This window comes from Chlorocebus sabaeus, chromosome 9 (assembly GCF_047675955.1).
Source record: "Chlorocebus sabaeus isolate Y175 chromosome 9, mChlSab1.0.hap1, whole genome shotgun sequence".
Lineage (NCBI taxonomy): Eukaryota > Metazoa > Chordata > Mammalia > Primates > Cercopithecidae > Chlorocebus > Chlorocebus sabaeus.
The window spans coordinates 93863324-94440039 of NC_132912.1; the positions used below are offsets into that span (position 1 = coordinate 93863324).

Sequence of the window (576716 nt, forward strand, 5' to 3'; positions counted from 1 at the left end):
GATTATAAAAAAAAAAAAAAAAGTTAATCACTACATCTTTCCTCGTTTCTCAATCCTGTCGTACCCCTACATTTCACTGGTAACTTTATCTCATAAGACATTGGAAAAGATAGCAAACACTGGGCAGGAACTCTCTGATCTACATATGAGCAGTTCTACCAACCTGCTACATCTGCTCCTAACTGCTGCTTCCTGCCTCCTGGTTCATACGAAAAAATATCCACCCTCTTTCTCCTCCTCATCTTACCCAGGATTTGTCTCTTTCTTTTGTATCATGGTCTCTTCCTCATTAACAGACCATTCTTTGTGGCACAGATGTGTGGTCTACTGTTCCTCTGTACCCTGCTTCCCACCACATAACCATGGGCTAAACCTCCTTTTTTGTTTGTTTTTGTTGTCTTGAGATGGAGTTTTGCCCTTGTTGTCCAAGCTGCAGTGCAATGGCTCGATCTCTGCTCACTGCAACCTCCGCCTCCCGGGTTCAAGCGATTCTCCTGCCTCAGCCTCCCAAGTAGCTGGGATAACAGGCGCACGCAATCATGCCCAGGGAATTTTTTGTATTTTTAGTAAAGACGGGGTTTCACCATAGACAGGGTTTCACCATTTTGGCCAGGCTGGTCTGGAACTCCTGATCTCAGGTGATCTGCCCGCCTTGGCCTCCCAAAGTGCTGGGATTACAGGCCTGAGCCACCACTCCCGGCCAGGATAAATCTCCTTCTAACCGTTGCCATGCAGACCCAATTATGTGGCCAATCTTGCTCCTTGGTTTCCTGTTGAGTGCTAACCCTGTCCTTTAACTACTAGCTATTTTGACTATAGTTCTGAATCTCACCGATATCACGCACATTCTATCTGCAGCCATGGTCTTCTTTCTTGTTCCTGTTAATTATACTAAAATGATCCTATGATATATGCCAAGAAACTAATATCCCCATTTACCAATAAAAAGATTGAGTGAGGTCAGATGATTTACCCAAGGTCACATAGTAAGTGGAAAAGCTTGGGATTTCAGCCCAGGTGTTCTGGCTGTAAATAATTTCATGACACCAAAGCAGCGGAGGTAATGGCGATGACCACACTCATGGGTGAGTTTTAAAACTCTGACTCCTCTTTAGATTGTACTTCTCATGGGAAATTTCTAGGAGGCTGATTCTTTTTCACAATCAGGAGAGTTATCCTGTCCCATCTGCTATTCATCTGTTCCTCCAACTCTTCAGAAGCCCAGAACTTTGGAGAGAAAGAGTCTCTGTTCTGTCTTTGGCCATAATTTATTTTGATTAGGGGTAAGGACATGAGGTAAGAAAATCAATGTAGATCAAGTGTATGCAAAATATCCTAACTACATTAACTCACAGAACCATGATAACATCTTGTGAGTAGGGACTCAGGATACCTTTATGTTTGTATGGGTGTGTGTATGCATGCATGTAAGTATCTATCACTTGAACTAAGATGTAATCCATTAGCTATTTAACAGAAAATAAAAATAATACAGCAAGTTGGAGGACTCACAGTACCAGATATCAAAACTTATTGATAAGTTTAATCAAAACAGTGTGGCATTATTATAAAGACAGACAAACAGAGTAAAGCAAACAGAGTTCACACAGTGTAAGATTTTACTTAAGCTCTAGGATGGAAAAGCATACAGTCATCTTGCCTACCACATATAAAATAGAATGATGGATCTCATTTCAAACATGTCAGTCATAACAACTGTGATATGGTTTGGCTGCATCCCTACCCAAATCTCATATTGAATCGTAGTTCCCATAATCCCCACATGTTGTGGGAGGGACTCAGCAGGAGGTAATTGAATCATAGGGGCAGTTATCCCCATGCTGTTCTCGTGATAGTGAGTGAGTTCTTACAAGATCTGATGCTGGGCCCTTCTGATAAGGGGGTCTTCCATCTTTGCTCCGCACTTCTCCCTGCATCGATGTGAAAAAGGACGTGTTTGCTTCCTCTTCTGCCATAATTGTAAGTTTTCTGAGGCCTCCCCAGCCATGTGGAACTGTGAGTCAAGTAAGCCTCTTTCTTTAGTAAATTACCTACTCTCAGGCAGTTGTGTTTTTTTTTTGTTTTTTGTTTTTTGTTTTTTTAATAGCAGCGTGAGAACAGACTAATATAAACTGGAAATGGGCTAAAATAATCTATTATATCAAATTGGTCCTCAGAGAAAAATTCAACTATACATTGTTTGTAAGAAACATTTTACAGAGGAAACAAAAGAAGACTTGAACAAATGAGCTACATGCCTATTCTTGGATGGGAATCCTCAGGTTATAAAAATGTCGACTCTCCCAAAGTTTAATTTATAATTTTGAAATACTCTTCAATAAAATTACCAATAGGAATCATTTGAAACTAGACAAGCAAATTCTGAAGTTTGCATGGGAAAATAAATCTAAAATAGCCAAAGACATTTAAAAAAAAGAAAATGAATGAGTAGATGTTAATGCATATTATGAAATGACAATAATTTAAGCAGTGTGATGCATGAATTAATAAACAGTGGATTATAATAGGAAGCAAGATATGGATCCAAATAAATTGAGAGATTTAGTAAATTGTTAAAGGACCATTTCAAATTCGTAGAAAAAAACCTATTAGTCAACAAATAATGTTCAGACAAATGGGTGGCTACTTGGAAAAAATAAAGTTGACTCATGGACCTTATACCATACACCAAAATAAATTCCATAGAGCTGAAAGATTTGAAAGAGAAAATGAATGCATAAAAGTACTAGAAAAATACTTTTGTAAGTTTGAGAAGAAACCCAACTATGAACGGTAAGTTCTTAAGTTAACTCTTTAAAAACATGCATGTAAGCACATACATGTATATTTATATATCAAGAGACACTGCCATAAAGAACATATAAATGGCAAAGTTGCAGGAAAAAAGAAAACCATATTTAGACAAAGGCTAATAGTCTTGATTTTATTTTATTTTTTGAGACAGAGTCTCACTCTGTCACACAGGCTGAAGTACAGTGGTGCAGTCTTGGCTCACTGCAACCTCCGCCCCCACCAGGTTCAAGTGATCCTCCTGCCTCAGCCTCCCAAGTAGCTGGGATTACAGGCACGCACCACCATCCCTGGCTAATTTTTGTATTTTTAGTAGAGACGGGATTTTGCCATGTTGGCCGGGCTGGTCTCAAACTCCTGACTTCAAGTGATTCTCCGGTCTTGGCCTCCCAAAGTGCTGGGATTACAGGGATGAGCCACCGCACCCAGCCAACAGTCTTGATTTCATATTAGTAAGTATTAGTTTAAAAAGGGGCCAACAATAGAAAAGTGGATAATGTTTTCTTTTGTAGATGTATATTTTATTTTTTTAAGTTTTTTTTATTTGTACAAATTTATGGAGTATATGTGCAATTTTATCACCTGCATATATTGTGTACATGATCAAGTCAGGGCTTTTATATTACCCATCACCCAAGTAACAAAAATTGTACCAACTATTTTCTCATCCACCTTCCTCGCAATTCCTCACCCTTCCAAGTCTCCATTGTCCATCATTCCACTCTTTAGATCCATGTGTACACATTTTCTTTTTTACCACCCATTTATGAGTGAGAACATGTGATATTTGACTTTCTATGCCTGGCTTGTTTCACTTAAGATAATGGCCTCCAGTTTCATCTATGTTGCTGCAAAAGATGTGGTTTCATTCTTTTTTATAGCTGAATGGTACTTAATTGTGCAGACATACGACATTTATCCAATCTTCCATTGATGGACACTTAGATTGATTCCATATCTTTACTGTTGTAAATAGTGCTGCAATAAACATACTAGTATGGGTATCTTTTTGATGTATTGTTTTCTTTTCCTTTGGGTGGGTACCTGGTCGTGGGATAGCTGGATTGAAACAAATGGTAGTTTAATTTTTAGTCCTTTGAGAAATCTCCACACTGTTTTTCATAGAGGTTGTACTATTTGAAAATAATTTGTATTATTTTTGTCCTTTTAATAATAATCATTCTGATTTAGGCAAGATGATATCCCATTGTGGTTTTGATTTGCATTTCTCTGATGATTACTGATGTTGAGCAATTTTTCTGTTGGTCATTTGTCCTGTATTGAAAAGTGTCTATTAGTGTCCTTTGCTCACTTTTTAATGGTATTCTTTGTTTTTGTTGTTTTTATTAAGTTGCTTGAGTTCCTTGTATATTCTGGATATTAGTCCCCTGTTGTATGAATACTTTGCAAATATTTTCTCCCATTCTATAGGCTATCTGGTCACTCTTCTATTTCTTTTGCGGTGCAGATGCTTTTCAGTTTAAATAAGTACCATTTGTCTATTTTTTGTTTTTTTGCCTGTGCTTTTGAGGTCTTGGTCAGAAATTCTTTGCCTAGACCAATGTCCATAAAAATTTTCCCTAGGTTTTCTTCTAGTATTTCAGTTTTGGTTGTTGTTATTTTCAGTTTGTTTTTGTTTTCATTTAAAGGCAGTGTAGAGTGTAATGGCGGAATCATAGCTTGTTGCAGCCTCAAACTCCAGGGCTCAAGCAGTCCTTCTGCCTCAGCCTTCTGATTAGCCGTGACTACAGGCACACGCCACTATGCCTGGCTAATGTTTTTTAAATTTATTTTTTGTAGAGTCAGGGTCTCATTGTGTAGCCCAGACTGGTCTTGAACTCCTGGTCTCAAGTGATCCTCTTGGTGCAGGCTCCCAAAGTGCTAGGATTGCAGATGTGAGCCACTGTACCATGCCTCTTCTAGTATTTTTATAGTTTCAGGTCTTATATTTAAGTCTTTAATCAATCTTGCATTGATTTTTGTACATAGTCAGTTTCATTTTTCTTCATATGGCAATCTAATTTTTCCAGCACCATTCATTGAAAAAGGTGTTCTTTCCACAGTGTATGTTTTTGTCAGTTTTGTCAAAGATCAGTTGGCTAAAAAAAATATATGGCATTATTTTGAGTTTTCTTTTCTATTTCATTGATCTATGTGTCTATTTTTATACCAGCACTACACTACTGTTTTGGTTCCTGTAGCCTTGTAACATAGTTTGAACTTGTAATGTGGTACTTCTAGCTTTGTTCTTTTTGCTTAGGATTGCTTTGGCTATTCTGGCTCTTTTTTGGATCCATATGAATTTAGGATTTTTTTTTTCTAATTCTGTGGAAAGTGACATTGATATTTTGTTTTATTCTGTTCTGTTTTGTTTTGTTTTAGATGGAGTCTCACACTGCTGCCCAGGCTGAATTGCCAGTGGCACAATCTCAGCTCACAGCAACCTCTGCCTCCCAGGTTCACGTGATTCTCCTGCCTCAGTCTCCCGAGTAGCTGGGATTACAAGCGACCACTGCCACACTTGGGTAATTTTTGTATTTTTAGTAGAGACAGGGTTTCACCACATTGGCCAGGCTGGTCTCAAACTCCTGACCTCAAGTGATCCTCCTGCCTTGGCCTCCCATAGTGCTGGGATTACAGGCATGCACCAGCCCGCCTGGCGACCTTGGTATTTTGATAGATTGCATTGAATCTGTAGGTTGCTTTGAGCAGTATGGTCATTTTAACAACATTAATTTTTCTGATCCATGAGCATGGGATGTTTTTTATCCATGTGTTTGTGTAATTGGTCATTTATTTCATCAGTGTTTTGTTGTTTTTCTTGTAGAGATCTTCCACCTCCTTAAATTTATTTCTAGGTATTTTTCGTAGCTATTGTAAGTGAGCTTGCCTTCTTGATTTCTTTCACAGGTAGGTCATTACTGGTGTACGGAAATACAATTGGTTTTGTATATTGATTTTGTATCTTTCAACTTTACTGAATTCATTTATCAAATCTAAAAGATTTTTTGAGGGTAGTATTTAGGTTTTCTGTATATAAGATTATATCATCAGCAAACAGGGATAATTTGGCTTCCTCTTTTCTGACTTGGATGCCTTTTATTTCCTTCTCTTGCCCGATTGCTCAGGCTAGGAATTCCAGTACTGTGTTGAATAGGAATTGTGAAAATGGATATCCTCATTTTGTTCCAGTTCTTAGAGAAAATGCTTTCAACTTTTCCCTATTTCAGTATGATGTTAGTTGTAGGTTTGCTGTATATAGCCTTTATTATTTTTGAGGTATGTTCCTTCTGTACCAGATGGTTGACAGTTTTTATCATGAAGGGATGCTGAATTTTATCAAATTCTTTTTCTGTGTCTATTGAGATAATGATATAGGTTTTTTCCTTGATTGTTTATGTTTATGTATCATATTTATTGATTTACATATGTTGAATCTTCCTTGCATCCCTGATATAAATCCCACTTGATAATGGTATATTATCTTTTTGTTGTGTTGTTGGATTTTGTTTGCTAGTATTTAGTTGAGGATTTTTGTGTCTATGCTCATCAGGGATATTGGCCTGTAGTTTTCTATTTTTGTTGTGTCATTTTCTTGTTTTGGTATCAGAGAGATACTGGCCTCATAGAATGAGTTACAGTAGAATCCTTTCTCCTCAATTATTTGGAATAGTTTCAGGAGGATTGGTACTAGTTATTCTTTATACATTTGATAGACTTTAACTGTGAATTCAGCTGGCCCTGGGCTTTTCTTTGTTGGGAGGTGTTTTAGGGTTTTTTTGTTTTTGTTTTTGTTTTCTTTTGAATATTGATTCAGTCTTGCTGCTTTTTATTGATCTGTTCAGGTTTTCTATTTCTTCCTGGTTTAATCTTGGGAGGTTGTATGTTTCTAGGAATGTGGCCATTTCCTCTGGTGTTCTGGTTTATAAGTGTATAGTTGTTCATAGTAGTATCTGTTGATTTTTTTCTATTTCTTTAGTATTAGTTTTAATGTCTCCTCTATCATTTCTGATTTTGTTTATTTGGGTCTTCTCCTTTTCTTGGTTAGTCTAGTTAGTGGTTTACAATTTTATCTTTCTGAAGAACCAACTTTTCATTTCATTGATCCTTTGTATTTTTTTAGTCTCTACTTCATTTAGTTCTGCTCTGATCTTTGTTATTTATTTTCTTCTGCTAGTATGAGTTTGATTTGCCCTTAATTCCTTGAGGGACATCATTAGATTGTTAATTTATAATCTTTCCACTTTATTAATGTAGTCATTAGTGTTATAAACTCCCTTCCTAGCACAGTTTCTGCCATATCTTACAGGTTTTGTTATGTTGTACTTCCATTTTCATTTGCTTCAAAATGTTTTCATCTCTGTTTTAATTTATTCATTGACTCAGTGGTCTTTCAATAGCATGTTGTTTAATTTCTATGTATTTATATAGTTTCTGAAGTTTCTCTAACTTTATTCTACTGTGATCTGAGAAGATTCTTGATAAGATTTCAATTTTTAAAAATTTGTTGAGACTTGTTTTGTGGCCTAACATATGTTCTATCTTGGAGAATGTTTCATGTTCTGATTAAAATAATGTATATTCTGCAGCTGTTAGGTAGAATGTTCTGTAAATTGGACTTATATTTTTAAATTCTGTAATGAAAATTTTTTTTTCATTTTCTGGTCTCTTTCTATAACACCTTTAATACAATACTTGTTACACTTTATTGAAAACTTACTTATTCTTTCAAATGCTTTTCCTTCTATATATTCCCTGTTTTTTTCATTTAGCCATCCTCAGACACCAGATACTCAATTTAAATTTCACCATCACTGGCTTCCCTGATAACCCTTTAAAGACAAGTCTAGGCTTGAACAGTAATTTCAGGCCAACTACCTGCTACCCATGGAGACCATGGAGTTGAACTCAAGTCTCTTTAACACCTAAACCTGGGTTCTTCTCATTTCTCTACTCTCTCTTCCAATCAGCAGGTCTGTTGGATGTATCACATATACCTGCCCCACGTCCTAGTATTACTCTTTAGTGGGCATGAATAATTGATTCTATCACCCTTTCATGTTCAGCCTATACATGTGGAGCTGCACTCTTCTTCAAGACAGATTACAGGCACTTCAAAGAGGTGAAGACATTCACAATTCCAGCCAGGGGTGGATCTAGGTCTGCTTACATCTCGAGTGGCATTTACCATGACATTCAAGGCCTTCATTCACCCCTCCCCTGAAGGTTCCAGCTGCACAATGCTGATGTGCTAACTGGTGCCCTTCTAAGTTCATGTCTTCCTGTGTTAATGGAAAATAGTAACATGTTTTTACCTTATGTTTGCTCTACTTCTAACACAGAGAAATCCCTAAGCCCTTCTGTTTATAGGACCCCTTTTAGCTTTCCATATTTGTAGTATTTGTCCAGAACCAAAGTCATCCTGGATTTATATTTGAAATTTCCTTAAATGTAGAGGAGAGGAAGAGGAAGGAAAAGGCTGTTGTTGTGGAATGCCTATGCACTGAGAACAGCAAAAGAACCATTTTTGGTTCTGCCCAAATTAGCATTGCTAGATAAATTGGGAGACTTATATCTTTCCAGTTGCCAGGAGAGCATGCCAGCTAATTTTAGCCCGTTGTGTAAATATAACCAGCACTGGTATGCACTGGCCTTTAACATTCACAAGGGTCAATGATGTCCCGCAACAGCCAGAGAAGTGCCTACACTGGCCCTGTATTGACTGAACTTCCTGGGTCCTTAGTCCCCTGTGTCTCCCAGATATATTAATTTTCCTTGGAAGTGACCTTGGAGATCCCTTGGCCTGACCCCCTGCCCAGGGCATGACCTTTTCCATGTCTTTGGACAGAAAATTGCCACAGCAAAGGCAGCAACATTCTGCAGCCCTTAAGGCAGGTGCAGCCTCAGTCATTTTTTCTCAACAGTGTAACTCTCAGGCAGCAGAGCTAAGAATGAAGTTTTAGAAGGAAATATGTGTATGATCCTATTTTGTCTTCCTAAAAAATGCTTTTTTAAAAAATTCAACTCCTGAAACACCCTGTCCCTCAATGAATATGCTATAGCTAAATGTAATTGTTTTCTAATCTAATTGCCAGGAGAGGTCACAATAGAGCTTATACAACCAACCCCCTGAATCCTATCTGCTCTACAACTGGCAGGGGCAGATGATAGTCTCTGGGAGGTGAATATAACTGAAGCAGAGGAAAATCACAAAGGAGGAAGCTGCTCCAACCCCCACCGACAGATCAGGCTTTAAGCTATACTGTCCCTCAGTATCCTCATCTGCTAAATTGAAGTGTTTATATATAGTTCCTACCTCTCAGAGATTTTATGGAGTTTAAATGAGTTAATGCATGCCAAACTGTTAGAAGAGCTCTTAGAAAATGATAAATGCTTAATAAATGTTGGTATAGTTTGGACGTTTGTCCCCTCCAAATATCATGTTGAAATGTAATCCCAAATGTTGGAGGTGGGGCCTGGTGGGAGGTGCTTGGATCATGGGGGTGGATCCCTCATGAATGGTTGGTTTGTGCCTTCCCCATGGTAATAAGTGACTTCTCGCTCTGTTAGTTCACGTGAGAACTGGTTGTTTAAAGAATCTAGCATCTCCCTCCCCAACCCCCTACCTCCTGGCTCCTGCTCTCACCAGGCGGTGTGCCAGCTGTGTTTCCCCTTTGCTATGATTGTAAACTTCCTGAGGCCATCACCTGAAGCCAAGCAGATGCCGGCACTATGCTTCCTATATAGCCTGCAGAACCATGAGCCAGTTAAACCTCTTTTCTTTGTAAATTACTCAGTCTTGTTATTCCTTTATAATGACACAAAAACAGCCTAATACAAATGTTGGCCATTGTTTTATTATCGTTATACGGATTGAAATCACAGTTCCCATTTACTACTTGGAGGACCTAAGCCTAGATTTCTTCATCTGCAAAATGGGCATAAGTAAAAGTCCTACCTCATAAAGTTGCTGTTAGGATTAAATGAATTGAAAGGTATAAAGCTCCTGGCATTTGCCTGGTCCTTGTGTGTGCCCAGAGTGTGGCAGTTCCTCTTGTTATTTCTTCAGGTGCTTAAGAATCTCTTCACTCAGCAATCATAACTGCTTGCAAACCACTCAGATTGTTCCAAAGACAATTTCAGAGTGGCTAAAGACATTAAGCACGAGATATGTGCTGTTCATTTTCAGTATTTTTTCTTGATGGCAACAGAGAGTAAGGTAATGATAAATACAAAATGGCTACAAAATATGTAAATATATAAAATGTATTAAAATAACCATGAAATAGGGTTCAAGAGAGAAAAGGAACATTTCCTTTATCTTGTTTCTGGGTTTTGCTTTGAGGGTTTCATCTTGCTTGTTTGGGTTTTGTTTGTTTTTATCTCAGAGTTAATCACAAGAGTGAGAGTGTGATAGAGTGATTAGCCAAAGTGGACTAGCTATGCTGCTATTCTAGTCCAAAGACCCTCGGCAGACATACATAATAACAGAGACAAGTAAAAATGGAGTATTATTTCTTTGTAGATGACATGTCCGTAAGAAAGCCCTGCCGGGCTAATATACGCTATGGGATAATCCCCCATGTTCTCATTCAAGTAAGCATGTGTCATGGTATTTCTTTTCAGCAGCCAATTGATCCTGCTCTGTTTTTGCTTGGACTAATATTAAAATTAGTTTGCATTTCCTGAGGTAGCCAAGCAACTGGAGTAAGATAGTGACGTGGAGAGGGAGTTAGCTCAGACTGTTAAAAGTGGCAGCAGAACAGCTAAAAGCAAATAACCTAAAAACAGAAATCAGGAGGAAATTCCTTATTTAAGGTTGAATATTGCTAGATTATTTTCTTTTCATAAAAGAAGCACTTCTTTTAGGTAAACCATTGCTTGTATTAAAAACTCCCAGTTTTGGCCACTGCACTCCAGCCTGGGTGACAGAGCAAGACTCCGTCTCAAAAAACAACAACAACAACAACAACAAAAAAACTCCCAGTTTTTCCTAATTTGTTAATTCTAATGATAGAGTTACAGTGTGTGGTCCTCAGCAAACACTTATCACTATAGATCTTTCCACGCTCCCCATGATTCTCAGGGGAGTTGCAGTCAAGCTATGCTGTTGTATAATAATGGGCTGCGGCAAACAAGTAGGGAGAAATTGCTCCTGTCCAACCTCAAACCTCCATATGAAAAGGTTGCATGTTTATGGAGCTAGTGAAAGGAGCACAGGCCCAGAAATCAGACATACTTTGAGTTTAAAATCCTATTCTTTAAACCACAAATTATTATGACCTAGGATGAATTCCTTAACTCCTCAGAACTTTTTAACAAGAGCTGTGGTCCTATTTTGCATTGCTTGCTTTTAGCTCAGTAAAAGTGCTTTGCATGCATGATTCTTTTTAAGCTTTGTGATACCTCTGTGAGGTGGGCATTATTATTAGTCACGTTTTATAGATGAGAAAACCAAAGCTAGTAAGTGATTCGAAAGTCATGCTTTGCTACTGTAAGCCTTCTATAGTGCTACTAATGAATACTGCACATGGCTTGAATGGCCCTCATGAGAGGATACTGACACGCATGGAGATTTGGTTCACAGATACTTGAAACAGACTGCACCGGTATTTGCCACTAGTGGGAGCAGACAGCAGAAGATGGATTTAGTGCCCCTGCATTTGTACTCCTCCCAGTCCATCTGTCTCTCTCCCTTTTCCCCACTCTATGTTGATAACAATTTTTCTGACCTGCAGGTAATTTAGTTGCCTAGAGTGGCTATTCTTTTTTTTTTTTTTTTAGACGGAGTCTCACTCTGTCACATAGACTAGAGTGCAGTGGCACAATCTTGGCTCACTGCAAGCTTCACCTCCAACTTCAAGCAATTCTCCTGCCTCAGCCTCCTGAGTAGCTGGAATTACAGGCACATGCCACCATACTCAGCTAATTTTTGCATTTTTAGTAGAGATGGGGTTTTGCCATATTGGAATGACTGGTCTCGAACTCCTGATCTCGTGATCCACCCGCCTCGGACTCCCAAAGTGCTGGAATTAAAGTAGTAACATATCCACCTCATTTCTTCTGTTAATAGACCTTCTCCTTCACACCCCACAAAGGCACATATGTACATACACACACATGCATACACACATCCATACACACACAACTTCTTACCATTCATACCCTGTCATGGCCACAGGGGTGGACACATGACTTTTCTTTGCTGTGATACTAAATGTGGCCTGCTGAAAACCCAAAGTCCAACAACCTGAAATAGGCCTGTCTGTAGTAGGAAATTAAAAGATCAACACAAAAAGAAGCAGAGACCAGCAGAAATGAGAGATGCACAGAAGGCAACTCACGTGAGCCAACCAATAGCACCTCCTAAGGAAAAGGCCAACAAGTATCTGTTTCTGATATCTCTGGTGTCTCTGGGCCCAACCTTCCCCTTCCAATATACTGATTGTTCATCTCTTTCTTCAATTCTGTGAGCTTCTCAATATCCTTTCCAGCTACCTGAACCAGTCTGAGAAGGCAAAAGTGAGTTGGGTCTCTGTATGAGTCCATGCTTGCATTGCTATATAAAAACAATCTGAGACTGGGTAATTTATAAAGAAAAGAGGTTTAATAGACTCATAGTTCTGCAGGCTATACAGGATGTGTGGTGGCTTTTGCTTCTGGGGAGGCCTCAGGGAGCTTTTACTCATAGTGGAAGGCAAAGCAGGAGCAGGCATCTTACATGTCTGGAGTAGGAGGAAGAGAGAAGGGGGGATGTGCTATACACTTTTAAACAACTAGATCTCATGAGAACTCTATCATGAGAACAGCACCAAAGGGATGGTGCCAAACCATTCATTCAGGATCCATCCCCATGATCCAACTACTTCCCACAAAGTCCCACCTCCATCACTGGGGATTACAATTCAACATGAGATTTGGGTGGGAACACAGATCCAAACCATATCATTCTGTCCCTGACCCTTCCCAAATCTCATGCTCTCCCATTGCAAAATACAATCATCCCTTCTCAATAGTCTCCAAAGTCTTAACTCATTTCAGCATTAACTCAAAAGTCCAAACTCTCATCTGAGACAATGCAAGTCTCTTCTGCCTATGAGCCTATAAAATCAAAAGCAAGTTAGTTACTTCCAAGATACAATGAGTGTATAGGCATTGGTTAAATACTTGTTCCAAAAGGGAGAAATCAACCGAAAGAAAGGGCTACAGACCCCATGAAAATCTAAAACCCAGTAGGGCAGTTGTTGAATCTGAAAGCTCCAAAGTAATCTCCTTTGTCTCTATGTCCCACATCCAGGGCACAATGATGCAAGAAATGGGTTCCCAAGGCCTTGGGCAGCTCCATACCTGTAGTTTTTGCAGGGTTGGGCTCCCAGGGCTGCTCTCATGGGCTGGCATTGAGTCCTTGTAGTTTTTCCTGGTGCACAGTGCAAACCATCAGTGGCTCTACAATTTCAGAGTCTGGAGGATGGTGGCCCTCTTCTCACAGCTCCACTAGGCAGTGCCTCAGTGGCAGCTCCAATCCTATGTTTTCCCTCTACACTGCCCTAGTAGAGGTTTTCCATGCAGGCTCCACCCCTTCAACAGGCTTCTGCCTGGATGTCCACACTTTTCCATACATCCTCTGAAATCTAGATAGAGGCTACTAAGCCTCAGCTCTTGCATGCTGTGCACTTGCTGGCTTAAGGCCATATGGAAATTGCAAAGGCTTATGCTTGCACCTCTGAAGCAGTGGCCCAAGCTCTACCTGGACCATTTTGAGCCACATCTGGAGTTGGAGCAGCTGGGATGCAGGGAGCAGTGTCCCAAGGCTGCACAGGGTATCAGGCCCCTGGGCCTAGCCCAAGAAACCATTCTTTGCTCCTAGGCCTTCAGGCCTGTGATGGGATGGGAGGGGCTGCCACAAAGGTCTCTAAAATGCCTTTGAGGCCTTTTCCCCATTGTTTTGGCTATCATTATTTGCCTTCCTTTTAGTTATACAGATTTCTGCAGCTGGCTTGAATTGATCCCCTGGAAATGGGCTTTTTTTTTCTATCACATAGCCAGGCTTCAAATTTTCCAAACTTTTATGTTCTGCTTCTTTAAATATAAGCATCAGTTTTATGCCATTTCTTTGCTCATGCATATGAGCATAGGCTGTTAGAAGCAGCCAGGCAACTTCTTGAACACTGCCACTTAGAAATTTCTTCTGCCAGATACCCTAAATCATCACTCTCAAGGACAAAGTTCCATAGATCTCTTGGGCAGGGGCACAATGTTGCCAGGTTCTTTGCTAATGCATAACAAACATGACCTTTGCTCCAGTTCCCAATTAATTCCTCATCTCCATCTGAAACCCTCTCAACCTGGCCTTCATTGTCCATATCACTACCACCATTTTGGTCACAACAATTTAACGAGCCTCTAGGAAGTTCCAAATTTTCCCTCATCTTCCTGTCTTCTGAGCCCTCCACACTCTTCCAACCTCTGCTTGTTACCCAGTTCCAAAGTCACTTCATGTTTTCAGATATGTTTATAGCAATGCCCCATTCCTTGGTACCAATTTTTGGTATTAGTCCATTCTTGCATTGCTATAAAAAATACCTGAGACTGAGTCATTTATAAAGGAAAAGGGTTTAATTCACTCACAGTTCAGCAGGCTGTACAGGAAGCATGGCAGTTTCTGCTTCTGGGGAGGACTCAGGGAGCTTTTACTCATGACAGAAGGCAAAGCAGGAGCAGCCATATTATATGGCCAGAGAAGGAGGAAGAGAGAGGGATAGTTGCCACACAATTTTAAACAACCAGATCTCATAAGAACTTTGTCACAAGAACAGCACCAAAGAGATGGAGCTAAACTGTTCATGAAGGATCCACCCCCATAATCAAATCACTTCCCACCAGGACCCACCTCCACCATTTGGGTGGGATTACAATTCAACGTGAGATTTAAGTGGGGATATAGATTCAAACTGTATCAGTCTCTGATGTTTGCAACCAAAAATGTTCTAATTTGGCATACTTAAGTCTTGCATCAGAAAGTTGAGGAGAATGAGAATCCTAAAGGTATTATATATATACTTTCATTTTCTGAGGATGACCCAACACTCATTCATTCAACACTCTTACTGACTACCTGTTACATGTCAGGCACTGTGCTGAGAGTGTGCAATTCAAGGATGAATAAAATATGGTTCCTGTTCCCAGTCTAGAAGACGAAGATGGACACTGATAAAAATGCAATAAAATGTCACCAGTGTTTTTATAAAAGTCATAGGAAACTGTAGGTACAGGAAGAAATAAATAGTCAATTATTTCTGGAAGGTTCAGGGAAGTCTTCAGAGAGGTGATAATCTTTTGTTGACATTTGAATGGTAAGTGTTATCTAGGCCTTTGCTATTCAAAGTGTGGTCTGTGAACCAGCAGCATCAGCATTACCCGTTAGAAATACAGAATAGGGGTCCCACTCCAGATGTAATGAATCAGCATTTGAATTTTTAAAAATCTTCAGGTGGTTGGTACCACATTAAAGTTTGAGAAGTGCTGATCCAGACAACAAGAAGGATAGAGGAAGAGTAATTTCAGACAGAGGGACTAGTTTGAACAAAGGCTGGCAGACGTGATAGAGCATGATATGTTCATGAGATTGTAAGTCATAGCAGAAGATGTGAGGGAGGATACAGCACAAATTATAGCAAGTCCAGACCACAGAGAGCCTTGTAATCGATGCAGAAAGGACTGGACTTTATCCGACGAGTAATGAGGAACCAGTAAAGTAAAAGTTTGATATAATCAGATTTTATATTTAAAAGTAGAGTAAAAACATTTCTGGCAAGTAGTGTAATAAGATGAAGTTTGGACATGATCCCGGATGAAAGGGAGATTTGAGGGGAAAGAATAACATGATTTGATTGATTTTGATTTGATGCAATTTATCTTAATGTTTCAAAGCTAAATGCCTGACAACAGTGTGGAAGATGGATTGGAGAGAGGGCAATACCAAAGGCAGGGAAACCAACTGGCATAGTCATATACTGGTAAGTAAGAGATGATCAAAACTACAAAAGTGCAGCAGGAGTGGAGAAGAAGACTGGCTATCAGAGAGAAAATGGGACAGAATCTGTAGACCTTACTCAAAAACTGGAAGCTGCATATGGCAGCTAAGTGGGGCAAGGAAATCTGGCATATATGATAGAAGAGACAAAATAGAAGAGTCCATAGTGGAACAAAAGAAAGCAAGTTCTGTTTAGGGTCTGCTGAGTTGAATCCCCTGTGGGATGCATATATGGAGGAAAGCAGACATGAACACATTAGCAACAAATACTAACCTCATATACAAGTCTCTCTTGAAATTCCTCAACTAGAAACTACTTTGTTTTCCTAGAAACCATCTAGCTAATTTTAAAAAGAATTAACTCTGATAAAGAATTCAATGACTGTGAACTCAGACCATACAACCTAGAGCTGATCTTCCACCTGTTACCTGTTGTATTAGTCCATTCTCATACTGCTAATAAAGACATAACCAAGACTGGGTAATTTTTAAAGGAAAGAGGTTTAATTGACTCACAGTTCAGCATAGCTAGGGAGGCCTCAGGAAATTAATAATCATGACAGAAGGAGAAGCAAACAAGTCCTTCTTCACATGGTGGGAGCAAGGAGAAGTTCAGAGTGAAGGCAGGGGAAAGCCCTTATAAAACTATCAGATCTCATGAGAACTCACTCACTATCATGAGAACAGCATGGAGGTAACCACCCCCATGATTAAATTACCACCCACCAGGTCCCTCCATTGACACACAGGGATTATGGGAACTACAATTCAAGATGAGGTTTGGGTGGGGACACAGTCAAACGATATCATTCCACCCCCAGCCCCTCCCAATCGCATGTTCTCACATTTCAAAACATAATCATGCTTTTTTCAACAGTCCCCCAAAGACTTCACTCATTCCAGCATTAACTCAAAAGTTCAAGTCCAGTCTCATCTGAGACAAAGCAAGTCCCTTCTGCCTATAAGCCTGTAAAATCAAAAGCAAGTTAGTTACTTCCTAGATACAATGGGGCTACAGGCATTGGGTAAATACACTTATTTCAAATGGAAGGAACTGGCTGAAACAAAGAGCTACAGGCCCCATGCAAGTCCAGAATCCAACAGGGCAGTAGTTAAATCTTAAAGCTCTGAAATAATCTCCTTTGACTCTATGTCTTATATCCAGGTTATGCCAATGCAAGAGGTAGGCTCCCATGACCTTGGGCAGCTCTGCTTCTGTGGCTTTGCGGGGTGCGGCCCCATCCTGGCTGCTTTCACAGGCTGGAATCAAGTGTCTGCACCTTTTCCAGATGCACAGTGCAAGCTGTCAGTGGATCTACCATTCTGGGGTCTGAAGGACAATAGCCGTCTTCTCACAGCTCCACAAGGCAGTGCCCCAGTGGGGACTCTGTTTGTGGGCTCCAACTCCACATTTCCCCTTCACACTGCCCTAGCAGAGGTTATCCATGAGGGCTCTGCCCCCCTACCACACCTCTACCTGGACATCCAGGCTTTCCCATACATCCTCTGAAATCTAGGCAGAGATTCCTAAACCTCAATTCTGTCTTCTAAGTACCTGCAGGACCAACACCACGTGGAAGCTGCCAAGGCTTGGGGCTTGCACCCTCTGAAGCCATGGCACAGGCTGTATCTTCGCCCCTTTTAGCTACTACTGGAGGCGCTAGAATGCAGGGCACCAAGTCCCAAGGCTGCACACAGCAGGTGGGGGGCCTGCACCCAGCCCCAGAAACCATTTTTTTCCTTCTAGGCCTCTGGGCCTGTGATGGAAAGGACTTTTGTGAAGATTTCTGACACGCCCTGGAGACATTTTCCCCATTGTCTTGACGATTAACATTTGGCTCCTCGTTACTTATACAAATTTCTGCAGTCTGCTTGAATTTCTCTGCAGAAAATGAGTTTTTCTTTTCTACTGCATTGTCAGGCTGCAAATTTTCCAAACTTTTACGCTCTATCACTTCTTGAATGCTTCGCTGCTCAGAAATTTCATCTGCCAGATACCCTAAATCATATCTCTCAAGTTCAAATTTCCACAGATCTCTAGGATAGGGGCAAAATGCCATCAGTCTCTTTGCATAGAAAAAAAGTCCTTTACTCCAGTTCCCAACAAGTTCCTCATCTCCATCTGAGACCATCTCTGCCTGGACTTTATTGTCCATATCACTGTCAGCATTTTGGTCATAGCCATTCGACAAGTCTTTAGGAAGTTCCAAACTTTCCCAAGTCTTCCTGTCTTCTGAGCCCTCCAAGTCTCTAGGAAATTCTAAACTTTCCCACATTTTTCTTTCTTCTTCTGAGCCCTCCAAACTGTTCCAACCTCTGTCTGTTACCCAGTTCCAAAGTCACTTCCACATTTTTGGGTATCTCTACAGCAGCACCCCATTCCTGGTACAAATTTACTATATTAGCCCATTCCCATGCTGCTAATAAAAACATACCTAAGACTAGGCAATTTATAAAGAAAAGAAGTTTAATGGACTTACAGTTCAGCATGACTGGGGAAGCCTCAGGAAACTTACAATCATGGCAGAAGGGAAAACAGACATGTCCTTCTTCACATGGTGGGAGCAGAAAGAAATAGAGTGAAGTTGGGGAAAAGTCCCTTATGAAACCATCAGATCTCATAAGAATTCACTCACTATCACGAGAATGGCATGGAGGTAACCACCGCCATGATTCAATGACCTCCCACCAGGTCCCTCCAACAATGCGTGGGGATTATGGGAACTACAATTCAAGATGAGATTTGGGTGGGGACGCAGCCAAACCATATCATCTGTGTTTATTGTACACTCAGCAGGAAAGGCCATTGAAGAGTCAACAGAACTCAGATTCTGGGGACACAACAAGAGGACTTCTTTCTGTTCTCCCTAAAGGCCCACAGCTCATTGAAGCCTTAATTACAGTTCACTTTAAGAAGTAACAATGGACATCTACCATAAGCCAAGCATTGTTAGGCACTGGGGATATGACAATAAACAAGAAAATTCTCAACCTCATTGGGCTTACATCTAGCAAAGGAGACAACAGTTAAACTGAAAATAAATGTGGCAGATGCAGTTATCCCTTCAAGTAAGTGCTTGCTACCAGCTATCAAGAGTGTGGCTAGCTGACAGCCCCCAGTACTTAGCACTTTTGGGTCTACCCTGGCTTTCGAGCCAAGACCACACTATTCTTACAGTGACTCCTAGACAATGGCTGGGCAAAGCAGTGGTATCTGAGAGCATGTACATCTTGGAGTGACCCCCAGCTAGAGTTGCCAGATTTAGCAAATAAAAACACAGGGCACCCAGTTAAATTTGCACTGCAGATAAACAATGAACTTTTTTTACTATAATTGTGTCCCAAATATGGCATGAGAAAGACATACTTTAAAAAAACTCATTGTTGGCTGGGTGCAGTGGTTCACATCTGTAATCCAAGCACACTAGGAGACTGAGGCAGGCAGATCACTTGAGTCCAGGAGTTCGAGACCAGCCTGGACAACATAGTGAAACCCCATTTCTACAAAAAAAAAAATTAGCTTGGTGTAATGTAGTACTCCTGTAGTCCCAGATACTCGGGAGGCTGAGGCAGGAGGATTACTTGAGCCTGGGGCAGAGGTTGCAGTGAGCTGAGAACTGCACTCCACTCAACTTGCAACAGTTGGTACCAGGAATGGTTTGAGAAAGCATGTGGTAAGATAAAGACTTGGGAACTAGATGACTCACCACTTTGCTGGTTGTAAGGACATAATGCCTGGTGGTAGGTAGTGTACAGACATCCCACTGCATGAGATGGAGGTCCCGTTGTTAACAAGGTTCACCAATGGTAGACTGGGATGGCTGGTAGGAAGAGAGGAATGCATTGTTTCAAGCATTAGAATGTAGGGAAATCTCTATGTACGAAAATAATAAAATTTGCTGATTATTACTAAGTTACATTGATGCCCTACAGGAGGATAATGAAAAGCTGAGAATAGTTAACAAACCACTAAAACTAAGTGTGCAAAGAGTTTCTACAAAGAATCTGTCTTACTGTGAGTGAGCAGAAAAAGCTGAAGATGAAGCACAGGATTTAATACAGCTACTGAATTTCAAAGACATTTGAATGCTCAAAAAAGCAGGGCTGTTAGACCAAAGTCAGGGCCCCAGGTGGCAACACCTGAGAATCTAACACATGGGACTGAAACATTTGGATGGATGTTCCTAGATTCCTCTGAACCTTCTGAGCCTGTAGGGATGGCTCACCCTTCTCAGTTAAGAGCTAGCACATTCCCGTGTAAAAAGATGATACAAGGGGCTTTCCCCTAAAAGGCAATAGGTGGCTCCCTCCTCCACTCCTGGACATCAGCACACATCACAACACATCTGAGCCAGGAATATGCTGGGCCTGATAAGGAGTATAGCACAAATGAGCTGCAAGATGGCATCAGAGTGAGTCATCAGGGATCAGGGTGCTTGATCAAGATGGCTGGAACATAAGTCTGGATAAAGGAGAGTTGCTTTTTGTTTTTGTGTTTTTACTTGGGGTCGCTTTGTTGAGATACAGGATTTAACATCCCAGAAAATGATGCGAACTTGCTTCTGCGAACTTGCTGCTAGGATAGCTCCTAGAAGCCTAGAGAAAGTGATGGCCCCCACCCCACTGAAAGGTTGAAATGCCTGCTTGCCATGGAAGACATAGGGGAAGGGGTTAAAAGGCTCAGGGAAGTAGGATTGCAGGAATGGGTGTATTAGGAGAGGCCAGAAAACCAATCAGAGGACACACCATTTACCAAAGCCATCAGGAATGTGGGCCAGAGTTGACAACAGAAGAGTCTGACACAGAACTTGGCTTGCTGATGACAGTGGAGCTCTTGGGCTCTCCCAAAGCAATTGACACCAGGTGGTGGTACTTAAATACCAGAAGCCAGGAGACTGTAATTATCATAACAACCAAAAAGAACAGAGTGGCATTCAGGAGGGCCTAACCTATAGATCATCACAGAGATAGTGAATAGAACTTAGCACTCTTAAGAACAAACTAGATAGCCAGCAAGTGCTGTCTGTCATATGTTTGACATATGTTACATATATGTTATATGTGTATTCAGAAGAGGGGAAGAATAGGTGAGCATGAGGCTGAGGGCAATTGCCTCAATAAAAAGTCATAATAACTTTGCCAAATATCCAGGCCTGAGCTGATTTTCAGATTCAAAACCTGTTGGCTAGGTCTGCAAGGTGACTAGGTGACTAGGTGACTAGGTCTGCAAGGGGAAGGACCCTACAATACATTGGCAAGTCCACACTGTGATGATTCCCAACGTCCTTCTCCAAAGGAACCTATTGCCATTGACTTGATTGACTTTACACTGAGAAAAGAAAAATAGCCAAACCTTCCAACAGCTATTGGAGGCAGGGTCTGAATCGTCACTGGTACGTAAAGACCTGAAGCATCATCATGGGCTCCTGTTAGAAGTGGAGAACGTGAATGTCAGGCAATAAATAGATTCCTGGCTGAAGTATGGTTTATAGTGAGTCCACTGATCCATAGGCCCACATAGTGGTCATTTTTCCTGTTCAAAAATGTATTATTGGTATTATTATACTTGACAGTTGATGTAACTCCCTCACTAGGTCCTTGGCTTTTAGACAAGAGTTGTCATAATGGAGAAGGCCAAGTGGAGATCTCAGAAATTGCTGGCTATGGTAAGTAAATCAAAAACAGTATTGCATCCTGGGGGACTAGTGGAGATTAAAGAGGCAAGGATGCAGGGATGGTCGTCCGTGTCATATCTCCATTGAATACCCTAGTCTGGTCCCCACAGAAACGGAATGAATCCTAGAAAATGACTGTAGACTACCACAAGTACAACCAAGAAATGACCTTGATCATATCTGCTGTGCCCAACACAGTGCCATTGTGGGAGCAGATAAATATGGCCTTGGGTTTATGGTACCCAACCACCAATTTGGCAAATGCATGCTTTTCAATCCCAAATAGAAAAGGCCATCAGAAACAGTTCACATTCAACTAGAATGGGCAATATGTGTGGAACCCATATTCCTGATGGACCAGGGGATCTGTTAGTACTCCCTCAATCAGTTGTGACTATGAATGGACAAAAGCAGCAACCCTGGTCTAAAACAGGTATAGTTACCAGGGGCTCAGAGTCTGGAGCTCACCATTGGGTAGGCTACCCAGACCAGCAAAGGTAGTAGCTGAGGGCAAAGATAATTTAGAATGGTTGGTGAAAGAGGGGACAGTGAGCATGTTTGTAGCCCCAAGACCAGCTGCAGCAATGGGAGGCTGCAGTTTGTCCCTCCTTCTTCTAGGTTTTCCCTTAGGAAGAAGGGCCCACCAGAGCCCTGGAAAGTTGCCCCTTGCACAGTTTTAAGGGATGGACTGTGGCAGAAATGTGGCAGAGATGTGCTGCTCAGATCCCCCTTCAAAAAAAACAAGCTGGGCTTTAAGGACTGTCATTGACTGGCAGCTCTTAGCTTCTTTAGAGTCGATTCTGTTTTCACGGTCGCCCCTAGCCAAAGACAGAGCAAGGCCTAGCCAATTCCATCCAAAACTCTAGTGTGTAGTCTACTCCAGAGATCCCTGTTGGTCGGCAGGGATCTGCCGCATGGTCTGGCAGCTGTTTCTAGTTGCCTCCCTCCACCGGGTGAACAGGGCCCCCCCCAAAAGATATGTCTGAATCCTAATTTCTGGAATCTGTGAACATTACCTTACTTCAGAAAAGGGTATTCTTTACAGATGTGATTAAGTTGAGGATTTGAGATGAGGAAACCATCCTGGATTACCCAGGTGAGCCCTAAATGTAATCACGTGCATTCTAATAAGATAAACACACAGAGGAAAAAGACAGACACAGAGAAGAGGAAAAAGCCATGCGACCACCGAAGCAGAGACTGGAGCGATGCAGCCACAAGCTAAAGAGTGCCTGGAGCGGCCAGAAGTGAAAGGAAGAGATTCCCCACCCTACCCCCAGCCTTAGGAGGAAATGCAGCCCTGCTGATACCTTGATAATGGACATCTGGCCTCTAAAACTTCAAGATATAACTTTTCTTGTTTTCTGACACCAAGGTGATAGTGATCTGTTGTGGCAGCCCTAGAAAATGAATGCGCTCCCCTTTTCTTTTCAGAGTCTCTCCTCAACCTTTTCTGCTCCTAACTATGACTCTGCATCTGCTTCTTGGGGCAACCTGACTTGTGGCAGTAGGATGTAACACAGTGAGAGGGTATGGTTGAAAGGGCATGGAGGAAGGGCATCTAGCCCCAAGGCAGAGGGTAGAGGGGCAGGGAAGACAATCTAGAGCAAGTGACATCTCAAGTGGCCTGAATGATGGCAGGAGCCAGCTAAATCAAGGGACACTAAAAAGAGAAAGTGTCACACCCTCAAGAAACTAAAAACCACTCAATGTAAGGGAAGATGAGCTGTGTGAGATCGGAGCAGCAAGGCAAGCAACAGAGGCTGGATCCAACTGGCTTTGTGAGTGATCTCCGGTCTTTGTATTTAATGCTAAAAGGCTTTAAACAGAGGGTGCCATGAGCAGCATTTCACTAATAAAGATGAATTTGTTTGGCTTAAAAGAATTGCAAGGATACAACTATTCTTGAGAAAAAGATACCACAATAAAACCTGCTTATTTATTGATGCCTTTGTGGGAACAGCTGTGTCTCTAATCTCACGCTAAGAATGTTTCCACTGGGGAGATAGAGACATTATGAGGGCCTCAGGCACTCAAGCTTTCTCTTCGTAGTGTGATAAGGACAATTTACACCCTTTTCTCAATCAGTATTACAAAGCACTGTGCAAAGGCAGCTTCAAGTTCCACCTTCCATGCAACCAGATTATCAGCCCTAAATCCTTTCTAAATAGAAATTCTGGAGCTGCCTTTGGCCATGAGTACCTTCAGGACAAGAAGGATTTTCAGCCAGGCAGAAGTGGAAGGGATGCCTGAAATGGCAGAACCATCTGCAGCCTTGGACTTCTCCTTAGGGACTGCCCAGGGGACTGTATTGGTTTATTATCTCACAAGAGCAGCTGTGGGGTATGACCAGCCCTGGTGAGGGAGAGGTGTCCGTGCCACCACACTCTAGGATGGCTCAGCCTACACAGGAAATTGTTATCTTACCTCCCTTGGGGAACAAAGGAGAAACTTTGTTTGATGCAGACTTCAAAAAAGAGTGGCCTAAGGGCCACATCTGGTGTATTTTCTTTGGTCTCCAATGCTGTGCTCTTGTTTTTAATTGAACCAACATTCAAATATTAGAAGAGTTCCCATGACAGTCCAGACTGCTAGGTTCCCTCATCAAATCAGGAGCACCGGCTTCAGTTCACCCCCATTCCTTCAGGGATCAGAGCCCAGCAGCAGCCACCCACACTTTGCTGGGGACAAGCCTGCTCCAAGCTACACAGTACCTCCTCACCCTGGGGATTTGGATCCACAGTACGGAAGCCAAGAGTTTTGTTTTCCTAACACGGGCATAGAAATATTTATCTGTACCCATATTCCCACCATAAGTGGGAAAATGCAATGCTACATTGAAAGAGCCAGAATTTCTAAATAAATACGAAAGAGTCTATAGTATTTTCCCTCTGACACCAGCCAGCTTTGTTTATTTAGTTTGCGTGTCTGAGTTTGTGCCCCCTGACTTCAATGTTTTCAGGGTCTCAGCTGCTCTTCCCACTTGGCCCAGTTCATCTGTTCTGCCTGCAGCACCTCGTCATTCTTCCACACTAGGCAGGCAGGCCTTGGTCTACACCTGCAGGTACCACATGGGAGACCATTTCTGGGAAACCGGGGGGCTCCAATTTTCTCCAGAGAAGAAGCCTCAGACAAAATCCTGGGGGAAGTGCAGAGAGAACTTCAGCAGAAAGGCCCTGATCACAAAGGAGATGTTACTCCTTTGCTTCAGGTGCCCCTCTCTCTTCCTCTCCTCTGTTGCCACCCACACACCCAGTCTAGACCACGCCTTACTATTAAAGATACCAAGAATTAGAGTCGGCTTGTGAATTCTTCTTTTTGCTAACATTCCTCCCTGCTAGGGAACTGCTCCACTCCCACACCCCCTCTCAGTCCTACCCCATCCTGTAGAATACTCTGGCCTGAAGAATTAGCAAAGGAAACGGCCACCACCAGATTCTCATCTCTTTCCCAAATGGGCTGCCGCTCCTCTGAGTGGAGACAGGAAACTACACCATCTCCCTCCCTGCACAGGGCCAGCACCATTTGTTTACCTCCCAGTGCTTCTGAATGAGAAGGAAGAAGAATTCACAAGCCGACTCTTTGTTTACCTCCCAGTGCTTCTGAATGAGAAGGAAGAAGAATTCACAAGCCGACTCTAATTCTTGGTATCTTTAATAGTAAGGCGTGGCCTAGACTGGGTGTGTGGATGTCAATAGAGGAGAGGAAGAGAGAGGAGCACCTGAAACAAAAGAGTAACATCTCCTTTGTGATCAGGGCCTTTCTGCTGAAGTTCTCCCTGCACTTCCCCCAGGATTTTGTCTGAGGCTTCTTCTCTGGAGAAATTTGGAGCCCCCGGTTTCCCAGAAATGGTCTCCCATGTGGTACCTGCGAGTCTGGACCAAGGCCTGCCTGCCCAGTGTGGAAGAATAACAGGGTGCTACAGGCAGAACAGATGAACTGGGCCAAGAGGGAAGAGCAACTGAGACCCTGAAAACATTGAAGTCAGGGGGCACCTCTGCAGTGCCGGCCCTGTGTAGTTTCCTGTCTCCACTCAGAGGAGCGGCAGCCCATTTGGGAAAGAGATAAGAATCTGGTGGTGGCCATTTCCTTTGCTAATTCTTTAGGCCAGAGTATTCTATAGGCGGGGGTAGGAGTGGGAGGGGGTGTGGGAGTGGAGCAGCTCCCTAGCAGGGAGGAGTGTTAGCACTGACATTGTTTAGAATTGCTGGCACAATTCAGTATTCAGTGAGTACTGAATTGATTCAGTAGTTGCAACAACACATTTCTCCTCCTCCTCCTCCTCCTCCTACTCCTCCTACTCCTCCTACTACTCCTACTCCTCCTACTCCTCCTCTTCCTTCTCCTTCTCCCCCTCCTCCTCTTCCTCTTCCTTCTTCTTCTTCTTTCCCTTCCCCTTCTCCTTTCTCCCTTCTCCCTCCTCCTTCTTCTTCTTTTTGATTTCCAATTTTTATTTTAAGTTCAGGGGTACATGTGCAGGATGTGCAGGTATGTTACACAGGTAAATGTGTGCCATGGTGGTTTGCTGCACAGACTATCTAGGTATTGCTCTCTCTCCACACCAACCCTTTGACAGGCCCCAGTGTCCAGAGTGTGTTGTTCCTCCCATTTGTCCATGTGTTCTCATTGTTCAGCTCCCATTTATAAGTGAGAACATGCAGTGTTTGGTTTTCTGTTCCTGCACTAGTTTGCTAAGGATAATGGCCTCCAGCTCAAACCATGTCCCTGCAAATGACACTGTCTTGTTCCTTTTTACAGCTGCATAGTATTCCACGGTGTATATGTACCACTTTCTTTATCCAGTCTATTATTGATGGGCATTTGGGTTGATTCCATGTCTTTGCTATTGTGAATAGTGCTACAATGAACATACATGTGCATATGTCTTTATAATGAAATGATTTATATTCTTTTGGGTATATACCCAGTAAAGGTATTGCTGGGTCAAATGATATTTCTTCCTCTAGGTCTTTGAGGAATCGCCACGCTATCTTCCACAATAGTTGAACTAATTTACACTCCCAATTGTGTAAAAGTGTTGCTTTTTCACCACAACCTCACCAGCCATCTGTTGTTTTTTGACTTTTTAATAATAGCCTTTCTGACTGGTGTGAGATGGTATCTCATTGTGGTTTTGATTTGTATTTCTCTAATGAGCAGTGGTATTGAGGTTTTTTTCATATGTTTGTTGGCCGCATGTATGTTTTCTTTTGAGAAGTATCTGTTATGTCCTTTGCCCACTTTTTAATGGTGTTGTTTGAGTTTTTCTCGTAAATTTAAGTTCCTTGTAGATGCTGGATATTAGACCTTCTGTAGGTTGTCTGTTCACTCTGATGATAGTTTCTTTTGGTGTGCAGAAGCTCTTTAGTTTAATTAGATCCCATTTATCAGTTTTTGCTTTTGTTTCAATTGCTTTTGGCTTCTTTGTTATGACTTCTTTGCCTGTGCCTATGTCCTAAATGGTACTGCCTAGATTTTCTTCTAGGATTTTTATAGTTTTGGGTTTTGCATTTAAGTCTTTAATCCATCTTGAGTTATTTTTGTACATGGTTTAAGGAAGGGGTCCAGTTTCAATTTTCTGCATGTGTCTAGCCAGTTCTCCCAGCACCATTTATTAAACAGGGAATCCTTTCTCCATTGCTTGTTTTTGTCAAGTTTGTCAAAGATCAGATGGTTGTAGGTGTGCAACCTTACTTCTGGTTTTCTATTCTGTTCCGTTCATCTATGTGTCTGTCCTTGTACCAGTACCATGCTGTTTGGGTTACTGTAGTTTTGTAGCACAGTTTGAAGTTAGGTAGCATGATGCCTCCAGCTTTGTTCTTTTTGTTTAGGATTACCTTGGCTATTCAGGCTCTCTTTTGGTTTCATATGAATTTTAAAATAGTTTTTTTCTAATTCTGTGAAGAATGTCAATAGTGGTTTAATGGGAATAGCACTGAATGTATAAAATACTTTGGGCATTATGGCCATTTTCACGATATTGATTCCCCCATCCATGAGCATGGAATGTTTTTCCGTTTGTTTTTGTCATCTCTGATTTCTCTGAGCAGTGGTTTGTCATTCTCTTTGAAGAGGTCCTTCACTTCCCTTGTTAGCTGTATTTTTAGGTATTTTATTCTTTTTGTGGCAATTGTGAATGGGAGTTCATTCATGATTTGGCTCTCAGCTTGCCTGTGCAACAACACTTTTTATTTCATTTTATCACTACTTTTAAATTTTCTACATAAAGGGCACCCAGGGTAGCAAAGCTATGGCCCGTCCTCACTTGATGTGCCCTTGGGGTTCCCCACTCTCCATTGCAGTCTCCATTACATTGAAGCTGGATGGTCAGGCTACAGCCACACAGCTGAGCCTGTTATTAAGCCAGGCCAACAGTAACATGCATGTCTGCCCCTGATTGAATCTTCCCAACAACGCTGTAATGTTGTATAATCAAGCTCATTTTTCAGATGAGGAACCAAGGCTTAGGGAGGTGAGGAGACTTTCCCAATATCACACTAGGCAGTGGTGAAGCACAGATAAGTCCAGGTTTGCCTGACTTCAAGCACTTGTCCTTTACTGATCTGCACACCCACTTTGTTTCTTTCTGGTCAGTTTCCCAATTTACTTAGTTTCTGGCCTGGGATCTATAGTTTCTGTTTTGACCTTGGCTCATTCCCTAGGTTGGGGTACTGGGGTATCTCTTCCCTGACTCAGAACTTTGATTTTCTGATCAACCATATTTAGGAATCTCCCTGTTTCCATGCTGCCCTTAGTTTCCCAAGGAAGATCCCCCACCTAATCCAACCTAGCCTGTAGGAGGTCTTTGAATCTTGGAAGATTTGCTCCTTTTCTATGAATGGGATCTGAACAACAGGAACATACAAGTATGTGTTTATATGGACTCACATGTGTGCCTGTGTGTGCATGTATATATTTGCACAAGTGGAGATCTAGTGGTGTGAAATGGCACGAGGTGCATGGGATGGGGCAGTCCTATTGGGACAGAGTAATTAAGAGAGATATGGGAGAAAATCTAGGAGTGACAGATGCTGTCTGGATGCCCTTGTACACTTTATGTTTCTTCCAGATAGATTTCCTGCCTGGAAGACCATTCCCCAGGTTAGCATTTCCTTTTCCTGCCTGATGCTCTTCAGGAACAGTTCCTGTGTTTTGCATCTTGAACATCCAGTAAGTGCTTAATCTAGCAATGCAATTTCCCCCATTTGCAGAATAAAGAGGCACTCCTCATTGGTTCTTCACTAGGTCTTCTCTCCCTTATCTCTCAGACTCTGAACCTTAAGACACAGGCCTCAGCACCTGCTATTCCTGTGCCACTGTGCAAATAGGAAGGCTTCCAGGGCACCGGGCTGCCAATGTCCTGATGCAAAAGATGGAACTGGGATAAAGATATATTTTAAATTAACAATGCCATTTAAGTGCTACAAAATGGTTTTAGAAATGGATTTTTAATTTCATAATTAATGCATATTCATTGAAGAAAATTAGAAAATCCATTTGTGCAAAAAGATGAAATCTTACCAACCATGCAGGGAACCTTTGATAACCTCTTATTGCATCGTCCCAAAGCTTTTTCCATTAATGTGAATGTGTGTGTGTGTGCATGTGTTTTTATAACAAGCACATACAGTTTTATAATCTGCTTTTCTAAGGGATTGATTATTATGGCTTGGTATAGTTCAATAATTTTCCAGAAATGCAAGTTTCTCCATATTATGTTTCCTTAACTTTTTGTATAATAATTTGATGCATCATTTACCAAACAAGTTACTATGGGTGGGTCAGGAGCAAGAAGAATCAATTTTTTTAAATTATGTTTCTGACCAAAGGTCTGCCTATTATGTACTGGCAGCTGTACATGAATCATTTCCTCTAATCCTTACATTAGGTTGATTTTATTACTTTCACCCTATAGATAAGGAAACCAGGCTTAAGAGGTTAATTAACCCACCCAAGGTCACATAGCTGAAAAGCAGCAAATCCATTCAGGTCTCTCTGACATCAAAATCTAGCTCTTTCCAACTTGCCTATCTATCAGTGAAATAGAATTTGATTTGGGGTGAGCAGGAGAAGGGGCTAGCAATACTGATAATGTGATTTTTTACATTTATTTTTATTTTTTATTTTTTGAGACAGAGTCTCCCTCTGTTGTCCAGGCTAGAGTGCAGTGGTGCCAGCTTGGCTCACTGCAACCTCCACCTCCCGGGTTCAAGCAATTCTCCTTCCTCAGCCCCCCAAGTAGCTGGGATTACAGGCACATGCCACCACACCCAGCTAATTTTTGTCATTTTAGTAGAGACCAAGATTCACCATGTTGGCCAGGCTGGTTGTGAACTCCTGACCTCAGGTGATCCACCTGCCTCAGCTTCCCAAAATGTTGGGATTATAGGCGTGAGCCACCGCGCCCAGCCATGATAATGTGATTTAGATAGTTAAAGAACATGTCCACCATTATCATGAGGCCCATCTGCAGCATTTGGTGTGAATGTCTCTGATGAAGGCTCATACAGAAGGTCAATCCTAGGATCTTAGTCTCTACTGATTAGCCTACCTTTTTAAAAAATTCTTCAGCGAAGATAGCAGAAGAGATGGCTTATATAGATGTTATACACAGCCACATCTGAGAGCAGAACTAGTCTAGAATATCACAAGTCCAGACCAACAGGAGCTGTTTTGGTGTGAGCAGAGTGGGTCTCACAGAAGTGGTCTTGGTGATCAGTTGGTGATGGAAGTTCTAGATCCATTGAGAGATAAGTTCCAGACAGTAGCACACAGTCCAACAACTTGTACCAGCGTCCCCAGCCTCTGACATTCCATGTTTCTGCTCCTGTGGCCTCCACAGTGCACATGCTAGCAGTTTACCTGGACCTCTGCCTCATCTTTCTTCTTTTGCGCTTCAATCTGCGTATTCACTTCTTCCTCCACATGGCTCTCATGGAGCAAAGGTGTCTAAAAAGATGGTAATAAGGCTGAGAGCTGAGCCTACTCTTAAACAACCCAACCTGCAATAGTATGCTTGTTGGAGCAAGGAGGAAACTGGGGAAACAGGCAGCCAAGCAGACTCATTAAAAGGCAATACTGTCTTTGCCTTCTTGGTACAGCAGGCAGATATTTTTAACCAGGGCTCTGCTGACTGAAGATGATTGGCAACAATGCCAGCCCTACAGTGGACTTCAGGGAGTGCCAAGCAAATACACTCAGGGTCTATTAAATTTATATTCTTCTTCGCAAAAGGGTCTCTTCTATTTTCTGTAAAAATTCAGGGTAAAACAGGTGAATTTCCCTGTGGTCACTCATGGGCATTGACTGATCACATTCTGAAAGAGCAGTACAAACAATTATTCCATGTTAGGAATTCTTTTTTCTTCTGAGAATGAAACCAGAGAGTGTATGTGCCCACTTGCAGATTTTGGTATTTCTGCTATAAGAGTTGGAGGATTAGCGCTCTATAACTTTACCCTTGCCTTGAAAGAGAGACAGTTATTTGCTAGTACTTCAGTTATTCATTTCCTTCAATGCTATAGTCATAACTCTAAACTAGTTTAATGTCTTTGAAGAAAATTAATTAGCTCTTGTGTTGATACTTCTGAAGTGCTTTAATGCAGGTCTGGTTTGTACTCGGCCTTTAAAAGAATTTCCATGGCAGCCATTTAACAGATAACAGACTTTTCTGGAAATGCCCACTGCTTTGTAGCATTTGAAAAAGAACATGTTTGATGGACATTTGTGCAATTAAAAATATAATTACTCATGATAAAAGTGTACTATTAATTTTAAAAATTCCTTTAAAAATGAAAGGTATGTCTTATAATTCATCAGAAAATAATTCCATGGCCAGTGTGCTTAATTATAAGGAAACTTTAAAGTATATGGCAGTACTCAGTAATCAGTGCTCAGAAAATCACAAAGTATTTAAAATCCCCAGAGTAAAATTAATTTGCTCCTGGTAGTATATCCCTATGTTTGACAGATATTTTTGTTCCAAATGTTCTCCATTCATTCTTAAATCAGATCTATCAAAAGCATTGAGCACCTGCTGTGTGCCAGGTTAATTTGTCCATCATTGTTTTAAATAATCCTCAAACCCAATTCCACATAACAGGCAGTAGTAAAGGAGAAAAACATCCTCATTTTCCAGATGATAAAAATTATACTTTGGGAAAATTAATTTACAAGGCTAAAGTCATTCAGCTAAAAAGGATCAGAACCAGAATTTGAACACAGACCTTCAGCCTGTAGTGTCCAAATATACACCCACTTTGTTAAGGGGCTGCTGCGGAAATGTGACCAGCTGCACAGCCACAAACATGCCCATCCCTTCTTTTTGCCTCATCTCTATGCCAGGGCTTAGGTGAAAGTTCCTAAACCTACTGATTGGAATCCAAGTCCCTTCTGTGCTGCTGTAAGAGAATACCTGAGACAGGGTAATTTATAATGAATAGAAATTTATTTCTCAGAGTTCTGGAGCCTAAAAAGTCCAAGATCAAGACACCAGCATCTGGTGACGGCCTTCTTGCTGTGTGATCCCATGGCAGAAGGTGAGAAAGTGAGAGGGTAAGAGAGAGACAAAAGGAGGCTGAATTTGTCCTTTTATAAGGAATCCACTCCCATGATAATGAACACACTCCTACCATAACAGCATTAATCCATACATGAGGGCCGAATACTCACAGCCTAATCACCTCTTAAAGGTCCTACCTCTTAAGGCTGTACTGTTACAGTGGCAGTTAAATTTCACATGAGTTGGGAGGGGACAACCATTCAAATCATAGCAGAATCCTTGCCTTGTGCCCTGGGCATTTGCATTTTAAAAGCTTTTCAAGTCATTTTCATGTAGAAAGAGTTGAGAACGATGCTTACAAATCTATGAATCCAATTCCTTTGGCCTCTGCTCATAAATCTCATTTTCTGCACACCATCTTCATTTTGCTGTTATTCCCTTTGGGATCCATCCCTCATAATTAATGTGGAGTAGCCCTGTAAGAAACTACCAGCTCCAGGAGACAGAATGATAGAATTGTGACTTGCTTCCTTTCTGTCAAACTTAATATCTTCTCACTTACTCAAATTTAGGTGAAAAAGCCAGTGACATTTTTCCTAAAGCTAAGAAGCAGTAAGTATAACTGTGGAGTCAAAAATATTGGTAATTGGAAGAACATGAAGAAAAGTCCCAAAGACGTTTTTGTTTTTGTTTTTGTTTTGAGACAGAGTCTCACTCTGTTACTCAAGCTAGAGTGCAGTGGCGCAATCTCCACTCACTGCAACCTCCGCCTCCCGGGTTGAAGCAATTCTCCTGCCTCAGCCTTCCAAGTAGCTGCGATTACAGGCGTGTGCCACCATGCCCAGCTAATTTTAGTAGAGACTGGGTTTCACCATGTTGGCCAAACTGGTCTCGAACTCCTGACCTCAGGTGATCTGGCTGCCTTGACACAGACTTTTATTCAAATCCTTGTGACATGATTTTGGTTAAGCCATTTATCTTCTCAAACCTGTAAAATAAGCATAATCATAGAAACCTGTCTGAGCTGTTGGGAGATCATGTATGGGTCTCAGATAAATCTAGGCCACCTTCCTCCCATCCTGTCTAGCCAGGGTGTCACACTCAAAGGAAACAGAAATCAGTTCCAAAATACTTTGAAAAGTAACACATATATACTAAGAAGTGTCTTTAAGGACGGCAAACGGGACTTAGAAGGGGCAACACATGTATGATTAAGCCATGGACTTAAGAGTCAGATTGCCTAAGTTCAAATCCTGCTTTTCCCACTTACTGTTTGTGTTCCGTTGAGCAGGTTACCGAGGTCATCTCTGTGCCTCTATTTCTTCATCCATAAAGTGGAGGTAATGATAGTATTTACTCTGTAGGACTGGAAATGACAAGAGGTGGAATGGCCAAGTTAGGACAAATGTTTCTGAGGCCTGCTGCCTTGTTTCTTGGAGACCTATCTTGATTTTAGGTAGGCTAGAGCTTCAGAATTTAGATGCAAGACCTGTGTCTGTGCCCATTCTTCTTCCTACCACCCTGACAACCACCCTGACTTCTGCCCTAACATTCAGTCCCAATGGTCCTTAAGCTCCGAGAACTCAGCTTCTCTTAAAGCCAAGGCCTAGAGGCTCAAGATTCAATATATTAATAGATATAAAGAACAGTGCTGGGACATAGTACTAAAAGTGTATACTATGAAAATTATTATTGAAGTACCTAATACAGAGCAAAATATCCTTAAAACTCTTGATACGACCAAGTCCCCAAAGTCCCACATTGGGTGGCAGGTGTCCCAACCTCTCATCTCTTTCTCTCCTTAACACTCCTGACTCCTTTGCTGATACTCTCTACCTGCCCTTCAGGTATCTTCTTCACATTTCTCATTCCTGTAAGCTCAGGCTCTTTCATATATAATATAGTTTACCTGGTCTCCACTTTTCTTGTTTCTTTAGTAAGCAACCTTTGCTCCTATCAGCCTAACAGAGGTTATCAAGGGGTTGGGGAGGCAGAAGATTGTGGAATGTTTTTGTCTCAGACACATATATATATACATAATATAATTATGATGCTTTCACCTGGTGGGCACTCTGTAATATGAGTCTGCTTCTCACTTTAATGTCAATTACTGAACAAGGGCAAAGCGACCCATTTCAGATATTTATGGAAAGTCTGATACCACCAATTCCTCCTGATTAACAGTGTATTAATTCGCCTGCCCAATGACTTTGGTCTGAAACCAGGAACGTAAGTGGATCCACGGGGGTGGGGCACATGCCATCTGAGACCTAGAATTGTGCTGTCCAACATGATAGCCACCAGCCACACGAGCCTATTTAAATTTAAATTAATTAAAATCAAATAATATTAAAACTTCATTTTCTTAGCGGCACATGTTAAGTGCTCAGTAGCTGCATGTGACTGGTACACTTCAGTCCATTGTCACTCCATTGGACAGCACAGACATGGAATATTCTCGATACAGCAGGATGTTGTGTTGGGCAGCGCCAGTCTCTAGAGAGATCAACAGAGCTTGACTTGGGTATTCCCAGAACCTCATTTCAGGCCTTCCTAAGCCTCTAGGCCATGCCTACAAAAAAGGCTGAGCCCCCAGAGGTTCAGGATCATTGGAACTGGAAGTTAGGGCGAAGGTGAGGATGGCGGTCAAGATGGTGGGAAGGAGTATGAGGACAAACACAGCCCCTGCATGTACATTCTGCAATATCTGGTCTTCTTAAGATCAAAATGGGTCTCCCAAGAAACAAGGCAAGAAGCCTCAAAAAGATTTATTCTGCCCTCAGCCATTCCACCTCTTGTAACTAAACTGCTTGAGAAAAGAGCTCAGAGGTTATTTATTGCCTTGTAAATTGAAGTGGTAATTGGAAGTAATCATTAGGACATTTCAAAAAGGAAAATGCCTGAAATAAGTGATCAACAAGATTGATGCAAAAGAAAGTTTTCTGCCCTGAATTATCCAGACTGCTGCTTTGATTCCCATGTAGACACAGACTGAGAACTTGTTGCCCACCCTTGCTTGTGATTTCTTCACACTGTGAAGTGAGAACCATAAGCGGTGGGAGTGGCAAAGACAGCAGGGAAGACAGGCTAGCAGACGTGGGCCAGGCAGGTGGCAGAATATGGTTGAAGATCTCAATATCAGTTGGTTCTTGAGAGGTTCCCAAGGCTGCTGAAACACTGACTGTCAAAGGCGTTCTTTCCTCCACAGGGCCTCCTGCCTGGAGGCCTTTCTTTGCCACTGTCCCTCCGAAGTTTCCACACACAGAGCTGATGAGTGGGGACTTCTGTCCTTTTCTTTGTAGGGCATTTTTTAAATTATTATTTAAAAAAAAATTTTTAAATAAAACAAACTGAGGCAGAAGCTTCTGAAATCTCCTGCCTCAGTTTCCCTCCTTTTTGTGCACCCTTTCCTACTGCTCCACAGAACCAAGACAGAGAGAGACAGACCCTGATGCTTATACAATAAAAGCTTTTACTTGGGGAGGATCTGAGCTTATGCTTGCTGGGCATGAGTGGCATCTCAGGGTGCCCACAAGTCAGGACAGCTGCTGTCCAAAGTAGTCATGTGTCTGAGGAAGGACCAGGAGGGTGCATAGGCCCCACAATCTCTGTAGAATATGACTTTCCTCTCCAGAGAAAAACTATGGGATACAAAGCAGGTTGGCAGCTTTAAGGGAACTTGGGCAGCTTAAGGAAGCTCCTGAAGTCTCCTGCCTCAGTTTTCCTCCTTTTCCTGCTCCCTTTCCCACTGCTCCACAGAACCAAAACAGAGGGAGACAGACCCTGATGCTTATACAATGTGTAAGGCCTTCATTAGAAAAAAAGGATTAAAAAATGTGAAAACACATCAGGTACAAAAGTGAATATTTATTTAGGCTTTCAAACTCCTGGAATCTTAGAAATTCAGAACCATTCCTCTGAGAATGGTATTTAGATGGTTTTCCAGAAATGAGTACATAGGAATGTTTCCTGATGGCAATGTAGCATTTCTCTCCACCTAGAACATTCTACAGCTCCTTGCAGCAACTATCATTCACAGGAGCTGTGCAAGTGAGGATTTCTGGAGCTCAAACTTTATTAGCTTCACAGCGAATCCACCTCTGACCACAGATTGTAGACCTGTGGGATGGAGTTGGAGGGTGACCCCAGGTTTTGTAGCCCTCCATTTTTTCTTTTACAAATAAGAAAATGACCCCAGAAAAGTAATTTCTCCACTATCCCACAGTTTTTAACACCGGGAATGAGAACCCAGATCTCCTCTTCCCAGTCTGTGTTCTGTCCTCTGAACCACTGAGTTTGATAGGAGGTAGTATCAGAAAGTGGTCAGAGCTCCAAGCTTAGAGTCAAAAAATTTGAGATAAAAATCCCTAACCTACCTTGTTAGCAGTGAGATCTTGGGCAAGTCCCACAGCTTCTCTGAACCTTAGCTCCTGATTAAAAATAGAGAGAGTATCCTCGACCCCTTGTTGCTGAGTACATTAAGTGAAATAATATATATGAAGATGTATACAATGTAGTAGGTGCTTAATAAATATCAATTGCCTCGTTGTCTCTAATGCCATCGCAAGAAGTATGCCTTTCTACCAGGAGAGTATGTGTTAGGGAAAGAGAATGTGAAATTAAATGATGTAACAAAAATTTCTTAAATTATTTTTTGCAAGTCTAAATGAAAAGGAGCCATGTATCCTTATATCATCTTTGCAATTCAAACAACCTAGGTGTCAGGTCTTCAGAGTAAAAAATCGCTATAAAATTAGCTCTAACCACAAAGAAAATAAAGTGTAAAAATGATTTACAATTGATATTTTCTGTATTCTTCTTATGATATCTTCATGGCTACTTTTACATTTAAAAAATATGAATTTAAACAAATATTTAAAACATAAGGTATTGGTTCTATTTCCTGTTTTCACTCGTGCCAGAACAGATTTCATGCTGTCATATACACATTCAAGCAGAAAGCCATTTCGCTTTTTCCATTTGTTTTCATTACTTTTTTTCTATATTTGTTCTTTGACACTGTTTGTATTGAAGCCAGGGTTTGCCTTCTTTTCACTTTATCTCTCCATGGCAACAGATAGATTGCAACGCCACACACAAAAATGCAGAATTACAACCTCCCTGCCAGATCAGGCAGAAAGAACTGTGTACGGTATAACTAGTGATGGAAATAGGATAGTTAATGAATAAGCCAAATCTTTCCATTTCAGGCAGAATATAAAACATAATTCCTTTTCGCATCTTTTCTTTTCTCCCTAGGAAAGACCCCTAGCAGGCACTCAAGAATTATGTGTAGAATGAAGGACTGATTGGCTATTACCGCTTCCTTTTCTAAGTGCTTGCCAGTCATGTGTTTAATAAGTAATTTGAGAAATTGTAACTGTAATTGTTGCTGTTTATTGAATGCTCTCCATCTACTGTGCACTGTACTAAGTGCTGTATATACATGAGTTCACTGCACCTTCACATCCCTATAAAATTGTCATTTTCATCTGTTTGCAGATGAAGAACCTGAGCCCAGACAGCTAGGAAGTGAAGGACCTGAAATTTGCTCCTTTACAGTGTGTCTGACACCAAGCTTGGGCTCCTAACCTCTCTGTTGGCACACTAGTCCAGAATTTGGCAGGGAGATCAATATCAGTTCCACTGGCCTATTCTTTTCATAAGCTACCACTCCCATCTCTATGTTAAAAGGGGGTACATTTGTTCATCACTGATGTTTTCCCCGTATTTTCAGAGGGTTCTGACAGTGGCTGTCTATTACAGTCCAAATTTCCTTCAGCGTCTAGGACTTGTCTCAATCCAGTGGTCTGAATTCATCTGAAGTAGCTACATGTCCTCTTTCTTTATAATGTCTGCTATAGTCCTTCCAGGATCAAGTCCAACTTCTTTGCTAAAGATTATTTTCTTTGATGATTCATTCTCCTTAGAAGCACTTATAAGGTATTGACATTGTTTGGGTTCATGGTGTTGAACTCTATGTGACATTGATCAGCTTGTTACTGAGCTTCAGTTTTCCTCATCTGTAAAATGAGAATGTGGTCATATGGTATCAAACTTCTGGTAGTCTTCAGTGCTTAAGAAATGTTACTTGCCTCTTTTATTGCTCTTTGGACAGCAAAAAAGAGATTAGGCTTATGCTTTAGATATGTCATCTTAAATATCACCTAAATAGGTTTTATCTGACCACTTGCTCTAAGTAGAAACCCCTTCTTTGTTATTCCCTATCATCCACACACAATTTGTTTCCTCAATAGCAATTATCTGGAATTTGGGTATTTGTGTTGCTTATTGTCTTTCTTTCTTCCTTCCTGGACCAAGCTCCATGAGGATAGTAACAAAATGTTTTATTTCCCCACTGTATATTCACCTCACCATCTAGTAGTGACTGTTGCATAGTATTTGCCCAATAAATACTTGCTGAATGGATTTTAAAAGTGAATGAATCATTCTTCTTACCTCCCCACTCATTCCTTATTAAAGTCAGTATAATGTGCCACCATATCTTCAGTCACCAGGCTCACAACTCAGGCACCATATTTGATTTTTCTTCAGTGCTTACCCCAAAGTCTTGTTGATTATTTTATCTGCAATCTATTTCAGACCAACTCTTTCTTTTCCAGTTGTGTAGCCTCTATTGAGTCCAGACACTTTTATGTGACCCCTAAATTATTGCAAGAGCCTCTTGAATACATTCTCTTTAAGATCTCTATCCCACCCAGTTCTCCTATAAAAGCATTCAGGATTCTTTTGTTTTTGTAATTTACTGCAGCATTATGTTTCTTTAAGGATAGTTTTGAAATCCCTTCATCGTCATTGAAATAGCCCATTTTCTCATTCTTTTCAAAACCAGACCTAAACTAGAAAAATCCACAGGTCTCTGATATAGGGCTTACTAATTTCTTCCCCAAACTTTCTTTTATACTACTCTCCTCCCAACTGAAATCCCTTCTCCAATCCTTTCTGTCAAAACTCTTCCTTTCCCTATAAACCCCTACTTTGAAATTCATTTTTCATGATTTGAGATGTAGCTTTTCTCTCAGCTCTATCATTAGCTAGTTTGGAATCACAGATAAACCCTCAATTTCCATCTGTTTAGGCAAGTTACTGAAAATGCTTACATAGAAATGCTCCCCAAAGATCAAATTTCCTGGGATTCGTGGTGCTATTGTTAATTAAGGCTTCCCTTTTGCTTAGTGCCCAGGGAGCCTCACAACTTGTAATAAGGCACCAAAGTAAGATCTTAGGTGGATGAGGAACATGTCTTTCTTTTGTAAAGTGGGAAAATGACTACTGTGAACAGGAACCACTTCTTAGGCAGACCTAATTTAATAAAACACAAAGTTTAATAATAATAATTATACGGAAGTTCAGGGTCTAGAAATGGATCCTCTTCAAATGTCTGTGCTCAAGTACCCTTTGAAAAATACTTCTACTCCTCTAGAAATACAAATGCTCCAGTTTGAAGATCACTGGACTAGAAGATACTTGAAATTCTTTTCAATATAAAATTCCATGTAATTCACATTTAAGGCACTATCTGGGCACCCTGTGAAGTGCAAGTTCTGGAATGAATCTGCATGCAGATACCAGTGTATTCTACCAATTACTAGTGTGTGATCTTGGGCATGTTACTCATCCATTCCTTGGCTAAGTGGAAATAATAATAGTACCTGTCTTATAAGCATATTGTGAGGAATAAATGAGTTAATGCAGATAAAGCACTTAGAGCAATGTTTGTCACATGTTAAGTATTTAGGAATTATTTGCTGTGATTGCTGCTGCTGCTGCTGCTGCTGCTGCTGCTAATACGACTAACATAACTAGAGAGATGCCCTGGCAAGAGTCTGAGAAGTCAGTCATATCTGTATGGTTGAAAAGCTATCTGCACACAGGTGGTAATGAAACTGTATGTAATGATGCTTCTATGGAAATTCTTTCACTGAACAAATGCCTATGGATCAACCACTGGCTCTGTGCTAGCTGTTGAAGAACAAATAAGTCAAAGCTCTTATACTCTAGGACCTAACACCCTGAAAGGGAAAGTTAAGTCAGCGCATGCTATCATGCAATGAAGGGACAAAATGATTGGTTAGAAAGGAAGTTACAGGAAGTTAGAAAAGGGGAAAGCAGTGAGGACTGAGGCCTAGGAAACTGAGCTATGCTGTAAAGGAAAATTTGATTTGGATAAATGTGGGAGGAGCTAAACACAGGGAAGCTTTCATACTTCACCCACAGCCATAGTATCTGGGGAAGAAGAGCTAGTATAGAAAATTAGGTTGATGAGAGAAACAAAATTAACTCAGTCAGCCAGCATTTAATCTTAGCAAGAAAGGAATAATGGTCCCAAGCCAGCAAGATGACAATTGATAAGGATAAATGCAAAGTCCTGTTCTCATGTCCAAAATGTGAACTGCACAAGTTCAGAACTGGGTAACCCTAACATGATAGTAGTTCATATGAGAAAAATTCAGGAAAGGGTAAATTAGGGATCAATTCATTGCAGGCTCAGTATGAATAAGAATTTTTCAGCCTGGGCTGAAATTACCCACCCAACCTAGGAGGCTGCTGACCTCAGGGAGATCATTGTTCAGTGCGAGGTTTTTCAGTACCCTTGAAGTGACTTTTGAAAAGACTATTCGAGGGATTAAGTTTGGTTTTAAATTTTAATATATGATACTTTAAGATATGTATTTTAAAAATTGATTTCTTAAGCTTTTAAGTTAAGGCGACAAAGCCTATCACTCAATTATAGTAAATTTAAACAATCTTTTTTAACACTTTTATTTTAGGTTCAGGGGTACATGTGCAGGTTTGTTATACAGGTAAGCTCATGTAACAATCTCATATATATATATATATTTTGTATTTTTAGTAGAGATGGGGTTTTACCAGGCTGGCCAGACTAGTCTCGAACTCCTGACCCTGTGATCTGCCTGCCTCGCCCTCCCAAAGTGCTGGGATTACAGGTGTGAGCCGTGCCCAGCCTTAACAATCATTTTTAAAAGGACTTTGAAATAATACTTGGCCCTACCTATGAACTTAAAGACCTTAAAACATTTGAACTGTATTTATAAATTTAACATAGCTGTTATATTTTGGCAAATCTCTTTAACCACTGACTTACAAGACAAAACTTCCCAGGCAATTAATATTAAAATAATATATTTATAAATATAATGTCCCAAATTTTCCTAAATGTTCTAATACTGTATATAAATTTAGTAAGATTTTCAGTTAAAATTGTAAGTCTAAGTCAAGTTCTCAATTACACATTTTAAATTGGGTTAACATGAATGACCCTCAAAAATTTTTCTAATTATTTCAAATACACAAATTGCTAACTATACACCAATTTCATGATATAAAAATATTAATATACTACATTTGATTCTTCTTAAAACATATCTACACAATTCCAAATCTTCCAAGATAGGAAACAGTTTAGCCTTCAAGTTAATTATTTTATTATCCTGTACAAATTTTGGGATTACCCACTCATATAATGTGTATAATGTGGAAAATGACCTTCTCAGAATGAGATTACAAAATGATCAGAGATTTTAGTGGGGAGCCATCTGTATTTTCTTTTTTGGAAAACTCGATGAAATGCTTTGTACCCAATTAGTTTTTATCATAATACTATGTGATGTCAGAATGTTTACGAGATGAGAGAAGAGGGAGAAGGGAGGACAAGAAACCCATTTCCCTGGATCCAAGTTCTATACTATCCCTCGTTTTTATTCTTCGCCTAGATATCTGCAGTTCCTACCCAAACTAATTATTTGACTGGATTTTGCATTTCTTTGGTTCTTAAGATAAATAAGTGCTTTTCCATCTAACTCTAAAAGTCCTTATATTTGGTGGAACATTCTATTTTTTTTTTCATGTACTGGTGATTGCTTTAGGATCACACAACTTTTGCAATTTGTGTTTGCAACTAAATTCTGGGTATCTCTCCAGGTTTTGCCTTGCTTTTCATCCCAATCTGCAAGGTCACACTGCCGATAGTCCAAATCCATGTAATTTGGTGCTGGGCAGACCATGTAAAGTATTTTCTGTCCAGCACTGCTCCAGGTGCTTTAAAAGAGATCACGATAATGAACTGAACTCCTTCCAATGACAGCTATCAGAACTGTCCTGAGGACTGGACACAAATGTCTATGTGGAAGGGCAGAAGGGAGGGTTTAGGAAGACATAGTGACAACCTGCAAATGTATGAATGACTATCCCGTGGAAGAAAGAGTAGGGTTTTTTATTTGACTTCTGAGACCGCTGGTTAGATGTAACAGAGTGGCCAACTCTTAAGGAAGAGCTTTTTCTAATAATTGGCTTTCTCACAAAGGAATAGATTACCTTGGGAGAAAAGTGAGCCCCTAGACACTGGAAGCATCCAAATGAACCTGGATACCCATGGGTCAAGGAGGTGCTAGAAGAATTTTAACAATAGTCATGAGGTTGACTTAAAGAATGTATAAAATCTCTTCCACCTTTGAAAACCTCTGATTTCAGAAAACAGAGTTCACAAAGCTAGATGGCTCATAAAAGGCATCTAAATGTCAAAAACATAATTGCGTTGTTAGATTGCCCCACTTACTGGAGCATCGGCATTGCAAACCTCCTATGCTGAAAGCCTTCTTTTTTCCTGGGACAGAAAGCCCTTTGAGTTCTACAGAGAGATCAGAAATGGAGATGGATTAGGGAAGTGAGGTGGAGGGAGAAGGAAGGGAAAGATTTGTGGCAACAGCTGGAAGACATTAGAGCCACAATAGAAATTAAAAGGAATGGATACGCTGAGCAGAGAAAGAAAACATTACTAAGCTGCACTTTAAGAAGGGGAAATGGTGAACAAAGTTTTATCTCAAGACTGTTGCCTTCGAAGATGTAGGCGTGTGTGTGTGTGTGTGTGTGTGTGTGTGTGTGTGTAGAAAGAGAGAGAGAAACAAACAATGATAATTTGACCTAAGGATATGAAGAACAAAGTAAATTATTTGGACACTTCATTAGTATTAATTATTATATTACATTTTTATAATAGTCTTAGCTAACATCTATTAATCCCTGCTCAGTGACAGGAGCCACATCAGGCATTTTCTGTACTCTATCTTGTTCTATACCAGCTACAGATTCACTACAGTTTAGGAATCTGAGAAGAGACAAAAGCCTAAAGATCACTGTAGAAAGATGTCCATTGACTATTCATCAGATCACGCAATTAAACCTTCAGGTTCTCTGGTCAGAAACCTGGCTTTGAAACTCAGCTTCACCATTTTACCAGGTTTCAAAAACTTAACTTCTTAAACTTTTCATTTTTCAAGATGTAAAAACATCAATAAATTACATACCCACTATTTCATAGGAAAAGTTAGGAAAACTAAATGAGGAAATGCATGTAAAGTGACGACTACAATACCTGGCACATAGTAAGTGCTCAAGGCAGGAGCTACTCTCCTATCACAGGGGTAGACAAACGTTTTCTTCGAGGTGCCAGATAGTAAACATTTGAGGCTTTGTGAGCCATACAGTCTCTGTCACAACTTCTCAACTGCCCAAGTACTTCATTTATAGACAATGAAATATGAATGTAATAAAAGTTTCACATGTCACAAAAGATTCTTTTTTTTAACTATATAAAAATACAAAAAACATTCTTAGCTCACAGTCTGAGAGCCGTAGTTTGCTGACCCCATGCCAGCATTCAAAAAACCTTTGCCTCCACTCCACAATAGCCACAAGGCAGGCTTCTCAGGCCGTAGACCTTGTCCCCAGAAGAATACCCTTTCCTCTCTAATATCTCATTTTCTCTCTTCAGCTACAAAATGAAAAAAAAAAAAAAAAAGTCTTTGCTAAGTGTCCCTACTGTGCTGAATCTTGCAAGGAAAATAGACTACCCCTTTGGCAGTTTCAACCCTGGTAAGAGGCAAGGAGCAAACCGATGGAAAGTTGATGGCCAAAGCCTGCAGAAGCATGCTGTCTCCCACCCTCCACACACATCCATCAGAACCTGGCTGCCTCCTCACTAGGGCATCTGCACACTCCGTTGTTGCCTTCCCAGTGCTGCAAGATTCTCTCCCCAATCTAGATCCCATGGCAACTTTGCTTGAGGCAACTTGCTTTCAAGCAACAGGCTCCATTAAAGTTAGAAAAGTATAAATTAACCAATATAGGGAAACACAGCCTGATAAAGCCCCTTTTGTGAGCTTTTTATTACGGCCTTTTTATCAGAACCGTGTTAATGGATGACTTCTCAAATAAATTAACATTTCTATCCTAATGCAAATTTAAAAAGGGGGTATCAGCAAGGCATTTTATAACACATAAAGATATGCACTCTACATTTTTCCTGGAGAGTTACTTGGCAATATATATCAAGATTTTTAACATCACCATTCTTTTTGACCAGGTAATTAACCTTTCAAGAATGTGCCCTAAGGATATAGTCATACATATAACACAAAAATTTATGGACAAGATGTTCACCACAGCCTGTGTCCCTCAGGCTAAAATCTTGAAATTAACTGGCATAATTGGGCCCGTGTTTTTTCTCCCTTTGGCCTATCTCTGGTCCAAACAGCTAAGACTGAAAGGGTTAAGAGAGGAGCAGGGTCTTGTGGTAATCAGGGTGGTCCCTTTAGGGGATTGTGAATAGAGTGATAACACTTTTCACACAATAATATTTAATGACACAGGAAAACAGTCACAGTATAATGGCAGATGAGAAGAGCAAGCTATACACTGTACATATGATAGATCTTAACTTTGAAAATAGTTATTCATAAAGACATAGATATTTACCAAAATGACTTATTCAGTAACTAAGTTATATGTGAACATGTAATCAAAATCTATTTGTAACAAAACTCTCAGAGTTATTTCTCTCCTCTTACAAATGTTTCATACGTGCCCCTCCTGCCACATGTCAGTCATCAGTTCTGTGGTCTATTCATCCCAGCATATTGCCACCACCAGTGACAGCCAGGATTTGTTCCTTTGTTTCCTTAAGGCTAGGAAGAAAAGGCAGTACAAACATAAGGTTTTTGACATATATCTACAAGTAGAAGTTGTATAGTACAATGAATTTTGTAATGTGTTCAATTATTTTTTAAGTAACCTGAAGATATATAACACAAATGCACATATATACCTTTGCACACACACACATATACATACACACAGACAAAAACACTAGAAGGAAGAACACCAAAATGCAAATGATTATTATCTCTAGGTGCTGAGATTAAAGATTACCATTGTATTTTGTTTCCTTCTTCCGATTTTTCTATATTTTGTTGATTGGTTGCATCTATAAATGAGCATGCATTTTTTATAATAATAAACAGTATTTTTTTAAAAAAGATACAAGTGTTAGTATTTTTTTACAAAAAGCAAGTAATAATCTTGACCATACCAGGCCCCAAGCCACCACCCATCCCCACATCTCCACCCTGCCTTTTCTCTGTTTTTATCTGGGGAAAGTAGAGCCTCATTGGAGGAAGATGCAAAGCCATACTGTCCGGCCCTGCTGTGTACTCTGTGCTGACATCTTCTACTTGATTCCCCAGTTCCACTCTCCCCTTCACTCCACTCTGTGGCCCTGTAGACTGATCTGTAGAGGTCTGCGTTAACCAGGCTCCTCTGCCCTCTGGCATCAGTTGGATTTGGCCAAGCTGTGGTGTGTATCAGCAGGGTCTCTGGAAAGCCATAGCTTCACAGCTCCTGTCAGGCAGCTTTCTCTGTACTTCTCATTCCTTAAGCCCTTGTAATTGGTTTTTCCCCTTTCCCCTTCAGGCTGGTAAAGGCTCCCTATTCTCTCACTGCTCCAGGATTCTGCACCATCCCTTGTCACATTCCGTAAGCCCTGTCCACACCACTGAAATCAACCTTTTATTAAACTCTCTTTAATTGCCCAGCTTGAGTGGGCCATCTGTTTCCTGCTGAGTCGTGGACAGACAGATACTCACGTTGCTGTACACATCTTGGCCCTTAGTACTCACTACCTGTTTACATTAATCCTACTGACTCTCCAGGGCTCTCCCACAATGGTGTCCTTACCACAAGCATAACTGACTCCTGCGATTCTTGAGGCCTCATCAGACTTAATTTCCCTTTAGACATCTATCCTTGGGATCAGAATGAGGGCTCTCACAGGTTCCATATCATCTCTTTCCGAGTGCTGCCCCAATGTGGGCCCACTGCCCAGACTGCAGTGACACCCCAGATATTCCACTGCTGTTCCTTTTCCCTTTCCATCAAATAAGACATTGTTCACTTTTGTTCTTAATCCCCAAATCCAAGCTTTGGCAACAGTCAACTCCTGGATTGAAGAAAATTCCCTCAACCCCAATTAATGTGTCCAGCTCATAAGCAGTTTTGTCTTGTGCTCCTAGTTTCTCCATTTAGTTCAGAGGTTGTGATACCTCTTCTTGTCATCGTCTCTATGAAGGTAATGGCCTAAATCCTAAAGGGGTTGGGATGTGGCAGGAAGTAGGAGAGGAATTAGGGATAATCCCAGCCATGTATGCTGGTATATGACATGTGAATTGTTTATGACACTCACTTAAATAGCACTTTTGCTCACTTTTTCTAAATGAATGAAATATGACTGTAAGTCTACATATCCTGAGGCTAGAGGTGTCTGTTATAAGTGAGTGGTGGTAGCTCCCATTTAGTAGGCTCATATAACAACCCTTAAGCTCATAAAGCACCTGGAAAATGGGGGCAGTACTTGGATCTAATTCCATGTAGTTGCTATAATTATCATTGGTCTTTCTACAGTGTGATGCCTCTGTCCAGTGCTGATTCTCCAATGTCTGTCTGGCACAAGGCACTCCTCTGTGTGGGCTGGCTTCATGTTCTTTTACGGGGAACTTCACCAATCACAGGTTCTACTATGGGGGACTGTATTCATTATCTATTGTTGTTTAATAAACCTCCCCAAAACTTAATAGCTGAAAACCACGGTTTTCTTATATCTCATGATTTTGGAGGTTGGCTAAATTATTCTTCTGCTGGTCTTGCCTGGGCTAATTCATGTGGCTATATTCAGCAGGTGCATTGGCTAGGGGCTGGCTCAGATGAGACAGCTGGGATGACTGGGCCTCTTTTCCCACATGATCTTCCCTCTGGCTGTCTTCAAGGCATGGTGGTCTCAGGATTCCAAGAGGGTGAGAACAGAAGCTGTGTGTTCTTTTAAGGCTTAGCCTCAGAAGTTGCACAATGTTATTTTCACCACATCCTGTTGACAAAATGGAGTCACAGGGTCAACCCAGATTCCAGGGGCAAGAAAATGGACTCCATCTTTTTTTTTTTTTTTTTTTTTTTTTGAGACAGAGTCTCGCTCTGTCGCCCAGGCTGGGGTGCAGTGGTGCAATCTTGGCTCACTGCAACCTCCGCCTCCTGGGTTCATGCCATTCTCCTGCCTCAGCCTCCTGAGTAGCTAGGACTACCGGTGCCTGCCACCACACTCAGCTAATTTTTTGTATTTTTAGAAGAGATGGGGTTTCACCCCATCTCTGGGGTTAGCCAGGATGGTCTCGATCTCCTGACTTTGTAATCTGCCCGCCTTGGCCTCCCAAAGTGCTGGGATTACAGGCATGAACCACTGTGCCTGGCCTAGACTCCACCTTTTGATGGGTGACATGGCAAAGTCATATTGCAAAACGACATGCAAAATAGAAAGCATTGTGCCATGTTTGGAAGCAATCTACCAGAAAGGAGGGGGGATATAAAATATCTCTTAATTTTTCATGATAAACCTCTAGTCAACAAAGAAAGATACTATTAATTTCTTAATCACATTGTTTTTCCATTATAATTTTATCATAAGCTATATTGTGTAAGAGTATACATAATGTATAATTTTAAAATAATAATAATTTAAAAATTAAACCAACCTACCTTAAGAAATATAGCATCCCCAATATCTTGAAAGTCACCTAGATGCTTCACAATCAATGCCCCCTCTCTCCAGTCCTCTCTAGTGGTAACCACGACCCTATATTTCACGCTTGTTATTCCCTTGTGTTCTTGTTTTTGTGACCACAGCTCACTGCTGTGGTCATATAACCTCAGTCTCGTGGCCTCAAGCAATCCTCCCACCTCAGCCTCCCGGGTAGGTGGGACTACAGGTATGTGCCACCACACCTGGATAATTTTTGTATTTTTTGTAGAGACACGGTTTCACCATGTTGCTCAGGCTGCTTCCAAACTCCTGAGCTCAAGGGATTGCCCACCTTGGCCTTCCAAAGTGCTGGGATTACAGGAATGAGCCACTGTGCCTGGCCCTTGTGTTCTCTAGAGTTTTACCACAGGAGTTGGTATGCCTAACTATGTATTACTTAGTTTTGCCTGTTTGTTGAACTTCACATAAAATAAATCATTCAGTAGTTTGATTTCATCACTCAGTATTGCTTTTTACATTCATTCATATTAATGTGTATAGCTGTAGCTTTTTCATTTTCATTTATATAGAATTTTCCATTGTGTGAATATATATTAATTTATTTATACGTTTTACTGCTACTGGACTTTAAGTTTTTCCAATTTATTAGAAAAATATTATGAGCAATGCTGCCATTGACTATTTTTTAACATCTTCTCGGGTACGCATACACGAGAGTTCATCTAGGGTATATTCCTACTCCTTTTAGAAGTAGGAATTCCTGGGTCATGGTGTACACAATGTTCAGCTTTACTAGTCAATACCAAACTATTTTCCAATTTACCCTCTTTCTAGTATTGTATGAAAAGTCTCATTGCTCCATATCTGGGTCAACATGTGACATCATTGAGCTAATTTTTTCCAATTTGCTGATCATTAATTATTATCTCATTATGGCTTTAATGGGCATTTTACTCATTAATGGAGTTGCTAATATTTTCTTAAGCTTATTAATCCTTTCTGTTTATTCTTCTGTGAAATGTCTGTGAATATATTTTAACCAACTCTGCTGAATTTTTATTATTTTTAACAATTCTTTACATAATCAGGACTCTGTCCTTTGTTAGTTATATGTATTGAAAATAACTTCTCTCCCAGTTAATGGCTCATCTTTTTACACTTGCTAAATTCTTTCTCTAAATCACCCTGGTATACCTCTAATTATATTGAGAATGATCCCACTTTTCCAAACCCAATCTCTTGTCTTGGAACCAAGTTTGTACACCTCAACTCCCTTTCTTGGGAAAAATTCATTTCCATCGGGCTAGAGACACTTATTCAAATAGACTCCCAGTAGGTTCACTCATTCTGCAACATGCCCGGAAAGTTATGAATCCTTGTTTCTTGGAAAACGCCCTTAGTTCTCCAAGTTGTGCCACCATGAATGGGCCAAACAAGCCACGAATGGTGTGAGTGAAAGAGAAGGCCTCCCAGTGCCACAACTGGAGTGATGAGGAGACCAACAAACTGCAGAGAGCTGGAAGGATGAAGTATGGGTTTGGTACCTACACTGGAAAACCACCTCTCTCTCCCACTCTTCAGTCTCCATTGTTTTTGTTTCTGTTTTTCTCTGTCTCTTTATTAGGGTAGTCCTGTTTCTTCTTCATGGCAAACCCCCAGCAGCCTGGCATAAGGCATTTTTCCATCACATTGACAAATAACCAAGTGTCCAACCAAAACCTTGGTGGGAACTTTTGAGCAGGTTTTGACATGCCTGCTGTTACACAGCCTGAAGGTCTGCCTTCACTTAGGCCTTTTCAAAGCATTGCTTTTGGGAAAGTACCTGTCTGTAATCTCGTTTTGTTTATTTTCTCCTTCATGTTCAACAGAAGGAAAATTATACTCTATCTCCTTCTGAACCTTCCCAAGCAGACCTTCAGGGTCACCTTGGAGTATTCTTAGGTTTTTCTCCTTTACCTCTAAAAGCTCACCAACTCTCCATGAACCCACAATATTTTTAGAAAGCAATATGGGGAGTGCCATCTAGGTGGGAGAGGCTGTACAGCCACTGCAGAGTATGCAGAGAATTAAAAGAGCTTTCTAGCTTGTCAGTACATAAAGACATCTGGAGTGAGAAAGCTAAATAACCAAGTTTAGAAACAGTTTAAGCAGGTTCTCAGGGCAGCCACTAGACCCTCATCACCAGGGTTCTCTCCACCCAGCACCTGACTCATAGTGGTCGCTCCAGGAATGTTGGTTCAATAACAGACACAAGGCAGCCTCCCTCGGTGCCCCCACAGCCAGCCCCTCTGGGGTCCCACCTCTGCCTGGAGCTCTGCCTCACCAATTAAAGCCCTGTTCCATCTTGAGGAACTGCTTCCTCTCACCTGCTTTGGCTTCATCCTTCCCTATGTACGCCACTTGGCATCATCCTCTCAATTTAAACATTTAGGCTTTCACAAAAGTAAGGAAAAGAGTGTGATTAGAGTTTCCAAATTAGAGTTTTGGAAAACTTGTATTCTTCACTGACAACTGAACTGCTTCTGAATATCTAAAGACTTTCCTAATGAGATCCACGGTAGTAACAAATGCATTCTTTTGATACTGTAGAATGAAACATATTAACATTTGCAACACCTACAGAACTCAGTAATCAATAATTTACAAATGAATAATTCACTATGTTACATAAATTATGTACAAGAAGCTTCTGAGGTGTAGCACTGCACACACACTAGAAGCTGGGACCATCAAGGAAGGCCTAGCAGGAACAAACACATGTTCAGAGCTCCCTAATTACCCTGCCACACTAGTCAGGAGAAAGCTTCTGTCTTGCTAGTCTGAAACCTCACTGGTGGCAGAATTGGGTGGAAGGGAGGTTGAAGGCAAGGGCAGGCTTTTGGCAGTAAGACAGCAGCTCTAGCTTGAGGCTAGGACTGGTGAGATTCACCTGGGACTGCAGAGCTCTGATCGTCTGTACCATTCATTAAGCTTTGAATCACATGTTGGCTTGCGGCAAATTCTGATATTGTTGTCTTATGTCTCTATTTAGTTCTTGGATTCTCATTTCCCTTATTACGGTTATATATCCTGCCTTACCAACTACACTCAAGTTCTCTTATAAGAGCAGGACCCTAGGGATACGCCTCTTTATATAATACATAGAACTCTACAAGTACTTGAAAAATACCAGACAAATTAAATCATGACCTTTTAAACTACAGACAAACCCCCTCTCTTTCTGAAGTAACATTCTAATTATTTTAATCTTTCTTCTCTTATAGGTGGTTCCTCCAACCCTGAATAACTATAGTTACTATTCTCCAAATAATTGTCCTATGTGTAAACACAGATGTGTCAACTACAGAAGAAACATTTTTAGAGGAGCAGATTTTTTTAATGAAATTCCTTGTATTTGGTTTCTAATACTAGTCTGATGAGACTGAACATTTTCTTGTCTATCTTAGAAGAAGCAATGTACACAGGGTTTAAAGTGTGGTACACAACACTTCAGGTCCCTGAGATCCTCTCAGATGATCACTAAAGCACAAAGTATTTTCATAATAATACTAAGAAATCATTTGCATTTGTTGCTGTGCTGGATTAATACAGATGGTGCAAAAGCAATGGTGGATAAAACTGCTGGTGCCTTAGCACTAGTAGTCATTGTATTCACCACCATACACTCATAGTTTTTTCAAAAAAATCTAATTTCATTTAAGATGTCCTTGATTAAGCATAAAAATAATTAATTTTATTAAGTTTTGACCTTGAGAACATGTCTTTTTAATATCCTGGATGACAAAATGAGAACTATTCATAAATCACTTCTGCATCATTAGAAATATGAAGGTTGTCTTGAGAAAATGCACTCGTGCAATTGAATTGTGAGCTACACTGGTTGCTTTTCTTCATGGAACACAAGTTTTACTTGAAAGAAAAACAAAATATGACGATAGGAGCTGGCACACATTTTTTCCAGAATGAAGGAAGTGAGCCTATCACTTCGAAAAAAATAAAACTGAAGGAATTTGTTGGCAATGACAAAATTCTAGTTTTCAAGCAAAAATTAGAGTTTTGGAAAACTTGTATTCTTCACTAACAACTGAACAGCTTCTGAATATCTAAAGACTTTCCTAATGAGATCCACGGTAGTAACAAATGCATTTTTTTGATATTGTAGAATGAAACATATTAACATTTGCAACACCTACAGAACTCAGTAATCAATAATTTCCAAATGAATAATTCACTGTTACATAAATTATGTACACATTTAAATATTTTTTTAAAAATTCAAAATGAAAGATAAACCAATAAATTTTAGTATAACAGAACATGAAAAGTTAATTGATATGATTACAGATTCTACATTGCAACTAAAAAACTACCACTTGTTGAGTTTTGGTGTATATCAAAGAAGAATATCCACAATTATCTCAAAAGCCTATGAAAATAAACTCCTTTTCCAACTACACATTTCTATGAGGCCAGATTTTCTTCATATACTTCATTTAAAACAGCATCGCAACAGCTTGAATGTAGAAGCAAATGTATTCATCCAATTCTTACATACATTAAAGAAATCTACAAAAATACAACTCATGTCATACACTAAAGAGACTTACAAAAATAAACAATACAGGGCCTGGCGCAGTGGCTCATGCCTGTAATCCCAGCACTTTGGGAGGCTGAGGTGGGTGGATTGCTTGAGCTCAGGCATTCAAGACCAGCCTGGGCAACATGGCAAGACTCTGTCTCTACCAAAAATAAAAAATTAGCAGGGCGTGGTGCACTCCTATAGTCCCAGCTACTTGGGAGGCTGAGTTGGGAGGATCTCTTGAACCCAGGAGGTCGAGGCTGCAGTTAGGCAAGATTGTGTCACTAAATTCTAAGCTGGGTGACAGAGTGAAACCCTGTCTCAAAAGATAAAAATAAAAAACAATACCATTCTTCTCACTATTTTTTATTTGAAAAATACAGTTAATTAAAATTGTTTTATTTACATTAACAGGTAATGAGTTTATTGCGATTCTTAAATAAACTAATAAATAGCTATTTGGAGTCCTCAATAAATTTTAATGTTTTGGTTCTGGGACCAAAAAGTTTGAGAACTACTTATCTAGGAGACTTTAATTTGTAGGTCTCCTTTGATCAGACTAACAGGCAGGGAGTAACATATTTAAAGCACAAACCCAACATCCTCAAAGAATAAACCAGATTATTTGGCCCATGTGCATATCTAACCCTTGCTTACCCTGAGGCTCCTGTGGTGTGCTTGCACCAGGTTACAAGGGCTCAACTGAAGAACCTCCTAGGTTTCATTTTCACAGAGTAACTGTTATTTGAAAACTTGGAGGTTTTGACTCTCCAGTTCATTCATAAAGAAATTGAGTAGGATTGCCATCTGTATTTATTACCCCTAAAAGGCATCTATTTATTTAGCTTTATGTGTTTCCTGTCTCAAAGACAACTATCTGCCCTTGACTAAACATTGCCGTCAGTTTCACAAAATCTCAACATGTCTATAGTGTGTGGATCTACACAAAGGCTGATTAATAGACCAAATCTACATCCATAGTTTCCCTTCACTATATGTACATGTAACCCCTTGAGGATTCCTAAGGGATTTTTCAAACATGATTTCTCCTTTCAGAAAAACTTCCCCCAAGTAGTTTATGCTTGATTTAGTAGTCCTTAATCTCACAGCTCAAGTGACTTATTCCGTAGGGTCCTAGTCACTCACAGCTGGTTCATATTAAAAATGGTATTCTTTGTTCTATGTGATTCTTTAATTTCTGCCTAATTGCTAATATGAACTTGATCCGACAGAAGTTATATGCTTTTCTGTTTCTTTCATTTGTGGAATCTTTCCCTTCTCCCATGAAACCCTTTTATTTTACCTCCAGTGATTTCCTTTAGTGAACAAAATGTGATTTTTTTCTCCAACATCTAATTTGTAAAATTGGTGACATTCATTTTTCACAAAAGTATCTGAAAAGTCTTCAGATTCTCTTTGTATTATTTTAAAAATGTAACTACAGGTATTTATTTCAATCTAGCACTTTAGCTTTATTTCCTTTTAAAACTTAAGCATCTTAATGGGATTTTAAAAAAACTCCCCCCCCACCCCCCCCCCAACCCCGCCTGCCAGATTCTGAATTCAATCATGTTGTCATTGTTATGTAACAGTTCACCCACAGCCACTTTCTGTAGCTATTCCTGATCACCACTCAGGATAAAATGCAGTATATTTCTTTCCTTGTGGATTTAAAGGCTAGCTTTTCTAAGAAAGAATTAGTATTATCCCAAACTTTTTATTTCTGTATGTGGTCCTGATTCAAGAAGAATTGTTACAATTTGTTTAAATCCTCCTTTGGGGGTAAGTTCCTGGCTCTTATCACTTGGTCTAATTTTGTAGCTTCCCTCCTTATTATAACATATCAGTGCAGGCTCATTGCTGAATTCAATAAACCTGTGTCAAGCACATACTGGAATAAATGCTGTAGGAAATACAAATATAGAAGACAATATAAAAGACTGAACATGCTTTGGCCTTTAACCTTCAGGGGTTCAGCCTAATAGGAGAAACAGAGGCCGACATGAGCAACTCCAATTGGCACATACCCAGTGCTTTGGGGAGCACAGGGGAGGGTGCAGGAACTCCTGTTACCGTGGCTGCATTATTGAAGGTGAAGGCTTGTCCCTTAAGGTCCTCTATCACTCTCTGTCTAGTCCTTGTTTCCCTGAGCTACACCAGTCTTGGCATCTATGAGGCGTGGGTAAAAAGTGCAAAGACACTTGCATCCATCCATCTCAAAAGGTTATATTTGGTGCCCTGAACTTCCCAGCGTACCCTCTTCTGGTGAGCACTTTGATTGCTTTGTTGTCTGCACTGCCTCTTCTAACCCGTGCGTGGATCCCACTGCACACTCTCACTGTGGCCATGGCCGCCAGAGCCTGTGGTGCTGGGCTCTGCTGCCCTTGCTGCCATCACTGAAGAAGTTCTAGAAGCTGGGACAGTATTTTCATCCAGTCTTTGAGGTCTGAGACAGCTGTTGATTACAGTTATTTTTATGCTCTTAGGATACCCTGCCTCTCTTGCTTAGCCTACTTTGTAGAAGAACTTGAAACGAGCTCTGGAGCGTGGGGATGGAGTGGGAGAGCTGGCTTAAGAGTTGCCAACCACATCCATGTGTTGAGCACTCAGAAATATATTTTTTTTTCTCACGGTAAATTCTCTGCCTTCTTGGAGCCATACTGATCCCTGAGGTTGTGAACCTTTTTATGTCCTCTCAGTGGAGCTGTATGATGCAGGGGTCCCAGGATCTGATCATCAGCTTCAAAGACCTTCACCATGTATCCCAGGTCCCCATGCTAATAGGTGTCTTGAGGGATGCCTGACTATCCCAGCGTTTCTGAGGCAGGCATTCGGATTAGGCCCCCATCCCGTCCTCTCTGTACTTTTCTAGTAAGATTTTTCAATGATCAGGACTTTAGTTAGTAATAATGTGTCAATCCTGGTTCATCAATTGCGGTAAATTTGCCATATGGATGAAAGATGTTAATAGGGAGTACTAGGTATGGGGTGTAGGAGAACTCTGTGTACCAGCTTCTCAATTTTTCTGTAAATCTAAAATAGAGTTTATTTTTAAAGTTACCAAAAAAGTAATATATGTTCTTTTTCAAAATTCAAATTGTACTCAAATTATATATAAAGTAAAAGTGAAAAAAAAGGTCCCATCACATCCTCCCACTAATCTCACTCCTCGGAGTTTTAGAGATAGCTACTATTTCAAATTTGGTGTTTTTTTTTTTGTTTTGTTTTGTTTTCTATTTTCACACACATGCACACACACTCACTACACATACACATGCACATATATATTCACATATTTTTAACAAAATAATATATGCATATTGTTTTAAAACTTTTATTTTTCCAATAATAATATGTTACTCTCTTACCATGTCAATTCATATCATTCTACTTTTTTTTTTTTTTTGAGACAAAGTCTGGCTCTGTCGCCCAGGCTGGAGTGCAGTGGCAGGATCTCGGCTCACTGCTACCTTGCCTGGCTAATTTTTCTATTTTTAATGAAGACAGGGTTTCACCATGTTGGCCAGGCTGGTCTCAAAATCCTGACCTCAGGTGATCCACCCACCTCGGCCTCTCAAAGTGCCAGGATTACAGACATGAGCCACCACACCCACACCCGATTTATGGAATTTTATAATATGGAAGTACCATAACTTATATAATCCTTCCTCCACTCAAATATATTTATATTGTGCCCACTTTTCCAAACAATACTACAATGAATATCTTGTATGACCAATTATGTATATACATATATTTATTTAAAATATCAATTTAAAATAGATAATTCCAAAATCACAAGATTTTAAGATTCTTACCAATCATGCTGCTCCTCACATATGATATATCAACCCCTTCTATATGTCTGCTCCCATCCTTCATCAAGAGTTTTTCATAGCCTGGTAGTTCTCTGTTCCTTTGTTTGCCCAAAATCTGAACTATGCCCAAAATCTGAAGAGAATGGGGGACAGGGAGGGAAGCAGGTACTTCCAGGCAGTCTTTATTTTATTAACTGCTATTTGTATATCTTTAATGTGATTTTTCTACCACTTCGCATGAATGCAGGCTGCTTAAAGAGATCTTATTTGGTCTAGGAGCCAAGCTATGAAGGGATGGAAAGTATTGTAAGAAATTTTTGTCGCTGTCCTTAGAAGGCCTAGAACTATCTCAGGATCAAGGAAGAGTCAAGATGTGGTAAATTATTTGCAAAAAGGACCACCATAATTCCCATTCTTTGTGTTATCTTCTCAGGTGTCTTTGGGCTTGGCCATGTAACTTGCGTTGGCCAATGGGACACTAGCAAATGTGACACAAGCGGAGACTTGAGAAGTTTACATATTTTGGCTTGATTTTTCTAGCCGATCTTGGGAACCCTGGAGTACCATGTGAAAAAGCTAAACTTTGGACTAGCTTATTGGAGGTTTAGAGACCAAATGGAAAAGAGAAGCTTCTCAACAAAGGCCCCCTAAATCAATCATCCAGCCAAGCACCAGACATATTAGTACCATTACCTGAGGTCATATGAACCCCAGTCAAGCTGCCACTTGACTGAGCTCAGACCAGAAAAACCACCCACAGCTGGCAGAGAATTATATGAAATAATATTTGTTTATGTTTCAAGCGACTAAGTTTTGAAGTGTTTTTTATGCAGCAAAAGCTAACTGATACACAAGAATTTTCTGGAAAAAAATGGCATGAGATAGAATAATTTTAGATTAACGTCATATCTGGACAAAAATACAAAAAACATAAACATACATAAACGTTAGCAAACTGAATCCAACAATACACACACGTGCTCACACACACACACGGCATCATGAACAACTTGGGTTATCTTAAAAATACATGATTTGAGACCACCCTGGACAACATGGCTAAACCCCCTCTCTACAAAAAATATATAAATTGGCCAGGTGTGGTGGTGCACGCATATGGTCCCAGCTACTCAGGAGGCTGAGGCAGGTGGAGGAATACAGATTTGTCACATAAATCATTCTATTAACAGCAAGACGGGAGAATGTTTCTAATTCTCTTAATGGATACAGAAAAAACATTCAATGAAATTCAAAAGCAATTTCTAATACAACTTTTAGCAAATAGGAACAGAAGGAAACTTTAATGTTATAATGATTATCTTCCCAAAAACTCACATCAAATATCAGAGTTAATGGTAAAACTCAGAACTTTCCCTTTGAGTAATAAGATTAGGATGTTTGTTATCACTGCTTCTATTCAATAGTATTCTAGAAGTCCTAGTCAGAGCAATAAGACCAAAAGGATATATAAAAAAATTGACAGAAAGAAAACTTGTCATTCACAGACAATATGATTATATAATATAGAAAAATCCAAGAGCATCTAAAATCATTAAAAGTTTAAAAGATGTAAATGTGTTGGCAGGATACAAAACCAGCATATAGAAATCAATGGGACCTTCTTGAATAACAACAGTAACTAATTAGAAAAAAAGGTTTTTTGAATAATAATCATCACAAAGCCCAGTCTACCCCAGTCAACCTTCCCATGTGATCCAGATGGACTAGTTGCATATTTCTAAGTTCTGTGGAGGCAGGAATGGTATCTGTGTTGTTCACCACTGTGAGTCTAATGCCTGGCACATAGAGGATACTCAATACATATTTTTGACCAACAAAGCTGATAGGGTGACCATTGACCTGGATTTCCCTGGACGGAGGGCTTCCCAGGACATGGAAATTTCAGTGCTAAAACCATTGGTCACCCTACCTGTCAATAAAATCCAAATGGAAAAATCTGAGTGTCTATGGTTAAACAAGGAATAAGTTGTTGCTTTCGGGGTTAACAAAGAAAGAAAGTGAATGAATTTTGGGTTAATGGGATATTAACCAAATCAGACTAAAGCGAATGAGTCGGGTACAAAACAGTGCCTCCCTATAATAAAACTTGTATATTGATATTTTGGAATCTATGACACCATTAAAACCACCAAGATCATGTAGAGCTTATAAATATGATTCTTCCTACACCATTCTAACACAATCTAACAGCATTCCAAAGTGAGAAGCCATAAAAGAATTGTCTTCATTAAATTGCAAGTAACTGTAATATCTTTTCTCCCAAAAGAACCTGAAAAAAGGAAAAGGCCCTGCTACTCTGAAAATAATAGTGAAATAATATTTGTCTGATCAAACAACTACTCTGATGAGAAAGATAAGTAATTAATTTCTATTACATTTAATACCTGAAAATTATTTTTTCTAAAACACCTTCAAGAACAGTACAGATTTTCTATTTCATATTACTATTCATTACATTCAAAGTGCAGAGAAGGGAAACAGCGACATAGACTATTCAATAAATAACTAATATTGCTATGGTTTGAATGTATGTGTCCCTCCAAAATTCATATATCGGAACTTAACCACCAAGATGGTGGCACTATGGGGGGTGATTAGGCCATCAGAGACTAATCCCACCCTTATTAATGGGATTAATGCCCTAACAAAAGAGGCTTCAGAGAGCTTCCTGGCCCTTCTGCCTCTTCTGCTATCTGAGGACACAGCAACAAAGCACCATCCTGGAAGCAGAGAATGAGCCTTCACCACCAGTTGAACCTACCAATGCCTTATCTTGGACTTCCCAGCCTCCAGAATTGTGGAAAACAAATATTTTTTTAAGACAGGGTCTCACCATGTTGCCCAGGCTGATCTCAAACTCCTGGGCTCAAGTAATACTCCCACTTTGTCCTCCCAAAGTGCCAGGATTACTAGTGGGTGCCACTGTGCCTAGCCTGCAAAATAAAATTCTGTTGTCTACAAATTACCCAGTCTAAAGTATTTTGTTATAGCATCAGGAACAGACTAAGACAATATCGCTTACCAAAAAATTGTCCTGTCATTTTCCATGACTTACCTAGTCACAAAAAAATACAAATTTCTTCAGCATCTGTGATACTGTGAAACATTTATTTGGTTTTCATCCCTGTTTCCTGATATACAGCTCCTAATAACACTTGACATCTCTGGAGTGTAAGAATGTCTTTCGTATGCTGATGATATGACTGGTGATTGGGGCTCCTAGATAGCTTCAGGATGGAGACCAGTCATTAGAAGATCAAGACAGTATTACAGTGCTGGGACTTTCATCCCTAACCCCAAAATCCAGGGAGAAAAGAGGGGATGAAGGTTAAGTTGATCACCAATGGCCAGTGATTTAATCAACCATGTCTATGTAATAAAGCTTTCATAAAAACCCCAAAAAACAGGCTGAACACATGGAGGTTCCAGAGGGCGGCTCACCACATGGAAGCTCCAAATGCATTCCCATATACTTTGCCCTATGCATCTTTTCCATCTGTCTGTTCACCTATATCCTCTGTAGTATCTTTTATAGTAAATGATAAACGTAACTAAAGTGTTTCCCTGAGTTTTCGTGAGCCACTCTAGCAAATTGAACCCAAGGAGGTGCTCATGGGAACTCCAACTTAGAGAGCTGGTCAGTCAGAAGCATAGACCACAACTATGGCTTGAAATTGGCATATAAAGTGGGGGGCAGTCTTGTGGGACAGAGTCCTCAACTTGTGGGATTTGATGCTATCTCCATGTTGTACATAGTGTCAGAACTGAATCCAATTATAGGACAGCTAGCTGATGTCTGCTGCAGAATTGCTTCGTGTGTAGGGGAAAATCCCCACACATCTGGCCACAGAAGCGTTCTGTCTTGCGTTATTACATATATACCTATGTAACAGAGTAGGAAAAAACAGTTCGGTTTTTCCTGTCACTGATTGCTTTGTGTACAGAGAAACATTCCCAACGCCCATTTTGGTGTCAGAAGTGGTGAGTGGTTTATGAGTAGAAAAAGCACATTAGTTTTTCCTGTATCTTTACAACATCCACATGGGACTTATCAATTCCAGCTGAAATGTTTATTTCATTTGTGGCTTCTGTCTCAAACTTCCTCTATGTTAGACACGTCTTGATGACTCTACCTTTATAATACTTTTCTAATTCTTTTCTTCTGCCTATGTTGATTCCATGTCTGATATGATGGGAATGGAAATAGAAAGCCAATAAATTTAGGATACTTTGGATGGATTAGCCAAGCAGTGATGGAAAAAGAAAAAAAATAACACATAGTAAGTCTCCACAATGTGCTGCTAAATAAGTTGTCTAATTTAATCTTTAAAGTAACTCTGAGAGGTAGGTATTAATGTCTGTGTTTACTTACGAGGAAACTGAGGTGCAATAAGTTTGAACATATTGAGCAAGTTCATTCAGCTACTGAGCTGCAGAGTTCAGATTCAACTTCAGTCTACCTCCAGAGGATGTGCTCTCCTGCTGTATCTCATTCCAGTGAATACTCCAAGATGGTTTGGGTAGACTATGATAAATAAATGATTTGGACCCAGATCATTGAAAAGTGAATATTTCTGGCTTTTAACAAATATGCAGTATAAGAAAATTAACTTGTGTAAATGTGTAATCAATTTTAGATTTTATGTCAGACATGGTTTTTAACTTCAAATTTTTATTAACCTCAGATAATGTCATATACAATATAAACTTTTCCTGTTCCCTTCAAAAGAATAAAACTCATCACTTTGTAGATAAACCTGTTCTCTTACTGTACCTTCAATGCATATTAGTAATTTCAGTTGGGCTTTTATCTTATTTCAAAACTTTATCTGACTTAGGTTATCTCATTTCACATCAAATTGTGTAACACATGATGCAATGCATGAACCACAAAGCCACAACTGCTAAATGTTTCTTACACTAAAAAAAAACACCTTTGCCCAGACATGGTGGCTCATGCCTGTAATCCTAGCACTTTGGGAGGCCAAGGCAGTTGGATCACCTGAGGTCAGGAGTTCGAGACCAGCCTGGCCAACATGGTAAAACCCTGTCTCTACTAAAAATACAAAAATTAGCCAGCCATGGTGGTGTGTGCCTGTAATCCCAGCTACTTGGGAGGCTGAGGCAGGAGAATCCCTTGAACCTGGGAGGTAGAAGTTGCAGTGAACCAAGATCGTACCACTGCACTCCAGCCTGGGCAACAGAGTAAGACTCTGTCTCAAAACAAACAAAACAAAACAAAAAACTTTTAGTTGGGCGCAGTGGCTCACACCTGTAATCTCAGCACTTTGGGATGCTGAAGCGGGTGGATCATCAGAGGTCAGGAGTTCAAGACCAGCCTGGCCAACATGGTAAAACCCTGTCTCTACTAAAAATACAAAAAATTAGCTGGGCATGGTGGTGCATGCCTGTAATCCCAGCTACTTGGGAGGTTGAGGCAGGGGAATTGCTTGAACCCAGGAGGCAGAGTTTGCAATGAGCCAAGATGGCACAACCGCACTCCAGCCTGGGCGACAGAGCGAGACTCCATCTCAAACAACAACAACAACAACTTTGCCTCAAATGCTTGACTTTATTAAAATTTACTTTACCCTGTTCAAGTGATATTGGTAACACCGTATTATTTGCTAGATTACTTAATAATACTAATTTTATTTATTTAAAATTATTTTTAGACTATGAAATAAATTTATGTAATTATAAAAAGTCAAAAAATGTAATTATAAAAAGTCAAAAAATGTAATATAAAGAAAAATTCAATAGAACAGATGAGGTTAGAGAAATAGGCAGGTGTCAGTTTACATGGGGTCCTAAGGTCAGATTTAAAAGCTTGGATTTATATTCAATGGGAAGCCAATGGAAGATTTTAAACAGGAGAATAACATCTTCTGGTTTATGTTTTAAGTAAAGCACCCTGGCTGCTATATGAAGGGTGGGTTATAAAGGAGAGGGCAAGAGTGTCATCCATGAGGCCTGTTGAGAGATGTGGTGGAACAATATCTTGGGGAAAGACAGTGGTGACTGGGAATGGTAAGGAATGGTGAAAATAAAGAGAAGGGTCATTTTTTATATCTTATTGGTGGATTGGATTAGGGGGTTGGCTGGCTAGAGAACAGAGTCAGAGGCATCTCCCGGGTTTGAGGACTGAGCAATGGATGGCAGCATTTCCTGAAATAGAGAATAAGGGAAAAACCAAATGCTCCCCCTGTTGCAAAAGTTTCTCTTTTTCTATCTCTTTCTTTCTCGTTCTTTCTGTGCGTCTGTGTGTATGTGTGTGTGTGTGTGTGTGTGTGTGTGTGTGTGTTTGTTGGAGATGGTGTGCCTTTTAGAATGTTATCCTACTCCACTGCTCTTGTACTTTTTGTAGTTTTTGGATTGCAGTAGACAGATGCTCTGGTGGCCCCCATGATCCTAACTTCCTGGTGCTCATGCCTTGTGAATCCTATCCCTTGAGTAGGGATGGGACCTGTGACTTGTTTCTGACAAATGGAGCAAGCTGCCATGTTGTGAGCTGGCCTACAAAGAGGGCCAAGTGGCAAACAACTGAGGATAGCCTCTGATTAGTGGCCAGCAAGACACCAAGGCCCTTAGTGCAACATCCTGCAAGGAACTAAATGTGGCCAACAACCACATGAACTTGGAAGCAGATCCCTCCCCCGTCAAGCCTCAGGTCAGACAGCAGCCCCAGTCAGCATCTCGACTGCATCCTTTTGCTACCCTGAAGCAGCTAATTTACCCCTGAACTCCTGATCCACAGGAACTGTGAGATAATCAATGTGCGTTGTTTTAAGCCATACACTTTTGATAATAGCGCTAAGCAGCAATAGATAACTAATATACCAATTTTCTTAAAATACTTTCTTAAAAGAAATTATAGTTATAATACGATTCAGGTTTCTCACATATATAAATCCTTATTCCTGTTTTGAAAAGGTTGCTTTTTATAAATGTATAATATTTATAAAAGTGTAAGTCTATATACTCTCTCCAATCATGAATGCATAAAATTGTTGCATATATCTGTCAATGTAACACTTATGGAATTATAAGTTATAAGGAAACTTGGATAGGTGAAGCAGCTTGCTCAAGTTCCTACAGCTAGTGACAAATCCAGGAACAAAACTTACCACACTGAAATGTGGTTTTAGCATTCAAGTGACATATAACCATGGAGAAAGTCTTGACAATCTTCCATTTCTTAAAGTGTATACTATCAAAACCTTTCAAGAACTCCTAAAAGGCAACAATTTTCTCACCTAGAAAGTATACTGCCATATGTAAATGTTAGCATTATAAAACTCATCAGAGCTGAATCAAATGGCTTTTATTTGTATTTGACTCCTTTATTCACTCTAAATTATTTAATGATAAAAGCAAAACGTTTCTTGGCTTTTCTATTTCATTCAGGTTCTTACTACATATACATGCAGCCATAGTAGATGCCAAGAAAGAAGGAAAACAGCTTCTGGACTCACAAAGTCGCTAGTTTGAAGCGGCACACACAGATTTTTCTTTGCTAAACAAAAAGCAGTCTTGAAATGTTTCCTTTGGTCTGGATAAGAAAGCATTCATGATAATGCCTGCATGGTGCCTGGCATGCAGTAAATGTATGTTATTGTTATTATTATGCAGCAATGAAAAGGGAGGTGCACAGGGACAGTGTGTACCAAACTTTAAGCAAGTGATGAAGCAAACCACACCACCCTATTACTTTGTAATTCCCATAATTTTACTTTAATCAGTTTGTCATCCTATTAGATAAAGGCCCTGATAAAAAGAAGAGAACGTTCAGCAGCATGCTGAGAATAACTGGAATGATTCATCAAAGTGAACAATTGCCCAACCATTGCTAGATGAGAAAAGTGGCAGAAAGTTGCACCAATATGAACAAATACTCTCGGACTTATGCTAAAAAACCCCAGAAATGTTAACAGATAAACTGCAGTGTTGAGCAGACAAAACCTCTATCTCTTTTATGCTTTTTGGTAGACATTTATTGAGCACTTACTGTGGATCAGACACTACACTAGACACTGGGAATGTAAAAATGAGTGAGACACAGCCTTTGACTTCAATAAAAATAAATTATAATGGAATTCTATAATAGAGAAATATATGATGACACACAAAGGAATAAAAGATTAACTCTACCAATGGGAGTTAGAGAAAGCTTCTTAGAGAAGGAGATGTCTGGAGTTGAGTTTTACGGGATGAATAGGAAAATTATCAGAAAAAAAATAAAGAACAACCAAGTGCAAAAGCACAACAGATTCTTTCCAATTTCAAAACTTACCACAGTAATTAATACAGTGTGGTATAGGCATAAGGATAAACATAATAGATCAATGGAATCGAATTGAGAGTCCAGAAATAAACCCTCACATTTAGAGAATCGATTTTTGACAAGGATGCCAAGACAATTCAATGGGAGAAAGAACAATCTTTCAGCAAGTGGTTCTGGGACAACCAGATGGCCACATGAAAAAAGAAATTGGACCTCTGCTTGACACCATATACAGAAATCAACTCCAAATGGACCAAAGACCTAAAATGTAAGAGTTAAAACTTTACAACTTTTGGATGAAAATATGGGGGCAAATCTTTGTGATTGTAGATTATGCAACACTTTCTTAGATATGAAACTGAAAGCACAATTGACTAAAAACATTTTTAAAAATTGTATGTCACCAAAATTAAAAACTGTTGTGCTTTCTCAGACACACCATTAGGCAAGTGAAAAGATAGTCTACAGAATGGGAGAAAATATTTGCAAATCATATATTTAATAACAGGCTTGTATCCAGAATATATTAACAAAAACTCTTACAACTCAATAGTTAAAAGATAATTAACAAATTAAATATGGACAAAAAATCAGAATAGACATTTCTCCAAAGAAGATATATAAATGGTCAATAAGCACTTGAAAAGATGCTCAACATCATTAGCCATATGGGAATGTAAAACAAAACCACAATGAGACACCACTTCTTGCCCACTAGCATAACTCTAATAAAAAAGACAGACAATAACAAGTGTTGACAAGAATGTGGAGAAATTAGAACCCTCATACACAACTGTGAAAATGTAAAATGGAGCAATCACTTTGGAATAACAATTTGGCAGTTCCTCAAGGTTAAACATAGAGTTACCATATGACCTAGCAATTCCACTCCTAGGTATAAGTGTATACCCAAAAGAAAAGAAAACATATGTCTAAACAAAAACATGTACGTAAATATTCATAACAGCATTATTAATAATAGCCAAAAGTGGAAACAACCCAAATGTCCACCAATTAATGAATGCATAAATATGTGATATAGTAATATAGATAAATATTATTTAGCAATAAAAAGCAATGAAGTACTGATACATGTGACAACATGGAAAAGCCTTTGAAAACATGCTAAGAAAAAGAAGCCAGTCACAAAAGACCATTTGTTGTATGATTCCATTTATTTTAAATGTACAGAAAAGGCAAATCCATGGAGACAGAAAGTAGATTGGTGATTGCCAAGACTGGAGGGTATGGAGGGAGAAAATGGGGGTGACTAATAATAGGTGTGGGGTTTCTTTCTGGGGTTTGAAAATGTTCTGAAAAAGAGATTGTGGTCTTTGTGGCACAACCTGTGAGTACAGTAAAAACTACTGAACTGAACACTGCATTTAAATTTTTTTTTTTTTTTTTTAGAGACAAGGTCTCACTCTGTCACCCAGGTTGGAGTACAGTAGCATGTCATAGTTCACTGCAGCCTCAAACTCCTGGGCTCAAGTGACCATCCCAACTCAGCCTCCCTAGTAGCTGGACTACAGGTGTGTGCCACCATGCTTGGTTAATGTTTTTGTTGTTGTTGTTGTTGTTTTGTAGAGACAGGATTTTGCTATGTTGCCCAAGCTGGTCTTGAACTCCTCAAGTGATCCTCTCTTCTCAGCCTCCCAAAGTGCTGGGATTTCAGGCATAAGCTACCAGGCCTGGCCTGAACTGAAAAATTTAATTGGGGGAATTGTATAGTTGTGAATTATATCTCAAAGCTGTTAGGAAAAAAAAAAAAAAAAGGCACAATGGATGTGGGGTTATTGGCTGTGCAAATGGCCCCAATTCTTCACTCCCTCTGTATCCACGCCCCTTGCCATGTGACTCTCTACTTTCTCTCTCTAAAGATGTGGGGTGGGTTGGGCTATTCTTGCATTGCATAAACAAATACCTGAGACTGAGTAATTTATAAGAAAAGAGGTTCAATTGGCTCACGGTTCTGCAGGCTGTGCAAGCATGTTGCTGACATTTGCTTGGCTTCCAGGGAGGCCTCAGGGAGATTTTACTCATGGCAGAAGGTGAAGCGGGAGCAGGCATGTCACATGGCCAGAGAGAGAGAGAAAGAGAGAGAGTTGGGGGAGGTGCCACATACTTTTAAACAATCAGATCTCATGAGAACTCACTTATCACCAGGGAGATGGCACTAAGCCATTCATGAGGGATACACCCCCATGATCGGAACACCTCCCCACCTTCATCACTAGGGATTACATTTCAACACGAGATGTGGTGGAGACACAGATATACAAACTATAACATGGAGTCATTTCCCTATTCACTGAATCTAAGTTGATGTTGTCACTTTGTCCAATAGAGTGCAGGGAAATGACTTGATGTCACTTCCAAGCCTGGGACTTAAGAACTCTTGCATGTTTCCATTTGGCCTTTGCTCCTCTGCCATTGCCATGACAATATTCCTGGATTAGTCTGATAGAGAATGAGAGACGTGACACAGAGAAGCTTCTCTTCAATCATCCCATCTAAGGTCATCCTAGATCAGTCAATAGCCACCCAGTTCCCAAGCATGTGAATGAGCCCAGCGGTGACCAGAAAAACCACCCAGTCAAACCCTAATTCTCAAATTTTAAACTTACAGACTAATTACATGTTTGTTGTTTCAAGCCTGTGTGTTTTGGGATTGAAGTATTTGTGTGAAAATAGGTAACTGATACAGCAGGATAACACAGCATTCATTGCCATCTCAGGAACTTGAAGGAAGAGAATAGAGAGGAAAGGTAATGAAATTTAGCACTTCCTAGACCTCAAGTCCCTTACAGAGAAGGAACTTAGAAAGTTAAATATTGTGTGCATGCATAAAAATATAAAAATGTGAGTCAAAAGTAATACAAGGTGATTGGAAATTCCACTGTGACATTTAAAAATATATAGCATATTCTATTTACTGTCTAGTAGTGATTACACTAAAAAAAAAATTCACCTTAATTTTTTTTTTTTTTCAGACAGAGTCTTGCTCTGTCACCAGGCTGGAGTGCAGTGGTGCAATCTAGGCTTACTGCAGTCTCCACCTCCTAGGTTCAAGCTATTCTCCTGCCTCAGCCTCCCGAGTAGCTGGGACTACAAGTGCACACCAGAACACTCAGGTAATTTTTTTTTTTTTTTTTTTGTATTTTTAGTAAAGACAAGGCTTCACCATGTTGGCCAGGATGGTCTCAATCTCCTGACCTTGTGATCCGCCTGCCTCGGCCTCCCAAAGTGCTGGGATTACAGGCATTAGCCACCGCACCTGGCCAATTTTTTAAATATACAACTTTACCCAAGCAAATCACATCTGTGAAAAATATATAACTTTATTTTATTCATGAGAAAATGTCAATAGTGAGACAGTCTGTTAAAAAACTGACCAGTACTCTCAAAACTGTCAAGTTCCTGAAAGACAAAAAAGATTGAGGAACTTTCCAAAATTAGAGAAAATAAAAGAGATACAATTAAATGAAATGTGGAATCATTGGATTTTGGAATAGAAAAGGGACATTAGTGGAATAATTGGAAAATTTTGAATAAGATCTATAGGTTAATTAATAGTAAAAAAGTATTAAATCAGTGTTCATTTTCTGGTTTCAATAACACTACTATGAATAAATAAGTTGTCAACACTTGGGGAAGCTGGGCTCAGGGTTATACAAGAATCATATGCACTGTTCAGCAAAGTTTTTGGAAATCTAAATTTTTTTAAAAGTTGGGCCACATTTATAATTTTTTAGAAAGGGGGAAAGAGTATATAGAAAAATGTTAACAGTAGCTATTTTCCACAAATAATTTGTTGACATGCCAGACATTATTTTGGTACTAGGGCTACAGCAATCAATGAGACAGAAAAATCCCTGCTCTTATGCAAGGTTCTCTTCTTCATAAGGTAAACAGAATATATGCAAGATCATTTGAGCTAGTGTTAAATACTGTGTAGAAAGTAAATCAGGGTAAGGCAGTAGGAACAGACTGTATGGGTCACTAGCTGAAGTGGTCAGGACATCTCTCTTTGAGGGGCTGTTAGTTGAATGAGACCTGAGTGACCTAAGGAACTGACTCTGTATGGAAAGGACATTTTGGGCAGGTTAAAAGCAAAGCAGAGGCCCTGGGGCAGAAGCAAGTATGAAGTGTGTTAAGAAGAGAAAGGCCAGCCTAGTCAAAAGTGGAATGTTACTAGCTTTCCAAGTAAGACTGAAGCAGTATGCATCGTCCAGAACAGGTAGCTAGGGTCAGGAGTTTGCATTTTATGTACAAAAGGAAGTGATCAGGTGGTTTTAAGAGAGTGGGACATGATGTGACTGGGATTTTTTTAAATGTCATTTCATTTTTTGTGGGAAACGACCTGCAAGAGGAGGAGGGCAGCAGAAGTGAGGTCTGTTGGGAGGCCATTGCACAAGTCTAGAGAAGGAGAGTTGGTGGCTTGACTAGGGTGATCAGTGAAGTGTCAGAGTTGCAACTGGCCCTGGATGTATTTTGTTGGAGGTAGAGCTGAATAAATTTTACAGATGGACTGAATGCTCTGGTACAGGGAAAGCAAGGAATCTAGGATAATTCCTTGTTTTCTTGTCCAATTTGGGTGGATTTTGGTGCCACTTACCAGGAAAGAGTGATAGAGGAACAGTTTTCTGGTGGAAAAATCAAGAATTCTGTTCTGGATATATTAAATTTGAGACTTTTTAAAGACCATTATTTAATGTTTTTGCAATGATTAATGAATATATGTAAATGTATTTTTTTAGGAGCTTTCCATTTTGGGAAGAAAATGAAGTAGGGTTTGGGAACATTCAAAAATGTTAGGCAAACTGGGTGCTAAAATTATTTAAATAAAGACAGCGGTATATCTCACCTGGAAAAGTGATTGAGAGGAGACTAACATATAGGACAAAAGGCTCCATCCCAAAAAGTAGCACTTGTAGAATGCACAAGTAAAAGTGATGTATTAAATTTGTTCCTGGGCGTGAACAATGATGAGCATCCATAGGTGAACTTTTTACAACTGTCATCACCCACATAAATACAACATTTGTCAAAAGAAAAATAAAATCATGCAACTATCCTTCAAGTTTAGAAAAGGGAACTCTGCTCAAATGTGCATGTAGAAAGAGATATAATGGTATGACAACTTCTCTTTCTTTTTCTTTAAAGGAACAGTATATACAGGAACAATAGGAGGGTAATTATTGAAAGACTATGGTATTGTGGTCAAGGGTGTGGACTGTGGAGCCCAGTGATCTATGCTCTACTCTTATCTCTACCACTTACTGGTTGTATAACTTTGTTCAAGTTCTCTACCACTTACTGGTTGTATAACTTTGTTCAAGTTCTGTAACCTTTCTATGCCTCAGTTATATCATCCATAAACCGAGATAATAATATGTGGTAGACCCTGCTATACACCCCACACACCCTCCTCCCAGATTCCAGTTCTCAGTGGCTGGGAATATTACCAGAAGATGTCCCTTAGCTGTCAGTCCTTTTTGGGATTGTCTTGGTTGAAGAAATTCTCTCCCTCGAGGTCACGCCTCCTTCCAGGGACAGCCATATCCAGTGACTGATCAATACAGGGTATAAAGGCCTGGCTCCATCACTCCAATTCAGGGAAGCTAGAAGGGCCTTCCCAGCTCCAGAGTTCTAGATGGAGTTGGCTGAGGCTTCCATTGGGCCTGCATTCCAGCTCAGCTGCTCACTTTGCTCAATCCTCCTTTCTTCTCCTTCTTTTCCCAGGTGTTGATCCCAAGACCACTCCCTAGTAAACATCTTGTAATCTAATCTCCCTCTTGGAATCTGCTTCCCAGGGAGTCTGACCTGCAACATAAGAGTACCTTCCTTATAGGGCGATCTTTAGGAATCAATAAGTCACCATACATAAAGCACGTGAAAGGGTGCTTGCACATAGTAAGCGGAATGTGTCAGCTATTATTATTGAAGCAATCCTCTTACGCTGCTATCAACTCCTGCAATTGTCTTCATTTTTCCCTCAGTCATACAAGGCTCGTTATAGTGGTTTGAGTTAATTTTCCGTATGTTGCAAATAAATTTAACTGGCTTGTTTTAGGTGATGAGAAATGAAAGAATAAAACAGGTTTCTGACCTATTTGTTGCTATTGGAATCCCCACATTCTTGTCAGAGAGGCTGTCTCTGTGTTCGCAAGCTGACTATAAGCATCTTCTCTGTTTGCATATTGGGTTTTTATTTTAATTGAGAAAAGGTAGATGTGAATTATTATATTTTCATTAGGCTTGAATTACATACATGTCCCGATAAAGCCATCTGCATGACAAGAATCTGCACTTGTAGGGTCTTCTTCTGAAATGAGAAGAAACCATTATCTTCAGCTTAGTTTATTCTGTTCAGACAGAAAGAGTTCTGATAACCAGAGGGCTGGATCTAAGCTCATTTTGTCACTGCATTTTTTTTTTTTTTTTTTTTTTTTGGTCTGGTTCATAAGCACTTGATCCTTGTGGACCAAAATAGAGATTGAACTTTTCCCATAAAACTGAAGCTCTAAAAAAAAAAAAAAGAAAGCCAGAAAGCTCCCATACTCAAAAGCAAGGAAAACAAGACCACATAATGCTAAATTTCAAAAATAAATGTTAACTCAAAAGTCAGATTATACATTAGATTATGCCACATTAAAACATCAGGAGGAAGAAGAATTGACAAATGCAAACTGGCTGAAAAGTAGAGGCTATGGTTGTTAAGGAAGATGTCATTGTTTTTCTTACAATTCTCCAAAGAGCAGTAGTTGTGTAAGTTAGTTTAAACCATGTATACAATATATACAGCATGTGAGTATATTCTTCTAACAGGAAAGCCAAAACTTCTGTGATCCCATTTCCCCATATTTGTCTAATATTATTCCCTAATACAAAGCCTTCATATAGCACAGTTTTGGAATTAATCACCAAAGAGGTGACCCTCCCTGTCCTATTTAGTGGGAGTTATGTGCTGTTTGCCTCTTACCCACTCTTGATCATCTGAAGGCCTTTGGCTCACACGAGACTCCAAGCCACTATCCCTGGCAATCAAGATACACGTCCTCACTCCAGTGGGCACCTTGTTTCTCAGATACAAGTTGAATAAATTGGGAGTGGCTGGCATAAAGCTCAAATTTATCATTAATATCCACCCATTTCACTTTCTTGGCATCATTGCCAGCTTCCAGAGGAAGATGGTCCATTATTTCACTGGTTTCATCATGGTAGTTTACAGCCTCTGTCTCTATCCAGGAGTTATCTGTGTTCCGAGAATCGTCCACGTAGCCTTTATAGACCACAAAATGTTCCTGGCTGAAGAATTTGTGCAATTGTCTCTCCAACTCCTGCATTTCTTCCCTAGATTTCTATAAAGACTTCCTGGCTTCCTAGCCAAATTCTCTCTCCAATGTAGCACTGATTTTCTCTCCTGGATCCACCACCCACCCTGGGATTGCCTATTCTCCGCAGTCCTTCCTTTTGATGGCTACAAATTGCAGGATATTTTTCCCAGAAATAGGGTGGGTAATTTAGTTTCCCTTGCTATCCCTTTTCCATCTGGTTAAGATGGGATCTGCAGCATGATTGGGGCCTCAACACCCCAAAAGCCCTGGGCCAACCAGTCCTGTCCCACATGCAGGAGTTCTAAGTCTACCTTTCTCAATCTCATACAAGCCATGCTGGCTCCTTCTCTCCACATGCCCATTCTTTTCGTTAAACTTAGGAGAGAAGTTCCTTTCACCTACTTGAGGGTCTGCCCACATGGGCCCGTCCAAGACAGAGCTGGCAGTGTACTCTCGGGGCGTTACTCTCGTCACTCGGCCAGCCAGCTCACTTTCTCATGGGGAACCAGGCTTCGCTCCACCTTGGAGCCAGGGTACTGAGATGTCCGGGCCCTCTCGTGGGGCTTCTCAGCAGTGCGCTTCCAATCTGACATGAAGTTTAGAGAAAACCCATGTCAGGAAAACAGGCTCCAGCTGACCGGGATGTTGGGGCAGCTGCTGGGCCTGCCTGTCACAGAGGCCAAGGTCATGAAGGGAGACACGGTCGCTAAAGCCTTGGACAGGCGGCATCCAGGCATCCAGCCATGCAAGACCCAGCGGCCCAAGGGGATTTCGGTCGCTCTCTGCGGGGGACGAGGTCTCCACCGCAGATCAGCAGCCGCCCGTGGGGAGGTGGCCATGTTTCTCTCTTGAACACCGGTTAATGGCCCGCTTTCCTAAAAGACCGTGTGGTGTCTCCAGTGGCTACAATGGGGCGCGCTGGTGGCTCGGGCGTAGGGGTAACGGTGCCGCAGAGTGGCCAGGGGCGTACCACAACTGGACCGCGCCCTCTCGCTGCCACCCTGGCGTTTTGGTTGTAAATAGAGAGATTCCGGCCTCTGAAAAAGCTCCCAAATGGAAAGTGCTGGGGTTGAGAACAACTTCCTAAGAACGATAAAATTAGCAAAGGACAATCACCAAAGTGCCATTAGCCCACTAGCCATTTACCAGTAAATTTAGTTCACCAGGGTTTAGGATGCTGTCTGTTAGGGAGAGGGCAGACTGAACGTGGGGGTAGGAGTGGACAAAATTCCCTGTTTGGGACGTTCAGAAGCCGAGTGGGGGTGACCTCAAAAAAGAAGGGGGACTCACCTGGTGCACTGAGCGTGGTGCTGATGAGAACTCCATGAGAGGGTGTGATGAGCAGGGTATGTGTTCAAAATGTGAGTCTATCATTTACTACCTGAATGGTTTTGGCAAGTTGCTTAATCTCTCTTTCCAAAGGAGTATTTGCTACAGAATGCCAAGTGCTGTGCCAAGCACAAAAGAGTGAACTGAAGGCTGAACCACGGGCCCTTTGCTTTCAAAAGGATTCTGCTTGGAGAGGCAGCAGATTTTTATTTAATTAAAAAAAAAAAAATAGCTGGGCACGGTGACTCACGCCGGTAATCCCAGCACTTTGGGAGGGCAAGACGGGCAGATCACGAGGTCAGGAGATGGAGACCATCCTGGCTAACACGGTGAAACCCCGTCTTTACTAAAAATACAAAACTAAAATTAGCGGGGCATAGCGGCGGGTGCCTGTAGTCCCAGCTACTCGGGAGGCTGAGGCAGGAGAATGGTGTGAACCCGGGAGGCAGAGCTTGCAGTGAGTTGAGATCACGCCACTGCACCCCAGCCTGGGCAACTGAGCGAGACTCCATCTCAAAAAACATATATATGTATATGGAGAGAGAGAGAGAGAGAGAGACAGAAAGAGAGAGAGAGAACTAGCACCGAAAGGGCAATGCCAGGTATGAGGTAAAAGTTGAACACAGGTTAAAAACCCAGCTCCAATTCCTCCACGTGCCACTTTCTTGGGGGAAGTTACATAAGCTCTCTTCAGGTTCCTCATGTATAAAATGAAAATATTAATAACTGCGTCATAGGGCTGTGGTGACAATTAAGTAGGATGTTATAACATGTGTTAGCTCAATGTCTGGTCCACAGCACAAACTCAATAAATATTAGTTGTCATCACTGTAATTATCATTAACTTTTTTTGATTCTGCAGCTTGAAAACTGTAGATTAGAACAGGACAGCTGAGATGATTATGGGAACTGAGCAGCTCACATATGAGGTCAGAGTTAAACAGCTTATGATTAGAGAAAATCAGGATAAGAAATAACAGAAATTTGGGCTGAGAAATAACAGCATCTGTCCTGAAATGATAAATAATGAGAAGAAGTGCCGTCTTAGTCATTACTCAGAAGGAAACAAGTCCTAGGGAAAGGTATCTGATCATTTGAAACAGTCCCATTAGAAAGATGTTCAATGAGTAAATGATTTTTTGGTCAAATATGTTTGGGGAATTCTACATATTTTATCACCCTGCCCCCTTAGAAATTCAGGATTCACATTAGTGTTCTAAAGATCCTGAAAATTCCTATAAACACAAATCAACATTAAACTATTTAATTTTGTTTCACCCAGTATTTCCATTATCTGGTTAGAAACATTCTAACCAGAGAATGTTTCTTTTTTGCAATAAATGGTAACATATTAGGAACATACTTCCTCAAGTTTAGAAAGTTTTCAAAATGTATATGTCTGATTGAGGGTAGATCTCTAATCATTTGTAGTTATTACCATCATCATAACTATGGAAGGCAGCTACAGAATACATACCCAATGCCCTCATTAAACTCCAAACAAGATGAGGCAGGTTTCTAGAAGGCTTGAAACACAGAAATAGCTGGGGCTATGGAGAACAAAATGGTAGAAAAGGACTGAGAACAGAGAAATATGAGACACAGTCATCCTTAACCATCATTGTCATAAACATTGTTGAGGGTTGGCTATGGGCAAGGCACTCTACAAAGTACCACTGGGAAAGAAAGATGATCCTTAAGGACACAGTCCCAGCTCTATAATTCTTGTCTCTATGCCTCAATTTTTTAAATCATGGAATTCTATTCCTCTAGGTCTCCTGAAAATGTATTAAGAAAACCACTGATACAAAAACTTAAAACATTTGGGGGAAAGACACTTGTGAATTCCTCATTATTTCCAGGTCTCCTACTCCAACTCATAAGAAACAAATGGAGCAGATGTCTTGGGTCTGGTTCTGACTTCCTCCATCATAGGCTTTATAGCTTGCACCTGACCCTTGGCTTCTCTGGGTCTTGGTTCCTCACTAGAAGAGGAATCTGTTGGCCTCGGTTATCTATAAAAGTCCTTCCAGAGTTGGCATTTTATGATTCTAGGATCTATGAAAATTTCATTATTAGAAGGGCAAGGTCAATTGTTCCTATGAATCCAAAAGACTAGATGTTCAAATATAAACAGCTAGATGCTCAGGGAAAAACATACCATTGAGGAGAGGAAAGGAACAGGGAGGGTATGGTGTGCCACATACAAGGCAGAAATATAATAATTCATGGGCACATGGAAAGGAACTTTAAAACCAGTAATAAGGCATTTTATTCTATTTTGAGCATCATCAGCAGGCAGAAGATGGTTAGATAAGACCATTTGATGATTGTGGTGCAAAAGATACCCTAAGGGCAAGAAATAAAATAACTATAGTAGAAACCAAAAGAATTATTTGCTGGGAAGCCACTTGGGAGATTCCCTTTCTTAAATTGTCTTCTGAGGCAGAAATGTCTGAGGTAGAGCAAGCAGAGCAACACACAGAGAATTTTCTGGTTCTATCCACGAGAAAGCCCTAAAGGAACTATAAGGGGCAATCAGAGAATAAATCTTTGGCCTGTCACTATGAACTATGCCTGAGTCAGAGATTGCCTGTGTCATTCCCATTTTATAATATTAAGGATATTATGAAAGGCAAAGTGGAGATGGGGAGGACCAGGATGATTACAAGGTCCAGGCAGTGCAAGAACCCCTAACCATCCTTCCTGCCTTTCTTTGGGAAGCAGAAACAAGTGGTACCCAGCACATTTAATTATCAAGAATTATCCATCTCTTCCAAAAATGATGCTAAGGCTCAACTTCAGATACATATCTTGAAGGAAAGCAGAAAAATGGTTTACTCCTCTCTTTAAAGTGGTAATAATGATAATAAATAACAAATTAACTACTATATACTAAGCTATTTCCACGTCATAGACTGGTGGACAGGTTTGTCCAGGTATGACTGCCCAGTTTTGAATTCTGGTTTAGCCACTTCTTAGCTAGTTGACCTTAAGCAAGTTTTTAAACTTCTCTGGGCCTCAGTTTTCTCATCTAGAAACAATAATGGTATCCATGTTATAGGGTTGATGTGACATAATTCATTTAAACAGCTTAGACTAATGTCTGGTCAATAGTAAGACCTCAACAAATAGTTACTGCAACTGTTACTATTAAGTACTTTACATTTGTTATCCCATTTAATTTTCAAACAACCTTTTGAGTTAGGTACATATACTAACAATATCATCAGTTAACAGACTGAGGACATTGCAGTTCATAGAATTTAAATGTGCCCAAGATCACATAGCTAATTATTACCATATATTTGAGAACCAGAAAGGCTTGATAATATAAACTCATATTTTATTGGTAGTCTGAATGCAAGTTGAATTTGATTTTATACAGCAAAATGGCACCATTTTACTACAACTATAAAATTTTTGACTTAATATTAAGTTGGTTCTTCTGCTAGGTTCACTCTATAAGAGGAAGAATTTGGAGACATTAGCAACCTATTGTAATAACAGTTGTAAAGAGAAAATACCCTGAACCATGGGGCAATTCAGACAAAAAAGACGAGCAAGAGAGACATCCCTAAGTGGAAGTAGAAGCCTAAAGAGGAGAAGTCATCAAAGATCACCCATTTTAATCCTAAAAAGCCCAATGGATGGTGGTGATTGGCATAAACAGGGAAGTCAGGAGGGGAGCTGACAACGGAAAGTTCACTTTTAACTGTGTTTTAAGGACACATGATAAGAGGATAGTGCATGGAAAGAGTGCTGTGGGAACCGGAGATTCTGCCACTAGCATTTCTGTTCCTCAGTTTCCTCTTTCATAAAATGAGAAGTTGATCTAGAATTAATCCTTTGGATTCCTTCCAACTTCCTAGAGGAAGCATCTAAATGAATTAGAGGAAGTAGAAAGTAGATTTCAGGAATTCAAGAGGCAGTGAGTGATCAAGGTATTGGGTCATTAGTCTGCCTTGAAGTAAGAGAGAAGTGGGACAATTACTTACTTTTTAAGATTAAGACAAATGGTGCCTTTTAAGAAATGAGTTAGGCAGGATAATTAATATACCCATATGTAGAATACAGGCTGTCGACAATTAACCTAAGAAATCTAAAGTAAAATGTGTAACAATGAAAGTCAAGTAGCCTTTATTTATAGGAGAGATAAGCTTCAGTTTGTGTGGTGTGATGTGAAGGTGTTGGGAAAGTCCAGCTGCCCCAAAAATGTCTTCCTGATCTTCTTAAAATACTGCCTGGCTTTACACCATTAAAATAAACCTCTTTAAATGTACTTCGTAATATAAAATGCACATTTATTTCACATTCAGCTGTTACCATGCTTTCCGGTGCATTAGGGTAGCAGGATGACAACTAGCTACAGTCAACTGAGGAGACAAAGATTTGAAGGGGGAGGAGGAAGGGATTCCTTTGGTATGTGCAGCATTGCTCAAGTCAGTCAGTTCAACATGTGGCTGCCTATTATACTCCAGATATTGAGCTAGGTTCTAGACATTAAAAGGCAAGTAAGTTGTGCTTCATTGCCTCAAGATGCTTACGGTCCAAAGAGAGTGGACTACATAAAGGTCATGGGGCTGGAGGAGTTTTGAAAAGTGGGACCAGTGACTAAGAAAGAAATGGAGGAGGGACAAAGAAATTTGTTCTCTTCCATCACAACTTTGTTGAAGAATTAGATACCCCAAACAATGCTTTTTCTTGGTCCCAGTGAATCCCCCTAAGGAACTACTAAAATTTAAGCTGATAGAGTTGACACCCTGTAGGCTGAAGAATAACAGATAATTTGAATATCTTTAATTCAATATTTTTTGGCCCTTTGAAATTTAAATTAGTAAAAGTTTACTATATCAGAACTTGTAACCTAAACAGTTGACTATAAAATACAGGTTTACTGATAATTTTTCCTGCTCCCTTCCTCCGCTGGAACTTCACAGTATACGAAGATTGCTGAGGACTGGTGGGGGCAACCAGGGCTGGCAGAAGCAGGAAGCGGGAAATGTAGAGAAACTGGAGCTAGAAAGATAACTGAGCACTTATTTAAACAGCAGACTAGAGGAGCACCATATCTTCACAGATGGTGTTAAACAAGCATCATAAGACATAGCTTCAAATAATGCAGGGAACATACAATTAGGGCCACAAAAACTTGGGGGACCAGTTCTAGTTCTGGTATTTACTAGCTGGATAGCCACAGGAAGTCAATATTTTTTGCCTATATTTAATGAGTACTGTCTATATGCCAGGCACCCTATAACATGTCTATAATTGACTGAATGTTCATGTCTCCCCTCCAATTCATATGGTGAAATCCTACCTCCCAGTGTGATGGTATTGGGAAGTGGAGCCTTTGGGAAGTAATTAAGTCATGAGGGTGGAGTCCTCATTAATGGGATGACTGCCCTCATAAAAGGAACCCCAGAGAGCGCCTAGGCTCAGTGTCTTTTCACTATGTAAGGATACCATGAGAAGTCAGCACTCCAGAGGAGGAAGAATGGCCCTCAGCCAACCCTTGACCATGCTGGCATTCTGATGTCATACTTCCAGCCTCGAGAACCATAAGAAATGAATGTTTGTCAGAAAACCAAACACCGCATGTTCTCACTCATAGGTGGGAACTGAACAATGAGATCACTTGGACTCGGAAAGGGGGACATCACACACTGGGGCCTATCATGGGGAGGGGGGAGGGGGGAGGGATTGCATTGGGAGTTATACCTGATGTAAATGACGAGTTGATGGGTGCTGATGAGTTGATGGGTGCAGCACACCAACATGGCACAAGTATACATATGTAACAAACCTGCACGTTATGCACATGTACCCTAGAACTTAAAGTATAATAATAAAATTAAAAAAATTTTAAAAAAAAATTAAAAAAATAAAAGAAATGAATGTTTGTTGTTTAAGCCACCCAGTTTATGGTAGTTTGTTACGGCAGTCCAAACTGGGCAAGAGTGTTTTACATATGATATTTCATTCTCATGACAACCCACTTAAGTAGATTCTATCGTTTTTCTCTATTTTATAGATGAGGAAACTTAACTACAGATAATTCAAGTTCAGATAAACTAAAATTTGTTAAAGTAGGGATTTGAATACAGATAGTCAAACTCTAATGGCCATGTTTAATCATTATGATATTCCAGGTATTAAGTCTTTTAGCCTTCAGTTCCCTCACTTCAAACTGGACATGTTGCACCAGACAATGTTGAAAATTCTTTCTGGCTTTAAAGACTATGATTCTAATTATATAAACCATATCTATATTTAATATGCTCATGGTTAATCTGTGTTTCTGAACAGTCTCAGAGAACTGAGAGCTGAAGACAAGTTTCTGAAATATGGCTTCATTTCCCAGTTATCCCTTGTTTCAATCAAGGTAAACCATATAATTTACTCTCCACCAAGAATACCCTTCCTCCATTTCCATCTATTGAAAATCTATCCATCCTTCAAGTAACAGCTGAAATGCCACCTCCTATAAATAGCTATTCTCAGTCTTTGGAGATTTAAAGTGGGGATATATTAGACTGTTGGGGGTTGGGATTGGGGTGAAGTATCTGTGCAAATGAAAGGAAAAAATGTAGGATAAGAAGAAGAAAGGGTGCAGGGAACCATGAAAGGTAAGAGAACTGTCAGCAGTGTTGTTGGTGACCAGCACAAAGCCTTCCTTGTGACAGGCAATAGCAAAGCCACTAGATTATATTAAATGTTGCCCAGCTAGTAGGAGATGAAGATTAAATGAGATAACGTGTGTAAAATATCTAGTACACTCTCTGGAAGGGCAGCAACATGATAGTTCCTAATCTCTTCCTTCCATAGGAACCTGGTCACCTCCTTCATGCTGAAGAAAGTTGCCATCCTGCCCAGGGAGGAGTAGGACAAGAAGAGGGGAGAAGAGACTCTGGGGGAAAAAAGAAGTCAGGAGGAGATACATGGGAACACAAAAGAAAAACGAGAGCCAGAGTACACAAGACAAGAGGGAAAAAAGAAATGTAAGGGAGTGACGGCGAAGAAGAGGATAGAAGGGTAATGGAAGCAGAAGGGCAAAGAGGGACAAGTAAGAAGGGGAGAATTCTAGGACTCAGGAAGAGAAAGTTCCACACTGCGGAATGAGGCCTAAAGGAAGAGGTAACCAAGTGCAGCAGCACCCAAGCCTAGGTTCCAGTCATTCGCCGCGGGGCTCTCAGATCCTCCTTTTGCTGCTCTCACGTATTTTATAGGGATTCTGACCCCTGCCCTCTGTCATCTTGTCCACTGGCTTCTCCTGCTTTCCACCACTGGGTGGCCCTGGAGGGTGGGAGGAAGGGAGAAGCCAGGGGGACTCCCATCCCCTACTTTGGAAGATGTCTTCCGCAGTAGTTGCACTTCCTTTGTGGCTCCAACTCCTATTGGACAAGCCCTTCAGGGTTCTGGCTGTCTCCTTCTCTTTGCCCCTTCCTGACGGAAACTTCTCAGGGGAGAAGGCACGTCCAGCAATGGCTACTCTCAGGATTGCCTCACCTTACCCTAGTTGAATTTCCAGTTCTTTCAACACTTGTAACTAATTTGCTGCATTTAATTATTGCTATGGAATCACTTGGGAAAGAAAACTTCACTTTCACTTGGATTCACTTGCAGAGTTCAAAGACACTTTTCCTAATAGGACTGCAAGCAGTGCATCGGAGAAAAAAATCTAGCAGTCCCAGGAGTCAAGAAGGGTCAGGGTCTACTTCAGCGTTTGATCAGACAGTGACAAATCCACACTACCTAACAGGGCTGGAGGGCTTTTAGCCTAGGAATTAGCTGTAAAATGACTGGATTTTTTCATTATTTACTCTATTCTCTTTGATCACCGCCAGCCTTGGCTTAAGGAACATCTCTGTAGAATTCAATTTTATTCCTCAAGGGTTACTTAAGTGCCCATTATGAGTACGGAGGGCACATAGCTAGGTGTGGTGGGGAGGAGATACAGAGACGCAGGAAAAATGGAAGGCATGCTTAGTTTTTGGAAGTGTTTGCTTTTTGCAAGATGAGGTTTGTGGACCTATCAGGAGATCCTCTTGATAAAGACTCCTGAACTTTTCCAATCCCACCAGAGCTACAGACACTCGGAGGCAATACTAGTCTTACAGCTTTCATGTCTCCCATCCCCAGAGCTCTGTTAAAAGCAGACTCCTCTTCAAGGAATCCACAGATCAGAGAGGGTACAGCACAGGCACACAATTGACCCCCAAGTCAGAATGATGCCAGCCACAAGGGGGGATTCTGCCTGGGGGAGCAGGAAGACTGCACAGAGATGGAAGGAGATGGCTACAAGAGCTGTGTCCAAGAAAATTTGACAGGTGGAGGCAGCTAAGGGGTTTTCTGGCAGAGAACAGAGCAGGATCAAAATCAAGTGTCAAAGGGCAGACACATTTCAGGTGTTGTCTGTAAACGGAGGCTTTGGGGTGAGGGTAGCCAAGTGGAGAGGAGACTGAAAAATGGAGGCCCAGCTACTGAGGACTCTGAGAATGAGGCATCAAGGCTTGAGGCCATGGTGAGTCACTGGAGGATCTTCAGCATCAGGGCGGCAAGGTCACTTCTGGTGGGGTGGCAGAGGGGGTGGGGGGACTTTGTGATTAGAAGCAAAGAAGCTGGAGGCAGGAAAAGAAACTGCGAGCTCTGGGGTGGAGGGCAGCTTATACGGGAAGCCTGGACTTGACCATCGCCAGGGAGGCATACTGACGTTCAGCTGCCTTCCATATGTTCAAGGGCACTCTTACTCCGTCTGTGGGGGGAGAAGGTGCCCCCTCAGTGGCTGTACAGTTAGAAGTCTCCAGCCTGAGAAGTTTCGAATTTCTCCTTGCCAAGGTCGGGCCACTACAGGTGGGCGACTGCGAGCCCCGATCGAACGCTTGGCTCCACGCCCGCCCGGGGCAGCCACTGCGGCTCGTCCCCTCCAGGCCTGGGCACTGCCGTGGGCCGTGCCCGGCAGGGCGCTCCGGGAGCTGCGCGGCGGCGGCTCGAGGAGGCCTGGCGGGCGGCTGCGAGAGGCTGTGCCCCAGTTTGTGTCCAATCAGGGAGTGCGGGCTGTGCCCCGAGCCGGGCAGCAATGCGTAAACAAACCCACGGTAACTCCTCCGCCCCCTCGGCGCGCTCGCCCCGCGCCCGCCGCCGCCAGCGCCGCCGCCAGCGCCGCCGCCGCCGCGGGCTCTGCTCTCCTCGCGCCCGCCCGCCGGGCCGGCCCAGCCCCCGCCCCGCGCCGCTCGCACCCTCGCTGCCCCGCCCCGCCCCCGCCGGCGCGGGCTCCCTCACCTACCGCCCCACGCGCGCGCGCTCGCGCACCACGCGCCCCGCGCGGCCCGCCCGGATCGTGGCCTCTCGAGAGCAAGGTAAGGGCGATGCGCGGGGACCCAGGCGACTTCCCCGCCCGACGCGGCCCACGGAAGTTTCTGGCGTGGCTGTTTTCCGCGGGGCCGGGGGGAGGCCCCTGGAACCGGGCGAGCCCGGAGGGCGGGAGGGGGCCGCCTGGCGCCCCGAGGTCACAAGTTGCCTAACCTGACCTCGGTGCGGGCCGGTGGGCGGCGCGGCCGGGCTGGCGGCGCGCGGAGAGGGGCTGGAGGCGCGGCGGGGCCGGGCGCCGGGCGGGCAAGGGGAGGGCCCCGAGGAACTTTCTCTTCCCCAGAGGGGCGCCTTCCAGCCCTGGCCGCGGCCCCGCCGCGGGAGCAGCAGCTCCCTGGCTGGAGGGAGACCATGAAATGTGTTTGAAGAAGCTGACGCAGTTTGTGACGCTCGCGGCTTCCTGACGGGGACCGGTTGCAGCGGCGCCTCCGCCGAGGAGGGACGACCTGAGTCGGCGCTCGGGCCCTTCCCCCGCCGGCAGCCGCGCGCCCGGGCGCCTAGTTTGGGGGCCGCTGGCTCGGGGCGCGAGCATCTGCTCCCGGCTGCGCGCGTCGCTTCCGTTTTGATTAGCTCAGGTTATTATATAAGATGTCACGGAGAGGAAAGGGGCGATCGAGAGGCGCGTTGGGGAGGGCGCGGTGGCCTTCCGCGAGTGGCAGGGAGGGACAGGAGGCAGGACCCGGCGGCACCCACCTGTACGCCCTCCGCGTCCCCTGCGGGCGCTGCCCGCGCGCGTGCCGGGGTGGTGGGGTTGGGGGCACTGACGGTCGTGCCCGGTGCTCCCCTTCCCTCCCCGCCAACACTCGAGCAGCGGCCGAAACGTGCTATTTTTTCGCCGCCACTTCTCCTGGGTCTACACGTTTCTGACTCCAGGCGTTTGTACTTTGAAACATTTGTTTAATATTAAGGAAGCTGCGTGTGCGGCCGTCATAGTACACCCGGAACGTGTGGCCGTGAGCTCCAGGGCGGTGAATGAATCATCGCCCCGCGGACCGGGCCCCGATGATTCATGCGGGGTACACACACGCGCGCGTACTCGCTGTGTGCCTCTGACCCAGGGAGAGCGGCCCCTCTGCAGTGATGACGCCCGGAGGGGTGGGGGAGACTTAGTGCAAAAGGACAGCGGGGTCCCCCCCGTCCACAATAACTTCGGGGGGGGGGGGGTTCAGGGACGCCCGGAGGAGTGGGGGAGACTTAGTGCAAAAGGGTAGCGGGATCCCCCCTTCCACACTAACTTTTGGGGGGTCAGGCTCCGCACAGTCCCCAAGGCTTGTTTCGCGTTCTTGAGTTACAAAATTCCACCTGGCTACATTAATCGGTCGAGGAGCGCTGGTTCGCTGCAGTGCTGGGTCCTGTCTCATTCAGTATTTGGTGTCAAGTGAGGGAGGTATCAGACTCTGAAGGAATCCTCCTAGTAATTGCGTCTACCTAAATAGCTCTGAAGTAATTAGAAAAATTTAAAAAGTGGATCTTAAGAGAAAAATGTGACTCCTTAAGACTAGTTTTTTGAGGGTTTTTAAAAGCCAGATCCTAAAAGGAACCTCGTTTGCCATTCATGGATACAGAATTTTTCCCACTGTGATCACTCTCGAAGATTAACTTGACTCATTCCCACCTCACATTAGTAAGACTGAATAAAGTTTTCTCATCATTTAAGACTCACCTCAAATGGCGTCTAGTCAGCGAGGGCCTCTTGATCGCCTTCATTATCTCCTGTCCCCTCCCCGCAAGGAGCTACCCATAGTACTCTTTTATTTTCTTCACAGCGCTAAATCGCTATCTGATCTTACTTTGTTTAGGAGTTCTTTAAGTCTGATCTCTTCTTATTGGAATGTAAGCTCCACTGCGGCAGGGACTTGGGCTGTTTTGTTCACTGCTAAACCCTAGCACCTAGAACAGTGCCTGGCATACATGAAACACTTAATATCTGTTGACTCGTGGATGAATAAACTCTTTTCCAGGTTTCTTGGTAGGACTGTTTTTGACAGTTGACATTCAGTGCTTTTTTTTTTCCTTTTTTTGGGGGGGTGGGGGGGGGGGAAGTCACCAAATTGGTGCAGTTCTAATTTTCTTCTTTTTTCCTCCTGGTTTTCTTTTGATTGATTTTCTCCTCTGTGATGTTAACCTACAGAGCAAGAAGGGTTTAAGCATCATATCCTAAGACACTTAGTAAGAAGAAAGATAAAGCATGTGGAGCCCTGTCAAGAGAAAGTATGTTACTATGTAACTTCTGGATGATTAAAAATATTGTCTGTGCTACTTGAAGAAAAAGTGCAGGATATTGAAATGGAATCAGCAAAGTCAAATCCCACAGTCCTATGTTTCCACTCATTTGGAATACTAATATTTCCATATCTTCCCTCCCCATTGCCTGGAAAACAGCCTGAAGTTTAGCTGCAGTTTGGGAAGGTTCATAATAGATACCACTTAATATGAAGGTTTTTTGTTTGAGACAGAATCTCACTCTGTTGCCCAAGCTGGAGTGCAGTGGCACAATCATAGCCTCAACCTCCCAGGCTCAAGTGATCCAATATGAAGTATTAATTTAATCAAATGAAAACAGGATTTATGCTGCAGAGGCCTTAACTCTGATTTGTTGTTGTTCTTGTCGGTAATGCCACAGAAGAGTAGATAAAAGGAGTTATTTAAAATTGTATTTTAAACATCTTAAATGGATTCTAAAGAATTACAGCTATAATAAGTCAGTGATATAATGTAAGAAGGATTTGAATGTCATGTTTAATATCCCTTTAGAGGATAAACTTTGATAAAATTTATATTATAAATAAACTTTGGAGGCATGTTAATTAGTCCCAGTCTTGTAGCAATATTTTCAGAACTTGATACTTCTGAAGTTACTGCTGAAGAAGAATGGGCTTCTAGCAGTTCACTTTCCATAATAGTAGCTGGGATCACTTGCAGAAGCATAATCTCAAGAGTAAGCTCAGAGACGATAGAATTTTAAAGCTAAAGGAGACCTTGAAATTACTTGGCGCAGTTCATTCCTTTTTAATCAATCCCTTTACTAAAGAAACTAAGGATGGTGAGATGACTTGCCTAAGGTACAGGGTACCATAAAGAGCTTAAGTGGTTGGAAGTTCCTGAATTAGCCAGAGCTGCTGTAGGTGGAGAAGACTGGTTTATATCGTTAGTTGATTGTCTGCCTTTTGCTTCTGAACTCTCGGGAAAAAATAATGTCTTATTCACCTTTGTATCCTCCCATGTGCTTGGAACATCTAGGGGCTCAACAAATGCTTATTGAAAGCAGTTGGATAAATGGGTTTTAAGTTGAAAATATATTTAGAAAGTGAAAAAGCAGGAAAACATATCTCCTTTCCACATTGAAGAAGTTTTCTGACAAGAGGATTAGATGTTGGCAGTAAATAACCTTAGAATTAACCTTAGAACTTTTACAATAATGAAACTGTTTAATTTTTATGCCTCCAGTTTTTTTTAAAGCTTAAAACTTGTAAGTGTGCATGTTTGCTTACTTGGTATAATTACTGGAGGAACAGTAGGAGACAAGAGTTGGGACATCTGATAGGTCTTGCCTCTGTTGCAGCATTCAATAGAAAAGCCTAGACTTTGCAGCCAGTCAGATTTGGGGCTAAAACACAGCTCTGCCCCTGATAAGCAGAGCTTTCCACAGCAAGTCACTTAACTTTTTGGAGCATTCTGTTGTCTCTAAAGTGGGGATAATGCCATCTACCTTGAAGGATTATGTGAGACTGAGATAATGTATATTTATAATGTGTGTGGTGTATAAAAGGCTCTTGATAAATGGTAACTGCTATAGTTATGACTACAGATTTGTGTGACCAAGGGGGCAGCTTAATCCTTCAGAAGTTTCAGTTTTTTCAATCGGAGAATTGGTGGTCAGGATAGGGGAGGGGAATTACTGATCTCTAAGATCTTGTCCAGCTCTATGGTTTCAGGAACCAATAAAGACATATACAGTTCTGCAATTTTAGTTTAAGGTAATTCATACATCCTTGATCCAACAAGAACTACAAAAAAAATTAGTTTCTAGACCTTCTTAAAAATTTGTCTAAATTAACTTTTATAATAAGTACATTTTCATTATTTTATATGCTATATGATGGATATGAAGTTAATTTGAATATTTCAACCTCTCATCCAGCTTATTTTATATATAAAGCAATATAAGGAGTATACTGGTTAATTAGACATAGATACTCTTTCTTTAAGAGGCTTAAGAGTCATGTAGCACACATAAGACAGACAACTAAAGGCTGTTTTACATGGGAGAACTGTTAGAGAGGCATAAAGAAAATACTTTGTGAATTCAGAGGAGGAAAAGACTTTCTAGCCAGAAAAAAAAAAAAATGGGTAAGACTTAATTAGGGAATTTTGAACAAGGCCTTAAAAAATTGAGATGACTTCAACCGGCAGAGATGTAGAGACCAGTCTGTGCTAAGACTTGAAGGTAAGAATATATGAGCATATCCAGGGTTGGAGAAGAATGTGGTTAAACTGGAGGTTGAGGAGCCTAGAGGCAGTATAATGGGAGAGAATGCTGCTTGGGGAGGGGAAATTAGGACTATATTGTGAAGCATCTTGAATGCCAGGCTAAGGAGACTGTTTAGTAGGCAGTAGATAAGTATCAGAAATATTTTAAATGGGGGAATGATGTGATCAAGACTATGCTTTAAGAGATTAATCTTCATTGCAGGAGCCACAGGTAGTCCATTTAAGTAGCTGTTGAAATATTCTCCAGAAGAGAAGTGATGAGAACCTAAATTAGAACCTAAGTTAGAGGCAGATGAGTTGGGCAAGATACTGTAGAAGTAAATGAAACAGAACTTGTTGGCAATTGGATGTAGGAATTGAGGAAGAAATCAAAGACAGAAGCTGAGTCACTTAAGTTGATGTTGGCAAGGATTGAAATAGGAAGGGACACTAGTTAAGCACCTGCAAGTAGTGTGCAATCAATAAATATTTGTCTAATTAATGGAGGTGATTATTGGTTTGGATTTGGATGTGTTAACTTGTATGTGCCTATGGACCATCCAGATGGATGAGAGCCATTAAAAATAGAGAAAGATTTGGGGCATCCTTATGGAGGGGATGGTGAACCTGTCAAAACAGTTCAGAGTGTGGTGAGCAGAATAGAAGGCTAGGATAGAGCCTTGTAAACGCCAGTATTCATGGGCTTGAGGTAGACAGGAAGAGGTAGACAGGATGCTGAGAAGAAAGAAGCAGGAGGAGGATGAGGACAAGATAGGGCAAAGAAAGATGAGGAAGGAAATTTCAGAGGAGACTGATAGGGTAGAGGATGGGCTGAGTTGAAGACTGGGAAAAGGGCATGAGATTTGTCAGTGAGACCATTGTCAATAGCCTTCAAGGAACAGAATCAGTTGGGCAGTGGTGGTTACTGGGGACAAGTCAGCTAGTTACCTGAAGGATGCTGACTTGGGAAGGAAACGGGGAAAGCAAATGTAAATTGTGACTGGGCTGTGAAAATCAGAGGCTGGGGGTAGGGAGGAGGCAATGACTTGAGGCAAGCAAAGTGTCAATGAAACTTCCTTAATAACCACCGGGCACGGTGGCTCACACCTGTAATCCCAGCACTTTGGGATGCCGAGGCGGGCAGATCATGAGGTCAGGAGTTCCAGACCAGTCTGGCCAACATAGTGAAACCCCGTCTGTACTAAAAATACGAAAACTTAGCCAAATGTGGTGGTGTGCGCTTGTAATCCCAGCTACTAGGGACGCTGAGGCAGGAGAATCACATGAACCCAGGAGGCTGAGGTTGCAGTGAGCCGAGATTGCACCATTGGACTCCAGCCTGGGTGACAGTGAGAGACTCCGTCTCAAAAAACAAAAAACAAACAAACAAACAAAATATCATAAGGAAGGTTTGAGAACATTTGTGCGTTGTGCTAGAGTGGTTGCAGGTGGAGAGGAAAGGAATGCAGATCGGGGGAGGACATAGGAGGGCAATTAATACACTAGGCTCTCCTCAAGTAGGAGAGAGAGGATAGGGTAACCATACATGCAATTGCCCAGGGCAGTGCCAGTTCACACCAGTTTAATTACAGTGTAATATCTGGATACAGGATACAGGATAAAAGTGGATAATAATGCCTACTTTTAATCTTAATAGAGAGCCTATTTTTGAATAATTGAATTGATTACCCTAATCATGATGCACATAAAGAAGTTGCTTGTGGGAAAATATGGCAAAAAATAAAGAAATAAACGATAGGCTGATTGGAAAGGGAGAAATAAACCTTTGTTTGAAGATGACATGATTGTTTATGTAGAAAACTGAAAGACTCAACAACAACAACAAAAAACCTCCTGAAACTAATAAGCAATTACAGCAGTGTTGTAAGAGACAAGGCTTATATATGAAAGTTCATCACTTTTCTATATACCAGGAATTAACAAGTGGAATTTAAAATTAAAAATCCCATTTACCTTAGCACCTCAGACAAAATGGAATACTTAGATATACATCTAAAAATATATGTATAAAATCTATGTGAGGAAAACTATCAAATTTTGGTAAGGAAGAATTAAGTAAATGGAAATATATTCCATGTTCATGGGTAGAAAGACTCAATATTGTCAGGACTTCTCAACTGTATTCATATATTTAATGTAATCTCAATCAAAATCCCAGCAAGTTACTTTGTAGATATTGACAAACTGACTCTAAAGTTTATATGCAGAGGCTAAAGACCTAAAATCGCACAATATTGAAGGAGAAGAATAAAGTTGAAGGACTGACACTACCTAGCTTCAAGGCTTACTATAAACCTATAGTAATCAAGACAGTAGTACTGGCAAAAAATTAAACAAATGGATCATGGAACAGAATAGAGAGCCCATAAATGGACCCAAATAAATACAGTCAAGTGATCTTTGACAAAGGGGCAAAGGTAATACAGTGGAGAAAAGATAGTCTTTTCAGCAAATGGGGCTGAAACAACTGGACATCTATATGCAAAACAAAACAAACCAAAGGTTAATCTAGACACAGACTTCACCCTTGTCACAAAAATTAATTCAAAATGGATCACAGACCTGAATGTAAAACTGTAAATCTCCTAGAAGATAACATGGGAGAAAATCTGGATGACCTTGGGTTTGGTGATGACTTTTTAGGTATGACATCATAGGCACAGCCATGAAAGAATTGATAAGCTGGACTTCCTAAAAATTTAAAAATTTCTGCTCTGCAGAAGACATTATCAAGAAAATAAAAAGATGAGCCACAGACTGGGAGAAAATATTTGCAAAAGACATATCAAATAAAAGTCTGTTATCTAAAATATACAAAGAACTCTTAAAACTGAGCAATATGCAACCCATTTAAAAAATGGGCCAAAGACCTTAACAGACACCTCACCAGAAGATACACAGTTGGCAAATAAGCATATGAAAAGATACTGCACATCATATGTCATCAGGAAAATGCAAATCAAAACAACAATGGTATACCACTGTACACAATTGAAATGGCCAAAATTCAGAACTCTGACAACAGCAAATGCTGACAAGGATGTGGAGCAACAGGAACTCTCATTTATTACTAGTGGGAATGTCAAACAGTACAGCTACTTTGGAAGACAGCTTGGTGGTTTCTTACAAAACAAAACATACTCTTACTGCACAATCCAGCAGTTGTGTTCTTTGGTATTTACCCAAAGGAGTTGAAAACTTGTGGCCACACGAAAACCTGCACACTGATGTTTATAGTAGCTTTCTTCATAATTGCCAAAACTTGGAAGCAACCAAGATGTCATTCAGGATAAACTATGGTACATCCAGGTAATGGAATATTAGTGCTAAAAATAAATAGCTATCAAGCCATGAAAATACATGGAGGAAGCTTAAATGCATATTCCTAAGTCAAAGAAGCCAATCTGAAAAAGCTTCATACTGTATGATTCCAAGTACACAACATTCTGGGCAAGCAAAACCATAGAGACAGTAAAAAGATCAGTGGTTGCCAGGGGTTAGGTTGGAGGAGGGATGAACAGGCAGAGCACAGACAATTTTTAGGGTAGTGAAACTACTCTGTGATACAACGGTGTATACATGGTATTATACATTTGTCCAAATCCGTAGAATATAGAAGAATACAAAATGCAGATGTGGCATGGAGGAAGAAGGAAGTTAGATGAAAGCAAAAGGAAATTTTGAGTTCTGAGGAGGAAAGTTGATGGCTGAGAGGTGGCTGCATTTGAAATGGGTTGATTCTTTTTTACTGATTTGCCAAAAGTAAGTGGGGAGTGAAACGTAAAGTTGAAGTGGAGGAGTTGAAAAGGTTTGGAAAACTTTGGGTCTGCGCAGTGGGGAGCCAAAGGTGATGAGGGCTTGACAAGTTGCTGGAAGGCCTTAGCCTGGTGATAGGATGAATCACTCCTGTATTTCATGACTTTATCCAGCAATGCTCAGAAAATTGGAAGTAGAGATGCTGTGAGTATCACTGAAACTGCCAACTCCATATGGGCCCTTGGTTGAGTAGGAAGACAAGTGACACTAGAGTGTCGATGGGTTGGGAGAATAGCAAGGGATATGAGTGTGTAATGGCTGATTCAGCAACAGTGAAGGAAAGGGAAAAATTGGAATGTGGAGGGAGGATCTGAAGGTAGTGGTGAAGGGCATGAAGAACTTTCAGGGTTATTGTGGAGGGATCAGTTCTAAGTAATGACAAAAATTCAAAGTGTGGCTGAGCTTGAGGATGTTAAGTGACACAGGCCAATGGAGGTAGAAGATCATTGGTCTTCGGAAACTATGAGGCCAAAGTATCAACATGATTTTATATTAGTGTCAGTCTGTCTTTAAAACTATGGAGTATACCTCCTAAAGCCTTTCTGATCATTTAGTCCATAGAGATGGAAAGTACCTTAAAGATAAGGTACTTTCCTTTGTTTTAAAGATAAGGAAGCTTTAAAATTCTTTAAACATTCTTAGATATGTGTGATTTGCTCAGGATTACAGACGTGTGGCAGAGCTAGCTCTCAAAAGAACTGGGATCTCTGAATCTCAGTTAATATTGCCCTATAGGGCCGGGCACGGTGGCTCACGCCTGTAATCCCAGCACCTTGGGAGGTGGAGGTAGGCAGATTACTTGAGGTCAGGAGTTTGAAACCAGCCTGGCAAACATGATGAAACCCTATTAAAAATACAGAAATTAGCTGGGCGTGGTGGCATGTGCCTGTAATCTCAGCTACTCTGGAGGGTGAAGCAGAAGAATCGTTTAAACCTCGGAGGCGGAGATTGTAGTAAACCGGGATTGTGCCACTGCACTCCAGCCTGGGCCACAGAATGAAACTCTACTTCAGAAAGAAAAAAAAAAAAAAAAAAAAAAAAAAAAAACCCTCTAGGACAGAAGAAGTAATTAAAGTATCCACTGAACAAAATCTTAGAACACTTCCTTACCATACTGAGAAGTAGACACATGACTGTCGTACACCAACCAAATAAATTACTCCACGTCTATGGGGAATAGTATGGTTTTGGATGAGAAGCCAGGAATGGATGGGTCATATCTCTCCTTTATACACTTCCTCAATGGCAAAAAAGGTGTTGGTTACCCTTGAACATAGGTTATTGAATACTCATAACTTTTATGTTTGCGCCCAAGTTTAACCTTTGTGGCAGCAGACACATTGTTATGTCAACTAGAAGTGAATTAAATGACTGAAAAAGATTTGCGCATAGGTCCTTAGTTTATTGTTTTCACAGCCATATTTAGTGGATTTCTCTTTCCTCACTGGGAATGTCAGGAAACTCACAAATGCCATGACAGGGACTACCAGCTTTGAGATCCTGTTTTTAAACTCAGAACTTTGAAAAGTAGAAATTTCTTTCTCCTCATAAAATGTTAAAGGAACCCTTCATTAGATGTATGGAAGTTGGAATTAATCCTGATTCTGTCACTATTTGTGATCTTGCTAATCAATAATAAGTGCCTAAGTTTCCTCATCTGTAGTGCAGGAAAAAATTATATCTGGTCTATCTACGAGGTATTCAATGCGAAAACTCTTTGCAAGTAAATAGTGTTATGCAAATGTAAGTTATCACTATTACCATATGGGATGCAACACACACTGTGATGTTTAAGAGCTAAATTATTATTATTATTATTATTTTTGAGATGGAGTCTCACTTTGTCGCCCAGGCTGGAGTGCAGTGGCGCGATCTCCGCTCACTTCAAGCTCCGCCTCCCGGTTCACGCCATTTTCCTGCCTCAGCCTCCGGAGTAGCTGGGACTATGGGCGCCCGCCACCTTGCCCGGTTAGTTTTTTTGTATTTTTTAGTAGAGACAGGGTTTCACCGTGTTAGCCAGGATGGTCTCAATGTCCTGACCTCGTGATTTGCCCGCCTCAGCCTCCCAAAGTACTGATATTACAGGTGTGAGCCACCACGCGCGGCCAAGAACTTAAGTTTTAAAGTGTGTTGAATAAAACAACAAAGATTACTATTGAAATTTGGTGGGGGACTGGTTTAGGCCTTTAAAGTAAATTATGACAACTTTTCTCTTGTTATCCCTGTCATAGTGTATAATAATTCTGGCCAAGTGAGATTAAGGCAGTGTGTTTCATGACAAATGAAATTTCTGCCTTCGTAATTTATTTCCTTTAACCTTAAAAAAAGTTTTTGTATTGTAAAATATAACACATATACAGAAAATTTTTGAAATGTAAATACACAGTTTAATAAATTTTAAAAAGTGAACATCCATGTAACTACCACCCAGCTCAAGAAACAGACCAATTTAATTTGTTTTTCCTCATGGGCATCTTTTATTCTTCTGCTAGATGGTTGGCTTTTTTTTTTTTTCCACGGAAGTCATGAGTCGTAGCAGGAGGCAATTATAAGTTTTGGCAAGTCCAAAATATGCACTTCTTTCAAGTGGAACAAGATCAAAAGTGTAATATTAATGTTTTATTCTGTAGTTAATCTTGTAACTTATTTCTAAAACTGTGAATTTAGTATTTAGGACAAGTGCTAGGTTTTCAGCCTTAAAGATTACATTCTTCAGACTAAGCATCTTCAGATTTGTGTCCTTTGGACGGAAGTAAAAAGAAAAGTGCTTATGCTTGATTATTTGTTAAAAGTTCTGATCTTCCTTCCTTTGCCTGTCTTTAGAAGTAAAACAGATGAGACTCCAGTGTTGATGATGATTTGGGGCAGCAAAGGTCTTGGAAAATACTTGATAGTTATCAAGGTAAATACCTTTCAACTTAGGCCACTGTGGGTTAGATATGAAGTGGCATGAAGGATTCAGTGAAAAACCTTCACTGCATTAAAAAAATCTATATTTTTAGACTGGGCATGGTGGCTCATGCCTGTAATCCCATCACTTTGGGATGCTGAGGTGGATGGATCACTTGAGGCCAGGAGACGGAGACCAGCCTGGCCAACATGTTGAAACCCCATCTTTATTAAAAATAAATAAATTAGACAGGTGTGGTGGTACATGCCTGTATCTCAGCTACTGGGGAGGTTGAGACATGAGAATCACTTGAACCCAGGAGGTAGACATTGTAGTGAGCTGAGATCACACCACTGTACTGCAGCATAGGCAACAGAATGAGACTGTGTCTCAAAAAAAAAAAAGTGTTTTTATTTGTTTGATTATAATCTACTGTAATAAATCCTATCATGCTTAAAGACTAAGTTAATGAATTAATAGATTAAAAATAGATTACAAGTCTTGTGGCATCTAGAAGGATTCTCTTGAATATTTTTAATGATTAAAAAATAAAGAGTAATAAACATTAAAATAATTGGGAAAGTATCTAATCAGGCATGTCTGTAAAATACAGAAAAATTATGGCTGCTAAAAGAAATTGATAAGGATTCATCTTTGGTGACAGTCTCTGTGGTTTTGAGATTTAGTTAATGAGACTTCAGATTAGAACTTGGTAGATGGAACCCATGTGTTTACTGTCAGTCTCTCCTGCAACACGATTACAGTCATGGTAAATATAAGAAGAGGCAACAGTAGAGAAGAGGTATCAGCAAATTTTTGGAAGATTAAAAGCAAATAGACCTGTGGCAACTGCCTTAGTATAACGGAGGAAGTTGATACCTAAGTGCCTTTAACTGAGGTTGAGAGGAGATGCTGGGAAGAAACAGCCACTATATCCCCTATAATTCCAGAAAGTTTCCGGTTCAAGTTTCTGGAATTAGAGGCTTTGGAGTGGGACATAAGCCTGAAAATGAGGGATAGGTGGAAAATCTGTAAGGGAACTAGACCCTCACTTCACTTCTCCTATGTCATACAGCAAGATTAAGTCTTTGACAGAGACGGGGCATGTTTTTTCGGAATAAATTAAAGTAAAATAGAGGTTCTGCATTTAGGATGCCAGACAAAAAAGAGGAGAAAGGTAAAACGACCAACTGAAAAAGGAATTTAATGAAATTCGGCTCACTAAACAGTGAAACTCCATACTCTTCCCCAAGCCCTATCCTAGGATAGGTAATTCAGTCAGGACTGGAGGACTCTTCTCTGGATAAAATAAGCAGCCTTAGAAGGACTTACAGAAACTGACATTTGAGGTCTAACGGTGAAAAAAATGGCTTAACACCCATTCTTTCTACAGTGAGCCCATCATTCAACAACCCTATAACCCTCCTCCCTCTTCCGCCTACCCCTGTGAACATGGAACTTGCAGTCAGTTTTTTGATGCTTTGTTCTTAAATGTAAATGAATATGAGACATTTGAAGAAGGCCTTCAGTAAAAAAGGCAAAACCCAAAACAAATGAACAACAACAAAAAAATCACAGAGAAAGCAGAAATGCAAGGAAAAGGAAATGAAAATATTCAAGGCCGTAACACGTATAATTAATATGTTAAGAGAGAATATATTATTTCTATAAAATAAAAATGGGGACTATGAAAAAGTAATAATCAGAGAATAATGAATCTTAGATTTTAAAAATTAAATGGCAAAAGCTTTCATTGGGTGGACCAGAATATAAAATAGAAATTAAAAGCAAAAAGATGGAAAATAGGAAAGGAAAAATAGAATTAGAGGACTGGTTCAGCAGGTATAATATCATACTAATAAGAGTTCCAGAAAGAGATTACAGGGAAAGGTAAGGGAGAAAAAATTACCAAAAAAGTAATGCAAAAATTTCCCAGAACAGGAAGACATGCATTTGTAGATTAGCCAGTAGAATAAATGAAAAAAAGACCACAAAAGATATGCAGGTTACAAAACAAATCATTGTAAAATTTGAAAATACTAAGGAAAATGAGAATATCTTAAATTACTGAAGACAAACAGGTCATAGCTGGGTGTGGTGGATCATGCCTGTAATCCTGGCACTTTGGAAGGCTGAGGTGAATGGATCTCTTGAGTCTAGGAGTTCAAGACCAGTGTGGACAACATGGCAAAACCCCGTCTCTACAAAAAATACAAAAAAGTTAGCTGGGAATGGTGTGCATGCCTGTAGTCTCAGCTGCTTGGAGCTGAGGTAGAAGGATTGCCTAAGCCCGGGAGGCAAACGTTACAGTGAGCCGAGGTCATACCACACCACTGCACTCCAACCTGGGTGACAGGGGGAGACCATGTCTAAAAAAAAAAAGAAAAGAAAAGAAAAGAAAAAGAAGAGGTCACATGCAAAAAGATTTAGAGGTCAAATGGCACTAGATTTCTTAATGGCAACACTGGAATCTAAGGACTATGAATGATTCCTTCAGAATTCTGAGGGACATGATTTTCAATCTAGAATTTCAAAGACAGACAAGTGGGAGATAGAATAAAGACATGTTGAGGGCATGAAAGATCTCAAAAATTTATTCTCTATGCATCATTTCACAGTAAGCTAATGGATAGTATGTTTTATCAAAATGTGGGTATAAACCAAGAAACAGTAATATATGGAATTCCAGAAACAGGTAGTCAAACACAGGAGAAAAACAAAAGAAAATTCTGGGATGACGGTGAAGAGAAACCTCAGATGATATTAGTGCAGCAGGCCTATTGAGAAGCCAGTCCAGATCAGAATACGAGGAAGGATTACTCAACAAAAACAAATACAAAACTGATAAATGATGTGATACATTTGGCCAAGTGTAAAATATTCTTCAGAAGGGGGTTCTGGTTCCCCAGGAAGTAGCATTTGGGTTGAATTATTGATGTTTAAAAGCTGGTAAATGGAAAGGCTTGGTTGGCAGCTATTTTCCAGCTAGTTTGGAAGTATTTTAATAACAATTGGTGTAGCTGTACCAAAAGACACAGACAAAATGTTGACCCTGGCCACACCTGACTGCAAGGTAGGCTGGGAAAAAACATTGGCATAACTATACAGTGTCATGAGATGGAAAAAAAATAAGTTAGTGTACAATGGGACAGCCATAATTATATCGATAAATGTCTAAAATTAATAAGACAGCAGTTTAAACATTTAGGAATATGCAATTAAATATCAGAAGAAATAGCTAAAATTTTAAGTAGTTTGCCTTTGGGAGTGACTGGAGAGGTGAGGCAGGGTATTGCTGTTTCTCTTTCTTTTTTTTTTTTTTTTTTGAGACAGGGTCTTGCTCTGTTGCCCAGGCTGGAGTGCAGTGATGTGATTACAACTCACAGCAGCCTTGACTTCCCAGGCTCAAGCAATACCCACACCTCAGCCTCCCAAGTAGCTGGAACCACAGATGCAATCCACCACACCCGGCTAGTGTTTTAAATTTTTGTAGAGACAGAGTTTCACCATGTTGTCCAGGCTGGTCTCAAACCTCTGGGCCAGGCAGTCCTCCTACCTCGACCTCCCAAAGTACTGGGATTACAGGTGTGAGCCCCTGTACCTGGTCTGCTGTTTCTCATTTTAAACCTAGTAGTATACTTTGAGTTTAAAAATAATTTTCATGGGTTACTTTGATTAAAAATAGTGAAAAAAAAAAAGGTAATGGTAATAAGTAGTTGGGAAAATGATTTACTTGTGTCCAGAGCCATTCCTTTCAATGACAAAAACTGCAATTACTTTTGCGCCAACTAATACGTGAAGCATTATTATTTGGAAGTTAGATTCATACCCCACAACTGTGATTTCAGCACTCAGTCTGTCTCAGCATCTTTGGGGGGAGCTTTTGGAAAATTCAAATGACTGTCCTATCTCAAGATTCTGACTTACTTGGCTTTGGGTAAGCCCTAGGGAATTAGTAATTTTTAAAAGCTTGCTAGCTGCTTCTGATAAAGAGCTAGGGCTAATTCATCTAGCCCAGGTAGATTAAGCATCTTTGCTTGCTTCCTAAACATCTTTTGTATTCTTCCCATCCTGTCCTCTCTCACTACTTCAGTTTCAAGTCAGGTCCTCTCTGTCCTCAGATCTGAACTAGCATGGTCTCTTTTAAGTCAGAGGAATAGGAGGAAAGCAAGGGAGAGACATGGGAGAGGTGAGATAGATTACCCATGAATAACAAGAGTGGCTGTCAGAGAGCCAATATTTGTTTCTTTTTTTAAAACAAATTTAGTCTTAAAATTTTATTTTAACTTCAGGGGTACAAGTGCAGGTTTGTTGCATCAGGAAGCTTGTGTCATGGGGTTTGTTGTACAGATTATTTCACCATCCAGGAATTAAGCCTAGTACCCATTAGTTATTTTTCTTGATCCTCTCTCCCCTTCTACCCTCCACCCTCCAAAAGGCCCCAGTGTGTGTCGTCTCCCTCGGTGTGTCCATATATTCTCATCGTTTAGCTCCCACTTGTAAGTGACAACATGTGGCATTTGGTATTCTGTTCCCCTGTTAGTTTGCTAAGGATAAGGGCCTCCAGCTCCAACCATGTCCCTGCAAAGGACATGATCTTGTTCTTTTTTATGACTGCATAGTATTCCATGGTGTGTATGTGCCACATTTTGTGTATCCAGTCTATCATTGATGGGCATTTAGTTTGATTGCATGTCTTCGTTATTGTGAATAGTGCTGCGATAACATATGCATGCATGTGTCTTTTTTGTAGAACTATTTATATTCCTTTGGGTATATACCCAGCAATGGGATTGCTGGGTTGAATAGTATTTCTATCTTTAGGTCTTTGAGGAATCGCCACACTGTTTTCCATGGTAGCTGAAATAATTTACACCCCTACCAACACTATATAACGTTTCTTTTTCTCCACAACCTCACCAGCACCTATTATTTTTTTTTTTTTTACTTTTTAATAGCCATTCTGACTGGTGTGAGATGGTATCACATTGTGGTTTTTATTTGCATTTCTCTAATGGTCAGTGATGTTGAGCTTTTTTTCATTACATTATTGGCAGCATGTATGTCTTGTTTTGAAATTTGTTCATGTGCTTTGCCCACTTTTTAATGGAGCGATTTGTTTCTTGTAAATTTGTTTAAGTTCCTTATAGATGCTGGATATTAGACCTTTGTCAGATGCATAGTTTGCAAAATTTTTCTCCCATTCTGTAGGTTGTCTGTTTATTCTGCTGGTAGTTTCTTTTGCTGTACAGATGCTCTTTAATTAGATCCCACTTGTCAACTTTTGCTTTTGTTGCAGTTACTTTTGGTGTCTTCATTATGAAATCTCTGCCCATGTATATGCCCTGAATGATAGGTTGTCTTCCAGGGTTTCTATAGTTTTTTGTTTTACATTTAAGTCTTTAATCCATCTTGAGTTAATTTTTGTATATGGTCTAAGGAAGGGGTCCAGTTTCAATCTTCTGCATATGGTTAGCCAGTTATCACAGCACCATTTATTGAATAGGGAATCCTTTCCCTATTGCTTATTTTTGTCAGGTTTGTCAAAGATTGGATAGTTGTAGGTGTGTGGTCTTATTTCTGTGTTCTCTGTTATGTTCCATTGGTCTATGTGTCTGTTCTTATACCAGTACCATGCTGTTTTGGTTACTATAGCCCTGTAGTATAGTTTGAAGTTGGGTAGCATGATGCCTCCTGCTTTATTCTTTTTGCTTAGGATTGCCTTGGCTATTCAGGCTCTTCTTTGGTTCCATATGAATTTTAAAATAGTTTCTTCTAGTTCTGTGAAGAATGTCAATGGTAGTTTAATGGGAATAGCACTGAATCTATGAATTGCTTTGGGCAGTATGGCCATTTTCACAATATTGATTCTTCCTATCTATGACCATGGAATGTTTTTCAGTTTGTATCATCTCTGATTTTTTTGAGCAGTGGTTTGTAGTTCTCCTTGTAGAGATCTTTTACCTCCCTAGTTAGCTGTATTTTTAGCTATTTTATTATTTTTGGAGCAGTTGTGTATGGGAGTTCATTTGTGATTTGGCTCTTGGCCTGACCTTTGTTGGTATATAGGAATTTGATTTTAGGCTAGTGATTTTTGCATATTGATTTTGTATTCTGAGATTTGCTGAAGTTATTTGTCAGTTTGAGAAGCTTTGGGGCTGAAACAGTGGGGTTTTCTAGATATAGGAGCCTATCATCTAAAAACAAGGATGGTTTTACTTCCTCTTTTCCTGTTTGAAGGCACTTTCTTTCTTTCTCTTGCCTAATTGCCCTGGCCAGATTTTTTATTTTTTTATTTTTTTATTTTTTTATTTTTTATTTTTTTTTGAGACAGTCTTACTCTGTCACCCAGACTGGAGTGCAGTGGCACAATCTTGGCTCACTGCAAGCTCCACCTCCCAGGTTCATGCCATTCTCCTGCCTCAGCCTCCCAAGTAGCTGGGACTACAGGCGCCTGCCACAACGCCTGGCCAGTTTTTTGTATTTTTAGTAGAGATGGGGTTTCTCTGTGTTAGCCAGGATGGTCTTAATCTCCTGACCTCATGATCCGCCCACCTTGGCCTCCCAAAGTGCTGGGATTACAGGCAGGAGCCACCACGCCAGAACTTTGAATACTATGTTGAATAGGAGTAGCAAGATGGCATCCTTGTCTTGTGCTGGTTTTCAAGGGGAATGCTTTCATCTTTTGCTCATTCAGTATGATGTTGGCTGTGGGTTTGTCATATATGGCTTTCATTATTTTGAGGTATGTTCCTTCAATACCTAGTTTATTGAGAGTTTTAAACATGAATGGATGTTGAATTTTATTGAAAGCCTTTTCTGCATCTATTGAGATAATAGTGGTTTTTGTCTTTAGTTTGTGTTTAGTTCTGTTTATGTGATGAATCACACTTATTGATTTGTGTATGTTGAACCAACCTTGCATCCCGGGGATGAAGCCCACTTGATGGTGATAGATAAGCTTTTTGATGTGCTGCTGGATTTGGTTTGCCAATATTTTGTTGAGGATTTTTGTGTCAATGTTCATGAAGGATATTGGCCTGAATTCCTTTTCTGTTGTTTTTCTGCTGGGTTTTGGTAGCAGAATGATGCTGGCCTCATAGAATGAATTAGGGAGAAGTCCTCCTTTTCAGTTTTTTGGAATATTTCCAGTAGGAATGGTAGCGGCTATTCTTTGTACAATTTCAGAACTCATTATTGGTCTGTTCAGGGATTCAGTTTCTTCCTAGTTCAGTCTTTGGAGGGTGTATGTGTCCAGGAATTTATCAGTTTCTTCAAGATTTTCTGGTTTATAATATTCTCTGATGGTTGTTTATATTTCTGTGAGGTCAGTGGTAATGTCCTCCTTATCATTTCTGATTGTGTTTGACCTTTTCAATTTTTTGGAATAGTTCTCGTAGGGATGGTCACAGCTCTTCTTTGTACAATTTCAGAACTTGTTATTGGTTTGCTCAGGGATTCAGTTTCTTCCTAGTTCAGTATTCAGAGTATGTATGTGTCCAGGAATTTGTCCATTTCTCCTAGATTTTCTAGTTTATAAGGTAGATGTGTTTATAATATTCTCTGATGGTTGTTTGTATTTCTGTGAGGTCAGCGGTAATGCTCCCCTTATATCTGATTGTGTTTGTTTGAATCTTCTCTTATTAGTTTAGCTAGTTGTCTATATATTTTATTTTTTTTTCAAAAGCAAGCTCCTGGATTCATTGATCTTTTCAATGGTTTTTCATGTCACAGCCTCCTTCAGTTCAGCTCTGATTTTTGTTATTTCTTGTCTTCTGCTAGCTTTGGGATTTGTTTGCTCTTGGTTCTTCAGTTCTTTTAGTTGTGATGTTAAGTTGTTAACTTGAGATCTTTCTACCTTTTTGATATGGGCATTTAGTGCTATAAATTTCCCTCTTAACACTGCCTTAGCAGTGTCCTGGAGACTCTGTTACATTGTATCTTTGCTTTCATTAGTTTCAAAGAGCTTGATTTCTGCCTTAATTTCATTATTTGAGACTCTGGTACGTTGTATCTTTGCTGTCATTAGTTTCAAATAACTTCTTGATTTCTGCCTTAATTTCATTATTTACTCCAAAGTCATTCAAGAGCAGGTTATTCAATTTCCGTACAATTGTATGGTTTTGAGTGAATTTCTTAGTCTTGAGTTCTAATTTGATTGTGCTGTGTGGTCCAAGAGACTGTTTGTTACTATTTCAGTTCTTTTGCTTTTGCTGAAGAGTGTTTTACTTCCAACTATGTGATCAATTTTAAGAGTACATGCTTTGTGGCAATGAGAGGAATGTATATTCTGTGATCCAGTGTTGCATATATATTTGATCCAGTGCTGAGTTCAGGTCCAGAATATCTTTGTTAATTTTCTGTCTCAATGATCTGTCTAACATTGTCAGTGGGGTGTTAAAATCTCCCACTATTATTGTGTGGGAGTCTTAAGTTTCTTTGAGGGTCTCTAAGAACTTGCTTTATGAATCTGGATGCTCCTGTGTTGGGTACATACATATTTAGGATAGTTAGATCTTGTTGAATCAAACCCTTTACCATTATGTAATACCCTTTGTCTTTTGTAATCTTTGTTGGTTTAAAGTCTGTTTTGGCAGAAACTAGGATTGCAACCTTTCCTTTTTTTTTCTTTTGGTTTTTTCTGCGTTCCACTTCCTTGGTAGATTTTCCTACATCCTTTTATTTTGAGTCTATATGTGTCTTTGTGTGTGAAGTAGGTCTCTTGAATACAGCACATGAATGGATTTTGACTCTTTTTCCAGCTTGCCATTCTGTGTCTTTTAATTGGGTCACTTAGCCCATTTACATTTAAGGTTAGTATTGATATGTGTGGATCTGATCCTGTCATCATGATGTTAGCTGATTATTTTGCAGACATGTTTATGTGGTTGCTTTATTGTGTCACTGGTCTGTGTACTTCAGTGTATTTTTGTAGTGGCTGGTAATAGTCTTTCTTTCCCATATTTAGTGTGTCCATCAGGAGTCTTATAAGGCAGGTCTGGTGGTAGTGAATTCCCTTAGCATTCGCTTGTCTGAAAGAATCTATTTCTCATTTACTTGAAGCTTAGTTTGACTGGATGTGAAATTCTGGGTTGGAATTTCTTTTCTTTAAGAATGTTGAATTTTGGCCCCCAATCTCCTCTGGCTTGTGGGATTCCTGCTGATAGGTCTGTTATTAGTCTGATTGTCTTCCCTTTGAAAGTGACCTGGCCTTTCTTTCTCGCTGCCTTTAACATGTTTTCTTTCATTTTGACCTTGGAGAATCTGATGATTATGTGTCTTGGGGATGTTCTTCTCATGGAGTATCTTACTGGGATTCTCTGCATTTCCTGAATTTGAAGGTTGGCCTGTCTAGCTAGGTTGGGGACATTCTCATGGATGATATCCTAAACTATGTTTTCCAAATTGGTTCCATTCTCCCCATCTCTTTCACGTACACTAGTCAGTGGTAGATTCAGTCTCTTTACATAATTCCATATTTCTTGGAGGTTTTGTTCATTCCTCTTCATTCTTTTTTTCTCTATTCTTCTCCATCTGTCTTATTTCAGAAACACAGTCTTTAAGCTCTGAGATTCCTCTACCTGGTCTATTCTGGTAAATACTTGTGAATCCATTATGAAATTCTTATAGTGTGTTTTTCATCTCTGTCAGGTTGGTTACAGTACTCTCTACTGGCTGTTTTGTCTGTCAGCTTCTGCAATATTTTAGCATGATTTTTAGCTTCTTTGCTTGGGTTTTAATGTACTCCTTTAGCTCAGACAGTTTGCTTTTATCTGTATTCTGAATTCTACTTCTGTCATTTCAGCCATGTTGTCCTCAGCCCAGTTCTGAACCCTTGCTGGAGAGGTGATACAGTCATTTGGAGGAAAGAGGACACTCTGGCTTTTTGAGTTTTCAGTGTTCTTGTGTTGATTCTTTCTCGTATTTGTGGGCTTATCTACCTTCAGTTTTTGAGGTTGCTGACCTTTGTTTTGTTTTGTTTTTTAAATCTGGCTACTTTTCTGTAGTGCTGCTGTGGTTTGCTAGGGGTCTGCTCCAGTCCCTAGTGGCCTTGGACTTTTCAGTATCTGGAGGTATCACCAGTGAAGGCTGCAAAGCAACAAAGATGGCAGTGTACCCCTTCCTGTGGGAGCCCCATCCCAGGGAGGTATGGACCTGTTGCCAGCCTGAATGCAGAGGTAGGAGGTACCTGGAAACCCCAGTTGTGAGGTCTCACCCAGTCAGGAGGAACAAGATCGGGGACCCGCTTACAGAAGCAGTTTGGCCACATTTTTTAGAATGGCTGTACTGTGCTGGGGTACCGCCTCTGCCCCTAGTTGACTTGGGCTCTCCAAGCATGAGGCTGGAACAGCTAAGTCACCCAGACAGCAAAGACGGCGGCCCACCCCTCCTTCTGGGAGCTCTTTCCCGGAGGTTTTCAAATTTCTGTCAGCCAGAAAACATCAGTCAGGGGTGGCTGGAGGCCTGGGTTGGGAGCTCCCACCCAGTGAAGAGGAATAGGTCGGAGATTCGCTTAAAGAAGCAGTCTGGCCATGTTTTGGTAGAGCAGCTGTGCTGCGCTGGGGGATCCCTTGTGCCCCCATGGGTTTGGACTCTCCAAAGCCCGAAGCTGGAACAGCAAAAATGGCAGCCACCCCTTTCCCCAGGAACTGTGTCACAGCTCTATGCAACACTGTTGTCCGTGCCTGGCTGGAATTCCAAGCCAGTGTGTCATCCTGCGAGGTGCTGTGGAAGTGGGGCCCGCTGACTATCACTGCTGAGCACCCTGGATTCAGCCTCTTTCCTAGGGGTAAGTATGGAGGTCTAACCTGCCTCTTTGCCTAAGTTGTAGTTACTTTTGCCAGGAAACCCGGAGCTGGATTATGTAAAGCTGCTGGGTTTCTGTGTGTGCCTGAGTGGCTGCTCTGCCAAGACTCCAGATAGTTCTGGACATACAGGTATTTCTGTGTGTCAGACTGAAGGCCCTAGTGGTGTGGTTTCATGAGGGGTTCTCCTGACCCGAGGGTTGCAAAGATTGGTGGGGCAAGCGTGGTTTCCTTGGGTCACACATTCACTCACTGCTTCCCTGGGCAGGGCAGATTCCCTTGACTCCATGTGGCTCCCAGGTGGGCCATCATTTTGTCTTGCTTTTCTCTGTTGTCTGTGGGTCAGGTTGTTTCCTTGATTAGTCCCAGTGCAGGCACCTGGATGTTTCAGTTGAAGGTGCTGTATTTACTTGACCCTTTCATTCCTGTCTTTGAGAGCCACACACCCTAGCTGCTTCTAGTCAGCCATCTTGGCCACTCCCTGCTTCAATATTTATTTCTTTATGTTTTGCAGACAGTAGTTAAATTGATGACCTTATCTTGAATTTCCTGTGGAGTAATTTTAGAGCTCAAGTTCAAGCAAATTTTAACTTAAAACCATTTTGTTATTTCTTTACTTTTAACGTTACCTCTTGGGCTAAATCAGCTGTACACTCAGGTTGCCCTCAAGTTATTTGATCGCACCTGGATTTTGCTCCGACTCTCACAGCCGTGGTCCACCAGGCATTCATTCACCAGTTAGCAGCATTGCCAGGTTGCAACTGGGATCACCAGCAGTTTTCATAGCTCACTAGTTGTCTATGGCGAGAATTCTTAGAAGGGTGATTAGCAAGCAAGAGATGAAGGAATATAAAAACTGCATGATTTCACAAGGTTAGAAGTCTTGTTGCATTGAACTTTCAATGAAAGAAATTTTGTATATCTAAAAGAAATGTTTATTGTGTAGATGAAATAAATATTTTAGACCTCAGGGAAAAACTTATTTTATATATATATATTTATATGTATAAATATATATATAACAAATTAAAATGTTTAAAATGTCAAGTTACAAAGTTTCTTTTGTACCTTTCACCAGTTCCATTCCCTGCCTCCCTAGATTCAACTAGGGATGTACTAGTAACTGTTTCACATCAAGCCAGTGCCCTGCTCCATATATTGATAGGACTTGCCTCTAACATTCTTTCCATGTATAGGGAGCTGTCCCAGATGGTTTCTGGGGGACTGCTTTACGTTTATATACATTTATACTGCTGGATCAAAGTGTGATCTTCAAGGTGAGGGTTTACTTCATCTAATGAGTATTATTTAGAACTTGCCTGGCCGGGCGCGGTGGCTCACGCCTGTAATCCCAGCACTTTGGGAGGCCGAGGCGGGCGGATCACAAGGTCAGGAGATTGAGACCATGGTGAAACCCCGTCTCTACTAAAAATAGAAAAAATTAGCCGGGCGCAGTGGCGGGCGCCTGTAGTCCCAGCTACTCGGGAGGCTGAGGCAGGAGAACGGCGTGAACCCGGGAGGCGGAGCTTGCAGTGAGCCGAGATTGCGCCACAGCACTCCAGCCTGGGCGACAGAGAGAGACTCCGTCTCAAAAAAAAAAAAAAAAAAAAAAAAAAAAAAAGAACTTGCCCACTCAATACAAGACCAGTGAGAATCGCTAGGCCAGTGATTCTCATACTTGAATGTGCACAGAATTACTGGGAATGGCATTACATTGCAGAATCTGGTTCAGTTAGTCTCAGGTGGGGTCTGAGATGCTGCATTTCTAAGTCTCCCAGGAGATGCAGCTGGTCTGCAGACCACATTAGAGAAGCTTCTGGCTAGTGGTTCTCAACCCTGGTTTCATATTAGAATTATCTGGGGACTTTTAAAAAATACTGGTATCTGGGACCTATCTGTAGTGATTCTGATTTAACTGGTCTAGGATGGGGCCAAGGCATGATATATACATATATAAGATAGATATATAAGATTCGACACTAATGTGCAAATCGGTTTGGTAACCACTGTTACAAGTTCTGCACACTTTTGCTGTGATAAAGATCTTCATGTGCAGATTTTGTAGTGACCTGACAGGCACACAGGCACCTTACTGAGCTTTTATGATGTGAATGCACCTGCTTTGTAGATGCAGTCCATAGAGGAGGGATTCCTCTTCACTACTAGATTCCCAGAGGTGAAGTAGAGGTTGCTATCAGAGAAGCACACCTAAGAAGAAAAAAATCGTCTTTTCGTTAAAAAAACCCCGCAGCTATCACTTGATATAGGAAGGAGATTTGAAGTGATAAATGAATGCAAAGTTGGTATCTCTTGATTCACAGAGTCCTTCTGTTTTCTACATCCTTTCAGTAAGAGATCCTGGGGAAAGTATGTTATATACACAACTTCAATGCTTCATGTTTTCTTCAGAGAAGTCTATATATTTACTTCTTACTATCTGTATGTATATGTTTACCTATAAACATATGTACCTGAAAAAGTTCTGTGTAGCCAGAATTCTAGTATTTATTTTTCCTTTGCTATTATTTAGGAAAAAAATTAGAGTATTTTATATGCAGTTACTTGTCCTAAAAACTGAGTGACTTAACATCTTGATGAAAGAACTGTTGTTATTCCTAAGATCTTTCAATGCTAAGGGCAGATGAATGATTCTATTGGCTATAAATCATAGGCCTTTAGGTCAGTTCAAATGTTAATTGTTTTATTATTATTACAAGAAAGACTCTAGAAGCAGAAAATACAATTTTATTTATATTAAAATTATGCTAATTGCAATTTCTTAGAAACAAACTTTAAAACCAGTGGATTAAAATTAAATATAATTTTCCTGCTAAGAAATTGGAATCTTCTCCCTTATGTACCCACTATTTCATTATAAAGTAGACTTTGATTTTATTTCCTTAACATTATCTTGTCTACTTCATGGCCACTGCCTTCATTTGGATTCTCATTCACGTTCATTTCCTCACTGACCCTCGCTACCTCCCTTCTTGCCCCTTAGGAATCTTCTGCCAGAGTCCTCTCTTGTGGAGGTAGTAGGTCTTTGGCTCCTCCTTGTCTGAGAAAAAAAGTCCAAATCTACAGAGTGTCATTTGGATCCTGCTGACCTACCCAAGCTTTTTTCCACCCGTATCACTTGTCATTTCCCTAGAGAGCAGTTTATTCATTTCTTAGCTGAGATGAAGGATCAGGAAAGAAATATTGGAGGCTTGAAGAGAAAGGTAAAGAGGCATACAGAGTGGTTTGGGAGAAAGGGAGAGTAGATTGCACTAGGGAAATGAAGTTTGATTGCTAGGCAGCATTTAAGGTCTACTGAGATAGGTGATTATGGATTTAAAATGAGGTTAGCTAGCATGTGGCTGCAGGAATACAGGTGTGGAGAAGGTGGAGTCTTGCATTCTGCCAGGGCCTGACTAAGACATTCCACTTCTCATCTCTGCTTCTGCATAATTGCTGTGGCCTCCATCTGAAACACATTCCTTCTCTTCTTTGCCTGGCAAAATCTTCTTTTATGACCCTGATTGATAATTTTCTCCTTTTTCCAGACATCCTCTCTTGACCCTCATGATTCTTGGTCATCTCCCTCCGTTTTATCCCCATTTTTCCATGCCACGAAAGGTATCTGTTCATACCTATCTCTGCTAGACAGTGCACTCAGCGAAGACAGGGAGGTGATGTTTTGAAATCCCAGTTTATAACATGGTGCCTGGCACACAGTAGACACACATCATAATATATGCTAGATAAATGAATATAAGATTTCTCTGTAAAGTATTGAGAATCTACACCTGCTGTTTGAGTTTCAAGATGAATTCTACTTAGTAAAATATGACATAAAAACTGTATTGCTTTAATTTCTATTCTGATATATACTTACCAAATATCCAAGTTAATAAGATCTTTCCATATATACATACATATGTACATGAAAATGGAAGAAAGTTAAAAAGATGAAAGAATATGCATAAATATTAAATATCTAGGATAACACACTTCATAGAGCCCTGCACAGTGCATGGAGTTTATCTGTTCTTTTTCACTTAGGCCTTCTTGCCTAGTAGGAAACAGTTACAATCCTAAGAAGCATCTGAGTCAGCATTGAGCACATTAATATTTTCATATTGAACACATCTGTATTTCAAGTTGCACTGAAGTTATGAGTATAAAAATGTAGCTTTGAAAGGTTTTCCTCAACCATGTGGAAACATATAGAGATTTTAACTGCTGAAACAATTTCAAATAGTTTACAAATCAATAAAAGCCAGACAGAAATTAAAGTGTACCTTTTTTCCTGAGGTTAGTATCTTAGTCTGTTTGTGCTGCTACAACAAAGCACCACAAACTGTGTGGTTTATATACAATAGAAATTTATTTCTCACTGTTTTTAAGGCTGGAAAGCCCAACATCAAGGTATGGGAAGATTGGTCTCTGGTGAGGACCTACTTCCTGGTTTCCAGATGGCACCTGATCCCTATGACCTCACATGGTGGAAGGGAGTCGCAGGCTCTCTGACATCTCTTTTATAAGGGCACTAACCCCAATCATGTTCTCATGATCCAGTCACTTTCCAAAGGTCTGACCTCTTAATTCCATCACCTTGGGAGTTAAGATTTCAACATACAAATTTTAGGGGAATTCAAACATTCAGACTACAGCAGTAAGTGATTTCACAGTTTTCCTTAGGAGTGAGGAGACTTGAGTTCTGGTTGTGATGTGTCACTAAAGGTCTGTGGTGTCAGACAATCTGCCCCACCTCTCTAAGCTTTAGTTTTCCCCATGTATAAAACATGAGATTTGGTCTAAATTATTACCAAGGTCATTTTGAATCATCTGTGATTCTGGAAAGTTATGAAACACAGCCTGTAACCATGGTGAGGAAAGTTGATTGGTGGCTCCAGAAATAGACTTATTTTCTCCTTCTGTGTAACATTGATGCTCTCCCATTGAATCACTCTCTGGATGTTGCCTAAATAAACCAATTTCTTGATTTTTTCCCCTTAATGCTAAGTGCTCAAAAGTGAATGAAATATTGTCTTAAATACCACACAAACGAGCTGTTGCTTTAAATATAGATCTGGATTATTGTGCTGGTTTTCATTCCTGTTGTAGGTATTCAAAAAGCAGAAGGTTGTGATGTGGTAAATTTAGAAACTATTTCACATCAGTTCCTGCTGTCTTTTGTGTTTATGTGAGAACCCTATTCAAAATATATCTTATTTATTCTTCCCTTAAAATATACTTCATTTCATTTTTGCCTTTCTGCTGGCAACAAGTCCAGATCTATAAGTACTTACAGGTTTTGTCAAAATCCTTATGCTGACAGTTACAGTAGTTCTCTCTGATCCACAGGGAACACATTCCAAGGCTCCTACTGGATGCCTGATACCGTGGATAGTACTGAAGCCCATATATGCAGGGAATATTATTCCTGTGTACACATACATATGATAAAGTTTAATTTACAAATTAAGCACAGCAAAAGATTAAGAACAACAACTAATAAAATAGAACAGGTATAACAATATGCCGGCATCACTACTCTTATGCTTTGGGGCCATTAAGTAAAATAAGGGTTAGTTGAACACAAGCACTGTGATGCTGTGACAGTCAATCTGATAACTGAGATGGCTACTAAGTGACTAAGAATGGTGGCACAGACAGCGTTGCTACGCTGGACAAAGGGATGATTCACGACAGAGAGGGACCACATGAGATATCATCACACTACTCAGATGGCACACAATTTAAAACTTGTGAATTGTTTATTTCTGGAACTTTCCATTTAATATTTTTGGACTGAGGTTGACCATGGGTAACTGAGACCACAGAAAGCAAACCCCAGATAAGAAGGGAGTACTGCACTTTTTCCTACTAACATGTAGATGATCTAGTCAGACACCATTGTGTTTTACCCCATAAGCTTTCTGGTGTCTTGGTGTGTGTGATCATAAGCTTGTCCTCAGTACAGTGATGTCCTATGTAGCCCTCTGAGAATCACTCTGATTGCAAGATCTTTGGCCATACCTCTTTGGGATTGTCCTCTGTCCAGAACGCTCCACCCAAAATGAGACATTTTGACCTAGTTGGGACAAGAACAAGGCTGGTAGGCAAAGTCTCACTGTCTGTGAGCATTCATGTTGGGTTCAGCTCTTTGAAGTAGAGAATCAGCTCATTAAGTGAATATTTTAAATGCTTAAAGGAGTAACAGAAGTTTAATTTTCACTCTCTCCTGTAATAATCTTTATCCAAAGTATCACATCACTGGTGAGCTGTGAGATTAGACAAGTTACTTACCTTCTCTGAGCCTCAGGTTCCTCCTGTATAAAGTGTGAATTTTATTTCTAAAGTGCTTTTGGCTCCAAAATTCTTTTTTTTCTTTATAGTTTTGTCATCCTCTTTCCAGCCTTAAACTTGCTGAAGGCAATTAGTAGTCTTAAACTTAAGCAAATCTCACTCATTTCTGATAGTACTTCCTTAAACAAAAATGGTTCAGTTTTCCATCCCAGAGGCATTTGTAGAATTTTTTTTAAAAAGTATTTATGACTATTTTAATTTATTTTTCTATACATTTGAGACAAGATTAACTCAACAACTCAATTTGTTTCACTTGTATACCTGGATAATAGTCTAAAAATTAAGTGTTCTTATTTTCATAAAAACAATAATTAAATACATTGCTGTGAGTCTTCATTAATAAGAACTAAGCTAGTCAGATGCTATTGACCACAGCCATGGGAAAATATTAAGAAAGCAATTTTTTGATATTTATCCATCTTCCTCATCGTCAGTTAAGAATCTTTATTTTAGGCCAGGCGCGGTGGCTCAAGCCTGTAATCCCAGCACTTTGGGAGGCTTAGATGGGCGGATCACGAGGTCAGGAGATCGAGACCATCCTGGCTAACACGGTGAAACCCCGTCTCTACTAAAAAATACAAAAAACTAGCCGGGCGAAGTGGCGGGTGCCTGTAGTCCCAGCTACTCGGGAGGCTGAGGCAGGAGAATGGCGTGAACCCGAGAGGAGGAGCTTGCAGTGAGCTGAGATCTGGCCACTGCACTCCAGCCTGGGTGACAGAGCAAGACTCCGTCTCAAAAAAAAAAAAAAAAAAAAGAATCTTTATTCTAATTAGCATTTTCAAACTGTTGAAAGTAAAAATAACTCTATGGAAGGGTAAGTTCATTTATTTATTCAAGAAATACCTATTGAGTGCCTACCAGATAGTCTTTGGAATATCAATAAACAAAACAATGATTCTTGACCTAATGGAGTCTGTTTTCTATCAGGAGAAGACAGACAATAAAACAGGCATAGTAAATATTTATTATATGGTTTATTATAAAGTGGTAAGAGCAGTGGTGGAAAAACTTAAAAAATAGAGCAGAGAAAGGAGAAATCAAAAGTGGGTAGGAAGTAGGGAGCTGGGTTGTGGTATAAATACCATGGTCAGGAAAGGAGATGTGGTAGACAGAGTGACCCCTAAAAGTCCATACCTTAATCCTTGGGACCTGTAAATATTTAGGTTAAATTACATGGCAAAGGGGACTTTCCAGCTCTAATTATGGTTACAAATATTAAAATATAGAGGTTAACCTGGATTATCTGGGTGGCCCAATCTAATCAATGAGCCCTTGAAAGTCGAGAAATTATACTGGCTAGAGTTGGAGAGATGTGGCAGCAGTTGGAGTGATCCGAAATGTGAGACTCCACCCACCCATGCTGAGGGTGCATGGCAAACGCAAGAAGGAAGGCATGTAGACTTGAAGAGCAAAGAATGGCCTCCAGGGAAATGGGGCATCAGTCCTGCAGCTGCAAGAAACTGAATCCCACCAAAGACCCAAAGGAACTTGGAAGGAGATCCATCGCTAGAGCCTCCAAAAGGAATACATCCCTGCCGGCACTTTGATTCTGGTCTTGTGAGACTAAGCAGAGGACCCAGCTGAGCCAAATTGTACCTAGACTTCTAACCGACACAATTGTGGGATGCTAAGTGGGTATTGTCTTTAAGCTACTTTATTAGTGATAATTTGTCATGGCAGCAATAGAAAACTAAAAGGGATTGGGGGGGGGTGGGACATTAAGCTGATAGTGGAGTAAGAATGTGTTCTAGACAGAGAGAATAGCGAGAGCCAAGTCCTAAGGGGAGGTACACCTGAGTGTTTGAGTGGTGGTGAGGGGTAGCTGGAGGGGAGAGAGCAGGGAGATGAGTAGGAGATAGGGTCAGATAGGCCCTCCACCCTGGGTGGAGGGTGGAGACCATGAAGGGCTTTGGCTTTTGTTCCAAGTGAGCCAGGGAGTCACTGCAGCATTTTGATCAGAGAAGCAATATTATTTGACATAATTTTTAAAAGGATCATGCTTAAACTGGCTGAAGGCTGCTCAGAAAATAGACTCTAGTAGACTGTAAAGAGGAAGGGGAGAAGCAGGGAGACCAGTTAGGAAGTGATAGCAAGAATCCTAATATGTGATGACTCAGACCAGCAGTAGTGGAGATGGTGAGAAGTGATCAGATTCTAGATATGTGTTAAAGACAAAGTCCATTTCTTTGTGACTTAGATTCGGGATGTAAGAGGGAGAGGAGCTAAGGATGATTCCTTGGGTTCAGGCCTGAATAGCTAGAGAAATGGAGTTGTTATCAACCAAGATGCAGAAAACTTTGGGTGGAGAGATCTGTGGTGGAGGGAGAATTGGAGGTCAGCTTGGACATACTGAGTGTGCCATGTCTGTTAAACATCCAGTTGAAGATGCAGAGTGTAGTAGGCAGAATAATGACCCATAAAGATGTTCATAGCCTAATCCCCAGAACCTGTGAATATGTCACTTTTGGTAGCCACAGGGACATTGTGATTGTGATGCTTAAGTTAACAACTTTGAGATGGAGAGATTATCCTGGATTATCTGGTGGGCCCAACCTAGTCACACAAGTCCTTAGAAGTAGAGTCTTTCCCATGGTGGTCAAAGGCCAAGGTGACTATGGGAGAATGGCCAGAGAGATGCAACGTTGCTGGATTTGAAGATGGGGGAAGGGGGCCACTGGCCAAGGAAAGTGGCCAGCTGTTAGAAGGTGGAAATGGCAAGGAAACAAATTCTCCCCTATAACCTCAAGAAGGGAACACAACCCTGCAAACCCCTTGATTTCTACCCAGGGAGACGGATATCTGACCTGCAGAGCAATAAGATAATACATTTGTGTTGTTTTCAGCCATTAAGTCTCTCATAATTTGTTACCACAGCAATATAAAATGAATACACAGAGTAAGCAGTTGGATATGAGACTGGAGGTGAGGAGAAAAAGGTCTCAAATTCAAAAGCATAGAGATGGTCTAAAGCCACAGACTGAATGAGATCACCAAGAGCCTGAGTAGAGATAGAGAAGAGAAGAGGATCAAGGTGAGGGTCAAGAGAACTTGTATTGTCTTCATTTTTAAAAAAGATAGGATATTTTTGCGTGTTAATGAGAGCTGTCCATCAGAGAGCAAAAGTTGATGATATAAGGGAAAGAAAAGAATGTCTGGGGTGTTATCCTCAAGTAGGGCAACGAAGGATGGGATGCAGATCATGTGTGGGGACATCTGTAGTTCACTATGGTACCCACAGAGAAAGCAGAGAGTATAGGGGGAGTAGATATGGTGAGAGTGTGTGTGAGTTCTCTTCTGATGCCTGTTTTCTCAGTGGAATAGGAAGCAGCTGAGAGTGAGGATGGGGAAGGTGGTTTGAGGGTTTAAGAGAGAGAAAAGATGAGAAATAGTCCATCAGGAAATTGGGAGATTAATAGAAGAGGGACACATAGATTGCCTGTAGCATTAAAGGCCCACTTCAAGTTTGTGGTTATGAATTTAAAGGAGTAAATGCCACCATACACCTTTCAGAAAAGTGCCTCTGGACATTAGATATCACCTACTTAAAAAAAAAAAAGTCAAATATTAAAAGAAAATTTAGGGTGGAATTAGACAGGAAAAGCCCAGTATTCTGTTAGCCTTGTCTAGACTCCTAGAAGATCACTTGCTTTAGAGGGTTAATAATATTCTTAAATAATTGAATATCAATTATATGTATATATATGCATATATATGCATGCATATATATATATGTAGAGAGAGAGAGAGAGAGGGGCAGGGTCTCTGTTACTCAGACGGGAGTGCATTGGTGCAGTCACAGCTCACTGCAGCCTTGGCCTCCTGGCCTCAAGCAATCCTCCACCTCGTTTTTTAATTTTTTTGTAGAGATGAGGTTCTCACTATGTTACCCAGGCTAGTCTCGAACTCCTGGGCTCAAGCAGTTCTCCTGCCTTGGCCTCCCCAAGTGCTGAGATTACAGGCATGAGTTACCATGCCCAGCCTAAATCGTATTTTTGTAAATGAAATTTAAATGCTGTCGTAGACTGGTTCTTTAAAGTAGCAGAGCCTAGACAGGGGCTTAGGGGCAATTAGTTTATTTTGAGGAATAATCCCAAAGAACAGCATTTGAGACTGGTAAGAGTTAATAGGGAATGAAGGAAACCCAATCCAAGGTTTGTTCATCAACTTGGTCTCCATTGTGGGCAACTGGGACTTGTTCCCACAGGACACCCTCCAAGAATGTGCCTTAAAATTGGCTACTAGATAAATTGGGGTGGGTGATATTCGTTATTTGTCCACTTTCCCCCATCCCCGACTGGTCAAATGTTGCCCCATGGGGTGTTAAGTCTATCATGGGACTGCACATTTGTCAGAATGGCTCACGGGTTTCCCACAGATATTCCACATGGTGGCAGAGAAGGCCCGGAGTGGAAAGCACATGATGACGGTGCAGTTGAAGTGAGATTCTGTCAGCAAGGGCTGGAATGTCAGTGCCAAGAGGAGTGATGTGGGGCAAAGATGTCCAATGCAGAAATGTACTAATTACAAAAGTATCTGTTAAAATGTTGGCCAATAAACCATAATCAGACCCTAATTTCAGTTTACAAAGTTCAAATGTTTATATATTAGACTTTCTAAGCAAGAAATCTGTGCATGCACAACTGAACCACCCAAGCCCCACAGCCATGGAAGCACAAAGCAGAGTTTTATGTCCCTTCTCACCCTAGGGTTTTTGCACTTGCTAAGCCATTCTTGTTCCTTTATTCTCCCAGATCTTTCCATGGCTTCACAGTCATGCAGGTTTCAGCAGAAATGTTGTATCTTCAGAGAGTTTCCTTACTACCTTAACAAAATATCCCACCCTGTCCCCCACCTCTGACACACACTCACCCAGCTCCTTTCCATTCCACGGATGTGTTTTTTTCAGAATTTCAGAGGGTGACAAATGCTATTTATGTATTTATTGTTGGTTCCCCTCACAGACTCTATGAGGGCAGCTGGACAATAATATCCCCAGCACTGCATGGAAGGAGCCTTGTCTATACTTGTTGAATACCTGGTTTTCATAGTTAATCTTCTTTGTTTGCTCTTTCCCTGTCATCTGGTTTCATCCCAGCCAGTGAAGTCACTTACTAGATAAGGAACTGCTGAGGTACTGGGAATTCACTGGTGGACAAGATATAATCCCTGCCTTGAGTCTCATAGTCTGTCAGGGAGCCTCCAGGTTCTTTTTATCCTGTGCATGATGTGGAACCATTCAAATCTCTTTTTAAACAACAAAAAAATTAACATGATGTGGTTTTTATATTAGATGTGAACAAGCGAGCCAGTTAATGGCATGTCCTGGTTGTCTAAAGCTGAGTGACAAACTATTCCAAAACTTAACGATTTCAAACAACAGTAATCGTTTATCTCTCACAGTTTCTGTGAGTCAGGAATTTGGAATCTGGTCAGCAGCGTAGCCTGTCTCCATTCCATTTGGCATCAGCAGGGGAGGCTGGAAGTCTAGGGGAATCATCTGGAGGCTCGCAAGCTGACTCTCATGTGCTGGGTCTAGTCTGAGACTCCTGGGCTCCTTGGGCACGTCCCTCTCTCTGTGTGACTGCTCCGTGATGTATTATTTTCTGAGGATGACTGCACAGACATATATCTTTGGAAAATAAAATCTCCACGGGCAGTGTTATCACCACTGCTGACGTTTATTGAGGGTGAGGGCTTCCTGTGGTCCAGGCATTGTGCTAAGTGTTCTCCATGTATTATATTATCTAACCCCCGATGAGTGGGATTTGTAAGGTAGCCCTTTTGTACAGTGAAGCAATAGGGACTCACTGAAGTTAAATGACTGTGTGAGCTCACAAAGAACTTTTGAACTTACTGGGGAAAGGGCTAATGGTGGTAGAGAGTGCGTGGGAGCCTTGCTTCCAGAGGGAAAATGGGTTTCTTTACTGACTCCTCTGTCAACAGGTACTGGACATTGTCCTCTCCCACCATATCCCCCTTTTTCCTTCCTATTTTCGATACATTTTCATTTTGTTGTATTAAATTTCAATTATATTTTACCTGCATCCTTTTCCATTGTGAACAGAAATCATTTTTGTCATGTATTGAGTCCAGATTGATCTGGAAACATAAGTATCATGAAAAGATATCTAAACCAGTTACAAAAAACTTTCTGGATCCTAAACTATGGGTATGTTGGAAACTTTTATATGAAAAAAATGACACATTTTCTTTTACCAGTGAATCCCAAACTTTTTGCAGCTGGGGTACTCTGAGAATCACCTGGTTCAGTGGTTTTCAAAGGAGAGTTGTCATCCTGATAGGGAGGGAACAAGTGTACTTAGTAAATGCTCCCCTCCCCACCACCACATCTTTCTTCCTGCCTTGAGAATGACCTGCCTGCCCCACCCAGAAAGGCAGAAGCTCTGGAATCTGGTGCATTTTAAATCTCAGTATTGAGGATCTCTTAGATTCTGTTACTTAATATGTGTTTAATGAATGAATCCCATAAATGTAACATCTCTCAAACTGTTCATGCTTCTGTGGTTTCCCCCTGAACCGTGGCATCCAATTATTAGAAATTAGAAACATATTTAGTTTTAGGGCCCCTCCCAAGTACCTAAAAGAGATAGTAAATATTTTTTGTTTCAGCCTCATAACACTTATTTTAAAACAGACCTGCCGAGGAAATAGAAGCAAGATTTTCTTTGTCTGCATTCATTTTGCCATTTAGTAAAGAGTTCTCCTGGTTCTCAAGATGTTTCATTCATTCAATAAATACTGATTATCTAAGTGCCAGACATTGGGGAAATGAATCTACATCAGTGAACAAAACAGACAAAAAATACCTGCCCTCACAGAGCTTACATTCTAATGGGTAGAGATAAATATATAACATTTTTACTTTTTCAGACAATGAGAAATACTATCAAGAAAAGTAAACCCAGAGAAGGGGAATAGAAGTGTCAGATCATGTCATTTTACATAATTATGTTTCCTTGGATTTCCATTTTCTCTCAATTGAACCCACAGTCCTTACAGTGGCCCAGAAGAACCTGCATGACCCATCCTGTCTCCCTGACCTCAGTCCCATCTGCTCATTCTCAATCACACTGGCCTCCTTGCTGGGGGAACCTTGTACATCGGCATCGTTCCTGCTTAGGACACTTTCTCTCTGTGTAGTCACTCATCCTTTTGATAACTATAAGACCAACTTCCTTACCTGTTTTGTGGTCTTTACCCAGATGCCATCTTCTCAGTAATGCCTTTGCTGACACCTTGTTTTAATTCTCAGTCACCCTCCTTACCTACCCCTAGTACCCCTACTCTCCTGGAGGTCACCCGGAACCACCATTTCAGCATAACCATTGGCAAAGCAGCATCACTGGCTTTCTCTCTAGAAGGCAGATGCAGAGTTCAAGCTTGTCTCTGTCCTCCCATCTTGTTGGGAGTTTTCTGTAAAGGCCCTGATTAGTGGCAGCACCATGGGAATCTCCCTGGCCTCTTCAGTAGCATTGATTCAATCCTGAGTTTAATTAGCGGCAATTCCCAGGATGACATTTTGGTCTTGTCATACCATGGGGCAGTACCTCTTAGGGATTGGATGTAGTTTTGTGCGATAGAGAGCCCGCCTTCAGATGGGTTATTTCTACCCCAGGATCTTTGGTTGCGTGTGTTTGGTATTAGTCTTCTTCCTTTTCTCACCAGGCCATTCTTGTTCTCCTCCTATCTCAGATGTTCCTCTCTTTCATCACCCTCTGTGATTGCCTCATCTGAGTTCTTAGCTTTCAGTTTCACTGGCCATGCTGACCTTTTACGTATTTGTTGTTTTTCTTCAGAAACTGAAACTGCATCACATACATGTTGGTTTCTATCTGCCACTCCCATTTCATTAAAAGCCTAGTTTTTTCTTCTGTGTCTCTACCACTTTCTGGGTCTTACAGCATTCAAAGGATCATTTGTGCTTCCACAAGCAAAGTTCCAGAGTCTGTGAATTTTATGACATAATAAACAAGTTTGAAAATGTACTTGACACAGGTTGGGTTCCCTGGGAAGCTGACTCTCAGGTATAGTTTTGTATCCAGCGTGTTTATTAGGGAATGCTCTTTGAAGGGTGGGAAGGAAGCAAGGGGGGCAGAAGAGGAGTTGAGCTGTAGAGCCAGCATGCCAGGGAGCTCTGGAACTAGAATGACTCCTCAGAGTTGTCTTGACTTGGGCCAAGATGGCCAGGCCTTTATACTCCAGCATCCCTCAGTCCTTGCATCCTTGGGAAAGTGACCTTGGACAAAGAGGATCTTTGCAGCTGAGGCCATCTCTGCAAGAGGCCAACAATATCCCCGTCAAGTGCAGCCCAAAGGCTTCTCTGAAGGGGGATCTGATCTCTGCTTCCCAGCATCTTCCACATTAATGTATGTGAAATTCAGCAACGGCGCCAAAATATGATGCAGTATTTTAGTTAAGAAGTAACCAAGGCCAGTTTTAGTTTAATACTGAAATTTGATTGAGTTCATTGAAATCCTAGGATGTTAGAGTCCAAAGAAGCCATGAAAATCCTTTATGCAACTCTCTTGTTTGACAGATAGGGAAGTGGAATAAATAAGGGAGAATAAATTTTAGTGTAGTTTCCCCAGAAACAGACCTCAAGACAAGAATTTGAGAGTAAGTGGTTTATATGAGAAGTTCTTCCAAGAAATATCAGCAGGGAAGTAGAGAAGTGGGACAGGGTGGAAGAAGAAGGCAATAAAGGGTATAGTTTCAAGAGAATTGCTACTCTGGGCAACTGGAGCTCAATCCCTTTAAGTAACTCTGGGAACTAGTCTACACGCTTCAGGCTATCCTACCCAAAGGACAGAGAAATTTGGTTACTTTCCCATCAACTATCCATCCTCCTTGACTGAGGGCTGTTTCCTGGAGATAGTAAGTTCCCTGCATTTTTGCCTTACCCTGGGAGATGGCCCAACCTGCTCCCAGAGTCAGAATAAAAGTCACAGGTGTTCAAGAATGATGCCTTCAGCATGTAGAGATGAGCGTGGAGGAGATAGGCGGGAGGAGGAGACAGTGACAGTGTCTGCTATAGGGGATTGCCTGAAACTGAACCAGAACTCTGGTATCCTGACTACTGACCAAGGTTCTTTATGCTGATTATTAATGTCTTCCTACTCAGTGCCCAAAATTGTTCAAGTAATCTAGTTAAGAGAGAGTGAGGGTATAGAAAGAACAGGGGATGTAGCCCCTTTCTGGGAAGTGCACATATATGTTTGAAAGAAGAGGAGATTTTGTAAGCATTAATATCAACAGGTATGGATGAGATTGCATTGAAAGCTGTGCTTTGCATTTGTCGTTGTTGAGGTGCTGCCATAAGGGATTGTTCCAGAAGGGAAGGTGCTTTTTGATTTGTTGTTTTGTTTTTAAGCTATTGAGTCTTGAACACAGTCTTAGTGGGAAATTTGAACATAATTGACAGAGACTGAGAGGCAGGATTATGTACTGGTGAAGAGTGGGGGCCTTTCTAGTGGGCCGTCTGGTTTATCCTATATTCATCACCTAGTGGTCATTGGACAGTGGCAAATTAAGCTTTTGTTTCTTCCTGTATACAATGGGTCCAATTATAGAACCCAATTCATAAGGGTGTTGAGAGCATTCAGTGAAGTAATTGATGTAAAAATATTAACCTAGAGCTTGCTGTGTAGGAGGTTGATAACATTAGCTGTGTTCGTGATTATTGTTGACAGAGGGAAGTGGAAAGGGAGGGTCAGGTGGGAGAATGGTCAGAGCTTGGGCAAGCACAAGATTCAAGAAGTAAATGGAAAAATAGTGTGAAGTGGAACTCCTGAGACACCAGGGAGGTGATGGGGAAAGTTTTATAAAAGTGAGAAGAGCCACCCACTTAGACCACATATTCATGGGAGCTGTCTTAGTTTTCTGTTGCTACAGCAGAATACCTGAGACTGGGTAATTTATAAAGGAAAGAAATGTATTGCTTACATATCTGGAGGCTGGGATATCCAAGGTCGAAATATCTGGTGAGGGCCTTCTTGCTGGTGGAGACCCTCTGCAACGTTCTGAGCCGGGCATCTCATGGTGAGGGGCTGAGTGTGTCAGCTCAGGTCTCTCTTTATATAAAGCCACCAGTCCTATCATGGTTCCCCCCAGTGAGATTACTAATCTTAATTACCTCCCAAAGCCCCATCTCTAAATGCCATCAACATATGAATTTGAAGATTAAGTTTTCAGCACATGAAATTTGGGGAACACATTCAAATCATAAACAGGAGCCTAGGTCCCATCAAAGTGAAAGCTTACCGGGAAGCCCAGTATGTAAAAAAAAATACGTCAATAGAGTTATGTGTTTGAAGGTGGAGTGGAGAACTATCTTCTCCCCTCCTCCCTCCACCCACAGCCCCTGAGGGAATTCTGAGAAACCCCAAGGCAGCAAGAACAAAAACAATGTCTGCAGAAGGATTTTTTAACACTACTGTAACACCTCATTTGTTATGTTTTGAGTTCATTTTCCAGAGAACCTTTTTTTGTTGTTGTTGTTGTTTTTTTAAAGAAACCCATCTTGGATGAAATTTTGCTTAAGTGTGTTACTTTTTTGCCTTCTTAACAAGGCTGAATGAAAACCTTTTAATCTGTTCTTGATGATTTTTGATTATAGTAATGAACATTTAGTGAAGGTTCTGTGCTTTAATGTGGTGATTTCCAACCTCAGAGGTTCTGAAGAGTTAGGACTGTTTACTGGTACTGTGCTTTTGAAATTGTTAAAAGAAGCAGGATGGCATCAAAGGAGGGTCCTGGACTTGGGAGCTACACTGTCCAGGATTATATCCAAGCCTTGCATTTTGTTAGCATTGTGACCTGGGGTAACCACTCTTTGCCTCAATTTCTTCTTTCCCAAATTGAGAAGAATAATTGTACTCACCCCGTAGGATTACTGTGAGAAATAAATAAGTTTTTATTATTGCTTAGAACCATGCCTTCATATAAAATAAGCTATATAAGTGCTATGATGATGATGGTCAATGTATCTGTTTTTATAGTTCTTCTGTCTTTTTTGATGTAGTGCGGTGGTTAAGCCTATAGACTCTGAAGCAAAATAACCTGGATTTGAATCTACCACCGTTGTGATCTGATTGTTTTAAGCTGATTCATTTTTGTGAACCTAATGATTTCAGTAAAACTCACCATTGTGACCTTGAGAGAGTTAATTTAATTCCCTGTGATTCAGTTTATTCTTCTGAAAAATGAGGCAAATAATAGAAAGTAGTTAACAGGATTGTTGTGAGGATTTAATAGGATAAATTTGTAAGCTCTTAGCACAGTATTTGGCACATAGTGAGTAGTCATTGCATAGTAATCATTACTGTTAATTATTAAGAGTCTAAATGAGGGATACTATAATATACAGCCAGAAGTTTTTACTATATTTGACTCCTCAGAAGCCTTGAAAACTTCCTTCTTGTACCCAATTGGTTTCAGTAAATAGAGCTTATTAACTAATTATTGATCTTAAATAGTATTTTAAGTTATTTTCAATGTGCTTCTTAACGTTGGGGCAAGGGGTAGTTGGGCGAAGAGATTGGCCATTTATGATGTATAATATAACACTTATTATCACTATGACTCAACTTTTAGATGTATTTATGTTGAAGGAGTTAAATCATTCTTTGCTTAAAAGGTTGACATCATTAATGTTCAGATGAGGGGATATTTTCAAAGGAGGCAAAACAGTAAAGAAATGTGTTGGTGAAAATGACTCAAAACAATAGAGGGTAAGCGGCAAATTTTCTGATGCAGAATATAGGCCAAACATGATTTTAAAAAGCAAGAAAGCAAACAAAAATGGTGATTTTGCAGCCTTGATGGAGGTAGGGGCAGGGGAAGTGTTCAGCCACAATCTACCAGCAAACCCTTTGGTACTAAGGATTTTAAGGGCTAATTTAGGTCTCTAGAGCATGCCACTGTCAAGACTAACACATTCATGAGGGCTTTGTGTAGCCAAGGTTTTGTTGCATATTAAAATACTTAGAAAAATTATCCAACATTTGGGAATAAGGCACAAGGATGATTGCATGTCTTTTTAGTGTTTTCTTGGAGCACTTAAGACACCAGTCAAGGATCACGTAATTCTCTAGGAAAGTGTTCCTTTGTTTAATTTACTTTTTATTAGGATCCAGATTCTATGAAGTTAGATGTTAATTTGTAGATTGATCACCTGCAAATGATTTCTGCTTGATAAAGAAGATAACCCCAAAGGTTTTAGTTTTATTGCCCTATAGGATAGTAACTACTTTTATATCTAAATTAGCAATCTTATTTCAGTATTCTGTATTTCGTTGACTGTATACACTTCAGTCTTTCCTGTGTTACACTGAACCAGATGTACCATCCTGCTGAGTTAAAATAAATTTTTGACATTTGCTTAATATATATTTGTCCAAGAGTCATGTTTTTAATTTCTTGAAAGCTACATCCTGACAAACCAATTACCTATATTCATGGAAATTTTCTTTCCTGTAGTTTTCTCCTTTCTCTAACATTTTTGATTTCCATTGTAATTTTGAAATTGAAATAAATTTTATAGATCTTTTATTCTTTTAATATGGGAAATCTCTCAACAACAAAAACAATTATATATATTTAAAAGTTTTAAACCTGATTGTTTTAGGCTGTTTAATTTTTGCAAACCTAGTGATTTCAGTCAGGCCCACATTTCTGAAATGAGCGTTATGTCAGTGTAAGCTAATTTAACACTTTTATGCAGTTTTCATAAGTGTACAACTATTTGCTGTTTATTGTTTGTGAAGCATGACATCACAAAATCATAAAAATGTTCTAATTCCTGTAACTAGAACTACAGATAAGGTAGTGATAAAATTTAGAGAACATGTTGTTGAATAGTTATTTGCTTTTATAAAGATGAAACTTTTCAAATTATGAATATAATGTTTAATTTGCATAAGTTTATGTCTACTCTTTACTCCTCATAAAATATTCTGACAAGCTTTGCGATAGGGAAGTGGGCTGTTAGGGATGTCTTAGATAGGATTCCAGCATTGGATAATAAATTGAATTTATTGGATTAGGTTTTAATTAAACCTTAATCTGAATTAAGGTTTTCATTTTTAAAAACCTTACATTGGTCTTTCCTCCTTTTGTTAGATGTTTGCCCTCAAGTAACTGTCTTGTATACTTTTAACTAATACTTACTTTGTGGATATTAATTTAATTCTTCTAGAATGCAGACTCTATGATGACCAGACCAGGTCTATTTTATTTACTGTTGTGTTCCAGGCACATTTTTACAAACAACCTGTTTGGGAGTTACTAAAACACAGAATAAGTGGTTATGAAATGGTAGAGCCATTCCTTTCCAGACAAATGTTAGGTTCTCAAGTCTTGGAAGATGATAAACATGAGAACCCAGAAAATGCGAAGAAGGAGAACTCCGAGGATAAAAATAGTTGTACATAGCAAAAGTTCCCCACTGCCAACTCATTATTGCCGTGTCCTGCCCTTTTTTCTCTCTTCAGATTCCTTCCTCCATTCACTGCCTCACTGTCTTTTGTGAAAATGAGTACTTTGGGTATTGTTTTGATTCGTGTAGGTCACCAACATCAAGAAATGTAATAAATGCCTTTATCTGGGCACAATGGTGAAAGATTTCCTTGATGTTCAAGTTTGAACTTCTTTCTCATAAAATACCAGAAATAATGTTTCTTAAAGTTTGGAATACATAGCTATATTTAAATTGAAATATATCGATAAACTATCTAGTAAACGTATAATTTTTATCTACATAAACAATTTTCTAAAATTTTATGAGTAAACTAAGTTATATGTAATATAGTTTAGGATCCTAATTCTTATGGTCCAGTGAGATTAGATATGTAAATACAATTATTTTAAATGCATAAAATATATTTATCTCTCTCACTAGAGTCACTAAGTTGGGCAAAATCTTCATTTCTTTGATTTTTCCCTGTCATCCAACCTTGAGCACAATTGTTCCCAAACATTTTGAAAGGCTACTATGGAGTGATTTTTCTTTTTTCTGGGTTTCTAAATGACTAGACATTTTAAATACACACAGACACACACACACACACACACACACACACACACAGCTCAGCTAACATGGAGCAAATTATCTGCCACCCTTCCCCAAGTCAGACCTGGCACTCTAAATCCTTCACAGATAATCTGTGAATAAAAACACACCGACAGACCTAGATATTAGTATTTTAAGTGACAAAGCTATATTCCAATGTTCATTCATAAACTGTTTGTGCCAAGCTCAAAGTACATTTTTCCTGAAGAAACAATGTTGTGAACATTATAAATGATGAGTTTCTCCAGCCAGCCCACACAAGTCCTATCTAATCTGTGTTTGTCCATCTAACTATTCGTCTATCCATCAAACACCTAGAGAGTTTCTACTTTATGCCAAATTCTTTGCCCTGCACTGGACCACATCAGAATCGTCAACAGTGTATTTACAGTTAATAAAACTGAGGCGGGGCACGGTGGCTCAGCCTGTAATCCCAGCACTTTGGAAGGCTGAGGCAGGTGGATCACTTGCAGTCAGGAGTTCGAGACAAGCCTGGCCAACATGGCAAAACCCCATCTCTACTAAAAATACAAAGATTAGCCAGGTGTGGTGGCAAGCACCTGTAATCCCAGCTACTTGGGAGGCTGAGGTGGGAGAATTGCTTGAACCCGGGAGGCAGAGGTTTCAGTGAGCTGAGATCACACCACTGTACTTCGGCCTGGATGACAGACTGAGACTCTGTCTCAAAAAAAAAAAAAACTAAAAGAGATGGTATACCAACATTTTGGCAAATTTTAGCAACAGCCTAACAAGAAATTGGCTTTTTAATCTTTTATCTATAAAATAGTGCCACAAATATTTATCAGAGAACTACTATGTGCCAAAGTCTGTGCTTGTTATTAGGAATGAAAGAGTAAACAGGGTAGCCCCTGCCGTCAAGGAGCTGAACAGCAGAACTCGGAGAAAAAGCAGGTTTGATTAAAGGAGAATGGAAAGGTAGGTACAAAAGTAACATTTGAAAAGGATGGTGACTTCTGTGAAAACAAGCACTAGGTGTTATAAATAAGACTCTTCAACATGTCAGCAATGATAAACCACTTTTTTTTTAAATCTCTCCAACCAAAGAGACAATTTTTGATGCCTTTGAATGAGAAATAAAAGAGAGTGGGAGGGAGAAAGGAATTAGGCAGAGTATGAGGAAGCTATCACCTAGGGTGGAACTAGCAGACAATGAAAGCCTGCATGAAGCCTCAACGCACTTAGGAGAGTACACTTGGCTGCATTTCCCCACAGTGGTCCCTTCATTATGCAACTGCATCGTTGCCAGTCTGGAACAAGAACACTGGGTAGGTAGAAATGGTAGGAGACAGCAATCAACTTAGAGTAAAGGGTGAAGTCTCAGTAACAGCCTGTGGGGGACTGCATGGTCTCTGACCTCCTTTCGTGTGCTCTCTCCGCTGTGCCTGAGCGTGATCCTCACTGCGCCTGAGCATGATCCTGCCTCCATGCCTTTGCCTTACATTCTGTATTCTCTGCCTGGTGTGCTCTTTCCCCAGTTACCTGCACAGTTTAGTCCCTTACCTCATTCAGGTCTGTGCTAAATGTCACCTAACTAAGTCCTTCTCTCACCTCCCTGTTTTAAATAGCACTGCTCCAGAGTCCCTCTTGGTTTTATTTTCCTTTACAGCACTGATCACTACATGACCTTATTTATTTGTTTATTGCCTATTTCCTTCTACTAGTATGCAGGGTCTGTGAGAGCGGGGGCTTTGTCTGGTTCACTGCTGTATTTCCTGTGCTGAGAACATAGCCTGGCCCACTGTAGAAGGAATTAGGAGGGCGCATTTTCTAAGAAGGAGCTTTTAGCATAGAAAGACCCTTTTCCTAAAAACCTTTTAAAGAGGAATTTTTCAGCCTGTCATTTGCTTGTATTTAAGTTTAAGACCACTTTGGTGAGGGATGTGCAGCTGGTGGTAGTATTCTTCTACTAGAGAGTTGTGAGATGAGCCATTTGTCATTGCATTGCTTTTGATCTTTCACATTTTTTCCTACTTTCAGCTTCTTGAGAAATTCAAAATCTACAGAAAAGTTGCCAAAATATTTCAATGAACATCCATATATCTCTCACTTAGATTCACTGTTTAGCATTTTGCCACATTTGCTTTATCTCTCTATATACATGTTACTACAATTTTCAATGAACCATTTCAGAGTAGTTGCAGATATGACCCTTTACCTCTAAATACTTCAGTTTGTATCACCTAAGAAAGGAGATACAGTTACCATATTCAGGAAATATGATAATAGTATCTAATGTGCAGACCTGTCCCAATGATGTCCTTTATAACCATAACAATAATGAAGTCCCAATTCAGGCAACAGTCTAAAATCACACATTATATTTAGTTATCAAGTTTCTTTAATCTTTCTCAATTTTTCTTTGTCTTTCATGACATTAATATTTTTGAAAAGTGTAGGCCATTTGTTTTGTAAAATGGCCCTCAGTGTGGACTTATTTTATGTTTCTAAATGATTATAGTCAGGATAGACATTTTGGGCAGAAATACGACATAGGTGATAATGTATCCTCCTAAGAGCATCATCTCAGCAGGTATATAATGTCAGATTATCCCGTTATTAGTGCTGTTAAATGCAATCACTGTTTAGGTAGCATCCAATGGATTTCTCCATTGTAAAAGTAACTTTTCCCCTTTGTAATTCATAAATTTATAGTATCAATTTTAATTACATGAAATTAGACTATCTCTATGGAGAGACACTGTACAACTGTGTAAATATCCTGCTCCCCAACACTTTTTTCTTAATAGTTTTAGGATCCCTGGAGATTCTTGCCTGAATCAATTAATAACATGGTTATAAAATAGTGATTTTGTAATTCTTTCATTCCTTACATAAGTTGACATTCTCTTGAAAAGAAGGAGTCTTCTTTTTCTCCCATTTGGTTATTTCCTTGCTTGTTGTAAATATGGACTCATGGATTATTTTCTTTAAATTCAGTGTGTGTGATCCATTCCTCTTGCTCATTTTGATGCTCAGATTGTCCTAGAGTTGGCCTAACTGCACTGATCCTTGGCATCTGGGGACATAAATACCTAATCCTAGGAGTAAGAAACATTTTTAGTCCATTCACAGTGCCGCTTCAATCTTAATTGTGTATGAATCACCTGAGGGCCCAGATTCTGCATTCCTAACAAGCTTCCCGGTGATGCTGATGCTGATCTGTGAACCCTGGCTGAAGTAGCGAAGCTGCAGGCATCTATGGGCTCATCGGGAAGAGCCAAAACACATTGCTCTCCCTGTATTAGTATGAAAAATTCACCTCATTATCATAGAAGAGAATGATCTCTTGGAAAATGTATGAACTCTGGTAGGCATAGGGGAGAGAAGACATGCACCCCAACTGCTTGAGTCCCAGAAATCATGATAATGAGAAATGCTGGCTTCACACTCATGCTTATTTTGCATTTCTCTTGAAATCCTGACCTTTCAGGGAGCTGGCTTCAGTTCCCGGTTTCTGGGACCATGGGAAATAGTGATACCTTCAGTGTTGGATGTGTCTCTACTGGTTTTCTGTTAGTTAAACCAAACTTTATTGGTACCAAGGGAAGTTAGGCAGTTTGAGCTCTCCTAATCAAAAAGTAAATTCTCATTTTTCTTGCTCTACAGGAGTGTGAGCTTTCTGCCATTGGCAGGTTCAGTGGCTTTTAGTCAAATACTTTTTTTCCCCTTTAGAAGTCATTGGCACTCTGGCCATTTGTAGTTTGTTACTGTTACGTTCAATTCATTTATTCAGAATTACCAATATACATAGTATTTTGTGTTTCTTAGTAACTTCGTTTAATCTATTTACATTTTGTCATTAATCGTTTTTTCTGACATAATTTCATTTACTCATCTGTCATCTAACTAATATTTTCCCTTAGTCTGTTAATTATGTTAATTGATGGGATCTTCCTTGTAGAAGAAGAGAACTTTACAAGTGAGGGACTTCCTCTTTAGACATCTGTCAGAAGTCGGAGGATGGGGCTGGGCACAGTGGCACATACCTGTAATCCCAGAACTTTTGGGAGGCTAAGACAGGAGGATCATTTGAGACCAGGAGTTTGAGACCAGCCTGGACAGCATAGTGAGGCTTTGTCTTTACGAAAAATTAGATTAAAGAGAAAAAGGAATTGGAGGATATCTGCTGATAGGAGTAGAGTCTTCTAGTTTAGTAGCTACCAGTGGGCCTTGGGGAATGAATGAATGTGGAACCAATATGCACATGTCAACTCAATGAGATTGACATGTTGGAAATTGAGATTTCCAAATGGGTGGTTTTTTTGTTGTTTATTTCTTCCTTTTAATCTCTACCATTTGTGTCTTTTGCCACTTCTGGCATTTAGATGGATAGCAGATCAGAGCATTAGACATCTGTAAAGCTTGGGCAGTTTCTGACATATAAATGATTTGCAACTTCATATGCCCCACTGCTCTCCCTTAACACTTCCTTCTTCCTAGAGGGCTGGGACCCCACCTGTCTGCTGGGAGACTTGGATGCCCTTCCCCTTATTGCACACAGTCCACCTGCTGCTTGAGATCCTTTTTCTGCCAGAGAGTGCTACAGCTCTTGTGCTTCCTGGTCACAGCACACACTTGTGTTCATTGAACGATGTGGAGTTAGTATGAATTTTATTCTCTGTCTCTCAATTATGTATATGTTACAGAAGATTGTTTAACATAGCCACACTGTGAAAACATTACTTCTAAATGCTAACCTGCAAATCTAGTAAGATAAACAAGTAGGTACCTTTTAAGTCATCTTTGTTAGAGGATGCCACCTGAAGATCTCTAATGTCAAACTGGATAATTGGCTTAGCTTGGTAAGAGATCATTGGCCCACAGAGGTTCAGTGGTTGCTATAGAAGCACAGGGCCAGCAGAACCTGTGGTCTGTGGAGGCCACTAGTACAGTATTCAGGGGCTTTGTCATGGCTGGGTGCCAACACCTGGTGGAAAGCAGAAAGGCTGTTTCAGTGCCTCTAGTGCTAGACACCTGGTGCCAATTAGACCACACCTGCTTTCTGCTGTTTGGTCTCTCCCTTTCTCTCTCCTGTGAACCACATTTAAAAATAATCACTGAAAATCAGAAATGTTTCCAGTTTTAACCCAAAACTCTGTTTGTCATGTCTCAAAAATGTGTATGTATCATGGAGATAGTAAGTAGGAGAGCAAGGTTCACCTATTCTCTCATTTAAATGTAGAAGAATATCTTATGTTTTCTGACACAAAAAAATTCTCAGACAGGTGAACTGCGTCACACAAAAACCCAGAAGGACTGTAGTAGCATCCTTCACAGTGCCTAAAGCAGTGTTTACCATGCATTAGGTACCAGGAGGTATTTGTTAAATAAGTGGTCCAAAGCAAAAAAGAATGGTAATGGAGTGCATTTTATTTTTATTTCCCATCTTACCAGCTTTTTGAAAGCATTATTTTGATTACAGCAAACTTAAATTCCTCATTAGATTTCCAATGCTGTGTTTGAACGTTGCTCAAATGTCAGTCCCTGGCTGTTTATGCACATATGTATAATACTGACTTGGCTCTATCCAGACACAGAAATGCATACTTAGTTGATGTGATTAGCTGGGGGAATTAGTTGTTAAGTTAAAGAATATTCTGGAAAGTTAGGTGGTGCCTTTAATGTCTGAAAGTCTTGAAGTGATTTCTTAGAGTGTTACTCCAAGACAGTGTGCTGTGTTACTCTTACTGTATTGCTATAGAGGTTATTGTAAATTCATCCAGCATTTGTTGAGCTCCTGCCGGGTTCCCAGACCTTTGCAGGGGCCATACTTGTCCCTGCCTTCAGGTCATTTACTATCGGACCTGATCTGCATAAATGCCAAACGTCAGCACTGACACAAAACCAACTTAGGTATCAGGTTCATGGGTCTCTAGCAGTTCTTCTCTCTTCATAGGAAGAGATTCCTATGAGGTAGAAAGGCTGGAAGAATGAACAGTTTAGGAAGATGTAGAATTGCAACTGAATGGTGAAGAAGAGGAAGAGGAGGAGGAGGGAGAGCATTCCAGTTAGTAGGGCTCAGTGTAAGCAGAAGCTAGAGGTTGGCATTCACACAGTGTTCGAGGGATAGTGAGAAGCCTGGTCTAGTTGTTGAAGTAGAGGTTTTATCTTGGAAAGAGTGGAGACAAGGTTATAGAGCTTATCTGGAACCAGGCCCCAGAGGTGTTGCGGTGCTGCAGAGCAAAGTGGTCTGGAAGGTGGTTGAGCAGCACTAGAATGGTTCAGGAGCTGCACCACAAGGTTCCGCTCTTGCCTCCATTGTCAGGAGCAGTGTGATACTGGTTGTTGCACAAACTCTCTGTGCCATGGTTTCCTCATTTATAAGATGAGGACAATGATTTCATTTATCTTACAGGGTTGCCATAAATAATAAATGAAACAATAATGATATAAAATGCTTAGCAGAGTACTGTATACTTGGAAGAGCTCTTTCCATTGTTAGTTATTAGGCAACGGAGAGAAATAAAGCTGATACTCAGAATAGGTTAACTGAAGTTTGAGAAAGCTTTATATAGAGTTGCTTTTTGCCTTCAGGCAGTTAAAAATGGGATATTAGAGGTGTCACCATAATTTCCAGACTCTTCAAGAAGGTGCAGGAAGATACATGAAGTGATGTATTGCATGAGGCCATTGTTTTCACTACATCCCAGTTTCACAGATTTGATGAACATGCGTAAAAGTCATTGAGAAATAATTAGATCAGAGTAATTTGGAGTGTCCCTTAATAGTCACAGATAACTCTTATTCTGGTCAGTTAGAGGAAACAAATTATTTGACCAGAAGTAGCTGGAAGTTTGGTTTGCTTTTTTTTTCCTGATGAATATTTTATATTGTATACTCAGAGGTTACTGTACTGACAGGAATGAGATAGAGAATTGAATCTGAATAAATCAAAGTGGAAAATAACTATGAATATCCCTAGAAGAATTGTAGAACTTAACTTCTATAACGCATGCCTGCTAATTCTGTTTGTTGTGTTCACACTTTGGGTAGGTAAGAAAATGGAAGGCAGCTCTCTATAAAAACAAGAGTTCTGTTTTAATACCCTTCCTTAAAGTTTTTCTTTAATCTTAAGATTTTTTTCTTAGCTGGAAGTAAGTTTAATTCATCTAGTGGGGCGTTTGGATTTTTATTAAGCTTGATGTCTTCTCTCTTTGTAAAGATCTGAATAAGTTGTACTTCAGACTCATCTTCATGGTAGAAACTATGAAAAATTGTACGGCATGTGTGTTATACTATATGAAGAAATAGCATCTTCAAAGGGTAATATTATAAACACTCGTATTTTAATCACCATAAGTTATACTTCCTAAGTGCTGCTCGTCTGTATCTTAATTCTGAATATTATAGATGCTTCCATATCTGGTATAGAGAGTGTTCTTATGTGCAATTTAAGTGTTTTCAAGGGTCAAAGCTTGTAAATGCTAATAGTTTCTTGTGTAGCACTCCAAATATAATGCCATGCATTTACTGGCATGAATAGTTATTAATTAGTATTAATGCTATTTGTGTTTTAGAAAATGTAAGAGAGATGAATCAAAAGTATGACTAATATTTGAAGGAACATGTCTATTTCTTAGTCTGTGCAGTCCTTAAAATATACTCTACATATGTGTGGATATATATGTATGTATTTGTATACACATATACATAAATGTATAAGTAATCTCCATTTGGCTACATGTAGCACAAATTAGTTCTGTGTCAGATATTATAAGTACACTTCTGTACTTTGTTCATTAACTTCATTATTTTATTTTATTTTAAAAAATTCTTTGAGATGAAGTTTTGCTCTTGTTGCCCAGGCTGGAGTGTAATGGCGCGATCTCAGATTGCTGCAACCTCCGCCTCCCAGGTTCAAGCAATTCTCCTGCCTCAGCCTCCCGAGTAGCTGGGATTATAGGCATGCACCACCACACTTGGCTTTTTTTTTTTTTTTTTTTTTGTATTTTTAGTAGAGATGGGATTTCTCCATGTTGGTCAGGCTGGTCTCAAACTCCCGACCTTAGGTGACCCACCCACCTTGGCCTCCCAAAGTGCTGGAATTACAGGTATGAGCCACCATGCCCAGCCACTTCATTATTTTAATGTGCCACATTAAGTGTTATGTACTACATGTTAAACATTAAACAGATTTATTCTAAATGCCTGCTATGGGTTGAATTGAGTCTCTCAGAAAGAACTGGTGAAGTCTTAGCCTCTGCTGCCTGTGAATATGAACTTATTTGGTAAAGTCATATTCTTGGAAGGTATAATCAATTTGGGCTCTTAATTCAATAAGACTCGCGTCCTTATAAGAAGAGGAAAAGGCCAGGCCTGGTGGCTCACGCCTGTAATCCCAGCACTTTGGGAGGCCAAGGTGGGTGGATTGCTTGAGCCCAGAAGTTCGAGACCAGCCTAGGAAACATGGTGAAATCCTGTCACTACAAAAAATACAAAAATTATCTGAGCATGGTGGTTTGTACCTTTGGTCCCAGCTACTCTGGAGGTTGAGGTGGGAGGATCACTTGAGCCTGAGAGGTCGAGGCTGCAATGAGGCGTGATTGTACCACTGCATTCTGGCCTGGGAGACAGAGACTTTGTCTTAAAAAATATATGTTAAAAAAAAAATAAAAAGGAGAGAGAGACAGACAAGGAGAACATCATGTAAAGATAGACGCACAGAGAGAAGACGGCCATGGGACTACTAGAGTAACAGCACAGTTGCATGTTGTAGGGGAGGGGAAATTTCCTCCAGGGAGGTTGCTACCAGAAGAAGGGACTATACTTAGCTATCTCTGGGTTAGGGAATTTAAGGGAACTGATCAAATTCAAAATCATAGCTATGAGAAATAGGAGAGAATTTGTCCAGGCATATACAGGAGTAATTATAAGAACAAAGCAAAACAAAATGCAGCATTAATAACCCAGTTGACTGGGATAGCATATTTTTAGTAGTACTGATTTGCAGACAAGCACACTGATAGAGGAGCAGGACAAACAGATGAACGGCCAAAAGGCTAAAGAACTGCAGATAAAATATAACCAAAACAGGGAGAAAGTTGATGATGATTGCACTGGGTTTGAGGAAAACAAGGAAGGAAATGGATCCAGAGAAAGGTTGATTAAACTAAATTGAAAGGAAGGAGCAGAGAATCCCCAAATGGGGATATAAGCCAGAATATAGTTATTTTAAAATCAATTTATGCTTATAAGTTTAGGCTCTAATTACAGAAAATCTTTCCTTTTCTAGTAGAAATGAGTGTTCTACTTAAAATTTCAGACTTCACTTGTAAAAAGGATTAAATAATCAATAGTTATGGAAATATTGTAAAGGAAATGGTGATCTATGAATTTATAATCATGAAGTTCTAATTAACTTCCTCATCAGTACTTGTAATAAGCATCACCCTCCTAACATTTTTGGGAAGTGAAATATCATTGTAAGTTGTTCAAATCAGGAACAACAGTTCTTGACAGAACTTGCTTTTTAAAAGCATAAATGAATACATGTAATTACTTCTCTTCCTTGGATTTTTCTGCAGTTTTCTTAATTTAATAAATTAAAATGATGATATTGAAATGATCTGGTATCAAAGCCTCCTCTTTTATAATTCAGTAATATAGTTAGTGAACAGACCTCGGCCTTGATGACTTGTGTGAAAAGCACTTTGAAACTCCCTGTTCACAGATTCTTCTTAATATGCATATAATACTCATCCAAAAAGCTAGAAAGGGAGAATACCTGTCAGCAGCTTAAATTCCCTTGTTTAACATCATGGAAATAAAGACATACCTCCTTCTCCTTAGGAGGTTGTCAGGTCTGATCTAGTTTCATAGCTGCACTATTTGTATTTTCAAATGTGCCCTCTTTTGCTGAGTTTGCTGTCTTTGAAAAGAGATGGGATGGGGAAGTCTCACCACCCAACCCTTCAGGGCCTCTTCTCAAACCACAATCCAAGGTGCTGATGCTGGCCATGGTGAGGCTGGAGTTGACAGCTAACACACTTTTTTTCCTGGCCTTATTTACCATCCATATGCCATTACCATTCATTTGTAACTGGCAGAGAAGGCATGTAGGACTAATTTCTTGTCCACCCATAGTGCTGCTGCTTTCAACTGGAGTTTTTGTCACTTGATCATGTTCCATTTAACACTTTATTAATAAATTTTGATATATTGCGCCATAATTGTTTCTTGTGGATAAGTCTCTACTCCCTGGTGTGATTTTAATTAATAACCCAAGAAGGCAGGGATTATGTCTTAACACATTCTTTGTAAAGATCCCTTCAAGAAGAAACCCAAGAAAGAATACATAGGATCAGTTCTTAGAATGTGTGCAATTATTCAGTTTTTCAATAAACATTTATTTGAACACTTGCTTTCTGCCATCCACTCTGCTAGGGATATGCATAGCCAAGCAGTGGATCCACTGGGCTTACACTGTAGTGGGAGATACAGATGAGTAAATCAGATAATCTAAGAGTGTGAAATTTGATTTGAGAGGATAAATGTGAGTTGTTTTGTATGAATATGGTCTGTGTGTATAGAGGAGGCTCTTTGGCAGCTTTGAGGTGCCTGGGAAGGTGACCTTTGAAATCAGCTGATACCTGAAAGGATATATAAGGGTTGGTCAGACTTAGCAGAGGTGGGGAAGGGTGAGGGGATAAAGACAGGGTGTTCATTTGGAAGAAGACCTGTCTAGCTAACTAGAGAGTAAAGGGGTACATTATGGCTGGAGCACAGAGTTCAAGTAGGGGTGGGGACGCTGTAGAAGTGAAAGGGATCTGAAATGGCCTTTTTAAGTGTTTGGGCATTATTCTAGAAATGAGGTTTTTTAAAGCCAGAGAACAGCATGATCAAATTTATATAGTTAGAAAGAGTCTTCTGGCTCTTCTGTGGAAGATGCTTTGGCAGAAAAGAGCTATAGGAAGACTACTTAAGAGTTCATTGAGTGATAAAGAATAGAGATGATAGTGATCTGAACAGGGTGTCTAAATGGAGGGATTTAAGAGACATTTAGCACGGGATGTCCTTGAAAATTATTGGATTGTGGGAGAGGGGTGCAGTAAGAGAAAGACATGGTCAAGGGTAATTGGAAGTTCTCTTCAATTCTCTGTTCCCCCTACCATTCCTCCATCACTGATTTTAGGCAACCATAGATTTACAGTTATAATATTGATGGTCATAAAATAAATATATGTGGGCCTTATGGGACATTTATGTTCAATTATAATATTTTCTCTAATCTCTATAGGAAGACCTTTATATTATGGAGAGTAGTTTACATGTTAAAGGCTCTCTGTGTTAAAATATTAAATAGCATTCTTAGATATATAATTTGTAGTAATGAAAATTTCACCTCACTTTTTTTTTTTTTTTTTTTTTTTTTTTTTTTGAGACAGAATCTCTCGCTCTGTCGCCCAGGCTAGAGTGCAGTGGCGTGATCTTGGCTCACTGCAAGTTCCGCCTCCTGGATTCACGCCATTCTCCTGCCTCAGCCTCCTGAGTAGCTGGGACTATAGGCACCCACCACCACGCCCGGCTAATTTTTTGTAGAGACAGGGTTTCACCATGTTAGCCAGGATGGTCTTGATCTCCTGACCTCGTGATCCACCCGCCTCAGCCTCCCAAAGTGCTGGGATTACAGGCATGAGCCACCGCACCTGACTGAAAAATTTACCTTATTTAATATTTCAGGGAAATGTAAATATATAACCACATTTTTCAACCACATTATGTCACTAAAATTCAGTTAATTAATGATGTATTTATTAGGCAGGAAAGGAATGTGAACTTTTAGTATAGAACTGCCTACCCATCCATTGCCCAGCCATAAATGAAATAAAAATCTAGACATAAAATATAAAGTAATGAAAACATTTGTTAGATATACAGATAGCTCTAAGTAGTTCTAGGAGTTATTAAGAGCCATTTGTGGTTCTCTGGAAGAGTCTGGGCCAATACTCAAATGCAACAGTTACCACTTTGGGATTATGCTTCTTTGATAGGGAATCACCAGTGGCCACTTCACTCCTAAGTGCCATCTAGACAGTTATTTCCCTCCCTCTCCTCATCCATTCTTCTCTTTCTTTCTTCCTTTTTTAACAACAACAAAAAAATTTAATCTGTGTTTTTTTTGTTTTGTTTTTAAATGTATTCTCGCTCTTGTCCCCAAGACTGGAGTGCAATGGCACCATCTCAGCTCACTGCAACCTCCACATCCCGGGTTCTAGCGATTCTCCTGCCTCAGCCTCCCTAGTAGCTGGGATTACAGCCACCTGCCACCAAGCCCGGCTAATTTTGATATTTTTAGTAGAGACAAGGTTTCACCATGTTGGCCAGGCTGGTCTTGAACTCCTGACCTCAGTTGATCTGCCCACCTTGGCCTCCCAAAGTGCTGGTATTACAGGCATGAGCGACCGCGCCCGGCCCTAATCTGTTTCTTTCCAGACCTCCCTTAAGTTCTTGGACTTGAGAAGTACTCTCAAGAGATGTTAAAGAAAACTGAACCTGGCACCTTTGTTTTGGTCTTGGCTCTACCAGGATCAGCTCTGTAATTATGAATTTGCCACGTCTCAGGATGTTAGTTTCTACATCTGTAAAATGAGAAAGCTGGAGTACGTTATTGATAAGGGGACTCCCAGCTATGATTCCTTTATCCTGCCTTTTTTTTCCCCCCCTGGCCCTATATATCCAGTTGCTTCCAGGCCTTTGTTTACTTGAGGGTCCTCCTGGTACTTGAGATTTGTTATCAGAGCTACCCCCTCATGTTATAGCTTCCATCGTTTGTCCTCTGCCCCCACTGGCAGTACCAAGGGACTATACTAGGATAAGTAACTGGTAAGGAGCCCCAGGGGAAAAGGAGAGGCAGCACAGCAGCTGAAAGTCCCATGTTTTAATACTTAAAATCTGCATACACATCACACAGGAAAGTTACCATTTCACAACATTCCCTCTTACCATTACTTTTGTTGTTGTTATTATTATTTTGAGGCGGAGCCTTGTCTGTTGCCCAGGCTGGAGTGCAGTGGTGCTATCTCGGCTCACTGCAACCTCCGCCTCCTAGGTTCAAGCGATTCTCCTGCCTCTGCCTCCCGAGTAGCTGGGACTACAGTCACCTGCCACCATGCCCACCTAATTTTTGTATTTTTAGTAGAGATGGGGTTTCACCATATTGGCCAGTCTGGTCTCAAACTTCTGACCTCATGATCCGCCCACCTCGGCCTCTCAAAGTGCTGGGATTACAGGCATGAGCCACCGTGCCAGGCCTATTATTATTATTATTTTTTAACCAGACAAATGTTTGAGTTTTTAAACTTGTTTTTATTTTGTGTATGTGTGCATTTTTTTAAATTGGGGTGGAAGAGATGGAATGGTTGCTGAAGAGGGCAGAGGCAAAGCCACATAACACTTTACTACAAACTATTGCTGCCTCTCCAGATACAAAGCACAGATTGCCTTACAAAGGTTGTAGTTCTCACTCATCCCAAGTCCATTCTGGCAACCCCACCTCCACATTCATCCTCAGGTACTCCTCTATCACATGTTTGTGACCCCTTCCTTCATTGCTAACATATGTCATCCTAAAACCAGCCTTCAAGCTCGTTTCCTTCAGGAATACTGATTAACTGCACTTGTGATTGGTCATCAATCACATTTAAGCCCCCTGGACTTCATTGTTATTATTTTAAAATATATTTAAAATAGTTTCAGACACAAAATAGGAAAATAACAAGTCATTTTTATATATTGTGGTATATATACAGTAATATCCTCCAATACATATTTTAAACACACTAGAAATGGGGTGATTTTTCACATATTGTTCTATTTAGTCTCTGAAATGAAAGATATGAAGGGTAAAGAGTAATCCTACTGCCATGAAGTTATTTGACCTCGCTTGTTTTCTCTGACTCATTGTGATTGCTGTGACTTATGAAGTTGATCCCAGCTTGGACATTGGCATATACGATTTTGCAAAATGATTCTTTAAAGGGCTATAAGAATGTGGTCATTTAAAGCTGTTTCAGAAAATGTATTGCTCCTACTGTGATATTAGAAATGGCAATTTTTAAACTTATGTCAAAGTTTGATTATAAAATGGATAGTTTCAAAAGCTGCCTTGGTCTACTGCTTGATGCATTTTAAACTTGAAATGGATCTTTGAACACCTGTATGACTGCTGGACTAGCGGTTGTTTGTTGGTTTGCCACTTAGAGTCATCTATCACTATATATAGTAAGAAGCTAACGCCTATCGTTTGGAGAAAAAGCAAATACTTTGCACTGACAATCTCCCCTACCCTCTATTATTGTCATTTTCTTAAGCCATCACTGCTCTGGCTTCTAAAATGCACGTTTTTGAATGAAGGTTTTTGCAGTGAATGGTCTCTTGTAGGTCTCAAAGTCCACTAGAAAGAGTACCGGGCTTTTGTTTGTTTTGAACCTTGCAAACGGTAATGCTTCTTTACCACTCACCCTCCCCCCACCCTTACCCTCTACAACGTTCCCGTTTGCTTATAGTTGTCAACGACCATGATCTCTGGACGCACACTACAGTAACAAGTTTGTTAGTGATTTTCAAATAAGGTGCAAATCAAGGGATGGCTTTGTCCCTACTTCGGCGCAGGTCGTACAGACTTGGGGAAGACGCAGCTCAGGAGACAAATTCTCAGGGTGAGTCAGTCTCATCACTGACCGTTGCTTTTAAACCCTCCAGGAAAAATATGCCAGTCATTGTTATGATGAAAACAACCGAAGGGGTGGATGGTGAGGATAAGAAGAACCGAGATAATACTTGGCCAGAGCTACGTGTAGCGCAGGAGCCAGGGCGGCAGCTGCACCTGCGAGGAGCGCAGGCAGCAGGCGCGGCCTCCGGGCGTGGTGGTGGGCGTGGCCGGGCGGTGGGGGCGTGGCCGGGCGGCGGGGCGGGCGGTGCTGCCGGTTGGAAGTGGGTGGAGTTGCCCTTGGAGGCGGCACCGGACCTGGGCCCCGAGGCCCGCCGCGCCCTATCGGGCCTGAGCCGAGTGGCCCCACAGAGCCGGCGCGCTCCCGCCTGCAGGGGGAGAGCGGACGGGGCGCGGGGACCGGCCAGGCCGCGGCGGGTGCTGTTTCTGTTTCACTTTCCTTCACTCTGAGGCCGGCGCGCTGGCGGGCGAGGAGCGGCGGCGGTGGTGGCCGCTGGGTAGGTACCAGGCGGGCTGAGGAGCGGCAGGGACGCCAGACTCCTCGCCCAAGTTTGCGCCTTAGGCGGGAGCGACACCTCCAGACACCTGCCCTGGCCGGCCCCGCCTGGAGCCGGGAGGGCCCTTCGGGTGCAGGGGGAGACCGGCCGGGGCGGGGGCTTCGGAGCCGTGCCTCGCTTGGCGGAGAGAGCGGCCGGCTGCGGACGCCGGCCCCGGGAAAGGCTGCTCGTTCTCCCCGGCCTGAGCAGCGCGCCTCTGGGGCCTGGGCCCGCGCACCTGCCGGGCGGGCGCGGCGGTTCTGGGACCGCACTGGGCTATGCCGCTGGGTCCTGCTGGAGAACGCGGAAAAGTTCCCCCTCACCCCCGCCCCGTCATTGCAAGTTCTTGCTTCCCTTAACTGTCTTGGTCACAGGGCTCTGTGCCCTAGGATCTTAGCACCAACCCAGGTCGGGACCGTGCATTTCCTCTTCCAAAGGACTCTCTTAGTTTGGAGCTTCATGGCAAACCTGTGGAAAAGGCAAGGCAGTTAATCCCAACTTACAGAGGAGGAAGCTGAGACCCAGGCACAGATATGAAACGCTTTGCTGAAGGTCATACAGAGCTAAGGGCCAGAACCCTGATTCCCTGTCTTTTAATTATGCTTGCTTTCTGTTACACCCACGAATATGATTTCCCAAGAGAATAGGATGATTACACGCATTCCCTGCACATTCGCAGTGGCTATGTGTTGATGGAATGCCTTTTACCTTTCCGGTTGCTTTATACTTACCAATGAGTTAACAGCTAAGATGGGGGAAAGTTCCTGTTTATAGAATGCACTTAGGAAAATCAACACCTTTCATGTTGTGTTTTCTGAGAGGATACATATTTCACAGTTAAAAAAAAAAAAAAAAAAAAAAAAAAAAAACTGAGACAGGAAAGGAACATTACCCAGGTTATGTATCTACTAAATGTGACCAGTTTCTGTTGAAGAGTTTTTGGTCTAATAAAGACTGTAAAGAATGAATGTAACTATAAATCAAAATAAAAGGCAAATGTAACGGGAAAGAAGCATTAAAAACTAGGGAAAGATTGCGCTGAGGATAGCATTGGAGAAGGGCTTGAAGGGTAGGAGGCATGGAGACAGAGGAGAGAAAGGGCATGTTTGTTAGATAGAGTGCGTAGAACCTGCAGAGGAGACGGTGGGAGAGGAGTGATCCCTTCAGGTTGAAGAAAGTTGTTGAAGGGTATATTAAGGTTAACCTGTAGAAGGTCTTATGTGACAGAATGAGAAACGTTTTTCTGTTTGTAAAGAGAAGACGCTGACATTCGTTGATAAGAAGACCCAAGTGTCACAGAATAAAATGTGTCTGGTAACAATATAAGATGGACTGCAGGTGGAGAGGTGATATACAAGCGGAGCAACTTGTATCAACTTGATTTGACTCGTAACTGGATGTAGGGTTCAAAATGGAAGTGGGGACTATTTTGAAAGGGAGGATAATGACTTCACTTTTTAATCTTCTAACTTGTATTGGCAGGGACTCCTAATAGAGCAGTCAAGCAGATAGTTAAAATGCATTAGCGAAGAGGTAAAGATACCAAACTGTAGTTAATAGCTTGGGGTGTCATTAGTATAGAGGTGATAGTTGAGGTTCCAGAACTGGATGAATTTGTCATTATTCTGAATTAAATTATAGCAAATTTGCAAGTTAATGATACAACGAAGGTTATGTTCTATTCACCTATTCACCCAATTGGGAACATGTAACACTTGCTGTTAATAGAATGACATTAATACATTATGAGGAGTTTGACGCCTTTTTCTCTCATCTTTTTGAAATGATTTTGGAAACAGACATGGGAAAGCAGAACCACCAAAAGGAGTGATGATCAACGATCTCCTGATAAATCTGGATGCTAATTCTCATGCCTCAGGACATCCTACTGGGAACCACGTACTAGCTCCTGGGATCAGACCTTCATCTACTTAGGACCCCTCTTTGCCCGAACTCATAAAGCCAGACTTCACTAGCCACGAATGGCTACCCAAAGGAAACACTTGGTGAAAGATTTTAATCCTTACATTACCTGCTATATCTGTAAAGGGTATCTGATCAAGCCAACAACAGTGACGGAATGCCTCCATACATGTAAGTGTTCGTTTAGGTTATTATACGCGTCAAAGTTTATATGTACATTTATTCCTTTAAAATTGCCATGTTTTGTTTTTATCTATGTTGTAACTTTTAAGAAATGAGTATTCTAAGAATTATTTTAACTTTGAATTAATTTTCAGAATAGTTGTCATTGGGATGCCAGTGGCATGAAATTTTGCTTTTGTTATTTGAATCTCAGTGGTTGACTTTTATCACATTGTAAGATATTCTAAAAATCATAAGCATATTATCAGTTATGGTTTTTTTAGGTGAACTATTTCAGGTTTTTTGTTTAAAAAAAATTATACTCAAGGAATTAATCTCAGAGATTCTTTTAGGATATGCAGACTCTAATTCGCTGGTTCTCAAAGTGTGATTCCTAGACTAGCAGCACCAGTGTCATCACAAGTTCTAGGAGCTTGTTAGAAATGCAGATTATCAGGCCCTACCTTAGACTTAATGAACCAGAGACTCTGAGAGTGGGCCTAGTAATCTGTTTTAACAAGCCCTCCAGGTGATTCTGAAGCATGCTTAAGTTTGAGAATCACTGTTCTAGTAGTGTCTTACCTGTGGAGCTCCTAGCAGATTTCATTCTCAATTGTCCCATTGGAAGAGAAAGAGACATTTTTTACTGCCACTTATGCCAAGATTACACATACTCTTTGTGTTTCTGCCAGCATGATTTCATTTTTTATTTCAGTGAAAGTAATTCCTGTAAGTTTTAGTTTAATGCCTAGTATGTGCACCAAAATAGAGATATACTTGATTTCATCTTAGCTTTACAATGACCTGGGAGCAGTTTGGAGTAGATGTAGGGGGAGAGAGAAGGTATAGAGATTATCTTCATTTTATGGATGTGGAAACTAGCAGTTAAGTAACTTGTGTAGCCTCATAGCTAATGAGTGGTGGACTTATAGTCAACTCCAGAACCCATGTTCTTTAATATACCATAGTACTTTTTTTTTTTTTTTTTTGGTAAGCCTTTTTTTTTTTCAGCTATTCTTGCTCTGCTGAACTGACATAATGTTATACCAGTAGTTTTAAATGGATGCTAGATGGAATAATCGGGAAATGGTTGAAATGGCAAATTTTATGTTATATTTATTTTACCACAATAAAAAATAGAATCATCTGGGAAGCTATTTAAGCATACACAAGTGATGCTGATGTATGCTTCTTTGGGGTACTACTGGCACATCTTATTCAATTAGCAGTTAACTATGTACTATCTTGTATTACTAATTTGCTGTTGCCCTGTATTGTTATTTAACTTGAACAGTTAATAATTGACTACCATTGAACAGACATTTATTGAGTACTTTCTGTGTGTCAGGCACTGTGCTGGGGCACAGAGGATACAGAAGGGCACAAGATAGTAAAAAAGTCTCTGCTCAAGAAGTATAATTCTAATAGGAAAACTAATTTTAAAAAATGCCATGTTAGTGATAAGTAGTATGAAAAGGAACAAAGCCCGATTGTAGATAGGAGACATGGAGTTATTTTATAGTGGGTCAGTCTCTTTGATATGATGACATTTGAACAGAAACCTGAAGGGAATGAAGGACTCTGTGGATATATGGGAAGAGCAGTCTGTGTAAAAGGAAAATCAAGTACAGAGGCCTTGAGATGGAAATACACTTGGCCAGGTCAAGGAACAACAAATCAGTTAGAAGCCTATTACTGTAGGAAAGCTAAAAGATGATGGGGCCTTCAACCAAGGCTATAAGATATGAAATGGAGGTGGAGAATGGTGGTTGTATTGTAGACATACTTTGAAAGAAGAAACAATTGGCTACCCTAGAGTGGGGACTTTATCTTCTACTTCCCTGTTTCCCATTGCACCAAGCGTGGAACCTGGAGCCAGTCCACAGAGTGTTTTGTTTTGCTTCTTTGAACATTTGTTCATTGTTTTTAATTTTTGGATTCATCCAACAAAAACTGCCAACTCTGGATGATGAGAAGAAAGCACAAACTCTCCCATTTCTATCTATATACTACAAATTTTATATATGTCCTTTGGAAGAAAATTTTCTTTGGGTCATAGTGAAATCCCAATTTAAGTATAACTTTTTTAAAAAAAGGAAAACAAAAGATTATAGAAGTATAAACAATTAGCTTATAAGCAAAGGGTGTGTGTGTGTATGTGTGTATGTATGTGAATGACAGAGGGTGATATAATAGCAGTTGTGTATCAGGATACTGGAGCAGAATGATATGCAGAAGAAACTCGTGTTTTGTGAAATTCCTAAAGCTACAGATCATATACCATCTCAGACAGATAGTAACCCTTAAGTAGTGGTGCAGAGGACTACATATGGGCCAGAGGCAGGGATTATTAGTAGCTCCCTCTGCTTTGATAGGAGTAAATGAAGTTACTTCAATCTTCTTTCAGATGACTATGCAAGTGAATTTCAACTCTTTTCTCCATCTCAAACCAGATAGGTTGGTGCTTCCCCATTCTCTCAGAGAGAAATTCTGGAGCCAGCACTGCTGGGCTGCCCTGTAGATGTAGGTAGATGTAGAAAGAAGGGCCCGAAAAGTGAGCTCGTCAAAAGGAAATAGGAGGTAGAGATGGTGGGGCAGCCCAGGGTCCTGCCAGGAGATGCAAAAAATCATGTCATCATATCACATGATCACATTTGATCACATGATCAAATCAGCATCATAAAACCACATCTTTAGACTCTTTTCACCTACTAATACTTCTTCCCTTCAGTAGGCCAGGGACATTTGATAAATAGATAAAATTTTTAAATGAGTTAAAATATTCAAACACAAATGAGTTTTAGCTTTAAATGATCACTTAATACTAGATGAACTAAATCCACATTAACCATGGTTTACATGGCTGTGAGATAATTTTAATAGCCTAACAAACCAAAAGAAATAAACACATAATTTTTGCACAAATAATTATTTCATTATTTAAACTAAGTAATTACATATCAGCACTTTGCTAGCCACTGGGGGTACAGTGGTAAATAAATGTGAAATATGTACACTATTGAGCAAACTTATATGCCAAGAAGAAATTTCTAACACATGTATTTAGATGTATTTTTTTTTTTCCCGTGCGAACTCATGTATCCTGAGACTTCAGCTACCTATGCTGAGGCCTCTCAAATCTTTATTTTTGGCTTACACTTTTCTTCTCAGCTGCAGAATCCTACTGGATGTCCACTTGGATGTCCTGAAGCCACCTGAAACTCAGCATATCTACGAATGATCAAATGGGATGCCAGCACTCAGTTATCCAAGCAAGAAATATGCTACGTGCTTGACTCTACCCTCACAAAACTGGGCAAAGTCCTGCTGGTCTCTCTCCTTAATAGTTCTCAAATCTGTCCCTTTAGTTTCATCCCTCTGTTACTGTTCTCATTCAGGTTCTTATTACATCTCACCAAAGCCACTGCAGCACATTCTTAACTGTGTCCAAGTGGTAATAATTAAAAACAGCTTACTGTCTTTATCATTATCACTCTTAACCCACCCTAAAATTTCCTAAAGGTATCCTGTTGACCTCAGGATACATTAAAGCTACTTAGTGGTGACTGGTTTCTGCCTACCACTTCCTCCCCTACCACGTAACACTCACACATACAAATACTTGGTTCAACTGTTTGCTCTCCTTGAAATGAATGCCTCCTCTGTGCCCAGCTAGCAGTTACCCATCCTTTAAAACTCATCCCCTTTAAGACGTGCCCTGCCACGTGTAGATTTGGGTTAAGTGTCTCAATAAAATCTTAAATGAATAAATGCATGGCTAGTAAGTTATTTTATTGTGTATTTTTCCTTTCAAAGATTCAAATGCAGTGATAGGTAACTTGAAACTCCATATAGGCAATGTTGGTTAGGAATTACAAATTTAGAAAAACTGTCTCCTAGTATCTGCGTAGGAATCTTTGGGGTCTTAGGGAGAGGGAGAGACTATGGACTGGGGACTAGAAATTGATGGCCCTAGATTAAGGGATGTTCTCTCTCTTTCACCAGGTGACCCTGGTGAAAAGAGAAACTTTAAAGCTGCTTAGAGTGTATCTGCTGGGTGTGGTATAGGTTGTTGATTTAAAATGAAAGACTTTTTACTTTAAGGACAAAGAAGCTTTGTTCCAGCAGCTCAAATGTGACCAGTACAGTGTATTGGTTCTTAACCCTTTTGTGGTCAGAGGCCCCTCTAAGAATCTAGTGATTCTTTCCTCAGAAAAAAAAAAAAAAAGGATGTTTATAGACAGAATTCTGTGGTACAGAAAAGGAAAGCTTTCTTTCCTCTTTCTGCTCTTCAGAGATATGGCAGTAATCCCTAACCTAAGAATAAATTCTTTGCAAAAACACATTGTTATACTTATTTTTTAACTTCTACAAAGAAGGATTAATTGATAATATAGTTGATGTGATAAGAGACTCAGCAATTTTATGTGGTAATATGTAAGAAGGAATAACTTAACCATAAGATGACAGAATTTAAGTACTACCAACCATTTATTGTTTTTGAACAAATACAAATATATAAGTACTTAAGGTACAGAGAACTCATGATGCTCTGATATTCAATATTTTAAAATCTTGCACTACATACACATGCTACTGAAAGTGAAATCTCTGAATTAGCTGCATCCATCATCAGCGACATCACCTGGGAACTTATTAGATAGAAGCACAAATTTTTGGGCTTCACTGTAGACTTACTGAATCAGAATCTCCGGAGAGAAGGCCAGAAATCTTTAGTAACGAGCCCTGCAGGTGATTCTCTGGTACACTAAAGTTTAAGAAGCACTGCTCTGGACCAGACATTTACAATACTAGCATCCTTTAAAGTAGGCAGTTTGTACTTTTAATCATAGAGTTGTTAAAATAAATGCTAATAAAGGAATGAAATATTAGTTATTGTTTTATTGAATGTTTGTTATATGGAGCATCATGAGCTTTACATTCATTGTTTTATTTTACCCAACCAAGAACCCTTCTAGATAGGTGGTATTATTTAAGCATCAACAAATGTTCATTAACTTTTACATGTGCCAGTCATTATTCTAGCCACTGCAACACAGCAATAAATAGAACAGACATAGTCTGTGCCCTCCCAGAACTTAATGTTCTAATAGGACAGACAGACAATAAGCAAGTAAAGTGGAATTTCAGGTGCTATGCATGAAAAATGCTATGAGTTAAAAACAGAAAGGTCTTTCTTGGGAGTGGCCATCTGAGCAGCAACTAAAATAATAGGATCAATCTATGAAAAGGTTTAAGGGAAGAGTATTTCAGATTCTTATTCTGGAGGTAAGGCTGAGAAAGGTTAAGTAACAGCCAGTAAGTGCTAAAGCTGAGTTCTGAATCCTAGATATGTGACTCAGGTACATCTACATCATATATGTTATGACATTTTCCTAATTTTATTTTTCTTCTTTCTGCTTAGCTTTATTTTCTAAAATTTTTTAAGCAACATGTTAATTTAAAATTCTAGTTAATATTTATAAAATAAACCTCTTCTGTGTTTTCCTGACTATGTAACTGTTATGTACCCAATACCGATCCGCATTTATTATTCTGAATGAATAGCCATTTTAATGAAAAAAAGATATAAATTGAATTTCCAATAATGTATTCTTAATAAGAATAAAAAACATATTTTGGAATAAAAAAGGCCAAAATAGAAATTATATTTATACTCTCAGTAGGTGCAAATATAATGTTTTAAGATATACTAGAAACGATGTCATTGGTATACTGATGTTACATATTTCAAACAGTATTTTGGCAGAAACTAGTCATTCATTCATGAAAGTGATTATAATGTTCATTTTGATGACTTTTTAAAAATAAGAATAATTATAGGTCTTAATCTTGGTGTCATCTATTATTAGTAGTAATGTTGAAGAATTATGTGTATAGTTCTTTTAGCTTTTGAAACTATGAATTAGATAGCAGGGAATGTTTAAATAGTCGAGCAAAGCGTCAATAGTGGACGCTAAAGCACAAAACCAAGGGATAACAGAAGTAAAAAAGTAAAATCTTCTATACTGACTTATGAGAATATATCTTGGTTAAAATCAGTTGGGACTGATATCAGTGTCGGGTTGAGAAAAAAGTATGTAACCTAAAACACAAAAATATTCATGGTTAGAAATCATCAGTATACAGGTATGTTTAAGAGTCTAGCACAAGGGTTCAATATAAGCATTATAGACAATTAGTCTAACTTCATAAAAAAGACAATAGATAATTTTCATTTAGATATTCTGAAGACTTCACAACTACTGATGTTTTATATGTACTGGTTTTTACCAGTATTATATCAAAAATGTTAAAACCAGTGAGCAAAGCTATATTTTCTCAGAATATATATGTATTCATATATACATATATGAATATATAATGTCAGAACCACTGACGTTCAATTAATAGAAAATGATCAATGTTATATTTTAGTTTATATTGAACTAACTTATTTATTTATTTAATTAGAGACAAGGTCTCACTCTGTTGCCCAGGCTGGAGTGCAATGGCAAAATCTCGGCTCACTGTAACCTCTCTACCCCGCTTCCATCCCCCACAGGCTCAAGTGATCTTCCTACCTCAGCTTTCTGAGTAGCTGTGTTACAGGTGTGCACCACCATGCCCAGCTAGTTTTTTTGTATTTTTTTTTGTAGAGACAGGGTTTGTACATGTTGCCCAGGCTGGTCTTGAACTCCTGGGCTCAAGTAATCAATTTGCCTCAACCTCCCAAAGTGCTAGGATTATAGGTGTCAGTCACCGTGCCCAGCCTTTTTTATTTTAGAGACGGGATCTCAGCATGTTGCCCAGGCTGGTCTCGAACTCCTGGACTCAAGCAATCCTCCCACCTCAGCCTCCCATAGTGTTGTAATTACAGGCACGAGCCACCAGTGCCTGGCCTAACTTACTTTAATTGTCAAAAAAATTACTAGTAAACTCAGTCTCCTCCCTTGCTTTAGTTGAAAATGTAAGCTGCTTTCTGACTTGACTGCAATAGTAACATGTGTAGGGTCTACAATTTTGGTTCCCTTTAGTATTCCTAACCATTGTGTTCTCATTTATATTATAAATCACTACAAAGCATTTTGTCTTCCAGACACAATTCTAGGCACTTGAGACTCATCAAGCAACCTTGTAGGCAATAAACAAATCATAGTGTGTATTATATTAGGTGATAAATACTGTAGAAAAGGGGAAAGTCAAGCTGAGTAAAGGAAATTGGCCAGTGAGGTGTTACAATTTCAAGTAAACTTGTGTTCAGGGTAGGCCTCATTAAGAGAGTGACTTTTGAACAAAGACCAGGTAAAGGAGTTAGCCAGATATGTGAGGGGAGAGGTGTTTCTGGTAGAGGGAATAGCAAGATTAAAGACTCTAAAGCAGGAGTGTGACTGACTTGTTGAGAAATGACCTGAGTCCCATATGGCTGGACAGCAGTGAGTGAAGGAGTGTTAGAGGTGATGGGGATGGGCATGGCCACAGGCACATGACACAGTTCTTATAGAGCCATCTTAAGGATTTTGCTTTTACTCTGAGAGAAATGAAGATCCATTTCAGGCAGGATCATATAATAAGAATTATATGATCTGATTTATGTTTAAAAGAATCACTCAGACTACTATGTTGAAAGCAGACCTGTTAGGAGGCCACTGCAGTAATCCAGGCAGGAGATGGTAATGGCTTGCATCAAGGTGGTGGTAAAAAGTGATCAGAATCTTAATAGGTTTTGAAGGTAAATTCATATTTGCTAATGAATTATATGTGGGTCATGAAAAGTAAAAGGAATGTAAGCTATAACATATTAAAATGGACATGTCCATTTGAGAGTTGGACTTATGACTCCTGGAATGAGCAGCATATGGATCATTATTTAAACAATGAAAGTTTGAAGAGAGGACCAAGGACTGAGCCCTGGGGTACCACTGTGTCAACCACTTATCAGGAAGAAAAGGAGAAATGAGTGAGATAGGAGGACAATGGGAAGAGTGGGTCCTGGAAGGCAAAGTAAACACATAGTGTTGAGGAGGTGGGATCAACTGTGTTAAGTGGGTTGAGTAAGATGGGGTTGAGAATAGACCTCTAGATTTAGTAATGCATAGGTCATTGTGGTCTTTTCAAGTGCAGTTTCAATGGAGTGGTAGGAGCAAAAGTGGATAATGTCAGCAGATGGAAAATTTTTTATTTTCTGGTTTTTAATATTATACTATGAATACATAAGTATTTAATCTTAATAAAGTAAAGAAAAAGTGAAAAAAGAATGGGAAGAGATGAATTAAAGAGAATAAGTGCCAGTATCTCAAGGAGTTTTACTGCAAAAGAAAGTAAATAAATAGCTAATAAGGGAAGTAGGGTCAACAGAAGTGGTTTTATAGGGTTCTTTTTGAGCTGGGGAAATATGTTTAAATGTCATTAAGAATCTTCAGTAGATGGCAAAAGATGTAAGTGAAAGGGTACAATTACTGGATCAATGTTCTTAGGTCATGGTGACAGGATCTGGCATATAGGGTGGAGGATGGCTTTAGATAGGTACATGAAGTTCTGGAAACAGGCAAGAACACAAAGTATAGATGCTAGTAGGTGAATAGGTGTGGTGGTAAAAGTTATGTTTATTTCAGTTATTTTATTTCCTCTTGTTTTCAGTAAAGTAGAAAGTGAGGTCCTCAGTGGAGAGTGAGGATGGAGGAGGATATATTGAGGGGTTTGAAGAGAGAGGAGAAGGTATGAAATACTGGCAAGAAGCGTAATGGACTTGGGGCATTGAGTATGACAGCCTGGCAGATGAAGGATTCACTTGAGGTTCATGGTCATGAATGTAAGGTGAGAGACCAGTCAGCATGGTTGCATGCTTTTCTTCCACAAAGTTTCACTGTAGTCTTGTAGAGGCAGACTACATAGAGAGTTAGATAGAGTTAGCCAGGATTAGAGTTTAGTTAAGCAAGTATGACCAAAGAAGAGGGGAAGGGGAGTCGAAGTACAAAAGAGTGATGCTATCAAGGGTATGTGTGAGGAATTGATTATTTTGATTGATCATGAAATTTATATTGGTAAGAAGGGGAATGAGGCCATTGCAGCACTCACTGAACTACCAGCCTCTATGACCTTGGGGGTCCCACTTGACTCTACAAGTCAACCTACAGAAGTAGGGTAACCTTTTCTACCTTCGTAGACCTTTCAGGGTCTCCTGGCTTCCTCAGTCTAAGATCCCCAGACCATGCTTAACCCCCCAGGCTGTTTCCTAACCCTGTTCAGGCAAGGTGTGCTTCACTGCCTGTTGCTTTGTCTTAGCAAAAAAAAGAATAAAGTGTTCTACTCAGTAGAAGATAATGCTGTCCTTAGGGTTCTCTGTGAAATTGCAACTCATGTAGGCCTTTGAAAGAAATGTGCCAATATATGGCACATTATATAATACATATAATACATACACACACATACATAAGAGAAAAAATATATATACATACATACACATACATAAGAGAAAAATTAGTTCATTATATAAATAAAACAAGAAGATGCATAGAAGCAAATTACAGCTATTCTGGATTTTTTTAATTAGTGTTAATTTCACGTGTAAGAATAGGTATCAAAAGCAGGAAACTGATGCCTCTTCTCTTTGAACATGACCACAGTTTACTTATAAACTATTAACAGATAAGAGTTTTCAAGACAAAAATGTATATAAAATGAGCATTATCAAGAAATGTGTATGAAGATTGTGAATTGCTTAAGGAAGAAAAAATATTCTAAGTTGACAGATAATGACACATCCCAAAGATTTTAGCAAAGGAAGTCAGCCTTTGGTCAGTTTTAATAAACAGAGCAATGGTAAAAGGATCAATTCGACAGGAAGAGCTACCTATCCTAAATATATATGCACCCAATACAGGAGCACCCAGATTCATAAAGCAAGTCCTTAGAGACTTACAAAGAGACTTAGACTCCCATACAATAATAATGGGAGACTTCAACACTCCACTGTCAACATTAGACAGATCAACGAGACAGAAAGTTAACAAGGATATCCAGGAATTGAACTCATCTCTGCAGCAAGCAGACCTAATAGACATCTATAGAACTCTCCACCCCAAATCAACAGAATATACATTCTTCTCAGCACCACATCGCACTTACTCCAAAATTCACCACATAATTGGAAGTAAAGCACTCCTCAGCAAATGTACAAGAACAGAAATTGTAACAAACTGTCTCTCAGACCACAGTGCAATCAAACTAGAACCCAGGACTAAGAAACTCAATCAAAACCGCTCAACTACATGGAAACTGTACAACCTGCTCCTGAATGACTACTGGGTACATAACGAAATGAAGGCAGAAATAAAGATGTTCTTTGAAACCAATGAGAACAAAGATACAACATACCAGAATCTCTGGGACACATTTAAAGCAGTGTGTAGAGGGAAATTTATAGCACTAAATGCCCACAAGAGAAAGCAGGAAAGATCTAAAATTGACACTCTAACATCACAATTAAAAGAACTAGAGAAGCAAGAGCAAACACATTCAAAAGCTAGCAGAAGGCAAGAAATAACTAAGATCAGAGCAGAATTGAAGGAGATAGAGACACAAAAAACCCTCCAAAAAATCAATGAATCCAGGAGTTGGTTTTTTGAAAAGATCAACAAAATTGACAGACCGCTAGCAAGACTAATAAAGAAGAAAAGAGAGAAGAATCAAATCGACGCAATAAAAAATGATAAAGGGGATATCACCACCGACCCCACAGAAATACAAACTACCATCAGAGAATATTATAAACACCTCTATGCAAATAAACTAGAAAATCTAGAAGAAATGGATAATTTCCTGGACACTTACACTCTCCCAAGACTAAACCAGGAAGAAGCTGAATCCCTGAATAGACCAATAGCAGGCTCTGAAATTGAGGCAATAATTAATAGCCTACCAACCAAAAAAAGTCCAGGACCAGATGGATTCACAGCTGAATTCTACCAGAGGTACAAGGAGGAGCTGGTACCATTCCTTCTGAAACTATTCCAATCAATAGAAAAAGAGGGAATCCTCCCTAACTCATTTTATGAGGCCAACATCATCCTGATACCAAAGCCTGGCAGAGACACAACAAAAAAAGAGAATTTTAGACCAATATCCCTGATGAACATCGATGCAAAAATCCTCAATAAAATACGGGCAAACCGAATTCAGCAACACATCAAAAAGCTTATCCACCATGATCAAATGGGCTTCATCCCTGGGATGCAAGGCTGGTTCAACATTCGCAAATCAATAAACATAATCCAGCATATAAACAGAACCAAAGACAAGAACCACATGATTATCTCAATAGATGCAGAAAAGGCTTTTGACAAAATTCAACAGCCCTTCATGCAAAAAATGCTCAATAAATTCGGTATTGATGGAATGTATCTCAAAATAATAAGAGCTATTTATGACAAACCCACAGCCAATATCATACTGAATGGGCAAAAACTGGAAAAATTCCCTTTGAAAACTGGCACAAGACAGGGATGCCCTCTCTCACCACTCCTATTCAAAATAGTGTTGGAAGTTCTGGCTAGGGCAATCAGGCAAGAGAAAGAAATCAAGGGGATTCAGTTAGGAAAAGAAGAAGTCAAATTGTCCCTCTTTGCAGATGACATGATTGTATATTTAGAAAACCCCATTGTCTCAGCCCAAAATCTCCTTAAGCTGATAAGCAACTTCAGCAAAGTCTCAGGATACAAAATTAATGTGCAAAAATCACAAGCATTCTTATACACCAGTAACAGACAAACAGAGAGCCAAATCATGAATGAACTTCCATTCACAATTGCTTCAAAGAGAATAAAATACCTAGGAATCCAACTTACAAGGGATGTAAAGGACCTCTTCAAGGAGAACTACAAACCACTGATCAGTGAAATAAAAAAGAGGACACAAACAAATGGAAGAACATACCATGCTCATGGATAGGAAGAATCAATATCGTGAAAATGGTCATACTGCCCAAGGTAATTTATAGATTCAATGCCATCCCCATCAAGCTACCAAGGAGTTTCTTCACAGAATTGGAAAAAACTGCTTTAAAGTTCATATGGAACCAAAAAAGAGCCCGCATCTCCAAGACAATCCTAAGTCAAAAGAACAAAGCTGGAGGCATCACGCTACCTGACTTCAAACTATACTATAAGGCTACAGTAACCAAAACAGCATGGTACTGGTACCAAAACAGAGATATAGACCAATGGAACAGAACAGAGTCCTCAGAAATAATACCACACATCTACAGCCATCTGATCTTTGACAAACCTGAGAGAAACAAGAAATGGGGAAAGGATTCCCTATTTAATAAATGGTGCTGGGAAAATTGGCTAGCCATAAGTAGAAAGCTGAAACTGGATCCTTTCCTTACTCCTTATATGAAAATTAATTCAAGATGGATTAGAGACTTAAATGTTAGACCTAATACCATAAAAACCCTAGAGGAAAACCTAGGTAGTACCATTCAGGACATAGGCATGGGCAAAGACTTCATGTCTAAAACACCAAAAGCAACAGCAGCAAAAGCCAAAATTGACAAATGGGATCTCATTAAACTAAAGAGCTTCTGCACAGCAAAAGAAACTACCATCAGAGTGAACAGGCAACCTACAGAATGGGAGAAAATTTTTGCAATCTACTTATCTGACAAAGGGCTAATATCCAGAACCTACAAAGAACTCAAACAAATTTACAAGAAAAAAACAAACAACCCCATCAAAAAGTGGGCAAAGGATATGAACAGACATTTCTCAAAAGAAGACATTCATACAGCCAACAGACACATGAAAAAATGCTCATCATCACTGGCCATCAGAGAAATGCAAATCAAAACCACAATGAGATACCATCTCACACCAGTTAGAATGGCAATCATTAAAAAGTCAGGAAACAACAGGTGCTGGAGAGGATGTGGAGAAATAGGAACACTTTTACACTGTTGGTGGGATTGTAAACTAGTTCAACCATTATGGAAAACAGTATGGCGATTCCTCAAGGATCTAGAACTAGATGTACCATATGACCCAGCCATCCCATTACTGGGTATATACCCAAAGGATTATAAATCATGCTGCTATAAAGACACATGCACACGTATGTTTATTGTGGCACTATTCACAATAGCAAAGACTTGAAATCAACCCAAATGTCCATCAGTGACAGACTGGATTAAGAAAATGTGGCACATATACACCATGGAATACTATGCAGCCATAAAAAAGGATGAGTTTGTGTCCTTTGTAGGGACATGGATGCAGCTGGAAACCATCATTCTTAGCAAACTATCACAAGAACAGAAAACCAAACACCACATTTTCTCACTCATAGGTGGGAACTGAACAATGAGATCACTTGGACTCGGGAAGGGGAACATCACACACCGGGGCCTATCATGGGGAGGGGGGAGGGGGGAGGGATTGCATTGGGAGTTATACCTGATGTAAATGACGAGTTGATGGGTGCTGACGAGTTGATGGGTGCAGCACACCAACATGGCACAAGTATACATATGTAACAAACCTGCACGTTATGCACATGTACCCTAGAACTTAAAGTATAATAATAGTAATAATAAATAAATAGAGCATTACTAATGAATGAAGACACTTAAATACATGAGAGAAAATATTATTGTTTTATCGCCAGTGATAGCAGAATTAGCACTCAAGAGCAGAAATTTGTATATTTTGACATCAAAGCTGGGAGGCTCACTCTCTGTGATACATAAGAGACCTGGGGGTACCACACATACGTCTAAGATAGCAACAACAAATGACCTTGTACCTTTTGTGTAGACACCCTCAAGAACTTGAAAATAGGAAATAGGATAATTCTATAATAGTTCAACTATGAAATCAACATGTAATAGTGCATCAGAACAGCTATATGCAAAATAATTGGGAAGAGACAAAGCAAGATAGCTTCTAGAGCAGTGGGACTGTACTTGAATTTAAACATATGTTTACTTTTAACATAAACATAAAGCGAAGGAAAGAATGCATAATAGAAAAGCATTGGTCAATCTTGGACACACACCTCACCCTACCCCAGTAAAAGAAGTGTCCTACATACAAAAGATAGGCTCTTCCTATTCAGGTGAAGCAATGTGTCTTAAACTTCAAACTTTAGTTGCAAGACTCTCACTAGGGTAGAAATGGAGGCAGGGAATTAATACCAGTGAATGATAGGCATTTCAAGTTCCATCAGCACGATATCCGTTATTTATGATTAGTGAATCAAACTAATCACAGTCTGGTATTATTCAGTATTCTGATGCTGATTCTCCTTATCATTTTATGCTCATCCAGTGATCTAATTTATGATAGAGCTCACATTTATTGAATACTTAGAAGTTACCAGACACTGTAAACCAGTAAACTTTATATCTATTATCTCCTTTAAGCCTCACAAGAACCCTGTGAGATAGGTACCTTTGTTATCTCCTTTGTACACAGAAACACAAAGTAATTTGCCTAGTGGCAGAACTGGGATTCAGACCTAGGCAGTCTGCCTCAAGATTATCTGGAACAACTATGCTATACTACCTTGGTTTTTCATGTATATCTGCATTATAGGGAGAGAGTACATCGATCACAAATTCTTTAATTATTTTTTGTCCTGTCATAGTGGTTTCTTAATGGTGATAATAAAGTGACCTCTAATGATGGTTTAGCAGAGAGCCAAATTCTGGAATCGGCAGCCTAACAATGGTACTAGTCAGTAAGATTTTTGTGACTACCTCCTCGGCTGCCATGGCCAGTGTTTCCCAGTTATCTTTTGGCTGCATCTGTGAGAGGGTTTTGTAGAGTTATAGTCCTGGTGCTAATCTCCTAGATATTCTGAATTAATTGGTCTGGGATGGAGCCTGTGAGTCAATTCTTTAAAAATTCTAATTAGTGATCATGATGCCCATTTAAATTTTAGAACCACTACTTTAGATAATGCAGTGGCCATTTCTCTATTAATTTGTCCAACAACCTAGTTCAAATCTAAGAAATAGTAAAAGTAGGGAATTCACTTAGTAAACATGAGGTGAAAGTTTAATGATGTCCATGATTAGGTAAATATAAAGGGCCAGGCATGCTGGCTAATCCCAGGACTTTGAGCAACTGAGGCAGGAGGATCCCTTTATTGCGGGAGTTTGAGACCAGCCTGGGCAATGTGGCGAGATCCTGTCTCTACAAAAATTAAAAAAATTAGCCAGGTATGGTGGCCGATATGGTTTGGCTGTGTCCCCACCCAAATCTCAAATTGAAGTGTAACTCCCACAATTTCCATGTGTTGCGGGAGGAACCCAGTAGGAGGTAATTGAATCATGGGGGCAGGTATTTCATGAATAGTGAATAAGTCTCATGAGATCTGGTGGTTTTAAAAAGAGGAGTTCCCTTGCACAAACTCTCTCTTTTTGCCTGCTGCCATCCACATAAGATGTTACTTGCTCCTCCTTGCCTTCTGCCATGATTGTGAGGCCTCCCCAGCCATTTGGAATTGTAAGTCCAATAAACCTGTTTCTTTTGTGAATTGCCCAGTCTCAGGTATGTCTTTATCAACAGTGTGAAAACGGACTAATACAGTGGCCCATGCCTGTAGTCCCAACTACTCAGGAGGCTGAAGCAGGAGGATCACGTGAGCCCAGGAGTTTGAGGCTGCAGTGAACCATGATCATGCCACTGCACTCCAGCCTGGATGACCAGGCTTTCTTTCTGTCTCAAAGAAAGAAAGAAAGAATAATAAATAATAAGTATAGATATTATATGAATTTTTTATTTTGATGCCAGGGACCAAATGTTATTAATTCTAGGATGCATTGCATAGTGGCTTGGATTTTAGGCCTGGAGCTGCGCAGCCCGGGGATGGATACCATCTCTGCTGCACAGCTGTGCAGCTGGGAGCAGCCTACTCAGGCTGTCCAGCACTACATTCCTCATTTGCCAAAGGAGGATAGTAACTGTCCATACTATAATCCATACAAAGTTCTGAGCCCAAACCTGATATTTGGTTAGTGCTCATTAAATGTTAGCTAAGTTGTTGCTTAAGTGTTTTCCCACCTGAGGACATCTTTGGTGAGCCTAACTCCCTTTCTGACCCTGGTGTTTCTTATGGGTATAGAATCTGTGTGGAGTAGCTGTTGAGAATGAAGACTGTACTTGGTCTGCATACAGAGTCTTAACCCTAGACTAGGACCTTTTTAACATCATTCTTGGACCAATTGGGTTAACCACTACAGCGGTTGAGCAGTTAGAGAGTTTGGCGTTAAATCTTTAAGATATTTTTAAAATGTGCTGTACTGCTAGTATGGACTTCAAATTATAAACTAAGAATTAGAGGGGAGTTTTGTAGTAATGAGAAGTTTTTTAAGCATCTAAGGGAAACCAAATCTTCATTTTACTTTTTCCCAGTTTCACCGAACTTCAAGCCTGGATTTCCTCAGGTTCTAATTTACATAAGGTTGTGCTTTATTTGACAGTTCTTAAAAGCCATGTGGGAGATGTATCTTCTAGAGATTTTTTTATTTAAAGGAACAAATAAACTACGAAAAGGGCTATAGACTGTTTAAAAGGAGATCTAATTGTACAACTAGACATGTTTAAGGCTCTTAAAATAAGGGATAAGACATTCTTTTTATATATATTGTAGATCTATGTAAATAAAATGTGAAGAAAATGTATCACACATACTTTGGTTAAGAAAATGGATTCAAATATTGGGTTTAACCACTTACTAGCTTCATAATTTTAGACAACTTGCTTAAATTCTCTACTCAATTTTTTATAAGAGGCCAAATGCTATCTAATTAATAGGAATGTAGTAAGGATTAGATTTTTAAACTGTATTGGATTAAATACATGTTGGTTAGGATATACATGGACATAAAATGTTGAACACATGTGCATATTTAAGATAATGCCTGGTACATAAACCCATTAAGTGTTAACTATGATAATAACAATAATGACAACCACCACCAAACCATCCAAATGAAAAAGAAAGCAAGTCAGAATATTACATTGTTCAGCATCTTAAAGTTGTCTTTTACTAAAACTATCTGAAAAATAAACATTGTCAGGAAAAACAGTTTTTGGTATTAGCCTCTGAAAAAAAAAGTTTTCAAAAATTCACATTAAGACTGGGTGCAGTGGCTCACACCTGTAATTTCAGCACTTTGGGAGGCCAAGATGGGCGGATTACTTGAGGCCAGGAGTTCAAGACCAGCCTGGCCAACATGGCAAAACCCCATCTCTACTAAAAATACAAATAATTAGCCAGGCGTGGTGGTGGGCACCTGTAATCCCAGCTACTAGGGAGGCTGAGGCAGGAGAATCACTTGAACCCGGGAGACAGAGGTTGCAGTGAGCCGAGATCATGCCACTGCACTCTAGCCTAGGCGACAGAGCGAGACTCCATCTAAAAAATAAACAAACAAAAATTCACATTAGAAAACCTGGATTTAGGTCTTTGTGCTGCCATTCACCAGAATAGGCAGGTGACTGGGCCTATTGAAACCTCTTTTCACCAGCAAAAGTGGAATAAGATACCCTATCTCAGTTGTTGGTGTGAAAATAAATTCACCTCTTGATAGGAGGGATTCTGTCTCCATCTAGAATAGCACCCTTCAGTAGAGATAAAATGTGAACCATGTGTATAATTTAAAATTTTCTAGTAGCCACACTAAAAAAGAAACAAGTAAAATTAATTTTAATAATATATTTAACACAATGTCTAAAATATTGTCATTTCAACATGTAATTAATATAAAAATTATTGAGATTACCTTTTCTTGTTATGTCTGAAATCTAGTGTGTATCTTATACTTACATTACATCTGAACTTAAACTAGCCACATTTCAAATGCTTAGTAGCCACATGTGGCTAGTGACTAATGTATTGGGCAGTCCAGATCTAGAATATAGATTAGTATTCCCCATCACTGTTCTTGGGTACTGAGGCTGCTTTGACCTTAAGCAATTAGCATAACTTTACTCTTTAATGGGTGCACCTTTGGGTGCTTGAGCCCTACAACTCTTTCATGAGCAGCCTAGCTTAGTATAGCTTCTGAGAGGATGATAGGGTCCTACCCTTAGCTTTTTGGCTGATCCAGGTGAGGACTTGTTCTGGGCATGTCACATACCTCTCTATTTGGTCAAGCCTGGTAGACAACCAAGGATTGCCAACCCGTTGAGTATGATAAACCTTTTGAACCACAAGGATCAGAGCTCCATGTCAGGATGGAGGCTTTTAAAATCCCTCCACTCTTGTTTCTCTCTCTCTCTCTCTTTCTCGCTCTCTCTTTCTCTCTCTTTCTTTCTCTCTCTCTTTCTTTCTTTCTTTTCCTCTTTCCCTCTTTCCCAAATTTCAGAGACTTATCTAGCATCCCTGGGAAAAGAGCAAATACCAGCAGTCCTCTGAAGGAATTCAGCTTCTCTGTGTTCTACTTCAACATGGCATAATAAGGCAGTCCTCTCTTCCCAAAGATTATTTTGACTTGAGAAGACATTTAGAAACCCTTTTGGGGACAAGAAATTTGGGAAGAAGGCAAAGTATTCAATTGTACATAATAGGTCTAGGCTAAGCTTTTTATATCTAAGCTTTTTATTTTTTTAAGGTTTTTAAGGTTTTATTTTTTAAGGTATTTATTTATTTTGATACTGTCTTTTACCCACATTTTGTGAGAACTATCGTGAAGGCAATGTTATCCTAATAGCTGTGTGTAATGGTGAAAAGAGGTAGAGAGTACGGGATTCAGGTACATTCATCCAACAAAACACTGCTCAAATGTCACCAACTTAGGGGTTACTAAGAGGTCCTATCCTGATCACTTTATTTAAAATAGCTGCCACCTCCCAGCACCCTGTCTCTACCTTCTTTTTTGGAGGCGGAGGGGCAGGCAGGTAAAAATATCACTTATCACTAACTAAAATTATTTGTTTGCCTTCCTAAATGAAGTATAGGCTCCATAAGAATTTGGGCTTTGTTTTGTTGGCCCCTGCATCCCCAACTCCTAATATAATGTCTAGCATTCAGTAAATTCCTATTGAATCAATGAATAAATAAACAAAAGGAAATTCTGCTAATCTCTGTATGTACTAAATGATTTTAAAATTGGATACCTGGTAGAGTTCTTCCATGGCCATTGTTGCTTTGGCCAGTATGTGTGATACGTTTGGATTTTCAAACCTAATCTCACTTGTAAGAATCCTAGTGTTTAGTTTTGACCAATCATTTTGGTAAACTTTTAGATAGTGTCAATCATGAGGAGTGAGAAAGAAGTAGCTTGAAATGCAGCTGTGAATGGGGAGTAGGAGAGCCAACCTATGCCATGTGAAAACTTCAGGTTATACAGGGTAATAGAATGGAGAAGGAGTATTGGGATGAGGAACTGAATTAATATTTTATAGCTCAGGTACTGTAAATTTTGTCTAAAATTTTGGGGCAAAACATTGGCATAATGTGTAGTAGAAGCTTAGTTGAAAGATGAGAGAGATTTATAGCTAGAGAGATTAGTAGTATTTGTAGGAAATGTGGGCTATATAGGCTTGTGGCCCCAAATCCACAAGTCATATTTCCATTGTCTTTGTTTAGAATCTTTATTTGAAATTTTATTTATCCCTGTCAGTTTTTCAGTCATTCTTCCAATGTATGTCATGCCTTTGTCCAAACTTGATACCATTATTCATACTTTGTGCTCCATGGAATTATAGTACCTATGAGCAGAAACTCATTACACTCTGCCAAGGCCAGCAAAGTCCATTGTAACTCCCAGTTTTGTCCCTGGAGCACCCTGCCAATAAAAGTAATGCAAACAGGTTGAAAACTCTCAAGTTGTATTAAGAGTTATTTATGCTGCATTTAAATAAATGTTTAGCAAAGGAAATGAATGCAGACTTAGTTTTTACCTTTTTCTGTCCTTCCTTAAATGCGAAAAACCTATTTTGTGTAAATACACTAGCTTTTTAAGTTTAATATGATGATGAGTAGAGTAGTATTTGGTGTGTGAATGTATTTAAGAAAAAAATAAGCAAAATAGTGTATACTTTTTATTTGTGGCAGTTGACTTTTATTTCAGTTGGGTTTTATTACAGTGTTAACAATTGTTAGGTTTTTGAAGTTTAATTAAATAATGATATTCTACTTGTAGGTAATTAAGGTCTGTTTCTAATTACATTTAGTTTAACATTAAATGAGCGTTCATATGATGCATTTTAACCTAAAGTCTTCTTTCTTCTTAGTCTGTAAGACTTGTATTGTTCAGCACTTTGAAGATAGCAATGATTGCCCAAGGTGTGGCAACCAAGTTCATGAGACAAATCCATTAGAAATGTTGAGGTAAGGATGTTATATTTTATAGTTCATCTAATTTACATAAATTGAATAGGCTCTTAATTTTTATTATATGTCATAATATTTCATGTTGTCTTGACTCAGTTAATATAGGTCTTGTGATTTTTATTTTAAAGCATTTTATTTTAAAGTATTTTATTAAGGAGTATTAAAAATAAGATTTTACATCTTAAATATTTAAGAAATACATTTCCAAACTAAAAGTATAACTTTCTCTGAGGCTGTAAGAGTGACTTTAGGTTACAGGCATTTTTAGTATTTTAATAGTCTACATTATGTTGAGCTACATGGTAGTAGAAAGAGGGAGAACTCATAGAAAGACTAATATTAGGACTATTAATTTTTTAATTTACTGTATATTCAAAAAAGTACACAAACATTTATGTAAAACTTAAAAGATTTTTTTAAAGACTACCATTTACTTATCCCTCAACTTTAGCAGTATAACCATATATATACATATATATATAATATTTATTTATTTATTTTGAGACAGAGTTTTATTCTTGTTGCCCAGGCTGGAGTGCAATGGTGCGATCTCAGCTCACCACAACCTCCGCCTCCCAGGGTCAGGTGATTCTCCTGCCTCAGCCTCCTGAGTAGCTGGGATTACAGGCATGCGCCATCATGCTAATTTTGTATTTTTAGTAAAAACGGGGTTTCTCCATGTTGGTCAGGCTGGTCTCGAACTCCCAACCTCAGGTGATCTGCCTGCCTCAGCCTCCCAAAGTGCTGGGATAAAGGCATGAGCCACCACATCTGGCCTAATCATATATTTTTAAAACTAGAAGTAGTCTATGAGATTCTAATCCAAATCCCTTTTTTCCCAATTAGGAAATTGAAATCTAGAGAAGTGATATGACTTGACTTAAGGTTTCACAGAATACCTGAAATGTCACTTCCCAGCTACAGTCCGTGTGTCCTCACCACTAGACCCATTTTCATTTCATTGTTCCCACCATAGCTCTAAGGTGGATCACCTGTGTATCTTTAAGAAGCTACTCATCTCGAATCCAGTGAAAAGCACAGAAGGGGTCAATTCCAGAGTTAGCTTTTTAGTACTTTTGAACTTAAAAAAAAAAAAAAAAAAAAAAAAAAAAAGCTACTCGTCTAAAGATAGAGCTAGATAGTCTCTGGAACCTTTCATAACTCTCTTATCTGTGTGATATTTGCCATCATTCTATAAATCTGGATTTGCAAATCTTACATTTCAGCCTTTTGATTTTCAATTTTAATGCCTGTTTGGGATAATTTGCCTACAGGTAAATGTCTAGCCCTGTAGTTTTCAAAGTGTGGTCCCCAAACCATTAGTATCATGTTAGAAGTGACAGTTCTCAGACCACACATCAGACGTGCTAACTCAGAAACTTTGGGATTGGAGATCATTTAGTTTAGCAAGCTCTGTAGGTGATGCTAATATATGCTAACATGTGGGAACCACTGGTCAACTCTGGTCTGTAATTCTGAAGCAAAGCTTGTTCTGGTTGGATTTATATCAGTGCCTCTCAGCCAGGGGTGATTTTGCTCCCGGGATACATTTAGCAATATCTGGAGACATTTTTGATTGTCAGATCTGGGTGAGTGCTCCTGGCATCTAGTAGGCAGGGGCCAGGGATGCTACTAAGCATCCTACAATGCACAGGATAGGCCCCACACAGCAAAATTTATCCAGCCTAAAATGTTAGTAGTACTGGAGTAAGGAAACTGAATAAAGTAAACATTTTCTCTCAAAAAATGTTTTTCTTAATTTTAAAATAAAAAACTGCTAATATCCAGTTGTAATGAAAAATTATTACCAACTGTTAATAAAAACTATAATAACTTATTTTTATTAAAATAAAAAAAAGTTAATAAAAACAAACAGTTAATAATTATTACCTTCTCTGTTCTTAAAGGGCCACATCGTAAGGCAGTTTATCTTAATCTTTTGATTCTGACCATTAGATACCTGAAGGAATCCAGTCACTGTTTAATGAAACCTGCTCCCTTGGCTAAAGTATAACATCATACATTTTTAAACTTTTTATTTGGAAATAATTTCAAACTTAGAATCCCCCAAATAAAAGTAGTACAAGAGCCACGTGCATTCTGTTCACCCAGATTAGCCTCTTATTAACATTTTCTCTCGTTTGCTTTATCATGTGCATATGTGCATTGCATGCTTTATTTTTTCTGAACTATTTGAGGGTAAGTTACATGTATCATGGCCCCTTACTCTTAAATGCTTCACTGTATATTTCCTAAGAATAAGGATATTATATTATGTAACCACAGTATGATTGCGTTGGTATAATAGTTTAACCTAACTACCATATTCCAGTTTTCTTAATTTATCTAATGATGTCCTTTATAGAGATCTTTTCTTCCTAAAATCCCACCAAAATTACCACAAAGGAATTTTTTTAAAGACATAAACTCAGAGATAATAAAAACAAGATATCCTATATCTTTGACACCTAGGATAGCTCCGGAAACATGGTAGGTTCTCAATAAACACTTTTTAAAGGATAAGAAGAAATGGTAATAGAAGAGATGTCAGCAGAAACTGAAAGCTAGAAAGCAGACTGGTGGTGGTGATAGTTGAGCAAACCTCAGAGGCCTGAATATACCAGGAGATTAAGGAGGTCGTAGGGAGCAGAAGATCTTTACCAAAGTTTCCTACAGCAGGCTGCTTCTTTTTAGCCAAAACTAGATTACATGACAGTCTCTAGGTAAAGTGATATGGTGGGTTTTGAAATGCTTTAACAAATCATGAATTATCCCTGAAGGTGGCCACATTGCAGCCAGAACATAATTGGATTTTGTTAGCCAGAAATAAGGGGAATTTAGGCTCCTTCATTAGAAGCGTAAATTGCCTGTGACACATGTAGCAAAAAATTTACCTTCTATGTACTTGTTCACAGGAAGTTATTGGGAGATGTGCTGGAGCATAAACCAAGAAAGAATAACTGACTCTAACATAGTAGAGAGGTGAAGGGATATGACAATTGTGCAGCAGACCTGGAGAATAAGCAGTCTGTATTTGTACTGTCCAGTACGGTAGCAATTAGCCACATGTGGCTGTTAAGCACTTTCGATGTTGCTAGTGCAACTGAGGAATGGAATTTCTAATTTAATTTCAATGAAAACCTGAAGCAGTGTAAATATTTTTCCACTAAGTATAACTTTAATGTTCAATAAATAAAAATTACCGAATGTATTATTAAATTTATTTTAATATATAGCAAAACATTAAAGTTAGTTTTACATAAAAAGTATAAAGTACTGGTGTTAATGTGCCTACTAAAAATTTAAAATTACATATTTGACTCACATTATATTTCTATTGGACATCACTGATACAGACAATAGAAGGAAGATGGAGAGCTCCATGAGGGGAATCATTCATCAGCAAATATTTACTGGATGCCTGCTATGTCTGGGCACTATTCTAGGTGCTTGAGGTCCATTCACAGACAAAATAAAGATCTTTGCCCTTGTAGATTTAATAATTTTGTAGTGAGAGACATTCAATAAATCATATAATAAGTAACTTACATGGTATGTTAGAAAGTGAAAATTGCAAAGGCAAGAAAGGGGAAAGTGTTGTGGGGTGAGGAGGTCAAGAGTGTGAAGGGAGGGGCAGATGGCAATTTTAAATAAGATGGTGATGATAGGCTTCTGTGAGAAGGTGAGATTTAAGCAAAGACTTGGAGACTGTGAGAGGTTAACCATGGGTAGGTCTGGGAAAGCATGCCTATTCCAGGTAAAGGAAGCAGCCAGTGCAGAGTGCCTAAGTCAGGAGTGTATCCACGCCTTGTTGGACGACCAGCAAGGAGACCTGGGCAGCTGGGGAACAGTGAGTGAGGGACAGAATACTGGGCAACAAGAGCAGAGAGATCATGAGATTCCAGATTGTGAAGAGCCATCTAGGCCACTGTAAACATTTTATCTTTCACTCCGAATGAAATGAGGAGCCTCTGCAGGATTTTGGTTGCAGGATTGATCTGATATGAACATTTTGATGACTGTATTGAGAACACCCTGCATATAACACGGCAAGGGTAGAAGCAGGGAGAACAGTTAGAAAGTAATTGCAATTACCCTGGTGAGAGGAGGTAGCAGTAGAGGGGACAAGAAGTGCTCGTGTTCTGAATATATTTCGAAAGTAGATCCAGCAAGGTTTGCTGATGGATTGGATATAGGATATGAGATAAAGCAAAGAGTTAAACATGACTTTAAGATTTCTGACCTGAGCAACTGGAAGAATGGAGTTGCCGTTAACTGAGTTGGGAAGATTAATAATAGAGCAAGGAAGGGGTAGATCAGGACTTCGATTGTGGACATGTTGAGTTGTTTCAGAGAAGAGAGAAAGTTGGTAAGCGGATATATGGGTCTGGAACTCAAAGGGAGAGGTCTGGGCTGGAGGAAAACATTTGGTAGTCTTCAACATACAGAAGATCTTTCAAGTTGTGAGGCAGGATGAGATCACTTCAGGGAGTGAGTACAGAGAGATATGAGTCAAGGACCAAGGATTGAGCCCTGGAGAACTCCAGCATTAAGTGTTCAGAGAGAAGAGGAGGAGCCAGCACAAGAAACTGAGAAGGCACAACCAGTGAGGTAGAGGAAAATCCAGGAGTGTGTGGGGCCCTAGAAGTTAAGTGAAGATAGTGTGTATGTCAAAGGAGACAGAGTGATCCACCTGTATCATTTGTTGTTCATGGCTACAAGTAAGGTGAAGACTGAGAATTGATGGTTGGATTTAGCACAATGGAGGTCATCAACCTTGAAAAGAGCACTTTCTTTAGAGCTGTGAGGCCAAAAACCTAACTGGATTGTTTTAAGAGAGGAAAGGAGGGAGAGGAATTAGCAACAGTGAGTATAGTATTGACACCTCTTTCAAGGAGTTTTGCGACAAATGGGAGCAAAGAAATGGGGTGGGGGAGTGGTTGCTGTCAAGTACAGCCAAGAAGGTTCTTTATTTTGTTTTGATATGGGAGAAATATTTGAAAGGAATGATCCAGTAGAAAGCAGAGTTAATCATGTTGGAGAGTAGGAAATGGAATCTCACAGCATAAGAGGAGACACTGGTTTTCAATGGGAGCATTGACAAAAAAATTGTAGCAACAGGCAGGCAGGCAGCGAGTACATGGTGCAGATGCTGTAGGTAGGTATGGTGGCTGGGGCCTGTGGAATTTTGTTTTTCATTGCTTTGACATTTTTCATTGAGAAGAAAATGTTTGTCGGCAAAAATTAAGGATAGAGGAAAGGGATTTGGAGAGTTAGGGAGAGGAAAAAAAGCATATTGTCCAGGGGAGTGAGAGAATCAGTGCACTTGTGAGTGTAGTGTGATTCCTGGCAAACTTAAAGGCATGTTTGGGTTGTAGTTAGGAATTTGAAGGGGTGTGGTTGTGTTTTTATCCAGCCATGGGTGCCAGTGCAGAGTTGATGGAAAGTTGGATTTAACCTGAGTTGTACTAAATAATTTTGAGCAAGTAAGAGAGACAAATCAAGGGTACATGTAAGGAAGTGATTTAATGACTGACCAGAGAACAGATTAGTCCTAAATTGGGCTGGAAGGACAGAAAGGACATCAAAGTAGTAAGTAATGTTTCAGAGGAAACGAAATGAAACTAAGTTGGTTCCTGATCTGTTTGTACGTAGTAAGAAGTGCTATTTTTTATGCACTCCTACCATTAAATAGTCTGGGAAAACTATACGAATGACATTGTCTTGAGAATAAGGTAGCATTTGGTTTGGTTGGAGAGTACAAAGAGTATTTGAGCCAGGATGTAAAACATGAGGGAGAAAAATGAATTGGGAAAGACAAGGAATTCTTGGGATAATTGAATAAGCCAGTTGGCTAGAGAAGAGAGACAGTGAGCAAATAGTACCAGTTATGGTTTGTAGGTTGAACTCAAGTTATATAAACACATGAAGCCAGGTAATAGGGAGAAATTAGGCCTTGAGCAGGGAACTAACACAATCAGATTAGTACTTTAGGAAGATTCATTATGAGCATGTCTCTGCTCTGCTCAAAGTAGAATGGTAATTAATTGAAGGAATGGAAGAATTGATGGGGGAATAGGTGGGACAGGTACTGAGAGGGAGCTCTAAATGTGTAAATGAAGGGAAGGAGAGAAGTTAAGATCATTCTCGTATTTTGAGCTGATTTGGGAGAATTATGGTATCACTTAAAAATTTAATTTAAAAAAGCAAGACAATGACTGGGATACTTAGTATTTTATTGGAGGAGGATAGATGAGACAATCTTGACATAGATTAATAAAAGGAGGTACTTGAAATGTTCAGCATCTGTAGAAATATGGAACTTGAACTCAGCAGAGAGATGTGATATATAGGCAGGCAGGCAGGCAGACAGACAGACAGATAGACAGACAGATAGATAGATAATCTGCCTATATGTTAGTTTTGAAGCCACAAAAGCAGATGAAATCCCTAAGGAAGACAGAACTTAGAAAAGGTCAAAAAGTGCAGAGTACAAAGCAAGGGAGAATATCAGATTTAAAAGTAGCTGGGAAAAAGAAAAATACTCAGTAATAAAGAAAGAACAGACTTAAGTAATAAAGAAAGAACAGACTTGAAAATTTTTAAAAAAAGGAAAATTTCAGGGAGGCAGGCGGTGTTAGACAACACTGTCAAACTGCTGCAAGCAATATAGAAGAAATATAAACTTAAAAAATTTTTAAGTTTAAATTTTAATTCTAAAAAGTTTAAACCTATTCAATATGGAAATTTTGAATGCTTCGGAGAGTTCAATAGAGTAAAAGAAGCAAAACAGAGTATGTGACAGAAATAATGTACGTTTTATTTTCACTTTTTTTTCCAGTTAGAAGAAAAGATTGAGAAACAGAATAATAGTTTGAAAAGAGTTAATGAGTTAAGAAAGGTGTTTTTTGTTTTGTTTTGTTTTGTTTTTTAAGATGTGAGAAACCTCTGTGTGTTTGTAGTCTTGTAGAAGAGTAATGTCGTTGAGCAGGATGAAGGAGATGAGGCGGGAAGCGGGTGTTGTGGGGGCAAGATAATGGGATTGAAGACAAAAAGCCATGAAAAAGATGAGTTATATGGCAGGAAAGAAAATAAGAAAAATGTCAAGGTAAATATTTAAAGTTTTCATTTCAGAAGGTAGAACAATAAAGTGGTCTAAATTTCTCAGAAGAGAGGAATGGAGATTATTTCCTTTAGGGGAAAGAGCCAGAGCTGTGGTAGAGATTTTGAGAATGGACGTATCAGCTGTTGCTGCATAACAGACAACCTCTAAAGTGACACTTGAAAAAGCAAGCATTTATTATTCCTCCTGGTTCCGTGGGTTAGCTGGGTGGTTCTTCTGGTTTTGACTGGGCTCACTCATGCAACTGCAGTTAGCTGCGCATTGGGTAATCTGCTGTGCTGATCTTGGGGGATAGGCTGTCTGTGGACTAGTCTAAAATGGCCTCATCAGGGCAGCTTCACTCTCTTCTACGTGGTCTCTCATCCTCCAGCCTTGTTCTCGAGGCAGCAGGATTCTGTAAGAGAGAGAAGTAGAAACAAAAGCATTTGATGCCTCTTAAGGCTTAGGCTTAGGACCAAGCAGTCACTTGTACCACATTCTGCTGGCCTCAACAAGTTTTAAAGCCAGACCATATTTCCAAGGCAGGGAAATAGACTCCATCCTTAGTCAAGGGAGGAATTTCAAAGTCATGCTCTCAAGAGTGTGGTTATAGACAGAGCTGGGGACTGGGACCATTTTTGTTATCAGTTTACTACTGGGAAGGCTGTAAATAGGTGTGTTCCATGGATGGAAGAGTGTGGTATAGTAGATGTGCTAAAATTGTGTATGTATTTTGTAATATATATATATATATGTAAGATACACATCTCAGACTATTTACATGTCAGATTTTGGTGTCTTCATTGTTAGTATTTTCTTTCTCCCCACTTTTGAAGGTTGGACAATACATTAGAGGAAATTATATTTAAGCTGGTCCCTGGACTACGAGAACGTAAGTGGCTCTTTAGGTTCTTGCAGATGTTTGTGTTTTATGAAGTCAACATTTCTATTAAAGATTTCTTGACTTTTATACTCTTTCTTTTAAATTAGAAGAACTTGAGCGTGAATCTGAATTTTGGAAGAAAAATAAGCCTCAAGAAAATGGACAAGGTGACTTTTTCTTATGTCTGTTTCTGATAGCATCTCTTAAATTGGTCAGCTTTTCATAGTTTAGGTGAACTAATATCTCTCTTCAGGCTCACATTTTTCCTGCACAAAATTCATGCACCCTTTTATTTACATTATGAACCTTTTTCTATATGAGATTTTATATAAATGATTGTAAATCTGAAGTCACTTTAATTGAAGGTAATTGGAAATAGAGGAAATTGAACTTTGGGAAGAGAAAAGGGAGATAAAAGAGAAAATTGACTAGATGTTTATAGTAGTAATTTCTAGGGAGCTAAAGGAAGCTGAAGTAAGAAATAGCCACAGCTTGCAACTAAACAGTGAAGAGTTTTTTGTTCTGTTTATTTTGTATATTTGTCTCTATAGGAGAGGGAGCTGAGATGTGGCTGAGAGCCAGATCAGGAGATTTTACTATGCTCTGATACTCTGGAATGAAGTTTTTATAAGTAGAGCTCAGGTGATACAAACTTATATGTCATGAAAATTTAAAAAGTATTTCTGGGTGTTTATGGGAATTTTCCCCATTACCTATGCTGCATGTCCATATTTCTCCTCTGGGTCCCAAGAGACTCAGCAATCAGTAATTTTTAATAATAATTTTTTTTTTTTTTTTTTTTTTTTTTTTTTTTTGAGACGGAGTCTTGCTCTGTATCCCGGGCTGGACTGCAGTGGCCGGATCTCAGCTCACTGCAAGCTCCGCCTCCCGGGTTTACGCCATTCTCCTGCCTCAGCCTCCTGAGTAGCTGGGACTACAGGCGCCCGCCACCTCGCCCGGCTAGTTTTTTGTATTTTTAGTAGAGACGGGGTTTCACCGTGTTAGCCAGGATGGTCTTGATCTCCTGACCTCGTGATCCGCCCGTCTCGGCCTCCCAAAGTGCTGGGATTACAGGCTTGAGCCACCGCGCCCGGCCAATAATAATTTCAGCAAAGGGGCAAACATTACTGAGCAGATAAAAGGCCTTTAGTGTACATACATACAGATATATATATATATAATCCACACAAAGGGATATCTAAAATTATAAGAAAGTATCATTCCCATTGTTTTTTAAATATGAGATTTAATTTAGGATGTCCTAAATATCATTTAAAGTTATTCAGGAATGTGTGTGGGTTCTTATAGGGTCAATTGTGAGTTCAGCCTCCCAATCTTGGTTTTCCCATGAGATCATAGGACTGTCAATTTTACTTCGTTAAGGTGGATGAGATCTCTCTTTTTTAATCTGTAAAATGGAGATTATCATTTTACTAGTTCAACTTAACTGTGCAAGGCTGTTAGAGCAGGGGAAGTTTGAGAATAGTTTTGATGACTAGAATAAGGTAGCAAGAGACTATTTTTTACCTGTAACAACAAAAAAAAATGGCAAAGAAGCTAAGCCTGACCAAAAAAATGACTTAACTAGGACTTGTTTTACCCACGTGTATACTGCAATTAAACAATAACAACCAATTATAGTCGTGGTATAGTAAAAATATAGATAAAGCTAATTAAATATTCCAGTTTTTGACTACCTGTTCAAGAGGACAGGAGCCTGAGGGATTGTCATCAGAAGTTATGTCGTAGGTTTACTCTATGATTATATGTATCACAGCTTGACTTGTGAAGAGCTGTAGCCTACTTTGTGAATTTTATCTCCCTTTTCCTATTGTTTCTCCCTTTTTAAAGTATTTATGGTATTTGGTCTTTAGCTTGGGTGGAGAATTTGGATTTTTTGTTGGAGCTGGGAGTTTGGTTCATAGAAGGCAAACTCCTATCTATGTACATTCTCTATAAATAGGGAGAAGAAAACATGTAGAAAAAAGAGAACCCACCTCCCCACTCTGTGGTACACCTGTAGTGCTTTTACTACAGTCATCGAAGAGGATCAGGCCTGGCACTTTGCAGGGAGGCTTTTCTACAATGTAATGTTTGGCTAGCTAATTTTTTCAAGTTTTAGCTTAGAGATATCTCATCTGGAAATCGTCCCTGAACCTCTGCTTCACTCCCAAAGTTTGAGTTTATTGTCTCTTTTATATGTGCATGCATAGTCCATTTTACCTCTCCCATCCTATATTCTATATTTGTCTGGTTTTTTTCCTTTTTTTTTTTTTTAACTTGCTTTTATTTCATTCCACACCCTGACCACTGTGAGAGAGAGGATGATAGCTCTAGTTTCAGTATTGTTCCCTCAGGCCTTGTACGATGTGTATCCAACACACAGGTAAAGCTACTCCACAGATGAATGGTAAATATAGCTGCATTATTTATAGGCTACAGGTATGTAATAGGTGAAATACATTTGTATATAATATAAAGTATGCCATTCAGATTTCTTTAATGGAGTTGTAACGTTATATATTAATAGCTATATACATGTTAAAAAGCTAATTCATTATACTCGTTTTCACTGGCTGATTTTATGAATATCTAGTAATTGGAAATTTTGAGAACTTTTAACATTTGAAAAGTATTTGGTTTTAATTTGAATATATACTTATATATAAACTTGAGTATAATTTATATATACACATATAAATAATTTGGAAGTATTTTTATATATCCTGTCCACTTTCTAACATAGTCTAATTACTAATTGTAATCTTTTCTTTTGGCTAAATTCAGCTAGTCCTGAATCTTTCATTTGACTGTCTCAATGAGCCTAGAAATCTTAAGCTATGTTAGTAAGTTTCCAATTGTTTTTTTTTTTTTTACAAAATATTTCCATTGTTGAGTTGGTTGGAACATTTTAAAGATACTAAGTTCTTCAAAAACTGCTAGGAAATTTTTCTAAGTTGATTTTTGTTTCGATGATCAGTGTATGATTGTTTAACTTTAAAATCAACTTTGATTTATAGCTAACTTAGGTTTGTTTAAATTATACAGATGATACTTCAAAAGCTGACAAACCGAAAGTAGATGAAGAAGGTGATGAAAATGAAGATGATAAAGATTATCACAGAAGTGACCCACAAATTGCTATCTGTCTAGATTGTTTACGAAATAATGGGCAATCAGGGGACAATGTAGTAAAGGTGAGTGAACAAGTACTGTGGTATTTTTATGATCAGTTTATAGTAAACCCTTGATAATTTGTTGACAAATTTTCTAACGCTTCAAAATGTTTGTTTTCAAAGTTTTAATTAACATAATTAAATACAATACCATTCTTTGACAATCCTGTGCTTACAAATGGTTACAATTCCCACAACTGAACCGTCCTGGGCCAATGCCACCATCTAGTGGCTAATGCCCAGAATCACACCTCTCTTTCTCCTCCTCCTTTTATACCTTTGTTGGGAATTCATATGCATGGTTTCTGTTTTTTAGAGTAGTGACTAACTTAGAGAATTTCATGTCACTAGTAGTTCTAGCCGTTTTATTCATTCTCTTCTAATTTTATCCTTTATTTCTCTATTTTTATTTGCAACTCAATAAGATTTCCATGTCAGAGCTAACATATTTTGTGAATAATTTAATCAATTAGTTTTGAAGTAAAATTAGATGCTGTAAAATGCCTCTGAACTTTTAAATTCCTTGAAGGCCCTCAGTTATTTCCTGTAGAATCTCCATTTCTGGTACTGTTCTCCTCTGCCTCTGCTAATTGAATCTTTCCTTAGAGGATCTTTATAGAAAGTTTAAAACACTCTACTTTTATTGATTTTCTTTGGTCTTTAAATGGTGTTACTTTAATAATGTTTTCAACCTTTTTATTGCAAGCAGCTTTTATTTTTATTACACATCTTCACTACTTTAGCTGTTAGATTTTTGCCACTTTATCCTAGCAAATGTCAGCCACTGAGAATATTGTTTATCTCTCTGTATTCTGTGTTTTATTCAAATGCCTATATTCATTGTCTCTAATTTTCTTTTACATCTTCTGTGTAAATCTATAAGCTAGTAGGTTGAATTTTTTACTTATATGTTTAATGGCATTTTCCTATTAGGAAGTGAAAAACAATGTTTCACTTCAGATTAAGTTTTCCTAGCATCTTATAGCAACATTAATGAGCATAGTAATTCAATGAACATTTATCCACTATGTGAATAGTAGGCAGTGAAGATGTAAGTAGTAAGAAAAAACATCTTTCACTCAAGGAACTTGGTTAGGTCTTACACATACAAATAGTTAAAATAAGGTAATTTATTTTGTTAAGGGGAATTTATTGGACATGTAATAAAGTGCATCTATATTTACAGAAATGACCACTGTACCTGTTTATCCTTATAATATTTTCAGTTGTTTCTTATGGTCTTTCCAAAAAGTCATCTCCCTTTTTGGGAAGTTCTTTTTCATAGAGTTCATGGTCATCCTTTAGCTCTCTAATACACGAGTTAGCTCATAGTGAAAGTTAAATCAATGGAAAGGCTGAATATCTTCTCATAAGCAAATGTGAAGTCCATTTCTCTGCATCATTTCTCATATGAAAGTACAAAATATTGAACTTTAGAAATTTATTTGAAAAAATTAACCACCCCTGCTTATTGTTCTCCATTTTGACATCTTTGACACTTTGCTGTTCTAGTCGACCTTTTATCCATTCACTCTTTCCTTTATGGACTTTTCTTCATCCTTGTACCTTCATTCTTAGTTTATAAATTACTTTTACTAAGCTACCCTGGTTCTTCCTTTTTTCCTGGGCCATTCCTGCTTTGTCTCCACTGGCTCTACTTCTTGCCTTCTACTTGATATATATGAGTATGTCCTAATACTTTCCCTATATCTATTTTAGAAAGTCTTCTCCATTTTCTATGTGGCTTCAACTACGCAAAGGATTTTTTAACTTTTATTTTAGGTTCAGAGGTACATGTGCAGGTTTCTTACGTAGGTAAATTGCATGTCACAGGTGTGGTATAAGGTTATTTTGTCACCCAGGTAATAAGTATAATACTCAATAGGTAGTTTTTCAATCCTGTCTCTCCCCCTACCATTCCACCTTCAAGTAGAGCCTCGTGTCTGTTGTTCTCTTCTTTATGCAAAGGACTTTTAAGGCCTCATTTCCAACCCTGCTTTTTTTCCCAAGCTCAAATATTATATCTCTATTTTTAAATAGACCAGTTGAGAGTTTCACTAACACCAGAAACTTGACTCGTCTAAGTTGTCTAATTCATTACACTTTCATCTAATTTTGGTCCAGACATGCAGTTTCAGTTATGACTACTGTCTTTCAGCCAATCAAATAAATTCTGAAGCTTGGCGTCATCTTTGACCTGTTACTGTTTTCTTTCAGCCAGTCACCAAGTCCTGCAAAATTCCCCTCAGTTTAGTGCTGCTCACCCTTATATCTACATTTTTTAAAGTAGTTATTAAGTGTTTTCTGTACCCTTAATTTTTCTTTTGTTATCCAGGGCTAGGGCCACTTGCCTGAGTGTGTGTAAGGCCCAGAGTAAGGGCCGTGACCAATCTCAGGGTCAGATGGTAAATATTTTAGACTCTGTAGGCCATATGGTCTCTGTTGCGATTTACTCAACTTATTCATTATAGCACTAAAGCAGCACAGACAATAGTAAATGAATGGGCATGGTTGTGTTTCAAAAAAACATTACTTATAGAAATTGATGGCCAGCCAGATTTGGCCTGAGGACATGGCCACTGTACAGGCCAAAAGTTTGCCACCTTTTGGCCTGTACAGTTAAGTCATAACTTCTTACATTAGCATTCAATGAAGCCCTTCATTAACAAGCACCTCTTTTAATAAGTTTATCTCCCATTAAACCCATTAGTAAATCCTCCTTTCAAAACAAGTGATTATTCCTTTATGTATGTGTTCGTTCTCTGTCTCTCTCTGTCTTCCGCCCCACCTCGTGTGTGTGTGTGTGTGTGTGTGTGTGTGTGTGTTGAAGACCATATATCTGACAAAAGATCTGTATCTAGAATATATACAAGTTTGTGTTATGAATATTTAAGACCTCTAAAACTTTGAATAGCCCTTCCTGTTTGGCGTGTTCTTTCCTTTTCCACCATCCTACACTTCTGTCAAGACCCAGAGATTTTTATTCTTTGTGATGCTTTTCCCAACCTAGTGAATCCCTTTTCTGAAATTCTGTAGTACTTACATTTATCCCTCAATTAGGGATTAGTTTGTTATCTATTAAGGATGTGCCTAAGAGTTCTAGGCACTGATACTATCTTTTTTTATGTGTGTGTTGTCCTTGATACTAGACTGTAAATCCCTTAGTGGCAGAGACACAATGTCTGTATTGCTTTATGGCCTTTTCAGCCATCTCATTCCTCTGCAGCGGGGTATGATTCACAAGTGTGGTGGGGCAGTAGTTGCATGTATCATTTATACAGAATACCTACTGCTTTTGTAATACAGAAGTCAAAGTCAATAGTGGGATGTCAATAAAAAGAGTAGAGTAAGTATCTCTGAAAATTCACTTTTCCATAAAAGTATAAAACTACTGGCAAAAATGTTCAGTATCAGCTTTTTCAGAGATCTGATATTAAACAAAGGCTTATAGATGCCTATAGAGCATTTTATCAAAAAGATGACTAACTCTCAGTATAAAAGGTGAGCTTTGTGGCATTTTAACTTGCTTTAGTTCTAGCCCCTGCTCCAATTCTGCGGTAGCCTTGAAAATAACAGCCTGCTTTCCCATTGCAGTCTCTCAGGGACCAAAGGGAAAGAACAGAGGTAGAGCTCTTTCAAAGCCTCATTGCCAAAGAGTGGTCATTATTTGACCTGTCTGGTTGTTTCCTAGGAGACCCCACTTACAAGATTGTCAGTATTCAACTTGACTTGGAGCTTGCCCCCATGGAAAAAGCCTACTCTGTGGGTGGGGGAAAGGGGCATTTGTCAAAAACAATTACAGACAAATATTTCAACTTTACAGCTGCCTGAGGTATAGATAACATTTGGAGCAAACAAGAGGCTAACCAAATAGCTTAAATGGAAAAGCTGGAGAGCGAGATGTCCCTAGGAGCTTCAAAAAGCTGTGACATATTCCTTGAAATCTAGAGGGCCACGTGCATATGTAGAGTTGTGTGCATGTTCAGGAAAGACCTGAGAAGGCCCTAAGCTCTCACCTCTGCCTTATCTTGAAGTGCTCTGCACGAGTAGGAAGTGAAGACTAAGGCAGAGTTGTCAACACCTTGGTTGAATATTGGTGGTATGCCACCAAACACATACCCAGACCCTTGGCAAAGACTGAGCAACTTAACGGCTCCAGATGTATAAAGAAATCTCTGTTCAATTATTAGCTGACCTCTAAGCAGAAACTTTCATGACTACATATGGTAAAGAATACAGACTTTATGGAATTAGTTTAGGACTGAAGAGCAGGCGGGAATCTGTTTTCCAGTATTGCAACATTATATCATTTAAAATGTCTAGTTTCAACAACAACAACAAAATATGAGAGATACTAACAAATACAATCGTCCCTCAGTATATGTTGGGGATTAATTCCAGGACCCTTCATGGATAACAAAATCTGTAGATCCCATGTCCCTTATATAAAATGGTGTAGTATTTGCACATAACCTGTGCACAGCCTGCTACATACTTTAAGTCATCTCTAGATTACTTTTAATACCTAATATAATGTAAATGCTATGTAAATAGTTGTTAATACTATGTTATTTTTATTTTATTGTTATTTTTATTGTTTTTAAAAATATTTTTGATCTGTGATTGATTGATTCACAAATGCAGGACTGCAGTTACAGAGAGCCGATTGTATGACCCATACACAGGAAAATAAGCAGTCAATAGAAACTGTCCCTGAGGAAGCCTAGACATTGTACTTATTAGGCATAGATTTGAAATTATCTATTTAAATATGTACAAAGAACCAAAACCATGGTCTGAGCACCTATATGAAAATACAAGAATGATCTCACCAAATACAGCATATTAAATGTTTTTAAATATTCTGGAGTTGAAAAGTATAGCAACTGAAATGAAAATTTTACTGGTGAGGCTCAACAGCAGACTTGAGACAAAGGAAAAAAAAAACCTATAAAATTGAAGTTAAATGAATTGAAATTATTCAGTCTGAGAAACAGAAAATAGAATAAAGAAAAATGACCAGGTCCTCAGAGACCTGTAGACATCATCAGGCTTACCAGCATACACATAATGGAAGTTCGAGAAGGAGAGGAAATGGAGAAAAAAGGACAGAAAGTGTATCTGAAGAAATAATGGCCCCAAAAAACCAACTAAATTTGATGAAAATCATTAAGCGTCTGAGAAGCTTACAAACTTCAGGTATGATAAATTCAAAGAAATTCATACCTGGGCACATCATAATCAAACTATTGAAAGACAAAGGGAGAATCTTGAAAGCAAAAATATAAAGGTGACTCATGCACAAGGGACCCCCAGTAGGGTTAGTAGCCGATTTCTCACCGAGAGCTGTGGAGGATAAAAGGCAATAGGATAATATATGCAGAGTGCTCAAAGAAAGAAAACTGTCAACTAGTAAATCTATATTCATCAAAAATCTATAACTTTCCAAAAGGAAGGAGAAATTAAGATATTCCCATGACCTTGGATTTGGCAGTGGATTCTTAGAAAGGACACCAAAAACACAAGCAACAAAAGAAAAGAAATAGATAAACTGGACTTCATTAAAATATAAAACTCTCGTGTATCAAAGGACACTTAAGAAAGTGAAAAAAGTTATAGAATGGGAAAAATATTTACAAATCATATCTGATAAACCTTTAATATACAGGTATATGAAGAATTCTTATAAATCAACAATGAAAAGATGGCCCAATTTGGAAAAAAGTAGGCTAAAGGCTTGAATAGACATTCCTCTAAAGAAGTCATAAAAATGACCAATAAGCACAGGAAAAGTTGCGAAACATCACTAGTCACTGGGGCTCTGCAAATCAAAACCACAACGAGATATCATTTTATACCTACTAGGATGGCCAGAAATTTTTTTTAAGGAAAATAATAAATGTTAGAGAATGCGGACAATTGAAACCTGATACATTGCTAGTGGGAAGGTGAAAGTGCAGCTACTGCAGAAAACAGTTTAGCCATTCCTCAAAGAGTTGACGTGGTAATTCCACTTCTAAGTATGTGATCATATCCAGTAGTCCCCCCTTATGTGTGGAGCATATGTTCCAAGACCCCCAGTGGATGCTGCAACCACAGATAGTACCAAATAATCCTGTATATACTGGTTTTTTTATTTGATAACTGAGATAGCTAAGTCACTAATGGACAGGTAGCCTATACAGCATGAATATGCTGGGCAAAAGGAGGATTCACAACCTAGGCAGGACAGAGTACGATGCTGCAAGATTTTAACATGTTACTCAGAATTGTATGCAGCTTAAAACTTATGAATTGTTTATTTCTAGAATTTTCCATTTTGTATTTTTGGACAGTGATACATTGACTGGGTAACTGAAATCAAGGAAAGTGAAACTGCAGATAAGGAGGGACTGCTGTATAAAAGAATTGAAAACATGTTCACACAAAATCTTGTATATGTATGTTCATGATAGCATTATTCATAATAGCCAGAAAGTGAAAACAACCAAAATGTCTATCAGCTGATGAGTGGAAAAGCAAAATGAAAGAAAATGTGATACTATTCAGTCATAAACTGCAGTGAAGTACTGATACATGCTACAAAATGGATGAACCTTGACAACTTCATGCTAAGTGAAAGAAGCCAGATACACAAGGTCACATATTATGTAATTCCATTTATACGAAATGTCCAGACAAGGATAAAGACAGAAAGTAGATTAGGGTTGTCAGGGACTGGGAAGAGGGAAAGTTGGGGAGTGACTGTGAATAGATTTGGGTTACTTTTAAGGATGATGAAAATGTTTTCGAATTAGATCATAGTAATGGTTGTACAACTTTGTGAATAATATAAAAACTATTATAAATCTCTGAAAGATTATGAGTAGTGATACCAACATCATTTCTGGAGATTCTTCCTGATTTCCTGGCAGATGAAAAATACACAAATTAAGAGTCTTCCAGTACAGGTTGAGTATCCCTTATCCAAAATGATTGGGACCAAAAGTTTTTTGGATTTTGGAATATTTGCATTGTATATACTTACAGCTGAAGCTTCCAAATCTGAAATGAGTTAGTGTCATGTCAGCCCTCAGTTTCAGATTTTGGGACATTTCAGATTTCAGACTGGGATGATCAACCGACACCCCTATATTCTTCTCTGACTTAGGCTTGTAAAACTGTGTTAATGATTCTTTGTAAGCTGTTTGGGGCAAGAAGAAAATTGACAGGAAACCTTGGGATAGTTGAGAAGGTGAACAGATAACAGGGAAGATAGACTTGTACATTTATCGCTTTGTTTTCATGCTGTCTAGAATATCCATCTTCACATTTGAAATGGGTAGAATATGTGTTGATTTAAATGTAACTTTTCTGTTTTCTTTTAATGGATACTTTATCATCTGTATTGTGACCAGGTTATTATTTGTTAATTTATTTCTGTGGGTCTTTGCCAGGGAATATGTTTTGCTAGGAAAACATCTGCTAGGAAATAAACATTGACTGAATAGTTATGACTTAGTGAATTTAAGAACACTGAGATGTTGTTCCAGATGCTGACCTCATTTCCTATACATACAAATAGGAGTAATATCTTTAAAAGATTCTATTGTTTTCTGTGTTTTAGTATTCTGATAACTTTTGAGGTTGTGGAATGTAATTTTGTTTCACATATTGGTTTGTATTTATTACGTCTACAACCTCATTTTGCTTCATTTTCAGCTTGGATGTCCCTTCTGGATTGGTTCTTATATTTTAGTGATATTCAGGCTTTAAGAGTGAATTAGTACTGCTCTGCACATTTTACAAATGAGACACATCAAGGCACACAGAAGCTTGTTCTTCCAGTAAAGTACTGACACAGCCTATCAGACACTGACCAGACGTGATTCTTCCCAACACGAGGTCCACACTATGCAACTTCTAATTTCTGGGGCATCCTGTGGCCTAAGCAGCCTCTCTCTGTTGAACCCTATGGCTCCTCAGAGTACCATTTGAAATCCCTGCTCTTTCTAAAATTATTTAAAAGCTGTGATACCATATTTTAGAAAATATCCCTCATGTTTCAGAAGTTATACTTTATCATAAAATATTTTTATGCTTTTTGTGACCTTTTTTCTTCTTTTTAGTTTAAACTCATGTTTTCTTTACTAAAATGTCTAGAGGTAAGCAGATTGCCTATTTGCCAGGATATTCCTAGTACACATGATAATACATTCTTGAAGAATGTCATGTAAGTATCCAATAATTAGGAATATTTTTGCTTGCAAGTACTAAAAAGCTATAAATTGAAATGTTTTCACAATACATTTTAAAAATACTCAAAATGATAGTGGAAATGGTAGCTCTGATTTCACCAGAAGCAAGATAGAACATTTTAACTGGTAATCTTTATTTCCTTTAGGGTTTAATGAAGAAATTCATTCGATGTTCTACACGTGTAACTGTGGGAACTATTAAAAAATTTCTAAGTTTAAAACTAAAACTTCCAAGTTCTTATGAGGTAAGTTAAATAATATCTAAGCTTGATCATTGTGATAATTCTGATTTGAAGTAAAATTCTAACAAAAGTGAAAACTGAGAATATATTCAAATTAATTTTTGTGGAAACTTTGGTTATTTTCATGTTAAAAATTTAATTTTCAGAATGTATTATTCTACTTAGGTAATATGTATTTTCTAATTGAACATATCCTGAATAAACTATGATACTAATACATTTAGTGTTTTATAATTAGAAGAGATATTTAAAGAACTTAACATTAAGTACTCCCAAAATAAATATACCAGCTAAATGTATTCATGCTTTAGGGTATGTCATTTTTTATGTGAGATCTTTGAGACCCATTATTACCAATTCTTTATAGACTTCTTCAGAATGTAAAACATTGTCTTTTTATCACAAGGAATTTCATAAGTAATCACAGTTCCATGAAATGCAGAAGTGGTTTTGTTTAGCACTAGATAAAACTAACATATTATAGCTGCATAAATGTAGTTTGCCAGTTTATTTACAGAAGAGGTAAACTGCCGTGATATTGATCACAGCATAGCTTGTCATGTGTTCCATGTTTAGAGAATGTTTTTAATCCTAGAGTTATGACTAAAACATAGTGAGGAAATATGGCTATCATTTCTAACCTGCCTAAATGATGATCTTACAACTCATTAATTTCCCCTTCTTCCCTTTCGAGTTCTGATAGTAGCAGCTAGAAAATTCAAGACCCGGCCGGGCATGGTGGCTCATGCCTGTAATCCCAGCACTTGGGGAGGCTGAGGCTGGTGGGTCACATCAGGTCAAGAGTTTGAGACCAACCTGGCCAACGTGGTAAAACTCCGTGTCTACTAAAAATATAAAAATTAGCCAGGTGTGGTGGTGGACGCCTGTAATCTCAGCTACTCAGGAGGACAAGGCAATAATCACTTACTTGAACCTGGGAGGCAGAGGTTGCAGTGACCCGAGATCATGCCACTGCACTTCGACCTGGGCAACAGAGTGAGACTCCATCTCAAAAAGAAAAAAAAGAAAAGAAAATTAAAAACCAGGACTAGTTTCCTGTATAAACAAAGACATCAAAGGAAAGGCAGCATAGTTTTTCTGGCTTATCTGCAGTAATATGAATATCATGAAGAGTCATCAGAGGAGAAATAAAATGTGATAGACATTAACAGGTATTATGTCCATGTTTTGAGGAAGCCTCTGATCCTGAGCTTATTTGAAAATTTCTTTCAGATGACTAGTCTATGGGTTGAAAATTGTTATTATGGCATGGTTCTACAAATATTTTTTAAAATTCTAGAGACATCAACTTTTAGGAAAATATTATGGAAGTTAAGTATCAAAGCCCAATGTACTTGGTAAAAATAAATGATAGTAACAATGTATGGATACAACTACAGTGAAAAATAGACAATAAATTGTTTTTATGATTTGGTTTGCCCTTTATTTTCTTCACGCAAAATACCATGTGTGGTTTTATTTCCTTTTAAGTCTAATTCATTGAGTTAACATTTTCTAATTTTTAGGAAGCTGTTATTACTAAGAGAGCTATTACTCTTACATAGTCTTACGTCTGGCATGTATATATTTCCCTTTAAACAAAGATGGAAGGGGGAGAGATTCAGTACACTGACACCTCCTTATGTATCCCAATTCAAAGGACTTTTCCTATGACTTTTGTGAATCTTTTTCAGTTCCCCACTTAAACTTTGCTGCCTAGCATGCAAGGGGATGGTTTAATGAAATACCTGACAGCTGAAGCTTTTGTAACAGCATTGCTAACTGGGGCAAGATAGTTTCGTTGTTAAATGACACTAACAGATGCAGTATACGTGATTAGCAAAATGCGTCCTAAGTAAGACCCTTTACTTTGCTTATGAATTAATTCACAAAAAAGATTTAAAAAATGAAATTATCTCCTTTATTCTTTCAAAAGTTAATAAAATAATGCCTGAAAAACATTTTGAGGTCCATATAAGTCATAAATCATCAAAAAATCAATAATTTTGCTTTACATGTCTAATACAATTAACTGAAACTATACTCATCTTAAAGTTCAGAACTATAGTCTCTGTCAAGCCAGATGCAGAATTATTTAAAACTCATTCTTCTTCCCCGCCCACACTTCAAATGAAATCTTTCCAGTTTGTTTTTAATAGCTAGAGAACTAAAATATTATTTTATTTATAGGGATCGATGATAAACATTTGCTTAATTATGCTTTCTTGAATTAGTGAATTATAGCCACAGTTCCTGTAGCCTTCCTAAAGATTTAGGGGTTGTTCGGTTCCTGCAACTTGGAGCAAAAGTTAACGCTGATAAGTACGCTTTTTCGAAGCCTTGTGCAAAGTGGGAAGAGGATCCTGTAAGTATTGTGCAAATTACCAGCCAGGCAAACCAGAGAAACCAGACAGCCCTAAGAGACACAGACCTGTGGCATAGTCCTAACCTTTGTATCAAATTAATAACTATTGGTAATTACTGAAAATTCTCATATACCTTTAAGGCCCCATAAATCACTGTATTTACATTCATTCATTTCCCTCTTCAACCCCAAACTAATAAGAAGAAAGTAACCCCTTCAAATCTTGGGAAGGTAAAAGAATTCTGAGAGAGAAATTGAGAAGCCGAAGGAGCTGAGAGGAACTGTGAGGTTTCTGCAGGTTCTTGTTCAGAAAGGGGCAGTCACAGAACTATGCCTTAAACCGCTAAGAGACATGACAGAGATTTGGACTAAGAAAGGTTACATTGCATTTGTAAATTATGTGTATGAACTTGAGATACAGATATATGGCACAAGATAAACAGTATCTTGCATATAGTATACAGCATAGTAACACTATATAAGTAACACATCCAAATTGTTAATGCTTTAGGAGAAGAATAAATGCTTCCTATTGAAAATAATGATAATACTTTTGTTCCAACTATTTGAATATTTTTTGAAATTTCAAAAAATATGCAAAATACTTTTGAATTCAACAGTATGTTAATAGATCTACAATTATTCTTTTTAAAGTTGGATGTGCTGTGCAATGGTGAAATTATGGGGAAGGATCATACTATGGAATTCATCTACATGACAAGATGGCGACTAAGAGGCGAAAACGTAAATTGCTTTTATATTTACCTATGTGTTTATTTAGTTATATACCATTATGCTACTCAAATTTAACAATATTAGAAACTAAAAAAGACAAACTAGCTTGAGAAGGAGAAGAAACTGGTTCTTCTTGCTACTGTTTCTCCTAGCACTCTGAAAATTGGTCCTATGTATAAATCAAGGTCTGTAGTAAATGTGATTGTATTGGATTTAAAGTGAGATGAAAACCCTGTCTAAATATGTTCAGGATTCTACTAACCAAGACAGAGAAGATGACATATTTTTTAAACCCAATAAATTGTTGGAACATTTATGGATATGGAATGGGAGTGGGGAAAACTAAGTTCTCTCCTGACTAATATGATTAATGGTTGCTAAGGGTGTATATTTTTGGTTGTGGTAAAGGGGACAGATAGGGTGGAATCTAAATAAACTTCTTTCAGGTACCTCCTTTTCGTTGAAAATATAAACTCGGACTTAAGGGTAAGTGAGTTTGCAGTGCTTTCTGATGCCAGAATTAGATTATTGTGCCTTAGGCCCTAAGCATATGGGAGAAATGATTCAAAGGAGAAAACCAAAGAAAACCCAAAAAACCCAAAAGGCGAACTTTGTATTTTGAGCTATATCTTTGATTGTGGTTAATTTTGTAGGACTGATATATGAGACTGAGGTATGAGACTAAGGAATACAATAGTAACTTAGGTTCTACTAAGTTCTATAGTGGTAACTATAACTTAGGTTCAAGCATGGGATATTAGGCAAATTTGAGGTACTAGGGATTATAGGACTGATATATGAAACTAAGGAATACAGCAGTAATGCTATCAGAAATTATCTTCATAATCTGAGTGCATAAATAAACATGAATTAAGATTGACTAGAAGCTTGGAGTAGATAACATCTAAGATTATCTTTTGGACATTAAGATTCTGTGGTGTTTATGATATAATATACCATACTCTGTGTAATTTATTCTGTAAACTAGGGTTGTTACATTTTCTCATGAAAATGTAAATTATAAAAAAAACCACAAAATTAAGAAATTTGACCTCACACAGTAATAAGCAATATAGAATCCAGATATAATGAGGGTTGTCATGTTACAGTATTTCCAAAACATATTTATATTAAATGTAAACATTTGTGGAATTATTACAAAACAAGCCTCAAAAACTCATTGCCTATTGCCTTATGGGTAAGATATTTGGCTCTTTTGCAGAAGAAATGTCTTGATATTATATAATAATAAATGAAGTACCTACATTTGTAAATCAGCAGTTTTTTTCCTGCTTGAGATGTAGTAAAAGCCCTGGTTAAAGCCTTCCTTGTGAGACTGAACACTTTTGCTAACAGCAGAAAGCAGGAAGAAAACATTACATTCTAATACTAGCCACCAAATAATGTGTGCCCTTGAAGAACTCATCAAACATCTTTGTGGCTCATATTTTTAAAAATCTAACTACCTTTGTATTTGGTACATTACAACCTGCCTTTCTGTAACATTTTATGTTTTAAATGACTGTACATATATCAGTCACCCTCAGTTAATCCTTACAATCAAAATGTTCCAGGTACCAGGTACAAATTGCACAGGTAGTAAATTCTTTCTTACCCAACACTGTTGAGGAATGGATATTATGATATTACACATCATATTGTATTGAATGTAACTTCAGCTTTCTTTGATAGTTTAGCGGGCACTGCAGTGTGTTTTAGTGATTGAAATCACCATGATGAATAGGCTTGCCTTAAGGTTAAAGAGATGTAAGTGGTCATCCACTGCATGACCTCTACAAGTGGCTCACTTGTTCTTTACAAGATCTCCTCCCAAAGTTGCCCCAACTGCCATTATTTTAATGTCAAAGTATGAAAGAGCTAATTTATAGACATTTTTAGTAAGAGACTATGATTTAAATCAGTCCTTACTGTAATTACATTTCTGATTACATATTTGTGAATAGTTTAAATTTTTTGGTTGTTTAAGGCATACTTTAATAAAAGTTCAAAAAGTGCTTCAGTAGCTATGGTTTATCATTCAGGTGGAAACTAAACCAATAAACAGAAAAATTACTACCTTTTACATTTAGTGCAACAGTAAAATAATATTAGCCCATTTCATTTCTTGGTGTGACAAACCTGTTTTTTAGTTGCTGTCCTTCTCCAAACCTGTTTCACCCTCAGTCATCACAACCTCAGTAGTTCTAAGATTGGTAGCTCCGTTTTTCCAGTTACTCAGACCAAAATGCCTGATGTCAGCACTGATTGCTGCCTTTTTCTTTCATCCATCCTTTCTTAGCAAATTCTGTAATCTTCACCATCAAAATGTACATTCAGAATCCAGCTATGTCTCACTTCATCCACTTCACTACTGGTCCAGCCCACCACCACCATTCTCCTAGCAAGGCTCTGTGCCACCACCCTTGCCCTACCTCCATCTTCGTCTCACACAGCCGCCAGCATGATCCTCTTAAAACAGGTTAGAACATGCCCACTCCATTCTCTGATTCCTCCAATGCTGTTTAATTTACGTAAAATCCAGAATCTTTCTAGAGACCTACATACATGGCCCCCATACAGCCTTCCCCAGATGCTCTCTCTCCTCATTTATTCTGTCTCCCTGGCCCCACAGCACTCCAGCCACACTGGCCTGTTTTCTCAACCACACCCCACTTACCCTCACCTCCCCCAGTATCCAGCTAACTCATTTCCTTTACCCCCTTCACCTAAATAAGTTTGCTTCTATGTCACCTTCTCAATGAGGCCTTTGATCTCCTCTAAAACTACAACCCCCTCTCCCTATGGCATTCTTACTCCCTTTTCATGCCTTATTGTTTTCCACAATATTTCACCTCTGACATATTATACCTCTTATTTATATGTTTATTGTTTGTCCCCAAGTAAAATATAATCTGAGGACAGGGATTTTTGTTTGTTCACTGCTAAATCTCCAGCACCTAGGGCAGTGCCCAGCATATATACGCAATACTTGTTCAAAGAGTAAATTGAATGAAAATGTTATCTTTTATAAGATAATGATTATGTGAAATATATCATAAAGATAATTTTTATTTATCTGAATCTCAGCTTCCTTTTTTTCTGTTAAATTTTCAATTTTTGTTCAGCTTCCAATTACGAATTAATATATTAATAGATGAATTCTGACAGTTGAGTGACATGGACAAATGCAGCCATATCACTAAAACAATCATTTCCTGATTAAGCTCCTGAAGCATATTGTTGTGATCACATCCCTTCTTATTTCATCATCCACTGCCAGCAGGATGCCAGGATGTCTGAAGAGCTCTTATTAGTCTACCTATTGGCTAACTAGCTCTGCCTTGGGCTGGAGTCAGCTGATTTCCTAAACTAATGACCGCTATGTGGTTCTTTTACTTGTTTCTATTGCTTTTTGTATTAAACATTTAAAGCTACCCAAAATTAATTTATTTATACAAAAACACAAGGTTAAGATTCTAATTTATTTCAAATTGTTTTTACATCAGAAATACAGTATATTGAATATTGAATAATCCATATTTAACCTTATTGTTTTGAGATGTCACCATGTCTGTGCATATGTGTGTATATATGTGTGTGCGCATATGTGTGTGTGTGTGTGTGTTGTTCTTGTGAGCAGGTCTTACTGTGTACCAGCATTACACATCATCTACCTTTTATGAAGATCTGATCACATAACACCCCTCTCTGAAACCCTCCAGTTGTCTACTTTCTTTGGGATAAATTTGGATGAAGTTTAAACATGTTTTGTAAGGCAAATAGTTGGGCCTTCTAGGTTGCTTTATGATGTGTATTAGTACCTATTAGGGCAAAATCCCCAATTCTTTTGAAAATTGTGTTGACTAATTTTACCCATTTATTCTTCCAGATAAGCTTTAGAATAGGATTGCGACTGGCACTGGGTTGTATTTCTAGATTGATTTGGCTGGAATTGGCATCTTTGCGGGTTTTTTATTCTATTTGGTACTGTGGGATGTCTCCTCATCTATTCTACACACTGTGAATAGATCTGTCATTATCTTTCCTCCTCATATTGGATACCACTCTCGGACCCCTGGAGTCTTTCATCTCTGACAAGGGTACTCCATATTCAGATTACCCCTCTACCTTGCTCTACTTCTAGCCTCTTAGGAAGAATCTCAGGATAATTGATTTTGCCTCAATTTCTCAAGTATAGTGGGGTGTTTCCCTGCACCACACGGATTCTGTGCCACTGCTCTCCTTATCTTGGGGCAATTCCACTTCAGGCTAAGCCTGTCTTCTACAGTCCCTGCCCTCTCTAGACCCTTGTCTCCATTGTTATGCATTTTTGAAAGATTTTTATCTTTAGGAATCAAAACAAACAGCTCGTCAGACTTAGCTCTTAAAATTTTCTCAGTTCATATCAGTATTGCCATCTTAATATTCTATACTCAAGCTTGGCATTAATCTTTTTCTTATTAGTGGGAGAAAAAAGAAAAAAAACACGCTTCTTGATCTTTAATGCAAATTTAAATCATCTAAGGATCTTGGTAAAATGCAGATTCTGACTCAGTAGGTCTGAGAATGAGACTCAGGTTACTGTATTTCTAGCAAACTCTCAGGAGATACTAATGCATCTGATCTTTGAACCATCCGTTGAGTAATAGTGTTTCAGGAGATGTGATCTGTGACTACTGACTTTCCCTGTAGTTTCCACATCTATAAATTGAGAATGCAGAATTACAGAATCAGATCTCAGTTTGGAAGGGACTTATGTCATCTGATCTGTCATCCATCTAATACTTGGACTTTCTTCACAATATTCATACCCAGAGGTCATCACATTTTTTGAAACATAAGTGGAATCATATGTATTGTTTTACAACTTTTTTAAAATTTGATAATGTCTTGTGCAGAATCAGTAAACTTTGAAACAATTTTTTAGTACATTAATAATATTCCTTTTGTGTGGCTGTAGCATAATTTGATTAACACACTCGTTTGGTGGACATGTAGATTTTTTTCAAATATTTTGACATTACAAGCAAGGTGTTCCAGTACCTACTACACATATGCAAGCATATCCATTGGCTAGATTCTTAGAAGTGGATTTTCAACAGAGTATGCATGTTTTAAATTTTGGTAGATACAAATTGTCCTCTGAAAAGGTTTTAGTGGATATTATTTGAAATTTACAAACATATCAATAATGTATGAGAGCATCCATTTTCTGACATCTTCACCAACATTACATATCATCTATTTTGTATTTCTTCTGTGAACTTACCTATCATATTCATTGCCTTGGTTCTTTTTCATCATGTTTGTCTTTTTCTTATTGACTTCTAGGATCTCTTTATGTGTTCTGAATGTGAATCTTTTGCTGTTATGTGTTACAGCTATCTTCCAATTTTGTCCTGCTTCCTAGTTTTGCCTCAATTTTTTGATTCTTTAAAATTTGGGTAAAACTAAGAATCAATGAAATATTGCATACTAAAGTGTTAGCAGAGTGTCTGACATGATAAATATTATTTTATTAATAGCTTATGCATATTAACCTTTATTATGATTATAATTCCCTCTTCCTTCACCTAGTTTCATCCCTGAGAGTTTATTGTCAATATCTCTATCCAGCCTTAGCTTTCATCATGGACTCACATTCTTCCTGCTCCCCTTTTCTTGGATAGTTCTCAGTACAGCTCCCTTTTCACAGTTCATCCTGATTTAGTTTTATCTCCTCCAGCAATCTCTGCCAGTCCAGCACCTAAAGTTACTACACCATGCTTGTCTTCCTTTGCTTTATTTGCATTAGCAGGCAATTGTAAGAAAAGCAAGTTTATACATCTTGACTGATACCAAAGAGATCAATAGAAAAAAAAAAAAAAAGAATCACTTAGTGAAATTGCCACTTTCCAGCTTACCCTTGTTGAACCCTGTTTAGGATTTTCAATGTTACGCAAAGTCTGATAGACCAGAGCTTGGGGACTCTTGGGAGCAAAAGGAGAAGGTTGCTAAAGGAGAGCTGAGCTGTGCCCGCCTTACAGCATGTTGATGCACACTGTACCCAAAATCAAGGACTGACTGTTAGAGAAAAAAATTTAACTAAAGTATTTTGGGAAAATAGAAAATTCCTTAATTTTTATTTAGAAGCCTAGAAATATATTTGTTTTAATCAATGCTTATTTAAATCTTTTAAAGTATATCTTTTAAAAACCTGCTTTGCTATGTTAGAAATATCCTGGTTAATTTGTACTTTATTTTTTATGTATTTAATTTTTCCATTTTGAAAAGTATGCAATGTTGAATTCATACATGCATAATTTTAAAGTATACATTTTATGTTTTATAGTCCAATTACAATTAAAATTATATTTAATAAGAGTTTAGCATAATATTGAAGAATTAGGATTTGGGAATGAGTTTTTTAATGTGAATAAACTGTTTTAAAGTAGTAGGTTAACAAATGAATCTACAGTAGTTTTAAAGTGTATTCACTCATTGCTTTACTCATAAATCTGATGGCTGATGTATGCCAGTTCTGGGCCTTAGCTATTAAGACCACAAATGTGACTAAAATATAGATTCAAGGAGCTCACAATCTAATGCTAATATAATCAGCAATATAAAGCAATGTAAAGAACCTACTATATAACAGAAAGTAGATGCCTTATAGGTTGAGCGGAGTTCCGTGTCCCTCTCAGAGCTCTGATTTCCTTGAACAGTATTACTTTCAGGGGAACCTGAAGAAGAGATCTGGGAGAGACTGATCAGAGGAAGGGATGGAAGAATGAGGATGTCCCTCATGTATGCAAGAAGTGAGGTTTTCCCAGGAAATAGTATTTGTAAAGGATATAGAAAGGAAAGGCCACCATTTTTGCATTTGCAGAATATTAAAACTCATATCTAGATGCTAAAATTACTTCAAGCTAAATTTTACCAGTTACTAAGTTATTAAAATCTTTTTTCAAAAACAACCACCAGTTTTTTGGAAAGTGTTTATTTACCATTAATCATGTTGACTCTTGTGTTTGACGTTAAACTATTTTAAATAATCAGTTTTAAATATGTGTCCAGTTGTGGATGCCTCTTATCTGATGAGTTCATCTCCTCCGCAGTTTCGGTGTCTGAACTGCTCAGCTTCGCAAGTCTGCTCTCAGGATGGCCCTTTGTATCAGGTAAGAGGCACTCACGACTGTACATATGACCATCATGACACCATGGCGGTGAGCACATTCATCCCAAACTCAATTCCTAAGACATTTAACTTTGTAAAACTAATTGTTACTGGAGCTGCAAAAAGTTATCTTTTCAACTTATAAACCCAAGATTTCCCATTATTTTGGTTCTCCTGAGTTATCTATTTAATTTTACTGAACTAAAAAATTGGAAATGTTAAGGCTATCATTTATGAATCAAGAGTTTTTAATAATTACTACTTTCAGTCCTTGAGAAATCTCTGCTCCATATTAGATTTTGAGATGTTACTTTCTTTGTATGAATGTTATTTTTTAGTGAATCATTCAACCACAAGTGAAATATAAAATGCCAAATTAGGTGAAGCTAAATAACAGCAACAGCTGATTCTAATTATGAGCTTGCTTATTAGCCCTTCCCTAGTACTTTACTTGGGTTACCTCTTTAAAAATGATAGTGAGCTGATTTAATAATGCATTAAGAAAACTTGAACATGTGTCTGAGGAAAGTTTATCTGATAAAGATACATTTTAAAAATTTGGGAAACAGACAAGGGTATAGTAAAGATTATTGTTGGGTACAGACGTGATTGAAGATCAACCTTAATCCTGTGAATTAATCATACCATTTCTTTAAAATATCCGTTGTTGGGCCAGGCATGGTGCCTGTAATCCCAGCACTTTGTGAGGCTGAGGATGTAGGATTGCTTGAGGCCAGGGGTTCGAGAACAGTCTGGGCAATATAGCAAGATTAAAAAAAAATTGTTTTTTAATAAACTTTAGGCCAGACATGATGGCTCACCTCTGTAATCTCAGCACTTTGGGAGGCTGAGACGGGCAGATCTCTTGTGTCCAGGAGTTTGAGACCAGCCTTGACAACATGGTGAAACCCTGTTCCTACAAAAAAAGACAAAAATTAGCTGGGTGTGATGGCACACCCCTGTAGTCCCAGCTACTAAGGAGGTTGAGGCAGGAGAATCACTTGAGCTCAGGAGGTGGAGGTTGCAGTGAACTGAGATTGTGCCACTGCACTCCAGCCTGGGTGACAGAGCAAGACTCTGTCTCAAACAAATAAATAATAAAATAATAAAATCCAACGTTCTTTTATTTCAGTAATTAAAGTAGTCTTCATCTTTATTTCCTTGGAGCCAGGGAGAAGGGATAATTGTAATTATATAACAAACTTAACTGGCATACTTACCTCCAGTGTTACAGTTTTGGAGTTGGGACAAATGAATGTATGTTAAGCATTAAAAGAATCACTTGAAATTGCTAATTGAAAACATTTAATTAGCAGTTATCTAGAATTTTCTTCAGCCTTTTGTCAGTGCTATGACATGGGAATTCTCATGCCTTCATTAAAATGTGTTCTTTTTGATACATACTCTTTTAAGTCCTAGCTTTTCAGCAATGTAGTAAGTAAATTTAACATCTCTGAAGGCCAAGTCATTGAGGGAGAAAGATCATTCTTCTCTTTATGCAGATAAGGGTCTGGGGTACATAGTGTAACTGAGCTGCTGAGATTTGTGTATATCCGAGGTATATAGATGTTTCAGCTGCTTTGGCCTCATGGCTGATTTGGGGATGCTGAAATGTAACGATAACACTGCCTGTAGCTATAACCTGTGCAATGCGTGGCTTTCTGCTTTTACTCTTGGTGTTTATGTCTATCTATTTCCTTAGAAATGAAGATGTCCTTAAACCATGATCCAAAGTATTAGGGAAAAACTGGAGTGAGACCAAATTTCTAAATCCATACAAATTTCCTTTTCTTCCTTCAACACCTCATTAATGGCTTATAGTCCTGTAAGAAAATTGAACTTGTAGCTAATAGGATGTACTCTTAACTTCCTGAAGGGATACCTAAATGGTTTTATGGTCAGAATTCTCTCTAATTTTCAAGGAATAAATCATTCCTATGCTGTATCTATTGTTAATCATTAGAAAAGGTGGAAACCTTCCAATTTGCCATTCTTAATAGCAAAAACTGACAGAGAACCCACAATTAGAAAACGGGTACCAAATCTTATTTTGAATATAAATAAATGATAAATAATACACTAATATAGTAAGATAATAATAAACCAAGGCCTAATATCATTTTTATCAGAAATGAAGGAATGACTTAATATTGGGAGAAGGGGATTAAATATATATATGAAATATACATATATTTTATACATATATACTCTAGGTTAAAAATCATCAGTAGATACTGAAAAGGTGTTTGATAAAATTCAATGTGAAGTCCTGATGTTTTCCTATTGAAAAGTTTCTCAAAACAACAGAAAATTGCAATGATTATACAAAGGAATATTCTTTGCGATTACCTAGATTCATCAGTTAACATTTTGCCACATTTTTTGCCTCCTCTTCCCCTCTCTTTCTCTTCTCATCTCCTTATTAATTAATCAATCTGTGTGTGTGTGTGTGTGTGTGTGTGTGTGTGTGTATACATATAATTTAATCATTTAAAAGTAAATTGCAGGTATCAGGAAAATTGACCACTAAACACTTCAGCATATATTTCTTAAGAACAGAGACCTTCTCATATATATACAGAATTCCATTTTATACCTAAGAAATTTAAATAGTACATTACATTTTATAGAGATGCCAGTTCACCCCTCAATTAAATTATAGAGTTAAATGTAATTCCAAACACACTTTTACCAGATCTTTGTTTAAGATGACAAAGTCAGTCGTTCTAAAGCTCATAAGGAAATATCAACAGGTGCTTCTGATCAGTCATGTTTTTACAAAGAGTAATGAGAGGGAATGTGTACTACCACATACTAAAGCATACTTTAAAGTTGAAGTAATTAGAATAGGGTCTTGCCTTAGATACAGACATATGAATAAAAAGAATAGCTCAGCAACAGACCCTAGTATGTATGAGTCTCTAAAGAGGGTATTTCAAATTAATGCAGTAAAATGATTAACAAATATCTATTGAGTATTATGCATTGGGCACTATTCTAGGCCTTTGAGGGTACAGAAGTAAAAATGAACATGAATCTTTTCTTTCATGGAACTTACACTAATGATGGTAACAGACAAAAAATATAAACAGGTTAAAATTTATAGTGTTAGAAGAAAAAGTAAAATAGATAAATAGAATAGTTTTGATAAGATAGCCAAGAGAAGCCCTCTTTGAGGTGGTGATTGTTGATCAAAAGAAATTGAGAGATGTTGCCATGTGAATATCTGAGGTAGAGCACTGAAGTCTGAGGGAACACACTGCAAAGGCCCTGAGAATTGATTGTATCTGGTTGTTTGAGAATAGCAAGGAGGACAGTGGGGCTGGAACATGACAGTGCATAAGGGGCCGATTGGTAATAGTGCACTCAGGAATGTAATGTAGGGTGCAGATCTAGTAGGATTTATTTTCAATTAATTATACTGAGACTGTGGGTGGGGAATTCAATTCCACCTCACATTTTACATCAGTATAGGTTTATGATGGCTCAAGATGGTAAATATTTTAAATGATACTATAAAAGATCAAGAAGAAAATATAGTTGAAGAACTGATCTCAGAGTGGGGATGGCCTTTCACAGTGTACCTAAAAAAATTGAATTGACCATTAATATTAAAAGCACATGGCAAAAATATCATAAAACATATTTATAATGTATGAGAAAGGTTTAATGTTTTTAATACATAAAGAATTCATACAAATATGTAAGAAAAATCCCAACTTTTCATAAAAATGAGCAAAGGACATGATCAGGCTGGATACATAAGAAGGAAACACAGTGGGCTAATAAACATATAAAAATGAGTAACTTTCTTAGAAGTCAAGAAATGAAAAAAAATACTATTTTATGCTTATAAGATTGCCAAATTAAGAGGTGGGAAAAGATAGTAATCATTATTGATGAGGCTATAGAGGAATGGGCATTCAAATTTCTTTTTAAAATGTAGAAAAATGAAACTACTTTTTTTGGGTTTTTTTTTGTTTTGTTTTGTTTGTTTGTTTTTGAGATGGAGTCTCGCTCTGTTGCCAGGCTGGAATGCAGTGGTGCGATCTCAGCTTACTGCAACCTCCATCTCCCAGGTTCAAGTGATTCTCCTGCCTCAGCCTCCTGAGTAGCTGGGATTACAGGCACGTGCCACCATGCCTGGCTAGGTTTTTTTGTTTTGTTTTGTTTTTATATTTTTAGTAGAGACGGGGTTTCACCATTTTGGCCAGGATGTTCTTGATCTCTTGACTTCATGATCCACCCGCCTCGGTCTCCCAAAGTGCTGGGATTACAGGCATGAGCCACCACGCCCATCCAGAACTACCTTCTTGAAGACCAGTGTAACAGTATTTATCAAAAAGCTCTTTAAAATGTGTATGCTGTTTGAACTAGCAGTTCCACTTTTAGGAATCTATCCTGGGGCAGAAGAAATAGATTGGTGGGTTAAGATTAAGTTACAATAGCAAAGGAGAAAAGGACTAAACTCAAATGTACAGCAAAAGGAGACTTACTGATAACTCACAGTTCATTTCTATAACAGCATAATATACAGCTGTTAAAATTATGTAGGACCATATCAAATGGCATGGAAATAGGTTTGTGGAATTGCTAAATGGATAAAAAATTTAAATGATACTAAACAATCTGTTTAGCGTGATTCCAGTTTTGGAAAAAAAAAAAAAAAAACGAATGTAGATAAAATGAGTAGAGGAATATACACTAAAATTATTATGGTAGTTACCTTTGGATGGTAGGATTTAAATATTTTTCCCTTTTTCTTGATACCATTCTGTATTTTCCAAATCTACAGTAAAAACAAGTTTTGACAAAAATAATTCATTCTTTAAGGAAAAAAGTATATCAAAGACAGTTTTATCATTTTCTAAAATTATTTGAAATGTATTCTCTGAAAGTATCTGTTCTTTATTTTTATTACATAATGAGACTTGAGGACTAGAAACTGAAATGTAGGTCTATTTAGTGCAGTCACTTAACACTAAGAGGTAATTATATGCCACATTTCATTATTGTTAGTGTGGTGCCATTTTATTTCAGAAAACAAACCGAAACACAAATAGAACTTAAAATATACCTTTACAATTTTCAGTGTTTTGACACATTTCAATAAAATTATTAAACTTCGTATGTTCTTATAGAACACACACAAATGGCTACTTGGGGGAGAAAAGAAAATTATTTTCAGCCCGAAACTGAGAAAATCCCAAGGATTACCAATCAAGCCATTTTACTTCCCTCTGTACCTTTATCCCTAGCTGAGAAAATCCCAAGGATTACCAATCAAGCCATTTTACTTCCCTCTGTACCTTTATCCCTAGTAGAATTGATGACGGATACTTCTATATATGATGAATGCATTCTAAAATGAGTGGCTTATGTATTTGCAGAGAGTGTGCAGATTCAATAGAATCAGGAATCAAACGCAAAACTAGAGCAGTTATTATAGTGAAGGGCAAGCTGTGGGTTGGTTGAGGTAGAATGGAAAGGATGTTGGTCATCTCAGAATCTCTCTGGGCTTCAGAAACATCCAGAGTTTAGTAAAATGGAGATATCTGTGTCTTACTCCTTCCCAGGTATTCTGATTCAGGGGGAACTAAATAAAGTTTAAAATAAAAACAAGTAAAACCAAAACAGTTTTAGAAGTTTTAGATCCTGGAAACCCTGAGAGACTGTCTGAGACCTTTACTCCAGCCCTTAGACAGCTGTGGTAGCATCTGCTGTACTTCAGCTGGGAGAGCAAGACCTAGGGCATTTGTATTCCTACCCTCTAGTTCCATCCTGAGCTGAATGGTTACAGATTCCCACATTGAGTCGTCCCAATGTGTAGCATAGCTATAGTAAGCACTGAAATGGTCATTTTTCAGGATTGTTATGTCTCAGTCTAGCCCTTTTATCTATATGAAAGAATACAAAGTTCTCTATACCGTATTTTTGTATTCATGTATACTAAGATGGAGAAACATCAGTCAGTGGCCATCTCAGCCCCTTCTTGATTCCATAAAATTAGCTCCTCAAATTTCATTTTAAGAGGGGGTATCTGCAGATTTAAGGAAAGGAAAAACCACTGATGTTTTGGTTCTATAAGATATGGTACAGGGTAAAAACAAACACAGAGGTAGCGTGGCATATGCCATATGCCTTTATCCCAAAGAAGCTGTTTTCTCTCTAGTTCTGTATGATAGCCAGATGTATGATACCTTTTCTACATAGTGACATGAAGAACAATATGAACCATTCGGTTATTTTACGTTATAGCCAAATCCAAATGTTTATTAGTATCAACTGTTGAAAGGAGGCAGTGACCTAAATGTTTCATGTAACAATTAGCTACTTTTTCAATATTTTTAAAGGATCATTAAAATAAATTTTAAATTAAAAAAAAAATGTGTCAAACTTGTAAGAAATGTGATTTGTGAACACTACTCCAGTTTTACAGGTTCCTAGCAGAGGGGGTCTCTTCGTTGATTTGTGATTTAGTGAGCTCTCACTAGCCTAAGCTGTAGTGGAATCCAGGCTGCTGATTTGTCTTGTTCGCCTCATAGGGTTACTAACTGAATGCCTATAAGCAGGGTATGTAACTTTCAGTCCTCCCCAGGTCTTGCCTCTCCTAAGTGTTGTGCTAGTACTAGTCATAGATACAACCTGCATCATGTCTGTAGACCTTTAAACTTGACCTCTGCTGCATATTATTGAAAACTTGACTGATTACAGAAAAATAATGGCAACCAAAAGAAATAGAGTTTTAATGGTAACTCAAATTTTAACTGTTGTAATCTCTAGTACCAGGAAATATTGTAAATTATAACCCCAAATTCTTAAAATCTTTGTATATAAACTGTATTGTTTTTATCCAAGTACAGTCTTATTCATTATCTGTCTTTATTTTGTAGTCATACCCTATGGTATTGCAGTATCGACCAAGAATTGATTTTGGTTAGATGAAGGGGCCCAGACCTCACTGAGATGAATCCTGCACTATTTGTTTACTCGTCAACAGATTGCACAGTTAACGGTGTGTGGACTAGAGGAACACAACCAGATTTTCAGCATGCAAATAAGGCCATTGTCTATCTCTCAATTGTCAGTTGCATTCATGTTGTTTCTATTAGGAGCAAACCAAGTGCCATTCTGCTACTGAACCATCTGCATAAGGTATTTGTGTTGTCTCAAAGTGTGCAAGTCATGGTTAAAATCAGTTAGGTGTGCCGCCATGATTCAACCTTCTGAATATTTTGCTTGCCTGTTCCAAGATTGTTCTAATGTTTAATTACACTAGTAAAATGGCTCAATTTTTGTGGTGTTGCAGTTTTCACATACTTACTATTTTATTCTTGTTTAAATAGCGTACTGTACAAGAAACTAATAATTATATCTTGAAATTATTTTGTATGGAAATATATTTAGAAAAGTGGTTTTTGAGCCACTGTCTTGTTCTTGGTAAGCTTTTTGTGTGAAAAAGTTCATTCTTGAGTGTGCAAGTCCTTTTGCCAAGAATTCCAGTTATTCTGTAACATTAGAGCACAACATAATTGTAGACATTCTAAGCATCTGTCCGTGTAGTCTACCAATTGCACAAGGAAGGCATGTTAGCCCTCCAGACTGAAAATGTATGTGACCTCTTGAACTGAAGTTAGATTCCCAACCATTCAAAATGTTGGCAGCTGATCACATTTACTTTTGATAAAATTAATGTGTAAGTAAGGTTAATCTTCTTTCATAATGCCTTATGACAAGCAGGTGCTGCTTCATGGAAATGTCATTGTATAGCCCATTTCATGTATCATTACATTGTTGCTGTCATTTAATGAGTGCATTATTTCTCTTTTTAAGTTGGCCTTAGGTATATGTCATTGTGGCATGCAGAGGGTTATGATGATTTTAAATATTAGGATGTTTAGAGCACATAACATTAGCTATTTTATGGATTTCAAAAGTCTCAAAACAGTTGTAGATTAAAACTGTTAGTTACCTTTCACATTTCCAAACTATGTGCATAAAATAGAATAAATGAAGTATAGAACTATGCTAACCAAAATTAATAGGTTAAGGGTATTTTATTTTAAATCCTGTAGTAATTGGGGAAATGAGATTATTATTTTATACATGAGTTCATTAAGATCAGAAATACAAAATGTCTTGTATTTTGCAGTTTTGTTAAGTCTTCCATTCATTTTAGGATTAGTCTGCAAGTCAAAGAAAGTCTTGTTACCTTAAATTATATGAAAACTGTCATTTTAAATCTTTTTTACAGTTTTCAAAAAACTTATTTGGAAATTGCTTTGAAACAAACAAGCTAACCTTTGAAACTTAGGAAAAAATCTTGAAAGTTAGGGAAAATATTTGTTTGAGAAATATGACATGAGCACAACCTGTGTGTTACACACATTTAGGTTTTATACTGCATATGTGGTAAATGTGCCACATTTTCCAGTAAAATGTACCAGAAATCAAGCCTTCTGAATTTCAGAATGATTCTTAGAAATAAGATATTGTACAATTCTAGCAAACATACAAACTACAGCTAAATCTTAATATGTTTCACTATGTAAAAGGCTGAAACTTCATAATTATCTTTTCCTTTTATCTTTTTTTGAGTCAAAAAGTCTATTAAATTTTTCTGTTGTTCTAACTTTGGTGAAAAAGGTTAAGGCAATACTTTCTTAACTTTGTTTTGTTAGATTGTTTTCGTTCTTGCAATGGCTCACAAGCACTTAAAAGAATTTAAAAGGCAGATTTTCATTAACTACAAATGGCTGAAAAAACTGAATTTACTATCTAGCTACAGAAATTATTTTTCTATGCTGTGAAACTCAGTTCCCAGACATCCCTAAGAACTTTTACAAATTATTATAAATTTGTCACACCTAGGTCAGCGATTAAAATAGTGTTTTGCAAATAGAATTTTAATTAACTCAAAATGAATTGAGTGCATTTTTAAAAATCACAAGTGAGACTTTGATGTTTTGGCCCTCCAGCCAAAACTTAATGGCCATAAATGAATTTTATTTACAAAATCTCTTTAAATTTGGCTAGTTGCCTTGTCATATTAATTTCACTATTTTCCAAGGAAATATATAGGAAGCAATTATGAAACAGAATAGTTTTATATAGAATTCTTTTATTTACTGATAATGCATTAACATTTTTATTGAAATGCAATGGAATATGTGCCAAAATATGTGAAAAGCTTACATAAAGAAAGGCATCAATTGTCGTTTGGAGAAAGGTACACATTTTTTTGATACTCCTAAGTTATGTAGTATTACTACTAGAATCACAGATTTCTTCAACTGACTTATTTTGGTATATTCAACTACAGCTTTCTAAGGATAGGACTACTTTCATGTCTAGTAATACACTGTATTCCCCGTTAATTACCCCGTAAGTCAGGTTGTAGAATTTGCAAGAAACTAGGTATAGAAAAAATGTACAGGCAACTTTTGTGGTTAGCTTTATAAATTTAGGGTGCTTATAAAATGAATTCTTTATATAAATAACCTATAGGAATCATCTGAATCTGTAAAATCAGAGACTAAAACTAAAAGTTTTCTTTAATCTGTTGTTTCTTAAGCAATAAACTGAAAGACCTTTACTTCCATAAAAGATTTTGTTATCTCTTTTATCTGCCTTAGAAATTATAAATATAAAAGGGTCAAGGGAACTTAGATATAAAGAATGACTGTGGTTTATAAACATTACTTTAATTGAAGTAATCACATCAGTTAATAGAGAAATCAAAATATGTATGGCCTTTTCTCTAGATTAGCAAAACACCTTTACAAAGTTTGAAAAAATAAACTAAAATGCTCATTGATGAGGTAATACTCAGTCTGGAGTACAGGTAACTTGGGTAATGCCTTTTAACTACTCTTAGAGAAGTATATTATTTATTTATACATTAAACATCTATCCCATACTAATGTGCCACATTTTATAAATGTAATGATTTTGCTCAACTACATTACACACTCAAATGTAATCTAAATTTAAACTGATTCTTTAAGAAAAAAAGTGTGTTATATAATATTGTGAACTGTTTAGCTTTACTGAAATATTTAAGAGAAAGTGCCTCATTGCTAAAGTGCATTTCTGTTTTAAATTTACTGCATAAAGTTTGAGTTATCTGTACCTGTCTCTTATGAATGGTTTCATATCTAAATAGGCTCTTGTAAGTTAATTTTTTGGAAGATTTTCATAAGAATATAGATATCACCAAAGACATTTTACAGTAAATTAATAACCATGTTGGAGAGACGGTTTTAACAGTTTGGAGGTTGGAAATTTTTAGATTGCAATTTCATTTTATATAGTTAGGCAATAACCTTGATTAATTGCTAAAATATCACCAAAGAAAGGCTTTAAACTGAATTTTCTTGGTGAGATCAGTCAAATGCAGGCTTTTCTTGCAATAATCAGGACACACTTCTTTTCAAATATGTTTATTGTTTTTCAGTGTCATCTAACAGATCTTAGGAAATCCTCAAAGGTGAGAAAGAGATAAACACAACAAATAGCCTTCCTCTGCATGAAAAGTGAGAGAAATACATACTTTGAAAAGAAAGTTGAGATTTTTAATTTGAGAGGCTTTTTATTTCATGGAGGCAGTGTAAACTAAAATTAAGCTTAGATTTAGCTCCTGTATTCTTCATAATATGAGAAATTTTATTAAAGGCAGACTTTGGTAGAAGTGCCAACACCCTTACTTATATAGAAAAGAGTTCATTCTGTGGAATTTATATAAGTAAGGGCTTTCTCTGTATTCAAAATATTTCATAAGAGCCTGTGGTTTTTTTCCCCTTAAAAAGCAACTCTAGACCGGGCACAGTGGCTCACGCATGTAATCCCAGCACTTTGGGAGGCCGTGGCAGGTGGATCACTTGAGGTCAGGAGTTCGAGACCAGCCTGGTCAACATGGTGAAACCCCGTCTCTACTAAAAATACAAAAATTAGCCAGGTGTGGTGGCACATGCCTGTAATCCCAGCTACATGGGAGGCTGAGGCAGGAGAATCTCTTGAACCCAGGAGGTGGAGGTTGCAGTAAGCCAAGATTACACCACTGCACTCCAGCCTGGGTGACAGAGTGAGTCTCCATCTCCAAAAAAATGCAACTCTTTGTCTTATTCTTCAGCACTTGGTTTATTATTATTAGAATTTAGCCATACAGCCAACTTTGACAAAATGGGTCACAGAACAAGTATGTACATCAAGAGGAAGTTCCATATCCCCCTCGTACCATTTTCCTTGGGAATTCATGCTATGGGCTACCTTAAAGGTAAAACTTATGAAGTCTTTCTGATAGGTCACTAGGTAAATCTCCTTGGATAGGGTAAAAATGGATGCGCACTCTATTACATATTCTGGTTTATCATAAGGAATTTTCCAGAAAGCTAAGCTTCATACTAGTAAGATATTGGTTGGTAGTAGGAACTTCAAAAATGAATGAGTTTGCCATAACTTTTAATTTTCTGGACTAGAAATATGAAAACTTGAAATGCAATTATCAATATTTTGTAATATATATTCCTACAGTTTGGGTAAAAGTAAGGAACATGTCTGCTAGATCTGGTTTATGAAAAAGTGAAAAATATTAAATACACCAGAGACTCAAACCTTTTCAAGGCACACAATAACTGTTTCTGGATTTACTTGACAAACCTAGTTGAGTAGCATTTTGATGGAAAACATCAGACTGAAAGTTAATTCAGATGTACTTAAATGTACAATACAATTTTCAATAGTTTTTATTGCAGTGCTGTTTTTCCAATAATTTAAGTAATTCTCTTCCTAGTGTAATACAGTTTTCATAAATAATGTTTACTTGCTTTCCTTATATTTTTGAATAGAATTAAAATGCTTGAGCACTTCCTTTCAGAAAGTTATAAAATTAAAAATAATTATTTTAAATGCTCATTCAAATGTGTCTGTATACTCGTTATGCCCCTTTTTCTATAGTTCCAAACTGAGACTGATTTTTCAGAGATTTTTAATTTTGATAATTTTAAATCTAGAATCAAGTGAAACAGATATGTTAAATACTGAGTCTAGTTTTCTTCCATTTATGGAGCTTCATGGAATAAGAAACTAATCTAGTGCAAATGAAGATTAAATATTTCTGGGTGATGGAGAGATAGTCAACAAATTTATTTATCCATCCTCTGCACATCAGTCCACTGGAGCAGGAGTTCTACACATTAAAAATGTAATGGGATCAGCCTAGCATTGTTTGGGGTCGGTTTTCTTTTGTTGTATTTTTTAGAATGGGGGTGGGGGCCTAAGTGTCCTTATGAAGCTGTGGTCCGCGACAGGAGCTTGTTGGGGGAGTACCAGGGTTCTGCTGCTTTCCTGCATCTGAGCAACACAACAGAGATCATCAGTTTTAAATAGAGTAGCCCTCACAATCAAAATATCATAGGATATATTGTAAAGTTATGTTGCTAATTTTCCTTTGAAATATAAAATATTTTAAGCTTTTTGTCAAAAGTGGTAACATCTTAATACAAATAAAAACCTTTTTGTGGTTGTAAGATTTAGCTTATAAATCATTCAAATTGAAGTGAAAGAATTACCAGGTCATTGTTAATGACTTAGTCTATTAAGAATATATGTATTTTTGTAAAGGAAAAGCACTTGTAGATATTTAATCAGTACAAGATATGTCTTTTGCAGAAATAAAATGCTGCTTAGAGATTCTCTTTAAATATTTTTTATTTTTGTGCTCAAATGTATTTTCTGTTGATCTATGGAATGTTCTGTACAAAGCTGTATGATTGTACTGTTGGGCTAGATACTTTTTTTTTTTTTAATCTGGACTTAGCCAAGTATATTTCACCATGTTAAAATATAGTATCTTTGTTATTAAAAATTAAATTGCATAATTTATTGTTGTTTGTCATCTTTAATATTAGTCGCTGTAGCTTGCAGCCTTCATTAAAAATATCTCCTTTAAGTACTAGTCCTGTAGCAAATTTTATTGAAATTTATTGAGTGTTTGAGATCATAAATATTTTCTAAGGATTCTTCAGCTATTTATTTTAAAATGGCACACTGTCCCTCAAATACTGCTTAAGGTGTATACACACACACCCTTGAAGAATTTTTTGTTTTGTTAGATTAACCAAATCCAAAAAAAACCTTTTGAAAGTAATTAGGAATCAAAGGCAGGCCCAAGTGACTTGAAAGAAAGACTCTTTCATTCAGCCAGTTAGATAGCTAAGCGTTGTTTATTAATACTTTCCATGTATACTTGCCTCAGGAATTCATTAGGACAAAGCAAGACATTTATGTCAGGAACACTGCGATGGTTTCTAGCTCTGCCCCATTGTGATTTTTATGCCTGAAGCTTTGTCTTACATTAGTGAAACCATGGAGGTAGCTAGAAACCCCAGTCCTTCAGTGAGACAGGGAAAGCAGCTTTCCTCTGAGCAGAATTTGACTTTCTTCTGTATTTGAGCTCCACTCTCTTCAAGGCTGCTGCAGAATGGGAAAGAATGTGGAGGACTGCACATGGGAAGTGCTGGAACATGTAGCACACATTGCTTTCATCACATATCACTGGCCAGAGCATGGCCTCACCTAACTGCAAGCAAGGCCAGAGGACCTAGTGAATCCACATCCCAAGGAGAAAGAGGAAAATTGTGTGACCTCCTAATGTCTGCCACACCCTACATTTGCAAAAAGAGGTCACAGTTGCCTTAGGTCTTAGAAGGGTGTTGTCCACACAGGCTCAGCACTTATTGTTTCACTAGTTTGGAAAGAGAAAGAGGGGTCTTGCACCCAGGCCAGGCGTGAGAAGCTTGGGAGTCACTCTGCTCTTCATGTGGCTGGGGAACGTGCAGGTAGTATTTTGCTGGAAGCCATGTACCACTCCACTTGGCATTCCAACCCTTGCCGTGGACTTTGCAGTGCCAGGATTTGCCCCTAGCAATCAAATAGACAATAATGCCTGGAGAGGACGAATATGCAGTGATCACTACCAGTAGAAACCAGCAAAGCCCAGCCTTTCTCACACAGCCCTCCTTCTAGGAAGCCCTGCTCCTCCTTACAAAGCCCCACTCATCCCTACAGAGCCTGCTCCCTCTTCAAAGCCCAGCTGCTCAGGAAGCACCTCCACTACAAAAGCCTCTCCTCCCTAAAAAGACCTGTTCCTGCAAAGAACTTTTGGTCCTCATAGGAAGCCCTGCTCCTCCTACAAGCCCTGTTTCTGCATATAGTGCCTTGCTTCTCCTCAAAAGCTCTGCTTATCCTTATCCTGTTCCTCCTACAAACCCTGCTCTTCTTAGGAATCCCAGCTCCTCCAAAGAATCTCTAGTCCTCCCAAGGAAACCTTGGAAGTCTTGCTCCTCCTGCAAAGTGCTCCTCCTCCTTACAGCGCCCTGCTCCTCTCTACAGATCCCACTGCTCCTACAAAGCCCTGCTCCATCTTACAAAACCTTGTTTCTACAGATACCTCTTCTTCCTCACAAAGGCCTCTTTCTCCTTACAGAGGCCTTTTCCTCCTTCACGGCTTTGCTGTCCTACAAAGTCCTGCTCCTTCAGCAAACCCTACTCTTCCTGCGAAGTCCTGCTCCTGCAAAGCCCTGATCTTCCTTAAAAAACTTTGCTTCCCCTACAAAACCCCACTCTACCTACAAAGCTCTGCTTCGCCTGCAAAGCACTGTTCTTCATACAAAGCATTCCTCCTACTACAAATCACTTCTCCTCCGACAGAGCTCTGCTCATCCTTACAAAGTCCTACTTCTTTAACAATCCCAGCTTATCCTTAGGAAGCCCTGCTCCTCCTAACAATGCCCCGTTTCTCCTACAAAGCACTGCTCCTCCTCACAAAGCACCACTCCTACAAATTCCACGTTATCCTTACAAAGCCCCGCTCCTCGTGCAAACCCTGCTCTTACTTACAAAGCCCTCCTTTTTAAAGAGAGCTTCTCCTTTTTCCAATGTCCTGTTGCTCCTAGAAATTCCCGCTTCTTCAAAGTCCAGCTCCTCTTTACAAAGCCCTGCTCTTCCTTCAAAGCCCCAATCCCCCTACAAACCCTGCTCCTTTACAGAGCCCTGCTTCTCCCTATAGAGCCTTGCCCTTCCTACAGATCCCTGCTCCTCCTTACAAAGTCCTGATGCTGTCACAAGCACTGTTTCTCCTTACAAATATGTGCTCCTCTTCACAAAGACCTACTCCTACTTACACAGCCCTGCTCCTCCTACAAAGCCCACTCCTTACAAAGACCTATTCCTTCTAGAAGAGCCCTGCTCCTCCTAAATCCCTGTGCCTCCTATAAAGCCCGCATGCCTCATTACAAAGTACAACTCCTCTTACAAATCTCAGCACCGTAACACCCCTTCTCATTAGAAATCGTGCTCCTCCTACCAAGCCTGCTCCACCGTCCAAAACCTTGTTCTTCCTACCAAGGCCTGTTTCTCTTTACAAAACCCTGTTCATCCTACATAGATCAATTTATAGTCCATCATCTCAAGCTTATCCAGACTTCTTTCCCCTTCTATAACACTTAGCTCTCTTACCACAACCACAGTCATTGATGTTTGTTTGCCCTCCCATTAGAGTGTGAGCTTTGAAAGAATGCTGACTTAGTTACTGTGGTATATCCCCACCCTCACAGACACGCACACTTGCATAGTTACTGGCACCAGTATACAGTGGGGAAAGAAACTGAATTTCAGAAAGACAAGCATTGCTGATATAGATTTCAGCACTTTGCCAGACAGTCTCCTCTCCCCCCACTGGCTCCATCTCTGACTTCAGAACTTTGGCATAGTAAGTATATGAAAGATGGCAAGGTTCCAGGTGGCCATATTTTCACTTTAAAAATAGACACCCTGACCCTCTTGTGTAAGATCCCAGTATTAAGATTTGTTCCTTTGGGTGGACAGCGTCTCCTCTTATAATAAAAGTTTCTAGAGGAAGGCTGTGTGGCATCAGATCACTTGTCCCACCTGCTTTGGTGAGCCTCAAATGAGGTGACAAGCTAAAGTTGGCTTAAGTGATCATTAGTCAGTAGATATACATGAAACCAATGGCCCAAGTGGAACACCTGGGCGAGCAGGAATAGCGCCCTAGAAAGGAAGCCAATTCCGTGAAGCGTTATCTGCCAAGGAAAACAGGATCTCAGCAGTCACCTGTTAGATCATGCGCTTTTAGACATACTGTGCACCTCCTCCCCTTGCAAACATGCTTCCCTCTTCACCACTGGCTTATTAAGTACTAGGAAGGCAGGAACTGTCCTCCTTTTCTCACCATATTCCCAGATTCATATACCAGACAGTGCTGGAATGATGGGTGAAGAAACAAATTCCCATCCATTGGGCTCTGGCATGGAGCTGTGGTTCCCAGGGATCTTGCTCACATCATGGTGTCAACCAGTCCCCAGCCAGCCTCTCTTTTTCCCTGTCTTTTTCTCTCCCTTCCTTTTCCTCTTCTCTGAAATTATCTTACTGAAGTTCTCAGCACGTGGGACCTACTGGGACCAAAGTTGGGCATTCATGCTAGACCACAAAGGCCTGAAGAACAGGGGCCCAGGCAAGGGCTGCTGTCCAGTAGCCTGTGGCTTCCTCCCCTTCCCCAGGTCCAGCTCTGTGTTCTTAACTCCAGGCAACTGGCCCACAACTGCATGGCACTGACTTCAGTGGGAGGAGGGAGAGGCTGAGCAGAGGAGATACAGCAGCGCACGCCAGCCGGCTCTCAGGGAAAGCAGACCCCATTATTTCTGTCTTCTTTTCTCTCCCCTCCTTTCTGCATTTTTTCATCCTCACTATCGTCCCCTACCTCTCTTATTCTGTTTTCCCTCTTCTTCCCTCTCTACCTTGCACTTTTGTTTTACCTGTTTCCCTCCTCTGTTGGTCTGTTCTCCATCCTCAGCCACTTCCAACAATCTCCCTTCCTTTTCCCACGTGTTTCTTCCTTGCCTCTCCCTTCTCCTCGTCTGTTTCCAGTTCCTTTCTGTCATTTTGTGTACTCCTGTTTATAGCTTCATTTCATTCTCTTTATCCTTTTTCTTTCTCTTCGCCCTCTTCTTCCAGATCCAATTCTTCTTTCCTTTTGGTCTTCTGCCCCACTCCAGGAGTCACTCTCCTTTGCAAACCAGATTTCCACTCACTTCACACACACATACAGTGGGAAATGGAAACAGCAGAGAGCATCTTGGAGGAGAACTTGAGCTTGGATCCTTCGGTAGATGCTGCCAACCTCCAGCCAGACCTCTCTAATAAGGCCCAAGGGCCAGCAAGGTAACAGCCTTTCTCAGAAGGTAAGATCAGTTTGTTAGGACTGACATAATAAAATACCACAGGCTAGGTAGCTTAAACAACAGAAAATTATTTTTGTCAGAGTTCTAAAGGCTGGAAGTCCAAAGTCAAGGTGTTGTCAGGTTTGGTTCTTCCTAAGGCCTCTCCCCTGGGCTTGCAGATAGCTGCTTTCTCCCTGTGTCCTCGCATGGCCTTTCCTGTGTTCACAGGCACCCCAGTGTCTCTTCTTCTTTTAAGGCCATAAGTCATATTGCACTGAGGCCCTCCCTTATAACCTCATTCAATCTAAACCACATTTTTAAAGGCCCTATGTCCAAACGTAGTCACATTCTAAGGCTCTGGGGGTTACAGCTTCAACATACAAATTTGGGGAGGACACAAATTCAATCCAAAACAGAGCTATGCAGTGGCCTACAGACCTGGCTCCAAACGCAGGGTCATTTTGTCGTATAACTGGGAAATCTACCTAATCTCACTGAGCTTCAGTTTCCTCATTTATGAAGCAGAAATCATTATAATGTATCCCATAGGTTTGTGGAGGTATGAAATGTGTTACAAAGCAATCAGAGCAATGCCAGAGGACACACTAAAAGACAGCACTGTTGTTTTCAATCTCTATCTGATCATCTGCAGATTGCAACCCTTAGTTATATCAATGTTCTGTATTGATTTGCTTTAAGACCTAAATTCTGCCAAGTAACCAAAATCCTGCTGGCTTAGAGCTTTTCCATTCACATGATGGTTCATAAAAGTCATTCCCACTGAATGTCCTGATACATAAAGGACCTATTTATAGCACAGGGTCTAGTGCATAGTAGGCACTTTCGAAACGTCCTCCCTTTCTCTCACACTCATTTATTCATCAGAACAGACTTATAAGGCAGGCATTATTAACTCAATCTCACTGATGTGAATCTGAATCTAAGTAACTAGCAAGCAATCACCAGGGATGTACTTGTGTCTCCACCATGGGTCTGTCTTCTTCCAAGGGTAGCCCTGTCCCGCCACACTGGCTCTTTGGGTTTGAAAGCTGAGAGATCTAGAGAAGACTGTCCTTAGGCCCTCCTGGCCACTGGAAGAGGAGCAGTGTGGAGGACAGACACTTGGAGGCCAGCGTGTGTCAAAGACAACATGTATGTCATTCATGTGGTCACACTGTCTTGAGCACCCATAACATACCAGGCATTGTGCAAAGCTCTGGGACTTGGTGGTGAGCTGAACAGGTTCCACCTTTACAAGAGCAGAGTTTGTAGTATTGTATGCTAAACACATACAATAAGTACATAATAAAAAGACTGGAGGTGAATGTTCTGAAGAGAATAAGCATGATGAGAAAGAATGAGAGGACTTTTCTAAGAAAATGGCATTGAAGCTGAGACCCAAAAGATAAGCTGGAGCTAGCCAGGTGAAGGGCAGGAGGAAGAGTATTCCTGAGAAAAAGTCATCACTGCAATGACTGCTCAGGCAGCCCAGCGACCTGCAGAAGGCTAGTGTGCAGGAGCGGGAAGCAGGAGGAGGGCTGGGAGAGGACTCTGCAGAAAGAGGCAGGGCCGGGTCGCGGAGACACTTTCAGGCCATATTTAAAAGCTGGTATTTTATTCTGAGCACAGTAAGAGGATTTTTAAACAGGGAACTGACATCATCTTATTTATATTTTTAAATGATCACGCTGGGAGCTTGGTGGAAAATAGACTGTCAGGGGGTAGGGGTAGGATAGAAATGGAAACAGATGAAAAGCCTAGTGCAGTAGTCCAGGTGAAAAGAAAACAACGCAAGGGGCCCAGGGCAATGCCAGTGGTGCTCAAGATGAAAATATATGCTGATGGAGAAAAGTGGGGTTCTCTGCACATCTCACCCCTCAGCCTGGTGTACAGGACCTCAGTTAAATGTAACCTGAGTTTTTAGGTCATGCATGAAGCTCTAGATGAGAGTGGAGGGGAGGAAAGGATCCTGAAAAGCCTTTTCCACTAACCCTATCCAGGGGCTCCCTACAAAACCAGCTGCTCTGCCAAACACCCCAGCTCAGCCCCTCACCCCTCTGGCAAGTCCCAGCCCCAGCACCTGCCCTGCCATGCCTTCCTCAGTGCCACCTACTCTCCACCCTCCCCAGAGGTGGCTCTTGCCTGCTCCCCTCAGAGCCCTTTGCACATCCTGCCCTGTCAAAAGCACTGCAGTGGCACAGCCATGAATTCCAGTTTGGGTTCCACCACTGACTTGCTGCAGGATGGGTAAATCCCATAATCTCTCCCAAGTGGCCAATGTGCCACGAATGTAAATGCAACACCGAACTAATGGAACCCAAAAGACGTAATTCAAACATTTGTTTATCTGTGCCTCTCACAGACCCCCTCCACTGATAAAACTTCAGCAGTCCCTGGACATTTTCTGTTTCCCTCCCTCTCCTCTCCTTCCTAGTTGTGGTACATGGTTGGGGAGGAAAGTGAATGGAAAGCACAGGAGGTTGTAAACCAGCTCCAGGCCATCCGGGCCTGCCTGATACTTAAAGCTCTCAGAAATCTTTCTTGGTTTTTTGGAGGGTCCTCTCCCCAACTCTCAGCTGCGACTCACCTTGCCAGGGGCCATGCCTCCATCTCAGTGGGCAATTTCCCATAACCCTCACCTATTCCAGGGTTACAGCCCACAGCCTCCTTCTACAGGGATGTGCTCTTCCCACAGGCCACCATCTTGGGCAGGATTCTCTTAAGTGGCTCCTGACTGATATTGCTACTGCAAGTTCTCATACCATCCCCAAGAGTCAAGTAACATCGACCCACTCTCAAAGAGGAGTCTGTGTTTATCCGCACAGCAGCCACGCTCTCTCTCCCTTCTTCTGCCCCGTGCCTCCGGCCTAGGGGCACAGCCTGTAGTCTTCAGATCCCTCTGGGTCCGTTGACTCCAGGCAAGGCGTCCCTTAACTGCAGTCACACGTGTCAAGTTTTCCTAAGGTGCTGCTGAAGCCCTACTCCCACTGGTTTGGGAGAAGGGAACAGCACCCTCCACCCCTCTGCCTGGAGGAACAGTGTTCATGGCACAGCTCACACCACAGAAAGCCTCTGCCTAAGTTTTCTCTCCTTAGTTCCTGGACTATGTCTTTGAAAGCTGGAAACACAGTCCCAGCCACACAGGTAACCAGAGCCCCTGGGCACTTTATCGTCACTAGGTCTGAGCAGACTCTCCCTCTTGCATTTCTTCCACCTTCATGGCCAGAGGAACAGAGGTTGTCCAGGCTCCCAGGAAAACATGGCTCTCTCTATGGTTACCTCGTCCAGATGCAAGAGCCCTTCAACCATAATCCAGCTCCTGAGGGCAAAAGCAGATGAAGAGAGAGCCACTCATGCTCTGCTTTGCGGTGTCCAGTCCACGGTCTTTCAGAACAGCCACCCCTGAGAGCTGAAGGCTGGACTGTAGAGAGGGAGAGTGAAGCCCTGTCTGATGCGCCACGGGCCAAACCTGCTGCTCATCTAAATGCAGAGGGCTCTGCCCCTGACCATGGAGTCGGTGCCAGCTGTTCTGGGCTGGTCAGCACTGCCTACCCGCATCAAATGCTCTTCCTTTCTCAAGCCCCCTCATGGGAGCAGTTGGAGAGCACTTGCTGAAGGGGCAGATTGTGTCTGGGGAAGTTTTCCCCTTTGGGCTGACCCAGAAGTGAGATGGAAAGAGCTCAAGGATGATGTCTGTGATTCTTCTAGATGTGCTCACTGAGGGGCGTCTGGGAGCTGCCACTGGGGTTCCCCTCCAAGGCGGCCCCATAGCTCTGGGTTGAACGGTGCAGTGATGGGGAGGTGAGAAAGGATCCAGGAGTCCAACCAAGGTGGGCTTCATTCATAGTTCAGCCGCTCACTAGACTAGCCGTGTGGCCATGGTAGGTCGCTTCCCTTCTTCTTCACCCTGGACCTCCCTTCTCGTGACACTCATCTCAATTGCAACTGCTTGTGTCGAACCTGTCATCCCAGCCACAGTGCAAGCTCCCTGAGCACACAGGCCAGGCCTTGGTGTTCCACCCTATGTCCTGGCCCTAGCACAGGGCCTGGCCCATGGGAGGTCTTCAGAAAAAAGAAACACCTGAGTGAATAATATGAACAGTAACTCTCCTACACTATAAACTAAATGATTCTATTATTAATCCAGAAACAGTTGCAGTATCAATACCACCCCTAGACTGAGGCAAGAGAACATGCCATCCAATTGGGCCTCTCAGGCCACAGGAGGTTGTAGGAAGGGGAAGTGAAGGATTATGGTTTTTGTCCTGGGTTTTTGCCAGGGCCACAATTCACTTCAAGTCACATACCCCAGATCACCCCAAGTGGACATCCAGACAGACAGATCGCTGTGCCTTCTACTTCACCTCTGCTTGGGTGACAGTTTCAGGAAACCCTGGCATCCTGGGCAGCTTGATAAGTCGGTCTCCATCCCAGGTCCAGTGGGTCCACGTGGGTCCAGGTAACCTGGGAGCCTGGGCCACCTTCTGCCCCACCTGCCTTGACAGGGCCATGAAATCACTCAAGTTCACAGGCAGCAGGACAGGCCAGGAAAAGAACACCAGCATCATTCTCTGGGGATCACACTGCAGGGCCCTGAGTAAGAACATGATGGCTGTGGATGTGGCATTATATACAACTTTAAAATATTTAGGCACATGCTATGTGGGCTTCATTTGTACACTTGCTTCAAGCCCTGCAAATTCAGGGGTGTATCTGCATGGTTGCTCGATGCTCAGGCTTAATTAGCCATGAGCTATCATTCCTTTGTGCTTTTAATCAATCTTTTTAAAGTTCCTTCTATGTGCTGGATATTGTGCTAGTGTCAGGTTCTTTAAGGATCTCATTGTCCTCATCAGCTTCTCCAGTGAAGCTGACATTGTTCCACAAAGTCTCATGCTTAGTCATGAACTACAAGTTCCATCCAGACCCACCTGGCTTTCTTTCACCCCATCCTTGCCAATTTTACCCCAGTACTGAGGCTTGGATCAGGTCCCCCCACCTCCCTCTTAATCTACGTAACTAAGTAAATCCAAGCAGCGCTTCCTGTCTTAGCCTACACATCATTACCCAATAAGCAAACCTTTCCCAACTCAACTCAGGAGAACTTTCTTCAGAAAAAACTTTCCTGGCCTTCACAATTGGATTAAGCCTCCGTCAGAGGCTCTTGTAAATATCAGATATCTTCTTAGCATGTCACACTGGCAACTTTATGCTCCGGGATTGGATGAATAACTCTCTCCCACACTAGGCTGTTGAGTTTGATGGGCTCTACCGGATTCACTGTTGAATCTCTAGGGCTCAGCACAGTGTCTGACACAGAGCAGGCACTCCAGGAATATTTACTGATTGAATTAAATAAATACAAGGTAATGTATGGATAAATTCAATACATATTTCATGGCTTGAATTTGACTAACACTTACTGGGTTTTCATAAAACATACTATGAGTTAAGGCAAATAGTACCAAATGAGAACCATTAACATGTATTTTCGTGGAGCGCAAACAAAATAACTTTGTCTAGCTATGGAATGTATGGGGAATTCATGAGAGGCTGAGAAGAGACGGTATAACTACATTCTGTGGTCAGTTCTGCTCCCATCCTGCTCTGCTTGCACTCTTTACTAAGCGCTACTTTTCCTGATATTTTGTTTTTATGAGTCCTCATCTCTTCTTCTCTTTTTTCGTCCTATGTGTTTTTCAAATGCATTCATCATCAGCAAAATTAATCTAATAGGCATGCCCTTTGACCCAGAACTTTCAACTGAAGGATTCCAGCTCCTAGAAATATTACTGGCATTTCAAATGACATAATACAAAGAGTATTCACAGCAGCAGTGTTTGTCATGACAAGGAAATGGAAACAAGATGCCTGCCAATAGAGGAATAGATTCATACATTCACACTATGACCTTGCAAATAATGTGGTAGATCTATGTTCTGATGAGGAAAGCTGCATCTAATATCTGGCCAAGGAGGAAAAAGGCAAGTTGCCATGTAATATATACATTATGATCCCTCCCCCACAATCAACGTATATGTTTGCATACATGTGGTAGAAATTACAAATTAAATTGCAACAATGGTTACCTTTGAGGAAGGACTTGGAAGGAGCTTGGGGAAGTCACTGTTACTTCTTGCTTTATACTCCTCTGTATTATCCAAATTTATGACAAAAGTATGTTAGATTTCCAGCTTAAAAACTCCAGTAATGTAAGCGATTAATTTGCTTGTTTATGATCTGTTTCTCCTCTCTAGGATGTAAATTCCATATAAGCAGAGACTTTGTCCACCTTTTCTCACCGTCATCTCCACTGTGCTTACAACAGTGCCTGGAATACAGGAAGTGCCCAATGCATATTATTTGAGTGACAGATCAATTTTTTAAAAAGAAAATTCCATTTTGACAAAATCTATCTTTCATATCCCCCTCGCCAAACCCTCCATGTTCTTATTGGTGAAGTGACTGGGTGCTGAGGAATCTGAAATTCTCTGCCTCACATGGTGGGCCTTGAATTGAGGTTGCCCTCTTCCCTGAATCATTGGTTCCCATGATAAACGGGTTGAAAACCCATAAGGCCTCCTGCACACAAATGTGAAAAAGACTCAAAGTTCTTAAGCGATAGGGTTTCAAGCAACAAAGAATGGGTTATTTTAAAAAAGAAACCTTGATATTGGTTTAAAGTTAATCCCTTCAAAAAGTAAGAGCTAAAAAAGAACACATTAAGTTAGAAACAAGGAACAAAAGCCTGTGCTGTCTGTTCAATCATTGAAAGGTCACAACTGTTTAACCACCAGATAATTCGACTTTAGAAGAGTCCAACAAAACCATGAAAATATAATACATTATAGCTTAGGAAAAGATCTGCAAAAATATGCACTAAATTGTATTCTGTGGTTACTGCTTCTCTTTAACTTTCCCTTTGCTTTACTGCAGAACCAACATACAGCCGCTCAGGAATGCACACAATCTCAAGGACCCATGGGCTGCCTTGCCTTTTCTTCGCGAGTGGAATTGTAGAGTTTGGGGACCATGATGCAGAGTGAGAAACTGGTCAGGTCCAAAGATGTCAGAACTCAGGGGTTTCATGTTGTGCACAGACAAGGAAGAGAAAAGAGGGAGTATGTCAGTCATATCGCCTGGACCAGATGGTTCTGGGTTTGGGAATCCTCATTTCTTGCATCTTACAGTTACATAAATCTATTACTTCTGTGCTTTTGGTTTTTTTCTTTACTGTATCAACAGACTACTGCAGGGGTCATAGCCTGGACATGGCCAACCAGAAAGATACTCAAGGAATGCTCAATGGAAGAAAGCAGGTACACTTGATCCCTGCATAGAGCCGCAGAAACAAATGTCATTTGTGAATTTAACTGCTAGAGGCTGATGGAAATACGATGCAAACAACCTAAAGAACTTCCAGCTCAATTAATGATTCTTTTTTATCTGTAATCTTTATTTGTAAAAGAGAAACCTATTGTTTTTCCCTTAAGTTGTGATGCCAGCGTAATGTGATCTCATGCAATGTGGGTGAAAGTTAAATGATTTTTTAAAATAAATTTATAAGAGTAAGTTTAATAAGTAGAAAACGTTGAATTTTATCTTCAAGGTAATATTTACAGAACAATAAAATGGAGCATGTGCTTTGAGATGAGGAGAAAGTAACAAGACACTTTCACATTTAGCTTCATTCTGTTCCATATCATCAAATTTGTTCCCTGTATCAGGAAGTAACAAACATAAAGAGATAAAAAGTGATCTAAGAAAGGGGGGCAAAATCTATGGTTTACTCCAAATGCTGTATAAGTCCCTTGGGTTTCTTTTTCAGGAAGTCAATTCCCTGTCCCATGACTGCCAGTTAGGGCTTGTGGCTTCTCACCAATGTTCCCCCATAAAAATCAGCTCAAGGTGTGACTGCAGCTCAAGTCTGATCTCTCCTGGTCAACTGGGAAATTTACAGGGGACGCTCGCACTTTACCAGGGAACAAAATTCTATGCCACAGGAAAGAAACTGGAGGGGGATTATTTGCAGGCTGGAAAGACTATTGGTATGACAGTGGAGGGAGATGCTTATAAAATGTTAAGCAATGTGATATTTTTATAAGGTAAGAGACCATATACAAAATAAATCTAATACGTGTGATTTAGAGCACAGGCTTTGCGGTCAGAGACCTGAAGGCAAATATTTCTCTGCCGTTTACTTTGGGCAAGTCACCTGCCTCTCTAAGGCTCAGTTTCCTCATCCATCAATTGTGTGTAATAAAAAGACAGTGCGGTTCTGAGTAGTCAAGTGCTCAATAAAAAGTAGCCATTCACAGAAAGACAAACTTAGCATGTTCTCACTCATTTGTGGGAATTAAGAATTAAAACAGTTGAATTCATGGAGATAGAGAACAGAATGATGATTACCATGGGCTGGGAGGGGTGGTAGGGAGGTAAGGACATTGGGGATGGTTAGTGGGTACAAAAATATAGTTAGATAGAATAAACAAGATACAATGTTTGATAGCACAATGGGGTGATTACAGTCAACAGTAATTTATTGTGCATTTAAAAATAACTAAAAGAGTATAATTGGAATGTTTGTAACACAAAGAAATGATAAATGTTTGAGGTGCTAGATACTCCATTTACCCTGATGTGATTATAATGCATTGTATGCCTGTATCAAAATATCTCATATACCCCATAAATATATACTCTATGTACCCATAAAAATAAAAAATAAAATTTAAAAGTAGCTATTACTTTTTACCTTTTATGAGATGCATAAGCTTTTTAACTAGAGTAACAAGAAATTACACAAACATGCATAAATGGAAATTATTCATGTTTCTTTGACAAAAATGTGGGATTGCTTTTATTTGAGGGACATTGTTAGTATGAATGCTTCAAAAACAGAGTCAATAATCATCCGACATTAAATCCAAATCAGTGTACTCTGTACACCTGCCTACATGTCTGCATGAGCATGGGTGCTCCCCAAATGCCTGTAATTTGTAAGAGCCATTTAATATTTACTTTCATTTTTCTTTCCCCACTCAGAGTTCTTCCATTTCTCCCGACTGAATCAAGGAGAAATCTCCCAGGAAGGCGAAACCTCTGGACCACCAAGTCCTTGAAGTAGGTTGACCCACTGCCACAGTTTTAATGGGAGTGTCTCAGTTTTAGCACTTAATAATGTCATGCCCCAGAAGCTCCACCAGTCTTCTGCAAACCGGGGTGGTGGTTTCCTCTACCTGGGAGCCTGGCACCCCAGCCAGGACCTACAGGATTACATCTGTTGACTGCACTCAGTTTTACTTCAGTGCAGGTGGTGTTTCTTTCCCTTGGTAGAATTCTTTCACTAACACCCCTGTGAGTCTTGTCAGATGTGATTAAACTACGGGCAACACAAATGGAATGAAAAGAAGGAGGTGGAATTTTTTTTTTTTTTTTAACCTATCTGACAGGTAAGACTTGAGATGAACCGGGGGGTTAAAGAAGGGTATGCGTGCCTCTGGGTGCTTTGCTATCTATGTGCTCACACACAGGAAGGAGTGTGTGTAACGTACTGGGGAAGAGACCGTGGGAAGCCCGAGCTGGGCAGAAGCCCCTGGAAAGTGGGGGAGGGGAAGGCAGCCGTGGCTGCAAAATTGAGGCACACAGTTCCCCATCATGGCCTCCAGAGGGCGCCATCAGCCCGCAGTGATTCTTTGCCTTTTGAGGCGGGCAGAAGGAAGTCGATCCACCTGGAGGGTAAGGAGAGCTGCAACCCACTGCCTTCAGGGCTGGGGCATGCAAGAACGAAGTGGACCACTCGCAGTGCTTGAATGTTCTCCTTGTTAACCCCAGCAGGGATAAGCACCTCCGCCTCATAAGATCAAAGCTCTTTCGTTCCCGCTTTAACGTTGCCAGTCTCCTTTACTTCGGAAAGAATGAGAAACCTCATCCTAGCAATCCCAGGGATCTGTGCCCTCCAGAGGAAGATCTCTGCAAAGCTGTTTACAGCGGGTTGTGTGGAGGCCAGCTTCTCTGGCACGGCGCGGTGTTCCCGTGGAGCGTTTCCAGGGCGCGGAGGCCCAGGGTCACCGGCTCGAATGAATAGGAAGCTGATTGCCGCTCCACACTGATGGATGTATATTTGTTACATCTGAAATGTTCTGAGAAAAGAACTGCTTCTGAAAAGAAGAGCTTTGTGTGAGCACAGTGAACATGAAGGGCGAGATTCCAAAACCTTTAGGGGGGTTTTCTTTCTATGCAAGAATGAGACACAGAAAGCTGTTTCCAGCATCCTCTGGTAATCTAGGAACACCTGTGGAAAAGCGTTCCCCCGTCTCAATCCCAGGGGTGGGAATCAGGAAGTACAGAAGCTGCCATCAGAGCCCAGGTCTGGCTCTGTCACTGCCCCTTGGGTGACCTCGCGGCAAACCACTAGAGAGCCAGGCCTCAGTTTTCTCATCTGTAAAATGAGGAGCCCGACTGGAGGGTACCCAAGTTCCCTCCCAGGTCTGGCACTTCCTGAGGGTCCTATTGTTCACCGAAGAGCTAATAATGCTAGTTCTCAAATTTTTTGCTCTTGGGACCCCTTCACAAATCTTAAAAGTACTGAGCCTCCCCCCACCCCATGGATCTGTGGGGGCTTCTTTGGCTATTTGGCAGGCAGTACTAATCAAACTAACTGACATATAAGAATTTTAGTTTATACTTCAAGTGTCGAAGGCTCTCTCCAAGGGCCTTCTCTCTGCCCTGTGGTGTTTACATTTGTCTCGGTTGATGTAAGGCACTGATTATGGCCTCTGGATGCACACTGGAATCACCTGTAGAGCTGAGATGTAACCTCAGACCAATTCCCAGAGATTCTCATTTAGTTGGTCTCTGCAAGGTAGTGGGGAGGGGGCTACCAGGTGATTTTTAATGTGTAGCCAGGCTTGAGAAGGGCCACTCTGATAGCTCTATGGTTCTCAAAGTGTGGTCCCAAGCCAGCAGCATCTGTATTACCTGGGAACTTGTTAGAAATTCAAATTCTCAGGCGTGCCATGGACCTACTAGGGCGGAGCCCAAGAATCTGTTTTAACAGGTCTTCCAGGTGATTTGAATACATGCTACAGTTTGAGACCCAGTGTTCTCGATTGCCACACCTCCACGGCTTCCACTCCCACCTTCACCATCACCTCCATCAACTAAGTAAGCCCATGAAAATGTTTCAGGTTCCCATCTTCCAAGGTGCAGCTGTCTGTGTTTGCAGTGGTGACAGGGGCTTGGGTGACCGTGGCATCATTTGCATGCGAGGAGCTGCTGGGCTCTTGAGAGAATGGACCAAAGGCCACTAAATGCCACACACACATTCCATTCAGCAAATATTTATTGCATAAATATGTATTGAGGTACCAGGCTATTGCTGAGGGCATCACCTTACAGAATGCTTGCTGCATAGGAGATGCTTCAGAAATGCTGGCTGAGTGGAACCTCAAGGCATTGTTGCAGCCATTCATGCTGCCTAAGAATTATGCATCCTGTTTACTCTGTCCTCACCTTTGACATGTGGAAGCCCTAATCCTTGGGAATCCTGAAAAACAAGGGTCCCTCTGGCATAGCGACCAAAAAGAAAAATCACAACGACACCTAGCCTATGCTAGCCTCGCCAACAATATTGCTTTTTGCAAAGAATGGAAAATATTTGCAAATGGTTGAATGTTGAATCATGGGTTCTATAATATTAGTTAATCTTTATAGAAATTCCATTTTACTATGGAAACAATAGGTTAATTGTTAGAGTGGACGGAGATCTGTAGGACTGTCTCCTCCACACTCACATATTTGTTTTTCTAGAAACTGCCACCTACCCCATCCATATTTCTCATAGGAGCTCTCTCTGTCTCTCTCTCTCTCTCTCTCTCTCTCTCTCTCTCTCTCTCTCTCTCCCCCCCGCCTTTTTCTCTCTCTCTGTGTATAGTACATGACCCAACAACCTAACTGGCACTCAATCCAAGGTGGGCTACTGACTCTTGACTCCTTTGCTTAGAATTTTTTGGACTTGACACTGAGCAATCTCCCTATGGTGACTGAAGCTGGAAGGTTCAATATTAGGGTTCTCCATAGATATGGGACCAATAGGGGGTGTGTGTGTGTGTGTAGAGAAAGAGAGAAGAGAGAAGACAGATAGATAGATAGATAGATAGATAGATAGATAGATAGATAGATAGATAGATGATAGATAGATAGATAGATAGATAGATAGATAGATAGATAGATAGATAAAAAGCATTTATTATGGGAATTGGCTAAGACAGGTTGTCTGCGAGCTGGAAACCCTGGGATGCTGGTAGCATGGCTCAGTCTAAGTTCAAAGGGCTTGGAACTAGGGAAGCAGGTGGTGTAATTCTCAGTCCAAGGCTGAAGTCCTGAGAACTGGGGGTGGGGTGGAGGACTGTGGTAAGTTTTAGAGCCTAAAAGTTGGAGCCTGGAGTTCTGATGTCGAGGGAACAGAAGAAAATATACCCCACATCCAGGATGGAGAGGGAGGAACTCACCTTTTTGTTCTATTTGGGTTTCCAGCTGATTGGATGGTGCCTGCCCACACTGAGAGCAGATTTTCCCCTCTCAGTCCATTGACTCACTTGGCAGTCTCCTCTGGAAATAGCCTCCATGACATACTCAGAAATAATCATGTATTTACCTGTTCTTTAGGTAATCCTTAATCCAGTCAAGTTTACATCTAAAGTGAACCATCACAACAGACAAGGATGAAGTTGATGGATATGTTTCCGCTGACATGGAGTGATCCAGTCTGCAAGGAAGGAGAAGGAAGCTGGCCACACACACACAGCACGGGAGGAATGAGGGGAGGCTCCTCACGCACCTCAGTAACTTGGCTCTAGTTATTCCTGAAGCCCATTTGCATCCCCACTCTTTCCCACACTTGGTTTTTCAACACTTTCTTTTAGATTTTTGTGGCTCAAATCAATTCCCCTTTGAGATGAAGCTAATTGGGATTTGGTTCTGTCACCTGTAACCATAGCCCTAACCAAAAGAGGTGTTTGAACAGCTTTAGGGTGATTAAAATGAGTACAAAGGGGGAAGTCCACCAATAGCTCTGACATTTTGGTTTCTGTCACCTTATGTCTTTCTTAAACACATGAATTTTACCAGATACACTTTAAGGGTCAGTTTTATAGTTTTGTTTGTTTGTTTGTTTTGCAAACTTTTAATTGAATGATAACATACATACTAAAAATACTGCACAATCATAACTTTTCACAAATACACATACCTGTATAACCAACACCCAGATTAAGAATCAGAACAGGCTGGGCATGGTGGCTCACACCTGTAATCACAGCATTTGGGGAGGCCAAGGCGGAAAGATCACTTGAACCCACCCAGGAGTTCAAGATCAGCCTGGACAACATAGCAGGACTTCGTCTCAACTAAAAATAAAAATGAAAAATAGCAGGGCATCGTGGTGCGTGCCAGTAGTCCCAGCTACTCAGGAGGCTTAGGCAGGAGGATTGCTTGAGCCCAGGAGGTTGAGGCTTGGTCATGCCACTCCACTCCAGCCTGGGTAACAGAGCAAGACCCTGTCTCAAAACAAAACAAAGAAACAGTAAAGAATCAGAAGATATCTAGCAACCTCCCAGTCAGCATCCCCTCACCTCAAGGTAGCCATGCTCCTGACTTCTGACATCATGAAACATTTTGCCTGTTTCTGAACTTTAAGGAATCATACAGGATGTTCTCTTTCATGTCTGGCTTCTTTCTTATTGGTAAGAGGCATCCATGTTGTTGCCTGGGGCTGTAGTCTATCCTTATTGCTGAGTAGTATCCCCAGCTTTGTATTTAAATGTTATTTTTCTTAAAGTAGGCTAGAAATCAGTAATAGAAACATAGTAGAAGTAGCTATTTGTTCTCGTGATGATCTATTGATCCTAAAATATCTAAATCAGACAAGCTGCCTGGAACTTTGCAGAAGAGAGAAACTGCTCTTATTAAGTTGGAGGCTTCATTGAGATTCCTCTTAATGCTGCTCAGCTCAAGTGAGGGCATGGGCTGCTTCCTCCTTATGGAGCGGGGAAAACAACAAATGACCCACCTCCTACCCTTGCGCAGAACAGAGCTTCTGAAAGAAAAACATGCTGCAGCTGTCCTTAAAAGTGACCCTTTCAAAAAACCTAATCAGACTGCACATTGTGTGTTTCAGCAAATAGCATTCAATGACTCTAAAGACAAATAATGCCTTACTGCAATTTGTACATAATTTTTGGAAAACAATACTATTCTAATTTTTACCAAGCAAGCAAACAGTAATTTATTCACAGGGCTGTTCTAGTAGACCTTTCTTCACTTGCCTCGAGATACAGATTCTGAATATGAATTTCATCAATGCCTGTAGTTTTGCTTCTTTATCCTCCGTAAGAATTAGAATGCAAATCATGAACCCCAATTCAACTGGCTTAACAAATAAGGAAAATTTATTATTTTTCATCACAAGAAGTATGGGCTAACATTGACAAGAACCTGAGTTCTTTCTTTATCAGACTGACCTAAGGAGAGCCTGGTTGGATCCAATTAGACAGAGGCCATGCCAGGAATCATATCCAGAAATAACAGCTTCCAACAGCAAAATATACTGTCTCTCTCTCTCTCTCTCTCTCTCTCTCTCTCTCTCTCTCTCTCTCTCTCTCTCTCTCTCTCTCCTCTCTCTCTCTGAAGAAACCATCCTTAGAAACCTACCACTTCTTATCAGCCAGAATTACATCCAGGTCCATTGGAAAAATCAGCCACTGGCAAAGGGAATGAGATTACCATACTTGGCACATAACAACAGTGTTTATTCCTAAAATGAGGAATACAGTCCCCTCACCTGAGTGACTTTCAAACAGAACAATGGCTCTCCTGGCAAGGGAGACAGGGAGAAGGATTATTGGACTAACAACTACCCAACCATTATCCTCCACAGTCCACCTCTTTGACTTCCCAGCTTCCATACATTGTTCAAAAAATGCTCATACTTCCACAAAATGCACATAGTCCTTCCAGTGAAAAGAACCTAAAGTCTCATCAAGGAAAAAACAAGATAAATCCAATAAAACCTTTCATTCAGAGAAGTGACTGTCATCACTGATCCATAGCACATGTTATTTCCTGAAGGACATCAATAGCAAATACTAGTTCCATGACCCAGGAATCGACTGAGTTTCTCTGTCAGCCTGGTGGATGTCCCTGGTTCCACTCCACTGGAGCCTCCCTTTCCCATTGTCTTCCATGGCCATTTCTGGGGTAAGGGTTGAAGAAGATACCCTCCTGGATGCTGCTGGATTTAACAGCTCACTTCCAGCAGATACAGATTCTATGGTCTCAGAACAATAGGGCTTGAATGGTTCCAGACTTTTATCAGTTTGAAATTCACTTCTGGTCAGGTCCAGGCACTGATAATGGCCAGTCATCTTGTCTGTATGAGGCCTGTGAGAGACACAATCGCTCCTCCTCCCCACGTGTCTCTATGATCTTCCCGCCATCAAGCACAAAGTTTAATGGCCTCCACCTTGAGCCAACTGGTAACAAAAGCCACATGGTGGAAGAGGGTGTGAAGCAGGGGAGGGGTGATGTCACCTGTGATCCCAGCCATCCTGGGTGCACCTAAGCTAGACGGTGCCTCCTGTCTTACAAAGGATGTGTGGTGAGAGATACTAACGGGAGGCATGGGGAATCAGATTGGCTTTTGTCCCAATTCTACCAGTCATACCTCCTGAGAAATTTCTTTTTTCTCTACCTTTTGGGAGGTAAGTAGGAGAAGGACATCAATTTTGTACAAAATTGGGATTTGCAAGCTTGAAAATCTCCAAATTATGGCTTTTAAATCGATTTAGATTCTAGGTTATGGGCAGGAAGAGTCTGTATTAGCAAAATTTGACTGTCTTCCCTTTCTGCATCTAGACATGTCACTTTTCACCTAAACTTGCCTCTTAGACTATCCCTTTCTCAAAAACTTCAAGGAATAACAAGCATGTGCCGGCCGGGCATGGTGGCTCAAGCCTGTAATCCCAGCACTTTGGGAGGCCGAGGCGGGCGGATCACGAGGTCAGAAGATCGAGACCATCCTGGCTAACACGGTGAAACCCCGTCTCTACTAAAACTACAAAAAAACTAGCCGGGCGAGGTGGCGGGCGCCTGTAGTCCCAGCTACTCAGGAGGCTGAGGCAGGAGAATGGCATGAACCCGGGAGGCGGAGCTTGCAGTGAGCTGAGATCCGGCCACTGCACTCCAGCCTGGGCGACAGAGCGAGACTCCGTCTCAAAAAAAAATAAAATAAAATGAAACAAGCATGTGCCAATATCCCTGATTTTCCTACCAATACCTCTAACCCTACAGTGTCCATAGGCACATGATCAGAGTCCTGAAGTCCAACTTGGGACAAAATGACCAAAACCTACAGACTCAGAAATTTTGAAATATGGCTTTTACTGTTGTAAAATACTTAAGAGCTACATGTAGAAATGAAGGAGTTGACCACCAGCTGAAGTCAGGAACTATCACACCCAGTTTCACATTTTCTCTATCATATACATGTGTAAACTCCAGTTTCCCTCTGCCTACACCACCTTTCCAGAAATTGTTTTAGGATCTACAGGGAAGGGAGACTCTTTTCCTCATAAGTAAACACACTTTAAAAAAGATATTTGAAAACATACTTTGAAAACAAGATGAATCACAGCAAACAATATAAAATATAAATCTGAAAATAGATCAGGATATACTGCTTACACAGGGGGAGGATCATATCATTTTGATAAGAAGAACTAAAGGTAATATAGCATTGAAAATGTGTTTGTCTGGCTGGGCATGGTGGCTCATGCCTGTAATCCTAGCACTTTGGGAGGCCAAGGTGGATCACCTGAGGTCACCTGAGGCCAAGGTGGATCACCTGAGGTCTAGCCAACATGGCAAAACCCTGTCTCTACTAAAAATACAAAAATTAGCCGGGCGTAGTGGCACATGTTTGTAATCCCAGTTAAGAGGCTGAGGCAGGAGAATCACTTGAACCTGGGAGGCAGAAGTTGCAGTAAGCTGAGACCATGCCACTGCACTCCAGCCTGGGTGACAGAGTGAGACTCCATCTCCAAAAAAAAAAAAAAAAGAGAGAGAGAGAGACAGAAAGAGAGAATGTCTTTGTTCATTGAGATTTTTAACTTTTAGAAAAGATAATATGAAGTTCTGTTCATTAGGGACAATGCCAGTTAAAGTTTGGTTGGTTTTAAGGCAGAAGCTCGTCTTCAGTGTTCCATTAATAGCCAATTGATTTTCCTCTATGACACTGGGAGGAAATATGAGGGAGGGTTCACCATTGATCCTTCTGAGCTCTGCACTCTTATTCAGATTCTAATCTGGCAACATGCTGCACAAACACTAGCACTAACACCAGCGTCTGGGGCTTCACTATGTGGTTCTGATGGTATGATTCTCACCATGCGTAGGTTTGATGATATCTAAGCCATATCAACTTCCCTTCCAGAAAGGAGTACTCCCATTTAGTTTTGAGTTGAACGTTAATCAATTCCCTTTACACAAGTTCAGCATAGTTGAACAAAACCATGTTCCAAAACCAAGGTTGATGCAATACATCATGTTCACCAATTTATCCCTATGGTTAGTACATTCCTGACACACGGCCAGTGCTCAATAACTACTTACTGCCTAGATGAATACATAAAAAAGACATAGCCACTGAGCAGCTCGGACAGCCTTGGCTTGGAATATTTTGCTGGTCACATTAAGTTATTTGCAGTTTACTAACAACAAAGGCATGGGGAAGCCAGATTTCTGTAATTTTGAAATAGTTTATAGTTTCATTAGACTTTGAGTCTTGTTTGTCAAATAGCATTTATTAATATCCACTTTCTCCCAGGCAGAGCTCTAGGCACAAGGCAGAAAGTTAAAAATTCCAGAACAAATCTCTTTTTTTTTCTTTTCTTCCTCCACTTTTTCTTCCTCCACTACATTTTTCTTTCTCCACTACAAATACCTGATTCTAAGCCAGGTGTCTTTGAGATCCATCCCCAAAACACTGCAATGATTGACACCGATGAGGCTCCTTAAAAGCTGCCTTTCCTTTCTCCTTCCTCCAATCTCAGAAGTAACCACTGCCTTCCAATTCCTGTAACATTGTTCTTAGCACTCATACAGTCACTATTATTGCAAGTTGCACACACGGACATGGAATTACTAAAAAACACATGGCTCTCTGTCTTGCTGTGCTGCGTCATGACTTTGTTGGAGGCGGACACCCATTTATAAATAACACACATTTGTCAAATCAATGAATAAACAGCAGAGATGCATTTTTTTCTTCTCTGTAACTGAGAATTTAAAGATAAAAAATGAAAACTGGATAAAGCTCCTTTCTTCAGTACTGGACAAAGAAGGGAAAAGACAGGGAAGATCTACTATTTAGCTAGAAAATCAGCAAAGCAGAAAAGTCTTATCTCTGGACTCAGTCATCTGGGAGAATGCACATAGTAAGTGAAATTCTTTGATATGCTTCTCATCGAGATAAGTCAACTATACGTTTTCCCCTCGACTCCTGGCCTATCTTGTGACTCAGTTGTAACCAATAGAATGCAATGGAAGTGATGTGGCATAACTTCTGAGGCTATCAGCAAAGGCCATGCTGCTTTTACCTGATTCTCTTGGGGTACTCATTCTAGGAGAGCCTACCCCTGCCACCATGTAAGAACTTGGACTATCCTGGGACCATGGGATTGCTGTGCTGGATGTGCCATGTGTTTGTGGGCCTCTGGTCAACAGCCCTAGCTGAGCCAGTCAGTAGCCAGTGTCAGGCACAGTGGCTCACGCTGTGGTACCAACACTCTGGGAGGCTGCCATGGTGGTATCGCTTGAGGTCAAGAGTTTAAGACTGACCTGGTCAACACGACAGGACCCTATCTCTACAAAAAATTAAAGTTAAAAAACCAAAAAAAAAAAAAAACCAGCCAGTGTAAACTACCAGCCATGTGCATGAGCCACCTTGAACATCCGGCTCAGTCAAACCTTCAGATGACTGTAGCCCCAGCCAATATCTGACTGCAACCACATGAGAGACAGTGAGAACTGCCAAACTGTTTCTAAACCTGACTCTCAAAATACAATTGTTTTAAGCTGCTAAATGATGGGGAAATTCACTACACATTAATAATAACTGGACCAATTGCCTCTGGGTATTACCACTGTAGAAAAACCCTGAATTTTTCTTCTCTACTCTTGAATGGGGCTGTTGAGCCCTTTGTCAATTTTCAGACTAAGCATATACAAAGACACACAAGCATATGACCATTCATCAGTGAGTATCTTACTCCATAAATGAAAACAGGCTGGGCATGGTGGCTCACACCTGTAATCCCAGCACTTTGGGAGGCCGAGGCGGGTGGATCACCTGAGGTCAGGAGTTCATGACCAGACTGACCAACATGGCAAAACCCTGTCTCTACTAAAAATACAAAATTAGCTGGGCGTAGTGGCACATGCCAGTAATCCCAGCAACTTGGGAGGCTGAAGCAGGAGAATTGCTTGAACCTGGGAGGTGGAGGTTGCAGTGAGCCAAGATCACGCCATTGAACTCCAGCCTGGGCAACAAGAGCAAGACTCCGTCTCAGAAAAAGAAAAAAAACCTTCAGAGCCTGTACAAGTAGAATCCATCAGAATGTAAACTAAAATCATAAAAGGTTTCTGGAATGAAAGCAGTCTCTGCTTAATTAAGGCAAGTAATGTAACACCTGTTAAGATGAGCGTCATAAGGACAATTATTAGAGGCTTCTACAAAATAATGTTTCTTAGTTACTGAACAAAGACTTGGTAACTAGAAAGGCTCAGAAATTATTCTCCTCTGAGAGGAAATGAGGGGAAAAAACATTCACAGAAACATCTTGTGATTGAAGCTAGCTCTGCCCCCATGTAGGGGAGCAAGGCTGACTTCATGTTGTACATCCCCGTGACTAATCTCTGACTATTAGTCTAAACTACAAATATACTCCAGCCAAGGCAACAGTAGGAAACCTTTCCATATGGCCAAATCTTTCCACAGTCAGTAGGGTTTGCAGGATGTGTAAATTAGACCTTTCACTTCCACAAAAGGAAATAATTGTACATGTGACCATTTGTTCTTCCTTGCTTTGTACTCCTTTCCATTGGAAACGTGCCCAATCCACGTGTGCTGTCCTTCAGCATAATGAAGAGCCTTCTAGAGGCTGTCTCCTTCCTTGCAGACCCTGCTCTTTTCTGTTCAGCCCTCAGCACTCCCCACATGTGGAAAGGATTGGCCTGGCCTTGGGCATAGTTCAAAGAGCTGAGCTGCATCATATCTCATCTTTCCTCACAGCCTGGCAGGCCAGGACCAGGGCAGCTCACACAGGCAAGGATCTGGTTATTGGGAGTGCCTTCTTCTCAGTATACTTCTGGCTCTACTTGGGACTGAGAACTGAGAACTGAGAACTCTATGTCAATTCTTGGAAATCCCCTGCTTGAGCGATCTTGTTGCAAAGATCCCTTAGAAATCCAGAAAGGCAGTGGCTTGAAAACTATGCTTGGAAAAGCCATAGGAACACAACTCAGGGTTGCCACAGAGAAGGAAGAGTGGAGTAATGAGATGAGTGGAATTCTGAGACCCACCCACATGACAATCTAAAGCATCTTATCTGTTTCCTGTTTCTCATGTTGGATTTGAAATCTTTTATTTGTAGAAATTATTTGAAAACCGCTGCAAAGTAGACAGAGGATGAATTTTGAAATCAGAAGGCTGTGCACTTAAATCTCAGCTCCACCCCTTATTGACATTCACTGAATGTCCCTGGCCTCAAATCTTCTGCAAAATGGGGATAACAATGTAAAACTCACAGGCATAGTGAAGATTAAATGAGATGATGTGATCAGAGAGCCTGGCACATAGTAGTTGCTCAAAAAATGATAAAGGTTGGGGATTTAAAGGGTCAGTAATATGGCTGTCTTTTTCTCTGCCCAAGTTCAGAATCAGTTAAGAAAGAGACTCAGAAATAACACAGAAAAGCCCTAAAGGAACAATCTGGTTAGAGAATGAGGATTAGCTATATGGCAACAGAGGGCTTTCTAATATTGTACCCCAGAATTAAAATCACCTGCTCAATCACAAGCAGAACTGGAAATCTGTAGGCCTCCAGAAGAGATGGGGGGCTCCCTTGTAAAATTTACAGCATGGAAAATACCCCCACAGAAAGGCAGATCCCAAATAAATAAAGATGAAGAGAATGAGTTACACCTACTCAGTTACTCAAATCCACTAACAGATAAGTCACTCATGCAACTTATGAGCCATCATATACAGTTGCACATGTTCACTGCACAATTACAGATAATGCCATTTATTATGTGCTTTGACTTGCCTTCTAAATAAATCTAGAAGTTTCCACAGGTCACAGCCAGCAACTCCATTGCTTTCTCAAAATTTTATTAACTAGCAAAGGAAAAGCAAAGCATTTATTGGAAAAGGATTCCAGGAGGAAAATTCATCACATTTAGTCTTGGCCACCCCTTTACAAAGAATTTTCAAGAAGATAGATATATGTGAAATGACAAATGGGTTAATGAATCTCATTATACTAAAAGTAGACATAATGGCCCATTGCCTGAGAAACATGAATGTATAAAAGCTACAGGTTCCCATTGGTTTCTTCAACTGGGATAGCTGCCCCAGGGCTTGACAATATGCTGGGTCATGTGACATAAGCCCTGTCACGTATCTGTGTAATCTTTGTGGTAATTTTCCCAGGGTGCTTATTCATTATTGTTAATGATATCAGTTGGTGCATTTAACTTCTGTAGTTATACAAAGACTTTTTCCCAGCCCCTTGACTCAGAGTATTTCTATCCACCCCCAGGGTGTATCTTGCCTGAAATCTATGCAGATAAAAGAGGTATTTGCAATGACTCCACAGCTTCTTTCAACATAAAGGCTATCTTGGGATAGTAACAACAACTCACCCTAATGTCGCAGTGCTATATATATATATATATATATATCTCCTACTGAGATGAAAATGTCAACTCTGTGTGAAGACAGGCATTTACTCATATGTCTGAAAACACTCAGTATAAGTAGTATTAACACTAGCCTCAAGTTGCCAGAAATACTTGGAAAAGGGACAAAGAGTATTTAGTTAATTTTGCTCTGGTTCTCTTTCACCCCTGTTCCTAGCTTTCTCTTGGAGAGGTTTTGCCATATTTGGTTACAACAAATGGAGAAGGGAATGGTATTATTTGTGGGATACCAGTGATAGGAAACAACAGTAAGTTAGCTGGCAAAACATCAAGGCCTTGATAGAAATATGAGTATTTCTGGGGGCAAAGGTTTGAAAGATTTGATGGTGGTTCTCTGTAACTATGGAATTTCTTCGAATTTCTGGCTTTAAAAACTCCATGGATTTGAATAAAAAGCCCAATACAGTGGAAATAACAATAGCTAACATTTGTTGAGCTTTTACTGAGTGGAGTGTGCTAAGCACTGTAATTTTGTTTTCACTTAATCCTTTTTACACCTCTGTGAAATCAGTACTATTATAATCCTCATTTTGTAGAGGAGGAAACAAAAGAGATTAAGCAATTTATCAGAAGGACACACAGCTGGTAAGTACCAGAGATGCGCTTGGATTCAGGAATCTTGACTCCTGAGGTTGTGAGAATATGAAGAAAGTATTGTTGCTCTTGAAAGGATTCAAACAAATACAACTTGTGTTTATATTCTCTATAGAAAAGCCATTCTGGGTTCAACTGGTATTGAGGGGTTTAACCAAAAACAGAACTCTTCAGAAAACCATCTTCTTATTACTATAAGCAAAGGCCTCCCCAATTTATAAAATAAAGCAGATAGAAATGTATATCCCTGGGAAGCTGAGGGACATTCATCACTTGAATCCGGAAGGCAGAAGTTGGAGTCAGCTGAACCGAGATTGCACCACTGCACTCCAGCTTGGGCAACAGAGCGAGACTCAGTCTCAAAAATAAACAAACAAATGAAAAATTGGAAATGTGTATCCAGGTAAGGAGCTCTGTGAAAGAAAATTGCTCCTGCCTAGGGGGCATGTAATACATTATGAACAACAGCAAAAGAGCCTCTGCATTGCTGTAATGAAAATGGCTCATTCCTGGGCATCTTTCACAATTCAAAGTTGGGAAGACATTTTGCACAATCAAGATTGGGGTAAACCCCTGGTCTCCATTAAAAATTAAAATGCCCATGGGTCATGGTGATAATCCAAGTATTAGTCTTCATATTGCTATAAATGAAGAATTTAATGATAAATAAAATAGAGTTTTGAGTAAATTTTTATGAAAAATAAACCAAAAATGAGGAATCCTCTTGAGAAGCTCAAGACAAAAATTTCTTAACACATTTTAATTAGGGCTATTTATCTTCCAAAGAAACTGGGATGCTGTGATGAGAAAGCCTATTGGAATCGTTTTAAATTGCACTGCATTGGTTTTCTGGCTAAGTTTGAAAGGCAATAATACCTTTTTAAAAATCAAACAAGATTTGGAATCATCATTATCCAGAGGTTCAACTGATTGGCAGCTTTTAGTGTCCTGGATACAGGCTTTCTAAATAAGCCTCAAGGGTTTGGAAATTGCCCATTACTTCATCAGAAACAATCTTCCATGTGAGGTTAGGAGATGATGGGAAATTGGCATTGTAAACAATATAGGAAGTATTTTATGGTCAACTCAAACCTATGGTATTGCCTCATGTGCTGGAACAGAATGAAATTCTGTTCATTAAGACAGAAAACAATCCTAGGGCTAAAAGGAACTTAGAAAGAATTCTCTCTTTGACTCAACTAAAATCAAGATTGAACAATCCAAGGGCTACCTCTGGAGCTAATTCTATATATTATGCATCAATGCCAGTCATACCATTATTATTCAAAACTCATTGAACTGTGCAGCACAATGCTAAGGAGTTGGGGTATAAAGAGGAATGTACTTGGTTCCTACATCAAGGAGCTCACAACACAATTGAGGACACAGGGCACATCCATATCAAGATAGATCATTATTCAAACTAGCATTTGACAGCTGATACATAACGGTACACAACAAAATACTTTAGTGCTTTAGATGACAGAAATCCTGGGGCTAGAGAGGCAACTAGGTCTCCACGCGCGTGTAAGGATCCTGGGAAAGAGGAGAGAAAAAAGTCTTTAACAGTCTAGATGCTCCATCTTGAATTTGGTTAAAGCTGCATTCATAATTCAAGATTCATTCATGAGAATTTATTGGGCTTTATACTAATTATTTCTGTATATATGTTATACTTCAATAAAACTTCAATTAAAAAATTTTAAAAAATACATATTTGTAAAATAGTTTAAACAGATAGATACAGATCAAGATAGAGATCATATATATTACACATATGTGTATATAATATATGATATGTGTCTATATTACATAAATGAGATCAAAACTAGTTATTTTGAGTTGACATTATACTTTTCCTAACACTGAATGAATGTGGGGCTTTGGCTGGAGCTCATAACCAACCCACATTCATGGGATCTTCTTCAAAAATACAATATAGAGAGTCCATGTCATATGAGGGAGCTAAAAAACAATTGAAATCGTAGAAGTAGAGAATGGAGTTATGGTCATTTAGAGGCTGGGAAGGGGAGGGGGAGGGAAGGATAGCGGTAAGTTGGTTAAAAAATTACAGCTAGATTGGGAGGCCGTACATGGCGGGTGGGTCACCTGAGGTCAGGAGTTCAAGACCAGTCTGGCCAACATGGTAAAACCCCATCTCTATTAAAAATACAAAAATTAGCCAGGTGTGGTGGCAGGCACCTGTAATCCTAACTACTTAGGAGGCTGACATAGGAGAATCGCTTGAAACCAGGAGGCAGAGGTTGCAGTGAGCCAAGATCAAGCCACTGCATTTTTTGAGACTTCATCTCAAAAAAAAAAAAAAAAAAAAATTACAGCTAGATAGCAGGAATAAATTCTAGTGTTCTACAGCACTGTAGGATGAATATAGTTAACATTAATTTAGTGTATATTTTTATATAGCTTGAAGAGATTTTCAATATTCCCAACACAAAGAAATAATAAATGTTTGAAGGGATAGATATCCTAATTACCCATTTTTGATCATTACACATTATAGATATGTATCAATATATCACTGTACCCCATATATATTTACAATTATGTGCCAATTAAAAATAAAAGTTAAAAAAGGGCAAAAAAAAAATGTAGAATCCGAGGGCAGACCTGAAAACTGCAGAAGTTTGATAAACAAAGGCAAAGAGGAGGGGATCTCTGGAATCTTGGAGAATATCGTTTTCCTAGCAAGGGGCTTTCCCAGGAAAGATGCCGAGGCTGGAGTTCTGTTTGGGGTGTGAATGGATGCTGGGAGCATGAAGGCTGAAGAATCAGAACTTCACAATACAGCTCATTCGCATTGTTCCTTTCCTCCCCCACAGCAGGGAAACTCATCTGCCCTCAGGCCAATGTACAATCAGTAGCTTCTATACCTCTATCATGGCTTCCATTGACAACTGAGAAGTGCTCTGCAAGCCTTCCCAGAGGCCCACACATTGGAGGGGAAGGCCTTCCTGTTTCTTGCAGCGCCAGAACTTGTATTGTTTGTGGGTAGGGTTGCAAGATTTAGCAAAGACAAACAAACAACAACAACAACATAAACCTAGAATGCCCCAATTAATTTGAATTACAGATAAATAACAAATAAAATTTTAGTATAAGCATATTCCATCAAATATTGGGGACATACATATACTAGAATATTATTTGCTTTTATCTGAAATTCCATTTTAATTGGGTATCCTGTATTTTGCCTGAAAATCCTACATGTGGTATACTTGGGTCTACACATACCTCTCCACAGATTAGAGTTTGCTTCCTACCTCCAAGTTATACAGGAAGAGCAATTGTGTTCTCAAAGTTCCAAAACTTAAACAAATTTTGGAACTTGCTTTATGTTTTTTCTCATTTATTTTCTGTATTATTTGTTTTATTTTAAAATCTATACACGATCATGGATTTAAAACAATTAAACACTACAGAGGACACTGTTGGCAGGAATGATGGAGTAAAGACCTCCAAAATTTGCTCCTCTATAAAAGCAACAAGAACACTGGCAAAAGTTGTCAAAATCACTAATTCCAAAACTCTGGAAATTAACCAAATACTGACAGTAATCCAAGAAGTGTTCATTAAAATAAATGGCTGAATCTTAGTAAGAACAGCAAGATTTGTGGTGATTTGATTTGCCCTATTCCCTCCCCTTTCTGCTTAGCACCATAGCAGTCTTAAAAAGGGTCCTCTAAAGTCAGCAAAAACCAGCAGCCTAGCAACCACTGGAGGTGGCAGAATGGGTTTTAAGTTGCCCCAAAACACCGTTCTTAGAGAATTGTCATCATTTGACTCATATGGCAGCTACCTAGAAATGGCAAATTGTGGGGCTTATCTTTATTTGACATGACTCAGAACTCTTTCATTTCAAACAGCCTTTTCCCTGGGAGTATTTGCTGAAAACAATCAGTGGCAATTGCTTAACATCACAGTTGTCTAGGATAGCAAAAACAGTTGTGGCTAATTAGAAACTAATGAAAAACTTAAAAGGAAAACGTAGGGAATGAGATTTCCATGGAGGGGCAGGCAGTGATTAAAAGGCTCTGAGACATTCCTGGGCATTCAGAAAGCTATGTTCATACGTCAAGTTGTACATATGCCCAGTGCTGTGTGTATGCCCAAGAAAGAACTCAAAAGGCCTCACCCTAAGCTCTCACTACTAATTAATCTTGAGGCTCTGCATAAACAGGAAGAACAGGAAGTGAAGGCTAAGACAGAGTTTAAAAACTGCCTGCCTTACTTTTCAACAGTGTTCTCCAAATCACACACAGACCCAGTGAGCAAAGGTTGAGAGACTTACTGGTTCCAGGCATTCAAAATAATTTTTGTTCAATCATTAGCTAACCACTAAGCTAGCCAAGGAAAGATTTTATTAGCCAAAAATTAAAAGAATACAAACTTTACGAAATTAGTTCAAGAAAGTTGCTAAACAAGCATGCAGAAACAAAAACTACAAATCTTAGGGAAGGGACAAATATTATTTCAAATGTTACAGCATTATACTTTTTAAATGTCCGGTTCTTAATAAAAAATCACCAGACATACAAAGAAACAAGTTTGGCTCATACATAGAAGCAAAAAGCATTCAATGTAAACTATTGCTGAACCAGCCCAGATACTGGAATCAGTAAGCGAAGAATATAAATTAGCTATTTAAAATACTTTCAAAGAATGAAAGTATGAGAATGATGTCTCACTAAATAGAGACTATCAATGAAGGGATAGAGACTATTAAAAAGAAATATGTAGAAATTTTTGAGTTTAAAAGTTCAATAATTAAAATGAAAAGGTCAGTAGGGAGGCTTAATTACAGATTTGAGCTTGTAGAAGAATGATCCAGCAAACTTGAAAAGAAGACTATTAAGATGACCCAGTCTGAGGAACAGAAAGAAAAGATGTAAAAAGACAGAGACAGGGAGAAAGACAGCCTCAGAAACCTATGGGACATCATCAACCATATCAACATATGTATAATGAAAGTCTCAGAAGGAGAGGTGAGAAGAAAGGGGCCAAAAAAATATTTGAAGGAAAAATTGCCAAAACCTTCCAAATTTAATTGAAAATATTAACCTATGTATCCAAGAAGCTAAACACAATGAAATTGGATAAAGTCAAAGAGATACAAATACGTGGGTGCATCATAATCAAACTATTAAAAGACAGGGACAGGCCAGGTGCAGTAGCTCACACATGTAATCCCAGCATTTGGGGAGGCCAAGGTGGGTGGATCACTTGAGGTCAGGAGTTCAAGACCAGCGTGGCCAACATGATGAAACCCCATCTCTACTGAAAATACAAAAATTACCTAGGCATATTGGCATGTGCCTGTAGTCCCAACTACTCAGGAGGCTGAGGTGGGAAAATTGCTTGAACCTGGGAGGCAGAGGCTGCAGTGATGCTGGCAAGGCTGTGGGGAAATAGGAATGCTTTTACACCATTGGTGGGAATGTACATTAGTTCAATCATTGTGGAAGACAGTATGGCGATTTCTCAAGGATCCAGAACCAGAAATCCCGTTACTGGGTATATACCCAAAGGAATATAAATCATTCTACTATAAAGACACATGCACACATATGTTTACTGCAGCACTATTTACAATAGCAAAGACTTGGAACCAACCCAAATGCCCATCAATGATAGACTGGATAAAGAAAATGTGGTGCATATACACCATGGAATACTATGCAGCTCACAAAAAGGAATGAGATCATGTTCTTTGCAGGGACATGGATGAAGCAAGAAGCCACCATCCTCAGCAAAACAACACAGGAACAGAAAACCGAACACTGCATATTCTCACTCATAAGTGGAAGTTGAACAATGAGAACACAGGGAGACAGAGAGGATAAAAACATACAAACATACACCACGGCCTGCTGGGTGGGGGGTGGGAGGTGAGAAGACGGGAGGGAACTTAGAGGAACGGTCAATAGGTGCACCAAACCGCCATGGCACATGTATACCTACGTTACAAACTTGCATGTTCTGCACATGTATCCCTTTTATCAGAAGAAAAAATAAATGAAGTAAAAGTTCAACATAGAGTTATTAAATGACCCAGCAATTCCATTTCCGTATATACCCAAGAGAATTAAAAACGCATATCCACACAAAAACTTGTAAATGCATGTTCAGAGCAGCATTTTTATAATAGACAAAGAGTAGAGACAACCTAAATATCCAGCTACTGATAAATGAATAAATAAAATGTGCATACACATACATTGAGTCATAAAGAATAAACTTTTTTTATTTATGTATGTACAATGTATGTGCTATACACATACATTGAGTCGTAAAAAAGTAATAATACTACATGAGTGAATCTTGAAAACATTATACTAAGTGAAGGAAGCCAGATACTATATGATTCAATTTATATTAAATGTCCAGAATAGCAATCTTTAGATATTAAAAAGTAGATCATTGGTTGCCAGGATTGGGGAAATGAAGGAACAGGGAGTGATGGATAATAGGTATGAGGGTTTCTTTTTGATGATGAAAACGTTCTGGAATTAGGGGAGTGATAACAGTTTCTTTTTTTTTTTTTTTTTTGAGATGGAGTCTGGCTCTGTCGCCCAGGCTGGAGTGCAGTGGCTGGATCTCAGCTTACTGCAAGCTCCGCCTCCCGGGTTTACGCCATTCTCCTGCCTCAGCCTCCGGAGTAGCTGGGACTACAGGCGCCCGCCACCTCGCCCGGCTAGTTTTTTGTATTTTTTAGTAGAGACGGCGTTTCACGGTGTTAGCCAGGATGGTCTTGATCTCCTGACCTCGTGATCCGCCTGTCTCGGCCTCCCACAGTGCTGGGATTACAGGCTTGAGCCACTGCGCCCGGCAACAGTTTCACAACCACTCTAAACATGCTAAGACCAACCACATTGTGTACTGTAAGGGCATAAGTTTTATGCTATATTAATTATATCTCAAAAAAAGAAAAAAGAGGGGAAAAACACTAGAGCAATGTTTGAAGTATAGAAACTCAATATGCCCTGATCACTGCTCCTTCAAACACCCAGTGGTAACCATAAGTTTTAAAAAATATTGTTACAGAAATGTTCTAAGTATATATGAATAGATACTTTTGAAATGTGCCCAAACAGGAACACAGTCTACACACTGTCCTGTCACAGGCTTTTTTACACTAAGTATATCTTATTTTGTTCCCATGTGATATGCAGATAATTGGCCTTCATTTTAAAAAAAAAATGCTACAAAGCATTCTACTCTTCATTCATGTCGTAATTTATTTCATGATTCCCTGTTGAAGGAAATTTGGGTTTCTTTGATTTTTTTCCACTAAAAATATGCTATAGCAGATATGTTTCTATGTATATCTTTGTGCACTAATGAGGATAGATGGCTAAATTCCTAGCAGAGGCAGTGCTGGGCTACACACAAACATTTAGAAGTTGACGAGAGGCAAAGTATGGTTGAAAGAGAAGAACTTGGTTGTCAACTTGACCTTGATTCCTGGTTCTGCCACTTGTTAAATGTCTGATCTTGGCCAAATCATTTAACATTTCTGAGTTTCATTTTCATCAGGTGTAAAATTAAACTATGTTGAGGAAAGAGTTCCCCACTTTTGAAGTTTCCTTTCTAGGAGGAGGGGTTCAAATAGGGATGTGCTTATACCCTTTCTCCACCCTATAATTTGTCTATCGCAGGGGAGGTGAAATGACTTATCTGATTAGTGAATTTGGTAAACATAAATGTTCTTGGCTCAGATTACCCACTTGGGAGTGAACTATTTTTCTGTGTTTTCAGTCTTCGCTTGACAGCTCCCACAATGGGAAGTCCACACGGGTACGGCATTCAAGTGACTAGGTAAGTTCAGTGCAGGAGCATTTGTCTCTCGTGCTAATCTAAGTCATCTAACTTAATCTTTTTCAGTAATAAAAGTGATATTTTGCTTCTCTCTTCTCCACTGTCTTATTTCTCAGGTTATTTAGCACTTAGGTAAAGAAACGGGGTGCTATTTATTTGACCCTCTCAAGATCTTAACCAACTATTAATATCTTCCTTGAAATAAAGTTTTGAAGATTGAAAAATGTATGTTTGGGAAGTATTTGGCATATCTAGGTGCCTTAAAAATGATGCCTATTACCATTATTTCAGGAAAAAAACCTCAATAATTTATATTACCCTCTCACTCTACATTATGTGTATCCTGTATCCCCACTAGCCAAAAACTTTTAGCTCTACTTTTTGTGTTTTGCATTATAAATAATGCACATTTATTGAATATATCATTTCAAATTACACAGGCCCATTTTATATACTTGCCAAGACACTTGTTCAACTTCTATATTGGTTATATTCTTTCACATGCAAGGGACAGAAACAGTTCAAGCTATCTTCAGCAAAGAGGAAATCACATAGCCTTACATAACTGTGGAAGGCAGAATGGATGTGTTCTCAGGTGAGACTAGATTTAAGATTCCAGTCAATGTCACCTGGACTTCCTTTTCAATCATCATCAAGTATGCCTCTCTTTCTGCCTATTTGCCACTGTTCCCAACATCTTGACCATTAACTGACACATACTAAGGATGCAATAAAATGTATACACAATGAGATAAGTGAATGTGTAAGTTCTTTCCTAACACCCTCAGGTTTCTTCCACATAGGTACCCGCAGTCAGTATCTTGGGTTTTAAAACCAAGATATTCAACCCAAAGGCAAGAAAAGTCTTCTCTCATTTGTCTTCAGTAAACCTCTAGATCTCTGTATATCTTTATCCATGTCCGGAATCATATTCATATATATGTATATATATTCATATATATATATATACACACACACACACACATATATATATATATATGTCTTCCAGGATGAGGTTTTTTTTTCTTTTTTTAAATTATACTTTATGTTCTAGGGTACATGTGCACAACGTGCAGGTTTGTTACATATGTATACATGTGCCATGTTGGTGTGCTGCACCCATTAACTCGTCATTTACATTAGGTATATCTCCTAATGCTATCCCTCCCCCTCCCCCCCACCCTACAACAGGCCCCAGTGTGTGATGTTCCCCTTCCTGTGTCCAAGTGATCTCATTGTTCAATTCCCACCTATGAGTGAGAACATGTGGTGTTTGGTTTTCCGTTCTTGCAATAGTTTGCTGACGGTTTCCAGCTGCATCCATGTCCCTACAAAAGACATGAACTCATCCTTTTTTGTGACTGCATAATATTCCATGGTGTATATGTGCCACATTTTCTTAATCCATTCTGTCATTGATGGACATTTGGGTTGGTTCCAAGTCTTTGCTATTGTGAATAGTGCTGCAGTAAACATACGAGTGCATGTGTCTTTATAGCAGCATGATTTATAATCCTTTGGTATATACCCAGTAATGGGATGGCTGGGTCAAATGGTGTTTCTAGTTCTAGATCCTTGAGGAATCACCACACTGTCTTCCACAATGGTTGAACTAGTTTACATTCCCACCAACAGTGTAAAAGTATTCTTATTTCTCCACATCCTCTCCAGCACCTGTTGTTTCCTGACTTTTTAATGACTGCCATTCTAACTGGTGTGAGATGGTATCTCACTGTGGTTTTGATTTGCATTTCTCTGATGGCTAGTGATGATGAGCATTTTTTCTTGTGTCTATTGGCTGCATAAATGTCTTCTTTTGAGAAGTGTCTGTTCATATTCTTTGCCCACTTTTTGATGGGGTTGTTTGTTTTTTGCTTGTAAATTTGTTTGAGTTCTTTGTAGGTTCTGGATATTAGTCCTTTGTCAGATGAGTATATTGCAAAAATTTTCTCCCATTCTGTAGGTTGTCTGTTCACTCTGATGGTAGTTTCTTTTGCTGTGCAGAAGCTGTTTAGTTTAATTAGATCCCATTTGTCAATTTTGGCTTTTGTTGCCATTGCTTTTGGTGTTTTAGACATGAAGTCCTTGCCCATGCCTATGTCCTGAATGGTATTGCCTAGGTTTTCTTCTAGAGTTTTTATGGTTTTAGGTTTAATATTTAAGTCTCTGATCCATCTTGAATTAGACAGAGTCTCCCTCTGTTGCCTAGGCTGGAGTGCAGTGGTGCGATCTCAGCTCACTGCAACCTCCGCCTCCTGGGATCAAGTGATTCTCCTGCCTCAGCCTCCCGAGTAGCTAGGATTACAGGTATGCATCACCATGCCCAGCTAATTTTTGTATTTTTAGTAGAGATGGGGTTTTGCCATGTTGGTCAGGCTGGTCTTGAATTCCTAACTTCAAGTGATCCACCCACCTCAGCCTCTCAACAGGAATGGGTTTTCAATGCCTGAGTCTTTTACCAACTCATTGAACCACTAACTATTGAAAGGGGACAGGGCACCATTACCTCTTTTGCTAAGGCAATGTGACTGGCAGTCTAGTCTCTCTGTAATCACACAGATGGGTAACCATAAAGAGAAAGATTCTTGAAAGGAGTAAGGATGCTGTTAACAGAAGAAAGAAAGAAGGAAAGCTGAACAACAAAAACAACAAAAACCAATTGAGATTCACTACATATTCCATTCCAAAGGTCTGTGTCCTACTGAAAATCACTACAGCCTAAATTAAATTCTATAACTGAGACTATAGAGACTCCTTCCACAGGTACCTCTATTCCCTTCTTTACATCCCAATTATTCCCTTTTTTAAATCTATGAAAGTCTAATATTTCTGCAAATACTATGATCTTTTTAACAGGTATAACTGACATACAACAAACCACACATGTTTAAAATGTAAAATTTAGCCAAGAAAAGGTGGCACACATGCCTGTAGTCCCAGCTATTCAGGAGGCTGAGGCAGGAGGACTGCTTGAGCCCAGGAGTTTGAGGCTGTAGTGGGCTGTGATCATGCCAGTGAATAGCCACCATACTCCAGCCTGGACAACATAGCAGGAACCCATCATTTTTCAAAAAATGTAAAATTTTGTAATTTTTAAAATATGTATGTTGTGAAATCATCACTACAGTTAAAAAATATACCCATTATGCCCCAAAATGTTGCCCAACATCAAAGATATTTACTATATGGCCTTTTACAGAAAAAAAGAAAAAAATTCTTGCCCTTGATCTAGATCTCTCTTTTCACAACTTTGCTCTTTAAAGTTGGAGCAGTTCAACAGGGGTGCCCTGTGACTTCCATGGGGAGTAAAGGGAAGGGGCTAGCACCCACCACTACCACAACCCAAACCTCCACTTTCAATACAGCAACTCTCTTCTCATCTATTGGGTTGCCTTTTAAAATTTCTTTGGAAGATAACATCTTAGAACGTTTAAATCTACTATTCTATTTCAACTCTTTTGTTTTCAGATGTGAATATAAAGAATGAGGTGGGAAAGTGAATTACTTGCTCAGGGTTACATAGCTCCTTCTAAACCAAATCTCATGAGTCTCAGGTCTGAGATTTCTTTCCAGCACCCGAAATTAAAACCAATCAGGGGAGTGCTCTCCCAAAGAACTCCCAACCTAAAAAATAAAACAAAAAATTAAAAGCTGACTGAAGAGAGTGCCCAGTACACAGACAGTGGCTAGAGAAAACCTGACTCTGGCTAGAATTCCTAGGGGCACATTATTCACCCCTTGGCAATTCTACCCCCTTGATTTACAGAACTAGTATGAAGTTGTACCACTCAGGAAAAGAGTTAGTTGTTGGTTATTCAGCCACATGTGGAGGGTGACAGAAAGGGGTAATAGGAACCTGAAAGGGCTGAGACCCAGAAACAAATATCAGTGGAGAATAAAAACTAGAAAACTAAATATGGACATGATAAACAGATTATCTGGGAGACACAAGGAAGGGCCTGTCCTGTGCCAGGAGAAATTTACCGTCAAACAGGCCTGGATGCAAACGTGGATTCTCTACCCAGGCTGGGAAAACATGATGCAACTTCAAATTCTACTTTCATTTAGAAGGAAGGCTGACTGAAATATGGGAAAGACCACTAGGGTAGTTCATAGTCTCCCTTAAGCTCTGGTACCAAAGCTGAATATTCTACCCAGCAAACAAGGTATCTGTGAAGGCCTGCCTGCCTTGAAGGGCAGGTTAGTGTGTATTTATTCTTCCTCAAGCAAGAACTCTGGGTTCTAATACTCTTCACTCCAAGTGATATAGCAAAGTATTTCTTTCACCTTCCCTTCATGTTAGTTCATCTTACTTATTAGCACCCAAAACTTCGGTTGAGGAACTAATTTGTTTTTATATCTTATTCACGAACATGGCTTGTTTCTGTGTCCCCACTCAAATCTAATGTCGAATTATAATCCCCAATGTTAGTCACCTGGTGGCAGGTGACTGAATTATGGAGGTGGATCCTTCCTGAATGGTTTAACATCACCCCTTCAGTGCTGTTCTTGTGACAGTGAGTGAGTTATCATGAGATCTAGCTGTTTAAAAATGTGTAGCACCTCGCACTCTCTCTTTTCCTCCTGCTCTGCCGTGTGAGACACGCCTGCTTTCCCTTCACCTTCTGCCATGATTGTAAGTTTCCTGAGGCCTCCCCAGAAGCAGAAGCCTCTATGCTTTCTACATAGCCTGAAGAACCACAAGCGAATTCAACCTCCTTTCTTTATAAATTACCCAGTCTTAGGTCTTTTTTTTTTTTTTTTTGACAGGATCTCACTCTCTCACCCAGACTGGAGTACAGTGGTATAATCTCGGTCCACCGCAACCTCCGCTTCCTGGGCTCAGATGATCCTCCCACTTCAGCCTCCCAAGTAGCTAGGACTACAGGTATGTGCCACCACCATGACAGGTTAATTTTTGTATCTTTTGTAGAGATAGGGTTTCACCATGTTGTCCCTGCTGGTCTCAAATTCCTGAACTCAAGCAATCCACTTGCCTCGACCTCCCAAAATGCTGGAATTACAGGTGTGAGCCACCGCTCCTGGCCAGGTACTTCTTTACGGAAGTGCAAGAAGGGACTAATATAGATGAAATACGTTAACCAATTGTGTTTTCTACTTAAAACTGGCAGTTGGAAAGCTTATAGACAAACTTATGCCCTATCAATAGCAAGTATGTAAAAACTTCTTGGCCGGGCGCAGTGGCTCATGCCTGTAATCGCAGCACTTTGGGAGGCTGAGGCGGGCAGATCACAAGGTCAGGAGATGGAGACCATCCTGGTTAACACGGCGAAACCCCGTCTCTACTAAAAATACAAAAAATTAGCCAGCTTGGCAGTGGCATGTGCCTGTAGTCCCAGCTACTTGGGAGGCTGAGACAGAATGGCGTGAACCCGGGAGGTGGGGCCTGCAGTGAGCTGAGATTGCGACACTGCGCTCCAGTCTGGGTGACAGAGCAAGACTCAGTCTAAAAAACAAAAACAAAAACAAAAACAAAAACAAAAACAAAACAAAAAAAAATTTATTAGTACATTTCCTTATAGTAGCCTCATTTCTAGCTCTATTTCATGTCCCTGACTTCTTTGTTGTTCCCTATTTTAAGTGAAGAAAGTGGATCCACATGGGGCTTACAGGGACACACAGGGAATAATAGCCATACTTTAAGTCAGCATGGTGATAGCAATAGTAACTTGCAAAGGGAAGGAGACTCTCTTGGGACTCTAATTATCAGGTCCCAAATTTCCACCCCATATGGGGGTTCTTCCTTCACTGCCTAGCATTTGAAAATTTGAATTTGACTGCTCTTGCCATTGCTGACTACAACTGAGTCAGCATCTCCCAAAACTCTGTTAATGGAAGAGAGTTTTATCATGGAGATCAATGTTAGGAAGAAAACAGACACTCTATCTGTATGATCCAATTCAATATTATGGTAACAGAAAAGGTGTGGAAATTGTGTAGAGATCCATGGGAGATTATTGTTGAATTAAGACTTACATATCTATAACAGATCAGTTTTGTTTGTTTGTTTTTATTGAGGGATAATTTTAAAAGTCTATGTGTGTAAGCATCTCACATGAAGAGGGAATTGGAACTATGTCTCTGGTAAAAAAAAAAAAAAAAAAAAAAAAAACCTGAGAATTTTGGAAAGCTATCCTATCTGTGAAATTGAGACTAGGAACAATCCCATCCACTAGCCTGGGAAAGTGTCAATAGATCTTGAAGTTAACCAGGAGCCCGGGTGGAAAATATATAACTCATGGGAAATCAAATATAAGGTTATAGAGTCCAAATTTTCAGTACCTTTCTCTTGCAGGAAACCAAAGTGATAAATTAACATTAAAAATTATCTAGGCTTAGCCAGGTATAGTAGTCCATGCCTATAGTCCCAGCTACTAGAGAGGCTAAGGCAGGAGGATCACTTGAGCACAAGAGATCAAGGCTCCAGTGAGCTATGATGGCACCACTGCACTCCAGCCTCAGCAACAGAGAAAGAACCTGTCTCTAAAAAAGAAATTAAGGCATGGCGTGATGGCTTACATCTGTAATCCCAGCATTTTGGGAGGCCAAGTGGGGAGCGGATCACTTAAGGCCAGGAGTTTGAGACCACCTGTGCAACATGGTGAGACCCCATCTTTACTAAAAAAATACAAAAATTAGCTGGGTATGGTGCAGCATGCCTGTAATCCCAGCTACTCAGGAGGCTGAGGCAGGAGAATCACTTGAACTCCAGAGGAGGAGGTTGCAGTGAGCTGAGATTGCGCCTCTGCACTCCAGCCTGGGTGAATAAAGTGAGACTCTTTCTCAAAAAAAAAGTAAATAAAAATAGGCCAGGAGCAGTGGCTCATGCCTGTAATCCCAGCACTCTGGGAGGCCAAGGCAGGTGTATCACTTGAGGCCAGGAGTTCAAGACCGCATGGCCAGTGTGGTGAGACACTGTCTGTAATAAAAATACAAAAATTAGCTGGGCATGGTGGCACATGCCTGTAATCTCAGCTACTCATGAGGCTGACGCACAAGAATCGCTTGAACTCAGGAGTGGGGAGATTGCAGTGAGCCTAGATTGCACCATTGCACTCTAGCCTGGACAACACAGTGAGACCCTGTCTCAAAAATAAATAAATAAATAAAATACAAAATAAACTAAAAAAAAAAAAAAAAAAAATTGGGCCGGGCACGGTAGCTCACGCCTGTAATCTCAGCACTTTGGGAGGCCTAGGCAGATGATCACTTGAGCCCAGGAGTTCAAGACCAGCCTGGGCAAAATGGTGAAACCCTGTCTCTGCAAAAAATAATACAAAAATTTAGGTGTGGTGGTGCACCCCTGTAGTCCCAGCTACTTGGGGGCTGAGGTGGGAAGATCATTTAGACCCAGGAGATGGAGGCTGCAGTGAGCGAGATTGAGCTACTGCACTCCAGCCTAGGTGTCAGAGTGTCTCCAAAAAAAAAAAAAAAAAAAATTGATCTAGGATTTGTGAGACTCTAGGACTGAAGTAGAAGCAAACTCAAAATAGTTTTGCAGTGATACTTTGACAATTCAGAGCACAAAGGAGTCACCACCATCACCTTCCAAAAAAATGAAACACTAAGGTAACTTTACAATAAGAAATTATTAACTACACGAGGAAGCAATCTACCTCGAGGGAGAATTGGCAGATGCAACAAACAGGGAGAAGCAGTATTTTCATGGTCTGAAGAAAATATAGCAATCTGTAAGATTAAAATAGAAGTATGTTTAAAATAATTAAAGATACTGAGACAGCCAGGTGGGAGAGGGTCCCTGGCAAAACTCTAACTGACTGGCACACTGGGGCAGAGCCACAGAAGTTCACCCCATTTTCAGGTGGGAGGAGCCTAGCCCCTCCTCTTCCTGTGTGTGGAACCTGGGATTCAAGCTGTGAGGCGAGAAGCACACCAGAGGAACTCTGGCCTTGTGGAGAGTCCCTGTTTCTCCCTTTATTTCCTTTTCACCCAATAAAACCCTATCTGACCCTTCAAACTATCTGCGAGTCTGAACTGGCCTTGTCCCTGGCCATGGGACAAGGACCCCGTCTTTAGCTGAACTAAGGAAAAATCCACTAATGATATCATCATGAAAGAACAATGGGATGTGAAAAGAATAGGCAGAGAGAGAGAAAGACCAAATATAACTTTTAGAAATGAAAACCTGTTTAAATATCAGATTCAACACTGAATAGAGAATTAGCAAACTGGTGGATAGATTTGAACAAAGTACTCACAATATAACTCAGAGATAAAGAGGTGGAGATTCATCAAGAAATAGAAGCAGAAACAAGGATAAATGGGTGAGAAGGTTAATGTTCTATGTATCTAGCGTGTCTAACATGTCAAAGACAAAGTGCACCAAGAAATTAAGGAGATGATTTTATTCAGTCTATAGCAATAGATGAATGTTCATTAATGAGGAATGTTTCAGTGAAAAGGAAGGGAACCTGGGTTTGCAGAGGCAGGTAAACAAGAGTCGTCGAGAGTCTAACTGAGTCATGAGGAAGGATGGAGATGTGTCTTATATCAGACTATACAAGGGCAGGGTGCCCTTTGAGGTTAGCTGTTTCCAGAATACAAAAACAAGGGTAGATTTCTTAACCATCCCTGCTTTCCAGAAGCACAGATTTCAGATGAAGTTCAACATTACCAAATAGGAGTTCCAGAAAGACAAAGTAGAAAGAATAGAGGGTATCTGAAAAAGATAAAATCAGAAAAATATTTAGAATTAAAGAGAGACATAAGTCCTCAGAATGATGAAGTACATTGGGTCTCAAATAAAGTTAAGCAAAACATGAGTCATACCTAGACGTGATAGAAAAACTACAAATATAAAGAAATATTAAAATGTCATTAATCAAGAATATTTTTCTTGCTCGTTTTAAAAAATCTTGCCACAATTTGATTACTGGTTTTATACAGTTAAGGTTATAATTTTTATTGAAATTAAGAAGTTAAGCAAAATCAAAATCAGTTATTAAAATAAGCCTTGGAACTCACATCGCTAGTAAGTGGTTGAGTTGGGCCTTCAAGCCACATCTTCTGATTCAAAAGACTATTTATACCATTTTATTCTAGTGATACCATGAAGCCTATAGCACCTCCTTCTCAATTTAGTATGTTTCATTTAGCCTAAGGAAAAGATTGAAGGTTGTTGCAACTACATATACTTTATATTTCTTCTTAAGTGTCACAATTGAGTACAATTAGAGTTCAATTTCTCTTTACAATGGATGTTCCCAGAGGGTAAACAGAGAAAGAATGTATGCACTCTTTAAGCAAAGCTTTATTTTTCTCTATATGTCAGCATGCAAAATCCCCTAGCAACATTTGACTTTAATACTTACAGAAATCAGATTGGTCTCCCTTGTTAGAGTGGGCATATTGATGGCCCGTGTTATTTCCTCTATATAGAGTTCCAGCTGTGTTGTCAGTCAGCAGTACCCCTTTCTGAGGGCTGAAGAGCATCTTTTTGAAAGCATTGCCCTAAAGCTGCTGCTGCCACTCCTACCATGCTCCAAATCATCAGCTTTCTAATGTGCCCTGAGAACCCTGGGCAAAGGGACAAAAAAACCATTATTTTAGACTTCAGTTCAGTTGGGGATCAGAAGTTGTATGGAGCCACTGAGTGGAGGCATTTAATGTATTCATACAATAAATGTTTGAACACCTGTTATGCATTCACATTGTGCTAGGCACTAGGGATCTGCTATCAAGAGACAATCCCTATCCTCATGTAGCTCACAGATTAGGCTGGCAAACTGACATTTAAAAAATACTGTAACTACACAAGTAACTCAGCCTCCTTTTCATCTCTTGCTAACCTTGATGCAGGACACAGCATCTCTCTCTTTTCCAGTAAATAAATAGACAACCTGTTCTGCACCAAAAGCATTAATGAACTGCATAGGTGTTGACCAAGATTTTGTGTAGTAAACTCCTACACAAAAAAATCTTACAAAATCTCCTATACAAATCCTATGGGAAACTCCCACACAAAATCTTACAAAATCTCCTATACAAATCCTATGGGAAACTCCTACACAAAATCTTACAAAATCTCCCATACAAATCCTATAGGAAGCTCCTACACAAAATCTCCTATATAAATCCTATAGGAAACTCCTATGCAAAATCTCAGCCTGACATCCCCAATTCTCTTTGGAAGTATCTGGTCTCCAAGCTGGATTCTTCTTTGCCCTGGACCCGTTTCCCAACCTTGTGGTCTTGTGTCTCCCTCTCCTGTTTTTTCCCCCTGGAAATTTTGTTTTCCTGTAGCGCCACCCTGTCCCCTTCCTGGTGAGCAGTTCAGCTGTGCCTGGGAGTTCACCTCCAGCCTTGCATACTGGTAGCACTTTGGGGCCCTCCAGCAGCTGGAACCCACCTCCTCAGAAGATGGTATGTGTGTTTGGGGGTGGGGAGTATAAATAACATGGAAATCAGGTTGTGCTGCACTTACATAGGGAGTAATTATAATTGTGTTTATTTGATAGAGGGAGGCACAGGTGCCAGGAGACTGAGTAAGAAGTGAGTGTGTGAGACAGCTGCTCGCCAGCCACATCAGGCCCTGGCCCCTGAGTCAGCCTGTGTCTAATTAGGAGCAGGCTTCAATCGCCGTCTGAATAATTCTCTGGGATTGAGTTTCTTCCTGAATGACTCGATTCACACTGGATAAGAAACTGTCTCTCTCCACTAGGAAGTGGAATAAAACAACTGACTCACATTTCACGCTTCCGTTTTTGCCAAGTGGAGATGATAATGTCTCAGTTACTCGGATGTGGGCTAGAGCTGAATCTGCTTTTTATAACTGACTGATTTAGCAAGGAAGTGAAAATCTAGGTACTGAGATGGAGCAGGGACCCCTTTTAGGGGTCTGTGGGCTCCCCAAGCATGGAAATAAAGGAATATCTTGAGCTCCTTCAAGGGAAATTTCAGACACCTAGCTAGCCCTGAAAGTGAATCAGCAGCTTGATAAACAAGAAGGTAATGGTAGTCCCAGCTACTCGGGAGGCTGAGGCAGGAGAATGGCCTGAACTCTGGAGGCGGAGCTTGCAGTGAGCCGAGATCGCACCACTGGACTCCAGTCTGGGTGACAGAGCGAGACTGTGTCTCAAAAAAAAAGAAAAAGGTAATGGTAGCCCGAAACGAAGAAGGTAATGGTAGCCTGAAACAATAGCCAAGGAACTGATAGTCCCAAGATGTTTGGTTCCCTATAAAAACTAAAGATAACATCTTAACATATGTCCCTGAGTTATTTTTCATAAACCTGGACCTCCAACAAATGGACACACTGGCACGTAGACCTCAGGTAAGGGAGAACTGAGGACTGAATTCTGACAACCATTCTTTGTTCTAGATTTCTTCCTGAGGGTCCTGGAGGAAGTCACACCCATGAGCCAGAGCTAACATTCTTTCTGCTGACCATAAATTATTAAACAAAGCTTCTCTTCCTTAACCAATTGCACATCAGAAAATCTTTGAACCTGCCTATGACCTGTAAGCTCCTGCTTCAAGATATCCCACCCTTTCAGGCCATAACCCACATGTAGCCTCCATGTATTGATTTATGATTTTGCTTGTAACTTCTGCTTTCCTGAAATTTACCCATTTTTAAAAACCCTTACTTGCAAGTCATTGGGGAAGTCAGGACATAAGCTTTAGCTGCCAATTCTCCTTTCTTGGTGCCCTGCAAATAAATACCTTCCTTTCTTGCCACTTCAAACCTCAGTGTGGATGTCTGGCCTTACTGTGCCAGGCCAGTGGAGACCAGTTTGATTCTATAATAGTACCGTAAAGCCAAGGGAGCCATAATGAGTCAAGTTCTGGGTCCTAGCCTCCACATCAAATCTTAGAGTGGGATTATTCCTCAACCAGGTGGTCTGGTCTCACTCTAGACAAGGCCTATGAGGTCCTGTGGGTTCAGAAGACCCCTCCCACCAAGGCCCACCTTTCCTGGATATCTTCTGGAGGAGGTAAAAATTCTAGGTATCCTTTAAACACCTATGATGTCCTAGACCCAGACACAGAGCATGATGCTTTAGAGACTATTGGTGGATGCCACTTGTAGATACTGGAAAAGAGAGTTTGAGAACATATGGCAAAGACTAAATTCAAAGACTAAGCTGAGAACAAACCTGACCACCATGGCCAAAAGTAGGAACAGTCCCCAGATCTAGAGAACTGGGCACTTCAGGTGCCCAGGACCTGTGGTATTTGTGGAGAGGCGAGGACTTTGACATGAATTTATGTGTGTATTAGTTCATTTTCACATTGCTATAAAGAACTTCCCTGAAACTAGGTAATTTATAAAGGAAAAAGGTTTAATTCACTCACAGTTCCACATGGCTGGGGAGGCCTCAGGAAACTTACAATTATGGCGGATGGGGAAGCAGGCACCTTCTTTCACAGGGTGGCAGCAGGGAGAAGAGTGTGAGCCTGTGAAGGAGGAAATGTCAAACACTTATAAAACCGTCAGATCTTGTGAGAACTCACTCACTATCATGAGAACAGCATAGGGGAAACCGCTTCCATGATCCAATCAACCCCCTCTCTCCACACATGGGGATTACAATTTCAGATGAGATTTGGGTGGGAACACAGAGCCAAACTATTTCAATGTGCCTTTGAATTACCAATAGTGATTGAGAAAGGCAGCCAGTAGGATCCTGCTTTTTATTCTCTTAATATTATTTCATGTATAGTTCCCCATGTCATTTCATATTGGAAACACGGTAGTTCTACCAACTATTACAAAAAAAAAAAAGAAGAAATCCATAATTTATATGCACACAATTGTGCCACAGTATTACTCACTGTGTCCTGGAAATGTGTCCACAAGATATTTAGCATCATGGTAAGTACATTGTACCACACTGAGGTGACAAATTTTCTTCAGCTGCATTATGATCATCAATAGGGAGTTCACACATTCTCCCCACCCACATGGTTGGTTGCAGGACATGATCTTGTTGTTTTAAAGAGCAACCTGCCAATGAAAAAAATGATCACTTTTGACCCTTTCCCTCAAGATTCAACAAAACTAAGAATTGACAAACTGAAGTCTTTATTGGGTAAAATCTGTAAAATTACAGTGAGCTGACATTTGCTGAGCTTGGAATACATACTAAGAAATACAACAACCATGCAATATAAGCACCTTTATTATCCCTATTTTGTAGAGCAGGAAACCAAACCTTAAAAAAGGTTAAGTAACTAGGCTAGAGTCATCCAGTAAACAAATAGTGGTACCAGGACTCAAATCAAATCTTTCTGGGGTCAAGCCCACATGTATAGCCATTCTGCTCTTTCCTGGGAATGCACGTCGGATACCCTTAGGAATCTTTTCTGATGTTTAGGTTCATAGTGTGTTGGTACTGCACCCTGGTTTTCCTCTCTTCCGCAGTGTGCTCTGAGCAAAACAGTTCTTCCCATGATCGAGAGACTCTTTATCAGAATAATTGTATCATGACTACTCTGTTCCCTGGCCCTTCTGTCCTCAATCAAGTCAAGCTAGATAACCATATCAAATAGTGGATTCTGATTTTAAATTCACCACCCCCAGGAAATGGAAAGCCACCAATCTGTTTAGATCAGTGGTCTCCAAACTTTTTGGCACCAGGGATTGGTTTTGTGGAAGAAAATTTTTCCACAGAGGGGTGGGGATGTGGGGATGGTTTTGAGATAAAATCGTTCCACCTCAGATCATCAGGGATTAGTTAGATTCTCATAAGGAGCACACAACCTAGATCTCTCAAACACGCAGTTTACAATAGGGTTCGCGCTCCTATGAGAAACTAATTCTGCTGCTGATCTGATAGGAGGTGGAGCTCAGCCGGTAATGCTCACCTCCCCACCGCCTCTTACCTCCTGCTATACAGCCTGGTTCCTAATAGGCCACAGACCAGTACCTGGGGCCCAGGGGTTGGGAACCCCCGTTTAGATGATCCTATAGAAAAATCAGTTCTGCCCAGGCCTGACCCAGCTTGAAACCTGAAGTGGATGAAAGCACAGGCCTGAGGCAACATACCGTTTAGAGTCACTAAGATGTCATTAGAACCCGTCAGAAGTTTCTCACTGAAGTCAAAAGCATCCTCATGTGGAATAAAAGAAAATGCTTACCATGGAAGGAGCCCTTCTGTGATGTTCATTGGAACTGTAAGGTCCTCTGAGCTGGCCACACATGGTCAAGCCATCGTGACATTTTCCCCGCCCTTGTGATAATGTACTTTGTGATATTCCCCGTCCTTGTGAATGTACTTTGTAACATTCCTCACCACCCTTGTGACAATACATTCTCCATGCCCTTGTGAATGTACTTTGTAACATCCATCCCCTACCCACAAAAAATTGCCCCTGACTCCACCGCCTATCCCAAACCTATAAGAACCAATGATAATCCCACCACCCTTCACTGACTCCTTTCTCGGACTCAGCCCACTTGCACCCAAGTGAATAAACAGTCTTGTTGCTCACACTAAGCCTGCTCAGGTGGTCTCTTATACGGACGTGAGTAACAGGAACTTGAATAACCATAGCTGTGCCACGAACCCTGGGGCCTTCCAGGTAATAATGCCTTAGGTCAGTTGAAATTCTTAAACTAAAGAGTAATTTATTTTATTATCTAAGTTGTAAACTTTTTATATACCTTCCAATAAATTTTCTCTCCCCTCCCCACCCCTAAAAAGTCACAAAGCAAAACTGAAATTAACATTGTAGAAAAGTGAAAAATGTTTTGGCAACATGAAAGTCCCCAAAAGAACCTTTAAAAACAATTTGAACAAGATTTTATAATTAAATACACATACATTTTCTCTATTCATAGGGACTATAAATGACTTATGATACTGAGTGGTAAATAATGGGAAAATAGTGGCATGAAAAATCACTTCAGACAGGTTAAAATATCGTATTAGATAATGGAAGCCATGTGTTCCAATGTCAAAGGGAGTTAACACATAGAAATAGGGAAAGGTGAGAATCAACACTGTGGTTGGTGGAGTTGGAAAGGTAATCTCAAAGTATTCTGCCTACAAATTACTTACTAATTACAAATGGGGGAAATATTGATAGCAACTTTACATCATCAGTAATACATTAACATAATCAATAATGGAACAAGCTGATGCTGTGTGCCTCCTGATATGGTGCACAGACTAGGGTACAATATTATGCCTGTCGTATTTCTGCCAAAAAAGGTATAACCTGAATCTAATTATGCAGAAACTTCAAAGTAAAATTTAAAAATATCTTATAAAATAACTAGCCTTTACTCACAATTTTCAAAAATATGAAAGACAAGGAGAGATAAAGAAGCTGTTACACACCATAAGAGACTAAAGAGACATGACAACTAAATTCACAAGATGCTCCTGGATTGGGTCCTGGGACACGAAAAATAACAACCACAAAAAAACATTACTCGGACAATTAGAGCAATTCAAATCTGAATTTTAGGTTATAGTATTACATCAAAGTTATGGTTTATGATGTTGATCATTGTAGTGTGGTTCCGTAAGAAAAGTCCCTGCTTTTAGGATATACAAACTATAAAGAATTTGTGGCTAGCAGATTATAATATGTGAAAATTACTTTCAAATGGTTTAGGAAAACATAGAGTGAGTGAGAGCAAATGGTAAAGCATATGGAATGAAACATTAACAATTGGTGAATCAGAATAAAGGGAACACAAGTGTTTCTTATATTATTCATGTGACTTTTTTGAAAGTCTGAAATTGTATTAAAATAAAAATGTTTAAATGTCCTGTCTCACAGCATTCAATACATCTCTTTTAAGAACATAAAGAGTGTATACTTTCTTTTTGCTGCTGTCACAAACACATTAGCTTAAAACAACACAAATATATTATCTTACATGCCTTTTTCAGCTTCTAGAGGCTACCTGCACTTCTTGGCTCATGGCTCCTTCCTTACCTCACTCTACCTCTACCTCAACCTCACATCTCCTTCCCTGATCCTGACTCTTGCCTCCTGCTTATGAGGACCTTTGTGAACACTTGTGTATAAGCCACAGAATGGTTGGCTTAAACCAGGGGTCCCCAACTCCTGGGCCACAGACCGGTACAAGTCCATGGCCTGTTAGGAACCAGGCTGAACAGCATGAAGCGAGTGGTGGGCCAGCCAGCATTACCGCCTGAGCTCCACCTCCTGTTAGATCAGCAGTCGCATGATATTCTAATAGGAGAACGAACCCTATTGTGAACTACACATGCAAGGGATCTAGGTTGTGCACTCCTTATGAGAATCTAAGTAATACCTGATGATCTGAGGTAGAAAAGTTTCATCCCGAAACCATCCCTGCCTCCCATCCGTGGAAAAATTGTCTTTCAGGAAACCGATCCCTGGTGCCAAAAAGGTTGAGGACAAATGACTTAAACAACAGAAATTGATTTTCTCACATTTCTGGAGACTGGAACTAATCAAGGGCTGGTTTCCTCTGCGGCCTCTCTGGTTTGCTTTAAATGGTCATCCTTGTGGGCATGCACACAAGGTATCTCGTTTTATGTCCATATTTCCTGTCCTTACAAAGAAAACCAGTCAGGTTGACTTAGAATCCACCTTGATGGTCTCGTTTTAACTTAATCACCTCATTTAAGGCCCTGTTTCCAAATATAGTCACAACCCAAGGTACAGGAAGTTAGGGCTTCAATATATGAATTTTAGGGGAATGCAGTTCATCCCACAACAGTCACATAAATATAAAGACACATGCCTTTCTTATTCTCCCTCCTTCTCACTCCAACCACAGAAGAGGGAGGGCAGGAAAAGTAAAAAGGCGAGTCATGCCCTTCTTTACCTCAAGCCCTTTCCTGAAGCTAACCCTGGCCTGGTGGTTTGAGAAAGAGAATGAACATCATATTGGATGTAAGATTTAGTTTTTAAACTAATCTAGATAGGAAAGCACATTTTAATAATTAAAAGTAACCAGAAAGCTATGAGATCTGCCCAAGATATTCTTAAGGGCAGGAAATGGAGATTTCATGGAATATGGTTGAAAGAAATGATTGGAAAAAAAACTAAAACAGTTCATATTTCTGTTCTGTTGAGTGTAGACTATTGAATAAACTGAGCATAATATATGTTCATAAGTAAAGAAGCCTGTGATATGTAATTTACTGATTAAAACAAATTGAGACTAATGATGCACATCATGATAATACTTGGATAAAAGATTGTGATAGGTGCCTACTGTTATTGGCTGCCAAGCACTCCTTCCCCTACTTTGTCTAGTAACCTTCTCCAGCAGTACATTAGACATGTGACTCCAGCTGAGCTTCTCATAATACCTCACACCCTTGGCTGGAGTGGTTAATCAACAGGCTAAACCAATCAGAAACATTACCTGGGATTTTTCAAGCTGGGAGACCAACACCTCTTTTTACTTCAGTCATAAAGTTGTAAGAGACTCAGAGCCAGGAGGTCCTGGTGGCCACATCCTTGACTCATGGAAAGCCCAATGTGGGAGAATGAAGCCAACACACCTTGAGACATAGAGATGAGAGACAAAGACAGTGATTCCTGGTGATGTTCTAGTCCTGGCTTCATTCATCTCTAATGTAGGTAATTCTACTCATATGCTTCCAGAATTTTGGTTATCCAAGCCAAGAAAATCTTTCTGCTTAAGCCAGTTTGCTTTGGTTTCTATCCCTTGAAACCAAAGAATCTTGAAAAAAAAATATGTATTTATGTGGTGTAATTGTGTTTCATGGAAAATATCTGGAAAGATACATACTAAATTGTTAATAATGGTTAATTCTCATTAACATTCTGCTTCCCCCCACTGTTTCATATTCTTTATATTAATTGTTCGCTACAGTTATAATAAAATATGTTTAGGAAAATGAGAACACAAACTAGTATACCCCTGATGATAGTCAAGAAAAATGTTTTCATATATAGTGAATAAGAGGATAAAATTAATTTAGAATAAGAGACGTTTCGTTTAACATTTTTAAATGGTAAACCACAGCCCTACAAAGATAAAGGGGATGTTTCAATAGTCATATACAGAAAGAGCACTAAATATATACGGGACAACCAAATAATACTGATGCAAGAATGTAAATGTCCTCCCCACCCAATACCATGGAAACCTCAGGATCTGCCTATGGGGTCACCTCTGAGATCTCTTACGTGCATAGACTCATCTGCTTCCCATGCAACACTGATATATTACTTGATCGTTGTTGGTCCTTGTCTTAGCTACCTATGGCTGCATTACAAATGACCCCAAAACTTAGCAGCTTAAAAGAATAGGCGTTTATTATCTCAGAGTTTCTGTGGGTCAGGAATGGGGGTATGGCTTAGCTGAGTGCCTCTGACTCAGGATCTGTCAAAGGCTGTGATCAGTGCGTCATCTAGGGCTGCAGTCATCTCAGGGCTCAACCGAGGAAGGGTCCTTTTCCAAAGTCACTCACTTGGCTGCAGGCAGGCCTCAGGTGCTTGCTGGCTATTTGCTTGGGACATCAGTTACTTGTGATCTGGGCTGTTCATAACATGACAGTTCACTTTCCCAAAACTGAGAGAGAGACAGAGCGAGAGAGAGAGAGACAGAGAGAGAGAGAGAGAGAGAGAGAGAGAGAGAGAGAGAGAGAGAGAGAGAGAGAGAGAAAGGAAAGCAAGATGGAAATCATAGTCAACCAGGCCTGATTTTGCCCTCAGGGGGACCTTTGGCAATATTTAGAGGCATTCTTGGTTGCCACGACTGTGGGAAGGAGAAGGAAGGTACTACTAGTATCCTGTTTGTAGAGATCAGGGATGTTGTTACACGTCCTACAATGCACAAGACAGCTCCCTACAACAAAGAATGACCTGGCCAAAACGTTAAAGTGCAAAGTTGAGAAGCCCTGACCTTGAGTGTTGAATGTTTGCAGAGCACATTATGTACATTCCCCTGATCCTCATACGACTCTATAAGGTAAGAGTTATTATCTCTTCCTTTTATTGCTGGGGAAACTGAGGCTTACAGGAGTCCAGTGATTTGCTCTAAGCAAGCAAGTAGGGAGGCTGGATTTGAACGAAGGTTTGGTCTCATTCCATTGCCAGGCTCTTTCAGTGTGAAGCAGGAACAGAGAGAGGTAAGAAAAGGAACAAGCTCTGGGAGAGGGGAGGGGAGAAATGCCCTCTCTGCCAGGAAATGTTCCAGATGCCATTCTTGTCACCTCATTTGAAACTCGCAATGAGGCAAGAACATAAGCCTGAGCAGACTCTGTTCTCTGGGAGAAGACAGTTTGGCAAGGTCCTGGTTTGCATCATTGTTGAGCTGGAGCTGTGGATTGCTATGGTTCCTGGAAATCCACAGTGTCCACACTACCGCACCCTCTCCCTTTTTGGGGCCCCAGCTGGGTCCGTATGAATCACTTGTGACTGCTCGGAGGAGCCATGCTGAGCTCCCCTCCATTCTGCTTTCAATACGGTAGGCCTGGCCTCCTTGGTGCCCAGGGACACACCACCAATAAGAGCACATTGTGAAGCCATCTGATAAGTACATTTCACATTTCTTGTGATTTCACTCTAATTGTGTTCCCCACCCTACCTTCCCCTTTTAAGACTTTCAGAATTATTTCCTTCTGATCCCCTTGGTCAGAATTTGAACATTTCATTTCCCAAATGTCATTTTGAGATAGATTCTCTATCATAATTATGCCCTCCCACAGTACCTTCTAGATGGGGATTCAGGATTCACCTCTTGATTTAAAGGGTTTGTTGTTTTTGGTTTGGGTTTTGGTTATGAGATGGACTCTTGCTCTGTCACCCAGGCTGGAGTGCAGTGATGCAATCTCGGCTCACTGTAGCCTCCGCCTTCTGGGTTCAAGCAATTCTCCTGCCTCAGCCTCCCGAGTAGCTGGGATTATAGGTGCCCGCCACCATGTCTGGCTAATTTTTGTATTTTTAGTAGAAACGTGGTTTCACCACGTTGGCCAGGCTGGTCTCAAATTCCTGATCTCAAGTGATCCACCCGCCTTAGCCTCCCAAAGTGCTGGGATTACAGGCGTGAGCCACCATGCCCAGCTTTGATTTAAAGGGTTTGGATAGGACTTACTCCTTCTAGAAAGGGAACACGCAAGTCCATTTTGAGGAGGTTCTAAAACAAACAAAGAAGACAAAAAGTAACAAAACAAACAAACAAAAAACAGCAAGAAGCTGTGAGTGACACAAACTTTTATATGATTTGTATTAAAAATTTTCAGGTGTGCAGGCACTATGAAAGCTCTTAGTTCTTATTTAAAGTTTTACATAAAAGAAAAATTTGGCAGGGGGAAATAGTTTTCTCCACCCAGGAGCTGTAAAAATGAATGAACATCTATCTCCTTAGTTGAGAATTTGTAGGTCTATGCCTGCTGGGATTTCAAAGGGCATACATTCTTTGGCCAAATATGACCTTGGCATATAACCAATCTCATAGGAGCATTAGTTGTTGCAGCTTGAGTCTGTGTTTGAGTGACTAATGTCATCTAACCTTGTTCTTACCATGACCTAAACTTTGGAGCAGTTCTTCAGCTGAACTTGCGGTGGATCTTGTACAAAATTATACAAGCTTCCTGAGTCCTTCCACTGTCAGCTGGTGTCCTGCAGGCTGCATCTAGAAACAGACAAAAGCTGGTCTGAAAACGGCAGTTACCAAGTAACAAAAATGAGTGGGGCCTTTTAAATTCAACAGGAAAACATAGTCTGCAAAACCACACGAAAAGAACAAATCAGGTGACATCTAGTAGCCTGCTCCTTCTACCAGGTTATTTACAGTTTCTGACTGGTTGGCATGGATTAGTTCTCTGATTCGGGTAACAAGTTAGTTATTGAATTACCAGGATTTTGTTTTGACAGAAATTTTCCTTCAGAGTTACCTTTTTTGCCCCCTGAATCTTTTTGGTTTCTTGCTATCGTATATAGAAATTCATTACATAAGGATTTTCAAATATTTTTGGAAATGGCCACAGTAAGAAATTGATTTTATACAGTGACAACACATATACACACACACATACACACACACGCACTTGAAAAACTAAGAGAAAAATTCTACAGAAAGTATATTCACTCTTACTATGTATGACTCACTTTAATATTTTCCATTTATTTCCTTCCAGACTAGTCTAGCCTGGTCTGTTAAAAACGTTTTTGGCTGCCTATTAAATTAATTTCACAACCCATGAAAGGAACATGTCCTTCAGTTTGAAAAACATTATATTACTTGAACTGTGGTTTTAAAATGACAATTTATAGCATTCTGATGAAATTCAAAGTATAACTAGAAAGTGAATTTAATCAGTTTCCAGGATCGTTCCTGTGGTATCTGTAATTTTGCTTATCCAACTCCTCAGTGAAATTGTAGTGCACTTATAGTGTCACTCTTTTCTGTTTCAATTCTGATGGTTATACGTGAAAACTTTGCATTTACATCAGTCTCCTTTCTACGTCGTCAAACAGACAGGTTCTTTGGAGCTTCTTCCAGTGTTATACCCAGGAGGTTGGGAACATTGGAGAACATCGTGCCACTTGGCTGTGGTTGGGGTGTATGCAGAGACAAAAGAGTCCATGCTGGAAACAGCATGCCAAGGAAGTGCCAAGGCTTAATCAGAGCCATCAACCTGGAATCAGCACCAGGGAAAGACAGGGTAGCCAGCTGTAAGCCAAGTAAGATGGAGACTGTGAAAGTCATGGCCAGAAGGAAAAGGCAGTGGAGTATAAGGCAGTTCTGAACCAAACAATAAAAAGCTATGAGGGCTCTTTATACTGTTCTATGGCTCTGGTTAGGCGCATGCTTCAGATGCTTGAAGAGGAAACACCAAAGCTGTTTCCCAGAGCATCGCACTAGAATAAACTTTCACACTCACCTATAATAATTAATCCCATGAGCTATTTTCCCTTAAGAATCTGATATCAAGTTAAAGTTGTATAGTTCTTCTCACCCATATTATATAGTGGCAAATGCCAGACATTACATTGTTTCATCTATAAATATGTCAGTATGTACACAAAAATGGTTTTTTAAAAACAAAACCCCAAATCCATTATCACACCTAAACATTTTTAACAATGATTTCTGAATACTATTCAATGTTCACTTAGTAGTATTCATATTTACCTATATATTTTTTGTTTGCTTTTACATTTTTGTTTACTCTAACAAGGTTTTAAATTATGAGGGCCATACATTTTCATTCATTTAATGCATTTTAATACATTTTAATTGGTTGATTTGTCTCATTTGTCTTTTTTCATTTGTAACTTCTTTTTTTTTTTTTTTTTTTTGAGTAGTTAAAAGGTAAAATCCAAAACTTCTTTAAATAATGGGATTTTTTCCAAGGAAATGCAAATTGTTTATTTTGTTTACCAAAATAAACTTGTTTACCGGATGAGAAAAATACCTCCTGGCCTGTGCAAATAGGGAGAAAAGCTTGCTTACGGTGATAGGAGATCCAGGGTGATGAAAACTAGGCCTACCTCACTGGGCTCCACTGTTCCTGAAATCTCCTTCATTGGACTCACTTTTTTATACTTCAGAAGAGCCTCTTTTTAAACACAGCTGCATTAAATTCCCTTGCTGCCCACCTTCTACAAGAGGATATCTGTTAATCTCTGTATGGATCTCCAGTTTTTTGCCAGCACAATGTCTATAAATGATGGCCCAAAGGATGACAAGCGTGGTGAGTCATTCAAGAGCCAGTTCTATTCAGCAGAGTTTTAATGTTGAGTGCATTTAGCTCTCTTCTAATTCACATAAAGTTGATAATGATGGATTTATTGCTTTTTATGTGATGGTACACACCAGGATAGGATGCCAGTTTTTCTATTTCCAGAAGGTGTTTCCCACATTCACTTGAATAAACTAACTTTCTAATATGGTTTGGCTGTGTCCCCACCCAAATCTCATCTTAAATCATTCCCCACTTGTCTTGGGAGGGACCCAGTGGGAGGTAATTGAATAATGGGGGCAGTTACCCTCATGCTGTTCTCATGATAATGAGTGAGTTCTCATGAGATCTGATGATTTTTATAAGGGGCTTCCCCCTTTTGTTCAGCACTTCTCTTTCCTGCTGCCATGTGAAGAAGGACGTGTTTGCCTCCCCTTCTGCCATGACCGTAAGTTTCTTGAGGCCTCCCCAACCATGCTGAACTATGAGTCAGTTAAACCTCTTTCCTTTATGAATTGTCCAGTCTCAAGAATTTCTTCATAGCACCATGAGAGTGAGAATGAATTAATACAATTTTCCATCACCATTCAACAGCCATTTCCTACCCTTCAAAGATTATACAGCATGTCATTAGAGATATATATATATATCCAAGTGTATATATATAAATATATACATATCCAGATATATATATCTAAATAAATATATCCAGATAGATAGATAGATAGATAGATAGATAGATAGATAGATAGATTTTTTTTTCTTTCAGAGTCTCACTCTGTTGCCCATCTAGAGTTCAACAGCACAATCTTGGTTCACTACAACCTCCGTCTCCCAGATTCAAGCAATTTTCTTGCCTCAGCCTCCCGAGTAGCTGGGATTTCAGTCACATGCCACCACACCTGGTTAATTTTTGTATTTTTAGTAGGGACAGGGTTTCACCACGTTAGTCAGACTGGTCTTGAACTTCCGACCTCAACTGATCCGCCCACCTCAGCCTCCCAAAGTGCTAGGATTACAGACGTGAGCCACTGTGCCTGGCCTGTCATTGTATTTCTAAGCTAACAAGTATTTGGAAACTATAAACTGTAGTTCTTGTTTTCTCTTTTTCCTTTGTCATGTTATTATTCCTTTATCTTCGCCTGGATTTCTGGGTGACATGAATATCTAGAACTATGTCCAAAAGTAAAAATGCCATGTGACAGCGACCCACAATGTTGTGACCATGTCAATTTTTAAACCATCTTTATTGAGGTATAATTCACATAATGTAAACTGTGCCCATTTTAAGGGTACAGTTCAATTATTTTTGACAAATGTATAATTTGTGAAACCTCCATCCTAGTAAAGACAAATATAGAACATTTCATCACCCAAAAAGTTCCCTTATGTCTCTTTGCAGGCATCCACCCACGCCTGGCTCCAGGCAACCACTAATCTGTTTTCTATCAATAGAGATTAATTGTGCCTGTTCTGGAGTTTGATATAAATGGAATCATATGGTATACACTCTTTTGTGCCTGGTTTCTTTAGCTCAGCATAAGCCTTTGACATTTATCCATCTTATTGTGTATGTTGATACTTGTTCCTTTTTATTGCTGAAAATCATTCAATAGCTGTACCATAATTTGTTTATTCATTCCCCCTTTTGATGAACATTTGGATTATTTTAGTTTTTGGCTATTTTAAGCAAAACTGCCAAAACAAATGTGTACAAGCCTGTGTGGACATATGCTTTCAGTTCTCTTGGGCAAATACCTAGAAGAGGAATTGATGGTAAGCATATGCATAACTTTGTAAGAAACTACCAAAGTGTTCCCCAAAAAGATTGTATCATTTTACATTAATTCTGGTTGCTCTAGATCCTCACCAACTTTTGCTGTTGTCAGTCTTTTCAACTGTAGTCATTCTAGTGGGTTTGTCAGTGAATGTCCCTCTTGTTTTAAATTGCATTTCCCTAATGATGAAAGATGAGCATGTGGTCATATGCTTATTGGCTTATCTGTATGTCTTCTTCTATAGTGTCCAAATCTGCTCTTTTTATTGGGTTGTTTGACTTCTTACTATTGAGCTATAAGAATTATTTTTATATTCCGGATATAATCATGTGTCAGATGATGTATTATAAATTTTTGTCTCCAGTCTGGAATCAACTTCCAACAGTATAATTCCATTTACCTACCAACCCTTGTTCTTCATGCTATCATTGCCATATCTTTTATTTCCATAAATGTTGTAAAAATCTCATTACAACGTTATTAATTTTGCTTTAGTAGTAGGTTCACTTTTCAGAAAATTATGAGAACAAATAATATTTTCTTGTAAATAAACCCTCTTATTTACCATTTCTGGAGCTTGTCTTTCCTCCCTTAAATATGACTTTCCTTCTGTATCATTTCCTGTTAGCCTAAATAATTTAGCTTGTCTCATGCTGCAGGTCTGTTAGTGATGAATTATTTAAGCTTTTACTTATCTGAAAATGTCTTTATTTTGCCCTAGTTATTGAAATATATTTTCACTGGATATAGAATTGTGGGTTAACAAGGTTTTTCTTTGTTTCTTCTTTGCTTTTGTTCCTCACTTTAAACATGCCATTCTTAAGGCTCTACTTATTTTTATTCAAATTAGTTCATTTCTGTGTTTCACATCAGAGAAGACTTTCAGTTCTAGAGTGAACTGAATGTGGAGTTCAACGTGGAGATTTTCCTAGGCAGAAAGACAACAACGTGAGGTATATCTCATGAGTTTCTCTTAGGGATCATGATTTGTGTTGCCTTTTTCCTGATGTTTGACAATAGCTGCTTCATATATAGACACACACACACATATATATATATATATATATATATATATATATATATATGTATATTTCCATTTATCTGCTGAAATTCCCTATCTACTTACTCACTAAGACCCTAGTTTCATTGATTTCTTTTGTTCTTGACTGTGGATCACATTTTCCTGTTTCTCTACATATCTAGTAATCTTTTATTATATACTGGGTATTGTTCATAATACATGGTAGAAACTCTGCATTCTGTTATCTTCTGAGAAATAATCTTGTTTTTGTTCTCACAGGCAGATCAGTTTCTGACTGACCACCTTGAACTTGTGTAGGTTTGGCTTCATACTTTGTTGGGGTGGATATGTGGAAAGCTCCTCAACTGTGCATCTTGTGAAAGATTGGTATTAGGCTTTTGTAGAGAAGATTGAGAAAGCAGGCTTTACTCTAAGGCATGGGGCATTACTCTTAGGGTGTGGCCCTTGTGGTCTCAAAGCTGGATTCTTGAGGTGGTAACAAGATGTTAATGATGTCCCTCCACTGTAGCTGCGAAGGATTTCCAGCATTCCTTACTTCTTCTCAACCTTTACTTTCTCTGTTCTTATACCCAGTTGTGTAGCAGTTGCTCTCTGGTAAGCCTTGTGCAGTCTTGCCCTGAATACATGATTGTAATCCTCAGCCAAAAAATTAGGGAGAAGTCCCTTCAAGACCTCTCCACTATTCTGTGCTGCTTCTCGACTCTAGTGCCCTACTTTGTAGACTCCAGGCACTTCAGATACCCCAAACTCTGATCTAGGTTTCCTCAACTCAAGAGGACTACTGTACTTTCGTTAAATCACAGCTCCCTGCACCGTGGCTGGGAAAATGTCCCTAGGCAGAAAGCTGCACCAGCGTGGGACTTAAACCTCACGAGTTTCTCTCAGGGATCGTGGTTTGCACCACCTGTTTTCCAATGTTTGACAATAGTTCCTTCATATATTTTGTCCAGTCTTATGATTGCTTACCACAGGAGGAACAATCCAATACCAGTTATTCCATCATAGCCAAAAGCAGAAGTTCACCAGGATTTGAAAGAAAAATAAAACAGGTCAGGCATAGTGGCTCATCCCTGCAATCCCAGCACTTTGGGAGGCCGAGGCAGGCAGATCGCTTGAGGCCAGAAGTTCAAGACCAGCCTGACCAACATGGCGAAACCCCATCTCTACTAAAAAAAAATAAAAATAAAAATAAAAAAAATTAGCTGGGCATAGTGGTGCATGCCTCTAGTCCCAGCTACTCAGGAGGCTGAAGCACAAGAATCGCTTGAACCCAGAAGGCATAGGTTGCAGTGAGCCAAGATCTCAACACTGCATTCCAGCCTGGGTGACAGAGTGAGACTCTATCTCAATAATGATAATAATGACATTTCCTGAATCTCTTCCATATTCTACCTCCAGTTTCCCAACCCTATAAAATTCATATTTATGGACCATAATAGGAATGTAAATGCATTAATTCAGTAAGGAGTTTAACATACTAAACTTTCCAAACTAAGCCAATTAGACCACTTGGCTATTTGCAAACACTCTACTGTTCTGAGATTGGTCATTCAGGCTGAACATTTAGTCAATAAGCCTTTCTCTACTACCCCTGCCCCATACAGTCTATTTGAACTGGGCTGTAGCTTCTTGGACCACTTATTGGGTCTGTTTTCAATTTTGATGAAAGGGGAGTCTAGATAGAAAAAGTGTTTGAATAGCCCACTACTTTTGTAGAGCGGGACAGTTAAAGTTCTATCAAAATGTCACGGAGAATCAGCAAAAGAATGACTCTATCTCATATTTGAATAGTGAATATCTTATTTGGGCCTCTCACTAATCCTCTGAAAAAGGCAATAAGCTGTTATTGCTCCCATTTTGCAAGTGACGAAACTCAGAATCAATTCAGTTAATTGAGTCATCCAACATCACACAGGTAGATGATGTCAGAACTCAGAAAGGCAAAGTCACTGTGAATAAATGTAACAGTTAATTCCCCGTACATGGACACCTCAGGCCAGCTCTGTGAATAGGCAGAATACATGGCCAAGTATGAGGTACAATTTGAGAGATGCCAAATCACTCATTCCCTCACTAATCACAGGCCTAAAATTTCAGCATTACTCATTCATTTTAGCCTGAGCCATCGATGACCTGTTAAAATGGAAATCTAATTACCTTCCACGTGTACAGCAATTCACAATTTTCCAAAAGTGTTCTATGTTTAATAATAATAATACCTAATATTCATGATGGGCACTTTTATGTGGCAGGCACTGTTTTAAGTGTTTTGCATATATTGACTATTTTTATCTACACCATAATTCTATGGGGGGGTACTATAATTATCTGCATTTCACATATGTGGAAACCAAAGCTTATAAAGATTAAATAACTTGCCTAAGGTCACACAATCAGAAAGTGGAGAAGGTAGGATTTGAGTCTGGATTCAGAGTTCTTGCTTTTAACCATTAAATTTTTTGTTTGCTGTGCCATTTGATCCAATTCAAAATCCTACAACATAAGGGCATCGTTAAACCACCCTTTACAGATGAACAAACGAAGACCCAGAAAATTTACATGACTTTCCCAATGTTCCCCCAGCTAATTATTGATTAATCCTGAAAATCATAACTCCTAGTTAACTCTTTCCAATATACTAAACCAAAAGAACTACTAGTTAAGTCATTATCAGCAAAAAGAGAGATTGGAGCAAAGACAGTTTCATTTTGATGAGAGATAATAAGATGTTCTGAGCAGCTAAAAGGCAGCTTGAGAATTTTCCAGCCTTTAGATGGTAATAGGAAATATTAATTTCATTTTACAAATATTTGCTGATTCCCTAACTATATTCCAGGCACCATTCTCAGTGCAGGAACACATCTATGACCAAAGAAACAAAAAATCCCTGCCTTTTTGGAATTTACATTCAAATGGAATGTAAAAAAAATTACTGGTGGTACAGAAGAATTATACTGAAAATAAAGAGGTACAATGTGAAACAGAATTGACAGCAAATCCAGCTGGAAATATTTTTTCAAATCTACTCCTTCAGTAACTCACTTATTTTACACATGCTTCTTCTAGGAAACAACCCACTGATATGTGAAACGTAGGCAATATTTTCAAAATACAATGCCAAATTTGTTGGTGATGATATAAATTTAAAACTCTTAAAGGGAGAGATGAGTTTTCCCAAATAAGATAGGACTAGTTGGAGCTGTAAAGGCACAAACTTTATGACATGTTTGAGTAAATAAGATCTTTGAGAAAGTTGCCCAGCCTGAAACAACAGAGAGTTGCAATGTATCAACAAAATCTTCTAATATTCTTCCCTTTTAAAGTCTACTTTTAGGTTATCAAAGGTTCTCACCACTAAAAAGTAGAAACCTGGCAGGTAGAACAGGTGGGATCATTGATGGGAAAGACGACTAATGAACTATCTTTAGTTCTATGCAAACTACCTTCACCATCATCATTTTAATAGAGGTCTGGCTTCTCCAGCTCTCTACTTGGATTTACTCTAACCAGTTGGTTGCAGTTGACCAGGGACAGATTCTTAGTTCACAACAGAAAAACCTCTGCTTTGATTCTTTAGCCTGAGTTACTAGAGAGCAGCAGTTATCACTCTGAGGGATCCAGCTCTTGCTTTTATCAGGAGTTCTTAATCATGCCTGGCAGGCAAGAACCTCCACAAAAAAAAGATTATTTTTCCCCCTCTCTCTTGCTGGCCCCACCCACACCAATTTTTGTAAGATCTCTCTAGGAACCACACTTAACTTTCCAAGGGATTGATGACTCCCTATACCACTTCGTTCTTAAGATTCAGGAAAGTGTTCCCCTCACCCAAGACAGCCTGAAATTGCAAAGGGTTTCACTCTTTTAGCCTAAGACACTGTTTTAAATTGAAATGCAAATCCAGTCCTGTCATTGACAAGTTTGGGTGAATGAAATTGTCCAATTATTTCCACTGGAAAGGTGTGTGTGGTAGAGGTAGGGAGAGGTGAGAAGAAGTGCACCGGGCAAGGAAGGGAGAAGCAGGAAAAGGAAAAAGTATTGCAAAAGGAGAAAGGAGTCTGGGAAGGGAAGCCAGGACCACTGATGGCAGATCTGTCAGCTCCTTGATTTCCCCAAGGGCTGGTCTTGTACTTGGCAACTAAACCATTGTCTTTCACTAAACACAGCCTTAGTAGTAGCCTCTTGCTGTTCAGCCATGTAAATCAGAAATGGGAACTGGAGGTCAAGAGGGAGGCCAGTATGGGGGTCGGTGGGATATGCTGCCAAGGTCTGTCTTGGAGAACAAAGGGCCAATTACCCCCCAGTTATTGGGACTGCTACTGGCACTCTACCTTCAGCCCTTTGTGGGGATTGCCTCTGCTGAAGGAAATTACCTTGACCAAGATCACACCTAGACCTGCTTCAGTTCTATTGATTTTTCTTGTCATAATGATCATTTATGTTTCCTTTTTTCTAGATACAGATGAATCAGGGTTTTGAAACCAGGCAATATCATATTCTTTTCAGTTTGCTTCCAGATGTCCTCCCAAAGATGATCAGCCAGGCTTTGTGGTAAAGCTATTTACTAGGTCAGGGTGACTTTAGGACTTCTGTGAGCATATCTGATAGTTTAACGTTCATGCTCATAATCAAAATTTGAATCATTGTATTTCTTCACACTCCACTTTATATTCACTCTCACTGACACTCTGTTGCTGATTTTCTTGTGAGCTCTGTGATTATCTTCACTGATTGACTTTTCACTGCCTCAAACAAGTTAATATCTCCTACAAACTTAGAAAGTTGACTGCAGATGTCCTTTGCCAGTGTGTTCCTGATCATAAGGAATAACTAGTTGTGCTCCAATCCCTTGAGATTCCATTATTTCGGACTCCATTACGTGCTCATATTCCTACCTTTTGTTTTTTGTCTTTAATTTATATGATTTTTTTTCCTTTGCAAATTAACCCCACAAGTTCCATGATGATGTGCGTTTGTAACTGATATAATGTGGTAGTAACCATAGGGCTACCCTGAGATATACACTGATTTAGAGATTTTATGGGTGTATAAGCCAGTCACTGTTTGATTAGTTCTTGGCCAATGGAACCTGGGAAGGCATGGGTAACAATATGCCTAAAGCAGAATCCAGGGCCTTTTTAAGTCCAGGCTAAGTTCAATCCAGTCTTTTGTCTCAGTCAGCTCTGCAGTGAGCTCTGAACTCCTTCATTGGCCCTAAACATGTTCCACTTTTTAGTTATGACCTGAACAAGTCCAGTGTCCTGGGTATGGCCTCTTTAGCTTTCCTTAGGTTGAATTAATTCCCTACAGATTCTAAACAGACTCAGAATGAGAACCATCCACAAAGGATCTGGTGAAATTAACACCTTTGGTATATGGACGAGTCATCTTAGGAAAACAAAATCAATAACAGACTTCCAGTGTAGACAGGAACTTCTACATTGTAAGATGTCAATGTGTAAAACATCATTGTTGCATTCAAGATGTGATGAATTTGTAAATCCAGAGTTACTTTATGAATGTATGTTGGACAAAATCTTGAGATTCTGTAACTTACTAGAGACTGTGAAGAATAATGTTGGCATAATTTATAACATCACAAGGGAAAAAAAGCACCTATTTTCTCATATTGATACATGAAGAACTGGAAAAGAAGGTATCTTATAAGGTATGAATTTAAAGTCTCTATTCTTCCTGGCTGTGAATCACATCTCTAAATATAGATTTGCATATGTGTAAATGCACACAATTGTAGCATCTTCCCTGTTGACTCAAAGGATTTTATTTCAAGTTTTTATTTCTAAGAAGTCACTGTTCTTTCCTATTCCTGTATGCCTGAGTCACCCCACCCCCACCCCCTTTGCTCCCTGTAATATCACAGGGACAGATTTACACAATTCAAGTACAGGGTACTTTTAGAAACAAGCTGCTACTGAAATTTAGCTCTCCTAATGAGAATCGAAAAACCATATCATATTTGAAGACAAAGCTCCTCATCTAGTGATTATTGATAAGGCAGCATGCTATTTACACATCATGAATTATGAGTGTTGAAAACTTAAGTGGGATCCAATAGTTTGCTGTTGAAATTTTCTAAACACACTATAAACCTATTCAGGTCATTGGTAACAACAGACTAGATAGACAGATTTAGTTTACATATTTGGATATTTTCTTGGTAATCTAACTATGCTTAAAATAGACTGCATGTTGTGAGCTGAGATCCGGCCACTGCACTCCAGCCTGGGCGACAGAGTGAGACTCCGTCTCAAAAATAAAAATAAAATAAAAATAAAATAAATAAATAAATAAAATAGACTGCATGTCTTCTATTTATATTTATGTGTTAATATCACTCCGTAGGACACCCAGTGCTCCAACACTCAGCCATGTGACTAAGTGTTGAGAAGTTGGCAATCCAACTACTGTACTGGGGACATGGCAAAGTATATGGTAGTATTGTAACAGTAAAGTTAGGCCGGCCAAAGGAAGCATTCAGTGTTGAATTTAAACAAGTCTATAGACAGGAAATTTTCAGAATTGTGAGTACCAAGGACATCCTGCTGGTCTATAAGATTAACTTCACCACTAAGCCTAAGTCATGAATACTCACAAGGACCAGGCATTAACATCTTTTTAGATGTTAGCACTAACATGTCACCACTCTAGGTAAATCCAGCCCCTACCCTACCCCTGTCCTAGGGAAATAATAAAAAATCTGGACTCATAAGTTTATATAGGTTAATGGCAGGATAAAGAGCAGAACTTAGTTCTGGGATTCTTACTTTTGGCTAAAGCACGAGTGTCATGAGGATTTCTTCCTTGTTCCTTCCCAGAAAGTAAAGTTACCAAAAAAAAAAAAAAAAAAGCTAAAGAACTATGAATTAATCTGTGACTGTGCATTATTAATAAAATTACAGTGGGATTTATGATTCACATTTTATTCTACTTCTTGCCATTTAGAAGCTTTCAACGATCATTTCTGGTATTTTCTAGTGTCTTATATGCTAAATGATGATAGTTATTATTTTCTTTCTTTCCTTCCATCCTTCTGTTACTAGTACTTATGTGATTTTTATATGATTTCTAATTACCAATTCTATTTAGGAAAAGATTCCCACAGAAAACTTTGTTCCAATATGAACGTTATTGTTACACTCAGCTGTGTGTTCTTCTGTCATGTTCTGAATATAGCTGAAGAGACTGAGTGTCTATCAGCATCTGGTCTGTGCAGACTGCCAAACTATAGTGTTATTACAAGGGTCTGGAGATCAGAGTAAATGAAAACATTTTCCCTTTCAGTTTCATTTATTACCCAAATTATTCAAAAAGAAGGAAGGAGGTCCACATTCTTCACATTTAAGAGTACAAAATAGATGATTTATAAAATTAACTAGTTCCTTGATATGGTCTTTATCAAAAGTTAATTCTTTTCAGCCTCTAGAGTGTTATGTTACCATCTTTCAAACTAGGAAACATTTGTGTGTTGTGTTTGTTTTAAGTTTACTCATGTCAAAAAAAGAAAGTTCTGTTGAGTCCTGGCAATTGTCCACAAACAGGGAAAGATATAGTTTCTCCTTGTGTCCCTTACCATTCACATAGTTACCATCAAAATTGTCCTCTTTGTTCAGAATCTAGAAGGCTATGTCCTGGATAACTATCTGAATTTTTATGCCTTTTACTTGGTATAAATTTACAGTCCTTGGGAGATGTCTTTTGATCTTTTTGCTTGATTATCTTTCCATGAGAAGTGGAGTATATTCCAGAATTTTTTGAAATCCTCTATATTTCTTTCCCTTCCAGAAACACTTCTTTCAGATTCGGTCCCTTGCAACTATCAACTTCACATGCCAAATATAAGTGCTTCCAGCCATCTCACAGTATCAGAAACTGCAGCTCTATGTGGGGAGAAGGGAGAATGTACATGAGTCTGGTACCCTGAAAGTAGTTCTTGTACAACAGGGGTGATGTCTCCCTCTCTCTCTATCCCCCCAGTCACCCACCCATCCCCACATCCCCATTCCCCCCCAACACTCTTGTCCCAGGGTCAAATGCTCCTGTCTATGAAGTAAGGGGAGTAGCCCCACACTTCTGCCTCTTAGCTTCATTCCAAATAACATTAGTTGACAAACTGATAGTGTTAGTAACTTATAAGAGTCACTTTTTGAATTTTCTTGGTGGTGAATAACCCAGAAATCCCTATTAAGCATTTTCAGCAGGGGACTAACTTGACCAGATTCATATTTTCAAAAGACTACTTAGACAGCAGTGTAGGAAATGAGTTTGAAGTGGATTAAGAATGAAAGCAGGAAGCCAAATTAGGAGGATGTGTACAAATCCAGGAGAGCAATAGTAAGAGTTGGACTGGGAAGCAGCAGTAGAGATGGTGAGGAGGTGACAGATTTATGAGACGTTTGTGAGGTAGAATAGACCTGGAAAACTCTTCCTGTGGTAAGTAGGCCAGTTCAAGGTAAACACCTGTGACTGTGCTAAATGGGGAAATTGGATGATTCTCTGTGACTTCTATGAGTAATATGAATTTTAAACTGTTTAATTTATTGCAAAAAGGATGCCACTGTAGTAGACAAATCAACATTCCTTCCTAAATGTGTTTACAAGTATTTTTTCTGTTTGTTATCAATCCTTGAATATCATGTTTATTTAATTATGTCACAGCCAGGTAAATTTTTAGGCAATTTCTTCATTTTATGCAAACGAAGAGTGAATAGTATTAGCTTGCTTTAAATGGATATTCAAAACTGGAGAAATTACAGGATCTGGTGGTGCTGTCATCTGGATTGCCACCTAGTGACCAATATTTTGCACAGCAGACAAGGTACCCTGAGGATGTCACAATCAAGAGTCATTTTGCTACTAGAAATTCATGTGTGTCAGTGTCTTCACAGACTACTACATAAGCTGAATGCTTGCCAACTGTAATCCAATTCACTTACTCTGTGATTTTAGGCAAGTAACTTCATCTCAGTGGGCCTCAGTTTCCAAATCCATAAAGTGAGCACTAGTTCATTTCTAAGGTGGTTAAAAATCCTCAATAGTTCAAAGGCTTATCTTCATTGCAGACAATCAGAAACAATTATCCAGGATAAGACACATGTCTTTTTGCTTTACTTTGTCACCGAAATCAAATATTGTATAGCCAGCTTAAGCTTCTTGAACGACCTCAGATTTTGAGAGCTCACATTCAGCACAACAGTTTAATCTCATTTCAAGTTCCCCAATATATAGACAATTTGAAGTAATTGTCTATACTGTTAACCTCAGTGATTTTTTTCTAAGAGCCAAATTAAATAATAAAATAATATTACGTCACTATTTAAGATACTCCTATTGTCTTTATAGGCCACAGCAGTCATCTCCAAGACTTAGATTATTTATCTGATTATTTATCCTTGTCAGAAAAAAGATGAACATGCAACTCCTGTGTTTTTTCTGTTGATAAATAACGTGCATGGATAACTAGAATGAAATAGTAATACATAATAAAACATAAAAACAGAAATATTTAAAGAATGAGCTAATCATGAAATAACAGAATGTTATCTTATTAAGTGATTTTGGAAAAAGAAGCATTTGGCTCATAAAATAATATCTTGATCTTTTAAAAGAGATTTTAAAATAAGAAAAAAGTATTTTGAACTTACCCACATAATTACCATGTTAGGTGCTCTTTGTCCTTTGTGTACATCTAGACTTCCATCTGGTTTTATTTTCCCTCAACCTTGAAAGAATTCTTTTAAGATTTCTTATAGCACTAGTCTACTGATGGTAATTTTTTTCAGTTTTTTTTTTTATGCCTGCAAAAAGTCTTTATTTTGCTTTCATTTTAAAAATCTTTTTGCTGAGTATAGAATTCTAAGTTGACAGAGTTTTCTTCTTTTAGTACTTCAAAGATGTTATTCCACTGCCTTTTTTTCACTTGCATTATTTCCAACAAGAAATCTGCTGTCATTCTTGCTTTTGTTCTTCTTTATTTAATGGGTGTTTTTACTCTTGCTCTTTGTTTTAAGACTTTTCTCTTTATCACTTGTTTTAATTGACTGGATTAGAATGTCCTTTGGTGTAGTATTTTTCATCTTTCATTTGCTTATGGTTCATTGAGATTCTTGGATCTCTAGGTATTTAGTTTTCATCAAATTTGGAAAACTTTCAGCCATTATTTCTTCAAAAATGTTTACCCTCAGCCTTTCTTCTTCTTTAAAACTCTAATCATGTATATGGTAAGTCAATTTAAGCTATTCCAAAACTCTCTGATACTCTTTAATGTGTTTGTTTGTTTGTTTGTTTGTTTGAGACAGAGTCTCACTCTGTCACTAGGCTGGAGTGCAGTGGCGTGATCTTGGCTCACTGCAACCTCTGACTCCCTGGTTCAAGCGATTCTTCTGCCTCAGCCTCCCAAGTAGCTGGTATTACAGGCATACGCCACCATGCTCAGCTAATTTTTGTATTTTTAGTAGAGACGAGGTTTCACCATGTTGGCCAGAATGGTCTCGATCTTCTAACCTCGTGATCCACTCACCTTGGCCTCCCAAAGTGCTGGGATTACAGGCACGAGCCACCATGCCCAGCTGATACTCTTTAATGTTTTAATAGTATGGTTTTCATTCTAAAATTTCAAGTTCACTATTTTTTTCTTCTGAAGCATCTAATCTGCTATTAATCCCATCCAGTGTACTTGTCATGTTAGACATTGTATTTTTCATCTTTAGAAGTTCACTGTGCATCATTTTCATATCATCTATGTGTCTCTTAAAACTGCTCATATTACTGTCTGCTTACTTGAACAGATGGAATGTATTAATCATGTATACTTTAACATCCTTCTCTCTTAATCTAATCATATGTGTTACTTCTGAGTCTGTTTCTAATTAATTGATTTTCCTCCTCATTATAGATTGTCTTTTCTGCTTCTTTGCATGTATGGAATTTTTTTTATTGGATGCCAAGTATGGTGAATTTTATATTTTGGCATGCTAGATTGTTTTGTGTTCTTTTCTAAACTTCTTTCTGGGATGCTGTCGAGTTTCTTAGAAACAGTTTAATCCTTTTGTGCCTTGCTTTTAAGCTCTATTAGGTAGAACTAGAGCTTTAGTCTCAGTAATTAATCTCAACCAGAGGCAACATTTTGCAGTGTATGGAGACACTTTCAGTTGTTACAACTGGGAGGTAAGGGGAGTGCTACTGGCATCTAGTGGGTGGAGGTTAAAGATACTGCTACACATCCAATAATGCACAGGACAGCACCCTACAACAAATAATCATTGACCCAAAATGTCAATAGTGCCAAGAATGAGAAACCATGGTCTAGGGCTATTTTGGTTCCACTACTGAGACAATACCCTTCTGAGTGCTCTACCTGATGCTCTGTGTATTCAGAGATTTCTCTATCCCAGTGTGGGGGAAAGAAAACTATTTCAAGCCCCATGGTAGGTTCAAGAATTGTTTTCTCTTCTTTCTGGTGGCCTCTTTCCTCACACACATGTCCTGATCAATCTCAGTCAAAGAATGGAAGGACTCCTGTACAGATTTTCAGAGGTCTGATTCTGTAAAGCTCTTCTTCAGGACTTTGCCCTGTGAACTCTAGCCACACTGGTCTTTCTGGAATCTCAACTATGTCTCCTGAATGCAGGGTGTCTGCAGGCTCTATTTGGGATGTTCTTTCTGTTCAGTGGCCCAAAAACTGTCTCTAAGCAGTAAGTTGGGATATTTATAGGGCTCGCCTTATTTGTTTCTCTTCTTCTAGGAATGACTGTCCTGCACTGCCTGTTGTTCAGTGTTTGAAAGTCACTGATTTATATATTTTGCCTGTTTTTTGGTCATTTCACTCAGGAGAGTAAGTCCAATCCCTGTCCCTCCATCATGGCCAGGGGTAGAAGTGCTTGAATAGTTTTAGAGTTTTAGTTTTTAATATGCTTTTAATCAGTAAGTTGTCATATTATTATTAGCTAATGTCTTAAGACACAATTGCAGGGTTCATCCTTTAAAATATTTCAAATACTCTTGTTAATTTAGATGATTTTCCCTAGCTTTGTGTCACCTCTAATTAGACTATAGTCTCTATCTTGTTAGATGGCTGACAAATAGCTTATATAGGAGCACGTATGTCAGCTCTGTCATTTTCTTGTTCTTGGTATTTGTGTTATTTTACTATCTTCAATCTGTGTTTTGTTTGCAGAAATCTATTTTAATTATAGGAAAATTCACTTGCACACAGAAGTAGAGATCACATAATCAACCTGATGTACCCTTTACTCATTCTCAACAATTATCAGTTCAGTCAGTTTTGTCTTATCTATACTCCCACCCACTTCTCACAGTGCCCTCTCTCACCTTGTTTTATCCTGAAGTGAATCCCAGGTATTATATTATTTCATCTATAATTCTTTCAGCATGTGTATCCATAAAACAAACTACTGCTTCATTATCCCACCCAAAAACATAACAATAACTTCTTAATACCGTGAATATGCGATCAGTCCTCAAACTTTCTTGATTAATTCAAACTTTGCGGTTTTTGTGTTTATTTGAATCATTGATATGGTACCTTTCAAAACTCACGTTAAAATTTAATTGCCACTGTGATAGTGTTAAGAGATGAGACTTTTAAAAGGTAAATTGCCATGAAGGCTCCACTCTCATGGATTAATGAGATTAATGCCTTTACTGCAGAAATGTGCTGCTTATCATGGGAGTGGCTCCTGATAAAAGAATGGAGTTAAGCTCACTTACCATCTCTGTCTTGCATGCTCATTTGCCTTTCCACCTTCGGCCATGAGATGACTGTTGCCAGATGCTAGTGCCATGCTCTTGGACTTCCCAGCCTTCAGAACCATAAGTCAAATAAACTTCTGTTCTTTATAAATTACTCAGTCTGTGATACTCTATTATAGCAGCAGAAAATGGACTAAGACAATCAGCATCCCAAGGCTGGTTCAACATACGCAAATCAGTAAACGTAATCCAGCATATAAACAGAACCAAAGACAAAAACCACAGGATTATCTCAATAGATGCAGAAAGGGCCTTTGACAAAATTCAACAGCCCTTCATGCTAAAAACGCTCAATAAATTCGGTATTGATGGAATGTACCTCAAAATAATAAGAGCTATATATGACAAACCCACAGCCAATATCATACTGAATGGGCAAAAACTGGAAGCATTCCCTTTGAAAACTGGCACAAGACAGGGATGCCCTCTCTCACCACTCCTATTCAACATAGTGTTGGAAGTTCTGGCTAGAGCAATCAGGCAAGAGAAAGAAATAAAGGGTATTCAGTTAGGAAAAGAAGAAGTCAAATTGTCCCTCTTTGCAGATGACATGATTGTATATTTAGAAAACTCCATCATGTCAGCCCAAAATCTCCTTAAGCTGATAAGCAACTTCAGCAAAGTCTCAGGATACAAAATCAATGTGCAAAAATCACAAGCATTCTTATACACCAGTAACAGACAGACAGAGAGCCAAATCATGAATGAACTCCCATTCACAATAGCTTCAAAGAGAATAAAATACCTAGGAATCCAACTTACAAGGGATATAAAGGACCTCTTCAAGGAGAACTACAAACCACTGCGCAGTGAAATAAAGGAGGACACAAACAAATGGAAGAACATACGATGCTCATGGATAGGAAGAATCAATATCGTGAAAATGGCCATACTGCCCAAGGTAATTTATAGATTCAATGCCATCCCCATCAAGCTACCAATGAGTTTCTTCATAGAATTGGAAAAAACTGCTTTAAAGTTCATATGGAACCAAAAAAGACCCCGCATTGCAAAGACAATCCTAAGCCAAAAGAACAAAGCTGGAGGCATCACGCTACCTGACTTCAAACTATACTACAAGGCTACAGTAACCAAAACAGCATGGTACTGGTACTAAAACAGAGATATAGACCAATGGAACAGAACAGAGTCCTCAGAAATAATACCACACATCTACAGCCATCTGATCTTTGACAAACCTGAGAAAAACAAGAAATGGGGAAAGGATTCCCTATTTAATAAATGGTGCTGGGAAAATTGGCTAGCCATAAGTAGAAAGCTGAAACTGGATCCTTTCCTTACTCCTTATACGAAAATTAATTCAGGATGGATTAGAGACTTAAATGTTAGACCTAATACCATAAAAACCTTAGAAGAAAACCTAGGTAATACCATTCAGGACATAGGCATGGGCAAGGACTTCATGTCTAAAACACCAAAAGCAATGGCAACAAAAGCCAAAATTGACAAATGGGATCTAATTAAACTAAACAGCTTTTGCACAGCAAAAGAAACTACTATCATAGTGAACAGGCAACCTACAGAATGGGAGAAAATGTTTGCAATCTACTCATCTGACAAAGGGCTAATATCCAGAACCTATAAAGAACTCAAACAAATTTACAAGAAAAAAACAACCCCATTGAAAAGTGGGCAAAGGATATGAACGGACACTTCTCAAAAGAAGACATTCATACAGCCAACAGACACATGAAAAAATGCTCATCATCACTCGCAATCAGAGAAATGCAAATCATAACCACAATGAGATACCATCTCATACCAGTTAGAATGGCAATGATTAAAAAATCAGGAAACAACAGGTGCTGGAGAGGATGTGGAGAAATAGGAACACTTTTACACTGTTGGTGGGACTGTAAACTAGTTCAACCATTGTGGAAAACAGTGTGGCGATTCCTCAAGAATCTAGAACTAGAAATACCATTTGACCCAGCCATCCCATTACTGGGGATGTACCCAAAGGATTATAAGTCATGCTGCTATAAAGATACATGCACTCGTATGTTTATTGTGGCACTATTCACAAAAGCAAAGATGTGGAACCAACCCAAATGTCCATCAGTGACAGACTGGATTAAGAAAATGTGGCACATATACACCATGGAATACTATGCAGCTATAGAAAGGATGAGTTTGTGTCCTTTGTAGGGACATGGATGCAGCTGGAAACCATCATTCTCAGCAAACTGTCACAAGAACAGAAAACCAAATACCACATGTTCTCAATCATAGGTGGGAATTGAACAATGAGATCACTTGGACACAGGAAGGGGAACATCACACACCAGGTCCTATTGTGGGGAGGGGACGGGGGAGGGACAGCATTAGGAGATATACCTAATATAAATGATGAGTTGATGGGTGCAGCACACCAACATGGCACATGTATACATATGTGACAAATCTGCACGTTGTGCACATGTACCCTAGAACTTAAAGTATAATAATAATAAAAAAAAGACAATCAGCATCCAAATAATGTCCATATATTGTGGTTGGTCATATGTTTCTTAAGTATATTTTAATTTATAGGCTCCTCTAGCTCTCTCTTTCTCTGCAATTTATATGTTAAGGAAACAACTGTTTATCCTATTGAGTTTTTCACCACTTGCATTTTGCTCAGGGATTAGGCGTCATTTAACAGATTCCTCTGTCACCTATATTTCCCATAAATAGGTAATCATATGTAGACATTTGATCAAATTCAAGTTCTTTTTTTTTTTAATCAAACTACTTCATGGGTGGTGTGCAACTCTACCAGGATGCACATTTGGTGATACTGGTACCCTTGGATAATCATTGCATAAATTCAATGATTCATTATGATGTTTAATTCTGTAATTCGTGTTTAATTCTATCATTTTTTCTTCATTTCTTAACTAGAATACATGTAAAAAGACAACCTTCTCTTCATGGTTATATTATAATTCTATCATGCCTTCTTCACTTAGTAGACTAAATATTCTATAAACATACTTCTTAATTGCAAGCATTTTTTCACAATGAATAGGAATTGTATAAGAAAAGGGGGATAACTGCTTATTTTTCCCTTTCATTTACCAGTTTTCAAAATAGTGATTTTCCCCTATCATTCTCCAAATGTAACCAAAGATTTTTTGTATCACTATGAACTCATGGATTTAAACATATTTCATGTATTTCAATCCATTGCACTTACGATTCTTGTTAATGTTTGATTTGTCCCATCTTTGGTCAGTGGAGCTTATTCAAGATGACTCCTCTATCCTTTTGACATGGCCCCAGTAGCCTTTGATAGTTTCCCTTCTATCTGGTTTGACAAAATATCTCAGGTTTATCTGTTTATACTGGATAATATAAAATCCTCCCCATAGAGATGGTACCTTTTTTCATTTCCCCCTGCAATGTATGAGTGCTGGTTTCCCCCACAACCTTACCAACAGAGTACTGAGTCAAACTGCTGAATTTTTGCCAATCTGATAAGTGGGAAGTGGTATCTTTGTGTGGTTTTAATTTGCATTTATTGCCGTGAGCCAGACTGCATATCTTTTCATATGGTTAAAAGCCATTTGCTGTGAGCTATTTGTATCTCAGCCCATTTTGGAAAAAAAAAAAAAAAAAAATTTTAGTAATCTGTAATTTCTTTGCAACATTATATTAAGCCATGTACCCATTTTTTAAAGTTAGTTTAGAAAAATATAATCAGTAAGTCCATTTAACCAGGCAATATAAATTGTAATATGTGCTATATGCTGAAAGCAAACAAAGACCGAAGGAACTAATGAGAGGTTCTCTGGATTACAGAGCTCCAACTCTCACTCTTCACTCATGATACTTCTTGGTCTATATGTGACATATTGGACAGATAGACTAAATGAAAGGGCCATGACCAATCCATACATTTCAGTTTAGGAACATTTCTTTTATTTCTGTTTTTTTAGATGAAACAGATAACACAAGATACCCCAATAAAATTGATTTTGTTCAAATGAATGTAATTGCATTTAGTTTTTCTTTCCACACCCCAGTAGTTCACCTTGCACATCCTCAGTGAGGGCTGGACAGAACCACTTTGGAGACCACCAACCACAGGATGAAACCCAAACTTTCTAGCTTGGGATAACAGAATGTCCATCAGAATGCAAACCCTGTCCACATTTTGACTTGGACTCACACCACTTGTTTCCTGGCTTTTGCTCCATCTAAGTCTTTGCAGTTTCCTAAACATGCCCTTCTATTTCAGACACATTGCATTCTTCTCCCACTGACCAGCGAGTTCCTACAGTGGACTGCCCCATAAGCTGCACAAGCACACTGGGCAGCTCTGCTCCTACTCCATCATGAGCAGCATCTGTGGGGAACAATCCTGACCCTTTCAGGCTGATTTAGGCCCTGTCTTTCTCGAGGCTCACTTTGAATGTTGTGGCAAAACCACTGACAGCTTTTTTGAGAGTCTAGGGAGCAAGTACAAGTCGCCCTCTTCCCTTGACTAAAGAATCATTCTCCAGCTCTCCATCATCGAGAAGGTAGCTTCAGAAGGAGGCCTAAGAAAAGGTGACTGAGAACAGGGTCCAGCCTGTGCCCAGCTCCCCACTGCCCCCCACCCCCGACCCCCCACCAACTATTACTAGTGGTCTATCCTAGAGAAGTGGCTGAAGGGTCAGAGCCTGAGTATACTTCCTTGATGGCAGAAGAGAAACAGAAGTCCTCACTCGAGACAATGGGAGAAACTGAGCCGGAGGAAAGAGCTAAGCCAAAAACTGGGCTGGAGAGGTGAGGTCTTGTATTAGGCTGTTCTTGCATTGCTGAAGAAAAACCTGAGACTGGGCAATTAAAAAACAAAAAGAGGTTTAATTGGCTCACGGTTCTGCAGGCTTTACAGGAAGTATGGTGCTGGCATTTGCTCGACTTCTGGTGAAGCCTCAGAGAGCTTTTTATCATGGCAGAAGGCAAAGCACAAGCAGGAAATTCACATGGTGAAAGCAGGGGCAAGTGAGAGGAGGGGGAGAGGTACCACAACCTTTAAATGACCAGATCCCACGAGAAATCACACACTATCATGAAGACAGCACCAAACCATGAGGGATCCACAACCCGTGATCCAAACATCTCCTACCAGGTCCCACTTTCAGCCCTGGGGATTACAGCTCAACATGAGATTGTGGCAGGGAGAAATATCCAAACTACATAAGGTCTAAAATTAATGGAGAAGTCAAGTAGAATCCAATTTACAGTAGCTCCAGGAAGCAGAATTTCCATGGGATTCCACAGGGGAACTCTGTCAGCACTAGCCCCTCTTGGGGACAGCAAGGAAGGAAGAGGAAGTCACAAGGTCACACCTGTCTACAAGGCAGTGTTTCCACATTCCACCATAGCTTTGGCATTTTATCTCTCACTTCCTCTGGACCTATATGTAGGTAACTGGCCCTATCTCCACTCTGTGTGCAAAAAATTCCTCCTGGCAGGGCCTCCCTACCATTCTCCAGCTTCAGGCCTGCAAAAGCCCCAAGATCTAACTCCTAACAGAGAGCTGAGAGGCCTCAGTCCATTTGTCAATCTAAGCATGACCAGTGACTACTAAATAAAACTGACACTTAGGCTGGGCACAATGACTCACACCTGTAATCCCAGTGCTTTAATAAGGCTCAGGCAGGAGAAGACCCTGAGCCTAGGAGTTCAAGACCAGCCTGGGCAACACAGGAAGACCCCATCTCAACCAAAAAACAAACAAACAACTGACACTTAGATTCTCATTTACGTTTTTGTATTTATCATTTTATGGATTAGAACCAAAGAGAAGAAGGAATGAGCTATTATCTCCCCAGACCTCAGTTTTATTTGGACAAAACTCATGAATCAAATGTACTCCACTTGAAGAAAGACTGAAAAGAAAGTGAATGGTTAACCTAAAACTACAGTTAGCCTTCATAAATTCTGTAGAGTTTATGAAAAATGTAGATTCCAGGGTTCCTCCCTTGAGATTTTGATTCTGAAAAGTTTGGAATGATACCTTGGAATCTGAATATTTACATTCCCCAGTACATTTAGATGCAGGTAGTTTTCAGTGGCCTAGACAATAAAAAGGGAAAATTTAAAGTTGCAAAAGTTGCTGGGGTCACCTAAACACTGTCCAGAAGATAGTTGATCTCTGTGCAGGTTGCATCCCTGCCGTGAAGTATGTAGCTGCTATCCTTGTTCTGGTTCTGGGCTTATCTACAACCTTCTGGCCATAATTTGACATTCCTTGTGGCTTGTCTGCAGGGAGATAATTGACAGATCTGCTGACATGAGCACTCTGCTCTGTTGACAGCTCTTTCTCATTACAAAATCAATACATTGGCATTGCGCTTACATTTTTATTTCTGTGGCTTTGGTTACTACAGGTCTCTCCTGAAAAGCAGTTTCTCATGGTGCAAATGAAAGAGGAGCTGATCAGTCTCACATACAGAAGAATGTTCAGAACAGTAACTTCCTGCTCTGATCCCAACAGCGTCCACCCTCCCTAGAGCTCCACCCCTGCCTGGCCTTTCTCTGTAACTTCCAGGGCCACCCACACCATCTCCCCTCTCCCAGTGCCCTGGGGAGTCGCTCTCATTTATCAAATGCTCCTTGTTCCCTACCACCTCTCAGCCTATTAAACCACTCTGCTCCCAGTCGCTGATCTTATCTCTTCCCCTCCTTGGCTTGCAGTTGTTGTCAATCATGCCACTCCATCTGCTTTTCTTTTCTTCCCCTACCACCCCCCACCAGCCCCCTGTGATAGAGCTACAGAGAGTTTACAGCTCTTTTGGTGGAGGAAGGTCTGGCATGACAAAAGGACCCCTTTCTGTTATCTTCACTTAGTGTATGCCTGACCCCAGAGGGCAGCTGGGTGTGTGCCATGCTCCTGGGAAAGGAAATGAGGGAGAGAGAAAAACTCATCATGCCAACAGGGTTAAAGCCAGACACATTGCTGTGTCCAATTCACCACAAATGAATGTCACTCTGTACTGTGTATTGGCAGCCAGCTGGTTTCTTGGACGAAACCTCTGTGAATTGCCTGAACCACATGCCTCAGCATTCATACTGCATCACATTCAAGTTAAAGAAAAGGCACACTAGATTAGACCCATCTTTCCTCCTAGGCAGACCTAGGCTCTTAACAGCAGTAGTGCCTGTCAGGTTGCCCTTCAAGTTATTCACCTCAATAGATTAGAGAAAGCCCCACACAGCTTCTTTTCTTTTGTAACCTATTATTTAATCCTCTCCTTTATTCCCACTATCAAATTTGTCATCATGTTCTGCCAATTTCTCTTGTCACCGTCATTATTCTAACCCTCTTTATCTCATATCCCAGCTATGGAGAGGCCGTGATTTTTGTGTTGGGTCTCCCCGCTCCCTACTAAAGTGATCTTCATGAAACACTTTCATCATGTCACTGGTTGGCTCCGAGTCCTACTAGGGCAGTCAGATCCAGGCTCCCCTTCCCAGATCTCAATGGATCTCAATAACCAGCTCCACCTGAACTGATCTCATCCCAGACTCTTATCTGCATTCAGGCCCTTCTTGGTACGGTGCGCCAAGACTTCACCCCCACAGCCTCCTGCAGTAGCCTCACCTATGCTCTCTTCTGAATTCTGCCTTGTTTTAAAATGCCAGCTTCAAACCTTGCAATGCTTCAAGTGGGCAGCTGGGATAGAGAGAGCACTGGGCATGGTGTCACAGGCAAAACCAGCTATTGGTTAGAAAAGAAAGGCAGCATACACACAAAATACCAGAAAAACTCAGTCCACACTCTGAGCAGGCCCTACTGTGCCCTACTTGTTCACCAGGTCAAAGCCCTACACCTAACTTCCCTGCCCACTGCACCTCCAAGGCCCCAAACTGCGCAGAGCAGGGCAGCCCCCAATTCTTGACATCCTCCCAGATGGAGACTTGGGAATTCTGGAGATACTTTTGGTTGTCAGAACTGGGGTAGGGTTGTGGGGAGAGGCTGGTATCTAGTGGGCAGAGACCCATGATGCTGCTAAAGCAACCTGCAATCATAGGACACACCTCTCCCAACAACAGATTATCTTGCCCAAAATGTTAATAATGTCATGGTTGAGAACCTTGGCCAAGAAAGAGACAAAGCAGAAAGTTAGCCTAAAACAGACACTCATTCAAACTAGCACAAGGTGAAAATTTGAAGATAATTCAGGGAATTTTCCAGAAGCCAAGTTTGGAGATGCAGTCTCACAGGACCTGGACAGCGCTTTGGAAGCCATTTTCACCATCTCATGCCCTTTTCTGGTCTCTGCTTCCCTGCTTCATCCTCCTTCTACTCTCTGCTTCTCTAGCGTGTGGCCCAGATGGTCAGTCACAACCCTGACTCCACAGCAGTTTTGAGGTCAAGCCTGTAGATAGGAGTTACTTATCATCTTTGAGTTTATTTAATTTTTCAATGGGAGAACTAGATTGTCCAGTCTTGGTCAACAAAATGGTCTGGCTTTGAGTCATATTGTAATCATCTGTGGCTTGAAGGCAAGATCTTGCCCACTGTCCACTTGGCAGGGCTGTGGTAGGCACCACAAGGAGGAGTATTTCTTCTTCAAGGATGAGAAGACGAAGACGAAGACGAAGACGAAGACGAAGACGAAGACGAAGAAGAAGAAGAAGAAGAAGAAGAAGAAGAAGAGGAGGAGGAGGAGGAGGAGGAGGAAGAGGAAGAGGAAGAGGAAGAGGAAGCAGCAGCAGCAGCAGCAGCAGCAGGAGAAGGAGGAGAAGGAGAAGGGGAGGAAGGGAAGAAGAAGAATTGAGACAATGGAAAGAGAAGTCTCAGAAGGTAAAACCATTTGTCCTGAAATCTTGATAAAATAGATGGCCAGGTCACCTACCAAGAGAGGGGCCTTGGAGTAAAGCTTAGGAAACTGCAGACATAGGGAAGGTGGAGAAGAGCAGATCTGAAGAATTTGACATGGGAGAGACTAGGTGGCAAAGGACCAGCAAGTGGCTCTAAGGGTCTCCAGTGTGCCTGGGAAGGTACCTGCTCTAACCCAAAGAGGAAAAGAGTCTTGCCTGGGCTCAGGTTCCTAGGATCCCACAGATCACAAGCATTGGAGAGTCACTTTTTGTTTTCTTTCCATCTTGTGGAAAGCTTTTTGAAAGTTTGGTAAGTGACCGAGCAAATGGGAATTGTGAGAGAGAGATATTCAATACAAATTGGGCTTCTGAGGCTAGATAATGAGGGCCTAAGAGTTCTCAGGGACTCAGAGCCTCTGCCCTGGGAAACCAGAGAAAGGAAGCCTGCTTTTGTGTGAAACTGGCCTTCCTGAAATCATCCAAAGTCAGTATCTGGGCAGGCTTCCTTCCTCCCTTCTGCTTGAGTGGTAGACCAGTTATCAATTTATTGCCCCTCACCTCCAAATGCACTCCTCATTACCTGCTCTGGGATAACACAACTGGACGCTTTAAGCATTTCTCCTTTGCAGCAAACACACTGCTAAGCTTTATCAGTGCAGGTACTGGGGGATGCTGTCAGAGGGGGAGGCTTTTCTTCCTAGTTCCAGTGTACTTCCATTTGCTTCTTTTTGCTCCTGCTTTAAAGCTGTGGGCTATGAAGTGTAGAACACACGGTGGTGCTCCACTCCAGTCAAGTGCCAGAACACACAGTGCTTGGGCAAACTTGCAGCCTTGGCCTGGAGACCACCTCACCATGGCCCTCCCAAGGTCAATGCATGTGATGTGTGCATATGGTAGTCATCTGCATGCTGTGGGAGTGTGGGTCATTTTTATTTTACCATTATTATATGTCAGGAACTGAGGCCAAAGAAAAAAGGTATGAATTCTCAAACTACTTTCTCCTGTCATTTAGAAATGAAATTTCCCCAATTTAAACTGGTATGTGTTAGTAGATTAACTCTCATTATGTAAGTGCATAGAACTATTAAATTGAGATCTTACGTTGTTTTGGACTCTGCAAAATATACCGAAATAGAGCAGTCACTTCAGGTCTACTATTCTACTTGCGACCAAGGACAATGGCAGCCCACCTGGGAAGATATTGTACATAAAAACTACATCTTGTGTTCCTTTCTTAAAACTTGGGAGGTAGGAGGAAAAAATGAAAAGGAGAAGAATGAGGAATGCAAGAAAATATGAGTAATTATTTCTGCAAATTAGATGTGTACTCATTCTTTCGGGGTGTTTCATTTTGCCCTTGCACATGTGTATTCTGCAACCACACAGGATAATTGGTATATACGCTGAATCTCTACCTCACTTGCTCTATTGATATTTTGGTGTTCCATGAGGGAAAGCCCCAGGAAAGAAGGGGGTGGTATATTGGGGAAAGATGTTGCATTTGCAACAGTAATTCTGCTGTAATACTTTGTAAGCCCAAACTCTATGCCTTCTTTTCTGTGGATTAGAACTGTTTGTCTATAATGCCAAAGTAAATTTATTCCTTGGCATTTAAAAGAAACACTCAAGTAACATAATCTCAATGTGCTAAAATTATTTTCAATTTTCTGGGAAGTGAGAGTGCATATATGTGTGTGTGATTGTGTGTGTGTGTACACTTTTTCCAAGCCTCTTGGATCGTACTGACACCATTGTTATTTCCTGAGCATGAATAAACCCTCTTCCTTACTCACCCACTCATATTTTGAAACTTGTCAGGATATGAAATAATTTGGTGCACTTTTCATGCTAAAATTATCCTTGGAGGAAGAGTTCTACACACCAAACATTCACCCAAAAAAAGACTCTAAAAATGTAAATGTTTGGTTGTTCATGCCAGTAATCAAGGCTAGAGAATTCAACCCTTCCCAAGTTAGGGAGAGAGAAAATCTGCTGTGCATCTTGTAGCACAACTGTCACCATCGGGGCTTGGAAGCTTTGTGTTCCTTTATCTCACTACAGTAATCCCACCTTATCCATGGGGCATACGTTCCAAGACCACCAGTGGATGCCTGAAACTGCAGACAGTCCAGAAACTTATGTGTACTATGTTTGTTCCTGTCCATACACATTTGTGATAAAGTTTAGTTTATAACTTAGACACAGTAAGAGATTAACAACAATAGCTAATAATAAAATAGAACAACTCTAACAATATACCATTAAAAAGTTATGTGGATGAGGCCTCTCGCTGTCTTTCAAAATACCTTATTGTACTGTACTCACCTTCTTGTGATGATGTGAGATGATAAAATGTGGTTTGCGTGATGCAATGAGATGAAGTGAGGTAAATGACGTAAGCATTGTGACTTTGCATTAGGCTACTACTGACCTCGAACACAAGCACTGTGATTCAGCAACAATCGAGGTAACTACTAAGTAGCTAACAGGTAGGTAGCATAGACAGGGTGGATATGCTGGACAAAGGGAGGATTCCCATCAGAGCAGGACAGAACAGGATGGCACAAGATTTTATCACGCTACTCAGAATGGCACACAGCTTAAAACTTACAGTTTGGTTATTTCTGAAGTTTTCTATTTAGTATTTTCAGACTGGAGTTGACTTCAGGTCACTGAAACCACATAAAGCAAAACCAAGGATAGAGGGTGGGGGTATTGTACTGGCATTCTGATTTTTGAGAGCTGCCTTTTCAGCTGAGAAAATGGAGAGTAAGTCCAAGACAGTTGCATCTGCTGAAGAGCAGGTTGCATGGATGGAATGGGCAAAGACAGAGTGAATAAGTAAATCATATGGTTAGCTAAGAAACTTTCCCCACTTTTTAAAGGCAGTTTTAACAGTCTGGAACATGTATGGTTTTCTTTAGGAAAAAAAAATCACAGGAATATCTGCAAATATGAAATAATTGTATAGGCACCATAACTCCAAAAACAATTATTGCTTGTCTGATTAGAATTAGAAATGCTGCTGATTTAACTCATGATTTTGATTCAGGTCTTAACTGGAGCATGGCTAGGTTACTTCAGTTAGAAGTAACTTAGTTTTTCTAAGAAGCTCCAGTTACCTGGGCTACAAAGCCCATTCCGTAACACTGTGTCTACCATACACATAAATAAATGACCAAAGTGTGATGACCTAGAGACTCGTTTGATCACAAATATGGACTTTTGTCTTCAGGCCTCAATAAGTTGGGATTTCTCTTCACAGAAAGGTCTACTCCATCCGTCGTCTGTACAGCTCTCTTCCTCACTTGCCCACTTTCATCACCAGCAAAACATGCACCCTTTCCTCTCTTCTCCCACCAGAGAAACTCATACTTATTCTGCCTGATTCTGTTTACCTGCCCACTTTACCTCAAGGGCCAGCTTTAGTTAGTTGTCCTTGCTCCGTGCCCCATTAGTACGTTCTGTTTAGCTGTTCCATGGCATTTATTAAGCTGAATTGTAGCTAGTTTTATCATCCGCCTCTTCCTACCTGACTAGGGGTGGGTGGGGGCATCTGGAGGGCATCTATTGGGTGCTTTAATCCCAGCATTTTATTTGGCACAGAGCAGACTCTCAGTAAGTGTTGGGTGAAAGATGTTAAGATACCCTCCCTCCCATGGTTGTGTGAGGATCCAATGAGTTGAGACATATGAGATCAAGTTTCAGATGGTAAGACCCTTTCGAGATGTTAGGTAGTTTTGGCAAAATGGAACACATGTAACATTTGTTTTATTACAACTATATTTAAGTGGACGTTTGGTATAGCCTAAACTTGTTTCAATGATTAAGGGTAGTTGGGAAGGTAATTAATCTTTACAGAGTACTTTCTCTGTGCCAGGTGCTTTGTATATATTTTTATTAATCCCTCCACCAATCCTGGAGATAGGTACTAGCATCTCCTTTTTACAGATAAGAAAATTGGAATTCAGACAAACCAAAACACTTTCCAATATCACACAGTGAGTGGCAAAGCCAGGATTTGACCTAAGCTTTGTCTGCCTCCAGAATCTATGTTTGCTTCCCTACAGGATGCTGCCTTTGCAGAGGGAAGGATCTTAGGTCACAGACAATTACTCTGCTCACTGTTTCACTCATCCCTATTCCACACACCTGAAAAATATTTATATATCAGAAGAAATTGCCTAAAGTATGCAGCTGAATGGTGGATGAGCCCAGGATAGTCCAAGAGTCTGCACAGGTGTTGACTGGACTCCCAGAAGCCAGAGATAGTCTCAAGCTTCTTCACAGCAAAAAGAAAAGACACTTACCCACAATGTAAGCAAATTCAACAAATCAACTGGATTGTCATAGTTAAATAGGTTGTGTCTCTGTGAGGTTTTGGTATCAGAATGATGCTAGCCTCATAGAATGAGTTAGGAAGGAATCCCTCCTTTTTGATTTTTTTGTAATAGTTTCAGTAGGATTGGTACCAGCTCTTCTTTATACATCTGGTAGAATTTAGCTGTGAATCCATCTGGTCCAGCAGTTTTTCTGTTTGGTGGGTTTTTTTTTTTACTTATTCAATTTCAGAGCTCATTATTGGTCTGTTCAGGGTTTCAGCTTCTTCCTGGTTCTATCTTGGGGCAAGGGTTGGGATTGTATATTTCCAGGAATTTATCCATTTCTTCTAGCTTTTCTAGTTTGTGTGCATAGAGGTGTTCATAATAGTTTCTGAGGACTTTTCAAAAAATTTCTGTGGGGTCAATGGTAATGTCACCTTTGTCATTTCTAATACGTTTATTTGGATCTTCTCTCTTAGATTATGCTAGCCAGTGGTCTATCAATCTTATTTATTCTTTCAAAAACCCAACTTTGGGTTTCACTAATCTTTTTTATGTTTTTTCACATCTGAATTTTGCTTAGTTCAGCTCTAATTTTGTTTTTTTTCTTCTGCTGACTTTGGAGTTAGTTTGCTCTTGCTTTTCTAGTTCCTCTAGTTGTGATATTAGGTTAATTTGAGATATTTCTAAATTTTTGATGTAGGCATTTAGTGATGAAGGCACTGTACTTTCCTCTCAACACAGCTTTAGCTGTGTCCCAGAGATTCTGATATGTTGCATCTCCGTTTTCATTCATTTTAAATAATTTCTTGATTGCTGCCTTAATTTCATTGTTTACCTGAAAGTCATTCAGGAGCAGATTGTTTAATTTCCATGTAATTATGTGGTTTTCAGCAGTCTCTTAATATTGATTTCTATTTTTATTGTGCTGTGGCCTGAGAGTATAGTTGGTATGATTTCAGTTTGTTAGAATTTATTGAGAATTACTTTATGGTCAAGTGTGTGGTCTGTGACATGTGTAGATGAAAACAATGTACGTTCTGTTGTTGTTGGGGGTAGTGTTCTGCAAATGTCTGTGAGGTCCATTTGGTCCAGTGTTGAGTTTGGGTCCCAAATATCTTTTATAGCTTCCTGCCTCAATGATCTGTCTGATGCTGTCAGTGGGGTGTTGAAGTCTCCCACACTTATTGTGTGGTTATCTAAGTCATAGGTACCCAAGAAATTGCTTTTGAATATGGGTGCATATATGGTTAGGATAGTCAAGTCTTGTTTAATTGAACCCTTTGCCATTATGTAATGCCCTTCTTTGTCTTTTTTATCATTGTTGCTTTAAAGTCTGCTTTATCTGAAATAAGAAAGCAACACCTGCTTTCTTTTTTCTTTTCTTTTCTTTGTTTTTCCTGTTTGCTTGATAGATCTTTCTCCATCCCTTTACTTTGAGCCTATGGGTGTCATTGCATGTGAGACGGGTCTGTTGAAGACAGAATACCTGAAACACTCCAATGCACTTTCCAAGGTGCTGCTGAAGTGCAATGTGTTTGAAAAGCCCTTCTGGATGCACTTAGAGAAAATTAATTTTTCCTTCCTCAGAGCACTCATAGACCTTTGTACATACTCCTGCTATAGTTCCTTTTCACACTGTGCTATGCTGCAATGCACCTTCTGCTAGCATGAGAAATCAACAAGAGTAGGAACTGTTTCTTAATTGTCTCAATATCCTCAGAGCCTACCTACACAATAGATATTCAATGTTAACAAGATGACTACTGAAAAGGAAATGCTTCTTGCACATTATACCGTGCTACCACCACTAGGGGGCAATGTAACCAAGATTACTATACACCACAGGTGCAGTTCCAGATGAATAACGAAAGTAACTTTTACAAAAATATCATATTTCTCACATATTCTTTGTATTTTTTCCATGCATTTTAGTCAATTCGGTATTTAAGTTTGAGGAAACATTCAACAAATGTAAAAAGAACACTTGAAACAGAGGCTAAGTGCCAGAGCGCTAAGCAGCGTAAGGATTAATTGCCTGGCCTGGAGAGAAAAAAATTACAAGCTACAAATGGGACTGGAGATGGGATTCCTCTCAGAGAAAGCAGCTATCCTAATAAATTAGTGCTGTATGTTCTCACATTCTCCAAATGCTCCATCCTCCACATTAACCACAAAGTGGAATTAAGCATCATTGTATTTAAGGAAGAAATGAATTACAAGGAAATAAACATGTATGAGTGCTTGTAATTGTAATTCAGTAGAATACAAATCGAGTGTAACTTTCAGTTTAAGAAGTTTCTGTGTATTTATTTCTGGAACATAGCAATTCTACAGCTGGTTTTCCTTCTGTTTAGATTTTAGACCAGTGATGAAAGAAGAATTCAAGGGGTACGTTTCCTACTTTTTTGGTGTTTTTTTTTTTTTTTTTTTTTGAGACTGAATCTCACTCTCAGGGGAAGTGCAGTGGGCAATCTTGGCTCCTTGGCTCTCTGCAAACTGCCTCCCAGGTTCGAGCGATTGTCCTGCCTCAGCCTCCTGAGTAGCTGGGATTACAGGTGCGTGCCACCAAGCCCAGCTAATTTTTGTATTTTTTGGTAGAGACAGGATTTTGCCACGTTATCCAGGCTAGTCTCAAACTCCTGACCTCAAGTGATCCACCCACCTCCGCCTCCCAAAGTGCTGGGATTATAGGTGTGAGCCATCACGCCTGGCCTCAAGGGACAAGTTTCTGATGTGACATTTCTTCTGTACAATGTAAATAAACTTCAGAGGAAACTCCACTCAGTGCCATTGCCAGGGCAACAGATGACACCTCCTCTGTGAAACTTTTCCCCACCTTTCCAGTCACAAAAAAGCCCTCCACCAGTTTTTCTCCCATAGTTCTTTATTTGTACCCCTAACAGTACCCTTCACATTCTACCTTGTATTGCATTTACCTGGGTTCATGCCTTAGCTCCCTTCCTAGACTGGAAATCCTGGAGGATCTGGGCATGTCTGTTCGTCCTCATAACCCAAAGAGTGTCTATTAATATCTCACATCATAGATGTTTGCTAAGTTTTGTTTAATTAAACTAAATGGAATGGAGTTTGTGTTCCAGTAACTGTGGCTCTGAAGACTGCTTTTGTTAGTCTCTTTTCACTTTCTCTTCCCACAGTTGATTTAGCAGCAGCACCCATCAGTTTCCAATGTGGACAGATTAAGTTTGATTAAATGGATTTCCATCACAAACATTTAGAACCAGTACCACAATTTAGCTAACAGATATTTATTACTTAACCTCACTTGGCTTCAGTTTCCTCATCTGGATTTTTAGAAGGGGGAATGGACAAAATGTTTTTAAAAAAACACAAATTGATAACTAATGTCCCTTTTGTTACTTTTTCCTACCCATGAAGCCTATGTTTTGAATGATTTGATCAATCTAACTGCATTTACACAAATTTTATTCTCTTTAATGAATTCAAGCATAAGTAATTGTTAACAGTTGAATAATGTGTTGTTGTAATACTGATGATATAATTTTGTTCCTAATTATGTATTTGTTTATTGAATGCCTACTGGCTATCAAGGTTCTGTTCTTGACATTAAGGATAACGGTGAACAGAAGAGTCAACATCCCTGCCCAAGTGGTGCTTACATTCTAGTGCGGGTAAAAACAAAGAAACTTGATTATCTATCAAGGTTAAGTAGGTCTGTACAGCATTATTTGATTAATAATTGTATGACTTAATTTAGACTTTTTAGAGCTTTGAAACAGCTTGGGTTTCACACTGTCTACTGTGTCTAGGGACCCTCTTTGTCAAGGACATCAGTGGTTAAAAGCTCTCTGAGATCCCTTCTATCATGAATATTTTGGTCATAATTTTCCTGACTATATTAGTTTTCTATTATGGTGTCAAAAATCACAAATTAAGATTTTTTAAAAAAAAAATTCATGATCTCATAGTTCTGTGGGTCAGAAGTAGGCTTGACTGGTTTCTCTACTTAGGGGCTCACAAGGCTGAGGCCCAGGTGTGGGCCACCTGGGCTCTTATCTGGAGGCCCTAGAAAGAATCCACCTATAAGCTCATTCAGGTTGTTGGCAGAATCCAGTTCCTTGCAGTTGTGGGGCTGAGATCCCTGTTTCCTGGCTGGCAGTCAACCAGGGGTCTCTCTTTCAGCTCCTTAGGGCCACTTACATTCCTTCTCAGGTAGCTCCCTCTATCATCAAAGTCAGCAATGGCACAGGGAGCCCTTCTCACACTGAGAATCTCTCTGACTTCTGCTGGCAGCGAGAGAAAGCATTCCTGTTTTCAGGGCCTATCTGATTAGACGAGGCGCACCTGGATATTCTCCCTATCTTAAGGTTAACTATGCCATGTAATATAACACTATCACAGGACTGAATCTCATCACATGCAGAGGGTCTGGGTAGTTGGATATAATATCTTGGGGTATGATTTTAGAGATTCTGCCTACTGTACTGACCAGTGGAATTTTTCCCTCAAGCAGTCATTAAGAGACTCATTGCCAAGCAGGAAGATTTCAGATCCATGCCACAGATAAAGGTTTTAGAATCATGTAACGTTATTTTATTTAATGAAATGAAAGTCTTTTAAAAGTGCAGGCTGGGGCTGTGCGCGGTGGTTCATGCCTGTAATCCCAGCTCTTTGGGAGGCCGAGGCAGGTGGATCACCTGAGATCAGGAGTTTAAGACCAGACTGGCCAACAGCGTGAAACCCCGTCGCTACTAAAAATACAAAAATTAGCCGGGCATGGTGGCAGGTGCCTGTAATTCTAGCTACTCAGGAGGCTGAGGCAGGAGAATTGCTTAAACCTGGCAAGCAGAGGTTGCAGTGAGCCAAGATGACACCACTGTACTTTAGCCTGGACAGATGAGATTCTGTCTCCAAAAAAATTAAAATAAAAAAATGCAGATTGGAATTTTATGAGACTTTTTTTTTTTTTGAGACGGAATCTCCCTCTGTCACCCAGGCTGGAGTGCAATGGCACAATCTCAGCTCACTGCAACCTCTGCCTCCCAGGTTCAAGTGATTCTCCTGCTTCAGCCTCCTTAGTAGCTGAGATTACAGGCACCCACAACCATGCCTAGCTAATTTTTGTATTTTTAGTAGAAACGGGTTTTCACCATGTTGGTCAGGCCAGCCTTGGACTCCTGACCTCAGTTATCCACCTCGGCCTCCCAAAGTGTTGGGATTACAGGCGTGAGTCACTGCGCCTGGCTCTTTACAAGACTATTTTAAGATTATTTTAATCCCTTTCCCTTTATGTCTTTTCCTTATAAAACATCATCTATAGGAAAGTAAAAGGTTAATCACAGATACAATGAGCAGCTTCAAGTAATTGAATATTAATCAATTAGCATTAAGAATATTCATGAATTGTCATTTATAAAATCTTTTTATGCCTAATCCTCTAAGATATAGGTTAATAATATAGCTTGGGGGGTCCATTTTTAACTGGCATTCATTAAATTTTAATATTTAACTATTTCATCAACAGAATATAGATCAATAGAATGAGCTGACATCTGAAAGGGTAAAATAATGATAATTGTACCTATCAATTTTATGCAGCATTTTCACTTGTGTGGCATTGAAGAGTAAAGGAACTTAGTTTTGTTTACATTTTCTAATCTGAGTATTGACAATTTGAGATGACAGTTCAATTTTCACTAAGCAATGATTACTTAAAGCCCATTTTCTCCACTTCAACAGAAAAAAAATATATAATTGGTGTCACTGTGACTGCAATGAAATCATGTCTTATGATAGAAAAACAGAAAATGTAGGATTTTTTCAAAAGCATTTATCTCTCGCAGATGTACTATGGACAAATGACTCAATCCATCAAAATACAATTCATTAAATATAATTTAGTTAAATGTTTTAATTAACCTATGTGTTTTCCTTAAAAGTCTTCAAAACTAAGATTATAAAGTAAACACCACTACTCTCTGAAAATAATTCTGGCCAAATATATTAGACTAGATCTACCACCATCTACTTCAGAATCACCTGGAGTAGAGTATTAAAAATTAGGATTTCTGGGCCCACTCCCACAGTTGCAAGTAACAACAATAATAATAATAATAAAACTCAAACTCTTTTTTAAAAGAAAGAGGACTTAATGAGTCAAAGGGGTTCAGTAGCTCATGAATACCATCAAACATCTGGTTCCTTTTGTTTTTTCCTCTCTGCCCTCCATGGCATCAGCTTCATTCTGAAAAGAACTATCCCCAGTTCCCTGGGAACTTGCTTCCTCCACCACATCTTGGAAGGGAGAAGAGCTTGTTCCTGCAAGTGCTCTATGTAAGGAAGCAGCCTGCCTTAAAAGTTCCAGGAAAAACACTTCATCTCTTGCTAACCTGAATTAGGTCAAGTTCCCATTCTTGAGCGAATCACTCAAGAGACGTGCTTGCACTGATTTACTTTGAGCCATGTGCCCTCTTAAAAGCAGACATAGAGACACTTCTCCTAAAGCACATTGGGTGGGAATGGGGGGATGTATATACACCAAGAGATGGAGAAATTGATGATGGGAAGACATCACAAAGTCCATATTTCTCAGACTCTACATTCACACAAATGGTACATCACATTTCAGGGACCACCCTTCTCATAGAATACAATGTGAAGGCCACCCTCCCCCTTATCCTCCTTCGATAACTTCTCAACTTGACAGCCCTAGTCTCTGGGTGAAGTCTAAAAGTAGAAATTTTAATAAGCTACCCAAGTGAGTCTGCTGCATACAAAAGTTTGAGGACCATTGCACTGCACTGTAATACTTCTTAAGGATAGTTTCATTAATTCTCATATCCCAAGAACCAAGTCAAATATGTGGCCTAATATACGGTAAGTGATCAATAATGTTAGTCAATTAGTGATTGATTTATTGCTTTTGCCAATTAGAAAAAGTTGGTCAGGAAAACCTTGTAAAATTAAAACTTTCAGTGGCACAAAGTCTACAGTGGGAAATAGCAGAGGGCACTGACCTTCAGCCTGGCTTTTCTGGGCTTAAAGACAAATGTCTCATCAGCAGCAATGAACAAAAGAATCTAACAATATAAATTGTTATGGACGTCACCAAGAATTCAGATTTCTCCTTAGAAATGTGCTTCCAAAAAAGGTTTATAATTAGTATAAATTACAAAAGCATGTAAGTTTCAAGATCATCATGCAACTTCTGGACTTTCACTATGAGCTTCTTTACTGATATATTAATACCTCCGTATTGGTAGCAATTTTTTTAAAGGAGTAGATATTTTAGTGCCGTTTAGCATTCTGTGACTAAGAAAATTTCCTTCACAATGAACGGAAGGGTCAAAGATAGGAAACAGCGGTCCATGATCATTAGAATGCATTAGCACAGACCATGAAGCCAGGAACTCCTTGACATCCTGGAAAGTGTCCTCATGTGGGCAGTCCTCATACCACAGGATCATTATATCCTATGGCTGATGACATCACTCAGCATATCAGCCTCCTTTGAAGAAAAATATAATAGAAATGGAGTAGCCCCCAGGAAGGCTTAAAGTACCTCCTTTTATTTGTGGAGATTTACCATGTGAGTGCATCTCATGGATATTGATGCCTTTGCCTAAATAGTGATACTGGAAATCAATCTCATATTTGCCCGCTCTTTAAAAAGTAAACTCCAGAGATGGTGGAATAGGAGCTTCCGTCACTGGTTTCCTCACAGAAACATCAATTTGAACAAACATCCATACATGAGCATACCTTCACAGTAGCTGGGAAATCTAGTTGAGAGATTATGGCACATGGTGGAGCATAGACATATGGAAGGATGCATTGGAGAGAGTAGAAAGGACAGCTTCACATTACCTCTATCACTCCACCCCCAAGTAGTAGTAGCCTGAGTAGTATAGTGTGGATAGAAAGGCCCTCTGTGAGTGGGGAAGGAGAGTGCGGTGAGCATCAAATGTCACTGTAAACCCTAGCACCAGGCCTGCCCCAGTGAACACTAGGGGTACCCTGGCCCCCTGAGACTCTGAGGACCCAGGCTCCAAGCCCACCCCAGCCACAGGCCAGCCTCTACAGACTCAGAATCAAGGCCTGCCCCAGTGCCAGTTCAGCCCCCATTAACACAGGCTTCGGGCCAGCCCCTACAAGCCTAGACTCCAGGCCTGCCCTCCTGGACCCAAGCTCTAGGCCCATCCTCCCAAATCTAGTCACTAGGTTCACTCCAGTAGACTCTAGTACCAGGCCAGCCTCCATGGATTGAGGCACCAGGTCCATCCACCCATGGAAAGCTGTCCGGAGCTGCGCGCCCTGGCCATAGCGAGTAATTATTGACGATTAGACGCCTGAGCTCTATTCATTTCCACCTCTCACCTCCTTCCCAGATTTGTCTTTTCCCTGTATTAAATACCTCGCACAAGATGGCGCTCTTCCTGCTTCTTCTTCACCCATCCTTCCCGCGCCCGCGAAAGTTGTTACTTCCTAGCGCAGGCGCAACATGACGACCGACCGACCGTTGAAACCGAAACCTGCCTGGCCGCCCCTCTGAAATGAGATCATTTCCGCCTTGGCCCAACCCCTTCCTCTCCAAGTGTATATAAGGCACTGCATTACCGCCATTAAACGAGACTTGATCAGAGCACTGTCTTGTCTCCATTTCTCGTGTCTCTTGTTCCCCAAATTCCCACTCCCTCCTCCAGGGCCTGCTTCGAGGATCCCGCGGGCCGGGATAGAAAGCGTCACCAGTTCAGACCACTCGGGGACTCTAGCATGAAGCCCACCAATAGACCCTTTCAGTCAGTCTACCCTGAATCTTCGGATGGGCTGACTGGTGAAGTACTTTCCTTGCTGAAGCCATAAAAACTGAAAGACATACCTACTTCTTCAAATGTCAGACACCAAAGCAAGGCCAAAAAGATCAAGAAAACATACAACACTAAAGGAACAAAATAAAGCATCAGTTACTGATCCTAAACAAAGAGAAATATACAAACTGCCTGACAAATAATTCAAAATAATTTTCTTAAAGAGGTTCAGTGAGCTACAAAAAAATGCAGATAGATAATGAAAGAAAATCAGGAAAACAGTTCATGAACACAATTAGAAGTTCAACAAAGAGATTGAAGCCACACCAACATAAACCCAACAGAAAATCTGGAGCTGAGAAACATTATCCAACTGAAAAATTCTATAGACAGTTTAACAAGCTGAAAAAATCAAGCAAAAGAAAGAATCAGCTCAACAACAGGCTCTTGCAATTATAAAGTCAGAGGAACAACAACAACAAAAGAATGAAAAGAGTCTACAGGACTTACGGGACACCATCAGGCAAACCAATATATGCACTATGAGAGACTCAAATTGAAGCAGAGAAAGAGAAAGAGGGAAGAAAGTTTAAAGAAATAATGACAGAAAACTTCCCAAATATGTAGATGGAATGAACCTCCAGCTTTAGAAAGCCCAAAGAACTTTAAATAGATTAAACATAAAGAGATATTCATTGAGACACCTTATAATCAAATTGTCAAGAATCAAAGAGAAAGAATTTTGAAAGCAGCAAAAGAAAAGCAATTTGTCACATAAAAGGGATTTCAGTGGATCAGGCTAATAGTGGATTTCTCAGCAGAGACCTCACATGCCAGAAGAGAGTGCAATCATATTTCTAAGTACTAAAAGAATAAGATGAGTAAGATTTCCAGCCAGAAATACTACACCTGGCAAAGCTGTCCTTCAGAAATGAAGGAGAGAAAAAGACAAAAGCTGAGGGATTTTCTTCCTACTACACTTGCCTTATAAGAGATGCTAAAGCAAGTTCTTCAAGCAGAAATGAAAGGATATTCATTAGTAACATTAAAATATACAAAAGTTAAAAACTCATTGTAAAGATAATAATATAGTCAAATTCAGAATACTCTAATACTGTAATGGGGTGGTGTGTAAATCACTTTTAACTCTAGTATAAAAGTCAAAAGACAAAAGTATTAAAAATAACTATAGCTACAATAATTTGCTAATAGACATACAATGTAAAAAGATGTAAATTGTGACATTAATAACATAAATCATGAGCAGGGGAGAAAGAAGTTAAAGTGTAGAGTTTTTGTATGCAGTCAAAGTTAAGCTCTTATTGGCTTAAAGTAGACTGTTATGATTTGTGTGAGCTTCATGGTAATCACAAGGAAAAAAACCTGTAATAGCACAAAAGCGAAAGATATTAAAGCATATCTCTATAGAAAACCATCAAATTATAAAAGGAGACAGCAAGAGAAAAGGAAAAAAAAAAAAACAAAGGAACTAAAAAACAGAAAAGAATTCACAAAATGGTAGTATAGGTTGAGTATCCCTTATGTGAAATTCTTGGGACTAGAGGTACTTTAGATTTTTTTTAATTTTGTAATATTTGTATTATACACACCAGCTCAGAATCTTTAATTCAAAAACTCCAAATCCGAAATGCTCCAATGAGCATTTCCTTGGAGCATCATGTCATCCTTCAAAAAGTTTCAAGTTTTGGAATATTCTGTATTTTGAATTTTCAGATTAGGGATACTCAACCTGTAGTAAGTCCTTTTCTATCAATAATTCTTTAATTTTAAATGGATTAAATTCTCTAAGCAAAAGACATAGGTGGCTGAATGAATAATTTTATAAAACAAACACAAGATCCAACTATATGCTGCCCACAATAGACTCATATTAGGCTTATGGACAACACATATACTGAAAGTGAAGACATGGAAAAAGATATACCATGCAAATAGTAACCTAAAGAGAGCCAGGGTAGCTATACTTATGTCTGACAAAATAGACTATAGGTCAAAAACTGTAACAAGAGACAAACAAGGTCTTTATATATATAATGTAAAAGGAGTCAATTCATCAAGAGGATATAACAATTATAAACATATAAGTGCTTAGCATCAGAGCATCTAAATATATAAAGCAAAATATTAATAGACCTGAAGGAAGAAACATATAGCAATTTGATAATAATAGATTATTTCAATACCCCACTTTCAACAACACATAGATCATCTGTACAGAAAATCACTAAGGAAACAGAGGGCTTGAACAACACTACAGACCAAATGGACCTAACAGACATATACAGAATATTCCATCCAACAGCAGTAGAATGCATATTCTTTGCAACTGCATGTTCTGTGAACATTCTCCAAAATAGATAAGTAAGTCTTAATAAATATAAGATTTAAATTATCTTTTGCAACCACAATAGTATAAAATTAAAAATCAATAACAGGAAAACATTGAAAAATTCATAAAGGTGTGGAAATCAACATATTCTGAAACAACCAATGATTCAAAGAAGAAATTTTTTAAAATGTTAGAAGTAAATCTTGAGATGAAAATAGAAACACAATATACCAAAACTTATAGTGAAAGCAGTTCTAAGAGGGAAGTTTGTGGTGCTGACTGCCTATATTAAGAAAAAAAAAAAGATCTCAAATAATTTAACCTTCAACTTCAAGGAACTAACTAGAAAGAACAAACTATACAAAAGTTAAAAGAAGGAAAGAAATAACGAAGATACAAACAGAAATAAATAAAATAGAGACAAGAAACTTTTTTTTGATAATGAAATTAAGAGTTGGCTTTTTGAAAAGATAAAATTGACAAATCTAACAAAAAAGAGACTCAAATAAATAAAATCACAAATGAAAGAGTAAACATTACAACTGATAGTACAGAAATACAAAGGATCGTAAGAGACTAAAATGAACAATTCTATACAACCAAATTGGGTAACCTAGAAGAAATGAATAAATTTCTAGAAACATACAACCTAGTAAGACTGAAGACATGCAGAAGTAGGAAATGCAAACAGACCAATAATAGATGAGGAGATTGAATCAGTAACCAAAAACCTCCCAACAAAAAAAAGCCCCAGAACCTGATGGCTTCATTGGTAAATTCTATCAAACTTTAACAGAATAATTAACATCAATTTTTCTCAAACTTTTCTGAAAAATTGAAGAGGAGGAAACACTTCCAGATTCATTTTATGGTCATCATTACCCTGATGCCAAAGTCAGACAAGGATTCTACAATAAAAATATAGACCAATATCCCTGATGAATATAGATACAAAAATTCCTCAACAAAATACTAGCAAATGAAATTCAACAGCATATTAGTGGTATCATACATCATGATCAAATGGGATTTATCCCTGGGATGCAAGGATCATTCAACATTTGCAAATCAATAAATGTGATTATACCACATTAACAGAATGAAGAATAGAAATCATATGATCATCTCAATAGATGCAGAAAAAGCATTTGATCAAATTCAAATCCTTTTATGATAAAAACTGTCAACAAATTAGGTATAGAAAGAATGTACCTCAACCTAATAAAGGCCATATTACACACCCACAGCTAACATAATACTTAACAGTGAAAAGCTAAAAGCTTTTCCTCTAAGATCAGGAACAAAACAGAGATGCCATTCTATTCAACATAGTACTGGAAGTTCTGATCAGAGCAATTACACAAGATTAAGACACAAAAGTCATCAAATAGAAAAGGAAGGAGTAAAATTTTCTCTGTTTGGAGGTGGCATGATCTTATATACAGATGCTCCTAAACTTATAATGTGGTTACATCCCAATAAACCCATGGTAAGTTGAAAATATTCTAAGTTGGAATGCATCAAGTTATGTACCAATAAATCAATCAAAAGGTTGAAAAATCATAAGGTGAACCATCATAATCCAGATACTCCTCTATTTACAATGGGATTATATCTTAATAAACTCATTGTAAAGTCAAAAATTCATAAGTAATACCATCATAAGGCATGGTGTGCTTAGTAAACTCTAAAGACTCCACAAAAAATGTTAGAACTAATAAATTTAGTAAAGTTGCAGGATACAAAATAAACATAAAAAATTATTTTATCTACAGACTAACAATTAACTATTTAAAAAATAAATTTAGAAAACAATACCGTTTACAACACCATTCAAAAACAATAAAATAGAAAGAAATTTAACCAAGGAGGTGAAATTTTTGTACACTGAAAACTATAAAACACTGATGAAAGAAATTGAAGAAGACACACATAAATGAAAAGATATCTTATATTGATGAATTGGAAGAATTAACATTGTTAAAATGTCCACACTATCCAAGGCAATCTACAGATTCAATATAATTTCTATCAAAATTCCAAAGTCATTTTTTATATAAATAGAAAAAGCAATCCTAAAATTCACATGAAATCACAAAAGACCAAAATAGCCAAAGTGATCTTGATCAAGGAGAGCAAAGCTGGAGGCATCACACTACCTGATTTCAAAACATACTACAAAGCTATAGTAAATAAAAACAGTATGATACTGGCATAAAAACATTCATATACACCAATCAAACAGAATAGACACCTCAGAAATAAATCCACTCATTTAAAGTCAACTGTTCTTTGACAAAGGTGCCAGGGACACACAATGAGGAAAGGTTAATCTACTCAATAAATGGTGCTGAGAAAACTGTATATTCACATGCAGAAGAATAAAATTAGGCCAGGTGCAGTGGCTCACGCCTATAATCCCAACACATTGGGAAGCCGAGGTGGACAGATCACCTAAGGTCAGGAGTTCAAGACCAGCCTGACCAACATGGCGAAACCTCATCTCTACTAAAAATACAAAATTAGCCAGGTGTGGTGGCACATGCCTGTAATCTCAGTTACTTGTGAGGCTGAGGCAGGAGAAACTCTTGAACCCGGGAGGCAGAAGTTGCAATGAGCCAAGGTTGCGCTATTGCACTTCAGCTGGGGAAATGAGCAAAACTCCATCCAAAAAAAAAAAAAAAAAGAATAAAATTAGACCCTAACCTTACACCATCTACAAAAATCAGGCCAGAATGGATTAAAGACTTAAAGGTGAGAGCTGAAATTGTAAAACTACTAGAAGAAAATACAGGGGAAAATCTTCTTGAAATAGGTCTTGGAAAGGAATTTTTTGGATATTACTCCAAAAGTATAAGAAACAAAAGCAAGTATAGATAAATGAGATTGCATCAAACTAAAAAGCTTCTGCATAGCAAAGGAAACAATCAACAGAGTGAAGAGACAACCTATGGAGTAGGAAAAATTATTTACAAACCATACATCTAATAAGGGGTTAATATACAAAATACATAAGGAATTCAAACAACTCAATAGCAAGAAGACAAATAACCTGATTTAAAAATGAGCAAAGGATCTGAAAAGACATTTCTCAAAAGAAGACACACAAATGGCCAACAGTTGTATTAAAAAATGCTCAACATCTCTAATCATCAGAGAAATGCAAATCAAAACCACAATGAGATATCAGCTCACACCTATTAGAACGGCTGTCATCGGCTGGGCGCGGTGCCTCACACCTGTTAATCCCAGCATTTTGGAAGGCTGAGGCAGGCGGATCACGAAGTGAAGAGATCGAGACCATCCTGGCCAATATGGTGAAACCCAGACTCTACTAAAAATACAAAAATTAGCTGGGTGTGGTGATGCACGCTTGTAGTCCCAGCCACTTGGGAGACTGAGGCAGGAGAACTGCTTGAACCCAGGAAGAGGAGGTTGCAGTGAGCCGAGATCGTGCCACTGCACTCCAGCCTGAAGACAGAGTGGGACTCTATCTCAAAAAAAAAAAAAAAAAGAGAATGGCTATTATCAAAAAGACAACAGATAACAAGTGTTGGTGAGGATGTGGAGAAAACCCTTATGCACAGTTGGTGGGAATGGAAATTGGTACAACTATTATGAAAAATAATATAGAAGTTCCTCACTACCATATGATCCAACAATCCCATTTCTATTAATAGATACACATGCAAAGGAAATGAAATCAGTATCTTGAAGAGATATCTGCACTTTCATGTTCATGGCAGCATTATTTACAATAGCCAAGATATGGAATCAACCTATGTGTCCAGGGATGAACGAATGGATAAAGACAAGTGAGCGCGCGCGCGCGCGCGCGCACACACACACACACACACACACACACACACACACACACACACAGAGGAATTTCAGCCATTAAAAAGAAGGAAATCTTGTCAGTTGGGACAACACGGATGAACCTAAAGGATATTATGCTAAGTAAAATAAGCTAAGCACAAAAAGACAAATAGTGTACGATCCTCACTTATATGTGGAATCTAAAAATGTTAAACTCATAGAAGCAGAGAGTAGAAAGGGTGGTTTCCATGGCTTGGAAGGCAGGAAAAATGGGGAGATGTTGGTTAAAAAGTAGAAAGTTTCAGTTATGCAGGACAAATAATGCCTTTGGTTTTGTGTTGTTATCACAGAATACTACAGTGGGTAATTTATAAAGAACAGAAATGTATTGGCTAAAAGTTCTGAGGCCAGCATCTGGTGAGGGTTTTCTTGCTGAGCCACTCCATTACAGAAGACAGAAGGGTGAGAAAGAGTGAGAGAGAGGCAAAAGGAGCCTAAACTGAATCTTCTATAAGGAAACACACTCTCGTGATAACAAACTCACTCCTGCAATAACAAACACACTCTTGCGATAACAGCATCAATCCATACATGAAGACAGAGCCGTCATGGCCTACTCACCTCTTAAAAGTCTCATTGCTACAATGGTGAGTAAGTTTCTAGCACATGAACTCTAAGGAACACATTCGAACCATAGCAGATAGGTTCTGGAGATCTAAGGAACAGCACGGTGACTACAGTTAATAATACTATATTGCATATTTGAAATTTGCTAAGAGAGTAGGTCTTAAATGCTCTCACCACGAACACAAAAAGGTAATTACGTGAGATGATGGAAATAATAGCTTGATTGTGGTAACTATTTCACAAGATATATGTATACCAAAACACTGCATTGTATACCTCAAATCTATACAATTTTTGTCAGTTATACCTCAATAAAGCTAGAAAAACTAAAAAGTAAATAAACTCCAATACCTGATGTGTTTAAAGAATACAAGATTTATTAAAATATTTCCAGAATGCAACCTACTGACCACAGCATGCTTATAATATAACGTTAATAGTTGCAGGGTCCCCAAAAGCAGTATCTGTGAAGCATCTAACATCTACCCATTCAACAATATTTGTTGAGCCTGAGGGCTCAGAAGTGTGCTAAAGACTAGGGATCCTCTGTATATATCCTCAAAACCCTCTATAGGCAAGAGAAGTTATTAGTCAAAGATGCTTAGATTGGATTTTTACCTCAGTAAAAGCTGATTATTTCAGTATCTCTAGTAGAAAATGTTTTGTTAGGATGCTGGACAACAGGGAGGTGCTGAGCAGGCCTCCAATAGCAGTCCTTTATTATGTGGCCAAATCTATGAGTTTATAATATCCTAAATGGTACGTAATTATAGGATAGCAAAATAAATAAAATGAACATTTATTCTTCCCATAAACATTTATCGAACAGCTAGTCTATGCTTTGTGGCAAGTATGGAGATGAATCTGAACAGTTTACTAGATATAATTCCTTAATTTGCCCATCTATGAAATGGGAATGAGTCCCTACTCTACAGTAATACTAAAAGTAGGTTTCCGAGAAGACATGAACAAATCCATGGAAAGTGCTTAGCACAGTCTCTAGTAACCAGCAGTGCTCATTAAGTTGGATTTATTAAAATGTAGCATGGTTCACAAAGCACTTCTGCATGTTTTTTCACTGTTTTCCACAACACTCATGCAACATTAAGCAAATTAATTCAAATACAGTGATTTTGCTAAAGCCACATAATTAGTTAAAAATTGGAAGAGCCAAGACTAAAGGTAATTTTCAGAATTCCTAATTTTACTCTAATACCTTGCGTTGAAGTGTAGAGGCATCTTTTCCAACTTTGAAGAAGAAAATTCATGTTTTTATAAAGGTTATTGTAATTCCTGAACTATTATTAATCATAAATTGAGATAAGAAGATAGCTATTTTACTTGATTAAAGCTGTGCCTGAAACAACAGATTAAACCACTAGAATTTCAACCAACTGACTAGTTTGGGGATGAACTAAGACAAAAACTATGGGTTTGTATGTGTGTGTGTGTGCTCTCACGCGTGTGCACGTATGCGCGTGTATGAAGTGTGACAGGAATTTGTTTAGCTGCAAATGACAGAAGAACTAATATGGATTTAAATAAGACAGGGATTCATCTGTCTCACAAAAAAGAAATCCAGATATAGGCAGTCCAAGCTGGTGTAGCAGTTCTACAATTTCAGGACTGTTCCAGATTCCTTTTCTCTCTCCATCACCCTGTTCTTAGCGTTTTGACATTCATCCTTATGCTTGCAGCCTCCTGTTTGTTGTAGCACCACGTTGACATATCATATCTTCATTTCAGGCAAAATAAAGGTAGCAAATACTTTCCCTAAAATGTCAGCATACACACCTCATTGGCTAGAATAATGTTACATTATTCTACATAGCTGCGAGAAAGTGCAGAAAAGAAATCACTTTTATGTAAGCATATTGTTATGTCAAATCAGGGTGCTCTTAGCAAGACAAAAGGTAAAAATGAATAGCAGTATATGCCATTCTGACTTGTTTTGATGACTTCAGCAGCCTTAGAATACATAAGTTAACTTAGACTCAATAAAAATTTAAATAGGTACATCATGCATAGGATACTTCTGATGTACAATTTAATGTTTTTGTTGTTGTTGTTTTTCTTGGTTTTGTGTGGAAAACAAATGTAAAATTGAGGTTAAGATTTAGAAGAGTTATCAATATATCCAGGTCAGACTATTAGAATTTCACATGTGGCAGTTCTATAGAACTAGTTTATCAAGCACAACTCTTTAATTAGCATTAGAACTAATTAGAACTCTTTAATTAGCATTTCCTTTGAAAATATCTAAACAGGACATCAAAAACCAACTTGAAAACACATACGGCCACCTCAATTTTTACTGTTACTAACAGTTTCTTCTAGTTTAGGTCACTCCTCTATAGGACTTGGTCAAATCAAGATATAGCTAAATGTGGTTTCACCAACATATGCAAACTCCTGTGAATACAATATTTAAAAAGAAACAATAAAAAAGGAAGAAGTTACTTAGGCTTTTAGGCATTTATTAAAGCTCTTTTAAACCTGCCCTCATTACTTTGGTGAACATTTGCTTGCATAAATTCTGAAGAATGAGGTTAAGATACAATGAGGCTCATTAATTAGTGTGCCACTAATTTGGACTTGCTGTTTTACAGCTGAGATGCAGCTCTAAAATGTACTGTCCAATATGGTGGTCACTAGTCACATGTGGCTGCTCAAACACAACTTACATAACATGAACTAAAATTAAAAATTCAATTCCTCTGGCAATAGATACATTTCAAGTGCCCAATAACTACATGACGCCATTGGCTACCACACTGGACAGTGCAGATACAGACCATTTCCCCTAGTATGCGAAGTTCTACTGATAGCACTGCTCTAGAAGATTAAGATTTTAAAGAAGCAATATCAAGACCAAATCATCTGAATGAGTACAGTTCATCACTCAGAGCATTTTTGTAATTTATCTTTGGAAAAGATTTCAGAGCCCCTGTACAAACCACTTTAAGAAAACATCGTTTTGTTTCTTCTGGGTTTGCTAAGTGCCTCCTCAATAGCACACTCCAGGTAGTATGCTACATGTAGGGACTCAAGGACTAATCAGACATAGTCTTTCTCCTCTGTGCCATGACTTATTTGGGGAACAAAAAACTAAGATGTAATGTAATAGGTCTATAAAGGTAAGTATGTACAACATGCTCTGGGAGCAGAAAGAAAGGAATGATTCTATTTAGGACATTAAGAAAAATGCCTTCTTTTGCAAAGAATTCGGCAGAATGCCACACTAGGGGGAAAATTTTCAGCATAAAGGCTTTGAAAGACTACTACGGTATTTTAAAACAAAGGGCTCACTAGAAACTATATATTCTGAAGAGGTCATTCTGGTGGTCATTAGAGCAGGTAAGAAACTGAAGGCAAGACCAGTTGCCAGGCTACAGAAATAATTGGGGTTAGAGATGTTAAGGGCCTTAATTAGGTCAATGGCAATGGGAATCTAGGCAGAGAACAGATTCAAGAGAAGTTTGATTAAAAATACAAAGCTTGATCATCATCTACTTTATTCTTCAGTCTTGGCTCTGTATAGCATTGTGCAATTTAAAAAAAAATCATCCTCTAAAGATTTATCACATCACTGGGGTTATTCTAAAGAATTAGTTGCAAAGACTCCAAACAGTGTTTCAGTATGTTCAACTTTTATAAAAACAAAGGAAGAAACACTGTGGGGTGGGGGGGGGGGGTGTGTGTGTAGACAGATACAAGAGATTTTTTAAAGATACAGAGCAAGGTCTTAGTATCTAAAGTTAGTTTAAATGATTCTGCTAATCTGTATTTTCTGTTTTTCTGTAATGACAAAGCATCTTTTTTTTTTAATAAAGAAAAGTTTTTTTTGTTTTGTTTTGTTTTGAGATGGAGTCTCACTCTGTCACCCAGGCTCAAGTGCAGTGGCGTAATTTTAGCTCACTGCAACCTCCGCCTCCCGAGTTGAAGCGATTCTCCCACCTCAGCCTCCCAAGTAGCTGGGATTACAGGTGTCCACCACCACGCCTGGCTAAATTTTTTTTATATATATATTTTTAGTAGGAACAGGATTTCACCATGTTGGCCAGGCTGGGTTCAAACTCCTGACCTCAAGTGAGCTACCTGCCTTGGTCTCCCAAAGTTTCAGGATTACAGGCATGAGCCACGCACCCAGCCAAATTATTTTTTAAATAGTAATTTTAAAAATCCACAACCATTATACCTAAGAAAGAGTTCTAACAATCTTTTTAACAAGGTCAACATCGCTAAAATAATTTCCCCAAGTTCACTTTAGGACAACACTCAGTTGAAATATTAAAATAAGTTGCACTATTTCATAACTATACCTTCTAAAATTGAGGTATCAGTGGTATAAACCATTCTTAAGTGACCTGTGTACCTATTTTGCTATTGTTCACTACATTAGTATTACCATACATAATTAAAATAGAAGTTGTCTATAATTTCGACCTTCCATTACCTTGTAATTTTGTCTTTCTTTTTCTTCCAGGGAAATAATGAGTTCTCTAACCCTCACTCCCACCCTGCAAAACCCTATTCCCCATAGATATAATTAATGAGCTCAGGTTTTCCATCTGGACCTAGAAACATGAAATGCTGCTTCTGCCTCACTCCTAGTTTTTCCAAAGCAAATGAGTTTATACTTGGATACCCTCACTGTTGCACTTCTGACACCAGGAATAGCTAAAAAGCATCTTCTCCACACCTCTGTACAGAATGGCCAGAGCTCTCTGTATGTCCTGCCTTACCACACTGTCTTCTCCCACCTGGATCTCCAAAAGCACCCTGATGGCAGCTGGGAATGTGTCTCTCAAGCACACCACAAGTTCCCCCAGAGCTATAATTCTACAGCTTTCCAGCAGGCCCCATTCCCACCCTCCAGCCCCCTCCTGGACTATGTATGAGGGAGAGATGAGGTGGTGGATTGAGGACATTTATTTAACAAGAAGTAAAAGGAAATATAAATAAATCATCATTTTTCATATGGAACGCACAAGTGAATTAATCAGAGAATTTGTTAAGAAATGGGTTATTATCTACTCTGGTGCAGTAGCAGAAATTAACATTTCTGACTTGCCTTGTTTCGCCAATATTTAAGCATTTTGTTCTATTGAATGTGACTACATGTACAGACACACTTTTATTTAGTCTCACACATGAAAAAAGAAAGCAGAAGGCCTGTTATCCAAGTGGTTTCTCATCCAAGCATTTTTATAGCAAATTACTAAATCTAGTTGAAAACAATAGGAAAGAAGATACTTTTCCCTCTAGTATTTGTTCTATCAACCTAGACTTAGCAGCACAGAATATCTGGAATTGCAGTTAAAATAGAGGCTTCCTTTTATAAAATAACATTTGAATTGTTGCTGTATCCATGATCAGTATACAGACCTGCTAAAAGCAGAAAATAATGGTATGTTCTTCTCTATGGGATGCGTATTTCAGTAGTTTAAGAAGGAAAGAAAATGCTGAAAAAGAATTTAAGAAAAATATTAATAGAAAGGAGGAGGATGCTTCAAAGTAATGCCTGGATACATCATTCTCCCTGCATTGAAATATTTTTTGCTGACTATACGGCACTTATTCTATACCTTTTGTTAATTAACAAGTAAACAGGTGGCAACAGCAACTATATTAAAGTAGAAAGGCTTGCTATAAATGAAAGTCAGAATTCATAATTTAGAAGGCAACATTGTTTGCTTCAGATCTACTTGTTAAAAATGGTGGGTTTGAAAACATGCAACCTCATCTCATGAAGTACCATAACTAGTATTTAGTTACACTAATAACTCCCAATTATGTAAACAATAGATATCCCCAAATCATATTTGGGTTTGTTTCAGAGATATTTTTGGTTCTTGTATTTGGACCTAGGTACTCTTGATCTAAAAATTCACTCAACCTCGAATAAAATAACGAAGGCACCGGCAAAAAACCTGATAGACCTGAGTATCCAAATCCCTTGCTTTTAATAGGCGATACAGCGCATTCTTACTCTCTCCTTTCTCCTAGATCAGCAGGTGTCTCCACCACTCCAATAGACTGAGGAAAAGGAGGGGGCGACAAGAAAGGAAAGGAAATTGTCTTGGTGTCCTGGTGGTGGAGGTGGGGGGTATAATTAAAAGCTCTCTTCTTCGGCTTTCCAGTTTTTACTCCTATTTTGTAATGATTTGATTGAGGACTGTGCAGCAGAGTTTGGGTATGTACATCTCTAACATAAACGGAAAGGAACAAGGAAGGAATGGATAGGAGACAGCAAAGGGTTGCGGGGAGAGAGCAAAACGTAGGCGCTTGGGGACGGGAAGGGAGAGGCGGATTTGGCAGTCAAAGAGGGACGAGAGGAACAGGAATGGAAAGTGTGGACTGGCCGTCCAATCCTATGGGGGAAGGGGAAAGGGGGGGCCCACCACGTCGCACTCCTCCCCACCTCCAGGCTTTTCCTGTGTAGGTTGAGGCCATCCAGGCGTATACAAAAGGGTCGGTTGCTGAGCCAGAAAAGGCTGTCTCCCGGGCTGCGCGAGCTCGGGGTCGCCTCTCCTGGGCTCAGGAAGGCGGGCAAGTATAAGAAGGCAGAGGCCCAAAGGCGGACAGCTTAGTGGGCGCCTGGAAGAAGAGGCAAAAGGCCACCAGCCCAGACCCCGAGGGCGCTCGCCCGCGGGACTAGGCGCCGCAGGCCAGGGCCGTCCGTGAAGGGTAGTCTGTGCCTACGTCCTGCCCTCCTGGTACCACTCGGACTATCCCCGTCCGCCCCTTTGCAGGGCTCGACTTGTCTCCCCCACTATCCGCCCCTAGTCCAGGTTCTCCTGCGCGGTCCCGGTGCGGGGTCTCCTCCTCGTCATCTCGGGCGACACTCTGCAAACAATATGGCGGCCGGGCGTCGACCGCGGCGCCTTCTCTCCGGGCCCTCGGGGTTGACAAGGGCGGCTACCGCCGGCGCTCCTGACCCGCGACGCGCGAGCCCCGGGCGGGCGGGGGAGGCGGGAGCAAGACACCTGTGGTAGCTGTGGGGAGCCGTGTCCGCGGGCTTGGCGCGCGCGGGGGCGGCCGGCGGGGGTCGCGCGGCCTCGGGCTCGCGCGCAGAGGCGCGGGCGCGGGCGCGGGCGGGGGCGGAGTGGCGGCGGCGGCGGCGGCGGCGGCGGCGGCGGCGGCAGCTAGAAGCTGCAGCCCAGAGCCCTCTCGCGGCCGCGGCGGCAGCAGCAGCGCCAGCCCCAGCAGCACTGAGGCTGCCGCCGCCGCCTGGCGCTCCCGCCGCCCGGCCCGACATGAGTGAGGCGGGTCGGGTACCCTCGCCCGCCACTCCGCTGGTGGTGGCGGCGGCCGCGCCTGAGGAGAGGAAAGGGAAGGAGCCGGAGCGCGAGAAGCTGCCGCCCATCGTATCGGCTGGCGCCGGCGCGACCGCGGTAGGTGGTGGGCCGGGGCCGCCTGGCGCCCCGACGGCGGGAGTCGGGAGGGACGGCGAACGGGCGAGGGCCACCAGGAGGCCCGCGTCTCCCCTGGGCACCCCCTGGCACTCCAGGGAGAGGAACCCAGGCCGCCCTTCCTTGGGCAGAAATGAAAGAGTTGTGCCTCGTGGGCAGCCCAGAACACTTCGCGAGCTACATCTTCCACCCTCGGGAAATGTTGGGGGTGGTCGGTTCCGCTGGATGTTTGCGTTATTTTCTGGGGTTTGGGCCCCCACTTTATCTAAGAGAATTACCTGCATCTTGAGTCGGCATGATCTGTTGGATGAGCATAGGTGTCAGCAGGCGGGAGTGGGTTTTCCACGGAGGTGCCTGCCTGCTTTGGAGGCGCGCAGATTTTTGTCCTTTTCTTCGCGTTTCTTTCCCTTCCCCCTTCAGATTAAACAGGCTGTGCGGCGAGTTTCCACTTAATTGTGACCTTTCCGTTGCTGTCAGGGTAGTGGGAGGTAGATGCATCAGTAATGGTTTTATTTTTCATATGGTACAGACATGTGACTCAGGTGGGGGGAGGCTTTTTGAACCTTGTATTTAAACCCAAGTTATCTAAGCTTAACAGGGATGATTTCCCAGCTGTATCTTCGTAAGGGTTATTTGGAGAGCGCTCTCAGGCTTCAAACTACATATTGCCAGATGATGTCATGGGACAGCCCCCTCCCCCTCTTTCCCTATTTTTACTGGTGGTTGTGACTGGTTAATTCGAAGCACAATTAAAGAAAAAAAAAAAACTCGGCTTTTGCAATTTTTTATTTTGACATAATATTTAAGTACTTTTTGAAAGTTTACTTTGATATATTTAAAGATCATGACTTGTCAAGCAGCTGTGTGTGGAAAAATAGTAAAAGTTTAGTGAACATTATACATTTTATTTTTTCCTACTTGCAATTCATTTCTTAAAACCTCCCTCTTAAATGACTAAGAACTTACTAAAATAGCTCACTCTTCGTTAAGTACTGTATTGGTGTTAGGAATAATTTTTGGATTTGGTAGGTTTTTCAAAAATGTCTGAGGGCCCTGATAACTGGAAATTGTTAAAACAAGCTCTTTAAATCGATGCAGCAAATTGTGAACAGTAATGATACACATTTAAAAGCGTAGTTACAATTGATTGGTAGATTGGAGCTGGGGTTAAGGATTACCCTGGGAAATGCTTTGAAGAAATTTGTCACCCAGCAGCTTGGAGATCTGGTTCCTGCTGCTGGTACCCTATGTTTTCAGATTTTGTATAGGAAGTCTTCAACTCACAGAATTACAGCAGTTCCTTTATATGTTGGTTGTTTAAAACAGTAAATGTATGTACTTATAGAAACAGTTAAATGAGTGGGTTTAGGTCCTCAAGCAAACGCTCTCCCAAAAACCTATTTATCCCAGTGTAACTGAAAAATTGCCGTTTTGGAATAAAAATTTGCAAGTGTCGATACAAGTCTACAGTCTGCTTTGGGATTTCAAGTTTTTCAGATTTTAGAAAGGTAATTAGGTACATATATCATATATTATTTAATACCCACAGTAAGGTCCTAGGCAGTTCTCTCTAATCAAGCATATTAATAACTGCAGTGAAATGTATGTGTTCATGCTAAAGGGAAAAAAGTAGCGTCATGTCAGTTCAGATCAGGTGTATGTTTTTGGCACCAAATGAGTTGCAAAAACATTTCAGTTTCAAGAATTTATAGGACTTTGAAATTGTAAATAGAGGATTATGTACTTGTACTACTAGACAAAGAGAAGACTATATTCAAGAAAAAAAAATCTTGAATTAAACTTTGAAAAGATATAAGTTGGAATAGAAGAGGATAAGGATAAATATGAAAAAACTTGAGGGTTTTTTGTTTTGTTTTGTTTTGTTTTTTTGAGACGGAGTCTTGCTCTGTCGTCAGGCTGGAGTGCAGTGGCGCGATCTCGGCTCAGTGCAATCTCCGCCTCTCATGTTCAAGCCATTCTCCTGCCTCAGCCTTGCTTGTGCCTTATAAAGTCTTTCAGAGTCAGTACCATTGATTTTTTATGACAGGTTTTCTTTTAACAGAATTTATGACAGGATCTGTGGCAGAATGTGTGTGTGTGTGTTTGTCAAAGAGAGACTTCAAAGCTAGAATTCAGAGCTATAGCAGTGAAAAGCTTAAATGTAGAAAATCTATGCTTGGTCCTTAGTCCATCCAAAGGATAAGAAATCCAGGAGAACTGGGGTGGTGATTGACTTTCACAGCAGCTAGGAAGGCCGTGGTATGTGTGGGGAGGGGAAGGAGATCTTGGTGTGTGAGGTAGGTGGGCAGGGAAATACAGCTTATGGCCTCTTGAGTTGTTTTTCAGCCTCCTATAGATTAAACAGAGCTCCTAGAGGTTTGCTTATGAACCTAATTATCATCAATAACTGTTTCTTTGAGACATTCCAGTTATTCTTCCTTTTTGCCCCAGCCTAATGGTTCTGTCTGTCTAGTTTGTGTCTATGACTCAATTTGTGACCCTACAATAGTGGCTTTTTCAGAAAACCATTGTGTCACATTTGTAAATGAATATATATGAATAAAATAATATAAATATTATAAATAGAAGGTCAGTTTACAGTGATCCTAATTAAAGTTGAAGATTTAGGCTATATCGTGTATGTTTACAGACAGGTATGGGGTGGGAGAAAGAATGCTGGAAAGGACAGCCCTAAAGTATTTTATCCTAAGACCATCTAAGCATGAAGGAAGTCCATTCCAGCTAGTGAGGAGGTGCCTAACACAGTGGTTTCAAGCCTGACTGACCGCAGAGTTACCTTGGTAGCATGTTAAAGTCCTCATTCCTACATCTCACCCTAGAGCACCGGTTTTCAACCTTAGATGCACAGTAGAATTAACTGAGGAACTTTTAAAGCCATCATTATCCAGACCCAAATGCAGGCTTGTTAAATCAGAATTTCTGGTGATGTTGCTCAGGCATCTTTTTTTAAATTTAATTCCCCGGGTATACCAAGATTGAAACTTGACACTCTATATACCGAATTAAAAGCTCCATGGGCGAGGTGTAGGAATCTGTATTTTTAAATTACCATCTCCCAAATCTACTTAGTTTGTGGAGCAGCATTTGAAATGAACTTGTGACAGGTATGGATTAAGTGAACGAGAGACAGCAGAAATCAGGCATGGTGGGGAATTGAAAGAAATGGCAGTGAAAGTGGTTCCAGCTGGAGATGCACAAGAGGCTCAAGATAGAGCCCTCAGAGACTTTCAGTGTTTGGGTCTTGGCCTTGCTGCTGTGGAGAGGTGATGCAAGTCCATGGAGTCAAGCAGAATAAAGAATTTGAAGTAGTGTATGAATGTGAAGGGCTGATAATATGAATATTAAATTTACTGAGGTTGATGGATTGGAGTGGAATATTATAAATTAGTTATTGATGTGTTGCAGATGTTTAAAAAAGTGGTGAATGAGAAAGAAGAAAATGCTCAGAGGTGGGGCAGAAATAACGGTGTCAGTGAGGACAAATTTGACTTTTTACTTCTGCACCTAATCAGGTGAACAGAAGAGAGAGGTTCTACATGGGGTAGAACCATCTGGATAGGGTACCGGTACAGTGGGTTCAAGAAAGAGCTAGATTTGACTTAGGTCAGGGTGGTGAAGAGAAATGGGAGGAAATTAGTTGAGAATTTTAAAGGGATGTTAGCCTGTAATAGAAGACAAGAGGAAGAGCTTGAGGGTGAGCATAATGTGTGTGGAGAGGATTTGATGGAGTTTAGTAACAAGAATGAGAAGTTTGCTTATCAGGTGTGTATAAATGGGGTTGATGGAGTCCCTGGGACAAAATGTAACTACAAGTTATTGGACACCTTGTATGTTTAGCTTTATACTAGGTGCTACAAAAAATGCAAAAAGACAAGGTTTTAAAAAGTGGTCTCTGCCCCGGGGTATGCAGGGTTAACACATGAAAAGCAAAGCAATATGTAAAAGCCACAATGAGCCATAGAAACAATTTGTACTATTGGAGATTAGAGAAAGGAGATCACTGTATGCAGAACTATGAAGAAAGGCCTTGAAGTAAAGGTAATTATTTAAGCTGGCTGGCCATTGAAAAATGATAGGATTTGGATAGGCAGAAGAAAGTGGGCAAAGTAATCCAGTGATGAAAACAACATGAGCAAGGCTTAAAAGGAAAAATTAGTGAGTAATAAAGTGAGCCCAGTGGAAGCATGCTGGGAACTTGTGGGAGGTAAGAAAGATTGCATGGGGGCTGGAGCCAGATCACTAGGCAGAGAAGCATAGACAGTTTTTTTTTTTTTTTCCCCCTGTGGTTAGTGGGAAGCTATTGGAATTTCTGAAATAGAGGAACAACATAATGAAATCAGTGGTAGTGTATAGTTAAACTGGAGGAGGAAGAAAGTGAAGAAAAGAACTTTGTAGCTCATGCCTGAAGCAATGAGTGCATCCACTAAGGTGGTGGCCACAGGACAGAGTGTAAGGGATGAGAGCATACACACCATGTGGAACCTAACTAGACAGCAGAAATGAAAGAGAAGAAGCATTAATAAAGGAAAAGGACTCTGAGGTTTCCAGATGAGGTCAATAACATTCCAAATTAGAGAGAGAAAGAGTGTGTGTGTGTGTGTGTGTGTGTGTGTGTGTGTACTTAACAATAATATACCCAGCTAGGTATTTGGAACAATCTTGTATGGAAAATGTTGTGCCCTTTGTTCATTATGCTCTAAACAAGAGGTGAGATGGGAAAGAATGAATGCTATGGTGATGATGTTTTAAGTAATTGAAGAAACTACAGATATTACAAATATACAGAATAAGTGTGTATAACAATAATAGCTACTTATTGAGTGCCTACTCTGTGCGAAGCATTTGCCTTGTATTCTTTTATTTAGTTAAATAATGCAACTGAAAGCAATCACAACAACCCCGTGAGGAAGATATATTCCCACTTCACAGAAAAGGAATCTGAGAGTCAGGTTGTGTGTACCTTGCTGAGGAGTAAAATGGCTAGTCAGGGACAGTGGTTGCTTTGTAACGGAGATGTTTCTGACTCCTATTCTTTGCCCAATTCTGAACACTCTGTATCTGTGGTCATAGGTAATAGGGGCCATGTGGTACAAAGAAGCTGCACCTATGGCATTAATTCTAGTTTGAAAAAGAACTTGTCGCCCAGTAACAAATTTGTTCAAATTTTTGTTACTGGAGATAGAACAATCATGGAAAAGATATGTTCTAGGTTATCTAATTGCTTGTTTATGGTATGAATAGATCATTAAATTATATGTAAAATCAATCTGATTGAAGCAAAATAGTCCAAGAGACTTAATACATAAAAAGGGAGGGCTATGACTGTATAAATACATACCCACCATGTCTTAAGTTTGAGTGGGTTGTAAAGTCTCTTTGTCAACTTTTTTTTTAACTACAAAATCATAATGTAGTGCTTGCTTATTTTCCCCTTCATGAATAACCCATTAGGACACCAATAATTTATAACTATATTTAACAATTGGAGAAAAGCGGTTATTATAAATTCTGAGCCAGAGAACCTCCAAAAAAGTCAAGTATGATTCTGCTTTGCTGTTTGTAACTCTCCATCTATAAAATGGGGAAAATAATAATTGAACCTCCTTCATAAGGTAGAAATGAAGTCTAAATTAATATACATAAAACATTTAGAAAAACACCTTGTACAAAGTAAGCACTCTGTGTTAGATGAGATTATTAAAGTCATGTGTCATATAACAATGTCCCAGTCAATGACAGATCACATAATCTGAAGGTGGTCTAATGCCTTTTCTGTTTAAATATGTTTAGATGCATACTTAGTGTTACAGTTGTCTACAGTATTCAGCATGGTAACATGCTCTATAGGTGTTTGTATCCTATGAGCAATAGACTATATCATATAATCTAGGTGTGTAGTGAGCTGTACTATCTAGATTTGTATAAGTATACTCTGTGATGTTTGCACACCTACAAAGTTGCCTAATGAAGCATTTCTCAGGAAATATCCCCATTGTTAAGCAACACATGATTGTGTTTACAAAGCAACATCTGTAGCTGAAAAGCTGTTTGTAAGCCAGCCAGCCCTTTCTACTCTACTCCTGTCCTGTGGATTTGGTACTTTCCTTCACAGCCTTCTATATCAAGTGTCAGGCCCTGTTTGATTTCCCTATTTTTTCTCCTTTTTTTTTTTTTTTTAATATAGTTTTATAGTTAACTCTGACTGAAGAATCCTTTCTTGAGTGGTAAAATGTTATGCTGATGAGCTATATGAATAACCACTTGTTTTTAAGTTGATATCTGTAACTTGGAGGATATCTGTGTGACATTCTAGTGAGCCATCAGAAAACATTTTTTTGAAATGAATAATTAAATGAATGTGCCTTTTGAAAATAGAAGTTATTGAGATTTTACCAATTCAGCTGAATTGAAAAATCGGTCTGAAATTTGAGTCTGCTTAATATATTTCAAAGTAACTTGGTTTTGTTCTGGATGTTTTTGTTAAAGAACAAGACTCTTAATTGGTTGAGGAATTTTGACTGGATCAAATTGCGCATTTAAAAAGTAATATTTTACTGTTTAAGCATAATGTATTCATGTATTTTTAATATTTTCTTATATTATAAAATAAATGAATAAAATCTCTGATGCCACCTTGCCTTCCTAATGATAAATGAACTGAAATTTCTGAGCTTCAGGACTAACGTTTGTAGGGCTAATTTTCAGTCATCTATATGGTCAATTGCGTTGATTTGTGTGTATGTGTGTGACAAAATTTTGTTTCAGAATCCACATCCTTATTTCCTAGTCTCCATTTAAAGATATGATTTATATCACTTAAACCAATTCCACTTGGGCTGGTGCTTTTTTGGTTGGTAGGGAACTTTCCACCTTGAAAGTAGCTGAGTTTTCATATCTTAGTAGAAGGATGGTAGAACAAAGTTAGCATTTCATGATTTTATAACCTACCATCCTAATAGGGAACTGTGAAAAAACATAAAGAGAAACAAAATATCTTTACCCAGGATCAGGGCCTAAAATAGTCTCTTTGTAGACTCTAAATGATATCATTGCCTCCAGGATGGCTCTGATTGGTAGTTTAGGTCAGTTTATTAAAAAATTGGTAAAACAGGGTATCTTAAATGTTTTCTATTTTAACTTGAAACCTATAAATATGCGTTTATTTATCAGTTTTTTTGTCATCATAACCTTTGTTCAGTATCTCAGGAAGCTACTCATTCTTTTGAAAAAGTAGTTTTTATATGCATCACAGATTCCTGGACTCATTGAGACTAAAGGGTGAATTTTATAGACATAGACGTTCAATTTAAAATATTTTAATTCAGAAACTAAGATAGTGAGATATGGCTTTTAAAGCATTTCATGATGGAACAGCCAGCACTTACTCCTTTTTTCAAAGATTGGGTTAGAATGGGAAGAAAAATGTTGATCTTCTAAGGCAACTTTTGGAGTATAGAGGATGATCAAAGTAAATTTTACCAGAATTTTGAATATAGTAGCACTTGTTAGTCAATTCAGAAGCAATCATGGAAAACCATGGTTATTCTTACTAGCATTGGTAGAAAAATATGATGAAGAAATTGGAAATTTAAGATTCAGTCTCTTCCTCAGTAGAGGTTGCAAGTAGGAACTCATGTATTCAAATAAAATTTAAAATAAGGTTGAAAATATTTAACTATATGTTAATAGCAGAACAGGTACTCTTTAAGTATTTGTCTGTTTAAATATCTTGAGATTATGTTATAATCTTACATATAATCTATGTGATTATATCATCAAGAAGACCATTGAAGCCCACATTAGGTACTTGTGAAATAAGATTTTTGATTAGCTCTTGTAATTACTACATTTTTCTGCTGTTTGCAACCTTTGCTGAATTCTAGTTTAATAAATGTATGGTCAGTCTCTGCCTAGAGAATCAGGTCTATTATTTATTATGCCAGGTTGAAATATTTTGAGTATTTTTTTCCCCTCAAAGAATTCTTAGTGTTTTTCCCTGTGTTCTCTATTTGTATTTATCTTCAATCTGGAACAGCTGGTTGAGTATCCTGCTACTATCTATTCCTCAACACCCCCAGCCCACTGTAGGCTGGCCACATTCCAGGCCATCATCTTTAGTGTTCTTCTGTAGGACTCATAGATAACATTTACAAAACTCACGAAGCCACATGTAATAGCTGTGGTCCAAATTTCAGAAGGTTTGTAAAGTAATGTTCTTTAACATTTAATTTAGTCTGGAGTTTGGTGTCATATTAATACCCAATAACTTCTTGATTCGATTCTCTAATATTAATTATTTTGCCATTGCACAAAATGATGCCTGTTTTTTTTCTCATGGAAGTGTTAGGTTGTAAGATTTCTTTTGTATAAGCTGATGTGGGGCAACTGGTGTTTTGAGGATTTACTTTTATTATTCTATCAATGTGTGAAAGTATCTCTGATTAATTTCATGTCATCTCAAGTATAACGTGTCAAGAGCACAATTATTTTACAAACAAGAGACTTATTAGACCAAGGAATTTTTTTTATATTGTTTAAGCTTTTATGATTACAAAAAAAAGAAAACCAGGCTGGGCTCAGTGGCTCACACTTGTAATCCCAGCACTTTGGGAGGCTGAGGCAGGCAGATCATGAGGTCAGGAGTTCAAGACCAGCCGGACCAACATGGTGAAACCCCATCTCTACTAAAAATACAAAAAAAAAAAAAAAAAAAAAAAATTTAGCCAGGCATGGTGGTGTGTGCCTATAATCCCGGCTGCTCAGGAGGCTGAGGCAGGAGAATCACTGGAACCTAGGAGGCGGAGGTTGCAGTGAGCCGAGATTGTGCCTCTGCATTCCAGACTGGGCAACAGAGTGAAACTACATCTCAAAAGAAAAGAAAGAAAGTGGGGGGGGGGGGGAGGGAGGGAGAGAGAGAGGAGAGAGAGAAAGAAAATCAGCCTCCTTTTGGCAAAAGAGAATTTATTGAAATGAGGCACACAGATTGGAAGCAGAAAACAAACAGGAACAGAGACTAGCTGTTTTTTGTGCCTCTGCTATTCTCTTTTAGCTGGTCAGTCTTTTCTATATTCCTCTGTCTAAAATCTCGAAAGACCTCTGATTGACTTACTAGGAAGCATCAGTGTCCATCATGGCAAGCCAGCTAATACATGGCTACCCTAATTGCAGATGGGCTACCTCTTAGTTGAGTGCCTACCTCTGCTCTAGTCCACAGCCATTCCTGCACAAAGAATAACAGCAATGCTATGGGGACCACGAGTGGGGCAATTTAAATAGAAGGGAACATTAGATGGCAACCATGGTAATGCACATAGTAGATCTTCCCTCAACCTTTGCATTCTAACCCCCTCAGGCTTTTTTCCCCTTCAGTAAAGCTTCTGAGTCATCCTTGCTCATTGCTTTCATTTTCTAACTTCCCATTCATTTGTCAGTTTATTTGGTATAGTCCCTGCCACCACCATTACCCTAAATCTGTTGTCTCAGCTGTCCTCAAGATTTCATAGTTGCCCCGTTTCAGTTAGGCACATTTTAGACCTAACCACTCTTCATTATTTAAGATTATTGACCTTTTTTTCCTTTTCTTGAAACTTTATCCTCCCTTATTTTTAACACATCACTTTCTTCTCGATTTCTTATCTCTTTGGTCATTCATTCTTAATCTCCTTTGCCAGCTCATAACATACATCCCAATATTTCCCACAGTTCTGTCCTTATATTGTCAGGTATGTCCAATCTTTTGGCTTCCCTGGGTCACATTGGAAGAATTATCTTGTGTCACACATAAAATACACTAACACAAACAATGGCTGATGAGCTAAAAAAAAAAAAAATCACACACAAAAATTTATAATGTTTTAAGAAAGTTTACGAATTTGTGTTGGGCTGCATTCAAAGCCATCCTGGGCTGCATGCACCCTGGGGGCTGTGGGTTGGACAAGCTTGTTACAGGTTTTCTGTTGCTATATTACAATAACCCTGTTATAAAAATTCATTATTTTGTCATGCAAAGCATACTTTTGCCTAGTGAGCATTGGTTCCTTTTGCAGTTACTCACAAATCATGTTGATATAACCCCGTCTAGAATTTTCTTCAAAGATGCTTTCTTCTATACAGTGAGGTGTCAAAATATGCCTATTCTTCTGAAATTTGAAGAAACCTTTTTACAATGTTTATTTCATTTACTTTATAATTTATGGTAGGGTTTGTTCATTCTCATTATGCTTCAGACTTACACTTGAAATAGCTGTTAACAATTTGGTCATTTCTGGCCCAGGCTGTCATTCCTCTTCATTCCCTATTATTACTATCTCCATTCAAATTTCATTTCTTCCAGTAGGCCTGGTTTAGCTTCCAGTATTTCTGCCCTTTATTCTATTCCCTAGACTGCTACCATAGTGATTTTTTTCTAAAATACAGATATGATCTTGTCATTTCTTGCTTAGAAGTCCTCAATGATTTTTCTCTATCTCTGTGCAGGATAGAATCTATACTCTGTAGCCTGAAGGCCTCATAATGTGGCCACTACCTACCTTCCCAGTCATATCTTGCTGGACCTTTCTCCCTTTCTGATTCTATATTCCAACTACACTGCTCCCTAAATCCTACTGTTGCTTAGTCTTAGATAACATTCATGACAGTTGTCAGTGAAAAAATGCCATCTATATGTTAAATTATTGTAGATATTTACAGCAAAGTTAACAAAGGTCTGTTGATGAGGGACCATTTATTATACAAGCATGACTAACTTTCTTTTACAAATTGGTTACTTTCTTATAACTGTCAAATTCGTGTGTCCAATTTGGCATTTGTTCCCCCTATTATTAAGATTTTCTGAGAGAACAAAATATACAAATAAGCAAACTTAGCCCCAGTTGTTAATAAAATTCTTATTTAAGCATCCTAATATATATAATAAGGAATGATTTACTTTTTCAAATATGTAACCTATTTAGATTTCATTTTCCTAATCAACACACTAGTTTTGTGTACTGGAACAAATTGCTTTAATTTACCAATATTATGCAAATTACATAATTTACTGACTATTTTATAGAAAGATACTGTGTATCACTGTCTTACCTCTCTTTTCAATTTTTTCTCTTATCTTTGAGACTCTCTAAATCCACTAGACATTAGAACTGATAGTTGTTGAATAACTGTTAATTGAATTCTTAGTTTTTAATATTTGGAGATCCCACAAGTGAACTAAGCAATATTCTTTGAGACCTTTTTTATTAAGAAGAGGTGAAGGAAGGGGGAAGAAAATAAAATAAAATGTTAAAGTCTTTCCCAGATGGCTTAGGACATCAGAAGTTTCCCTAAAGTACACTTAGTTGTTCTGCTTATGTAATATTCTCTGGTTACGTGAATTGCTCCTAAAGAGATTAAATTTAACTCAACATACATCTATAAAAGTAGAGATTACATCAACCACAAAGGATTGTTGTGAAAATAGGCTGATGTGTTCAACACACCTACTGTCACATGATAAGCCCTTAATTAGTGACAGCTGCTATAGTGAGAGACTGTAATGTAAGTGTTAAGAATACAGACTTCATGGTCATTCAAACTGGAATTTGAATCCTGGCTTCCCATTTATCAGCTCTGTGAACATGGGCATGGAAATTCAATTTCCCCATCTATAAAATGGGGTGTAAATACATATAGGAATGTTATAATGTAGTAAAGTGGCTACTATAGTAGTAGGTATATAACAAGTACTCAACAAATGACTTGTTTCCTAACACAGAAATACTAACCCAGACACTACTGAGCTGAAATCTAGCCAAGAATCACGGACCAAGCAAAAACAAATTACAATAAAATCTATGAACAGCCAAAAATGTCACACCAAAAAAATGCATATGTGTTTTTCCTTTACTCATGAAAGTGTCCCTCAGGTTCCCATTTAGTGTCCATTACATCACTGTTGCTTGTTAGGTCACTTTAGGTGAGTCTCAGACAGTTCCACTTTCCTTTTCTGTGAAATAAAGGAGTTAGCTAATTTCTAAAAGTTTCTTAATTCCAGAGACTTTTTAATTCTATGTGTATAGTATCTGAAATTTATTCTCTTTGGGCTCTTTTATATTTTCTTTAAAAAGTAAATTTAAAGTATAGCACCTATGCACAAGATTCACTGTATGACAAGCTCTGTGATGAACTTCTAGTCCAGCGTGAAGGGCCAATATTAGAATGATTATAATTTTAGTGGAACAATGTAAATAAATTACAAGAACAAATAAGAATGATTGGTTTTATAGAAATGGTGAACACTGGAAAAAGCTTCAGAAACAAGTTGTGATAGGCTATTCTAAAGTTACAAATTAGCCCCAAGTTTCAGTGTTTGAAAACTGTTAAGGTTTATTATTGCTAATGGTATAGTCTAACATTGGTCAGGATTGGCTGTTCCACATAGTCACTCAAGAACCCAAGCTAACAGATGCTCTAGCATCTCAACTCAGCCTGGATGGTTGCCAGTCGAGGAAAAGAGAGAAAAGCTAGAGTTTTGCCCCAGTCTTAAATGCATTGGTACTTTCGGACTCAGAAATGACAGGTGTCATTTCCACTTGTGGCCTATTAGAATGAATCAGATGGCTCTACCTAACTGTAAGATAATGGGGAATTTAGTGAGCATAAATGCTTCTGCTATATTATATGAGTGAATTCTGAAAAGGTAAATGGCAATCAGTCTGGTAAATTAAGAAGGAGGAGATGAAAAAGAAACTCTTCCTCTACTGTGAAAGTGAAGACATTACCTTCAGAATTTAAAAGTGGATGTTAAAGAAGTTAGCTACTGTATTCTCTTAAGCATCTGGAAATTGGAACATAGCATTAAAACATCTCAGAGAGCTGAGAATAAGCCCTGAGGCAGCTCTATAGCTTAATCTTGTGCTTCAAAGTATGTGTAAAGATTTTTTATATAATTACAAAGTACTGATTAATATGTACTATGAATTTTATAGGGTTGTTATTTTGTGAAAGATGTGTTAATGAATAGATTCCATGTTTTAGAAGATTGCTGTTACCTGTGCCTAAGGATCCCAAAGTGCTTAGCACTACTTCTAAAAAAAAATCCTGGTATACCCAATCACAGTGCTTAGAAAAAAATAAATTCTAAAGGGTTATCTTTTTACCTGAACTTATAAAGTTATATCAAATGAGAGGATAGCCTTCAGTGAATCAGCCTGTAAGGTATTACATACATGCTATTTATTAAAAATAGTATTTATAGAGATCACAAAATTAGTATTATTTAAATGCATAGTTAAAATAGTAGTTAACATTAATGGAGGGTGTACAAGGTGCAAGAAACAATGCTAATTATATGCATTATCTCTGTTAAATCTTACAATAACTCTATAAGATAGGTACTGTTGTTATTCCCATTTCCAAACTTCTCAGTTTGTAAGTGGATAGATAATAAGGCTGTTTTATATATGAGACAGTTAAGTCCTAGAAAAGGTAAGTCAAATTCATATACGTTTTTATCTATTGACTACTCGTCATCAAATTAAAATCTCTTATAAATGTTTGTGATTTTTGCAATAAAATAATTTATAGGTAGTAGGAAGTATACTGCAATGTTAACTTTTCTGTTTTTAGGGTTTGGACAGAGGAGCCAAAGGCCAAATTTCCACTTTCAGCAGTTTTATTTCAGCTGTTAGCCCGAAGAAAGAAGCCGCTGAAAACAGAAGTTCACCTGCACATCTTGTTTTCCCTAACATCAAGAATGGTAAATAATTTTAAAATATATTTTGGCTAAACATATATCATTAAATTATTTAAAAATTAGATGTTAATTATTCAGCATTGTTCTGATAGGTCTAGTTAATACAACAAAAAGAAGTTGTATATGTATTTACCAGAAGCAGCAAAATCTTTATTTTTAGGTGAATATTACCTAGAGTAAGAGAATGAAATACAAAACTCATGAATAATAAGCAACTTTGATTAGAGAGGTGGCTACATTATAAATAAAATAATGTACATATATATTTTCTGTATTATATAAATGTATATATACAAATATTTAATGGATAGCCCATTTTTGAGCAGTAATCAATAAGAAGACTTTATGGAAAATATATGAAATACTTAGAAATAAACCTAAAAGGAAATGTGTAGATCTATTTGGAGAAAGCTATAAAACTGTTATCTAAAGACTAAAAGGTAGTTTGAATGGAAAAGCTTATAGATATTATAAAGATGTAACATAGGTAAAAAGATAAATGGAAAAAATGTACATTATTTATAGTAGTGATATTTGAAGCCATCTGTATTAGTTAGCTAAATTATGTTAATCTATACTGCAAATATTATGCTTATGTTAAGAAAAATATGATATGTATGTAAAGTGACTAGGAGAAATGCCCACAATACACTGTAAAATGAAAAAAGTAAGTTACATCATTATAGGTAGAATATGAATCCAACGTTTTCAAGTGCAGGGAAGCCTTTTGTACTTTCAGCGTAGAAGGGTGCTCACCAATCTGTTAATGGGTTCCTCAGGGAGGTAGAATTGTGTGTATATTATTAATGTTTCTTATGTAACTCTGTATTGTTTTATCACAGGAAACGTACATTACTTAAATACTTCTAAGTTCCCCTTACCTTGTAACAAGACAAAACAAACCTTCAAAGGCTTAAATGCCCCTCATACCCTAACCAAGCAAAACAAACCTAGAAATATTTAAAGACATAGTTTCTGGTAAATTACCCATGTCCATAAGCTGCATGTAGTATAAATTATTCTTGCACAGAGATTTTCTGTTTGACATTCTAAGCCAGTGCTAGACCTGTTCTACATTCTTATAGGTTAGTATTTATATTGCCTCATTTTTGAACATTTGCCTTTAATAACTTCTTTATTTATTTGCATACACACACACACACACACACATACACACCCCTCCATCACACCAATATTGCCCTAAGGAGGCACCTTTGAGTTCACACTCTGATTTCTATCTACTCCATTCCTTCTATACTAATGTCTTGATCTCTGAAGTCAGTTTGCCAACTCATATGCCTACAAGTTTTTGAGTGGCCATATTGACTCTTAATATGGTCCACTTGTTTGAGCTTCCATCAATGTCTGCTTCCCTCTCATCTGCGCCTGTCTTGTGGAATCTGGACTTACCCCCAACTTGAACTTGGGGTATTTGCATAAATGACTCTGACTCTAGATGAGCAGACCTTTTAGCAGACTTCCTCTATCTTGTTAGAACTCCTGGTACTGAATTTTCCTAGCTGTTCTATCTGGATGCCATCTGAATTCAGTTGTGACATGGAGTTTATTTGTTAGGGGCACTGCAGAAGTAATTCTTTCATTGAATAGAAAGTTAGACTACATCTTTCAAATGTAAGCATGTTTATAGTTCCTTGATGTTTTGGGAAGCTTCTCTTACTTTCCAATAAGATTGTTTTCTCAAAGATGCCTCATTCTTGGCAGTTATTATAATTTTCCTCCCTCTTCTCTGGTAGCAGGACCTATGCTGGGTTTCTCTAACAGCTTGTTTCCCTGTCTGATCAACTGGTATTAGGGAAACTGCAAAAACCCAGCGTGGGTTCACCTAACAGCTGAGGAATGCCTTTCCTCCCTGTGGATCACATGACTAGGTATGCCTGTCAAATTGGCTGTCCTTTTAGAAATACATGAGAAGTGTAGGAGTTTTACCTACTGTAACAGCTGCTAGTGATGATATCTCTTCAGAGAAACAACTTGGATGATAAGTGATAGAGGAGAGAAGGTTAGCACTACATCCTCCCTTACTCTCTTGTGTCTTCCTTTCTAAAGTTATGATGCCCCTTTCACACTTAATTGAAACGTTTTTAAGTAGCACAGAATATCTTTAAAAGAAATGAAGCAATTCTTCCCCAAACTTTTAAAAATGTCTTTCCAGTCTAGGTAGTTCAGAAAAGAGTAGCTATGAACTCTGACATTTACCTTGAGAGCAAGGTCATAGCCAGCTCAGCCCATTTCATGAGTTTAGTAGAACCTTGATATGACCTAATGAATTCTGTAGTTTTTACACACCCTGGAGAAAAGCATACTGTGATCTTTGTCACTCTAAAATAGCCAGGGAAGAACAAGTGGTCTTCAGCTGTAATTGCGATTGGATCTGTGTTTGAGTCCTGTGATCTTCACAGGTCAAGTACCCCAGAGTTTCACATTTTCTCTAAGAGCAACTTGAAGGGCAAGTGTTAGAAGAAACCTAGCACAGGGCTTGTTATTTGCGGAAAGCAAAGGACTTGCCACATAAGGATTCCTACCTTAGAAGTATTTTCAAGTCCCAAATAACTCCATCTACAGGTTTCCTTAAAGAATGAACTGGTTTTAGACTAAATCTCTAAGATCTTTCGCTAGGTCAGAGTGGGTAACTTGGATTTGACTTTTCTTAACTCTTCCTATGGGAAGAGTAATTTTTTTCTTTTTTATATTAAAGATAACTTTTTATTGAATAGGTAGCACATCTATGTGTTTCAAAAATCAAAACTATAAAAATAAATATGTTTCAGACATCTCACTTTCACTCTCTTTTCTGTTGTCTCTTGTATTCTTTCCTGTGGTTTTTCAGGCAAATGCAAACAAATATAAATAAATATTCTCATTTTCCACCTTTGGTGGGTAACTATGTATGCATTGTCCAGAACCTTGCTTTTTGTCCAGTTCATGTATTCTAGATATCTTTCTGTATCAGTACATAGAAAACTTCTTTATTATTTTTTACAAATGTATTCCATTGTATTGGATGTACATTGTATTAGAGTAAGTAAACTGGATTTATTTACTCAGATCCCTATTAAAATAAGTGATTTGTGTCCATTATTTTGTTATTGCAGATAATACCATAATGAATGACTCTGTACATAGGTTGCTTTGTTCATCTGCAGGTATATCTATAGGATATTTCTAGAAGTGGGGTTGTTGGGTCCAGGAGTAAATGCATGTACAGTCTCCTTGAGTTTGAATTCATCTGTTTGTTTCCAGGACCTAGCATTCATGGTACATGTAGTCTATACTTAGTTAATAATTTACTGAATGAGGTAATGAATGGGAGGCACTTTTTCTGGGTTTCTGGCATGTTTACCCTGTTGGAATGTTAAACCGATCTCAAGGCTATAATAAATTCTGTAATTTATGTCCAGATTAAGACATCTATTTCACTAAAGATAACTTTAGGGGACTTTCGAATATTTTCATAACTAGGCTCATAAAATAACATTTCACCCTTGCTTTTATCACAGTTTAACAAACACACATCATTGAACTTAGTAAAAAGTACATCTCTAAAATCTAATGAATGTATTTGCTTTATTTGGCTCTGATGGCTAAAGTCCTGTGAGTCAGACTTTTTTTCCCTGTCTTTCTTCCTTTCTCTCTCCCACCTTCAATTTTATTTTTTGCCAAATGTTCAGAAAGTCATCCTATAGACAATAGTGTAAAAACCACTTGTTATGACTAATCCATTCTGGTCTTTCCTTGTTTCAGCTGCCTGCCACTACTGAAGTAGTCATAAGCAGCACCAAAGTACTAAACTAATACAGGGATCCTTCAACTTGTATCTCATTTATTATTACCTGGCTGGTACTCACACATTGTCAGTTAAGAACCGAGTCTTTGACTCAACTACTACTTATAACTGCCAATGTGATCTTAAACAGATAACTTAGCCCTCTTGTTTTTTATTGTGTCAAAACATTTATAGAATGAGGAAATTGGGCATGGTGAGTCATAAAGTGTCATTTTACACCTAAGTTTTATTATTTAAATGGTTAATTTTCCTATATATTGATTTTGCTTGATGCTTGCTGAATTTTTGTTGTTGTTGTTCTTTTTTTTTTTTTTTTTTTTTTGGACATCTTATAGTTTAATGGCTCTTACACCCATGTTAATTTAGTTTTCCATTTTATTATTTGTTTTTATACATAGTATAAGGTTTGGCATCGTTCAATAGTGGGAGTAACATGAGTTTTGTAGCTTCTCAGGCTGGGTTTGAATTCTGGCTCTGTAACATACAAACTGTACAATCCTAGAAAATTTATTTAACCTCTCTGTGCTTATTTTCTCATCTGTAAAACTGGATAATAAAGAAGCTACCTGAGGAAGTTGTAAAGATATGGATGAAAGCATTTAAAAAGTATTTAATTCTGTATCTTAGGAAGTTCAGTACATGTTATGACAATGTATATAGATGAGCAGTTTAGTTGTGGAGGAAGGTATTATCATGGGGCAGGAACATTACTCTTAGCAACTGATGGCACACATTTTAAAAATCCAAAATGTGTTATACATACAGAATACTATAATCAACATTTAATAATAAAATTAAAACCCAAGAACTCAGCACTCAAGAGCAGTACTGGCACTATAAAAGCCCCAGGGAGCCCAACCCAATCACATTGCCCCACCCTTCTGTCCAGAGGTTGACTATTGTTCCCTTTTTTATAGTTCCCTCTGTATGAATGAGTCCTCAGGAACAAAGGACACCTCTTGGGACGTGTGGCAGAGCTGCAGTTGAGACTATTAGATGTCTGTCAGAAAGACTCCTCCAACTGTCAAAAGCACTGTAGCTTCAATCTGTGAGATAACCTGAGTGTCATTAGCTGAGTCAGCAGAGAAAGAAGAGGAGAACAGGGACTTCTTGACCCCCCCATCCCGGCAAGCCAGGAATAAGAAGTAGGCTCTCCTGTACATTCTGTCTTCAGTTTAAAAAGAGTACAAAGGCAGTCAGGGTCTTGGTGATGACAAGTATGAACATTGCTAAATTTCAGGCCACTCAGTTTCAGTCTGTATGGAGTGCAGCTCACACCTCAGACCACCGTGATTCCTGTTCCTTTGAATCGGAGGTCTGTCTACCTCTGTCTCTGTCTCTCTGGAAGCTTGTCGAGCCATCTCTTGTCTTGGAAGTTTTGAAATTGCACAGCGTTGTGCCTTGGTGTGGGTTTGTATTCATCCCTTGTGCTGTATACTCGGTCTAGCAGCTTCATGTCCTTAAATCCCAGAAAAGTTTCTTGAATTATTTTGTTGAATTATTTTGTTGATGATGATACTCTGTTTTTTCTATCCTTTCTGGATCTCCTGTTACTCAAAAGCCAGACTTTCTGGACTCTTAATTTTCTTTTTTACTTGTATTTCTCTTCTCTTTTGCTTTATGATTTAGGAAATTTTCTCAAAACTCTTCTACTGAGTATCTTACTTCTACTATTATGCCTTTAATTGTGAAGAATTTTTCCCCTCTGAATCTTTCTTTTTTATAGTACCCTTTTATTTCATGGTTGTACTATCTTTTATTCCTCTGAGTAAGCTAGTAATAGGTTTAAAATTTTTGTTTTTTCTCCCTGCATGGTTTCTGATTCCTTCACGTTGCTTTTGTCTCTTTGTTTTGGTCTCTGTCCTCCATATTGGAGGCTGTCATCAGAAGTTTGGTAGTCTTTGATTTTCTGCTCATGGTTAATGAGGGAACCAAGATGGATGATTGGAAGGTGAGGCATAAATAAGATCTGTTGACCATAAGCTTTATTATGAGGCAATTTGGGTGGCCTGTTGATTGAGGAACCCTGATGTCCGTATGTTTAGTTACTTCTTTTTAGCCTAATCAGATTCCCCATGGAAGTGCCTTCTGTCTGAGGGAAGGGCAGGGTAAGTATTCCGTTTGTGGGGAGAAGGAGATTGGGAGTCTCTCTTGGCTGGTCAGTCACTTAGTATTAAGTAATTAGTTGTTTACTGCTACTGTGTCTTGGTATAGTTTTTATAACCTCATCTGTGTCTGGCATTCCCTAGTCCAAAGCACGTCTGTTTTACTCTCTCCAAATAATAGGAATTTCCAGACTTCTGCGTGAGTAGGGATGGAGGAGGGATAGTCATGTAGTGGCAAGGAAGAGATCTAGGGAGCTAACTTTTTATTCCGTTTTTACCATAGTTCTTATTTTTGCCTTCCCCCTTATATTCCCAGTTCCTGATTCTGTGCCCTTTAAGAATTCTGCAGTGTAAATCGTTACTTTGTGATTTCCTTATTGGGGCTTGTATTTAGCTGTCTCAGGGATACTAAACCAATTTTCACTGACATCTCTGCTTCCAGTTTTTTACCTTTGAGGCTATGGCTATTTCACCTGTTCTGTTTGTCCTTATAGATTTATATCTTTAAAACAACAACAGAACCTTTTACTGTAGTTAAATGGAATTTTGGGAGGAATTAAAATGTGCTCAGTCTGCCATCTTAACCCAAAAAACCTCCATTTGTTTCTTTAACAGATAAGGAGTATGAGATTCTGAGAGATTACATGATTTCTGTTTATACATGTTCCAGTATCTATTGCGTATATAATAATAAACCTCCCTAAAATTTAGTGGCTTAAAATACCAGCAATGTTTATTTTATTTACAAGTACATAATTTGCATGAGGATCAGAGGGGACAGCTCATCTTGGTTCTCCTGAGCATTAGTTGAGGCAGCTTGAATACTGAGAGCTGGAATCACCTGAAGGCTTGGTCACTTCCATGCCTGATAATTGATGCTGGTTGTAGGCTTGGACCTTAGATGAAACACCTACATATGGCCTTTTCAGGTGGCTCTTGGCATCCTCACAGCATGGTGACGGATTCCAAGGACAAACATCTCGAAAGAGAGAGCCAAGCACAAATGTTATTGCCTTTTAATAACCTACTCATGCAGCTCCACTTCTGCCACTTTTGTTGATTAGCAAGGAGCCATTAAGGCTGGCTCATATTCAAAGGGGGGAGAATTAGACTCCATCTTTTGTTGGGGGCAGTATAAAATAATTTATAGGCATAATGTAGATCCAGAAAAAGAAGACAAGTTTGGTTGGATGGTTGTTCTTTTTTTTTGGTTGTTTTGTTTTTTATTGTTGTTGTTTTTTTCAGATATTTTCTTATACCATGTTATAAGGCAGAAATTCATAATTAAAAATCAGTTATTTATAATACATGACATATACATTATAAGTTTCCATGCTTCCTGAATTTCTCTGTTACAGGCCATTAACTAGGTCACACTGTTAGAGAATTTTGAAACTTTTTGGTAGGTTTATGAGTCTTTTCCATTTTGTTCTTGAATAGTTGTAGAGATGAAAGTGATCTAAGAAATGATATAAACTCTAGTGGTTTTTAAACTTATTTTTGTTCTTGTTTTTGATTGTGACAAAACACTTCTAAAAAAATACAATTTATTAGAGCATAATTATATTAAGCAGAGTTGCTGTGAGTAAAACTATTCATTCAGCACCGTTCCCCTGAGGTAGACCTTGAAGTTCTTTTTTGAAACCTTAGGAACAACTGACCTAAGCCATCTTCTTTCTTTTTTTTTTTTTTTTTTTCCTTTAAGTTCTGAGATACATGTGCAGAACGTGCAGGTTTGTTACATAGTTATACACGTGCCTTGGTGGTTTCCTGCACCCATCAACCCGTCATCTACATTGCGTATTTCTCCTAATGCTATCCCTTCCCTAGTCCCCCACTCACTGACAGGTCCTGGGGTGTGATGTTCCCCTTCCTGTGTCCATGTGTTCTCATTGTTCAACTCCCACTTATGAGTGAGAACATGCAGTGTTTTCTTTTCTATTCCTGTGTTAGTTTGCTGAGAATGATGGTTTCCAGCTTCATCTATGTCCCTGCAAAGGACATGAACTCATCCTTCTTTATGGCTGCATAGTATTCCATGGTGCATATGTGCCATATTTTCTTTATCCAGTCCATCATTGATGGGCATTTGGGTTGGTTTGGGTTGGTTCCCAGTCTTTGCTATTGCGAACAATGCTGTAATAAACATACGTGTGCATGTGTCTTTATTGTAGAATTATTTGTCATCCTTTGGGCATATACCCAGTAATGGGATTGTTGGATTAAATGGTATTTGTGGTTCTAGATCCTTGAGGAATCGCCACACCGTCTTCCACAATGGTTGAACTAATTTACACTCCCACCAACAGTGTAGAAGTGTTCCTATTTCTTCACATCCTTTCCAGCGTCTGTTGTTTCCTGACTTTTTACTGATCGCCTTTCTAACTGGCATGAGATGGTATCTCATTGTGGGTTTGATTTGCATTTCTCTAATGACCAGTGATAATGAACTTTTTTTCATACGTTTGTTGGCTGCATAAATGTCTTCTTTTGAGAAGTGTCTGTTCATACCTTTTACCTACTTTTTGATGGGGTGGGTTGATTTTTCTTGTAAATTTGTTTAAGTTCCTTGTAGATTCTGGATATTAGTCCTTTGTCAGATGGATAGATTGTAAACATTTTCTCTCATTCTGTAGGTTGCCTGTTCACTCTGATGATAGTTTCTTTTGCTGTGCAGGAACTCTTTTTTTTTTTTTTTTTTTTTTTTTTTTTGAGACGGAGTCTTGCTCTGTCACCCGGGCTGGAGTGCAGTGGCCGGATCTCAGCTCACTGCAAGCTCCGCCTCCCGGGTTTACGCCATTCTCCTGCCTCAGGAACTCTTTAGTTTAATTAGATGCCATTTGTCAATTTTGGGTTTTGTTGCCGTTGCTTTTGGTGTTTTAGTCATGAAGTCTTTGCCCATGCCTATGTCCTGAATGGTATTGTCTAGGTTTTCTTCTAGGGTTTTTATGGTATTAGGTTTTATGTTTAAGTCTTTAATTCATCTAGAGTTAATTTTTGTATGAGCTGTAAGGAAGGAGTCCGTGTTTCAGTTTTCTGCATATGGCTAGCCAGTTTTCCCAGCACTATTTATTAAATAGGGAATCCTTTCCCCATTGCTTGTTTTTGTCAGGGTTGTCAAAGATCAGATTATTGTAGATGTGTGGCATTATTTCTGAGGCCTCTGTTCTGTTCTATTGGTCTATATATCTGTTTTGATACCAGTATCATGTTGTTTTGGTTACTGTAACCTTGTAGTATAGTTTGAAGTCAGGTAGCATGATGCCTCCAGCTTTGTTCTTTTTGCTTAGGATTGTCTTGGCTATACGGGCTCTCTTTTGGTTCCATATGAAATGTAAAGTAGTTTTTTCTAATTCTGTGAAGAAAGTCAATGGTAGCATGATGGGGATAGCATTGAATCTATAAATTACTTTGGGCAATATGACCATTTTTGCGATATTGATTCTTCCTAACCACAAGCATGGAATGTTTTTCCCTTTGTGTGCTGTCTTCTTTCCTTGAGCAGTGATTTGTAGTTTACCTTAAAGAGGTCCTTCACATCTTTTGTAAGTTATATTGCTAGGTATTTTATTCTCTTGGTAGCAATTGTGAATGGGAGTTCACTCATGATTCGGCTCTATTTTTGGTGTATAGGAATGCTTGTGATTTTTACACATTGATTTTGTATCCTGCGACTTTGCTGAAGTTGCATAGCAGCAAATGATACTGGCCTCATAAAATGAGTTAGGGAGGAGTTCCTCTTTTTCTATTGTTTAGAATAGTTTCAGAAGGAATGGTAACAGCTCCTCTTTGTACCTCTGGTAGAATTCACCTGTGACTCTGTCTGGTCCTGGACTTTTTTTGGTTGGTAGGCTATTAATCACTGCCTCAATTTCAGAACTTGTTATTGGTCTATTCAGAGATTCAACTTCTTCCTGGTTTAGTCTTGGGAGTGTGTATGTGTCCAGGAACTTATCCATTTCTTCTAGATTTTCTAGTTTATTTGTGTAGAGGTGTTTATACTATTTTCTGATGGTAGTCTGTATTTCTGTGGGATCAGTGGTGATATCCCCTTTATCGTTTTTTATTGTGTCTATTTGATTCTTCTCTCTTTTCTTCTTCATCAGTCTGGTTAGTGGTCTATCTAGTTTGTTAACCTTCTCAAAAAACCAGCTCCTGGATTCACTGGTTTTTTTTAAGGGTTTTTCGTGTCTCCATCTCCTTCAGTTTTGCTCTGACCTTGGTTATTTCTCATCTTCTGCTAGCTTTTGAATTTGCTTGCTCTTGCTTCTTTAGTTCTTTTAATTGTCATGTTAGGGTGTCGATCTTAGATCTTTCCCACTTTCTCCTGTGGGCATTTAGTGCTATAAATTTCCCTCTAAACACTGCTTTAGCTGTGTCCCAGAGATTCTGGTACGTTGTGTCTTCATTCTCATTGGTTTCAAAGAACTTATTTGCATCTGCCTTAATTTCGTTATGTACCCAGTAGTCATTCAGGAGCAGGTTGTTCAGTTTCCATGTAGTTGTGCGAGTTTCTGAATCCTGAGTTCTAATTTGATTGCACTGTGGTCTGAGAGACTGTTTACTATGATTTCCATTGTTTTGCATTTGCTGAGGAGTGTTTTACTTCCAATTATGTGGTCAATTTTACAATAAGTGCAGTGTGGTGCTGAGAAGAATTTATATTCTGTTGATTTGGGGCAGAGAGTTCTGTAGATGTCTGTTAGGTCTGCTTGGTCCAGAGCTGAGTTCAAGTCCTGAATATCCTTGTTAATTTTCTGTCTTGTTGATCTAATACTGACAGTGGGGTGTAAAAGTCTCCCATTATTATTGTGTGGGAGTCTAAGTCTCTTTGTATGTCTCTAAGAATTGTTTTATGAATCTGAGTACTCCTGTATTGGGTGCATATATATTTAGGATAGTTAGTTCATCTTGTTGCACTGATCTCTTTACCATTATGTAATGCCCTTCTTTGTCTTTTTGGAACTTTGTTGGTTTAAAGTCTGTTTCATCAGAGACTAGGATTGCAATGCCCGCTTTTTTATTGCTTTCCATTTGCTTGGGAAGTATTCCTTCATCCCTTTATTTTAGCCTATGTGTGTCTTTGCACATGAGATGGGTCTTCTGAATACAGCACAAGGATGGGTCTTAACTTTTTATCCAATTTGCCAGTCTGTGTCTTTCAATTGGGACATTTAGCCCATTTACATTTAAGGTTAATACTATTATTTGTGAATTTGATCCTGTCATTATGTTGCTAGCTGTTTATTTTGCCCATTGGCTCATGCAGTTTCTTCATAGTGTCAAGAGTCTTTACAATTTGGTATGTTTTTGCAGTAACTGGTACCGGTTTCTCCTTTCCATATTTAGTGCTTCCTTCAGGAGCTCTTGTAAGGCAGGCCTAGTGATGACAGAATCTCTCAGCATTTGCTAGTCTGTAAAGATTTTATTTCTCCTTCACTTAGGAAGCTTAGTTTGGCTGGATATGAAATTCTGTTTTGAAAATTCTTTACTTTAAGAATGTTGAATATTGGCCACCACTCTCTTCTGGCTTGTAGGGTTTCTGCAGAGAGATCCGCTGTTAGTCTGATGGACTTCCCTTTGGGGGTAACCTGACCTATCTCTCTGGCTGCCCTTAACATTTTTTCCTTCATTTCAACCTTGGTGAACCTGAGATTATGTGTCCTGGAGTTGCTCTTCTCAAGAGTGTCTTTGTGGTGGTCTCTGTATTTCCTGAATTTGAATGTTGGCCTGTCTTGGTAGGTTGGGGAAGTTCTCCTGGATAATATCCTGGAGGGTGTTTTCCATCTTGGTTCCATTCTCTCTGTCACTTTCAGGTACGCCAATCAAATGTAGGTTTGGTCTCTTCACGTAGTCCCGTATTTCTTGGAGGCTTTGTTCATTCCTTTGCATTCTATTTTCTCTAATCTTGTCTTTACACTTTATTTCATTATGCTGATCTTCAATCTCTGATATCCTTCCTTCTGCTTGATCGATTCAGCTATTGATACTTGTGTATGCTTCATGAAGTTCCTGTGCTGTTTTTCAGTTCCATCGGGTCGTTTATCTTCTTCTCTAAATTGGTTATTCTGGTTACCAATTCCTCTAACCTTTTATCAAGGTTCTCAGCTTCCTTGCATTGGGTTAGAACATGCTCCTTTAGCTCGGAGGATTTTCTCGTTACCCACCTTCTGAAGCCTACTTCTGTCAATTCGTCAAACTCATTCTCCATCCAGTTTTGTTCCCTGGCTGGCGAGGAGTTGTGATCCTTTGGAGGAGAAGAGGCGTTCTGGTTTTTGGAATTTTCAGCCTTTTTGCGCTGGTTTTTCTTCATCTTCGTGGATTTATCTACCTTTGGTCTTTGATGCTGGTGACCTTTGGATGGGGTTTTTGTGTGGACATCCTTTTTGTTGATGTTGATGCTATTCCTTTCTGTTTGTTAGTTTTCCTTCTAACAGTCAGGCCCCTATGCTGCAGGTCTGCTGGAGTTTGCTGGAGGTCCACTCCAGACCCTGTTTGCCTGGGTATCATACAGCAGAGGCTGCAGAACAGCAAACGTTGCTGCCTGTTCCTTCCTCTAGAAGCTTCGTCCCAGAGAGGCACCTGCCAGATGCCTGCTGGAGCTCTCTCGCATGTGGTGTTTGTCAACCCCTGCTGGAAGGTGTCTCCCAGTCAGGAGACATGGATGTCAGGGACCCACTTGAGGAGGCAGTCTGTCCCTTGGCAGAGCTTGAGCACTGTGCTGGGAGATTCGCCCCTCTCTTCAGAGCTGGCAGGCAGGAACATTTAAGTCTGCTGAAGCTGTACCCACAGTGACCTCTTTCCCCAGATGCTCTGTCCCAGGTAGATGGGAGTTTGATGTGTAAGCCCCTGATTCGGGCTGCTGCCTTTCTTTCACGGATGCCCTTCACAGAGGGGAGGAATCGAGAGAGGCAGTTTGGCTACAGCAGCTTTGCTGAACTGAGATTGGCTCTGCCTAGTTTAAGCTTCCCAGTGGCTTTGTTTACACTGTGAGGGGAAAACTCCCTACTCAAGACTCAGTAATAACGGACACCCCCCCTCCCCGCCCATAAGCTCGAGTGTCCCAGGTCGTCTTCAGACTGCTGTGCTGGCAGCGAGAATTTCAAGCCTTTGGATCTTAGCTGCTTGGGCTCTGTACATGTGGAATCTGCTGAACTAGACCCCTTGGCTCCGTGACTTCAGCCCCCTTTCCAGGGCAGTGAATGGTTCTGTGTTGCTTGTGTTCTAGGCGCCACTGGGGTATTAAAAAAAAAAAATTCCTGCAGCAAGTTTGGTGTCTGCTCAAGTGGCCACCCAGTTTTGTGCTTGAATCCCAGGGCCCTGGTGGCATAGGCACCCAAGAGAATCTCCTTGTCTTCAGGTTGTGAAGACCATGGAAAAAGTGTTGTATCTGGTCCAGAGTGCACCGTTCCTCAGGGCACAGTCTCTCACACCTTCCCTTGGCTAGGGGAGGGAGTTCTCTGATCCCTTGTGCTTCCCGGATGTGGTGATGCCTCACCCTGCCCCCGACATTCTGCACCCACTGTCTAACCAGTCCCAGTGAGATGAGCTGGGTACCTCAGTTGGAAATGCAGAAATCACCTGCCTTCTGCGTTGATCTCACTGGGAGCTGCAGACCGGAGCTGTTCCTATTTGGCTGACTTGCCAGCCACTCCCTCTTCTTTCATTGTATAATGTCTAAACTGAGGCCCAGGGACTTGAGTTGCTTATCTAAAGTTAACAAATTTCACAACCCAGCCAGCAATACGACTCGGTCCCATACTGTTAAGACTGCTTTTTCATTACTTATTACTTACTTAATTAAAAATTATTTATAATGAAACTCAAGGCAGAGCATTTTGCAAGAACGTGTAACTAGCAGCACACTTTTTTATATCACTACTTCCTCTCTAGCAATAGAGGGATAAGGAAAGGGAAGCCCACGTTCTTCCTACTGAACCTCCAATCTTCATAAAGACTTTTCTTTACCTCCAGTGCTGCTGTTGCCATCTGTGCTGGCTAGCCAGGAACAGTTATCAGTCCTCTAATCATGTGGCCAGTTGAAAATGTCAGTCTTTGTTTTGTCGAATATAGTTGTAGAAAGCTGCATTTTCCCAGTTTCCGACGAGAGTTGTGACGTCTGTGAAAACAGTGAGCTAGCAAAATTTGGATGATAATCTCACACCCTTACACATAGTTATATTCTGATCTTCACATTTTTGAATATATTGCCAACCCCCACCACAGCCCTTATTCTTCTTACATTGGCTTCTAGTGTTTTACTTAATGTTTCTAAGCAACCAACTAAAATTGGCAGCAGCATATAAAAGAAAGGGAAAATGATTACTGCTTATCAGTTCAGCAAAGTGTTCATAAGTATTCGCTGAATGAACCCTAAATGATAGATTTTCACTGATAAATTTATTTTGGCTTTTTTTACTCTATAATGATATTCTATATTGCAGAAAAAGTTGCATATGATAGAACAAAGATTTGCCTCTATTTATAATGTCAGTTTAAGATTTAATTAATCCCTCATCACCATAGTTAATTGATTTTCTCTTTTTGAATTATATTTTAATAACCATCTGTGAGAACAGGCAGAAAGCCTGTCTCTGGAAACAATGCCTTGATATTCAGGGACTTGAGAACAGCTGCAGTCTGTTATTTTTCTTTTCTTGATAGCTGAATGTCACATCCTGTAGTTTGGTTTTCATTCACTAATCTGAGCAAAGGATTCAAGTTCCATTAACATAGTGTGTTAACATTCTGCATGACTCTTCAGTTTAAGTTACCTTTTCAACTAAAAATAAATCCATCTGGGCTTCTGGTTTCTAAACTTACCCTATAATCCTCTTGGCCTTGGCATTACTATTTCTATTATGTAAGAATCTCTTCACTCTCAGACTCTGCCAAAATCCAGTTCTCTTACTAATTCAAATTTCACTCTTCCACCTCAGCATGGTATTAATAAAATTAGTGGATATAAAACTGTGTATATATGCTCTGTGTGTAAGTTAATTTATATTTGAATGAATCTGTTTGTATTTAATTGTAGATGTTTATAGCCAGGTTGGGGAAAAGTGTGTGGGAAGGGATAAGAAAGGGAAGTAAGCCTGGTAAAGAGGAAGAAAAACTGTATAGGAGCCACAAAAGATAATAGTAACAAGACTGGTGTTGAAGAGAGGAGATGAATATCATTTATTTATTTTAGGCTGAGATGCCCTTTTCTTTCCCTCTAATAAAGATTGCCAAATATAATTTATAAGAAGCCATTTGTGGGGATACCTAATTTTACTTGTTTATAAATTGAACCTCTGTCCAATTTGTGTTTACACTACAAATTACTTGACATTGGATATTTCCATATTTAATAAAGGATATAAAATTGGAACACTAAAGTAGATTTAATAAATGTTCCGTGTCATTAGCACCATTGTTCTCTCATTTAAAACCATGGAAGAGTGTTTCGTAGTATTTTGTGCAGACTAGCAGCATCAGCATCACCCGGGAACATGTAGAAATACAAATTCTTCCTGGGGGAAGGGGCGACTGTGGGCGCAGCTTCAGCAGACTTAAATGTTCCTGCCTGCCAGCTCTGAAGAGAGCAGCAGAATCACCCAGCACAGCGCTCAAGCTCTGCCAAGGGACAGACTGCCTCCTCAAGTGGGTCCCTGACATCCATGTCTCCTGACTGGGAGACACCTTCCAGCAGGGGTTGACAAACACCACATGCGAGAGAGCTCCAGCAGGCATCTGGCAGGTGCCTCTCTGGGACGAAGCTTCTAGAGGAAGGAACAGGCAGCAACATTTGCTGTTCTGCAGCCTCTGCTGTATGATACCCAGGCAAACAGGGTCTGGAGTGGACCTCCAGCAAACTCCAGCAGACCTGCAGCATAGGGGCCTGACTGTTAGAAGGAAAACTAACAAACAGAAAGGAATAGCATCAACATCAACAAAAAGGATGTCCACACAAAAACCCCATCCAAAGGTCACCAGCATCAAAGACCAAAGGTAGATAAATCCACGAAGATGAAGAAAAACCAGCGCAAAAAGGCTGAAAATTCCAAAAACCAGAACGCCTCTTCTCCTCCAAAGGATCACAACTCCTCGCCAGCCAGGAAACAAAACTGGATGGAGAATGAGTTTGACGAATTGACAGAAGTAGGCTTCAGAAGGTGGGTAACGAGAAAATCCTCCGAGCTAAAGGAGCATGTTCTAACCCAATGCAAGGAAGCTGAGAACCTTGATAAAAGGTTAGAGGAATTGGTAACCAGAATAACCAGTTTAGAGAAGAAGATAAACGACCCGATGGAACTGAAAAACACAGCACAGGAACTTCATGAAGCATACACAAGTATCAATAGCTGAATCGATCAAGCAGAAGGAAGGATATCAGAGATTGAAGATCAGCATAATGAAATAAAGTGTAAAGACAAGATTAGAGAAAATAGAATGCAAAGGAATGAACAAAGCCTCCAAGAAATATGGGACTACGTGAAGAGACCAAACCTACATTTGATTGGCGTACCTGAAAGTGACAGAGAGAATGGAACCAAGATGGAAAACACCCTCCAGGATATTATCCAGGAGAACTTCCCCAACCTACCAAGACAGGCCAACATTCAAATTCAGGAAATACAGAGACCACCACAAAGACACTCCTTGAGAAGAGCAACTCCAGGACACATAATCTCAGGTTCACCAAGGTTGAAATGAAGGAAAAAATGTTAAGGGCAGCCAGAGAGGTAGGTCAGGTTACCCTCAAAGGGAAGTCCATCAGACTAACAGTGGATCTCTCTGTAGAAACCCTACAAGCCAGAAGAGAGTGGCAGCCAATATTCAACATTCTTAAAGAATTTTCAACCCAGAATTTCATATCCAGCCAAACTAAGCTTCCTAAGTGAAGGAGAAATAAAATCTTTACAGACAAGCAAATGCTGAGAGATTTTGTCACCACCAGACCTGCCTTACAAGAGTTCCTGAAGGAAGCACTAAATATGGAAAGGAGAAACCGGTACCAGTTACTGCAAAAACATACCAAATTGTAAAGACTCTTGACACTATGAAGAAACTGCATGAACCAATGGGCAAAATAAACAGCTAGCATCATAATGACAGGATCAAATTCACACATAACAATATTAACCTTAAATGTAAATGGGCTAAATGTTCCAACTGAAATACGCAGACTGTCAAATTGGATAAATTGTCAAGACCCAGGCCGGGCGTGGTGGCTCACGCCTGTAATCCCAGCACTTGGGAGGCTGAGGCGGGCAGATCATGAGGTCGGGAGTTTGAGACCGTCCTGGCTAACACGGTGAAACCCTGTCTCTACTGAAAATACAAAAAATTATCCAGGCGTGGTGTTGGGCACCTGTAATCCCAGCTACTCTGGAGGCTGAGGCAGGAGAATGGCGTGAACCCGGGAGGCAGAGCTTGCAGTGAGCCCAGATTGCAACACTGCACTCTAGCCTGGGTGATGAAGCGAGACTCCATCTCAAAAAAAATAATTAAATAAAAATAAAAGAGTCAAGACCCATCGGTGTGCTGTATTCAGGAGACCCATTTCATGTGCAAAGACACACATAGGCTAAAATAAAGACATGGAGGAATATTTCCCAAGCAAATGGAAAGCAAAAAAAAGCAGACATTGCAATCCTAGTCTCTGATGAAACAGACTTTAAACCAACAAAGTTCCAAAAAGACAAAGAAGGGCATTACATAATGGTAAAGAGATCAGTGCAACAAGATGAACTAACTATCCTAAATATATATGCACCCAATACAGGAGTACTCAGATTCATAAAACAATTCTTAGAGACATACAAAGAGACTTAGACTCCCACACAATAATAATGGGAGACTTTTACACCCCACTGTCAGTATTAGATCAACAAGACAGAAAATTAACAAGGATATTCAGGACTTGAACTCAGCTCTGGACCAAGCAGACCTAACAGACATCTACAGAACTCTCTGCCCCAAATCAACAGAATATAAATTCTTCTCAGCACCACACTGCACTTATTGTAAAATTGACCACATAATTGGAAGTAAAACACTCCTCAGCAAATGCAAAACAATGGAAATCATAGTAAACAGTCTCTCAGACCACAGTGCAATCAAATTAGAACTCAGGATTCAGAAACTCGCACAACTACATGGAAACTGAACAACCTGCTCCTGAATGACTACTGGGTACATAACGAAATTAAGGCAGATGCAAATAAGTTCTTTGAAACCAATGAGAATGAAGACACAACGTACCAGAATCTCTGGGACACAGCTAAAGCAGTGTTTAGAGGGAAATTTATAGCACTAAATGCCCACAGGAGAAAGTGGGAAAGATCTAAGATCGACACCCTAACATGACAATTAAAAGAACTAAAGAAGCAAGAGCAAGCAAATTCAAAAGCTAGCAGAAGATGAGAAATAACCAAGGTCAGAGCAAAACTGAAGGAGATGGAGACACGAAAAACCCTTAAAAAAAACCAGTGAATCCAGGAGCTGGTTTTTTGAGAAGGTTAACAAACTAGATAGACCACTAACCAGACTGATGAAGAAGAAAAGAGAGAAGAATCAAATAGACACAATAAAAAACGATAAAGGGGATATCACCACTGATCCCACAGAAATACAGACTACCATCAGAAAATAGTATAAACACCTCTACACAAATAAACTAGAAAATCTAGAAGAAATGGATAAGTTCCTGGACACATACACACTCCCAAGACTAAACCAGGAAGAAGTTGAATCTCTGAATAGACCAATAACAAGTTCTGAAATTGAGGCAGTGATTAATAGCCTACCAACCAAAAAAAGTCCAGGACCAGACAGAGTCACAGGTGAATTCTACCAGAGGTACAAAGAGGAGCTGTTACCATTCCTTCTGAAACTATTCTAAACAATAGAAAAAGAGGAACTCCTCCCTAACTCATTTATGAGGCCAGCATCATCCTGATACCAAAACCTGGCAGAGACACAACAAAAAAGAAAATTTCAGGCCAATATCCCTCATGAACATTGATGTGAAAATCCTCAGTAAAATACTGGCAAACCAAATGTAGCAGCACATCAAAAATCTTATCTAGCAATTCAAATAACTTATCCACCATGATCAAGTTGGCTTCATCCCTGGAATGCAATGCTAGTTCAACATACACAAATCAGTAAACGTAATCCATTTAAATGGAACCAATGACAAAAACCGCATGATTACCTCTATAGATGTATAAAAGGCCTCGATAAAATTCTACACTTTTTTATGCTAAAAATCTCTCAATAAACTAGGTATTGATGGAATGTTTCTCCAAATAATTAGAGCTATTTATGACAAACCTACAGTCAATATACTGAATGGGTAAAACCTGGAAGCATTTTCTTTGAGAACTGACACTAGACAAGGATTCCCTCTCTCACTACTCCTATCAACATATTATTGGAAATTTTGGCCAGGGCAATCAGGCAAGAAAGAGAAATAAAGGTCATTTAAATAGGAAGAGAGGAAGTCAAATTTCTTCTGTTTAGGGATGACATGATTGAATATTTAGAAAACTCCATCCTCTCAGCCAGAAATCTCCTTAAGCTGATAAGCAACTTCAAAGTCTCAGGATACAAAATCAATGTGCAAAAATCACAAGCATTCCTATACACCAATAATAGACATACAGAGGGCCAAATCATGAGTGACCCCCATTCACAGTTGCTACAAAGAGAATAAAATACCTAGCAATACAACTTAGAAAGGATGTGAGGGACCTCTTCAAGGAGAACTACAAATCACTGCTCAAGGGAAGAAGAGAGAACACAAACAAATGAAAAAACATTCCGTGCTGATGGATAGGAAGAGTCAATATCGTGAAAATGGTCATACTGCCCAAAGTAATTTATAGATTCAATGCTGTCCCATCAAGCTACCATTGACTTTCTTCACAGAATTAGAAAAAACTTCTTTACATTTCATATGGAACCAAAAAGCCCAAAAAGCCCATATAGTCAAGACAATCCTAAACAAAAAGAACAAAGCTGGAAGCATCATGCTTCCTGACTTCAAACAAGGCTGCAGTAACTAGAACAGCCTGGTACTAGTACCAAAACAGATATATAAACCAATGGAACAGAATAGAGACCTCAGAAATAATGCCACACATCTACAATAATCTGATCTTTGGCAAACCTGACAAAAACAAGCGATGGGGCAAGGATTCCCTATTTAATAAATGGTATTGGGGAAACTGGCTAGCCATATGCAGAAAACTGAAACTGGACCCCTTCCTTATGTCTCATACAAAAATTAACTCAAGATGGATTAAAAACTTAAACATAAAACCTAATACCATAAAAACCCTAGAAGAAAACCTAGACAGTACAATTCAGGACATAGGCATGGGCAAAGACTTCATGACTAAAACACAAAAAGCAATGGCAACAAAAGCCATACTTGACAAATGGCATCTAATTAAACTAAAGAGCTTCTAAACAGTAAAAGAAACTATCATGGGAGTGAAGAGGCAACCTACAGAATGAGAGAAAATGTTTACAATCTATCCATCTGACAAAGGGCTAATATCCAGAATCTACAAGGAAGTTAAACAGATTTACAAGAAAAAAACAACCCCATCAAAAAGTGGGCAAAGGATATGAACAGTCACTTTCCAAAAGAAGACCTTTATACAGCCAACAAACATACGAAAAAAAGCTCATTATCACTGGTCAGTAGAGAAATGCAAATCAAAACCACAATGAGATACCACCTCATGCCAGTTAGAATGGCGATCAGTAAAAAGTCAGGAAATAGATGCTGGAGAGGATGTGGAGACATAGGAATACTTTTACACTGTTGGTGAGAGTGTAAATTAGTTCAACCATTGTAGAAGATGGTGTGGCAATTCCTCAAGGATCTAGAACCAGAAATAGCATTTAGCCTAGCAATCCCATTACTGGGTTTTATCCCTTTACCACCCAAAGGATGATAAATAATTCTATAAAGACACATGCACACATGTGTTTATTATAGCACTATTCGCAATAGCAAAGACTGGGAACCAACCCAAATGCCCATCAGTGATAGACTGGATAAAGAAAGTATGGCACATATGCACCATGTAATACTGTGCAGCCATGAAGACGGATGAGTTCATGTCCTTTGCAGGGACATGGATGAAGCTGGAAAGCATTATTCTCAGCAAACTATCACAGGAACAGAAAACCGAACACCACATGTTCTCACTCATAAGTGGGAGTTGAACAATGAGAACACATGTACACAGGGAGGGGAACATCACACACTGGGGCCTGTCAGTGGGTTGGGGCTAGGGGAGGGATAGCATTAGGAGAAATATATAATGTAGACGATGAGTTGATGGATACAGGAAACCACCATGGTATACATAGGTATACCAAATGTATACCTATGTAACAAACTTGCACATTCTGCACATGTATTCCAGAACTTAAAGTATAATAATAATAAAAATACAAATTCTTGTGCCCCACTCCAGACCTACTGAATCACAAAGTTTGGGGAGGGCCCAGTAGTCCATGTTTTAACAAGCTTTCCAGGTTATTCTGATTTACAGTAAGTTTGGAAACCACTGCTGTTGTATTAAAAAAAGAGCATGTTTATACTATCTTCTAATATGGAAGTTTAATATAAACCCCCACACTAATGAAATTTATCTTTGCTTGTTGAAGTTGATGGTAGAGCCAAGGATAGATGCTTGAATAGGAGGGTGGGTAAAGAAGGAAGGAAGACCTTATTAGCTATGTTACTTTTGTGACTATTGATATCCCTGTGTTTGCATAGTTGAAAATATATCCCGATTACATTACAGTAGAATTAAATTATATGTGTATATTTCATTATTGTAGATCTTAAAATTTATAAGATATTAATCATTCTATTGTTTTAGAAGTCTTAATACTTGAGAAAATACAACAATCACAGTAAAAAGCTTTGTAGATGGGCTCAACAACAGAATGAAGGGGACAGGAATCAATGAACTGGAAGACAGAACAATAGAAATTATCTAGTCTTAACAATAGAAAATAGACTGAAAAATCAACAGAGTCTCAGGGACCTCAGATACTATAACAAAAGGTGTTAACAATCCTATTATCAGAGTCCCAGAAGGAGAGGAAAAGACAGTAGGGCTGAAAAAGTAACCAAGTCATGACTGAAAATTTTCTACATTTGGTGAAAGACATAAACCTACAGATTCAAGAAGCTAAACAAACTTCATTCAGAAGAAATCCAAAGAAATCCACAACAAGAAGCATCATAATTAAACCTGTCAAAACTGAATACCAACAAAAAGATCTTGAAAGCAGCCAGGAAAAAATGACACGTTAAGGAAGATGCTGTAGTTTGAGTATTTGTTTCCACCAAAATTCGTGTTGAAATATAATCCCCAGTGTAGCTGTATTGAGAGGCGAGACCTTTAAGTGGTAATTGGGTCATGAGGGCTCTGCTCTTATGAATAGATTAATCCATTCATGGGTTAATGGATTCATGGGTTATCATGGGAATAGGACTGGTGGCTTTATAAGAAGAGGATTAGATATTCAAGCCAGCATACTCAGCCCCCTCACCATGTGATGCCCTGCACCCCCTTAGGATTCTGCAGAGTCCCTGTTAGCAAGAAGGCCCTCACCAAGCACCTGTTGCAGTCCCTCAAAAAAAAAAGGCATTGAAATAACAGATTTATCATCAGTAACCACGGAGGCCGCCAGAAGGATATGCCACTAAATTTTTCAAATGCTAAAAGGACTGTCACTGTAGAGTGCTACACCTGATGAAAATATTTTTCAGGAATGCAAAGAAGGGAAATCAAGACATTTTCAGATGAAGAAAAACTAAGAATTTGTTGCCACTACATTTACTCTAAAAGAATAAAGGAGTTCTCTAAACAGAAAGGAAACAAAAGAAGGAAACTTGAGATGTGAGGAAAGGGGACAGAAGGTGATAAACAAAAGTATGGATAAATACAGTAGACTTCTCCTCTTATGTTTTCTAAATTATAATTGGTAGTTGAAACAAAAATTGTAACACGGGTGTGGTTCTAAATGTATGTAAAGGAAAAAAGAAAATTATGGCTGAGTTCAGTGACTCACACCTGTAACCCCAGTGTTTTGGGAGGCCAAGACAGGAGGATGGCTTGAGGCCAAGAGTTTGAGACCAGCTTGAGGAACATAGCGAGACTTTGTCTCCATAAAAATTTTAAAAATTAGTCAGGCTTTTGGTGTATGCCTGTAGTCCTAGCTACTGAGGAGGCTGACATAGGAAAATCACTTGAGCCCAGGTGTTTGAGGCTGCAGTTAGCCATGGTCACACCACCACACCCCATCCTGAGTGAAAGAGCAAGACCCTGTCACACACACAAAAAGAAAATTATAAACAGGGGAAGGTAAAGGAGGTAGGATTTCTGCACTTCATTCCAACTGGTAAAATGATGTGAGTAGCATGTGAGAAATTATTATATGTAATGTAATATCTAGAGAAACCTCTCAGAAACACTATATATAAATCAAAAGAGAATTCTAAAAAAATGTTTAACCTGCAGAAAGGCAGGAAAAATAACAAATAAGCAGAGAGAACAAATAGAAAATAAAATCATAGACTTAAGCTCTACCTTATTAAAAATTACATTAAATGTAAATAGTCTAAATAAAAGATATTGTCAGAGTGAACAAAAACATGACCCAACTGTATTCTATTTATAAGAAATTCGCTTCAAATATAACAGTATAAGCAAGTTTTAAGTAAATGGATAGAGGAAGACATTTTATGCAAACATCGATCGAAGGAAACAAATGACTGCATTAATATCAGATAAAGTGGACTTAGAACAAAGAAAATTCATGGAGACAGAGAGGAACATTCTATAATGATAAAAGGGATAATCACTCAAAATATGTAGTGATCACAAGTGTGTACACACCAAACAGCAGAGCTGTAAAAACTGCGGGGGGAAACTGGTAGACCTGAATGCAGAAACAAAATAATCCACAGTTAGGTATTGAAGGCTCCAACTGTAAGTGTATATTTGATGGAACTAGCTAGAAAATCAATAAGTATATAGAGTAACTCAGTGCCACCATCAACCAACAGCACATTTATAGCACGCTCTACCCAACAACAGAATACACATGGCATTTCAAGTGCCAATGGGACATATAGCAAAATGGATCATATTCTGGGCCATAAAACAACTGAAATTTTAAAGAATTGAGATAATGTAAAGTGTGTTTTCTGACTAGTCAAATTAGAAATCAGTAACAGAAAATAACAGAAGCATCTCCAAAATACTTGGAAATTAAACAACTTCCAAATAATTCATTGGTCAAAGATGAAGTCTTAAGGGAGGTAAAAAAAATGGATGGAATGAAAATAAAAATATGATACAACATATCAAAAGTTGTGGGATACTGCTATAGCAGTGCTGAGAGGGAAATTTATAGCAGTCATGCATACATTAGAAAAGGGGGAAATTTTCAAAACAAATATCTAAGCCTTTAGCTCATGGACCTAGGAAAAGAAGAGAATATCAGCCCAAAGTAAGCAGGAAGGAGGAAATATAAAGATAAAATCAGTGAAACTGAAAACAGAAATTGAGAAAATGAAACAAAGAGATGGCTCTTTGATAAGATCAATAAAATTGATAAACCTCTAGGAAGACTGCCATAAAAAGGTAGATTATCAGTATCATAAATGAAATAGGAGATATTACAACAGACCCTATCAACGTCAGAAAAGATAATAAGGGAATACTACAAACAACTCTACACACATAAATTACAGATGAAATGGACCAATTCCTCAAAAAACAAAAGCTATTGCAGCTCATCCAGTTTGAAATAGTTAATTTGCATAGTTCTATAACCACTAAGGAAATTGATTTCTAGTTTTAAAACTTTAAAAAAAGAATATTCACGTCCGGGCGGTCATACAGAATTCTGGCAAATGTTTAAAGAATTAACACCATTTCTGTATAATCTCTACCAGAAAATAGATGAAAAGGGAACATTTCTTTTTCATTTTACACAGCTGGTATTACATTGATAACAAAACCAGACGACAATAGTTAAAAAAAAAAAAATTATAGACTATAGACCAATATCCTTCATGAATATAGATGGCAGAAGTCCTTAATAAAGTATTAGCAAATAAAATTCAGCAATATATAAAAAGAGTTATACACCATTACCAAAAGGTCACTCCAAGGATGCTAGATGGTTCAGTTTTAAAAATATCAATTAATGTAATCCGCCATACTAACATGCTTAAGAATGATTCCATGCAGTAAAATAACTTGACAAAATCCAACACCTATTCATGATGAAAAAAATTAAAACTCCCAGAAAAATAGGAAAGAGACTTTTTCCTTTACTTGATAAACAGCATCTAGAAAAACCCTGCAATTAATGTTTTATGTAATTGTGAAAGACTGAGTGCTTTTACCTTAAAGTGTGGGAATAAGGCAAGGATGTCTGCTCTTAGCACTCTTATTCAACATGCTAAGAATCAGAGGGAGTACCCTTTTATTGGTAAAGCTTACCCTTTTTCTTAATGGCTAAATATTTAGTGCTTTCCCTTTTAAGAGTGAGAATAATGCAAGGATGTTTGCTCTAACTCATTCTTCTCAGTGCTGCAAATTTTAGCCGATCCAAGAAGACAAAAAGAAGAAAAAAGACATACAGATTAGAAAATAAGGAATAAGACTGTCCCTATTTGCAGATGGCATGATTGTCTATGCAAAAAAAAAAAAAAAAAAAAAAACCCATGAAATCTCAAAAATAAACCTTCCTAGAATTGATAAGTGAATTCAGTAAGGTTGAAGAATACAAGATAAACATACAAAAGTCAGTTATATTTCTTTATGCTAACAATGAACACATGGACACTAATGTAAAAATACATATCATTTGTAATCACTTAAATAAGAATAAAAGGTTTAAATCTAGCAAACATTACAGAATATGTATGCTTAGAATTATACCATGCTGGTGAAAGAAACTGAGTAAGTGAAAGATCTGAGTAAGTGTAAAGGCATACTGTGTTCATGGATTAGAACGCTTATTGTAGTAAAGATGCCAGTTTTCCCCAGATTGATACACAAGTTCTCCCCAAATTGATACAAAAAGGAATTTCATGCATTTCCTGTCAAAATTCCCATAAGTTTTTTGTTGTTGATATAGATAAGATTATTTTCAAATTTACCTGAAATAGCAGAAGAACTGGAATGGGTAAAACTGTTTTTTAAAAGAAGTATAAAGTTGAAAGAATCAGTCTACCTGATTTTTATTATATAGCTACAATAATCATACATTGAAATATTCCCTGAAAGATGACTTTTGGGAAGAGGGGAGAGGAAAGAAATGCTAAATTACATTAACAGACAATTTTGAGGGGGAAGGGAAAAAGGGAAGAAGCTCTATATTAAGTATACACATCAATGTAAGATACAGCCTAATATGTGTTGTGAGTGAAGTGGGGGAGTGGGGGAATAAGCCCTCCAGTAAATGTCCTTCACTATGGTTGATTTTTCTTTAATCTCAAAGTGAATGTAATACAAAATAATTCATTTATTTTCTGTTGAGGTTGAATTAATCTTGTATTTTATAATTTGGAAAAGTTTAATGATTCATTATTTTGAATGTCTTTTTATACTTCACAGTGAGAGACCAACCACCAATTTGCCTTGATGTTAGACAAAAACAGCGTGTATCTATGGATGCATCATCATCCGAAATGAAGGCCCCAGTCCTTCCAGAACCCATTCTTCCTATCCAGCCCAAAACTATGAAAGACTTCCAGTAAGTTTCAGCTCACTATTATATGTAAATGTATAATCATCTGCATGTCAGCACTTTACATAATTTAATATATTTATTTGAGAAATTAATTTAACTTTTGGATCATTATAAGGTGTTAGCCAAGAGGACCTCAAAAGACTTTATGTCTCAAGTTGAAGGTGAAAGAAAACAAATGTATGAATAACAGGTAAGAGTTAGATAGGCTGTAGCAAAATAAAGGAAATGCTAAGTAAGAGTCTATGAGTCAAAACAAAAAGAGATAAAGGTGGTAATTAAATAATAGACTGTTACCATTTTTAAAAATAAGAGTTCATTTATGATGTGACACATACTATAAAAGTTATGTCACCATTCAAAATATCCAGATGCGTATTTGAAGGACTAAATGGGAATGATAAAGACAGAATGTAAACAAAGTCTCCAGAAGTTTAGCTATGAAGGGAAGGAAAGAGTGATAATTGAAAGAGACATGTTAAGAATGATCTTTTTTAAAAATAAGTAAATGGGAAAGTTAAAGCTGGATTAATATCTTAATCCAATTAAGAATTATAAATCCATAAACTGTATTAACTGGGACATATTTCTTTATTTGGTTTCAGTATTTCGTATTGCATATTTGGTGACATTTATTAAAAAGTAGTGCTAGTTTATCTGAATAATATTTCTATATATATATGGTTAATGTATGTTTTCATTTTAGGGAAGATGTAGAAAAAGTTAAGTCGTCAGGAGATTGGAAAGCAGTACATGATTTTTATCTAACAACATTTGATTCTTTCCCAGAATTAAATGCTGCATTTAAGGTAATTATACGTAAAACACATTTTTCATTTAACTTTTAGTTTTAAATTTTCCAGAAATGATAAATTTACCTCATTTATACCCAGTATTGGTTTAAACATGCATGTATATGTATTGATTTCAGAAATTATACAGTACATACAATTATGTAATATTACACATACTATATAAGTATACGGGTTTTTTTTTGAGGGGAGGTTTTGTTTTGTTTTGTTTTGAGATGGAGTCTCACTCTGTTGCCCAGGCTGGAATGCAGTGGTGCAATCTCAGCTCACTGCAACCTCCGTCTCCTGGGTTCACGCAATTCTTGTGCCTTAGCCTCCTGGGTAGCTGGGATTACAGGTGCCTGCCACCACACCCGGCTAATTTTTGTATTTTTGGTAGAAACGGGATTTCACCATGTTGGCCAGGCTGGTCTTGAACTCCTGACCTCAGGTGACCCCTCCCATGTCAGCCTCCCAAAACACTGGGATTACAGATATAAGCCACCGTGCCCAGCCCTTAAATATTGTTTTTACTCGCTCTAATGTTCATGTTTAACTCCATACCTTCAGTTTTAAAAAAGAAAGTTATTAAAATAATCTTTGTACATTTCTTTTTATTTTCAGAAATTTTGCCTTAATGGTTCTTTTTTATTATCAGCCTAAAAAATAGTCGAAATTATGAAGAAATAGTATGATTCAAATTTTACTAACAATAGTCTTCAAAATGTTGAATATACTTAATTCTTAAATTGAATTTGCAGAAAGATGCCACTGCCTCATTTAACACCATTGAAGACTCTGGGATTAATGCTAAATTTGTGAATGCTGTGTATGATACCTTACTTAATACTGTAAGTATTATGACATGCAAGTAATATTATTCTGTGTCTCTTCTGTATTTCAAAAGCAGCCACACAAATATTATAAAAATCTCCTTATAACATAATTACTTTAGAAATTCTGATACAATTTTATAGTAAATGTAGCTGGAATTCTCAGAAAGTTAGATTATTTTATTCTTTCATTTTTTAATTATGAATTAAGCAGCAAATACTTTTATATCCAGTCCTTTTTTAGAAAGACTTGCTAAAATCATGCTTTACTTAGCAAAAGGAGGTGAGTTACTTAATTATATTCAGAATCACAAGAAGGTCTTGTTAAAATACAGAATTTCAGATTCAGTAGGTCTTGGGTGAAACCCAAGAATTTTCATTTGTAACAAGTTCCCAGGATATGTTGATGCTCCTGACCCAGGGACCACATTTTGAGAACCGTACTGCTATAGATCAGTTTGTGAAAAATTGACATCTTTTCAGTCCATAAGCATACTGTATCCTTTTAGGTACCTAGGTCTTCTTTAATTTCTCTTGGTAATGTTTTGTAGTTTTCTGGGTAGAAGTGTTACACATTTCTCATTACATGTATTTCTAGGTACTTCATGTTTTTTGATGCTATTATTATTTTATTTTCCAATTGTGACTTAATATATGGAAATACTTTCATATATTTATCTTTATCTAAATACAGTTGACCCTTGAACAATGCGAGAGTTAGGGGCGCTAACCCCCTATGCAGTAAACAAAAAAATATGTGCATAATTTTTGACTCCCCAGAAGCTTAACTACTAATAGCCTATTGTTGACCAGAAGTCTTACTAATAACATAAACAGTCAATTAACATATATTTTATGTTATATGTATTATATACTGTATTCTTACAATAAAGTAAGGAAAAGGCAATGTTATTAAGAAAAAAATAAGGAAGATAAAATATATTTACTGTCTATTAAGTGCAACTGGACTATCATAAAGGTCTATCCTTATTCAGTAGGCTAAGGAAGAGAAGGGGTCGGTCTTGCTGTCTCAGGTGGCAGAGGTGAAAGAAAATATGTAGATAAGCAGGCTTGCACAATTCAAACCTGTATTTGAGAGTCAACTGTACTTTGCTATATTCATCCATTAACTCTAATAGTACATCAGTAAGTTAACTTGGATTTTCTGTGTATACAATCTTGTCATTTGTGAAAAAGGAGAGTTTTATCTCCTTCTAATCCTGTATCTTATATGGATGTATGTATGTATTTGCATTCACTGGGACCTCTTTCACAATTGTGAATAAAAGAAGTAATAGCAGACCTCTTTGTCTTATTCCCAATCTGAGTACTTCTCTATTAAATATAAACATTCTTTGTCATTGGAGAAATGAAAATAACATTACACATCCATCAAAATTAATAAAATTGTTTCAAAAACCTTACTAAGTATTGGCAATATTGTGGAACAGTTGGAACTTTCATCCCTTGATGATGTAAGTATAAATTGGTACAACCACTTTGGAAAAATACTTGGCATGATCTACTAACATGAAGCATATGCATATTCTGTAACCCAACAATTCCATTCCTAGGTACACTTCTCTGAACTTGATTTTTTTTTTTTTTGACATTTTAATTTCTTTTGAATTTAAGTCGTTTTTTGCAAACTAGGAAACAGAATCAACCTAAGGCATCTAGTCCTCGAGGGGTCCAGGCTGAGTCTTACGATCTTCAGCAGAATGACATCATAATACAAGGTGCTAGAAATAGGGTGTAAATTTTAATAATAACCACTTCCCTACATTTTTTATTAGGAAACAGCCAAAAGTCCAATTCTTAAAGGGATAATATACAAAACATCTTAATCTATAAAGGCCAGAATGACCCAGTTATATGCTGAACAACCTATTGGTGAAACAAATCAGAGCTGGCCAAGGATTGGTAAACAGAGAAGGTGTTTACATTTTGAACACTTGCTCTGTGGCTTAAAAAAATTCCTGGTTGCTGTCAGTAAGAAAGAAAGTAAAAAATACTGCAGATGGACCCACACTGATACTTGATTTTACCAACGTCTTCCACTGGAACATGAAGGTAGAGATAAGTATAAAGTATAAGATAATTATCCCTTATCTCACTATGTTGCCCAGGCTGGTCTCAGACTCCTGGCCTCAAACAGTCCTCCTGCCTTGGCCTCCCAAAGTGTTGGAATTATAGGTGTCAGTCACCGAGACTGGCTGGGAGGGCTTTCCTTGGACTGAAGGTCAATGTAGCCATCATCTGTGCTGCAGAGCCTTGAGTATTTCTCTTTACTATTGGGGATTCTGGTAGCCAGGTTGCTACTGGATGCCATCATAACATGCTGACACAGCTACGGTTAGAGCACATACCATGCTGCCTGTGCACCAAGGGCTTGGCCATGGTTGGCCTGAGGCCCCATGACACAGGCCACCTAACAGCCACTCAGCCTACCCCAGCATGGACCAGTCCTGTCTGAGTTCTTTTGACTTGGAATATTAATGTGTTATATACGTTAAAAAATTAAATATACACATATGAGGAAAAAAACAAAATGGAATACAAACAGAAAATAAACCTAACTGTATTTTGAATGAATAATATAACCATATTTTCCAAAACTCACTAAAGAACTTTTATACTTAGTACTTTTAACTATATAATCCTAGATCTAAATACTTAAAAAACACACACACAAAGACTGTAAACAAATCTTTAACTTTTAGTAGTTTGGATTTTTTCCCCCCCTCAGGGATATAGACAAAGAATTCTGAAATTACATTCTATGTATTGTTGAACTAAACAAATGAGTAAATATATCAATGTTGCTGGGAGTCAAGTTTCTCATTTTAGAAAAGGGAGATATAAATATGGGATGAGGGAGGCTGAAAACCATTCTGGGAATTGAATTAGAATTGGAGGCATTGTAATGATCTCATGGTTTTTAATAGATGTAGATACATGTAGTACATGTGAGTGTGTATGTTCTAGCCCTGTGCACTGAAAGGACCTACAGCAGTAACATCCCTTCACTATACTGAGCACTTCACTTACTTATCTTGGTTTCTAAATACCATTTCATACTAAAAGAACCACAGCTCCCTAGAGAAATGGCTAATTCTAAGACCAAGGCAGGGAAAGTACAAAATGAACCTGGATCATCTAGTTTCTCACCATTAATTACAATGTTAGCTGTAGGGGGTTTTTTTTAAGATGTTCTTTATCAAGTTGAGGAAGTTCTCCTCTATTTCTTGTTCACTGATAATTTTTATCATGAATGGGTGTTGGATTTCATCAACTGCTTCTTTTGCATCTATTGCTATGATCACATGATTTTTCTTTTTTAGCTTGTTGATGTGATGAATTATATTAGTTGATTTTTGAGTGTTGAACCAGACTTGCATAACCTGAAATAAATCACACTTGGTTGTGTTGTATAATTCTTTTTGTATATTTTTGGTTCAATTTGCTAATATTTTGTTGAGGAATTTTTTGCATTTATGTTGATAGCAGGTATTGGTCTATACTTTTCCTTTCTTGTAATATCTTTCTCTTTTGAGTATTAGGTTAATGCTGGCCTCATGGACTTAGACAGTATTCTCTCTGCTATTTTCTGGAAGAAATTATAAAGAATTGGTATCATTTATTTCTTAAATATTTAGTAGAATGTACCATTAAAGCCATCTGGGCCTGGTGCTTTCTGTTTTAGAAGGTTAACAATTATTGATTCGGTTCCTTTAGTAGACACAGGCTTATTCAGATTATCTGTTTCTCCTTATATTAATTTTGGTAGATTTTTCAGGAACATATCTAGGTTATCAAATTTGTGAGCACAGATTTGTTCATAATAGTCATAACTTATCCTTTTAATGTCTATAGAATCAGTGTGAGAATTATCTTTCATTTAGTAATTAGTGTTTTCTCACTTCCTTTTGTGATTAGTCTGGCTAGAGGCTTATCACTTTTATTGATCTCTTCCAAAAAATTAGCATTTGGTTGTGTTAATTTTCCCTGTTCCCTTTTTTAAGTTTCATTGACTTCTCCTCTAATTTTTTATCTTGTCTTCTGCTTACCTTGGATTTAATTTGCTCTTTTGTTTTAGTTTCCTAAGGTGGACACTTAAATGATTGATTTCAGATTTTTTTGCTAATATATTCATTCAGTGCTGTACATTTCCCCCTAAACACTGCTTTTGCTGTATCTCACAAATTTTGATAGGTTGTATTTTCATTTGTTTTACAAAGCTCAACATAGGCTTACCATATGATCCCTCACTTACACTCATATGTATTTACCCAAATGAGTTAACAATTTATGTTCACCCAAAAACCTGCACACAAGTGGTTACAGCAGCCTTATTAATAATTACCAAAAATGTCCTTCCATAGGTGAAGGGATAAACTGTGGTACATTCCTTATCGTGGAAATTATTCAGTGGTAAGAAGAAATGAGATACCAAGTCACAAAAAGACATGGAGAAACCTTAAATACATACCACTAATTGAAAGAAGCTAGTCTTAAAAGTCTATTAAGAATAACAGTAATGGAGATTTAGAGCCAAGATGGCCAACTAGATGCAGCCAGGAGGAACATCTGCCATGGAGAGACTGGACATCAGGAAGACTGGCACACTCCAAGCAGATCTTCAGAGAGAAAGCATTGAAATTGGTCAGATGGAGGACACAGAAGCTGGGCTGAAGGGAGCTGGGAAGCCTGGGTGGGGCTACCAAGTAATGTGACTCATTCACGACCCCCAGCAACTCCTGTGGAAAGGGTGAGTTGAACAGGCAAGGAGTAGCCGCTCTTATCATGGACCTCTGGAATCCTGGCAACAGGAGATTCTATGACTCCCATGGACACTTGAGCTGGCAGGGTGAACTGCTAACACATGTAGGAGGGGTAGGACTCCACCCTGTGTGGTGCCTAGATGGTTTGGTATGAGAACATCTGTAGTGGAGCATGGCCAGGGATGCCCATCCCTCAAGGCACACCATGCTCCTCTAGGAGACTTTAGCCTTGAGATGACTGTCAGACCTGGACAGAGTAGGGTATTCTTGCCTGTGAGATGGTGCCAGATCAATCTGAGTGTCCCCCTGACAGCTGACCTCTCTCAAGGCCCCAGCTTGGCCACACTCACTTGCAGTGCACCCTCGATGCCCAACCAGGGTACTTCCTGGGGCATAGCTCCTTCACCAGCAGACCACTCCTGACCATCTAGGGTCCAGCAGAGTGGCCCCCGCCAACACATACCAGCCTACCTGCAACTTCCCCCCACCACAACCTCCCTTCCGCAGCTTTACCAGCATGCATTTGTCCACAGCCACGTTCCCACTGCTTTGCCAAGGTTTGCGAGTGAGTGGACCTCACTTCTCCCCACCAGTGTGTGTGAGTACCCCACCATGCTACTGCTGCATGAGTACACGCTGCTGCCCTCACTGGCATGCGGGCACCCAGTCATTCCACCATTGCTGCTGCAAACATGCACATGGACACTAGCAACTTGCCCCCCCCCCACCACCTCCATGCTGCCACCAGTGCTGGTGCAAATGCATGTGCACAGAGTCCAGCATTCCTGCCCCCCACCAGCACCCCACACCTACCGCACCACCACTGCTGCCAGCTCAAGAGCATGGAGCAGTGCCACAAGCCCACTCCCACTAGTACCTTGCCTCGGCAGATGTGTGTGCATCCCACCACGTGGCTCTGAGTGGCTGCTGGCACCTGCAAGCGAGCATGGATCCAACTGCCACCACCCCAGTGAAGTGTTTTGTCTGACACCGCTTATCAGAATGTTATTGCCAGTGGACCAAGAAAACCTCAGCCCTTTTGGCACTGCAGGTTCCTAACCTAGAGGGGCCAGAGAACAAAGCCAGGGGCTCGGTACCAGCACCCCCCAGAGTTAAAGCATGCAGCCCAGGAGTGCTGAGCTGAGCCTTGGCCCGCTAAAATTTTCCAGAAACAGAGCCATTCAACTGAACCCACTTTATGCCACAATCAAACCCAGAAATGCATCAAAGAAGATAAAAGCAAAAAAAAAAAATCCCATTCAAAGGATAGCAGCTCCAGAAACTGAAGGAACGTCAACCCACTCAGATGAGAAAGAGATAGCACAAGAACTCTGGCAATTCAAAAAGGCAGTGTCTTCTCACCTCCAAATGACCACACTAGTTCCCCAGCAATGGTTCTTATGGCTGAAATGACAGAAGTAGAATTCAGAATATGGACAGGAACAAAGATCATTGAGATTCAGGAGAAAGTAGAAGCCCAATATAAGGAATCTGAAGAATACAATAAAATAATACAGGAGATAAAAGATGAAATGACTGTTTTAAGAAAGAACCAAATTGATGTGACAGAGCTGAAAAATTCACTTCACAAATTTTACCCCATCTTTACAAAAAAAATTTTTTTAAGTTAGCTGGGTGTAGTGGTGCATGCTTATAGTCCCAGGTACTTGGGAGGCTTTAGTGGGAGGATCGCTTAAGCCCAGGAGTTCAAAACTGCAGTGAGCTGTCATTGTGCCACCACACTGTAGCCTGAACAGCAGAGTTAGACACTGTCTCAAAAAAAAGAAAAAAAAATCAGAGTACAGTTGCAAACATTAACTACAGAATTGACCAAGCTAAAGAATTTCAGAACTCAAAGACTGATTCTCCTAAATAGCTCAGTCAGACAAAAATAAAAAATAAAGAAGAATGAACAAAGGCTACAAGAAATATGGGATTATGTAAAGAGACCAAATCTACAACTCATTGACATCTCGGAAAGAGAGGGAGAAAAAGCAAGCAATTTGGAAAACACATTTGAGGATATCATCCATAAAAATTTCCCCAGCCTCACTAGAGAAGCCAACATTCAAATTCAGGAAATTCAGAGAACCCCTGCAATTTACAAGATGACCATCCCCAAGACACACAGTCCTCAGATTCTCCAAAGTCAAAATGAATGAAAAAATGTTAAAGGCAGCTCCAGAGAAAGAGCAGATCACCTCCAGTGGGAACCCTATCAGGCTAACAGCAGACCTTTAGGCAGAAACCCTACGAGACAGAAGAGATTGGGAGCCTATATTCAGCATTCTTAACAAAAAGATATTCCTACCAAAAATTTCATATACAGCCAAACAAAGCTTCATAATTGAAGGAGAAATAAGATACTTTTCTGATAAGTAAATGCTAAGGGAATTCGTTACCACCAAACTTGCCTTACGAGAGATCCTTAAGGGAGTGCTAAATATGGAAAGGAAAGACTGTTACTGGCCACCGCAAAAACACACTTAAGCACATAAACCATTGACACTGTAAAGCAAGCACAAAATCAAGTCTGCATAATAACCAACTTAACAACATGATGACAGGAATGTAAAAAGCTAAATGCCTACTTAAAAGGCACAGAGTAGCAAGTTGGATAAGAAGAAAGACCAAACTATATGCTGTCTTCAAGAGACCTATCTCACATACAGTAACATCCATAGGCTCAAAGTAAAGCAACAGAGAAAGCTCTAGCAAGAACAATAGAAAAGAAAAAAGAGCAGCGATTGTTATTGCAATTTCAGACAAAGCAGACTTTTAAACCAACAATAATCAAGACAAGAGCATTACATAATGGTATAGAGTTCAGTTCAACAAGAAGACTTAACTATTCCAAATATATGTGTACCTAATACAGGAGCACCTAGATTTATAAAGGAACTTCTTAGAGATCTACAAAGAGACTTAGATAACCACACAATAATAGTGGGAGACTTCAACACCCCACTGACAATATTAGATGATTGAGGAAGAAACTAACAAAGACACATGGGACCTGAACTTGTCATTTGACCAAATGGACCTAACAGGTATCTACAGAACTCTTCACCCCAAAACAACAGAATATACATTCTTCTGAACTATACAGGACACATACTTAAAGATTGACCACACAACTATAAAACAATTCTCAGCAAACTTTAAAAAAATGAATTCATACCAACCACCATTGCACAATAAAAATAGAAATCCATACTGAGAAAACCACTCAAAAGCATACAATTATAAGGAAATTAAAACAGTGTGCTCCTGAATGACTTTCGGGTAAGCAGTGAAATTAAAGCAGAAATCAAGAAATGTATTGAAACTAATGAGAACAAAGATACAACATACCAAAATCTCGGACCCAGCTAAAGCACTGTGAAAGGAAATTTTATAGATCTAAATGCCTACATCAAAATGTTAGAAAGATCTCGAATAAACATAATATCACACCTAGAAAATCTATAGAAACAAGCACAAACTGACCCCAAAACTAGCACAAGACAAATAACCAAAATCAGAGTTGAACTGAAGGAGTTCCATCCCAAGATGGAACCAGGAAGAAATGGAGACCTTGAACAGACCAATAATGAGCTCTAAAATTGATTCAGTAAGAAACAGCTTACCACCACCCCCCCCCCCCCCCGCCAAAAAAAAGCCCAGAACCGGATGGGTTCACAGCTGAATTCTACCAGATGTACAAAGAGCTGGCACCATTTCTACTGAAACTATTCCAAAAAATTGAAGAGGAGGGACTCTTCCCTAACTCATTCTGTGAGGCCAGCATCATCTTGATATCTTTTGTGTGTGGCAGACACATGCACACACGCGCACACACACACACGAAGAAAACTTCAGGCCAATATCCTTGACAAACATTGATGCAAAAATCCTCAGGAAAATACTAGCAAACTGAATCTAAAAGCACATGAACAAGCTAATCCACCATGATCAAGTAAGCATTATCCCTAGCATGCAAGGTTGGTTCTTCCTACACATATCAATAAATGTGATTCATCACATAACAGAACTAAACACAAAAACCACATGATTATCTCAATAGATGCAGAAAAGGCTTTTGATAAAATTCAACTTCCTTGCATGTTAAAAACCCTCAACAACTAGGCATTGAAGGAACATACCTCAAAATAATAGGAATCATCTGTGACAAACCCACAGCCAACATCATACTGAATAAGCAAAAGCTACAAGTCTTCCTCTTGAGAACCAGCACAAGACAAGGATGCACACTCTCACCATTCCTATTCAACATAGTACTGGAAGTCCTAGCCAGAGCAGTTAGGCAAGAGAAAGAAATAGAAAGGCATCAAAATAGGAAGGGAGGAAGTCAAATGTTTGCAGATGCTATTATTCTATACCTAGAAAACCCCATACCCTCTGCCCAAAAGCTCCTAGATCTGAAGAACAATTTCAGCAAAGTTTCTGAATACAAAATCAGTATACAAAAATCAGTAGCATTTCTATACACCAACATCTAAGCTGAGAGCAAAATCAAGAACGCAGTTCCACTCACAATAGCCACAAAAAGAATAAAATACCTATGAGTATTGCTAACCAGTGAGGTAAAAGAGCATTAACAATGAGAATTACAAAACACTGCTCAAAGAAATTAGAGATGAACAAACAAATGGAAAAACATTCCATGCTCAAGGATAGGAAGAATAAGTATCGTTAAAGTGGCCATACTGCCCAAAGCAATTTACAGTTTCAGTGCTATTCTAATCAAACTACCATGGCATTCTTCACAGAATTTGGAAAGAAAACTGTTTTAAAATTCATATGAAGCCAAAGAAGAGTTTGATTAGCCAAGGCAATCCTAAAAAAAGAACAAAACTGGAGGCATCACATTACCTGGCTTCAAACTATACTGCAAGCCACAGCAACCAAAACAACATGGTACTGGTTCAGAAACAGACATAGACCAATGAAACAGAATAGAGAGCCTAGAACTAATGACACACACCTACAACCATCCGATCTTTGACAGAGTCCACAAAAGCAATAGGGAAAAGATTCCCTGTTCAATAAATAGTACTGGGATAACTTGCTAGCTATATGTAAAAGATTGAAAGTGGACCCATTTCTTTCACCATATACAGAAATCAACTCAAGACAAAGTAAAGACTTTAATGTAAAAACTGAAAGTATGAAAAGCCTGGAAGATAACCTAGGAAATATTCTGGACATAGGCCCTAGCAAAGATTTCATGATAAAGATGCCAAAAGCAATTGCGACAAAAGCAATAATTGATTAATGTGACCTAATTAAACTGAAGAGCTTCTGCACAGCAAAAGAAACTATCAACACAGTAAGTAAACAACCTGCAGAATAGGAGAAAATATTTGCAAACTATGCATCCAACAGAGGTCTAATATCCAGAACTGAAATAAATTAATAAGCAAAAGCAAACAACTTCATTAAAAAGTAGGCAAAGGACATGAGCAGACACTTCAAAAGAGGACAAACATGAGTCCAACCAGCATATGAAGAAATGCTCAGCATTACTGATCATTAGAGAATTGCAAACCAAAACCACAATGACATAACATCTCACACCAGTCAGAATGGCTGTTACAGATATTGAGATTATGAACAATGAGACTATCTAAAATATCTTTGATACCAAATAAATTTTTAGAAGTAGAGAAATTAATAGCTTAAACAGCAGATTGGAGACTGCTGGAAAAAGAATTAGTAAACTGGAAGGTAGAAGTGAAGAAGAAATTTCTCAGAGTAGAACTCAAAGGGGAAAAGAGATAAACTATAAAAATAATAAAGATATATAGAGGATGGAATAAGAAAGACTAAACTTCATTGTATTTTGAGTCTAAAAATTATGGCACAGAAAGAATGGGGGTATATTTAATACCTGGGAGTTTTCCCTAACTGATGTAAGATGTGAATCCACAAATAACAGGGGAAACACAGTATATACTAAGCAAGATAAAAGAAATGCAGACACAGTCGTGAAATTGGAACATTGTAATAAAGATACCTTATAAGTAATCAAAGGGAAAAGACAAGTCATTCATAAAGGAAAATTAACTGGCTTCACAGCAATCTAGGAGCCAAAAACCTGAAGTAATATTTTCAAAATACTAAAAGAAAAGAATATAAACATTGATTGATGTAGCCAGAGAAACTGACTTTCAAGAATGAGGGTGACTTTAAGATATTTATAATGAACAAAAACTGCCTTTACCACCAACAGACATATACTTAAACTTTAAAAGATATATTTTAGAAGAAGTATCTGAGATAAAGAATGATGAAAAAGAAATTCATAAATACAGTTGACCCTTAAACATCATGGGTTTGAACTGCGTGAGTTCACTCATACACAGATTTTATTCTGCCTCTGCCATGTCTGAGACAGCAAGAGCAACTCCTCCTCTTCAGCCTCCTCCTCAGCCTACTCAGTGTGAAAATAATGAGGATAAAGACCTTTATGATGATCTGCTTCTACTTAATAAATAGTAAATATAATATATTCTTGTGATTTTCTTAATGACATTGTATTTTCTCTATTTTATTATAAGAATTCAGTGTGTAATACCTAATACATATAAAATATGTGTTAATAGACTATATTATTGATGAGGTTCTGATCAACAGTAGCTATTGATAGTTAAGTTTTGGGGGAGTCAAAAGTTATACATGGATTTTTCTACTGCATTGGGGGTCAGCATTCCTAACTCTCATGTTGCTCAAGGGTCAACTGTATTTAAAATGCCTGCATAAAATTGATGTCTAATGTGTGTGATTAAGAAGAAAAAGCCAAAAGATGGGGAGAATAACAGCACGTAAGTAGGGGAAGCTTATTGGAATTAAAAGTATTCTAAGATGCTCTAAAGAAAGAGTAGGATATTAACTTAGGCTTGTTAACTATGAATACTAAGAAGTTGAAAGTAACCTCTAAAACAGTGCAAATGGGACAAATAACTTTCTTAACTGGAGAGTAGGGAAATGGGAAAAAGAAGCATTAAAAAGTGAGTTAAACAGAAAACAAAAAGTAAGATTGCAGAAACAAGTCCAAATACAGGAATAAGTAATTGAACAACAAATATAAATGCACTAAACTCACTGGTTAGAAAAGACTATCACTTTGAATTTTTAAAAATTGTATTCCATGCTAAGCACACAAGATACCTAAAAAGATTGAAAGTAAGGGTATATAGAATATATACCGGACACCTTCTAACCCAAAGGAAGTTGAAATCATTGTTACTAACTTCAGAAGATACAGCCTTTAGGAAAGTAAATACTACAGATGATCAGATGGGAGAGAAATCCCTGGAGTTGGGAAGGTTATACAGAAGAGGTTGATTTTTTATTTTGTTTTTGTTTTTGTTTTTGTTTTTTTTTGAGACAGAGTCTCGCTGTGTCGCCCAGGCTGGAGTGCAGTGGCCGGATCTCAGCTCACTGCAAGCTCCTCCTCCCGGGTTCACGCCATTCTCCTGCCTCAGCCTCCCGAGTAGCTGGGACCACAGACGCCCGCCACCTCGTCCGGCTAGTTTTTTGTATTTTTAGTAGAGACGGCGTTTCACCGTGTTAGCCAGGATGGTCTCGATCTCCTGACCTCGTGATCCGCCCGTCTTGGCCTCCCAAAGTGCTGAGATTACAGGCTTGAGCCACCGCGCCCGGCCGAGGTTGATTTTTCATTTGCACCTTGGAAGGATTTAACCTAAGTATGCAAAGAGTTGAGCAGCTAGTCAGTGAGTATGTATTGTCTTGGCATTGGAGATACACTGTTAAACAAAAATGCATGTCGTATAAAGCTCTAAGTAGCTTATATTCTAATTTCTATTGGGGGCAGGTTACAGATAGAAAATAAATGTGGAAACAAATGTGAAGAAATATAATTTCAGATACTGACAAGTGCTTCGAGAGGATAGGGCAATGTAATAAGGAGTGATTAGTGGTTGCTTTTAGCTAGGAAGCTCAGGGAGGGCCTCTGTAAGGCAACAACTGAGGTCTTGATGGAAATAATTCAAACCATGAGAAAATCTTTGAGAGCAGCACACTAACAGAAGTGGCAGCTAATAAAAAAGCCCTGAGAAGGGAACATAATTGGCAAATTCAGAAATAAGGCTTATGAGACTAAAGCTTGGTGATTAGGGAGAAAGGAGAAGACTAGGTTGGTAAGAAATGAGACTGCATATGTCCATGTGAGTTTAGTTATATTGTAATGGAAATTCATTGAGTGTTTTAAGCAGGGATCGTTTATAGTTAAGAAAGATCTCTCTAGATGCTTAGCAGAAAATGGTCTGTAGTGTGTCAAGAGAAAGGAGTTAGGAAGGCATCGTAGTAGTTGAAGCAAAAGTTGATATTTGGATTAGCAATTTTGGCCATGAAAATAGAAATGTTCAGACTCATGTATCATGGAGTAGAGCTAGTAAAACTTCCAGTACATTGGATGTGGCACTCAAAGGCAAGAAAGACAGGAAACTGAGTGGATGCTGTTGCCGTTTAATTAGATGGATAAGGCATTTGCAAAGGAGAGATCAAAGTGTTTAAAGAAGAAAAGTAGTCCACCTTGTCAAATGTTGCTGAGACATTTTGTCTCAGAGAATTGACCATTGTCTTTCATAAGCTATAGATAATTGATGACTTTAATAAGAGTCTAATAAAGACTTTAATAAGCCTATTTGGAATGAGTTGACAGACAATGAGAAGAGATAGTACAGATGATTCTTGAGAACTTTCACTATGAAGGGAAGCAGAGAAATGAGGTGGTAGCTAGAAGATGGCCCAAACGAGGTGTTTTAAATAAAGGCAATACATCAGTCAGGGTCCTGGTAGTAAACAGACAACACACTCAGATTGGTAAATTGGATTATTGGTAAATTGGATTATTTACAAAGTTGTTGGCAGAGTAAGTAAGACCATAAGGAGAGCACAGTGCCCAGGGGAGAATCTAGAAATGAACTGTGGGTTAGAGGGCTGCTTTACAGGAGATGGGACTTTCACTGTAGGGACACAGCCGACCTATGACAACCATCCCATGGTGACCCTACAAATGGGGACCTGAGGGAATAAGTACCCCAACTTCACTCTGTCTTCTTTTCTGCTAGTGCTTTCTATTAACTGAACCCAGTCAGAAGGCAAAGGAGTCTAGTTGATATAGTCCTTCAGAATTGGCCACTGAGGGCATAGAGCAAAGTGGAGAAGAATGGCAAATCAGTGCCAGTGATGTTAGCCTGTGTTGTTATACTGATAGGAATGTTTTAGTAGAGAGGGAGAAATGGATGATACAGGGGAGAGAAGAAAAAATTTTAATAACCATGTCCTTGACAAGGTTATGAGAGGGGATGGGATGTAGGACTCAAATGAAGGGGTTGGCCTTGGTCAAGTGTAGTTGCAGGCAAATTGGCAGAATTTACATTGGAACAGTGAATCTGTTATCTGAGTGCATCTGTTTTTTCACTGAAGCATGTAGCAAGGTTATAGCTGGGAATTATGCTGCGAAGGAGGTGTTACAGATTTAAGGAATAAGGAGGTTTGAAATACAGTTGTCTTGAAGTGTAGAGAAGTAAGTGAACTATAGAAATGTTGTGGGACTGTCAGTGGTATTGAGTGTCCTTTTGAGATTTGTGGTCATAAACTTAAAGTATATCCAGTCAGCACATTTGTTTGATTTTTCTCCTGCAGCTTTTGTTGCTCAGGGGCAAACACTAAGTGGTTGAGCAGGGGTACTTTCTGGGTGTGCCGGGTTACTGTAAGCAGAGGAAGAGAAAGGAATGCTATATTAAATATATACATATATGTGTATATGACATAAGAGCTAGGCTGAATGAGTGCTGATAGACATGTCTTAGAATTAATGGTTGTGGTTTTAAATAAAAGCATAATACATGCCTATTGACATTTGCCTCTTTCATATAACATGACACAAATTTTACTGATTATTTGAAGTTTCATGTTAATGAAGCTTCTATTCTGTTATAAAGTATTATCTAGATGTATTTTATTTTCATTTATTCTTGGGATGTTTGATAGTAAATAAGATTTTTAGTATTTGGATTATTAAACTAGAATGGTAATATTAGTAAACGTGTTACTCTTGAATTCATGTTCATTAGTCTATCCTGTCAGGTCAAGGAAAGTGAAATTGTTTTCCAGTTATATAAAAATTCTGTTGGTCATCAGCCACCACCATATATGTTTGTGCATGTTACACTAGATGCATGGTACACTACACATACCAGGGATATTCTCATTGTAATCTTATGTCATTGATGTTCTCTAGAGTTCTTAAATGTAAAATCAGTACTACTGTAAGTGTCAGTCCTGAGTCATCAAGTCTGATTTTAACTATTGAAGCAGGTCTGTAAATATATTTAACATAGAAACGTCACCTTAAATAGGTAATCCTGATTACCTTACTGTTTTATTTTGCCTACAGCCTCAAGACATTCAGAAGACAGTACTAAAGGGAATCATTAACAGCCTGTTACGAGAATGGAAAGGGTAACTAATATTTTAAATATTTAGCTAATCAGTATAGAAGTCTAAGTTACACATTGTATGTCTTTAACATATGTGTATCTGTTTTACTCTCAGAAAAGATTTTAGTTGAGTTATAATAACATAGATGAAAAAATAATTATAAGCCATTTACAACAAAGCTGTATAACTTGAGATTTGTGACCTCTTAGTAGGATCTATAGATGGGCATAAAAAGATCTGTGAATACTTTTAAATTGTATGTAAAGTTTTTTCTGTTCAGATATATATGCTTTACAAAAACGGAATGGGTACTTACATTGGTAACCTAACTGAAATAATGAACATTAAATTTAGCCTTGGGCTTCCTGGTAGCCAGAGTGAAATTTTTCTTATTTCTAATATAGGGACACCTAAGGCCAGCTACTAAAATGTTTTTTTTCTGTCAGAACTAAATATTAGATTCTTATATAAGGAATCATGGGCAATTTAGTTGATGATGTTTTGAACCATGAATATGCATAATATAAAAATGTACTTTTAAAAATACATATTTAAATTTATATTAAAAGTATATTATTTAAATAAATTCTATTAAAGCCAAAGGAATGCCAAGTCTAGTTTAAAAGTAATACCTAAGTAGAATTCTTAAATGTAATGTTACGTATACCATATATATTTTAATAATATTTTAATTGTTCTGATTTTGAAAGAAATTCATGCTCATTATAGAACATATAGAGAAGGCAGAGAAGCATAACGAAGAAAGTATTGGCCAGGTACAGTGGCTCACGCCTGTAATCCCAGCACTTTGGGAGGCCGAGGCGGGCGGATCACAAGGTCAGGAGATCGAGACCATCCTGGCTAACACAGTGAAACCCCGTCTCTACTAAAAATGCAAAAAAATTAGCCGGGCGCAGTGGCGGGCACCTGTAGTCTCAGCTACTCAGGAGGCTGAGGCAGGAGAATGGCGTGAACCCAGGAGGCGAAGCTTGCAGTGAGCCGAGATCGCGCCATTGCACTCCAGCCTGGGCGACAGAGTCTCAAAAAAAAAAAAAAAAAAGGTATCAGTCTGGCCAACATGGTGAAACCCCATTTCTACTAAAAATACAAAAATTAGCCAGACATGGTTGCACAGTCCTGTAATCCCAGCTTACTCAGAAGGCTGAGGCTGGAGAATCGTTTGAATCCTGGAGGCAGAGGTTGCAGTAAGCCAAAATCATGCCACTGCACTCCAGCCTGTTGAGCTGTTGAGAATTTCTGTCTACTGCCTTCACTTTTTATATAGCACATTCCTATTATTGGTTTTTTATATATATATCAAAGATGGTGACTGGATTTGCTTAGACACTACTATTTTAATGTATGTCTTTTTATTTTCTATTTGTAAATTCATAAATTTCAGAATCCATAGTGAGACACTGTCTCAAAAAAAAAGAAGAAAGTAAAAAATGTTAACATTTTACAGTGTTTTTTAAGTCACCTCTTAAAAACAATTAAAATCGTACTGTATAGTTTCATGTGACTTTTAACTTAATGGTCTTTTTCTTAGTTTATTACTCTAGTAATTTGTTTGCATTTTCCTTCTTAAACCACACTTTTAATGTCTGACTAATAACTTAGGAATGTACTGTAATTTACCTAACCGTTATCCAAGAATGGTTGTTTATGTGAATAATTCCACAGTGAACATTTTGTACAAAAATATTCTTTTCTGAGCACTTATATAAAAATTTTTTTGGAAATATAATTACTGTATCAGAGTATAAACATTTTAAGACACTTAATACATTTTGTCAGATTTCTTTACAAAGCATTTATGATAATGTACACTTCTAACAGCAGAGGGCCTGAGACTTCAGTGGTATCTCCTTATAACAAAACTTGGCCTAATTTAATGAATGAAAAGTGGATCTCATTTTTATGTACTTTTCCTTAATAATAATAAGCTTAACATTTTATTTGTTTGCTATTTTTATCCTTTTGTAAGTTTTCCACATACTTTTGCCATTTTTTATTGCAGATTTGCCTGTTTTTCTGTTAGAAACTCTTGCTTATTATAAGAAAATTGACCTTTTTGTATTATATTTTCCTATATCTCACGTTTCAGAAAATCACTTACTAGCCTCACAAAGAAGAAACCCCTGTTACATCTCAGTTAAGTGTCTGAGGACTGAAGGGTTAAGGCCAAACTGGGAGTTAGCTGCTTCCTGAATATTATAGTAAAAATATCATTTAAAAAAATTCTAAGAAATCAGACCTACTCATACAATTTATTGTGCATGCCTGATAATTTATGCACGCATAAATGACCTTGCCAAGATTATGAAGCTCTAGGTAGGGCAGGAAAGGATTTGGAGGAATAGATGATATATACAAATAGATCTTGAGCAGGCAAGAAAGAAACACTCATCAGCATGGAGAATAACAAAAGCTTTAATATCTGGGTTTTGTTTTTCAATCCAGGACCCAGTTAGGAATCATGAATTGCATCTGGATGTCATAGAGGTGAACCATTTTCAATTCAAGAAGTTACTTCCAGATATCTGTGAGAATGTACCAAATAGATCTTGAGCCGGCAAGAAATACTCATTAGCCTTGAGAATAACAAAAGCTCTTGGTCAAATCTGATACTATGAGAATTCATATTAAGATGGAAAAAATTACTTTTCATGATTCTTTCCATTAGAAGCATACTGAATGCATTTAAAGTATGATTTGATTTACAGACATTTCTACATCATTTGAGGAATGAACCTAGAAACACAAGCTCATTTTATTTCTTTAATACGTAAATGTTCTTAAGATTATCCTTTATTAAAACAAAACATAAGTATTCTAAATTCTAAAATTGATGATTTTTTTTTTTTTTTTTTTTTTTTTTTTTGAGATGGAGTCTCGCTCTGTCGCCCAGGCTGGAGTGCAGTGGCCGGATCTCAGCTCACTGCAAGCTCCGCCTCCCGGGTTCACGCCATTCTCCTGCCTCAGCCTTCCCGAGTAGCTGGGACTACAAGCGCCCGCCACCGCGCCCGGCTAGTTTTTTGTATTTTTTTTTAGTAGAGACGGGGTTTCACCGTGTTAGCCAGGATGGTCTCGATCTCCTGACCTCGTGATCCGCCCGTCTCGGCCTCCCAAAGTGCTGGGATTACAGGCTTGAGCCACCGCGCCCGGCCTGATGATTTTTTTATTACACTCCTAACTACTTCCAGAATTAATCATATTTACCTCACAAAATGTTATAGCCTAGTTAGCTCAGTCTTTAGTTATCTTCGGAACCAGCCTAGAAGAGGCACAGAAGCACCTGTATTTTCAGCATATTATGGACTGTCTCAATAATAATGCATATTAATTTTATCCTAGATTTTGGCTTTTCTCAACTCAGTCTTCATGGAAACATTTATTGGTCTTTTTCATTAGATGCTATGAGATTAAACTTTCATCCATAATAAATTATTCTTGTTTCTTTTTCAGTCCACGAACAAAAGATGATCTTAGAGCATATTTTATACTTTTACAGGTAAGAGAGCTAGAACTTAGTTGAAGTTGTCTAAGTCAGATCTCAATCTCTACATGTGTATGTGAAATGATATTAAATATTAAATATCATTTTGGGCAACATTATTGATTCTTTTTAGAATTATAGTTACCTGTAACCAGAAGATTTTTTAAAAAGTAAGGTTAGTAAGATTAAAAGATTAGTAGGATTTTAGAAAGTAAGAAAAATAAGATTAAAGCCATAACAAATAAGTAATCCAAAGCTAAATTACATGTGAGATTAAAATGTTGATATAGTTCCTGCCAGAGTATTCAGGAACAAACAGAATGGAAGCACTTCTTTCTCCTCCATTCAGACCTCTTTTTTGTAACTAGTTTTAACAGGCTTCAGGATTTTCTTTTATTTTCCCATCTAGTAGGTTTTTCACTTTGCTATGTATTTTTCAATAATTTCAATTAGAATTCTTATGGAAAGATAAAAGGTTTTCTTTTAATTTGTTATAAAGCAAAGATAATGAACTTTTTTCTCCTGATAGGTACAGATTAATAGATTCAAAAAGAAATTAAGATCCAGACAAATGAAAAGCAATTTTTACTTTTTATTATTTTTTGAGGAAGAAATACATTATTACCATAGCTAGCATACTATGAATACATTGCATTATTCTTTACAATTTATAAAAGTTGTCCATGTATATTATCTCATTTAAAAGTAAGGAAAACGATATTAAATAAGTATAGTGTTTAGTACAATATTATAATATCAATATGTCTAATGAAAGAACATATACAGGGTAGGGATAGAGAAAGTGAGGAAAGATAAAGTCACCACAAACATGGAATTAATAAATACAGAACCATTGCTTCAAGGAGAAATACAGGGTTAGGTTCATGTGAGCCTCTGATCACATTTTTGTCAGCCAATCAATATATAACTTTGCTTTATGAGTGTTTTTTTAAAGACATACTTCATTTAATAGAAGTCATTGATTCATTATCATTGAACTCATGGCTAGCAGTACTATAACTCATGCCTGAATGAAACTTTTCTAACATACATATATTTTCTCTATAGGGCACATCACAACCTTCTTGTTAGGAACACTAGACAGCATTTTAGCACTACACTTGGCCATTTTGAAATAGCAAATCACCAACAAAAAGCACCAAAATGTGAAAAACGAAGCTAAATGGATTGCATAAAGGACACTTGCAAAGAGAGAGTATTGAGCTAAAACAAGGCAGGACATCACTTTGACCTCAGCTGGGAATGTGCACGTCAGGAGACTTAACATTTTTCAGATGTCCCCAAATGACCATGAAAACACAAGTATTGATTTGGAGATTAACAATTAAATTTTAGCAAGTAGGCAAATTTGGAAATATAGAATCAGTGAATAATGAAGACTGACTGAATATTGAAAGTCTTTAAAATGTTTGTTACTAACTTTTAGGGTAGGGATAGAGAAAGTGAGCAAAGAGGAAAAAGTGGGAAAGATGGGGGAAATGACCAAGAGGTAGTTAAGAAGAGAAATGTAAGGAGGGAAAATAGACAGGTAAGAGGAGAAAGAGCCAAAACTCAAGAGTAAACTTATGTAGAGATAGTAAAAGCTAGAAAGAAGACACGAAACTCAGATTTTAGGTGAGTATATGGGTCAGCCATAAGCTCTGCTCATATTTTGTTCTTCTCAAGAGCCATTATCAGATGAAGTTATCAACTGAGGTCAGTCCCAGATTTTGAGTTGTTCTGTCTGTAAGTCAGTTTTGAAAAACACATGGTACTCTCTTATTTTTCACAATTTCAGGAGGTTTTTTCAAATAATATTTATTTTTTCCGTGATGTGCTGAAATGCACATTGTGCTGGAATTTTAGATTTTGGAAACAACTAAAGATTTTTCTTAGTTTACAAGTATTCCTTCAGTGTCCCTTTATCATTTAAAAGTTGTCAGAAGCTGTATGTGGTTCTCCCTTTGTTCTTTGGGATATATGAGGCTAACTCATTTTACAATGGCAAAAGTTTCACAGCCAGCTTTAACTTCATTTTTTTAGCTTTTAATCAAGGAAAACCCAGGTTTTTTGCTTTTAATTGGATGATAGTGATTGGTACCATTTATGAAGGCACTTTTGTGAAGGTGCTTTATATACATTTTCCTTTTCAATACTCAAAACAACCCTTAAGATAGAGAATATCATTCCCATTTTACAGATGAGGACATTGAGAATCAAAGTGTAAGGAACATGCCTAAGGGCATATAGCTAGTAAGTGATAGAATTAGCCCTCAGGCTCAGATCTGTCTTAACTCCAAAGCCTATGCTCTTTTCACCGTATAGCCGCAGCATAAATGAAAGTCTCTGTTAATTAAATAACAAATAGGTTATTGTTACTTTATAATCTCAAATTCTGTTTCCTGAATTTACCACTTACTTATTAAGCTTAGTGTCTTTCCTTTGTGTGTTAACAGAATTTTAACACCATTATCTTTAATATCTTTTTCAGAATCCTCAGTTTAATAATACATCTACGTATGTCATCTATGCTCACTTGCTACGACAGATAGCTACCTTAGTGGAAGCTGACCATCATTTCCTAGTTCACTGGTTTAAAAAGTAAATCATTCTATGATATTAAGAACTTTTATAGTCTCACAGTTTTAAGTTTGGTATTAGTAATTTTACAATAAAATATATTTAAATATTTTCAGGTCTTTAGAAATGGTGCTTATATTCACAATGCTTCAAAAGCCAATTATAAAAATCTACTTTAGTACTACATAAAGGATAATTAAAAATCTGTTTTTAATGTAAGTAACCAATTTGTTTGCATAAGCTGTTGAGAATTTCTGTCTACTGCCTTCACTTTTTATATAGCACATTCCTATTATTGGTTTTTTATATATCTCAAAGATGGTGACTGGATTTGCTCGGACACTACTATTTTAATGTATGTCTTTTTATTTTCTATCTGTAAAGTCATAAATCTCACCGTTATTTAAATGACACTTTCTCCTTACCTAAAAATGTCATTGTAAAATATAGGTTAGCTATCAATATCAATTTGTAAAAGCATACTTTTTTCACAGAAGTATACCCACATGAACAGCGACTTCTCCATGACCGATAAAAGTAGAAAGGCAAAATATTTCGCAGAGAAATTTTAAATACAGTAAATTATCATTACTCATAGTAGTTATATTCTATAAAGTCACCACAAACATGGAATTAATAAATACAGAACCATTGCTTCAAGGAGAAATACAGGGTCAGGTTCCTGTGAGCCTCTGATCACATTTTTGTCAGCCAATCAATATATAACTTTGCTTTATGTGTGTTTTTTTAAAGACATACTTCATTTAATAGAAGTCATTGATTCATTATCATTGAATTCATGGCTAGCAGTACTATAACTCATGCCTGAATGAAGCTTTTCTAACATACATATATTTTCTCTGTGGGGCATATCACAACCTTCTTGTTAGGAACACTAGACAGCATTTTAGCACTACACTTGGCCATTTTGAAATAGCAGATCACCAACAAAATGTGAAAAACATGAAGCTAAATGGATTGCATAAAGGACACTTGCAAAGAGATAGTATTGAGCTAAAACAAGGCAGGACATCACTTTGACCTCAGCTGGGAATCTGCATGTCAGGAGATTTAACATTTTTCAGATGTCCCCAAATGACCATGAAAACACAAGTTTTCACATGTCCCCAAATGACCATGAAAACATAATTAAATTTTAGCAAGTAAGCAAATTTGGAAATATAGAATCTGTGAATAATGAAGACTGACTGAATATTGAAAGTCTTTAAAATGTTTGTTACTATCTTTGTAGTAATTTTGGTGTTTATTTCTCATTTAAGACAGTATTCAAGGTAAGATTTTGTATCTTTTCAAATGTTTGGCAATTTAAGAAATAGAATTTGGGGGAATAGTCTAAAATTTTGTGGCTTAGGATGTAGTTTAATATCTAACAGATAATTTTGAAAATAGAAAATGTAAATTTTGATTGCCATTATTTTGTAATCTTTACCAGATTGTCCCAGAAGAGGTTCAAACAATTGGTAGAGAGATTGCTGCAATTTATTTCTTTACGCCTATTTCCTGCAAAGCCTGAAGAATTTCCACCTATAACAAAGTGTTCCTGGTGGATTCCATCAGCTGCTAAAGTGTTGGCTTTACTTAGTAGGTTTTTATTATTCTAGCATTTTTTACTTTTCTTTTGTTACATATTAGGGATATTTCTTAAGGATTTCAAATGATTGTAGAGGCATTCTTAAATTTTAAACCACTTCTTTGAAGGAAAGAGTTGTAATTTATTTTCTACTTTGATAGTAGATTTCGTAATTTGTAAACATGAAAAAAGCTTTATGCCTTTTAGTGGGCAGTGTTCTGTATTATGGCAATTAAGTGCATATGATCTAGGACCCCTAGGAGAGAACACACAGAAATAAGAGTAAATGGCCATCTGCATATTCCCTTTAATACTATCATAATCCTCACCACAACTTTTTTTTTTTTAAGCAAGAAACTATTGGCTGCATTTTAGCCACAATTTTTAAATTACCCTTTTCATTTGGATCTGCATTTATTTAAAATAGAAGTTTCCAGGTCAAGGCTATCTTGTAGACATTAAAATGATGTTTTTATTATTAGAATGAATCTTGTGCATGTTGGGAAAAGTCTTTATGTTAGAATTTATCTTTTCAGATACTGCAAACAATTTAGTTCACCTTCCCCTTATTCCTTATACTGATTTCTATAATTCTACATTGGATCACATTGATCTTATGGAAGAATATCATACTTGGCAAAACTTTGGAAATTCTCACAGGTATGAACAAAAGTTCCTTTGATTATCCACCTAAATGAAATACTATTCAAAAGAATGACTAGATTTTAAGTTTATATAAAGTTTACACATACCTTTATATATAAATGTATAAATATAGTTCAGATAGCCTTGAAATATCATTATATTTATTAAAGTATTTTCTTTTTCTGCTACCTTTTGAATTTATACACATGTTAATTTGGTTTTGGTTTGGTTAATAGCATCTTTTCAAGAAGGGAGAGTTTCTATCTTAGTATGCAGTCTCTTATCTCTTACTATTCTATGCACAGTGGTCAACAAAACTTTTTCTGTAAAGAACTAGATGGTGAATATTTTCAACACTACAAGTTACACAGATTCTATTTTGCTATTTTAGCACAAAAGTAGCCTTAGACAGGATGTAAATGAATAGATATGTCTGTGTCCCAAATGACTTTATTTACAAAAACAGGTTGTAGGCCATATTTGTCTCGGGCCCATGGTTTGCAGATGCCTGATCTAATATATTGATCACACACAGACACACACACACATTCATTTCTCCTTTCTTCTGTAAGAAAAAGTGGTTATCCGTTAGGTGCAATATAAAAAGAGTAGATGTTATAGAGAAAGGGCCTCACCACAGCTTATTTATTATAATAAATAAATAAATTTGTAAAACAGTCACCAAATTATTTAATACACTACACTTTATATCCACACTTCTAGTTTGGATTAAACTAGCAAGATTATTCCAAACATAATTTATCCTTAGGTCATGAGATGTTCAGGAGATTGCATTTAATTGTAGAGGAATCTGAGTAAAGAGATATGGTGTGGATATAAGTAACCTCAAAACCCCAGATTAGTTTGTAAATTGGTTAAACTTTCCAGGGACCCTCTTTATCAGAATTGACCTGAAACATAGAATGGCCTTCTGGACACATCTCCGTTCACATCTGAACACTCAGAACTGAATAAGATAAGAATTAAGTTCTGGGACCCTAGTCCCAGATGGATATTTTATTGGCAAAGTTTATTTTACAAAGATACTTTTTCCTTCCATTTTAATATAATTGTAACATGTTGTAGATACAACCACAAAACAACACCAAGAATTATTATGCATATTTCAGTGACAACATCTTTTAATGTAGACCTTCCTCTAACCACTGTGCCACAACACTGGTGTACCAAGAATGAGTTACATTAGGGTTTTAATCCTAGGATCCCATCAACCCTTGGGTAGCCAGCCTGAACCTAGAGGGGAACAGGAGCCCTATGGGAAGTGACCTCTGGCCATGAGCAGCCTCATCTGTTCATTTCAGTGTGTCATTCACAAAGTACCATTTCTCTAGTGCATGACAAGGGAAAGGTTGAGAACCCCTGTCCTAAAGTACATAATAAAACTAATATATATCTTACTGAGTTCACTGCATTTTCTTTTTATTTCCAGTTTTTTGTTAGCATTAATAATTCAAAATAATTATACACCAGTACTGAAGAACTCTTAACTTTTATTAACAATTTCGTCCCATGGTAAAAGCCATCTCACTTTCAGTTTACACTAAGGCTACATCCATTTTCCTCATAATGCCTTTTTTTCTCAGTGGTCACAGTTGTACCGCCTGACTTTGTTCAGGTGGATTCCAGCTATAACTGATGGATTCATTGTAGTGACTTTGAATGGCAGAATAACTCCTGAAGTGTCATCGCTGCCATACTCATTCTTTCTAAATGCATTTATCTCTGTGTAGTTTGTGGCTTTTGTGCGTAGCATAGAATGTTCTAGCCCAGGAGGGGTTATTTTCATAACCTTTGATTATAATGTGTAATTACAAATACATACCATTTCCTATTACCACACCACTAAATATAATACTCAATGCAACATACATTTCTGATTTCTTTTTATTGATTTTAAATATATTACTTTACTTTTTACATATTGTAGTTATTGTTAGATGTTTTCATTTCTGGAACTCACACATCAGAACTCTCCATATAATGATGGATTCTTATATTAATATTGAGCACCTGGGTTTTCTGTACTACTTCACCAGCACTTTTCCCTCCTGGTTCTAGTGTTGGTCATGTTGTTCACAGGTGATGATATACAATGAAATTATTTGTATAGACAATGTAAGTGGTTAGCACACATTTGAGAACCTTTGATGTAGCTTCTGCAGAGAATAAAGGCATTGCACATCTAGCAATGATACATTCTTCACATGGCTGTGAGAATTAAAAGAAATGATACACATACAATCATTTTGTATATGGTAAAACACAATCCAAAAGTAATGTTTTATGTTGCTACAAGGGGTACCTTAGATTCCCTTAGTATAATTTTGCTAAAAATACACCATTTTGCTTTTTCTTTTTTTCACTTGTTGAGCAGGTTTTCCTTCTGTCAGTACCCATTCGTTATTTCTATAGCTGCAAAAAAAATCATTATTCAAAGAGACTCAGAGCAACAGATGATAAACATCGCAAGGGTAAGTCAGCTATAAAAACATATTTATGCTGACTATAATCAATATAGTAAATAATTTAATAAATAATTTAAATGTCTTGTGAATTGTTCTAGCATAATCAGGAATGTTAAAAGCAAAATTCGTGTTATACTCACCCAAAAAGTGCTTAAAAACCATTTACAATTTGGGAGACAAGATAACTCTCATCTCTTCTGATCAGCTTCTCATTGTATTATAAATATAGTAGGAAGAGTAAATGCTTCTCACAGATTCAAATTACTGAGAGCTTGTTGGACCTCATTTTGCAGATACCATACAACCAACCTTAGATAACCAGCAGAGCATTGAGAACTGCGGTGAGGCAGAGTGTCATTAGGCAAACCACTCAAACTACTGAAACATTTTCTAGGTTTTTTGAAAATCAGAAACAACCAAAAAATTAGAAAATGTAACAAAAGGTATGTCTTGGAGAACTGAGAAATATGCTCAAAGAAGGTGAAAGATGTTTTATTGGTTCTTAGGAAACCAAAATACATGGAGACCCAAAGAGGCTGGGGATAGCAATCAGACTGAGTTTAGGCAAATTGTAGAGCAGTATGAAGTTATCTCTCGGTCTGTCCTTACCACTCCCTATCCCTTGTGTTTCATCTCAGCACAGTAATGTACTTTATCTAATAAATATCAGATTCAGTGAGGTTTTCTTGCTAGAGCTGTAAACTATATGTTTAAGTGCTTATGTATTTCAAACATCTGCTTGTGTTACATGATTGCTCACAATTTTAAAAGAGGGAAGCTTGGCTGTGGTCTTCTTAATTGAAAAAGAAATATAGGGTAAAAAGAAATGATTTCCATCTTGTTCAAGAGTATATAAAAATCCTAAAGCATAAATTGTAATACTTCAAAATGCTGTAAAAAATAAGAATGTTTATTCTTCAGTAATTCAGTTCCCAGAAGGTGAGTATTTCTTTCTATCACAGAGAAGGACAAAAGATTTGAGTAACTGGTGACATCCCAAAGTCATCTTATACTGAATATGGGAATATTAGAAGAAATTTTATTGCCTATGCCCATCAAGGGAATTCCAAAGCCACACTACCCCCCTGAAGAATGAGTTTAAACAGGTATATTCAGTACCAGAATTGTTACTTGATCTTGGGTAGATATTGGCTCAATGATTAGCTATATAGCTACTCATTCTGACATTTTCTGTTAGTTGTACTTGTACAATGTCATATGCCTTTTTAGTATTTTTTCCACCTTGGTCTATAATTTTTTTATATTTGTAAGAAAAAAATCTACAGTGCTTTTATACATAACATAATGAGCTAGTTTGGATTAAACTAGCAAGACTAAACAGTTTTTTCTGTGTCACTCACAGGATATCAAATACCTTTTTGTGGAATTTTTCTTCTACTTTAAAGAAGGAGAATGGCAGGTGTAGACTGTGACAGGCTAAGTTTTCTACAGAGCATGCAAAAGAATGAGTAGACGCTTGACATTGAGAGCTGAGTGGCATTATCAGTTTTCTATGGGTGTTTCCCAACATTTTAACATGTAAATTGCCATATCACTTGGAATTAATGACTGGTGACTATTTTGACACAAGGACAATCTTACAAAGTGTAAGATTGAGCTTATATGTACAATCTAAATATACAAAAGTGGTTTCCTAACCTAAAATAAGTTCCTCAGTCACACTGTCAAGAATTGTATCATTGTTGGGTTATTTTTTCATTTGGAGCATTTTCTAGTAAATATGAATTCCTGATGAGAGGAGAAGCTACTAACCTTGTTTGCTGTTAGCATCCTAGCATAAATGTGTTTATTATTTATAATAAATAAATAATGTGACAGCTGCCCAGGAGCTAGACTGGGAACAGAAGATAGGAAAAGGTAGGAAAAAACGGTCTGTAACACAGGACACTATCCTAGGAATGCAGACTTCTTTGATAAGTGGGGACACAGAGAAATAAAAGGCTGTTAATAGCATTTAGCATTGTATATGGGAGAAATGGAGAAGGCTCCAAATTAGTGTTGTATTATAGTAATATTCAACATCATAAGTAGCCTTAAATTGTAGATTTGTGATACTAAAATTTTATCTATCAAAGCAAATTGCTGCATGTATTTAAAATGTCTGAAATGTTTATCTTTAATCTGCACAATAGTTTTCGTTGTTACCAAAAAAGATACAGTCTAATAAAGACTATTTAGATAAATATATAAGCATGTGAATTGTATATGATAAATGACATATATTTCTTATAGATATTTTTAAATATATTGTTTTTCACCTATTCCGTGCTTATATTTTGAAAAACGGTGACAAAAAATTTTGAGTTACTGATATCCCTATCGCCCAAGCAAAGCCATTAACATTTTAGTAAGTTTTCTTTTGATATTTGTTCTGTATTATCTTTAAAAGACAACAGAGTTGAAATAGTATTGTAAACACAATTTTATTTCCTACTTTCTTCAGGTGTACCTTCCTTGTACTATTTACATAGTTTTTATGACCATCAGTTTTTTCATTAGTTGGATATGTATTTAAGATATTTCTAAAGTTTTGTTTTTATAGATAGTGCTGTGATGAACATGGAACTGTATAAAATATGTTCCAAGTTAGAATTCTCAGTGGAAGGATTATTGGGATAAAGCGTATGAATATTGTTATGGTCTTTGATACATGTTGACAAGTCACTTTTGTAAAGTAGACTAATTGTACCTTTAGAGAAAATTCAATATCTAAAAAACCCTAAGTCCAGGCTTATCATCAGAAATATATACCTTGTTTTGAATGTTCCATTTTATATTTGTATTTATTAAACAGAAAACTTTGCTATTTAAGAGATGAGACATATGGAAACTGTGATGTAACATTTTTTATTATAGAAGGTGAATTATTTTTGGTCCTCCACTTTGGATCCCCTTTGGTTATCATTGTTACAATATGAAATAATAATAAGCCATTTTCACAAATAAAAATGTGTATAATTGATTTTTATAAAATTGTTTATATAAGAAATGGCATAGATAATAATTGTTATTTTTACTGAAGTCTTTAAATGTTTTAAACTTAATTATAGTCTAAGTAAAAGCAAAAATGTTTACTTTCTTATTTAATCAGCAAAGTCTGGTGGATAAAGTATCTCGAAGACAGAGACCCGATATGAATATGCTATTTCTAAATATGAAAGTAAGACGGACACATCTGGTTAGCGATTCACTTGATGAGGTATAATTTATTCCAAAATGATATTAATTAAAGCTTAAAATTCTATAATATGATTTATTATAAAAATATTAGTAAACTTTTTTATTTCTGTATTCCAATAAGTGTGCTTCCTTAAATTCTTTTGAAGATCTTGTTGCATACCAAGCTTCCTTAAATTTTGACACCATAGTTAAAATCAGATCTGTATTCATAATTGTCTTATATTCATGTTTGTATGTTTATTAATAGTTTGTTAATTCCCTAGAAAAGGATTTGATGTAGAACACTTAAATGAGTAATTCATGTTTCTTTGTATATAACCTAGATTCCAGACCCACCTTTGTTACTGGTTATGTGTGTAACAAGTCATTTAACTTCTCCAGGTCTCAGACTACACATCTACAAAATTAGAAGTCTGACCTACAGGGTATATTGGGCCTATACAGGCTCTAACATACTTTGATTGCATTTTCATGTATTATCATAAAAAATGCTTCGGCTCGATCTTAATATAATTTAGAAGATAATGACCGATTCAGCTATGTTATTTATTTATTTATTTACTTATTTATTTTTGCGACACATTTTATTTTGTCACCCAGGCTGGAGTGTGGTACAATCAAAGCTCACCGCCACCTCAAACTCCTGGTCTCAGGGTCTCAAGCCATCCTCCTACCTCAGCCTTCCAAGTAGTTGGGATTACCAGCTCAAGCTACCACACCCAGCCCTAGACATGTGATTTTTTAAAGTTTAGCATTGAAGGGGAGTTTTTTTAAAAAAGAAATGAATTATCTTATAGTGTGCTAAATTAAAAATTTGAAGGCAGTAGATACCAGGAGGCAGTACTTTGGGCAAAGTACCTGACTTCTCTAATTCTGTTTCCTGATCTATAAAACATAGTAAACACCTAGCTCACACAGTGTCTGGCAGATTTAATGGATAAATGGATGGATGGAGATTTATAGCATTGCAAATAAGTTAACGACTACCTAACACATTTCCCGGAATTAAAAATGTTAATTCTCTTTTCACTGCTCTTTGTTCTCCTCTACTGTATAATATCTTCAAATAGCTAACCCGGAAAAGAGCAGACTTGAAAAAGAAGTTAAAAGTTACATTTGTAGGGGAAGCTGGTTTGGATATGGGTGGTTTGACTAAAGAATGGTTCCTTCTTCTAATTCGCCAAATTTTTCATCCAGATTATGGTAAGTAATCTAATTTTCATAAACCATGTTTCTTCATAATTGTTAGAGTCAAGTAATCAACCTTATTTTTAAACTATTCTATGATTTTACAGACTTTTTGTCAATCATAAATGTTGAATAATTAAGGACTGTTATTTACATTTTAAAAACTTGTTTGACTGAATTGATGATCAGTTGATTCTCTTACTGGGAACCCTACACAAAATGTATCAAGATTAAAAGTAAACATTTATGAGGAGACATCCATATCTTTTCTGAATAAGTCAAATGCATGAAATTTTAATTTGTCATTGAAATAAAAACATTTGAAATTAAAACACAAAACTATAGTTTGCTGTATAGTAACATTCAAAGCCTCTTTAATTAATGGGTCATTTTAGTAAAAATTCATGAATTAATTTTTTAAGAAAAGATAAGCCTTTTAAATTTTTTATTTTACAGAAACTACCTGTATAATCCTTACTATCTGTTAAACTTTTCAAAGGAGAGTTTTCAGTATTTTTCTTATTCTTTAGTTTTCTTTTCTATATGTGTATGTGATGGGAAATAGGGATGACAGTGATAAATTGAAGTCTCCAGATATCCTCAAAGTTAATTTTTATCATAATTTATAATCTATGAAACTATACTTTTTATAAAGTTATCTGATTAATTTAGTTTGTATCTTTTTACCCTGTTTCTACCATTGGTTCAGGAAAATAAAATGTTCTCCATATATATTTAATATATATATATTTATATTTGCTGAGATTTGCAAATATATAGTCCCATAAATAATCTGAAATTTTTAACTTGAAAGATGATTTGTAACAGAATTATTGTTGAATTGGTTAGCTTCTAATAGATGAGATGTCATGTACATGTTTACCACTTTGATTTTTTTAAGTCAATCATGTTAATAATAAAATTATTTGTGTGTGTTTTTTAGGCATGTTTACATATCACAAGGATTCACACTGCCATTGGTTTAGCAGCTTTAAATGTGATAACTATTCTGAATTCCGATTGGTTGGAATTGTATCCTTTAAACTTTCCACTAGGAGGTGCTAATAGATTAGAGAGTTTTAAAGATTTTATCTGTATTTTAGAAAACTGTTTTCTTTAGCCATTTTATCAAATTAAATAGTATTGTCAAATGTACTGTTAGATTTTCAGTAATCTTCATTATGTGTAATATATGTCAGTAGACTTAATTGAAAGAAATGAGAGTTTGATATTTTTCTGAAAACCTTATCTCAAAATAAAAATGGTTCTTTCCTATTTCACATATAATTGAAGTTATCACTAATTTAAGGCTTTTTTAAGAAAAAAATCAAAGTATTTCCCATTTATAATGAAGTATTTTTTTCTGTTCTTTCACTTTGTGCTCATTTCCCTCAGTTGACTGAATTGAAATTGGGAGAATTAAATCTAACTCTTTAATATGCCTCCAAATCCTGAAACACAAAGGGAGCATCCATAAAAATTGAATGGAATGGGAATATTTAAAGCATATAGAATTATTTTGTAGTATTTTTAAAGTTTTATAAGTCCATTTGCAATCCTATGATTCCTATCAGGTATATTGTAGAGGATATTTCTGCATTGGGTAGGAGATTGGACAAGATGCCTTCTACATTAGCTTTTTAGATTCCAAGAAATATAATTGTTTGTGGAGGAAAGGAGGGAAGAGTAAATAAATAAGCAAGCACTGGAGATAAGAAGGTTTACAAGCGGGGGGAAATTCTTCATCTGTTCTCAGAGTCAAATGACCATATGGCAGTAAGTACTAAGGAGTTCTGAGAAGGAAAATATACAATGTATTTCTCCCAGAGAGGAGAGAGATTTAAAAATGGAACAATTACATTTGATTAACATATGGCTGGTGAGAGTTTGGGACATTATAAGCTGAGAGTGTGGTGAGAATAAAAAAGACTAAATTGTGCTGGGCTTGGTAGAGAGCAGCAGCAAGCACACTGAAAGTTATGGAAAATACCATCAGAAAATGAATGAAGAGCCATCTTTGAACATCTGTCTTTGTTACATCTGTTGGAATAAATTATGAGGCATATATATGGAAATTGAGAGACGAGATTAATTAAAGAAAGGGTAGTAGGGAACAAACTGCACATAGTAAACTCAACTTGAAAATTTGTATATATTGTTATGTCTGAAGGTCCAAAGTGCTAAATTCCATAGAGAATAACACTTAACAATTCTGAGACTCCTGTTTATATTGTAGCATCTGCAGTAATCATTTGTTGAATGTTTCATCTTCATTGAAGGGCCTAATCATTGATGCTTGTCACTATACTATGAGCTATTTAAATTTTCATACATAAATGTTTGTCATGCTTTATATTCATATATCACAATTTAGATTTGGATGATATTTTGACTCTAATATTTACAATAAAGTATCATAGCTTAGTTATGTTTTTAAGTGATACTATACATAAAATCATAAAATTGCTCATTTTTTTGCAATAGATACTAGTTTCTATTTAGTCATTACCCAAAAGAGCATATTAAGCATGTTTAGCTATTCTATACTTCAAGCTAAACAATTGAATCTAAAAATTATAATTGCTACTCTCATTATGTGTGTTTGTCACACACAGATATAAAACCTATAGAAAGCTAAATTGATGCTGTAAAAAGCATAATACTATATAGGAGAAATGTGAGATGAGAGTGGATTGTGGTCAGGTAAGGGGTTGGGAACTGAAATTTGAGATATAACAAGTACGAACATTGAGAAAATATAGTTGGTTTCATATATATCTCCAGTTTTAAAATTTCAGGACCAAAGATGTATTGTTCTAGTAGTTCTGATAGTATTGTGTTTCTAATACAATTATTTTGAAGTATAAGGCCTTATTATCAGCCTTCATTACACTTTAGCAAATTGAAATTTTGGTGGTCTTCCAATCTTTAAAAGTTATTTTCAGTAATTTATCCAGCTCATATGTTTAGATTTCCTTATGAGCCTATAAGATGAATTACTTCCTTAATAACTTTATATAATTGACTGTTGAAATATTATGAAATTTGATCTAAAATCTCTCTTTCCGTAAATGGATAAGTTACATTCCACCATATAACTAGTAAATAATCCTGAGCAAAATTTATAACATCTGTAGCTTTTTAACTTTGACACTGAGAAACTCCAAGTAACATAAGTCTTTCGTTTTACTGTTGGAAATTACCTATCCTATTAGCTTATCAATAGCATGTTTATATCCATATGTTTATTCAGTTTAGCTCTTTTCTTCATACATAGTCTGTTTTTAATTTTAAAATAACTAAAATGGCTATCTCCAAAATCAGTATTCTACAGTGAGTTCTACTGAATAAACTGTTGCTGCAGCTTATAAAATTGCCAACATCTTTGTTTAAATTTAGAAAATGTTTTCTGTTAAATAATTACAGGCATGTCTTAAGTTGCTGTCTGTTGTGATCTTAGATAAACTTTTCTAGGGAAATCATTGGATACTGTCAACTAAACCACTCCTTTTTACATGACTTTTTGTAATCAAGGAATTATATTATGTAAAATAAAGGGGAAATAAATGAAAGAGGGGAAAGGAAATATGTGATACTAATTAGAAAGTCAGTGTTAAATCTGAAAGAAGTATGCAAAAAATAGACTGATGCATAATTCAGAACTCATTTGTTGTCATGGATTTTATGTTAATGCTTAACATTTAGTATGCATAGCTTATGGGACTAGCTGTTTATAACAGCATCACCTTGGATATTCGTTTCCCTCCCTGCTGTTACAAGAAATTATTGAGCCCTCCCATCATTCCTAGTGATCAAAATATACCAGTAGGCATCTGCAGTGTTACCGTTGACGACTTATGTCAAATTATGCCTGTAAGTATAAAGTTATTAATATCTCGTCCTTTAATGCTAAATCATCTTTTTTCCACCTGCACAGTCTCTCTCCTCCTAATGCTATTCTTACTTTTAAATATGGTTTCCTTCAACCTTTATAACTCATGTCCTTTTTTCAACTAGCTTTTTCTTTCCTTAGAGAGACATGTCACCCACTTTGCAGTGCTCCTAAGCTTTTACAACAGTAATTCAAATCCAGCCTCTGCCACTTACTAGCAGTTATTTAACCTTTCAGTTTAGTTTCTTTATGTGAACAATAGGATCGTTTTTATTAATAATTTTTAAATGATGACAATTATATCAAATCTATGCCAGCCTAGATTTGTATGAAAATTTGTGGTTTTAATGGAGTAGAAAATGTATTATGTAAAATATAGAAAATCATTCTAATCATGCTGTTATTTACCTTTTTCTAATAATTTAAAATAAAACTTTTAACTTTTTCATAAAAACTAAATTGAAAATTTTGAAATATTGGGTCAGTTTTTCTATTTTTAAATATTTATGGATAACTTCAGTTATAATATAATGTAAGAAAATCTTTCTTTTTTTTGAGACAGAGTCTCACTCTGTCACCCAGGCTGGAGTGCAGTGGCTCCACCTTGGCTCACTGCAACCTCTGCCTCCTGGGTTCAAGTGATTCCCATGCCTCAGCCCTCCAGAGTATCTGGGATTTTAGGCACACGCCACCATGCCTGGCTAATTTTTTTTTCTTTCTTTCTTTCTTTCTTTTTTTTTAAGCAGAGTTGGGGTTTTGCCACGTCGGCCAGGCTGGTCTTGAACTCATGGCCTCCAGTGATCCGCCTACCTCAGCTCCCAAAGTGCTGGGATTACAGGCATGAGCCACTGCACCCAGCCAGAAAATGTTTCTTTCCCCCCGCCCCCCGCCCCAAGACAGAGTCTTGCTCTGTTGTCCAGGCTGGAGTGCAGTGGAATGATCTCAGCTCACTGCAACCTCCGCCTCCCAGGTCCAAGCAATTCTTCTGCCTCAGTCTCCCAGGTAGCTGGGATTACAGGTGCGAGCCACCACACGTGGCTTTTTTTTTTTTTTTTTTTTTGTCTTTTTAGTAGAGACAGGGTTTCACCATGTTGGCCAGGCTGGTCTTGAACTTCTGACCTTGTCATCTGCCCACTTCGGCATCCCAAAGTGCCGGGATTACAGGCATGAGCCACTGTGCCCGGCCAACCAGAAAATGTTTCGTTCAGTGTACTTAACTTTTTCTTGGGAGGGGAGGGCACTGTACATGCATGAACTGTATATTCATGCATGCACATGAATGAATTGTATGTTTTATGTTTAAAATATGAATCCTAAAACATTAGCAGATTTTCATAGGAATATAAATTGAAAGTGAGAAATACTACAAATTCATAAACAGTAATGTAGCAGATAGCAGTGAATTATGACGGACACTACATTAGAAGTATGCTTAGCTTGCTGCTTAAGAATAGACCCCAGAGTTATGCCCCTGTAGTTTGAACTGGATATTTTCCCCATCTGTGACCTATAATGATAAGCTTCTGGATGGTAGAAATCATTAAGCATTTTGTGCCCTGGAAAATACATGTCAAATATGATCTTTATATACATATGCATGAGCTATAGGAAAGCCACTTAATTATCCTAGCTAATGCTATTTGATTGAAAAAGTCATTAACAGATTTCTTTTTATAGGAGTTGGCCCATGGATTAAGTGAACTCTTATCACACGAAGGCAATGTTGAAGAAGATTTCTATTCAACATTTCAGGTACTATTAAGGGCAAATAGTTATCTGTTAATCATATATTTCATATATGAACAGCACAATTTGTTATTAAATACCCACTGTTAGAAAAGATGAACAAGGATTAACCAATACATACAATCCTCTATCTTAAAGGACCTTAACCTGATAAAGTAGACATGTGTAGATGAGCAGTCAATGAAAGTGCTTAATTCACTAAGGGTTCAGGATACTCTCTAGGCAATTACATATCTCCTTGAGTTGGTTACTTTCTCAGAGCTTTTTAGTTTCTAAAAATAAGCCTATCCTGTAACTTCAACATAGAAGTTAGGAGTAGAAACTAATGAGTCAGACCAAAACTCTCTCATTTCCACTCCTTGTACAATATTTGGGAAATGGAAATTACAGTGATCTGCAGAGCTCCAGGGACCCGTGTATTATCTAGATGGCCACACAGTTTTGTGGACTTCATTAAAGTATTTAACTGTATTAGGCAGGGTTAAGTTAAGGCACTATTTTTTTAACCCCATAATTCTTTTATGATCCCTCGTTCTTAATACAAATATTACAAGAGCTTAGCCTTTTATAGTTTATGTGTTTAGAAGGACGGGGGAAAAACTGTTGTCTTTAAATTTTACAAACCTGTTCACCAAAGTATGTTATTATATCAACCATATTAATATGTGTGATGGCATCTCCCATCAGGTTTTTCAAGAAGAATTTGGAATAATCAAGTCCTATAATTTAAAGCCGGGTGGTGATAAAATTTCAGTTACCAATCAAAATAGGAAAGGTAAGTTAATACCATTTTTAATTAAAATGAATTAGTATTTGCCATTTACTTTTACGATTTAAGAGATGTAAAATTGCTTTTCAGAATATGTACAGCTTTATACTGACTTCCTTCTGAACAAATCCATCTATAAGCAGTTTGCTGCATTTTATTATGGATTTCATAGTGTGTGTGCTTCAAATGCCCTAATGGTGAGTTTACAACTTTAAATCAAGCTTTCAGTTAGGTTTTGTAATACTATCATGTTAACAAATAATAAATATTTTAGTAGATAAGCTTTTAAAGTAGAAAACATTTTCTACTTTTTAAAAGTAGAACTAAAAAATAATTCTCTCGTTTCAGCCTTCATTCTTTAGAGGGGAAAAACACCCCAGTCAGTTAATTTTCTTTCCTGTTCTACTAAGTCTTTTAGAACTTTACAAACTTTCTCCAAGTAGAGTGGATGAAGGGATCCATGGACTCAGGATCTTAATACTGAAGGACAAGGCACACAATGCAGTTAACATGTAGCTCCAGGGCAAAAGCTACAACTTCTTAATGATTAAGGAACATATGTATAGCTGCTTCCTGCTACCTCAGGGCTCCCTGAGCAACTCTGGTTGCCTTTTACCCTTAGCAAGTAGTTTACCTCCAGAGTTCTGTTGGACTCAGTTTGGTCTGACTTGTCTTAGCCATGTGAATGTGGGTCAGCTACTATTTAGAATACCATGTCAGAAGTATCATAGGATACCTTTCAGTCACCCCAGCTACCCAGCACACACTTCAACATGCCATTTGTATCTCCCTTAGTTTTCTTATGAGGGATTGGAGTAAGGTCTTTCATTTGAATTATTTTTCATGGGGGAGAGAAACAGACTATAGAAGTTGTTTTGGGGCAAAAGCAAGTGGCTTACATTATTGCTGGCTTGTTTTAGAGAAACCTTTGTAATATGTTTGTTGTCAAAAATACCTTTGAAAGAGAAACACTTTATTGAGCTCTAGTTGAGTTTTGTTTTATGACACTCTGGTAATTGTGGGAGTGGACAGGGGGAAAATAAGAATTAATTAGCATAGCATGGTCTCTATTTTTAGAGCTTTAATCTCTATAGGTGGTAGACTAACCCACCTGAAAGTTGAAAAAAACAAGAGACACAAGACAGACTATAACCAAGTACGCAAACTCTACAGTGCACACAGGAGGTGTTATGGGATATTGGAAGGAGATATTAGGATATGGGATATTAGGTGGATCAGTAGATGTTGGAGCTTCATGCTGGGTTTTGGAGAAGAGTAATAGATATGGGATATTAGGCGGATCAGTACATGTTGAAGCTTCATGCTGGGTTGGAGAAGAGTAATTTGGATTTGTGCAAAGTCATTTGCTTGTTTTTCTGGCAAACTGCTAATTACTATTTTACAAGATCTATAAACTTCAGAAGCAAAAAATATCTTGCCTTGGTAGGAAAAATATACCCAGAGAAGATTTTTCTTCAACAAAAATGGTTTGATTTACTATGAGAAATCATGACTTTTGTGATTTGACCCAGTGAAAATAGTTCCAATTTCATTTAAAACCATCACTCTTTAATTATTGTTTTTGATAAATAATTATTGGCAGCTGCTTCGTCCAGAAGAGGTTGAAATTTTGGTCTGTGGAAGTCCTGACCTGGATATGCATGCTCTGCAGAGAAGTACTCAGTATGATGGCTATGCAAAAACGGACTTAACTATAAAGTGAGCTCTTTATACTTCTGATAGTGGGGATGTGGAGAGGGAACAGCAGACAGTGTGATTCATTTATTTGCATAACTTACAATCTGTGAATCAATTAAGTTAGTCCAAATATTAGAGAGCCCACAGTCTTATTTTATCTCTGGAAAGTCTATGAGAATTTTAATATAAAATCACTCCCTTTGGTAGAAAATTCTATAAACAAGTTTCTACAAAAGTGTAGAGATTTTACTTTTAAAAAAATGACTTTGCGCCTAGAATTTCATGGATGCTGTCCTTATAAATAACAGTTTAATAGCACTATGTTGAAAAATAAGATTTGAAAGTTATACAGGAGAAAAATGGTTCCTGTACTATCCACTGCTGAACTTACATACTTTTATAAAAATATTATTTTATAATGTTAGTCAAAAGTCTAATACATATATAGAAGCTCACCATTCCTTAATTTTACAGAAATTCAGGATATTATATATTCTTAAGGAAAGCCCTTTCCTTAGAGCTTCCTTTATATTACTTTATTATAGGATTTTTGTCAAGACATTTGATGTTAATTTCCTTTGGAATTCTCTAGATACTTTTGGGATGTCGTGCTTGGATTTCCTCTTGATCTTCAAAAGAAGTTGCTACATTTTACTACAGGGAGTGACAGAGTACCTGTAGGAGGAATGGCTGATTTGAACTTTAAAATCTCAAAGAATGAAACTTCTACTAACTGGTAAATTTCTGGATCTAATTTTATTTTAAATCTAAAGGTTACTGCTAATACTGCTAATAATAATACATTTGGAATCAGGAGATTTACTCCATTTGAAGTTATTTTCATAGAAAAATCTTCATGGCCTTGAACTGTAAGAGATTTTGATTAAAAGTTCTCTTACTAGTTTTTGAGACATACTAACTAATAATTCATTTCTAACAACTTTTTACTTTTCTAGGTGATATAAGTGCTTTGTAGTCTCTTTTAGAACCTACTTTGTAGTAGTATATTGTCTAATGTTCATTTTTATTTAAATGTGAAATGTGTTTTTTATTTTTAGGAAAATCACTAAGTTGGGATATCTAGTTTGCGTAGTTTTCTTTCTTTTTTAGGGGGTTGGAGGATACTATAAGTAGTACCAGAAGTACCTCTAATACTAATCCTCTTCTTTTTTTTAATCTCATGCTTTTTGTATATGAAGTGATGTTGATGATGGATTTAAATTTTTTTTTTTTTTTTTTTTTTTTTTTTTTTGAGACAGAGTCTTGCTCGGTCGCCCAAACTGGAGTGCGGTGGCCGGATCTCTGCTCACTGCAAGCTCCGCCTCCCGGGTTCACGCCATTCTCCTGCCTCAGCCTCCCGAGTAGCTGGGACTACAGGCGCCCGCCACCTCGCCCAGCTAGTTTTTTTGTACTTTTTAGTAGAGACGGGGTTTCACCTTGTTAGCCAGGATGGTCTCGATCTCCTGACCTCGTGATCCGCCCATCTCGGCCTCCCAAAGTGCTGGGATTACAGGGTTGAGCCACCGCGCCCGGCCTTAAATTATTTTTTAGCAGTGTTAATGCATTAAAGCTTATCAACTTACTCCTTTTACCAAATAACTTATAATTTCTAAAGCTAACTTGAATAGACATACTTTGGTTATAATCATTTTTTTCTATTGCCCCATACATTGAACATTTCCTGAGTACTCTTAGTTCTTCCTTTCATTTTAAAGCTGGAATCTGTTCTTTGCCTTTCCACTGCCCCCACCCTGGTAAAGTTACTTTTTATCTCATTACTAACTTATTTTATCCTATTAAACTCATGTGCTTTAACACTATTTAGATCATGATATTTCCCTGGGAAATAACTTTGTTGCCCATTTAAGTTCTAGAATCTAGAGACTGTAAAATAAAGCTCTAGTCTTCTACCCAGGCTACCTACCAGTTTTCATTTCTTCCCATGCTTTAGTCAACAGCCTGTTTTGCTGATTCGTTAGATACGTTTTATGCCTTTCTCCATGCTTTCAAGTTGTTCCCTTTACATGTGACATGTGCCAGCTTCAACTATTAAAGACACAGTTTAATGTTGACTTCCTCTGTAAAGCCAAAAGTCATTATGTATTCAGTGAGTTTCTCAAATATCTTGTAGAAGTTATGTGCTAGTTATCATATTGCACTTCATATCTGAGTCATTTCGTTCTTCAAGACGGAGGTTATGCCTTATACATATTTGTTTTTTGTTTGTTTGTTTTATTTATTATTATTATACTTTAAGTTCTAGGATACATGTGCATAACGTGCAGGTTTGTTACATATGTATACTTGTGCCCTGTTGGTGTGCTGCACCCATCAACTCATCAGCACCCATCAACTCGTCATTTACATCAGGTATAACTCCCAGTGCAATCCTTCCCCGCTCCCATCTCCCCATGATAGGCCCCAGTGTGTGATGTTCCCCTTCCCGAGTCCAAGTGATCTCGTTGTTCACTTCCCACCTATGAGTGAGAACATGCAGTGTTTGGTTTTCTGTTCTTGCCATAGTTTGCTGAGAATGATGGTTTCCAGCTGCATCCATGTCCCTACAAAGGACACAAACTCATCCTTTTTTATGGCTGCATAGTATTCCATGGTGTATATGTGCCACATTTTCTTAATCCAGTCTGTCACTGATGGACATTTGGGTTGATTCCAAGTCTTTGCTATTGTGAATAGTGCCGCAATAAACATACGTGTGCATGTGCCTTTATAGCAGCATGATTTATAATCCTTTGGGTATATACCCAGTAATGGGATGGCTGGGTCATATGGTACTTCTAGTTCTAGATCCTTGAGGAATCGCCATACTGTTTTCCATAATGGTTGAACTAGTTTACAATCCCACCAACAGTGTAAAAGTGTTCCTATTTCTCCACATCCTCTCCAGCACCTGTTGTTTCCTGACTTTTTTATGATTGCCATTCTAACTGGTGTGAGATGGTATCTCATTGTGGTTTTGATTTGCATTTCTCTGATGGCCAGTGATGATGAGCATTTTTTCATGTGTCTGTTGGCTGTATGAATGTCTTCTTTTGAGAAATGTCTGTTCATATCCTTTGCCCACTTTTCGATGGGGTTGTTTGTTTTTTTCTTGTAAATTTGTTTGAGTTCTTTGTAGGTTCTGGATATTAGCCCTTTGTCAGATGAGTAGATTGCAAACATTTTCTCCCATTCTGTAGGTTGCCTGTTCACTCTGATGGTAGTTTCTTTTGCTGTGCAGAAGCTCTTTAGTTTAATTAGATCCCATTTGTCAATTTTGGCTTTTGTTGCCATTGCCTTTGGTGTTTTACACATGAAGTCCTTGCCCAACCTATGTCCTGAATGGTATTACCTAGGTTTTCTTCTAAGGTTTTTATGGTATTAGGTCTAACATTTAAGTCTCTAATCCATCTTGAATTAATTTTCGTATAAGGAGTAAGGAAAGGATCCAGTTTCAGTTTTCTACTTATGGCTAGCCAATTTTCCCAGCACCATTTATTAAATAGGGAATCCTTTCCCCATTTCTTGTTTTTCTCAGGTTTGTCAAAGATCAGATGGCTGTAGATGTGTGGTATTATTTCTAAGGACTCTGTTCTGTTCCATTGGTCTATATCTCTGTTTTGGTACCAGTACCATGCTGTTTTGGTTACTGTAGCCTTGTAGTATAGTTTGAAGTCAGGTAGCGTGATGCCTCCAGCTTTGTTCTTTTGACTTAGGATTGTCTTGGCAATGCGGGGTCTTTTTTGGTTCCATGTGAATTTTAAAGCAGTTTTTTCCAATTCTATGAAGAAACTCATTGGTAGCTTGATGGGGATGGCATTGAATCTATAAATTACCTTGGGCAGTATGGCCATTTTCACAGTATTGATTCTTCCTATCCATGAGCACGGTATGTTCTTCCATTTGTTTGTGTCCTCTTTTATTTCACTGAGCAGTGGTTTGTAGTTCTCCTTGAAGAGGTCCTTTACATCCCTTGTAAGTTGGATTCCTAGGTATTTTATTCTCTTTGAAGCAATCGTGAATGGAAGTTCATTCATGATTTGGCTCTCTGTTTGTCTGTTACTGGTGTATAAGAATGCCTGTGATTTTTGCACATCGAATTTGTATCCTGAGACTTTGCTGAAGTTGCTTATCAGCTTAAGGAGATTTTGGGCTGAGACAATGGGGTTTTCTAAATATACAATCATGTCATCTGCAAACAGGGACAATTTGACTTCTTCTTTTCCTAACTGAATACCCTTGATTTCTTTCTCTTGCCTGATTGCCCTAGCCAGAACTTCCAACACTATGTTGAATAGGAGTGGTGAGAGAGGGCATCCCTGTCTTGTGCCAGTTTTCACAGGGAATTTTTCCCGTTTTTGCCCATTCAGTATGATATTGGCTGTGGGTTTGTCACAAATAGCTCTTATGATTTTGAGATACATTCCATCAATACCGAATTTATTGAGCATTTTTAGCATGAAGGGCTGTTGAATTTTGTCAAAGGCCTTTTCTGCATCTATTGAGATAATCATGTGGTTCTTGTCTTTGGTTCTGTTTATATGCTGGATTATGTTTATTGATTTGCGAATGTTGAACCAGCCTTGCATCCCAGAGATGAAGCCCAGTTGATCGTGGTGGATAAGCTTTTTGATGTGCTGCTGGATCTGGTTTGCCAGTGTTTTATTGATCTGGTTTGCCAGTATTTTATTGAGGATTTTTGCATCGATGTTCATCAGGGATATTGGTCTAAAATTCTCTTTTTTTGTTGTGTCTCTGCCAGGCTTTGGTATCAGGATGATGTTGGCCTCATAAAATGAGTTAGGGAGGATTCCCTCTTTTTCTATTGATTGGAATAGTTTCAGAAAGAATGGTACCAGCTCCTCCTTGTACCTCTGGTAGAATTCAGCTGTGAATCCATCTGGTCCTGGACTTTTTTTGGTTGGTAGGCTATTAATTATTGCCTCAATTTCAGAGCCTGCTATTGGTCTATTCAGGGATTCAGCTTCTTCCTGGTTTAGTCTTGGGAGAGTGTAAGTGTCCAGGAAATTATCCATTTCTTCTAGATTTTCTAGTTTATTTGCGTAGAGGTGTTTATAGTATTCTCTGATGGTAGTTTGTATTTCTGTGGGGTCCGTGGTGATATCCCCTTTATCATTTTTTATTGCATCTATTTGATTCTTCTCTCTTTTCTTCTTTATTAGTCTTGCTAGCGGTCTATCAATTTTGTTGATCTTTTCAAAAAACCAACTCCTGGATTCATTGATTTTTTGGAGGGTTTTTTGTGTCTCTATCTCCTTCAGTTCTGCTCTGATTTTAGTTATTTCTTGCCTTCTGCTAGCTTTTGAATGTGTTTGCTCTTGCTTCTCTAGTTCTTTTAATTGTGATGTTAGGGTGTTCATTTTAGATCTTTCCAGCTTTCTCTTGTGGGCATTTAGTGCTATAAATTTCCCTCTACACACTGCTTTAAATGTGTCCCAGAGATTCTGGTATGTTGTATCTTTGTTCTCATTGGTTTCAAAGAACATCTTTATTTCTGCCTTCATTTCGTTATGTACCCAGTAGTCATTCAGGAGCAGGTTATTCCGTTTCCATGTAGTTGAGCGGTTTTGATTGAGTTTCTTAGTCCTGAGTTCTAGTTTGATTGCACTGTGGTCTGAGAGACAGTTTGTTATAATTTCTGTTCTTGTACATTTGCTGAGGAGTACTTTACTTCCAATTATGTGGTCAATTTTGGAATAAGTGTGATGTGGTGCTGAGAAGAATGTATATTCTGTTGATTTGGGGTGGAGAGTTCTGTAGATGGCTATTAGGTCTGCTTGCTGCAGAGATGAGTTCAATTCCTGGATATCCTTGTTAACTTTGTGTCTCATTGATCTGTCTAATGTTGACAGTGGGGTGTTGAAGTCTCCCATTCTTATTCTATGGGAGTCTAAGTCTCTTTGTAAGTCTCTAAGGACTTGCTTTATGAATCTGGGTGCTCCTGTATTGGGTGCATATATATTTAGAATACTTAGCTTTTCTTGTTGAATTGATCCCTTTACCATTATGTAATGGCCTTCTTTGTCTCTTTTGATCTTTGATGGTTTAAAGTCTGTTTTATCAGAGACTAGTATTGCAACCCCTGCTTTTTTTTGTTCTCCATTTGCTTGGTAGATCTTCCTCCATCCCTTTATTTTGAGCCTATGTATGTCTCTGCGTGTGAGATGGGTCTCCTGAATACAGCAAACTGATGGGTCTTGACTCTTTATCCAGTTTGCCAGTCTGTGTCTTTTAATTGGCACATTTAGTCCATTTACATTTAAGGTTAATATTGTTAATGTGAACTTGATCCTGCCATTATGATATTAACTGGTTATTTTGCTCGTTAGTTGATGCAGTTTCTTCCTAGCCTTGATGGTCTTTACATTTTGGCATGTTTTTGCAATGGCTGGTACCAGTTGTTCCTTTCCATGTTTAGTGTTTCCTTCAGGGTCTCTTGTAAGGCAGGCCTGGTGGTGACAAAATCTCTAAGCATTTGCTTATTTGTAAGGGATTTTATTTCTCCTTCACTTATGAAACTTAGTTTGGCTGGATATGAAATTCTGGGTTTAAAATTCTTTTCTTTTTTTTTTTTTTTTTTTTTTTTTTGAGGCGGAGTGTAGCTCTGTTGCCCAGGCTGGAGTGCAGTGGCCGGATCTCAGCTTACTGCAAGCTCCGCCTCCCGGGTTCACGCCATTCTCCGGCCTCAGCCTCCCGAGTAGCTGGGACTACAGGCGCCCTAAAATTCTTTTCTTTAAGAATGTTGAATATTGGCCCCCACTCTCTTCTGGCTTGTAGAGTTTCTGCCAAGAGATCTGCTGTTAGTCTGATGGGCTTCCCTTTGTGGATAACCCGACCTTTCTCTCTGACTGCCCTTCAGATTTTTTCCTTCATTTCAACTTTGGTGAATCTGGCAATTGTGTGTCTTGGAGTTGCTCGTCTCGAGGAGTATCTTTGTGGTGTTCTCTGTATTTCCTGGATTTGAATGTTGGCCTGCCCTACTAGGTTGGGGAAGTTCTCCTGGATGATATCCTGAAGAGTGTTTTCCAACTTGGTTCCATTTTCCCCCTCACTTTCAGGCACCCCAATCAGACATAGATTTGGTTTTTTTACATAATCCCATACTTCTTGCAGGCTTTGTTCATTTCTTTTTCTTCTTTTTTCTTTAGATTTCTCTTCTCGCTTCATTTCATTCATTTGATCCTCAATCGCTGATACTCTTTCTTCCAGTTGATCGAGTCGGTTACTGAAGCTTGTGCATTTGTCACGTATTTCTCGTTTAATGGTTTTCATCTCTGTCAGTTCATTTATGGCCTTCTCTGCATTAATTATTCTAGTTATCAATTCTTCCACTCTTTTTTCGAGATTTTTAGTTTCTTTGCGCTGGGTACGTAATTCCTCCTTTAGCTCTGAGAAGTTTGATGGACTGGAGCCGCCTTCTCTCATCTCGTCAAAGTCATTCTCCATCCAGCTTTGATCTGTTGCTGGCGATGAGCTGCGTTCCTTTGCAGGGGGAGATGTGTTCTTATTTTTTGAATTTCCAGCTTTTCTGCCCTGCTTTTTCCCCATCTTTATGGTTTTATCTGCCTCTGGTCTTTGATGATGGTGACGTACTGATGGGGTTTTGGTGTGGGTGTCCTTCCTGTTTGTTAGTTTTCCTTCTAACAGTCAGGACCCTCAGCTGTAGGTCTGTTGGAGATTGCTTGAGGTCCACTCCAGACCCTGTTTGCCTGGGTATCAGCAGCAGAGGCTGCAGAAGATAGAATATTTCTGAACAGCGAGTGCACCTGTCTGATTCTTGCTTTGGAAGCTTCCTCTCAGGGGTGTACCCCACCGTGTGAAGTGTGGGATGTCGGTCTGCCCCTAGTGAGGGATGTCTCCCAGTTAGGCTACTCAGGGGTCAGGGACCCACTTGAGCAGGCAGTCTGTCCGTTCTCAGATCTCAACCTCCGTGTTGGGAGATCCACTGCTCTCTTCAAAGCTGTCAGACAGAGTCGTTTGCATCTGCAGAGGTGTCTGCTGCTTTTGTTGTTGTTGTTGTTGTTGAGCTGTGCCCTGTCCCCAGAGGTGGAGTCTACAGAGACAGGCAGGCCTCCTTGAGCTGCTGTGAGCTCCACCCAGTTCGAGCTTCCCAGCGGCTTTGTTTACCTACTTAAGCCTCAGCAATGGCGGGCGCCCCTCCCCCAGCCTCGCTGCTGCCTTGCCGTTAGATCGCAGACTGCTGTGTTAGCAATGAGGGAGGCTCCATGGGCGTGGGACCCTCCCGGCCAGGGGTGGGATATAATCTCCTGGTGTGCCCGTTTGCTAAGACCCTTGGTAAAGCGCAGTATTGGGGTGGGAGTTACCTGATTTTCCAGGTGTTGTGTGTCTTAGTTCCCCTGGCTAGGAAAAGGGATTCCCTTCCCCCTTGCGCTTCCCAGGTGAAGCGATGCCTTGCCCTGCTTCAGCTCTCGCTGGTTGGGCTGCAGCAGCTGACCAGCACCGATTGTCCGGCTCTCCCTAGTGAGATGAACCCAGTACCTCAGTTGAAAATGCAGAAATCACCTGTCTTCTGTGTCGCTCGTGCTGGGAGCTGGAGACTGGAGCTGTTCCTATTCGGCCATCTTGCTCCACACCCCGCCTTATACATATTTATATTCTCCACATAGTCACACATGGCAAGTGCCCAATGGCTATTTCTTGAATAGTATTTATGTCATCATCAATATCATATTTAAAATACAAAATAAATATTTACATATATAATTAAGAAATTTCTAAACAAAATTTACAATTAGAGTCCTAAAATGAAAAAATTCAAGAGAAATTTTTTAGATTATAGATTTATTTGCTTAACAGAAGTTAATTTTTCAGAATATTTTATATTAAAATCACTTCCAATTTTAAAAGAGTAATCTGAGCAATCTGTTTTAATACAAAGGTGACATTACTTGTAAACTTTCCCAATAATTATTATTATTTCAAGAATATGTGAGCTAACATGGCTTCAACATGAATCTAGAACAACTCTAGTTTCCCAGTGTAATCTCACATGTATTAAATAAAGCTGACCATCAAAGACATACAACATTTCAATTTGACACAATAATGGTATGCCTCAAAAGACAAGGACAACACTTCAGCCGAAAGAGGAGTTTTCATTCATCTTGTAAGGTCCACCACTGAAGATTCACTAGATTTTTGTTAAATAAGAATGGTAATTCCATTAAAAAGTGGGCAAAGGACATGGACAGACACTTTTCAAAGGAAGACAACATGCAGCCAATAAGCATATGAAAACATGCTCAACATTACTAATCATAAGACAAATGCAAATCAAAACCACAATGAGATACCATCTCACAGCGGTCAGAATGGCTATTGTTATGTTAAAAAGTCAAAAAATAGTAGATGCTGACAAGGTTGCAGAGAAAAGGGAATGCTTATACACTGCTGGTGGGAATGTAAATTATTTTAGCCATTGTGGAAAGCAGTTTGGAGGTTTCTTAAATAACTTAAAACAGAACTATCATTCAACCCAGCAATGCCATTATTGGGTATGTGCCCAAAGGAATATCAATTATTCTGTCATAAAGACACATGCATGCATATGTTCATTGTTCACTGCAGCAGTATTCACAATAGCAAAGACTGGATAAAGAAAATGTGGTGCATATGTACCATGGAATACTATGCAGCCATTAAAAAAAAAAAAAAAAAAAAAAAAAAACAAGATCATGTCCTTTGCAGCAACATGGATGAAGCTAGAGGCTCCATCCTAGGCAAACTAACACAGGAACTGAAAACCAGTGCCTCTTAGGATAAAGTCCATGGAGTAAATAATCTTCAGTCATTAATTATATTCTGAATGCTTTTTTCCTCTAAAAGGGCATGAACCCTTGGCAATATTTTGTGGTTATCCTGATTATTTAGTACAGAGTGTAATGTAGAATGGCCAAGATTGCAAAGCAAATTTCAAATTACATCCTTTCCCATCTCTGGTTGTCCTTAAGCAGCTTCCTTTGCAAATCATCCAAAAATTCAGGCTTAAAAGATATGCATAATTTGGTCCTGCACCTTATCAAATACATGTTATTGAAGCCCCTGATGGATTAAGAAAATCCTGGACACATTTTTTCTTCAATGAACATTTTCATAAGATATTCTTCCAGTAGAATCTTGACATTGTTTTCTTTCAGTTTTAAGAGACCTTGTATCTAGGTAGATGAGTATTAAATAAACTTGGAAAACTCAGCCTTAACAGAATGAAGAGAAAACCAATGTTTTAAATAACTCGCGAAATGTTATTGAATGGATGCATGAGACACTGGCATAAAAATAAGTTGTTGTGTAGCTTTAGGACCTTGTAAACAGCAGAGCACTTTAGAAAAAATTATATTAAAAAACTGAGTTGGCATTTTCATTTTTTTCTTTGCTTTGTTATTTGATGATATTTTAAATTCATACAAATGTATGTCTGATGCATAAAAAATTGGGAATGTTAAATCTTACATATTAACAACACTGGTGTTTTAAGTCAGACTGATCTGGGTTTGAATAGTGGGCCTACATCTTTACCAGCGCTGTATCCCTGAACAGGTTACTCATATATTTGCATGTCTATTTTTCCTCACCAGTAAAATGAGAACCACTTTTAGGTTGCTTTGAGGCTGAAATTAAAGGAAACAGTGCATGTAAATATACTCAGCACAGTGATTATCATAGACCAAACACTGAGTAAATGCTGATTCTAATAGTTTTAAGTCTTTTAATACAGAGGGCTCTCAAAATTTAGTTTTAAATCTTACAAACTTCTTTAAAAATGTTTTCCTTTTCTGTAGTGTATTCACATTTTTATTCACTGATTTCTCTGACAGCTGTTCTGATGTTGTGAAGTTCATAAGACTGAAGGAAAGAGTCTTAAGATAGCTATAAGAATCCTAAATGATGATAACAACATTATCAGATAGTGGGTTGGGGAGATGACCAAAAGGATTCAGAAGATAATTTTTACATGTGCATCAAGGGGCATCTAGCATCCTCAAAATGCTATTTTTTAAATTACTTTTTAATACTAAAAACCAGATAATATAAAATTCATTATATTATCTACTCCTCGGCTGCCAGATATTTTGTGTATACCACTCTTTTAATCTTTTTAACCATCAGTCCTCAACCTTTTTGGCATCAGGGATTGGTTTTGTGGAAGACAGTTTTCCCACAGAACCAGGGAGGAGTGGGGAGAGTGGGAAGTGATGGTGGCTTTGGATCAAACTGTTCCACCTCAGGTCATCAGGCATTAGCTTCTCATAAGGAGCATGCAACCTAGATTCCTTGCATGTGCAGTTCACAATAGGGTTCTTGCTCCTATGATAATCTAATACTGCCACTGATCTGACAAGAGGCAGAGCTCAGGCAGTAAATGCTCGCCTGCCACTCACTTCCTGCTGTGTGGCCCAGTTCCTAACAGGCCACCGACAACCATACCCATCTCTTGCCCTGGGGTTGGGAACTCCTGGTTATTAAACAACCTGATTAGGTTATTAAATGGCCTAATTGGATGGTTTACCCTGTCATGTTAATGAGGAAACTGTGATTTGGAGATATTATGCAACTCAAACAAGACCCTACAGCTAGTGAGTGGGGAAAGCAGAATTCAAATTCATATCTGTCTGACTCCAACAAAATGCTTCTTAAATGAGTTTCATGAAAGTGGTAACATTGGTTGTCTTGTCTGTAACCTAGCCTTAGTGTCTAGAGTGGTGTCTGATATATAATGAGGTACTCAGTAAATATCTGTTCAGTGAAGGAATGGATGAGTCATCTCTTAACAGAGTGAAATAGATTTGAATGTGTGTGTCCTGGTATTCTTAAAAGTTGCATAGCAGTCATTTTGTGTGTGTAAGACTTAGGTTTTTTTTAAATTTTTTTCCCTAGGTTACCTGTGGCCCATACCTGCTTCAATCAACTTTGCCTTCCCCCCTACAAAAGCAAAAAAGACCTGAAACAGAAATTAATCATTGGAATTTCAAATTCAGAAGGTTTTGGACTTGAGTAACCTAGAAGACTTGAAATATAATCTTTTATATGTAGCATTCACTTCCCTCTTACTGTGCCTTTAGCCTTTTCATGTTTCTGTCTCAAAACACTTTCACAAAGCTTACCAACTTTAAAATATTAAGTTTTTAAAAAATCAAATAGGAAGTATGTTCAGCAAAGGCATAATTTTCTAAAAACACAGAAATTGCTTGAGTGAGGAAAAATCCACATGGCAGAGAGGGGTATGGTCCAGTTCCTCTTTTTTATAGCACTTTATCATTCTCCACAAGAAGTCTGTCACAGGCATTCCACTGGGAAAGCAAAGTACAGTGAAGAATGAATTTATGGTATAATTGAACCCAGTGGCAGATTGTACACTGCTAGCACTGCTAGCACACAGTAGCAAAGCAAACAGCTACATTATCTTTAACATAAGGCATGTAGCCATATTTTCATATAGCGGTATACAACACAGAATCATTGCAAATGCAGTTTACAGGGTTTTTTGATATTACTGGCTTGGGACCTTTAAGATTCTTCTCAGCTGTTGCTGAAAAGCATGTAAATAACTACATAATAGCCTGAGAATAATGGGATTTTGATAGTGCCATTTATTGTTAAAGATTTATTTTTACAAAGTAAATTCAGGGTTTTAGATGTGTACACAGCTTTTACAAATCAAAGATGATTGTACAAGAGTATTTTCAGACTAATTGGATTCAAGGTTATATTCTTTTAAGTGTTGTTAGTCTGCATGCACATTGGCAGTAAACTAGTTACTTGTGTACTCTGTAATATTTGTATAATGATCATTTCTTCTTAAGGCTCAAGTTATTAGAAAAGAAATCAGACCTAAATAATCATTGATGAAGTATGTCAGTTACAAGCACAAAAGAATATAACTGCTTTTATAAATTTTTTGAATGATGTACAAGACTTATATCTACATTTTTTGATCACCAGTTGTACCAAAACACTAATTTTTGAAAAAGGTAGGTTAAAGTATTTGACAAAAGTGAATACAATAATAACATTTGTGTCAAAATGATAGAGCTTAATATACAAATAAAATTCAACGTTTTGGCCAAAATGTTTGTTTTTCACTGGATTCTGAATATAGTAAATTCAAAGTACCCTTTTTTTAGAGTTTTTAATAAAGTAGTATGTAAAAAGAAACCGCATTTTAAGTCAGACGGTAAATGTTTTTTGTTTTTTATTTACAGCAAATGAAGCAGTTTTATTAGCATGTTACAAATATTGCCAAACCAAGACTTCTCTACCATACTTTGACAGCTTTCCTTCAGAAAACTCTGAAGTTATATTTGCAATAATAATGAAACCAGCAGTTAGTACCAGCATATGGTTCATGTGCAAATAATTCTTTCCCCAAAATCTTTCTGGGCTAGGCTATTTTCTTACTATGCTTCCTGCACCCAACCAGCAGAATTCTTCCAGGGTGGAGGAGCTAATCAGCTTATTCTCCAACAGTTCTGAATCCAACCCACAAATCTTTGAGAAAAAGGGGTTACTTTGTTTACTGTTCTCTTTGAGATGGAAGTGATTCTGCTTTTCCATTTGGTTATATTATTTCAAGGGTATTTCTTCTTAAAAATCCTGGAAAGCCTAAGTAAGAGAGTTAAAGGCATCCTGGTTTTGTTTCATTTTGCTCTGTTTTAAATCCATATGCAAATAAAACTGCTTCTCTCTTACACTGCTTGAACTAGAAAATCAGCTTTTTAATGTAGGTTACCACTTATAAGCACAAAAGAAACATGTATAAGAAACCAGATTTAAGTGTTTTAAATAAAATATAAACAGTTTTTATTTGGTAGAGATGACTCATGGAAAAATTGTGTTGGCTTGGTCTGCATGTTTAATGATGTGCTTGTATATCGATTGCTGTGTCACTTTTAAATAAGAAGTCCACACAAGCAAGCCAAATTTTTAAATGATGAAGTCCATAAATAACTAGAGAATTTTTGTTATCTGTTGTTAAGTTGAAATTTATAATCATGTATCACTAAATTGCACATTGCCTTTATTTATTTATGCTCTGTTTTTGGTTTACAGTGTAATAATACCTCATTTAAAAAATAAAAACCACTACTGTTACCTTTTGTTAATTTAAAAAGCTAGAAAACTCATGTAGTTACTTTTTTACATATATAATCTGTTGATGAATTCTTGATTTTTGTATCTGCCACAGTAAATTAAAGCATTACATAGTATTTATCAGTATTTTTTAAATGTCCTGTCCTTTTTTAAAATCTTTGCCTAGTCATATTATTGTCTGTATGATTAGAAGATTTTACGTCCTTCCTTTTTTGTACAAATCTGTATTGTGTTAAATTAATTTCTGGATGCAATTTTTCAAATATTAAAATTATACACTCAGTCAGGCTTCAGTTTATTTTTTGAACACTGGGCAATTAATTAAAGCCATATGTTTAAAATATTTTATAAATGCAAGCTATTCTTTGCATTATACTGTCTCTTAATCTAGTGCTTAGGAAAATTGCTAACACATAACTTCAAAAAATGTATGTTGTTGACACTAAGTATTACCAACCTCTTTAGCATATTTTCAATGTGAAATGTATATCCAATATTTGAAAGATCACACAGCTATTCCACCAAATGAATGTATAATACCATTGGAGTACACCCAGAAGTGAACCAAGTGTAACATTTCATTGGCCGTAGATAGATAACTTCAGCTCTTAAGTATTCATCTCCAAAACCATTCATTTGGCCTTTTCCCCCTTGTTCACATATTTCATGCTTAAGGAAAGAAGAGTGGAGATTATAAGAATGCAAGAGAGAATGTTATGGGTGATTAATGAAATAAAATAGGTAACTGGATGGAAAAAAGACCGGGATGGATTTTCACAGGAGGGGACACAAGATCAATTCACCCAGCTGACCACAAATGCTTTAGTCTAGTGCCTAGGTTTTGGAGCCAAACTGCCTGGGTTCACCATTTACTAGCTGGGCGAGTTAACTTCCTCATTCCTCAAATGTACAATGGAAATAATTTGTAAAATGGAAATAACCTACCTACCTCGTAGAGTTGTAGGGAAGATTAAATGAATTAATGTGTAAAGCACTTATGCAGTGCCTGGCACATGATAAGCAATAAAAAGTGATGCAAGACAAATTATGGTACTGATGTAGAAACATCTTACAACCACTGCTTCTGACGCCTTTGGGAGTCTTTTGACTCAAATGTTGGGTTCAACCACAGATTAAAGAACACAAAGTGCTTTTGAAGCCTTAAAATTGTGTTGGGAGCATCTTTCTTATTCTAGAAACAGTACTTTAGGATTTATCCTTATAGATGTCTCATGATGCAAGGGTTTTAAATACTATTTTATAGCTGTGTAACAAGATACAATTTTATGTTTAATGAAGTAGTTCAAATAAAAAAAAATTTCAGAATTAACATAATGAAATACTGCGATCCCACACTCAGACCTAAAAAAAAAAAGATAATGTGTTAATATTACCAGTTTTTTTTAAAGAAGTTTGCAAGTGGGATTGAAGCCCCTTTCATGCCCATCTCTAATCCCACTCTACACCCTCTCTGTTCTCTATTAACCTGTAGTTCATGTGAATCTTTCCCATGCTGTCTTTACATTTGTATGACATGTGTACCTATGTGTAAACACTATGTAATATTGTTACAGTTGCATACATCTCATGCTATACATATCTTTCCAAAACTTTTTTTTCACTTATTGTCTTTTATAGATTTATTTACGTTGAGATATAATGCATTTTTAACTGCAGAATAGAATCATGAAATGAAGGTACCAGTTTGTGGATCCATCCTACCACACACTAACGTTGAGTTGTTTTCCAGTGTGGACCAGGCTCCCTAGACTATAGCCCAGATACAGAATTGCCAGATCACAGGGTGTATATCTCTGGCTTTACCAGGTATTGTCCACTTGCTCTCCAGAGTGGTGGTTCCAGCATTAATTTCCATCAGCCTTATAAAGAGTTGTCATTTGTCCACATTCTCCCCAACACTTGGTTTTAGCAGACCTTTCTTGGCTTATCTAACTAGTGTGATTTAATTTATATTTCCATAATTGTTAATGGCATTGAACACCTTTGTGTATATTTACAGGCTATTCAGATTTCTTCTGTGAATGGCCAGTTCAGTATTCTTAGCCTGTTTTTTTTTTCTATTTTTTTCCTCATTGGTGTTTAGGAGTTTTTTCCTTATTCTGGATATTGATCCTTTGTTAACGGGAGCTACATTGCTTCAGTTGAATTCCAGATCTGCCAGTGACTAAGTGACTTGGAACAAATTACTTCAAATTACTTAATGTTTCTTTGTCTCAGTTTACTTGTCTAGAAAATAATGCTTAGCTCACGGGGTTGTTAAATTAAAGTTTACATATAGGTATATTTGTATATATGTACATATGTATGTATATGTGTATATTATATATAAGTTTATATGTGTATCAGATACATGCATATGTATAGACTTACATACTTATACATAAACTTACAGAACATATATATGAAGGGCTTACATTTATGCCTGACCTGTAAGTGTTCTCTAAATGTTTGATATTATTACTATTGTTATTACCTGTATTCTCATTCTTATTGTGCTTATATTACAAATATTTTCTAATATGTGGCCTAATTTTTAACTTTACTTACCTCATCTTCTATACTATGAATTTTTAATGTTAATGTAATCCATAAAATAAGGTGTCTTTATTATTATGTAGATAATGTTTAGATTTAACCACACATTTACAATTTCTTCAAACACCATTCCCTCTTCTGTGGTCCTTCACCAACCTCTGGAATCAAATTTCCTCCTCGTAAAGAACATCTGTTAGAAATTATTTTAATGAGGGTTGGTTGGTAGCAAGTTATTTTAAATAACTGTCACCTTTATTCATGAAAGATTTATTAAGCATGCATTTGTAGGTTGATAATTGTTTTATAGTTTTTAATATATTAATCCATTACCTTTGATTTTGTTGTTGACATAAAGTTAGCTATTAGTATAATTGTATGCCTTGGTAATCTCTCTTTTTTCTCTGGCTACTTTTAAGATTTTTTTTTTCCCCAAAAAATGGTAGAACATCAAAGACAACATGTGTATGTGTGTATTTTTCCTCCCCCTTGAGCTTCATTATGGTTCTTGAATCTATAGATTTGTATCTTTCATCAATTATGGAAAAATTCTTAAGCTGTTTCCTCTTTGGCTATTGATTTTTCCTGTTCTAATTTTTCCTGTTGAACATATATTGGACCACCTTATTCAACCATTCCATCTCTTTCTCTGTACCTAATGTGTTGTTTAACCAACCCACTGATACTAAAAACTCAGTTTTAATCAGTGGCTGCATTTTTTAATTTCTAGAAACTTCTTTGGTTTCTTTTCAAATTCACATGCTCTTTTTCCATACCATTTCTTCATATGGTTTTCTTTAATAATTTTGGCATACTTGTTTAATGTTCTCTTTTAAATTGTTCTACTCTAGTCCTTAAAGCACTCATTTTTCTATTTGCTCATCTATTGTCTCATATTGTCTCACAGTGGTTTATTTCCTTATGTGATCTGTAATTTTTGATTTTGCATTTCTACTTAAAGGATGATCTTTTCCACTGGACATCCTGTGTGTCCTGAATACTGTAAGTAGCCTAGCAAAGCAGTTTTATGTTGTTCTCAACCAATAACTTACAGGTCTGCCACAGATTTTTATGTTACCTTCTTCAATTAGAGTTCCTTCTCCACTTGTGTAAATTTGGACCCCACACTTACAGTGGCACAGTTGGGATTTATGAGTAGAATTCTTCTATCTTCTTTTCATAGACAGAGCAACCCTTTTAAGGTCTAGGATTTATGCAAGAGAATTCGTTTTGGCTCCTCACCTTGAAGAGGCCTAAAGCATGTCTGTTGAGCTCACGTGGACATTAACATCCATTAGAGAGGTCATTCTCATGAGTCACCCTAGTATCAGCACCTGCTTCCTACTTCTGGCTTTTCATTTCTTCCTTATTTCCTATATCTAATTATTTCCCTTCCTTTCAAGCTTGGATATGTATTTTTTATAGACATATATAAAAGTTTATAGTAGTAGATGGCCTATTCCATTTCAACTTGGTCTATAGAAGCATGCCCATTGCACTACTGTTTGTGAATTTGTTCAACACTTGTTTATTGAGTGCCCATTATATTTCAGCAGAAGGCTAATCCTCAGCTTCATACTCACTTATTCTTTATAAACATAAGCAGCAAATATAATTCTCAATATCTTATGAAACCTTAAATGTGTATCATAGCAAGAAAATTTCTTAAGGGTTTTCATGACAATTATGCAACTCAATGTTTTCATGCCCTTTAGAGATTATGACTGTGAACACATGGGCATACATACAATAGAAGCATTAGTCTCCACTGAGTTAAGCTGGTAGGTTTTTTGTTGTTGTTGTTGTTTTGTGTTTTGTTGTTGTTGTTGTTTTGTGTTTTTTTTTTTTTTTTTTTTTTTTTGAGACGGAGTCTCTGTTGCCCAGGCTGGAGTGCAGTGGCTCGAACTCGGCTCACTGCAAGCTCTGTCTCTTGGGTTCATGCCATTCTCCTGCCTCAACCTCCTGAGTAACTGGGAATACAGGCACCCGCCACCACACCCAGCCAATTTTTTTGTATTTTTAGTAGAGACAGGGTTTCATCGTGTTAGCCAGGATGGTCTCGATCTCCTAACCTTGTGATTCGCCCGCCTCAGCCTCCCAAAGTGCTGGGATTACAGGCGTGAGCCACCGTGCCCGGCCGCTGGTAGGTTTTTCTGTAACCAGACTTAACTTTTTCTATGTGTACTTGCACACACACAGATTACAATGAAAAAAATACAGAATTATTTCAGGAGTTTCTCAAGCACAATCTTGTGCTGTGTTTCCAACCATATAGGCCATCTCCACTTACAAGACTTTCAGTATGCCTGTCTTGTCTATTTCTGTCACTGGCAATCTTATTCTTCTGATTTCCTTGACTTGTAAACATTAGCCTCATTTTGACTTTACTTTCTCTTTAACGTCCATGTCAGCAAGCTTCATCTTTACATTGTCCTTCTGCTCAATTTCTACAGCCTCCTCCGTGGGTTAGATAGACACTCAACCCTTCATAATGAACTTACTTCCTTGCCTGTAGACTTACTCTTCCCAGTTTTCCTAAGGTCCCTACAGTTAATCTTTGTAAAATTCTGTTTTTATTCTGTTGCTCCTTATTACAAATCAAAGATGTATCTGGTGCTTATTTGACCATCTTCTAACTGCAAAGCATAGCATAAGTTCCACTTTTATTTTGCATAATTTATTTTTGTTCCCTAATACCAACTTCCAAAACGATAGGTCCTTTACTGTCTCCTTAACACACCCTGTTTAGTCCCATCTCTGCCTGCTCAGCCTAGTGCCTTCTGTGGTGGTCTTTCTGTTCCTTTCTTCTCCCTGTCTATCCCAACTTAGCTGAGTCTCCTGCCCTCCACAACCTCCCAAAACAAGAATTTTCTCTTCCCTACTAAACCTTATCCTGAACCATCAACAACCCCCAAAACAAACAAAAAATCTAGCTGAAAAGCGTATCTTTTTTATACACCTCACACAAATCTTCATTTCTCAGATGTCAGTACTTTCACACTGTGGTTAAATGTGTGCATATCAGCAGCTCAAGAGCAGAGGTATTTCCTGTGTCCCTGCCTAGCACCTGGTACAGTGCTGGGACAGTAAACTCAGGTAAAATCCTGCCTGACTCGTTGACTTGACTAGGCAGGTGAAACACCCACCAAATCAGCGTAGTGAACCAGAGACCTGCGTGGGTAAGTAGTTTCATCTTGAATTCATAGCCTGTTTCCCTGACTCACACAAACCTGCTCACACCCAAACCGTCAACCTCTGGGAAACGCCTCTGAAGCCCCACCCAGGCCCTGTGTGCCCATTAGTCTTGGGCTGCCTTTCGCCTCCAAACTACACAGAGCCTCAGCCTGCCCATCTCCAATTACCAAATTGCTAACTCACCGAAGGAAGCACGAGTGACAGTGGCCACTGTACATTAACTGAGAAGGAAAAAAATAAAAAACAAAACAAGTTACAGGGTAGCTTTACGGTACAATCCAAATTTTGAGCGTGTGTATGTGCGTGAGAGCATGCATGTATGAATGTGTGTATACATATGTGTATGTTCTAAAAGATATTGCACTTTGTTAATAGTTGTTATCACTGAGATTATGCATGCTTTTACTTTAATTTTTATCCAGTACCTTGGCCATCTATAGGATATTAATTAAAGGAACAGAGATAAATATTTATGGATCACTTATGGTGTATGTGGCATTTTATGCACACAATTTTACATTTCATTTAATCTTTACAACAGCAGCATAAAATTAATGTTATTTTCTCCATATTACAGACAAGGAAGTTGAAACTCAGGCATAGAAGCCTGCCCAAGGTCACACAGCTGTCAAGGAGCCAAGGCAGAAGTTGAAGTCACATCTGTCTGACTCAAAACATCATGATTTTCCATTTCACATGCCCCCCCAGCTAGTGAGGCTTTCCAGAAACTCCCAAGCTTGAACCATTCCACTGGAAGTGGAGAAAACATTTTCTTGCTGATTAGACTAGAAGTCAGTCAATCTGGATTCTAGTCCTAAATATGACACTTAATGGTTGTGTAACCTTGCATAATTTACTTCCCTTTGCTTCCCTTTCTGCCTTCCACAAACAAATTATGTATATTCTTGGAATTTTAAAATATACAAAATAATTTCTTCTAGGTCAAGAGAGAAATTATGTCTATAGTAATGACTACTTACAAAACCATGACAGTGAGCGCCTATATATCCGACTACCTGGGATATAGGCAAAGCACTTTTTGTGGGGAAATTTATAGCTTGAAATGTTTTTATTGCCAAAAGATACAATTAATGGATCAACAAATAAATTAAAAATTCAAGGGAAGGGGTAGCAAATAAAAATAAAGAGAATGAAAGATAAAAGCTTCAATAAATAAATAAATGAGGAAACATAAAAGCAGTATAATTGAGACATAAGCCCAAGAGCAGTTTTCTTGAAAAGACTGAAAAATCAATACATTTCCAGCAAATATTAATCACGAAAAGGGGAAAACACACAAAAGTGGAATCAAATGCAGTTGTAAACAGCAGGGGGAAGCCATAGAGTCCAGGATTCTCCTGCTCTTTAGGGGCTGCAATTTTGTCACTTCCTAGAAGAAAACAAGTTTGGTAGGGCAGAATTTCAGAGGCTGATTTTACAATGCCTTCTAGAAAAGGACTAAGGATTTCCCTTTAGAAAGAAACTATATTGGATATATTCAACACACTTAGGGACTATTTCCAATTCTACTCTATCCCTCACCCTAACCTCTCCTCTGAACTCTAGTTCCAGATTTCAGCAGTCTCTGGGCAGCTCCACCAGCTCCTCCAAAATGCAGCCACTCAGATCTCATATTTTCCCATTCTATTCTCCTCCTCCTCCCACTCCTGTTCCCCTTTTCTCTTCCTCATCTACTCTTTCTCTGGCTCTACAAATAACACCATCTACATGCTCACCCCAGGTTAACCCAAGGCATTGTTGTTTAACAACTCCTTCTCTTTTGTCCTTGTCCCTTTTGTACCCAAGCAGTTGCTAAGTCCCATCAATTCTGTATCCACAGTGTACCTGTACATAAAGTGCCACATACACCTGTTTACAGGCCTCCACCACCTAATCACTGCAGTAGCTCTAATCTGGTCTCTCTGTCACAGGTCTCTTCCACTTCAAATTCATCTACATGCAACCCACCACCACATTGCTCAGAAACTCTCAATGATCTGACAAAGGTCTCGTATCCAGAGTCTACAAGGAACTCCAACAAATTTACAAGAAAAAAACCACCCCATTAAAAAGTGAGCAAAGGATATGAACAGACACTTCTCAAAAGAAGACATTCATGTAGCCAACAAACATATGAAAACAACTCAACATCACTGACATTAGAGACATGCAAATCAAAACCACAATGAGCTCAGGCACCGTGGCTCCTGCCTATAATCCCAGCACTTTGGGAGGCTGAGGCAGGTGGATCACCAGAGGTCAGGAACTCGAGACCAGCCTGTCCAACATGGTGAAACCCCATCTCTACTCAAAAAAAAAAAAAAAAAAAAAAAATTAGCCGGGCATGGTGGCAGATACCTGTAACCCCAGGTACTCGGGAGGCTGAGGCAGGAGAATTGCTTGAACCTGGGAGGTGGAGGCTGTGGTAAGCCATGATCGTGCCACTGCACTCCATCCTGGGCGACAGAGCAAGACTCCATCTCAAAAAAAAACACACACACAAGAGATACCATCTCACACACACCAGTCAGAATGGCTATTATTAAAAAGTCAAGACACCACAGATGCTGGTGAGGTTTCCGAGAAAAAGGAACGCTTTTACACTGTTGGTGGGAATGTAAATTAGTTCAATTATTGTAGAAAACAGTGTGGCGATTCCTCAAAGATCTAGAAGCAGAAATAACATTTGACCCAGCAATCCCATTACTAGGTATGTACCCAAAGGAATATAAATCATTCTTTTATAAAGGTACATGCATGTGTATGTTCACTGTAGCACTACTCACAATAGCAAAGACATGAAATCAATCCAAATGCCCATCAATGATAGACTGGACAAAGAAAATATGGTACATATACACCATGGAATACTATCCAGCCATTAAAAGGAATGAGATTATGCCCTTTGCAGGGACAAGGGTGGAGCTGGAAGCTGTTATCCTCAACAAACTAACGCAGGAACAGAAAACCAAATGTCGCATATTCTCACTTATAAGCGGGAGCCGAACGATGAAAACACATGGACACGTGGGAGAAACAACACACACTGGGGCCTGTCGGGGCGAGAGGCATGGGAAGGGAGAGCATCAGGAAGAATAACTAATGGATGCTGGGCTTAATACCTAAGTGATGAGTTAATCTGTGCAGCAAATCACCGTGGCGTATATTTACCTACGTAACAATCCTGCACGTCCTGCATATGTACCCTGGAACTTAAAGTTGATGAAAAAATTAATAAGAAAAGGAAAGAAACTCTCAGTGGCTGTCTATTACCAACAACGCCAAGTCAAAACACATTGGCCAGGGATTAAAGGCTTTCAATTGTTCAACCCAATTTGTTCAACCTCAGCTCTCATCATTTCCCTCAGATATGCCATAATTTTCCCAAACAGCACAAAAACTTGTCATAAACCCATGACAAGAGTTCTGAGAAAAGGGGTTACTAAGAAATTGTGCACCAACCTGAGTTGTCCTTCAAACAAAAAAGTAAAAAACATGTTTGAACATGCATGAATTTAGGGAATGCAGCCCTTAAATGCCCACCTAAAACAAACAAAACCTACTAGATGACAAAATTCAAGCTACAAGTAGATGAATTATTAACATAATAAAATAGAACAAAAGCAAACAAAACATCACATCGGGCAAATGAAACCCTGTGTATGGAGCAAAGGAAACACATTCTTTACCATCCTCAGCAGAAGAAAGGATGTGGAGCTGGGTTTTGCATCCCCCCTCCCCGTTTTTTTGTTTGTTTGTTTGTTTGTTTGTTTTTGACATGGAATCTGGCTCTGTAGCCCAGGCTGGAGTGCAGTGGCACAATCTAAGCTCACTGCAACCTCTGCCTCCCAGGTTCAAGCAATTCTCCTGCCTCAGCCTCCTGAGTAGCTGGGACTACAGACATGTGCCACCACAGCTGGCTAATTTTTTTGTATTTTTAGTAGAGACGGGGTTTCACCATGTTGGCCAGGCTAGTCTCAAACTCCTGACCTCGAATGATCTACCCGCCTTGGCCTCCCAAAGTGCTGGGATTACAGGGGTGAGCCACCACGCCCAGCCTGAATCCCACTTCTGAGTCAAACTAGACCTAAAGTTGAATCCTCCTCTGTCACATACTAGTTATGTGACCATAAGAACCTACCTCAATATCTCTGAGCCTCGATTTCCTATCTACCTACCTGTCCAGCTACCAACCTATCATCTCTCTACATATCAACCTATCATTTATGTCTCTATCATACTTATCTGCCTACCATCTCTATTACCTATGTATAATCTATCTATTGATATATACCATCTATCCATCCACATTATGTATCTCTTTATAAATTGTTGAAAGAATTGAATTTTCCCATTGTTGGGGAAACAGCACCTCTTCCTGCATACCAACCTTGCTACAGAAAACACAGGCCTTTGATTCTCCTCTCCCTCAAGGAGTGTCAGAACGAGAACTTATTTTCTCTCCACTCTGACTGCTGCCCCCAAGGGAGGGCAGTTGCTTCTTTACTGATGAGATCCTGGTAGCAAACGGCCACATTTTGATGAAGTATGGATCTCTGTACAGAAAAGGCACTTCAAGCCTTGTTCTTCTCTCTTGTTCTCTAGGAATCTCTGGCCTGCTTGAGCCTAGGTATAGTGGGTACTTGAGCTTCCAAGCAGTTCTGATCAATGCCCCACCCCCTCCTGAAAGACCCGCCATTGCATCTGGATAGGTAAGTGAGGAGAGGAGAGAAGCTTGAGTAGGCCAACTGAAGTAACAGATGCCCAAATTTCAGCAGCTTTGTGTAGTAGAAGTTCATTTCTAACTCACTTAACAGTTCTGGAAAGATGTTCACGTCAGTGAGGCATCTCTCCTTCTCAGGATTACCAGGCTACTTCCGTCTGGTGGCTCCACCATCCCCTAGGGCACCGTTGGAGTCCACATTCAGCGGGCTGAAGGAGAAAGCAAGATGGATCACTCCAGAGGCTTCAAGGGCCAGGCCCGAAAATAGAGCACACAACTCCTGCTCACACTGTTAGAGACAACACAGCCACACAGAGGAGCAGGCTGCCTTCTCAGGAGGCAGATGCTAACACGAAGTTTCGGGGCGCATAAAGTGTATTGGGAGTCAATACTTCTGAATGGAAAGGGAGAAGAAATGGAATTGGGCAGAAGGAGAAGTCAAGCCATAACACAGTCCTGACAAACCAACGGTCAACCCAGTGGGGACCTCTACAGTGGATGTTATTGTCCACTGTATGTTATTGTCCAGTGTCTTTTATTGGGCCAAAATAGCCGTGCCTCATGTGGTCCCCAGAGGTAGGAGGTTCCTGGAAGGGTGTGACATTGGGCAAAGTGGATGAAGCTCTGTAGCTGAGGCCAACCCTGATGGAGGTGATGGCAGGAGACTGTCTATTGACTGCACTTGCTGCAGCAAGGCCCGTCTGGAGGCACACCTGCACGTCTACCATACACAGCCACACATCATTGCGAAGGAGTTGGAAAAATTGGTCCAGCTGCGTATCTAAGAGGAGGGGAAAGAGATTTGAGTGACAGCTAGCAGTCAGGCAGGATCTTGGGTCATATTCTCCAAACTGATTTGACAAAAGAGCCCTGTTCTTGGGAGTTGAATGTCCTAGAAGACAGTTTGCTCTTCGGTTAGCCTTTTGTTGACTCCATCTATTAGAACCCTGCACGCAGCAGGGGTGATGGATGCCAGGTACCTAACCCTAGCAACACTGCCTGTGAAGTGCCTAGACAGAAGGTGCCTGATAAACGTGGCTTCTGTCTCCAGATTTTGTTGCTGAATTGGGCTTCTTTGAGAGCATGAACAGCCCCAACCAGAGCCGACCTAATCAGTGCTTGGTGATTTATTAAGTAAAAGTTACACAACTGCCCTTGTTTATTATGCATTGACCTCTGAGGTGCCGAGAGCCTACGATCACTTTCCTGGTCCAAGAGAGAAACCTGGAGATCTAGGAATAAATCCCCCACTTTGTACCAAGTAACCTACTTTTCTTTCTCAACTGTCACCTCTGAGGTTCCAGTGGTCAAAGGAAAAGTTGGGAAGCTCTCTGTGCACATCACAGCTAAGGATGCAGCTGCCAAGCTCTCCCTGCTCTGACCCTTCAAAGGAAGGCATTGGGAAATTCAAACCAAACACAAATCGTGGCCACCCAGGGAGACTGACCAAGATTGGGGTACCAGTCTCTTCCTGAGACTGGGGCATGAACATCTTTGGGGGCCAGTATTTTGCCTACCACAGAAAGTTTTTTATTATCTGAATCATTGAATTGAAGACAAAATGGACATCATAATAAGGAATGGTCAGAATAGCATACTGAGTCTTTCCCATGTATTCACTGATTTTCTACAACAGTACAACTCTCATTCCTGTGATTTTTAAAATCTAAATGCTATTTAAAGTATTTGAAAACAATTTCAAATCACACTGGTGATTCTGAGCAGGGAGCTTGGCAGGCTGCCAGCTGAGATGGATGAGGAACAAGCAGGTCAGGAAGGCCCCCAAGGATGGGCAAATCTGGGGCCACCCATCCCCTGCCTTCCACCCCTCAGTGGAAACCTGACAGAGAGTGGATGATTGACAGAAGGTGCTGATGGGCCTGTGGCAAGCCCCAGCATGTTCCTGTTAAAGATCAAAGGAACCATCACAGAACTGGAGAGAGAAGACCATCTTTTGCTCAGGCCCTAGCTCACTCAGCGACCTTGGAAAAGTGACCTCACAGAGCCTCCATGATTCAACCATTAAGTAGGGTGAATATATCTAGTCTACCTCTTTCTGGCACTTTAAATCCTTGAGTCCATGGGCTTCCAGGGTCTGTGTGCATCCTCCTGGAAGTCAATGACTTTTCCTGTCATTTTTCTTTTTGATTTCGATAACCTAAAAAGATTTCCACACACCAACTTTGGCTCCCCCAGAGGACCATGTTATATGGAGAAATGGGTTAGTTAGTTCCTGGTCACCCAGAATTACAAGATGTGTTGCGGTTTCATGGTTTCAGACGCAGCATTTGTAAGCATGCCAAACAAATTAATGAAAGTAGGCTTGTTTCCTACAGCTGCTGTAACAAATTACCACAAAGTCAGAGGCTTAAAACCATACAAATTTATTATCCCACAGTTCTGGAGATGAAAAGTGCAAAATAGGTCTCCCTGGGCTAAAAAACAATCAAGGTGTCGGAAGGGCTGCCTCCCTTTTGGAGGCTCTAGGGGAAAAACACCTTCCTGCCTTTTCCAGCCTTCAGATGCTGCCCACTGGCCTTGGCTGGTGACCCCTTTCCTCATCTTCAAAGCCATAGGGTGCCATCAACTCTCCTGCCTCCCTCTTTCACTCACAAGGGCCACTCTGATTACCTGGAGCCCATTCAGATAATCCAGAATAATTTAACCATCTCAAAACCCTTCATTCAATCATATCAGCAAAGTCCCACTTGCCATGTAAAGTAACATTCACAGCTTCCTGAGACTGGGGCATGAACATCTTTGGGGGCCAGCATTTTGCCTACCACAGAAAGTTTTTTATTATCTGAATCATTGGATTGAAGACAAAATGGACATCATAATAAGGAATGGTCAGAATAGCATACTGAGTCTTTCCCATGTATTCACTGATTTTCTACAACAGCACAACTCTCATTCCTGTGATTTTTAAAATCTAAATGCTATTTAAAGTATTTGAAAACAATTTCAGATGTTCTGCTCCTCCCAATACAGAAATAATATTTAAAATGAAAGAAAAGCTTTAATATGCATCATGGTTTCTTTCCTTTTCTAGATTTCCCAATGCATTAAGACATCTTATTAAAAGGAATAAAATAGATCGCATGAACAGACATGGACAAAATCCAAAATACACAGTTAAGTATAAAAAGCAACCTGCAAATCAGCATGTGTAGTGTGATCTCATCTTCATAAAATAATATATTTTTATGTTTGTTTTTACAGAGAAAATACCCACAAGAATATAAGTCAAACTGTTAACCACGTTATCCCAGGGGCTGAGGAAGCAGGGGGAAGGCAGCAGTAGGCTTCCTGAGCCATCATGCCTGCAATGTAATATATAGAATAAGCTCATATATTTTTTATAACCAGGAAAATATTAGGACAGTGCTTCTCTGTGTTTAAAGACTAAGGGGATCTTCCAAAATCCCCTTTTTGTTGATGGAGAATAGCATCCACCAGAATTTCAGAATTCTGCCCAACCAATACCAGCCTTAGGGCCTCGCCTCTGAGTGCTTCCTATTAGCTCCTTTCCAGTTCCTCCTTAGAAATGTGCAGCTATGCCACCTGCCATTGCAATCACAGGGAATGTAGGGCAGGTAATTAGTAACCAGACTTTGTTTTGGAAAACACTCTGTACATGTGGGTAAAATAGGTCAGTTCCCATTCCTCGGGGCAGAACCCCTGAGCTTTCAAGAGGGAGGGACCTTGGAGGTCACTGAACACAAGCCCCGTTGTCATACCCTGAGGCCCAGAACTAGGTGATCAGCCAGCAAGCAGCAGAGCTTGGATTCAAGGCAGATGCGGGGGACTCCCAAAGTCACATTCTTCCCACTTGGCTATTCTGTGGTCAACTACTGAATAAGATCCTTCCTGGGATTCCAATCTGGGCTCCTCAGAGTTTGCTGGGCCTAGATGTGCAGTAATGGTCCACTCATGCCTCTCTTTACCTTGGGCTGGGATACTGGGGATCGTGGGGAGCGATGGGAAGCATTTAGCAGTTAGCTCAGAGATGCATGTGTAACAAATGGATCAAAAGTTTGAGGGGCTGAGCTGTTCCCATTGCAAAGCCACATCATCTTTGTTAATGCTGCAGTCTTGACAATTTCTTTGGGAGCCTTGGTTCCCTAAAGTTTTACAACCAGGCCATTCTCTCGACAGAACTGAATGTGATATGATTTATGGACCTCAGAATGGTTCTGGTCAATGAGGACACGGGTGCAGACAAACCACCGAAGTTGTTTACCTCACCCATCTAGCACCAGGTGAGCAGGAAGAGTCACATAAAAAACCTGAGATCCACCCAGAGTCTCAGGATAGGGCATTTGCCCGGGGCTCGCAAAGGCCTGGAGTCTGTGCAGAAGGGCAGTCCAGCTGGTAACCAGCCTGGAGGCACCGCCTGGCACTTTCTCATTGTACCCTTTGCCGGTGTTGGTGCAGCCACCGTACTCTCCCCCAACCACGACAGGGCATCCAGCACAGGATGATGGGGACATAGATGTCACTGAACACAAGCCCCCGTTGTCATACCCTGAGGCCCAGAACTAGGTCACCAGCCAGCAAGCAGCAGAGCTTGGATTCGAGGCAGATGTGTGGGCAGCACAGTATTGCTTCTGCGTGACACCCCCGGGGACCAGAAAAAAAAACCAAAAAACAGGCTTTCACTATCTGTGAACAAAGTCTGTCCCCAGGAAGTCACCAAGCTTTTTCTCCAACGAACTCGAATCCCAGTGACACCATATGGATCCAGCCACTGCACTGCTTCATTCTCTTGAAAGCTGGAAGCACATGCTTTCTTCTACAGGGGTGAAATGAATAAGAACTAGAGCACCTATTCAGATTCAGCCTCCTTTCACAGCCAGAGCATCTCCTCCAGAGCTGTCTAGAGTTTTGCTCTCATCAGTTCCACCTTTCAAGGACACAACGATGGGGGAAACAATCAGATCATCTCTGTACCAAAGGGCTGGTCCTTCCATCCCACCCAAGAGCACAGAGAAGGCCTTGGAAAAGGAAGCCCCCCACTACCCTACTGGCTAAAAAGCCAGTGTTTGATAAATGGGGAGACAGTCCCCACCCAGGTCTTCCACCTAAAATCCTATTTGCGATGGCAGCGTTGGAGTGTTGGGAGGATACAAGACCAGGTCTGGGACTTCAGGAGGTGTTATTTTCCAACAGAATGATTTTGTTCCTTCTGAGCTTCTATATGTAAATACAAGGGGGCTATGGAGAAGTCATTTCTGTGCCACTGAAAGTTGATGTGTTGAAGGCTTTCTCTTTCTTGCCTCTCTTACTGTGGCCAGTATCACAGGCTGGCTTCGAGGAAGGATGGAACCCATAGAACCAGAGACCTACTAGGCTGTCAGAACTCAGGGACCACCCAGGAGGGAACATTCACACCACCAGAAACTTTGTAAGCAAAATTGCAAAGGAGATGGATGATCTTAGGGCAAATAAAGCCCATATAGATCTGGTCACCTTTTCAGGAAAGTAACTGCTTTTGCTGCACCAGATTTTCCATTTAGCTATCCAGGATATGCGAGAAAACACAAAAAGGCAAGTGGCTCCCTGGATCCCCAGCCACCTTGCCAGCCTTCCCCTCCTCTCCAGCCCTGGAGTGGGACGAAGCATCACAGCTTTCCCTTCCCTTCCCTTCCCAAGGCTTGAAGATGACCTGGTCTAGGGGAGTGGACTACGAAGGGGAACTACACTAATCCAGGGCCCTGAGTAGGTGCGGAGAAGGGTGTGTAGAAGAGAAGCGGGAGCCTGGGGAACACTGCTTGGCTGAGTCACCTGAGGCATCCCAATGCACTGGCAGACAGGCCCCATGCTGATGGAGCTGCCCTCAAATGAGGCCTCTAGACAAAGAGCCTTTCATTCTTTTCTGTAGTGTGAGTTTTTTCTTTTCTTTTCTTTTCTTTTCTTTTTTTTTTCTTTTTTGAGATGGAGTTTTGCTCTTGTTGCCCAGGCTGGAGTGCAATGATATGATCTTGGTTCACTGCAACCTCCGCCTCCCGGGTTCAAGCGATTCTCCTGTCTCCACCTCCCAAGTAGCTGGGATTATAGGCGCGGGCCACCACGCCTGACTGATTTTTGTATTTTTAGTAGACGGGGTTTCACCATGTTGGCCAGGCTGGTCTCAAACTCCTGACCTCAAGTGATCTGCCCACCTCAGCCTCCCAAAGTGCTGGGATTACAGGCGTGAGCCACTGTACCTGGCTGAACTTTCTAATACATCACTGTGAGCCTACAGTAGAGAACTGAGTGAATTTTCCCATGATTTTTGTGTGCGTGTGCACTATCCACAGAGGGAGAAGAGAGAGGAAAATTGCTCAGCCCTCACGTCAGTTGTATGGATGGCACAGGCAGAAAGAAAGTCTTTCCAGGATCAGCTAAGCACAGAAAGCAGGTGCTTAGAGGAGCTGCTTCACTGAAATGAGGGTGAGAGTTTCAGGGCTCCTACCACCCAGCTTCTCACTTCTCTCATGGCCTCTTTGCAGAACTTCAGAGCTTCTAGAGCCTTAATAAGTAGAAGAAGTCCTCCATCTAATCCAGCTCCTCAGTGTGAGACTGCATGAAGAGCCTAAGGGGAGGAGAGCATGACCTGCCCCATCACACACCTGGCTAGGGCCTCACTAGGCTCCACCTTGTTTCCCCAGGAAGCTTGACCTTTACAAAGCTGCTCTTCCTCTTTTCAAGATCTCTTGGAGCCATGTCAACTTGCAACAGCTTGGCCTGCAGTTGTATCATTACTGGCCCCAGACAGTTTGCCAGACGGCTTTGTAGCCCTGGCTCCTTAGTGTGGGGTGGCCAGTGCTGCATCACGTGATTAGGATGGCCTCTGCCTTTTCTTTCTCCATAATCTACCTTCTGCCTCTGCTCAGTATGCCTGAAGCCTCCAACCAAGCCTCTGCACAGCACTGAGGAAAAACCATGTGGACAGAGGAGTGACAGTGGGGTGAAGCCACGGTCTTCCTGGTGTCTCTGAAAGGGCAGTCCAAAGAGAAAAAAATGTGAGAGTGATGGGTCTCTAGGAAGCCCCTCACACTATGACTTGGTTGGAATCAACTGTTCGAGCCTCTTCCATGTCTTTTCCCTGCACCTCCATCCCTACTACTTTTCCATATTTCTTCCAAAGTACTTGTCCAGGCAGGTAATCCCCAAAGCACTAGAATTCCTACTACCCTCCCTCCAACAGAGAACTTTGTCCCAATTCACTACCCTCTGCCAATAAGATCTCAGGATCCTTCTTGGTAGTCTCAACCCCCAAAATTCTTCCCAAGAACTCTACAACCAGGTTCTCTATAGTCCAGCTCCAAACCCCACGCAACTTAGCATGTCTTCTCTGCTCCCTTGGCATGGGGACAAAGAAAACACAAAGATGAAATAACCCTAGCCTTACTCTTTCAAAGTTCTCCACCTAGTAGGGAGATAGGATTTATATGCACTGATTCACATACAGTTCATGACTGTATGCCCTGTAGGAGAAATTAAAAGAGCCACAGAGCCCAAGAAGGGAGCAATCATTTCTAAGTGAAGGCTCAGGAAGGATCAGGAGGGCAGAGGGATGAAGAGCAAAAACTCCTGGGCTAGGCCAAGCAGATTTAAAATGTTAACTTCCTGTGTGTGACTTTGTACTTGTTAATATCTCTGGACCCAGTTTCACCTCTAAAGCAAGGATAACAATACCCACCTGAAACTCACAGGGCCTGAAGACCTAGAGATTGTGTGTTTGGTGCTTGCCTTCTTGTGGATGCTCAATAGGCATTATTTCCATGGCGGAGGCAACAGTGTAAACTCTCTGAGGCCAAGGACTACAGCAGGATCTAGGACATGGGCTGTGGAGTCAGAAGATGTAGATTCAAATCTTAGCAAAGTATTTGTCCTTTCTGACCTTCCCTTTCTTCACTTATACAATGGGAATGATAATAGGACCCAACTCAGAGAGCCATTAGGAGGGCTAAATGGAACAAGCTTGTGAGACACTAGCATAGTCCCTGATGTTTATTAAGCACTTAATAAACATTAGCAACTGTCACTGCATGGGAGCTCACACAGCCTGGGCTGACTGGCAGGTGTCACTCACTGGCCAAATCCCAAATGTTCTATGTGGGGTCACAAGATAAGGGTCTCATAGGGACCACAGACAGGACAGCCACAACCACCTGCTCCCTTTCATCGGGAGAACATTCTGCCCAATGTTGCAAAGGCTTTGTGGAAATTTCTGTTTACTGAACTGATTTCAACACCCATCTCCATCCCATGAATTCCAGACTGTTTGTCTAAAACTTTCTTCCCAATAGACTGTTTACAAGTTCAAGTAATCAATGGTACCATCAGTAGTACACCCACTCCTCAATTCAATCATGCTAAAGACAAGTTAGACTATGACCTTGCCTTAGAGCTGTTAGAGTAACACAATAATAAATCATCTCTGTCCAGTTTACACAGCATCTTTGCCATACACTGTCGCACTGGATCCTCACAACAACCTCATGTGACTGATGGGCAAGAGTAAATTGACCTTCAGTGACCACTCTAAGTCTCCTAAATTGGTGTTGCTTAGGGTCAGTGATCTGGAAGGGGAATTGTCTTGATGTGTGGTGTGCATGACAAGCACTCTGCTGTGGGTTGATTTGGGGTTGTTTTAGGGAACTGATAGCTGCCTTGGAGACCACCAGACCTTTCATGTCATCTAACTCAACTTTCTCACTTTACAAATGTTAGAAAATGAGGCCCAAAGAAGGGAAGCAACTTGCCCAAGGTCATTAGATGATCAGTGCAGAGCTGGGAACAGGACTCTGGTCTCTAATTTCCACTTCTGAGATTTTCCCACTAAATCACTACATCACCTAGAACATTTTTGTTTGGTGAGTTTTTAATAAAGTAACCAGCACCCATATCAAGAAACAGAACATCACCCTAGAAGCACCACTATACCTCCTTGCAGATGCTAGACCCCAAAGATAACTATCCATCCTTATGAAATTGAGGTATTTTTCTGTGTTAAGATCTTTATATAAATGGAATCATGTAGTATTAATATTTGTACCTTTTTTTCTCAACACCATGTCTGTGAGATTCTTCCAGTGATCTTGCCTATAATTGTAACTCATAGCTTTTTCATTGTTATATAGTATTTTACTGTCTGAATATAGCACAACATATTTATCCATTCACAGTAAATGGACATTCAGATAATTTCCAGTCTGGTGCTATTACAAAAGTGCTGCTCTGCACATTCTTGTAGGTATCTTTTGGAATTTCTGAGTCATAGGGTGTGCAGATGTTCAGCTTTAGGAGGTAATACCACACTATTTTCAAAAGTTAAACCAATCCATTATCTGTGTGTAAAAGTCCTGCCCCAGCACTATTTTAAGGTGAGGAAAACTGAGGCCCAGTGAGGGCGAGAGACTTGCTCTGGGTCAACACCAAGGAAGGGACAAAGTTGGACAGGTATCCAGGTATCCTGGGCCGGATTTGTGTTCTTTCTCCTGCCCTGTTACTCCAGCCCCATGTATCAGCTCGAGCCTCAAAGCTCAGCTCCAGGTGTGCCCTGCAGACCCTCCTCTCACCCTGCCATATTGTTTATGTGTGTGGCAGTCTCCCTGGTTGCCTGTTTCCCTGGAAAACCAAGGCCCCTTGATGGGGATGAACCCAGCTGTGACAGAGCATACCGAGGCTGCATCTCCTGCTCAGAGGAGACAGGGAAAGTGCTCTGGGACCTGAGGAGTAGGGGTGGGAGGATGTGAAGCAGATGCAATTAAGCACCTTCCACTCTACAGTTTCCTTTCATTAGGTGTCTTGTCTTCACAAAATGGTCCCACTTACTTGGTGAGACTTCGCGAAGGTAGGCTACTCGAAGAAGAATGGGGTTTATGAATCTTTCCTCAGTCTAGGCTTGCAGTGCTATAGAAGGTGCAGGCTGGGTTTCTCATACCCGGGTCAGTGGGGCATATGAAGAGAGTGGGAGTGGACAAAGAATACAGAGGAGGAAACTGCAGCTTTCTGTTCATTGTGAAGGCCTGAGGAAGAATGAAGGGGCAGTTGATTTCCTGCAAAAAGAAGCCAGAACAGCTTAATAATGCTAATAAGAGCTATCATTTACTGGGCATCTTTTACAACTGACATTATTCTAAAAAGACATTCAAATCACACCTTATAGATGAAGAAATCAAGGCCCAGAAAGCCTCAGTTCATCAGAGATCATGCCGGGAGTAGAAATAAATATTTTGTTGACCACCCAGTCAGTGTCCAAATTAAATAAAACTGAAAGAGTTCTTTACTGCCAGACTACTTAGAGTCTTTATGACAATAACATGCATTAATTTCTAAGGGGAAAATATCATTTATAAAACTTTTTCCAAACTTTTTACCCTTTTTCCCCAAGGTGCATGTATCAGTCTGTTTTCACGCTGCTGATAAAGATATACCTGAGACTGGGCAATTTACAAAAGAAAGAGGTTTAACGGAGTTACAGTTTCAAGTGACTGGGGAGGCCTCACAATCATGGTGGAAGGCAAGCAGGAGCACGTCATCTTACATGGACAGTGGCAGGCAAAGACAGAGCTTGTGTAGGGAAACTCCCATTTTTAAATCCATCAGATCCTGGTCTCACAGATCTTGTGAGATCTTGTGAGACTCATTCACTATCACAAGAACAGCGCAGGAAAGACCTGCCCCCATAATTCAATCACCTCCCACTGGGTTCCTCGCACAACACGTGGGAACTGTGGAGTTACCATTCAAGAGTAGATTTGGGTGGGGACACAGCCAAACCATATCAGTACATTTATTAAAGTCTTAGTAAATAACACAGGTGGGAAATGTTGGTTTCATCTTGCCTACATATTTGCGTTAAAAACATCATTTTCTAAGCCAAAATCAATCATGATTAAGAAGAAAAAGACAGGGACTCTTTCTTGAAAAGAAAAACATAACCCTCCCCATACTCCGCAGAGATTCAGAATGAGCCTGACATTACCTTGACTGCAGGTGATTTAGGTGATTTGAATGTCTCATGCCCCAGTGTCCGACCCACAGAAGTTGGTTACCCACCTATCAGCAGGTGAAGCTTGAGAGAGTGGGCCAGATTGTATATTCCAAAGATGGCTACAAAAATATCACCCAACCCACATTCTCTTCTACAATGTGACCTTGCCATGACCCCACTGGGAGGCAGAGTCAATTTCCCTTCCCTTTGAATGTCAGTGGCCCTGGAACTGATTTGACTAACAGAGTGTAGCAGGAAATGACCGGTGTGACATCTGGGGCTGAGTCATAAAAAGTGACACAGCTTCTATTTTGCTACTGGAACAGTTCCAACTATGTAAGAAGTCCAGCTAACCTGAGGCTGCCATGCTATGAGGAAGCCCAAGCCACACAGAGAGGTCACACGTAGATACTCTCGTCAGCAGTCCTGGTCTTCAAGTCATAGCAGCCTAGAAGCCTCAGGATGATTCCAGCCCCACCTGTCGAGTCACCCAAGCCTTTGAGTCTTCCCAGCTGAAGTCCTGGATGTCATGCAGCAGAGGCATGCCACACCCTTTGTGCCCTAAATTCCTGACCCATAGAATCTATGACCATAATAAAAAAAGGTTGTTGTTTTAAGCCACTAAGTTTTGGGGTGGTTTGTTAAGCAGCACCATTAACTGGAACAGGGTGTGTGTGTCTTATGGGCATGAGTGAGTGTATTTAAATGAAGGGTTTAGGTTGACATTAGTGTTCTTTTTATATCAATGGGTGATTCTCATGTTTTGATTAGTATATAACCTTTTGATCAGGAACTCATTAATTCAAGAATATATATTAATATCCAGCTATTTTCACCCAAAGGGACAAAATCCCAATGTGACACCACCTCCATGGAGCTTATATTCTATGTGGACACTTAGTCAAATGCTAGTATCACACAACTGAAAATAATCAACAGGAAGGGGCAGCCGGAGGAAGAAAAAGGCGGAGAAACCCCTGGCAACAAGGAGACAAACGAAGTTCTGGGTGCTTCAAGCCATGAAGACAGTAACTCAAACAGTTTGAAGCCGGAAATGATTTCCTAACCAGCTGTAAATTTGAAAATCCCATATGTGGTACAACATTAAGCTGCTATTTTGGAAATTCTTTCATCTTTTTCAGAGGCATCTCCGGAGCACTTCCTTCCTCTTGGAAGGCAGTCAGCTCTCTGCGGAAATCACTTCATCAGCAGGAGCTGAGGCATTTTGCATGCAACTATATAATTCTGGAACTGTGGCTTAAAAAATATTTTCCCCTGGGTAGAGAAAGAAACATCTCAGATTAGTGTTTCTGTAAGCACCAGCTGGGCAGCTTTGAATGCACGTTTTCTTTTTCCCCTTTAAAATGGCAGGATCCTGGCACCTGCATTTGAACGTAATGCAGCATTTATTTATTTATGAGATGACGTTTCACTCTGTCACCCAGGCTGGAGTGCAGTGGTGTGGCTCACCACAACCTCCACCCCCCAAGTTCAAGCCATTCTCCTGCGTTAGCCTCCTAAGTAGCTGAGATTACAGGTGCCCACAACCACATCCAGCTAATTTTTGTATTTTTAATAGAGATGGAGTTTCACCATGTTGGCCAGGCTGGTCTCGAACTCCTGACCTCAGGTGATCCACCCTCCTTGGCCTCCCAAAGTACTGGGATTATAGGGGTGAGCCACCACACCCAGCCTAATGCAGCACTATTGATTTCATTAAAAGAGTGATGACTCCATTTTTGAGTTACTGGGATTTTCTCATTATCATCAGTGTCCATGGCACCAGTGGGCAGTCACAGCATTCTTTTAGATGTTCAATTCCATTTATAATTACTTACTGAGTATTTGTGCCAGATGCTGTATCAGGAGTTGGAGATAGAGTCATAAACAAGACAGTAACAGTCTTATTGAACAGTCTCTCCCTCACAGAGCTGACACACTAGCAGAGGAAGCAGACATTAGACAAAAACTGCAAGTGTCGTAAGTACTGCACCCGGAGAGGAAAGTACAGGGAACGCAGAGAGGTGAGGGATGTTATCCTGAAGCAGACACTTGAAGGGGGAGTGGGAGGTAGCCAGAGGAAAGGAGGGAGGAAAGGGCTGGTGGGAGACAGCACAACCACCAGCCCCTGGTCTAGTCTGGCCATTAGAGACAACTGGGGCCACTGGAGCAAAAGGAAAATCAGCATGGATGGCAAGAGCAAGAGAGAGCCCAGATGAGATGAGGATGCGGAGCAGGCAGGGCTGGACTCAGGCAGAGACTTCCTTGGGAGCACATTGAGGGTTTGGGCTCTTATCTGAAAGACACACTCGGGTACCATTGATTTTTTTTATTTTTATTTTTATTTATTTTTATTTTTTATTTATTTTTATTTTTTGTGTGACAGAGTCTCGTTCTATCACCCAGGCTGGAGTGCAGTGGCACGATCTCAGCTCACTGCAACCTCCACTTCCCAGGTTCAAACAGTTCTCCTGCCTGAGCCTCCCAAGTACCTGGGATTACAGGCACCTGCCACCATGCCCAGCTAACTTTCATATTTTTAGTAGAGATGGGGTTTCACCATGTTAGCCAGGCTGGTCTCAAACTCCTAACCTCAAGTGATCCTCCCTCCTCGACCTCCCAAAGTGCTGGGATTACAGGTGTGAGCCACCACGCCCAGCCCCACTGATGCATTTTTAGCAGGGAAGTGGTATGATGACATGATCGTCTTGGAAAGAACGCTCTGGCTGGACAGTATGGGCTGAAGAAAGCCAAGCATGGCACCCGGGAGGCAGGTATAAGGCCACTGCAATGGGCCAGGTGAACAGTTGTGCTGGCCTGGAATAGGACACTGGCAGAGCAATAGAGGATATAGAAATGGGAGTTTGGGGAAGTGAGGAGCTCTGACTTTAACAAAACACTCTGATGAGACATTTCACAGCAGCAAGAAGTCGTAGAGCATGGTGCTGAGGCAGAGTAGTCAGACTTAAGGATCTAGGTTCTTTGCCTAATGATGTAAGACGCTGAAGTTTCCATGGGCAATCCCAGAGGAAGGCAATGAGGAGCACGGGAATGGGGAGACATTGCTGCAAGGGGAAGATGGGGGACCCGACAAGATGACAACAGGTCAGGGTTCCTAGGTGTAGCAAAGAGCAGTGAAAAGTCTCAAGTGACAGGGTGTTAGAGGGACATTTAAGAAGCAGGATGTGGCTGGGTGATGGTGGCTCATGCCTTAATTCCAGCATTTTGGGATGCTGAATGGGAGAACTGCTTGAGGCCAGGTGTTTGACACTACCCTGGGCAACCTAGCGAGACCCCAACTTGCAACATAGTGAGATTCCAGCTCCACACAAAATTTCTTTAAAAATTAGCTGGGCATGGTGACATGAACCTGTAGTCCCAGCTACTCTGGAGGCTGAGGCAGGAGGATTGCTTGAGGCCAGGAAATCAAGGCTGAAATGAGTTATGATTGTGCCACTGCATTCCAGCCTGGGTGACAGAGCAAGACACTGTCCCAAATAATAATAATAAAGAACCACAATGTGTTTGTGTGCTGCATGTTGCTATAGTTCAGTGAGTTTTCTGCCCATACCACCCCTGCTTCCAATTTCCCCTAAATGCCCTGAGAGCCCTGTACAAGTAATGTTTTGAGAAATGAAGGGATATAGGAAAGGAAGGAAGGGAGGGAGGGAGGGAGGAAGGAGGGAGAAAGAAGGAAGGAAGGAAGGAAGGAAGGAAGGAAGGAAGGAAGGAAGGAAGGAAGGAAGGAAGGAAGGAAGTGAGGGAGGGAGGGAGGGAGGGAGGGAGGAAAGAAGGGAGGGAGGGAGGGAGGGAGGAGGAAGGAAGGAAGGAAAGAAGGGAGGGAGGGAGGGAGGAGGAAGGAAGGAAGGAAGGAGGGAAAAGAGGGAGGGAGGGAAGGAGGAAGTGAGGGAGGGAAAGAACTCAAAATGTGATTCCTTCGTACCAACCAAATTATTTTTCAGTTAAAAAGCTAACAGTCAAGTGGTTTTGAACATGTAAAAAAAGGAAATATTATTCTTATGAGCCCCCTTGAGGAACATACTGGAGGACTAACTCAAGTGAATCACACAGTGAGCACAAAAATTGTATAAAAGGACTGGCAGTGAATTAGTAGATTTCATTTAACCACAGGTCTATGAAGAAAACACATGTGGGGATTAAGCTGACAGAAAAGAAGGCACACACTATATGTTCCAACAATGTAGAAAAGATGTAACTAAGCAAAGGAGAGAAAAGGGAAAGCAATGTGGTAGGTAATAGAGAAATACACAAATGCCCTTTTCTTTACAATACAATGAGTCAAAGGATGTCATTAAAAGCTGACAAGCCAAGGAAGAGAGACAAGTAAAGCACATTTCACAGCACAAAGATTAAAAACTAAGAAGAATAATATTTTTGACTAAAATTAGGTGGTAAAAGAGAATGATAAGTTTATAAAGGAAAAGGAATACATCGAAATACATTGATTTTATTATTGCTCACATTTGGAAATTAATAGGGACTCTATAATGGAGGATTAAGAATTAAGAATAGAAAACTATAAGTGGAAGATTAAGAATGTTAAACTAAGTTATAAAAGTAAACCGGGATGGGCACAGTGGCTCACGCCTGTAATCCCAGCACTTTGGGAGACCAAGGAAGGGCAGATCAGGAGTTCAATGTCAGCCTGGCCAACATAGCAAAAACCCATCTCTACTAAAAAAATACAAAAATTAGCTGGGCCCGGTGGTGCATGCCTGTAATCCCAGCTATTTGGGAGGCTGAGGCAGGAGAATCACTTGAACTGAGGAGGCAGAAGTTGCAGTGAGTTGAGATCACGCCACTGCCCTCCAGCCTGGTGACAGAGTGAGACTCCATCTCAAAAAAAGGAAAAAAAAATCATAAATGTGGAAAATACACATAAACATTTTATTAATGAAAGAAGAAAGTCACCATTGTGTAACTTCTAATTAAATGATCTAGAGAACAATCTTCAGTGGCTGGCTGAATGTTTTTTATGAACTTTAAACAAAGAGATCAGGTTGGCAATATCTGAACCCACTAATCAAGTGCCAAAAATAAAACAACCAGATATTATGTGCCTGCTGATATAACTCAGCACTACCTTTGAAGTATTTTCACACAAAAAATTAATCAAAAATATGAATCTAATGGATCAATTTGCAGGGTATGCAGAAGATAGAGGATAAATTACACAACACTGTGGGAAAGCAATCAGCCAAATTCAGAAGGGAGAAATGTTATAGGACAAATGATTCATGGAAAAAGATCAGAGAAAAGGAGATAATCATCGATTGAAAGTGAACTGGGAAAAAATATAAAATAGATACAACGTGTGGACTTGGTTTTGATTCTGATTTGAAAACTAATGGGATCTAATTAAACTAAGGAGCTTCTGCACAGCAAAAGAAACTACCATCAGAGTGAACAGGCAACCTACAGAATGGGAGAAAATTTTTGCAATCTACTCATCTGACAAAGGGTTAATACCCAGAACTACCAAGAACTCAAACAAATTTACAAGAAAAAAACAAACAACCCCATCGAAAAGTGGGCAAAGGATATGAACAGACATTTCTCAAAAGAAGATATTTATGCAGCCAACAGACACATGAAAAAATGCTCATCATCACTGGCCATCAGAGAAATGCAAATCAAAACCACAATGAGATACCATCTCACACCAGTTAGAATGGCAATCATTAAAAAGTCAGGAAACAACAGGTGCTGGAGAGGATGTGGAGAAATAGGAACACTTTTACACTGTTGGTGGGACTGTAAACTAGTTCAACCATTGTGGAAAACAGTATGGCTATTCCTCAAGGATCTAGAACTAGAAATACCATATGACCCAGCCATCGCATTACTGGGTATATACCCAAAGAACTGTAAATCATGCTGCTATAAAGACACATGCACACGTATGTTTATTGCGGCACTATTCACAATAGCAAAGACTTGGAATCAACCCAAATGTCCATCAGTGACAGACTGGATTAAGAAAATGTGGCACATATCACCATGGAATACTATGCAGCCATAAAAAACGATGAGTTTGTGTCCTTTGTAGGGACATGGATGCAGCTGGAAACCATCATTCTCAGCAAACTATGGCAAGAACAGAAAACCAAACACCACATGTTCTCACTCATAGGTGGGAATTGATCAATGAGATCACTAGGACACGGGAAGGGGAACATCACATACCGGGGCCTATTATGGGGAGGGGGGAGGGGGAGGGATGGCACTGGGAGTTATACCTTATGTAAATGTTGATGAGTTGATGGGTGCAGCACACCAACATGGCACATGTATACATATGTAACAAACCTGCATGTTGTGCACATGTATTCTAGAACTTAAAGTATAATAATAAAAAAAAAAAGTAACTGAGCTTTCAAGCTATGATGTCTCCACGAGAATAAGCCTCTTGAAAAAGATCACCTTCATCCCTCTCAGGTGGAGAAGAAGGAACCCAAGAAGCACCCAGGGTAAAGCCCCAATTCCTACTGCATAGATGTAAAATGCCCAGGATGCGACACAGTCGCCTCGGCCTTCAGCCACGCACACACTGTGGTTCTGGGTGTCGAGTGCTCTGCAGCTCTTAGCCAGTTTGCAGAAGGAAAAGCAAGGCTCACATAAGGATGCTCCTCTGACAGCAGCACTGAAGGCACCTGCTTCAACGAGAGTGGGAAACAATCCCAATAAACACATTTTGGATATAAAAAATGGAGACAGGGAAATTTGAATAAGGACTTGATATTAGTGGTATTTATGAATTATTAATTATATATAATAATAATGGCATTCTTTATTGGTGGGTTTTGCTTTTTTTCCTTTCTATTACAGGCATATATTGCAATATTTGCAATATACATGCATATATTGCAATATTTGCAATATACATGCATATATTGCATATATTATGAGTGAAAGAAGATGTCGTCTGGGATTTGACTTTAAATGTCCAGGAAAAACCTACCCACCCATTCTCTCACACACACACACAAAGGCCCTACACCCAGATGGCTTCCCAAGAGTATTCTACCAACCCTTTAATTTAATGTAATGGGTAATCATAATGCTATTGAACGTGTTCCAGAGTACTTGGAATGCATTCACTCACTTAATCCTCATACCAACCCTCTGAGGCAAGGATCATCCTCACTTTATATATGAGGCCACTGGGTAACAGGCTCAGGGAAGAATCTAGCCTACAGCCACACAGTTGGAGGTGGTGGAGACGAATTGTAAACCAGGAAACGCAATCTCAGAGCAAGTGCCCCTCACTTAGGGCAGCTCTGTACAATCCTTGTGAACAGCACCCTGGCGTTGTGCAGAACACACGGAATAACCTTCAAGAATGTACATGTGGGCCTACCTTAAAAACTATGCAATTCAATCTTTCATAAATAAATGGATTAATATACAATAAATGAATGAGTTTTCTTCATTTAGTCTTACGAGTTTCACCCTCAGCAAACGGACTCCCTAAATCTTGCCTTATTTTCAAAAAGGCAGAATGCAGAGGTAGCCATGCCAAGACCACACTGACTGAGTTCCAGCAACCTCATTGCTAACTCTGCTTTACTGGTTGGGAACAAATCAGTTGTCAAAATTGCTTGATAGGAAATGAAGTGACTCTGGCCTAGTTCCTTTTGGCTACTCTGGCTTTCTCCAACCCAGAGGGACAGCGGTCGGCCTCCCTGTCAGAAACTCTGGCCTGAGATAAAGGAAAAAGCCACCAACACAGAAAGATGCAAAAGAAGCCAGAAGCCCACCTGCCCCAAATCATTCATCTCCTTGGACTGCTTCTGTGTGTGAAACTCTTGCCATTGGCTTCTCTTCCCTGGATTAAAGACCAGTTAAAATATGGATCTGTAAACTCAAGGTAAGAGCACAAAGGTAACTCTTGGTAACACTTTTCACATGAACACAGATTCCTTTATCAATGAGCTAAAAGAAAGTAGGACCAAGAGGAATTTGGGTCCAGATGAGAATGTTGAGGGGAGAAAGGAATCATAAAAAGGCTCAAATGTGGAGCTATTTGTTGAGAAAAATCTGTCTTTGTCTGGTGCCATTTTGAAGGAAGGGATGGCTTGGGAAGATGGAGCCAGGTGGCATGTGGGCATTGGGTGACCAGCAGAGGAGGATCTGGGAGACCAGGAGCTATAACAGAAAAGACCTAGAGAGGCTGTGATTCTTTGGGGAGTTCCTTTCCAATTCATATGATACCTGGTGAGGCTGTCAGTCACAGTGTCTAACCCTGCCCCTTGATGAAAGACCACATGGCTGGGCACGGTGGCTCACGCCTGTAATCCCAGCACTTTGGGAGGCCGAGGCAGGCGGATCACGAGGTCAGGAGATCGAGACCATCCTGGCTAACACGGTAAAACCCCTTCTCTACTAAAAATGCAAAAAATTAGCCGGGCGTGGTGGCGGGCGCCTATAGTCCCAGCTACTCGGGAGGCTGAGGCAGGAGAATGACGTGAACCTGGAAGGCGGAGCTTGCAGTGAGCCAAGATCGTGCCACTGCACTCCAGCCTGGGTGACAGAGCAAGGCTCTGTCTCAAAAAACAAAAAAGAAAGACCACATGTTCCAGGCTAACCAATTAGACTCTTCACTGAGATTGATACATGGATGGTAAGAGACAGAGGTCTGCCATCAACACCTTTTTAAAATAAATTTAAATTTAAAATAATTCAACCATGAAGTCCAGGCACAGTGGCTCGTGCCTGTAATCCCAGCACTTTGGGAGGCTGAGGCAGACGGATCACTAGAGGTCAGGAGTTTGAGACCAGCCTGGCCAACATGGTGAAACCCTGCCTCTACTAAAAAAAAAAAAAAAAAAAATACAAAAATTAGGTGGGCATGGTGGTGGTGCCTGTAATCCCAGCTATTCGGGAGGCTGAGGCAGGAGAATTACTTGAACCGAGGAGGCAGAAATTGCAGTGAGTTGAGATCACGCCACTGCACTCCAGTCTGGGTGACAGAGTGAGACTCCATCTCGAAAAATAAATAAATAAATATTCAACCATGAAAAAGTAGCAATAATCATAGAATGATTTTAGTATGCCCTTCACCTAGATTAACATTTGGCTATATTTGCTTTATCAATCACTTTCTCTGTCTCACCTTCTCTGTTCATTTTACTTTATTACATTATGTAATACAGGATTTTTGTTGTCATGATTGAGCTATTTGAGAGCACATTGTAGACATCATGATCCTTTATCCTTAAATACTTTGCATTTACGTCTTAGGAACAAGAATACTTTTTTACATAATCACAATACAATGACCAAATTCAGGAAATTTGACATCGAAACAATTTTCTTATCTAATATACAGTACATTTTAAAGTTCTACTAATGGTCTTAATAATGTCTGCTATAATGAATTTTTCCCCATCTATCTCATCCAGGATCCAGGATGGCACATTGCATTTAGTTTTCATATCTCTTTAGTCTTATTTAATTTGAAGAGCACTTTAGCCTTTCTTTTACAACATTGACATTTTTTTAAAAAGATAGGCCAGTTGTTCTGTAAAATGTTTCTTGGTGTAGGTTTGTTGATTCTTCCTCATGGTTAGATTCCATTTACACACTTTTGGCAGGAGTACCAGCAGCTTTCTTGACAGTCACGGAGGCAGAGCCAGTCAAAGGAATGAAGCCATAGAGAGGCAAGACAAGCAGAGAGGAAGAGGAAGAAAACCAACCTGGATGAGCCCCTTGATCCAGTAACTTGCTAGTTACATAAGACAGTAAATTCCTCTTTTTTGCTTCAATTAATCTGAGTTGGTTTTGCGGCTACTCTGCATCACTCACACCTTAGCCAATATGTGGGACCACATAGTGTCCTTCAAAAAGCCCCAAATTAGTAGGACCAACTCAGGTCTGACCAGAAGGACATATCCAAGGCAGCCCACATGAAATTGGCCATCTTCCCTAGTAATGAGTCAGAAGCCACACAGCAGTAACTGCTTTCCCTTGATTCTCGCCTTACAACCATGCCTCCACAGAAAGCACATAACCTGCCGTGGCTTGTCCAAACCCCAGTGACACCAAGAGGAATCTGGTTTATCAACATTTCCAAGAATACAGACTTTTTCTTCTCTCTGCCTTTGTCCCTTCGCTAGGGCCTCCCCCTCCTCTCTTTTGTGCATTAACTGTGGTCACCAGATATCCTATCTCCATTTACCATTTACCTCAAGCTTGTCCAGTCCACAGCCTGCAGGCTGCATGCAGCCTGGGATGGCTTTGAATGTAAACTTTCTGAAAACATTATGAGATCTTTTTGGCAATATATTTTTTTAGTTCATTAGCTATCATTAGTTAGTGCATTTTATGTGTGGCCCAAGACAATTCTTCTTTTTCCAATGTGACTCAGGGCAACCGAAAGACTGGACACCCCTGAACCTGCTGTCTCTTTACTATCTCATCATAATTAGTACAGTTGTGTAGAAGCTTTAGCCTCTGGAAGATGAGAGATTGAGTGGGTGCAGCCGGCTCCCCTCTGGGGGCATTTGGCCAGTCCATTCTCTTGGTTCCCCCACCTGGATCCTTTTCTTGCCTGGGTGTCATATGTGACCACCAGATCTGACCATTTCATCTATGTTTCCACTTTTGTCAGTTATAATTTGCTATGTTTGCCCTTTCCATAGCTACACATGGAGAGCACATTAGGTTGCTAGAACTGACAAAATAAAATGCCACAAACTGGGTGTCTTAAACAACAGAAGTTGATTTTCTTACAGTTCTGGAGGTGAGAAGTCTAAGATGAAGGTGTTGGCAGGTTTGGTTTTTAATGAGTCTCTTGCCCTGGCTTGTAGATGGCCTCCTTCTTGCTGTGCCCTCACAGGGTCTTTGCTCTGAGAATGCACATGTGTGGGTCCCAATTTTCTTTCCTTATAAGGACAGTAGTCAGACTGGAGTAGAGCCCTACCCCAACAGCCTCATTTTAACTTAATCACCACTTTAAAGGCCTGATCTCCAAATACAGTCACATTCAGAGATACTGGAAGTTAGGGCTTCAACATACCAATTTTGGGGGAAGGGGCCACAAGGCAGCCCATAACAGAGAGGAACACATCATGTCAGGAGTGCATCTGACCTGCATTCAACTTAACCCCACTCAAAATTACTCAAGCAATAAATACATTTAATTATCTCACATAACAACAACAAAAAAGTGTGACAATATTTTGTTCCTGGAATGGTGCATTGACTTAAAGATATTACCAAAGACCTCATTTCTTTTCACCTTACCATATGCTGCCTTTGATATATTGAGGTTTTGTCCTTGCACTTGTCATAAGATGGCAGCCAGGATTCCAGATATTATCACAACACTTTCCCCTTGGAATTTATTGGCTACGGTTGAGTCATGCAGCCACTCATAGCTGCAAGGGAGGCTGAGTAAGCAAGTGTCAGACATAAAATTGATTGTATGCACGCCGGGTGCTGGGATTACACCTGTAATCCGACTTTGGGAGGCCAAGGTGGGTGATTCACTTGAGGCCAGGAGTTCAAGACCAGCCTGGCCTACATGGCGAAACCCCATCTCTACAAAAAATACAAAAATGAGACAGGCATGGTGGCGCACACCTGTAATCCCAGCTACTTAAGAGGCTGAAGCACAAGAATCGGTTGAACCTAGGAGGTGGAAGTTGCAGTGAGCCAAGATCATGCCACTGAACTCCAGGCTGGGTGACAGAGCAAGACTCTGTCTCAAAAAAAAAAAAAAAAAAAAAAGCATTGATGGTATGCAGAAAAGAATTAACATAATAGGCCTAAGACAGCTATTCTGAGGAAGGCCTGCTTACAAGGTTGGCCCTTGGTTGGCATCTGGGAACTTGGATTTTTGGAGGGGTCCAACCATTGTCCGAACTGATAAGCATGGTTCACTGTGCTGAAACGGTGCAAACAATGTGGTATGTGCTGAACACCTGCTTGTTTTTTCTGGAGGTCTGGAATGTTAGTATATACTAGTATATACTGGGCAACATGGTGAAACCCTGTCTCTACTAAAAATAAAAAAATTAGCCAGGAATCATGGCGCATGCCTTTCACCATGTTGCCCAGTCTGGTCTCAAACTCCTGACCTCAGTGATCCACCTGCTTTTGCCTCCCAAAGTGCTGGGATTACAGGCATGAGCCATGGTGCCCAGCCTCAAGTGATTTGTTCTTACATCAGAAAATGAGCAGGAGAGCTGAGCCCCAAATCCATTTCCATGCTGATGTTTTCCCATCCTGAATAATCATCTGCCTGTATGTGAAAAGGGAAAATGCAAATGGCTCCATGCAACTGAACACCCAAGTGTTTGCCATAGTATTGGCAAAACACAGCATGGCCAAACATGTAAAATAGCCCCAGAGAATGCCATTTTGCTCAAAAAGACCTTGGGGGAATATCTGGCCTTTCCCTACCCTGAATCTCTTTGACTACAATTTGCCCATTTTTTATCAATCAGTAATCACATTTCTGGGTTCTGGGGCTGAGACAGAGATGGAAGAAAGTGAAAGGCACGGTTCATGCCCCTGTAGAGCCTACATATAGCTAGACCAAAAACAATGAGAAGCAAAACTGTGGGTGCTCTGAACTGAACATGTAGTGGGAACTAAGGAATGATGTAGTCAGACTGAAGTGACCAGGGAGGTTTCCTGGGGACAGGACTTGAAGATGAGTTGACTTTAGACTAATGCTGGGGAGTGGGAACTGTCCTGGGCGGCAAAGCAAGGCAGAGAGGCAGAGATGAACTCTGAATGTTCAGGGCTCACCAGGGAGACTCAGAGGGAAGCCTGGTCAGAGAATAGGACAAGACCAGGGAGAGAAGATCTTGAGAACAGATGAAGGGCAGAGTGAGGAGTTTGAATTTGATGAGGCCTGCCATCTACTGGCAGCTGACGCAGGCTCTTGGGCAGTAGTGTGGCCTTGGTCCCGCTGAGGTGGGCAGGGGGAGCTAGAGACAAGGAGAATCTCCAGGGGCCCCCATCCCTGAAACAGAAGCCTGAGTTTCAAAGTGGTTGGAGGCGAGAGAGGAGAGTCAGCGAGAACAAAGATGGACAGATTGGGGAAACATAAATGAAGGTAGGAACAGCAGAGCCCCAAGAGTAAATGCAGAGAGTGGACACAGAGGCCAAGAGGCTTGGCTCCAGGGCTTTCTTCCTCAGAGACCAGAATTTCCCCTTGTGCAGGCTGAGGACATATACACATGCTCCTCGTTCCCATTAAGCCTCACACTGACACCCCAAGATGGTTAGGAAGTGGCTTGGCAAGGTCCCTCCCAGGCCTTTTGGAAATCTCCATAAAGGAGTATCTGTTTCTCCTCCCCATTTTTCCTTCTCCTTCCCTAGCGCCTGACCCCCCGCTTTCTCTTTCCCTCTCTCCTTCTACCCCTCCTCCTCCTATTCGAACTTTCTGGCTTCTGCAGGAAAAGCAGCCACAGTTTCTTCCCACTGCCCCCCCAACCCCACCCCAATGCTTGGAGGACAGATCCACCCTTTTGCTGGGTTCTGGAAGATTCTAAAACACTTTGGCCTGCTGCTCCCACCAGCCTGGCTCCCGCTGCGTCCCCAGAAACCTGTCCAAAAAGAAGGGTTCAGAGCACATAGGGAGCTCCTCTTGCTCTCCAAACCCCCAAGCTGCTGCTAACCAGCTTGTGGAGAGAGGGGACGAAGTGACATTTAGGGAAGGAAGAGCATCAGCCTGCTAGCACAATCAACTTCTATTGCTAAGAAAGCATGTATGCTCAGGCCTGTGGCCAGGTACAGGGCGCACAACCCTCTGTCCGCCCTCCTGTGTCTCCTCAAGGGAGCAGGGCTGTCTCTTCTCACATGTGTGTGCATGTGTGTGTGCACACACATCCACACACACAGGAACTCACGTGACATTAGGAAAAAGTCATTCTAACCGCCCCCCACATTGGTCTCAATGGACTCTTACAGCTGTAAATGGGAATTAGAAAGCCCAGATCAGCACAGAAACCAGCCTTAACCAGTTGGCTGAGCCATGGTCAAGTAAATTAATAAATCCTGGTACCTGAAAAAAATCTAGATCTCAGGAATAATGGGGCAGGGGGAGGAAACTGGTTCTGCCTGTAGAATGTAACTGACCAGCACAGGCTGAGATTTCTTTTTTTGTTTGTTTGTTTGTTTGTTTGTTTGTTTTTGAGACAGAGTCTTGAACTGTCGCCCGGGCTGGAGTGCGACAGCACAATCTCGGCTCACTGCAACCTCCACCTCCAGGGTTCAAGTGATTCTTGTGCCTCAGCCTCCCAAGTAGCTGGGATTACAGGCGCCCACCACCACGCCCAGCTAATTTTCCGTATTTTTAGTAGAAATGGGGTTTCACTATATTGGCCAGGCTGGTCTCAAACTCCTGGCCTCATGATCTGCCCGCCTCAGCCGCCCAAAGTGCTGGGATTACAGGTGTGAGCCACTGCACCCAGCCCAGGCTGAGATTTCTAAGCCCCATCCTTTGTGCAGCTGGCCTCCCAGAAGAACCATTTCCTACTGCACACAGCGCTCCACACACTGGAAGCACTGCACGAACACTGTGCAAGGGGCTGCAGATTTTCCTGGAGAAGGCTCTAAACCACCAGTGGTCTTGGCTGCAAGGAAGCAGCCTCTCTCACTTGTAATTTATCCAAGGCCATTTGGTTAAGCCAGGAGCCCCAGAGCAGCCCACACCTGCAAGGCAGGTGATCTTTATGTCAAAACTTTCAAGTAGGTGTACACCCTTGAGATTTCTTTCCAAAGTGCAAAGGTTGGATGATGTGACCACTGTCTGGAATTTGTGCCAAAAGTTCTGCTCTCTTTTGAGACTCCCTCCCCCGTACATACAAATATGCAACACACATAAACACAAAGTCACGTATGGACGTGTGTACACACATCAACATAGTCATGTGCACACATAATTACACACTTTCTTTTTTATTCAACTGCATGTGCAGTTCACAATAGGGTTCACACTCCTGTGAGAATCTAATGCTGCTGCTGATTGGACAGGAGGCGGGGCTCAGGCAGTAACACTCACTGGCCTGCTGCTTACCTCCTGCTGTGTGGTCCAGTTTCTAACAGGCCAGGACCAGTACTGGTCCACGGTCCAGGGGTTGGGGGCCCTGTCTTAACGTAATCAGTGTTAGCAGTTTGCAGCATATCCTTCTGTATCTTTCTCTGTACTGATGCAAACATATATAAACATTCATCAAAAAATGTTAGATCTAAAAATAGGATTATTACTAAATTTGTTTTTCAGCAATTTGCTTCTTTAACACTATATCTGGGGCACTCCTTCAGCTCGGTACATATGGGTCTAACTCTTCCTAATAGCCAAGCACATAAGCACATCTACTTATGCTAACAAAGACACATTGTATACATGTGCACACACCCCACCGCATCCCACACCACATCATCCCCAAGGCTATTGATACTGGCACTGCCTCCACCCCTAGCCCTAACCTGCAAAACTTGAGGTTACTGCCGTGTGGTTACCCCTCGCACCCCGCCTTCCAGACCACACTGGCTTGACCCCCAGAGGAGGGTTAAGATAGTGCACTTGGCCCAGGCTGTGCTTCTGAGTGGGCTGCTCTTGTCATATCCCCACCCCCGACTCAGACCCTCAGGGGTAAAAACTATCACCTGGGAACACAGACCAAGCTCGGGGCCAGGCAGACATGCTTGGAGGCTGTTGTGGTAAGGAAGGGAAGGCAGGAAATTGGTCAGCCCAGTAAGAAGCAAGGGGTGTCCTAGAACAGCAGCAGACCCCCAAGCTGAGGCATCAGCAACCTGCATGCCAGCCCCACCCTGACATTAACTCACTGTGTGACCTCAGGCAAGCCTTTCCCTCTCTGAACCTCCTTTCCTCTTCCATAAGATGAGCGTGTTTGCAGTGATGTTCCTAAGGCCCTTCCAGCACAAACACAGGGTTCGGTCAGTGAGTCCTGCTTCTCCCTCAGTGCTGGGAGCTCCCTCTCACACCGATGCTCCCGTGGGACCCTGCCCCCTGCACCCTCAGGGCGAGGGGAACTGGAGAAGCTGAGCCTGACCAGAGAGGCAGACAGGAGGCTACCCTGGAGGCCAGATCCAGATGCGGGTTTCCTAGGCCTGGCAAAGCCTCCCCTCCTTCTAAGGCAGGAAGTGCTTTAGCTGTCCTTTGGAACCATGCTGCTCAGTAACTACACCTGGGAACACCAAGCACTTTTTCTTCGTAATTAAAAAAAAAAAAAAAAAAAGTACTATTTCAGCAGGCCCTGGGCACTTCCTGTCTTGCTGAGTACTTGTCTGATCTTTCCTGTTGAACTGGGTCCCTTAGTGCAGCATCTACTACTTACTCACTGCTGTATCCCCAGGATCTAGATCACACCTGAGATATACTAAATGTCCAGTAAATATTTCAATGCCTCTCTCATTGATTCTGATTACAAATGTGACACCCTCATGTTGTTTTAAAAAAATCCCCCAAATAGGTATAAACGATTAAACTTAGTAAGTGTAAAGTTTTCCAAAATGCTATTCTACAGGCTTCCCCATAAGTAATCGTCATTAACAGTTTGGTGACATGTTCCTGTACTAGTCAGTGTTTCCCAGTCTTGCACTGTTGACATTTTGAACCAGATAATTCTCTGTTGTAGGATGACTGGCAGTATATCTGGCCTCTGCCTACCAAATGCCAGTAGCACTCCCCCAGTTGTGAAAGCCAAAAATACTTTAAGACATTGATTAATGTCCCCCAGCAGACAAAATTATATCCTGCCACTCCCTCCTACTCCCCTGTGTCCCACGCCTGTTGAGGAGCACTCTATATACATCCACAGAGTGAAAGTGAAGTTGAAAACAAGTAAACAAGGGCAAGAAAGAGGAGATAGTAATACATACATATAGGTGTCAACAACTGTTTATAATTAGTTAAATGTAAATTAATATTCCTGTTCTCTGATTTCCAGTCTTGTGTGAGCCTCGTTCAATTATTCAATCTTTATTTCATTCTCCAGATATTTATTAAATACCTATGATGTGCTAGGAACGATGCTCACAGATATATTTTCAATAAACTTATTATAACTAAATATCTACTTCGGCCCCCAAAAATGAAGGTACGGAGTGCCAACAAATCCCCAGGTTCTAACTGGTTGCACCTCAATCTCTTACAAGTCCATCGCTCTTAATTCTAACCAGCTCCCACACTCTTCCACCTGCCATATTGTCTGCTGTGGTAGGCCAGGGAAAGAGAAAATGGAAGAAAAGAGAAGAGAAAAGAAAAATGTGTTGCCTACTGCCCCTGCCTTTATTGGGATGGATAGCTGGATTAAACATCATCCAGAAAGACTGGGACTCTGCGTCCTCTCAAACCCAGCACACCTGCACCACCAATACCAGCCCCCAGCGAGAAATCCCTAAGCACTTTGTGAGTATTCATTGCCTAAACATATTTAATTTCCAGTCTTCCCCAACTGATCTCAGCCTTAACTGTTTAACTGGGCTGGTCTCTGAGCAGACTCTGTGGCTGCCCTGAAATCAGGTTACTGGCACAGCCTGTAGATATTGACTGATTCAAAGATTACAATCAAGCAAACAGGAGCATGTTAATTTTTAATTTCACTTTGTTGATAAATCGGGCTTCCTCTTTGTCCTATAACCGATAATTACCTGGTCAGAAGAAACATTCAATACTTACCCTGCAATGAAAGTCCACTTGTCTGGCCTTCCTGGCCCTCGCTGGGTTTTTCAAAGGAGCTCTCATACTGGTTTGGCCTCAGTCACCTGCTAAAGAATTGAGGGACTTCTGAGTTGCACAACCCTGGGTCAATGTGAGACCCAAGCTGAACAGCATGGGACTCTAAAGAATTAAAGGGAGACCTAAGGAAGATCTTTGAGGTTTGGGCTTTGGGGTAGGAATGGGGTTTTTCTTCTAACAAAGGAGAGACTGTGATAGAGAAAGTGTTTCTTTCATGGCTTCCAGTTCACAATAAGTCACCCTCATACTGGAGCCAAGGTTGTTCTCAAAGGTGACTTTACCGCAGTACAACATGAGGACAGAAAACAGCAGCCGTGTATCCGCCTCATCACACAAGAGCTCTACTGTTTGCTAAGTCCTCTTAGTTCACACAACTGTGGTGCCATCCTGGGAAAGAATTACCAGTACTCTCATTGTATGGAGAAGAAGAAAGGATAATTGACCTGCCTAGATTTGCAGTTTATATCTCTAAAGGATCCAATTATTTAACATAGAGATGTGTCACTTTTTTTTCCTCTTCTTTTTTTTTTTTTTTTCCCTGTTGCTTTTAGGGGCCAAAGTGGTTTCAGTTTGAAACCATGATGAATTTAACATAAATCAAGAAAAGCAACAGAAGCAATGTTTCCCATCTGGAATGGAGTATAGTCTTCTATTTTATGCTATTTGTCTACCCTGTCACTAACTGCAGAGAAAACATTCTAAAAACTGCCCTTTGTAGCCTCAAGCCATTTCCCTAGGGCTGTTTGACTGAAAAAAAAAAAAAAAGCCAGAGAAATAAAAAATGCAGTCAGTGCCTGAGTGCATTTAAGTCAAAGACCTACTGAACAGGGATTCATTTAGTGGGTTATTTTAAATAATTCAATCCAGAAAATAACTGGTTGAAAATATATATATATATATATATATGTATATCTCACCAACTTCATTCACAGATGTTGGCAAGTAACTAAGAAAAGGAAGGGAAACTTTGTTCAATGCTCGGAGGTGAATGTACCAAATTATGCAAGCCCTGCAGCGTTTGAGAACTGGAAGGGGACTAAGAAATCAGTCTAGTAAGTAAGGGCTTGCAATCTTTTTCTGGGGAGGTACTTCTGAGTTCCCTTACATTTTATGATCATCAGAGACATGATACTTCACACAGCTAGAGAGGAGAAGGTGGGATTTTATTGAGCATGTAATGTTATCATCCGCCTACTTTGAGGATTCCCAAGTCTTCCCATTGCCTATGGGAGTATTTCTGTGGGACATCAGTACCGTGGATTCTTCTCTACAAAGGTTTCCAGGGTCACACCTGTTTAGGAAATGCTGTGTGTTATATCCAACTTTGGATATTTGCAAAGTACACCTGCATACTAAATGCTGTGCACTGAGTGAGAAACCCTGGAATTTTAAAAGCCTCATTATTTTTGCTTAAGCCAAGCCTCCAATCTTATTTTATGATCATATCATGTAGGATACAGCTACAAGTGACAGAAACCCTGACTCAAAACTGGGATAAACAATAAGGACTGTTTGTCACGCTTCACAAACCAGATGTTCAGAGACGTAGGACAAGCTTGGGAGATTTGTGTCCACATTTTTCTACTCTAGCACCCTCAGTGTCAGCTTCATCTTCAGGCCAGTAGTAGGATGACAGTTACAGCATCACACTCAGGCCTGACAGAGGAAAAAGAAGGATCATTTCTTCACGTTGCCTCTCTTAGGAGAGAAGTTTCCCACAAGCTCCCTGGTATACACTCAAGTCTCATTGGCCAGAATCTGGTCACACATCCACTCCTGAACCAATCACTGAGCAAAAAAACAAATGAAATTTTTCCTTTGACCAATCCCTCTCAAGCTGGAGGTGGGCCAGCTTCCCTAACCATAAAGCTGCATGGAGGAGGAACAGACTCCTGAACAAAACTAGAGCTCCGTTAGGAAGGCAAAGAGGAGAATGGTAAGCAGCCAGCATTGTTCACTGCAACTGTAGACACCTTTTTACACCTAACACCTTGTGGTAGTTAATTTTATGTGCCAACCTGACTGGGCCACAGGGTGCCCAGACATTTGGTCAAATGTTATTCTGGGTGTGTCTGTGAAAGTATTTCTGGATGAGGTTGATATTTGAAGTGTTGATGTTTGAAGTGGTGGGCTGAGTGAAGCAGACTGCCCTCCCTAATATGGGTGGGCCTCATCCAATCAATTAAAGGCCTGAATAGATCAAAAAGGTTGAGTAAAAGGGATTCTTCCCACTTGACTGCTGGAGCTGAGATATTGATCTTTTCTAACCTTCAGTCTTGTACCGAAACATCAGCTCTTCTTGGGTTTCAAGCCTGCTGGCTTTTGGACTGGAACTTATACCATCAGCTCTCACGGTTCTCAGGCCTTTGAATTCACACTGCAACTGGACATTGGCTCTCCTGGGTCTCTAACTTGCAGACTGCAAATCTTGGACTTTTTCAACCTATAATTCTTTAAGATGAGTAAACAAGTTAGTACATAAAAACATAACTTATTGATTCTGTTTCTGTTCTCTGAAGAACAGAGCCAGTAGTCTGTTTCTCTGACTAATACACAACTATATTAAGGTTTCTCAGAACTCAGGTTCCTCCAAACACTTTGAAAAATGCTGGAAAGCTTTCTTAGGTAGAGTCCAAATTTTCTAATACAGCATTCAAAGCCCATTATGCTTTGGTTCTGTACTCTTTTCTAGTCTCATGTACTGTTCTAGCAAACAAAATGTTATTTCAGACTCTTGCGCTTTTACATGTACTAGTCTCTCTGCTAGTTGCCCCTTTCCCATCTATCAAATGTAGATATATGGGAAAGTTATTTAAGCTCTGTGCCTCAGTTTCCTTTCCAGAAAATAGAGATCATAGAAATAACTACCTCATTGGTTATTATGAGGATTAAATACCTGCATGAACTTTGAACAGTTCCTAACACATGGTAAGTGCTGAATACATGTTAGGGATCATTCTGCAATCCCATTGCACTTTGTGCATCCCTCAATGAAAACACACTCTATGCAGTAATAAATGATTTTCTTTTCTTTTTTTTTTTTTTTGAGACGGAGTTTCGCTCTGTGGCCCAGGCTGGAGTGCAGTGACCAGATCTCAGCTCACTGCAAGCTCCGCCTCCCGGGTTTACGCCACTCTCCTGCCTCAGCCTCCCGAGTAGCTGGGTCTACAGGCGCCCGCCACCTCGCCCGTCTACTTTTTTGTATTTTTTTTAGTAGAGACGGGGTTTCACCGTCTTAGCCAGGATGATCTCGATCTCCTGACCTCGTGATCCGCCCGTCTCAGCCTCCCAAAGTGTTGGGATTACAGGCTTCAGCCACCGCACCCGGCCATAAATGATTTTCTTGTACATACATCTCTCCAACTAAATCACAAAGTCTTCAAAGACAGGGATATCATATTGTTCCTCTTTGACTCTCCCAAATTTAGCACAATATGTGGTTCTTGGTTATGATCAGCAAGTGCTTGGTGAATGAATGGCTGAATGATATTCATACCTAAAGAAACTGAAATTCCAACAAGGTGAAATAAGTTGCACATCACATAGACAAGAAAGGCCAGAACTTGGAATCCGGGTATCCCAGTTTCTGAAACCAGGAGCTCCATTTCGCACCTAGAGATTGCTTCCCACTAGGTGACAGCATTCTTGTAATTCAATTCAACAAGTCTTTCATGAGCACTTACTATGCATCAGACACTCCACTGGGGACTGGGGATGATGAAAACTCAATCCATGCCCTCGAGGCATCAGGCAGCCATCCCCTGGACCCAATCTTTCAGCTGGCCTCCCTGCCTCCAGACCCCTACCCCTGCCACTCATTCTTCAAGGCATCATCAGAATTGCTTGGGCCGGGCGCGGTGGCTCACAACTGTAATCCCAGCACTTTGGGAGGCCGAGGCAGGCGGATCACAAGGTCAGGAGATCGAGACCATGGTGAAACCCCGTCTCTACTAAAAATACAAAAAGTTGGCCGGCCGCGGCGGCGGGCACCTGTAGTCCCAGCTACTCAGGAGGCTGAGGCAGGAGAATGGCGTGAACCCGGGAGGCGGAGCTTGCAGTGAGCCGAGATTGCACCACTGCACTCCAGCCTGGGGGACAGAGCGAGACTCCGTCTCCCAAAAAAAAAAAAAAAAAAAAGAATTACTGCTTGGGCTTACATGCTCCAAAAGCCATAATAATGCCCACATTTCTGGTCTGCCACCAACTGGGTAATTTATAAAGGAAAGGGGTTTAATTGACTCACAGTTCTGCAGGGTTGGGTAGGGGGTGGGCCTCAGGAAACTTACAACCATGATGGAAAAGGAAGCAAACACGTCCTCCTCCACATGACTGCAACAAGGAGAAGTGCAGAGCGAAGTGGGGGAAAACCCCTTATAAAACCATCAACTCTCATGAGAACTCACTCACTATCATGAGAACAGCATGGAGGTAACTGCCCCCATGATTCAACTACCTCCCACCAGGTCCCTCCCACCACATGTGGGGATTATGGGAACTACAGTTCAAGATGAGATTTGAGTGGGGACACACCCAAACCATATCAGTCCTTCCCTGGCCTCTCCCAAATCTCATATCCTCACATTTCAAAACACAATTATGCCTTCCCAACAGTCCCACAAATTCTTAAGTCATTCCAGCATTAACTCAAAAGTCTAAGTCCAAAGACTCATCTGAAACAAGGCAAATCCCTTCTGCCTATAAGTCTGCAAAATCAAAAGCAAGTTAGTTACTTCCTAGATACAATGGGGGTACAGGCATTGGGTAAATACACCCATTCCAAATGGGAGAAATTGGCCAAAATGAAGGGGCTACAAGCCCTATGCAAATCCAAAATCCAATGGGGCCATCAAATCCTAAAGTCCAAAATGATCTCCTTTGACTCCCTGTCTCACATCCAGATCACATGAGATGCAAGAGGTGGGTTCCCATGGCCTTGGGCAGCTCCACTCCTGTGGCTTTGCAGGGTACAGCCCCACCTCCCGGCTGCTTTCATGGCTGGCATTGAGTGTCTGCAGCTTTTCCGGGCACACAATGCAAGCTGTTAGTGGATCTATACCATTCTGGGGTCTGGAGGACAGTGGTCCTCTTCTCACAGCTTCAACAGGCAGTGCCCCAGTGGGGACTCTGTGTGGGTGCTCTGATTCCACATTTCCCTTCTGCACTGCCCTAGCAGAGGTTCTCCATTAGGGCTCGAGCCCTGGAGCACGCCTCTGCCTGGACATCCAGGTGTTTCCATACATCCTCTGAAATCTAGGCAGAGGTTCCCAAACCTCAATACTTGACTTCTGTGCACCCACAGGCCCAACACAATGTGGAAGATGCCAAGGCTTGGGGTTTGCACCCTCTGGAGCAATGGTCTCAGCTGTATGTTGGCCCCTTTTAGCCACACTGGGACAGGGCACCAAGTCCCAAGACTGCACAAAGCAGCAAGGCCCTGGGTCCAGCCCAAGAAACCATTTTTTCCTCCAGGCCTGTGATGGGAGGGGCTGCCGTGAGGATCTCTGACATGCTCTAGAGATATTTTCTCCATTGTCTTGGTGATTAACATTTGGCTCCTCATTATTTATGCAAAATTTCTATAGCCAGGTTGAATTTCTCCCCAGAAAATGGGTTTTTTCTTTTCTACTGCATCATTGGGCTGCAAATTCTCCACTTTTATGCTCTATCACCTCTTGAATGCTTTGCTCCTTAGAAATTTCTTCTGCCAGAACCCTAAGTCATCTCTCTCAAGTTCCCAAAGATCTTTAGGACAGGGGCAAAATTCCACCAGTCTCTTTGCATAGCAAGAATGACCTTTACTCCAGTTTCCAACAAATTTTTCATCTCCATCTGAGACCACCTCAGCCTGGAGTTTAGTGTCCATATCACTATTAGCATTTTGGTCAAAGCCATTCAACGAATCTCTAAGAAGTTCCAAACTTTATCACATCTTCTTGTTTTCTGAGTCCCTTCAAGTCTCTAGGAAGTTCCAAACTTTCCCATATTTTCCTGTCTTCTTCTGAGCCCTCCAAACTGTTTCAGCCTCTGCGTGTTACACAGTTCCAAAGTCACTTTCACATTTTCAGGTATCTTAACAGTAGCATCCCACTACCTGGTACCAATTTACTGTATTAGTCTGTTCTCACGCTTCTATAAAGACATACCCGAGACTGGGTGATTTTTAAAGAAAAGAAGTTTAATTGACTCACAGTTTTACCAGGCTATGGAGGGGGTGGGCCTCAGGAAACTTACAGTCATGGCAGAAAAGGAAACAAACACGTCCTTCTTCACATGGCAGCGGCAAGGAGAAGTGCAGAGCAAAAAGGGGGAAACCCCTTATAAAGCCATCAGATCTCATGAAAACTCACTCACTATCACAAGAACAGCATGGGGGTAACTGCCCCCATGATTCAATTACCTCCCACTGGATCTCTCCTATGACACATTGGGATTATGGGAACTACAGTTCAAGATGAGATTTGGGTGGGGACACAGCCAAACCATATCATTCATTTACCCACACAAGCTCATATCTGACCACTGCCAACTTGACCCTTTTCACTGTGGGTACCCCACAAACCACACAGCAGACTCATTTCCATCTCCATCCCTCTGCTCATTTGGTGCCTCCTGTGTGACAAAGTTCCTTTGTTTCTCAACCTGTAATTGGTGTGACCTACTTCACTAGCTTGGGATACAAACATAGTCACACTTTGTTTTTCAGTTCACGCTTTGGAGGTCCTGTATGTTCCTATTAGAATTATGTTTCCCTCTTTCTGTTCTCTCAAAATTATATAAGAATTCCAGGGACTTCTTTTTGTCAGATGAAATAACAACTTAAAAATCTAATGTGGTCATTACTGTCATTGCTTCTTGTTGCCTCATGCTGTTGAAGCTCTGCCTTTGCTAGCTTAGGATATTTGTCTGCCCTGTGGTTATGTCCTTGGCCCAGATCCCGACCCAGTTTGCAGGTTTCAGCTCCTCTAATCACACCTATATGCTGTGTCATGTGCCCAGAGCTTGATGCTGGTGGCTCCTGCAACCATGATTAGGGTTTGTGTTAAGCCCAAGTCACAAAGCCAGACACGCTTTTCCCCCACAGTAACTCCCACTCTGAACACATTAGAGTAATTTTCTGCCAATCATTCCGAGGTCCTGGCTACCCCAGGATACACTTGTGACGTTCCTCTCACTTCCAAACTCCATAAAAGGAGCCTGTGCTTCTGTACTTTCCTACCCAGAAAAATCCTGAGCCTCTTATGCAAGTCAACCCAACTTCTGCACGCTGCAAACCAAGGCGAGAAGCAGTTGCTATTAAGCCACAAAAGAAAATAAGTCCCTATTACATCCTTCTCCCGGAACAATAGGTATCTGCTTATATTTGCTTAACTAAGAGACACCATTTGAACAACTTTTCATAAACCAAGGTGACCCACTGTGTCCATCTTCTCAAAGGAATGCTGGCAGCTTCTACTCTAAGTTGTGGTTTTTGTAGGTTGTTTCCTACCCAGTAATTTATTGCACAGCGATCTCAGGTTCAAGGTCTAGAGAAAGTCCACAATAATATCTCTTCTAAAATTCCTATAGCATTTATATATATAGTCCACATCTCGATTTGTTCATTCATTGAACAAATACTTATTGAGCACCAATTATGTGCCAGGTCCAGGCAATGGGTATGCAAAGCTTAAAAGGCCACAGCCTCTGCCTCCAGAGCCTGCCAAGCTAGAGGATTCTATATTGGTCTATGTTGGTCAGTGTGACAGTTGCCAGTGCACTGGGCCTGCAGCTAGAACACTAGAAGGCCAGGCAGCACAGGGCACTGCAGTACCCCACTTGCCCTCTTACAGTTAATCTGGTGGATGATAAATAAGGTTGAAGCTTTAATCAAATTGTAGCACAAGCTCTGCCTTCATTACTATTACCTCTTTCTGCTCCTTAGCCAGTTACCACCTCTTCCATTTGAAAGGACTATGAAAAAGGGTCTCCTGCCTTCCTACAGAAGTACTTGAAAGTTGGCTGGGCATTGTGGCTCACGCCTGTAATCCCAGCACCTTGGAAGGCCAAGGCGGGAGGATAACATGAGCCCAGGAGTTCAAGACAAACCTGGGCAACACAGTGAGACACTGTCTCTACTAAAAAAAAAAAAAAAAAAAAAAAAAAAGAAATGAAAATAGCCAGGCATGGTGGCATATGCCTGTAGTCTCAGTTACTCATGAGGCTCAGGCAGCAGGATTGCTTGAGCCCAGGTGCTGGAGGCTGCAGTGAGCTATAATTATGCCACTGTGCTCCAGGCTGGGGAACAGAAAAAGACCTTATCTCAAAAAAGACAGAAGTACTTGCAAGTGATAAAGCTGAAAGCATCTTAGCTAAGACATACACACTAAGGATTGGGTTGGATTTCTGAAAAATATGTAACCTTATATATTCATCAAAAAATTAATTTAATTCCAGCAACTACTATATGACCTGGGAAGTAGTCAGGTTCAATTAACACTGTGTATCTTTCCTGTTTTTGCTGAGACTAACAATAATCTTAATATATAACTGCTTTATAAACATAAATTCTTTGAGTGAAGACGTAAAAGAAAAAAGTATGTCTGGGAGTAAGTGGGTACCTGCCTGTAGAAAAGATAACTATTTTAAGTTGAGTGAGAAGGGGAGATACTGAATATCAGTAAAATACTCCCCTGGCTTAAGGTGGCCTTGGTGGAGGAAATATTACAGATTTCCAAGTGAGTGAGTACAGAATCCAGGAGAAGGAACCAATAGCACTTAGTGACTGCAGAAGACCTGGACTTGAGTTCCAGCCACAGAAGACTCAGTTTCACCAAAAGCTGGGGCTAAGCAAACTCGCTGGCCAGACTGGGAAATGAGTACAATGCATACAGCTGGGCCAAGCTAGATTTTGGAGCATGCCTGCAAATTGCCTTCCTGCACATCACATATACCCTGAAATTCCTCACAGGGTTGTAAAATTTAACCCTGGGTCATATGCTTTAGATGATTCACTGCAAAACAAGTTTAAGGGGGATGGAGGAACAAGGAACCATGTTTTAGTTCTTAGGTCACAGACTAAAGAAGGAAAAGGCCTACATTCCTTTAGTGACTGGAAGTGGGACTGACCAATGGTGAAAGAGGTAGCCTCCCATTTGAGGGTGTCCTGGGTAATGTTATCATCAAAGAACTGACCCAGAGCTAACATCAGAATCCTACGTCTAGCAGAGGAAACACAAGGTCTCTTATAAGGAACCACTTGGGAGGGGAAGGTAAATTATACTGCCCACCTTGGTGGGCTCCCAGCCAGCAGGGGAGGGCTGCAGCCTGGCTCTCCTCTTAGAGGGAGGTCCCCCCAATTCCCTCCTGGGCCTGAGTTGGCTGGCATCTGTGGGCTGAGTGAGACCTCTGAAGTAATGCACAGTTCTGAAATCTTAGCTTGCTGTCAAGGTGGTCCCTGCAAAGGACACCTGGAGCAAGGACTGGCTAAGGGTGTGTTGATGTCAAGCTTCCACGGAACCCAGACAATGAGGGGAAAGGACACCTTTGTCCATGGACATCATCTGGGAAGTCAGGATGGTTCAGTTTTTCAAGCCATTCATGGAATTAAAAGAGAAATGTCTTGGGAGTGATTGGTGGGTGGTTCTAAGGATAAGAGATCACAGCATTAGGAGAAGGAGAAGGGTTAAGAAGGAATCATTATTGATTGTCTACAATGCAGTGGCTATTTTATATACACATTATCTCTCTTAATCCTGACAAAATTCTATAAAGGGAAATGTGACCTTTCTGCATTTGACAAACGAGGAAGCAGATTCAGAGAGAGAAAGTGAGCTGCCCACGCATGCTAGCCTGACAGGGTCAGGATGCAAAGCCTTCTCTTGCTTTCAGCACGGCCCATGTTTTTCCCAATTAGATTGAAAATCTAATCAACAACAACAACAAAAAAGATATTAAATACCTGCTATGACCACAGCATAGAGCTGGGCCCTGTGGGCACACTCAAATAGGTTCCTGCCTCACAGGCTAAAGGGAGAAGCAAGACCTATAATTATAGTGGCTGTAAACTACTAGCAGTTAAAATAATCAATATTAACAACTCTTCAACCTCTCATACCCTCCTCCTTTTGGTCACTAGCTTGACTAGACTGGCCTTCTTTTTGTTCATTTGTTTGTTTGTTTTGAGACAGGGTCTTGCTATGTTGCCCAAGCTGGTCTCAAACTCCTGGGCTCAAGTGATCCTCCTGCCTCAGCCTCTTGAGTAGCTGAGATTACAGGCGTGAGCCACTGCACCCAGCTAGACTGACCTTCCTGCAGCTCCACACGTCTAGCTCATTCCTGCCTCGAATTCTCTGCATCAGCCCCTCCCTCGGCCTACTATGACCTTCCCAGTTTCATGTCACCATCTCAGAGTCCTTCCCTAGCCTCCCTTACCCGCTATAGGTACACCCCTCAGCCTCTCCTCTTTCCTGGCTTTATTTTCTTCCTAACACTTAAGAGCAAGCTTTGATGTCTAATTGTCTATGGGGATCCAAGGCCTAGCTTCAACATTTTCTAGCTGTGTGATCTGGGACAAATTACTAACTCCCTGAGCTTCCGCTTCCTATCTGTAAGCAGGTAATAATTGTATGTAGCTCAAGGGATTTTTGTGAAGACAAAAATAGAATAATTCATGAAAATACTTAGAGCAGTGACTGGCACATAGAAAATGTTTAATACATGCTAGTTATTATTGTTACAACTTATTTGTTTGCTGTGTTTCCTCCTTACTAAAATGTAAGTCCCATGAAGGCAGAGACTTTGTTCATCATGAGATCCTGAGGACCTGGCACATAGTAGGCCCACAATAAAGATTTATTGAAGGAATAGCTAACTTTCTGTGTCCCAGGAATGGCTTATTTCATTTAGGCCTCACAGTAACCCCATGAGGCAAACCCATTGTCATCATTTTACAGATGAGATTGAGAGAGGCAACATACATGTCCTAAGACCAAACAGCCAAAAAACGGAGATCCAGGCTGCAAACCAAGTAACTCCAAAGACAGTGCCATTACCTGCTATGCTACACTGCACAACTCACATTGTCATACTTTGGAAGCATCCACTGAGTACAGGAGAGAACCAAATACTATGACCCTGGATCCGAGAGTGCTGCCCTGCTGTGGTCACTCGGAACTCTCTGTACAGCTCAACCATGTCTTGGTATTGGTGCCCAGCCTGCATAACACCCTTCAGTGATGGACAACCTGGAACGGTGCCATTCCCACACATCAACACCTCCTGCAGCCAAGCTTTTCTTGAATTATCCCCATCCCATCTTCAGAGAGGAGAGTCTCTGCAGAGTCCCACTGTACCGAGTGCCATAGATGCCATTCCAAGGGTTACTATGGAAAGCCAGACTCTGCCCATGGGATAATCAGAGACGAAGGTGACAGACATCAGTTTAGACCCTAGTCACAAGAAACAGCTGCAGGACTCACTGTAGCTTGTTCACCATCAGATCCCCCAAGCCTGGCACAGTACTAGGAACTTGTAGAGGCTCAGCAGATGCTTGCTGAATGAGTAAAAGGATCGCTGAGTCAGGACATTAAGGTTTGTTTCTGTCTCTATCACTAGTTAATATGTGACTGAGGCAGGTCATTTCTCCTCTTTGAACTTCAATTGCCCAATTATAAAATTGGAAAGTTGTACCATATAAGTTGTTCTATGATACTAGAGATTCGTCAAGAAATATTCTTCACTAAAAAATGAAAATTCTAACATCCTGGGAATCCATTCATCTTTGTTATTTAGGTATAAATTTGAGTCCTGCATAAATTTAATTTGAGAAAAGTGGGGGAGATCTCATTAAAATGGTTGTAAACTCCTGAACCAAATGATCTATAGTATTCCACCAAGCTCTGATTTTTTTCCAACTTAATTTCCTGGGTTATTCATAGCCTGTTCCAAAGGGATAATGCAGTTGAACTGAAAAAAAGTGAATTTAATTTCCACTTGGCTCCACCTCCAGGAAAAATTGTGAATGAAACTAAGATAGGTTCCCATATCCTCTGTACATCTCTCATTCTAACACCACCCAGCCTAAACATGCCATTGTGTTGCTGGGCCAGTAAACAGCAAGAGTATAATCCTCACACACACCTCCACAACAAATCTGTTTTTTCATCATATCCTCCCCATATTATTCAAGGTTCTTAGATACGTGGAACCAGTAAAATATATATAGATGTATTTAATATTTTAGAGATTTGTTTTAGGAATTGGCTCACGTGATTATGGAGGCCGTGAAGTCCCACCATCTGCCATCAGCAAGCTAGAGAACCAGGAAAGCCAATATTGTAATTCAGTTTGAATCCAAAGACCTGAGAATTGAGGGGATGGCGTCAGGGAAAGTGTAAGTCCTAGTCTCAGTCTGAAAACGGAGACCCAGGAGCTCTAATGTCCAAGGGCAGGAGACATGTACATCTCAGCAGAAGAAGGGAAAGCAAATTTGCCCTTCTCCCACCTTTTTGTTCTATTCAGGCCCTCAGTGGATTGGATGATGCCCGCTTGTCACCGATACAGGGTTGTGACTGCAAGTTGTTTAGGTTCTTGGTGTTTTGAACAAAGAATTGGACAAAACGCCCAGCAAAGCAAAGAATGAATGAAGCAATAAAAGAATGAAAGCAGGGATTTACTGAAAAACGAAAGTACATTCCACAGTGTGGGAATGGACCCGAGCAGCAGCAGCCCAAGGACCCAGATACAGAATCTTCCTGGGTTCAAATACCCACTAGAGGTTTCCCATTAGCCACTTCATGCTCATCTCATGTAACTGAAGTGGTAGCCGGCAATCAGTCTGATTGGTTGTGGACAGTAACCATTTAGAGGCTGGAGTGAAGTTACAAAGTTGCAAACAAAGACCTGATGCCCACTTAGTATGATTTGTTGTGGACAGCCAGTCTCCCATCTGCCACACAGAAAAAGTCAAAGGAAGTGGGCTCTCCTCCTCTTATTTAGGCGTGGAAAGTTAGGGTTTTCCTTTCAATTTAGTTCTAGGAACTCAGTGTGAAACAGCCTCCAGATTCTATTCTCCTGCCCCACACCCACATTGGTTGAGAGCCATTTACTTTGCTCAATTTACCAGTTCAAATGCTATTCTTTTCTGGAAAAGAATAGCATATGACACACCTAGAAATAATATCTTACTTGCTATCTAGGCATCCCTTAGTCCAGTGAAGCTGACACATAAAATTGAACCATCATATCCCCTCAGAACCTATTAATGTCAACTAATCTGTTAGACTAAGAGTCATGGTAATGTCTTATAGGGCTGGTAGGAATCAGTCGTCTGCTAAGTCCCCTGGTAACCAAGGCCCAGAGCAGGAGGTGATTTGCCTGTAGCCACTCCACAATTTGGCAACAGAGCCAGAATCTAAATCCAGGTTTCCCTGTTCCCAGACTCCTTCCACTAGACCAGCAGTTCTCACCTCTTGCTATGCATGAAGATTGCCTGGCGGGCTTTGTAAAGTATTGTATCTGGGCTTCACATCCCCACAGAGGATTCAATCTGTCTAGAGTGGCATCCAGACATCACTAATTTTTTAAAAGATTTTTATCAAAGTATGCTATGGAAGTATGGTCTGAATGTGTCCCCATAAAATTAATATGTTGAAACGTAATCACTAATGTGACAGTATTAAGAGGTGGGGCCTTTAGAAGGTGATTAAATCATGAGGGCAGAGCCCTAATGAATGGGCTTAATTACTGTTATAGTTTGGATGTTTGTCCCCCAAAATCTAATGTTGAAACTTGATCCCCAGTGTTGGAGGTGGGGCCTAATGGGAGGTGTTTAGGTCGTGGGGTTCTCACTCTATTAGGTACCACAAGAGCTGATGGTTAAAAAGAGCCTGGCCCCTCCCCCTCTCTCTTGCTTCCTCTCTCACCATGTGATCTCTGCACATACTGGCTCCCCTTCGCCTTCCCCCAGGAGTGGAAGCAACTTGAGGCCTCACCAGATGCAGATGCTGGTGCCATGGTTTCTTATACAGCCTGTAGAACTGTGAGTCAAATAAACTTCTTTTCTTTACAAATTACCGAGCCTTAGGCAACAGTAAATGGACTAAGACAGTAACCCCATAAAACAGGCCTAAGGGAGCTGTTTGCCCCTTTGTCCCTGTGAAGACACAGAAAAGGCATTTATCTCGAAGAACAGGCCCTCACCAATACTGAATCTGCCGGCACCCTGATCTTAGACTTCTCAGTCCCCAGAACTGTAAGAAATAAATTTCTATTGTTTAAAAACTACCCTGTCTAAAGTAGTTTGTTAGAGCAGCCCAGACTAAGATAAAGCATAACATATATACAGAAAAGTGAATTATAAATGTACACATTAATGAATTTTCATACTCATGAACCCAGATCAAGAAACAAAAGATCTCCAGAACCTAAAACTCACACCAAAGATAATCATTACCCTGATTTCCAATATATAGATTACTTTTGTCTCTTTTTGTACCTTATATAAATAGAATATACAAAATGTTCTATTTTACATCTGATTTCTTTTGCCAAAAACTGTCTGTGAGATTCATCCACATTGTTTGGTGTGGTCATAGTTTTTTCACTCTTACTGCAGTGTAATATTCCATTGTGTGAATACACCACAATTTGTGTATCTGCTCTACTGTTGATGGACATTTGGGTAGTTTCTAGCTTGGGACTATTACAAATGGTATATATTCCAGTAGATATATTTTGATGAACATCTTATATGCATTTCTTTTGAATAAATACTTGGAATTTATTGGAATTTCAGGTGACTGCATATGTCTACATTCTTCTTTAGCAGATATTGTGAAAGAGTTACCTAAAGTGACTGTACAAATTATACCCCCTATACTAGAATTGTGTGAGAGTTCCAGTTATTCCACATCTTCACCAACATTTGCTATCATCAATTTTATTGTTAAGCCATTCTGGTGACTGGGTGAAGATATTATCTTGTTTTCAGTTCCCCTGATGATTCTAATGAATAACAAAGGATCAGAGCCTCAGCTTTATCCCTACACTTATGATCACTTGGGGCTTATGAAGATAATGCTCTTCCTTTTTTATCTAACTCAGTGCTTCATGATATTCTACAGGCCAACCCAAAGTGTTAGGCCATGAAAATACTTTTTAAAAATCTTTTTTTATGCAAAAACTAGTTGGTGGATAACATTTTATTTAAAGTTGTCCAGTGAATTTTTCTTATATTTTTGGCATGCATGGCTGCTTTCCACTAGTGAATGCTAAAAGTCAACAGAATAAGCAAGTAACAAATGAAACAATAGCATCTTCCAATCCCTCACATGGAATTCAAGAATATGTCTTTTGCTTCTGTAAAATTTTTTTTGGAAACCAGAAACATTTCCTGCTAAGTATACAAGTTCCTCTGTGCCTAAGAGTCCTAATGTCCTTCATCCTGCTGTCTATGTGCCATGTGATCCTCCCCCGACTATAATCAATTATAGTTGTAAACACCTGACCCAAGCTGGGCCAATCTGATTCTCTTTCTATCTCTCTCAGAAATTTAGAATTAAGACTTAGAGGCTGATTCAATTATTTGGAGCCATACAAATGTATGAAAATGGAACTAGTATTGGCAATGAGTTAGCTGAAAGCCAGATAAAAAGCAAGTATGACATTAGCACGAACAGAGCTAGGGTTGTATAGCTATAAGACAGTTTGAGAGAAAAATTAAATATGGGTTGCACAAAATAATTTCAATCTCAAAAATCCAAATTATTTTAGTTGTCTGGTACCAGTGAGGACTAAAGGAGATGGATGCCTGCCACCTCTTGCCATTAAATGAGAAAGACATGGAGTCTGAAATAGACGATCAAACTCAAAAAAGAAGCCTCTTAGCATGTGAAGGAGAATAATCCCCAAAAGGTCCTCTTGGATAAAGATGATAAAAAGAAATTAATGGCTTAGACTCCACTGATACTAATTTATCATGCATTAAATATTGATTTTGTCATTATATGTTGCACCATCTTTGTGGTCTGTTTTAATGCATGTAAGATTATAAGCTTTCATCAGTTCATCTGTAATCATTGTCCATTTAATATATATATATTTTTCCTATACAGTTTTAAATTCTCCAATCACAAAGGTCTTTGGTACAAGACTTCCCGACTTAGCGATGAGTCATATAGCACTTTGGGAAACCAAGGTGGGCAGATCACTTGAGGTCAGGAGTTCGAGACCAACCAACATGGTGAAACCGTGTCTTTACTAAAAATACAAAAATTGGCTGGCCGTGGTGGTGCAGGCCTGTAGCCCCAGCTACTCGGGAGGCTGAGGCAGGAGAATTGCTTTAACCCAGGAGGCGGAGGTTGCAATGACCTGAGATCATGCCACTGCACTCCAGCTCATGTGACAGAGCAAGACTGTCTGAGAAGGAAAGGGAAGGGAAGGGAAGGGAAGGGAAGGAAGGGTTATGACAAAATCCACAATGTCCCATTTAACAGCTCATTGGTTTATTTTTGATAAATGTCTGTATCAGTTAGGATAGGCTAGGTTTTGCTGTGGTAACAAAACTCCAAAATATAACTTAAACAAAAAAAAACGTATTTCTTGTCCACACTGTATGTTTGATGTGGGTTGGCAGAAGGGTTGTACCCTTCATAGCAACCCTGGGACTCCAGCAAACAAAGACTCCACCTCCTGGTGGACTTTCACGAATACTGCACCATAGGGAAGGGGATGAAGATGATCATACACTGACTTTGAAAGCTTCCACTTAGATTTCTTTGTCTAAAACATGTTATGTGACCATGCCTTATCAAAGGATACAGAGAGCCAAAATATGTGCAACTAGTCTTAGCAACTAACATAGTATGTGTAATTTACAATATTCTACTGTGTGCTTATCATACAGTTAGCTTTCATACTTGGTAAGTTGCTTCTCATTTGTGTGATGGAATTAAGTCACTCAAGAATTCTTTCCTCAGCTACACTGGCACCTGAGTTCATTTGAAAACTACTGGCCTAACCCATAGTGGGAATTCCAGTTAGATAAGAATTTACTGGGGTCTGGCTGAGGCCCACATATATCACACCACACAGGCAACTCCCTCTACCAGACTGAGGCCAGTCCTCTTTCCACACCATAGTGTCACTGGAATATTGGAAATCTGGACACTAGCTTGAGTTTTGGAGGGGTCGAAACTGCAAAAATGAAGCAAAACAAGTAGTCTGCTCTAAGGGGAAAGAATCTAACATGGTGTTTAGGGTCTTGTTTAACTTAGAATACCTTGGTATCACCACACCCTGTCAGGGAGAACGCATGGTGTTATGTCATGAATGAGTTGTGAGTCTTTAAAAAGCCATCATTCTTTCCTGAGCTATAAAATAAACAGGTCAGAAAAGAACAGCAATTTTTATTTTTTTATTTTATTTTTTTTTGAGACAGTGTTTTACTCTGTCACCCAGGCTAGCATGCAGAGGCATGATCCTAGCTCACTGTAACCTCTGCTTCCCAGGCTCAAGCGAGTCTCCCACTCAGCCTCCTGAGTAGCTGGGACTACAGGCGTGCACCACCATGCTTGGCTATTTTTTTAAAAATTGTTGGTAGAGATGTGGTCTCACTATATTGCCCAGGTTGGTCTCAAACTCCCAGGACCAAGTGATCCTTCTGCCTCAGCCTCTGAAAGTGCTGGGATTACAGGCATGAGCCACTGTACTGGGCCAGAAGAGCAATTTTTAAGTGCAAGAACCTTTACAGAAATCAATCACATTTAGAGTCCCAATGTATAAGACAGATACAAAGGGATGCCAGAATGGGAGACCAGCCCCACATCCTCATAGACCTCACACTAAATGGCAGTCCCTAAAACACCTTCACATAGACTCTGTAGAGCTCCAGGGAACTTGGTTTTAAAATGTCAGGATTATGCAACCTTTAAGATCTTTTCCTGTGACTCCGTTGTTCTAGCTTTAATGCCAGCATTTCCTGGTTCCAAATCCAAGGAAACAGTGAATATGCACAATGCTCCTTCCCTGGCCCCAGGCTGAGCCCTGCCTGGGCCCAGTCCCATCACTCCTCCATGGCACCAAACACCCCTCCCTGGCCTACTCCCCAAGTGTTGAAAATCTTTACCATTTGCAGTCCCAAAGATTCATGCTCAGGACTGTCAACAGCACCGGCATCCTTTGCCTCTGTTTGAGAAACAGCAAGCCATGTCTGTGCCTTGGAAATCTCACGGGTCAATGCCCTTCTTCTGTGCCCTGGCTCCGTTCCTCTTCTCTCCTCATCAAGGGCTGTTTTTCGTCATCCGAGTGTCATAAGGGTGGTGAGTTGCAGTGGAAGGAGGCTCTCATCCTGTCCAAGAACCCCTTGGTAATTCTCCAGGTAATTAATGAGGACTCTGGGGGACACTGGGAACGCCTTTGGAATGTTAAACAAAGTGGTTTTTATTCTGGCTGCCTTGCTGTGGCTTCTTCCACATAATGAAGGGGCCAATTGTGCTGTTGGTGGGTGTATTCGAACCGCCCTCTGCCACCAAGGCCCTAGGCTTTCCTTTGGCTTGTTGAGTTGGTCTCATGTCAGTGTGTTTATGGCAGAAGAGGGACAAGACCTTTATTTTAAGACTCATAACAACCAAGAACACCCTTTCCATCATCAGCATTTAAAATGCTGTATTATTTGCCAATAAGCCCTGTCTTTATCTAGGTCACTTGCTTTGTCTTTAACCTGAGCCATTCTCTAGCTTCTTGCTACTCTAAGAGTGGTTTGGACCATAGGAATCACCTGGGAACTTGCTAGAAAGGCAGAACCTCAGGCCCCTCTCCAGACAGACTGGATCAGAATCTACATTTTAATAAGATCCCCAGGTCACTGCTCTAGTCTAGACAACTACTGAAGTTTGAGTGACTTGGTCAATGGCCACAGCCCAGGTGTCTTGGAGAGGCACATTGTTTGTCAGAGAGCACTGGTCTAGGAGTCAGGAGACCTGGCTTTCCATTCTGAGTCGGCCACTAACTCTCTGAGTGGCCTTGTCTAAATCACTTATCCACTCTGGAACCGTGGATGAGCTGGACTCCTGGCTCCTCAAGTGCTTGCTCTCACAACAGAATACAGAAAGGTATGCTTTCTCCTGCATGCCGATGACATGATTTGATTGCCAAACACTTAACAGACAATTGTCCCTGAGATCTAATTTCTCTCAGGAGCTTCAGAGCAGCTACCATAGCTTTTTGTTTTGTCAACTGTCTCCCAGAGTTTCATTGTTTTATCAGATTCAATGTCTCTCTATGGCAACTCACTTTGTTACATTCCCTGGGGGGATCTGTTTGCACTTTAGTTTTTTCAGTTTCTGAAAGATAAGTCATCATATCTGCCTTGCTTATCACACAGGGCCGTGCTGAGAAGCCACTGAGACAGCACCTTAAAAAGTATGAGGTGCTGTCACATATAGTGCAAATTGACAGTCTTTCTGGGAAGGCCATTTAGGGACATGAGTTTTTTTAACCTTTAAAATATGTACACCCTTTCCAGAAAAATCATCTGATAAGCCCTGGGGAAAAAAATCATGGATGAGTGCAAAGGCTATTAATTGCCACAGCATTATTAGTAATGGTGGAAAAAGTTTATACAACCCAAATGTCCAATAACAGGAAACTGGGTAAATAAACTAGTAAATGATGATGTCCCATAACATAGAATTCTATGAGCCATTAAAAATGATGTTGAAGGCCGGGCGCGGTGGCTCACACCTGTAATCCCAGCACTTTGGGAGGCTGAGGCAGGCGGGTCACAAGGTCAGGAGACCGAGACCATCCTGGCTAACATGGTGAAACCCCGTCTCTACTAAAAATACAAAAAATTAGCTGGGCTTGGTAGTGGGCGCCTGTAGTCCCAGCTACTTGGGAAGCTGAGGCAGGAGAATGGTGTGAACCCGGGAGGCAGAGCTTGCAGTGAGCTGAGATCGGGCCACTGCACTACAGCCGGGGCAACAAGCGAGACTCTGTCTGAAAAAATAAATAAATAAACATGATGTTGAAGATGAGTACTGAAAGATATGGAAAGCCATTGGTGATTTCTCACCAATTAATGAAAATATGCTGAAGACTGTATTATGGATTGTGATCACATTCCAGTTTGAGAATAAAGTGTATAAATATGTAAAGGAAAGGGGTTGAAAGCATCCACATTGTTTTTTAATACTGATGATACACTGTTGATTATAGTTAGTTTTATTTTCCTCATTTTGTTTATCTATATTTTTCATAATGAGAGTGCAATACAATTTTCAAAAGGAAAACATGTTTTTGAAGAAGGAAGGTATAGCAGCATTTCTTAAAAATTAGAAGCACTCCAGCCTGGCCAACGTGGTGAAACCCTGTCTCTACTAAAAATACAAAAATTAGCCAGTTGTGGTGGCAGATGCCTGTAGTTCCAGCTACTCAGGTGGCTGGGGCAGGAGAATCTTTGTGGGTTTTTTTGTTTTTTTGAGACAGAGTCTCGTTCTGTCTCCAGGTTGGAGTTCTGTGGCATGATCTCAGCTCACTGCAACCTCCAGCTCCCTGGTTCAAGCGATTCTCCTACCTCAGCTTCCCGAGTAGCTGGGATTACACGCCCAGCTAATTTTTGTGTTCTTAGTAGAGACGGGGTTTCACCATGTGGGCCAGGGTGGTCTTGATCTCCTGACCTCTTGATCTGCCCACCTCGGCCTCCCAAAGTGTTGGGATTACAGGCATGAGCCACTACACCCAGCCAGGAGAATCTTTTGAACCCAGGAGGCGGAGGTTGCAGTGAGCCAAGATCACGCCACTGCACTCCAGCCTGGGCAACAGAGTGAGACTCTGTCTCAGAAAAAAAAAAAAAGAAAATTAGAAGCACTGTTTTTAGCATCACTTGACTCATCAGTGAAGAAAGCCCCCTCTGGCTGGGGAAGAGGGGAGCCAAAAGACAGAATTTCACATTAGCCATACTGCTGTCCTCACACCCACCATGTGAGCAGACTTTATATGGTTCCCCACAGCATCTGCAGGTGGTCAAGGAAGCAATGTCTTCATTCAGGAACTCAGAGGAGAGGGGGAACTAGGGAGGAAATCACAAATTTTTCCTAGAAGACAGAAACTGAAATTCATAGTCCTGCAAAGAGAACAGTGCATAGGTATGTTGCATGCCTCCTGCAAGGACCCTAAATCCCAAACACAGTTACAGAGCCAGGCAGCGGGGATGCAGACATTTCTACTGTCTGGCCTAAAGCAGTAAGACCAATTTACATGCCAGATGTTCCTTCCAAAACCCAAAGGAAGGTAGTTTGTCTTCAAGAGGGAAAAGGAATTTGAGTCTATGGTTTTATTTCCTCCTAGTTCATTGAAAAGAAGGTTTGTCTTCCTTGTTTAAAATACATCCATCTGGAACAGAAGAGTGCTAACAGTAATGGGAAGCCTGCTTTGTCTCTTGCATTACAAATCATAGCAGTAGCGGTAGTAGTAGTATCAGTAGGAGTAGTGGTGGTGGAACAGTGGAAGTAGTAATAGGGGTAGTAGTGGTGGTGGTGGTAGCGATGGTGTTTGTAGTGGTAGCAGAGGTAGTGGTGGTAGTAGAAGCAATATTGTATGCCTGACATTTTGCCTGTATGATTTTATTTAAATCTTCATAACAACCCTGTCGGGTAGGTAGTATTACAAAGAGGGACACTAAAGCTCAGAGAAAGTAATTGACTCAGAGTGACATAGTTAGTAAGAACTGGAAATTGGATTCCAACCAGGAACTCTGAAATACCTTCTTTCTACGGTAACATACCAGAAAATTAAGATGCTACCACCCCCACTTATATTTATCAAAAGTCGGATGATTATGGGTTAATTCAGCCCTTGTTTTGCATCCATACATGGCATGAAGTTGGTTCTAGAATTGTCTACAAGAGTCCAATTACATTCAACAAACTCAGGATGCTTTTTATATATTTTTTAACTCAATCTCTTCTTATATCAATAGTGAGACTCTTAAAATATTTTCTCTTCACTTCACTAAAGATCCACTTCACTTTCCAGGAGATATGATTCTTCCGCCTGGATAATGTACCAGCCAACATTCCCTGCATTGGCTATCATCAAGTGGGAGATTTACCCTGGTCTTCCTCTGCTAGAACACTGTTTGCTTTTGAGCAGAATTTGATATAAGATCAGTTCACTGTAACCCTATACAAGCATGTTTAGTTAGAAAAGGATGAAGAGAAATTCTTTTCTTAGCTTTTATAGAGTAATTTGTTGTTTTATGTTTCCCAGTGATGAAACTGACTAAGTGAGCTAAAGGATATTATATAGCAGAGACATTTCTGCCATGGCCTAGGTATTGTCAACCTGTCTGCAGGTCCAGGGAAGTGCCCCCTCTGCTGAATCAAAAAAGAAAATTGTCTGGGGATCAGGAGAAAGGATTCTCCAAAAAGCCAGTGTTCTTTTTTTTTTTTTTTTTTTTTTTTTTTTTTTTGAGACAGAGTTTCACTCTTGTTGCCCAAGCTGGAGTGAAATGGTGTGATCTCAGCTCACTGCAACCTCCGCCTTCCAGATTCAAGCGATTCTCCTGCCTCAGCCTCCTGAGTAGCTGGGATTACAGGTGTGTGCTACCATGCTGAGCTAATGTTTTGTATTTTTAGTAGAAACGGGGTTTCACCACGTTAGCCAGGTTGGTCTCGAACTCCTGACCTCAGGTGATCTGCCCACCTCAGCCTCCCAAAGTGCTGTTTGAAGGTTTTTACAATAAAAATGCATTAATGTAATACTTATGTAGTTAAAATTTTAGCTAAGCTGGCAAATAGCTGTATGCTATTCAAGAAATGACGTGTTAGGGAAGGAAGGGGCACATATGACCAAATCTAAGTCATCAACCATGGATTTGCTTTGGAGTGAATCAGATTGGCTGCTTCTGTGGATTTGCAGGGGGAGATGGGGTACTCCCAGAGCCCTTTCCCCTCCAATACCACCAACCCAAGGCTCTCTCCTTTTCCTACAGTTCATAAGGCAGGTAGAAGATGTGCCCTACCGACCCAAAGACTTCTCTCAAGACATGCCCAAGAGTCCTGCCATCTCTTCCACAGCTGCCTACATGCTTGTCAGGGTGTGACATATGGTATCCTATCTGGAGACCACAGGTAGGACAGCTAGCCAGGACACAGAGAATCTCTTCTTGGTCTGGGCTTGAGCCTGATTCAGGAATAGACTCTGAGAGCAGAGTCCTCAGGATCTCTCCCCTCGTGACCGGGAAGGATCACGCAGCTGGTGTGCTCCCTGGCACCGTCCTTGTAACTGTGGGGAAGATATATTTAGCATCTGGCCTGTGAGAGAGCTGTCATTACAATCTCACTATGTGGCTGCCTCAGTAACTCCAGGGCACTGGTCACAACCTAATCCTGTCTATTTTTACATGCTGAGGTTTGTAGAGTGGTGATAAGAGTTATCTGTCTGACGCAAGACAGAATCAGATAGGTCTGCCCTGGTGATGGATGGCCTTGAACTTCTGATATGTGATAAGTCACACCACTGCCCACTCCCATCCTAGATGGCTGCAGTGTGGCTGGAGGTTCACCTAGCTTGTAGGAACAGGGCTGTTCTACATGAATGCCAGATACCTTGTAGGGTAAGCCCATGAAAGGGGCTTTTTCATAGCCCCTAAAGGAAAGAAGCCAGGGTTCAGATGAACTCTTGCCCCAAGAGGCACCATTTCTTGAACATCCACAGTAAACCTCATAATCAATCTCAGTACTCTTTTTCACTGAGTCCTCAGAATTATCCATGAGAGACCATCCCTGGACGCCTCTACCAATCAATGCTAGTTGCTCCTTATGATGAAAATGATGAGCTAACTTTGGGATGGAGGGACTGAGAAAGTCATTAGTGAAGACTTGATTGGGGCAAAGGGTGAGATGGTGCCAAGTTTAGAAGGTGGTGAGAAGGTAAGAGGGCCTGGGTGCCTCACAATGGCAGGAAGGAATCAATGAGGGGTAAATGCTATGATTTAGACACTAACAAGATTTGGCGAGACATCAAGTACAAGACAGAGTTAGAAGGACAGCTTCTCTTATCATGTGACCCTGGATAAATCCCTTCACTACTGTGTCCCTCAAATGTCCTACCTGTAAAATGAGCAACCATTTCTAGTGTTGACACTTTACAATTCACGTTATTTACTATAGCATGGAATTCAGTGACTGCTGACTGCAGCATCCCATAGTTTTCTTTTCAGGGTCATGTGGAAGAGACTACTAGTAGCTTCCCAATATCCTTTCCTCCTTCATTGGTAAAAGAACTCCAGCTTTTAGCTGAACAACTATAACTCAGTAAAAGACTAAATTTCCCAGATTTCCAACAATATAACTGTTTTATCCAATGAGATATAAGAGGAAGCCTCAAGCCAGGTGTGGTGGCTCACGCCTGTAATCCCAGCACTCTGGGAGGCCAAGGAGGGCGGATCACCTGAGGTCAGGAGTTCAAGACCAGCCTTGAAACCCCGTCTCTACTAAAAATACAAAAATTAGCTGGTCGTGGTGGGGGCACCTGTAATCCCAGATACTCAGGACTCTGAGACAGGAGAATCGCTTGAACCTGGGAGATGGAGGTTGCAGTGAGGTGAGATCACGCCATTGCACTCCAGCCTGGGCAACAGAGCGAGACTCCATCTCAAAAAAAAAAAAAAAAAAAAAGAAGAAGAAGAAGAAGAAGAAGCCTAATACAGAACTTTGGGGAACTCTCCTAAAAAAGGAAGAGGCTGATATGATAGATAATATGATCTCTGTCTTTGAGTGCTTAGCCTCTAGTTTGAGAGAGAGAAATAAAACAACACTAGAACAATTAACAAATATATAACAAAGACATGAGTGTCTTTGTCTTTTATCAGTTGCTCCACATGTTTCATTCAATCTGCTGGGAGAAAAAAAGCCATTGGAAAGCTTTAATGTATTTATTCAGTAAACATTGAGTACTCATTATATTCCAGATTCTGCTGAACTAATCAAATACAACATTTGACCTCAAGATTTACTCTCAACCCAAAAAACACACAGTGTTGGCCTAACATTTAAAAATTATATTTAGGCTGGATGCAGTGGCTCACACCTGTAATCCCAGCACTTTGGGCAGCTGAGACAAGAGGATCACTTGAGTCCAGAAGTTTGAGACTAGCCTGGAGAATATTGAGACCTCATCTCTACAAAAAAATTAAGAATTAGACAAGGGCATGAACCTGTAGTCCCAGCTACTTGGGAGGCTGAAGGAGGAGGATTGCTTGAGCACAGGAGGCAGAGGTTGCAGTAAGTCAAGATCGTGCCACTGCACTCCGTCCTGGGTGACAGAGCCAGACTCTATCTCAAAAATAAATAAGAAGATAAATAAGTAAAACTCATATTTAACATTAAAATACAAATTTTCAGCTTCTGTTGAATAATGGAAGAGTTGATAACATGGAACTTGTAGTCCTTCTTGACAACAATTGGCACCAGCTGAATAACAATACCTCCTTTCAGGAGGGTTGCTACCACTCCTCATTTTTCTCTCTTTCTTTTTTTTCTTTTTTGAGATGGAATCTCGCTCTTGTTGCCCAGGCTGGAGTGCAGTGGTGCGATCTCTGCTCACTACAGCCTCCCCCTCCCAGATTCAATCATTTCTCCTGCCTCAGCCTCCCAAGTAGCTGGGACTACAGGCATGTGCCACCACGACCAGCTAATTTTTGTATTTTTAGTAGAGATGGGCTTTCACCATGTTGGCCAGGCTGGTCTCAAACTCCTGACCTCAGGTGATCCACCCACCTCAGCCTCCCACAGTTCTGGGATTACAGGAGGGAGCCACCACGCCTAACCCACTCCTCGTTTTTCTTATACCAAACTGTTACAGTCATTCTATCATTTCTTCCCTGGCTCTGCAAGGCATTGGGGAATGTGAGCCCTGCCCCAGAACCTGGAATGCAAAGGGAGTCATTTGTTCCCCTCATCGTCAGAAACATTTATTGAGCACTTACATATCAAAAGACTAACTTGAAATGTAGGAGGCTCTACTTGGAGACCCTGTGTTGGCATTTGGGGATGAGGGAGAAAGAAAAGAGGGGAGAAGGGATGAGGAAGAGCAGTTCAGAAAACAATAAAATCTTATTGCAGCCCTTAAACAAAGGAGGGGTAACATTCTTCCCACCTCTTCTATTTGCCTGTCTGGGACATAGATGTGATGGTGGATCTCTGGCAGCCATCTTGGACATGAGGGTGAGGGCTACACCCTGAAAATAATGGATCAGAGATGTGTAAGGAGTCCGAGTCCTTAATATCTTTATGGAACTGCCACAACTAATGTTATGTGACAGAATAAAGCCTTGAGGGTAAAAATCATTGTTTTGTGTTTCCTGCCTCATGGGCTATCTCAAAAATAAATAAGTAAATAAATAAGTAAAAATCATATTTAACATTAAAATTTAGAAGCCAACCCTAATTCTACTGATTACAAAGTTTATGTCCAAATCCAAGGCCAGACTGTGGGATCTTCCTGAGAGCCTCAAATATTTTACAGGAGCAATTGAGACACAACCCAATGGATAATCCCAAACACTTCTTTACTTTCCCTGTTGCTTCCTGGTGGTCTCAGAGACCACTCCAGCCACTCCAAAGGGCCATCTAAACACTGATTTGGGAATCTGATCCTACCTGGTGATATGTATCAATAAGGATGCATTGGGTGACTGATAATAGAAAGCTCAAGTCAACTATTTTAAACAATAAGGACATTTCACTGTCTCATTTGATAAGAAGTCCAGAGGTAGAACAGTTCCAGAACTTGTTAAATCAGTGGCTCAGTGACACCACCATGGATTCAGGTTCTTTTCATCATGCAACTTGACCAACCACAGCGTACCGTGGTTGGTACACAGTGTGCCGGCATTTGTCCTCAGTGTGACTCTTTTGGTTGCAAGTACACCAAGCACCCTGTCCTCATCTAGCAAATTCTAAAACCATGGAGACTAAGATTGTGTAGCCCTTACTGTCATTGCTCTTTAAGATGGAGGAAAACTTCCCCCAAAGCCCCCCACTTCATGTTTTGTTGGTTAGAATTCAATCACATGCTCGTCCCAAACCAGTCACTGGCAAAGAGGATAAAATGATTGTGATTGGCTCAAACTAACCAAGATTTATTCTCTAGGGACAGAGAGGGGTAAGGTCTTCCATCAAACCATGAATGCCCAATACCAATCAAAATTGGGGTTCTGCTGAGAAGGAATAAGGAGCAAGAAATGGCTATTGAATATGCAATGAACAGTTCCACCAAGTCATGTGGCCTTGGGTCATTTGTTTTCCCTCTCTATGCCTCAATTTCCCAATCTATAAAATGGGAAGAAGAGACTAGAAAATCTCTAGGACCCTCTAAATTACCTTCCCAATTGATTATGAGTGCCCAGTTCTAGTGGCACAAGATGCTCCTTCACTGACTGACATTTAGTGATCACAGCAGCATCAATAATAGCCTAAAACCTAGACGTTTTAGGTGGCAAGGTTATGGTGTCCTTGGTGGCTGTAGCCTCTTCCTCCAGGGAGCCCTTCATAATATAAAGCCCCTCCTTGGCTTCCCTCGGGCCATTGGCCTTTCCAAGGGGATGCTGATACCCATCACTGACCAGACTTCATCCATCCACCCAGTTATTCATTCATTTATTTGCCACTGACAACCTCATATATTCTAAGCTCTGTACCGAGCCTCCACTCTGCTCTACCATTACCAAAGGATAAAGGGTGAAAGGATTTGGGGTAAGTAGCAGGGAACACATGGAAGAAGAGCTATAAGATCCAGGTCCCAGTTTTGCCTCTGCCAGCTAGTTAAATTCTAGTTCAAGACTCACTTCTCCCAGGAAGCTTCCCAGGTTCCCGCAGTCCCATGCTCAACCTAGAATGCGCATGTCCCTGGTGGTCTGCCAGGAGAATGGGAAGCCACAGGACAAACATGGTACATCTTTCTGAAGCATCAAGATAATATGAAGATTGGGGGAGAGCATGATTTAAGTAATGAAACTTGTCAATGGCTTCAAACATTAATTTAGATTGAATTAACCATAGATATATTAGAAAGCAAAGATGGCATAACTTTTTTAAAAATAAGTAAGAGTCTAAGAAGCAGCAAGCTTCAAGCTATGGCCCACAGATCACCTAGAGAATGACACTCATCTCCTCTGGTCACTATGGGGACCATCAAAGGAGATTCTGATAAGTCATTCACTTAAACCCCTGGCTCTGCCACTTACCAGCTTGACAGCTTGGTATCCTAAGTATTTAACCTCCATATGCCTGCTTTTCCTTCTGTTAAGGGAAGTCATATTGCTAAATGGGGTTATTAACCACAACTTCATTGAATGAGTATAGGGGGCAGAAGTGATACTGTCTTGAAATGTTTAGCATGGAACCTCAATAAATAGTCATTTTATTGAGTACTAAGTGCTACTAGTTAAAAAAAAAAAAAAAAAAAACACTAATATGTTTTAAGCACCTACTATGTGCCAAGCACTGTATTAGGCATTAGGGAAATAAAGGTACAGATGAGAGTATTTTGCAATTAAGTGCCTACTTTTTGCCAGGCACTGAGCCAGTGTTTTTGTATATTTTTTTATTTAATCGAACACAAATAATGCAATCCTTGCCTTTCAGGTGCAAGGTGGTGTGAGCACACAACACTTATTGCTTGGAAATTCACTTCATTGGATCGTCATGGCTATGACAATCATGTATGCTGCCCCAAGTGTCTTCTTGTAAAACTCATTCTCTCTTGTCTGTGACAATATAGCCTGTGAATTCTTACTGGACATGTGTTATCTATAGCTGGTTAACAAAACAAAGGGGCTAGAGACAACAAGAGACTGACAGTCACCAAAACTCTACCACCTCTAATTTATTTAGCCTCCTGAGAGGCAGTACAGGAAATATTTTTACGCCTGAGCTCTGGAGTCAGATCACGTGCCACAGCTGGAATCCTGTCCGTGCCCCTTATCGGCTAAGTAACCTTGGGCAAGCCACTTGACCTCTCCAAATTTCATTTTTTAAATTGGAAAATAGGAGTAAAAATAGTTCCTTTCTCATAGGATTGAATGATTGTTTCTTATCTGTTAAGCCAGACAAAAATAGTTCCAACTTTAGACAAGTGACTGAGGTAACACACCTAAGCCTTTAGCCCATTGGCTGGGACATAAAACGTGTAAATTAAGTGAAGCAGTGACTGTTATAATCATTATTATTATTAGTTCCTTACTGCCCCACACAATGTTTTACCGGAGCTAGCATGCTGGCTCATTTTGCTACTTGGCATGAGTCATCTCCTGTCATCTCCCATAAGAAAAATATGAGAAAACCAGTGGGAGTCAGTGAAACAGAGAAGCAAATAAGTCCTCAGCCAGAATCATCCATCTTTAGGGATGAAAACAGAACTACCCCTTGCTGGGCAGGTACCATGCTGAACCTTTATGCATCTCTTCGTAGTTAATCCTCAAATTACTCTATGAGGAAGCCTCCCAGCCCACTGCTCCCTATGACTCATCATGGACCCCTTATTCTTCCACCAGAATCTAGAGGGGAAACATCTCCCCTGACACCAATAGTCATGACCCAGTTATGGGTTTCCCTGGCTAGCTGACATCCACAAGGATGACATCATATTATACAATCAATCCTTACCCACAAGTGGGTTCATGTTAATTTCTTTTCAGGGTGTTTTCTGTACATCTCTGTGTTTTCCATTTTCAGCCCCAATGAGCAAACTGTCCATTGGCTTATTAGGGTGCCTGTCAGATACATTTTTAACGCTGTAACTCTTCAGAGACACAAAGTTGTCCTCCTTCATGAATAGAAAAGCAGACCATTACGTGTTGGTTCCAGAGGCCCTTCAGAATTGAGGAAGAATATCCTGGAGAAAGAGCTCATGGCAGAGGGCTCTGCCCAAGAGAATTGACACTAGGCTTCTTAAGCTTTCTGGGTCTCAGCTCCCTTGTCTGCAAAATGAAGACATTGAACTCCATGATCTTCAGGTTGCTTCACTTATCCATAAATGAATAAATGTTGTGTTCCAGCTACATGCATGCCAGGCACTGGGATACCAGTGACCACAATAGAAAACGTCCTGCTCTCATGGTGCTTGCTTTGTAGTCACAAAAACAATAAGCAAAGAAATAACTTCAGACAGTATGGAGTAGCATGAAAAAAAAAAAAAAAATGATGATGAGATAGTGCCTTGGGTGGGGCAGGAGGAGTCACTTTCAATGGGATGGTTAGACAGGCCCTTAAGGAAGCAACAATGAGCCTGAGAATTCTAAGGGAAGAGGGCAGAGGAAATAGTTATAAAAAGTTGTTGAGTTTTCATTAGGGAAATAATCTGGGTCTATGACAAAGGAGCCACTGAGCTGACCCAGATGAGAAAATGCTGTTTTCCCATATGCTGTGATAACATAGACCCTCCAGGCCCTGGCAAGGGGCATGACCTGACTCCTCCTCTACAAACATTCATGAGTGCCGAATGCATGCAAGGCTCAGCGCCTCCAAGTCTAATCACAGCCCAGAGCCAAGTGTCTGGAGGCAATGAGAGGAATGCGCTCTGACCTTTCAGAGTGGCAATGACAATGATAAATGAAGGGGCATTTGGATGCTTGCCCTTGACTATAAGAGGAAACAGGCAGACTGTGAACTGGGGCTCAGGTTCTGAAGCTTAAGTTTCACCCGTTATGCAGTTTCTAGGGTCACTTGTTCCCACAGAGTAGGGCAGGAATTTGGACTTAAGGACTGCTCTGGTGGACTTACAGACCACTCAGCTGTCAGCATAGATCTCTGAGCTGAAAGCACACGGGCAACCTCAAAGTTTGCAACATCTTCTGCTGGGGGAGTGTGGGGGAGAGGGAAGGAGGGAGAAATGAGAAGGTGAGAGGGACAGGCGACAGAGTAAGGAGTGGCCAGGTGGGCATGGGGGTGACTGAGGCAATATAAAAGGCTGTGCTGAAAGTCAGAACACTTGGGGCACAGTCCCAGCAGTACCCAGAGGAGTCAGGTAAGCCCTGCAGCCATTATAATAGAACCAGGGGAGCACCTGCTAGGGTCAGCCATGGAGCAGGCTCCTTGCTCACAGTATCTCATTTCACCCTCAACACCACCCTGGGGAAAGTACTATAATTATCCCCAATAGACAGAGGGGGCTGCAAAAGAGTTCACGCCTTGCCCAAGGTCACACAATGGCAGAGATGGAATTCTAACTTGGTTCAGGCCAATTTCAAGTTGCGAATTCATTGGTTAAATGGGAATGGTAATCACATGTACTCTGCCTGTCTCATGCGTTTGTTGGGAGATGAAATGAGATGAGAAGGTGCTTTGCAACATTAATGAGCTGTTCCAGGATCTGCTGGTACCAGCATGGTTCCTAGCATGGTTCCATGCTTCTATCTGCATGGGTTCCTGTCCCCCCACCAACTACACACCTATTTCCCACTCTCCCACTATCTCCTGAAATTCTGGCCTATGCTGCCACCCTGGGGTGGTGGCACATCCCCCCACAGCCGCCCTTCCCCAGAGCAGCAGCAGCAGCCCTATCCCCAGTCAAGTCTTGGCACTAGGCCAGCAGGATGGGGAGGGCGTGTGGAAAATCTGAGGAGGTGTTTTTCTTCCTTGGGAAGGACGCCAAACTGCAGTTCGCTGCAGTTCTGTAAATTATGCACCCAGAGAAGATTTAGTTTAGGAAGAAAAGGGGAAAATAATCCCTTACTATTTGCTTAGTGAACTGGGTTGGCCAAGCCAGAGCCAAACCCCACATATTTGGGCTGACTTGCTGTGTTTACAAAACAGGCCCATGTTCCAGGAGATGCCTGGGGAGGCAGCAAAACAGTCAGGAAGGAGGGCTCTGCGGGCCTCGCTCCAGCCTACTTTCCACCCCCACCTCCAGCCCACATCTGTGGCTTAGTGTCTTGGGCCTGGAAGGCTGGGGGGTGGGTCAAGGGAAAGGTGGGCCACCAGGAGCTCTTTTGCATGGTGGCTTTCTCACTCCCTACCCCTTCAACTCCATGAAGCCCACTGTCAGAACTGACCAGAGGACACTACCTCCAGGGAGGCTTCCTAAGCCCTGAGGCTGGGTCAGGGCTCTTTCCCAAGGGCTTCCTCAGGCTCCTTGAAAGCAGAGATCCCTCACTGTAGGGATCTCTCACTGCAGTATCCCCAGGACGGTACTTCAATGAATAAACAAATGACTAACACCGCTGGCCTCCTATATCCCACCATGGGACTTTTCCCCAGTTGAGATCCAGAATTCCTGGGATCTGAACAGCGACATCCTGGGTGTTGAGTTGTGTTTGTGTTGTGTTGCATTGTTCCCACTTGCTTTCCAGTCTTATCTCCTATGCTTCTCAGCCTTTCATTAAATGCTGCATCAACAATGAACTACTTGCAATTTCTCACTTGTTTCTGCCTCATGCCTCTGCTCAACCTGACCCCTTTGCGCCCACCCCTCCCTGCCACTCCTAGTCAGCCTTGAAGAATCAGTCTCAACCTTTTTTCATCCGGAAGTCTCCCCTAACCCTCCCCACCCCACCCTCTCCGTCTCTCCCTTTGGTTAGGGGTCCCTTATCTCAGATCCCATAAAAACCTTGCCAGGCTTATCACTGTTTACATAGCTGACCCCGCTCCCAGACTCTAGGCTACTTGGGAGCAGGGAACGTGTCCTAATTGCATCTATCCCTTGCCCTTAGCTCAGTGCCTGACATGCGGCAGCTGTTCAATACATGCTTGCTGAATTAATTCATTAACTAACATATGCAGAAACTAAAAATAGCATGCAATGTCATGGGGCCGAGTGTGCATGAGATCCCAGCAAATGCTATGAGCAAAGAGGAAGAAGCCATTGCCGTGGGCCCAAGTGATTTGGGTTGGGGAGGAGATGGTGTGGAAAGAGAAGCCAACAGGAGATATGGCGCAGAAGGCAGAATGGAGGCAGGATGGAGAATGGTCATCGGGTAGCAGGGGGAAGTGAGAAAAAGGCCAGGCTTTTAAAAACATAAATCAATCCAGCCTACTCCTGCTTAAAACTCTAGTGGCTTCTCTCTGTATTTTGGGAAAAATCCAAACATCTTGTCAAAGCCTGTGAGGCCCCTAGATCTAACCCAGACCTCAAACTTTGGAAAAGGGGAAACTATGTCCCAGAATAACAGTTACAGGGATCTATGATCATCGTGTTTTTATTTAAAACACTGGTTTTTGTCTAAAAAATGTTTAGTGAATCATGTGTAATATTTTTTTTTACCACAGATATATTTGCCTTTGGTTTGAAATCCAAAGTACAATTTTCCAGAGCTTTTTTCTTATGTGAACCAAGTCCTGTGAGCCTGCTTTTACATAACACAGTTGAGATTTTTGTTTTTTCCATCATGACCCATTTGAAAGTTGCCCTATTTAATGCTGTAGGAGCCTATTTTGGGTTTGTTTATCTTTTAAATTGCTATGGGACCTTAATGTTACAGCCTTCAAACGGGGTCTTCTGAGAACTAGGGAGAGAAAAGTTATTTGTTTGATCCGTTGCTAGCTGCTGAGGCCTCTCTTTGTGCCAATCACTGAGCCAGGAGTGACACCAACATGTTCCTTCCCACAAAGAACGTATGATCTGAGAGGAGAAAGGGCGCACCCCGTATCACGTGATGATTTTCAAGGCAGGCACTGAACTGACCACTTTACATACTTTATCTCCTACTCTTCCAATAATCAGCAAGTTGGATAATATTACCCTCATTTTATAAATGAGAAAACTGCACTGAGAGAGACCAGAGACTTACCCAAGGGTGGCATCAACTGAGTGGCAGGATGGGAACCTGAACCAGGTGTGCCTCCACCGCCGCACTTTGCCTTGCTCTAAAACAAAACCAGACTAGCCATACAAAGGAAGAGAAGCCATGGCTTCAAACATTCTGAGCAGAAGCAGCTGTCCCACATTTCACCTAACCCACCCCTGCCCCCACGGAATGAGGTAATAGTTAACAGCTAACAGGTGTTGAAGATCTGTGCGTGCCCAGCCCTTTTGTCTAACTCTATTCCTTGTAGTAACCTCCAAGGTAGGTAATGCAATTCTATTTTACAGTGGAGTCTCTGGAGATGCTCAGAGAGGCTAAAGAATTTGTGCTGGGTCACACAACTAGAGGCAGGGTCAATATTCAAACGCTGTCTTAAGGCAAAGCCTTTTTCCCCCACTGCTCCCAGCTTAGATAAAGCAACGAGCATCAGACAACTTGGTTTATTATAACTCCAGGAAGATCACTGAGAAAAGATGTCCAAAATTGTGCTCAGCAGAGGAACCTTTGTCCTGAGGCAGGAACTTATGGAAATACAGAGAAGAATCTTAGTTTCTAAAAAGGCCAGTAAGAACAGGCCCAGGACACTGGGAAGGAAGATCTCCTGCAGCATCACAGCAGAGCAGGGGAGCCTGTGGCTTATCATCATCAATTCTAAAATAGCATGGCTCTAAACGGAGCCTGGGCCAAAGCCGGATTACCCCAAGGCCTAACTGATCACTAGACACATTCTGGAGTGAAAGGTATTTAGTCAAGGTTAGGAATCAAAAAAACAGCAAGAGCCACCAAGGACGATCAAAGATGGGAGCCCACAGAAAGTGCCGACAGAGAGGTCAGGGAGCCCAGGAAGTGATACTGACAGAGCAGGACTTGTTCGACCTGTCCAGGGCCTGGCACAGAGCAGGCAGGTGTTTATAGCACAGTGGAGTTCTTTCTTATTCCAAGCAAACTATATGCACTTGAGGGAGTGGAGATGGAGACAGAGAGAAAAGAGAGGGAAGAAGAGAGACGGTAAAACGATGCTTTGACTGCACCAGACATTATACTCCAGGAATGCATCCCCCTGAGTAAATATGAGAAGGGAGACAGGCCGGGTCCCCTGGGCTGTCTTAGTGAGAGCTTCACATGACATTAAAGGTGACTGTTGTGTTCAAAAGTATTCTTCATTCATTATGACTTCTAAATGCAAGCCAACCAATTCATCTTGTGCTCATCCAAAGACGGTGAAATGTTTGAATGCTGAAAAATAAGATCTGTGTGATGGCTTGAGTGAAATACTGCAAAGGGTCACTTTCCAATGCAGAGTCATGGGGAATTTTGACTGCATAAGCTTTTAATCTTTTGTGCTGACTTTGGAACCATCCCCAGGTCCATAAGACTCCGCTGTCTGGATGCCTGATATTCTGAAGGCCCAGGGTCCAGAGCCTGAAGTCCAACATGAATTGATATGTGTTTCATGAAAACTGATATTGTTTTTAAAATAAAGACAGCTAAGTTTCTCACCACTAGCAATTACAGTGTGGCTGGATAACCCAACTGGGGAATGTATTTGGGGAGGTTTTTCAGGAAAGAAAGAAAGGCATTTTCTTTTCCCTGCTGCTTCCTCCCATATTCCTTTACTCCAGGAAATCTGAGGTTCTCTTGCACCAATGGAGAGTTTAGGGGAATTTGTTTTCCAAAGCTAGCACTACTGAGATATAGACAGGGCTGATACAAGATGGAATGGAAGTAGCTAAGGAAAGTAAAGGAGAGTTCCTGGGGGGAGAGAATGATGGACAGAGGAGCAAGGGTAGCTGAGAGGCAGGGTCCTATACCCTACTCCTATTCAGGGTTCCACAGAGCCTGGATTTTGCGTAGGAGGTGACTGCCAAATGGCCGAGACTAAGCACAATGGCCTTGAGCCGTGGAGATGGTCCCTGTGGCTGAGACTGTGGTCAATAGGTTTAAAATCTGCAAGGGAGAGCAAGACTAATACAATACCCTTCCAATAAGTTGTGTTGGGCAGATGATGGAAGATCACAGCACCAGACACCATCAGGGAAGCAAAAGGAGCAATGCAACAATGGAGTTACCATGAGCTATAACTCGGGTGCCTCCCACATTTTCCCAGAGCCAGAAATCTGGTACACTCCAGTGGAAGAGAAGGAAGAAGCCCCACTAATGACTGATGTTGGATTTCTCCTTTACCTGAAGAATAGGGTCAGGGTGTTCAAGTTGTGTTACTTTTATTTAGAAAAAGCCATAAATGTATTGCTTCTTAAGCCTGAGTTCTGCTCCCAGTTTCTCCCTGGATATAATTATTGTGTCTAATATAGTAGCAGAGCCCTCCTCCCTTTATACTTCCATGTGCAAAAGCTTCTGAGCTCTGAATATCATTACCTTTGGGGAATGGATTATGGAAAGGTCTCATGGCCTTTGGCTTTATCCTCAAAGGTTGAGACCTTTTCCACAGGCCCCTTTGGGTGTTCATTGATGTTTGCCATTATCCATTTCGACCTTGTGGAGAACTGAATTTCTTTAAAAAACAACATTGGCATACCCTCTAAGTGCCATAGATGACCTAAAGGGTGTGGGCTATGTAGTGGCTAGCATGTCTGATACCTTTTAGGTGCTCAATAAATATTTCTTGAAAATAAAAAATGAATAAGTGAATAAATGAATTGATTAAGCTGGGTTTCTTACTTAATAGACTATTTCTCAGAGAAGTTTTGGATTTACAGAAAAAGTGAACAGAAAGTACAGAATATTCTCATATACCACCTCCTGCCCCCCACTACCCACCCTGCCGCAGCTACATACACAGTTTCCCCTATTTTTGTTTTTCTGTTTGTTTGTTTGTTTAAGACAGAGTCTCACTCTGTTGCCCAGGCTGGAGTGCAGTGGCAGATCTCAGCTCACTGCAACCTCCACCTTCCAGGTTCAAGCAATTCTCCCACCTTAGCCTCCAGAGTAGCTGGGATTACAGGCATCCACCACCACGCCCAGATAATTATTGTATTTTTAGTGAAGACAGGGTTTCACCATGGTGGTCAGGCTGGTCTCAAACTCCTGACTTCAAGTGATTCTCCCACCTCGGCCTCCCAAAGTGCTGGGATTATAGGCATGAACCACAGCATCTGGCCAGTTTCCTCTATTATAAACATCTTGCATTGGTGTGGTACATTTCTTACAACTGATCAATCAATATTGATACACTGCTATTCGTTAAAGCCTGCAGTTTACCATCAAGTTTACTCTTTGTGTTGTACAGTTCTGTGGGTTTTGCCAAATCCATGGTGTCATGTATTCACCATCACCATATCATAAAGAATAGTTTCACTGCCCTGAGCACCTTCTGTGCTCTGCCTATTCATCCCCACCTCCCTGCTAACCCTTGGCAACTATGCAGCTTCTTTCTTTACAGTTTTGCCTTTCCCAGAATGTCATATAGTTGGAATCATATAGCACATAGCCTTTATAGACTGGCTTCTTTCCTTAGCAATATGCAATTAAGCTTCTCCCATGTCATTTTGTGGCTCAATGGTTCTTTCTGCGCATTATTTCTTTGTCTGAACATACAAGTTTATCTATCCATTCACCTATTAAAGGACATCTTAGTTGCTTCCAGTTTTTGGCAATAATGAATTAAGCTGCTATAAACATTTCTGTGCAGATTTTATATAGGAACAATGTTTTCAACTCATATGGGCACATACCAGGGAGCACAGTTGATGGATTGTACGAGAAAGACTGTGTTTAGCTTTGTAAAGCCTGATTTTGTAAAAAACCAATTTCTAACTAGCATTATCTAATAAAATAGGGGGAGAGTGGTAAGTTATGAGTTTGCTTCCCACAGTGGAGAACTAGAAAGCAGGCCCTTTGATTTCATTTTTGCCTTTTCAATTTGACTGCCAAGTCAGACTATCTGAGAAAGCCCCTACCCACAGGAATAATATATTCTAGAGGGAGAGACCGTGAATAAGTATATAATTAAAACCTATAATCAGGGGAAAGTACTGGACAGAAAAATACCACAAATAAGCAGGCAAGAAAACAAATGAGTTTTCCCATTAACTTACAGTGGTGAGTCTGCTTGGGGAGCTAAACTAGAATTTGGGGAGGAGGATGGAGGAGGGAGGGTAACTCAGAGACAATTTGGCTTCAAGAAGATACAGTTAGAAGTTGCCAACGATTCAAGTTGCCCTACAACAGGGGAAGGCAAGTATATTAAGGGAAATGATTCATGTGCTGGGCAAAGAACTTTAAAACATGAAGACAGAAAACAGGATGTCTTTACATCTTCTCTCTCCAAAGTCAGCAGCCTTTTGCTTCACCTTACGTCATACTCACTTCACCTCCTCCAACTAGAAGAAGCTTGCCTTTTTCTTACCACCCCACACATGGCTGTTTTGCACAGTCAGTGCTCAAGAAGAGTTCACTGCATTCAGTGGGGAAGCTTTTACCAAAACACATATGCAAAAAAGGACTTTTGCCTTCAAAGTTTAACTACACAAAAATCAAACAAAACCAGAAATACTGTCCTCTTGGTAATTAAGGTTTTTTTTTTCTTTTAGTGGTATTGGAATGAAACCAGCATATACATTTTCAGAGCTTTATAATCATTAACTGTTCTCCACCATCCTGGGAAATGTGAACTTGGATGAAGTCCAAGAATCTTAGCAACAAGACAGCAGCTCCCAAGCACAACCCCAGTCCTCTGATGGAGCCAGAATCTCTAAGACAAAGCACTATTTATCGACATGAACTGTCTTGCTTGCAGAGCTGGAATCCCAAGGACCGAGCTAATGAGAAGACTCAGAGCCAGGGTGTCATATGGAGTTAGGAAGGCCAACCCATTAACAGTTTGTATCTCTGTGCTCTGCCCAGATTGGGGGAGATGCAAAACAAACATGTACGGTGGCTTCTGAAAGCCTCCAACACTTGACACTTGAACACCAAGACAATCACTGTGTTTAACTGGGAGTGTGGGAAAGGACACAGACCAGGCAACGTTTTCTGATTAGATGGGCAGGGCCCCGCCCGCATGGAGCAGCAGAGGCAGCCAGCTGTAGGTCCAGGCGGCAGGAACGTTCACAAACTCCTGAGCATGAGGGTCAGGGCTTTTTGCTTGATAAATCTGAGGGTGAGACCCAACCCCTCTCCTCTCCTTCTAAACTCACCTCTTCCAAAGGCATCCCCTAGGGCCCAACTACTGGTGCCCATGAGAGATGCAACCTCAGCATAGCAGTAGGTGTCCCATGATTTCAGGAGAATAATTTACTTCCCTGAAAACCCCTGAAAAGAGGAGGTAACATTTTTCTGCCCCCCATCTAGAATTTCCTTTGAATGTTAGCAAGACTTAGCAAGTCAAGCATAGAAGAGGGCTTCAATTTATGTTAATGACAGCCAGTGATCACCAACATTTAGCTTCACACACAGCAATGTGCTAAGCACTTTACATTCATCATCTTACTTTATCCTCACAACTCTATAAATTAGCAACTTCACAAATCCCACTTTACAAATGGAAAAACAGAGGTTTCGAGAAACTAAGGTTGGCAGCTCTGAAAGTGTTAGTCCTAGGACCAGCAGCATCAACATCAGGAAACTTGTTAGAAATGAAATTTCTCAGGCCCCACCCCAGACACACTGAATCACAATCTCTGGGAGTGGGGCAATCTAGCCTTTAACGAACCCTGCAGAGAATTCTGATGCACACTCAAGTGTGAGGACTTGTGGACCAGGCAACTCGGCAAAACTACACAGCAAGTAGGATCTAAACACCAGCAGTTTGGCTCCACAGCCCTGTTCTTAACCACTGTGCTACTAATTTACTTAAATGCTAGACATAAGAGCTCCTGTCCTACCTACAATCACAAACTCCAAATGTAGAGAATCAGCAGACATTAATAGATGGTTGGCCTTTGAAAATGTCTGTCAGATTTATGTGGAGGGATAAAAGGGAGAAGCAACCCGACTTTTCTACCTTAAGGCTTTGGCATCTCACTGGCGTCATAAGGCACTGTCACATTCCTCATGGGAATGAAGATTTCCTGCTTGTGAATCACCACTCCCTGCCCCAGGCAGAGGGCACACCCACAGGCTACACCCAGGCCTTATGGAAGCTTCATTTCACACAGAAGAAGTAAGGCAGATCAACTCAGTGGAACAGGGGAATGATGTGCAGAGTAGCTGATATTCAAAACTAAAAAATTAATTTCAGGGCAGAGGGAATGGTAGAGGAAGAGATTTGTTAAAGCATACAATATTACAGTTAGATAGGAGGAATAAGTTCTAGTGTGCTACACAGCATTGTAGGATGATTATAGTAATAATAGAGTTTCAAATAGCTAGAATGATACCAAATGTTCCCCATACAGACAAATTATAAATGTTTGAGATGATGGAAATGCTATTACCCTGATCTGATCACTATACATTATTTGCATCAAAACATTACTATGTACCCCATGAATGTACCCTATGTACTATGTACCCCAAGAATATGTACAGTTATTATTTGTCAGCTTAAAAAATAAAATAATATTGTTAAAAAAAAAAAACCTAAAAAATTATTAGCATCTGTATTAGAGTCTTGGAACTGCCATTGTAAATAACTACAAACCGGAAGGCCGAGCACAATGGAAATGTATTGTTACACAGTTCTGGAGGCCAGAAGTCTCAAATCAAAGTATTGGCAGGTCTGTGCTCCCCTGAAACCTATAAGGGAAGGATCCTTTCTTGCCTCTTCCAGTTTCTGGTGGTCTCAGATGTTCCTTGGCTTATGGCTGCATAATTCACATGGCACTTTCCCTGTGTCTCTTCATATCATCTTCCCTCTATATGTGTCTGTCTCTGTGTCCAAATTTTTCCCTTTTTATAAGGACATGAGTCGTGTTGAATTAGGGGCCCATCCTACTCTAGTAATTATACATCCTAACTAATTATACCTGCAATGAGCCTATTTCCAAATAAGATCAAGCCTTGAGATACTGGGGGTTAGGACTTCAGCATTTGAATTTGAGAGGGACACAGTTCAATCTATAACAGCATCTATTTTGAGGGTAAGAATTAGACTACAGAAATTTTCATGCATGGTGTTTGCTGCAGGACCATTTCAAAGAATCTAAGACTGACATTAACGAGCCACCTATGTGAGGGCAGTTTCCATCATGGCTGATTATCAGAATCACCTGGTACTTGTTAAAACTAGAGTTTCCCAGGCCTCATCCTGTATATTGTAAATCAGAAAGGGATTCATGAATCTGTATGTTAACAAATGCCCCTGCATTTGTTGTAGTCAGCTCTTCAGTGCCTTCAAATTTGGGAAGCACAGTTCTAGCCTAGTGGGATGTCCAACATTCCAGCCCATGGGACAGCCAAGTCTAAGGTGGTACCCAGGCTCCCTGCAATACTCCAGCTCCATGATGACCAGCTACTCTGGAATACTCAAGGGGGAGTGCCTAGGACTTCCCCAGGTTTTTCTTTATTATGCTTTGGCCCTAGTCTCCCTGGTTTGGTCCAAAAGATCAGGGAAACCTGACTTCTAAGCCGGATGACTTCACTGGATGGGAGCCAAGTTGAACCAGATCCCCTGGGATCCATTTCCACTAATCCAATAACTTCTCCCCTCCAGAGAAGCATAGGCAGGGCCACTGCAAACCAGTGCCTAATTCAAGGAGGAAGACACCAGAGGTACCTTCATAACTCTGAGCGGAACCTGGATGAGCAGCTGCATGGAACATGGGGAAAGTAGGAGTCAGTGAGCGAAAATATCAGGCAGGGTCAGTACCGCATATTCCCCGCTAGGCCATAATTTCTTCCCCAACCTACCTCCACAGACTCCCTATTAGCAGCCCAAGACCAGAGAGAATGGCCATTGTAACAACTGCACTTGCCAGACATGACAGCCAAGAGCAGGAGCCTTGGCCTGGGCGTCTAGATTCATCAAGTACTCGTGCCTCTCAGAAACCCTATTTCTTCATCTTTCTGCTCCTCATCATGGATCTTCTCATAATGAGGAATGGATACACACTCAAGCCAGATGGCAAAAGGGCAGGTGACTCATTATAATACAGGTCCCGTGGAATCCAAGGGCAGGAAAGATTCCACCTGGCTTCATGGGAACCAGGAAGCTGTTAAGAACGATGGCTCTATCTTCCAAGGGCCGCATGACCCATCTCTCCTTATTATGCCTCTTCTCACATCTCCCATTCTCTCCATCTAAGGGCTTCCCTGCCACTACCTCAGTGTGCACAGTTGTCATCACGGTTGCCTCAGTTCCCAAGACCATACAATCTTTCAGCTCAGTTCCCAACAGCTCAATGGCTTAGTTCCTCAGTGTCCCAATTCTAAATTCCCAGAAGAGGAATCCAAGTCCATCCTGGTCAAGCAACCTTCCTTCACCTAGCTAGCTGCGATTAAGGGTAGGGCACTCAGGATAAACCAGGAGCCTCAGCAGGGCCAGAGAGGGGTGCTGGGGGGATGGTGGGCAGCACCCCACAGCATGTCTACTGCAGTCATGATAAAAATACTCAAGGGGGATTCTCAGGACTTCCCCAGGTTCTTCCCCCAGGTAAATTTTTCCCTGGAAAAAAAGTTACCACCATTTTTCAAGCATCTATTGGATGACAGACACTGTGCTATGTGACGTAATCCTCACTTCAAACATTCAAGGTCATTACTATGGATATAGAAACCGAGGCTCACAAGTTGTGGTAACTTGTCCAGGACCAGTCAGATAGTAATGGATGGAGCAGGAATTCCAACTCAAGTCGGGCAGGTTCCACAGCCATGCACTTGCCTATCTGCCATCCACCTCGAGGCAATTGTACCAGGAGATGGTACCATTTCCTCGAATCAGGAAAAAAATGCAGAAGTTAACTGTTTACACTGCCTGTCCCACCAGGTTATACTGAAAACAACATGAAATCACGGACTGGAAAGTGCCTTGGGAAACCTGAATAAAGACAAATGTGAAGTCTCAGATGTGCCTGTTACTGCCCTCCCATGGCACGGCGTTTGCTCACTGGACATTTCCCTGAGGACCGCAGAGCATTTTTTCGCCCCTTTTCTCTGTAGTCAGAATTAGTCAAACCACAGCAGGGGACTTAGAAGCTGTACAAGACCCCTTGGAAAGAACTGCCTGCTGCTTACAATCCAGTGGTGCAGCCCCAAATAAACAGGATCTGAATTTTCAGCCCTGTGCTTGGCACTCCAACAAGGTGGGTAGCTGTTTGACTTGGAGTGATCTTCTTGTTTTTCACTAAAAAACTTAGCCAAAGGAGTTCATTAATTAGGCCCATGTTGGGCATAACAGAGCACAAACCACCATACAGGCAACTCTCAAATGCTAATGCCACCCTTCAAATCCCAAGGTGGGGGCCAAGCCCATAGAATCTCTGCCCCAGAAAGAAGGTGGCTTTCCAGGGTTCGTCCACACTCTGACATGGTAGGGATGAAAGGTATGATCTGAGGTTATGGAACAGACCATGTCCTTTGACCCTCGTGTTGGTTAATTTTATGTGTCAACTTGGCAAGGCTATGATGTCCTGGTGTTTGATCCAATACTAGTCTAGATGTTGTTGTGATGGTATTTTGCAGATGTGATTAACATTTACAACTACATTGACTTATAGAGTACAGAAGGTACGCTCTATAATGTAGGCAGGCCTCATTCCATCAGTTGAAGGCTTTACAAACTAAAATAAAGGCTTTCTGGGAAAGAAGAAATTCTGCCTCAAGAAATTCTGCCTGAGTTTCCAGCTTGCCAGCCTGCCCTACAAATCTCAGACTAGAGATTTCAATATCAACTCTTCTCTGAATTTACAGCATGCCAGTCTGCCCTACAGTGCCTTAAAATAAATCTCCCTCACTTCCTCTCTCACTCTTGCTCTCTAGTCATCTCTGAAGAATCTTGACTAAAGGCCTCAAACACTAGCCCACTAATGGCAGCTGATGACATTCACCTCACACTGACTGAACAGCTTCTGCAGGTGAAAAGCAGACCATGCCGTGCAGTGCCTGGGTGCAGGTGTTATAGACTGAGTCCCCTCCTCCTCCCATGGGTTCCTGTCTTTCCTCCAGAGACAGGTTCTCACTGTGAAGCTTAGTGATTATACTATGCAGAAATGACCCCGGGGATTATTCCGATTTTTGGACACTCAGTGTGTGCCCCACAGACCAACTGTATGAGCATTGCCCGGGAGTTTATTGGAAATCCAGGTCAGGCCCCATCTCAGACCAGCATCAGAATCTGCATCTTAACAAGATTCTTAACACATAAAGTTTGAGAGGCACTGTGATTGAAAGCAGCCCCATATTCCAGGATGTACACTAGACAAGATGTTCATAGACATGGGTGGAGTTCCTCATTACACTCTTGCCAGATCTGAGCACTTGGGCAAAACTAATAAAGAAATAGACCTTTCTCAGAACTACATAACAATAGGTTACATTAATGAGGTTTCACTAAGTGCCAAGCACTGAACTAAGGACTTTATATGTATGAACTCTCCCAGCAAACCTCTGAGGAAAGTATCATTAACATGCTTATTTTACAAAGGGCAAAACTGAAATACAAAGATGTTCAGCAACTTGCCCAAGGTCACACAGCAAATAAACTGCTCAGTCAGTATTTGAACTCAGAGAGCCCAGCTCCATAGGCTTATTCTGCCTCTCAGATTCAAAACACAGGGTCCTGTCAATGTTATATCATGTATATAAGAGAAGATCTAGCATGAAACTAATTGTATCTGGCTGTGGGGTTTAAGGAATTCTTCATAAAGGAGTCAACTTTTGAAATGGTCTTTGGATGACAGGTAGGAGTTTGGTAGGTGTTGTAAGCTGTGGTGCCTTCCATAGGTAAGAAGGCTGTTCCCAAGAAACAAGATGGAGTTTTCCACACAGCCAAGTACTCCTACATGGATGCTGTTCTCTCTACCTGGAAAATCCCCAGCATCACCCCTTCCTACTTTCATCTGGTTACCTGGTTTCTCCTGGTGGGTGTCATCTTTCAGATCTCAGCCTTCCGAGACTCCCACACTAGGTCAGGTTTCCTTCTGGACCCTCCTAACACCAATGGCTTTTGTTTCATGACACCTACACTAGCTTATAATTCAAGTTATTAGGAGAGTGTCTGATTAATGTCTGACTCTCCCACTAGACTGTAAGCTTCTTGAGGGCAGGAACTATGTCTTTCTCTACTCACTTGTGAATGTCTGGGGACTAGCCAGTGCCTGGCACACAGTCAGCATTCAGCACTCAGTAACTGTTAAGTGGATGCACAGCAAAGATTATCTGCTTTTCTCAATCATCACCACCCATCTCCTGCATCCGCACAGAAGTTGGATAATGGGCTGCAACCCACAGCAGGAAACCACCCTCCCCTTGATTAATAAATAACAAACAAGAATGCTGCCAAACCTGCATACCTTGGGTTTATCCTTTTCGACTCATTCCTAATGTGAACTCACAATGAGCACAGACAAATAGTTATTTGTAATCCTAACAGCTGTTACTTGTAAAAGGTAGTACTGTTACCCTCAAAGCATAAATCAGAAGATGGAAACTAAATCATGTATTTAAATTGAAAACACGGAACACATTCCAACAATGCTGTGGCTTCTACAAAACTCGAGATCAAAAAGGAACAAAGTTAAGCTGAATCCTTCTAAGTTTAAGGCACTATGAGGTTAGTTCAAATACCAGTACTATTGACCTAAGGGGCAAATTCTCCAGGATTGTATAATAGATTTGACAAATTTTTGCAAGTAAATTATCTGTTCAGTATGAAAACCTTCTTTCAGAGGCAAGCACTATTTTGATAAGGAATTAATTTAGTGGTAAATGAAAGAATCCATTGCAATTCAGAGCCCTGCCTCATGTGATCAGCTTGGGAACCTATTGCAAAGTCTTCATTTCAGGCCACTTGGCTACTAGACTGTTTAATAAAGGCATCTCTTTTCCAAATCACGTTGCCATTTATCAGAGCTGCAATTCTTCTCCTGAGGGTCCAGTTCCATGTTCATTTGCTTGTTTACCGAGTCTCAGTTGGTCTTTTTTAGCTCCAAATATAAATCTGTCTCCAACTTTGACTTAGGGCCAAGGATTTCTAAAAGCAAGTCAGACTTCAGAATGTTGTTCTTTCCTGTAGGAAAGTCTTATCAGATCCCATCACACACATACTGATCTTGTGAAAATAAACCTACTGGAAAACCAATAAGAAGCCCAGCTTTGGGACTGGTGACAGTGAAAACAAATCATAAATGTAGCTATGGGCTCAACTGGCAGAGGCTTCTTTTGTTCTCCAAATATGGCAAAGGATTTGCTAAGAAATATTCAATTCTCCTGCAATTCTGGATTTCCCAAAGCAAATATAATTTGAAGCATCAATATCTAGTAGCCCAGTGCAGTCAGAGTTGACATGAAGTCAGAAATAACTGATTTCAGAAGGAAGGATTTCTCTAGACAAAGGAATGATTGTGTTTCCAGTTGCCCTTTGAGACGTTTAAGTCTCAAAAGGGCTAGTTTGTTCTCAAGACGATAAAAATTTTAGGATATTGGATGAAGAATTTCTTCAATGTGGTTTGTTAATCACCTTGCTAAGTCTGAGACTCCTAAAGAGAAATGACTCATTTATGACTCAGCTCATCCTTCTGCTTCCTGACCTAGTACATTAAAGACAACAGAAAGGTCAATGTCTTCTCTGCTGGACAAGGTCCTGCCAAATATTTATGATTGAGGGCCAGGCTATTTGCATCTAGGAAGCAAATTCTTCCTCATTCAGGACGTACCAAAAACCTTCCAGCATTGAAACTTAAATTTAAGTTCTTAGACCAAGAATCTCACAGGGGCATCCTGGTGGCTGAACTCAGCTGGTTGGTATATGTGTTTCAATTGGCACTATTTTTTAAATTGAATTTCTGAGTCTTTGGACATGTCAACCTTTCTATTATATACCTGATTCGCTTCACTAATGTACTTTACCTGCTGACCCTTGAAAGTATTTGAGTTTCTTAACCCTCATAAAGATGGAATCTTCCTAAAAAGTGTTGTGTCCTTCCCACTATTCTTAAACAGAACATCTAGAATATTGAAACCAACCCAATACTCCCATAGACTGTTCGTTCTGATAAACATAGAAATTGGCCCTTGTGCTGTTAAAGCTTGAAACTTGTATTTGTTTTATCTGAGTTCCTTCCTCCTTCAGAGCCTCTCAAAAACAGTATCAAAGAACTGAAACTCACCAGAGCATGGCACCAGATGCCTCCTTGCCTCTCCCTAGGTCTTGTTTTCTTACACATTGTTACATTTCTTCCCTGCTACATAAACCCTTAGTTTTAGTCAGTCAGGGAGATGAATTTGAGACTGAGCTCCCATCTCCCTGATGGAGCGCCCAATTAAAGCCTTCTTCCTTGGCAATACTTGTTGTCTCAGTGATTGGCTTTCTGTGTGGTGAGCAGCAGGACCTGGACCAAACCTCTGGTGTTTCAGTAACAAAATAACTTAACATTCTCTTAATAATTTAAAGTTATCACTGTGAAACTCAGTGATTATACCATGCAGAAATGTCCTTGTGGATTATTCAGATTTGGGGACAATCAATAGTCCCAGGATGCTATGCTTCTTGAAGTTTTTAAAGTTGTTTCATCTTGCCCCATCTATGTGATCATTAAGTATTCTATTTCACTGTTGCCTCTGTGCCTGCCATCACCATACCAAACACACATACACATAAGAGAGAGAGACTCTTGACACATATAAACCCTTTCTAACCCTCCACTGTTCTGTGGTCTAGAAAGCAAGAAGTTCATTTGATTAGAATTGTGTGCCGAATAATAGTAAATAGGATCTGAGTTAGGAAGTCCTTAAGGAAGTTGGCTCTCTTTTGAAAATTTGTTTCATTTTTAATTTTTGCGGGTATATAGTAGGTGTATATATTTATGGGGTACATGAGATGTCTTGATACAGGAATGCAATGTGAGATAAGCACATCAAGATGACAATAATAAACTTAAATGCAAATTCTTCATCACCATTTTGACTGCTCAGAAATCATCACTATTTCAGTTACAGGCTCTTTAAAAAAGGTCAGTAAATACATGACTCCTGTCTAATGAAAAAAAAGTTAGCAATTGAAATTCTGAGAATACAATCTCTCACAAAAAAATCAAAGCCCACTCACTGAGCCAAACAAAAAGCATGCTCACTGACCTCCAATTCTTGGTCATCACTGCCAACTACCAAACAAATAATTAGAAACAAACAGCCACAGACGCTATACTCTTGAGTTGATGAGGAAACACCAAAAGTGCATTGCACTGTCATACGAGTACTGTCACACAAGTCATTCACATAAGCAGAAAGCCACTTTCCAGTCCCTAGATAACTATGGCCAAGCTAGCCCAGCCAAGAACCTCTTCTTACTCTGTACTTGAAGGCCACAAAAGCAGCTCACTCAGAGGAGCTGGGCTGCCTTGCTCCTCTTAATCCATTCAGCCTCATTGGCCATCCTCAGCCCAGGTTTTTATCTCTTCTCCCTTGAGCTACCACAATGACTCACCCAGCTGACTTCTCTCTCTCCCTGAGTCATCTTGCCACTTTTTAATCCTCTGCTCACATTGCATTGCATCCAGGTAAAGACAAACTTCAGTCTGTCTCCCTTTTACCTAAATAAAAAAAAAAAGACTGCTTTCCTCAACCTTCATCATTTGGCTACATTCAGTCTCATCACAGCCCCAGACTGTGGCCAACCACATTTCTCTCTGCTTTCCCACTACACCATAGTCATTGCCACCTCCTGCCTTTTTTCATGCTCTGTGGCTTCCGGAAACACTGTCTTTTCCTCTGTGTCTGTCCAAACTCCACCCATCCTTCATACTGCCACTCAAGAAGCTGTTCCCAGACACCCTATCCCTTAAGGGTTGCTCCTTTCATTCAACTCCTTACAGTTCCCAATGTTTTAAGCACTCATTTTAATTTCCACTGTCCTGGGCATAGGCCCTGGCCCTGCAGTAGAGCAGGAATCTGACCCAAAACTCTTTTGGCATCTCCTACTCAATATCTATCCCTCTAAATCCTAATATGTTCAATGAACACAACTGCCCTTGTACCTGATGACCCTAAGAACAGCAAAGTTTATATTTGGAAAAAATGCAGACCTCTCCCAGAATGACACATTGCCCTTCAAATCTCATGGAGAAAGAGTGTGTGGGCCAAGTTCCCAGATATCTAGCAAAGAAAGGCAAGTCAGGCTCCTCCCTTCCCCCAACCCACCGCTCTTGCCAGACAGCATTTAAAATGCACTTCAGCGCGTTCCTCTTTTATTTGGAAAGGAAACAAGTCTTGACATTCTGTTTCTCCCATTTCATTAAGGACAGAGGTCATCCCAGGAAGGGGAAGGGTAGTTTCCAAAGAGAACTTGTGAGAGAGTGGAGGTGGGGCATGGGACGCTCTCATCCCTTCTTGTTAGCCCACTTTACCCTTTGAAGAGAACAAGCCCAGCTTTCACAGTGAATTATTTGCAGGGTGGCCTTTGCCAGAACCAGGCTTTCCCTGGCTGAGGCAATACCCGGAAGGATTACATGATAGCTCAAGGACAGACAAGGTGTCTAGAAAGAACTGGTCAGAGGAGGTGACACTAAGACAGCCTGGAGATAAGGGAGTAGAGAAGGGAGAAGGGAGAAGGTAGGGGGTGTGTGTTAAACAGAAACCCAGAAAAAGCTAAACCTGCACATTTTCTCTCTCTCTCTCTCTCTCTCTCTCTGCCTCTCTCTCACCCTCTCTCTCTCTCTCTCTCTCTCTCTCACACACACACACACACACACACACACACACACACGCACAGAAACACATTCTTTGCTCTCCCTCCCCATCTCTAACTCCCCAAGGCATTTCTATAAATAAACGATAGGACCCTGAGCCTGCAATAGGCCCATTATTAACTCTTTCAGTGTTCTGACTATAAGTGTGTGAACACTTTTCCTCACTTCATGGTTTGCAAAGCCTTTTCCCATATGTAATCTCCACCTGACTCCTACATCACACACTTGAAAAGTCCTTTAGCTTCTCCTCATCAGTCCCATATATAGAATCGGGCACCCCACACCCACACTCTCAAAGTTCTTAGCCTTAAAGCTGTAAGTTTCAGGTTGGCTACTCCAAAAATCTCTTATGGTTTGAGCCACATTACTTTCAAAATTATCGAATATTGTACATATTTATGGAGTACAATGTGATATTTCGATATATGTGTACATTGTGGATATTTGGATATATGTATACTTTGTGGAATGGTCAAATCAAGCTAATTTAACATGCTTATCAACTCACATATTTACCATTTCTTTTTGATGAGAACATTTAAAATATGTCTTTTAGCAATTTTGAAATATGCAATACATTGTTATTAACTATAGCCACCATGCTGTGCAATAGATCCCCAGAACTGACTCCTTCTGTCTAAAAATGAAACTGTGTACACCTTGACCAACATTTCCCCATTCCCTATCTGCCCCCACCTATCAGCCTCTTATAACCACCATTCTACTCTCTACTTCTATGAGTTTGACATTTTTAGATCCTAGTGAGATCGCATAGGATCTGTCTTTCTGTGCCTGGCTTATTTCACTTAGCATGATGTCCTCCAGGTTAATTCATGTTGTCATCACAAATAACAGAATTTTCTTCTATCTTAAGGGTGACTAGTGTTTTGTTGTGTATATATACTATATTTTTTATCCATTCATCTATTGATGGGCACTTAGGTAATTTCCATATCTTGGGTATTGTGAATAATGCTGCAATTCACATGGGAGTGCAGATATCTCTTCAACATATTGATTTCAATTCATTTAGAGGTACACCCAGAAGTGGGATTGCTGGATCATATGGTAGTTCTATTTTCCATTTTTTGAGGAACCGTCATACCGTTTTCCAAAATGGCTGTACTAATTTACATTCTCACCAACAGTGTATAAGGGTTCCCTTTTCTCCAGAGGTCTTTACATGCATAATGTCACTTAAATTCCACAAGAATCCTGAAGGGTGAATATGATCAAGGCATGTCAGAGGAGGAAAGTGAAGCTCTAATGCTATGTTATGTGACAGCAGTATAGAGTGTGGGGTGCAGTGTCTTGAACCTAGGTCTGTATAACTATAGTGCACGTGTTCTTCACCCCTGTCCTGAGGTCCTCTTCCTAAAAGTTCTTTATCATCTAAGATTCCAGTGCATCTACCGAGGGGTTTAGTCAGATATCTGGAATGCCAGGATTCATAACCAATTAGGTTTCCCCATGCCTATAGTGGTGTCTTTTACTTTTCACTTCAACATTTATTTTGCCAGACTCTCTACTAAGTAAAGTGGGTAAAGCAGTAAATAAGACACACATGTCCTGCTCTCATAGAATTTAAAGTCTGATTAAAAGAGACAGTGCATAAATGCACACACAATTAAATAAATGGACCAATTTGCCAAGAAACTTCAAATCCACAGATAATAAACACAGTGTAGTTTTCATTTGTTCCACTGTCCTTGACTGTGCTATGTCAAATCATCTCCTCCCATTTCCTCCCCTTTAAAAAATCTCACAGTTTCCATTACTTCCTGTCACTTTCAACTATTCAGTTTAGTCCAGACCGGTTTAAACCCCCATCTCAGATATGATCCCAAGCCCTCTGCCCTCCCAGAGTAGCCAAGACTTGCCACCACTGGGGCTTGGCATACACCCAGGTGGGTCTGCTCTGTCTCTGTTCTCACCTCTCTACCCGCCTTGTCAGGATGTGGTTCCCTCCATGGTGGGGGTGGGAAGAGGAAGGGGTGTTTGAGCAATTCCTCCCCAGGCCCCAGCCCTTGCCACTTGTAGCCCACCTCACAAACCCTTGTTACTGGAGACCCTCATCCAGAGGGTGGCTTTTTTCAGGCAGCAGAGGGGGGCGCAGCAAGTCAGCCCAGGCCCAGTACCTTCCTCAGCATTCTTTTGACCCATAGGAAATTCACCCTGCTGTGCCAAGCTTTGGGAAGGAGCCTGCGCCATGGCCACGCCGTATTTCAGCCCTGCCTTCTCTCTCCAATGTTTCTCTTCTCCCGGGACAGGGCTGACAGCAGGACTGCTGCCCAGGCAGATGTCTAGCCAGTAAACATGACACTAGTGATCCCCTTAGCACCCCCAACTCTCCTTTGGCTTGGAGGAGGGAAAACCCCTGTTCCTGGCCCTGCTCCTGGGAATACACTCACGAAGAACTCTGTACCTTCTCCAGGCTGAGAACTCCAAGCCCCTTATTCCAGCCCAGACTTCTCCTTACAGACCCAGGACAGGGGCAGGGTTGGTGGTATTAGGGCCGGTTCTGCCACTGCATTGTTGAAGGCTGGTTAAGAGCTCTCTTTAGAAAACCACAGTGCTTAGCACTTTCTGGGTCACCTTTGGGCATTGGCAGCCATTCCAAGACAACAGAAAAAAATCTCACTCACACCTATTACATACAATTCTAATTGTGAGACGTGTGAGGAAGGAAAAGAATAGGGTGCTATGAGAGGAAATGCCCACGCTCAGGATCACACTTCCGGGTCTCAAATCCCAGCTCTGCCCCTTATTGATTGTGTGACCTTGGGCAGGTTACTTAGCCTCTCTGTGCCTCAGCTTTCTTATTTGTAAAATGGTGATGATAATAGTACATACCTCATAGGACAAAATGAGAAATTGTAAATAAAACTCTTAACATAGCACCTGTCACATTAATAAATGCTCAGTAAACGTAAGTTCCCTGAGGGATCTAGGCACCTCACAGACACCCAACAACACTTGATGAAATAATGAATGAGGTAGTGAGACCCCATCTCTACAGAAAATTAAAAATTAGCCAGGTATGGTGGCACATGCCTATAGTTCCAGCTACCTGGGAGGCTGAGGCAGGAGAATCACTTGACCCCAAGAGGTTGAGGCTGCAGTGAGCTGTGATCATGCTACTGTACTCCAGCCTGGGCAACAGAGCAAGACTCTGCCAAAAAAAAAAAAAAAAAAAACAGAATTACACATAGATTTTCAATCCATATTAGAAAGGCTGAGGACCATATTATGTGTAGTTTGAGAAAAGAGAGGGCAGAAATATATCTTACTCCTGTAGATTCAGTGCCTACCACACAGTAGAAGCTCAATTTTGTGTGTGTGTGTGTTGAACTGAAAATAATTATATTATGCCGAAATCCCTCCCATGGAACCCAGGGGATATTGGTAAAATTAAACCATGTGAAACTTGAGTAGTGTTAATGTTTTGTTCATAACTTTCATGAATTTTGCATATATTTCATGGCACTTATATTAAATTCATAAATAAAATTTTAAAAAAGAATAATGAATGAGAGAGAATGGCTGGGAATACCTATTTGAGATGGGGTAGTCGGAGAAGACCACTTGGAGAAGGTGACACTTAAGCTTTGACACAGATGATAAGACAGAAGTCAGCTGAAGAGCAAAGGGATCATATTGCCCTGGAATCAGATTACAGAATAGACCTAGAAAATTCGCCTTTGACATTTTAATACCGTGTATAAATACAGGGTTATGAGATATTAATTCCCTCTGGACCAAAGATTGTCATAACTCCCAGGTGCCAAAGTCCTCCAGATACCTCTGTCTCCATCACAGCAGCTCTAACCGTGCAGTTAGTTGCCACCACGTCAGTTGCTTTGGGGGTTTGTTTCCATTTTTTAAAGTTGTTAGTCAGGACTTGGGTAGCAATGAGGTCAAGATCCTGGCTAGATGGTAAGTCAGATTTCACATGATCTAAATGATCAGAGCCAGAGAGTGTCAGCTACCGCAAGGAAGAGAGTATATCATAAATCCAGAGTAGACATATGAACAAGCAATTTATAGACTGGGCTTACCCAAAGATTAATTTTGAAGGTCATATCATCCAACAGAGTACATAACTGGACACTTGAGTCTGTGCATGTCTCTGGTTACAGCTGGTTTTAGTTACTTTGAATCTGGTCAGCATTATAAATGGCTGGGATAAAGTATCTGCCGGAGGAGTTGGTATAAGCATGTGACTCACCAGCCCCTCTGACTCATGGGACCCACAGTTGTCCTGAGCTATTAGTGACAGAGCATTAGTGAGACACAGGGGCTATGAGAAGCTGTACTGACAAATAGCCAGGAGCACCCACTGCCCATCGTTATGACTGTATCCTTTTGGGATACGGAGCATCGATATCTTTTGTTGCTGTAATAGCAATTTTTTGGCACAGGTGTGGCCTGATCATTGTTTTCAAGCACACTAAACCTAGATGGCGATATAATGGAACTGTTGATACTGTTCCCAAGACAGCAGGATGTCTCCACCCTGGTTTGATGGTGTTCACATAGATAAATAAGGGCTGGAATACTATTCTAGGAGTCAGAAAGGCAGTGTGGTGTAGGTGCCTATTGTAGGTGGTGGTATCAGCAAGTGGCTTTCATTACATGGTGCCAATTAGAATGTCAAAGAAGGTTGGTTTCCATGTTAAATAGGATTGACCTTTCTGTCACTCAGAACCCCAAGTGTAAGCGCTAAGAATCTAGAGAATAGCTGATCCTTCACAGAAACACCTAAGGATTTAGCTTTTATTTTCATGTCTGCAGCAGCAGTGAGAGCCCAGTGGAATATTAGACTCAACTTGATGCAATCTGGCATCTCAAAATCGTAAAGAAGGTTGGAAACAACACATAAAAATGATCTATTGTCATGAATTCAAACCACATCCTAAAGGCTGCCAGAACAATGCTTTCAAATCCCAGATGTTCCAAAACAATTTATTATTCTTAAAGGTTATACAGGAAAGCAATCACCCTCACCCCACTCCCAAAAAAATAGGGAAAAGAAAATAAAAGTCCCGTATAGGACGCAAATGAGAACATTTCTACTGTGCTTGTAGGTACTAATAAAACCTGTTTATAATTTTTTATTGTAAAATATTATTTACGGCCAGGCATGGTGGGTCTTGCCTGTAATCCCAGCATTTTGAGAGGCCAAGGAGGGCAGATCATGAGGTCAGGAGATGGAGACCATCCTGGCCAACATGGTGAAACCCCGTCTCTACTAAAAATACAAAAATTAGCTGGGCATGGTGGTGTGCGCCTGTAGTCCCAGCTACTCAGGAGAGTGAGGCAGGAGAATCCCTTGAACCCAGGAGGCAGAGGTTGAAGTGAGATGAGATCATGCCACTGCACTCCAGCCTGGGTGACAGAGCCAGACTCCATCTCAAAAAATATATATATATATAATTTACATATAAAATCATATATAATGTATATGAAAGAAATGTTTGCTTAAGTAAGAAATTATTAGCAATAATTTGGATCCTCCTTTGTAGCCCTCCCCAATTTCCTCCATCCCCCTACCTGGAAGTAATCACTAGGCCAAGTTTCACTTTTTATTTCTTTGCTTTACTTTATTATTTTCATATATATGAAATATATATTCATTAAATATATATGTATATTCAGTTTTGTGTGGGTTTGAACTCTATGTAAATGAATCACACTATATATATTTTCTGCAATCTGCCTTTTTTGCTCAATTTTATGTTTGTGAGATTCATTCGCGTTGGTAGGAGTAGCTGCCATTCATCTTCACTTATGTTTTGTATTCCATTGAAATGATAGAATAGAATTTATTTATCTAATCTACTCAGTGGATATTTGTGTTGATTTCCATTTTTGCTTTTACAGATGACACTGTTATAAACATACGTATGTATCTGTTGATATAGATGTGCAAGAGTTTCTTTGTAGGATATATAAATAGAAGTAGAATTTACAGCGTCAGAGTGTTTCCCAAACGGTGGTGGTGGCACCAGTTTATACTCTCACCAGCAGAGTATGAGACCCATTGTTCACAAACTCACCAACACTTGCTTTTTACAGATGTTTAAATTTTTGCCATTCAGGTAGATGTGAAATAATATCTCATTGTAGTTTTAATTAGCATTTCCCTGGTTATAAATGAGGTTAAGTATCTTTTCATATGTTTATCGGTCATTCACGTTTTCTCTTCTGAGAAATGCGTATTCAAGTCTTTTTGCTTGTTTTTCTATAGGTTTTTTTTTCTTATTAAGTATTGGACTTCTTTATATATTCTGTATATTATATATTATATATTCTGTATATGCATATTATATATTATATATATTCTATATAATATATTATATAATAATATATATTCTATATATTTATATATTTATATTTACATATATTCTATATATATCATATGATATATATAAAATATATATTCTATATATTATATGATATATAAAATATATATTCTATATATTCTAATATTCTATATTATATATTCTGTATTTATATATTCTATATATACTTAATATACTCCTTTGTCAAGTAGAGCTGCTCCCAGTTTGTAGCTAATCTTTTCACTTTCTTTATGTTGTCTTTTGATTTTTTTAAAAAAACAAAATTTTAAATTTTAATGTGGTTAAATTAATCAGTTTTTTCCCTTCAGTTTATGTTTTTTCTTTTATTTTAGAAAGCTTTCCAACTCCAGGGTCCTAAAAGACTCCTCTTCTCCAAACGGTTTTTAATAGCTTTCCCATTCATCTTTAATTATTTAATCCCTTGGAACTGATTCTTGTGCAAGACATGTGGTGGGAGCCTGGTTTCATGTTTTTCCATGTGGATAACCATTTGCTCCAGAGCCAAGTACTCTGAAATGGATTGTCTTTCCACTCAGCATCATCTCCACCTCTGTCATAAGCCAGGTCTTCAGATGTGGATAGGCTTCTTTCTAGGCTCTATATTTTGTTTCACTGGAAATTTGTCCATCCCTGAGCTAACTGATACACCCCACTGGATTACTTACATAATTTCATAAGAAATCTTGGTATTTGTTACACTAAGTCCCCCATTATGTTCTTTTCCTTTAGAAGGCTTTTGACTCTTCGTGACTCTTTCTGTTTCTACATGAATTTTAGAAGCAATTTGTCAAGTTCTTAAAAACACACACACAACCAAAAAAACACAAGATACCAACCCATTGGTATCTTGGTTTTAATTGGCATTGCTTAAAGTAGTAGATAAATATCTTCATAATATTACCTTTCTAACCATAAATATAGAATAGTTTTTCATTTGCAGAGTTCTTTTAAAACCTTCCAATACATTTTTATGATTTTTTCCATAAATATCTTATGAAACTTTCATTACATTTATTCTAAAGAAATTATATTATTATAATTATTGCTGCTATTGTAAAATAGCCTATATATAATGTATATATAAAAGGACTATTTTATAATACCAGCAATAACATAAATATATATAAACAAAATATATAATATATATAATATAGAATGTATATATACACAGAAATATACCATATATATTCTGTTTATTGCCTATATAGAGATATTCAGTTCACTTCTAGGTGTTGATCTTTGTATTAGTTATCTACTGCTAAGCCATAAATCATCCCAAACTTCGTAACTGAAAACCACAAATATTTATCATTTCATAGTTTGTTTAAGTCAGAAATTCAAGAGCAGCTTAGCTGGGAGTTTTTGGCTCAGGGTCTCATATACGGTTGTAATCAAGATGTCAAGCAGGGCGCAGTCATCTGAAAGCTTGACTTGGGCTGGAGGACCCATTGCCCAGCTCACTCACATAGTGGTTGTCAAGAGGCCTGAGTTCCTCATTATGCGGGGCTCCCTGATAGAGCTGCTCATTACAGTGCAGCTGCTTCCTTCCCCCAGCATAAGTGAATCTAAGTGAGAGACAGAGAGATAGGACAGCTAAGATGAAACACATAGTGTCTTTCATAACCTGACGTGGAAGTGATATACCAACGATTTCTGATGTGTTCTATTGATCACACAAAATAACGCTGGTGCGATATGGGAGAAGACCACACAAGGAAGAGATGAATTTCAGAAGGTGGGGAGCACTGGGGGCCGTATTGTGGCTAAAACTACCGTAATCTTATATTCAACCACCTTGCTAAATTATCAGATTTATTCTAATAATTTAGTAATAGATTCTTTTGGGTTTTCTACAATGGCAAACATATTATCTGTAAATAATGCCAATATTGTTACTCTCCTTCCAATCTCACTTTTATTTCTTTCTTGCTTTACTTCACAGGCTCAGAGTTTTTGACATAATATTTTAAAGAGGTAGTAATAGACGACCTTATCTTAAAGAGTTTCAACATTTACCATAGTGTGATGTTTGTAGCAGGTTTTAATTGTTTTTCCTTTTGGTAGATATTCTTTTTTCAAACTAAGAAAATTTCCCCTTATTTGCTGCTTGAACTTTTTTCATTAATACTGGGAAATTTTATAAACATTTTTGGTATTCATTGAGTTGACTGTATATTTTTATTCCTTTAATCTATTTATGTGGCAAATTAACATAATGGAAGTTCTAATGTTGAACCAATCTTACATTCTTGGAGTAAGCCCAACTTGATCATAATACATTTTAAAATACATTATTGGATTTATTTTAATAATTTAATTGGGTAAAAATTTTTTGCATCTACCTATTTGCAAGATTGGCTTAACTTTCCTTTCCTTTACTGTTCTTGTAAGATTTCAGTATCAAGGTTATGCTAACTCATAAATAAGTTGGGCAATGTTTCCCCATTTTTTATATACTCTGAAATATTTTGTGTAAGATCAAAGATATTTGGCCTTTGAATGTTTGATACAAAACATCTATAAAAACATCTGGGCCAGGTATTTTATTTGTGGGTAGATTTTAAACTACAAGTCTTAAACACTAATCTTATATGTTTATAGAACTAGTCAAGTTTTCTATTTCTTACTGAGATCATTTTGATACAATATACTTTTTAAGGAATGTTTCCATTTTATCTAAGTTTTCAGGCATATTAAAGTTATTCACAATACCTTATTATTATTTTTTTCATTTCTGCATTACCTACAGTTATGATATTTTAAAAAATTCCCGGCCGGGCGCGGTGGCTCACGCCTGTAATCCCAGCACTTTGGGAAGCCGAGGCGGGTGGATCACAAGGTCAGGAGATCAAGACCATCTGGCTAACACAGTGAAACCCCGTCTTTACTAAAAATACAAAATATTAGCCAGGCGTGGTGGCGGGCTCCTGTAGTCCCAGCTACTCAGGAGGCTGAGGCAGGAGAATGGCGAGAACCTGGGAGGCGGAGCTTGTAGAGAGCCAAGATCGCCTCCAGCCTGGGCGACAGAGCGAGACTCTGTCTCAAAAAAAAAAAAAAAAAAAAAAAAAAAAAAAAAAAAAAAAAAAAAAATCCCATTCTAGTGTTCTCACTTTTATCTTCATTCATTTTCTCAAAGAGTTGTCTTTTTGTTGCTTTGTGTGTGAGCTTATATTTCATGAAAATTCCTTGAGGTTTAGGCTGAAGGCACTCTTACAGAGAGCATGTGTGCTTGCTTTTACTGAGCACCTGGGTACTGCAACCAAGGACCTTATTTATTTATTTATTCATTTATTTATTGAGACAGAGTCTCACTCTGTGTCCCAGACTGGAGTGCAATGGCGCAATGTCACCTCAGGGCAACCTCCGCCTCCCAGGTTCAAGCTATTCTCCTGCCTCCCGAGTAGCTGGGATTACAGATGTGCACCACCACGTCTGGCTAATTTTTGTATTTTTTAGTAGAGATGGGGTTTCACCATATTGATCAAGTAATCAACACGCCTCAGCCTCCCAATGTGCTGGGATTACAGACATAAGCCACGGCGCCCAGCCACCAAGAACCATTTTTTAATAAATTCTGGGTGTGAGGTTTTTCAGAGCACAAAGAATATGAAGTCAGGTTGTAAATCCATGAGAGGGCCAGATTGTGGTTAGGAATTTTAGGAAGAGTTGATTGGGGCTTTTTTCCATCAATTAGGTTGGTGCAAAAGTAATTGCAGTTCAAATTATTATAACTAGGTTCAAACATATCTTCATTAATCAAAATAGGACCCATTACAATCAACATATTTTTACCAATGAGAAATAAGTTTGTTTATTCCTGTAGCATAAAAATCCATACTTTGGGATTCAACAAACTCTTGGAAAGCATTTTCTGTATCCTGCTGGTTGTTGAAGCGTTTTCCCTGCAAAAAGTTGTCTAGATGCATAAAGAAGTGAAAATAGTCGGTTGGTGAAAGGTCAGGTGAATATGGCCAATGAGGCAAAACATCGTAGCCCAATTCATTCAACTTTTGAAGCGCTGGTTGTGCGATGTGTGGTAGGGCATTGTCATGAAGAAGAATTGGGCCCTTTCTGTTGACCAGTGCTGGCTGCAGTCATTGTGATGTTCAATGCATCTCATTGATTTGCTGGAGCATACTTCTCAGATGTAATGGTTTTGCCAGGATTCAGAAAGCTGTAGTGTATCAGACTGGCAGCAGACCACCATACAGTGACCATGACCTTTTTCTGGTGCAAGTTTGGCTTTGGGAAGTGCTTTGGAGCTTCTTGGTCCAACCACCGAGCTGGCCATCACCAGTTGTTGTATAAAATCCACTTTTTGAGATACGCCATAACCCAATCAAGAAATGGTTCATTGTTGCGTACAGTAAGAGAAAACAACACTGCAAAACGACTATTTTTAAAATTTTCACTCAGCTCATGAGGCACCCACTTTTCAAACTTTTTCACTTTTCCAATTTGCTTCAAATGCCAAATGACTACAGAATGGTCGACGGTAAGTTCTTAGATAACTTCTTATGCAGTTGTAAGAGGATCAGCCTCGATGACTGCTCTCAATCTGTCATTGTCAACTTGCGATGGCCAGCCACTATGCTCCTCATCGTTAAGGCTCTTATCTCCTCTGCAAAAGTTCTTGAACCACCACTACCCTGTACATTCGTTAGCAGTTCCTGGGCCAAATGTGTTGCTGAAGTCGCAAGTTGTCTCCGCTGCTTTACAACCCCTTTTGAACTCGAATAAGAAAATCACTCAAATTTGTTTTTTGTCTAATATCATTTCCATAGTCTAAAATAAACATAAAGTAAACAGCAAGTAACAAGTCATTAGCAAAAAAAAAATTGTAAAGCAAGAAATGCCCATTAAAATGATGTGTAACATAACCACATTTATTTAAGCATGTATTCCAATATCAAACGGTAAATCCCAACAATGCGAAAACCACAATTACTTTTGCACTCACCTAACATCTAAAGCTAATGTTGAGACAGGCATCTTTCCTAGCTGAATTTCTCTGTAAAAGTTATTTTCTTACTGAGAGTGTATCCTTTCTAGGTCTTAGCTATACTAGATATTAACTGTGACACTCCCAATCCACCCACACACTTTAATGGGCACTAATCCTTTGTCTTCTGTCCCCTTAGCAGTCATAGCTGTTAAAAACAAATGTTGGTATCCTGGGGATTAGCAAATAACTTCAGGACAGGTGCTAGCTTCAATACACATTTACCTCTCTAAAGACCTGCTTTTGCTTTTCATTTAGGAGAGCAGAGAAGGCCTTTAAGGCCATCCTTACTCTTCCCAGCTCAGCCAATAATTCTAAAGATATAATTAGAAAGCATTTTATCTAGCATTTTTAGATATTTTGTACTGGGAGGATTTGGGAGAAGGCAATCTAGACTTTAATTTTAAATTTTAAAGGCCAAAGTCATCTTGGTCATGTTTTACAAGGTGTAACTTTGAGGATGCTATCAAACACTTCTTTAGGTATTGGAATAATCCCTAGAATACTCTCAGAGAGCAGAGGTGAAATAATTTTCCTGCCAGGCTACCAGCCTAGTTATACTTTTCAATTTTTATGATAGTAAAGTATACTTATTCCCTTCTTCTTAGAATAGGATGAGACACTGGACTAAATGCTTTATACAAGTTATTTCATTTCAGATACATGTAAGGTTATGACAAAGTAACTTGCCATAAACTAATGTTCCTGATGAGAATAATTAGAAACCATCAAAAAAAATACCCCCAAACTTTTTTGAAGACATTAGAGAGTTGCTGAGACAACCAGGGCTTGAAATAAGCAGAAACTATACAGAGAGAATAGAAGATCTGATGGACTTCCACTTCTGAATGTGAGAGGAGCTTCGAGGCAGATCAATAATAACACACAGGCCAACTAAAAATGCAGGAAAAAAATCCAAAAAAAAGTCATTTAAAGGCATTAAAGAGCTACTTAAACAAGTAGGACTTTATAGTCAGGTTGAGCTGACATACTGCAGCTATTTTTTTTTTTTTCTTACCTGGATGTGTTTGCTGATTCTGGGAAAGCAAAAAGCAGAGAAGCTGAGTGTTGCCTGGGAAGAAGGCCAATAGCACTGATAGAGCTATCGATGGCCTCATAGAGCTGAGAAGAAGAAAACTTAAGAGTTCAGAAGTCAATATCCTGGTGAGGAGGGTGTATGTGGAAAACTGAATCTAACACTCAGCTCATTTTCCACTCAAGATATTTGCCAAACTCTGAAGGGAAGGAGAAAGAGGGAAGGAGGCTAAGAGGCTCACCAGAAAGCCTGAAAAGCAGAGTGGACTTCTGACAGACTCAGTGTGCTGAGGAAACAAAGATTGGAGTTCAAAACCTTCCAGGAAGAGGAACCCTGGCGCAAACATCAAACTCTCAGCTTTAGAAGGTCATAGATTAGAAGCAGAGGTGAACCAAAGATAAATATAGCTTTACCAAGACTGCAACTTTGCCTTGACTCAGTTCAATCCCTGATTGGACTGAGGCAAGCAGCCCTGAATCTGTCTGGCAGAAGAAAAAGTAAATACTCTCTGAAGGAAGATTATACATCTGGCAAAATTCTCTATCTTTTCATCTATTTTCTTGAAAAAAAAATTTTTTTAAACAGGCTCTCACTCTGTCACCCAGGCTGGTGTGCAGTGGCATGATCACAGCTCACTGCAGCCTCAACCTCTCTGGCTCAAGGGATCCTCCCACCTCAGTCTCCCAGGCAGCTGGGACTACAGCCCCACACCACGACACCCGGCTAATTTTCGTGGGTTTATTTATTCGTAGAGACAGGGTTTTGCTAAGTTGCCCAGGGTGGTCTTGAATTCCTGAGCTCAAGTGATCCACCCACTTCGGTCTCCCAAAGCATTTGGTTTACAGGCATGTGCCACCATGCCCAGTCCTGAAATTTTTAATATCTATTTTTGGTATACATAATACTTGTCATTTAATCAAATATTACTAGAATACCAAGAGGCAAGACCACATAAAAAAAAAAGAAGAAAAAATATATAACAGAATCAGACCCACAGGAGATTCAGATTTTGGAATTAGTAAACAAGTACTTTGAGATTAGCTATCAAAACTATTTCCAAGAAAAATAGAGGAAAGGGGGGAAATGGATGAAAAATGAAGATGTTCACAGAAAATTGGAAACTATAAAAAATAAATAAAAATTTTAACTCAAAAATATAGCTGAAATTTAAAAATTCAGGAATGTATTTAAAGCAGAATTAGACATAGCCAAAGAAAGGCTATGTGAACTGGAAAACAAGTCAATAGCAAATATATTAACTGAAATCCAGACAGAAAAAAGAGTGGGAAATAGAGAAAAGAGGATAAGACAGTGGGGCAAAGTGAAAACATATGACATAAGTCTAATCAGAGTCCCAGAAAGAGAAGAGAAAGAACATGAGACAGAAGAAATATTTGAAGAGATAATAGCAGAGAATTTTCTAATCTCCACCTAAATCCATACCTAGAAGTATATATTTACTGAAACTATCTTTCAAAAATGAAAGCTAAAGATGTTTTCAATTAAACAAAAACTGAGAGACTTCTTCACCAACAAACATATATTCAAAGAAATACTAAAGGGATTTTTTTCAGGCCAAAGGAAAAATGATCCAAGATGGAAACATAGAAATACAGAAAGAATAACAGAAGGAGTAAAACACAGATAAATTTTTAAAAAAAAAATGGTGACTGAACAAAACAACATGATCCTATCTCATGGGGCTTAAAGTATATTTAGAATTAAAATATATAATAAAAATGCAAATGATAGGAGGATGGTAAAGTGCTTAAGGTCCTAGCTTTATTGAAGGAGATGTCAAAATGATCATTATCACTATACTGTAAGAATCGAAGATGTGTGTTGTAATCTAGGGTAATCACTAAAAGAAAAGGAAAAGAATCTGTAACTAACAAGTTAATAAACTGGAAAAAATTGAATAACAAAAAATCCAAAAGAAGACAAGAAAGAAATGAAAAAGAACATAAACAAATAGGTCAGATACAAAACAAATAATAAAAACGGTATACATCAACACAAATATATCAAGAATTGGGTTAAATACAAATATACAAAATACTTAAAATGTACACTATGAATGAAGTATCACAGTGTAAATGTTGAGACCACAAACTTTAAGTTTGAGCTCAAGTCTTAGCTCCAACACTTACTAACCCTCCGACCTTAGACAAGTCACAATCTTGTTTGTGCCTCAGTTTCCTCTGTAAAATGAGGTTAATAAGAGAAACCACCTCATAGAACTGTTATGAGAGTTAAATGAGGCTGTAACTTAGAACAGTGCTGACCACATAATAAGGGTTATATAATTATAAGCTACTTGATATGGTTTGGCTGTATCCCTACCCAAATCTCATGTTGAATTGTAGTAATCCTCATGTGTCAAGGGCAGGGCCAAGTAGAGATAATTGAATCGTGGGGGCAGTTTCCGCCAAACTGATTTCGTGGTAGTGAATAAGTCTCAAGAGATCCGATGGTTTTATAAATGGGAGCTCCCCTGCCCAAGTTCTCTTGCTTGCCACCATGTAAGACGTCCCTTTGCTCTTCCTTTGCTCTGCCATGATTGTGAGGTTTCCCCAGCCAGATGGAACTGTGAGTCCCTTAAACCACTTTCCTTTATAAATTACCCAGTCTTGGGTATGTCTTTATTAGGAGCATGAGAATAGACTACTACACCATTGTTGTTGTTGTTATTAAGCCTCACAACAAGCTTGTAAATAATCAACCCATTTCATAGAGGATTAAATTGAGACTTGAGTGATAGTGCAACTTACCCAAAATCATCCAGCTGGGGTGTTACTATGAAGTGATAGGGTAGAGATGTGAAAATGTCTCCAGCACTCATGCTCCATGACAGCAGAAATCATATTTGTCTTGTCTTGTTCATCACTATATATTCAGTGCCAAACATATAATTAGTGCTCTATAAATATTTGTTGGATGAATGAGTGACCCTTACTACAGTGCTATTCAGATACTGTACTGTCCCAACCAGTAACACAGAATACTAATATTAGTACTAAGTCCTTATTTGAAAACCACAATGTGAAAAGAAAAAATTGTGGGGAAACTTTTTATCATTAGTATTAGTGACAATACATATTTATTTACTACATACCATTGGCCAAATACTTTGTTAAGCACATCATCTCCATGATCTCACTTTATTCTCATAATCACTCTGTCAGGTAGGAATTGTTATCATTCCCATTTTAAAGATGGGAACACTGAGACTTGGAGATATTAAGTCACTTGATGAAGGTTGCACCACAAAACTGGTGGGATAGAGATTTAAATCTAGTTCTGCCTGACTCCAGACCTAATCTCTTAACATGTAAAAAGTATGTGATTCATCTACTTCTCTGAATAACTCAAATCTATCCTTAATTACAAACTAAAAAGTTGACTCGTATTACCTTGGCCCTGTGAATAATTGTTTTTGAGTTGCTGCTGAAACAATGGGCCTCAACATTTATGAACACCTGTGTCAAGGGGAGCCACATGATGGAGTTCCAATATCCTTCCACGAAATGACTTGGTGTTTCAGAAGGCCAGACCTTCTCTGACCCCTGATTGAGCGGGCAGTTGTGGGGTGGGAATCCTGACTTGTCCGAGCCAATCATTAAGTCCCATTTCCCTGTTCAGCAACTAGTTCACATACAGAACCGTGACTTAATTCTGGTCAGTGAAACACAGGGGAGAGTCTGCAAGTCTGCAGTGGAGTGTGAGAAAAGCTTCCGGGCAAGGTTTATTTACCCATAAAAAAGTGACACAAGGAAGAGATAGGCTCCTTCTCCTGGTGGGGCTATTGTGTCTGCTTATCATGCCTGGAAACTATGGCGGCTATCTTATCATTAGGAAGTTAGCACAGGGACAATCAAGAGTAATGAGGATTGGCTGGGCACGGTGGCTTACGCCTGTAATCCTGGCACTTTGGAAGGCTGAGGCGGGCGGATCACTTGAGGTCAGAAGTTCAAGACCGGCCTGGGCAACATGGTGAAACCCCATATCTACTAAAAATACTAAAATTGGCTGGGTGTGGTGGCACACCCCTGTAGTCCCAGCTACTTGGGAGGCTGAGGCACAAGAATCACTTGAACCCAGGAGGCAGATGTTGCAGATGTTGCTGAGATCGTGCCACTGCACTCCAGCCTGGGTGATGGAGCAAGACTGTCTCAAAAAAAAAAAAAAAAAGAAAGAAAGAAAAGAAAAAGAAAGAGGAATGAGGATGGTAAAATGAAAAAATGGAAATAACCTGAGTCTAAGTCACTGACTTAACCAACTCTGAAAACGCTCTACCTTGCATCTTGTATTGTAGGATAATCTATTTCCTTTGTAGTTTAAGATACATGAGTCAAGGGATCATGTCACTTGTGCCAAAAAGCCTCCTCATTAACCTACTTCTATACACAAAGGATCAGAGAAGAGAAAAAGAGATAATTGATCAGTAAAATTAAGAAGTCCATGTCCAGGTTGTTTAGCAGGAGATGGTATGGGCAGGGCTGAAGGTGTTGGAGAAGGGGCAGTAGGCCAGGCTCTACTATTTCTGTAATCTTCAGCAAGTTTTAATCACTATGGACCTCTATTTCGCCATCTGGTTGTTTTTTGGTTTATTTTTTTATTTTTAATTTTTTTTTTTTTTATTTAGTGTGTGTGTGTGTGTGTGTGTGTGTGTGTAAGTGGGTGGAGGAATCCTCTGAGCCATTATATGACTCTTTTCTCTGAATCGGTACAGTGGAAAACACTCCACACACCTTAAATCAGAGGTCCTCAAGCTTGATGCATATTGGAAACATCTGGAAAGCTTTCAGAACTGTCCAATGCACAGACCATGACTTGGACCAATTAAATCAAAATCTTATGAGGTTCAGGGGAAGGCATCAGTATTTTGTAAAGTTTGCCAGTTGAATCTGTTATGCAGCCAAAGTTAAGGACCACTGGCTTAGAGGGACCACCCAAATCCAGGAATGGGTGTCCACTCGCTGTCAGAAAGAGGGAAAGGTCAAGGCCAGGAGTCAGCAATAGTGTACATGGACTGCTCTGAGTTTGGGATCCTTGCCCACTAATGAGAGGGTTTGTTCAGATTACAGCTCCCAGTAGCTGCTAAAAAACTCTATGAGGAACCTAGAGATGAACGCTGAGGAAGGGATTCTCCTTTCGCAGCTTGAAGGGTCACTCAAACTTGTGCAGAACTTTTGGATTCACATTGATAAAGATGCACAGTTCACTCCCACACTAGAAATTTCCAGCCTTTCAGTTTGGGGATGAACTAAAAGGAGAGCCATCAATTTAGAGGAAAAAAAATAGTCCTTCCTTAAATAACTAAATTAAACTTTATATTTTTTGAAACAGAATATCATGCATTCCAAATTCAAGTTATTCTCTCATGTTAAATTTTTAAAAGCAAAGTTGCTTCTACTATTAGGCAAGATAGCAGGATGTGAAATGCAGTTAATTCTATTTGAAGTAAAGCTCCAGGAACACCCTGCTCTTTGACCAGCTCCTCCCTCATCGGCTGCCCAGGGTCACCCCAAAATTGGGTCAAGCTGGCACAGGTGACCAGCACAAGTTGGTCATGCCTGCCTGGAAATAGCTCCCCTGTAAGAAGGGGGCTGTGGGAGAAGGGGCACCTCCATGGGAGATTTCAAGGAGGCCGTGTGAAGCAGAGGGAGGGGCACTAAGTGACACAAGTCACTGTTCAGCTGGCTCACCCTGGCCACACTACCTTAAACAAGTCACTGCACCTATCTGGATCTTAGTTTCTTCTTTTATAAAGTTAGGCACTTGAGCCCCCATGGTCTTCGAGGTCCCTGTCAGACCCAAGTTTGGTTTTTCTCCATCCCCTGGGAACAGGGCAGTCCACCGAACCATCAGCACAAATAGAGAGGAAACGAAATAGGGGCTATAAATTCCAGCACTTGCAGAGCTCGGCAGATAGTGTGAGAGAGTGAAGCCATGGGTGGAGACTGTGGTCAAAACAAGGCAGTATGACCCATCTAGGATGCATGCCGCATCTAAGCAGCACAGCTGCTATTCAACTTCATGTATTTGTTGCCATGTGAGGAGACCTTACAATTTTTTCAGGAAAAAAGTAAACCCAGATTTTTTAATGCAGTTGGCGGATTGTTTTATCATGGCAATTAATTCTTTAAAAATCCCGTGTCAAATAAAATACATCTGTGCCCAGACACAGCCTGCAGGTCTGTAGTTTACAGCTCTGACACAGAGGATTCTATGATATGATAAAAGTTTATTCTTCATAATTGGACCTTTTTAGCAAATTGGTCAACACGGTGCAGATCTTTCTTTAGATACACCGTGCAGATTTTAGGCCGAACTGGAGCAACAACTTAGGTTCATGGACCTGCTGCCTCTCACCCCAAGGAGCTGTGCTGCTCCCTTCATTCCAGGACTGGTACCTACTGCTCCTTCCCTATGCCCCTCTGTGCAGCTGCAAGTTCTGCCCATTCAGGAATGTGCTGTAGCCTAAGAGTAGAAGCCACTCCAACCTTTCCCACACCAACTCCTTCCCCATTTTAAAGCTGAGACATGGCCTCCAACATAACCTTGACCCAGGAGAGATTGTATGTGTGTGAGCAGAAACCATAGATGAGGACAGTCAGGGTAGGGGAAGAAGCAGTAGCAACAGCTCAAGCTATTGCCCCTGCTCCCCAGCCCCAATGGTCAGGTGGTAGGAAGTGTGCTCACTAATGAGACTGGGGCCTTGTGAATATCCTCAGATGGACCCATATCTTAGTCCATACTAACTCTGCTCAGTTGTTCCTCAACAAAAAATGAGAATGTCAGTTGAGTTTCTTATTTGACTGTGGCTTTGAGAAAGAAAATATACTCAGGTCTTATATCAAACACATTTATTCTTGAAGTGAGAAGCTCATCAAGGATAGCTAGAGGAGAGTGAAATATTTACAGTAAAAAAGTATGGATGCTAGCCAAACTTCAAATTCTGTCACTGCAGAGCTATTCCAATAGTACTTTTCCACCATGACACATCACACATGTTAAAATTAACTGCATTCTTGTAACACTTCTCAATGGTCGTGCACAATAATAGAAGCAACATTCTGGGACTCTCTTTCTTAAGATCCTACAGAATGAATTTATGCACACACAAAAACAAGTATAATACAAAACATTCAAAACAAGTCACATCCATTTTTTTAAAAAAAGAAAACAGCAAGATGAAAATAGGCAAGTGATGGGCTGCTAACTTCTATGTGCAAGGTACTGGATTCTTGCATTGAGAATCCTAGTGTCGGGCCTCACGTCAAACATCACATCAAAAAAGTGTGCAGAAAAATGAGTCACCTTCAATATGAAGGATTTGAGTTGTGTACACTGACAATGGTCTCAAAGATACAACATTATTGCATGAGGAATGCCTGTGTACAGAGCGGACCATCTTATGAGGACAAAAACTCATGAGTTATCAGATGACCATTCAGATATTTGGGTTAAACGATGACAGTTTTCTGATTTAATCAAGGCACTTGCAAAGAACTATCTTTGACATGACATGAAGTCCCTACGTGTTGTTAGTCATTGATGATGGCATGTTTTTTCTACACCAAGCATTCTATAACAAGAACCCAAGCCTGACATTTTGATCACAAAGTCACTTATAACATCAGGACTGCAAAGCCAGATTTGCTTAAACTTTCCCCAAATTATGATTTTTTTATAGATCACATCTGAACAGAAAGGTTTCACTTAAGATCTTGATTCTCCAGAGCTATAATTCATCTTTCTCCAATACCACCCACATTCTTAAAGGTTATTTGACTTTTCTCCACAAGGGTATATAGAATGGATCTTTTTCCCCTCCAGAAATAATTTCCCCAGGAAAGAATTGTAAAACCAACTTAAAAACACAAATAACCTTACATTTTTTCCACCAACAATGATCAGACCTCCTACTCCTCTGACTTGAGCTTCAGAGCCCTTTGTGTATACTTTTCACACATTCCTCATACCATTAACACAGCTTTCCATCACCATCAGCCATCCTTCTTCAACTTTTCCTTGCCCAACATGAAAGCTAGTGGATTGAGAGGGAAGGAGGAAGGGCACTGAAAAAGTATTACCTTTATAAAAATAGTTTTCAACCTGTTATTTGAACCTCCAAAGCCAAATTGGGTAACATCATCTGTATAGACCCCAACACTAAATTCTCAAGTGGCTTTCTTTTCTATAGCCAGGTCTCAAAAGCTCAAATCTAAATCTACTGATGGAGTAGCAAAGGCTGCCTAAAATTGAGCAATACAGACCTAGGATTGCATGGGGGAATATGACAAGTCAAGACCAGTTACATTGTTGCTTAATTCATCGATAAGAGGCCAAGTTCTCCATTCTCCCCCAGCTCTGCCACTCTGGGAAGAGCCCACTAGCCATCCTCGGACTGCCAAAGATTGTTGACTCTAACTCTGTCTTAGGAGAGGTCTGGTGGAATGCACAGTCCTGGGGTGCCATCTGTGTCTGCACCCCATCAGGCTTCCATTGAACATGAACAATTCTATAATTCTGACCATCATTGTTGTCCCAAAAGACTTGCCCATTAGCATGGTAAGAAATGCAGAACTCAATTTTCTGCTCAGTTGGAATGACAGGGGGTAAGTCAATGGCAAATGAGAAGGTATCACTATCTGAGCCACCATACACATTTTTCATATAGACACAGTCCACATCAGTGTAGCTTTTCCAAGAATCGAAAGTGATACGGATCTGAACTTTCTTCTCAAAACTCACATTTTTGACTTTCACAGTCCCTGTCACTGTTCGCTCTTGCAATGAGCAGTTCTCCAGACAGACAAAGTTCTTCTGAAAGTGACTCCGGAAACTTAAGTAATCGGTTGAAGGCTGAGGGAAATCTAAAATCAAGTTTTTCTCCTCGTGGCGTTTTAAGGCAGAGGAGATATCATTAAGGTCCAAGAGATCAAACTGGAGATCCCACGCTGGTTCTTCTGGGAGGTCAGAGAAGACATGGATGGCGGTGAGAGAGAGGCCCTTGGAGTCAGCAAACACAACGCGCTTCTTGGCTTGGTTGTGTGAGCACTTCCAGTCATTCTGTGATTTGGCTTCCTGTTTTATGTTGAGACATGGTTTCAGAGGCTTTAATTTATTCACAAAATGTCTTCGTTGAAAGTCATCATAAGGGCCCAGGAAACTCTTCACAGGTGGTGAATGAGCCAAGCAAAGCCTCATGGCCACATCCACAGGCATGACCGAACTTGTCAAAGGACGTGGATCTAAAACCTGGATCATTCTGGAATGCAAAGGGAAGAGGGATTATCACCTGGATCGGAAGTGCTCTTTCCCAGTGCCAAATACATATGTACTATTTTTGTGCTGACTGAATTATAGCCAGTGCAGTAGATATCAGGCAGGTGCTATCATATATAGTAAAAGAGAACAGTATTAACTGATCAGATCTTCTTTCTATGTCTACCTCTACCCTTGGCTGGCTAAAGGCTAAGTGTTAACTGCTTAAAACACTTAGAGGGTGATGGGGGTATCAGTCTCCCCATCTGAGAAATAAAAGGGTTCGATTTGATTATCTCCAAGGCAGCCTTGAGAACTGTGTGCTCTGTTCTGGACCAGTGGTCCTCAAACCTGTCTGGTCACTATGCCTGGGGAATTTATTTTCTTTCTTTCTTTTTCTCCCTCCTTCCCTGCTTCCTTTCCTTCCTTTTTTCCTTTCCTTCCTTCTTTTCTTTTTCTCTTCCTCTCATTCTCTCTCTCTCTTTCTTCTTTTTTCTTTCTTTCCAATTCCAGGGACTCAGAACCACTGAGGCAGAACTTCTGGGGCTAGGGCCAAGGGATGGATATGTTCTTAAAGCTTCCCAGGTGATTCTAATGACCAGAGAGGTTCAGAAGCCACAGTTCCAGACCCTCTGCTCCCTCTGGCTACTTTGGCTTATTTTGCTGCTAAATTGATTGACACTACTCTGGTAAGGTAATTCACTTGAAAAAAAAACCAAAAATAACATGCAACAGTTTTGAGAGTGAGAAGGCTAGAGAAGAAGTCAAAGAATTCTCATTGTACTTTGATTGTCATGCCCTTCCTCATTTTTCACAAATAACCACTGAAATACAAGTCAATAATTCATATGTACTTACAAACTGTGTAATTGATAATTCATCTAAAGAGATGCCCATGACAAGTCCACATTTAAGTGGAAAACCTGATTACCTGAAAGTTGGAGTGTTTTAAAATATACATTATATATATGCAAACTTATAAATATTGAAAAACTCTGTAAGAAATACACCTTTCCTAATAATGTAATAATTATTATCTCTGGGTGATAGGACTATGGACTATCTATTTTCATTTTTGTTCTTTTTTTGGCATTTTCTAATAGACATTTATAAGTAGAAAGACAATAAAGCTATTTAAAGTTTTGAACATGACTATGCTTAGCAATATTAAACCAAGAAGCATCCACAAAGAAGACTTTTCTCTGGCCTTTAGCCCTCATTATATATTTCCAAGCTTATGGTATTAGGATTTTTTTCCCTATCTTAGCCTTACAAGTAAGAGGTGTGTGTGTATACTGTACATGACATTTCTCAGTCTGGCTTTAGTAACTCTCCTCACAGCAGCTCTAAATATGTATCCAAGTGGTCATTATCACAAAAATGAGTAATAACACTCGCAGAATTTACTGTATTAGCTCTGGGGTTTTTCTGGGAGACCTGCAAACTTAGAACAAACAAATGAAAGCTAAAGCTATATTTGTGGGTCTAATAATAGTTAATAGGCAGGATTTTTAGAGAAGTCTTCTGCTAAGCTATGTCTGGAGAAGCTATTTAAAGTAGTTTTATGGCAGTTTTTTTATTTTATTTTATTTTATTTTTACTTTTTGCATTTATAGAAAGACAGTTTTAGTTTGGGTGATTTCCTTGGAACTTTAAGTCCTGGACAAGAGTTAAAAGTAATCGTTTGCTCAAACTCTTGAGATTTTGCTATGGCAAACTGTGATAAGAAGGACGAATGAATGCAAACATCGTCCTGTAATTTTTTTCTTCCAAGCTAAACCACCTAACCAGCAATGTCAGAGTGCTGTTCTCACCACTTCAGCTGCCTGAGTCTTTGCGATATTTGTGCAGGACCAAAAGAACAGCCGCATCCATGAGAAAATCAGAACTCAAGCTGATTCACGTTAAGATAACTTCTGCTTTAAGATGCTGATTGCTAAAATAGGCTCTGCTTAAGAAATAGAGTCAAATTTCTACACCTCTAAGGCCTCTCGGTTGCCAGATTCAACTAAGCAGTCAGTTCCCTTATCCTCCCCTGTGGTGCCCATTTCCAGAGATGACAGAACTGAAACGCCCCCCCAACTTCCCCAGAGCTGCGCTTTCCCTTGTGTTCCTAGCGCGCAGAGGTGCAGCGAACCTACCTGGTGCAGCTCATTAGGCAGACAGGCGGCGGACCGTGAAAGCCTGCACAAATTCGTACCACAGCTCCCGGCCTTGCCCCCGCGGCGGTCGCTGGGAGAGATTGAGGGCCCGGCGCCTAGAGGCCGCTTATCTGCTCCGAAGCACGTGACCCGATCCCTGGGACCTATCGCCGGGCCTCGGGCCCCATGGCGCGACCAACCAGCACCCAGCTGGGGCGCAAGCCCTCGCCCCGGGAACATGATCGCCCCGGGGCCGGACGTGCAGAGCGCGAGCTGGGCATCCCGGGGAGGTTCTGGGACTCTGCGGCCAGCTGGACGCAGCCGCGTAACGGGAACCCTGGGCGAGGGGCCGGGCAGGCACGTACCGCATGCAGCGGGCGCCGGCCAAGAGAGCGCGCAGCCAGCCTCGTCCAGGCGGGGCGCCAGTGCCTCAGGCTTGGGGCGGCTGTTACTTGGGAATAGCTTTGTGGGTCAGTGCAGTTGAATCTGCACACAGATGTGGCTCAGTCCGAATGTGTATCGCATTTGAAATGTTTAGGTTGTTCATTGCCCGGTGTATCCGCATTTCCCCCTCATCTTAGCCTGCGCGATCCCAAACTGGCTTCATGCTTTTCTGTTAGTTATGGGTTCACAGATGCACCACACAGTAGACAGCTGCCGGGAATTACCAACTTATCTAACAAATGTTGTTAGGAAAGCATACGAGCCCCTTAAAACAGCGAGGTGGCATTTAATTAAAAGATACTTTGTATTTCTGTCTATTCTTCAATTTTCTCCCCCTGCGGGGAACACTAAATCCGGAAGAGAAATGACCCTTTTCACACATACAGCCGTATGTGTGAAAGAAAAAAAAATCACGCTGAGTATCACTGGGAAAGGCACTTCATGCTTGGGTTTTATTTTTGAAATGAAAATCTAACTAATGGCAGGTCTTCTAGCCCCTTTGGCTCAACCAAAACTAGCTGGAAGGTCTTTGAACTGACACTTACTAGCTACACGAATCTAGGCAAGTTCTAACCTCAGTTTCTTCATATGTAAAACGGAGATAGTAACGTTCTGAGGATGAAGTAAGATGGTGCCAATGAACAGACTCAGCACGATGCCCAGCTCCTGTGTTCAACCCGGGCTAGTTCCTAAGTTTCTACTTGATCTCTCAGCTAGAGTTTTTACTCTATCACCTCAAGGCGCCTGGTGCCTGAGCTAAAATATTGAGAATAACTGCTGCTTGTTGAGCCTTTACTCTGTGCCAAACACTGTGTGCTATCAATTCATTTCTCACAACAGCCCTATGTGATATGTCCAGTTATTAATCCCATTTTAGAGAAAAGAAAATGGAGACACTGAGTGGTCGGGAAACCTGCCCAGTGGATCACTTGAGGCCAGGAGTTCAAGACCAGCCTGGCCAACATGGTGAAACCTTGTCTCTACTAAAAATACAAAAATTAGCTGGGGGTGTTGGTGCACGCCTGTACTCTCAGCTACTCTGGAGGCTGAGGCAGGAGAATCACTTGAGCCCAGGAGGCAGAGGTTGCAGTGAGCTGAGATTGTGCCACTGCACTCCAGCCTGAGCAACAGAGCAAGACTCTGTCTAAAAAAAAAAAAAAAACCACCTGCCCAGGATCTCACAGGTAGAGCAGGGATTAGAGCCTGGCTAATGCCAGAGTAATAACCGCTGCACCATATTGTCTTATTTTAATGACCCATCAATGGTTAGAATTATGGAGGTAGAAGGAGGTGATAGGTATCAAACTCTTTATTTCACAGATGAGGAACTGAAAGCTTAGACAGGTCAAGCTGCTTGCCAGGGGCTGGCTATGTCTGAGCCAAAACTAGAACCCTGGGTATTCTTTTCCTCTACCCATAATTATGTGTTGAGCTAAATAGTAAATATTACCAGTTAAAACTATAGAGAAACACAAATAACAATTTATGGTGATCGCATTTTGAGGGAAAGTTATCCATGCATAGAAAACAGAATGTGCTCTACAGAAATGTGAATAGTTCATTTTGGAATGGCGAGATTATGAGTAATTAAAAATGTCTTTGTTGTTTTGTTGCTTTTTTCTAAATTTTTGTACAATGAACATACGCGACTTAATTAAGAAATAATTTTTCAAGGGCATTAAAACTTTGAGATTCAACTAACACATACAGCGTACTGCTAGGTTCCAAGAACTGTGGTGGAAATTTTCACATGCTTATGCCATGTACTCACACCACCCTCTCAGGTTGCGCCAGTTCCATTCATACAGCTTTCTCTCCTGCCCCCTGGTGTTGACTAATGCCATAGAAGTCACTCTCTCTTTCAGCTCCTTCAAATGGAAGATTCAGGGAGACCATGCTTTCTCCTAAAAGGACTCAACACTCACTCAGTAAACCTCTAAACTAGATGATCCAGGCTTTTCACTTCTGTCTCCTTCCCAGCTTTTACTCCCCTTCATTATGGGATGAGAGAAACTAGGATGGAATCAGTGTTTAGTTGTGGGTTGCACCAGTGAAGACAGAGTAGAAAGGAATCCTGGGGAGTTTTACTGTTATTCGTAGGTTTTCTCCCACTATGGTTTGGCAGCATCTAAACATTGCTTGGTCCTACCCATCTTAACAATCAATCTATCACCAAGGAATTATTGAGCTGTGCAGTATTTCTAGCTCTATGCCAGGGGTTACAAAGTCTCAGCAGTCATAGTCCTTTGACCTTGAGAAGGTTACAATCATTATTATAGAAAAACAAATTCATAGAATACCCAGGGGACATTTTAAGAAGCTACTAAGCAAGGAGCTGATGACTGTGAGGCTTACACAAGTGGGTCTCTTACAGCATTCACTCAACACATTGCCTTAGAACTGCCTTTGGAAAAACACCCAGGGGGGTTGCCAAGTTGCCAACTCATTTTCTGCAAGCTTGTCTTTTTTCAGTGCCTAATCAAGAAAGTACTCGAGAATTCAGCCTCATAGTTTCTAGTATAAAAATGTCAGCACGTTAACTGCAGTTAGTGGTAACTGAGAGAAACTTCATAACTGATCTTCAGTGAAGATCAGTTATGAGGTTTCTGTGAAGAGTCAGGGAAGTTGAGAACTGTTTTTGGTTTTTTTAATTATTATTAAAAGGAGTAGGTTTTGCGTTTTGGAGGGCAAAAAAGGTGCCAATTCATTTGACTCAGTTAATAGTAAGCTCTCTCCTACACTATTTTCTTCTTCCTTTTTTTTTTTTTTTTTTTTTTTTTTTGAGACGGAGTCTCACTCTGTCGCCCAGGCTGGAGTGCAGTGGTGCTATCTCCACTCACTGCAAGCTCCACCTCCTGGGTTCACGCCATTTTCCTGCCTCAGCCTCCTGAGTAACTGCGACTACATGTGCCCGCCACCACGCCCGACTAATTTTTTGTATTTTTTTTAGTAGAGACGGGGTTTCACCATGTTAGCCAGGATGGTCTTGATCGCCTGACCTCGTGATCCGCCCACCTCGGCCTCCCAAAGTGCTGGGATTACAGGCTTGATTACCACGCCCGGCCCTTCCTTCTTTAGCTACATTCAACAGGAACTCCAATATTAAGTAAAAGGATACAACCTGAAAAACATATAGTGCGTACTTTGGGCTAGGCACTGTTTTAAGCACTTAGAAATATTAACTCATGTAATCTTTGTAAGAATTCGGTAAGGTAGAAACCCATTTCACAGATGAGGAAAATGAAGACATCCAAGGGGCCAATTGTCCAAGATCACACAGCTAGTAGGTGACAGGATCAAGTTTCAAGCCCCTCTAGAATCCATGCTCTTAGTGTGTGAGTTGCTCTGAAAAAGACAAGCACCACACTGATACCTACCAAGACCAAAAAGCAGCTCTGAAGGCCAGAGAGATCCTGAAAGGGGAAGGCTCGCTGTGGAATATCTGCAGAAGCTTCAAGGAGGTAGTGGGACTTGGGAAGGCCAGGAAAATGGGAAGAACTTAAATATGATGTGCTATCATCTTTAGGGCATTTAGATGACAAGAATACAGCTGTGTGGCTCAGCAAATGAGACAGCCAACAAGATCACCATTGAAACGGTGCCAGCCACCCACCGTTCCACTCAAAGGGCATATTCCCAGAGGCAAGTGGGGGAAGTGAACGGAGTAACAAATCTGCTTGTTGCCAGGTAGACTATGCTATCAGCCAGTCAGTTCGCACTAAAGGGATTTTCAAGTATAATTTTCACTACTGGAAATTTTTTAGTTTTTACCTCAAACCCCACTTGTAAAATATTCCAGTAAGAGCAGAAACAGTCTGGGTGTGGTGGGAAAACATAATTGTTAGCAAAATAAGGGGTTCAAGAAAGTGCAGGGCTGGGTGAGGTGGCTCACACCTGTAATCCCAGCACTTTGGGAGGACAAGGTAGGCAGATCACTTGAGGTCAGGAGTTCAAGACCAGCCTGGCCAACATAGTCAAAACCCATCTCTACTAAAAAATACAAAAATTAGCTGGGCGTGGTGGTGGGCATCTGTAATCCCAGCTACTTGGGAGGCTGAGGCACAAGAATCACTTGAACCCAGGAGGTGGAGGTTGCAGTGAGCCGAGATCTCACTACGGCACTCCAGCCTGGGTGACAGAGTGAGACTCCATCTCAAAAAAAAAAAAGAAGAAAAGGAAGTGCAGGACGCCACCTGAAACATGTAGACATCTCAGGTGAGGTGAGGAAAAGGAGAGGGAAGGGTGGATGAAAAAAAAAGAATGATATAACTGTATCAGGTTGGCTTAGTGGCAAATGGATCATGTGAATATTACACACATTTGCTACACATGCTTCAGGACTTTGAAGAAAGGAGAGGCCTCTGGGGGTCAGGATGGCCAAAGAGGACCAGGGCTTATTGGGTAACTCCAAGGAGAAGAATTTGGCTAAAGGTGAAGATTCTGGCTGGGGAGCATGAGGAGGAGGGGTCAAAGGAGACAGGTTTTTTTTTTTTTTTAGACAGACTCTCACTCTGTTGCCTAGGCTGGAGTACAGAGGCGCTACTTGAACCTCCACTTCCCAGATTCAAGTGATTCTCCTGCCTCAGCTTCCCGAGTAGCTGAGATGACAGGCATGCGCCATGATTCCTGGCTAATTTTTGTATTTTTAGTAGAGATGGGGTTTCACCAAGTTGGCCAGACTGGTCTCAAACTTCTGGCCTCAAGTGATCTGTCCACATTGGCCTCCCAAAGTGCGATTAGATAGGCTTGAGCCACTGTGCCAGGTCAGGAGAGAGAATCTTAAGTGTAAAAATTTTTTTTAATATGCTGGATTATCATGAACAATATTAGAGATGTAAGTACTACAAAATGAAATAAGCAGAGAATAAAATAACAATCTGAGTGTAGGGGAGGTACCATCCTTTTGTGTCAATAGTTACATTAAGTTACTGCAGTTTCTCTGTATTCATCGAAAGATTAGGGTGAATAAACATATAAGTTAGAAATCATCTATGCAGAAATTATTAAAACACCTACTGAAGGGCATTTTAAAAGGCTTTAATGTGAATGTATGGAGGATGGGAAAAGGATGACTTGTTCAGGGGGAGGATTAGAAACTAGCCAAAATGTATGAAAATTCATAGGAAACTTCAACATCAGAAAAATCAAAAGAAAAAGAAAAAGTATTTTTGAAAAAGAAAAATGAAGAGATACTAGCCCCACCAGTTTAAATTTGTTATAAAGTTAAAAAAATAAACTGGAATTGGTGTGTGAGTAAAGAATCAGATCGGTGAGATGGAAGAGTTCATAAAATAGACTACTTACATATCAGAATTTCATATATATGATACAGTGGATATTTCTCATAAGAGGCACTGAAGAACAGCTTATTCAATAAAAGGGCAGCTGGCTAGACATATAGGGTGGGGTGGCAGGACTGGGAGGATGTATGGAAGAAATTATTTTATTCACACCTCCATGGAGGAGGACTACAGTACAACATGTATGAATAAAGCACCTCAAGAGGGAATTCTGCAAAGGGATGGCTGGCCTGGTTCAGCTGCCCTGCACACTGTAATTTGGGTGACGTAGAGAGTTTTTTTTTTTAGACCAAGTCTCGCTCTGTTGCCCAGGCTGGAGTGCAGTGACGCGATCTCGGCCCGCCACTACGCCCGGCTAATTTTTTTGTATTTTTAGTAGAGACAGGGTTTCACCATGTTAGCTAGGATGGTCTGGATCTCCTGATCTCATGATCCGCCCACTACGGCCTCCCAAAGTGCTGGGATTAGAGGCATGAGCCACCATGACCAGCCAAGAGTTTTCTTTTTAACTTAGGAGTTATGGGATAGAGAAACAGTACTGGGGCAATTACTCAGTGAGAAAAAACTCACTGAGACAATGTATTAAATATACTCTTTTTTTTTTTTTTTTCTTTTTTTTTTTTGGAGATGGAGTCTCATTCTGTCACCCAGGCTGGAGTGCGGTGATACGATCTTGGCTCACTAAAACCTCCACCTCCTCGGTTCAAGCGATTCTCGTGCCTCAGCTTCCAAGTAGCTAGGATTACAGGTGTGTGCAACCACACTCAGCTAATTTTTGTATTTTTAGAGGAGATGGGGTTTCACCACGTTAGCCAGGCTGGTCTCAAACTCCTGACCTCAAGTGATCTGCCTGCCTTGTCCTCCCAAAGTGCTGGGATTACAGGTGTGAGCCACGACGCCAAGCCTAATGTACACTCTTAAGTACACATTCTTTCCTATCTCAAGTTCCTCCTTTCTAAGAAGCAAGAGAAAACTGTTCATGGGTACAGCTGATGGGATGTGTCAGCACTGGGTGGGCCTGAATGCCTTGTGTGTGTTCTCATTGCTCCATCTGGGCAAGGATCAAGGATGTGCACCTTTAGTGTTTTTTCTTTCTTTCTTTCTTTCTTTCTTTCTTTTTTTTTAACTAAATCTTTATATCCTGACTTTGCAATCTGTATATTTTTGCTTGAAAATCCAATAGCCTATGAGATGCAGAGGCTCTCTGCCTACCCAGGCCACTATTTACTCACCAGATTCATAGTGTCTAGTCTATTTTTTAGCTCTGTAATCTGGTTTCTGGACTCAACTGTGAACTTTAGCTATTGGAGGGATTTTGAAGACCCTTTGGCAGAGGAGTCCAAACAGAAAACAAGTCCCCCATTTGTAAGACACCGTAACACTTTCTTTCTCATATGACAAAATTAAACCTCTCCTCCTCTATGAGTCCACTCACCTCACACACACACACAAACACATCACATCACCTTTTTCCTAACTCTGGACGTAACCGTTAATAACTACTCACTCCACAAGATGTTCAGAACTCTTTGCTCCTTTCTTTTAAACCAGAATGCTATATTTTCTCCCTTAACCATGAGGAGAAAAAGCAGATCTGGTCAAAGTCAGAGCTTTGTGGCTGTCAGAGAACTGTTTCTGTTCAGCTGCTAAGTGGCTGGTAAGTGGTTCAAAGTTCCAACTGGGGAAAGTTGGAGAGGATGAACAATTTTCCAGATCCTACTGAGTCAACTATTTTTACTAGGGCTTAATATTTTGTCTGAAGAGTAGTAAATTCTCTAGAATGTTAGCCACAGTTTTAAAAACACATTTTTTAAGATTGGGGTACATGTGCAGATTTGTTATGTAGGTAAACTCGTGTCACAGGGAGTTGTTATACAGATTATCTCGTCACCCAGGTATTAAGCCTGGTACTCGTAAGTTATTTTTCCTGATCCTCTCCCTCCTCCCACCCTCCACCCTCCGATAGGCCCCAGTGTCTGTGGTTCCCCTCTATGTGTCCATGAAAAACACATTTTAAAGTCAACTTTCTCCAAGTCTTATTGTTGTCTATTAGCAAGGTATTAACTTTTTAAATGAACAACTATTAAACTCCTAAGTCACTTAGTAAAACTGGCAATTATGTAAGAACCACTGATAAGAAGACAAAAAACTTCGAAATGCTGTTACTTCCTCTGTCAAAAAAAAAAAACAAAAACTTCCAATAATCAAAAGTGATGATGTTGAGCAAAAAATCATTAGGTTTTGCTTTCCTATACACATTGTTGAGTTTTCTTTGTTACAGGAATTTGGAGCTCAGACAACTGGTGATTACAATAAATTTTTCTTTCTGAAGAAAGATAGAAGAAAGGAAATTAATGTTAAGAACAAACTGTGAATATTTTACGTTTTAAATATTTTGTGATATAATCACTGCTACAATATGATTATAAACTAATTTTTTTTAAGTTAAATGCTATTAAATTAAAAAGAAGAAGGTCCGGGTGTGGGGGCTCACGCCTGTAATCCCAGCACTTTGGGAGGCTGTGGTGGGTGAATCACCTGAGGTCAGGAGTTCGAGACCAGGCTGGCCAACATGGTGAAACCCCATCTCTACTAAAAATAAAAAAATTAGCCGGGCATGGTGGCAGGTGCCTGTAATCCCAGCTACTCAGGAGGCTGAGACAGGAGAATCACTTAAACCCAGGAGGTGGAGGTTGCAGTGAGCCATGATCATGCCATCCCACTCCAGCCTGGGGTACAAGAGTGGGACTTCATCTCAAAAAAAAAAAAAAAAAAGAAGAAGAAGAAGAACAAGAAGAACAGAGGACTATTGTTAAAATAGGGCAAAAGATGAAAAGATGATTAGGTATCACTTTCTTTTATCTTGCATCTACCCTGTCCCACCCCCAAATTCAAAGTTTTAATGCTATGTGCAAAATTTAGTCTTCTTTATAGTAGATACTGGAAGAAGTTATTATTCTGCTACAAACAGAAATACAAGATCCAATTGGTCAAAATCGCAGTGGCAGCATGTGAGCAATAACATTTTACACGTGATTAGTTCTTTCAACTTTACAAATGCCTTCATAGCCTTTATTTAATCTTCATTAAAACTCTGTGAAGCCACTGTTCTGATTTCATCTTACAAAAGGGGAAACTGAGACCTGATAAGGCTGAATGACTATAGTAGGTTCACAACTATTAAGTAATTGGGTCAGGCTTCCAAGCCAGGACCTAACTTCATGTGTATATCTCATCTGAGTAGTTAGCTGCTTCATTCACAGATATTAAAGTAGGATCTAACCATGAACATCTTGTTGGACACTTCTGTCTTCCTCACTTCCATATTTAATCAATCACCGAGTCCTACCTGCTTTGACCTTCTTACTACTTCCCAAAATTGATGTCCTCTTCTCCACTCCCTTGCCACTCACCATCCCTCAGTTGAATTGTAATAGCCTTCGAACCAGCTTTTCCCAGTGTATCTTTTGTCACTCAGGTGCATCTTTCTCACAACCAACAAAGTGTCTAAAATGTAGTTCTGACCATAGAATCTTACTATGGCTGCCCATAATCTAAATCTACTAAAACTAAACAACTGACACAAAGTGCTGACATTCATAGTCCTCCAAGATCTCTGCCTGTCTCACCGACTTCATTTTCATTTGTCATTCCCTATCCCCACTTGTACTCACAAAGTGCCCATCCCACCTGGAGTATCCTCTCTCCATTCGCTTTTGCTTGACTAATGTCCAGTCCTTCTTTGAGGCTCAGCTCAGATGTCACCTGACCAGGATGCCTTTCATGCCCTCCCTCCACCAACTCAGGGGCTTTCCTCTGTCTTTTCCGTAAGACCTTGTGACTATTTTTTATCATTTCATTTACCATCTACTTTTATAAATATTCGGTTTGTGTTTATCTCCTCCATTAGACTGTAAGCTCCCTGAGGGCAAGGGCAATGTCTTATTCATCTGTGTTTCTGCAACACTGGACACAATACCCAGCGCAAACAACACATGCCTGTTGGGTAAACTGTATACATTAATTATGAAAAATACTTGCTGCTTTCAGAATCTTGCACAGAAATTGAGAAGACGATGTTGAAATGATGTGAAATGATGTGATGTTAAATTAATGTGGTGAATCAGCAGGTGACAAGAACATGAACTGTCAAAAGATGCTTTCAAAAACAGTCTAAAGAGGAGTATTGACAAAAACTCTAAATAAGGAGAGTGTATTATTAAGGTGGCAGTCGGGGGACATGTTATTTCAAAAGTACCGCAGAGCAGTGCCAACCAAACCACCCAATGCCCCAGACTCAGGAACCTCAGCAAAAGCACAATTTGTCCTAGGACATGACAGATTTGTTTTTGGATCATAAGTCAAACACCAGGACCAGGGCTGATGGAGACTTGGGTTCTTTTAAATGATGACTCATCAGGAATTCTTTTAATATATAAACCCGTTTGTCATCCTTTGAGTCTTCTTTGCTATTTCTGGCTATTTTACATCTTCCCCTTTTCCTTGTGGGCCTTCAAATACCTCTCCCTCCTCTGTTTTCCAATGTCTCCTTGCTTTCTGCCTCTGATGTTATTGCTTGCCACTGACATTAAAATTTCCTGGGAAATTCCACTGGCTAACGTACACTTCTAACTGTGGAAAGTACATGGGTCACCTAAGTCCCTCTCCTAATGTGCTATGTTCTCCTGTTTGTTTCTACTGTTCCATCTCCTTCCTCATGTGCTCTGTTCTCCTGTTTGTTTCTACTGTTCCATCTCCCTTCCATCTTCACCTGGCCAAACTGTATCCATCCTTCAAGGTCTGGCTCAAATGTCCAACGTTAAACTTCCCCCAACTCTAAGACAGAGACAGAATGCCCTGCTCTTTTATCTGTACTCCAGAGATGAATTTGCTTAGACAGCTAGAATAGCTTTTGTAGCACTCCATGTTTTTATTTGTTTATGCAACTATCTCCCCTATTAGACTATGGCCCACTGAGGACAGGCACCAAATATCATCCATCTCTGTATCCCTTACCCTTATCAGTGCCTAGAAAACCAAAGACACTCAAAATATTTCTTGATTTCCAGGCAAATTGGCTGAATAGGAATAGCTCCATTCTGCAGCTCCCGGTGAGACCAATGCAGGAAGTGAGTGATTTCTGCATTTCCAACTGAGGTACCTGGCTCATCTCATTGGGACTGGTTAGACAGTGGGTGCAGCCCATGAGGGGTGGGCAGAAGCAGGGTAGGGCGTCGCCTCACCCGGGAAGTGCAAGGGGTCGGGGAACCCCCTCCCCTAGCCAAGGGAAGCCTTGAGGGACTGTGCCATGAGGGACAAAACTATCCAGCCCAGATACTACACTTTTCCCACTGTCTTCACAACGCACAGACCAGGAGATTCCCTCAAGTACCTACACCATGAGGACCCTGAGTTTCAAGCACAAAGCTGGGTGACCATTTGGGCAGACACTGACTTAGCTGCGGGGGTTTTTTCATACCCCAGTGGCACCTGGAATGCCAGCGAGACAGAACCGTTCACTCCCCTGGAAAGGGGGCTGAAGCCAGGGAGCCAAGTGGTCTAGCTCAGCGGATCCCACCCCCATGGAGTCCAGCAAGCTAAGATTCACTGGCTTGAAATTCTCGCTGCCAGCAGAGCAGTCTGAAGTCAACCTGGGATGCTTGAGCTTGGTGTGGGAAGGGGCGTCTGCCATTACTGAGGCTTGAGTAGGAGGTTTTCCCCTCACAGTGTAAACAAAGCTACTGGGAAGTTCAAACTAGGCGGAGCCCACCGCAGTGCTGCAAAGTCACTCTAGCCACACTGCCTCTCTAGAGTCCTCCTCTCTGGGCAGGGCACCTCTGAAAGAAAGGCAGCAGTCCCAGTCAGGGCTTATAGATAAAACTCCCATCTCCCTGGGACAGAGCACCTGTGGGCGGCTGTGGGTGCAGCTTCAGCAGACTTAAATGTTCCTCCATGCTAGCTCTGAAGAGAGCAGCAAATCTCCAGGCACAGTGCTCGAGTTCTGCTAAGGGACAGACCACCTCCTCAAGTGGGTCCCTGACTCCCGTACCTCCTGACTGGGAGACACCTCCCAGCAGGGGTCAACAGACACCTCATACAGAAGAGTTCTGGCTGGCATCTGATAGGTGCCCCTCTGGGACGAAGCTTCCAGAGGAAGGAATAGGCAGCAATCTTTGCTGTTCTGCAGCCTCCACTGGTGATACCCAGGCAAATAGGGTCTGGAGTGGACTTCCAGCAAACTCCAGCAGACCTGCAGCAGAAGGGCTTGACAGTTAGAAGGAAAACTAACAAGGAATAGCGTTAACATTAACAAAAAGAACGTCCACACAAAATCCCCATCTGAGAGTCACCAACATCAAAGACCAAAGGTAGATAAATCCACAAAGGTAAGGAAAAACCAGTGCGAAAAGGCTGAAAATTCCAAAAATCAAAACATCTCTTCTCCTCCAATAGATCACAACTCCTCACCAGCAAGGGAACAAAACTGGATGGAGAATGAGTTTGATGAATTGACAGCAGTAGACTTCAGAAGGTGGGTAATAACAAACTCCTCCAAGCTAAAAGAGCATTTCTAACCCAATGCAAGGAAGCTAAGAACCTTGACAAAAGGCTATAGGAACTACGAACTAGAATAACCAGTTTAGAGAAAACATAAGGAATTTACAGATTCAATGCTATTCTCTCAAGCTACCACTGACTTGGCAGAAGTAGAAAAAACTACTTTAAATTTCATATGGAACCAAAAAAAAGAGCCTGTATAGCCAAGACAATCTTAAGCAAAAAGAACAAACCTGAAGGCATCATATTAACTGACATCAAACTACACTACAAGGCTACAGTAACCAAAACAGCTTGGCACTGGTACCAAAACAGATACATAGACCAATGGAACAGAACAGAGGCCTCAGAAATAACACCACACATCTACAACCACCTGATCCTTAACAAACCTGACAAAAGCAAGCAATGGGGAAAGGATTCCCTATTTAATAAATGGTGTCAGGAAAACTGACTAGCCATATGCAAAAAACTGAAACTGGACCCCTTCCTTACACCTTATACAAAAATTAACTCAAGACGGATTAAATATTTAAATGTAAGACCTAAAACCATAAAAACCATAGAAGAAAATCTAGGCAATATCCTTCAGCACATAGGCATGGGCAAAGACTTCATGACTGAAACACCAAAAGCAATGGCAACAAAAGCCAAAATTGATAAATGTGATCTAATTAAACTAGAGAGCTTCTGCACAGCAAAAGAAACTACCATCAGAGTGAACAGGAAACCTATAGAATGGGAGAAAAATTTTGCAATCTATCCACCTTTCAAAGGGCTAATATCCAGAATCTACAGGGAACTTAAACAAATGTACAAGAAAAAAACAAACAACCCCATCAAAAAGCGGGTGAAAGATATGAATAGACACTTAGAAGACATTTATGCAGCCGACAAACATATGAAAAAAAGCTCATTATCACTGGTCCTTAGAGAAATGCAAATCAAAACCACAATGAGATACCATCTCATGCCAGTTAGAATGGCGATCATTAAAAAGTCAGGAAACAACAGATGCTGGAGAGAATGTGGAGAAATAGGAACGCTTTTACACTGTTGGTGGTAGTGTAAATTAGCTCAAACATTGCGGAAAACAGTGTGGCAATTCATCAAGGATCTAGAACTAGAAATACCATTTGACCCAGCAATCCCATTACTGGGTATATACACAAAGGATTATAAATCATTCTACTCTAAAGACACATGCACATGTATGTTTATTGCAGCACTATTCACAATAGCAAAGACTTGGAACCAATCCAAATGCCTATCAATGATAGACTGGATAAAGAAAATGTGGCACATATATACCATGGAATACTATGCAGTCATAAAAAAGAATGAGTTCATGTCCTTTGCAGGGACATGGATGAAGCCATCATTCTCAGCAAACTAACACAGGAACAGAAAACCAAACACCACATGTTCTCACTCATAAGTGGTAGTTGAACAGTGAGAACATATGGGCACGGGGAAAGGGAGCATCACGCACTGGGGCCTGCCAGGGGGTGGGAGGCAAGGGGAGGGATAGCATTAGGAGAAATACCTAATGTAGATGACGGGTTGATGGGTGCAGCAAACCACCATGGCACATATATTCCTATATAACAAACCTGCATGTTCTGCATATGTATCCCAGAACTTAAATACACTTTTAAAAAAATTCTTGAACTATCTTGCTGTATTTGCTCACTAAGGTTTCAAGTTCACTCCTAAAGTTAGCAAGATTGACTCTAATCAAAGTTTGGTAGCATATAAGGAGAAATTTAAAGATTGGACAATATAAGTATTAGGTATTCAATTACTTAACAAATATGTATTGGTGTTCTACTGTGAAGCCCACTGTTCTCAAGGCTGAGGATACTGTGAGAAAAAAAGACCACTGGGTCTTACATTCTCAGAGTAACAGAGAAACTATGATTAATCCAATAATTATACAATTAATTATGATGAAATTTTCAAAAGCATATCAAAAGATAACTAGAGGATGCCATAAGAACATGTGATGATCTAAACTGAGGGACGTTAAGGAAGGCTTTCTCAGTGAGTGAGTGATACGCAGACTAAAAGTAGAAGTATGGGGAGACAAAAAGAAGCCACATATTTGAAGTACATGACACCTTAGAGAAACTATACAAGGGCCTACTAGAGACTTCTTATTGCCCCTCCAGATGCATTTGCCACACACTTACAACCTATTTTGTGCCTGTATGAACTCTATCGATGGGCTTCCCTGCCCTCTAGCATCTGGTTAGATTCTGTCAACAAGAGAGACCCTGGCAAGAGAGCAGAGAGTAGGAGGAGAATGAAATCAAAGTATTTATTTTCCCAGCTTCCACCCTGACAGGTGGCTATGATTGGCTTCACTCCTCTACCTATGGCCATGGCTTCTATTAGGTGGTCCTCTCCGTGGAGCTGCTCCACGGGCTCTGCAATGGCTCCCTCCACTTTTCCTACAGACTAAGAGGTGGTAACAGCTCCCTGAGTTCTTGCCCACTGGGGACTACACCACCTCTTGTTAGTTTTCTCAGATCCTGTCCACACTCTTGTAATTACCCATTTTGACTATGCTATCTTCCTGCTAGAACGCTGACTGATACAAGGGCAAATAAGAAGCTAGATCATTCAGAAGGTTTTAAACTATCTTAAGGGCTTTAGATTTTGCCCTGAGTGCCATGGGAAACCATTGAAGGGGTTAAGCAGATGAGATAGGTGATCAAGTTTGCGTTTTTAAAATGTACACTCTTTGGGTCATGTCTACACTAAAAGCCCAGACGTCACCATTACACAATATATCTGTGTAATGCAATTGCCCTTGTATCCCCTAAATCTATAAAAATTTTAAAATGAAAAAAAAAAAAATCACTCTAACAGCTTCTGTGTAGAGAACAGATGGAAGAGATGCAAGAGGAGAAAGAGGGAGGAGTCTGGTTATGAGGCAATTAGAGTCATAAAGTTGGCAAATGATGAGCCACAATGGAAAAACCTAAGGCTGGCTACAGAGGTGGGACACAGAACTAGGAAGGACAAGAGAGCAACAGAAGCCCAGCGAGATCTTGAACATCATTCACATAAGACCACCTGGCTCTCTCCACTCTCTTCATTGCCTCATGGAGTTTATATTGCCCAGCTGCAGTGACCTCCTCACCAATAGCAGTGACCACCTCACCAATCACAGTGCACCTTGTGCCTGGGGTACATTATATATCTGGAATGTTCTTCCTCTCCCCCAAATCCTACCCATCCTCCAAGACTAGCTCAAAAGATAATAAGTAACCATAGCTAACAATTTCTGACAACTTACTATTTTCCAGATATTATGTTAGCATTAGCTCATATAATCAGCCTTCCTATGAAGGAGGTACTGTCACTCACTCCATTTTACAGATGAGGAATTGGGCTCAGAGCTGTTAAGGGCTCATAATCACATCACACTGGGCTTGACCCCAGGCCTGGATACCTTCAAAACCCTGTGTTTGATCCTGACCTAACACTGCCCCTGAAATAGCAATAGTTAACTTTATTGATGACTTACTAAATGACAGGCATTGTACTAAGCACTCCCTCAAACTGTTTTATTTGATGCTGGTAACAACCCAATGAGATAAGAATCAATTTAAATATCATCTTCAGAGTATGAAACTAAAGCAGAGAAAGTTAGAAACTTGCTCAAATGCCACCTCCTCAACAAAGTTTTGCCAGATTCCCCATACTCTTGAACACAATTCCTCCCTCCTCTGCATCACCGCAATGCATCTCCAATAGCATCACCACTCTCTGCTTCATATCCTTGCTGCTTGGCCTGTATCATATTTTTGTTAAAGGGCAATCTAGGTCTGACTCACTACCCCAAAGCACCTGTCTGTAGTTTCCCAATGGCCATTCCCTAACAATTACTTGCTTCAAGTAAGCATTTGCAGTATATTAATGAATGAACACTGGAATGCCTGCAATGTGCCATCGAGGGACTCAACTAGTGATGAGTCAGAGCGGCCCTCAGCTTTTGCTTAGACCACACCACTGGGCCCTCCAGCCAGGGCAGAGCCAGTTATCTTACAACCACTAGACTTCTGGATCACATTCAACATTAACCAGGGGACTATGTACACTGCCTGAAGAGCAGAAAAAAGAAATTCAATTTCTATATATTATAAGTAGCTCATTAGGTAGTAAAATAGCCATAGTGGTGGAGAGTTGTAGGTTTTCGAAGCCATCACACCCAGTCCTGCTCTTCACTGATCCATAAACTTGATCCCATTAGTGACTTAACTTACTTGAACTGCAGACTCCTTATCTATAAAATAAAAAACAATAAGAACCACCTGCTTGGGATTGTTAGGAGGAATAAGTGAGACAATACATGAAAGGCATCTATAACTAAGGTGCCTGGCAGTAAATGGTAGTTATAATTAAGTATGAAAGTAGTATATTCTGCATACTGCATTTAAGGGGGATCATTGGCAAACAGGAAATCTGAAAGAGGACAAGAGGATCGTTGCATATGCAAAGGAACTGGAGGAGTTTGGCCTATGACGTCTAGGAGAATGTACAAGATGTGTCTTCATAGATCTGCAGAATTCGCATGTGGAAGAGAAATGTGTGTGTGGCTCCTAAGCTGAACTAGAACGGATGGGTGAAGTGGTAAAGCCCAAATTTTGATTCACTGTAAGGGAAGCCTTTCAAATGACTAGGCTGTCCAGTTGGACTGGAAAACTAGCAGGAGTTTGCTCATTGGACTTGCTCAGGCAAAGCCTGGAAGATATGTCAGAGATACTAAAGGCAGAAACGCTTTATGTGAGAGGTCAGCCTCAATGGCAAGGAAGTTTCACACTAATGCCAAGATTCTGTTATTCTGTTGTCCAAAACTGCAATTGCACATGGGAAAGTTGAATAATGAAAGATCCAAAGGTTTCATGCACTCAATTATTAATTCTGGAGTGGCACAAATTAATCTATCAGCTGCAGTGATTTATTTCCACCCACATCCAGGTAGACTCCTATTCCTGAATATCTACAAAGATGATTCAGAGCTGTCATCTTGGCATCTCTCCAGACAATAGACTCATAATTTCCTAAAGTTGGACAGAACCTGTGAGTTTTTTTAAACCAACTTCTAATCAAATGTCTTTGAATAGAAGAATAATCTCACACTTTTTGCTTGGTTAGCAGCGCACAAAGAAAAACAATCCTACACGGTGGAGATAAACACATAAGGTGATTACTGTGAACATCGGAACTTTAGGCACCAGGACTGCTGTCTAGCGAGGGCTATTCTCTGCTTCCAGGATGGCACCTTGTTACTGCGTCCTTCAGAGGAGTGGAACCTTGTGGCCTCATATAATGGAAGGCAGAAGGCAATTCAATCAAACCCTGCATAAAGCCTCTTTTATGAGGGCCTTAATTTCATTGATGAAGAAGGAGACCTCATGGCCTAATCACCTCTTAAAGGCCCCACCTCTTAATCCTCACTTTGGCCATTACATTTCAACACCCAAGTTTTGGAGGGGACACATTCAAAGCATAGCACTCCTCATGCTTCTAGAAAAAGGAGAGGGAATCACCAAGGCAGTTGAGAAGCAAAAATAGTTGCTCTTACTTGTACCCATAGGCACAAAAGCAGGGACCCTATTTTTACCTGTATTACATTAGGTATGCAGTTTGCTATGTTTTCGTAGACACCATGTCTTTCATCTAAAGTCTACTTTGACTGATATTGATATATCAGACAAGGTTTTTTAAGATTTATTTTTTCATGGTGTATCTTTTTTCATCTTTTTGCTTTTAACCTGTGGCTTTATATTTAAAGTGGGCTATTTGCAGAGGTATACATTTGGGTATGGCTTGGTTTTCTTTTAAATCATGTCTGACAAAAATCTTCCTTTTAATTGGAGTGTGTAGATCATTTTTATTAATATAATTACTAGTATGGTAGGAATTAAATCTGCCATGTGCTGTTTGTTTTTTATTTGTTAAATCTGTTATGTATTACTTTTTTTTTTTTTTTTTTTCTGGAGATAGAGTTTCACTCTGTCACCTAGGCTAGAGTGGCGTGATCATAGCTCACTGCAACCTTGAACTCCTGGGCTCCAGTGATCCTCCTACCTGAGCCTCCTAAATTGCTGGGATGACAGACATGAGCCACTGCGCCTAGCATATTTATTCCTTTTCGCATCTTTCCTTGCCTTCCTTAAAGTCAATTGAGTATTTCTAAATAATTTTATCTCAACTAAATGCTTATTTCCCACACTTTTTGGTGGTTTTGTTTTTTTTTTTTTTTTTTTTTTTTTGAATTGCTCTAGAGTTTACATTGTGCTTCTTTCCCTTTTAGCAGTACACTTTCAAATAGTATTATGCCAATTTATAGTATAAAAAATATAAAGTTTTAACAGTATATGCATATTTCACTCTCCCATCCTTTATGCTATTGTTGCACTTTTTACTTCTAGAAATATTATAAAGCCTATAATGCATTGTTATCTTTTCTTCTGCAGTGTTAAACTTGCTATTAATCTCATCTAGTAGTTTTTAAATGTCAAATATCTAGAAATTCCATTTGGTTCTTTTTTGTGTCTTCCATTTTTCTCCTTGCTGCGTTCATGTTTGTCTTTAAATACTTGAACATAGTTATATTAGTTGTTTTAGCATTCTTGGCTCCTACTTGCATCATCCCTATCATTTCTGAGTCTGTTTCTATTGACTGATTTTTTTCCTGGTTATGAGTCTTATTTTCCTTCTTGGCATGTCTAACAATATTTTATTGGATGTTGGACATTAAAATTTTAAGTTGTTGAGTTACTAAATTATATTGTCTTCCCTTAAAGAGTGTTTGGCGTTGTTCTGGTAAGTAGAAAATTTACTTGAGGTTGGCCAGGCATGGTGGCTCACGCTTGTAATCCCAGTTCTTTGGGAGGCTGAGGCGGGCGGATCATGAAGTCAGGAGATCGAGACTATCCTGGCTAACACAGTGAAACGCCATCTCTACTAAAAATACAAAACATTAGCCAGGCGTGGTGGCGGGCGCCTGTAGTCCCAGCTACTCAGGAGGCTGAGGCAGGAGAATGGTGTGAACCCGGGGGATGGAGCTTGCAGTGAGCCGAGATAGCGCCACTGCCCTCCAGCCTGGGAGACAAAGCAAGACTCCGTCTCAAAAAAAAAAAGAAAAGAAAGCAAAATTTACTTGAGGTTCAACGCAATTGTTTTCCAGATTTGTTAGAGCATTTCTATAGTAGTCTTCATGCTGTGGATAATTTAGCCCATTAATAAGCTATGGTGGCCAGGCACAGTGACTCATGCCTGTAATCCCAGCACTTTAGGAGCATGAGGCAGCACAATACTGTTTTTATAAAATTAGGAAAAACTAAAGTTGAGGACTTCTATTTTTCACTCCATATTCTATTGCTAGGATTCATCCGTATCTTCATATGTAGCTGTGAGTTATTCTTTTGACTGCCATGTAATAGTATATTGTGTGGAAACCACAAGCTATTTACCCATTCTCCTGTTGATGGGCATTTGGGTTGTTTCCAGCTTTTTGTTGTGATTATTTTTGTATATGTTTCCTGGTATATTTTTGTAAGAGCTTTTGTGTATTTAGTATTTTAATTAACATTTTAATTAGAAATGGCTGCTGATTGTACCAAGCCCTTTTCTGACATTTATTGATTACATCATTTTTCCCCTTAATTTGTTGCTGTAGGGAATTATATTGTTGGATTTCCTAATGACAAACCTTTCTGGCACTCCTAAAATACACTCAGTTGGAGTCTATTATTCTTTCAACACCACTACTAGACCTACTAAATTTTCTGAGTCCAGTTTATTGAGGTATAATTTATAGATAGTAAAAATGATACTGCTAAAGTATATAGTTTGATGAATTTTGGCAAGTATATTCAGTCATATAACCACCACCACAATAAAGATATAAACATTTCCATCACACCAAAATGTTTCCTCCTACCCTTTCGCAGTTAATTTTCTGTCCCACCTCAAATCCCTGGAAATTATTGGTCTGAGTTCTGTCCTTATAGGTTCACTTTTTCCAGAATGTCATACTCTAAATAAAGTCATACAATATGTAGGCTTTTACAAATGACTTTTATCACTCTACATAATGCTTTTGCAATTCATCCATGGTGTTGCATATATCAATAGTTTTTTTTCCTTTTTTACTGTTGAATAGTATTGTATTGTATGAGTGTACCACCATTTGTTTATTCACTAGCGGGTAAACTTTTGGACTTTTTGATTTAAGTTTTTGAAAACAATTAGAAATCAATCTGCTATACAAATTTAGGTATAAGTCTTTGTGTGGACAAATGCTTTCACTTCCTTAGGTAAATACCTAAGTGTTAGATTGCTGGGTGATCTGATAAGTTCAGCACTATAGAAACTGACAGACTTTTCCAAAGTATATATACTATTTTGCATTCTCACAAGGAAGGTATGAGAGTTTCAGTTGCTCCAACTCATCGCCAGCATTTTATGTTGTCAATGGGTTGTTTGACTCATTATTGAGCTGCAAAAGTTGTTTATATATTCAGGATATAGGTCCTTTGTTAAATAGATTTTTTACCAATATTTTCTCTTAGTCTATGCTTTCCTTTTTTTGTTTACTTAAGGTCTTTCAAATGCTTAACCGAAGATTACAAAGATTTTCTCCTATATTTTCTCCTAGAAGTTTTATAGCTTTAGCTCTTACATTTCTGTCTATAATCTATTTCAATTTAGTATCTTCATAGATATGAAGTAAGGGTCAAGATGTTATTGTTGTTCTTGTTACTCTTTTGTCCTTGTTTTCACATATGGAGTTTCAATTATTCCAGCACCATTTTTTTAAAGATGACCCTTTCTCCATTGAATTTCCTTTGCATATTTGTCAATATTCAATTGTACATAAGTATGTGTGGGTCTATTTCTCGAGTTTCTATTCTATTCTGTTCTATAAAACTGTTCTTTTGCTGTTATAACATGTTCTTTTTAATTTAAATTTTTTTTTTTTTTTTTTTTTTTTTTTTTTTTTTTTTTCCTTTAGAGATGGAGTCTTGACTTTTGCTCAGGCTAGAGTGCAGCAGCATGATCTTGGCTCCCTGCAACCTCCACCTCCTGGGTTCAAGCGATTCTCTTGCCTCAGCCTCCCGGGTAGCTGGGACTACAGGCATGCACCACCATGTCCAGCTAATTTTTGTATTTTAGTAGAGGCTGAGTTTCACCATGTTGGCCAGGCTGGTCATGAACTCCTAACCTCAGGTGATCCGCCCTCCTTGGCTTCCCAAAGTGGTGGGATTACGGGTATGAGCCACTGCATCTGGCCTCATTATAACACATTCTTGATTACCATGACTTCACAGTAAGTCTGAAATCATGTAGTATGAAAGTCTTCCAACTTAGTTTTTATTTTTCAAATGGACTTGCTAAAGTTTTGCATAGAATTTTTTCATGTTTAGTCATAAGTTGAACTACAGAAGCATTTTGTGATATATATGTACAAGGCTTTAATATTACAGTTATGCTTGCTTCATATTATTAATTGAGGAACTTTCCATATTTTTCAGAGTCTGAAATAATTTGACTAACATAGAAATTAACTCTTCCTTGAAGATTAGATGGAATTCCATTGTAAACAATTTAAGTAGGTTTTTGTTTCCTTGAAAAGAAAATTTTAACCGTCTTTCACATTTCTTCTATCATTTTTGGTGTATTTGGGTTTTTTATATATCTTCCTGCACCAATTTTACTCATTTATATTTTCCTAGAAAAATCATCTATTTTGTTTAGACTTTCAGATTTACTGAGATTTATCAATTTACAATTAATTAATGAACTTCAAATGTATAAATATATTTATAAACATAGAAAAGTGAGGCACAAAGAAATCAAGTAACATGCCAGAGATCATATAGCTAATAGCTGGTAGGGCCAGGATTTGGATCTGGGCTCCAGAATCCCTGCATTTAACCACTAGACATCAGGAAAAGCTGACAGTGATCTACATGTTTGGAGCATCATTTGATAAAGTCTTTCATGATATCCTTATGAACAAGGTAAAGAAATGTCAGGCAGCTACAAAACTTGTTGAACAACCTTGCCCAAAGAGAGCTCCATCTTTAGCTTTCTTCTTTAAATCCATCAAGAAAGAAAGGACTCGACATTAAGATCCAAGACTTCTATGAGAACATAAAATATGGTTTCCAAATGTGCAAATGATACAAAAGTGCATCTAATAGCTTGATGGTGAAAAGGAACTCAAAAAAGCCTTCACCACTGTAACTTAGTCAATCAAATGAATGTAAACTGAACAGACTTTAGGTCCCACAAAAGCAAAGACAAAATATGTCTTTTTCATCAATGTAAACAAAGCTCTCAGCAGAATCATAGCTGCTTAGTAAATATTTTTTAATGTTTATTGAAAGAAAAGTATACACATTACTGAACTTAAACAACTGCACAAGTTTAAAATGCAGATGACATGGTTAAACATTGAGACAAGGAGGAAAAAGTTTTGGTTTGCCACAATCTGTGTTAATCAATAATGCAATGATGCAGGATTTGGCAACAGAAAGCTTAAAACTAGATCTGTTTCCAGGACAAGCCACTTAAGCTCACAGTAAAATAAACTTAAAAATTATTCCATTTTTAATTTTATTTTATTTGAGACAGAGTCTCACTCTGTCACCCAACCTGGAATACAGTGGCATGATCTCAGCTTATAGCGATTTCTGCCTCCAGACTCAAGCAATCTTCCCACCTCAGCCTCTCAAGTAGCTGGGACCACAGGTGCACTCCACCATGCCTGGATAATTTTTGTATTTTTTGTAGAGATGGGGTTTTGCCATATTAGCCAGACTGGTCTCAAACTCCTAGGCTCAAATGATCCGTCTGCCTCAGCCTCCCAAAGTGCTGGAATTACAGGCATGAGCCACCATGCCTGGCCAATAATTCAAAAGATTGATGTGAGCATAAGATCATTTATGTGAGAAATTTTTGCAAACTACGAATGTCTATTATTATTATTATTGTTATTATTAGATTATAAATTCCAACAGGAAGTTTAAAAGTACCTCGAGCTTAACTGTAATTTCTCAGTTTTGGCAGGGTTTAGGGGACAGGGTGAAGATTTGAAAAGGATATATATGAAGTGCCTAGCAGGATGTCCAAAATATATTTAACATTTTAAAAATCTTAGTATAAATGGATTATCCTTTCATACATATGAGACTGTATGCATGAGGGGACTCCAAAAAGTTCATGGAATCTGGGTGCAGTGCTGTGTCTGTAATCCCAGCTACTGGAGAAGCAGAGGTAGGTGGATCATTTGAGATCAGCCTGGGCAACATAGTGAGACCTTGTCTCTTAAAAAAGAAAAGAAAATGTTAGTGGAAAATGAAATTAAAAGAAAAATAGAAAACATAAACTGTATTTCTCAACATAAGCTCCATCAAGGTTAAGATACTCTATAAGCAATGATACCAGTCATATAGTCCATCCTTAAAGAACTGGGAATTTAACAATGTCAATGCAGTGTTTTTAAAATAATTAACTGAAGAAAAGTGGGTGCCCTTTAAAGATCTTTTTAAGATTAGAAAACATAAATAAGTCAGAAGGAGTCAAATCAGTACTGTAAGGTGGATGCCTAATGATTTCCCATAGAAACCCTCAAAAAATTGAAAAAATTGCCCTTGTTTGATGAGACAAATGAGCAGGAGCATTGTCATGGTGGAGAAGGACTCTCCGGTGAAACCTTTCCAGGTGTTTTTCTGCCAAGTCTTTGGCTCTCTCAGAACACTCTCATAATAAGCAAATGTTATCATTCTTTGGCCCTCCAGCAAGTCAACAAGAAAAATGCCTTGAGTATCCCAAAAATCTTCTGCCATGACCTATGCTCTTGACTGATCCACTTGTGCTTTGACTGGACAACTTCCACCTCTTGGTAGCCATTGTTTTGATTGTGCTTTGTCTTCAGGATCCTACTGGTAAAGACATGTTTCATCTCCTGTTACAATTCTTTGAAGAAATGCTTCAGGATCTTGATTCCACTTGTTTAAAAATTCCATTGAAAGATCTGTTCTTGTCTGCAGCTGATCTGGGGACAGTGGTTTCAGCACCATTGAGTGGAAGTTTGCCCAACTTTAATTCTTGAGTCAGAAGTGTTTAAGCTGAACCAGTTGAAATGCTATGATGATGGCTGTTGTTTTCTGGTGTTAATCATCAGTCCTCTTCAATTACTGCATGACCAATATTAATTTTTTCCTCACAAACTGATATGGATGGTCTGCCACTGTGGGCTTTACCTTCAACAGTCTCATTCCTTCTTAAAATGAGTTATCCATTTGTAAGCTAATAATTTATTTTTGGCATTGTTCCCATTAATTTTTCATAAAGCATCAGTAATTTCATCATTCTTCCACCCAAGCTTCACTATAAATTTGGTGTTTGTTCTTGCTTCAATTTTTGTAGAATTAATCTTGTTCTGATAGGGAATCATTTCAAATTGATGTCTTATCCTTCTCATTGCCTCAAGCTAGATCCTGTTCAGACATATTATAACTGTTTAGTGTGATTTTATTTTAGTGCAAAAACATTTTGAAATGCATCCATGGTTTTTTCATAATATGCATTTTCCATGATTTTTTGAAGACCCCTCATCTAAGAATATATGTGATCATATATGTGTGTGTGTAATGACATATGTAAGGATATGTGTTAAAATGTAAACAGGTTATCTTGAATTATCCCTGAGTCACTATTCTAGATACCAAAGATACAATGGAGAACTACATGGGCAAAATGCCTTCAATTTTTTATCATTTACTTCTCTTCAACTCCTCTCCCATTTAAAGGACCACTTTTTTAATTAGTAAAATAAAACCAAACTACAGTATAGAGTTGATAAAAAGATCAGCGGTTGCTAGGGGTTTACAGAAGGAAAGGGATAGGGATGTAGAGTTGGAGCACAGGAGATTTTTAGGGCAGTGAATTACATTGTCACTTGGTAAAACCCACAAAACTGTACATCACACAGAGCAAATCCTAATGTAAATTATGGATTTTAGTTAATAATAACATATCTCTATTGATTTTCATTTGTAATAAATGTACCACACCAATGCAAGATGTTGATAATACGGGGAACTAAAAGTGGAATGGGGTATATGTGAACTCTGCACTTTCTGTGCAAGTTTTCTGTAAACCTAAACCAGTTCTGAAAAATAGTCTTTAATTAAAAGAAAAACTAAAACAGAAAAGAAAAATCTATGAAAATACTGGCTTGCTTAGATGGACACTTTCCAAATACTAAATTGCAATTGAGTTATTCTTCCTGGCAGTAAACAACTTGTGGCCTTTTTTCTTTTATGGCAAGAAATAACTAGCTGCATCTCCCTTTTCGACTCAAATATATTGAACAATAACAAGAAAATGCCTGGTTGGGTATAGAAATACTGCCTTGTTAGCTATTTTGTTTATGATGTGTGCTTTAATATTTGTTTATATGCCAATAGTGGTTGCTTGGCAACTAAGTTTGGGGCTTCCTTCAGTAGAGGTGCATTGTCTAATAGCATCTCATTGTCTTCACTGCTGGATTTCCAAAGCCACCCACCATACCCTAAGTCATGGAATTCTTGGTTTGAATGATATTCATATCTAGTTTTTTTCTTATTCAATTCAACAATTATTTATATAGAGTATCTACTATGTGTCAGTTACAATTCTAGATTCTGAAGATAGAGTGAAGAATAGAGTGAACAAAGTCGCTGTCCTCAAGGAGCTTATATTCTAGTAGGGTAGGGGAATAAACAAATATAATTTTTCAATGATAACATTCAGGTAAAGATGGAAATGAGTACTATGAAAAAAGTAAAGTAGAGTAAGGAGATGAAAAGACTTTGGAAGAATGTTTCTCTTTGCTAATTTATGAATAGTTAATGAAGATCTCTCCAAAGAGGTAATATTTGAAGATAGCTGAATGAAGCAAGGGGTGTGCCATGGAAATACATTTGTATATGGGATTAGAGGCATGCCATGAAGGAACAGCAAGTGCAAATGTTAGGTTTTGAAGGGAAGACGAGGGTTAAAGAAAGACATGCACACAGTAAGAGGGTGGCTCAACAGCAAATTCAGACTTTATGTTCGGCATAAAACCCACAGAAGTGGGGCGCCAGCCTAATGCCAGAGCCCACTGCTGCTTACACGCTGGGGCACTTTATAGGTATGAGTGCGAGGGGTCTGGGCGGTATGGCTTGCTTCCCAGCAGGATACTGATAAAATGTTCTCGTGATGAGGTGGTTCTGGCCCTTGTTCAGGTGGGATGTCATCGTGGTATTCCTTGGACCTTTGTCCAGCAAGATATGATTGGGATGTTTCTTTTTTTTTTTTTTTTTTTTTTTTTTGAGTCGGAGTTTCACTCTTGTCGCCCAGGCTGGAGTGCAGTGGCATGATTTCGGCTCGCTGCAACCTCCGCCTCCCAGATTCAAGTGATTCTCCTGCCTCAGCCTCCCGTGTAGCTGGGTTTACAGGTGCCCACCACCACACCTGACTAATTTTTGTATTTTTAGTAGAGATGGGGTTTCGCCATGTTGGTCAGGCTGGTCTTGAACTCCTGACCTCAGGTGATCCGCCTGTCTTGGCCTCCGAAAGTGCTGGGATTACAGGTGTGAGCCACCGCACCCGGCCTGGGATTTGGGCCTTTGTCTGCCTTGTGGTCAGGTGGTTAGGCACAATGTTTCTCAGGGCCCAAACCCCTGTGAATGTTTCACTTTGACCAAAGTCTGCAAAATAGTGGGCAGCTTACAAAATGATGCAGTTTGGACTAACAGCAAAGACCCTGGAACAGGGGCATGCTTGGAATTTCCAAAGACAGCAAGGTGAGTAAGTCAGTGAGTTAGCCAAAGAGGATGGGAAATAAACTCAGAGATATGGAAGACCACTGGGGAATTTTGAGCATTTTTTAAAATGTGGCACCATAGTTGCCATATGGAAAGTAGACTGTGAGGGATATTTAGAGGCGAATGAAGAGATCAGGCAGACCCTACCGTAGCGGCCAGAAGAGAGGCCGCAAACTAAATGAACCAGTCAGGTGGACAACCAACAATCCAGGTTTAATGGCATGTTTGATGTCAAAGAAAAACGATTCATCTCCAAATCAGAGGTAACAAACCAATTTGGGAAACAAAGACTAACTGATTAGTTAAAAGCAAAGTTCAGCAGCGATTTCTGTAGAAATCACTTTTCCCTAAGCTTCCGGGAAAAGTTGACTTTCTAAGCAATATTCTCCTCTCCCATATTACCTGAAATCTTTTTCACTACCTTAAAATCAATTTATCATATTCACAAGACATATCAGACAAAGCACTTATATTTATATCTCAGTAATACAACTTATATCTCAATAATAAAAACAAACTAATTTTTTAATTAGACAAAAGGTTTTGAATGAACATTTCACAAAGATATACAAGTGACTGATAAGCACATAAAAAAGCATTCAACATTAAGTCAACAGAGAAATGCAAAATAAAATCACAACGGGATACTACGAGACACCCATTAGAATGGCCAAAAGTAAAAAGACCAAAAATACCAAATGTTGATGAAGATAGGGAGCTACTGGAAGTCTCTTATCTTGTTGGGACTACAAAATGGCACAATAACTTTGGGAAATAGTCTGGCAGTTTCATTTAAAATTGAATATAGCCCCTACCTTATGATTCAGCAATTTCACTCCTAAATGTTTACCAAAGAAAAATGAAAGCTTGTGTCCACAAAAATAAAATAATGTACATATAGCCTTATTCAAAATGTTCCAAAACTGGAAACAGACTAAGTATTGTCAATAGAAAAATGGATAAACAACCTATAGTATACTTACACAACAGAAGACTATCCAGCAATAAAAAAAATTCACTAATGATACACAAAATAACATAGATGAATCTCAAAAACATTATGCTAAATTAACAAAGCCTTACATTTAGAAGCACATATTGTATCATTCCACCTGTTTTAAGTCCTAGAACAGCCAAAAATAATTTATGTATCTCTTTAAAAAGTCAACAGTGGTAAGTTACCTCTGGGCAGAGGGGCAGTTGGACAGGGATTAATTGGGAAGGAAGAAAAGAGAAGTTATCATAATGTTTCATAAGGTTCTATGTCTTGATAGAAATTTAGATTATACTGATGTATGTTTGTTAAAATTCCTCCAAAGCCTGGTATGGTGCCAAATAGTCCCAGCTACTTGGGAGGCTGAGGCAGGAGGATCTCCTTGAGCCTAGGAGTCAGAGTCCAGCCTGACCAATATAGTGAGATCACATCTCTAACAACAACAAAAATTCCTCCAATGGCACATTTAGTATTTGTGCATTTCACTATATGACAATTAACTCAAAAATTTAAAAGAACCATAAGCGAAGATTGAACTCATGTTAATGATACTCATACTGAAGCATTTAGGGGTGAGGTATACAGATAGTTGCAATTTACTTTGAAATTCTGCAAAGTAAAAAAAAAGTGGATTGATGGAGAGATAGGTGGATGGATATGTGATAAAGTAAATGTGGGGACATGTTAACTGTAGAATTTAGGTGGTGTATAAATTCTTTTAACTATTCTGTATGTTTGAAATTTTTCATATTAAAATATTGAAAAGGAAAATGTCAATTTCTCCTATTTCAGTTTAGTTCTTCAAGGGCAGTAATTTCAAGTTGAATGATGAAGAATTATATTTTTAAAAACAAGCAGAAATTGATTCTCCTTAGCATAATGTTAGTATTCAATATATTTTGATTCATTAGTTAATTAATTTTTTGAGTACAGGGGACTTTATTGATAGTATATGACAAAGTGGGCTTCCTAGGCCCCTCCCTCTTCAGAGGGTTCTGTGTGGAAACTGTGGGGAGGGGAGATTCTCGGTGTGGTGGGGAACTGAGTGTGGCAGGGACTCCCTAGCAGCTGCGGGCCTCTCTCTTCCTCTCGTGCTCTCACTGCAGCTGGTGGTCAGGGGTCTTACTCCTTGGAGGTTTTGTGGACTATGAGGTCCACCACCCTGCTGCTGTAGACAAATTCATTGTCATACCAGGAAATGAGCTTGACAAAGTGATTGTTGAGGGCAATGCCAGCCCCAGCATTGAAGGCAGACGAGTGGGTGTTGCTGTTAAAGTCAGAGGAGACAACCTGGTGCTCGTGTAGCCCAGGATGCCCTTGAGGGGGCCTGCAATTCCTGCTTTACCACCTTCTTGATGTCATCAATTTTGGCAGGTTTCTCCAGATGGTAAGTCAGGTCCGTGACCAACACGTTGGCAGTGGGGACATGGAAGGCCATGCCAACGAACTTCCCATTCAGCTCAGGGGTAACCTTACCCATAGCCTTGGCACCACTAGTAGATGCAGGGATGATGTCCTGGAGAGCCCCGTGGCCATTGTGCCACAGTTTCCCAGAGGGGCCATCCAGGGTAGGGTGGCTGTGATTGCATGGACTGTAGTTAAAAGTTCTTCCATGATGCCAAAGTTGTCATGGATGACCTTGGCCAGGGGGGCTAAGCAGTTGGTGGTACAGCAGGCATTGCTAATGATCTTGAGGCTGTTTTTGTACTACTCATGATTCATGCCTATCATGAAAAAGGGGGTGGCAGCAGAAAGGGCAGGGATGATGGCCCTTTTGGCTCCCTCTTCTAAGACATCTCCAGCCTTCTCGTGGTATTGAAGATGCCGGTGGACTACACAACATAATCAGCACCAGCATCATCCCATTTGATTTTGGTGGGACCTCACTCTTAGAAGATGGTAATGGGATTTCCATCGATGACAAACTTCCTGCTCTCAGCTTTAATGGTGCCATGGAACTTGCCATGGGTGGAATCATACTGGACCATGTGGATCATGTAATTGAAGTCAACAAAGGGGTCATTGATGGTGACAGTATCCACTTTGCCAAAGTTAAAAGCAGCCCTGATGACCAGACACCCAACATGGCCAAATCCATTGACTCTGGCCTTCACCTTCACCATGGTGTCTCAGGGATACAGCTGGTGCTGCATGAGAAGATGTAACTGTCTGTCTAACAGGAGGAGCAGAGAGTAATTGTATACATTTTCTACATGCCTTTCTTACTAATATATGGCAAGTGTCTTTCCTTTTCATTAAGTATTCTTCTAAAACACCATTTTTAATAATAGAAAATTTGGGGATCTATTGCTCTCATTCTCACCTACATTGGGTTTTATCTTTTCTTTTAAATCTTTGCCAATTTATGGAATGAAAAAGATATCTCTCCTTTATATTTTTGATTGCTAGTGAGGTTCTTCATGTTAACTGGTCTTTCATCTTTTCTATGAAAGTGCTTTTATTGGTGTATAAACACCCTTTATATATTAGGGTTGTTAGCATTTTTGTCATGTTTACAAATGTGTTACAAATGCATACACAAACAATATATTTGTTCCAGATTTTTAATTTTAATAGACTTTTTTTCATCATGATGCACTTAGATATCTTGAATTCATTCTTCCTAACTAAAATTTTGTGTCATTTGACCAACATCTCCCCAATCCCCCTTCCTTTGCCTCTACCATTTTACTCTCTGCTTCTATGAAGTCACCTTTTTCACACTCTACTGTAAGTGAGGACATGTAATATTTGTCTTTCTATGCCTGCTTATTTCACTTAACATAATGTCCTCCAGGTTCATCCAGTTGTCACAAAAAATAACAGGATTTCCTTTTTTCAAAGATTAATGGTATTCCATTGTTTATATGTGGTACATTTTCTTTGTCCATTAATCTATTGAAGGACACTTAAGTTGATTCCATATCCTAGCTATTGTGAATAGTACTGCAATGAACACAGGAGTGCAGATATCTCTTCACCACACTTATTTCATATTCCTTGGATATGTACCTAGTAGTGGGATTGCTGAATCACATGGTAGTTCTATTTTTAACTTTTTTAGGAACCTCCATACTGTTTTCCATAATAGTTGTGCCAATTTACATTCCCACAAACAAATTACAATTTTTATTCACAATACTTTGATATAAAATTTTGTTTCTTATTTATTGTTTGCTTTCTTACCATGCCACCTTCAAAGACACCTGGAGACATTGCCGGGGGTTGGAAACTGACTTAATAAAGAGGCTTGAGAAAGGAAAGAAAGAAAACATATTAAGGCAAATATTGCAAGGAGTAGACAGATCTAGTTTTAATTCCATTTTAGCCACTAACTACTAATTGGTCAAGTGATTAAATCTCTCAAAACCAGTTTCCTTTTTGGGGGTTGGGGATAATAATAGTTTCCCTGAAGGGTTGTTGTGAGGACCACAGAAAATAAATGTAAAGTACTTCCCTGGGAATGTTTATGCACTGTTGGTGGGAATGTAAATTAGCTCAGCCCCTGTAGAAAGCAGTTTGGAGATTTCTCAAAGAACTAAAAGTAGAATTACCATTTGACTCAGCAATCCCATTGCTAGGTATATGCCCAAAAGAAAATAAATTGCTCTACCAAAAAGACACCTATATTCATTTGTTTTTCACAGCACTAGTCATGATAGCAAGATATGGAATCAACCTAGGTGACCATCAACAGTGAATTGGATAAAGAAAATGTGTTACATACACACCATGGAATACTACAAACCATAAACCATTCACAGCCCCAGCACTGAAGGCAAAAGAGTGGGTGTCCATGGTAGCTGTGAATACTACATAACCATAATAGCTGGAGGCCATTATCCTATGTGAATTTTTTTGTTTGCTTTTTGAGACAGAGTTTCACTCTTATTGCCCAGGCTGGAGTGGGCACTGCAATCTCTCCTTCCCGGGTTCAAACGATTCTCCTGCCTCAGCCTCCCAAGTAGCTGGGATTACAGGCATCTGCCAACACACCTAGCTAATTTTTGTATTTTTAGTAGAGACAGGTTTCACCATTTTGGCCGGCCTGGTCTTGAACTCCTGACCTCAAGTGATCTGCCTGCCTCTGCCTCCCAAAGTGCTGGGATTATAGATAAGCGTGAGCCACTGCACCCGGCCTATCCTAAGTGAATTAACACAGGAACAGAAAACCAAATATGAATGTTCCCACCGATAAGCGGGAGCTAAAGATTGGGTACACAGAGACATAAAGATGGGAACAATAGACACTAGGAACTCCAAAAGTGGGAGAGGGAGGGAGGAAGTTGGAGAAGGACTGAAACACTTCCTATTCGGTATTATGTTCACAATATGGGTGATGGGATCGGAAGCCCAAACCTCAGCATCATGCAATATACCCTTATAACTAACCCGTACATGTAACCCCCTAAATTTAAAATTAAAACAAATTTTAAGTACCTCCCTTGAGAGACAGTAAGTTGTAACTGTATGTAACTAAATGAAAAGGTATTCTAAAACACTGCGTCCCAAATGTTAAAGGTGCATGTGAATCACCTGAGGATCTTGTTAAATGCAGTTTCTCATTCGGGACACCTGAAGCAGTGCCTGAGCTGCTTCATTTCTAACAAGCTCCCAGATGATGCTGATGCTGATTGAAGATTCTAGAGTCTTCTGACAATGAGAATCCTTGACAGGAAATATTTAAGAACCAATTTAACAACTGATGTCTGTTTTCAGAAGAGTTGTGACTCCTGGTACTACGTGGAATTTGCAAGATGGAAGATATGGCTAGCCCTTAGAGGATGCAATTTGAATCTAAAATTATCTTAACAAGGTCAGTGTTTCACCAGACGAAATTTCATTAGAGTCATGTTGCTATACAGGAAAGCCAAACATCTGATGAATAAGAAATTGTGCATAAACAATAAAGAATAGGATCCAGGAGCAGTAGCATACCTGTAGCCCCAGCTACCTGGAAGACTGAGGTGACAGCATCACTTGAGCCCAGGAGTTCCAGTCTAGCCTGGGTGACAGAGCGAGACCTCACCTCTAAAAATAAAGATAAAAATAAATTTTTGAGACAGCGTCTCTCTTCGTCATCCAGGCTACAGTGCAGTGGCATGAACCCAGCTCACTGCAGCCTCAAACTCCTGGGCTCAAATGATCCCCCCACCTCAACCTCCTGAGTAGCTGGGATCGCAAACGGGCACCACCACATCCGGCTATTTTTATTATTATTATTTGTAGAGACAGGGTCTTGCCATGTTGCCCAGGCTGGTCTCAAATTCCTGGGCTCAAGCAGTCCTCCTACCTCCGCCTCCCAAAGTGCTAGGATTATAGGCCTGAAAAGATCTAATGGTCACAGTCCTTCCAATGACTTCCTACCCAAAGGCCTACCCAAAACACTCATCCAAAGAAAACACCCCCATGAAAAAATTGAGGTGTTTAGAGGAAACTCAATTGCAGTATTCTGCGTGCATCTTTCCCCTATAGCACGTTTCCCAGCTTCAGCCAATCAGAAGCTCCCAGCCTCAGCCAATCAGAAGCATCACTTGGGTTACCTGCTACCACCCCTAGAGCTTGGGAGAGTTTGTGGAAGGATAGGGGAGAAACCCAAGCATCTGTGTTTCTAAACAGAAATGGTTTGGGAAACCTGCCTCGCTATGTTTGTTCATCTCCCTTTTTTTTTTTTTTTTTCAGTTTAGAATTCATAGCAGAGGGGAGCTGTACATAGTGGACAGAGGTTCTATTGTGAGGAAAACTGACATTCATCCGTGATACTAGGTAGCTGTGTAATCTTGAGCAAGTTACTCATCCTTCCTGAGTGTGAGTTTTCTCATGTGTAAAACGAGTAAAAAAAGCTTCTACATAAGGTTATTATAGAGATTACCTAAAGTCATGGATTTCACTGCCATTTGTAAACTGAATACGAGTTTGATTGCCATAAATGCATTTACTATGTCAAATCTTCACTGAACAAAGCTGTTGAGAGGTCCTTAGGGATTTGTTAATGTGAGATTTTATCCACTTAGCAAGGCGGAGCCGGTAAACTAAAGGTCAAGTTGACCTAAAACCTGGATATAAGCCCAACTTTGCTTTTATTGTTTGAGCCCCCCTGGGAGAAAGATGGCAACCTTCTGGTTCTCCACTATCTCATCTGTAAAACAGTGATGATGATAACTCCTTGCTCCCCGCTTAGAGTGGTTGTGAGGCTTTGTAAATGATGCTAACTGAAGGTGGTTTGTAGACTCTAAAATGCTGTACACATTGTTGATGCCTGTCACGAAAGAGCTGGAAAGGCCAAGGCATCAGTTTTCAGATCCACTAACATCCCATCCCTGCCCCACCCATCCTACCTAATCCCCGTCCCAAAGGGCAAGAAGGCTTGCTAGCAGGAGTGCTGGGGACGCAGCACTTTCCATCAGCAGCTCAAGAAACTCAAGAGCACTAAGAGTTTCTGGGCCAAAGATCAGTCCCCCATGGTGGGCTTGAGGGGCAGCTGGTCAGCAAGCAGGGATGTGGGCCATTGTCTGTGCCTGTCGTCTGTCTTCCCAAGTGTTTAGTGACGGATGGTGCCAGATATTTCCCCTGCTGCTGCTGCTGGCTGAACCTGTCATGACACATCCAATTTCAAGAGCGGAGTTACAGAATCTGTGCCTTGGAAGAAGAACAAAGTTTGAATATCCGTGGAGTTGAGGACAGACTTAAGAGATTAGGAAAGGGTAAGGCCCTGTAGCGGGAAACTGCTCACCGTGACTAAAAGTGAAAGTGAGTACAGCTTAGAGAATGCCACTCAGAGATAGGAATCAGGATGGGGAGTGGAGAGATGAGGAACAGAGGCTGCAAGCAGATGGGAAGATGGGGTGGCCACCAGAGCTAACAAGTAGAGCATGGACAGATTGGCTGCTCACAGCCATGGCTGCTTCCAGGGTGGAATTCCAGGAAACCCAGGAGTGGGACTCAGCAGTGAGGTTTGGGTGAAGTGGGCTAAGGAGACTCAAACCCCAAAACACAGCCTCCATTGCTTCTATTTTTTAGATTTTTTGCAAAACTGTTTTTCTTACCAAATTTTACTGACTTAGAAACCAGCAAGAAATGTAATATCACATTTATTTACAGCCTAGAAGTAACAATTCCTGCATACACTGTCCTCTCATGGTATATCTCCTCAGAATATGCAGCATTCAACAGGATGACCCTTTAACTTAAAACTAAACTGAATATGCCTTATGGGGGGTGAAGATACATGTGGCAAGAAAACTATAGCTTTAAACTAATGGTTCTCAAACTAATTTAAATCAAATCATTTGGAGGGCTTGTTAAAACACCCAGGACTGGCTCAATCATAACTCACTGCAGCCTTGACCTCCTGTGCTCAAGTGATCCTCCTACCTTAGCCTCCTGAGTTGCTGGGACTACAGGCATGTGCCACCACATCCAGCCACCTTTTTTTTTTTTTTTTTTTTTTTGAGATTTTTCTTAAATTTCTGTAAAGATGGCATCTCACTTTGTCACCCAGGCTGATCTCAAACTCCCGGCTTCAAGGGATCCCCTCCCTCCTCAGCCTTCCAAAGTGCTAGGATTACAGGCGTGAGCCACAGGGCCCCACCACAGTTTCTGATCCATTAGGTCTGGGGTAGGGCCTGAGAACTTGCATTTCTAACAAACTCCCTAGTGATACTGATGCTGCCACTAGAACCACTGTCCTGGATAATTAAGGATCCTTGACAGGAAGAGAAATAAAAATACGCAGACTAGATTGGCAAATATATTTCCTTAACATTCCAATTTTCTAAGTTGAAATTCAGACATGTCACCCCTCCCCAGGAGATCACTTGCGATATTAGCCAGTTTCTCACTATGTGGAAAATATTCTAGAAATGCTAAAAGTAATCCTAAAATGGAATCCTAGAATGGTTCATTGAACTAGAGCCGTAGCATGAGGTGGAGTCCACTCAGATGCTCTTGGGTGTGGTGACATTGAGATATGTCCCCTATGGGGACAAGCCTATGAAGGGCAAGGAACACAGAACCATCTCCCTCAGACAGCACTTCCAAGCATGTTACCAAAATCTTGATCTTTGAATCCCATGTCAGAGAATTTGTCATCCATTTAATCAGTCATGCAGAGAGCGATCCCTCTCAGGACTATATAGAACCTACTTTCTGAGGACACAGGCTCTATTAGACTTAGAACAGTCAATGTTTTCCAGTAAAAATATAACACAATCAGCATAATTTTAAATTAGAAAGTAAAAATAGGACAGGGCAATGGCACATGTCTGTAATTCCAGCACTTTGGGAGGCTGAGGTAGGCAGATCGTTTGAATCCAGGAGTTCGAGACCAGCCTGGGCAACACGATGAAACCCTGTCTCCACAAAAAAAAAAAAAAAAAAAAAAAAAAAAAAAAAAATTTAGCCAGGCACGGTGTTGCACACCTGTGGTCCTAGTTACGTGGTAGGCTGAGGTGGTAGGATGACTTGAGCCCGAGAGGTGGAGGTTGCAGTGAGTTGAGATCGTACCACTGCACTCCAGCCTGGGTGACAGCGAGACCCTGCCTCAAAATAAAATAAAATAAAAAGTACAAATAAGCAGGTGAAATTAATTTTAATAATATAATTTATTTAATTCAATATAGACAATATATCACTTCAGCATGTAGACATGATAAAGCTTAATGAGCTATTTTACACTTTTTTATATTAAGTCTTCAAAATCTAGTGTGTATGTTACACTTACAGCACATCTCAATGCGGACCAGCCACATTTCAAATGCTCTATTGTCACAAGTTGCCAGTGCTATTGCAGTGGACAAAATATATTGAGAGGTTGCTGGTCAGCAAGCAGGGATGGACCCCTTATATTATTAGAGTAATTCTTGATGATATTTTCTTGATAAGATCAAATTTATCAGACACCAACTACTTTTAATCATTACTTTTCCCTGTGTCATTAAGCTCCATCAGACTCCCAAAAGTCTCCCGGCATTGGCTGCCCCAGAAAGTGGCTCCCTGTGACAGTCTGATAATTGGCCCCTACTGTTCATTCTCTCTCTTTTCCATAGTAATAAAAATTTTAGCTGGACAGCTACCCAGAACAATACATATTCCCTGGCAGCTAGGTGAAGCTGTGGAACTACATGTTGGCCAATGAGATGTAGACAGAAGTTCATGCAGCACCTTCTTAAAGAAATAGCCGGCATCACTCTTTGTCCTATTCAATCTCCTTCCTCCTTCCCACTGGCTGGAATGAAAACCTAATGGCTAGAATTAGAACCACCATATTGGACCATGAGATGACTGGGAAATGGAGGCCACACAGTAGACTAGGTGCCAATTTCTGGGGATTTCATGAAGGAGAGCCTACTTTCTGACTTTAAGGTAAAAGGGAAATATATTTCTACCATGTTTAAGTCAATATTGTTTGTCCAATTGTTACAGCTGAACTTTAACCATTTCACGTTCCCACCCATTCATCCTGGCTTGTGAACATACAGCAGAAATCCCCGAGAAAGGAGCTAACAGATGTTTTGTGCATTGTCAGCACAAAATAAAACTAATAAGAGCTAATTATTATGGAGCTCACACTCTATCCATAAGTAGCCTTATGTTAAGTACTGTACATATCTCCCTTAATCCTCGCAACAACCTTCATGTATAAATAAGAAAATTTACAACAGATTAACTGACCTGTCCAAGATCACATAGCTAGAAAATGTGAAGCCAGGATTTGAATCCAGATGTAGATGACTCCATAAACGAAGTTCTTTGCTAGGCATATTCCCATCGGTAGACTCTGCACGGTATAGCAGGAAGATAGAAGGGGGCACATACCCTATTTTTTTTTTAAGTCAGCAGAAGCTCTGAATTTAAACTTGAATTCACATTCTTCTCCTGGCAAGATTCAACCAATCAGTACAAATATGAGAATCAGCTGTGTTCCGTAAGTTTTTTCCCTTTAAGGGGGATAAGGTCACATGACTTACAGCCAGTTTCCTAAAACTCAACTCCCTTTTGAGATATTTGGCACCTGTTCAGGTGTTCTATTCTTTTTGCCATTTTAGCACTCTAAGGATTAAAAATTGACATACTTAGGGTAAAACATCATGCTTAATATTGCATTTCTAATAACCATATATTAAATATACATTATTTTAAGAATCATGGAATCATTTTGTGCCCTGGCTTATGAGCAGGTCACCAACAGAGATATCTTGGAGCTCTGTTACTCATTTCCAACAGTGCCACAAATAAAACTAATAACAGCAAATAGCTATTGAGCACTTACTTTAATAGACCTTATTTTAAATATTTGTCTACTTTTAAGCTTACAACCAAAAACAGTGGGTTCCCTGAGAGTGGAGCCTGTGTTGTGTTGGTCACTTCTGCGTCACCATTTCTTATCACCTTACCTGGCAAATAGCAGGTCTGTGATAACGTCTTGTTGAATGAATGAACATGTGTCAGACACTCCTTAGGCCACTTCACATTCTCTCAGCCTCACCTATCCATTGTCCCAGCTGCTACAGAGGCCAATGCTACATTAGGCTCTGAGCAACTTCACATAGGTAAAAAGGGCACGCCTTACCTGCACTTGATGTTTCCTATTTCTTGCTCTGGGGATTCTCTTTTGACACAGAGGTCTGGGGATGACACCTCGCCTGGCATCTGTGCATGTGCAAAATGAAAGTATGGAGGAGTTAACACCTCATGGGAAAAACCTTTGACCAGTGGGAGACAGCAATCAATGAACAGATTGCTCTTTCTTCTCTCCAATGAACTATTTGGATACACAGTTTATTTGGCTTCTTGGAAGACAGTTGTGATGGTCCCTTGGGATCAAACACTTAGCAGTGACCAACTTGGTAACACACCCTCCTATTGGCTCCCTCCCTCCCTGCCTGCCACTCTTCCTTTGTCCCTTCATCCTACTCTAATAGAAATAGCACATACATGCTTTATCTCAGGTTTTTCGATCTGGAGAGTTTAGACAACACAAATAAAGTGAATTTACCTTTGAATACTTTATCTAAAAATATTATCCAGATGAATCATTAACCACTGGGCCATCTTACTTTAATTGCCAAATTCAAATCAAAAGAAATGATGGATGCCATCTTCCAGAAACATATAACCCATGACCATGGATGCCAATGGTAGTTATTTCTGTAGGCCCTAGGAGTATGGCCCAAAGGCAGCTGGCCCCATTCTGATTCCTGCAAAGGTCTTATTTCTGCACAAGAAGCACTGCCTCTAAAGGATTCTTTGAGGGCAGATGAATGTGTTATTGCTGTGTCAGAGTTCATGTCAGTTAACTAGAGGGCAGCAGAGGCTGAGGACCCAGTGGGTACCCATGCTCACCGCCACCAGATGGTTCTTCCAAGGAAATTCTCTTTATATTTGAATATTATCTGCAGAGTCCAGGGGGGCTTCTAGGGGATAGGACCTGGGTTGGACTCCCAGGGTTCCTGGTGTAATAAAGCAACCCTTGTACCATTCCTCGTCCCTTTCCACATACATTGGCCAAAGCTGGTGGGTCCCTCCTCAGCAACCCCATGCCTCTTTTTACATAGAGTAAGGTGTAAGAAGCCAAGTGCCAGGTAGGGACCAAGTCTGGTCTGTTCATAATTGCATCTCAGCACTCGGTACAGCACCAAGTACATGGCAGGTACTCAAGAAATATTTGTGAAATAGATGAACAAATGTATCAGTCAATTGTGTCTTTGCATATAGAATAATAGCAAACATATATCATGTTTACCATGCGTTCTACACATTTTACAAACATTTTATCCTCAAAACAACATTATAAGAGAAGTACTATTATTCTCCCCCTTTTACAGATGAGCAAAGTTAGGCAAAGAGAAGTTAGTGACTTGCCTAAGGTCACACAGCTTAAAGCCTAGACAAGTAGCAACAACAAAATTTGTCAAATGAATAAATTCTAGCATTCGTAGTTTCTTTAGGATCCCATTATTTTGTCCATTTGTGGTAGCTGTGGGGGGTTTTGTTTTTGTTTTTTGTTTGGTTTTGGGGTTTTTTTTTTCCCTTTCTTTCTTTCTTTACCGTCTTATGGTGCTGAAGCTGTAGGTTTTAGTTGTTAACCGGGTGGCAATACTAAATTTGCACATCTTTTGGGTATGATCTCATTGCACACACTGAAAAAAGGGAATGAGGCTCAGGTGAGAGAAAACCTTAAAATCCTCCAATGTAGTCTCATTACTCTTAGAATAAAACCCAAATGCCTAGCCTTGGCCTGTGTGATGAGGCCTTCCATATTGCTTCTGTCTGCATCTTGTGCCAGTGTTCCCCTTGTCCCTAAGGTCTCTGTCATACTAGCCAGCTTTCTGCTCTTCAAACAAGCCAGGCGTGTTCCCCCTCATGGGCTGCACCTGCTGTTCATCTGCCAGGAATACCATGGGTTTTTCTTAGCTGGATATCTTCTCACCATTCAGGTTTCAGCTTAAATATTACTCCTCGGTAAAGCCTTCCCTGAGCCCCAATCTGAAGAACGACTCCCCAGCTCCCACCTCCAGCTCCATCTGACCTGTCAATCTCTCTCTATCCCATTAACCTGCTTTGTTCTCTTCATAGTACTTATCACTAACTGAAATAATCATTTTTGTCGACTTGTTTGTCTCCTTATTTCTTTCCTCTTCCCACTTGAGAATTTAAGATCTGTGAGCTCAATCTGGAATGTTGGCAGCATAGAGAAGACGTACAGTGCATATGTATCGAATAACAGATGATTCAACAAATTACTAAGCTTTGCCAAGCACTGGCCATCACCGAGTCAGATGAGGAGAGGAGTCTCAGATCTCCATGCACCCCATGTCTCACCGCTGGAACCCTGCAGAATAAAATGCCCAGGCTCCCGGAGCTTCTGTGTCAAAACTCACTGATGACACCTGATTGCCCCAAAGACAAGGCCCCCTTGCAAATAGGAGAGATTAAATCAGGAAAGCTTTGGGAATGAGGGGGATAACGTGAAATCAAACCAAAGAGAGGGTTTGGTACCACCGTGGATGTTGGAAATCTGTGGAGCCACCTCCAAGTACCTGGAGGAAGAGTTGGTGTGGCCTCTGTGACCATCAGGGAGGGTTTCCTGTTGGTGGTGGTGGTGTATGTTATGCAGCATACGATTTCACATTTTTTTTAGAAATCCCTCCAGTTTAAAAATGTAGTTTGGAAGCCACCTCTTTAGAGAATTCCTCCTGATTATATGCAGAGTATAAATGCTAGAGGAGAATTTTTTTGTTTTACTTAGGTCTTTCTCAGTAGTCACAGTAAAAATTTTAAATGTTGTCCTTCCCAGTTAGAAATTTGAAAACTTCAAGGCCAAATGCCCTGCCTGCTCTGGCTTGGAGGTCCAGGGAGCTGAACACATTCATCTGCCCCCTGTCCACCCATCTCTCCTCACCAGGTGGTGGGTAGGCTCATCGTCTGCTCCAGGCAAAACACATTAGAAATGCAGGGCGCTCAAACACGCTACCTTGATGTGGGTAATTTTTTTCCCACAGGAAGAGAAACCAGGAATATAATTGCCCTAAAAATAACTCAATCAATGGGCATCCTATGCCCAAACCTCTCCAGGTGCCCACGCTTGCAAGGCATAAAATAATGGCATGCTTGCCAGCAGCTAATGATGCACACCAGCTCCTCAGAAGGCTTCAGTAAAATGTCTCCTCACAGCCATTGTAATGACTTGGAATGTTTTGCCAAAACTAAATGCCGTCCTCTCATTTGCAGTTCATGTCTTTAAGCTCCCAAGGTGCCAGTGCCCCAGACACTGGGTGAAGAGTGGCAGGGATTTTGCAGGAATGCTCCCCAGTAGCACAGACCTAGAAACACAGAGCAGCCACCCACACACCTCTGCATTGTGACTGCCGCCGTCCTCTCATTTGCAGTTCATGTCTTTAAGCTCCCAAGGTGCCAGTGCCCCAGACACTGGGTGAAGAGTGGCAGGGATTTTGCAGGAATGCTCCCCAGTAGCACAGACCTAGAAACACAGAGCAGCCACCCACACACCTCTGCATTGTGACTGCCGCCTCACTGCTGCTGCTAGGCAAGATAATTGGTGGCGCTGGAATGTGGCCAAGATTTGGCAGGATGCAGAGCAGGCATCTAAGTTGGGGTGTTGGTGCCAGCATCAAAGCTCTGACCATGAGGTAGGAGCCAAGGTCACCACGAAGCTCAGTGTGACCTTGGAGGTGACGACACCCCTGTCTGTGCCCTGAGTCCCACTCACTCAGCTTCCATGCCAGTTTTGTGCCACTCTTCCTACATACCGGGATCTAGCTAGAGCAGCAGCAGGAAGCTGTTAGGTGACACATGAATTCTGTAAGGTGTGCAGGTGGTGACAGCATACCACCTGCAGGTTGGATGGTGACAGTCAGAGCTATATATAGGGAAAGGGATTACCACAGCCCTCTGTGGGTACTGCAAGTACTGGTACATGGGCCCTTTGCATTGTGCCAGGGAACCTGTTAGAAATGTAAAATTTGTTCTGTGCCAATTGGACACATCATCACTTTTAACTATTAGCAGGAGGGAGAACGGAATCTTGCATTTAAAGGGAAAGAAAGAGTCACATCCTGGTGATCAGCTGAATGATTGAATCCAACAACTAGTGTGTCTGCAGCTTTTATTGGAGGCTCACCCTTCCCACCCTGCCCTTAGTCACTGAATTTTCATCCCGGAAGCCCAGCCACAGCCCTACTCCCAAGGTTGTATGCCACTGGGGGCAGGGAGAGAGCGCTCCCTTGAGTGGGAGGTTTGAAGTGGAACCCCTACCACTCTCAGAAGCAGGGGCAGGCATCCCATTTCACAAGGGGGTGCCAAGATACCATCTGGCCCAGGACTCAGCTCACAAAGGGTCTTAAACTTAGAATTTTGAAATTATCAGCAAAAGAACTTACAACCATAGAGATACCCTGACAAGAGTTAAAAAAAAAAAAAAATGGCATTCAAGACAAAACTCAACAGTGTCAACCAGATGACACTGCTTGGAGTACATTAAAACAATAACAACAATAATAATAACTAATACTTGCATAGTGCAAACTGTTGTAAGAATCTAGGTGCTTCTCTAAGACTTACATTTAACCCTCACAAAAACCCTATGAGGAGACACTGCTATGTCTATTTTACAGATTGGAAACTGAGGTACAGAAAGACCATATCATGTGCCCAAGATCACACGGCTAATAAATGCTAGACCAGAATTTGAACTCAGGCTGCCCAGGCTCCAGTGTCCCCATGCTTAATCACTATCCTCTGAAGTAATGGCTTTTAAAAATAAATCCTTGCTAATAGCACAGTTACACTGCAATGTTACTCATTAAAAGCATGTACTTCTTAGCAAGGAAACACTTGATATTTCATCATTTTTTAGTATCTCAGGAGTCTCTAAAAGGCTTTAGGTCAGGCTAGAAACAGCCTTTCTTCTTCTAAGGATTGCTCTTACTCTAGAGAAAAAATAACACACAGGCCAGGCACGGTGGCTCATGCCTGTAATCCTGGCACTTTGGGAGGTCAAGGCAGAAGGATTGCTTCAGTTAAGGAGTTTGAGACCAGCCTAGGCAACATAGCAAGAACCCATCCCTACCCAAAAAAAAAAAAAAAAGATAATTAGCATGGCGTGGTGGCACACACTTGTAGTCCCAGCTACTCGGGAGATTGAGGCAGGAGGACAGCTAGAGCCCAAGAGTTTGGGGCTGCAGTGAGCTATGATGATGTCACTGCACTCCGGCCTGGGCTACGGAGTGAGATGCTATGTCAAAAAAAAAAAAAAAAAAAAAAAGACAGCGATGGGGTTTTAAAGCATCTCCATCTTCAAGTTTGACTCCTGCTCTGACTCCTTGGATTATGTCTGTTGGGTTGGCATCCTTTTTAAGACCATCAGCAACAGATTCCACTCCCAGTAGGTCTTGGGACATGCCTGTTCCCATTAGAGCAGCTATAGATCAGAGACAGATGCCAACACGTGCAAGCACAGTAAGGTTGCTGCATCATCTTTAGGGACATTGGATGCCAATCTGGCTCTTTGTTCTTTATCTCTGCATTGCCCCCAAATACTTTAGAAAAAAAATCTGCTTGCATTGTAGGATCTAGTTTATATTTTGGTGATCAAAGAATTCTGCATCTCAAATGGGCCTCCTTTATTTACATGTTTTAGTGTGTGTATTCTTTGAATACTCATCTCTCCTTTGCATCTGACTAACTCCTCATCTCCCTCCAGACTTCAGTGCAAATATCACTTCCTCCTGGAAGCCTCCTTGGCACTACCACCAAGCTCCAGTCGGAATTAAGGGCTGCTTATGTGGTCCTGTCCTTCTCTGGACTTCGCCTGCCTTTGTCACAACACATTTTAACTACCATTTTATTTATCTGACTCCTGATGGCAAATTATAAAATTCTGTGATGGTGAATCTCCTTGTTCATCACTGTATTCTCAATCCCCTAATACAGTGTAAGCAACATATTAGGTAGTCAGTAATTATTTGCTAAATTATTTTATTGTTTAATCAATACTAATGATTTAAATGACTACACATCAACAATAAGTAATTTTGTTACTTCAAAATGGAGTACATTCTGCTTTTTAGACTGTTCATATTTCTTTGGCGAGCCTAAGGATAGAAAAATATAGGTATCTCAGTCCTTCTGAAGGGCTTTGTAGAAATCCCAAATTTGGAACTCGCACAATTTAGGGGTTTGAATGAAAGAGTGCTGTAATTCCTAGTCCCTACTTCCAATTGCTCGGGAAATTTTAAATCAGATTTCCAACAACATATGGTAGAGCTCTGTCCTTATTCCCTTCCTTAGTTCTCTCTTCAAAAATTTATATCACATGGTTCACTTTCCTTTTCTCCCTCACTCAGGAAAATGTATATAAATCTTGCTATTGTGGCTGTCTGCTGAAGTTTGTCAGAGAAGTCGGGGTCAGGGGAGGGGCATATAAAATTGATTTATGGAATCAGTGAATCAATAGAGTGTGTTAGTAGATCTCTGCCCCACCACATTTGGGATAACCTTGATGAGGCTATACCCCTTTTTTTCTTATTTTATTTCCTATCTCAATTTTAAAGACTGATACACCTTTAGTGAATTGTTAGCTACAATTTTAAACAATAAATAAAAAGCTCAGCCTACACACTTCTCAAATTCTTAAAGTTTTCTCTTTAAATGCAAATATAAAAGCTCTCAAGTCCTTGGGAGTAAAGGGTATGGGAAGGGAGCTCTTGAGGGAATCATAAGAAATGCATAATTTATAATAATAATAATAATAAGGATCTTTCATGGGACTCTTTCTATCTTGGTGGTGGCTGAAGCCAATCAAGCAAAACTTGCAAAGGACATGACTAGCTCGGTTTTATTACCCTTATCCCTCGCATACCTCTGAGACATAAGAGGATTGGGGTTGAAGTATGATTGGAAAGTGTAGCATTTCTTTTCAAAAAGTTGCTAGAGAGTTATGGTACTTTCCTCCCATCCTACTTAGAGGGTTTGACATGTGTTCATCGCGTCTGCAGAAGGCAGTGAACACGGTGGACTAATCTGATGCATACCAGAAAAGCAGTATATTAGCCTGTTTTCACACTGCTAATAAAGATACACCTGAGACTGGGCAATTTATAAAGAAAAAGAAGTTTCATGGACTCACAATTCCACATGGCGGGGGAGGCCTCACAATCATGGCGGAAGGAAAAAGGCACATCCTTTTTTTTTTTTTTTTTTTTTTTTTTTTTTTTTTTTTTTTTTTTGAGAAGGAGTCTCCCTCTGTCTCCCAGGCTGGAGTGCAGTGGCCAGATCTCAGCTCACTGCAAGCTCCGCCTCCCGGGTTCCCGCCATTCTCCTGCCTCAGCCTCCCGAGTAGCTGGGACTACAGGCGCCCGCCACCTCGCCCGGCTAATTTTTTGTATTTTTCAGTAGAGACGGGGTTTCACCGTGTTAGCCAGGATGGTCTTGATCTCCTGACCTCGTGATCTGCCCGTCTCGGCCTCCCAAAGTGCCGGGATTACAGGCTTGAGCCACCGCGCCCGGCGAAAGGCACATCTTACACCGCGGCAGGCAATCAGAATGAGAGCCAGGCAAAAGGGGAAACCCCTTATAAAATCATCAGCTCTCGTGAGACTTATTCACTGCCAGGGAACGGTATGGAGGAAACTGCCCTATGATTCAATTATCTCCCACTGGGTCCCTCCCACAACACATGGAAATTATGGGAGCTACAATTCAAGATGAGATTTGGGTGGGGACACAGCCAAACCATCTCAAGCAGAAAGGCAGCAGCCAGTAGCCAGAGAAACTGAATGGAAGAGTGGCTGAGGGCAGACACTCCAGTATTCCCAGTGTTTTGTGGACAAAGGATACATGAAAGTTTCTTGTGAACCGGATGACCACTCAGGAGAGAGAACTGGCCTGGAGGGGGTTTCAAACCTAAGCTGGGGAAGGACCCAGGATTCCGGGGAGCTGAGGGAAAAAACATAAACAGTCAAAGAGAACACGCGTCTGAGGCATGACACAGGCAGTACAGTCTAATGTTCCCAGTGTAGGCCTCCAGAGAACCCAAAAAATGATCTGCTTTGAAATTCCTCCAAGCCCAGAGTCAGCTTGAGTCATCCTCTGCAGCCAGCAGAATCCATCGCCACATGACATTGCTGCCAGCCAAACTTGACCTTTCCTGTCCCTGACATGTCCTCCCTATTCCCTCTCCTAGTGAGTAGCTGGAGCCATGGAGAAAGTAGCAGGAGTTGAGGGTGGAGGACCAAGGTGAGGAAGTCGAGAGGAAACCAGCCCTGCCCTATTCCAGGCCCAGCACGGCAGGAGCTTTAAGAAGAATCTTAAGTGAAATCTAAAGTGTAGATTAACACCTATGACTGGATTTTGTTTTTGTTTTTGTTTTTTACTGAAATGAGATTATCTTTGTGACAATAAGTAACTGGAAAACCTTTTATTATCTACAGGTGACTAGAAACATCAGGGGACCTGCCCTAGACACACCCAGAGGGCAGAGGGGAACTAGATCCACAAAGCAGGTTCAAGCACCTGGTAGGGAAAAGAATGAAGCTGTTTTCTCCTTGTGCCCTCCAAGGTTCTGTTCTTACAATATACTATTTACCTCGTTTCTCCTGGAATTTTCAATATCCTGCCAGCCCAGCAGGTTGAAAGATGTCATCAGCATGGTGGCTGGCTGAGATCAAATCCCATTTCTGTACTTAGAGTTTGTAGGAAAGTAGGCAGAATGCTATCCTCCACATACCTTGATTCACTTATCTGTACCATGTGGATAATTGTAGGATCTACCTCATGGAGCTATTGTGAAGATTTAATCGCCACAAAGATCTTAGATCAGGGTCTAGCTCATGGTAAGTACTCAATCAATGATGGCAATGATCATCATCCTCTTCATTGAAGACCCTGAAGTTGATCAAAAATTTAATGCTCATTAACCTCTAAAGAAAAAGAGAAAGAGAAAGAGATGAGTAAGCATTTGAAATTTTGCTCCACCCAGAACAGAGCTGATGCCACTAGATGTGAGTCCCTCACAGGGCAGCAACATCCTCTTTTCCAGAATTCTATCTCCGAGACCCAGTTCAACACCTGCTCGTAGTCATTGCCAAGAAAGGATTCTTGAGCAAATGAATGAAGAAGTGAATGGATGAATGCCTACACTACCTATGCCTTGACCACCTTAATCTTGTTGTTCTGGGGCCAGATGAGTGGTTAGAATCTCTCATATTTCCTTACCCTCAATGCCTCCTGATTCTACTGTGGCTCTTCAGAAACTCTTCCCAGCATGAGACCCTCACTACAGACTCTTGACAGCTGAAAGAGAATTGTCCTAAGCAGTGAATCTCAAACTTTAGCATGTATCTGAATCACCTGGAGTGCTTTTTAAAACATAGACTTGGAGTGCTTTTTTTTTGAAATGGAGTTTTGCTCTTGTCACCCAGGCTGGAGTACAGTGGTGCCATCTCATCTCACTGCAACCTCTGCCTCCTGGGTTCAAGCAATTCTCCTGCCTCAACCTCCCTAGTAGCTGGGATTACAGGCACCCGCCACCTCATCCGGCTAATTTTTGTATTTTTAGTAGAGACAGGGTTTCACCATGTTGGCCAGGTTGGTCTTAAACTCCTGACCTTAGGTGATCCACCTGCCTCAGCCTCCGAAAGTGCTGGGATTACAGGCGTGAGCCACTGCACCTGGCTCTGGAGCGCTTTTTAAAACATAGATTTCTGGATCCACCCTGGAGTCTCCGGTTTAGTAGGTCTGGACCAGGAATTTGCATTTCTAACAATTTTCTGGTCCTGGGAACACACCCTAAGAAACACTGTCCTGTTATTTTTTGACTGTTTAACAAAATCCATGAGGCTGTAAAGAGAAAGGAGGCCATTGATACACTCTTGGTAGGAATGTAAATTAGTCCAGCCACTGTGGAGAGCAGTTCGGAGATTTCTCAAAGAACTAAGAGTTGAACGACCATTTGACCCAGCAACACCATTCCTGGATATATACCCAAAGGAAAATATATTGTTCTACCAAACAGACACATGCATTCATATGTTCATCGCAGCACTATTTACAATAGCAAAAACTTGGAATCAACCCAGGTGCCCATCAAGAGTGACTGGATAACAAAAATGTGGTACATGTGCACCATGTACTACAGCCATAAAAAACAATGAAATCACGTCCTTTGCAGCAACATGGAATGCAGCTAGAGGCCATTATCCTAAGTGAACTGATGCAGAAACGGAAAAGCAAATACTGCTTGTTTCACTTACAGATGGCAGCTAAACATAGGGTACTCATAAAGATGGCAACAGTGGACACTGGAGACTACTAGCGAAGAGAGGGGAGAGACGGAGGGCAGCAAGAGCTGAAAAACTACCTGAAAAAAACCATAGTAGTACTATGTCCCCTACCTGTGTGATGGGTTCAGTTATATCCCAAACCTCAGCATCATGCAATATACTTTTGTAGGCCAGGCCCAGTGGCTCACGCCTGTAATCCCAGCACTTTGGGAGGCCAAGGCAGGTGGATCACCTGAGGTCAGAAGTTCGAGACCAGCCTGGCCAACATGGCAAAATCCCGTCTCTACTGAAGACACAAAAATTAGCTGGGCGTAGTGACATGCATCTGTAATCCCAGGTACTTGGGAGGCTGAGGCAGGAGAATCTCTTGAACCTGGGAAGTGGAGGTTGTAGTGAGCTGAGATTGTGCCACTGCACTCCAGTCTGGGCAACAGAGCAAGACTCTGTCTCAAAAAAAACAAAAAATTATATATATGTGTGTGTGTGTGTGTGTACACATATATACACACATATGTCTATATATGTCTATATACACATATATACATATATACATATACACATATATACACATATATATACACACACAACTTTGTAACAAACCTGCACAGGTACACCATAACTCTCAAATAAAAGTTAGGAACAAAGCACTGTTCTAAAGCATGGCTTTGATTGCATCATCCACTGCTTAAAAATCTCAGAGTTCCTTTTAAAAGTCCATAAACTAAAGCTACTAAATAAAGTCCTCACTCCTTAGTCTCAGGCCTTTCCAACACAGCCCAGTCCAACTTTCTAGCCTTATTTCCTGCCACTCCCCTCCATTCTCTCTAACCACACTGGGCTGCTTTCCCTTTTAGGGTCTCTCCAGCGGCCCTGCCTCTGCACTGTTCCCCAGGCCTGCAGTTCCCTTTTCTCCTTCCCTGCTGATCAAGTCCTAGTCATCCTTGAAGACCTGATCCAAATGTCCTCCTCTGTGTCACTTTCCCCGAGTCCCTGCAGGCATGCTGTGTGGCCAGAACATACTGCACACAGCCGTGCTATCACCCTTGCGCACTGGCATTGTCTGTTACATGTCTGTTATGTTACTAGATTGTCTTTGCCCCTCCAATCATGACCATGCTATTTATTTTCATTTGATGCTCCAGGCCCAGCACAAGGCTTGCCAAAAGGGGCAGTTTAGCACACATATGATAAATAAGTGAATTCCAGACTGTGGTTGCCCCAGTTGACATCTGTTGCCTGCTCCACAGATGTTTACTGTATTAATCAACTATTGTTATAATAAGGGTGCATAAGAAAACACACACAAACATCCAATCTCCAATAATGGACATTTCTTTTTCTCACTCAGCTAGGGCAGCTCTGCTTCAGGCAGCATGGCTGGGCCTCGGTTCCAAATTGCAAGTTGGGTACAGGTTTGCTCTACACACATTTCCTCATTGTGGAGCTGGGAGCTACATGGGACGTTTATGCACTCTGCACACATCAGATCTGCTAACATTCCACTAGCCAAAGCAAGTCATATGGCCAAGACCAATATCAATGGAGCAGGGAATATACTGTGTCTTCCACAGTGTCAAAAAAGCCATGGCAAAGCATATAGAAGTATAATCTAACAGGGAGCCAATCAAGAATTGGGAAGGAATCATTGGAAATCATAATCTAACCTACAAAATATACCTTTTATCATTTTGGGGCCCTCACTCGTCTTTGTTCATTCTGCTCAGATGATGTCATAGAACCTGCTGACTCCCCAGGGCACAACCTGAAGCCAGTGAACTCATTCTTGTCTTACTGCTTTGTCCTTGAAGTTTTGTCTACCGTATTTCTAAAGCTGGAAACCCAGAGGACTAGACCTAGCCATTGTATTTTTAATTACTTTTTTATTTTTATTTCTGCTCCCACTCTATTGGGATCAGCCATTGTATTTTTTAAATCACCATTTGCAAAGTCACTATATTCATTAGTGGAAACTCTCATTGTTAGAGAAATACCACTCCACCCTGTTATGGTGAAAACACAATGTCTGTTCTTTCACAAAATGCTACAGGCTGTGAAATTTCTCTTTATCCACCCAACCTCTCTATTTGTAACCATGCCTTCCTTGCACTAGACGTCTATTCACTATGATTTTAGCTTTGCCTAATCTAAATGCTGACAAGCCACCCTCCCTAAACCAGTAAGAAGAGGGGGACCAGTAGGGATCTCAGATGATTTCCATGGAGGTGGGAGAGAAAGCAGCAAGCCCCTCCCCACCCCCTACACACATGTTCTGTTGCTAAGAATTACATCACACTATAGGTCTTTTCCAGGACAGGGCAATGCCCTCTAAAAGTTTGCTGTGTCCTGTCTCTGTGAGTTGTTTAGAGACAGGTAGCAGCACGTAGCATACCTCCAGCTTGTAAACCTCTCCTCTCCCCCTACTCAGCCCTCCCGTCTGCTTTTAGAAACCAGCCAAGAAATCATTCCGTATCCACACAGATTTCCAAAGAACAGAGGGAAGATTCCATGTCAAAGCAGATAACACACGTGACATAGTCAAAAGATCCTAGCAGTTAGGAGATGGGGGTTCTGCCCTTACCACTAACTGTGGTGACCTGGGGTAGGACCCTTCACCTTTCCGCACCTCCATTCCCTTTCTGAGCTCCTTTTTTTCTGTTTCAGCCCATTGTTTGACTCCTTCATAACTTAGTAGGGTTTGTAATCATGTGATTTATGGATTTTTCTTTTTACTTGCTTTTAGTCTGTGCTCCCCACTGTAATGTAAGCCCCTTTGGGTAATCTGAATATCCCATTGAATACCCAGCACTTGGTTCATTGTCATCAGTCAGTAAATACCCATTTAAATTAATGAATGAATAAATTGATAGCAAAGATCTACTTTTAATATTCTATGACTTTTCATCTGTTAAAGCAAAAACAAAAACAAGTGAACATATATGAAAGAAAGATTAGCTTGCTTCTCTAGTTCCCAGGGATAAAATGGGGCAATGGATGACTAAGTGAACATTTCCTGTTCATCAGCCTCCTTCTTATAACACTTTGTTAGGATCATAAAGAACAATGTATTACTTTTTATATTTGTATGTCTCATATAACCTGAGTAATTGTGAGCACAGAAATTGGAAAGTCCCTCCTATCTTTCTGGCACTTTCTCATACTTCCTAGCATTTCTCTCCTGATTTGATAAATCGTTTTAATCAACACTTATGTACATGGTCCAGCCTACTCACCAAGTCTAGGCTAGTTTCTCCATTTCCATTACACTTTTGTTCCTTGGAATTTTTGCGTTACTTCTACCCAATCTTGCCATTTGCCCCAGAGAATTTAAGATCAAATTGGAACTTCAAAGTACAAAAATGTTTAATAGAGTCCTTCAGACCAGTCTAATTTTTGTGTTTGCAGAAACCATCTGGGCAAAGTCAATACAATGACTGCCATTAGCCACTGTTTCTCAATGTAATATTAATATTTAATTAAGACTATGCTGCTAGTTGGTCAATGACCCTGGTCTCCATCCTCGTGCCACTCCACAGCCACTGAACTTTCATCCAATCAGGCCATCCTATACTAGTGAACCAATCACAGATCACTGTAGCTTATTTCTCCCACATACACACACTCTTTTATTTGGTGGGTTTGGCCAGAATTTTCATCTTCTCTTTGCTTATTTGTGTCCGAGCAGCTAAGATGACATATCTGGTACTTGCTGTTCACAGTTACTCCTGACAGAGAAGTATAGAGCTGTGTTTCCTTGAAATGTCTTTTCCAGAAAGATATAGATTTGATCCACTGTTCTGGCCTCCTGAGAACTTCTGGCTAAAGTAAAAACATTTATGTGATATCACATGTTTATAGCAAAAGTTAAACCAAACAACTGAGGCTTTTGTTTAGAGCTTTGCCCTGTGTGGTCAAACTGCCATGCCTAAGCTTCTTTCCCATTTTCCTTCATTCTTCCTTCACCCTACTCAGATCAAACCATGCCTTGTTCCTCCTACAAGCTTGGTGCTTTCCTGAATCCTTGTCTCCTGAATAGTCAGCCCTGAAGGTTCAATTCACCTGTTGCCTCCTTCATAAAACTGTCTTAAATCACCCTAATTGGAAGTAATCTGAACCCCCATAGCACTCTTACTTCTTATAGAATTTTGCTTTCTCTACCTTATCTTATAGTTTCTTACAAAATTGTTTGTCTCCTACATGAACAATAAATTACTTGTACATAAGAACCATCTCTTCCTCATCTTTATCTCTCACAAAGTGATCAGTATTATTGTTTGGTTGGATGATGTATTAGTTAGTTCTCACACCGCTAATAAAGACATACCAGAGACTGGGAAATTATAAAGAAAAAAGGTGTAATTGACCCACAGTTCCACAGGGCTGGAGAGGCCTCATAATCACAGTAGAAGGTGAAGGAGGAGCAAAGTCACATTTAACATAACAGCAGGCAAGAGAGTACGTGCAGGGGAACACCCCTTTATAAAACCATCAGGGCTGGGCAAGGTGGCTCACACGTGTAATCCCAGAACTCTGGGAGGTCCAGGCAGGTGGATCATTAGAGGTCAGGAGTTCGAAACCAGCTTGGCCAACATGGTGAAACCCCCTCTCTACTAAAAATACAAAAATTAGCTGAGTGTGGTAGTGGGTGCCTGTAACCCTAGCTACTCGGGAGGCTGGGGCAGCAGAATTGCTTTTGCCCAGGAGGTAGAGGTTGCAGGCAGTGAACAGAGATCGCACCATTGCACCCCAGCCTGGGCAAAAGAGCTAGACTTTGTTGGGAAAAACACACACACACACACACACACACACACACACACACAACGGATCTCGAGAGACTTATTCATTGTCACAAGAACAGCGTGGGAAAGACCCGCCCCCACAATTCAATTGCCTCCCACCGGGTCCCTCCCATGACACATGGAAATTATGGGACCTACAATGCAAGATGAAATTTGGATGGGGACACAGCCAAACCATATCAGATAAATAAATGTCTCTGGCTTGTGACATGAGACATCTGTTATACATTTGAAACTCAATACATGTTATTAACAATAGACACCTTTATTATCCTTTTCTAACTCCAATGTCAGAAGGGAGCTGGAAAGCTAGTCAATGAACTAGAGAAGAACATAGGGAGAATTGTTTGTCTCTGTGCACATTCAGGTGCCCAGGTATATTACAGGTTTATGGCAGGAATATTGATTCCACACTGAGCCAAGTAAGTGATAAACTGTCTACAAATGAGGGCACCAGCACCTCCTACTGGAAGAAGGTAGGACATGCAGGTACTGATAGAGAAGTTTTATTCCAAAAGGTATAAAGGCTACAAGGTCATTTGCATCCTTGTTTGATTGACTTGTACTTGTACTTGTTTGTTCAGGTATAACCCATGAGTTTGGGACACAGCGAGTGAGCATATATAGGACAGAATACAGGTGGGATGTTTCCAGGGGCCTGGTTAAGCCTGGAAAAACATTACCCAAGATACTCCATGAAGGTATAACCAGATCTAAGAGCTGAAAGCACAGCCAAGAGAGTATTCTGCATTGGGATTGGAAAAGATGACAACATTCAAAGAACTAAAGGTCTGAGGAAAAGCTATATTGGTGATAT

The 576716-nt window shown here is 39.8% G+C and overlaps 3 protein-coding genes, 2 long non-coding RNA genes and 2 pseudogenes across 23 annotated transcripts; 2 read left to right on the plus strand and 5 right to left on the minus strand.

Moving 5' to 3' along the window:
• Nucleotides 1-71178: 71178 nt before the first annotated feature.
• LOC140712414 (ADP-ribose pyrophosphatase, mitochondrial pseudogene) lies at nucleotides 71179-78865 on the minus strand (annotated as a pseudogene).
• A 3660-nt stretch (nucleotides 78866-82525) lies between these two features.
• On the plus strand, nucleotides 82526-205535 carry PCGF5 (polycomb group ring finger 5). 5 transcript variants are annotated; one of them, XM_007963524.3, is made up of 10 exons: nucleotides 82526-82651; nucleotides 142131-142425; nucleotides 162660-162756; nucleotides 170698-170753; nucleotides 170852-170911; nucleotides 173793-173941; nucleotides 182304-182402; nucleotides 185419-185508; nucleotides 192597-192656; nucleotides 199549-205535. In XM_007963524.3, exons 2-10 carry the CDS (start codon nucleotides 142314-142316, stop codon nucleotides 199594-199596), a joined length of 771 nt encoding a protein of 256 aa, XP_007961715.1. In that variant the 5' UTR covers nucleotides 82526-82651; nucleotides 142131-142313; the 3' UTR covers nucleotides 199597-205535. The 5 variants fall into 5 exon arrangements, with proteins under 5 accessions (XP_007961715.1, XP_072875271.1, XP_072875272.1 ...); XM_073019170.1 differs by having other exon boundaries at nucleotides 170855-170911; XM_073019169.1 differs by lacking the exon at nucleotides 82526-82651 and adding an exon at nucleotides 82984-83236.
• On the minus strand, nucleotides 163854-315172 carry LOC103216248 (uncharacterized). 12 transcript variants are annotated; one of them, XR_012094011.1, is made up of 11 exons: nucleotides 315048-315172; nucleotides 260857-260968; nucleotides 257729-257867; nucleotides 253183-253354; nucleotides 252739-252804; nucleotides 249717-249921; nucleotides 223145-223451; nucleotides 215982-222661; nucleotides 193477-193571; nucleotides 183328-183407; nucleotides 163854-170276 (listed from the first exon to the last, which is right to left on the minus strand). It is a non-coding gene; the product is annotated as an uncharacterized lncRNA (long non-coding RNA). The 12 variants fall into 12 exon arrangements; XR_012094019.1 differs by having other exon boundaries at nucleotides 215982-216223; nucleotides 222551-223451; XR_012094016.1 differs by having other exon boundaries at nucleotides 215982-220052; nucleotides 222551-223451.
• Nucleotides 313444-409807, plus strand: HECTD2 (HECT domain E3 ubiquitin protein ligase 2). Of its 4 annotated transcripts, none has more exons than XM_038009254.2 (21): nucleotides 313444-313550; nucleotides 328393-328522; nucleotides 355090-355228; nucleotides 355929-356031; nucleotides 356775-356864; nucleotides 372060-372124; nucleotides 375572-375617; nucleotides 378094-378203; nucleotides 379636-379784; nucleotides 380295-380433; nucleotides 382814-382910; nucleotides 386017-386124; nucleotides 387176-387308; nucleotides 388237-388325; nucleotides 391008-391166; nucleotides 392863-392937; nucleotides 393619-393706; nucleotides 393791-393897; nucleotides 395304-395419; nucleotides 395991-396134; nucleotides 407312-409807. In XM_038009254.2, the coding sequence occupies exons 3-21, from the start codon at nucleotides 355143-355145 to the stop codon at nucleotides 407430-407432; spliced, it is 2025 nt and encodes a 674-aa protein (XP_037865182.1). In that variant the 5' UTR covers nucleotides 313444-313550; nucleotides 328393-328522; nucleotides 355090-355142; the 3' UTR covers nucleotides 407433-409807. The 4 variants fall into 4 exon arrangements, with proteins under 4 accessions (XP_037865182.1, XP_007961721.1, XP_037865181.1 ...); XM_007963530.3 differs by having other exon boundaries at nucleotides 380310-380433; XM_038009253.2 differs by lacking the exon at nucleotides 313444-313550 and adding an exon at nucleotides 314496-314751.
• A 6481-nt stretch (nucleotides 409808-416288) lies between these two features.
• On the minus strand, nucleotides 416289-451168 carry LOC103216249 (uncharacterized). The gene is made up of 4 exons (XR_005244170.2): nucleotides 450995-451168; nucleotides 448667-448755; nucleotides 420084-420205; nucleotides 416289-416663 (listed from the first exon to the last, which is right to left on the minus strand). It is a non-coding gene; the product is annotated as an uncharacterized lncRNA (long non-coding RNA).
• Nucleotides 451169-517564: 66396 nt separating this feature from the next.
• PPP1R3C (protein phosphatase 1 regulatory subunit 3C) lies at nucleotides 517565-522425 on the minus strand. The gene is made up of 2 exons (XM_007963533.3): nucleotides 522125-522425; nucleotides 517565-519987 (listed from the first exon to the last, which is right to left on the minus strand). The coding sequence occupies exons 1-2, from the start codon at nucleotides 522136-522138 to the stop codon at nucleotides 519048-519050; spliced, it is 954 nt and encodes a 317-aa protein (XP_007961724.3). The 5' UTR covers nucleotides 522139-522425; the 3' UTR covers nucleotides 517565-519047.
• A 28999-nt stretch (nucleotides 522426-551424) lies between these two features.
• On the minus strand, nucleotides 551425-552425 carry LOC103216251 (glyceraldehyde-3-phosphate dehydrogenase pseudogene; annotated as a pseudogene).
• Between the last annotated feature and the right edge of the window lie 24291 nt (nucleotides 552426-576716).

What these genes read in the sequence shown, in the direction of transcription:
- HECTD2 (XM_038009253.2), top strand. Translation starts at nt 314,614, where the DNA reads ATGAGTGAGGCGGGTCGGGTACCCTCGCCCGCCACTCCGCTGGTGGTG. An exon ending in TACCAATCAAAATAGGAAAG is followed by an intron (nt 393,707 to 393,790) that starts GTAAGTTAATAC and finishes ATTGCTTTTCAG; the next exon opens with AATATGTACAGCTTTATACT. An exon ending in AATGAAACTTCTACTAACTG is followed by an intron (nt 396,135 to 407,311) that starts GTAAATTTCTGG and finishes TTTTTTCCCTAG; the next exon opens with GTTACCTGTGGCCCATACCT.
- PCGF5 (XM_007963524.3), top strand. Translation starts at nt 142,314, where the DNA reads ATGGCTACCCAAAGGAAACACTTGGTGAAAGATTTTAATCCTTACATT. An exon ending in GGTCCCTGGACTACGAGAAC is followed by an intron (nt 170,754 to 170,851) that starts GTAAGTGGCTCT and finishes CTTTTAAATTAG; the next exon opens with AAGAACTTGAGCGTGAATCT. An exon ending in AGGATGGCCCTTTGTATCAG is followed by an intron (nt 192,657 to 199,548) that starts GTAAGAGGCACT and finishes TTTATTTTGTAG; the next exon opens with TCATACCCTATGGTATTGCA.